Below are 576,716 nucleotides of genomic sequence, written 5' to 3'. Positions count from 1 at the left end.
TGTTCGCAAGAATGAATTTTGTTCAAAGAAAGCATGCAAGTCAGCATTGTCCGTGATGTGAAAGAGAGGGAAAAGTGGTTAGAAGAAATTGTGTGTGTTCTTGGTCTATCATTTCTGCCTCTATCTCATTGCCATTAATGCACCCGGCACTGTTTGATGAGGTGAATGCGATGGTGGATGAGTTCACAGGCTGTGTCAGGGCACTTGCCACCTGTGCTACCTTGTGATCATAGATTATCAGATTAATGCTGATGCTTCATGTGGGCTGTCCTCAATTTCACTTGATTCGCAAGATCAGTGAGGTCGCTGCTGACGTGGAAGTGCTCTGACCTCCACCATGTTTGATTCATTTACACACAATAAAACTGGATTGGCTCTGGCCATTGCCATTTTTCTGTGTTCATATTTTCCTGCACCTTTTCAACCCACTCAGTTTCTGTTGTTGCCTAGCCTTGTTCCAATGTGTCCTCTGTCAATCTATTTCCTGCTCCTATTGACCTTTCATTCTCCTCATACATGTCTCCCCTCAGAGGACAGGCCCTTGTGTGGAAGTCCTCCTCATGTTCAATGTGATCAATACAAAGGGCAGAGACCTTGCACGCAACCCCCCCGCCCTGACTAAACGGGAAGGATTAAAGGCTGGAGAGACTTTGTTGCGGGTTGCAGTACGTGTTTTTGCATGATTGTGAGCGTGTGTACATGCTACTGTCCTGTCTCTACAGCACATGTGTGTAAGTGCTTGAGAGAAAGCTGTATTTCAAAAGTTGGAAACAAATGGTGCTGTGATCTCTGCAGGGTGGGCCAAGTACGCTCAGAGTTCATGACCCCAGTCTGTGTCACAGCAAAAGGTCCCTTCAAATCACACAAACGCACAGACACACAGTTCGTGTCATTTAACCTGAGGAGAGGAGAAAGAGGAACTAAGTGGAAAAGGAAGAGAGGGGCATTAACGAATATAGTCAGTGCTAGCAGCTGGCTGGCCATTTATAGGTTTTTAGTGTATGAATGGTGTGGTATTAATAGGAACTTGTACTCAGTCAGCCTTCTCCTCCAAAATAGACGCTTATTTCCCCGACCCTGAGTGCCTTCAATGGGTGGGTGAAGCTACAGCTCGGGAGGGCAAAGTGCTAAACAAAGGTCAACAGGTGCAGAGGTAAATAACTAATACAAGAACAAAGGCCTTGTGCAGTTTTCGTCTCCTGTTGTCGAAGAAGAGATGACTACTGAAAGATTTATGCTCTTCGAATGGAAAGTAAAACACACCCACAAACATTTAAAAAGACATTTGTCAATTTATTTACTCTAAAACAGTTCAGACATATAGAATATATTTACATATTATTCTGAAGAATCTGACACATCATACGTAAGTGGTGGTTTTTATTTATTTGCTTTATTCCTTCTCCTTGCTGCAGGTTTTCTAGCTAAATTGCACATAATTTAGAATGTTCTCACTGAAAACCAAAATGTTGCTTTGTGTAATTGTTATGAAAAGAAAGAGAGCTTTATTCTCGTATGATTCTGTAATTGACCAGCTCCCACTCCTCTCCCACACTGCAAACAGAACTCTACAGTATACCATCCCCAGCATCGCTTTTTTTCTGTCTTCCTTTTTTTTTTTTTTATAACAATAACTACGTTAAACTAAAGACATGATGACCTTACTGTTTCAGAGGAAGGTGCATTTAAAATGTTATCAAATTACTATAGTAATTTGATTAATTCTTCACCACTTTCCCCACTTATTCCCAAGCTGAGTCAGTACAGGCCCCATTAAGGGGGCGGGGACTTGGCCCCCTCTGCCCTCTTCCTGCCCTCTCTGGTTGTCACTGAGTGGGGATCCAGCCCTCTCCACTGGGCTTAATCGCAGGTCAGTGTGTCTGTGTGGGCGCACACGCATTCACTCACACATACGGACCGCAAGCTGGATGCCTCTTAGCATAACGTCTCAGTGCTATAGCGCGGACCTTGCCACAGGGGGTCTGTTGTGTCATGGTGTGCATTTACAAACAGATAAAGCACAAGCACACTTGAACACACATACTGACAAACAGTTTTCACCCCTATCTCTCTGCAGCTCAAACACACACACACACACACACACACACACACACGCACAAATGCACATTCCTCCTTTTCCTTGCCCTCCGTAACCCAACATACACACTCCCAACTCCCACCTCTCTTGTCACCTCCCATCTCCCAGACCAAGGTCAGCTGTCCAGGCCTGCGGCTCTTGATGTAGAGGCTTTGACCCAACATGGCCACCTCTGTCTCTCCAGAGAGATTAACACAAGGCAGGGACAGAGAAACTCTGCTCTGCACGGCTCCATGTTATCCCAGCCGCTTTCTCCGTCTCTACTCTCACTTCTCATTCTGTCTCAGATAACTCCTCACGTCTGCAGACTGGGGACCAGGAAGAGCTGCAAATTGAATATGTCTGGCAGGCAGATCTGTGAAGACTCATGGGGGATGTTAGCGAGAGAAAGCAGACTGTAACTGTCCACATTGTGTCACTGAGGCAACATACATAAAGGAATGTGTAGAGGAAGATAAGAGGGGTTTATTATCCTGCTTGTGGCGTGTGTTTCCATCTTTCCTTTAAGAAGAAAATATTTATTTTTTTACATTTGTTCTAAGATAGTGAAGCGCAGGAACACTGCTGCGTCTTTCAACAAGCAAACACAACTTCTGGTGACATCACTGGGAAGGCGTTGGTTGAAGTGGTACTCTTGAGGATGTTTCATGTTGTCTTCCCCTTGCCCATCCCAGTCCTTTGCTTGACTCGCCCTCATTATTTCTTCTGTTGGATGGGGCTGAGGGGTGTCTGCCCCAGCAGTTGAAAGGTTAAACAAAGTGCTGCGACTGTCAGGCTGAGTGAAACCAACTGGCGCTTGGCTATCAGAAGATAATCAAGGCTAATAGGTACATAATGGCTAACAGTGGGGCCGCACTCGCTGGCAGATGCATCATGGGGGACGGAACGCAGACAGCGTGACCTCGCATTCCCACCGCAGCTCTCACCGCTTCAGAGTCATCAGGCGGAAAGAGCCAGACACCAGGAATTTTACCCCTCCTTTGCCTTGGGATTACTCACAGTAGAGTTGACTTGATTGTAACATGCTTGTAGTTTGGTGTTTATGTTTTTTCCCTCTTCTGTGTGAAATTTTATTGTTGATTTGAAGTTTTAAATTTATGCACTCTATCAATTAATGGACCATGAAGTTAGCCACCATCAGGAATGATGTCACCAAACTAAACTGAAACAGTGAAAGCATTATTCAGCACTACTTTACTCAGCAGGGATTTATGTAGATCTTAGTGAGTTATAGTTCCTGTAGCATATGCTTTCACTTTTGTCTAAACCAACAAACAGAATGTTTGTGTAACTGATGGTCAAAGTGCCCAAGGTCCTGAAGGAGACTTTGTTCTGAACACTGAAGATTTATGAGCCTGTGAAGCAAAGAGGATGAGAGCAAAGTTGTGAGCCAGTATACTGTGGTAATGTCAATAGAAGAATAAAAAAATATCCACTGTCTTCAACTACAAATTAAAAACCACATCTAAAGACAGCTTTTGAGTTCCACTTGGATTTAGCGGATATAAATAACAATGCAGCCCTTCAAACCTCAACAAGTTGACCTCACATTCTCCATGAATACATTATAAATATAAAAACCGAAATTCTTACAAGTGTGACACTTTGACCTACCCCACAAAGAGTTAACGTGTTTAAATTGATGCAATTGAGCAGAAAAGGTCACAGGATCATGTGTTAACGAATGTACACACGCTTAGTTCTCAGCGCTCTGCGAAGCATCCAGCCAACACTTCCCCTCTGACAGCACTCCGTGGCCCTGGACTCCTCTCCAAAGGCTCTCTCTCTGTAAACAAAGCCTGCTTTTGTTGAGGCCCACTGCGTCAGAACCATCATCTCCAGAGGGCAAGAGGGATATGGAGGAGAGATGTAGGGGTGGGTGCAGAGAGTTAGACAGGGTGAGAGAGGGAGAGAAGGAAAGCCTTTAGGTGGGGGTGAAGGGCGGGGGAACTGAGACAGAGGTCTGGGTAATTGCAGCACAATGGAGATTGTGTTTGATCTGTGAGGTGTCCAGGCCTATTTAGTGGGGGTGAATGTGCCAGGCTGAGGAATGTTGTAGCTCTGAAAGGCTGAGTTTATCAGGAGTTCAGCAAGTGAGAACAAGAGGGGAGGAGTGGGGAGGGAGTTTTAGAGAGATAGAGACAGAAGAGAGAGAGCGAAAGAGAGCGAGAGAGGGACTGAGAGTTTAGCCAGGCTCCCCTTTCATTATTGGCTAATTATGTCTTTAAAGCCTCTGAGAACTTCACTGTACACACTTTTCACACAGGTTGTATGTATTCTATCATGTCTCTCTCTCTCTCTATCAGAAGTGATGTGAGAGAGGCCAGTCTGGTCTGTGGTGCAGTGCAGCAGCAGCAGCCTCCTGATAGCAGGGCTAAACTGCTGGAGAGCAGAGAGTGCCCGCACAGAGCAGAAGGCTCTTTGAACTCTGTCTGTACTCTCTGCTGCAGAGCTTGAACTGGGTTAATCGCTATTAATATTTAACATGCTGCCAAAGTTCCAGCCCAGAAACTATATCAAAGCCAAGAGCTCCATCCAGCAGAGCCCTTTCACTACTCTTCTGTAGCAAGCTGGCTGGCATAAACACACTGAAGCTGCTGACGTGAGACTTGATAAAGTTATTTAATTCTTTTTAAATAAAAGAAGAGGTTTTTGCAAAAACAATTCAATTTCTGCTGAGTTTGATGCTCACTTTTGTAATGTTTGCTTTTTCCCTGTTTGGAGCACCAAATGAAATCCAAAATTGTTCCTCATATCTTCTTTATTTTTTCCTCTGACAATTGAGAGTTGTTACTTTATTTAGACTCATAGAAGTTATAAGAATAATTTTAGCCACAGATGTGACGCTAGTATTACTGTTTGCATTATTCCCTGGCAACATTATTGACGAGGATGAAAAATGCGCAGCTCGAAAGGTTGACTTTGTAATCAAAAGTGTTGGGAGGGTGGGGTCAATCTGTGGGGTTATGAAACAAGTTCAGGTCGCCAGGGGGCTGCTGTTCTGTTGCTACCACTCATCTCTCTGTCTGTGTGTACTGTCAGCTCGCAAACTGGATTATTTCATCAGAGTTCAAGCCTCTATTGCCTCTGCCACTGCAGTCTTTTTCACTCTCTGCCCTCCTCACTACATCTATCTCTCTATCGCACTCTGTCTGTCTCCCTATCTCTGTCTCTCCTCTCGTTCTCTGTGCTCCCAGCGCCAGGACCTCAAACAGCATGGTTAAATACCCAGGCCAATGTGTCGCTCTTCAAAGAGACTCAGGTAGTAGATATGCTGGCACTGGGCCAGGATCAAAATGAACAGTTGTTGTAGAGCATTGTGGCTGCACTTCATGTGGACCTCAGTTAGGCCATAATAAGGGGCCCCACCTGGGCCAAACCCTTCCCAGAAGGCAGCTGAAATACAGTCCCTAAGTCCCAACTCGCCCCCTCTGAAAAACCCACTAATACCACGCAGGGACCCATTTTTATTTCACTTCATAAATCAGGCCAGCAGGACGAGGAAGTTCATTTGGCGTAGAAGAGCTTATGTTAGCTTTAGCCCCTGTCGTAAAGTTCCTTCTCTCAGTACATCTGCCTATATTATTCACCTACAGCAAAAGCAACAGAACACAGAGCACATTTAAATGGTCCGAATTAGCTCTGATTACTTAAGGTTTAGAAAATGAGCGGCTGTTTGTTGCCACAAGTCCTGCCTGATAAAATATTAAAGCACAGCTGAAGGGGGAGCTTTGTGGAAGACAAAGGCTGGAAGCAATTTGTGTAGCTACCAAATTAAAGTTATTCAGCACCAAGGGTAATTTAATTACCATTCTTTAAATGTTTGAATGACTTTGACCTCTGGAGTACTCAGAGGTCGTGCAGGTGTATTTACTTAAGCTAATTCAGAATCAGTAACATGAAACAAGGTCCCAAATCAAACGGGCCTCCTCCAAGAATATCTGGTTACCAAGTACCAGCTCTTTGTGTTTGGAAATTTAATTAATATCTATCCACCATGTTATTAGGCCTGTTTTCTTGAAACCTTGAAATCTCTCTTTGGCCCTTCTTATTCCCCAGAGCAAACATCTCAGTGATGAGCTTGACAAGAAAAGGACAAAAAGAAAAGAAAAAAATGGAGACAATGAAAAGCAGTGAGAAAGACATAAACAACAGATGAAAAAAGCTGACAGTGTTTCCCAGGATGCACTTCTTCCAGCATGGCTCATGAATGGAAACAGGTGTGTGTGATTGTGCGGTGGGTCCTGAAGATTTGGGCCTATGTGGCATGTCTACTGCCTAGGTGATTTGGGTCAATGGAGCACATCTGGTACTAGTCACAACAGAGTGCACACGTCCACGGCCCTCAGACACCCCACCAGGCAAGTAGGGGGGGAGAGAGAGAGAGGCAAGGGCAAGGGAACATCTGGGTTCTCTCTTTCTTTCTCTCCCTCACACACACACACAAACACACACACACACACAAATGCATTTTCCAAATACATACATTTGGGATTCTGTGCTTTTTGGGGTTGGTTAGATTCCTCCAGGTGCATCTGGACTCAGCTAGAGAACAACAAGGTGTGTGTGTGTCTGTTTAGGATGAGGGGGGGGCATATTTGATTGACAACCCTGAACCAGAATGTTCCCTGAATCGGGTGAGTAACTCTCCCATCATGCCCACTCTTGTCTTTTTTCTCTTTTGTTTCATCCAGGGGTTCTTCCTCCACTTTTTCCTCGGCTCCATAATCTTGCCTTATTTGTTGATGTTCCGGTGCAGACTCATTGCTGTACCAAAGAAAAAATGAATAATTTCTGATGATCCAAACAAGGCAGGGCCTTTTTTTTTGTTGTTGTTGTTGTTTGCTATGCACGTTCATTTAAATAGCAACCCACTTCATTTGTTATGTCGAATGCTGGAGCCTCGTGAGTCATGCACAAATGCAGAGCAAGGGATATGCCAATGGACAGAAAGGACACATTCGCCTACACACACACTCACAGGCCTTACACAGAGGCACATCCAGACAGCAAGTCTATATTTTGGCATAACGCCACAAGTGAAGTGGACTTGATTCACTGTGGTAATGATAGGCTAAAACAGTGTATGAGACACTGTATCGAATTCTGATGCTGAGATTTTTCAGCACTGACAGCTCTCTCATCCCCTCTGTCTTTCTTTCTCTCTCCAAACGCACTTACCTCACTTCACCCACTTCCTCACCACATGCCCGTGGCAACAACAATAAACATAATTGGTCCTTCACACAAAAGAAGGTGGGCCATCTTTTGGACAGGCATGACAAGGGGCAAGTGAAATTGATTTCAAGTGTATCAGTCTGTGTGGGTATATGTTTGTGCACCTGAGAGCGTGTGCGAATGTGTGTGTGTCTGTGTGTGTGTTAACACAGGATTTTGGATTCTTTCATTAAGTTTGAGCTGTGTGACGAGCATGGGAAGTGATGGCATGTAGAAAAGAACGTTTCCTTCCTTCACTTGTAACAGTGGCTAAGGAAGCATATGCAGGTTCCCCTCTTTTGCTCGCACAATCCGACTTGTCATAGATGTAAATGTGTTTGCTGGTGACTGTGCTTGCCTTCATGACCACCTGTCTGTGCAGAAGCACAGAACATTACATATGACACTTGGACAGCATAACAAAAGGAACATGTTGAAAAACCCCGACTTCACTATTCCAACCATTTGATACAGATAAAACAAAACCTGAATAAAATGTTAATCTTGTAAATATCTGTCTGTGTGGTAGTCTTTGTCACCACATAGGCACATCTGCTTCTCATGTATTAAGTTTCCAATTTCCGAAGTTGTAACAGTGAATCTTTTAAGTTGGAATTTCCCCTGTCCAGTTCGGATCTGACGTAGAGCTTGCAAACTGAAATTGTTTACAAATGATTCTTTTCTCAATTAATGACTGGATTCATCATCCATCAAATCATAAGAAAGACAACTGCAGAGTAATCAGAGAACCTCGCTATAAAAACAATACAATCATGAGAATTGGTTCTGAATCATTTTCTGTTGATTGAATAATTGACTGATCAATGAATAGAATCATTGTTGCAACACTACTGAAAAATCAATTGGCTATCGCGGTTAATATAAATCAGACCAACATTAATTGCAGCTTTTAACATATTTTTCTATTTAGATTTAAAGCCAGTGATGGTTCCCACAGTTCCCATTACATGTGAAGCTATTAAAGATCAAAATGATGTGTGTATGTTAGAAGCAAAAGAAATCATCTTAATGGGATTTAAGTGCATCTGAAGTCCTTGCATGGGTTTGTGTGATGGTTCTGTATTTTTTTCATGCGAATACATGAAATGATACAATGAAACAGGAGAAGGGAGATTAAGAGTGTGTTCTCAGGTGCCCATCTGGCTTGTGTGTGCGTAATAATTTAATGCTGCAGTGTCAACAGGTGAACCGAGGCAACAACGTACTCTATGACCCATGGTTCTTAATCTGGTTAACTAGTGCTCAGCGGGTCAGAGTAATGGCTGTAATCCTCACGTCTAAGCATTGCAACCAGACAAAGCTAAAAACAGATACACTTTTTTCGTGTACCCAAAATGTACTGTTAACTCCACCAACATCTGCATCAATTTAAACAGTCACTGACGGACATGCATTAAACCACGACTTAAAACCTTCATCCCCTCATCCAGACTTAATCCTAATTCTTGTAAACTATAACCAGAACTGCTCCAAAATAAAGTTTGATGTCTATAATCCCTGTAATGGCTTGTTTTTTTTTTTCTGTTTTCAGACATCTAGCTGCGTTTGCGTTTGTAGGTTAGGGTGATCTAACTGTGTGGTTGCTGTGTGTAGACGTAGCCTTGTGACCAGTTGCATTGTTCATCCACAGCTATGGACTCTGGCCCAGAAAAAAAAAGCCCACACACAGTCAGCAAGCTATGATCCCACTTGGATTCAGACCAAATAATCTCACACACAATTCAGCCTGATTCGTGATGCAATGCCATCCACATTTGTGAGTTCAAACATCCTTCAGGGCTTCTCAGTTGCTATAGGCAAATGAGCTATAGGCATGCAAAGGACTACCACGGTGAACAAGTAACAGAATCCGCAACTGACAAATACATTTTGACAACTCTCACATTTTTTTTTTTTTTAAATGCATTGCTTTTGTGACGCTTGGTTCAGCTGCTTCTTTTTGTCCCTCAGTCATCCGATGGGATTGCATGCAGTCACAGATGATGCTGCTGTTGTGAGTTGTTGATTTCTCAGGGAAGCCATTAGCGTTGTTTGTCTACACAGAGCAGTGCCGGGTTACTGGACCCCAACTTCCTAACAGTTGGCTCATATTGGCAGACGGTCAGGGCACTTAGCTATGAACAAGAAAATGACTTGCCCTCCATGGATTCCATACAAATCACAGAACGAGTTTTGTTTTAGTTTTCCAATTTTTTTTTTTAAGTATTTGCAATGAAATACATCCTGAGAGACACGTCTCTTGTTCATGTTTCTTTACTCCCTGTTCCTATTCCCAGCCTCACATTACCTTGTGTAGGTTCTGTAGTTCTCGAAGAACACTCAAGATGGACAAGGTTAAGAAGTATCCTGATTTCATATGCTGAGAATGTTAACATACTTTTGGCTATTTCTGGCAAACATGCTGTGACAAACAATTAGGGGAAAATCCTGTTGAGATAAACAGAGAGAAGGTGGAGCATTATGAGAAATTTCTGATTCCTTGGCTTGGCCCTGTTGTGCCAGCTCTGGAGCTGGGGTTAAGAGTGGAAGCATCACGGAAAAGAGAGAGCAAGAAAGAGGTGTATAACGCCTTTTCCTCACAGCTGCTGGAAAAGTGTCTAATATACAGGTTGGAGCCGTCCAAACATAACACTTTCCATAATCTCCAGACACTTGAGGCAGCGGACAGTTTACACACCATGCACTTTTCTTTTCCAGAGGTCTTCCTCTGTAATTGCATATACTCCATTGGGCGATGCTGATTCCATTTACTTATTTTGTCTTGTTTAAACAGTAGATCTTTGTGACTGTGGCCAACGGCATTACCTCTCCTGCCCTATCACCTAGAAAGTTGTTGGGCTCTTATTAGAAATAGTGCCGAAAATTGTATTGAGAAACTTGCTTGCATGCTTGCATTTTTGCTTTTTGAATACTTTGTCACACCTAAATTAGACCACACTAATTTTACAGACTGGTCTGTGGTACTTAATCATCTTCAGTCTAAGCTTTGTGTGCATGCTGTCTGTATGTGTGTGCGTTGGAAGGTTTGTGCTGCCTTGTGTTTGTTCACATCAGTGATTTTCCTCGAAGCTACATTCTTGTTCTGTGTCGCTGTTTCTGAATCCCAGTGTGCACGACTGTTTGTGTCTGTCTGTGTGGACAAACCCACACCTTTCCTTCCTTTTCCAGATCCCCTCTCTCTCTCTCCCCCCGCCCTTGCTGTGAAAGTACACTCACCAGTTACTGTTTACCACAAAAAGAAAGCGCACATATGCTTAAAATATGCACACAAATCCACACAAACATGCCAATGCACTCTTTTCCTCAGCATCTCCCTTACTGTAATTGCCTGCACAGGATGGTTATTTGACTCCTCTGACATGTTAACTGACTCCTGTCACTGTACAAAATGGTTTTGGCCAGAATGACCTCACTGTGAACTTTTGAACCCCTCCAATAAAAGCAGCAATTCAGCTTTGCCATAATGGCGGTCAATGTTACCTTTAAGCCCTAAGTAAGTGGGATTTAGAAAATAATGCCCTTATGCAGGCTGTTTACACAAGATCCCTGCCATACCAGCCACACTCTTGCTGCCTCAGCCCCCCTCCTGCCTCAAATCACATTTAATAGGGCTAGTTTGATCCCACGCCAGCATAAGCATACACTTGCTATGACCTTGGTTGAATTTAATGGGGGTTAAAGAAGTTTTCACATTGGCAGTATGCACATTAATAGTTTGTCTGGCAAATTTGGTGAATTGGAAGAGACGGAAGTGGAGTCAAAGTGTCTGATTAATTGGGTCTACAAATCTCGTACCTCCTCTACCCACCCCATTGCTTGCTCAACTCTCTCTTGCCTTCAGCATCCTCACTAGGTTCATCTGTGGATACTCACTGTGTCTTGGTCAGTACTTTTTGTGGTTTATGGGTATGTGTGTCCATGAATGTTTGTGCATGTATTTGTGCACATGCACCATATGTCTGCTGTATGTGTTGGGGGGGGCAAGAACTAGATGGTGGACAAGTGGTGAATGAACATTGGAATGAGGGGGTGTAAAGAAAGAAAGCATGAAGTAACTAAAAGTGCACTGAATCAATAAGTCTGTAAAGTTGGAATGAACTGCAAAAATTTTGAATCGCTAAAAATGTGGAAAAGAGTAGGATGGCTATCAAACTACGCCTAGGATGAGGGGAAAAAAAAGGATATTTCTCACAGTATAATGTCTGCATGTAGATTTACATTTATGCATATTTCCGTGCACTTGTTTTTTTTCCTGACGTTTATTTATGAATTTATTGTTTTGTTCCACATTTTACTGGATTTTGTTGGATTAGCATCGCTCATAGTCTATTAAACATTTTCCAGATTTGGCAATGGCAGCCTCTATAATGTTATTTTTCATAAGTGTCTTTAAAGCCACCAGACTGTAATATACGTGATAATAGCATGAGATGTAGCATCATGGTGTGAGCCAAACAAGTCGAGTAATCCACTGTAATTGGTTTGATTTTTTTCAGTGAGTCAACCTCTGTCTGCCTGCCTCCGTGCCTTTGATAATCCAATATACATTTCTTTAATCTTTACCCTCTGCGTTGAGCAAATTAATTAAATATTGACAAGGAATCCAGCAAAACCACAGAAAAACAGAATGCCACAGCTAAACTGATTACTTCCATGACAGAGGTAAGAGAGAGGCACAGAGAGATGTATGATCCATCTCATGCACTATAAATGATTAAAGACCATAGACAATGGCTGAATCCTGCAACTGGCTGAACAAGTGTGCAGATTGAATGCTGTCTTAGCCAAGGCTCTCTTTCATACACCGTCAGTCTGTGGCCACTTGTCAATCTTTTCCCCACTAACCCAACATGAAAACGATAACAATGTCTTTCTGAGTGTTTTGCTCCCAGAGAGAATCCCATTTCCCTCCTTTAAAGCCAAAGCACCATCTGTTACCCTGGTGTGGATAATGAAACACTAAGAAAAGCACTCGTAGGATCACAAGCACACAGGAAAACCTAACATGTTGTAGCAGACCATTTGAGTAGAGTGCATGCAAGCTGATGATGTTTCATCCGCTATGGTAACCTTAATTTGACCCTTGTGCTTTTCTCCACAAGGTTAATTGACCAAGCTGGTAATCACGGACACTGTGGGAAAAAAGCCAAAAGTATTCTGGGTCATGTGTGTGAGGTGGCAGTGCTCGTCTGTTTCCTTGCAATATTTATATTTCTCCCAGCATGTCTGGGGTTTGTGCGTATGTGCCTGAGCATGCACATGCTTGTGTGTCTGTGTACAGGCATGCCTGGGATTGTGTTTATGTCTGACTATTTAGGAGAAACAACAGACACTGTAGTGATGGAGTTGATTTTATTAAGGATGAGATTAGGGTCATGTTGCAATAGGCTTGCTGTGGTCTTATTATTTTGATCTGTCCGCTGAAGTTTCCTACTGCAGAGAGACAGCTGGCCCAGTAACATGATCCAGACCACCAACTACCTTCTCACTATTTCACAGCCAAGCCAAAGCCCAGGCCAAACACTATGGCTGAGTCAGATCGACTAAAGAGACACACACACAAACTCATCATTCCTTACCTGCAGTAAATTTATGTAGCAATAACGAAAGCCTTAAACTGCTCAAACCGCTCAGGGTAGTCTGCACCTCTCCCTTCAATGGAGAGCAGAAGAAATACCTTTTTTTCCTCTCTCTCTCTTCAGAATGATGAAGAAGAAAGCAATGGGTAGCTGAGAATGAGTGTGGAGGTGTTAGGAAAGGCCCCCTGGCTGGGAGAGGTAGGAGAGCTGTGAGTGGTTAGGAGGGAGGAGGCTGGTTCTCACTACCATCATGTGGCTCAACCAAATCCCTTCTCTCCTCTCCTCTCCTGCTCTGTGTGAGGAGTGAGTTTGGCCTGAGGCACATGTTCAGATATGGGTGCTAGTGATTGGTTTGCTGCCAATGGTGGCAAAGGTCAAGCTGCTCTGTGCTCTTTGTTGTTGTTTCCTCAGAGTCACTGTTATATTCTACTCTCTACTGCAATCCCATGTTTCATTATTACAGTTGGAGGTGGGATGGAGAGAGGTGTTAGTTGCGTCTGGTAGATGATTGTTTATTCCCATTTCCTTTTAAAGACTGTTTTTAGTGGTTTTATTATATTTGTTTGGCTCATATAACACCCAGCCTTCTTTGCGTACAGTGTGAAGCTGTTTGAATTCTATCTAAATAGCTATATTAGGAAATAACATAATTTCACAGCGCCTTACAGCAGGTGTGTTCAGATAAAGGCGTTATCAGTTTGCTGCCAAAAAGAGCAAAGCATGGCTTTGCTGATTTAAAAATTAGGGGAACTAATTAGTCTTAAGGAAAATCCCAAGTGAGACAATGAGCAGTAAAAAGATATTATTAGGCGTGTGTCATCAATTATTAACTCTATGGAAAAAGAAGACAAAGGAAAAATTTCTAAAAGTTTCTTCCTGCAGAGAATGAAAAAATGTTCACCCCAATGGATCACAAACACAAAGTGTTCTCTGGTTTGACCTAATTCAGTCTGTGGTGTCATGTGACTGAAATATTAATGTTATGAAGTTCAGTAAGGTAAATAGTTTTCACCAAGAATAATTGTGCAAATTATAATATTTAATCTCCTCTCTGGCTTTCTGGTGTGTTCATCTTAGACAAGTGGTCAATAAATGTCCAACAAAATCAAATTTACCATCAGCGCTTATGAAACCATTATATGCACTTTTTCAATTTCTGCGGTCTGTCACAACCAGGGTTGTAAGATTAAATGTAGCAATGCTGTTTGCTTCTGCAATTGATGCAGTTGCAGAAAGTATATGTTGTAATAACCGCTGCCTATTTCAGCCAGAAAAAGGGCATCAGCTGAGGACTAATTCTGTTTTTACAGCAGCTATTAAACTCAAAGTGTACCAAGTTCTCCCTATGTGGCTGTCCCTTTGTTTATGTTAACAAATACCTGCAACAATGTAATAAAAAGGTATCAATATTATGCACTTTACAATACGGCATAATTTGAATAACTAGACTTGTTTTCTGTTTTCAAAATTACAAACTCAACATGACGGCTTTTTTTCTTCACTTAATGCTGGCCAGAGATGCCTAAACCATGAAGTTATTCTTTTATCTTAGAACTTTTAATGTTTACATTTAAATACTGAATCTGATCAGCTGTATCCCATCTCCTGCCCGCTCTGTGGCTGAGTAGACTCTGGCCTCCCATTACCCTGGAAGGGATCGGTATTAATTAAAACAAATCCATTGGTTGCTGTTTTGACCATATTCTGTTTATATTTTTTGTCTCTCTTCAAGTTTGTCCAAGTTGTTTTACAGTGTCTGGCACTAATGGTGTAACTTTTTTCAGTCTCCAATATGTATGTCTTTGGGCATGTTATTTTAACCCCTGAGGTGTGTGCGTTTCATCCCCTGCCCTCTTTCTCCTGAGAGGTGAACCCGGCACTCTTAAGACTGATATATGTCAACAGCATAGACAGAGAAACTCTAGCCTGCAGGACTATTCATTTTCCATCGTGTTTTCCAAAACACGGTTTTGTGTGTGCGTGTGTGTGTGTGTTTATAAATGTATGGGTTGACTATAAAATGGTGGTTAAAATAACAGGTTTTCACAGGATAACCATGGTAACCATTATTCATAACTGTAACAGTTCTGCCTTGATAATTACAAGTTGAGAATGCTCCAGAAAAGCAGATCATTAAACTAAAGTCAATTCAGGTATTTGACTTGGCTTTTAAATGTGCATGAAATATAATTTTACCAGAAAATTAGGTGGTGATATTAAGATCATCCTGAGCCACATTTCTTTGAGGAAGCATCTTGGCTCTTTGGCTCCATTTCGGCGGCTCATTTTGTCTGCTCAGCTGAAATTAAGTTTCTCTAAAATCCGTACTTTCCCTCTCTCATGCCACTCCTCCATCACTATACTTTCCTCGTGCGTCCTCTCCTCCCCTCATTCCATCCCACTCTATTATCGACTTCCCATCCACCCCATTTTCCATATTGGCCTTTTTGGGTTTCTTCATAGAGTCTGGAAAGGCGCTTGAGTAGTGAATAATTCTGAACATGATAAATCCCACCTTAAATCCAGCCATGAGACTCCAACAGGGTTCCACATGTAATTCTAAGCCCTATTATAGGGCCACTAATGCCGGTTGAGGATGGCGAATCACGGAACAGCCTGCAGCCATGTAAGAATTAGAAATAAATATGCATCGGTACCAGATAAATATAGCAAGCGGCAAATCTGCCGTGAGACTGTGTGTGTGTGTGTGTGTGTGAAGCCACAATTTGCAGGCAACGAGAAGAATTCGCAACAGCTCTCTGGGTAATTGATGGATTAAATTCAGTGGCTAAGGGGTTGGAGTTAATGTGCGCCATAATTTAGAAAAAAGAAAGCTCAATAACATTTTTTGGTTCGTATTTAAGGAAATGTGTTTGCTTGTAATGTTTGAACACCTCATTTCAGGGCTTGTATTAGGTGTCTCAAGCCTGGCAGTTGAGGTCTCCGTCAATAGTGTTTATCTTCCTGTTTATTGACTGTGGAGTTACTTCAGAGCTAAATGAGGGGTGTCAGCTAGACTGGGTAGTGCTTCAACTCTAGATTTTCGTGCATATGACCCCTTTGAAGTCATAAGAACAAGTTTAATATTATTTTACTGAGCTCCTGTTTCGTAGCGCTGCACTAGCTGCTTATAGCTGTGGTCCCAGAGCTGATCTTCTCCCATTCTAAGGCAAATAGCAGTGTGTTGCTCAAATTCACTACATTTCCTATACAAGTCTCAGCCATTCCTAGCCATGCAGTCAGAATGCAGGATTAGGGAAGTAGATTCATGATTGGGCCCGGTGCTTGCTCATTCAGTGTACCACCATAATTTACATGGCTTATATGCCTTTTTCTGCCTGTGAAACACATCTGTTGATGATATCTTCCGAAATTTGCATCTTAAAATCTACTATCTTTCAACAGTAGAAAAAATGGCTGAAGGGGGATCTACAAAATGTCTACTGTAAATAATTTCTGCTGTCCAAAAGTAGAGGTCCCAATGAATATTTAGTTTTTCTATCAGAGTAATATAATGTGACAGGAGTTGGGTCATGCAGTAAGAAAATACTTGCAATCAGTAAATGATTTAATATGTTGTAATCATTTCCTCTTGGATGTTATATTCAATTAAAGTGATTAGACACTGATTGTATATACAAAGTTTTGAAAAGTTTCCTCCAAGTAACGTCACCCATAATTGTGCACATTGGATTTAGATTTGTTAGTTGATGCATGACAGATCTATATTCAACGATTTTGATCTTTTTTTTTTTTTTTTTCATTGTGTGTTGGTGCACTGACTGAATAAACGGCATGGATGAAAAGTTTGATGGTGTTTTGGTGAAGATGTTGCAATGTTTATATTGTAAAGAGTGCCACAACCCTACTTGAACTTTCTGAGAGAGCCCACTTGCAGAAAAATACAAGTGGAAAAGAACAAAAACATAACCACAGATAGTCTTTATTGATAGCCACCCTGTTGCTTTCGTATCAGTGATCATACCTTACCATTTTAACACCCTGTAGACTTGTCACTTATTGCATTTAACCTGCAGGTGCTTATTACTCCTGCTGTGTGCCACCCCCACCGTAGCAGTTACATTTTAATTAAGTATTTTGTTGCAGTAGAGCTCTGAGTTTAAACATCAAACGTCTTATTAGATCATTCCTCCCTCTGTGTTTTGACATGAGCACTGCAGTGGTCTTTCTTTTTTTTTTTCTTTTTTAATCTGAAGACATACTTTTTGTTCTCTAACAGGGGAATGGAAATTATTTATATATATATATATATTTTTTTTTTTTTCAATTTATTTATTTATTTTTTTTTTTTTTCAATTTATTAATTGTTTGTGTCTCTCTGTGTGGAGATGACATGACATGCTGGGATATTCTCTTTTAGATGGTGATAGTGGTTGTAGGGCTGGTGGGTGGAGGGGTTCTTCTTCACTCCTCTATATGTCTCTCTTGCTTTCTCTCTCTCTTCCTTCCTTCTCACTCCTCCCTCTGCTCATCAGTTCATCAGGCTTCTCTGTGGAACACTTAGCCCTGAGGAGAAGCCGTGGGTGGGGGTCTGTAACTTTTGATGAATGAATACATCTCTGACTCACTCCTCTTTTATCTGACTGTTTAATCTTCACTCTCTCTCCCTCTCTGTTTTTCTCTCCTCTCATTTGCTCCCTTTCTGAACTTCTTTCTCTCTCGTTCTGGCCTCTGCTCCTCACTCAAGACAGTGGTTGCTGATTTAATTGGATTGTGCTGAACTCTGGCTCTCTGTTGTATCTCTTATGATCATCTCCGAGACTCTTTGACTCAGACTTCCTGTGAAGTTCAGCTTTGTAACACTGTATGAACTTTGCTATCTGTCGGAGCTGCGTCTTTACTCCAGGTTTTTCCAGGTAGTGTGTGTGTAGAGGATTTTATCAATTATCTATGAAGTTTGCTGTTACTCAAATCAAAACTGTGTTAGAATATAGGCATTCCTGAGTATGATATCAGAACAGCTGATATCAATGTTTTTCCAACTTGAACATAATTTACCTCAGTTTTCAGCGTCTACAAAGCCAACTGAGAATTAGTCATCCAGACAAAAACAGGCCGCCTCAGATTCTCTGCCCACATAGGGCTCACATCCTTGGGCTTGCCCTGATGCCTCCCTGTATGCCCTCTCCCTTCTCTTCTGTTCTATTCTCCTTTTCCCAATCTCCCTGAGTTCGATTGAGAGAGATGATTAAGACATCAAAAGCTGTGCCTCACTGTAGATCAAAACTCGGGGCTGACGGGCGAGAGCATGATCCCACATAGACTTCCGCTGCATCTCCACAGCCGGAGATTTGCCATTCCCAGCAGCTCTCCTGCTCCACTCCATTAGTATCTCCATGCCAATCGGAAGCTCCCTGGGGTTAGACATGTAGCCAAGGATGAGTCAGGGCTGTGCAATCAACCCCATCCATGGAGGCAGGTGCTTTAGTGGTGAGACACATTGTTGAGTGTATGTGTGTGAGCGGGGTGAGAGTGATGTAGGGGGGCATCTGCATGTGTGTGTTTGTGTGTGCATGTGTTTATCATAGCTCAAGGCCCTTATTCACCCCCACTGTTTTATCATCCCCAACACTGAACAGCAGCAGCCCATCACACTGCCTCTATCTCCCTTTCTCTCCTTTCTCTTTTTCTTTCACTCTCCCTCTCTCCCTCGAGGGGCTTTAGTTCATGTGATTCCACGCTCCAGCTTTAGCTCAACTTTGCCACTTGGCAGTCTTGGAAGATTTTTTCTGCTTGTCTCTCGTTTTACTCCCGCTGTTAAAGTGGTGATAAAGAGAACAGAAAATACATACAGGATCACGAGGAGAGACTTTTCCCTGCTTGTAAAAGGAAGTGCTTCATGTTCCATCTGAGCAACGTCAGTGGAAAAGGGAGCGAGCCAGTTGGAGTCTGTAAGAACAAATTGTGGCGGAAAAAAAAAATTAATAAATGTGGTTCCCATCCAGGCATGGAAATAATAGGAGGAAATAATTGGAATCTTTTTAGCTGAGGGGGGTTAATAATAATAATCTAAATACAAAAAGGGAGGTTTATGAAATGATTTGCTGTTTGTTTTTAGCAACATAGAGATAAACTGAGCTGAGAACACACTGTGGAAATGGTGTTATTATTCCCTTGTAACCTGGCTATTCTCGGAAAACTTTTTTTTCATGTTCACTGTAATTTGGTGCTGATGTCATGGTTCGTACAGGCAGCAGCACAATCATTAATGTTACTGGAAACAAAGCCTATGAATAGTCTTTTTATTCCTGAGAGAGACAGAGGAATGTGCACCACACAAACACACCCAGTACAAGACACACTACACTGTTTGGACAAGAGCATAATTTGCAGTTTTCACCATTAGAATCATCTGTATTTAATTTCCACTTTTCAGCTCATCGAACCTGCGCCACTCTTCACATTGGCGGTGGAACTCCAGTCATCTGAGCAGCCACTCGGTCATTCAGTTTTAGCCAGTCAACCAGTGAGTCGAGCCCTGGGGCTAAGCTCATTAAGGCAGGAGAGTCCCCTACTATCCATCCCTCCCGCTATGCACCTAAGGGCCAGCCCCCTCCCTGTCAACTCCTTGCCTTTAATTGAGTTCTCACTTCTCTTTATTTTACTGTCAGCATTATACCCCTCTCATTGTTATCCCCCTCTCCATCCCCTTCCTTGAGCCCATCTCCTCCTTTTCCTTTACTGCTGCTACCACCAACACTTTTTTTGGGGGGGTATTTCAGAGCGTAAGCACTTTCTCCATATTAAAATGTGAAATTCATTTTGACACTGGGCTGGAAATAGAGTGGAACTGGCAATATGCCCCTATCTGTCCCTCTTTCTTTCTCTCTCCCTCTCTCTTGCTTCTGCACTCCTCACTATGTTTTTTTTTTTCCTTCCTTCAATCCATGGATCCACTGTCCCTCCTCACTTTTTTAAATCACCTAGAGACTATCCTGCAAGCTCAGGGCCTGCTAGCCCCAAATTATATTTTTATAAGGATGGCATAGAAGACAGGAAATAATCCTTTGCACCTCAAAGAAACTAAGTAGGGAGTGAGAGGGAACAGGAATGATAGAGAAAGAATGATGCCAAATGAAAGGAAAAGTATACAGTTAAAAGACGGGCTAAAAATGGCAAGCCTTGATATAGAGGCAGAATTTGTAACGTCAGTGGTGTAGAGCTCAGCTATGCCACTTGAGTCTTGTATAACGTTTCAGTGGATCAGCTGATAAAGTAACCTGATACACATTTAGATGGAGGACATAGAGTTGATATATGGATTGCATGAAAACCATTGTATGACCAGTCTTATCCCCGAACCAGCATGCGACTACAACTGCTATGCTTAGAGTGCATTAGAGGCAGCATAAGAGATGTGAAGATGATTAGACTGTTACATTGGGCCACTAGCCCAGAGATAATTCACATAGTTGAATAGCTGTGTGACCGCATGGCTGAATTGCCCCGACTGCCACGCTCTCCCTTAGATGATATGATGCAACCGGATAAAGAGCAGAGCAAGGCAGTGTGAACACGCATAAATGCACTTTAGCCAAGCAGTGGCTTTTTTTACTTGATTTTTCATCATGGCTAAATGTTTGTTTTCCCCCCAGGGACATTAGCGGCAGGGGATCCTGACCATAGCAGTGTTATCGAGGTGGATCTGCGTCTTTAGGCGTGTCTTAGCCTTAAAGTCACCTCTCATGCTCACAGATATACGCTGAATCCATATGCCAGGCATGCCCTGTATATAATATGCAATGGAGCATACAGATGCAAGCACACACAAATGCATGAATAGACACTGGGTGTTGCCCATACAGTCCCAACCCAGCATACACATATTCCATTACTTTATTCAGTGACCTGGTTGTGTTCCATTGTAAGGGAAGTAATGTAAAATGTCTATAAATGTGCATCTTTTCTCATGAACATATGTGTGCATCCGTGTGATGTGCTACAAGTGGTAGAGGCATGTTTATGTGTCATTTGGTGTCATTTGTATTGCTTTGTTTGTTTCAGCTGTTTGTATCTTTCCCTCTGACTGAACCGCAACTGCCCATGACCCTTTTTAGTTCAGCTCATTCAGTTGTAGCAGTTATCATTAAAGACACACACTGATGGACCCATGAGATCTAATGAGACGCTCAGTTTTCTGACGTGGCTGCACTGATGTCATCCTCAGTACAGAAAAGAGAAAGCAAACCTGCCAAACATGCACTACACAGATATAATCAGTAAAACTTTATCGTAGCTGTAATAACTAATATAAATAGACCACACATTAACTCTTCAACCTCCAAATTCTTGCCACAGCACGCCTCCAATTTAATTTGTTATCTAATAAATCTAAAAAAAGCAATCAGTGGCAGCCAGTGGCTATTCAACTTAACCTCCTTGGCCTGCCTGACTAGACTGAGATAATTGTTCTGTAATGTGGACTGGAGGGCAAGAGGTAGAGGGAGCAAGACCAAGAGCAGAGGGTCAGCGGCCATCTAGTTGCTGAAAATAGCCTCTAAATGTGCAAGGCAGGGCTCCCATTATTAGGCCTTCTGAGTTGACAGGCAGGTGGCCAAGGCCTGTTTACATTCAGTGCTGATATTTGGAATGAGGGACTATAGAAACAGGAAGAGGGGGACGAAGGCATGGAAAGAGAGAGGGGCGGTGGGGGGGGACTAAATTACCAGGATGGTCCAAGAGGTGCAAGGCAGGTAATTGCAGTTGACAGTCCAGTCTGCCACACAGTTAATTTGAGCCTGAACCCAGGTCCCTTCTACTATAGCGCACCATACCTATACACAGTGCAATCTGTCTGCATAGGTACATTCCCAGACACCATCTCTGTTTCTCTTTCTTTCTGGCAATAAAATTATGTCGTCAGCAAGATATGAGCCACCATGTCGCTCCCGGTAGGTGCACACTCTATGTCCTTATTTCCCCTATAGTTTAATTTTCCACTGAGAAATATTGAATTTCGGGCAGGGTGATAGTGTACCTGTCAGTGATAGGACGTCATCTCTAACTCCCTCTGACAGGTGGACCATTATATCTGTGAGGGAAAATAATCCCTCTCTACTTTAAGACCAGCAAATTTCAACCCTTTAGTTGGTGATTGCAGAATAGCAGGAAAGAAAGGCCTCTTAAATAAATCTGCTCTGATCGGTTAATGAAAGATTTTTTTTTTATTATTATTTTTTTTTAAAGCTGATTGCTTTTTCAAAGTGAACATACAAAAGGGGGGGTTACCTTCTGTTATTTTGAGAACCCATTTTGATGAATGTAATGGCATTCAAGCATCTATAGGACATTGACACGTCAGTGATTGTTTCCCATCATTACCTTAATTGGAGCTACATGACTTTAATATGCAGGTGATGACAAACTTATCATCTTGTGTGTGTGGCCTGTGTATTATGGACTGCAAATCAGAAACAAAGCCCTCCCTCACTTTTTTTGTCCCAACCATTCAAGTTGTCAATCCATTGCCTATATTAAATACCCCAAAGGTGAGACTTTAGCTATAGTTTGTAACTTTGGCATAATATTTCCACATGGGAGTTAGTGACACAACTCATCAGACCTGAATCTGCTGTTGATGCAAAAAATAAATAAATAAATAATAAAATCAAGTAAAAAAAATATATATATATATTTATTTATTTTTCTTTTCTCTACGAAGCAGATGAACTTCTGTCTACTCACGCGGGGCAGTTGACGATCTAGTGCAGACCAATGATGATACCATTTTGCTTTCCTCAGTGTTAAGGTTGGGGATGCCCGGTGGCCCCTCAGTCTACTGTACCATGGATGACATCAACCCCTCTGGTCCCACATCCCTGCAACCACTTGACATTTCTATCGACATTTCCCACAGTGCTCTCACATTAAAGGGCGTGACATTTCATTTGCACACGATGTTGATTAAAATACACCCTTATCATCTCAAGAAAGAAGGGGTGCAGGCCATTTTTGTAATCTCTACTGTGGGAAATGGAGAAGAGATGAGGGAATAAATAGATGATCATCTGACTGAAGGGACTTTAAGACATCTGTTTACTGACCTGTAAAGAACGGAAGGTAAAAGGGGTTTTTTTTTTGTTTGTTTTTTGTTTTGTCGATCACAAAAAATGATGAGAAAATTAACATTAAAGTAAGGAAAATTGAAGTATCTTGACTTTAAATTGAAATGGTCTACGCTCTTTCGTTCATGCCCTTGAGCATTTGACAACATCAGTTCTTGCAATGGCTCTTAATGCAAACAAAACCTGATTTAAATCAAGAGTCCATCAGTTACATTTACATCTGTCAGGCCACCTGCACGGCGCCGCTGTCTGCTGATGCGTTAGCCCCAGCTGGACTTGTATGATCTGACTTTAGGCCAGGTCTCACCTGCCAGCTCCTATCGGGTCCTCCACTTGTACACTGGCCCGGGGCCTGTCACTGATGGGCAGCCTGCCGTCCGGTCTAAACGGCTGGCTTCCAAAGACATTCACTGTTGTCTGTTCTCCTCCACCTGAAACAGCTTCTGACAAGACGTTGAAATGTTTATTTCCTTACTCAGTTCATGTGTCTCCTTTGTCTGTTGTTTGCCGTGGATGTCAATTTTAATTTCAACCAAATCCCATTTCAATCAAATTTTTTGCCAGTAAATATTTTTAATTGATGAGAACTGAATTTGAACATTTACGTCATGTCCTCCATCTGAACAAGACTAACTCTGACCTTTATTTTTACTGATTTGCACTGCACCAAGGTTAAAGCACCAAGACATCTGTAACTCAATTATACTGAATTAACACAAGAAGAAATGTATAGCCATAAAATAGTCGTTTATTTTGTACCTTTATCCCCAAGCAGCCAATAGGAATTTAGAAAGGAGTAACATAGTAACCTAATTAAAAGCAGTTGATATGATACTCAATGACCGCTCAGTTGTTAAACTAGGGGAGGTGAATAGGTTAATCATAGCCTGTGAGCAGTTTCATGTATTAGAACCACAATATGATAATTAGTTCACTTTTACTCAAACTTATCTATGTCAATAAAAAATATGGCTGAGCATACATCCACCGCTCGCCTCAGCCTGATCCAATATATCACAGTAGACAAAACATCCACTATTCATGATCCATGCTGCCCTGGTTACCAACAGGAACATGTAAAGGCATTGCAATATTGGCTGTCTGATTTTGCTATAAGGTGTTTGATCACTATTATGCCTTACAGATAAGTTAATTTGGCAACTATTATACACAGGTTGCCCTTCCACCCCGGCAGAATTTCTGTAATTACTGACATGACAGCATTGTCCCACATGGTTAGATTATTTATAACCCAAGAGGTTGAGTTTAAAGAGTGATGCCGATATTAGCATACCTTTTGTCATGAGTAAATTCAGTAACCTACAAAATGGCACACTTAAGGCAGTGGTGTGACTGATGTGAACAGAAGTAGGACTTCAAAAAATTACCAGCTATAATCTTTTTTTTTTTAGAAATAACCATTTGCATTCTTTGTCTGCCTTTTTAAAGGGTTTAGCAGAGATGTTGATCCAACTTTGCTATGTTCTAATGGCCAGGTGAGCTGCTCCAATTTGCAGCAGACTATTGCATCACTCCCGCCGCGGCTCCCCCAAAAAAAGAAGACGAAGGGGGAAAAAAAAAAAAAAAGAAATGCTCCAGTGGCCATTCTGCTACAGAATGGCTACAGTTACAGGGCAGTTATCAGAAGCTGCCATCAAGTTATGGAGATGACAGTTATATCATCAACTCCATCAGCCCTCCTCAGTGAAACAATTTACAGTGTCTACAGGGGCAGACACAAACAAACCGTTTTCCTGATATTCCTTTCCTGAGCAACCAGTCTGCAAAGGTCTCTCCCAGCTCGAGGGGAGGAGAGCAGACCTGCAGAGAGATAGATAGAAAGAGAGAGAGGCATGGAATGGGAAAAGAGGAAGAGGTGAGACAGAGAGCGATGAAACAAAAAGAGACATAAAGACAAAGAAGGAAGAGAGAGAGAGAGAGAGAGGCAGAAGAAGAGAGCCTAAATTAGGAATCTATTACTGAGGCATGGGTACAGCAGCCCCTCTCTGTCTCCCATAAACACACAGAAATGTGTTCAAGTGGAGGGGCTTTATAAGTTTCCCCTTCTCCAGAGTAATGTGCTTTGAATGGCTGGTAAAATGGGACTGGGAGAATTTCATTCCCGCTGCCTCCCCAGGCGACTCACCTTTGGCCCACCGATGATATGAGCCCTTTTCTATTTTTTCCACTTTTACTCTCCCTCGTTCCCTCTTTCCATCTACCCAACTGATGGAGAAGAGGGGAAATAAATGGAGAGCAGCGGCACAGCAGGGGATGCAGAAATGGAAGTGTAGAGGGAGAGGCACACGGGGAGGAGGATTGGTGTACAGGGCTTATTTATTTAGTGGAATGAGGCAGGTGTGTTATCCACAGCTCAGATTAGCTCATCTGTTTATGCTAAATACCACACCATGGGAAGCGTGGTTGTGTCACAGGAAGTACAGAAACCCATTTTTCTCACTGCCTGCTGCTCCCACCGATTGCTGGAGCCATTCTATTCATCTGTCAGACCTTTAGTGGGATCCACGTATCCTATAAAGTCAACAGATTATTAGCTTTGCTTTTCACTTAGCTTTGCGTATCTGGTTACCTACTCATTTAGCTCACTGATAAGTTTGTTTCTTATTTTTGCGTGACTCAGTTCCATAAAGGGACATCTTTTTTCTTTTTTGATTTACAAAACACAAGTGAGGGTGTGCTTTTTGAGCCACTCATTCCCTTTGGGTCCCAAAATGAGTTGACTCAGAGATGAAAGCGTGCTCGAGTCCTGCTTTGGCCCCTACACTAACATGAAGTCATAAAGCCCTGGGTGTTGCGTCTCTCAACACCCACTTACGCATGACTGATGAACTTTAAGGCAAGGTAACATTAGATGCTAAAAACATTATAGCAACAGAAAAACATTGGTCCAGTTCTTCGTGCAATGCACATGTATATGATGAAAGCCATAGCTTGGGGACATGCTATCCTCTGAATGTATATGTTAAATGCTGCTTTCAGCCTTTTATGGTAAACTTGCAGTCATGAGAATAAGTACACTAATTCAAGGCAATACGTCGATTTTGACTTCTCACTTTAATTCGGTTCATAAAGAGTGGAAGGAATATTTGTATCAGTCCTTATTAGGAATGGTTTCTGTTATTTTAATTTACTGTAACAAATATAGATAGAATGATTTACTTTATGGATTAGTAGATTAGTTCATTTATAATGTGACTTATCAGTTTACCCACGGGTAAAAGCAGAAGAACCTCATAATTTGAAATTACTGATCAGCAGCAGTCTAATTTATATTCCAGTGACTATATTATCGAATGTTGGAGTAAGCCAAATGAAATAACAGTGACAGTGAAAGACATTTTACAGCTGTTTTTGAAGTTGTGTATTCAATGGTACAAGAAGGTCATATTCTCCTCTATTAGCCCTGAACGTGTTCATTACTGCGTGATATTTCCGCTGTTACACACTATGAGGAGAGCATGGCCAAGCCGCAACCTTTCACCCCTTTGTCCTCATGCGGAAAATCCTCTTGATAAGACATGTAATAGCTGAGACATTATTGCGTATGTGTGTGTCTTTGTGTATCCACCTTGTGCATAGCATGTGAGAGGGTCATAACCTCGCTGCATGCACAGTTCCCACCTACATCTTCCTTCCCTCACCTTTTTCGATTCAGTGAGCTGTGAGACTGATGCTGGGTGTGCTGTTTTTCTGCCATTAGAAGATGCTCTGTAATGCCTCAGTGATGGCACCACTCACTCTTCTCCAGTGGTGAGAGTAAATGGAGCAGCTTTTCACAAACAATAAATCCCTGAGGGGTCCCTTTCTTTCCCTCTCCCCCCTCACCTCTGAGCACTGGCTTTTCATTTGTTTTATTTACATAGCCTCCTTTATGAGCTTTCATCAGCAGGTCTGCTTATATAGAAAACTAATGGCTTCTCAGAGCTGTAATTTGAAATGTACGTGTGCGTTTTGGGTGTGTGCTTATTGGAGTGCATGTGTGCATTCATCCATATATTTTATGTTGGTATTTCCACCCATGGATTTGCATCTAGGTGTATGTGTGTGTGTGTGTGTGTGTGTGTGCATGTATTGTCTTCTATCTTGACAGTGAAAATCAACATTTTCATGAAGGCCTGTGTTTTTTTTTTCCAATAAAAACCTTTACTTCCCTCTCCACTCCCTCCTTGTTTTCTATTCTTTTTTTTTTTCTTTGCCTGTGAATCCATTTTTTTAATACCAAAGTTGCTCATTGATTATCCATCATCATAACAGCAAGACTCCAAGATATGCTGGATAAATACCACACAAGTCCTTACTTACAAATCCAGCACCGTTTTCTCAATAACATGACGATGCGAGTGTCTCCCTTTTTACGGCATCACAATTTCTATTTATCTGTTTTAATTTTATGAAAAGAATACAGCAAATTTAGCTGTTCTTTTTTTCTTGTGTGTGTAAGTTCATCAGTTCTTATATTTTGTAATTTTACAGTGAGCAATAAACTGACACATTTATGTTGTGGGAAAAATAACACTTCTAGCACCTCTGCTCCCCTCCTCTCCTTGTTTAACACCCTCATTGGGCTAAACAGAAATAGGTCCAGCTTAGGGCCATAATTGGTCTTGATCCTTGGGCTGCGAGCATATTCCAGCGGTGGGTCTGGATGGGGCGCTTGTTATGTGTGAAAAGGTGGCAGGGGAATGCCTGGCCAGTAATTAACAGTGTGCAGGGGACTGTGGAGGAGGAAATTTAAAAGTGAATGGGGGAGGCCAGTTCATTCTACGGCTCTGCTCTGCCTCTCTCTCCGCCTCCTCTGTTTTTCATCTATTCACTCTTGCCTGTTATTGGAGCTGATGGGTTTATAGAGATTTTCACACTTTTGGAAGTTGGGCTGGCATTGTGAATTTGTTTTTCGCTTGCTCCCCATTTTGCGCCCCTTTGCCCCAAGCACGCCACACACAAACCTGCCCCCCTCCCCTGCCTTGTTTCTTTTCACTGAGTGCTTTGCTCCCTCAGATCCATATTTGGCCTTGTGGAATGTATTGGTGCAAAATATCATTAAAATAATGAAGCATCAGTCATCTGAAGAAAGACGATGATCTTAAGTAGAGAAGAATTTATATACCCAGGCAATTGCCGTGTATTTTCTATCTTCTCTGAATCGCTGATTTGTCTTTCTGTGCCATCCTGTCCAGTTTGTGGTCGCTGACTCCATATTCAGTCAGGATCCATCTTTGCATCTTATCTCTGACAGAGGGCTCACTCACCTACTCAGTCACTCACCAACTTACTTGCCAAAGAGTTAAGTCTCCATTTTGTACAGATTTAGTCTACATGGTGTTTCCCATGGCTGAGCTGTCTAAACAGAGAGAAGAGTTGAATATATTGTACCACAGAGCACAAATATTGTAATAACATTGCAGAATGATTTATGTGTTACATTTAGGGTACAAACAAGCCTTTAGATTCGTGACCTCCCATGAAAAGCAAGGTTATCCTAGTTTTATTCTTCAAAGTGTACATTTTCTGTAGTAGGCATTGGACAACATCAATAACAGCAATGCACTTTTGGAAGAAGTCTAAGACACACAAGTATATAGTCCTAAGGTCTCTCTCACATAAATTAGTTTTTGTTTACCGTGTTTTCCTTTTTTTGTTTTTCAGTCACTTGCCTGCAAACAGCTTTTCTCAATTCAGTAAGCTTTATTGGCATGAAAGGTGCCACACAAAATTTCCACATGCAATAAAATACAAGACAGGTAAATATCTTGCCATTATTAATACATATTTCACTATACTTGTATTAATACACAGTATGCCAGAGAAAAGTTACACAAATATGTCAGTTTGGTTCCTTGTTAAAAACACATTTATATGCTTACACATTGAAATATAGAAAAGTCAGGTATTTTTGCCTTCAGCTACAACCAAATAAATATTTATATTCTCTCAAATTTTTATTCTCTGGGTACCTTTGATTGAGATGTTAACAAAACACTATGCACACTGGTGTGTGTGTTTGTGTGTGTGTGTAGCCTGTGAGCCAGACAGAGCAACAAATTGCTGCTTGTGTCTCTTCTCCCCTCAAGATACATGAGGATGTTAGTATGCCAGTGTTTCCACAAGCTCTCTCCGCTCCTCTCCTCTGCAACCAGGCCGGGTCCAGACTAAACATGTTCGTCTGAGAAGCCTGTTTACAGTGTTTAGGCAGGCAGACAGACAGGAAGTGGTTTAAGCGATGAGAACCTCCCCGACAGCCCCAGAGATAAATGGATGCTGCTAAATGAAGGAAGGAGAGGCTTCAAATGAGCCATTGCAGGAAGGCACACGGTATGGGGTTTTAAACACTTTCCCAAGGTGTATGTGTGAGTGTGTTTTTAAGTCTGTCTGTTCATGTGCAAGCATGTGCCTGCCTGTGTGTGGTTCTGGGGGTAACAGGTGGGCGCTATGCTATGTCCTGGTTAACAAGAGTGTTATTGTGTTGTTCTGTCCTGCATGACTGACCGTCAGCTGTGCGGGGTCATCCTCCATCCCCCTTAACCCCGGAACACAAACACGCCAGCTACGCATGCCCGCACACACATAACACACACACTTTTCAGGCGGACACATGCATATGGACTCAAGGACACACCCAATCACGCGCGCACAAACAGGTTCTGTTATGCATCAGTTGGTGGCCTGTAATTGAATTGGGACACGATCAGTGATATTTCCAATTTGGTGGCCCGATGTACCCCAGTGAAGAGGCATCTGCTCTCTTTTTCCCTGCCACAGAACTGTTCAAGACTCAAGCCAGCATGCAACATGAGGCTTGAGAGGTTCACACACAGACACACACACATACGCTCTACCCCTCCCTCTGCCGCACACATAGCTTCCCTAAGTCACTCACACACGGTGCCCCGGGGCCGTCTTGCAGTTCTGTAACACTACCCAACAACAATACTCCCTCAACTGCTCGGCTGTTTACTTTCTGAAAGAGTTAAAGTCTTCCACTTAAAGGATTACCTTACGCTTCCCTGAACCCTCTGCCCTCCTTACCTTAGTACCACACACACACACACACACACACGGATGCAAACAAGCTTGCATATTCGCAGACACATGAAAACACTCCCATGGCTGATACTACACTCACAATCACGCAGCCAGGAATAAAAAATGTAGTACTAAATAGAAAATCATGATGGAAATCAACTTTTCATGCCACTGACTTTTCACCAGGGCATTAAAGTCTGTCAGACATCATGGATCACTTTCCTCTGTTCTTCATTAATTCAAGAGTTTGATTTTCCTGTTTGGACTTTTTTTTAACACCTCCCTGCTACTGCCATTACTTTTGTTAGATTAATAGTTTCTTGACGTGGGCTATCTGAGGGGTAATTTTTGGAAATTTCCTTTGTCCGAAGTACTTATGATAACTCTTTCACGTTCAGAGACTGGAGTCCCACTTTGCTCCCTCTCTCTGTCTCTGCTCTCTTAAGTGGAGCTCAAGTGGTCTGACAATCTCCACCTTCTCTTACAAAGCACCCCCTCCCGGTTTGGGCGGAGTGATCCAAGCACTGAGGCGGGGATGTGGGGTCGTAATTGACGAGCTTGTTTACTAACAGACTAATTTTTGCACTACCCTGCTCTCCTCCTTGGAAGGCACTGTATGGCTCTCTGTATGACTCATTGTGTTCAAAGCAAAGGGTAAGCTGAAGTTGAGTGAGTGAGAGAGCCAAAGATGTGTCAGTAACCTCTTGCTGGCAGGTGTGTGCTGTAAGCTGTGTTCATCGACATATTGTCAGGGCCAGCTTCGTGCGAGAATGCCCATCTATCTGAAGAATTCCCATCACTTACGAGCTACGTGCATGTCTGTGTTAGTTTTTCTCTCAATCAGGGAGTTGTTAATGTTATCTCCTCCTATTGCCTCTTGTCTCCTGGCTCAACAAGAGCCACATAAAGGTCTGGGGGATTCAGGCTTCTGATGCCGTCCAGCAACCTCTTAATTATGGCTCTCTTAGGGCAGGAAATACCAGGCTTATGGGGGTTATCAGGCCCAGTGCTACGGCACAGAGATGTCCGTTTTGCAATAATACACGTCCCTGGATAAACATTCAACAAGGATTGAGTCACTTTGCACGTCTATTTGTAGCTCCACGGTGGGTGCAGGACTGATACAGATGGATGAAGGTACAATGACATTTCCAAGGAGAGCATCAGACATGCGTGTCAAATGATTAATTAACCATTGCATTTCATTTTCTTTTTTCTGCAGTATTCTTTTGGCACATATTGGCAAACGTGGCTACCTTTAAAGCACAGCATACGCTTGCATAAAGTCACAGAGTCACTCACACAGACCTAGGAGGCCCTCTAAATTAACATAATGTCATGCCTTCCCCTTGGAGAATGCAGTAGACAGCTGACTACTGGAGCTTATGCGAGTTCTCAGTTGTCAAGAGGGAAGAATTCACATGAAGGTGCCGCTTCCACTTTATGCGCTATGCATAACCCCTAATGCCAGCCTGTGCACATGGTATGCACATGTGTGATGTGGGGTTTACATGTGCACATATTCCCCTTTTTAACACACCAAAGTGTGTCTCAGAGTGTTTATGAGTTCTGTCTCTGTCTTTGTTTGAGTGTATATATCTCTGTTTTATTTTTGTGCATCTGTTGCATATCTGAACACTTTCATAGATCCTTTTCATGGGAGTGTGTGTGTGTGCAGGCTTGTGTGACCGACTAAAGGAGGACAAAAGACAGCCAAAGGAAGCCCAATCCCACAAGGACTCCACTGTTTGTTTGATGTTGCTGTTGTGACCTTGCAAGGTGTACAAGCATACATCCTTTTCAGGCTTTAGTTTCAGCAACTTGAGGAAATATGGAGCCCAAACATACTTTTAACATGATGGCATTTGTCAAATAGGTTAGCTATTTCACTGTCATCTTTAGAGGTGACTGTGCAGGGTGTATAAGTCCTATAAGAAACAGTCACATATGAGATCTTCCTAGTAGCCAATTTGAAATGAGAACATTAAAGGAAAAGCTGGGAATTTTTTTCCTATAAGTTAAAAACTTAGATCACAGCATCCTGTGATCCATCAGGAGTTGAAACTGATTCAGCTGGCCAAGAGTCATTTATTGCAACATAGTTATGAAATAAATCTTACGATAACAAATGAAAACAAATACAATTTTACTGGCAGCATTTGTTTTTTAAAGAAAGAGCACTAGTCCATGGTAACAAAAGGAATGTCTAAAGGCCATGCTGTCACAGGCGGCATGTTTTGTTCTTGGGTCACTCATTTTCCAGGAGGTGTGTGAAATAGCACTGAACCCACAAAACCCCTGGCACCAAAGTATTGCATGTCACAGACGGGCCCTATAACATTTAACACACACACAGACAGACACACACAAACACACATTAAGAGCATATCAACAGGTGGTCACAGTGGATACTGGGCATGCTGCGTGAGGGTCACTGACCCAGACATACTGGTAATATTAATGAAGCTTTGAAATATTGTATGTTTCTTCATCACTAAAAGCATCAACAAATCAGTCTTGGAAAACTCCAAATGCACATCAGCAGATCCTGTACGGGCTCTCAAACCCTAAGGTTGCACTTCATCTTAAGGAAGGACATTGTGGTGATATTTAACATATCCATAGATTCAGAATCCATCTTTCATAAGTGATGAGTCACTGCCCCCCCCCCCCCCCCCCCAAACTCCCCCACCCAGTTCAGCTTTCCCCCGTGACTCAACTGCCCACCTCACTCTGTGTCATCTCACCCTTGCTTCACCCAACTTTCTCAACAGTGCCTCCCTATAGACACGAGGCCGTTTCCACTCTCCTCCACCACTCAACAAATATGTTCTTTGGAGCCCTTCCCAGAATACTTTGGCATGTGCCCATGCCCACTCCCAATCTGCTCTCTTGTTTGACATTGATCCAGATGACAGCGAGGGGGCAGTGAAGGTGGCAGGGGGTACACCCATATAGTTACTGTGCAGTCACGGTGCAACTAGCCCTCAGGAAAGAAAGACACGAGAGGGAGGAGAAAAAGGGGGTGAGGAGAGCGAGAGTAACTTACCTCATGCCCTCTTCTGTGAAACATGGCATTAATGTTTGGACATGGTTTATTCTCAGTGGAAAGCCTGCTCAAAGCAACCCCCCGACTAAAAATATCCATTCTTGGTCTCTTTGATGGAAACTATGACTCTGCCTAACGACTGCTGTGAAGTTATGAACAAGTGATGAGAGGCTGGACAAGAAAGAGATGAGAGAAAGATGGGTTGGGGGTGAGAGAGGAATGGGAGAAGCGGGAAGAGGGCAAGAGAGGGATGAGAGGCAGATTGGTGGGGGATGTTGAAGCAGCGAGGGGGGGAATAGTGAGGTAAACATATAACCTTATAGGTCAACGTGAGTTTTCACTGCTCTTTTCTTTCATGATGTACTCAAAGCAAATTGCGTTGGGAGTTTGTTTGTGCTGACACACAATGTGCATCATGTACAACAAACAACTTAAATTTCAACAGCTTTTACAAGCAAACACAATCTGTGTTCCGCTCCCTTTCAAATATGCATTTTAGGAGCAGTTTACTTGAGAGAATGACTTATCACAGAGGCCATTGTTGCTCACTGATATCTGTTTTCACCTTTGAACATCTGCAGAATCTCTTTTTAGCCATTGTGTCACTCATGTAACAAGCCAATAATTTTTATTTGCCCCTATTTACAACTATGCTCTAAACTGCTCCCATTACCTTTCTTAACAAACCCCTCCTTTTGTACCCAGCTCTATTTTTTTTTTTTTTTTATCCTTCACTCATTTTGTCAAACCCCTGTTTGCCCTCTCATCCTCTCTCATGCACACACCACTTCAGAACTGCTCACTAAGGCTTGAGCAATCTGCTGTTAATGGTGTTTTTAAGTGGCCTGTTTGCATAGAGAGTCTATGGAGAGAGAGCCCGTGATAGAGCCAGTGACTAAGTGGGGCTTGTTACAGTGACTGAACTCATATTCAGAGCCCAGTCATTCACTGGGGGACTGGCTGCTACTGTAGTCTGGCTGTGGTCTCCAAGCTATCATCAGCCAACACAGTTTTAGCAGTCTACTGTAATGCGACACTTGGGGATTTTTCAAAGCGTGACGGCTCTGTACCCTGCTTGTACCATGTGTTTTATATACAGTTGTTAATGCCTTTATGTGTATGTCTGCATATTCATGTCTGTTTGCATTCTACTTCTGTGTCCCCTGGTGCCTGTGGGTGAAAGTTAGCACTTATATATTGTCCTTCTGTGTGTCAAATCTGTGCACTTACAGTTGCAGAATCGTAATAAACATCCTTTCTCTGATTTGATTCCTACCACAATAAGTCCCCCTGAGTGCCCCTAAAGAATTATTAGTCCACTCTCTTCATCTCTGCTTTTAGATATCTTTTTATGGTTTTGTTCAAATTTTCAGTGAAGTTATTTGCCTTTACTTGGCCATTGATAAAAGCTACATTAAAGCAGAGTGACTTTGATGCAGAGGAGAGGAACCTTTGGCAATGGACCTTGATGAGACAGCCAGCCAGCCAGCCAGCCAGTCAGCCAGGTTTTCATTAGATGAATGCTGTGTGGGACTCCAGCCAGATAAGATGGGTGCCAGCATACTAGAGCCAACCAATATAGTTATAGCAAGGTGCTCTCTATTTCACTTCCTCTACGTCACTGTCTGTCTTTGTGGAAGTCGGTGTCTGTCTCTCTATCTCCTTCTCTCGCTGTACAACCTGCGAGAAGGTGAGGCCAGTCTGAACAGCCTCCATGCCCTTTGCAAATCAACACACCCAGAGCAGTGATTTCCATAAAGATGTCTCGGCACAGCTTTGCTTAAGAATAGGTCGACTGAAATAGGTAGCTTAGTGGTAAATGTCAGAGAGAGATCCAAAAGGCAGAGAGACATGGAGAGGAAAAGAATGAAGAAGGAGAGAGGAGGGTAAAAGAGAGAAAACGTGTGAAGATATGGTATGCAAAAATAAGAAAAATTCAAAGGTTCATTGCAAAATTGCTGTTATCGACATAACCATATGATTTGTAATGCATGCTTGCAGTCAACGGTTATTCCTGACCGGAGTTTTTAAACTTTCTACTGTTTGTATTCCATGTTTAGCTGGACAGTAAGCTTTTTCGATTGCCAAGTGACAATGTTCAAAATCCCAAAGATGATGGAGTGTACCAGAATGACAGAGTGTCTTTAATTAATCCTGTCTGTGTGTCACATGATGGTCCCTCCCAAGGATCATTACTGGAACCTCTTTGGAATATACAGCATCTTCTTCTTCTTCGTCAAATGAAACAGTCGCCAACTTCTCTGAGATCACTGCTATGAAGATGACACCCAATGATACTACTTGTTTCCAACAGATAACACCATAGTGTGTGCAGATCTCCATGTGGATCTAGGCGTCATGTTTGATGTCCAGCCATCATTCTCAGACGATACATCCTAGTTATGGTGCCTTGCACTATTCAGCATCAGAAATATCAGGCCTTGCCTGATACTGCAATGTCCGGCTGGTTTGCCACCCTTCAAAATTGTCCAACACACGGCAGCCTGTCTTGGTCTACTTGTCTACCTGTTGCATTCCACATCAAATTCAGTAACCACAGATTATTCTCCTTCCCAGCCACTGCATTCCTCAAAGGAATGTCATCCTGGCATTGCCATCTCTGTATAGAAGACAATTGTGGTCCAGACTGTTCTGTGATTCCTTGATGTTTAAACTGAATGCTGTGAGGGCGGGGGCGCCCCTCTCTATATTCAAGGACTTCTTAAAGACTCATCTCTTCAAAGAGCACCACCTCTCTCTTAACTCTGCTACCGTTCTAACATGCCTATCGCATACTGTGCACTTTCTCTACACTTCTTTAACTGATCCGCTTGCTCTTAACTGCATATGTCCTTCATACCTTAATACCACACCAAGGTCTGCTGATGTACTGAGGTGTTCATGTCACATAATATTCTGGGTAATAAGGAACTTTTTAGGGAAGCATTTTCAAACATAATTAAAAATATTTAGATCCCAATAGAAAGTCAAGCGTGTAAGCGTGTACTTGAGTGCATGCTAAATGGGTTTCCACAAAAGGGCAGGGAACATGCTGTATGGCGGACAACTGTGTCATTCCACTGCCAGCTCTGTTTGCTGGTTTCCTTGCCCATGTAGGATGCCCTGGATTGGAGCAGATAATAATAGGTACAGGAGATGTGGTTAAGAGTGCAGCTGGGGCATGACTTTTCCCCTTTGTTCGGTGTCCACATGCCATATGAAATAACACCCTGACACTCTGCGCTAGGCTGCACTTTCGAAAAGACAGCATTTTCAGTTTACTGACGAGAATATACATGCTATTTACAATGTGTAATTCCTGCATGACAAAATCAAAGTTACGTAATGGCATCAGGAATTTGAACGGTCAGTTATGCTGTGTTGAAGAATACGTCAAATATACAGTTAATTTGGGGCATATTGATTGACAACACTGAGATAATTCTGCAAGAGCACAAAATGCAAAAACATCAGCTGCACTTTCACGTGTTCATCAAACAGTCCCAGCATCTGCTCACCTTTGGCTTACAGCAATGTTTCTCCATTTTAATGTGTTTAGAGATGACCCGGCATTGACATGCTTAGCAATAGTTTACATAGGTTAAGAACAGTTTGACTTGAGTGTTGTGTGCGTGGGCCTTTTTTAGTGTATCTGTATACCCATAGGTGGCATGGCAAATCCTCTCACTGATTGTTCTAACTTCTGAGAGCTTGTGCAGCGTGCATGCGCGTGTCTGTGTGTGTGTGTGTGCAGTGCGACAGATAGCTGATATCTATCGGGGCGTTAAGCTGATTAGTGTGAACTGTGGCCAGGTTCATTTGCATACGTTTCTTATCTCATTAGATCGGTATCAGCCTCTGTCACCATGCAAGGCCTCGACCGGGATGTCTTCGTACCTCGCTTTGTAAGCACATATGCATACGCACATACACATTCACCCTTGATGCCCCTGGCTAACAACAACACTAATGTGTAACACCAGCCAAGAAGTGCAGGCTCCTCATCGCCTCTTGTCACTAGCGCTACTACACTGCTGTCACGGCAAACACATCACGTCTTCTCCTCAGGCTGTCCCTGTCCCTGGTCTTATCAAGGTCATTAACTCGCATCTCTTACTCCCATCGCCACACTGTCATTCTTGCTCATCTCATTATTTTCCTCCTTTTCCCCTTGTTTGTTCGTTTTTAATTTGTAAGGTAAAAGACTGTGTCTGTGATAGCGACACCTTTTAAAGTTTTGCTGCATTTGCGATGTTATGTAATTTCACAGGACTACATTGGCATCAATTTGGCATCAATTTTCATTCGTCTCCTATCGGTACATTTTAGGGATTGGCTACTTAATATGAAATATATTTGCACAGTAAATAACCCCCCCCCCAAGTAAAGAAAACCAACAACAAACAATTTTATTTAACACAAATGTTGTCATTGCATTATGAAATTCCAAAATGAATCCAACATAATGTAGTTCAGATCATCACAAGTAATGATTGCTTTCACCAGTGACAAAAAAAAAGTTGAAAAACTTCATGTAATGCAGCACACTGTTTGCTTCTTATATTAGTTTTAGCCACAAACTGTGACTGTATCAGTTACTGTCCTATGAGACATGTTAATGTTGAACTCCTTAGACATTTATAGACAATTTAACAACACTGACCAATAGACTATCAAAAACTCTTGCATCAGGATGGCCCCTCATTTATTAGTACTTCACTTGTTCACTTGACATTTTTACTGACATATAAAATGACACATCTGTTAGATTAATATTAAGAAAACTGTCATTTGTCTCTCCTTACCTCTTACTGAACATGAATTACGCAGCAACTTCTGTTTGTGAGATTAATGGTTTTGCGTTTCAGCATGAAAGGCTCTTTTAGCTTGTGTTACAGTACTCATTTGAAGAGCCACTTTTACTAGATAACACTTGTGTGGTTTCCTTGGGCAATGCTGATGTTAAAAGAGGCTTCACTGCTACTACATAACATTTTATTTACTATCATGCCTTCCCTACCAAGGACAGCATTAACACTTTGTTTTATGAGGTCTGTCAGCGCTGCCACGCCTGTGGACAAACCAATACATTGTTCTCATTTATCTATCAAGTCCTTTCTTGCCTTGAGTGAGTGGACTCGTTTCAAGTGCTTGTTTCAGCAACATCATCTCTTGTACATACTTCCATTGTCAAGCCCAACCATGGATACTGATGGAGACATACTGCCTATTATTGCCTGAGCGGCTAGTGGAGATACACAGAGGTCATATTAGTTCTTACTTAGAGCGAATAGTGCAGGTTATAGTGTGCTGAGGTTAGCACCTATAGTCGTGTTAGTATTGCTGCATTCATAAACAAGGCAATACTGAATGAGTCTTGACTTGAGGGAGACAACTGCGGGTCCGTTGGTCTTAGTTTTAGTCGTTATTAAAAGTTTGCTTATTAAAAGCAAAAATCACTTTATCATTTTCTTCAAAGATGTTGCATTTTAAATAGTTAGTGACAGGTTTAGGTACGTACATAGGTAATAGGAAGAAAGGAGTATGAGATAAGAATATTTAGGGTGGGTGTTTCAGAACACAAAATTGGCTTAGAGCAGTTTTTATCATTTCTTAGTCAAGTGTTGCTAATCAGTTTCATGTTATTGTTTACACCAGGATTTGTGTGAAAAATAAAGAGTGTAGGGAGTAAATCTCAGAATAAGATTGAAGATGATATATATTGTCTCATTATAATAGGTGTTTTTGCAACAACCGTGTCTGTTAACAGAACAGCATGTTTCAGAATATATTTAGCAAATTACTTACCAATCACACGCCAATGATCGCAATCCTGCCCTTGACCATGCAATGTTTGAAGTGCTCTGAAATGTGTTACCCTGAATGGAGCAGACTAGCAAAGAGAATAAAGTGTAAGGTCAGTACATTGCAGGACATAGCATTGCATTATAAAATCAATGGTGCCGCAATGTTAGTGTCAAAGGTGTTCAGCGTGCTACACATAAATCATGTCAATGCACCATCGTGGATTTGAAACTGCTGTCTAGAGAAGTCTCATTCTCTTTTTCACCACACGCTATATTCAAAAACATAATGTATGGCATTAAAGCCTTTTTCAGTGATATTTTCACATAGCATATGAACACTGTTTTACAGGAATATTAAAGAGGGTGTAGAATCAGTTATGGGAGGAAGTTTTTGTCAGTACTTTTTTATTCATAGAGTACAGTCATGGAGTGGAAAGGTCAAGAGACTTCGGTGTAAAAGTAACATATCAGGAGAAATACTTTGAGACGCCCTCATTAATTTCAGCTAACCCTAACCCTAAGATTCAATGTGTCATGTCAGCCACTCCTGAAATGACACTTTACCTCTAACCTCTTTTAACCACATTTTGACTTGACAGTCACAGTTGTCATGATAGTGATTATTTTGTCCCATTACATGTACTTCGTCAGCAATGAAAGAAGTACATGTACATGCCTCCAGGTTAACTGTTAGTTAGAGTTAGTGGGGAAAAGAGCTGCAGAGACAGCCCCTCACATCTCCCTTCCCTTCAAGAGGCTAATGCTTTATTTATAACACTGCACCCCCCAGGTGCACACCTCAGGTCCCTGCACAGCCCTTTCTCTTCCCCACAGGTATACTCTGCGCCTCTGCTTCATACTGCTCTACCTAGCACACCTTCACATGCCTTCCCTTTTAACATCCCACTCCTGCAGCTGCATGAGAGGAGGAAGTTGAGGAGAGAGATACAAAGACTTGGTGTGACGCACATACAATCTGCAGACTGAAGCGGTTTCACAGCCGTGGTCTCCGATGTCTTGCTGCATTTCTCTCGTGTGTTTGAGAGAAAGAATTGAATCCCCTATCCTACAGCCCTGCTCACTCCCACAGAGCCAAAAAAAAACACCAGAGAGGAGAAAGAGAGCGCAAGTGATGGAGTAAAAGAATTGTTGGGGAACACTAAAGGAATGGAGAAAGAGAATTGGAGGGGAGGTGATTGGAGAAGACAAAGAAGTGGGGGAGGAGGAGGGGTGAGGAGGAAGGAGAGATTGAAGAAAGCATGATAAAGAGGGAGAGAAATAGTGTCTCGCTCTTTTTAAACTTGGAGATGCTCAATCCCTTCTTCTCACTCCAACCTGCATTTCTGGGTCACTAGAGACATTTAAACTGCACTTATAATTAACAGCTATTTTTAAACAGGGAGGGAGAAGTGGAGCGGTGGCGAGGTACAAAAGCATTAAAATTGCCCCAGATTCGCTATTGAATAGGACACATCAAGGCAATATGCTGGCGGATCAAAGTGAGCGAGGAGAAAGGAGACAGGGCCGATCAGTGGGGATAAATTGTTCCCTTTATAATGGCATAAGAATAGACCTCTCCGCAGCTGAAACAATTTAATAACTGCATTCATTACCTCTGTCCGGCCTGTCTTTCTGTCTGTCTGCTGCACAATGTGCAACCACATTCGCCATGCACTACCTCTCTTTGTCTCTCTTTCCCTTTTTGTCTTTGTCTTCCAAACTTATCACCTCGCTCCTTTTCTTTCTTTACCTCTCTCAGTCCTGGCTTCCTTTCCGCCTACCTCCTCTTACCCAACCTTCACTGCATCTAGCATCCTCCACCTGTCCTCCAGCCCGTTATCCCTGCCGCCTTGCCTTGCCTTGCCTCCTGCATACTTCAGCAGTAGCTACAGTAGCAGAGGTTCCACTGAGCCAATGTGCTGCAGGCCCCACAATGAAGATGTGCAATGTCTGACACTCTTGGAATGAGAGCCCTAATAGAAGGGGAAGCGGTTATCACAGAGCTCCCCGAGGACCAGCCTCTGTGTGCCTGACGCTAATTATGGCGCATGCAAATGAATGTGCAGCATTAAAGTCAGGAGGAGCTTGGCTGACTCTGTGTGCAGGGGTTTTGTGTTCGAGAGTGTGTGCGTGTGTGTGTGTGCACGTTCCTGCACTGACTAGATTGTTCACACTGAGCATTTGAGCTTGTTTAGAGAAATTGTGTGTGAGTGCATGCTCCTCTGTGCACAGCAGGAATAAACCAGCAGGCCAACACCCCTTTTACCTTTTCACACCTGCAGCGGTTTAGATACTTCCAGCGATCCAGTCTTTATTCTTTTATTCATTAGTATAGAGTGAAGGAGTGGGCCATGCATCACGGATTAGGATGAAGAAATCTCTGTCTCTCTCTTTCTTTCATGAACAAATGTGAGGCTGAGTGGAGAGAATCTCACAGGAGGATTCCTATAAATACATCTTCCTCACATTCACAAGCAACCTCTCCAAGAGGGCGTCTTTATTAAAACCATTTTGTCTTCCCTTTGTATGCTTTTTTTGTGTGTGTGTGTGGAGGGGGGGGGGGCGCACGTGTTTACTTATATGTGCGAATAAGCATATGTTTACAACGTTAGGTGTGTTAATTTGTCCGTGCAGTGTGTTTACTTGTGAGAGTCAGTACATATTTAATTGAACTATTTCAGTATGTTTGTGATATGTCCTTTATTTCACATCCCCCATCTGTTTTCCCATTGTTTTGTGTGTGTATATTTATATGTGTGTTTGTGTGTGTGTGCATAGTCTATATGTTGGCCATCTTATCTCCCCATTAGCCTCTTGTGCCCCGACCAGCATTCCCTCTCTCCCCTCTCTGCTTTCTCTAATGGGTAATTTAGCCATGCTCGTCTGACATCTAGCCTAGTCCTTGTTTAGTTGCCATGGCTACACAGGCCTATGGATTGCTCCTTTGCTCCCTTGGCCTTGCTGTGGATGCTATAGATGTCTCAGCTATTAGTGGGCAGAGTTGCTAAACACAGCAAGACACACACAGTTTAAAGTACGCACATAAACATTGAAGCTGCGCTGACATGAATGTAGATTAATCTCTTAGCAAATTATAATCTGTGACAGTAATGGCGAAGGTGACAGCGGTGATATTTTGATGACAGGTTAACAACATAGTAAATATAATTTTGAAGACCGCTTTTTTTTTTTTTTCAATTGTTTTATGACAATTTTTTTTAAACACATCATTACTCTGAACCAAGATGATCATGTCAGTTAAATCTCAGAATATAATATAATAAGTGATTTCATTCTTTATACTAATCAAGCACAGCGGCAGCAATCATGTGTGAGAGTATCTGGTCAGACTCTACACCAGAGGACTCCAAAGCCGGTCCTGGAGGGCCACTGTCCTGCATGTTTTAGATGTTTTAGATGTCAAATGATCAGCTCGTCATCAAGCTCTGCTGAAGTCTGATCAGGAGCCACTCATTTGAATCAGGTGTGTTGGAGCAGAAAACATCTAAAACACACAGGACAGTGGCCCTCCAGGACTGGATTTGGAGACCTCTGCTTCCATGATACGTCATCGACAGCCAGTCAGATTGTATTTACCCAAGAGTAATTCTTCTGCAAGATTATGACAGAATACAACAAACATGACTGGTCTCTTTTGATTTTTCTTCACGGTCATCCTTGGTAAGTTTTAGCATCATAGTTTGCACTGTGGTGTATTTTTTATAAGGTTTTATCGTCTCTATTTCCCTGTTATGACAGATTCGGGGCCTGGCTGGAGGCAGGAACCTGCTGATAGATGAGGCCCTTTTGTACTTCTCAAAAAGAAATCATAACTCCAATCCTCAACCCAGACACCTACAGAGGCCAAGCTAGATGAGTCAGTGCGGAAACATAAATGTGTGCATGTATTCAGTGTGTGTCTGTGTGTGCGTGCGTTTGTGTGGTATTGATTTTTATTTTCATTTTCTCTGTGAAATATATAAAATGCTTTTGAAAAGTTCACACTCCTCTGCCTCTGAAGAAACTTTAGTACTTTGTTCTTTGTCATCAGTTTTATGAGGTCACTGTAGTAGATGTGCCATATGCCAGAGCTGCTTTCTACAAAAGTTACACAACACCAACACATGGAAGGATGAGGGCTTGCAGGCAGGCGTGGGGGGAAAAAAGCAGCTCTGGATTTGGTCTTTCGTCCTTATATATTTTGCAGGGCTTGCTCATTGGAGGTAGAAGGTTGCAGCGAGGGGCTTGGGGGTCAAAACAAACAAATGAGCTTGAAGATTTTAGGCTTTAGCAGAAGATCATGTTGTCTTTGAAGTTTCAACTGTCGAGAGCATACGAGAGAGGGAAAGGCAAACGGGTATAGGGAGTTAGGATAGGGAGAGCAGCGAGGGAAGGAGAACAAGTTATAGAAGTGTGAAGCCCTTGAGTTGAAACTGTGCCTGACTGGGCCTACCGAGAGCAGATGACAGTAGCTTTGGTTTCTTTAGCGGAGCTCACAGTACTTTTGCCTTACATAACCCCTCCCATTGTGCTTTTTCAATTATTTGGGGAGAAATGTTAAGTATGCACTTTAAAAGTTAATGCTTTCATGTGTTTCAGAGCAGGGGGAAGAGAGGGGGTGCATCACAGATCGCACATAAAGGAGATGGTGCTGAGAAGTTTTCAGAATATCGACAATTACAATATTCTATAAGGTATATCAGCTGAGTTTAAAATGAAGCAGCAGTGGTTTGGGAAACAAAGACACAGAGAGAGGATAGGCAACAAGAGTCATAGCTTTGTAAGACCAGATGCAAGCAGTGCAAACTCAGACATTCTTATTATTTACCCCTTCCCCCATCCCAGATTCCCTTTAAGGTGCCCCTTACCCCTCACACTCCCACCCCCCACCCCCCTATTTCCCCCTCCTTCTGCTTCTCTGTGAGGTTAAAGCGCACCTTCTCACTAAAGGGCTCTGGGGTCACGCATCTGCATGTGAAATGTGAACCCGCTGACATTCCAGGGCAGCCCTAAGCCGTGCAGTCCTTTTGTTCACTAGGGTGCCAGTGTCAGGCCCTAACAAGCCTGGCGAAAGTCTCTGAAGAAGGAGAGAAAAATGGGGAGAGAAGTTGGTGTGTTATTGATGCCCTCTGCAACCACCCATTTTCACAAATGCCAATGTAGGAAAGTAGGAAAAAAGAACAGTCTTGTCGCTCAAAATGTTAACGCAAGTAATTAGTTACTGCACAACCTCCAGTTGTCTGGCTGTAGTGGTGTAACGATAGGTAAGTAAAAATAGTATTGCATGCAGGGGTGAGGCGGTCTATATACTGAAGAAGGTCAAAGCCATAAAAAACAGCAAGGTTTCCTTGACAACCATACAGGCACTAGTGACTATGAGAGCAGTGTTTAGTGTGCAGTTGCCTATATTCACCACTTTGTGCATACAATTAAATGAAATAGCTTTTTCCATGTTTGAATTCTGATTTTTGAATCCTAAACTTGACTTCACCTGGTAAATTTAACGCCACACAAGCCTTTTTGGAAGATCTCAGTGGACATGCAAGCTTTTTTAAATCAGGCAGCACACAGAGGTGCTATGGCAAGGCCGGGGTCCTCTCAGTCTGTGAATTAAGTTCTGAGGCACAAAGGGCAGCTATTCACCAGCCAGTGATGGACTTCACACTAGCCTTTATGTCCTCACTGGCAGGCAGAGAGAGAGAGGGGGGAGTTGTGAGGAATAAGTGAAAAAGAAAACAGAGATATTGCCCAGGGAGCAGTGGTAAGGACTGACAAATATTTTGGTGGAGAGCATAAGTCCCTACACGTGTTTCACTAACTAGTATTTTCAAGCTTCTTATATTATTGTGTGCATTGATTGACAGAGAAAATCTGATCACTTTTATTTTTACTGTCAACAGGTGTTGGATCACACCCAGAAGATACTCAAACAGATCCTTTGCTGTAAAACTGATTATAGCTTTGTTCACCACTCTACATATAAATGCAATACAAATCTAAACGCAATGCATTTAGAAATATGAAGAAAAGTGTGATTTCTTAAATGTATTTTGAGGGTGTGAATACTTCAACCATCTCAGTCTGAAACACATGAATCCATTTCTGCAAACCAACATTTGTCATTGCCTAGGTTATAGCTCCTCGTTGTAAACCAAGTATCTGTCCACAGATTAACCAAAGTGTCACATTTTGACAGTAATGCTGAGCAGGAGTGTGTGCACCTGTTAGTGCCATCTTGGATCTGCTTTGCAAAGTCTGAAATCAACACCCACTGTACAAAGGGATGTGCGCTACCTGCCTGTCCAACCGGCTGCACTGTGATGGTTGTGTACATACGTATTATGTATCACTTCTTTTTCCAGTTACACCGGGCACTGTCAACACATGCAGCATGTCGCCATTAGCATAACCTCTTTAATGAGCCCCATGGTAGATACATGGTGCCACTAAACTTCAGAGAGGTCGTGAGCACACACATACATCAGACTGCACAAACAAACACAACTCTTTTCACCGTATACTTTTACTTACATGTATTGTAAGTGGGGCCTTACTCCCATCGCACATTCCTTCCCCTGGGGAGCCTGGTGCAGTGTGAGTGATTCAGTTAGCGTTACTACATTAGAGCTGTCCATCCATCCGGTCTGCTTTTCCAAACACATCCATCCCAGCTCTAGTTAAAACACTGGGGGATCTCCTCCACTGCACCTCCACCCCCCAAAGTCTTTTATGATGTCCATAAAATGGAAGAGTGCAGCTTTACTTGAACTAATAATATCTGAGCTTACATGGCCGTGATTGATGATCTTTAAAGCCAGCCCGATCGGTCTCATCTTTCTTCAGATTTTTATCACTGACTTGTTTGCAGTCATGTGCAATCACAAGCTCCGGGAGAGGTAACAAGTGCTTGATGTATGATGCTTGAGCCACTTTTGTCAGCTGCACATTTCCCTTCTCTCCTTCCACTTTTGTTTTTTTTTTTTACTTTCTCTTTTAACCCCAGCATTCTATTTGTTGCTTCACTTTAATTTTGTTGTGGACTGCTGGTTCACTCCTCTCTGTGTGTGTGTGTCTCTCTCTCTTTCTTTCTTTCTTTTTCAGATGGTGGGAATGTCTTCTCCTGGGGGATGGGGCAAGAGGTGAGCCAAACATTTTTCCACTTTTGGCCCTGCCAGGAGAGGCAGAATAAGCACAACTCTGGACTCCAGGCTTTTTTCATATTGCACAAACTCTCTCGCTCTCTCTCTTTCTCTCTCTCTGAGATTTAATTTTTTTTTTCTAGATTAAATAGTTTTTCTGGGATCTATGTCCAAGCCCTGTCTTGGACATATATAATTTCCTTCCTGGTGCGCCAAGAATGTAGATCTTTTTAAATTCTGTAAATCACCTTTATGGGATCTGCTGTTTGTATGTTTCAATTCCACTGCTCTGCATGGACAGAACAGGAAATCCTCTTTGTGGAACCTACTGTAGTTTATGAATGTGGAGAGCCAAGGGTATGTGCATGCAAGTCTGTGTCTGTGTATGTGTGTGCATGTGTGTGTTTGTTGGCCCTGCCTATTTTTCCTCTTCTGTTAGATGAAGAATCCCACCTGTCACTGAGGATTGTTCTGGCCTTTCATTTAAGACGTTCTTTAAAGTGCCGCATCATTACACAGCCCTCAGACGGAGCCCAGAGAGTGTAAAACCTCGGCCCACCTCAATCCCTCTGTTCCCCTCTCACTCTGATTTTTTTTTTCCTGCCGGGTTTGGTGTTTATCTGTGAGGTCGTTTGAAACCACGGCCAAAATGTGATCACTTTTACGACGTGACAGCAAGAAGGACGCTTTGCCAAGACAGTGAAACAAACATGGAGGTGAAGGTTAGAGAGACAGGGGGAGCAATGAAAATGTTAGACATCAGCTGTTATGAGCTTTGACGTGGCCTTGGCGTCCACACTGCACTCTTGTTTTGCAGGGTGGCTTCTAGTCTAACTAGACTCATTGGATTTTCATAAGCGTCCTCAGGTCTATATAACTCCGAGTTAGTCTCTGCAAGGGCACCATCTATTTTCTCTCTCCTCATCACATTCTTCCTTTCTCCTATCTCCTCTCTCACTCTACCTCTATCCTTGTATCTTTCCACTCCTACCCTTCTTTTTAAATTTTTTCTTACTCTTCTGCCATCTCTCCTATCTTCCTGCCCTCTCTCTCTGCGCCGTCTTGGAGCCGTTCTGATGATTGATTGTTTCTCTGTGCAGTCTGACAGGAAGTAGAACACTCTTGGCCCCAGGGGCCCCGAGCAGACTGCACCACCTGATTAAGACTCCTCCTGTAATCAGCTGCAAAGTGCCACACTGAAACTACTCCCGTCAACACGTAAAAAAATAAGAAAGGTTCCACCTCCTGAAAGATAACACTTTGCCGCTGAAGGAGACGTGAAATGACGGGTCATCTTGAACTTTTTTTTTGTTGTTGTTGTTGTTGTTTGGTTTGTTTTGTTTTGTTTTTTCACAAAGCTAATACCTTTTTCTCTCTGGGGCTTCAAGGCACTTATGTATCAGTAGCAGAAGAAAACCAAAAGGTCTTAAACCTAATAAAGTTCCCCACTGCCTTACCAGGTAAACCCAGGCAGCTCTAACCCTATTACGCCTTTTAAGAGTATTACTGATAGAAATCTCATTGTTTTCCTCCTATCAAGAATAAAAGAGGGACAGCCTGTGCTGTATCACATGATTGAGGTGAGAAGGAATTTGAATGATGTCAGAGAGTGCATGCCATTGCCAGAATCAATATGGTAACAGCATAACAGGGATACCAAGCAAGTGTTAAAGCAAGCAGGAGAGCAACAGCAATTCACCAGAGGCTTTGTGGTGTCCACAATTGCTTTTACATTAACTCTTTTGCATGTGAAATGTTCATATCTAAATATTTTCCACATAATGTGTTATTGAATTAGCCAGTAAACCAGCTGATGCTGATGCCTTAAACTCATTACTGAAAATATGTCTGCAGACTAGAGTCACATCTAGTTCCTAATGGCAGCTGTGTGATAACACAGTCACATTTCAGTTGACCAGATATCTCCGCTGATACAACATCCAATCGACTTAAAATCAAAAATCTAAAGAAGTGCCTACAAAACACAGATCCCTGGAGGGCAAAAAAAAAAAAACGAATCCAAGATGGCGGCTAACATTGCAAACGGCGGGGAACAACAACGCAAACCTGTCAATTTCCAAAAATTTTGGGCACTTGCGACCCATACACGGCAACCGCCGCCATATTTCAGCCATTAAAAAACCACCATAGCAACGAGTGTTAGGGGGCAAAGAGGATGTTACTCGTGTTGTTGGTGCAGTGTTACGAGGACATTGCTGATAAAGTTGCAGAGAAGTACACAGTGGATTCACGTTTATTATCACATTTAGAAAATACCACCATTTTTATGCTGGTTATGGTAGTCATTTTATTTTGTTGTATTTATCCCCCACATTTTAAAGGTCGGTCCATGAAAATTTTGCCTGATTTTAAACCGGTCCATGAGACAAAAAGGTTCGGGACCACTTGTTTTAATGGCCCACAGATGACAGCTACAAAGACGTGTGTACTTCAGTGGTTGCCATTCTTTGCCCACCTCAGGCACGTCTTAAGGCACATATCCACGATCTCCACCTCCTCTGGGTTCTCTTTCTCAGACGGGATTCTGTAAAAGCAAAACCCAGGCTTGTCTTTGCGTCGATTTGTGCGGCCGATTGCACAGCATCTATCTGGCATTTTGGTAAAAGTTAAGCCAAAACTAGATGTTTTTTTTTTTAAGGTAGCTGGCAGGCAGCGGACAGGCAGAGGAAACAGCTTCTTTTGGCCTCCAGGGGGGGTGTTCCCACAATGGCGTGACGTCATGTGAAAACTGAATTGGCATTAGCTTGTATCATGCCTTTAGATATTTTTGAAGTACACTTAAGGATCAGTGTGGCTTCTCAGCCTGCCATCCTGTCTATAATGTAATGATGCGGGTGACTCATCAGGCATGGTAAATAATAAAGGAGCCATCCTGATGGTGGTGGAAGCCCTGGCCAGGTTCCAGCACAGTTCAGGCCTCATCGAATCCTGGGCCTGTTCCAAATTGGTGTTAATGTGGTCTCGGCTGCAGCAGTAGGGTAAAATGAACATTATTGATTTCATGGATCTACAGGCGTCTTTCTGTGTGAAAGAGACAAAAACAGGAACTATGAAAACTTGTCTGTGTTCATGTGCAATGGCACATGCATGAGGGTGTCATTTTGTGTCTGTGCATGCTCATGCTCTCAGCTGCATGTATACAGAGTGAAGGCTTCTTTCCCTGTGGGTGTGTTTGGTATTTTGCAATGCTCACATTTATATCTGTCTATGTTTTCCCTTTTCCCTTCCTGCTGATGCCATCAGTGCAAACATCGACTGATGACAGTCGTTGCCACAGTCTGATGCTCTGCTGCTTAATGTCCTTTTTGTTTATTAATTAACTGCAGGACATATATGCTGAGAGACACCTATTGATTCTACTGCTGCATTAATTGATTTTGTGCTTCACTAATCATATTGCTGCTGCAAGATCATTACTAGGCCTTTGTGTTGTCTTTGTGGTGAGGGATTGTGTGTGGATGCACTGTGTCGTTCTTAGTTTCGTTGGTGAGGTGTTGAATGTGGTTGTCATTTTGAGTGATATCTGTCTCTTGTTCATGACTAAACTGAGAATAAGAGTGGTGACAAGTAAATCCTGGCAGGCAATGCCAAGTCTAAAGATTAGGTTCTGAGTCCTAAACTCATCCTATGTATTTCTTTATGAAACAACAATTTTTTAATCATTACTTTCATCAATTTAAACACAGGCAGAACACGTCGTTTTTTCATGTTTTATATAAAAGTTGAACAAATCAAAGGACGACCTCACTGAATGATCTCCTTCCTGTTCTCCTAGATAAATTCTATGTACTGTATATTTGTTATTTTGACATGTATTTGTACACTGCATGAAGTAAAGGCTCTATTCTGTGGTCCTTCCATTCAAATCAAATGAAGAAAGTAGAACAGTCAAGTTTTGAGTCTCCTGATTGTATCATTTCCATACACACGTACATACATAAGCATGCAAACAGATGGAAAAGGTAAAGCTGCAGAAAGTAGGTGGTAGAACCCTGGCAGCTAAGAAAAGGTGAGAGAGGGCTCTGATATACAACACCACAATTCTATCATTGGAGCAAACAGATTCTAGTGTTTGTGTGTATCTGACTGCCAGAGGTTCCCTAGTGAGTCTGACTGGGGTTACAGTGTAACCAAAGCGTCTGTCTCCTGCTCACCTCCCAGATCAGCCGGTTCAGCTTGACTGGGCCCAGTTGTCTTGGTTTCATACTGACAACTGTCTAGGAAAGGTCTGTCTGGGGTTCAAGTACATAAAAGTCATCCTCTTCTCTCCCACTGCGCCCCCAACACAGATGGCTCCAGATGCAGCTGGCACAGCATGGAGCAGCACCTGACAGTGCTCATTCACTCAGACACACAAAAATACACATATGCAAGTATAAACACTTGCAGACGCACAAACTCAGGTATAGACACATCTGCTCCCTTACTGTGCCTAAACGCAAGTAAACCTACACCCACGCATTCACATGCAGGCGCATGCACTCACACCTATAAATACATAGACACACACACTCACAGCTGGAACATATGCTGTGGCACATCTACAAATCCTCACAGTGGCGCACATTAGAATAAGCAATTAAAGACCCAGATTACTGCATGGTGCACACACAGAGAGGAAATGTAAACCCACCCATATTGTGCTCACTTTCAAACATATGCCAGGGCATGCTGACGTGCACATGGGCATAGTGCAGAAATCCCTTTGTCTCCGCAGGAGCGAGCAGGACAGCTGATAAAAGTCAAATTGAACACCCTCGCCATTTATAACACACAGAAAGAGATGTAAATTGAGGACAATGTATACTATTGTACTGCACAAGACGCGAAGGTTATTAAGCCTTTGTGTTGTGATAGAGGGTTTTGTTTTTGTTTTTTTTTCACACACATCCACTGACTGATGAGGAGTGGCTTTGCTAGGCAGTGGTACATGAGGGTAAGTAAAACATGAAAGTAGACTTTTTGAGACGAAAAATCAAATTTGCACAGTGCTTTTTTTGAAACGATATATCCTCAATGACAGCCATTTGAACCAGATGAATTGCCAGCACCCTGTGTCCTATATAACTCAGTGCAGCAGATATTATAAGAGTTTTTTGAGAGATACACTGAGATTATGACCCTCCCAATGTTGTACAAGTGCTCTTTGACAAAACTTACAACCATTCAGAAATATCTGGGCAGCACAAATTGGGATGATATGAAAGATAGATCTAAGCCACAAGCTGATCTCACGCTAAATGGGAAAACTGATCTTTCCCCAAAATTGAAATGCCACTTTGGCACGTCTTTATTTAACTATGCTGTCTACGAGCAATGAAATCATTGGGATTAAACTTTTATTTAATCCTGTGACTGACACTGTATCATTATTTCGCTTGCAGGGACATCTTGGACTTGGAGAGGACAGGATTCACATCTCTACTTCTTCTTGGCTGTTCTCAGCTTGCAGAAGTCACACATACGAGCAGGTGAAAGCTACAGTGCAGCTGTCACAGGTGAGCCAAGTAGCCCACCTACTGTGACCCTTTGAGAGCTTTCTTCTCTCCCACAATGTGATCATTTTTGCCTAAAACTGTTAAGTACAATTAAATAACACCACTTAACTCGAATCCCCAAAAATTCTTAAAAGTTGTATTCACTCCCCATAATATATAAAACAACTTATTAACTTGAAAACCTTATTTTCCCAGCAGTATCCCTCACTGTGGCTCTGAGCCATGCTAATTTTTCATCTACATCATTTCATTGAGTTTTAATTAACACAACAAGGATTCGGTGTCCTCAAATGACACCACTCGGAGCACAAATTCAACCTCATTAGCTCTCAATATCTCTTAAACCAAGCAAAATCGTGCAATACTGCACCCCGTTTCAGCGTTATGTCTTAGATGAAGTACATAATGAATTTGTTGTTCAACCAGATATCCCCTAAACTACTAAGATATGTCAGTCCCTGTAGCTACTTTGTTATTAATAAGACTGGGAGATAAGTGAACACTAACCACTTGCCTGGCCGTCTTTCCTGTAATTCCTCAAAAGCCAAACTCAGACCTTGATTTGCTCACTAAATTAAAAAAAAAAAGATAGTTTCCCATGGTCTTAAGTTTCTAAGGTGTGTGATTTTCAGCAATCTCACTTGAGATAGCGAGCAACAGACGTGCCATGAAACTGGTTCTAATATATTTCCACCATTACAAAGTGTCGGGCAACTACTTCTCCTTCAATTGCCACTTGCCTTCTGCCAGACAGATGGAATTAAAGTGGTTACACTACAAATGTAACATCAGCCACTTAAAGAGAAAAGGCATTGTACTTGTTTCAAGACCAGGGTACATTTGCAGTGCACTGCTGTGCTGCAATATTCTGTTAAAAGAATTGCCTATTGTTGAACTGAGACGTCTGCTGGCACCGTGCGTGTAGTTTCGCTGGAAATGCCACTGGTTCATTAAATGAACTGCAGTGAACATATTAAGTTTGGTCCCATTTGAATTCTTGGCGTGGTGAAGACTATTTGGAGAGTAGAGCCCTGCTTGCCTGTGGTACAGTTATGTCTTTAGGTGATCTATAAAATGTTATTATTTAAAACAAGCTCTTTATGGATTGCTTACGAGGCATGCTTAGCACATGATTGATCTGACCTTTCACAGACGGTCTTTCTTTGGGAAAACATCAGCTTTAACCTTTTTTAGCTGGATTACCCTGCCAGCGTCTCTGTACGTGCGTGTTTGTCTGCGTCTGTCAGTCTGAATTTGTTTCTGCGTGTACGTTAGCGGTGTAAGCATGTGTCTGCGTGTGTGCTAAAACGCCACCAAGAAACGCCTGCCTCAAAAGCTTTTATAAGGTTTGCTTCACTGAAATGAAAATAATACATCACTGATTGATTTATCAATCATGTCTGAAAGGGTATCTGCGTCTGTGTGTGCATGTGCGTGTGGGCAGGCATGTGTTTCTGTATGTGTGCGTGTGCATCAAGACCATGTACTGCTTGATGCAGAATAGAGATTGATGGAGGCCTGCCGTGAGGAGGATACTCAGTTATCTCCTTGTAATTAAAATCCACCTCATAAAGATTATTGACTCCCCCACCACACAAACCAGCATGCTCCCTTGCTTGGCAGGGTTTGCAAAGCGCTTCTTAAAAAATGAAAAATAGCATATTAAGCAGCACATATTTCCCATTTATGCGGAACATTTAGATGTGGTTAAGTTATCGTAATGTGCAATAAAACCTGAATGTGAAATTTGTAATCCACTTTGGAAAATTGCTTACTATATTGCTTTAACATCCCCTGAAAGAGCTTTTGAGATGTGTGTGCCAGGTTTATTGTACACCATAATTTAAAAGTCCTCAATGCAGGCAGTAAATATAAATTTATTAGTGGCAGGTTTAAATAGGCAGACTGAGGTAGTATGAGTGAGTGGATGCTTGAGTGTTTGCTCATTGTGAGTACATACTGTGTGTGTGTGTGTGTGTGTGTGTGTGTGTGTGTGTGTGTGTGTCAACTGAGAATGTGCTCCCTTTGCTCAGCACGCCATGAAGAAAGGTGAGTGTGCACGTGCAATGTGGGCGGGCTTACCATCTAAATACAATGCGATACAGTGACATATATCAACTCCCTCTTCTAAACTAAGCTAGACTGGCAGCATTTAGTTCTCTCTTCCATTCAGCAGTTCTTAATTGAGGTCAGAGTTTCTCTTTTATGTTGCAGGGAATCAGAGTTGTAAGGCTAAGAAGCAAGCTAACCTGTGGTGGATTGTGGTCTGCTGTCTGCTTGGCCTTTGAGAGCCTGGGTAGTGAGAACAACTTTTGGCACTTTGCTGTGTTATTCTGGTATGACCATCTTATAATTTTGTGTCTCCCTGGTACTCTGTGGAATTCTTGATCTAGCATTGTTTTTGTTTTGTCTTTTTAGATCAGCTTATTTTGATTTTGTAGTTTGCGGATTATTTTTTATGACTTTAGTTATTGACTAGGTTTTTTTGTATTTGTGTTTTAGCTATTATGTCTATGTGTAAGTGTGTAAGTATTCATGGCACGTTATTTCCCAAATGGTCCTATGATGCTCTTATATATACAGAGCTGATGGTGGTCACTGTTTACGTCACTACACATTGGATTGTAACTGATAAATCTTCCAAAAAGGAGAAAAGAAAAGAAAAGAAAAGAAAAAAAAAAAAAAAATATATATATATATATATATATATATATATATACATATATATATATATATATATATATACATATATATATATATACACACACACACACACACATATATATATTCTGGTGTAACCACAAAATTTTCAACAGTTGCAGGTAAATAGGATCTAGGACCTGGGGAAACCTGCAGGAAGATCATAACAACAAATCATCCTCATATGGGTCATTTTACTTTTTATAATATGTGCCTTGGCAGTACTGGATGTATTCGTGAACATTTCCCCCTTTTGTTGTATCTTCTGAAGGTGGAGAGCTGTTTCTCTGGGGTCAGATCCCTCGTGCGCCCCAGGTCAGTGACCATTCAGGCCTCAAAAGGCTCTGCTGGACCCCCCAGTCTGTTCCACTGGCAGACAGGAAGGTGTGTGTGGGAAAGACTGCAAATTATGTTTTCAGGCTGCTCGGGTCTCAAGTAGATGAAAGCCGCAGGATTTTCTGACTATATGAGTTTTAGCTGGATATGCATAAATTCTTAAAGGGTAAGTCCATACTGAATCATATAGGGGTGAAAAAGCTGATTCGGCACTGCCCTCAATGATTTTCAAGTTTAAGGAATATAGCACTTCTTACACACGTCCCAATCAATGACATCAAGCAGGTGTTTAGCTTCTTATCGTTGATGAAGGCATCACAAATCAAATAAACAACATGCGAGAAATTAAAAACCTCGTGACTTTGAGACTTAAATTCACAGTATAAAACTTTTGATGGGCAGTCAAAACAAGATTGTGTGTTATGATGTAGTGAAGTAGTGTAGTATCATGGGAGTAGTTTTCACCACCATTGTCCTCCAGTTGTCGAGGCACCAGATTAAAAATGAGCAAACCTGGATTTTAGAAACGTTACTGTCTGTCCATTGCCATCAGACCTCGTTAGTGAATCAAACATCGTCACCCTTATAACCAATGATTTGTTTTAAAACAACAGTGAATCCAATTTTTATTACTTCTGGCTGGCAGTCATAACGCCTACATACACGCATGCACATAGGAGATATGATGTCAGAAAAACAAATAAAACAGACTATCACCATGATTAAAGTGACAAATTTCTCTGGTTTTCACGATTCCTTTATTTGGGATAGTGTAAGTACTGAACTAGAAAATATATGCAGCACAAGGGAAAACATTTTCATATTTATTTCCTGGAAAATAAGTGAATCTTTATTGGGGTCTCATTCTTGCTGAGAATAATTCCTCACTGTGCTCTCTGAGACATCACTATATTATTTATTTTCTGGTTACACAAAACACATTTGCAGGGGAAAATTCTCAGCTACTTTCAAATTTCACATTGTTTTAAAATATAAAATTTGGATTTCCTTACAGGTGAGTGAAGTTGCCTGTGGTACCTGACACCACGCCTCAAATCCTGGTGGTCCATCTCTGATTGTTGTCGAGGGGATGAGAGTAGGTCACTGAAGGCTTCCTAGTCTCTCCTCTCCCTTCCACACTGGCTTCCCTTCCCTTTCTCCAAATTATATCTTGCTCCTCCTCAAAACCCCTCCTCACTCACTTTTCACTCATCAAACCATAATTCACTTCAGAGGGAGCATCATTAATGCACAGTAGGACCCAGCAGCTTGATGTGTGCTAATTATATTGTGTGTTTTACACGCTGGATGACTTTTGCTTAGTCAGTGATGAGCTCAGTCTCTCGTAATTGTTTTTTGGATATGATGAGTTTATAAAAGCTTGTGTGTGCACGCGTGTGTGTGTGTGTGTCTCTTTCTGTCTGTTGGTCTGTCTGTATTTGTGTGTATGTGTGTTTACCCGTGCATCACAGTTGTGTGTGTCTAAGCTTGTGTAGTCTTGCGTTAAGGCTTCGTGCATACATGTATACAACATGCACTGTATTTATCAGTAGCCAGAAAGACGATTATTCCACGGCTCTGCACATCACACGCTTCCGTGAACTTAATAATGATTAGCAAACACTCAAAATCTCAAGATCATTCTGACACATTAAAACTGCGTGTAACTTTAAACTCCATCAATCCTGAGTAAAACTTTGACATGCATCTTCAAAAGTGGCACCACGCTCCGTGACTTTCTTGCATTCTCCACAACTCATGTGATCCCATTTAGCACCGTACATCACTCTCAGTGCTATAGCTAGAAATGCTGCTCAGCCTTCGGCTAATCAGGCTGATTGGAGGTGTCCTTTGGCTCACCTGGGGGCTTCCAATCCTATTAGGCCAACCGTCCTGAGCCTAACACACCCAGCAGACGCTCATGTTTGATCACTGGTGCTTAAAGCCCACACTTGTCCTCTTATGTTGGTGTTGAGGCATGGAGAGGAGCAGCAGGGTGGGGTTTGGTGAGGGGGGTTAAAATGTGATCTCCTTAACTCTCTAGGGGGGCAGAGGGGAGTTCAGTGCCCCACCTCCCTCACTGACACTCCTCTGCTCCTCTAACTGGAGCTGGTCTTTAAACGTCAGATGTCAGTTGAAAGGCAAAACACTGCAAGTTGTTTCCAAGCAAAAAGGGAGAAAGACGGAGCGAATGGGAGACTGGGAGACTTAGAAGAGCAGGTTGAGTCAGGATGTTTCTTTTAAAGAATTTTTTTTGGAGTGTGAAAGTGGTTGTTTTGAAGTTTACTTAGATCTTCCTCAGCTCATACCGTACTATCTTTCCTTCTCAGCCCATGAAAGCATGGAAGTTCTGTCATCTGGTTAGGAGTCAGCACACCTGATCTCACAAGACCTGCCAACTCGTTCCACCTTCTTCCTATCCCTACCACATAGACTACCTCCCCACCATTACTACCCAATTCAAACATCCTCCTGACTGCTCTTCTCCTTCATTGCACACCCATCGCTATGTCTCTCTTGTGGCTCTCCTTCTTCCTCCCCTCTTTCCGTTTTGCTCCCTCCTCCTCCTCCTCCTTGGTCCCCAGGCCAGAAGTGGCCAGGAAGAACCATGTGTTTCCAAAGTGGACTGGATGGGAAATCGAAGTAGGGCTTCTGTGTTTATCAAGCCACAGCTCCGTCACCTTGCTCCAACTCCCATCTGGAGGCCCTGGCAAATTGGTGACAGCAGCAACAACCCTGCAGCACACATGCCCCTTTTTCTGTGCAAACGTCCACACACACACATGGCATAGCACCTTGGCCTGTTTAGTTTTATTGTTGGTGTCAGGTGAGGAGGTGGAGGTAGGAGCGCTGTCTAATGTTCACCTCACACACACACACACACACACACACACAGTCATTTCCACCCCTGCCGACACCTTGGCTAACAAGACCTGTGAACCACAGTGACAGAACTTCGAGACTTGTCAGAGTCCCAGTCATTTAGTGCCAAGACGGAGCCCCAGCTCTAACCCAACAGGGTCTCTGTATGCACACAAAGCCACAATCAGCTACACAGTGATATACTGAACATAAGTCTACCGGATACTACTGCCTGCTCCTGCAGGTTAATATTGGTTAAATAAAACCTTTTCCACAAGGAACCGTAATAATTCTTTCTGCAAGATAGAAAATAACTTACCAAGAAGAATGGAATAATTATGTAGATGTAATGCATCTCTCATAGTTCACTTTAACTCTACCTCAGTTTGCGCCTCGTTATTTTGAGCTGCACCATCACACATAACTTCTCACATCTATAAATGTTTGAATGTATGCTGTTACTCTTGTCTGTCTGTCTTGGCTGTGAAGCAGCATGGTTATGACTGTAAACCAGATGTATCCACAGGCATCTTTATCTAAAGTCTCTAGTAGTGGTGAGTCATTACAGGTAGTTGTGCATAGACCAGTGCCCCCTTTGTTGCATTTATACAGGATGTTTGTTGCGCAATGCCTTTTTCAGTCCCTCCTTTCTTCTGTTTGGTGTGATCAAGGGAGCAGAGAGGAGAAAGGAGAGTTGACTCGGGTTAGAGCCCCGCGCAGCTTTGCTACCTTGGAAATGAACTGCACAAACAACGGCCGGCCATTGTGTCTAAGAGCTTACAATGATGCCATTTAAGAGAGTATCGATCCAGCCAGCTCAGGGTCAATCATTGGATCAATGTTGTGTGGGATGGGAGGCTGGGAGGCTGGTTGACTGCATGAATGAATGGATGGCTGGATAACGGATGAATGGACAGTTGGATAATGGATGGATGGATGGATTGATTCATAGATGGATTTGAGGGCGGATATATTGGTGTTATAGTAGTGTCAGGCAATCACAGATGTGAACTTGTGGGGATCTGAAGATTTCTGTTTTACGTTCTGCATTGAGCTGCATTGTTTCCTTTCAGTGTGGCACGCCTTTCAACAATGATCACCCACACAGAAATGAACTGTAGGTTTGCTTTAATTTTATGCTTTTCCCACTCAAAGTCAATTTTTTGTTTTTTTGCACAAAATATGTTTAAGTCAGCAGTAGCTAACTTTCTATTACCTGGACCTAACTTTTAAGACGGTGGCTGTTATTAAGAATATCTGCTACCTGCAAATATTTTTCCTTAGATACACAAGCTTAGGTTGACATCCGACAAGGCGTGTATGCTTTGTGTGTGTATGTGTGTGTGTATTAATCTTTACTGAGGCATAAAAGAGAGGGAAAGTCGAGATATAAATTAAAAAAGAGTCATTGTCATTAGCATGTTCTTGGTGTATTCTTGTGATGTGTTTACACCAGGGTTGATTGACCTAGTTACCCAGCCCCTGGCAGCACAACACGGGGAAATATAACACAATACAACACAAGGGAGAGGTGTAAATTCCTTTATTATTCTTATATGTGCGATTCATGTGAGTGAACGCAGTGCATGCATTGACACATACGGAGAAGCGATCATCAGGGGCTCACAGAGGTCGTGGCTTGTGACGAAGTGAAAAGAGGCAGAGCGCTCATTTAAAATTCTGTAAGAGATGTCAATTGTGCCCTGTGCATATTTCTATGGTAAATTTGTAAATAGATCCTTTGTAAATAGCTTCTCTCTTGCCAATCACCCTGTCTGCTCTCTGCACAGCAGCATTAAAAATTGATCCTTAGCCGCACCAGGGTGAAATGCTAACATCGCTGCCAAATGACTGATTAAAAAGAAAAACCTTTAATCTTTGCTTAAAAGTGTCTACTGCCTTGGCATGCCTTTCCCCTGTGCTCCTCTATCTTCCAAGGCTGTGAAGGGAAGGAGGGGGTCGCCATGGGGGAAACGGGGTCACGCTTCATGTAGAGTCAGCACAGTATAGCGATATAGCTCTAGAGGTGAGGGATTTCACTAAGAGCAGCTCTAGGAATTGACATGTATTGCTCTCTTCTGAATTTAACCTTAAGCCAAAGGTTAAAAAGACAGTTGAGCAATTCCACACAAGGGGAATGGATGTGTTGGTACACTTGTTAATAATTTGCAAAAAAAATGACCATCTAAGTTGCAGGCTTTAGAAGTGTATTTACCACGCCGCGTCGCAGGGTTTGACCTGTCAGAACAGAAGTTAACACGCTCGCTCCTAAAATTATATTTACAAAGTTGCATGACAACTGAAGCATAATGAAATACAGAACCAGAAGCTAAATCTAAAAACAGAGACATAAAGGTGTTGATTGATGATGCTAAGGGGTGTGTGTGTGTGTGTTTCAGGGATCAGAGAGAGGAACAGAGAATATGATCGCCCTTAATATGAGCGTCTCTTTAGAGGCCCTGTCAGCCATCCCCTACAAACAGAGCATGCAGAGAAAGAAAACACACTGCAAGTAAGATAAACACACCTCCTCTTTCTTGTTCTTTAACCATTTTATTGACTTACTTGCATACTGTACAGCTCAATCTGTAACCCATTTGCTAACTCAACAGCTCCCTAACTCTTGCAGTGGATTGCTCCTGATTGATATCTTTCCTTTCCACACACCCATTGTTTGCTTCTCAAACCCACTTTCATTCATTCATTTGTTTACATTTTTTTTTTTTATACAGTTTCTCTATGCATGTTGTAAATGAACATATCAGTAGCGAGGGATACACTATAACAAGTTGCACTTGAGTAAACAGCACATCCCTCTAAACATTAAGTAGTAAATATATTCACTCACCTCTCAGAATATCAGTGAGACCACTATATTGACACCCAGAGAGAGACACACCAGCTCCCACCCCTCCCCATCTTTCTGTCATTCAGGTGTTTACTGTCATTCATACTCAGGGTTTTGTATAATCCTCTCACCACACCTGAGTGCTCCCCACTCAGTGTCACTGGATTTACTCCCCCCTCCGCTCCCTTCTCCCTCTCACTTCTGCTCTCTACCAGCGCAGAGCCTTTTTCTTTTTGCATCACAGCCATTCTTATACACACGTTGTCATTTCTTATGTAAATAACCACAGATAAAAAGACAGTTACAGACATTTTAAGATTTACACACACCACTCCACCCGTATGTTTGTAGTCATCCACTCTCATCAGCCAGTTTGTTTGCAGAAGTGTCTTTGCCTGTAGCCATAAATTAGGGGTTGTGATTTAACTCATTGAGACAAAAGAGAAAGACAACGAAACATGAATAAAACAAATGATGTGGAGAAGGTGAGGGGGAGAGACAGTGTAAGGAGAGGAGGGTGAACTGAAGGCAGAAATGGGCCAGTATGTATTCCTGCTCTACTTTCACTTGGGAAAGGCTTCATTAAGAAGTCTGTTTCCAGAGCATGGTGGAATCTGTGTGTGTGTGTGTGTGTGTGTGTGGGGGTGGGTGTTTGGGTGTTTGGGTGTTTGTCTGCGTGTGTACACAAGAGTGTGTGTATATGTTCATAGGTTAATGTAACATTGTGTTAGTGCACATTCATGCCTGCATACCCATAAATATATTTGTGTGTGTTCAATGAGAGAGATCTCTTTAATAATTTACACTCAGAACTCTCTAATTGGTATCAAGTTTTTAAATGGGGTCAAATGTTGCGGTGCAGTTTCATGCAGCTTTTCTTTTGCCTTAAGTCTGTATCATTACATCTGGTGCTACAGTGCTTCTGCTTCATTGAACTTGAACCTCTAATTCAGGATTTGCCTGTTGACTGGGGCTCTGCTCTCAGACTGGAGAAACATGTTGCACCAGCCACAGGCTGAAGAGGGAATCTTGTTTTACTGCTGTGGTTGAGTTGTGTTACTCATGTCTGGTAGTAGAGAATAGTCTGTGAGTGATACAGTGTGTCGTAAACATCAAACAGAGGTACACACACACCCACCCTCACACATGCACACATAGAGCGTAAGGCGTCGCACAGAGCTGGTATTAGATTTAAGCCCCCTAATAAAGCCAATTAGAATTATACTGTGCATTGGTGAGGGAACCTTTAGCAGGGAAGTTTTCCCATCTCCACATATACGCATGCAGATACCCAGCATGCACATATGCACACTTTACCGGTCCTTAAGATTGGCAAGACAAGGATACACATTTCTAGTTTCTGAAGTTATGTTTATTGCTACTGGGAAGCTCATTTCTCACCTCCCGACACCCCACCCTCCGTGTCAAGCTATCACATCCACAAAGTTGATCAGGTTTCTATCAAACACATAGTAAAACAGCCAACAAGCCAATCCCCTTGATTGTCTAAGTAAAGGAGCATTACTGGGATTAGTAGCTCTAATGTAATCACCAAATTTCTGATTGTGAAGTTCACTAGTACTTACTCAGAAAAGTATCTGCATTGATGTGACACCAACAAAATACAAAAGGCTTTAGCTTTCTTTAGGAAAAGCAGTTCTCATTTTTAGCAAATCAGCTTAGAGTTCATACATTAGCCTATGACTGTTTATGACATGTAATGTCTTTACTACTACATCGACTTTGACTTGTCCATTTTTCTATAAAATTCATTTGGCAGAAGATGTAAGATACTTGTGTCACAAGAAGAGCAGCCTAAATAGATATTGTGTGTCCTCTTGGCATGACTTCAAGCCCGGGAGAGACGGGGCTCTAAAGGGGAGGAGAGGGATGAAGAAAATGAGAGTGCACAGGAAGAAAAAAAACATGAAGAAGGACCAAACAAAGATGAGGGAGATGGAGCATTGTATGATTCAGCATTTGCAATTGCCAGGTCTGCAGTGGGGATGGACAGGAAAGGAAATGGCCACTCATCAATCACATCGGGCCAGAGGAATGAGAGGGAGGGTTGGAAAACAGCAGGGCCACTGAAGCTGAGGAGAGAAGCACTCAGAAGCAGAGCGGGCAGGGACATAGTCTTCACTACCATGCAACTTTTACCCAGGTCAGGGGCAGAGCAATGCAGACCTTCCTCCAGAATCCCGCCCCGTCTATTACCTGGTCCATAAGCTCATGGCAGAGTTTTAGTTAAGTCCCTAATGATGAGTATTAATGTGGTCAAATCTCAATGTTCTTCCTGCGCTGTGTTTTGTTATATATCATAAGGGATATATAAGTCTTCTGAGGGAAACACACAAGCAGGTTTTCATGTTCTATTGCTTTTGCATTTTTGTCTCAGTGATTATGAACATCATCTTCTAGACTGCTGACATTATAGAGTGACTGAAAACAATGGAAGGACCTGGCAACATCACAGGGGTTCTGGCCCTCGCTACCTTATTCTTTACGCTTTCTTACTTGCCATGACATCTGAGAGAGCTGCAGTAAGTGGTTTTGAACTTTGAGAAGCAGTACTGAAACTATTTGGCTGAGATTAAAGAAGGAGCTATATATTAAGTGGTTGGCAAGCTTGAGGTGTAACTTTAGCATTGGATTCCTGCACTCACAGTAACTTAGAATGAGCGGTTAACAATGAAACTGAAAGGCCTTTATATTCCTTTGGGAATGGGAATAATTGACATATTGTGTAGCTTTTTGTGACTTTTTTTTATGATGTGGCATAAGGCAATTTCCCCAACAACTCAAACATAAATTGGATGTACAAACTAGGCTGTTTTCGCATTCATTTTTTTCCTTCATTTTTCTTTGTCTTTTCAGGGAGATCTGCACATCTGACTGAACAGAGACACCCAACTTCTGCAGAATGCCCTGTTCAGGCACAAACCGAGACAACCTGGGAGACCTACAGGTCCTGGCACTCAGAGGGTTCCCTCTTGTCATCGTTCAAACACGAGGCTATACAATGACCTTGAGTCTGCAATTTACAAGTCCTCTTTCCATCTGACCCCAGGACAACAAATTCTGACGTCTGCTTCCTTCCAGACGGGGTCAGAGGTCGAAGCCTCTCTGTCTCTCTCACTCATTCCTCATCTGCAACATCCGGGTACTGTCCAATACACAGAAAACTAGCACTTTACATTAGATTTACATTGCATTACAATTTAATTTCCTTTGCAGCTTATTTGAAATCAAAATATATTATATTCCCTAGATTATACGCAACTCATCCAGAAAGTCACCAGCACAGTCCCTGAAAATGAGAATGTCTACTCTGTTACTGTAAACCACATAGAAAGCTAAATACTTTTGACTCCAAGGTGAATGACAGACAGCGTCTTTTGCTCTGCAAGAGCTCTCCAAAACAGACTCCAGATCAGCATTAAAGGGTCCCACTTTACCCCACACTGTTATTTGGAAAATATGCTTGTCTTACAAACCACCTAAATCAATGCAACTCATGAACCTTACTTGAAAGTATTAGACTTTTGTCTCACAGTCAAAGCTGTGTATGAGTTGCTGAGTTCTTAAATCACCACATTTTAGCATTTCAACAGAACTTAAGAAGAACGGTTTGTTTTGGTTATTTATTTATTTATTTATTTTTACTCTTGGCACTACCAAGCCACTTTCATTTTAATACTTACAGTATGTTGTTTATTAAAGACACAACACTCAAAGATCTTGGCCTCTTGTAAGACATTTCACGGTAGAGTGTTTTCATGGCTGCCCATTTCTGCTGTATGAGTCACATGTGCATGCTACTGTGGCTCTTTTGAGAGCGAGGAAATTGATTTAGTTGCAGAGATAATACTATATGATGAGGTTTCTGTAAATAAGCAGGCTCATTACAAGAAACAGAGCTTCCTTTGAGTTTACTTTTTTCTTTGCTCTGTTTTTCTTTTATGTTTCTTAGAGAGACGTCTCTCATTACTCTTGCAATGTATACAAGCGGCTTCTGTGCAACAGTCACAGCCACATGTTAATTCCTCTTTTTTTAAGTGGCAAATATGTTTTTTCCTCATTATCTAGCTTAAACAAAAAGAATTCCCCTTTTGTTAATAACTTCTTTGTCATATTAGAATAACTTGTTGATGCTGCTACTGCTATAGCTCATGACAAATATTGCATATTACATGGATGGAGCATGGATACAAGCTTGGATTTTCACATTATCAGACTATTATGTAACGTTTTTTAAGCATTGTTTCTACATATGCACTTACTATTTTATTAGTTGCCATTTCAGATGGACTGTGAAAAGTGATTGACATCGGAGCTATTTAATGCTTTTATCCCACTTTCCAAAGGTCCTTATATTAATTAGGCAGATAAAGCAAATGCATTTAAAAGCCAACTGAATTGGCCCCCAAATTACGGTTAGAATACTGTAAACAATCAAAGCGTCTGAATCAAGTCTTAAAATAATTTTTGTCAGTCACAGATTCAATACTGACAGGCATACAGTAATGATGGCAGTGAGACATCCACCCCCAGTCCTCCCCATCATCTCTTACATTCCCTATGGTTTGTTTTGGTGTGTGTGAGTAAGTGTTGGTTCTGTGTATCACGTCTTTGCCCTGTGAGAATCCTGCCAATCGATTCAAGGTGAGATCTGTCGATTAAACACCCTGAGCCGTGCTCTCTACCTAACCCCAGGGTGATTCAATCCTACCCTTTACACACACACACATGCACACACTAGTACACAGACACAAGCACGCATACACACCAACTTCATTTGTCATCCATCAATACTTCCATTGGGGCCTGTATTGATCCCTTCCATCCAGCATCTTCACCCCATGCAGTACAACATCAGGGCCAAGATGACGACTGTGCAGGTTTAATTTCTGACAGATTTACAATAAAGCTCTAGCTATTATTTAACTCTTCCGGCCGCAGTGTGCTCTTTGATTTAGCGCCCTGAGAGAGGATGAGTTACAGCTGACATGGAGAATCTGCGGGGTCTGGAATGGTAGGCACCCGGTTCATAACTCAGCCGCCGAATGTGTAGTTAGTCAATCACTTGATCTGTAATCACAAATGCTGCCAGAAATTACATGAGTGATGAGCTGTAATAAAAGCACTTACTTTTCCTGCTCTGTCTCTTAAGTGTTATTGGCAGACCCCTCTCTCCCAGGAGGCCGTGGCTGTGAAACAAAATCCCGATATAAACTGCCTCATTGGTCCCTGCCTCACGCTCGCTCTCTCTCCAGTGTACTGTATGTGTGTGCATGTGACACTTTGTGTGTTCGAATGTGTGTGTCTGTGTGTGTGTGTAAAAGCAGAGCTCTCCCACCACAGTGTAATTCAAAGCTCTTTTTGACAGACTTTCTTCCACTCTTGGATTGTCTTGCTTCAGGACAAATGATCCTCACATGAGTAAAAAACAGTCATCTGCACCGCTGTTATTTAAAATCTCTAATGTCTGCAGAGGTGCAAGGAACAACAATTCACCGACAATGACTGTTCTCAAACACTCCTCCTGCTATTAACTGGTCAATAAAACACATCATGTAAATATAGTTTTAAAGCCACGCAGCAGTTTGTCAATGCTCCCCTTGCCTGAGTCTCATCTCGGGCCGACTTGTGGTGATAAGTTACAGTACATCAAAGATGTGACCTTATGTACAGGTAATCAAATATCTCAGGGCCACGACACAAACCTTTCTTCGACTGTCTGTGACTCCCAGCTCCATAGCCTTTGGCAGGAGGTCATCCGTGACAGTTTTATTGATACGGACCTCTGTAATAATTACACAGCGTCTTGCATGCACTATTGATCAGGCCTATTGATAAAATCATATTTTACTGTAAAGGTCTGTTGATTTGATGTATTACAACATAAATCTCTCCTCACAAGCAGCTGAGTTGGAACTCCTACTGTTGAGTGATGGATGCTCCCGCAGATAAATGCACGCACGCACGCATGCACAAGCAACTATTTATGTCTATTGTTTGATTGTGAAAGTAACAGACGCAGGTTAAAGATAGACAGAGATGTAATGATACCCATACCTTTAGTCCATCCATATAAATAGGCGATCACATAGGGATGACAAGTAGGATCTGCTATCCAGCCCAGCTCATATGATGTGATATATAAGCAAGAGTGTTTATGGAGACACTGCGCCATCTTATCATGATTTGTATTGTCAGCGGGGCCTGAATCTGCATGGTGGTAATAGATTCTGATGTGATTCAAATGCCCCATAGTGAATGAGAAATAGAGATGAATGTGACAGATCGTGCAGAACTTGTCCTGTATATAAACGGCCTTTAGAACTGTTGTTCTCACAGGGGGAGGGAGGATAGATGGTGAAACAGCTAGTGTGGAGGGAAATGTCATTGCAGATATTAAAATGGCAAGAATCTGATCCTTAAAGCTGACCTCTGCAGTCCGTGTGATCAAATTGATATGATTTCCCAAGGAGAAACATTCCATACATTGGCCACTGCACTTTTTCTGGAAAAGGGTTTTGTCACATTCAGGGTGCATGCAAGCTGAAATACAGACTAATGGAGAACTAAACAGAAAGTGTCAGGTAATTTAAACTGGTGCCTATGGTGTCGCGAATTATCACCCTTTGATCTTACTATGGAAAAACATAGTATGTGTAATAAAGGAAAAGAGCAAATTTATTACTATTGGAGGAAAAGAAAATAGGTCTTTATGGTTCAGGTTAAAAAGCAGCTTACTAGACCATGTTTCCGCTTTGGCTGGCAGTTCAAATGCATGTTTTCTTTTTGGACTTTTCTCTGGCTGGATTCTGAACCACTTGGGGGTAGTTCGCTAAGGCTGTGGTGCACCAGTGATGGGCTGGTTTTCACATTTAAGGAGCCAAAAGGACACAGGGAACATGTTCATGTTCAAGAGGCCTACAAAAGTCTCAAATCCAGGATATAGAGTTAATCGCTGGCCCAGCCAAGGCCCCCCCAGAGCGGTTTCTCTTGCAAACAGGAGAAACCGAGAGAAAACAGCCCATCTGGCTGCAGAACAGGAATTCAGTCCTGCAGAGGACAGAGGAGGGGAAATTGATCTTAATCGGCAGTGATTTGTTTTATAAGCATAAAACCTGCTGCAACCTGAACTCTTTGAAATGCTCGGGAATTCTGATGAATGTAACAGCAGAGATGTCGAACTTGCATGTTTTTTCTTATGGAAACCAAATGCACAGAGGGCATACAGGAGAATACCAAACAGCATTCTCTACAAATAAATAGTGGTGTGACATTATATTCTAAAAGGCATTTTTCTTTTTTCTTCTTTTTTTACAAAACCGAATTTAAAAGAAACATGATTTTCTCCAGTATTTTTGAAATCAATTGAGGACTTCACTTCTACAGTGTATGATTGATATAGTATGGAATCTATCCATATAAGATGGTGCATAACTAAAGGATTCCACGGACTTTGAACATACTCACTACTTTTGTACCACAGCTGTTTGAAATGCTAATATAAAGCTTGTGAAATAGCAACAATACCGCCAGTGTGTTCCCCAGAGTTGGAGGGAGAAGGCAGAGCAAGACAAAGGCAGTTTTTAATCTGTGCAGGAAGCATACAGTGGCGATTCACTGTGACATGGTGATTGATATGAGTGAGTAGTATATTTACAGAGTCTGATGGGATAGGAGAAAGAGAGTGTTTTCTTCCCATCCGTAAGCTTATCTCCCTCCATAAATCACTGCTGATGGGATGCATAAATGTGGACAAGGAAACGTCGTATGGCTCAGACTCAGGCAATTCCACTTTGACCTTTACATTTGGTATTGGTCACTGGTGCTAAATGCATGCCACGACCTTCCCTGACCTTGGGCTATTCATATTTAATAGCCATGTGGCCCGATGGTTCCACGGACAACATACAGACACACACCGAACAAATCCATCAAACAAGTCCTTACTGTAGTCCAGCCCAACATTATTGTCACGATTTGAGATTTGGATCATGAGCAACTCCTCCATATTCCTCTGTCTATGAAAATAATCATGTAAATGAAGGAAAGATGTCATACCTCCCTGCCATCTAATCAGGCTGCTTCTTTAGAGCTCTGATTACATTACCCCCTCGCCCAGCGGCACTCTATGATGTCCTATGTCCATCCTAACCTTTGGCTCCTGCCAGTGCTTTAAAGGTTCTGCACTTTGCCCTCTCCCATTTGACCTGTTTGAAGTATACCTTTATAATTGTGCCTGTCGCTATTAAATGCTCATATGAGCGGGTGCTGGGGGCAGGGGCCTGAAGTCTGTCCAGTAACCTTTTGGCCTCTTGTTCATCCATTCTGCTCCAAGCCAGCGCTGCAGGTTGGCTCCCCCTACCCACAATCCCGTACTGTATTAGTCTGCATGTCTTAGTTATTGATGGTGCTTGGGAAATATTTTATTGGTCAGTCATGACCTTTGACTGGGGCAATGCAAACACTAACCCCCCTAAAGCTCCCTATCGACATGGAGATATATATATATATATATATACATGTGTGTGTGTGTGTGTATGTATATAAATTTAGGTGACTAATAGAAGTATAGATTTAGAATGGTGGAATACCCAGTCATTTGGATAGGTCAGCACGGCTTATGAGGCTGGTCAATGGTCAATACACATATTCATGTTCTTTATGATCATTATCTAATGATGCGCTGGAAAGGCATTTTATAATAGAAATTAACAATTAACACACAAAAATGTATGTTGCAGAATTTTTTTTTTGTCCAAGTACATTTAATATTTTCAAAATTGTTATTTACAAATTATAAAGAAATATTTTTAGATGTTCATCTTTCGCTGAAAAAGCGAAAAAAAAAAGAAACAACGACGAGTGAAGGAAAAAGATCAAATACATTTCAAAATGGTAAATCCCTTTTTTGTCCCTTTCCTCCCATCTTCTCCTTTAATTCCACATAAGTCTCTTCATCAAAGGAGGTGTAGATTGCGCTGAAGCACCCAAAATTAAGATAAACCCGGACACAGCTGGACAATTACCTGCCAACTAACCTTTTCTGGAGACACTTAAGAACGTAAGGACCTCTGAGAATAGATGTGCCCCAAGTAGAACAAGCACTTCAATAGTCCACAGAGAGAGCGAGAGGGAGGATGTGAAGTATGAGAATGGAGGGGTAGAGAGGGAACATGACAAAGAGTGAGAAAAATGAAAAAGAGAAAAAGACAGTATCAGGGTGAGATTACCTAATCCTCTGGCTGAGAGAAGTATTTGAAGGACCTGGTGGTGTCCAACATGAGGGGGCTTTGTGGAGGTTTACCCAGGAGAGGCCAGTTTAGCAGGAGGATCTAGTGGAACACCGGGTGACCAGTCCTGTCTCCAGCAGAGCACGAACCTCAGCCCATGGCTTTGTAAAGACGGTTAAATTGATTGCAGGGAGCTGATGAGATTTCTCTGCAGCCTGGGCCATTATCACATGGTGTACCAGCACTAATTTACTCATACTCAGCCCTCTAAGGGTTGTCACTTAGTTTTATATTGTAGTTTTTAATGTAGGTGACAGCGCTTTCTGTCAAAAGTTCATCCAGATGACACACTGTATGCTTGTGTGTATGTCTGTGTGAATGAGGCTTGAAATGTGCTGCAAATTTAAAAATTGGCGCTGGATTTGTATTTAAATTCCAAATCTTTGGTGCAGCGTTTGTACCAGTGGTCAGAGTGTTACAGTCTGCGCCGCTGCACAATGAGGCGAGTTTCAGAACTGTATGATATCTGATCCCAAAAGCCCTGCAGGGCAGCCACAGCAAATCAACAATGGATTAATGGATCTGGTTCTGCTCATAAATCTCTGTGGGATTGGAAAGCATTGGAGGACAGTCAGCCTGTAGTGGTGTGCTTAATGTTACAGCCAGTTTGGGTTTCCCATCGTTCAAAGCAGTGACAGGGTAGTAAAGATGTGGCAGCATCTTATGTCTGTGTTAAATCAGTGAATGTCAGGACCGCTGGGTTGTCAGTCTGCCATGCTGAGTGCTGTACCAACCCTTATTCATTGGTACAGAATTGCTTATAAATCCAAACTCCGATGCTTTTCCATACCTTTTAACTTCCTCTAGGATAACTTCATGTACCATAGCGAAGATAGAAAGATGTGTTGTGCAGACATGCTCTAATTCACCAGTGTCAGTGTAACACTTCAACCTTCGCCGACTGTAGTAAGGCCTTGCCATAGATCACGGTGGATAACAGTTAGCTGCTCTTGCAGGTGTGTGGGGAATGGCAGTAACTGCTTCCATTACTGGAGAGAATGGCCCAACTCCCACAGCCCCCTCCAGACAACGCTGTCATTACCCATCCATTGTGAGGCCTGAGAGGGAGCCGGTAAGTACGGCAGACTTATGGCTTTGTTAGAGTGACTGGATGGTCTCTTCTGGCTCAGCAAGGGATGCGGAGTGATGGTGGTATGGAAGGATAGCCAGATAGAGTGATAGAGATGGAGGATGAGGATGAATCGAACGCCCCCTGATATCCCACTGCCGGCGTGCCACCCCCCGATGTGTTCGTGAGTAGAGTGCAGGCTGGAGGGTGTGGAGGGTTATTTGGTGCTATTTTTACAAGAAACGGGTTGATTTGTCTTAGGCCATTACCGTCTATTACAGCTGCGAGTCTTGGGGAAAAGGTGGGAAGCGGCAGACGCTGGCATTCTGCCTAAAGAGAAATCAATGAAACAAATTAATCCTTCGCAGGCTGCGGTGACACAGTAATCCATCATTCAGGGGGCGCTTTTACACACTGAATCAGGGAGCGAGGCAGGGAGGTGGAGGGATTGGGGGTCGGGGGACTGGGTTGGTGGGTGGGTGCTAGTTGAGGAAGGGTGGGGGAGAGAGGCGCTGAGGCCCCGGGGGACAGGGGCAGACATCCATGCTACCGTAACACTGGGGTAACGGTGGGTGGTGGCAGGGAATCAAGTGGCTTTGAGCCCTTCCTTTACATCCTTGAGCTGCCTGTGGACATACAAAGCAGCATGAGGAGGAAAAGGACATAAACACAATCAGCTGAACTGCACCATGGACGTGGCCATTATTACACACACATATGCCACATATATTTTGCCTGTTGGCCATGATTTGTGTCTTCTTTAACCTCACCAGGGTGAAGGTTGATGGTGAGAGTGACAGGAGAGCTATGTACAGTAAAAGTGCTTATGAATGTATGGATATGACAAGGACATGAGAAAGGGAGAAACCAGGCCATGTGATGGAGAGAGAACAAGAGATGTATCAAGAAGATGCCAGAGCCCCACAGTGACTTCTCTCTTTTCTTACCATTCCCAGCTGCAACTGCGTAATGTGGCACTGCATTGTTTCACTTCCACTTCAGAACGATTTGCAGTCCCCTCATGACGCCATATCCTTTTTGAATTGTAGATCATCATAGCAATAGACTTAAGGTCCAGGTGTCCCCACCCACAGACATGCAGGAAACTCACTGCCCTCTTGCCTAAAGCACAGCCCACCATTTTGCCATTCAAAGCAGAGAGCTGTATAAATGCACCCAGATTCGCCGCAGTGATGCACAGCCAATTAGAGCTCAGATCTATCCATGTGACTGAATCACGTGATCAGATGCCCTGTGAAGAAACAGTCCAGCTCAGGCCAAGATCCATGTGAAGCTGCTGTACCCCCACGTTGAATCACATAGCAGCCAACATCAAATGATATCACAATTCAACTGGGAGCAAAGGAGAGGGGCGGGGGAGAAAAAGCACATACGCACATATCGGGATTGATGTGTTTTTATTAAGGTCTTTGCTGTGTTGCATTGCCTTTTAGTAATATTACATCATTATGAAAGCAGGTTCAAGAGCACGAGCCACTCCGTGTTACTGTATCAGTCGGCTTTGTTGGTCTCGAGGCTCCCTTTGCGGCTCTGTGACTGCTCTGCTGACATTCATTGATAGTGACTGTGTGTGTTTTTACGGCAGTGACTCGTAGCTAGAGCTGTGATGGAGGGTAGTGATGCTTAGGAAGCTGGGGTCATTGCTTTGGGAAAAAAAAAAAGAAAGAAGTTAATACAGAAACACAACTACCAGAGCCATTATTTGCCATGTCATTGTAATAGGTGGTGCCACTTACCTTAAATAGCTTCACGAAGAGGAATACCAATCGCCCCTTTCCCAAACCCCAAAAGACACAGGTGGTAGCGTTCTGTGGAATGGCGTGTTAGAAAATCTGGGAAAATAGTGGGTGTAGGTAAAGGGAGCAAGAGTGGTCAGAGAGCAGAGAGAATGTGAGTGGGGAGGGAGGAAGGGAGGGTGGGGAGGGGAAGAAGTGAAAGGATGGAAAAATGTGGGGATATTGCAGCAGAGCGGATGGTGTGAGGGAGGCAGAGTGAGAAATGTTGCCGGAAATGCTAGCGCCAGCAGCGTGTGTAAAAAAATCACAGTGCAACATTTCTCATCCTTGACATCGCTGACAAGCTTTCCAAACACACACAGTGTGCTTTCAAAGTACAGGGATGTAATATCCAAATCTTTAACACGGTTTCTCCTCTAAGATCACACTCTTGTGTTTTCTCTCCTTCTGTAAACAAGGCAGATGTCTCGGATATTCAGTTTAACCCAGTGCTGTAGGTTTTAATTTAAAGGGAGTGTACGCCAAGATTCGCACAGCAAATACAACAAAACATGTTGATGTACAATGAGTACTTTCTCTGACTCTCTCCCGGTCATGGAAGAGTCATAGTGAGAGGAGTGAAGGGGTGAGAAAAGACGGATATGAGCTTGAGGGGAGGAGGGTAGAAGATTGTTGTGGAATGTTTGCAGTTCTGGCCAGAACTCAACCGTCTCATTTGTCAGGGCTTGACCCCAACTCTTGGGTCAAAGGTCGAGGGGAACATCTGAGGAAAACTGACTAGGCTATCTCTCTTACACACACACACACACACACACGGAGAGACACACATACACACACACACAGTGGAGTAAACACACAAACATATGTTGGAGTGTCCGTGAGTGTCTCCCATTTGCACTCCTTCAGCACTCTGGCATGGCTCACACTCATCTGTATATATCATCAGGAATATCCATCTCAGTTGAATTTATTTTATTAATACTGTCAGTTACTGTTAAGTTGGCGTCTTGCTATGAAAACATTAGGTGCCAGTTTGCCTAAATGCACACTACACTCTGGACAATTCATCGAAAAAGAACATAAGAGTTTCTGTGCAAAAAGCTGCAAAGATTGCACTCGTATTTGCTGAAGTTATTTGGCAAATGAAAATCTGAACTGAGCCTCCTAAAATCTATTTTGACAGTGGCTATTAACTTACCTTTATTGTTATATTTACTACATCTATGATTAAATAGATCTAAATTGTCAGTACGAGATTATCATACCGAGTGACTCAAACACTAAACAGTGGTGTAAGCGTTGCTGTCCTAGAATCAAGCAGCTTTGCTGTAAATTACATCGTATCCCAGTGTCGGTCCTTGCACCACAGCTACACATCCCCCTGTGTTTCCTGGACGACACGTTGCTCTCTGCCTGCGAGGAGACACACAACACAAACCTGGTTACAAAGGGCAAGGTTAGCTCCACTGAATCGCTCACACCAACTCTCTTTCCAAATTAAAGTTTCAGAATAAAAAAGTGCAGGTGAAGCAGACAGTGAGAATGTAGGTGGCCCACTTCGGTGACCGACAATCTCTGGATACTTTCAAATCATGTGGCATCAAGACAATGGCTGACAGGAGCCACACCTTGCACCCTGAAATGGCATATTGAGCTACGGTGGAGTTTGATTAATGCATCTAGCTGTATACTGGTCCCACTCTTCTGTAATCCCCTGTCACGAGACAAATTGCTCATTTTTGTTGTTCAAAATGCGGCCTGCCTCCCTCTTTTTCCGCTCTAAAAACAAGACAGGTAGCACAGCAGCTGAAATTCATGGCTCTGAGATGCATCTTAAATCTTACACCTTTGTCATTCTTTGGCCGGAGACATCAAACAGGTGCTATGAATAATTTATCTTAAGAGTTTCACATTGATAAGGTCACAATCTGCCAGGTCTGGACACTAAACAGAGGCCACCTCCACACCTTCACTTCACTGTCTTTTTACACACATGTTCCCTCCCTCATACACAAGCCCCAGACACACACCTTTCAAATGAATCTAACACCAAACCTCAAGAGGATTTTGTTCTATGTGTGGGTGTAAGAGAAAAATGGGGGGGGGGGTCTCATGTTTAAATGGCTCCAACTGTGTTTTTAGTCAGTAATGTATCTGAAAAAGATAAATATACATACACACACACATATATATATATTTACCTATACATGCAAATTGTGTGTAAAATGTGTTCTTTATTATATCATAATAATAAATCATGTTTTACGGTTGTCTAATCTTCATGGACCTATTCATACCCATACACAACATTCAAGGATTCCAAATGTAAATAAATAAATATATACATTTTCCGTCAAACTGCCTGTGAGAGTTTGGAGGGAAATGTTTTCTGTTTTCTCTGCACTGATGTAAACTAGACTTCTCAGTCATCCTCAGCATCAGCATGTTGATGGTTCAGCTACACTACATTTCTAATTAAGCTCCCGCTGTGTGTTGGTTTTGGAGAAAAGAGGAAAAAATGGAAGGGAAAAAAAAATAATGCAGTGGTGATGTGATGCCACTCATTTAATTACATACCACAAGTTTAGATGACCCTACAGGTTAGACCAAATTAAATCATTAAAAAAAAAAAAGGAGCAGTGGAAAGGGGAAGTTTGGTGGGAATTATAGCAGAAATATGAATGCCAGCGTAGAAAAGTGTGTGTGAACTCTTTTTAAGGGGGTCCACCATCGGTCACATCACCCATCCGCAGTGACGGGACCAAGTGAGCAGTGAGCTTCACTTCCCTTTGTAAAAGCACACAGGGAATCACCCCCCCTCCTCCCCCGGAGCCCACCCTTCCGTCTCCCTTCTTGCCCCCTACACCTCACAATAATCGCAATACTTCTTAAAAATTGTTTTGCACTCCCCTGTGTCGGAGGGTAATCTCGCTCTTTGTCGCGGAGCTATATTTCTGCTGTGTGTTGTCGGATAATGTGAGGATGGGATGAAAGGTAATCTGCGTGCAGAATTCCTAAAGCTCCCTTATCCTTGTTAAATTTCTCAAGAATTCCACCTTTGCCCTCCGGTTTCCCTGAAATAAATTACTTTAAGGGTGAGATGCCTTCACGCACACCCGTTTGGGTTTCGGTTTTTGTGTTTCATTCTTTAAGCAGGTATTAAATCTTATTTTAATTCACTTTTTTCCTCAAGGCGGCATCCCTCCCTGGATATTTCACAGGCACTTTGGGAAGCCGGATAGCCGAACTGAATTTCCCAAACTTGCCTAAAAATAGGAACCACAGTATTAAAATCGCAGCGTTTTGTTTTGATCTTTTGTGACTAAGTTGAGTCGGGAGTACAAACAGGTCGTTTGTTTCTAAAACCTACACCTAAAGCCATGGGCGGCCAAAACGCTGATAAAACATTCCTCCTGTCATTTCCTTTTTCTCTTCTGCTTGGTTTGCTGTGTGTTTCACTTTAGCTGCTGATTGATATGCGCTGGGCTTCTGTTCACTGTGGATCCCTGAGAAGTGCACCGGCTGCTGAAAATCTGTTTCCCTTCATCTAGTTTCTGCCACTTAAAGTTTGGTTTTTTGGTGTACTGCAAAATTACAATGTTTGCACTGTGCAACCACGAGGGTTTCAGTGCTAATGGATTTATAATCTCCGTCTCTGGGACCATCCAGAGTAATTAGCACATAGGCTCTAAAGAAATGATGGTTAGTGAGCAATAAAGCCATTGCCCATAGCATAAACTGACAGTCCCTCTAACTTAACTCCAACCTCAAGCCTAATTGGGAAAGTCATTGCAGTTATTGTCCTCAATTATAGTCTGGGATGCAAAAAAAAAAAAAAAAAAAAAAAGAAAAAGAAAAGAAAAGAGACTTTCATTCATCACGCCAAGAAGTGAAGGGTCTCAAATCTCTGGAGAGATTGAGGACATATTAAAAATAATGAGGGAATAAACAATAATATCCACATTAGAATACGGATGATTAACGGGGTACAGCAGTTTTACAGTTTGAAGTCGTCTAGGGACAAAAAGATAACTTAAAAAAAAAATAAAAAAATAAAAATCATACACAAAATGATGATTAAATAACAGACATTAGCTGGTTTACTGCGCTGCTTTACAACATAAAGTTGGAGATATTTAACTGTTGTGTGTGTCCGTCGGTTTTAATTAGACATGTAAACTCCCCCTCTGTTTAGGACAGACTCTTTGCAGTTTCCAGTAATAATTAATAACCGTGCTATTTTGTGAACTTTTGTTGTCTCCTAAATGCCTCGGTCTTAAATGGCTGCAGACTAAAGGCTCAACGATATTTCCACTATTTATCATGAATGGCCTTTCCATTAAGAGCGATTAGATTATGTCTATTGAAAGTTGCTGATCCATAGAAAAAAAAGCTAGCGGATAAAAGGCGATTTCAAGTGACCTTCTCGTCCTTTCACACCAATCTGAGCCCCCAGAATAATTTGGGGATCAGATTGGGACAATAAAGAAGCACCCCCACTCACACACACACACAGCCCTCAACCCCCCCCCCCCCCCCCCCCCCTTTTCAGCACACAAGCACTCAAAGCAACAAAACCTCCAACAAGTCAAACACAGTTATAAGGTTTGTTTTTATTAATTTCATAATTTTATTAATTAGGACCAACAGAAATATGAAAATGTTTGACATAAGCGCAGCAGAGCGCACCGTGAAAATCTGACTTTTTTCCCTCCGGTGCCATTTTTTTTTCCTTTTTTTCTTCTTCTTTTTCTAAAGTGCAGGCTGCAGAGGTGTTGAGAAAAGTTACACCAACTTCACTCCAGCAGCCAGGGTCTCAGTTTTAAAACCGTGTCAACTACACTGTTGTTTCTAACAGGTCGAAAGCTTTGATTTTATATTATGTTACCTGATTGGTTTTCAGATTAATGAAAAAAAAAATGCCTTTGTTGTCCATCTAAAACTGCATAAATCTAAATGCAGGTTACATGCAGCAATAAGTGATCCGGAAGATGATTTGTGAGAGGAAATTATAGTCAAAACGCACCTTTAAAAGAAAAAGAAGGGGAACAAAGCAGCTATGCATGAGCTTAATTTATTGTCAGTGTGGCACCATGCTGTTGGACGGGGGGGGCTACATTTACATCTAGTTTCTACTAAATTTTTACTACGTTGTTATAATGTCAGTGGTCTTTTATGCTCAGGTAATTGATAAAAAAAACAGCAACAATAAAAACATAAAAATTATTATCTACAGTGAATAGTTTGTAAGACAAAAGCTGTTCAGGTTTTGTCAGCAGATTTTCAAGAGTTTACTTACTAAAAAAAAACATAATTTGCTTCATTATTAATGAAAATAACTCCAGGGACAAACTTCTTCATAATGTGTAAAAGCAAGGTTCAACACGTTTTGTTTGGGCTTTTTTTTTTTTTTTTGTGCTTTTCAGCTGCATCTCATTGCCACACATGACTATCATCGTGCTCGGTGTCTATTATTCAAAAGAGCCAGCTTGGAGCTGTGGAGCAACGCTCAAACTTCCAGGCACCAAGATGTTTTCGGTTGTTGAATGATTACATTCATCAATTCGCGGAAAGATAAAGTCTCGGGGATCAGCATCAGCTCTCTGAGTCTCTGTCCCGCCGTCCACACACATTGCCACGCTGGTGGACTCGCAGGGGACGTTTTGCACAGAGGGCCCCTCTGTGCAAAGCGACTGTAAACCCATGCATGTCTTATTGACTGTGAGCTGTGGTTGTAACCCTGATGTGATCACACACAATCTATTTCTGACGACCTCGACAATATATACATCTCTGCTTCTGTTTGTCTCAGTCTAAATGCTCCAAAACCTCAATTTGTGGTTATCTGTTGTTTTATTGGGTTAGGGGCGTTGGAGGGGGGCTTGCACTTACGACCTCAGTGTTTTTCCAACTTATAGTGCTGCTTGTTGTTTTCAGCTGCATTTCATTCGGTTTCAGCGTACCCGTGTAAAAAAAAAAAAAAGTGGACTCACTGATCATCACAGATTTGGTGAAATGTGCTTTCCCCCTCCCTCCCCATAAATATTTGACCAATAAAGTCATTTGACTAAAACTTTCACATGAGGGAAATTTAAACAGTCGTAGATAATCTATCTGTGGATTGGTGAGTTTAGCTAGAAATAGAAAAAGTCAGACTGGACCCTTATTATTCAAAGCTCACTTCATCACAGTATTAGATTACAGCATATGGAAAAAGACTGCCGTGTGTCCTGAAGCGTAAATGCATCCACTACCTGAAAGACGAGTTTAATATTATTGTAATGATGTAATTCCTTACACGTTTTCGGTAAGTTAACACGTTACAGATACGTGCGCGTTTTGCTGCATAGATAACAAAAGGGACGGACCTCAGAGAATAGGAAATGAAGAATAAATAATCCTTGACTGACGTAAAAATTTATTAATTAGCACGGGTTTAAAGCAACCAGGATTAAGGCCAGTGTTGTTATGTAATGTTATTTTTGCCAAGCTTTTCAACGTGCAGTTTGTCCTGAAATAGCCCGAGTTAACCTGGCCTACATTGGTGCATCATTTATTTTAGTTAGTCACTTTCTATCACAGACCCTCTCTATCAATAATTCTGCCTTGATAAATCCCATTACATGTCATTTTACGTTTAGTCACTGCAGCCTTTTCCCACACGTTTAGTTCTTTTTCCTGTGAATGAGACTTTTTTTCCCAGCGTGGATCTATTATTCTTTTTTTATGCAATACAGAGTAAATAGCGGTTCAACAGCCTCTCGGAAAAGAGTGTAAAAGAAGGGCTGCGGCTGGTCTCCTTGATCAGCCTCTTAATCCTGTGACACTATCGCTGAGACAAACAGCCTGCTATCGATCTTTGCACTAAGTGTAGAAACAACAAATAGCCTCGCAGGTGAGGTGGACGGGACGTGCAAAATAGCCCCCATGTCCAGCGGCACAACAAGCAGCCTGTAATAACATTACTACTATCTGATGTACAAATCAGTGGGGACAGCTGGAGAAAAGGGAAGAAACGGGGCTCGATAATCGGCGGTAATGTTGGGGGGTGGGGATGGGTGGGGGGTAAAAGATGCGACTGTCCCTCTATTAAAAAAAAAAAAAAAAAAAAAAAAAAAAGTTGGGACTCTGAGTACTACATGGTTTGAAGTTAACGGTCATGTGGCGGGACACGGAGGCTGCAGCCCTGCGCTCAGCGCTGTGCATGAGCCGCGGAGGGCAGAAGTGAGAAATAAATAGCGTACTTGCCTCTGTCTGTCGACTGGTAGTTTTTTGTTTTGGTTTGGGGTTTTTTTTTGTGTGTGTGTTCCAGGTAGATGGCTGCTCCTCCGCTGGTCACTGCCGTGGCCGGTGCTTCTTCTTTCGATGTCCTGCAGTCCACTTTCTCCCTTTTTCCTCTCGCCGTTTCTGCAGCTTTCTATTAGAGCCTCCACAGCCTGCTCCCCATTCGCTGTCCCCTCTCACTCCTCTCTCCACTTCTCCCGCGGAGCCCCCTTTCCCAATCTGTGGAGTTAAATCTTAATGATACACTTACAGAAAAGGAAAAAAAAAATCTTTGTCCGATTTAATCTTATTGGTTTCACCTTTTCAATGAGCTGGAGACATGGCCGGGGAGTTTCAGTGGAGTGTCCGAGACAGGGACGGGAGAGAGAGCTCTCATGTTGAATACTTAAAAAACAACCCATCCCTCCTATGCGGTTCCAAAGGAGGCACTTGCATATTTACGCTCTATTATATCTGTTAATATCTCTATGTGCTTAAAGATCTTTGTTAAACGACTCTCTTTGTTTTTATTTTACAATAACTTGACCCATTATGAATGCTTATTCTTTTCCAACTTGGTGTATTCCATTGTTTTGTAGGTGAATTGCGCACGTCGTTTTAGCTCCTAGTCCCAACTAAATTAAGTGGAATCAAATCTGTAGTCTTCTTCAGAGACTCTTTTTATTTTCATTACAATGTAACATATATTTATTGTTGTTCTTTTCCCGGGTTTTTTTTCCCCCCTCTTTGTTAAACATCATTCTGCAAAACACACTACACTTGTCCAGAAAGCCGAAAGAGACGACAGAAAACGTTAAGTAAAAAAAATTGGGATAGCTTAATTTAAATTCTTTTCAAATCAACTTCTGAGTTTTAAAAATTCATGTTTGATGACTTGTGCATGCATTAATATTGGGTTGTAATTGTGCAATGTACGCTAGATGGCAGCGCGATCCAGACATTTTTGAGTTGTGGAGGTTGTAAGCCTGCAGAAACCCTGATACAAAAAAGCCGGAATCCCCATGCAAATTCCCAGCAACTTCACATGATTTTGAATTACTGTCATTATTAAGACATAATGTGACACCAGCTCAGTGATTGTGGAGACTACAGGACCTCGGTAATTATTGAATATTGCTTATTGCTCCGTCTATTTTTAGAGATTTTCTGCCGCTGGCACGGCATCCCGTTTGTATAGCACACTGCCTTTAATGCATCAGTCCTCACATTGACATTTTCCTCCCTTTATAAGCTCCCTTAAACTAAATTGTAAGTTTTAATCAGCGAGACTGTGCCGATTACAGACAGGGATTTACCGCAATGCGCCTGCCAAAGACAAAACAACGTGTGAAAATATGAATCCGCTTCAAACCAACAATGACACCCGATAATTGTATAATAAAGATACTAGTCCGAGACAAACCATTAAGAAACTTTGGGGAATTTCTGAGCCAGAGTCCCCCTTTCGCCGCTGCGCACAGTTTTTGGTTTATTTGTCGTGCGTAAAACCGTTGTCCCCCCTTGCCTTTACCCTGCTTTTTCAGCTATTCTATCCAGGGTTTCTTCCTCTTTTTGGTGACAATAGACGGCCCATACTAATCAGGTTTCAAAGTAAATAGCAGCGCGGGGCGAGCTCAATGTAAATTGTGCCTGTCAGAGCCCCCCAGCCCCTCCAGTCGTAGATGGCAACACTGCAAAAAATATCCATCCTCAGCTATCAGTCGGCTCAGTGGGCTATTGAGTCTGGAAATCTCAGGCACACCGACGCGAGGAGAGTGAATCTTCAATCGGGGTGAGATGTGTCCACTTGTTTCCAATGCCAATCGACGCATTACTACAAATTTTTATTACATCCACTATTAATTTTTAAAGGGAATCTCCTCGCAAGAGGCTACTCAGCCTCGGTTCAGGCTATTGACCCCCCCCCCACACACACACCCCCCCGAAAAATTCTGCAAACGACTCGGACCGCGCCTGGAAACAAGTGGGATTCGGTAAACTGCATTTTTTTTCCTTCTCCCCACCCCTGCTGTGTTTTCATGAAAAAAATAACATTATCAGATCTGAACACGAGACCGAACGGCTTATCGGGATGGACATTTTTTGCAGTGAATGAACAGAGGGGGACTCTAACCAATGGAGAGAAAGAGAGGGCTTGGCTATAACCTTAGCCTCCCATTTTCTCTCTCTCTCTCTCTCTCTCTCTCCCCCACCTCCCCACCCCCCCTCTCCTCCTCTCCTCCTCCTCTATGCAGGGCTCTGGCCAGTCAGTCGCCTTTGATTATCAGTCTCCAGCAGCCCCTCTCTTGGCTCCTTGACATGAGCACCATATAAGGCGCAGCGATCTCCATAGAAACGTGTCAGTTTCAATAGTAGTGTCAAAGTTCACTATATACAGACATTCGCGCAGATCCCCCGTTTCGGAAACATTGCTCCGCTGGTCCTCCCGTTTAAGCGCATTCATTTTTGGGTCTCTCCTTCTTCTTGCATATTCTATTAGTTGTTGGTGTTTTTCCTCTTCTTTTTTTTATCTTTTTCTCTTCGTATCTCCATTCCTCCTGCTGGAGAGAGGTGAAACTATACATGGGCACTTCATTCGGCGACGCGGTTTTCTCTCGCTGCTGGGCGAGATGATGAGGTTTATTTAAGAATATAGATGTAAAAATCCAGCTCTTCAGTTTTTCCTCCCCTCCTGTACGGCGAAGACGGGAGTGTAAAGGAGCAAGGGGAAGAAAAGAGAAAGGAATTTATCTCCGCAGCACTTTGGATCGCGTGTCTTTCCAGCAAAAGGTTTTTTTTTTTTTTTTTTTTTTTTTTTTAACTCGTTCCAGCGTCCATGTGAATCGCTCCTGCCTTTCCTTTGTGGCTATTTTATATCAAACTGCAATTTGTTACGTCTGGACTCGGGTTTTCCTACAAGATTAGGGATTCCTGAATGGCTGACTGCAATTTACCTTGGAACTGGCCTCCCGATACTTGCATATCCTGATCGGGTGCCTATTCAATCGCCCTCCTGTATTTTGAATGTATTGATCGCGTTGTACTCCCCTTCTTACCCCATATGAGATTGCGTGCTCTGATTTGACTTTGCACTGCCCCGTCTTTTGAGATCTATTTTTTTTCTCCTCTACGCTTCATAAACACCGGCGATCATTTCGCTTTATAGCACTTTCCGGGGCCGAGATATGGCAATGGTAGTTAGCGTCTGGCGAGATCCGCAGGAAGACGTGGCCGGAGGACCTCCGAGCGGCCCCAACCCAGCAGCGCAGCCGGCGAGGGAGCAGCAGCAGGCGGCGTCGGCGGCGCCGCACACTCCGCAGACCCCCAGTCAGCCGGGACCCCCGTCCACACCGGGGACCGCCGGGGACAAGGGGAGTCAAAATTCTGGACAGAGTCAGCAACATATTGAATGTGTGGTTTGCGGAGACAAATCGAGCGGCAAACACTACGGTCAGTTCACCTGCGAGGGATGCAAAAGTTTCTTCAAGAGGAGTGTACGGAGGAACTTAACATACTCATGTCGTGCCAATAGGAACTGTCCCATTGACCAGCACCACCGAAATCAGTGCCAATACTGCCGGCTGAAGAAGTGTTTAAAAGTGGGAATGCGGCGGGAAGGTGAATATATATATATTTTAAAGCCCACTCATGAATACGCATCCTAGTAAAGCAGGCGAGCAGGGCTGCCATGTTGCATTAAGGTCACAGGCTACATGGCTGGGCATACTGCAGTCTCCATCCATGTTTTTGAGGGATGTTTGCATGAATGCTTAGTCTCTGTGTCTGTGTGAGAGGAGGGTAAAAGGCCAGTGCAGCCACAGCAGCTCTGCTTGTGAATGCAGGTCGCCTGAACAAAGCGGCTCGTCTAGCTGACCCTTTTATTTAGTTTCTCTCGCGGTCTAAACTGTACTATTACCGAGCAGAGGCATTAAGCCCAACAGGCCCATTTTGCGTATGTTTTAGATCAAAAGAGAGGAGAGTGTGTGTATATTTTACCCCTGTGTGTGTGTGTGTGTGTGTGTGTGTCTGTGTGTGTCTGTCTGTAAGTGTGTGCGTGCGTGCGTTTGCTTACAAGGCTTCCATAAGTATGTGCAGCTAACTCATTTATAATTGTAGAGCAGGGCTTGTAAGCTGTGTGTGAATGTAAAATGAACACACTACAATCCCACGTCTCTCTCCCGCTCCTTGTGCTGACTAGACAGCTCAGACTCCCAGAATAATGCCGCTGAAGTTGTTCATGGCTAATTGTTTTGCCTGCTGCATTACAGGCCGTATAACTTTACTCCCTATGTCAAGTGTTTTATTCCAATTTATGCAAACATCCCTCTTTTAAAATCTCCTATTTGTAGTGCACACTGCGAGCCCACGTATGATGTACTCTGAGTTTCATTAATATTTTATTTTTAATATTTAACAATAGCAGAATTCCCTTTTAATCCCAGCTGACCTTTTGGCCTGGGTAAAATGTAAAAATGGGACTGCATTTATCAGTAATTATCAGTTATATTTGTAATGTGTTTGGCCACAATTAATATTATTAAAAATAAACAAAAAGCCAGACAAATGTACTGCTAAAGCCATACATGTGGGCTACTGCATGTAGTGTGCAATTACGCCCAGATATATTCAGAATGGCAAATGGGGCAAATTTACTTTTGGATGGCAGAAGATTTGAGTGTTTTCTGGGTAAAAGTGATTATTTTCATTTTGCAGCCCAAGTAGCCTGTATCCATAAATACAAATACAATCTGTGTAAATGTTGAGGGACGCAGCACATCTGTATTGGTGAGATGTTTGTGTTGTCGACAGAATAATGTGGAATATTATAGTCTCACAAACAGCACACACGAGTCAGTGTGTGTTTTGAGAAGCGTGCTGAATTTCGACCTCGGTGCATGCCGTTAAACTGAGAAAAAGCACACTAGCTGCAGCCTGCCTGATTGTTGCACTACTCATGAACAATGTTTATCAGTCCTGGATGCACATTTCCTCTTTTTCTCTTTCTTTTTGTCAGCGGTTCAGCGAGGACGAATGCCTCCAACCCAGCCCAACCCAGGCCAGTACGCGCTGACGAACGGGGACCCTCTGAACGGCCATTGCTATCTGTCCGGATACATCTCGTTATTGCTGCGGGCCGAGCCTTACCCGACGTCCCGGTACGGGAGCCAGTGCATGCAGCCCAACAATATCATGGGCATCGAGAACATCTGCGAGCTGGCGGCTCGTTTGCTCTTCAGCGCCGTGGAGTGGGCGAGAAACATCCCTTTCTTTCCCGACCTGCAGATCACCGACCAGGTGTCCCTTCTCAGGCTGACGTGGAGCGAGTTGTTTGTGCTTAACGCGGCCCAGTGCTCCATGCCTCTGCATGTGGCCCCTCTGCTCGCCGCGGCGGGCCTCCACGCCTCCCCGATGTCCGCGGACCGCGTCGTGGCTTTCATGGATCACATCCGGATCTTCCAGGAGCAAGTGGAGAAGCTTAAGACCCTGCACGTAGACTCGGCAGAGTACAGCTGCCTCAAGGCCATCGTGCTTTTCACATCAGGTGGGTGTCCGCAACATGTCACACAGGAACACGTCTTTAATCAAATGAGGCCCGGTTACAGTTGTGTTACTGGGAGCGAGGCTGCGGGGCGATGCGCCGTGGCATCAAGGATATGGCTGTCAAGTGAAGGCTGGTCACAAATCTGACTTTACGAGATGTTTGTGTTGCCGATGGAATAGTTATTTTGTCAACAGCTTGCTACATATCCTCTTACATGCATTCCCACGTCAGTTGTAGCCGCAGCATAAGACGTGTAAACAAATCCAGATTGAGTGAGCGCATCAAGTTTTTAAAGTGTAACACCCAGTTCGGTGATATATGTATATTTTTTTTTTAAAACAGGAGACAACAACTGACAGCCCCACGTTAGTAAATATTTTATAATTGTTGAGTTCAACTTTTTATTTTTTATTTATTTATTTTTTCCCTTGAACACGTCACAGCTGAGACCGACATTGTAGGTTCGCGGCCATAAATTTTGGAACAGGTGTCAAATAATTGAGCGTAAAGATGAAATAGTCTATCACTGGTTGATATATGACAGCTGATGCATTTATGAGTGTTGGTGCGTGCTTTCATCCTTGTTTTGCGTGCACAAACACATGTCTTGGGGGGCAGGAAATAATCCTTAGCAGCCTGAGATCAAAAAAGCTGATGGAAGTTGATTCATATGTCAGTGCATCGCTTCTGTAGGACACAGAGCAACACTGCTGTATGGTTTGTTTGTAGATTAATTTTAGCTGTCCTATTAATTTCCGAACTTATTGAGGAGAGGTTCTCTTGTCGCGCACGGTTTGGAAAGTCATCAGCAGTAATTTTCAAAAGTAACCTACATTGTTGATAGCTTAATTGATGGCTGACTGGGGCAAGGTCCTAAAGGTCCTCATTTACTGTCGCTGCGTAATTTAGATGCTATTTTGGAGCTGCTTGTGTACACTTGGTGCCATTAGGCCTGTTATGTCAGGGGAGTCTGGTGGTGATGGGAAGGGACAGGAAAGTCTAAATTCACTTACTTAGAGGCCCCAAACTACTTCAAAACTTACCAGAAAGTTTGAACCTCATTGTCTCATATTTGCCCCGTGACAAAATTCTGTAACACGGCTGTACATAATCTATAATTGGACACGTGTATGATAAAATATTCAGTTTGACTGTGCTTTTCAGATTTGAATTTATAGTGAAATAATTCTCACTTTCTATGTCCCTAGAAAGCGCCCTCACTCCATTTTATCTGAGAATAGTTACACTTGTCTTCTAGCATATTTCAATGATTATTGTTTATTATTCACTTATCGTCATACATATGTATATTATTATTTTATACTATATTATATTATTTTATATGATATGATATTATCTGAAATTATATGATATTATATAATATAATATTATTTTATATTATATTATATTAGTAAAAAATTTCCCATACTTTCTAAAAATTGCGCACAGTGTGCATAAATAATAATGAGGTGTATATAATCACGACATAAAATATCTAAACAAAGTTACAGTGCTCACCAAACTTGTAAATAAGAACTCAGACATTATGTTGCATCCTATAAACCATCTTCAATTATCCTTTTTAAGGCAAATATGGTATTACAACATAGGATTCCTTCAGTTAGAGGACTTAAAATACAAGTTTCATTATATATACTTTCGGAAACCATAATACCTACTTTCAGTCTTTCACTTATGGGGTTTGAGGTTTGGCAAGTGGGCTCATTTCAGTCTCCAAATGTTGAATACATACTGAGAAGTAAATAAGTTTTGATACACAAATAAATGTTTTGTCTCAGTTGTCACGATATTCCATAAAAGTGACATCCTGTTAGATTCACTTAATTCACCTTTAGTCTGCTCTTCCTGTTATATTACGTCACGCACTGACTTCTTTGACCATATTTATCTAATGCACGGCGTTTCGGTAATTCACCCCAGATTACCCAGCGAAACTTCGTACACACATTAGCATCCTCCATGTTTTCTAAGAGATCATTTAGTTGGGCTGATGGGCTACAACCGGTGCTGGCTATAACGAGTCACATGGCACCTTGCCAAGGCCAGCATGGATTGTTTGCCTTTAATAACAGCACACTGGTCAGTATTTTTTTTTTTTTATCATAAATAACGGTGGCCAGGAAAAAAAGAACTTCCACCAGAGTTCAGGATGATTGTCTAACATCAGCTGGTCATCCACATCTGCACTGTTTGCTCTTGGTAACCTACCACAAAAATAGCCCTTTGCAAATGTGGGAGCTTTCTGCTCTCATGTCCCAGTGTGTTGGGGTACAGTGGGGTGCACGGTTGCAGGGAGACCTTATGGAGAACTGTGGGGTGTCTTTGACCGGGTTTCTTTCTCGACACCGACACCCTGCAGCCTGTTTCCTGTGATGACCTGGACTCCACGTATCGCTGCACTTCCAAATCCACCACGCCAAGTATTAAAATTAGCCAGATATTTTTACATGTTTTTCATTTCATCATTTCAACCTCATTGATTGCTGTAGGTTTTCAAAACGGACACTCAGCGTTAATCCACTGGGATTTGCATGGTGTGTGTGTGTGTGTGTGTGTGTGTGTGGGGAGGGGGCAATGACCAGCCGGACTACGGTCACAGTAAATCACCCCGAGATCTCAGCGTTGCCCCCGGGTTCATAAGGTTATTGTGTCTGGCCATAGTGAGTTATAGCACTGAGAAATCACGACGAGGCTTAAAAGCCTCTGTCCGGTCTTTAATGTAGTAGTGCCTGAAAACTAAAGCAGTGCTCCTTGTGTAGTTCCACAGAAACACGGCTAAGGACAGCCTAGACTCCATGTGGGACCATATATGCCGGCGGTTATGCTGCTTGCGTTTACAGCAGTTTATAAGCGGAGGGCTCGGTCTGGGTGAAAAACATTGCTCTTTTATATCGGACCAAAACATCGTAAGACACTAACAAGCCATATATGCTTTCGTCTATATTGAAGCGTGGCTGCACACGGCTGCATAAACCACCAGTGAGCACCAAAAAACAGCCGGCTCGCCTGCGTTGCTGCTGCACAGGCTCATTTTCTGACATTTTATGTCGCTTCTGCGTTACTATTGACTTCACCTCCTCTAATAAATTTGATTGCTTCCAGCGGCCTGTCCTATAGGCTCCATCGAAAAACAGGCCAAGAGTGGTCTATGGAGAGAAGAGCAGCGAAATGACTTAACAGCTTACTGCAGAGTAATTAGGTCACATTACATCCAGTGTAATTTCAGATTCATCAGTGCCGTTTATGTTTCCTTATACTTGAATCCCAAGAGTCCAGACATCAAGAGCAGCGGCCTTTGGGCCTATAGCCTACCTTTCGCCTTTGCTCCATTGCCCCCCCCCTCCTTACCTCCCTCCTTTTGCACGATCACAAAGCTGTTTTCACGATATTTAGCTCCACATTCTTGTTGGTTGTGAGTAAGAGCAGGCAGCGATATCCTCCACTGTGTTGTGCATCTACTACTCCACAACATGCCCCTTGTTTATTCTGTATGACAGTCCCACTCGCTCAGTGTGATGTAGCATGTTTGGGCAGTGTGTTTGTTCATTCCACTTTGTCAATAACACATAAAGGCTGATGTTGAATGATAACCAGGGCGCTTTTTTTGCAGGACGTAAATTGGGAATGGCAAAGTGTGCACTTGGCAGAGTTAGGCCCACGTGAGACAGAAAAAACGACCATGTGCTTTTGTGTTCATACCTTGCAGAGAAAATCGAAGCGAATTGGTCAGCCATGTACTTTGAGTGCCATGTATTTACACGTGTCTATTTAATGTCACTATTTCTTTTAAGCCCCATGTGCCCCTCTCAAAGTTCACTGACCTGAGAGGCATATTGGTTTATTTATTTATTAAATTAATAATACATTTTATGACTACATGTATTCTTTTACTTGTTCCTTGATATATTGAAGTTTTTATAAAGAAATATCACCTCCAGGTACTTTTCCGCAACATGCTGCACCTTGTGGTTTGAGAAAAGTGACGAGCCTGACCGCAGTCTTTTTGTTTACGCGTGTGTGCGTGCGTGTGCGTGTGCGTGTGTATTCCTCAGACGCTTGCGGCCTGTCGGACGCTGCTCACATCGAGAGCCTACAGGAGAAATCCCAGTGCGCCCTGGAGGAGTACGTGAGGAGCCAGTACCCGAACCAGCCCAGCCGCTTTGGGAAGCTCCTGCTGCGGCTCCCTTCTCTGCGCACCGTCTCCTCGTCGGTAATCGAGCAGCTGTTCTTCGTCCGCTTGGTAGGTAAAACTCCTATTGAAACCCTCATCAGGGATATGCTATTATCCGGGAGCAGCTTCAACTGGCCTTACATGTCCATCCAATGATCCTTATATGAAAGTGGAAAAAAGAGAGGGAAAAAAGGACCAAAATTCAGCACCCCTCACCCCATCCTCCTTCAAGAAGACTATATATAGGACCTTTTTCTGAGAAACTTGGAAGACATTACTTTTTTTCTGTCTTCTGGGACTGTGATGGAATACATTATGTACAGAAAAATATTGGAACTGGACTTTACACCTGTGTAAATCCACCCTCATCTTCAAGAACAATACTCTTCATTTTGTAAAATACTAGTCTTTATTTTCCTTTTTTGTAAAAAATACAAATAAAATGAAAAACATCATATGCGCAGTAAGAAAAAAAAAAGAATCAAGACTTAGCGGGAAAATAATGTTTCCAAGCAATTATAAGAATTGTCCTGTGTCTATGTACCTCTCTGTTTTGTATTTTTTCTGGTTCTAAACCAGGGTTTCTGTGATTCTATACTAATAATTTTTTGATATAACCTTTTGCTTCTTATAATGAGTGCGATATATGTTGTCGAAGCTATGTTCTCCAAGAATTAAAATTGAAGTGAGAATTTAAACAGAAAAATAAAGAAATTTAGACAAATAAGAAACAGTCTAATCGCTATGACAATATCACCACTGATGGTTGAACTTTTTTCCCAATTGATACGATGGACCTGCAACAGCAGCAAACTGACCTCCAGGACATTTTTACTGAGAGGACGTCTGGGGCGCCTTTTCCCCGGGCCGTGAATGCGCGTGGAGTCGATCATCAGTCAAAGAGGAGAGACATGAAAATCAAAAGCACTTTTAATATATCATTTCAAATACATTTTGTTTGTTTCGTCTTGAAAATTTTCATTGTTTCTTGAATTTTATTGGTTGTTGCCTTCAATTTGCTTACTCCATGATGCAGCTTTTTGCAGAAGGGTCGGTTGATGAAGTTGTGTGATGGTGACTGTACTATTAAAAAAAAGAAGAAAAAAAAAAGAAATAGGCAACGATGTCTCATTCTCAAGCATTTTCCTGGTAGCAAATGTCAAGATGCTCGGGCTTGTTTTTGAACCATCTGAGGAAATGCCTGCTCTCTGTGGCTCCTATAAAAAAGCGCAAGTGCAGCCTGCAGTTGTCCTATACTGAGACTTGTAATTCCGAATACACTGTTTACACCTATCAGTGACAACGAGGTGATGCACGGGGATTAAGTGTGGTAATTACACAATGGTTGCATACCTTACATTTTAACAAACCCACTGACATAAGTGGCAAAGCGAGCACAAAGGAGGGGAGGCTAAACGCGAGGAACTACAGCAGTGAGCTCTCTGCCAGCCTGTGAGCGCATTAATGTTTAATATTTTTCCCAGACAGCAAGGGGAAGCCTGCGCACCGCACAGAGCCACCTCCACCCTACCTCCTGTGGCTTAATCAAGGTGATTCTCCACAAACTAAACAATACTCCACCTCTCTCCCGTTTCTTAAAAACTCTGCCTTGATGGTGCATGCCTCAGTATTGATGTGGGCGTCGTTTTTATTTTTTTATTTTTTTATTTTTTGCAAAAGGGTTAGGCCCCGCTGCAAAGCTGCTGTGATGTGCGTGATCAATCTGGAAAATGTATTTTACAGCATGTAAGCCAGTCGATAGGAACACGGAGTGTGATGCATTGTGTGGGAATAGAGAGAAAGAAGGAGAGAGAGGGAGGGAGAGAGAGAGAGAGAGAGAGACAATTGAGAAGGAAACGTGTAACGTGTAACGTGTGTGTGTGTGTGTGTGTGTATAATGTGAGAGAGAGGGGGGTGGGGGGCAGAAAGAGATGTGGCCTTGGTTTGCTTGATACATCCAGAGTGTAATGAGTACATCGATAAGTCCTCAATGTGTTAGATGGGCCACATAGAGTTTCTGTCCTTGCGTTGGTCTGCTTCTCTGTGTGTGCGTCCCCTCCTTTTATTTTTTTGTCTCCTAAGGAAACAGGAAGCCCAGTTATGGACCTGGATCTTCCCCACACTGTCATTACCGCGTTACTGATAAAATGTGATAAACTGGGAGGCGTCATGAAGAAGAAAATGGAGTTTTGGTTTGACAATTATTAAATTTCCCTGTTAGTCCTCCCTTCATCATCGGACGTGTTTGTGTGCCACATTGCCCACATCTTCATCTGCTGACTGGAAGTGATGAGGGACAGGAGGACAGGAGCAGAGCTGCATGTAGCACTATCCAATGCCTGGATTTGATATGGCCATATTTGTCAACTGCCTTATAGGATTGGGGGAGGGGTATTTTTGTCAACCGGCTATTTGTTTGTATTGCATGTCTGTTCAAAGGCTACAGTATTAAGATATTCATTAGTTTTGCGCTCATGCTGGAATGATTCTATAGATTGTGCTTTAGCTTGTCCTCACATGCTCTCTCATAAAAACACATTTATATTCTCATGATTAATGTCTGTTCAGGCATATTGTACCTGTTAACTCCCAGTCGACCTGTCTGCAGCACTGGGTCACTTGTCAGACGCCTTGCTGTTGCTTAGGCTACTGCACAAACATAAACGTGATATTTCTTCAGCTTGGGTCGTTGTTTCCTTATTGTAGAAATAATTCTCCCGGCGCAGCTGTAGGTCAGGTGAAAGTTGCAGAATAAATGAGATGATGGAGCCTCTCCTTACTGCCTCACAGGCAGAATGTGCTGAATTTAACCGACCAAAATTACCCACAGACACACCAAAGCCGACAACGTCTAAAACTCACAGATAATTTTCAGAATTACTATAAGGTTTTTTTTTTTTTTTGTTTTGTTTTTGATTTATTTCTGATAATCGAGAGGATCGTTGTCTGGTCGGCGAAGAGCACTACATGAGAGAATAAATGTTTGTTTTTCAAAGAGAATGGCTGTGGTATCACCATGGCCATGACAACAACCCAAGTCGTTGTTGTTTTGTATAGATGTGAACTAAATTGTTTGCTGGGTTATTAAACGCAGCTTTCAGCTGGCTGTCTCCACATAATGTATTCTAAATCCCTCTAGAGTAACTAACTATCTTTTATCCTCTTGCTGAGAGCATTCTGTTATACAATTGTTACACTACAGGCTATATAAAGCAATAGTTCAAAAACAGATGAAATGGTGGCATGTGTTCCTAATTAACGTTTCTGCAAAGGCAACACGAGCAAAACACATGAGGACTCTAGGAAAAGTATTATTTTCTATTTAGGCTGTGGTCCATTTTTGACTCATCCACTTTCACAGAAGCTCAAATTAGTACATTATGCAACACTTCAAATATTTAAATAAGAAGCTTTAAATATCTTCTCTATTTTTATTATCTTTCAAACATGATCGAATTCGTTGTCCTTTGATGGGATGACGACATTATTAATATGGAGCCTGAATTAAATAAAACGGAAGCTAAAAGTACAAAGAGCAGTAAGAGGGAAGTAAATGCACCGTCAGATTGGCCCATAGCTGTGGTGGGTAAAGGAGATGGATATGTGGCACACTATAGGCCCCATTTGTGCCTCTGTAATTTCGGAAACTCCGGTTACCAAAGTGTTACTGCGAAATGAGTTAAATAACCATTTACCTTTGTCTGGTTTCATTCATCAAACCACAAGTGGAGGACTCCTAACACAGGGGGCTATTTGTTTGCTTTACACAAGCAGCTGGGTGCGATTTCACGTTTGAGATATCTGTCTGAAAGCGAAACATTTATTATCCTAAGTTGTCAGCGAACCTGTTTCTCCAAACCCCTCAATGCAAGCCAATGGATTTTATGCAGCAGTGGAAATGTCCTATTGGCGTTACACGTCACTTCATTTCACTTATAGAAGCCTGGTTTCCCTGGTCACATTTGACAAATACTGTTGTTTGAGACAATAACAATTTCCAAATAGCAGCTCGGCGTATGAATGGGGGGCCCTCTGAAGTATGACACGGCTTATTTCTCATATTGTCTTGCGCGTAAAAATGATGACAACACAAGACAACAAGTGCCTCGCCGTGTCTGCCACACACCTCATCCGTGCGAGCTTTGCAAAATGGCTGGGAACGGCGCAGAGAGGACAAGTGTCCAAAGTTAAATGGATTCCCGTGAGATGTTTTCGTTATATCTCAGCAAACAACCCCGAGTTACTTGTTGTACATTGACCGTACGCACTAAATGAAGGGAGGCATATTTTGTGATTGCAGTGTGCCGTTCTGAGATCTGTCCGCGGACCTCATAGGCAACCTTTAAGCCATGGATCAAATCCAGCCCTGCGGGGTATAAAATATCCCTAGTTGTGAATGTAACATAAGGGGATGCCTCCCGGGGACGCTTCCCTACGCACGCGCGCTTAAGCGTGTGCGTGTGTTACCCCCCCCCCCCCCCCCTCCTCCCTCCCCACGCACGCGTGTATGCGCACACGCAAGTTTGCCATAACTGCTTGGAGGCAATGGTAGATTTTTTTCATATATGTGTGAGGTCTTTGTTGCATGTATGTGTGCGGGCGCGTTCTTCGCATGCCCGCGCGTAAAAGCGTGTACCAACCAGCGTACGTACGCGTGTGTGCGCGCGTTACTGGCTAAGTGAGTGAGTGAGATAGAGAGAGAGAGAGAGAGAGAGTGAGGGGTGGTTGTGAGAAAGCCCGGATCGCTGTGTAAGCGGATCCTTTTGTGTTGATTTAGGAAGACGTCTGCTGTATATAACGTTCAAGGCTGATAATATCATTGCCTGGCCAGATAAATAAAGCATTGGCCAAAACCATCGGGTCAGCTATCGATCCGCTTTTTCTCCCCGAGAGAGGGCGAGAGAGGGGGGTGTGGTAGTAGTGGTGGTGGTGGCGAGGGTGGAGGTGGAGGTGGGGGGGGGGGGGGGTGAACAGGAGGAGGAGGGGGGTGAGGGGGTGGTATGGGGGGGTTGAGAAAAGAGAGAAAGGGAGAGAGACCTCACTCATTAGCATTCCACAGCCATGGACTAAACGCTGACAACTAACAGAGATATCCAGCTCTACACCACTGCATGCATTTTCCCCCCTTTGTCTTCCTCCACCGGCCCTTCATTTCCAGCGGACAGATCTCTCGTCACAGCCAACACATTTTTATTTATGCCTTCTCCACTCTTGCTGCACGAATGGACCCCGTGCACAAGAGAGAAAACCTTCCAGTAAAGCAGAGAAAAAAAAGGAGGGGGGGGGGGGGGGGGGGGGGGGGGGGGGGGGGGGGGGTTGGTAAGAGGGGAGTGATGTTGTAAAAGCTGTGCAGAAGTGACAGCGCTAAGCACACTGGCTTTATTTGGGAGAGATACAATTGTGTGTGACTTGACAAAATAGAAGTGGGAGACGTTTTAAATTGCAACTTTAACTGCTATTATTTTGATATTTTAGGATAAAAGAAAGATCCACAATCTGCATGCTTGATTATATGAATGTAAATGATGATCATTTCATTTCCATCTCAATAATAGGTCAATATTTCTCTACATATTCTGGACGTTTGGCTGCATTTTAGTGTCTCAGTGGCAGAAAGTGTTTGCCTTTAAAGGTTTATCCACTGGGTCTGAATTAAAGCTCTTATTCACGGCTTCGCCATGAACTGTAGAACAAAAATAAACATACACACCCAATAACGCTGTTAGAGCAAAGGAAAAAAACAACACGATAAATATACAAATAAATAAATAAATCACAAGAAAAATTCAAACTCTCTGAACCTGATTTGAGAAGTCAAAGCTGTGCTTTTGTCTAAGCGATTTACATGTGGAATATTTTAGGAAGTAAACATATTTCTGGATGAATAAATTGAAACCTAAAAGATGTGAATGACTGATAACGGCATGCTTTCATTGACGTTAGTTGGACAACCTCTTTTTTCCCTTTTTCTTCAGATGACTATATCTTAATATGCGCTCAAGTCTTGCCCAACAATGACAGCTGTTCATCTGATAGTAACTTCTTTCCAAGTTTTCTCCCCTCCCACCCCGGGGCCCCTGGTCTCTGTCTTGCTTTGTTGTTTAAAATATGCATGTCTCTCCGGAATGCCAGTCACGGGTCCAAACTTTGTGTGTCCCAACCTCCCACATGATGAAATGATCCTTTTAAAGCGGGCTCAATATGTCTCAATCTGCACTCCTCTTCCCTCTCTAAAGCTTCTGGGTTCGGGACACAGCCCAGAAATATATTAATTAAAGCGCATGGGCACATTACGACAGACTTTTTTTTTTAACACTGGGGAAGAAACGGTTGGATCAAGTGAAGATGGATGAAGATTCACGGCAGGAAAAGAAGAAAAGTAAGGCTGATTTTGACTCTCTCTCTCTCTCTCTCTCACTCACTCCAACTCTGTTTCTCCTCCTCTCTCTCTTTCCTCTATGTGCTTGCGTGCGTGTGTACACGCTCGCGCGCGTGTGTGCGTGTTCTTGTGTGTTCCTTGGACTGAAACGGATAAAGCCAGGGGGAGTGAGTGAGAAAGAGAGAGAGAAGTGTGAGAGAAAGGGGAGGAGGGAGATATATACGTAAAAAGTGAAAGAGGATGGACGTGTGTCTATGTTTGTGTGTCTGTCCGTATATATGCGCGTGTGCTTGTCACCAAGAAGAAATTAATCAGCACGTGGCAATAAATTCCAAAGTGCAAGTTTTCTCACTGGTGTGTAGAGTAGACGGACTCTTGTTCGCATGAATGAGGGTGTTTGCATGTGCGTGCGCGTGCGTGTGTGCCCATGTATAAATGTGTGGAATAAATCGCAGACACCACTAAGAAGAAAAAAAAAAAAAAAGACCCGGATGGTCTGAAAGGAAATGCTTGGTTTTAAAGAGGGGAAAGCGTGAATCGGATGTGTTTGCAGCTCAAGGGGGAGTCCTCATTCCTTCTGTCAACTTTGAGAGGATGTGTGTATGTTTCTCAGCGGCAGAGTGTTACCACTGACACAGACAAAGCCACTTAATAAGAACTAATGGCGTCGGGTATAATAATTAGCCGTTGAGTTGCTGAAATTTAGGCCAAAGTTGGAGATGAAGCCAGTTAACCTGTTGCGCTTAGTCCGAGTTTAGCAGAAACCTCAGCCCTGTGATAACATCCCCTGAGCCCTGCACCTCATCTCATAATAATCCCCCCCTTCAGAAATGTAAACACACCAACACCGGGAGTCATTGGGAAATCTGCACAAACAAATTGAATTTAATTACTGTGTTCATTTATTAAATTCAGATACGTTTTAATAGACATCCCCACAGTCTGATTATGTCAACATATGGGAGGCCATGCAGCAAGGCCAGGGCTTACATACCTGATAACGCCTGGGCTTTTCAGCAATATTTACGGCTTCTCTTTCTAATGCACTCCAGATGGTGTGTGACTGTGCCACCGCAGTCTGCGAGCTCCTCAATTTTTTTACTCAGCAGCATTTTGTTGCAATTACATCAATGCTTCGATTTATTGGTGACCCATTTTTTCTGTATTATATGCAAAAAGGAAAGGAAAAAAGGCGTTTGGACCCTCGTTGGCTTTATTTTATTTGCATGCCAAGTTTTTATTTTTTTTTTTATGATCTGAAGTGAACTTTTAAGCCAAAAAACTCTTTTAAAAACTCATTCAAGTATAGAGCTCAGATTGTCCTCACTTCATGGTTTGATGGATTAACGTTATGAAGACAAAACACACAAGCCGCATTCATGCCTGAGCAATCTCTGTTGTAGCCTGTGCGTTTTTATTTCGTCCAGTCACTCAGGCAGAATAATGCTTGTAAAGATATAATCCACTGAGCCTATACTCTCTGTAGTCCTTTGCTATATTATCCACTGACAATAAATTGGCAAGCTTTTTAGCAGGTATCCGGCCTCTCCACTAAACACATGTGAATGTCATTTACTCAGGATCTGGTTCATAATCCCGTTTATATATTTTATTACAATATAAGGATTAATGTGACAAGATGAAAGCACGTGTGTCTGCTCTGGAATAGTTTCGTTTTTAGTTTTTAGTTTTTGGCTTTGTTTTGTGTTTTGTTTTTTTTTTTTTGTTTGTTTGTTGGTTTTTGCTGAATGCATTTGGATGGAAATTATTAAGTGAATATAAGAAATCAAATCCTTAATCGCGTGATATCTATCTATCTGTCTATCTGTCTATCTGTCTATCTATCTGTCTGTTACAGTTGCTGCTCGTGTTGTTGCTATCAGGCTGTACCTGGATTGCTGGCAGAGCTGGCTGTAGGTCTGTTATGATTGACTGAAACGATGCATTGAGGGGTATTTTTCATCAAAGCCACAGAGAACCGCTTCTGACAGTGCTAAGGTTTCCTATTGACTCCCTTTAGTCTCCATGGCTGATGCTCTGTCTCTGTCTCTCTTCCTCTCCCTCCCTCTCTCCCAGCCACCTCAGAGGACATGCGACATGTTGATAAATACGCGTCTTTTTTTCCATCTTACTCAGCACCATCCATCAAATTTGTATGTCCATGTTACACTGTTGTGCTTAAGGGAGGGAGGGGATGCCAGTAGTCGTGCGGGAACACAGTCTAAATCGTCAACAAGGGCTGCGTGGGTCTCTCCCTCTCTCTCTCTCTCTCTACATACTAAATAATTACTTGATCATTCGCCGTGTTTTGGTCATGTTGACGCGGTGAATCGTCTGTGCCAGGGTTATGCTGTCTGGAGATATAGCAGTGGTCTTTTGCTGTGCTCTGTGGGTTAATAACCTCTTCACGCACTATAACCACAGTGTTTTGATCCTGGTAATACGTTGGATGGAGTTGCTCTAGCTTGCCCAGGGCTTGGACCACTCCACAGAAGGCCAGTCGCCCTGTGGTTGCAAACTCTTTGTGGCCCCACATACCGCCGCTGTGATTATAGAAGTGCCTCCTCTCCCTTGTTAAAGGAGCAAAGCTCTAATCTAGCCTCTGTGTCGCCCCTAAAGCCAGCGTGCTATAGTGAAAATGTGCGCGCTGGCGTGCGTGTGCGCGCGTTCCCGCAGAGTGAGTGGGGGTCGGTGGGTGGGAGAGAGGGAGAGCAAATAGGGAGGTTGGGGGGGGGGGGGTTATAACGGAGTGGCCCTTTCCTTCTTTTGAGTGACACGACCCCTCTCTTCTCTTCAAAGGCCATGCAGAAATAAACGCATCTCATTTGAATGGCGATTTTTCTTGGTGGTATTTCACGGCCAAGATTTCTGGAATAGGAATGTGTATTCTTTTATTATTTTTTTTTCTGCAATATTGAATTCGGGGATGGTTCTGGTGGCGGGGTATTCAATATTCCCATCTCTCCACATGCAGCATTCTGCAGCCAGTGTGGTATTTTGTCCATGACTACACCAACCAACACCACCCCCTCCATCCCTGCACCCCCCACACCGTCCAAATTCATTTGCATCCGCTGATGATATCAGTAAAGAATTGCTGGCACAGTCTGAGGCAGGGTGGGGGAAGAAGGCTTATTTGGATAAAACTGGACCGCAGAGTGGACACGGCCCTAAAGGTCAGTCGCCCATTCATGTCAAGGTGGCAGGGGGTGTGTGTGTTGGGGGGGTCGGTATGGGATTGCCAAAGAGGCTTATTTGAAAGCGGGCGTATATTTGAGGCAGGGGAATGAAAAGGAGTGGACCACAAAGCTCGTCATACTTCAAATAAGCCCCGTCACATCTTCACTCTTCCTTTTGCGCGCAGGCGGCGGGTATGTGAGGTGGGGTCTCACTACTATGGTCGGGCCTGCAGACCATGCAGCACAAAATAAAACATGTGCTCCATAAAGTGGATCATAGAGGTTTAGGTGTACAAAAGAAGGGCTCTCCAAGGTTCCCCCTCAGTGGTTTTCTTTGCTTCATGCTAATAAAATAATGGAAAGTGTGGTTGTCAGGATGTCCCTTTGATGCTGCTGATGTAGAGCATTTCGTGTAATCTGGCGCTGTTGTTTATACAGCAACAAGATGCTGAGGAGATGGGGAACCTTTTCGAAAAGGATTCTTCATGGAACCGAAGCCGAGCTGTGCCATGCAGCAAACCGATGATTTTCTCATTACTAGGCTATGTACTGCAATTTCGGTAATAGTGCACAATGTCAAGGATATACTTTTGAAGGGGCAAAAACAAAAGCAAAACGAGAAAAGCATTAATTGAGGTATGTATGCTGTATATGTTTCACCTGATTAACACACTGAACATGCAGCGTTCTTCAAGCAGCAGAAAACGCAATTTACACCCATATTTGAAATATTTGTTTCATATTTTTATAGCACTATGCCATTTTAGATTTGTATCCTATTTTCAAATATAATAATCACAAATAATGATGCTGTCATTACATCCAGTATAGTCTCCTCACCACAAAATAGTGATCATGTAAACAGTATCACATACTGGCAGAACACATAATAAAACTGCAAATGCCTTTTTCCCCCCATTAATTAATAAATCGATTAATGCACTTTACTGCCGCACGTACACACACACACACACACACACACACACATAGTTGTCACTTCATCATTATGTATATATAATACAATTAGGTGAGGTACATTACAGTGGAAGGAGTCACGATTTCATTATAATTATTATTAAAACCATATTAGTGGCCTAGTTATAGGTGTGCCCATACAGTGTAAACTTTATTTTCACTATGGACGCTGTGGGGGATTGTTGACTGAGCCTTAACCGAGAGAAAATTGCCACAGATTGCTGGTTGTCGAGAGGAGAATGACAAGATAACGAATGTGACAAATTTTGCCTTGGAAACCTCGGTTCATATATCATTGCAAAAACCCTACCAATCACTCACATGTTGTCTAATATTAAACAGCTCAATACTATGTTTAAGTAATGTGCCACAATTGGACACATACATGTATTTAATTACCCAGACCTAAAAAAAAAAACTATTATTATTATCATTATTATTTTATTTTTGTACTTGCTAATTCGGCTTGTTGAGGTGCAAAATAAATGGTCCAGAATTATACAAGCTTTTCAATTTACAGCGGCCACTAATGTACACATTTAATACCTCGTTTCTAAGATGTCATAATGTGGGAAAATAACAAGAGACCGCAGATTGAATAAAAGAGAGTGACTCTTAATCATTTCAGACATAAAGATCTGCATTGATTGCAGCACCAGTGTTGCCTGTGCACCTAAACACACGACCATGTGCTGCCATTTTTGCTGTTTATATTGTGTGTGGTGCTGACTGCTCTCGCTCTTATTGGCCTGTCATTACAAGCAATGATGTTTAAGGGTTGGCAACTTACTTCTATCTTTGTATGCGAGAGAATGGTTGTGGTGAGGAGGAGCAGGGAAGATTACTGCCAGCAGTTGGAAGTGTTGGGAGCATATTACTGACCACTTTACACACAATAGCACTTCAGGTGTTTTTTATTTTTATTTGTCAAATACCACCTTTTAACATCACTAAGCCTCGACAGAGCATCAAACTATAAACATTGATTCGCAACTATGCACTCGACAGAAGATGTATTGTTTGCTTGTGGTACACATACACATCTTCAGTAAAATACCGAGATGGAGTTTGAGAGTGATAGTATCGATTTATTTTGTGAAGTGGGGGGAGTCACCGGCCGCCCTTCCGCCTCCCTCAGCCCCACTAACACTAAAAGTTGTCCCTTTTGCAGCTCGGCCACTGATCAGCTGCTTTGCAGTCTTGACCTCTCGGCTAGTCATTAAGACTTGAACCGGTGGAGGGGGAAAAATTAGGCAGCAGACGTTACACTGACGTTAATGAATCGATTGGAGCTGCATCTCGTATTAATCTTGTACGAATGGCAAGTGTCCATATAGCAGGCAGCACCGTGCGGGGCTGGGATCGCGCACGACGAGTAAAGTTTCTCGTGTTGGAAAGCGTTAAACCGCCGCGCTTTGTTGTGGCGTCCCTCCGCACCCCTGAGCGCCGGGTGCGCAAAGGCAGCCTCTCTCTCTCTCTCTCTCTCTCTCTCTCACACACACACACACACAGACCCTCCATGCTGTTATTGTTTCTACCTTTGTTTGCTAGATGGCGCTCTGCGTTGTGGGACCCTCCGACACAAGGACCGCCTCTCTCCCTCCGTCTCCGCTCGGCTCCGCTCTCAGCGCCTCAGTCCGCCGCTCAGCACCGAGCTCCGCTTCCAGGGCCGTCCTTTTTCACCCTGGAATTTCAGCTGCAGCGTTATATATAAAAAAATATATATACATAAACACTTTCATGCAATCACACCGCTGTAGAGTTTTATAATTGCCATATCCTGTTTCTATTGTGATTTTGTGTTGGTTTTGCTAAGCCGAGGAATCCCATTGATTAAAGTCAGCGATCAGCAGTGCATTTAATTTTAGTGCGAACTGATGGTAACACAGACTACCGGTGATTATTTGCGCTTCATATAATTAATAGTTTGTTTAAGCAGCCTAACTTCGCCGAAACTTATACAATATTTAAATCTCAATCGAGTTGAGAGGAATAAAAGAACTGAAATTTCTAAACGAGCGTTTTATTAATTAAAATAAAGATCAACAGCAAAGAAATCAGATCGAGTGTTAAAAAAAGAAGAAGAAGAAATCTGCCCAGCAGAAATGTTTATCAATAGGCCTTTACTATGAACTGTGCACTGTAATGACACAACAAGCGTCTGCTTTAAGTACAGCAAAACTAACCCGAGCCTTTTATTTACGTTTAAAATTATAAAATAAACGAAAATTAATCCCCACACAATTTTTCTATTTTTATGATTATTTATGTTTTTTTTTTTGTTTGTTTGTTTGTTTGGGGTTTTTTTTTAGCTTCCTCCGATCATCTGTCCGACGTTACAATATGTTTTAGATTGATTACAACCAAGGAGAGGAAAAGGTCCATTGTTTTGTTTGCTGAGTGGCCCACTCTGCCCTAAAATATACTGCTGCAGTTACACTTTCACTAAATAGCGGCTTGTCGGTGTCTGACGTTGATGAATGTGCTGGAGACTTGGAGAGCCTTTTACAGCTGTCTTAAAAAGCGCCGTGGCCCCAGACCAGCCACAAACAGATCAGGTGCAGGGGCCTTAATACGGCAGTCAATGACAAAGAAACACGCACTGCACACGCGTTGGGAAAGAGCCACTGTTGCCACGAAAAGTCAGCCGCATACGTTTTATTTCAGACATTTCCCACTTCTTCTCCTTTACCTCGAGTCTTTATGATGTCAGGTGAAACCATTTCATACCGAGCCAGCTTATTTAAAGGGACACACGTGGACACCTTCTCGTTTCAAAGAAGATTGGGTTGTTTTTAGTTCATTTGCCTTCTAATGGTCACAAACGGGAAATCTTATATTTGAATGATCTTTGGTTTTTGCCAACAGATCACTGGACAGACGATAGATTTTTATCTCATGTGTCTGGAGATGAACACAGTGCAAGTGCAGCCCATGTGGGCTGTGAATGGCGCCCCCCCCCCCCCCTTCACCGGGGTTTCATCTCATCGTGTGAAAGGATCAACACAAATGTGGGCTCCAGTAGGCTACTACATACACATTTCATCTAAAGCACAAGAACTTCCACACCTTTGGAAACAGACATGAGCTTCATTGTTGATTGAGCTGTATTTGTTTTAGACACCCCTCCATCCTACTCCCCCCACCCCTGCTGGATCCTGGCTGGTGTGGCACAGCAGGTCTTCTTGTACTGTATACGGGGCCTCTGCACCTGCAGCCCCCCCAGAAGACACCAAACCCGGTCAGGCTTCACCTCAATCCCTCCAAATCCAAGTCTCCTCTCGCTGCTATTTACATAAGTTGGCCTACACTTGGCCAACACGTTATTAGCGGGGGGGGGGGGGGGGGGGGGGGCAGCATTTCAATTATTTTTGGAACAACGGGCATGGGCCCGTCATATTTTTGGAGTGTTTGAGTAAGGCTCTCTTGGTATTTGTTTTCCTCGACTTAACAAGCAATCATCTCACACATGCATATAGAAATGGAAGAGCTCGGAGATCCCGCAGGCAAAGGGCGGGTTGCGGGTTCAATTAGGATGGAATAATACATGGGGACAAATCGTGTGATGACCTCGACTGAAACTGATCAGAAAACGCATTCACGAAAAATAAAACAAAATAAAAAACAAAACAAAACACAAAACAACAACAACATAAAAAAAACCGCACACACAATCTCCTCTTTGTTTCGACTTAATGCTCCCTCTTTGTGTCTACACTGAGGCCTATCTGCCTCTCTCTCTGTCTCCAACTACTTTGATTCTGGAAATAATTCCAATGCATTAATATAAAGCTAAGAATTTAATACCACCCAACCTATGTCTAGACTGATTCACTCATTTTTTTGACATTCTTTTCTTTCTTTCCTTAATCGAATTTACCACATTTAAGCTGGTGCGTGGATTTTGACGCATAAGCAGCCATTTGGGCTCTATCCCTGGAATGACAGAGAATACGAAGGTTTGTCATAATTTCTTAAGTAGAAAACAAGATATTTCACCGCCACAGTGGGATTTTAACGAATTAAAATATCTCACTGCTTGCCTGTGATAAAAAGGTATGGGATTGAGGCGCTCGCTTGTTAAGTAACTTGCTGTCAGTATAGTTAGCAGTGCTCTGATATGGACGGTGGCTGCAGAGCCTCATCTCTTGGGGTTTTAATTAACAAGCTGTCTCAAAGCTGTAGAGCGCCATCAAACAGCCCCCCCCCCCCACCCCACACACACACCCACCTCTCTCTCCCTCTCACTCTTTTTCTCCACCACTAAATCCTCCCCCCGTCAGTGCCTTGGGCTCGCTCTCAAACTTTAGACATTCTGGTTCCCAAATCAACTTGTTACCACAGTATGTGCACCAGCTGATAGGGTGTAACTACTCTGAGAAGATTTGTAAAAAAAAAAAAAAAAATAGTACCAACACACATATAAATTGCTTGTTTTCTCTTTTTGCTGCGCATCTATTTGCATGCCTTGATGCGCACGTTCATTCAGCAGACGTGCACAGTACTGTACGATTCTGTTGGGTTTGACTTCAAGTCTGACTGCTGCGTGAAAAAACTGTTGCTGTTTCTGGAGTTCACCTGATGCAGAGATGACTTGTGCGGTCTGCTAAAGTGGATGAAGTCTTTCAATCTGTCTCAGAAATGTGAGATTATGCATATTTTACTCTGCGAAACATGCTCCACGCTCGGAATTATGTGGAAGTGACTTTACAAACTTTAACATTCAGTCATTAGAAAGGGAGATGCACTTTTTACTACACTGCATTTATTTAACAGTCAGCAAGCTCTTATATGAAAAACATGAAATGGGTTTATGCAAGATGATGAAATACTAGAAATTACTCAACAGCACATCACCAACTCCTCAAGCAAAAGCAGCGAAAAATCTACTTAAATGTTAATGCATCTGTAATACGGACGGAGCAATATAAGTTTGAATAGAAACACTCACACGCATTTCTTTTCTGAATGATGATACTTTGAGAACATTATAAACACAAGACTATCAACTTTCATTTTAATATACACTACTTCATGAACACTCACATTTCCTCGGGAGCTAAATGTAGCCAGTTTAAGATCCAGATTGTAGGTTTTAAACTGGTAGAAGTTCTGGAGGTGGGGATGAGTCCTTAAAGGACATGAAATATTAATTGTTTAAATGTAACTGAGTATTGCTTACATTGGTGGCAGGCAAACCACCAAGTTCGTTTTGATTTAGCTCAGAATTACAGAGTAAGCCGGTTGGTTCAGGGATTTGTCTTTGGTGAAAGAAGCAAAAAGTCTCTCTTCTTCTTCTCTCCATCCCTCTCTCTCTCTCAGCCTATCGTAAACTTGGTGCTGGGCTCCCATCGTGGCCCAGACGGGGGTAATTTGATAGCAAGGCAAGGTCAAGACTGTGCGCTGTCCATGGTGCTGCGGCGGGGCAGCCTGGATGTTATCATCAAATTAGACAGGACAAGTTTCAAATCGATGCCACCCCCGGATGTCTGGAGACCGCCAGCAGTCGGAGTTAAAGTCCTAACAAGTCCCCCCTGACAGGTCAACACCTCAACACAAACACACACCTCTGATGCAGCAGCCTACAGGTCAGCAGCGCTGTGCTGGCGAGATAAGCACCGTTCCCATTGAAGGCTCTAAGTGAAATCTAGCTATAGGTCCACTGTTACTCGGCTGGCACTGTATGACACCGGGCCAGTCCCCCCCCCCCCCCCCCCCCCCACACACACACACACACACACACTTGAAGTTGCGCCTTAGCGATGCAAAAGACAATCTTCATTAATCTCTGTGTAAAGAATATCAAAGCCCACTGACAGACCCTCTCTCTGTCACACACACACTCATACACACACAAATATATCTTCGTTTATTAGTTTATTATATATATAGAAATATTAAAAAAAACCCACGCACATGCAGTTATCTATGGAAGGTCAAAAGTTTAGGAAAAGGCACAATTTTCTGGATAATTTATTGGAGTGTTATTATAAACCCATAAATATTAATACTGAATAGCTGTGGACATAAAGGTTGTACGGTCGTAGACACGTAAACAATGTGTTTTTCATGTTGGGAGGATCAAAGAATATTTTTCTTTATGATCTTTTTGATCCATAAAATGCAAAATAATAACAAATAAATAATTGAAAACGTTAATTTGCAATGTGCAGATAAAACAGTATCTTTATAAAACTTTTTTTTCATTTGCTGCTTGAAAAGAGCTGCATTTAATTTGTTTCAGTTTCTGCAGAACGTAGTCGAAAATATCTTTATTTCAAATTGGATGTTTTTTCATATTGTATCATCCGCCTGAATTAGCTGCTTCCTGGTGAAACTAACAGTTTCTCTGCCTTTTGGGGAGTTTGCTGCATTTAAATTGGTTTTAAAATGATGGTCAACTTTTAATTTCTTTTTAATTTCTATTTATTTTTCATAAAGTAAATAATGGCCCGTTTCAGCTCCATCAACACTGAAATAAATCACACCTATGAATAACATAGAAAACTTTTTTCACTTCGCTTTTTCACATTTGGAATATTATCCTGAAAAGTTGGACTTTATCAATGTATGCATTCTATCCAAAGAATAAATGCCATTAGTAACGATCTTTTTGTGAGGGATCAGCAGTGAATGAGTTGAGAGGGGGATCTCAGAGAGGAGAGGAAAGGGCACTGATTAGAGATGCTGCCAATCTGTCACCACCTGACAGCTTTTGCTGCGGGGATAAACAGCAATAAAGTAGAGTTGGCCGCTGTGTTGTTAACTTCACACACACACACACACACACACACACACGGCTCGCCACCGGAGGAGCAGGTAAATTCACTCAGCCCCCCACCCCCCTCCACCCCTTCACTCTCTCTCTCTCCCCCGTACACCCCCGCCCTCGCCTATCATCGCCTCTGTCTCCCTCCCTGCATGTCAAACTACTCCTTTCCTCCCGTCCTTCCTCCGTCAGACTCCCTTCTTTTCATCCTCCCTGCTGACTCAGGTAGCAAACACAATGGGGACCTTAGCGACAGGAAAGAAAGCTATTCAACCGGATGGAGAGATTGTAGTGGGAGGTTTTTTTTTGGGAGGGGGGGGGGGGGGCTGAGAAACGTTATATTTGAATGGTTGATAAAGAAATGAAATAGATGGGAACAAAGTCTAAGCTGTTGGGGTGGGAGGGAGGGGTGAGGCATCACAGAGCGGGCTGCAAGGTGACTGCAGGCCCTTTAATAACACAAGTATATTAACTCGCTTAACCACGGAGATTCAAAATGAACTCAACTTCACTTAAGGGGCCCTGCAAACCATGAAATGCACATCAAAACATACACCTGCCAATCCCAGCACCTATATTCCTCTAAGCACCCCCCCCCGCGTCTCTATCCTGCCGAGCTGTCTGTCATGGTGTGGCCCAGCTAATTTGAGTTCATTGGACGGCAATAACTTCATTTAGACCTTCATCTCTTTTTGGGCTGGATGTAATGAGGATGCAGGGTGCAGCCAGTGAAAGGCCGCTCCCTCAGTAATAATAACCTGGATCTTATTCTTACCCACCGCGCTGCCGTGTTTATCCTCGGAGGGCTGAGTCCACACGCTGAAACTCATCTATAATGTGTGATTTAATATCGCGTTCAGCCTCCGATGTTTTAAACCCAAAAGAGAAAAGACTGCAAGTTACGGCTCAAGACATGCACTGCAAAAATAGTTGTTTGAACACACCTTTCCTTCTCTAGTGAGCTCTTTATCAAGTGTCTTTATCAAGTGTCGAAGGGTGTGAAAACAATCTTTAAGTTGAGATCGTTTCACTTCAGTAACTTAGAAAAAAAAGGATCTGTACCAGCAAGATCGTTCTGAGGTTACAATTATTAATATTTTTTTTTTCACAATTTGAAAAACATTTCCTAAAACAGGAAAAATAAAATGTCAACATTCTTAGTATTGGACTCTAAGTCTGCGAAATAACTTCTCGCGTTTTTAAGGAATAATAGTCAATTTTTTTTTAGGATAATTCGTTGAAAGTTTTGGTCGTTTATGTTTTTTTTTTATATTTGTTTGTTTGTTTTTGGTTTTGTTCTTTGTTTTTGTTTTTTGTTTTTTGTTTGCAGTGTAAGTCAGGCCTTGACTGTAATCGCCGACTAATCGATCTGTCTCCATATCCAACGCGATATTGATTAAGGGGGGGGGGTCTGTACTTAAAGGATTTCTGCAAAGACCTCATTATTTCGTTGCTTTAAGTGCAAGAAAATATCTTACACACAGTGGACCCTCTTCAATTTACTGCGGTCGCTTAAAAAGCAGAGAATGTAGTTAATTTGACAGCAGTCAAAATGTCAGGAGTTGTTGTCGGTACCGACACAAATGATTAGAAGAGGAATCCCTACAGAGGACCGTCAGCCACTTTCTACTGAAAATCTACTTTTTTTCCAGAAGAAATTTTATATTAAATTAAGACTGTCGAAATATGTCTTAATTTTAGTTGAACATTATTCCATTCATGAGCTTTTCGAGTGACATATTTATTCCGTGATATTTGGTTTTTGGTCTGGTTTTTATTTTTCATAGGCGTCCTCTTAATAATGAGTTATTAGAGAATAATGACTTTAAAATCATGAAATACATACAGACACATATAGAGGAAAAAATTAACTGAGCCTTTTATTTTTATTATTAATTTGCTTGTCTGTTTAATTTGACCTACGACATTTTGATATAGTTTATTTGTACAATAACGTACATTTGGTTTAGTGTACATTATCCTATTATTTAGGCCTAATTTAGTATTTCAGTGGAGGATATTTTTGGCAACATTAAATATACCTGTTCTACAAATTACAACTTAAGTATCATTAATCAAAAAATAAACGGAATAAAAATAAAAACTGAAGAGTTTGTGAGCATTTTATTGTCTATTATAATTATGATATGAATCTTGTGTTGCCCCTTCAACAAAGCCATTTGTATTTGAAATAAATACAAAGGCCTTCTAATCAACTGGTTGTAAAATGAATAGATACATCAATGAAACTTTTTGGTTGGTGAAATAGTGCAGATGTGTGAATTTACTTACTTGAATTTACTTTGCCTTCACCTTTTTCTCTGTAGGCGTGCATTATAACATGGGGTGGTGGTTGTGGTTGGGGGGGGGGGGGGGGGGTGGCTTTGTGCTACTTAGAACAGTTAGAATAATTTCTCTGGAGGCTTTTTGTGTGCGTTAGCTCTCTCTCTCTCTCTCTGTGTACTTAAAATTGGCATTTGTCAATATGATATTTGAAAATCGACAAATTACAGAGTGCTAAATGACACGCATTATTGGTCTTGGGTTTGCAGAGATTTTATAGCCAGAGAAAGGCCCCGATCACAGGCCTGCCTGGAGCCCCTTCATCTGCTCTGCCATTCATCAAGGCCGAATGACCAATTTTCCCCAGTTAGTCGTCGGTGGCCTGTTAAACCAGGCCAATGAGCTGTGCTATACTTCCTTTCCTCCCTCCTTCATCACTCCTTACCTAACATTGCTTCCCTGAAATCATCAGTGTGTAGCCCCACATCTTAAAAGTCAGAGCCCATTTTTCAAATGTATTGGATATCAGGGGGTGTTTTTTTTTTTTTTTTTTTTTGTTTTTATACTGCAGGAGTCTTTAGGCCAGCAGAGTGTCAGAGGAGGTGTAATTGAGGGGGCGGTGAGGGGATAAAGTAGCGGTCCGCCTGAAAGCTGCTATTAAAGCCAAATGGACTGAACACCGTAAAACGGCTCTGCCAACAGCTGTCCCACAATCGGAGCATTATATGCCAGGATCCTCAAACCCCGCACCACACACACACCGGGCCATGCTGCTGATGTAGCGGCTGCTTAGAAGTATTAGAGCAGCAAAGCCGAGGAAACAGAATACAAACTAATAATAACTAAAAATGTCCCGGTAACATTCCTGTGAAATTCCTAAAGGAACTTCAGCCTAGCTGTGTTTCATGGCGATTTCGGTCTCCTTGGGCTTTTTCTTTGTCACTGCGAACCTCAAACTTCCTGCAGTAACCCCGGGAGGACTGCAACTGTGCTGGGACAGTCGCTCTTTAATGGTGTAACAGCGATTTTAGGCGGCCCCAGACAGGTGAGGGCAGAGGCGGAACAATAGCAGGCCATCCTATATGTGTGTCAGAGCATCTCTATACAAGTTTTTAAAAAGGAGAAGTTATTTTTCCCCATAAAAATGTACAGCAGATATATTGACCGAGAGTCCTGTAACTTGGGGGGGGGGGGTGCAGAGACCCACACCTGTGGTACACCTGTGCCCAGACCTGCACCTACAAACTCACAGACACACACACTTTTCTAAATGTGATGTCTGTGGCCCCAAGTGCTGACGCAGTCTGCGACTCCTTATTAGAATAGAGAAGGAGAGAAGCGACTGAAGAGGAGTTGTTTCCACCGGATTAAATGGTTTCTCTGCAAGTCAATGAATATGTAATGATCTCTAACGAAACCACGGAGTTGTGAGCTCTAGTGTACGGGCCCTATATTAAAGAGCTCTTCTACTGAGGAGAAACACAGTATAGATCCGGACAGAGAAAAGAGGGCGAGAATAGACGAAGGGAAGAAGGGATACAATTTTGAATGCACCTCCAAAGCTTAAGCCACACATTCTCTCTCAGTCAATAGATGAAAAAGTATTTGCCCAGAGAGAGAGAGAGAGAGAGAGAGAGAGAGAGGGGTGGGGTGGGTCTTTCTAAGGCAGGAGTGGAGGGGGATTTTCCATTTTTTAAACTGCTTTGGAAATATTGTTTCTGATAAGTAGTCATGCCAATAAAGTAATTGAATTGACTTGATGAAGAGGGGGCGAGAGGGAGAGAAAGACAGTTCCTCCACCATGATTGTTAAAGATATTTTTCCCTTAGTATGCCCGATAAAACATTGATTGTTGCAGTTTGGTGACCCATAAAATTTGGGGGGTTAGTTTTCTCTTCTGAGCTGGGCATATAATTATGCAAATAGTGATCTGACAGTGATCCGCTGGAGGAGTGCTGAAGAAGTGTGTGTGTGTGTGTGTGTGTGTGTGTTTTGGGGGGGCTGTCAGCGGTGACATTCCAACTTCGCCTAATGCCCGCTTTCTTTGGAGAGAGTTCATCTTCTGCTCGGACACGGCGTCCCATATCAGAGCGGCCAGAGCGAGCAAGCGTGACAACAACTCTCTTCAAAGAAAAATTGAAATATCAGTCTGTGGCAGCACACGGGAGGGGTTCGTTTTTTTTTTTTTTTTTTAATGTCAAGGACCCCACCCAAATAAAGCCAGCACACCCACTCTCTCCTCCAGAAACCTGTCTTTATGGCACATACCCCCCACCAGCCAGTTTTTTTTTTTTAATCCTAAACCTGCACAGCCGATTTTATTTTTTTGTCGCTGATATAAGTCCGGATGAGGATCTGTCTGTAACTGTCTGCTGGCAGAGGGAAACCTATAATCAGATCAGTCATCCACATTCACTGGCTGCTCTCTAAAACTTCCAACCGGTGGAAACACGCTCATCAGACGGCGTCTCATTGGTTTGGAGAGGAGGAGGAGGTGGTGGTGGGGGGGGGGGGGGGGGGGGGGGGGGTGTTCTCTCTCTCTTTCAGGGCCTAAACTGACAAGTGATGCATGAGTGATGGACCTCAGAAACCCTCCGACAAATGGGATATAGTTTCTATTTAAGCGAGTGGGAAACAGGACCACAGATGGCCGCAGCTCCAGACTGGTTGGTGTGGAGTGTGAAATTCCACATCTAAGCTTCTTATACCTAAAAAACTTACTTTGCATAACTTTTAATGCTGCAACGTAACCAGCAGAGCAGCTTCACAGAAGGAAACGAGGAAACAGGTCTCAAGGAAAAAATAAAATGACAAAATGTAATCCCTGTCCGAAGCTTTGGCTCCTCCGGCCGGATGATAAGCGACTGCAGGTCATAATTCATGGCACCGCCACATCACCGCTTTGGGCAGAAGGGAACTTATTTAATTAAAGCCCCACACTAATGTGAGACTGCAGGTTTTCTTTCTGTGTGTCCCAGAACTGCTCAGACAGACGTGTCCGAAGAGGAAGCTGCGCAAACACTTTGGAAGCAGAAAGTTTTGAGTGCCATGCACTGGTGTGTGTGATTGAATGCCTCTCTTTAATCAGCGCTCTGACACGGTGTGAGGGGGACTCGCCTGGTTCCACTTGTTGTTCGGAGGTTAATGGAAAAGATTTCTAAAGATTTATTGAGGGGGCGTTTAATGACCTGATCGGTTTCACCGTGTGAAAACAAATGATGCTGTAAAAAAACCTCGCTGAGTTGGAGGGAGGGTGGAGGGCCGAGGGTGGGGTGGAGAGGGAGGGGGGGGGGTCACTTTGCCAAAATTAATGACCAAAAAGAGGGGAATGACTGTTTATGGTTTGTTTTCCTTTTGTCCCACTTCGTGCTGTCAGTTTAAAGATACTGCTGGACTCCCTGCCTGACCCAAAGGACGTCTGCAGAGTCCAGACAAACCCACAGCTTGGACAAATGAGAAGTAACAAGAAAGGCTTAGAAACGTGACAAAAGGTTCAAACTGAACGATTGTTTTGTGTTAAATTAATATTAGGTGGTCCTCCTCCCCCCTTTTCCTCGGTTAGATTTCATAGATGTCACGCCAGAGGAAGACGCAGGTCACTTTTCACTTGGTGCTCGACTTCCTCTGCCGCTGCACTCACACCAGACTCTGCTTCTACACATTCACCCCCCCACACACATCCACCGGGCAATCCGATACTAAATAAAATGAAATTAAATAAATAATCGAGGGATTTGTAAGGAAACCCCAAAGAAATAAACGAAAAAAATAATGATGATTTCATATTCAACCAGCAAGAAGGAAAATATCGAGGATACAGTTTAAAACCAAGGATGCAAAAGTTTATTTTATTTGCTGTCGACAGGTTTGATGGGTTAATTAGAAAAAAAAGAGGAAAGAATTCATATAAAAGTAAAGTAATTACTGTGGTGGAGAAAATGTCGAATCATTTTTAAATACAGTCGTTTAAAAACCGAAATGGATCAAAGGAAACACATTTGAGAGTAGGAGAGACATTTTTGACCTCGCAGTTAATAAAATCCAAAGGATGTGATAAAGCCGAATAGACGTGTTTCTGAAACCAAAACAATATATAAACCATCTACAAAAAATAATGCCTTCAAGAGCAATTGGCAAAATTAGTCCCCTTTTATTTGAAGACTGTGCTTTGCATTTAGGCTGCTCTTACATCTTTAGTCCCATTCACATATGGCTTGCTGGATATTATTAAAAACAGTGAGCAGAGTCTTGTTTATTCCTAAGGCAACAATATACAAATTATGAAGTGAAAAATGAACTGATTGTAGCTGAAAAGCAGAAAGATGAGCAATGGTATCTTGAAATGAAACTCATCAAATCAAATAATAAGCCAACTTCTTTGCAGAAACCTGGAGAGATCTGAATCAAATTAAAAGGAAATTAGGCCTGCAACCATCAGCCACAGATGTCTCATTACAGCAGAAAGATAATCCACAAAAGCCTAAAACCATACACACAGTGGGCAGGATTTCACAGTGCTCATGTTTAACAATGGCAACTATTTGAAGTTTAAAAAAAGAAATAAAGTGTACTGTTGAGAAAGTGTCTAAGGTATCGTAAGATTTAAGTATTCGGTTTGAGTTTTTACGAATGTCATGACATATTAGAAATGCATTCCATTAAGCCTTGAGTGGTTCATAAAACGGCAGCCTTATGGAAAAAAATTATCATGTTTGTGTCACATAGTCAGATTATGCGCAGCTGAGCAGAGAGCTGACTTTGTCACTTCTAAGTACACAAGAAGGGGAGCCACAAGAAGAAGAAAAAAAAAATGGGGGAAGAAAAAGATATGTTACATTTCTCCAACATCTAAGGAAATATCATTCAGGCTTAGAATAATATTGAAATCTTGGATTTCCTGACATGTGTAAGGCGATATATTGAGGCTTTATGAATGTTGTGAGTTGACTTCTGGCTCCTGTTAAAATGAGATATCCCTCAAACCCATTTTGATACTTGACTTTAACTGATTTTAAATACGCTCAGTATCCTGAATTTTCCATATTCAGCACAGGTTGTATTTGTTTTATTTGTTTCATCACATTCAATCATCTGGAGCCATCAATTTCAAGGCTGTAAGACTGAAAAAAGTGATATATTTCTATAATAAACACGGAGAGGTGGACTCTGTGCAGTTTTCCAAATCAAACCCACAGATTTCCAACAGTAAACATGTACAGTTATGAGACGTATTGGCTTAATATTAAAAATCAAATAGTGTGAATGTGTGCATGAAATATTGCATTCAAATTTAGCTACAGACCGGGAAAAAAAAAAGAAAAGAAAAAAAGATCTCTTATTATTAAGCGCAGCAATCCCAGAAGTATATGACACGGGTTAGAGCCACATTTCACAGAAAGCTGAATGAAAAAAGTGAAGTTTAAAAGCGAACTTAACGAGTTGAGGAGTTATAAAGGAAACATAAAATCAACCAGCTCTTTTTGAAGCACAACAAATGTTCACCGAAAGGGGTGATTCACTCTTACTGAAAACATCCGTGGTAGGAATGGGCTGGGAAAAAAAAAAGAAGATGAGTATTGGCCATGTTAAAATGATATCTAATCTAAGCAGACCATTCCAGACAGCATGAGCTGAAGCAGACCGGGCTTTAGGGTGGTGGGTGTGGGGGGTGGAGGGAGAGACTGAGCGGAGCAGACTGGAGGGCAGGAGGGGCATTAGCTCAGTTCAGGCTGATGTCAGGACAATTAGAGGTGCACCACAATGCGTTGTGCACAGCGGCTGTCAGACTTAATCTTTGCTGCCGTGGCCAGTACCCGCAGCCAGGCCACAACCCACGGGAAGCGCGAACACTCAGGCGCATATTGCTTTGACAGTTGCACTCATCTAGAAATAATGCAAAATGTTATTGTGATGTATACATGGTGACCCTGTACTCTTGTCTCTTACACAACAAAGCTATGAGAATGCAGAGCCAGGGAGGGCTGGAAAGAAGACATGACACTCGGCCAGAAGAGTTAGAAGGATATATGGAAGTTACAGGGGAGAGAAAGAATTAAAAAAATAAAAATAAAAGCAGAGGGGATCTGGAAGCTCGGCCTCACTTTCTCTGTTTCCTCCTCTGATCCCGTGCGTACCCCTCCCTCTCCTCTTCTTGTACCAAGTCATTGTTGCTGGTCCTCTACAAATCCTGATGTTTGTTTTTGAGCGAGCTGCTGCGTGTGGTGACAGTGTTGGAGGTCTCCTCCGCCTCCTCGTCCTCTTTTGCCTCCAGGACTTCACTGAAGAACCTGAAGATGGAGGTGAAACTCATCCAGGAGGTCAGCTCGTGTCTCTCTGTGCCTACATACCGAAGATACACACAGATATACAAACACAAAGATAAACATGAGCAGCGTTCAGAATATATTCACTTACTGCGGCGTTGCACACAAAGAAAGCACATTTAAATTCTCTAACAAAATTTTAAATGTTGCTCGGTGTCCTATATACCTGCTGCGGCAACACAGAATACTACTAGATAAGATGTTTAATCTCTGAAGGCGATTCAGTCTCACGTTGCACTGCATCTCTTCCTGTAAGCCAACGACCTTGAGCATGAGAGCCATGACAGCCTATGACCTATTAGTCCAATGGGACGGCCGTAATATGTTATCCAAGTGGATACCTGATAATCAACACCAAAGCATGTCCCTCTCTCCATCTCAGGCCTTCCAACAAAACCAGTGTTACACACAATGGGTGCACTAAGTGAAACCAGTGGAGCGGTAGTCATTCATTCACGAGAGCTGATTGAGGAAACGCAAGACAGAAGATGGAGAGAATTAGCTGGCAAACATATCAGGTGGTCTGGCGGTAGCGAGGGGAGGCAGAAGTGCAGGGTTTCCCTCTGACCTCCTCGAGGTTAGCCAGTTCCCAAGTTGGGGTCGCTTGAAATCTGGTCTACGTGACTCAGGTTCCTGAGGGTTTGGGTATCACAGGCCAGCTTTTACTTGGACAGCGGCTGAATGGCAGTTTCTCCAGCACCAGTTTGTCCCGCTAAAGAAAGCCTGGGCTCTGCATTAGAGCATCACAGATGAAGACAGATCATGGCTGCAGCTGCTGCCTAACTCATTTCTACTCCCGCTTGTTAACCATTCAGTGCTAACAGATAAGAGCTTGTTTCTGCCCCTGTTGGCTAGCAGCTGGACTTGAAAAGCCATATTGTGGGGTCCTTTTCTCTTCCGAGAGGGAAAATGGGTTTGCTGTGAGATTATATTTATTTCATCTGTAGATACATAGATCCACGAAATGTTTTTACAGACTGAGGGATGAGTGACAACAATCCTGGCGCTGATGTTTTTTTTGTTTTTTTTAACTCTTTCTTTGCACAGTCATAAGTTATTTTTTTGCTGCAACTTGCATTTGCCAATGAGATAAGACTATGAAAATTGGATTGCTACAATTAACCCATGAGGATTGAAACAAGGGATAAGCCTCGGGTTGCCTGAAAACAACCAGTCCCAACAGCAAGGGGTTGAAAAACATGACCCTATGGAAGAGTCAGCTCAGTAGTACATTAGAAATACCCCATTCCCTCTGCGCCTTTCTTCAGTGCCTCTCTCCGTCCTTCATACCTTCTCCTGTGTGTACATTGTATGGGCTATAAAAACCCAGACTAGAAGGCCGCAGGGATACAATTAGGAGGCACCTTAAAGGCTCTCTCACCGTAGACAGGCCTCTGATGACCACTGCACTGACCCCATGTTTATTAGATTGACCCCTGCCTGGACGCATTAATGGAGATGGGCTGGATACACCAGTGTGTATGACTGTAAGACGGAGGGTAAGTGTGGGGTCTCTGAGAGTGAATATGGGTTCAGTTCCTGGTAGTGTGTTTTGTTTGTGTGTAATTTGTGTGTCCGAGTATGTAGGGTTCTCGATCACTCTGAGATAAGGGCCTGTGCTGCATACTATATAGCAGCGGGACTGCAGTCCGTGCCTTGGGTCAAATTTACTGGTCTAGCAATCATGGGAGTCAATAACCCGGCACTCTCAGTGACTCTGCTACCTGTGTAGGGCTCACTATAACACCCACCCCTGGAAAACAAAGACACAGCCCTCTCACACGTCTAATCTATCATTTATATCCAATTTGAGGCGCTGTGATCTTTTCCCACCTCCTTCTCCTCCACCCTGTTCCCCATTTCATGTGTGTCTCTCCCTCACTGCTGTTTTTGCTTCTTTTCGGTCCTCTTTTTTTCTCCTGCAGAAACGATCAATGGCGCAGCGCTCTCGCGTTCACCCTGAACTGGCAGTGAACTCCTGCAGAACGCCGCCAGCCTCTCCAGCCCATCCCATCGCAGTTCGGGGTCACCAGGGGGGCGTCTCTGTGCCAATATGCAGATGAGGCTGTGCCCCTCCAATGACTCTGGTGGTAGTATCCACCCCTCTAAATGGCGTGGGCTTTGAGATGAACCCCCCCCCTCCCTCGCGCTTTCACCCAGACAACACTCACACGCATAAGCCCACTCTCACATGAGCTTAAATAGGCCTGTAACAACTTACGTGCACTCTTCCTTTAATAGCCAAAGTGTGTCGAACCTAATGGATGTTGTCAAAGTGGAGATGTGACCACTGATTTAGAGGAGAAACCCCGATGACCAGGCTTCACTAGCCAGGAAAAGTGAGAGAGAGAAAAAGGGTGGGGGGCTGAATTACCTCAGCCATGCCACAAATCAAAGTAATATCTTTAAAAGATGTGGGGATCGATGGGGTGTCATCTGGCTCTATCCCGTGGTTAAAGTGAACCCATAAAAAGCCAATGAGTACTACTTTATCCCCAGTTTTAGTCTCATGCTGAAAAAGTTTCTTTTTTAAGCGATAAGCAGATTTTCCTTTTATGGCCAATTGATTTCATGTATTGTTAAAACACGATATGACAGGCAAAGAGCTCTTCCATTTTCATGATTTTAATTAGAACTTATATCTTGTTTTTCATTGATCAAACTTTGTAAATAAAGTACCTCGTGTATTTATGTGTGCTTTCTTGCATTAACTATGAATCAATTAAATTGCATGCACCAATTTTAACAGGTTTATTGTAATTGCATTATCTAATAAAGTTTACTGTAAATGCAATAATGTCCTCATTTATTGTAAATGCAATAATGATGTAATTGAACTACATAACATTGGCTATTGTCAAGGGAAATACAGAGAAAAATTCCTTACTTCAACACTGTGTTTATAATTAGTATTAGGCAATGGCAGACTTAAATGACATTAATACTTTATGTGGAGTGATGATGGCTATAACCTTGAGGTCACAGACGCGTGCGCACACATGCACACACATCCACATTAAGCTCCGTGATGATGTTTTACTGAGATGAATGAGTAAGTGACCCTTTTGGAATTACCCTCCATGCATATAAACATTTGTCCCCAAATTGTGGTCAAACTTAATCACAGTTATGAAGAAACACTCACATATATTTTTTTTTTGAATAATCTACGAACACCCTGATCATTGTGTTATGCTTGTCCATTGTGAAAACACCATGGAGTCTGAGTTGAGCAAACTTGAAGTGAGGTCAGTGAAATGAAATGAGAGGTTTTGGATAAGGGTGTATTGTCTTCCAAATCACTGAGGATTTATAATTCATACGTGCTGATATGCATGTTGAAAGTAGAAAGGGTTACAAAATCATCTCGAAGAATTTAGATGCTCTCCAGTCTACTGTTTTACAACGTCTCTGTAAATAGAAATTATTCAATTCTGTGATTATTATTTCGAAGTGGGCAGCCAGCATAGACGACTCTGCAGAATGAACCTCATATTAACAGCAATGAAGTATATCATGCACAAACCAAAGTGCATAGTTGCATGAAAGATGGTGTCCTCCACTATTAGTTGACTGACTCACGAACTAACCAAGAGGTGAAATATCATGTGGCGCTTAATCAAGAGGAAAATTAATTCCAAAGTTCATCAGTGTCTCTCACACAATAATATCAGTATGACCGTCTACTCGCTGGAACTAAGTAGGTGTTGTGATGCAGCAGGACCATAAACATCAAAGTAAATTTTATATGAAACAACAACAACAACAAAAATAAAACTGCCTCAGGCAGTCCAAGCGCAGGCTTTAATTCAATAGAAATGCTGTGAATTCACCTCGAGAGAAGCGTCCTAATCAGAAAGTCTAAGAACATGTTTGAGCTAAAGCAGATCTGTAGGAAAACTGCTCCAATATTCCTCCTGATTATTGTGCAGGTCTGATCTGCAGCTGCTGGTTACTGACACCTGAGGAGGATTGACCAGTGACTAATACCAAAGGTTTGCTTTTTGCAAAATTATGCTGTTGAATGAAGATGCAGATTATGATTGTAAGATATTATTTTAAGAGCGCATATTTAGCCTCCACGTGCGACTTTGATGAAGATCAGCTCTTAAATTATCCAATCAAAGCAAAAAGCAGGTCAGTCCAAAGGATTAACTGTCTTTTCTTTGCCGTGTTCAGTAACAGAGTGTGTGGTGTGAGCATGCCGTGGCAGAGTTTCAGTCCAGTGCCTGACCCTTGGCCTGTGTTTGACCACACTGCGTGTGTCGTGAGCCTAGCGAGGCTGCCTCATTATGTGGCAGGCAGAGGAGACTATTTGATCCTGGATATTTAGCCTCCTCCTCTCTGTCACAGCCACTGGAGCCCTCTCAAGGTAATTGACTGACTGTTTGATCTCCTTCTGGCTCTACAAGATGCTGAGACACACTCCCACACACACACACACCAACACATTCATTACTTGCATAGGAGTACTCATGGACGGTACATATTCACACATGTAACAGATACCCGATGTACCCTCCCCCAAAACACCAATCAATCCAACACATGTGCCAATGCGCACACGCGCACACACACACACACACACACACACACACACACACACACGCATCCACACACAGTCGTTATCATTTGTGTGCAGTGAGTGGAGGGAAAAGAGGAGGAGAGTTTAGAGCTGTTGAAAAGGAAACAAGAAAACTCCTCCATAGCTATGGGCCATGCTTTCTTCCCTGCGCACCAAACGCTGCACGCTGTTACAAATGGTAATCGGCTCTGATTGTCACAAATTTCAAAACAAACGCTAGGTGACTGAAAATCCAAAGTGACGCCCCGAGTGATACTCCAACAGAAAGCCTGAATCAAAGCATGCCGACTATAATTAGGTTCCATCTGGGCTACATTATTTAAAGCCGCACCAGTTAATTGCTTGTGTACAAATGGCCTATTTTATTTGAATCAAACTCTTTTTTTTGTGATTCATAATTACATTGATATGAAGGAAGCCATATCTCTTTACTTCATTTATAATATAAATGCATATTCGTATTATTAAGGGGACTTTGAGGCAAGGGAAATGTAAAGTGATGCTACTTTACTTTCAGTGAATTGAATTTCTTTAAACAATTATGGCCATTTAATCAAATATACTGACATTTGGGTTAAACATTTAATGAGCTTCAATTAAAAAAGGAGATGAATATTGATATAATCATGAAGTTAAAATTACAAAAACACAATACCTAACAGGACTGGCTCGCACGATGTTAGTGCATGCAGAAGCAAGCATTGTCTAATTTCCTCTTGTCAAAGTTTTCATCAAGAATCAAACACAAACAGAGCATTTTCTTATTGATTTCCTATTGACGGTCACCTTAGCTTTTGTTTAATCTCGATGTGAAGCCGAGCATTATGTTGTGATGTGGGCTCTGGCTGGGTGAAACCTTAGACGTGCTGCTGTTTGTGGAAACTATCTGTTGCATGGATCAGCGGTGGGGAATCGCTATCTGTATCCTGGTTGTCAGATGATCGGATTTCCGCTCCTGACGCTCTCTGATATTAGATGATCTTCTGTGCAGTCTGTGAGGGTATGTGCACACTGTGTGTGCTTTCGTGTATTAGTTCCCTGTGTGTCTGGTTCACAATATGAGATTCACAGGCGTGTACACTCAGTTATACTTGTTGTCATGTTGCTTGCCGACATGCGTAAAGGTTAAGGATGTCAGTTTGTCCCATGCGGCTGTCTGTCTAAAGGGGGCCGGACATGTTGCCGTTGGAGACGAGGTCAAAGAGAACCCAGGCAGGTGACAGGTGGCTAGCCACACAGCCAGAGCAACACTGTCCTCTGTAACAAAACATGGAGATGTTGTCTTCAGTTAAAAAGCTAATTAATTCTAAAATCATTCCCCCTCCCCGCCGCCACCTCTCAATTTCCACCTATGGTGATGACATCCACGTCAGATCAACAGACAGTGTAACACAGGTGTAATCAGACTCTCTGTTTATGCTATTCCGACACTGTGTAGTTGATTTTTTAATAAAATCAACACTGTACTAAGCTTTCACACATCTGCTGGAACAGGAGGGACACACATGTATCACACAGGAAAAAAATTTACAGATAAATTACTCAAAACAGAGCTCATTTCATCAAACCAGTAATACCACTGCTGCTTCTTGAATGCAATTCATTTTTAATGCTTGTCGGTAAGTGGGTCTGCTTTCCCCCCCATCTCCGTCGTACTGCTTTTAATTACTTTGCTTATTATTGTGTGTTGTTGTTAGACAAAAACAAGGCAGAACTCATTACACATCCAGAGATGAGGAACCTGAATCACTAGCTACAGGGACTGCTGAGGGGACTCTGTATTTACTTGGAATAAAATACAAACAGAATAGAGACACAGAAAAACAAAATCAAGCGGAAGCCCAAAGAGGGGAGGATATTGCATTAACTTGTTCAAATCATCTCCCAACGTCAGCTACTTTACATTCCATATAGTATTTCCTGGAAGAGTGAAACTTGTGACAACAAGGACTCCACACAAAAGACTGTGGCACTGTGCTTCTTATTTTTAATTTCTCCTTCAGTTTCATCCCTTCATCTATCCTTCCCCACTTGCCGCCTCCCTAACCAGACACTGAGACTGCACTGAGTGCTTTTTTATTTTAAAGTGAATAAGTGGCCTTGGCCGTCATAAAGGATCCTCGCTTTTATAGACTTGGAGCAGAGTATTTACAAGATAACCCCAGCCCAAGGACAGAGCAGGCTATTTGATACCAGTGTCAGACTCTCTCCTCTCCTCTTCAGTAAAAATCGAAAACCCAAACATACCCTCGCCTCTGACTGCACCTCTCAATGTCAGTTGTTTTACTTGGCTGCACTGAAATGGGATGAGACACCTTGAAATAAGAGGAGAGACAGCTGCATGTGGCATTTAAACACATACCTTTTCTCATTTACTTCTTACAATGGCGTAATAATGATATTAAGTTGAGGTACAGGCTTTTAAATGTATTGGAAATTAATATTAGCACAGGAATACACATCATGTGAAAACATATTTTGTGTCAGTCTTGTCAAAATAGAAACATCCAATTCACATATAAAGTTAATGAGAGACAATATGACTATTAAACTGTATTACTGAGACAGCACAAATTGTATTTATTTATTTGTTTACTTTTGGACGATGTTTTGAGCTCAGTGTTATCTAATAACTAAAAAATGTGTTTAACTACATTTTTGGAAAACACAGCATTATTACTTAAATGATCAGATGCAAATGTAAACCAAATTCCATTATTCCTTTCCATACAAACAAATCTCAAACTCGCTTCTACTAACAGGCCAACTTCAGCATTGTTAAGAACCCCCCCCCCCAGTTTAACCAAGACTCACTCACAGTTTCTGTTTCACAAATACATAAGATGTGCTCATGTACCTGTTGATTCAGAGTGTGTATATGACAGAGTGAGACACAGAAAGAGAGAGATTTGAGTGACTGAGTGTGCATACACATGTATGTATGGAGGGGCCTTGTTGGGAGTGCCACCCAGACATTAGCACTGTAAACAGTGCAGGCCTCCATCCCTGTCCAGGCCCTTTGTTCCTTCTGCACCACCATTGGTTGGGACTTAAATGGCAAACACTCGGGGGCTGCTAGCTCGCCTGACACGGTTTTGTTTTTGGCCTATTGAGGGGCAATGGAGAGCTTCTGTTTCTATGCCCAGGCACAATGTGTCTCAAAAGCAGCATGGCTGAAAAGAGAGGCCCCCACAAAGACTGTCCATTAGTGGAGGCACTGCATGCATACGTGTACGTGCTCTCACATAGGCATAGGAGCATACACGCACACTGACATGCACACACCAGAAATCATGATGCCTGGGTCAGGACAGACAACCTTGCCAAAGACAATGGCGGAGACAGAGCATGTGCATATGGGTAAGCACATGTGTACACCAGCAGACACACATACACACAGGACACAAGGGCACAGTCTATATAACCAAATCAAAGCCAAACCATGCACCACTTCACTATACCACACTCACTCCTCACTCACATAAACACACAACCTCTGCTCGACTTCAACACAATGAGCTCTGGCACACAGGCATGCATACACTCATGCACGTCCTAGCACCCTCAGGACAATGCCAGGCATAGAAACACGTGCACACACACACACTCTCCTACAATATCAGACATACTCACATCACTCAGTCACAAAAGAGGTGGTGAAGGAGAAAAGGGGAAGGAGAGGCCCCTTTGCACCTGTAAACCTGCAAGAAAGACAGGCTGCATTCAGAATCATTGGTCAAAGAATAGACAGCCTTGAGTGTGAGAACTTATATATAACCCGGTTGTCCAAGCTTTATAGAAGAATAAAGGACAGCCATTAACACCGCTGGCACATGCTTTGTTGCATGTAAATTATCAAAAGGAATTAGACACTGACTATATAGTGAGGCATGGTAAATTAATATGTAAAAATAAAGTAATTGTAAAGTAATATCTTTTTTTTAGCTGATTTTTTTTTTACAGATTTTTCAGCTTTTTTCTTTAAAAATAAATGCTCGTCATCTGGCTATAAATGTTTATGTGCCACTAGACTTGCCGCTTTCATGCTTACAAAGAAAAAATGTCTTTCTGCATTTTCTTCACAACACAGATGCTTTGTTTAGTGGTAAAAAGCACAAAGCACATTTGATGGCCTTACAGCAACAGATGTCATGAACTGCACTTCACCTAAAGCTCTCGTCAACATTATTTGCGAAAAAAAAAAAAAAAAAAAAAAAAAAAAGCGAGATGGGTGTAATGACTGGTATTCCATACAATGATTCGTCACCTGCGTCAATCTCAGACACTTTATAACGCTAAGCTGTTGCCTTTGAACCTTTGGACACAAACTAGTGGAGCTGCTCATATTTTATATTTGGCCTCAGAGCATACAGAACTGCAGAATTAAACAAACTTCTGAGTTTCTTAAGTGAGATGACATTTAAACAAGCTCCTTGGTTTCAATCCAAAAGCTTTCACTGCTTGATTGTCTCATACTTGACCTGGTGCACTAGGCATATATACATACCAAGAAATAACACAAACGTATGCTTCAAAATCTAAAAGCACAAGCTGAAAAACTTGCAGGAGAATACTGGCAAACATTTGTATTCATTTGAGTGTTCCCATTGACACCCATAAAACAGATCAGGCTTAAGTTACTTTAAGAGCAGTTTAGTTTAGTTTAAAAAACAATCCCTTTCCATACAATCATTGTATTCCTTTCAGTAATAATCTCTGTCCAGATAACCAAATAACAATTCATGCACCAGAAGCAGATTGTCAGCTCTGCAGTTGTGCCATTGCAAAATATATTATGAATGAATAAGAGAAGCAGCACTAGTATCTTTAAAATGTGGACTCTCACTGCACAACAGCAGCTAGAAAGGACAACAAGGTCAGTAACACTTGTATTTCGGTTTCCATGCTCCATTTGCCACTGGAAGTCAAGGCTGATAAGACCCAATCGGGTCACAGTTTCCAAAGGGCTCAGTTTCTTTAGGTACACATAAAAAAAAAAACAAACAACAAAAACATTTTCGAGGCTTGAAAGCTTCATGGTATTACTGCCAGTCGAAAATGATGCAAAGGTGATGTGTTTTAAAACGTGCTTTATTATGTAACCTTAAAGAAAATGGGAAAAAAAGCCTACTCTCAAGTCAATTTTCTAACCACTGAGATAGTGATGTATTGGACTACGTGATTTCCATACACTTTAGGGACAAAGAGTCCACTTATAGTCAATTGTAAAATCTAAATCAAAAACAAAGTTCTTAAAGAGACTTCTTGACTTTTTTGCATTAAACAGAGGAGACACACAAATGGTATGTGTTAATGGAGCTTCTTCTCACATGACCTTTTGATCCCATGTATCGTAACACATCTAGAGGAAGGAGGTGGCATATTTGTGTGCTGAGGGATTGAACATAATAAAACAGAGGATAGGAGAGATGTGGAGGAGAGGAGAGGAGAGGACAGGAGAGAGGTCAGGTGGGGGGAGGAGCAGGCCAGGGGTGCAGATAGCAGAAAGTGGGTGTTGAGGGCGGGGCAGGTCTGAAATAGATCACTTAAGAGAACAAAGTGTAATTAATGGGTCACCAGAGATAAGAGGGCTCTGGTCCTATCTGGGAATGTGCTAATGGAGTTGACACACACTCAACAAGATCAGTGGACAACCCCTCTTCATGTGTGAGTGTGTGCATGTGCATGCTTGAGCGTGTGTCACACACAGTGGATAAATAGTGGAAGATAACTGCTAAGGCGACAGGTTAACATGGTTTCCTCCATGACGAAGATCTGCCTTGCCCTGCAATCAGAGAAAATCCAGAAGGAAACGCATGCAAGCGAGCACACGCACACACATGCACACAAGATTTTTCCCCATAAACACAGCCATAACACAGAACCATATCTATGCGAGTCAGCCTCCTTTACTCACGTAGACATCCCACATCAAATCAAAACATGAACGATGTTATTACACTTGAGGAGCCAGCGCGGCTTCAGTCGCAGGGATGTGGTTGTTTACGGAGAGATGGAGGGGGAGGAAGCCGCCGGGTCAAGAGAGGGTCAAACCTGAAGTGTTCTAAGAGAAGCAAACTGACACAAACCTCTCCTCAAACTTCCTGCCTGCGTGTGTCCCTGCGTCAGGGGAACCCGGCTGGAGCCAAGAGGCCTGTGCATGTGGATATGTATGTGTGCCTGTGTGTTGGTTAAATCTCTCGGGTTTGGAGCCTGGCCAGTGAGGTCGGGGGAGGGTTGTTAGGCGTCCACGTGTGCTGGGACAGTGAGATGGCCTGTGATGGACAAGGCAAGACAAGGAGGATTTCCCCTGTTTGTCTGAGAGAGAGGAGCTGCCGCGTCACATGCACAGATGGAGAAATCTGTCTCTGGGATGGATTTCTTGTGTGAATGTGTGTGGCATGAGGTAAACAGGTCAGGCAGCTGGCTGGTTTTGTGTGTAGGTGTGTGTGTGTGCCTATCTCAGGGTCACAGACCCTGGGGCCATCTACTTCAGTCTAGTTCAGTCAGACAAGCCAAGGCCACATTAACACACTACATGACTTAATAATATAAAGACCCTTGGCTTGGCGCAGCAAATACAAGGCTCAAAGTAGGGTGAATAATCAGAAAAAGGAGAAAAAAATACAACAAAAACAAAAAAATACACATCTTACATCTTTATGGAAATGAACTATTTCATGCCATTAGAGTCACCTTGACAAGTCAATAAATATCAAATGAAGTGAGAGTAACAGTCCTTAAACACAAGGGCGTGACCTCGACAATAGCAAGCTGCGCATGGAGCTCCAGGTGAATCTTAAATCTTGCATTGAATTGTTAGTGTCCACAGCAGTCTGAAAAAGAGTGGTTTGTTTGTGTTTGAAGGTGTGATGTAGCATTTGGGGGTTAAATGGAGAGGAACGAGACTCCGATGTGTCAGGACAAGGGAAGAACAGCTTCAAAGGCTCAGCAGCAACTCTTGTCTCTCTCACACACACACACACACGCACACGCACACACACGCACACACACGCACACACACGCACACACACACACACACACACACACACACACACACACAGACACGCGCACACACACTGACGGACAGTCCATTGCTCCCAGCATATCTTTACTTTGTCCTTGGACTGTCTGAATACCACTGGAGGCAAGTATGATTTCAGAAAGCAAGAGGGAACAAGAGAGAGGGGGACAGAGAGAAGGGAAGAAAGAGGAAAATGATAGAGGGAAAGAGAGGGAGAGAAAAGAGGCGCCCCTCAATGACATCTGAAGAGATAACTCACTCTCTAGAGCTTCTTTTCTCTTGCTATCACTTTCCAGGCAGCGTTTCTTCCACATAAGGCCTAAAGTGTGAGAGCGTGTGTGTGTGTGTGTTAACTTTGCGTGTGTACGGATGAGTGACAGTGGTATATGTGGGAATACCGTGTACGTGACGGTGAAGAAAGCGAAAGATTTTTGAATCTCAATGAGATGATCTAAAGAGCTATCAAGCACAACAAATGCATACTGAAGGTGTACGCTCACCAAAAAATTATTTCTGCTTGGAAATACGTGATGACTGTCAGAGATTTTGTAGTAGATTAAGAAAATAGAGAAATGAAACTGGCTGTCATGTTTTTGTGAACAGCCTAAATCTGAAAAGTGGTAATACAAAGTAACCGTGTGCAGATAATCTGTATATTCATGTCAGGGTCAATGCAGAGAGTCTGCACTCAGCTGGCTGCTTAAGAAATGATGTACAGAGCACAATACAAACAACAGCTGGCTTTTCTCTTGATTGAAAGTTAACTTTGGGAAAACAAAGTATCGGGCCACTGTTGGGTCACAACATTGTCGAAAACACCCAAACTAAACAGCAGGAAAACGCAAAGCGCTGCGATGCCGACACTGTTGTTGAAAATGTTTCCTTTCGCAGGCACAGACAACTATGAGGAAGAGTTAACCTTTTGATAAGCTGCTTCAGGCCCCAGCTGTATGCATTTTTCATAAAATATGTGAGTCAGAAAGAGAATAATTATCTCCTCTCGCTCTGTGGAGAGGCAAGGGGTTGCAGCCCCCAGTCTGCTCTTCATAAATGAACGAAGTCCTGAAACTAAGTAACGGTGATGAGCACGGAGAAAAAGTGAGCTACTCTAATTCATTACCCAAATAATAAAGGAAATGCACACAGTAAAACTTTATTATTTTAATTTAAAAGTGGAATTAAGTTTAACACAAATCTGATGGGAAACCTAACTCACAAGCCTGTTAATGTAATATTGTTTGCTCATTCTCTTCAGTGCGATCACATTTGTGCAGTGCAGCTTCATGGGCTTCCGGCAGAGTTGTCTGGCAGAGAAGTTGGCAAATGAAAATGCACTGTGTTGTGCACCATTATTTACCTTTTTAAAGCAACTGCACTGCAGTGTCTCTGTGTCCAGTACAACTTCAGGCTGGTTTCTATGTTCTGTATTTCATCTGCACACCTGCACCTGTACCAGTCACCAGTAGAGCTGTTGTGTTTCTTTGACACAGTGTTATTGTTGGGTTGAACATGGCCCAACAGTCCTTGCACTGAAAGACTTTCCTAATCAGTACAAGAACAAACATGTATGCACAAACACACACAGAGACACACAAGTTGAGCCTGCCAAACAGGGCAAGGTCACTGATCCCTGCTTCAGAGTGGCCACAATCACCTCTAGAGCAGACACAATCTACACCTTCCCTGGCACAAATGCACAAATACACCGAGGTGCACACAGAGAAAAGAACAAAAACCCAAAATAAATAAAAAATAAATAAAACAGAGCACCCACCCTGACTGAGCTTAAGACCTTTATCTGACAGCATCAGCTAACACCAGATACACACACAGTCCTGCCCTGACCTTGCAGCACTTCAAGATTAATCAAAATTGTAGCTGGGATCAGAGGTGTGGGTAAAATGGGCAGAGAGAGTCATTCATTTTGTGCACGTGTGTGTATTTTTCCTTACGTGTGTCTATGGCGGGGTGGATGAGACAGACTCAGAGATTGAGGGAGGGGAGGTCAGGGGAGGCACTCACCCTCTCAATCCTCCACTATTGACTTCTGAGCAGAGAGACCGCGCCGAGCGGTCAACGGCAAATAGAATAAACTGATCAATAACCTCACACTTGTCAGGAGGGACCAAGGCACCTTTAAAAAAAAAATCCAGTGGCCCATTTTGAACTATGCAGGAGGAGGACATTGATCAAATCACACAGAACTCCGCCAGCCTTCGCACCCAGTTTTGTCCTCTATCCCTGACGTGTATGGAGTATTACTTCTCAAAAACAATGTGTGTGAGGGCTTGGAGTGAAGGCGGCAATGGGGGTTGATGAAGTGTCCTGGCATTTCAACAATGGGAAGTCATAACTTTGTGGCAAATTAAAACATTAAGAAGAATTCAAGGAAACATTTGGAAGAAAACTGTTTACCATAAACAGCAAACAATTAAAGAATGTGACTGATAGTGTGCGTCTTAGAAGTGGACGTTTGCTAAGGCAGGTGTTAGTGGGGGAAAAGGGGAGTGTGGGGGGGTTAGCAGGAATGGGGAACTGAGGGAAAGAGGAAGGAAACTGTGAGTGTGAGCGGCAGAAACCGAAGTGCAGGAAGGAAGAAAGCAGAGGAGAAAAACTACCCCTTGTCATAATTTAAACGAGCCGTAGTCTCCCAATGCTCTGTTTACAATGTATAATTTATGCCTCCCAGTTCAAACACAGCTTTATCTGCACTCAGCTGCTAAGTGATATGATTTCACTTTTTATAGCAGCCCCCCCACCCGTCCAATCCACCACCACCCCCAGTCCCTCTGTAATGCAGGCTGGTGTGATTCTGCACGCCTCATGCACTGACTTTCAACTGTACAGCCCCCTGAGGGCTAAAGTAGCATATTAAACCCCTCCCTAACCCCATCGTCTTCCCCCCCTTAAGCAAAACCGCAGTCCTAGACACACACTTAAGCACATTAGTGCTTGTGTGTATGTGTGCACACTCACAGACACGCACACTCTAAACGCTGCAAAAGGAGAGGGCTGCCTCATATTTTACAGCAGTTAAAGTTTCTTTTTGTATTTATAGCTGTGTTGGTGAGCGGTAATGTCCCATTTCACAGCAGCACACTCTGACCTCTGATCAGAGCCGCTCTCATGACCCCGCAGCTCTCACAGAGTTGCACTAATATGCCACTTGGATTACTTTGGTGTAATGGCACTTTTCATGCACTCCCTCCACATTTATGTGTGCGTGTACACTCATTCACACGCACACGCACACATACTATAGATATATAGATATTGTATTGAATTTCATACTGTGGTAATAATCTTGCTGATGTCTGATGTCCTAATGCACAAAGTGGTTGTCAAAGTATACACCATATATAAACACTTAATGGTTCACCAGAGTGTTGGGTGCTGCGTTAGCACCCAGGGTCTAGAATGTAAAAAAAAATAAATAAATAAATAAATAAAAAATAAAAAATAAAACCTGTCATGTGCGTCAGATAAGCAGTAGTTAAGATGAATCTTGGCGATTAACATAATTCACTATATTAGCAAATCAAGTAAAGTCAATGGCTGTAATAACTTAGCTTTGCGTTGAACATGATTTCTGAGATATTTAAAAATTCTTAAATCACGTGCGATGATTTTGTGCCTCATATACAATGAAATGGAAACCTCACTGAATCACATCTTATGAACTCTGACATAATTCCTATTACACACTCAATATATCTGACTTTGGCAAAGTATTAACCCCAGGCTTTCCTGTTTCTCTGAACATTTCTCCTTTACTTTCCCACTGTTCCAACTATTCATCATACCTCTCCCTTCCTCCAGCATCCCTCTTTTTACTTATTCTTTACCATCTCCACCCTTCTTCTTTCTCAGCTATCTGCCTACATAGTGTTTGCGCTAGCAGAAAATTCCCACTTCATCTCTCAGGAGAACAGCGTTTTTCTCTGCTCCGCTCGTCTCTCGCTCTGCACTTGTATGTTTTCCATGCTGGCAAAGCTTCCTCTTCCTGTATGCAGCAGGGAGTGTGCTCCGTCTGAGGCTGTCCCATAAGGGACCTTACAGTGTGATGTTACAATCCCCCCCATCCAGTGGGATCCTCACTCTATCTTCCTCTCTCTCTGGCTGCTCTTTTCTCTCTTTCTCTACAGGATAATCACGGCCTCTTTTTTCCTCGTCTCTAACTACTTTATCCTTTTCTGTTTCACTTACTTTCTTATGTGTTGGTCTGTCTTTTACACCTCTGACACTTTCCACCTTACATGCACTGTCCCTCCCTTGCGCTCTACCCCAGCTGACAGAAACATGCTTAAAATTACGCCTTTTTCCTGTTTACATTTCTGTTTTCCTGTATTCTTTTCTGGCAGTGACTGATTTAGTTAGTCAAAAAAGTACAAACCCAGCACATTTGGAGTTAACTTATGATTAACTGTGGTCTGCAGTGGGGTCTTTGAATTAGAATCCATTGATTGCAAACTTGTCATCATCCATCTTATACTGTGCAGTCTGGAATTCAATAATGTTGAGATATCTTTGAATACAACACTCTGGGTTTTTGCTTTTAATTGAACAGAGTATGAAGCGCTAAGCAAAGTACAGTCTGGAACTCTAAGACTCCAGTCCCTAGTTGTTACTATAACGCCCCAAATCTTTAGTCTTTAGCCTCTGGGGAGGTGGCTGTTGTGTGTGCGTGCTGCAGTCCAAGGTGACTTGCCAGGCAGCATACCAGAGACCCCCACCATATGGTCTGGGGCTGTCCTGCTCCAGTGTTCCTGTAGGGGCCAACCATGATGGTCCACCCCACAGTTTTTGAACTGGGCAACTTGCCTCGTGACACACACACACACACACAGTGGTTAGGGGGGAAAAAAAAAAAAAAAAGCACATGCAAGAAAAGAATATGTACTGCAGATGTACAGGGTCTCTCATTCAACAGAAGTGTCTCACAAACTGGGGGCTTCTCTTCCTGACATCCCACAATGCCATGGTTAGTGTACAATCATTGCAACCGAACTAGACAAAATGGACGGGCTGCACAATATTAAATAAATTTACCTTCCTCTCTCAAACCAAGCTAAGCATTCTGCCAAAGGATCACCAACAGGAAACAAGTCAGACGGTATACAGTATACAATGCCTCATTACCACCAGTCACAGGAATAGGAGAGAGGGGTATGCAAGCATAATTACTTAAACTTCCAGTGAGCAGAAACTCCACTAGGGATTCGCATGTTAATGTGACATGTTTATTTTGAGATATTGGATGCTTTAATATATTTTCTGGTTGTCCTTGATAAGAAAGAATAATAGGTAAAAGAAATCAAATTAACACTAAACATAGTTCCACAATGAAATTAAATCCACTATTTGTTTATAAATTAGAAAAAGAGAAAAATGGTCTCATATCACCAATAAAATGTGGTGTGCTTTAAGCCTCTTATTACCCATATCTGTCCTGTAAACAAGCATGTCTCCACGAAGAAATCTGAAATTGGTCACTCCAAAGAGAAAGCTGCAGATGGGAACACAGCTTGGCTAAGCCACTCATGTAATGATGCCTACACATAAATATATAGGAAAATACTGCATGTTCTCCTGGGACTTCTAAAGATATAAACAGAGTTGAAAAGGTTGAGGGAGATTTTCAGTTTAGAAATCCAGAGCAATGTTTTGACTACAAAAGATGAGGTGCTGTGTGGGTGAGATTCCCTTGACCTGCCATCTATGGACAAGGTCTCCAGTTAATTAAGTTTCTTGTACATCCAACTGCATGGCTATTATGTTTGCAGTTCTCTTTGGAGATTAACATGGAGGCCTCTAAATCCACCTCACAATTTCATTTCATTCAACAGTATTTCTTTTTTCTTTTCTAAAGGTTCATATCAGCAATGTGATATGGGGGCGGTATGTGTATTTGTGCGTGCATGTGTCTCTGTTCTTTTCAGCATACATTTTGTGACTTGTCTGTGCTGAAGCGATAGATAAAGAGAGGGAAGGAGAAGGAGTGAGTCCTTTTCAGTGTGTAATCTGGCATGTCTGTGTGAAAGAGTGGTGTTCAACTGAAACACAGAGAATGGGATCCGGGTTAAAGCTGATTCACCTCTCTAAATATTGCTCTTGGCTGAAGATGACCCATTTGTCCATGTTGTTCTCGTGTGGACAGAAATGAGCAAAGACACAAAATGTCAGAAGCTGATGGCCGACATGAAACCTGACAGGAATCACAGAGTGAAGAGCCAGCTGACAAGATGAGGTAACGCTATCCTTCAGTGTAAATGATAAGTACAGAGGGCATACAGTGTAAGTATGTGGTGGCACACATTTTTTCCTGCTGTTATATGCAGACTAATATACATTCAAACACACACACACACACAAATGCACAAAGACACATGCCTAAAAAGTGATTGGTAGAGGGTGTTTGTTTGGGTGGAACTTGATCCTGTCTGTGCCCCAGAGCCAAGCAGGTGTTGGTGCACACACGTACACACACTTGAGTGAGGAAACCTGAACACCTGGGTTGCACAACCCTGTCAGACTCACATGAGCTGTCAAACACATTTTGAGATGAAAATGACCCGAGAGCTGAGGGGGGCACACCTGTGCCAGGGGGAGGCCCCCTGTCTGTCGAGGGCCCTCTCATAAATACACTCTGTCATGGGGACAAAGTTGTAGGCGTTTAATTGGTACTTAAACTCACTCGCTGCTAATAAGGGTAAAAATAACATCTCTCACAGCCATCTAAACAAAGGGACAAAGGAGGCTGTGAAGACAAAGAGGGTTACAGTAATACAGAGAAAGTAAAATTAGCATCATGTCCTGAATGGAGACTGCTGTGAATTTTGTGCATGTTGTATACTGAGTAGGTGCGTGGCTACCTGACTAGTTCCAGGCTGGTGCCCACAGCTTTGTTAATAATGTCTAAGTCTGTGGGTCTTCACAGGAAGGTACAGTGAGCAGCTTTAAACTTTACACTGCTCTGAGCAATCATTAAAGCCAGTCACACGTATGCACAAGAGCCGAAGTTTTTGAGTTCTTTACTTGGTTGCCTGGCACGGGATAGAGAGAGAGAGAGAGAGCTTGTGCATGTGTGTGTGTGTGTGTGTCAAGGGATCAAGGCATTGTTTGATCATTGCCCAGTATTGTTTGGTCTAGACATGAACAGACATTTTCACCTGTGCTCTTCATGTACAATGATGAGAAAGCACACAAAGTTGGGGAGTGATAGAAAAGCAAAATAAGTGGAATACGCTCAGAAACTGAGATATACAGAGGGGGATGGCAAAATGTCCCATCAGGAGACAAAAACAATGCAGCAACATAATGGTGAAGCTACAATCCCGCGCTAGGCAGTTGAGATAGATGCAGAGGGGGAAGGGACAGGGGAGGGCAGCGGGCTTGTGGGTCCTGTCCTGCCCTCGACCTGTGAATGCTGGCACACCCTGTCCTGCTGCTGGCTAAATAAAGAGCCCTAGGGTGGGCCAGGCTGGGCGGCAGGAGAAACAGACACAGAGTCGGCATTACCCAGCTAATCTCATTAGGGAAGCAGTCCTGCCAAGTTGCCGGGGGTCAGCCAGAGTGCCACGTCACTCACCGCACCTTTGGCACTCCCTGTAACCCCAAGGCAGGTTTAGGCTGAGACTCATGGTCAGCCAGGCTTAGAGGCAACAAGGGGTGGGGTTGTTGGTGAAGGTGGGCAACAGGCAGTAAAGTTAATACGTGCAGCATAAAGACAGGGGAGTGTCTGAATGTAGTACTTGGGAAACCAGAAAGTGGTTAAAAGGAAAACGAGAATGAGACAAATACAGTAAAAGAGATATATAGCAAATTAGACAGGGGCAGAGAAAGAAAGAGATAAAGACAGAGTCAGAGCAGCTGAGGGAAATAGAAATGGGGAAAGAGGCTGAGAGGATGGATAAGCAGCCTTCCCCTCTGCAGCTTGGTTTAATGTATTTACAGCGGATTGCATCAGGTTGCTGTAGATAAAAGGGCCATCGCCATCCAGCAGGGTCATCTGTAGTGTGATGTACCTCTCCTAAAGGGAATGTGTTTCACTGAGAACTCACACACACTTACATCCACACAGAGGTTTAAGTTGTGTAGCCACAGAAACAAGAATACACAAGTGTGGGCATACATACGCACAGACGGTCAAATCTCAAAGGAAAATATGAGAAGCCAACAGAGTGTCATAAACCCTTGCAAGTTCTTTCCCATGGCGCACACCCCCCTCCTGCCTTCCTATCTCTTTCCCTCCTTCCCTCCCTCTGTGAGCACAGTTGGGAGCTGATATGATGGCACTTTTAGCTGGAGCTCCCTGTGCTGGGTTGACATTCTGGAGCATGGGCAAAGGTAGGAGTTTACAGCCATGCGGCACCTCCATCCTGTCAACACCTCGGCTGCATGCTGCTCCCAGACAGAGTCAGACACATTGGCTAACGTTACAAACATCAGCAGCACTGTTGGCTGGGGACACAGAGCAGTAGCTCTAGTCCCTGTCCCAGACCGCAGAGGAAAACATTTCTGCATCTAACTCGGGCTTTTAGTGCTCTCTAATCTCAATTTGGGGCTTAACCCCGACAAAATTTTGGAAATATTGTACATTCATATACAAGTACATATCTCATATACTCAACATTCAAACTTAATTTCTTATAAATGATTACTTTCATTGGCAGCTGCATTTACATTCTTCCAAGGTCAAGGCTCGTAAGACTTTGCATTATCTCACACGGATTCTCAAGTTTTGGCTTTAACTGTTAGTCCAACAGTGCCTTTCTCCTGACCTTCTCACAACCTCTAAATGTCAGCAGGAAATAAGCAGGGTGAGGGCTAGGAAGGCCAAAATAGCACGACCAGTGGCACACACACTGCTATGGACTGAGCTCAGCTCTTTAAAACCTCAATCTCATTATTGTAACTCCTGGTACTCCTGGTGAGAGGGATAGAAAGGGAGAGAGAAAGTAAACTGAGAGCAACACGGAAAACAGAGATTGTCAAGGCTAAAACTGCCAGTTTGTTTCTGTGCTGACTAAAACTAAAGCCATCATCCAGTCTATTGGCTGGCACTTCCATCATTAGCCACTCGCCAGTGCCAGTGGCTTTAAAAACAAAGTGAAAAAAGGGAAATTAACACAATCGTCTTTTCTACTCAGGGGACACATTTTTTGAGCTGCCTTAGTTAGCTTAGCGTTGTAACGTTCATGATGGCTGGCTGGCTGGCTAATGGGCTGGGTGACTACTGTGATGAGTGCCTTGACTGATAGCAACCATCGCTGGGACTCCCTGGCTAGCTAACTGACTAGCTGGCTGGCTGCCTAGTTGGGTGGCTGCTGGTTGGTGTGTTGCTGGCTGTCTGGATAACAGCAGAGAGTTTATGTTATTGTTGAGCTCTACTCGACACCCTGAGTGTGTTTAGACGTGCCCTGTAAACTGTGCGTAAGAGCATCCACTGCATATTGAGCCCATCATCCAGATCCCTCCTAAAATAGGCAGAGAAGGAGTCTGAGTCAGGGGGGAGGCAGCTAACCAGAGAGTGTAGGGCGCTGAAGGAAAGGTTGAGAGTTCACAGCTGAGTTCAGACGGGCCCTGCACTTCTGTGGGCCCCCGGCCAAGGCAGAGATAGGGATAAGCTCCTGATGGTTCCAGTGTGAAATGGGATCAGAGGAGGGACAGAGGGAGGGATAGAGGGATGGAGGCTGAGCTTTGGGGGGGTCACTGTATGAATAGGCCAGAGTTGATGTTGAGATTTGAAATTGTTTAACAAGCTCGTGTTGGAATACAGTGCCGGGAGCAGGGTTGACTGAACTGCAGCTGTACTGGGAGGGAACATGCTTGGAGGAATTTCTCTTCACTCTAAAGTATAAAGATTGCGGCAATAATGTGAACTCATTATTCTCCTTAAGAACCACATGACCTATGTCAGTAGAAATTATCCTCAGAGCAAAGAGAGAAATAAAAATGATTCTATTTGCACAAACCACATCCAACCACATCTAACTGACAAAAAGAAAGGCCACGCAGTTGTATTTAGAATGACTGAGTAGCTGAGGTAAACGGAGAAACTAAAAGTTTAGCCACATTATAACAAAGTCCCTGGGCTCCTGACAGCTGCCAAAGTTTCCTAACTAAAAGCTGTTGAAGCTATCCTCACGGTTACCTCTGTAAATGCTGTGCATTTGACTAAGAGTGGGAGTGCCTTATCCTCTGAGTCGGGGAGAGAAAGAAGTAGAGGAAGAGGTGTGCAGAGATAAAGAGAGGGTCTTTAGGAAAGCTAGACTATTCTGACTAATTTTGGAGGGGTGAACAGTACAGAGTTCGGATTTGTGGCATAGCACAATTTGCCATGAAAGCATGCAGCACTTAGGGAAATACTTAAAATTGGAGGCACATTCAATACAAAGTGTCATTGAGAACATTATTATTAATTAGCTACTTATTAACCATCATCGGATATGAAGCATCTGCAAAACATTGTTTCAGAAACTGTCAGTGCATATTAGATGCATGCTCTGGTCATATGTTTTCTATGTATGTTTCCATGACGAGAGAAATGCCTGAGATGTGTGTGGGTCCATGTGAATGTAGTATAAATATACATCAACATGTATGTTTCAGTGCCTCTATGCTTGGTTACATTCTGAGAACTCATTACCAGGAAAATCAATGCATGACATTGGTTCATAGCGGACTGCTTTTCATCAACCTAACACCTCATTCTATCTCCTCTCATTTCTGGCTGAGCACAGACACCAAAACACATCAACACAGAAAACAAAAATCAATAAACTCAGTACATACAAAAGGCAAAATCCTTCAAAGGATCAAACACCGGCTTTATATGTGTGTATCTATGTGTGTGCTTGTTTAAGAAACATGCACAGAGTATAAACAGCTGTGTGTTTCCGAGCTTGCACGAGGCAGCGGGTGCATTTGCTTGTACGTAAGCATGTTTGTGCGAGCATGTATTTGTCGAAGCATGCATAAATGCATTTTGTGCTTGTGAGTGTCAGTGTAATGCATCTTTATGTGTGTGTGAGAGTGTGTTTCCTGGCAGGCGTGTCTGATGAAGATATCAGAGTTAGCAGAGCCAGGACAGGATCAGAATGTTGAGGAGGACTGGGGGGCTCAACAGGCAGAAAAGAGGATGCTGTCTGCCTGAAACAGCCAAACTCACACACACCCTCCCCCTCCCTGTCATGGCCTCTGCTCCTACTGTATGTTTGGCACGCAGCATGCTTTAAAGCCAGAACTACGAGGCACAACACTGTCTGCCTGGGGAATTTTCTACCTCTACCTCACTCTCTCCTCCTTTGCACAGCTCTCTCTGCCTGCCTTGCTCCTCTGCTCCCTCACTCTTTCCCAAACTCTGACTCTACAGAAACCCTGTAAGAACTTTTGCTTGCACAGCCTTCCCACAGAAACGGCGCGCACTCTCCCTTTCTTAGGTGCCAAGCAAAGGAGATGGCGACCCCATGCTCAAAAGTGATCAATTTTTAATTTCTCACCACTTTTTCATGTTGTGTCAGAAAGAGATGTCAGCAAACAGGAGCCCTGGGGAGGCTGGAGGAAGGAGGAAGAGGGCGGTGAAGTGGGAAACACAGGAGAGGAGAGAGAAGAGGAGCAGAGGAAAGTTGGGCGGGGACTGGGGATGGGCTAAAAAAAAAAAAAAAAAAAAAAAAAAAGACAAATATCAGCCATTGCATTGAGTTAATGCACAGGCTTTTTGTATGATATACTAACAAAATGTCTCCATGTATTCACTAGTAAATTAATTTCTTTCTGAGGCTGTTGCATTTACAACATTTACAACACAAGCTGGCTGAGGTGAGTGACTTGCTGTTTGCCTCATCCTGGTGAAAAAAAGTGAAAACAAGCAGAAAATCTAAATGTTCCATATCAAGGAATACTTTTACTGCTGCTAATGTGACTTAAATGCCTTGTTCCACAGCTGAGTGGGCTAGCACCTGCTGCAACCAGCATCTAGCCTATTATAGCTCAGTACAGAGCTGTCGCTAATTTTCTGATTCAATTAGCATGCCTCAGAGCTTTCCAGTCTAATTGCAAACTACTTCACAGTTACCTCTCTGATTAATCGCTGCCCATCTGCGAACCACTGCACGCAGAACTTGGTGGAACAAATTTGTGTGCTCTCAAGTATCAGCTGCATCACCCCAAGCCATCGAATGTGTTTGAATCATAAGTGGTCACTGACACGCCCGGATATCTGACCCTGATGTCTACATCCCAAGGGACCGTGAATTTTGTGGGACTAAAGGCCACGTCCCAATGTTCCACATTCTCCATGTTGTTTTCCACGGTTACAGAAAACACAGTGACAGTGACTCCTGCTGCTCACAGACTGGAGAGGACAGGTGGGAGGCTGTGAGGGTGCATTTCACATGCATGGGCAGCCTCCAACTCCCATGTAACTTTGTCATCCATTCTTTGGGGCCTGATTCTTCCATGTCACTTATCTAGTACTAAAATCTGTCTTGTAATACTAATTCTATGTATACTACACTAATATATGTTAGCGATATTGCTATGGGTTCCGTTTTTTAAAATGTGTAAAAATCAGCCTACAATGAAATATCTTCAATCCACCAATTCGACAACCCTTAAACCTTAAATGTGGACAAATACTATCCTGGTTGGGTTTTAAACAGGGAAAAAACAACACGTCTCATGACTCTACTGTTGTTTTAACTTTAAAGACACTTACATAGAATGTATATTAATGTCACTGCATGCAGTTGGGATAGTATTTCGTAACCTGTTGGAGCTGTGATAACTATAACAACGCAATATTCTGGCTGTCCAGGAAACTGCCCATCTCTCTTGTCTTAAATCTGTTGCCTTTCTAGTCTGTCATTCACCATGTTTCCTAACCCTAACCGCCTCCCCGGTAGCCATAAGACATTCTCATTGGATTAAAATCAACAGTGTTGACAAAGAGTGTTGTTGGACTGATACTGTATTTCCCCTACCCTCCCCAAAAATGAAGAACTCAGGACAGTGTAGTCTAGACCTGGAGGTTGTAGCCCTCCTCGAGACCCACCAGGAGACCCCTCACCTCTCCCACCAAATCAGATCAATAGCTCTGTGTTGTCTGGGCTGTCGGCCAGTGTTTACTTGTGTTGACCTCTGGAGCTCGTGAGGAGCAGCGTAGGACAGATGACAGCGAAAACAGAGTACAGCACCAGGGCAGAGAAGATGAGGGCAGACAGTGGACAAGCTTCGGAGAGAAAGGCAGAGATAGTGTGATCAAAGAGGAAGGGAGTCGGGTCAGGGAAGAGAGAAGAGAGGGGTAGGGAGAACATGAGGGTAATAACATGAGCTCAAGAGAAAATGAGCACACCAATAACAAAGAGAAAGGACTGAAGCAGAGGTGATCACAGAGCTTTGACAATGAGAGAGGGGGCTGCAGAAAGGTGGTTGAAGGTGTGTGGCTTGGGTCAGAGGCAAGGCTGAGGTGTCTCGGGTTATCATATCAGCCAGTCAGCTTGAGACTTCCAGCTATCATAGTCAGGGCATGCTGCTCTCAATCCCACACAATCCTCCTCTCTGTTCACCAACCCAGCCCTATTGACAAATCTAAAACCAAGGTCACAGCAGTGTTTACACAGCCTTTAGCACAAATTACATCATCCAAACTCTGGCTCGCTGGATGCGTGACACTTTCACTGACAGTAAGTGACCTGGCAGGCTGCCGTCCCATTAAAAGAGAAGAAACACAGAGAATGAGGGGCAACAAAGTGAAGTGTGGGCGGTGGGCGGAGTCAGCTAAAGAAGTCTGATTTTAAAAAATGAGAAATGGAAATGGCTCAAAAACTTAGCGGGCAGGAATGAATTAGGGAGTTCAATTTATGCCTCCTCTCAAAAATAAAAAACAAAACATTTGTGCCCCCAAAACACAGAGATAACATTATTGTCCTTCTGTCTGTGGCAGTGTTTTCCCTACACACCAAACAACAGGGCAGCGTAATGCATATTGTTGCTGGCTCCCAATAATGATGCATAACCTGGTGGCTGCACAGGAATATAATACCAATATGTCAGGTCTCTGATTTGGCCACAATTTGCATGGTTATAATAGCTTATCGACTGGCTCAAGGTTGAGCAGGGCCAGGCAGTTTCACTGTAATGACTGGCTATGTGCCTCCGACAGTTTATTTCAAGCGTCTGTGGCTCAGTCACCCGGCACCCTATCATATCAATACGCAATCTTGATCCTACTATCTGCATGCCGACAAAGTCTGCTCAAATACGTTTGCCCCCCCTCTTTGTTGCCAACAACCTCAACTACAACTCAGTGTTTTTTTACTCTTTAAATTATTCCTGTATCATACAAGTATTTCCCATGGAGATCAATACAGGTGCAATTCATTAGGCCTCCAAAAAGCTGCTCATCTGCGAGCATTTGCCCATATGAGAGCTATCGACCTTCCCAGGTTGGCCTGGCACCACCCTTGTTCGATGTCTCTGTTGCATCACAACAGACAAGCTCCAGAAGCAGAATCAAACTTTTTGAAATTAAAAATATGGATTGATTGAAATGAGGGAAAAGGGCTAAAATATGACCTCCAAAAACAAGAAAGTGTATTTATTAAAAAAAAAAATATAGAAGCACTTTTAAAGTTTTATCATTTGAGGCAATCCACAACTATTTTAGTCTTAGTTGTCAATGAGATCTGCTTACACCGGGAAATTTACAAAAATTACATGTTGTCTCATTTAATTATGAACTTGTAATTTCTGTAGTATGACATTCTGCGTGCAGTAGGAGAAGTTAATCAATTAGTTGCCAAAAAGAAAACAGGTTCATTCAGAAAGCAGCTATATTAAAATAAATAAAAGAAAGTTGAAAAGAAAAAAAGGTGGATGACAGATATTTAGTGAAATTAAGGGCAGAATAACTGCTGTGAGCAGAGGTCTAATTTCACATAGAAATCCATGCATTCTTCATTTGAAGTCTTTTCCTTCCCAACAGAGGACACTTGACAGTGCAGCTGCTCCAACGCTGATATTCTCTCATTTAGTGTCAAAGGCACTGCGTTATAAGGGAACAGAAACACGTAGATGAGAAAATCTCATCTGTAGTTTTTTGATCATCAGCCAAAAAGAAAAAAGTGTTTTGATCAAGAGGTGAGTGATAGTTTCTGTCTGATCACAAACCTAGTCTACTACTTTGACAAATCAATCCTGAACCATCTCAGTTTGGGCTGTTATGCAGCCATTTCCGAAATACAAAGGGAAGCGGGGGGGTGGGGGAAAAGAAAGGGATAAATCAAAGGGATGGTGGAAACAGGCAAGCAGTGGTGCTCGGTTGAGAGGTCAGAGTGAAGGCAGTGCGGCCATGCCCACTGTGGGCACTCAGTTGGAACTAAATGCGGACGCAGAGACGCCAGCTACTGCCAAGGACCTCTCACCCTGCTGTGCTTTCTCTCTCTCTTTTAGCCGGAGACTGAACAATGAGTGGGAACTCACTGCCTATCGCCCCATGTCCCAACCCGACCAAACCTGCCCCCAACCCCTACACAAACACTCCACCCCCATTTCACATTTATTCAGTCGTTCAGCTTAACATTTTCATTATGGTAAGCACAGGGGCAGTCGGACGGACAAAGAACACTGACGGAGAAGAAGGTGAAGCATGCAAAGGCTGATCTAGACCTCTGACAGGGAGGCTACCCAAAATATTACACCCATTTATATTTCCCACATTGCTTAGGGTGATTGGATGGTTATGGCCGAATGTGTGTTTGTGCAGGACCACCCTCTCTGGGATGTGTGGGAGAGACAATGGGGGCAGTGAACTAGTCCAAGCAGCTGTGACTGAGCTCTGTGTCGTACAACCTCCACACCCACACACACACACGTGCCATCTGTGAACACCAACACATGACAGAGCAAATAGGATTACAGTATGGAGGAAGACAGGGAGGATGATCCAAACACCATAATATCATTTCCAAGAAGAGACAGGGATGGGGCAGGTGTGCAGTGGGCTAGGGTGAAGGGTTTACCAGGGGGCGGGGCAAGGGCTTTGTTGGTCAGGGGATCAAACCTACAGCGTAGCAATCTAATGGGTTTCTGGTTTGCCACCAAATCTTAGCTCAAATTATCAAGACAGTGATTCAAGAGATGCAAGACACCCAAAATAGTACACTGGATAAATTTATTGTGGTTTGTTTCGCAGTTAAACCTTGATTACCCTCACTCCTTTCTGATTGTCCAGAAAAAATTATTTGCTATCTAGGAACATATAGAAATCCCTGATTTTGATACATAACATAAAAAACAATCATTTATATCTCACATGTACAACATTGTTCAAACAGTACTGTCTGTATGTCCTTAATGAGTTTTGATAAAAAAAGGTGAGCTGGTGGCACTTTTATCGCCTGCTGTGTGAAGGCAACAGGTCAACATTGGACATTCACCTCATTTCATGGTCAACACAACAACCCCCGAGTGTCAGCTATGATAAGACCCTCGGGTTAAATCCTGGGTGTACTCTGTCATTTGAAAGAAACACTTTCATATCATGTTTATCATCACGTGATTTGTGGACTAATATTCCATGTATTAAAAGAGATTATGGTTGCATTAGAAGATTAGAGGTCTTTTATGGAACCAGGAATGAATCCATAGTGACCTCTATGCCAATCCTTGTGTACACTTATACTCATCCAGAAAATTCACACCAACCCTGCCATATAAAAAAAGAGATTATATTTTCATTTCCAGAAATGTTGTAGCCTACAAAATAATCCATTTCTCTTTCTCTCACTCAGCCGTCTATCCATACATGCATTCACTTATTTGTTTATTGGTTAATGGGTGTCTGCGTGACTGAAAAAAGGTTGATTCTGGGGCCAGAGAAAGGAAGGAATGCCAAGCATGGGTTTAAGCTGTAAGGTAACATCGATGTCAAATGCTTCATCGTGTGTAAGACTAAATCTCTGAGTTGGGCCGGGTTGAGCGGGTCTTGAGTAGGAACTACTGAGACAATCTAATATGAACACATCCAGCTTGGTCCACAGGAGCCAGTCTGACATGTGACTGGCTGCGACACGTCAAGGTCAAAGGTCAATACAGATTTCAGCAAATCTGAGCAGGCACGGCATGCAGGGGGAGGGGGGGGTGGGGGCTTGGCTTGGCTTGGCCTCCAACCCTTACCTGCTAAGACCCTTGAAGTTTTTTACCCTGACCTAGACTTGACTCCTTCATCTGGGATGTTAGCTATACTAATTACTGCCTGATAGCCGCCTGGTGCCAAACGCAATTCAGTTCCCCCCGATTCTACTAGACTCTGCTCCAACAGCTGGTGCCAACCTCGGTTAGCACTCATAAAGTGTTTCAGACACAACGTGTGGACCCCCACGTCTCCCTTTTACCTCTTTTGTTTAGGGTTTTGTTATCTGGCCTCATGTTGTTCAGAGGGCTGGGTTTGGGGCAAAGGGTAGTTGCACTATGTAACATCAGAAGGTCGGCTGGCATGCACTCTGAAAGAAAAAAGCATTTCATAAGCCAAACAAAAGGGGATTAAAATGGCGCCAAAGATGGAAATGCAATTTTTTCTGGAAACTGACCCCACCCTTTTACATCTCAAGGGTAGATATAAGACAAACAGTCTCCTCTGTAGCTGCGGATTGTGCTATGACTTGAACAAAGTACCATGCAGAATGGATGCAGCTGGAAGGAGGTTAGAGCTACATATCAGTCAGGTGACTTGGACTCAAAGATGATGAAAAGGAATCTCATTTACGGTCAGGAGGTCCAATTTATTTGCTCAGTGCCCTAAGGCCTGCTGTCAAACGTGGTAGCGCCCTGCACTACCTGATCTGCATGTCTACCACTTGGCCTTAGACCCTTTTCTCTGCCCTCTGAGCCCCTCCCAAATCACAGTGTAACAACCAGTCATATCTGGAAAACCACAGCAGGCTCCAGAACAATGAGTTTGTCTGCCATTATCAGCCTGTGGGTGTATATGTGTTGTGGTTACATGTGTATCACTAAGTGAGTCTACATATGTGAAGCTATCTCTGTGCACGTGCGAATCTGTGAGCACACATGCAGTTTGTGTGTGTCTGTGTGTACATGGATAAGTGTCCTGTCTATGTTGATTAGATAGGACGTGAGCCCTGCAGTAGGTGGACATGCTGGGCCGACTGACCAGCACACAGAGGTAGGAGTAGGGGGAAATCAGGAGCGGTGTTTTTCCACTGGGTCTGTATTTGAGCCCTGAGAGGGTCACACACAGACAACCAGTCTGTCTCTAGGTCACCCAGATAACACATCCACTCTGTGCACACAACATTCTTCTTGTTGGGAGGATGTGCACAAATGTAGGTGAGTATCACAGGAATGCATGCACACACATCTTCACCCAAGTATAAAGGCTGACACCAGTAAAACTAAATGGTTTGACAATGCCTGTCACAGATAACTCAGTTAAATAGTGTCAGAAGAATTAAGTTAAAGTGTGTCAAGATGGGCAGAAAGTAACTGGCACAATATAAACAGAAATGATACAAGAGCACCTGCGGACTAAAAGCATAAACAACAAGATTGGAAAATGGGCTTTCTTGTCAGTACAGTATAAGAGAGACCACTGAAGACAAAAATCACATGTTGGAAATGGAGACTAAGAACAGTTAGATCAAAATAAATAGTAATTAGACCATTTAAACTGTTTTTTTTTTTTTTTAGAGGAGTTGGTTTGGCGGTAAAACAAACCCGCTTAGTTTCACATTCAGGAAAACTTACAACACCACACTTTATGACATATTTATTGCCGCAAAGCTCTGACTCAGTAGCCTACCGTTTTCAGAGCTGGAAAGTCAGCTGACACAGGTTAAAGGTCATTAGAAGCTGCCTGGCACATTGACAGGCCAGCGACGGTCAGAGGATGTTAGTGGATAAACAAGAGAATCAGGAAGAGAGGGTTGAGGATTAGGAGCCATAGCATCAGTGAGAGATCAGCACAGCCTATCTCATTACTCCCAGGCACAATAAGCCCAACAACTCTACATGCACTTCATAATTGCTGCTTTCTCGGGCACAAACAAGCTGTGTCTATTACCCCTTTATACTCTGTGCTTTGACTTGGGGAAAAAAAAAAAAAAACAACCAACTTCTGCTAATTGCCATATTTCTCTAATACTAGCTCAGATTGGTTTCACGGGCGGTTTGTCTCCTGTCCTGGAGATGGCTGGTTAATAAAGTTTTTATCTGTCAACGAAGAGCACAGGGGAGGATCCAAGGTCACTGCTGCATACTCAAAACCTGGCTGGCCGTGGGATTCACCATCACTTTTGTTTACATAATTACAGAAATAAGATGTAATTTTCTTCCCTCAGCAAAAAAGACAAATGAACATTATAATTTGAAGCTGATTACGACTCAAGGACTTTCAAGGGTGATTTTTTTTCTCCACCCTTTATTTTCTAATCATCTCTTTGGAAATTATGTGCATTCCAAATACATTTTCACAGCCACTATATTGGCTCTTTTTTATTTCATAAAAACCATATTAAACATGCATTTAATTATAACAGGAAAGAAGCGATGAGAGTGACTAAAATTGTCGCCACAATATATCAGAAAAGTTTAGCTAAAAAGAAACAGCTTAAAGGGGGAGATGATCTAAACCTTTGCTCTCACAGACAACAGCGTTCACACACAATTGACTGATTTTTCCAGGTGCTAGATACTCAGTCATTGGGTTTTCTGCGCAGTAGCTGGGCTTAAAGTATTTGTGTGTGTGCGTGTGTGTGTGCGTACGTGTGTGTGTGTGCTTATTGATTAACTATGAACTGGCCTTATGAATCCATAACAACAACAGTTACCATTTAAAAAGAAAACAACTGAATTGTTGTGGTAAATTATTTTATTGTGCCAAAAACTGAAATGCTCCGTAAAATGACAGATAATTCAACCATCCATATTTCTGGACACACCTTTGTTCCTTATTTCCTTTTGGATAAATACTTTGGTTAATTCTGCATTCTTAACCTTATTTTGTCATGCCGTTTTATGGTGACACTTTCAAGTGAGTATCAATGGATTAACCACTCCCTGCCTTAATTTACTTTATCCCAACTAATTTCACCTGACTAGTGGCAGCACCTGTGAAAATTGCATTTACTGCCAAGTATTTAAAGTACTGAGCCTAAAATAGGATTGTGTATTTCACAAGTAAGCTATAATGGAAATGAAATGGTGCTAGGTTTTCCTGTTGGATTGGTTATCCTGTTATCTTCTCATAGATAAGGCCTCTGCAAATAATTTTAAAGAGCAGCATCACAGAGGTACTGTTATTTGGATAACAACACTGACACTTGTTGGGTGGCAACTTATGCCTTGTGAATGAGGGCACAGTGCTACTCGGAGACTATGGGATGAACATGATTGCTAAGAGTTATAATCTTAGCAGTGGTCAGGATTTGCCATGCCCTACTGAGGCTTACTCGATTAATTCCACACCAGGGAATGTACCTAAAACCAGTCTACTGCCACAAGCACCCAGCATGTTATTATGGTATTTCTTGCTTCTTGACTACACCACAGCCCGAACTGGGAAAAAGTAGCTACAATCCCACACAGCCACTGATGATCAAGACTGGCATCTGTTTTGCATCCCCATCTTTATGATTAACTCTGGTTATGCCATAGCCTTCAAATATGGGATATGTATGGATCGTGTGTTCTTGTTTTTAAGTAGTTTACCACATGTCGAGGTCAGGGTAAAGGCTGGGCAGATTAAAGCCTATATTGACTCAATGACAAGAGGCCATATGGGCAAATGAGATCCATGTCCGTGAAGCACTAATCTGGGGATGCCCTCTGAGTGACCAGGGATGGACACTTCCCTCAGTAACTAAGAGGCTTGAGGATTGGAAAGCATTCTGCGGCTTGCTCTACTGTACCCTGTACGGTAGCTCCCCCATCTGACCCTAAACACTTGGGGAGGAAAGAGGCATTAAACAGTGAACATTCATTCATTCGTTCATCTTCAACTGCCTATCTGTTTCTGGGTGAACCCACGGTGAACAGTGAATAGCTTTAGATTAAAAATATGATCAAGAATAAAACAATTCACTGGACTGTGCAATTGTAATGGTGCCATTCATCCACAATTCATTCAAAATGAAATTGTGTTTATTTATGTAAACATGTAATGGTAATATGTGATGCACACATTGTTTAGAGTAGTTTGTTTCCACTACAGTTCAAATATCCTTTCTTTTAAATCATAGATCAGTAGAATTGTAATCATATTATATTGTGTCTTGTAGCTACAAAAGTGTTTAAAAGGAGCAAAAAAAAAAAAAAAAAAAGCAATATGGACAGCAAAGTGCTGAATAAAATGCTGGGTGTTTGCCCAATAGCAAGTAAAAAAAAAAACAAAAAACAAAAAACTATATAAATAAAGCAGTAGGTGGTAGGGCTCAAGAAAAAATTAAAAGTGGAGATAAAACAAGAAGGAGGGGGTTATTTATGAGAAATTCTGTCCCAGTGATTGGCTGCGAGGCGGGTAGCAGAAGGACAAATGGACAAATCTGAGGAGCTAATAAGAGTGAATACGGAACGGCCCTCATGGGCAAATCTGGCACTAAGATGATAATGAGATTATAAAACCCCACTATATTGCAGCAAATTGTATAAGTGTTTCATTGAACCTTGTTGGACTTTCATTTATGCATGCCAGGCTCTTTCCCTTTTTGTCTCTCCCCTTTCTTCTTTTCCGCAGGATGATGGGTAGAGTAGGAAAAAGGAGGAGAGGATAAAATGCCTCCTGGATAGAGTTTACCTAGTGCAGGGGTGAACTGGAGACCACAGACTGGGCTTTCCAGACATGCTTCTTGTTAGCATAATCCCAATATCCTGAACCTTAAAATACTTTGCATATGAGATATGATTATAGATCACACCACACATCTTGACAACATGCATGCATCCATGTGTCATGTATACATTTATATATCAAGAAGTAAATAAGGCAGCGAGGCTCAGCACTTATGAACGTGGACTTTGCTTTTGCAGTGGGGTTAAATGTACACATTTGTGAAAGTCTTTCAAATTCATTTGGATTTTTATTAATCACAAATTTAACTGCTTACAGCTTATATCACATGCCAATCCATTCATACTTGCTTGTTTTGCTAAAATCGGCTGCTACAAAGTTCAAGTTGGTTATACAGACAAGCAACACTAAACCCTTCATGAATCAAATGTTATGGCTGAAGAAGTACATACCATTCAGTTGATAACGTTGTACAGTTATTGGTTTGACATATTGATCAACTTCCTTTACTTCTCATTCTCAATAAGACAAAGTAGTTGCAATGTCTTTGTCTTGGATCTGTAGCCAGGGCTTGTTTATTGAATGTGTCAGTATATCTTTGACTCTGATCTGGATGAAGATACAAGTTCAACACAAAGCAAAGCCCTGGATCAATAAACATGAACGACCAACAATTGAACCAAAGAACAGAACCAAAGTGATCAAGTCTTGTATTCAAAGGAAATGTCCCTGAGAGATGGACACCTATATAGTGGAACACATTGTCCTGTCAACATTGGACAACATACAACCTGACACTGAACTGGAGCTAACAATGCATCAAAGGCCCAAAATCAAAATTGGAGCAAGATTCCATCAAGGTCCAGCCTGTGAGGAAATTGTATGAAAATTGGTTTATTGTCTCTGTAGTTCTGACACACTCAAAACCAAACTTAAATATGTCTCTTATTCCTAAAATGAACAAGATGACATCCCAAAAACTGGTGAGTGAAGAAAAAAGTAACTTGCAAAAGAAGGGGGTTTGATATTTTTCAGTTATTAAACACACTGTGTAAAATAGAATGAAGCTTCTTATGCTAAATTGTTGAGTCTGAACAAGACTGCAATACAAAAACAAAAAACATGCAAAAAAACCAAAAACAAAAACCCAACCACAAAGCAAACAAACAAACAAACAAACAAACAAAAAAAACACACACACACACAGCCCCAACAAAAGGTCATGGGGAAAATATTCAGTATCTAGTCAACGCTCCGTTCTAAAAAAAATCTCTTATACATCAGATTACTGATAATAAACCCAGTGTACCACACTTAGACTTGCAGTGAAATTTCATTCAAACTATTGCTCTCGTCATCATAGATGGAAACATCACAAAAACTACTCTTAAGTCACTCCTACACTACAAAAAAAAAAAAAAAAAAAATCAGTGTATCAGTATATGGTTTTTTGCCCATCACAATCAATTACTAGTTTCTCATTTAACTCCATTTCCAAACACCAGGAGTCTTTGGTGCCAGCATTTTCCCCATCATCATGTCTGAGACAAATATGACCAAGACCACAGAACTTTGGTGAATCCAGGTCAGAGGTTAGGGTCTGGTTCACCACAGTTTACCTGCCTATTTCCTGTGACACAAGCACAACGTGTGCCACTCAAGCTAAGAAAACACTAAAGCATGTATGTGAAAACACACACACACACACACAAGCACATGCAGATAGACAGATGCACACGCTGTCTGACTGATGTTTGTATGACTTGACTCTTTAAGAGGAAACTCAGGCTCACTGAAATTAACTTCCACCCCTCCAACCACTGTTTTTTCAGCTTGGTAAAGTGGAAGTCTGTTGCTTCAATGGAAGGTATGTGTGTGTGTGTGTGTGTGTGTGGTGAAAAGGTGCAGACAGCTAGGGGTGTTTTATGGTCAGTCACGCATGGATCTTAGAAGTGAGGGTAGCAGTCAAGTCAAACCTACAGCAGGATAGAGCAAATTGATATTTAGGAGCTAACAGCTATGTTGTGCAATTGTTTATGTCTGCCTGCTTTCTATGCAGGCACTCTTTTTTTGTCTTTGGTACATTAATAACACTGAGTACTAGGTAAAGAGGAAAAAGGCAGAGTGACCTTCAATGTCATTTTACAGATATACTAGCTCGTTTCGAAAACAATGTTTCGCATCACTTTTTTAGTCAACAATTCTAAAATAAAGAAATCCTTTCAACAAAATTGTGCTTTTTTTATTGTGATTATTATGGAAAATCTAGTAGGAAAAACAAGAAATGTGGGCACATTACAAAATTACATACAGTTGCATATTTATGTTATGAAAGAAAATGAAAGCCAGTCTCTTGCAGTCCATTAGGGTTAATTACAGTCTTGTGTAGGGATGCTTGTTATAGAGCTGGGTTTGTAATTAAAGTACAGGTAAGACATTAACTTACTTTTGTTAGCCATTAATCAGTGTTTACCTTCAGAGAGCTCTCCCTTTGTAATTAATAATCAGCTTGGACAATGAGTAATCACCCAAGAGGAAGATGTGTATGCCCGTGTGTCTATGTGTGTTTGTGTGTTTTTAGAAAAAGGGATTTCCCACCTTTGAAATTGTATCTTCACTGATCAAACAACCAATCATCCATCTCACCAGAAAAAAGTCAATAAACTCAGAAACAGAGGAGCCCTCACAGGAAAAAATATTTTTTTCCTCCCTATTCATTTGTCTATTTCTCATCAGACTAAGTCTCTGCCATCTTTCATTTTTTCTGGCATCAAAACTACAGCGTAACTTTGGAACTATTACATCGTGGGATATTCTCAGCAAACCCACTTAACCACAGCCCCCCTCCCTAACTTCCTTTTCAGCCTTGTAGGTACTTCGCCGCAGACACACACACACACACATGCACACACGAAAGGAGCTTTTCCAGCAAGAGATTGGTTCCACTTTATCTGCATGTATAGCCTGTGTTTGGTGTGCTCCTAAATGATAAAATTCTGCTAGTGTGCCAGGCCACTGCCAAACGCCAGAGCAATGGCCTTCATGGGGGAACAAATTCCTTTTGCAAAATGGAAAAGAATGGAGTGAAAGGAGGAAAGATTAAGACCCAAAAAATAAATAAATAAATAAAATAAATAAATAAATAAAAAAAAAAAAATCTAAAAATGAAAGAGAGGGAAGCTAGCCAGTCAAATGCGAAGGGAATGGGTCCAGGATTTATCACATTTAAAACAAGACATGGAGATCTTAGCGGACACCCCCGCTACATGTTATTCTCCCTCCCTGGGTCTTGCAGCCCTGTCTGAGGGTAATGCTGGTACACCAGCGTTGATTCACAGATGATTATGAGTAACAGACAAGCTCTGCCTTCACTTCTCCCTACCTCCTTCTGCCAAGAGTCTACCAGCATGGAAAACACAATCATCATATCATCAGTGCACCACACAGGAAGGAAGGACACAAGCATAGGAAGGGAGAGGGAGATGTATAGAGAAAGTCAGGAACAGAGAGGAGTAAGGAGAGAGAGAGAGAACAACAACAACAAAAAAGGCAGAAAGTAACAGCAAGAGTCGTCCTTCAACCCGTTCTCCCATCATGCTGCCTGACCAGTCCCAGTGCCCATGTCTAAACACACGTCCAATACTTTCTTAGCCTTGAGACATCTTAGCATGTGTGTGTCTGATCACATGCCATTCTCCACAGCACTAGAATCGCCTCGGGGCTGGCTCAGTCTGGCTCCACACAAAAGCAATGGTTCACACTGAGATGCGTGTCTGCATAAGTGCATGTGTGTGCATGACAACTAGGATTCACCAATCTGCTCTCTGTTGCTGAGACACTTTATGGTCAACCCTGATCATCCTCACCTGCAAACACACATTCTCTACCATAGCAACCCGGAGAACCGGATAGGCGACTATTGGGATCTGCTTGCGTCCTGGTTGGATTGTTGGGCTACGATGGCCTGACAGCCTTCCCGCAACCTTCTCTCAACCTCCTCACCTCTGTTGCTCTGCTGTGACTCTCACTACAATGGCTGCTGCCTGTGAACCTGCCAGGCTGCCAAGGACACAAAGACGACCGAGTCAACCTTTGACATCAGAAGCTGCCACCAAAAGACCAGAGACAAGCTGAGTTGGCAGCTCTGTTAAGAGGCCAGAGACTCAGATCTTTTCAGCTCAGTTAAAGTAGCTAAAGTCAATAGAGCATAAGTCAATAGTGCATACATACAGATGGACGCTGTGTCAAACAGGTCTGTTCGGACAATGCCAGCTATGCCAGCAGCTTCAAAAAGACAGGCCAGATATCTTTGCTCAAAGGTTGCTGTCTTTTGACCGACAGCAGTCACAGAGAAAAGACATAAAACATCACAGGATAAAAAAAAACTGACATTTGAACATGAAATACAGTATGGGTTTCATATTGAAGGCTGGATGACATTTCAAGAAGCTGATTCAGTGGTAGATGTTACTGGCCACCCACCCACACAGCTCCATGTGGAACATGGTGTTTTACGGACTGAGATGAGATAGCAGCATCAGAGATATATTCGCGGACATGTGGAGCAAGTGTAAGATGACCTATACATTCACCATGATGTCACTGAGGGGTTTTAAAGGGACTTAAAGCACAAAGCTGGAAACTCCAGAGTCGTAAATAAATTCACACGTATCAATCAATGAGTAAATACACACACAAAGTAAGCACATCATAGTGTACTGTATACATTGCGCTTTCATTTTCGGTTCATTTCATTATGTGTGTGTGTGTGCGCCTGTTTGGGCATGCCTGCATGTGGGTCACTCTTCAAACAACACTGCAATCATCATCTTTTATCAACGGTCATGTTGAGGATTACAGCTTTCATCCCTAATCCAACATTAAGGACAAATTCTCATGATGGCCGTGACATCATCAAGGCCAGTCAACAGAAGAGAAGACACGGGGACAGGAAGCCAAACACCACAGGAGCAGATTAATGAGTGTAAGAGACAGAGTGGATGATGAAAAAGAAAGAGGGAAAGGCCGCAACAAAGTAGACCAAAAATAGAAACAAAATCAAACAGCTCATTTCTGTAGTGTCTAAGAGACAGCCTCTGTTTCTGTGTGTATGTTTCAAGATGATCTGCCACTGCTTCAGTTTCTCAGTTTTTCTGACAATGATCCTTCTCAATCAGCTCTACTAAGGCCTCCAATCTACACAAGCCCTACAAACACATGCAGATACACACACACGACCATATTCTGTCAACATACACATCACAATGCACCAGCGCACAAGAACAAATCCACAAGCTTATAACAATTTGTTGCATTTATGTAGACTGCTATCATATTTCACTTACCGGTAATGGCACATCCTTTGTGTCTAAAATTGCTTTATTGCATCCACCTTACTCTCAGCAGGGACACAGTGCCTAATGAAACCAGCTAAACTTGATTTGCCCACCTTTATCCTCTTGACGAGAAAAAAATAATTTTTTAGCCTAAATTTAAGGAAGCCATAGTAATACTAATACTTAACTATAATTACTGTGTTGCTGGCCATTTCCCTCTTACAGCACTGGTTTCTCAGGATGGCAAATTGCAGCTAAAAGTTGATGAAGCAATTTCTACTAAATTTTCTACTAGAAATTGTCCAATAAAACCTTAACTTAGCTAACATTGACTTTGCACCTCTTACCTACATGTGAAGTACTTACAACTGATTTGGTTGCACTGCATTGCTCAGCTGCAATGAACTTAAACTCGTTCCACAATTGTATTTGGAAGGTGAAATTAATACAGAATAAGCAGATATTGAGTGATAAAGCTCTTTTTAGGATGTTTGTGTTCAGTTTCTTTCATACCTGCAGAGACTCGTGGGCAGTCTGGCAGCATGGGGTCCAGTGGTGTATCCAGAGGTTCTGAACTTGATACCCAGTTGCAACAATGCTGTAGGTAAAGAAAAAAAAAGAGTAAGATTGCAGAAACTTCTGCAGAGATGATTTATTGCATAGGGAGAGTTAAAGATGGAAATACAGCATACAAGGGGAAAGGAATTTATATACAAAATTTTATCTTTTATCTTATTGCCTCAATAATGTTTCTTTTTTTTTTTTTTTTACTTTATTAAAATATAACACGTTTAATTGAAATTAAAAGTGACATTGAAAGTACAATGTCAAGAAAGACACATGGAAAAATAGAGATAAGAGAACAAAATGAGGGAAGCAAGCAAAGGGAAACAGTTAGGGAGTGCATGGAGAGGGATGGTAAGTGAGGAAGAGGTGTGTGTATAGCTGAGCGTGTCTGTGAGGGAAAGAGAGAGTGGGGCGGCGAGAGAGAGAGACAGGAACAAGCAATTAAAAGCTCTGTGACATGTTGCTCAGACAGCTTGGCGTTTGTTTGTGGTGGAGGGCTGAGGCCTTCTACCATGGTGGATCAGGGTGCCCTGGGGGAGGGTGTCTGTCCAGCTTGCTGACCCATAACCCCCCACAAAGACCCCTAGTCCTCTCGAACCCCCTGTGGTTGACAACTCTACTGTCAGAAAGAAGAGAAGACCTCTTTATCCATTTTTTGCGGTCTTCATCTCCCTGTCTGTGTGGCCCTCTTTCTGTCAACCCACTGTGTTATTTCAAACACAATCAATCATTAAACCTAATGTACCTTTGATGAACCTTAACAGTGCTTTACAGCCAAACTACTTGCTTATCATGCTTAGAATTTTCTTTGGGTCAGCTGATGACAACATATCACAGCGTAATGTGGATTGGTACGCTGTTGCTTTTAAAGTTAGAACAAAAACAAAGGAAAAGGGAGAGAGGGAAAGAGGGAGGTTGAGAAGGAATGCCTGAAGAAGACGTTCCCCAGATAAGATAAAAGTTCAATAGAAGAAAGAGAAAATGTAAAGAGATTAGAATGTGCAGCTGGTGTCCTTCTGAATCACTGCTTATCTGCCCTTGTTTACTTTCACCCTGGCCCCCTGACAGCCATTACAGTGTTGCGCATGCCTGTGTGTTCATGTGTGCTTGTGTGTGTGTGTGTGTGTGTGTGTGTGCGGATCAGTGACTGCGTTGCGGGGGGTCTCTCTTCAAGATGAGTTGTGTTGTGCACCCTTCAGACTCAAATACACACAAAGCCACACACAGATTTTTGCCCTCGGTGACCCTGACTCGCGAGGCCCTCGAAGGGGAGAAACTGGATAGACAAATGTGTCAAACTTCTCCCACTTCCAAAAAATACATGCACAAAAATTCAGGGTTAAATCCAACACAGTGTAGTCTGAGATATTATGTTACTTTTCTGTATAGATATGTGAGGGTACACTTTAAAAAGGCTAACTTTTTTAGTTGTAGCTACATCTCCACATACGGTTCTGCTCTTATTTTCAATGTATTATAACTTGTCATAAAAAAGAAATAAAAATATTTAACAATTCCTGTTTTGACTTCAACATTCGTCAAACAATAACCTACTTATTTCAAACTCATTGGGGAAGACGACCACAATGAAACATGGGAAAATACTATCAAGTATACTGTAGTAGTTATAGTATTCATGAGCAAGTAAACAAAATTTAGTTGGGAACACTGCACAGAATAGTCTGTTATCAAAGTAAGATATGGTCTGCGTGTAATCATTTCTTATCCAATTGAACAAAATAAAGATGAAGCGAAAGTATAAGTTGAATCCACCTCTTAAATAGAGATGGCCCTTCATCCCCGTCCTCTACATTTCATTTCTTCAGCTCTGTCAATCAAAAATGCTAGCAAAGGTATATAAGAGTAAGAGGTTGAAGAAAGATTGGTGGAGGGGGAGGAAAAATGGGGGAGGGGGGGGGGTGCGTGCTTCAGTGTAAGGGGAAGATGGCAAGTCATCTTGGTAAACAGTGGCATATTGTGTATTTTTAGATCCTTTGCATTGCCCTAGATGTGCTCTCCTCTGAGCCTTGGCTTGAGGGCAGAGGGGTGTAGAGCAGCACAGAAGCAGTGGGGCTCCTTGACTGCTACATCAAGTGTCTCATTGTATCTCCTTTAATTCATTCAGTCTGTCTGGAGGAAGATGTCAGCTGGGCTGTGGAGCAGCGGGCTGAAGGCGGCTGCAGAGAGGGGAAGGAGGGGAGCCTTTCAAAGGGTCCTCCTCCCTCCCCCTTCATCTCCACCATCACCACCAATGGAGGCAGGGAGGCCAGGGTTTGAATAGATTTGTCAAGGCAACAACACACATGTGCACACAAACTCTTGCATAAATGCACACACACATATACACTCTCAGCACACAGCCCCAGTACTGTGGGAGACCGCAAGCATAACAGCAGTCACATAAAGGCAAGGCCTACTGGCTGGGATTAGAGAGGGGTGACGTGACAAAAGGATGGCACATCGCATCAGCTGCCTCTGACGCATAGCATCATCACTTCAAGCAGCTTGTCCACCGATCAATGGGGCCTTTGAACTGGCAGACAGAGAAACAAACATGTAAACAGATTTGACTCTTCGCCGTACTTCTGCTGCTCTGGGCATGCGCTTCAGTGAGTGTATGTTCAGATTTAAAGTGGATATGCATAGATACATACGTGTATCCAGGAACACACTCGAGCTGAGTCAGTGTTGACACGTTGCACAATGCATTCATTTCACTAATCCCAGTATCAATATTATGGAGAAATGGAAAGTTCTTAAGGATCTTTTAATGCGGTGAGTGTGTTATGTGCTTCCTCTAGCTGATAAGCTAGTCTGAGAGCCCCTCTATAAGTGAGAGAGGCTGTTAGGGGTTTTCTGTCATGTGTATGTGTGCGTGTTTGTTTACGTGTGCGATCCACAACCTGCTGTGTGTATGTTTGTGTGTGTGTGTGTGCACACGCACAAACATACACACTCTCTCAGAGAGTAATGGCTACTGAACACCGCACTCAGGTGTTGGTAGGTTGATCATATCCACTACACATTAAGTGTCAGAACTACACACAGAGGCCTCTGCCTATGCCCTACCTCCCCAAACCTGCTTTAAAATAATCACAATTTAAAGCCAGATTGGGTCAGAAAACATGATCATGATTGCTAAGCAAATTGTAAGGAGAATAAAACAACGATTGCACATGTTGGCTACGCTTCATGCTAAAACTGCACCTCTTCTATCTCAAAGAACACAGGAATTGATCCCATAATAGAAACTTTGTGCTAAGTGTACAAAAGTCTCCTGAACCATTACACACATGACAGTCCTAACTTCTCAGAAAGTAGTTCCATGTATCAGTTCTTGCTCGCTCTGTGTCCCTTCCGACTCCTCCAGTTGCTGTATAATCTCTGTGGATTAGGATGGTTTATTCATGACCATAGTGTACTCTGTATGTGTGTGCATGTGTGTATGTCTGTCTGTATGTGTGCTCTGGGCAGGCCACTAGAGTGTGACAGCAGGCCAGCACAGTGACAGGAGACACCTTGGAGACTGTGACAGGCTGCCAGCTGTACACCATCATTCACATTTCTCTCTCTCACTCACTTCTCCTCGCTATGATACTCATCTAGCTCCACATTCATCTCTTCATCTCCTCTCCTCCATCTGCATTCACCCCATTCACATCCTACCTGTCTTTTTGTGTTTCGTTTCCACGGCTCTGCCCTTTGCTTTCTGGGCGGCAGTCAACACGATTTAAATAATTGAACATTTCTCACACTTGATTTTTCTGTCAATTTCTTTTTCTGTCTAAATCAATGGATGAGTCTTTCAATCTCTGCCTCTGCTCATTCCTGCTCCTTGTTCATTTCTCTCACCTTCGCTTTTCCTCCTCTTGCACTGACGTCACTTGCTGCTTGTTTGATGTGTTTGGCCAAAACCTGGCCCAGCCAGTGCAGGTCTCTAAATCCCATCGCCTCCCTTTTACATTCACCTTCTCCTCTCTGAATCCCAAAATCTGATTTCTTGAACCCTGGAGGGAGGTAATTATCTTTGCCTGAGGAGGAGATGACAGCAGTCCACCACCTATGTGCCTGATGTCCCATGCTGGCACCCATATTTACATATACACCACCCATGGCATTATTCAGGCTCACTGCTTTTCACTGTCTTCTGTTATGGGCTGCAACATCTGGGTTGTCCTGGCTGTGCGTGTGTGTGTGCAAATTACTGCATGCATGTGTGTTTGCAACTTACTGTGCAATGTAAGCGTTACATATGTTAAAAAGCCAGCTGTGGGAGCGTTTTTGGCAGCGATGTAATTAGCGTTTTGTTCAACAGCAACACTTGCATGTGTGTTAGATTCTGGATGGTGATCATTAAAAAACAAGAATTAGAAATTGAACGCAATGACAGAAACTTGCGTATTGGCCGATACATGACATTAGCACATTAGGTGAAAAACAAAAGTGACCCTTTGGGAGTTTTCATTTCTAATCTAAATCACCAGGGCTTGTTAACAAGCACACACATCAATGCCCAGACGCCAGTGATGTTGATGAAATAAACAGTTGAAGTTTTGAAATGCAGGACATTTTTGTTAGCTAGTTTTACTCAAATTGCTAAAAGCTGTCTCATCACCTACATCCGTAGTGTTTATCATTCATTGTCTTCATCTCACACAAAATTAGCTGGAAAACAAACAGTCAAAACACATTTGTATTAAATTACTTAGAGGATTTCTATTAATGAGCCACAAGGAACAACACAAATCAAAACTCTGATTTTTTTGACAAATCATTTTAACTTAATTTGTTTTTTGAGCAAACAACATATTTGGTTAAATAAATGAAGTGAAATGGTTATCATAGTGAATTTAAAGGTTCCTGAAAGAATTATAAACTATTAGGAATTAGGACCAAGAACTTGGACCTCACCTGAGAACTGTTAAAATAGTGAGTCCAAAAATGTGTTGAAATGTAGAGAATTAAGAGGACCGTATACACAAGGAACCTAGATCCTGTAAGACGTATGCCCCTCCTCCAAATTTACTTTTTTTGTTGTATCATTGAGAAGGACATAGCATAGGTGTGCCACTGTTTCCCTCTAGAAAAATTCCCTTAATTAGGCAGCCTCCTCTCTTAATTCTGCCAAAAAAAGGACTCTGGGTTAATGAGCCTGAGACGGTGCAAATCCTTGCCTGTCCCCTCCCTTCGACTGGACAAAGAAGGTTATTTCAAATTTATTGTTCTGGGTAATCATCACAAATAGAAAATCACTTAACATTCCAATTATGCTGTGTCCCACACATCCCTTAGATGAATCAAAAATAGGAGATGCCGGACAAGGAGAAGGGGGCCAGTGCAACCTTGAATCCCCGCAACTCAAACTAACATACATACACAGTTGTAGACAAGTAACACACACTTAAGCATACAAACCGAACACACACACACACACACATAGACATGGGGGATGACAGAAATATCAAAAACAAAAGGCTAAGGATATAAAAGAGGATGTAATACAAATAAAGGTATGGTGTGCATCTGAGTGTGTGTGCATGTGTGCGTGTATGACATTTGCATCTCTGGCTCTCAAGCAACTATGGTCTTGGCTGGTCTCATCAGTATGTGCATACTGAGTGAGCCCAGGTGCTGCATATGGCTCAGAGGTCACATCAGAAAGGGCAAGTGCTCAAATGAATCTAACACAAATGCACGCGCATTCTATCTCACATGCTTACCCACGGGCACATAGAAACACACGCATGCCCGGCCACATGCACCTGCACCAGTGAGGGTTAACAGTCTCAGTTATTCATTGACGTGCACCCAGAAAGAAAAAGTGTGTGGGTGGTGATGAAAAAAACAATAAAGGAAATACATGCAAACAATGGTTTCCTATGACTTCTAAGGCTGGCCGTTGGTCAGGGGTACCTGTGTAGGTCAAAGGAGTGGTGCAGGGAGAATTTAGAGAGGAGCAGAATCTGAGAGACCTCAGGATGAATTTACATGGTGACACGGGAGCCTAGGAATGGACCTGTGTACGTTTTGTAGCATCTTTGTTTGACTTTAGGGTATGCGTGCATGTGTGTATTTCAGCGCGTGTGCTTATGTTACCTGCTGCATCCAGTCCTGTGTGCCTTTGCTCGTCTCCTGTAGCCAGATGTTGTGAGCGGAGTCAGTCAGAGCCACAGCACACACTCTATTCTTCACCTGCATTTCCCTCTGATTCATCTGCCACACAAAGCAAATCAAAGTTGGGTTTGTCACCCTTCCAGCATATTAATGAGACAGTCACTGCTGAGGAGGACATTGTTAATTCAGACATTTCAATGATTGAGACTTTATGCAGTGAAAAATATAATAACCTCCTTAGAAAACAAAATCCTGTTTTTGAATTGCATAGATGTGAATACGTTAATATGACATACACTTTGTGTCGGTCAATACTTGGCTAATAAAAATTTTACTCTCTGTACAACACACACTGTCAGCCTACTCTTTGGACCATGATAGCACTGGCCCAGTGGGCAGCTTTGCAACTGGCGGATACAGATTCAACCTGGTGTATAGCATAATGTTATAAAGTGAAATATGAAAGAGCTGCTCCACCATAGCGTGTCCTTGTCACGTTCTGTACAAATGTCCTTCCCTGTGCACGTTCAAACACCTCGGCCCCCATTCTTAATACCCTTTCCCTTCACATGTCACAGAGAACGTGGCATCGGCAGGCCCGTCTTCCTATTCCCCTCTGAATGTCAACGCCAAGGAAAATGTCACACAAAGGACTTGTTACCGCACTACAATAGACTTCCCACACCGCTGGTCCTACCCCAAGGAGCACCGTAGGCAGGCTTTGGGAACAAGCTGTTTCACTCCGCTTCACTTTAAGATAAACGGGAAGAAAAGCGAACAGGACTTGCTACAATAGGTTAACAATCATTTACCGCATAGATTTCATGAAACTACGAAAGAGACCGCTGGTTGATCATAGTGCTGCAGAATAGTACTGAGTGTAGTGGTGGCGTGATCATCTACATGTGGTGCTGTGGCAGTACAGATCAAATTTGAACTAAATTAAAACTTCATCCTAAGTGTGCTCTGGAGGGAGGAAACTCTTTGCAGGTTCCTTGATTGTTGGATAGCCTGTGGGCGTAAAATTGTGATGCCGTTTATGGCTTGGTGTCTGAGGACAAGACTTCGCACTTCAGTGGGACATCTAGGTAATGTTATGGCTGAGGCAGGGAGAGGACCATCAGATATTAGTTGGAGTTTGCATGTGAGAATGTGATCACTATTGGCCCATAAGCTCAAGTGCTGGAGCAACCAAAGAGGCCAGCTATAGTTGGCTGGTTGTACATCATAATGATGGTGGGCATTTGAAAACATCCTCCCTTGCCCAGCCAAATTAAAGTGGGAGTGTATAGAGATAAATGGAATCTATTAAGACACTAAGGACTCATACATCATCCAGCTGATAAGGCCTCCACTGGTGCGTCTTCACCATGGCGGAGGATAAAGCAGACTGAGGGGAGAGATACAACCATAAGCATAAAGGAAAAAGGGGCACAACTATAGAGACAGGCAACAAAAGGAGAGAGACACTGCACTTGTATGCAAAGACAAATTCCCTCGCTCACACAAAATCGTACGATCACGTACACACACAGATACAGACTCCTCTCTGTAGTCCCTCCTTCATCCACGCTTGGTTTGAAAAGCTTTCCTCGGGCAGAACTGGACCCGTGGGAAAAGCAAAGTCAACCTTTTAAAACTGAAGGTGTCAGTCAAGGTCCTGTTTTCTGGTGCTAGCCAAACGGGCCAGTCCCTGAGTTAAGGGGCTTCTAACAGAGGCCAGGAAACAGGAGGCTGTGGATTGACTGCTAGTGGAAAACACTAAGTACATGACTTCAATCCAGTCAAAAACATCACCAAAGTCTGGGAAGAAAGCTGTTTCAAGTGGATAAATGGATCTGTACTCCTTCCCATTGTCTGTCCATCTAAGTCTAGCAATTTTTTTTTAAGTATTGTAGGACAACCTTAATGTACTCTTATATGGCCATGGTTCAGTGGAAACCACTGGTATATTAAAACTATAACTAAGCTATAATAAATGAGATAACGTGCCAAAGTAAACTGTATTTGCCAACCTGCCAATAATGACGGGTTGTTTAAGTCTATCATTGTTTAAAATATTTTGACATGCCACTTTTAAAACAAAGTACTTTAGAGAGATAACAAAGGATATGCAGATAGAAGGAAGCAAGCCACAGAAAAAGAACACTAGGAAGGCCGTCAGAGCAAGACCGTGTGTGTGTGTGTGTGTGTGTGTGTGTGTGTGTGTGCGCGCGCGTGCCTAAATGTGCATGGCACACGTGAATACATGCATGTGTGTAGGAATGAATTTGTGTAGCTATGAGAAAACAGCACAACAGAAGGACAGTTTGGTGGGAAAGCAAGTGAATGACAGACAGCAGTTAGACAATGATGAAGGCATGAACAAAGAGGAAGGCACAGCTGGGAAGGTGGGAGTGGAGCTGGGTTGTAGATGTTGCTGGATAGATGCATCTGGATTGCAAAAACTGGACTTAAGTGTTTAGACAGTGCGTGGTTAGCTGTGCCTAGATAGAGACATCTCATCAAGCAGACAGATTGGAGGATTTTTTTTTTTTTTTTTTTTTTTTTTTTAAAGTTAGATAACAATGCCGGGGTAGCACACAGGCATATTGGTTAGTGCTGTTGCCCCACAATAAGACGGTTGTGTGTTCGGTTCCCGGCCCGGGGCCTTTCTGTGCAGAGTTTGCATGTTCTCCCTGTGCCTGTGTGGGTTTCCTCCCACCGTCCAAAGACATCATGTTTGGGTTAATTGGTGACTCTAAATTGTCAGTAGGTCTGAGTGTGAGCGTGAGTGGTTGTTGGTCTCTGTCTGTCTCTGTGTGTTGGCCCTGTGATGGACTGGTGCCCTGTCCAGGATAAACCCGCCCTCGCCCACTGTGAGCTGGGATTGGCTCCAGCAACCCCAGCGAACAAGAAACGAATAAGCGGTAGAAGATGAATGAATGAATGAGTACACCATCTAAAGTAGCCATTCAAAAGGAGTAAATGGATTCCAGCCTGGATGCATTTTGCTGGATAAGTTTTGCTGGTTTTACATGTAATGTAAAAACTGCATCGTGTATGACCTTCTCTAACAAGCTTTCAACAAGATTCTCATATAGTACTGTGTAGTTGTTGAAATGAGGAGGGAAAATAAATCAGAAGCTCTCACCAAACAGGCTGTTTTCTTGATGATGCCTCAACCCAAGATTAAAGACCAAAGGACTCCATCTCCCACCACTGGTAAATAAATCACTCATTGTGACACTTCTCATTGCCACAATGCCTACACACATATGGCTCCTGTGGTAACAGTTGGGGTAATAGGTTCACAAATAATGACTCCAGGAGAGAATGCTCTATGCAGTGTGGCCCTCAACCACAATTATTTTGACACCACTGGGTTCCGTGTTTTAAAAGCCACAATGACAACTGTGGTTAACTGCATATTGAAACGAAAATCAATGCATGTCTGTGTCCTCTGCTAGGTGGGTGATTCTGATGGTTAACTTACCAATGAATTACAACCGTAAACTTACATGCTCCCAAGGGTTTAGAGATGTAAGCTGTCTTATCCTATGACTCATCATGCTATAATTTTTGGACCGTGCGACCCTTTAAGTTAGTGTTAGCCTTCTTTATCCAGAATGTTAAACGTGCTAATCCACTATGTAACCGCAGCCTGCAGCTTTAACAAGGAAACAGACCAGCTGTTATGATCAGTGTTGTATCGGACAGGGAGTGGGAAGAGAAACATGTGGAAATACTTGTTGAGCTAAAACCAACACACAGATGTCGAGACATTCGCTGTGTCTCTGCTGGCCTTTCCTTTAATGCTAAAGCAGCTGCACATGCAGAGTAAAGTTCGAGTGGGGCTTGGACATGGACAGCTTGAATGTTAAAAAATATTGTGAGAAAGGGGAGCAGAAAGGAATGGATGTGAAAATTAGAATGCTAGGAGGAAAAATAAAGTAAAGGAACAAGGAGACAAAGGAAGACAGATGAGAGACAGACAGGCAGATGTGCACAACAAAGAATATTTATGAATCTTTTATTAGTCCCCATGAAGGAAATTTTCTTTTTCTTTGAGCCAGTTCACAGAGAGATCAGACCACAGGGTCAGCTACAAAATAGCCTCCCTGAAGCAAGTGGGTTTTCATTGTCTTCCTAAAACATAAGCAGAAGCATAAGTGGAAATGATGCATCCCATCACAGGGGTTAGAAGCTGAGTCCTTAACTTGAAGGGCAACCTCCTTACTCACTATAGCACCATGATGAAATGTTTATCACCAGTGTGATCTATTGCATCTATCGCCTGCACCATTTCAGACTTATAAGTGTAATTCAAATTATCAAGGCCACTTTGACATAAATTAGTTTGCCAGAAGAAAATAAGGTGTCAGAATTTTTTGAAATCCTTTTCAGAGACAAGCTGTTTTTAAACACGCTCCCTTGCTGTGATTTTGGATTTAATTTGACCACGTCATATACACATTTACATTCTTCTGAAACTTGACAACAAAGCTGAGTCACAAGTGATGACGCAGACTCGCCTGCGTCCCACATCCAGTCACACTCTGGATGAACTACAAAATCCCCCTCCCTCTTTTCCCCCCCTCTCTGTTTCTCCCTCATAAACCACACTTTTCTGATTTCTCTGCGGAGGGCGTGTTTGCTATAGAGACCCACAAACATCACAGGTTTGTGACCCCCAGTTTGGCACATTTCTACTAAATCTGGCTTTTCGAAAGCCCTGTGAAATAGCCAAGCCCTGCATTTGAAGTGACACAGGCATGCATGCATACAAACACAGGCACCCGTGCGTGTACAGACACACATTCCCACAGACTTTTCTTCAACCCAAGTATCTTGTACATGACCTCTCACATGGCCCCTCAGCAAAGTACAGTGTTAAGCACTTTAAGCCGCTTCTTGCAACAAACCCAGCTAATTGCCAGGCTTTTTGTTGTGCATAATCTTATTTTCATCACTGACGTAGAATGTGATATGTGTTGGGTGTGTGTATATATAAATGAGGGGTGTGTGTATGAAGGAGGGAAGGGGGGCTTATTAATCATGTTTATTTATCTGGACGAGGAGTTGAAATAAGCGCCGAGACATCATTTAACAGCATGCTAGACTAATCTCTGGTTGAGATAAATACTTCATTTCTCTCCTCTCCCCGTGATGCTCCCTTGCTCGCGACTGCTCCGCTGATGCTACATCTAAACACCGGCAATAATAAAGACAATTATTTAGGCCTTTGATAATTATGTGTCAAAGGCAGCGAAAGCCACTAGATAATTGGGCGAAAACTGAATGGTAATCCACAATGGAGATCCCCGCAGGGAGACAGACAGACTCATCCCTAGAAAGAATGCGGTGTGAGAGAAAAGAGAAAAAAAAAAGGCAAAGACAGAAAGATGAGAGCTCTTTAAGGGGGCCTTGCTCACTGTCAGATAGTCAATGTGAAAAGCCACAATTATACACAGAGAGAGAGTGCAAATAGAGAGCCGCAAACAAGAGAAAGGAAAACAGGGGATAGAGAGAGAATGACAAAAAATGATTGAGACTGAAAAAGAAGATAAAATGTAGTGTTAGTGGGAGCATGCAAAGACTGAGCAGAGGCCAAGAAAAAGGAGGAGAGGGAAAGAGAGAGAGAGAGAGGGAGAGAAGCGCCCCGTGACGATGCCAGTCAGAGACGAGGCTTATAATGTGGCTGCGCCATGCACTGCCAACAGCCACAGATAATCTAGGACTACCCACTGAGCACTGAAGCACTGCTTAAATATTTGATTGATTAACTGTCCTGTTGCTGCCAGAGAGTAAGAGGAGAGCATCAGAGAAGCCAGGGCAAACACAGAAAAAACAAACAAACATGTATGCGGGTGCACACCGGAAGGTTGGAAAACACATGGCGCAGACACTCTAACACATACACCCCCATAAATCCCTACACGCCAACATTGGAACATGAGCACAAACACAAACACATAGAGACATGGACACATTGCAAGCATGTGTAGAGTCTGAAAAGACAGTGGCAAGGGCTGGAAAAAACAAACATAAAAGCTGATTGATGCTCTGGCACTTTTAATATCATAAACCAATAAGTACAATGGACTTATAGATAAACACTGGTTAAAATGATGATCTACTTAGCCCGGATTTGGCTTTTAATGACTGAAGGATGTGATTGTGCTTGGTCCTATCTACTTTTACAATTAAATGCTGCTAGTAACTGATCTCAGGTCACAGAAGGGCTGATTGGAGTGGAAGTCCAACATGTTCAGCTACCCTACAGACATACACACACACCCATCCCTGTCCGTCCCTGACTGCGAAAACACAGGCAGCTGGACCCCCACGCTCCGACACCCTCCACAGGAAGAGACAACACCAGGACTTCCTGTGGCTTTGAAGCAGCAGTCCCAGGTCTCCTGTCAGTCCCCAGCTTCCTTTGTCTTAACCGCAGGAAGGAAGCCCTCTCTAGCACGAGGCCACAGGGCCCTAGGGAGCAAAGAGGAGTGTGTTTGTGTGTGCATCTTTCAGTGCAATGGGAGTGTGCAGAGGTTTTGCTCACTGAGGTCACATGCATTTACTCACAGGGTTATTTTCCACTCTGACCCTCCAGTGCGTGAACCCTGGCTGCTGTGAGGGTGTAGAGACGGGGGGAGAGAGCAGTAAAAAACTGCAATAACTTCCCCCTGCCTTTCCTGTTTCCTCTCATGGTTGTTCCCCACATACACGAGGAAGAAAAGATGAGAGAGCGAGCGAGAGAAAGGGAGGATGGTGGGTTCGGAGAGGGGGTGAGATTTGAGTATGTGAGTGACAGCACCGGAAACAGGGTAGGGGAAGTGTTGCATGTCTGTGTGTGCGTTGGGCAAGATTTTTTGTGTGTGTATGTGTGTGTGTTTAACATGCAAACCGCACAACTGCAACACTATATATTTATGTGTATATATATCTATATATATATGACATATATATGCACAGTCTACACACCACCGTTAGCGGGGGTGGGGAGGAAAGGGAAGGTCAATAAATATTTACTGACACAGCAGAAGTGGAGAATGGTTGACTATTGGTGGAACAAAAGGCAGAGGATGAAGAGCAGCGTGCCAGGAAACCTGCCGACTGTGGGCGCTGCGCCCCACTTGTGCCCACATGGAAAACAAGAGGAAGACGGGAAGGGTAGACGGAGGAGGGGGAGAGGGCAGGGAGGATGGTATGGAGGGACAGAAGAAGGGAGGGACCAATGGGTTATGAGTGAGGGATCGCTCAAAAACAATAGCAGACTAAGGTGCAAAGCAACTGTTGTAAATTCAAAATAACTGTTTTAGTTACTCTCATTTAAAAGACAGTTTCAACATGGGAGAGACATGCTTTTTACAATCATGCATGCATATATATAAATCCAGCTGTTTATAACTTAGTGATTCTTGTTTCACATCTGTCCAGTTAAGTGATTTCACTTCCATGAAATAACAATGAATTCCTGGAACAATTAAATTCCTATTGAGTTCAAATTGCCTGGCAAACACACTAAATCAATCAGACCCAATGAGCCAGTGCAGTGGTCAAACATATATTACCATTTCATATATACCACAAAGCCATTCAGAAATTTCTAATTAAGGTTAGTGTTAATGATTTCAACTCCCAACAGTTTAATGAATTACATTTCTGTCACAATGAAAAGACTGGTAGTCAAAGCTCAAGCTGTTTGAGTTCTGCCGCTTTCCATTCACATTCAAATGATATTGACACGATTAAAGAAGTGTACAAAGTTTTGTAATATTCTTAGTTAAGCATGTTAATATATTGTTTAGCGACAGCAATCACAGAAATTCTCCAAAAAATCATTTCTAATTAGGAAGCATTCCTTAACAAAGTGAAATTATGGCATGGCGTCTAATTAAAGTCTTGTGTTAATTAGACTTCATCTTAGTTAAGAAAACCAGCACATAGTATGGTGGGCAATGTCTTCATCATTCCCAAATCAACTGGCCATATTAACAGCTTTGGTCTACAGAGTGAAATTAGAAAGTTAGTGCGGCACAGTAGAAACAGTCTAGGCCTCATCATCTGTACTAGCCTTTTCTCTCCCTCTCACTCTGAAAACGCTTCTTTCTTGTCTTTCTGCCTGTCTCTCAACCCTCCGGCAATGCTGTAAAATAGAAACCTAACCTCAATATTTTCCCTCACGGTCCTGGGACTTGCTGGCCCATTAAATTCCCCTTCCCATGTGTCAGCTTGCACATTTCCACCATGAAATTTTCGTATAATTAAACTTTCTTAATGATTTATAAGCTATAATAATAGCCGTAAGTATTTCAGAGCAGGTTAAAGGGACAGCCTGTAAGTGCACGCCGGGGGATGACCCTGTTTTAACATAGTTTCGGATGGGTGACTCTCGGCTGGAGACCAGGATGGATAGAGTGAGGGAGAATGAGACTGATGGAGGGAGGGAGTGTGTAAGAGGGCCTAACAAGGGTGGTTGGAGGAGGAGGCTGGGACCTTTGTATTGTAACTCAGGGTGATTCTGACATGGAGCAGAACCAAGCGCCCCCTGAACCCTGGCAGGGAGGAGACAGCTTACCACAGACAGACTGAGAGAGACACATGCAGATCAAGTATAAGGCGTAACAGAGGCTTTAAAACGGAGACAGACGGTAACCCTGGACTGGGACAGGATGCAGAAAGAAGGAGACAGATAGACAGAGAGGAGAGAAGGAAAACAGCAAAGAAAGATTTGACATATAACGAAACAACTGGAAAACATTGTGTTACAGGGAATGATATTATAGGGACATGTTATTTTTAAAAAGTTTAATAAACATACATTCCTGCTGTATCAAACACACACTATTAAGTTGACAGAACTTTACTGTGTAAAGCTAGAGCAGCACTGGACTTAATTTCTAAATGCTGTGCACAAAGATTTTGTATGCATGTTGTGGGGCATGCATGTGCGCACACACAAACACACACACATACACACAGATGTTTGCTCTCTGCTGCCTCTCTGACGGCAAGGCTGATATGATTGCCACTTAGGAAATCAGTGTGTTTTCACACCACTCTCAGCTCTGCCAAAGCTAATGTGTTAAATATCCATCGGGTACTGCTGTCCATTTCTGAGACACACGCACATGCACAGGCAGACACACACACAGCCACAGGGGCTGATGAACACTGATTCCTTGTACTAACTGAGCCCAGCTTTAGCATCTGAGCCAAAATTTCTAAATTGGGGTGCAGTGAGAAAATTTCAACAAGCTATGATGTGGAATTTTCACTCATTTCTTCTAAATTTGTTGTGAGAAGGTTGAAGTGGAGATCAATTTTAACAATTGTGAGACTTTCCTCACTCTTCTTGTTTTCAAGAAACTCTTATTTTTTTCATAAAAATACTTTTTTTTTTTTTTCATAAGATCCATACAAATTGACTCTCTTGCTTCACAAATCAACACATGAAGCCCAGCTATTGTAAGTGTTTCGAAAAGGTGGAGCCTGCTAATGGCAAAATCTACCAAATATCTCAGTGGACTGTTTTTCACCTTAGCTGTGAATGGGGGAGGAGGTAGAGAAGGAAAATGAAACAAAAAAAACAAATCTGGAGGCGCCTGCTGCTCTGCACATTACTGGCAAATCAGGTGTGTGTGTGTGTGTGTCCCTTCAGGGCTGCAGGAGTTGGATTCTCAGGGGGAGGTGTTTTGTATAGACTTCCAGGGCCACTCGACCCATCTCTGAGTGCGAAGCCCTGGAAGGAAAAAAAAAGTTTGGGGGAAGAGGAAAGGGAGGAGAGGTAAAATAACGTGACAAAGAGAGTGTTCCTCCCTTCAGTTATCATCCTCTACTCCTTCAAATTCGCTCATCTCATGTGCCGTGGGGCAAGAGGGAAAGAGAGAGCCCCTGAAAAAGAAAAATAAGACAGGAAAAGGGAAAGAAAAAAAAATAAAAAAACCTGTGATCCCCCTGTCCTCAAAGGAAGGAGAGAGTGAGGGAGTGAAAACTACAGAAGGCCAACAGAAATTAATGGAAATATATAACAATCTGAAATTAACTTCTCATTGCCACTAGCCATGATTTAAAACAGCTTTTTATGGAGAGGAAAGATGAGTCAGAAAAAAAAAAAGAAGAAAGAAGGGGTTGAGGCCATATTACAAATTGGACAGGCTGGGGGAAGCTACAAGTTAATTTGCCCCATCATGTAGAAACTTTGCAGTTCTTCAGGCACACTCACTTAAATGATTATTTTCATGCCCAAAGTAATTAAGACATAAGAATAAAAGATTAAAAATAATACTAATGTAGGGTATAAAAAAAATACAAAGCAATTCAATTATCCAATTAAACAGCCAGGGTAAAGAAAAAAACATACCGTTTTTAAGTATCTAACCTGTATCATGATGTTTGTTGGACCAGACTGAATAGTAGAAGTATTTCTCTTCTAGCTTTAAATACTAATTTAAAATGCATGACCTGTTACGAACCACAAGTAGAATAAAAAGCCTTGGATGACACAAATCTGCAGCAACTTTTTTGATTTGGTTGTGGTAGGGGGGGCGGGAAACTTGCCAAAGAAAGTAGATAATATCAAAATTAATAATAGGGATACTGCATAGTGGGATTAAAAGGATTATTATTACTATTATTACTTTTTATTATTATTATGCAATTATTTGCAGCTGGCAGTGGCTGAATTTTTAATGAATTCCAAGAACACTTACTTGCAAAATAATTTACTTTTGTTATACTTCTGTTCACAATGTTTTATTATACAGTTTATTAAAATAATGTGCAAAACAAGCACTGTGAATACTCTGGAGTATGTAATGAAAACGCCGCAATGATTACTTTAATGAATTAAATGTAAAATTTACAAAAACTAATACACCAGTTGAGGTGCTTTTTAAGTTATATTGTTGATTAAAAACAAAGCTGGAGAGAAGGGTGTGGAGCAAATACATACACACGCACAGACACACACAAACACACACAGACACACATACACACACAATACGGTGTAAAGTATATTATTAATGTGAAAAAAAAAAGCAATTAAATCAAAGTGGTATAGAGCCTGAAGCTATGAGGACTGTCAATTCTGCTGGAAATGCCACAGAAGATTACAGTTGGGTTTGTGGATTCCATGAACCCTTTTTTGATTAGGAAGTCAATTATTTCTCATTACTGAAGATGCTATTTCGGAAAAAGACCTTGTCAGTCAATCATGCAAAAAGTCCTCGAAAAGCGTGAATAAACCATTAAAGAGGGAGGCGGATGGGGGTTGGTGGTGGGGGAGCACACTGACCCTTTTCCCCACCCAAACTCCTACTTGTAGTCAAATTACCTTTTTAACTATTACACCTCTGTCAGGTCTTTGTCAGCGTATGCTAATTAGGGCCTTCAGTGGAGAATATTTGAAAAGAAAACAGTATATTTATTAGTTTATCTCAGAAAAAGGCAGTTACCCAGAGCTGAAGGTAAGTTTGAATGTGGTGATTATCTTGTCATTTTCAGGCTGTTTGCCTAAGAGTGTGCATGTGTGCGTCAGAAGGTGTTTGTGTGTATGAGCGCGTGCATGCCAGTGTGTGAGTGAATGCTCATGTTTATGACTCCAGGTAATGCGCTGTTGTGTGTGCATCTCTGTAAATGGACGTACACATGTGAATTCATACATTTATAATGTATATTCATGTGTGTGTGTGTGTGTGTGTACTTTAGCAGCTTTCAGTACACTGATAGGCAAGCACAGCACATTTCTCCTGTCCTCTTTGTTCTGCGTTGGGTTTGACACCTCTAAACAATAGCAGCGCTTCACTTCGCCCAGCCCCAACCCACCACCAACCACACACTGCATGGACGGGAGCTGCCAATTAGCACTATCAAACACCCCTCATCAGCTGTCTGCTAACCACAAAAAAAGAATCCCACAACATATCAATAATTCTGAGTTTCCTTCAGAAACAATCACATTCATCTGCAGACTTAAGGATGCATGACAGAAGTAAGCTTGATCACTAATTGTATAGAATGGACTGTGCATATATAAATGATGCACAGAAAACAACTGGAGTGCTGCTGCATGAAGCGGAGCGTCACAAAAAGCCCTTGACCGACAGAGTTGAAACAGAGGTCCACGCTCTCTCTGTTTCCTCTCCAACTCTAGAGCCAATCTTTATTTTGGGGCCGCCTTGACCCGAATGTAACCAAGGTGCCTTGTCTAAATCGCTAGTCTTTTAGATAAGCAAGGCCGTCATTCTCAAGCATTCTCTTTTTAATCAAACACAAAAACTGCCGTCCACTTAAAACTGCACCACACTCTCTCTTTAAGTTTATCTACCTTTGTGTAATGCCATGCTGGGTGAGCTGTGTTTTTGGCGGCCACCGGGCAGCCAGACAATGTGGTGTGACCCAGGGGACAGAGGGTCGACGTGGGGAGAGAGACATGGAGAGGGGGGCCTGTCATGGAGAGAGGGTCTCAGAGGGCTGGAGGTGAGCAGAGGTGTCTGTGAGATGACTGTCGCTCCTCTCGGTGGTCCAAGCCCTTTTCATTAACCCACACCCCTGGGTTCACCAAACAGAAACAGGGGGTGGAAGTGAGGACAGGGGGGTAGCAGTCGGTTGCAGTGCAAAAGCCCCGGTGACCACCAGAGACCTGCTGCCTGCCTGGCTTCCTGTCTGTCTGAATGCAGATCTGTGTCATCCATTACAGGCAATGGACTGCTTTTTAACAAAATACAAACACAACCAGGAGCAGGAGGACACACACTTAGAAAAATACACATGCATCGAGCCTGTTAAGGGAACACAGAGGTAACAAAGGACAGGCAGTGCCCCCTAGTGTTTTCATCAAAGAGAAATCAGACCAAATCAACTAACCCCTAGCAAAGCCACAAAAACAGATACAGGAGGGGAGCATGAGAGATGACAGCGGGTTGGGGGGTGGTGGGGGGCAACGAGAGGTGAAGAGGCTGGATTCATGGCAGAAGTGCCATCACGTGGAAGACACAAGGATGGAGATGGGTGCGTTGGGTAGAGGGGGTAGGACACTGGGGGAAGGAAGGAGATGGATGAGGATGAAGGCAGCAAAGGATAAAGAAGGGATGGATCTTTAAGAGCGGGAAAAGAAAGGCAGTGTATTATACATGTTAGCTGGTAGGTGGTGGAAAGGGTGTTAAAAGATGTCTGACACAACCAATATGTTTTTAATATTTGAGGCAAAGATAGTGAAAAGTGAGAAGGGGGAACGAAAGGAGAAAGGCAGGCAGGCCATGCATGAAAGCCAATGTCAGAGGAGTCCAGAGGAACCATCCAGTGTGAAGCCATCTAATAGGAAAGCAGAATATATATGAGACAGGGACACACACAGACATACAGGCACGCTGGGAATTACCACCTAGTGTGGCCCGGTAACCGATCTGAACATGAACGTCAAACTAATGAGTGACATGGCAGGGGTGAAATAAAAACCTAGCTTTCTGGGACCACAAACAAGGCCTTTTGGAGCAAAATGCACACTTGTGGTTGAAGATGAAAACGGGTCACAAACATGGATGTATGAAAAACAATCTTCACCGGTGTAAACGCTGTATTCTGTACTTGGACAGCACATCCAGCTTCATATTCCCACCATGAAGTGAGGCCTACCTTTCAGTGAGTTCTGCACTGAGCTCCAAGCCAGCCAAGACATCAAAGCCTGCTCCACACCACTCTCTCACTCGCTCTCTTTCGAGCTTCTCTCTCTCTCCCCCTTCCTTTTGCTATTTCATAACCCCCATCGTATTTCACAGCACATAAAGCCCTAAAATGGCACATAAAACAGTTCATCTCTTTTCACTGTCAGCTTTCTAGGCTTAAAAAATTAAATATGTTTCACTGCAGGTACATAACTAAAACACACCTCTAGAAAAAAAATTGCCATAAAGGATTCAAACTAGGTTTGCCATAAGTATTGTAGGCTATAGAGTTGGGAATAGATCAGCTGAATAGTCAGTACAGGGTATTTCAAGCTTGAAATGCTCAAGATATGAAGTGACTGAGAAACTGTGTGGTTGCCGGTTTTCCCTTTGCCATCAATCCCATCATTGTGCTTTCGATTAAAACACTGGTGATATAAGCAGGAAAATATACTGCACATTCTGCAGATGATGCACTGATGCTGAAAAATCCTCAACAAACGCTAAAAGAATACTGTGGTGTTCGTATGGTTTGGAGTAAGCAAGGCGAAAACACCACAGAATACCAACACCCCATTCAATGAACTTTAAAAGCAGTGAAAGACAGAGAGCAGAGAGTGAAGAAGGCGGGTGTGGATGGAGATGCAGACTTTGAAGGGAAGGGGGAAAAAAAAGCAAAAAAGAGAGAGTAGATGAGAGAAACAGAAGCAGAGAAGGGAGAGAGGGTTTAAACTTCAACCCTGGAGTCAGTGAGTTCACTGACATTTGCACCAGGATCCGCCTAGCTACCACCTCACAGCTTTTCAGAAACGACACTTTCTCTCCTTTCAATTCCTAAGACTTATTCTTCCTCCGACATTTGCTGCAGAATGAGACCATTCACAGGCTTGAGGGCAGAAAAAGAGGAAAAAAAAAATAAAAAGACAAAAAAGCAAGATTGATTGTGTTAAATTCAAGTGATGCCAGCCTGACAACTTGCAACCCTGTATGTCCTCAAGATCCTTCCTGTATATTGTATGCATTCTTATGGCAGAATTAACAAGAGGAGGAAAAGGAAAAAAAAATGACATGTGACAAGCGATTCATTTGAGCTGTCAACATGTCATCTTCACCACATTCAAACCTCACGTCAACCACTCGTATTCCCTCTCTGGTGAAGGTGACCAGGGTCGTAACCAGCTGACACACCCACACAGAGCAGGTGAATGCATGGAAAAACCAGTGGCTGTGAGAGACTGGCAAGAATGGAAGTTAGAGGAAAAGGACAAAGAGGAAAAAGAAAGAGATGGCAATTGGAAAAAGGAGATGAATGAGGGCACTTTGACTCATTCATTTGACATTTTAGATAATATGGAATAATAAAGTCCAGACATGTATTTAAGACAGATGTTTGTTGAGAAAGACAAAATATTAAGAAAAAGCCTAAAGGAGACAGAAGTGAGGTGAGTGCTGAGTGAAAGCTTGAACATAAATGGCAGCGAATAAAGTAGCAAGGCTGATGTGAAGCTGAGGTTAAGAGAAGGAAGAGAAAAAGAAAGTGACTGAATCGGAAGCAAAGGGAATGAGCGTGGAACAGACGAAAGACCATACATGCCAGGCATGAGACAAAAGAAAGAAAATGAGAAGAGATAAGTTTATAGATAAGTGTTAAGAGAGAGGCGAGAGTAGGAGTGTGACCAAAGAAGCTCGGAGGAGTGTGAGAGTCACAAAAAAAAAAAAAAAAAAAGAACAGTAATGTGGAGTGATGTGACAACAGGGGCAAGGGGCAAAGAACTGAGCGAAGGAGAGTTTCATTACGAATTAAGAAAGAAGGTAAAATACAACGCCGGTGAGAGAAGCGAAAGAAATGGACAGCAGTGCCCAATGGGTATTATAGAGTGAATGAAAGAGCGAGAGAGCTCTGAAGTAGAGGAGAGGGAAGAGAGCGAGACCTTGCCTCTGAGGCAACGAGCTGTGAGGAACGGGAGAGGCAGACAAAGACGTGCACTGCTGTCACACGGCAGAACAAAGAGAAGAGGTGCATCATGGGAGTCTGAGCCTTGCGCCACCTCTGACGCCATGCTGAATAAACACACAATGGGACATAAGCACAAGTCAAAACGTAAACTACATATAATGACCAAGGACATGATTAGTTTATAGACCTCTGCAGGGAGAGTTTCCTTGCTTTCAATGCTTCACTTCCTAAACTCGGATGAATGGAGTGGGGTCATCGAGTGAATGGGGAAGCGGTCTCAGACATTTGAACCCTGTATATTACAGATTATGGTCTCCCCAGAATAAACTTGATTCCTGGGTAGCCTAAGACAGCAACCTCATTGATCAAGTGAATCAGTAGAGAGAGGGAAGATGATCCAAGCAGGTACAAGGCCAACAACACAAGAGAAAGCTTGGCAAGAGGTGGGGGGGGGGAAACCCTTCAGTGAAAGACAGCACCGGGGGAGGAGAGTTTTCTCTGTAGCAGACTGATGTAAACAGACCAGGGTTAATGCAAAGGCTGGAGAACAGCAATGAAGAAGCAATTCGGCTATGAATGCTATGTGTTCTGTGTGTTCCATCATTATTCTCATTTATATGAACGTGGTCACGCCTGCAAAAACTCCATATATCAATTTACCTACTGAAGCAGGCAGCAGGCCAAAGGAGTCAGGTGACACAGGATTTTGTTTTCTTAACTCGAGTATCGAATTCAAAAGAAAAGTACGCAAATTCGTCAAGATATTGGGTCGAAAGTTTTCCATCTACCCCCATGACTCCTACTAGCCACTCTCTTGTGCTCTCTTTCTTTTTCGTCCTCGTCCTCTCTCTCTTTCTCCGGCAGGTCTGATATGCCTGAGCAGCAGCTGAACTCTGAGTAGCACTGTCTCCGGGAAAAAACAAAGTGATCAATGTGAGAAGGCACGGGGCGCTCATGGACAGGCCAATCAATGGTGGAAAGAACCTTGCCCAGGGCCTTATGCAAATGGAAGCACGTCCCATAACCTCGGGAGTGAACATGCGCACTAGATCAATGGGACGAGGGTAGAACCTTACAGCAAGATCAGCCTCAGCCAGTAAATATGTAATGATTAATCCCCCAAGATTTAACTGAACTCAAATGAACTTCAACTGGCTTAGGCTTCTTATATCACAAAGTGGCAAGAAAGGCCCTGTGTTGAAGAGGCGGGGTATGGGGTGGGTGGAGCAGGACAAGAGAGATTAAAAAGGGCCTTTGCACAATGATGCACTGAGGACAGATGGATCTTTCACTTTCTTTTCACTAGGGAAAAAAAACAGGAAGACAAAAAGGTGAGAGGAGACTTATGAATAGTCACCTCAACAATACTTGTTTGAGACATAATGATTTTCAATTACATCACCATAGCAACATCTGTGTGTTTTGAGGAACAGAAGGAGGAGAAGAGTGGGTAACCGTGACGACCTGGTGAAAACGTGTTTGGTCATTTTACACCATGGATGGACAGACCAGGGCCTGGATCTGACAAACTATTTTAAACCAACAGCTGACATTTCTTAATACTCTTATTCACTGGAGTCGAGTACTGGTACCGATCAATCAACCCTGCGAAAAATAAAATAAAATAAAATAAAATAAAATAAAATAAATAAATAAATAAATCACAGACCAGTCAGAAAAAGTGCATGGCGTTATCAGGCACATGATGGCAGTGGAGATGGGAAGATTGATTGAAATTTCTTTCCATAAGCAGAAGTAGATGTGAAAAAAGATAGAAAGCCGTCTCAAACCACGGAGTGGCACCGGTGAGGAGGAAAAAGCTGAATTACTGTAAAAGAAAGAATGATGGGCTCACAAAACTGACAATACAAACTTAAATATATGGACGTAATCCTGAAGAATATTGACAGCTCCAGAATCAGAGTTTGAGGTGAGAGCAACAGCTCCATATCTGCCTCTGGGCTATACATTATAGGAGTTGGATACATACACAACACATATATCCACAAACAGACACACACACAGACATAAGGATACACTACCAGTCAAAAGTTTGGACACACTTTCTGATTCGAATTAATAGGAAAGTGCATCCAAACTTTTGACTGGCAGTGCATATGTGAAATTTCAGATGACCCGTTTAGCCCTGGACCATAAAATAATAGTAATAAAAAAAGAGTAAAAATGTTTACTGAAACAGATACTTTATCCAGTTATACCTGCAGTAATGAACAGAAATTTTAATTTGCCCGTTAAAACATGGGGCACAAGGTGAATCACATCCCTGGGAGCCTCTTGTGAAAAGTTGACAGGAAAGTCAACTGATCACACACACACTTTTCATACAGAGCCTGAATGCTCATGATTTCTCAATGGTGGAAATATTAATCCACTGCGATAGCATAGCAGCTCATGATAAATAAGCAGGACTTTAGTTGTTGTTGATTGATGCACATAAAAACCCCTACCGATACTACAGCAAACAGGACATATGACAAAGGAGGGGAGCGTCATGGATATGCTTAATTTACTGTGTTCTGGCGTTTGCTCAGGATATTTTCGTTAATGTGATTTTGATATTATGAAAAAATGTGACAGCAAAAGAGGAAAGCAGGATATGTACATCGGAGGATCCATGTAAGAAATACAAATAAACCAAACTCCATGCTCTTTGAGCTCGATTGTGTTGGAACTGCACGACTATAAAACAAGACATAATTAATAATGAAAGAAATAATGAAATGAAGTAGATTACCAAAAAATTTGAATCTCTCACTCAAAATCAATTTCCCTACGCATTCATGGAATAACACGAGAGTCTCGAGTAAAGTATTTGCAACCCCCCCACTCTTCTCCGACACCACAAATGTAATCTAGAAACCAAAGATGCTCCTGAAACATAGAGAGAAACACCAACAAAGGTGAGAATAATGGCGACGTATTGAAGGGAATACTTCACAAAGCCTATTGTGTGAGTATCCTTTTCAGGCTGCAAACCCGCTGTAATTTGGTCTGCGTCATCTGCCTCTAGTCACAATGCAGCACTACAGCTTTGAAATGGATGGCAAATGAAGGCCATTTGTACATAATCACAGCAGATAGAAGAATTCAGAAGCCCCACAATGTGTTGTTGAGGTGGAAAGAAAGACCTTGGTCTATCTGTGGCAGCCAGCGCAGCTAAGGTTTGGCAAGGGAGGTCTTTTTTCCAGAAACAAGCAAATCAATTCAAATCAAATCAGCTTGCTAGCCGTGACATTTAAACAGTTCAATTTACATCCTTATGTTAAGAGGAGAGCCGCTCTCTAAGATGCCTGTTCATTCACAAAGAAATTAGACGTCTATATTTCAGCTGCTTAATAGAGCAAATATGCTGTAGCTGTACTGAGGAACAAGCCATGTCTTTTCATGGTGTACAAAGGGCTCGGCACTGTCTGTCATTACAAGAGCACAAAACACAGAGAGGGATAATATACACAATATAGACAGCACTACAAAACAGGGCTATGCATGATATGCATGCATTACAACACGCATGCACACGCAAGTGTGCTCAAGAACACATGCAATGGCACATACACGTACACCGGCACTGGTGATGGTGTATGTCCTGAGGGCTGCTGTCCTGCTGTGCAAGCTGGCAGGCACTTTTGTCATGGTGGTCCTTTTGTTTCACATCAAACAAAACGCCACAGCTTTGCATACGGCTCCACTAATTTCTGCTAGTGTGCCCCAGCCATTTATCATCGCCTCTCACCCTCTCCTCTCTTCCCCTAACATGGCTCTGGTAGCAGCTCTCCACCAAGCTGTTCTGCTCAGGACGATACAGCCTTCTCCAGGCTAGCACAGACATACACACATATGTCCACATCTGCATTCTTGCACACACACATACACTCAGGCAGCACGCACTCACACAATATGTGCACACCTTCTCGCGCACACACGCAGACAGACATTCGCAGAGTAAACTGCACTACTCCTGCAACGCTTGCAAGCCCGCCAGCTATGGAGAACCTTGAGATAAAAACAGACCTTCTCTTCATCCCCTCCAGAAGCAATAGACAGGCTAGCACTCAGAGTTTCGAAGACGGCCAAGACGTGCATACAACATTAGATGAGGGGATTTTCAAAGCCTGTGTACGAACGTCTTTGCAGCTGGGATGATTTTGTCAACAAATTAAAAGGATTTTTGCTTGTGTGGTGATGAACTCAGGTGAAGGTTGCATTGGTCCTTGAAGAGCATTTCAGATAAATATGAATGTGGAACACAGTTTAAAGAAATACACTAACATTTTAGAAAAATAAACTTGTGAAATGTGCTTATTTGCTGTGTCACTGGGATAAAGACACCATGATAAGAATATCAGCTTGTGCATTCACCCAAGGAAAGTAACAACACTGAAAAGGAGATTAACAAAATTAAAAGCATGAACTTAAGACAAAAGGGAAACTTCAGATTTTGAGTTAGGTTTGTTGGCAGTTGGACTTTTGCTTTAAAGGGTTAGCATGTGTGGAAACATCTTTACCACTATGACAGGATGAGGGGTGACAGTAAAAAAAGCAAATAAGTATGTTTATGAAACAAAGGATTATATCAACTGAAAAGGTGAATGAAGTTTTGATCATATTCCAGATACATATTTAAAAAAAAAAAAAAAAAAAAAAAGCGGACTGGAAAACACGAGTGTTTGCACCACACCATGTGTTCAGGGGGCTGTTACCATGCCAGTCATGGAGCAGCACAGACCACTGCCAGACCCACAGTCCTGCACAGAGGGCATCGTTGGCACAGTTGCTGCCCTGAGGGTCACCACGTCTGAAAGTGGGGGAATTAGGAGGATGAAGGAAATGGGGACACGGAACAGGACATAAAGCAGAGCAGATTTTGTGGAAAAATGTTGCAAGTATATAGTAGTAAAGATATCAAATGAGGTGTATCAAACCTAAAAGACTAACTCTGAACAAAATATGAAAAATTATTCAAGGCAGTCGCATTGTACAAAGAAATGGCTACGAGCGTGTTTGGAAAAATCTCTCTGTGGTTAATAAATAGAAAATCATTCCCATACTTTTTCAACTTGTGAATCTGATTAGGCAAAAACAATGCACAATGACTGTTGTTCATGTAATGTACTATATCATACAACATGAACTCCTCCTAATTTAGTCAACGGCGAAATTACGGAAGGGAAATTCAATCACTTTCTAAACTCTGAGCAATGCAAAACTAACTTCTCTGACTCAGACTGATTCACCAAGCAGTGTTTTATCTTTCTCATCCTCCACACCAGTGTACTGCTGAAGTCCACAAGGAGTGAAGAAATCCTCCATATCTATCTGTCTCACCTCAAGCATCTCTTCCCACATCTGACACTTTGCCACAACACACACATAGGCTGACACACACACAAAACCAAGGACGACGAAGAGAAAACTAGCTACATTCATTATAGGTTTAAACAGATGGCATCATCCAGAAAGTGTACAGACAGATTCTTTGCAGACATGCACTGTATGTATGTGACGTGTTCTCAGAGGACACTTAAAATCTGTAATCATGTTTTTGAAGGGCTGTTGTGGCGGCTGGCTGGTTGTCTGGTTGGCACCCACACATTTGTGTACTGGGAGACAGATGCATTCTTACATAAGACCTTATATAATGCTGCCCTGTCCTATCCAATAAGAGTGCTCCTTTTTCACTCTATGAGCAGGAAGGTTAGTGAGGGTTAGACAACTCTTAATCAATGCAACCACCGACACTTACATGTTCACCCCCTCCCTTGCTTCTAGCAACGAATAAAGATGAAAAGAAAGACTGGGCAAAGGGAGAAAACAAGGCAGGGGCCTGTCCCTCGGCCCTTCTTCCTCAGGTTTGTTCTCAGGTGTTATCAGGTGAAGAAAGGATACTTAACGTAGAACCTGAATGAGTACAGGCAATTCACAGTATGTGCATGTCTGTTATGTGTGTGTAAGACAGATAGACAGAAAAAGATGGTCCACGGAATAAACCCCTCTCGACTCTGAAGGATATATAGAAATACTTGGTTCGGAACAAAGTAGCATAACTGGGGAAACATGACTCATCTTCCTTTAAAACTATACAGCGGAGAGAGACAGAAAAGGAGGAGAAAGGAGGAACAGGCTAGCCAAGCATGAAAACAGATGTCAGAGTAGACTAGAGATGCTAAGGAGGATATGGACAGAAGTGCAAAACAGTGAACTGGGAGGGATGGATAAATTCTGCGATAGATGAAGAATGGTAGAAGAGGGGAAAAGGTTTAAAAAAGGTGGGGGCCAAGCAAAGACAGAGCAAGCAGCCTTCTCCCTGAAGCGCAAGCCTCTCTTTCTCTCTCGCACTCTCATTCAAAGGCAGTTAGCTCCTCTTTGATGTATCTATAATTATGCAGTACACACTGTGAAGTGTTTTAAAAGAAATCAAATTGCAATGAAACACTTGAGGACTCCAAACAGGAGCTAACATGCTCCGGAGCAAGGGGAGCGAGCAGCAGAAATTAATGGCGGGCCTTTTTGATGTGCTTGATCAGAAATGTATTTATTAACTGCAAAGGGGAGTAGTAATTAACCCACAAACAGCTTGTTTTCTCTGGGTCTTCTCATGTGTCAAACGGTTCATCCCGTAAGGCTCCACTCTCCACTCGCCTGCTCATGCGTACACACCTCCCGTCCTGTCCCGCTGGACCACTTTCCCCTCAATTAAGTAGAAGGTGTGCACATATATGAATGTGTGTACGTATGTGTGTGTGCGCTTGTATGCGAGTGAGTGTGTGCATGTTTATGTGTGAGAGAGTGCAAAAAAATATTAATAAATAAAACAACCCAGCAATAACAAGGAAGAAAAATAAAGTATAGTGGCGACATGAATCCCATGTGTATATTTATATGGCAGCCCTGTAAAATGCATGTCTGTAAGTGGGAAAAAGTTTGAGTGGATTTAGATAAAAAGCCAAACAACCGAAAGATAAACATAAAACATCACAGAAACAAAAAGTTAAATCCTTGCAGAAAATTAAAATGACTACAGGCTTCTTTCTTCAAACAAAGTAATTGATAAGTACAGGTAAATGATTAAAAGAAAGTGAATGAATGTGTATTTTACTATGTGTTTGTGTTTATGTCAAGTTGGAGGAAGTGAAGGAGGAGTTTCAACACTTTTACACACAAGAAGCTGGGAAGGCCTCAAGGGAAACGTGACGATGCTGCATTTGTTTTGATGTTATCTTCACTATACCGCATCTGTCATATATGCACATACTGTATATGTGTTTGTTTGTTTTTTTTTTAAGAGGGATTTCATATGACAAGGACATCACATAAAAGACAACAGTTACAACCTCATTGAGGCCTTGATGCACACTCACTCACACACACACACACACACACACACACACACAACCAGACTCTGACTGAAAGAAGCACAGAGAGACAGAAAGATACAAATAGAGGGAATAGCTAGTCTTCGTCACACTGTGAGAAAGCCCAGGAGATTGTGAGGCTGTCACGGACAAAACACTGCATGAATATTTAGCAGCCAAATTAAAATTACAAAATACTAAACAAAAAAAAGGAGTAGGTGAAAGAAAAAGAAAGAAAATAAAATATTCCTGAAATCACCAGTGGGACAAGAGCCCACCTTTAATCCCCCCGCTAGCCGCATCTCAGTGTGCCGCCTCCCTCCTCTTTCCTTGACTAAGAAGAGAGGAGAGATACTGTATGTCCTAAATAATATGGGATGTGGTGAATTCAGCAGCAAATCCTTGAGATCAAGGAACCAGCTGACTGGCAACGTAACGCAGATCATAAAAGGACTTGCTAAACACAACTAGCATAGTTACAGTGTAGTGCACACTAACTGTATTTTAAATGATTACAGTCAGATTGGCAGTCAGATAAGCAAGTTTCTTCCACGTGATTTCGGGGATTTAAAAAAACCCCACAAAGCTTTAAGACCTTTAACAAAACCAAACAGGACTTCTTTATGATTTTTAACCTAATTGTTTTGTGACGATGAGCCCAAAATATCCTAAAATTCACTTGCTGGTAAAGGTAGAAGTTATTTATGTGTGCTCAAATAACTATTTCTGTGTCATAATTTCTGGATTAAGATTTAACAAATTGGAACAAAGAGAGCTTAAACCTAGAGAGAGTTTGGATCCATTTGAAGCACATTACTGATATAGTGAAGTTTGAATTCCTTCATATACCTGGAGAACAGAAGATAAACCAAACAGCAAATATTAAGCTGCAACATAAATGTCTATACAATTAAAGATGACACCTAAATTCTACACCAGCCCAGTAAGGATAACTCCCCATGATGGGACTGGGACTGTCTTCGCCGTGAAGCTTTATTTCTAGGAAACTTGAGTCATTAAAACACTAAGAGAAGTGAAAGTGATGATCAATGTGTGATGCAGGGTCCCAATTGGAAGCCAACACCAAGTAAACCAAAGACTCGAAAATAAAGCATTAACCTCAGAAGTCTTCATATAACCCGCAAAAGATACACTGTAGGCCCATGTAGCTCAAGGGTGCAGTTATAAAGCCAAGAGCCTTGCCAAACTTTTATTTTCACCCTCCCCTGTGCACCATTAATTCCTTCAAATCCACTTCCCTCCCACCATATTTCAAACTATCCTCTCTTTTAGTCTCTTTTAAGACTGGGAGATCTGCATGCTATGCAGCAGATCTGTTTTAACAGTACCACTGTTGTTGTGTTGCCATCCCTAGATTTAACTATCCAGCCCTCTACTTCCACTCTTTTCCGTGTGTTCTTGATGTGTAGAGGAGGTGGATTGCGCCCAAGGACAAGGATGAACCAGATTGTTTACAGAAGCAGATTATTATTTTTTTTTTTTCAAAGAAACTTAATGCTGTTTATTTTTAATTGTTCCTCCATGTTTCACACAGTATCACTCTTCTGCCTGTCTCCCTGAGGTGACCAACGCTGATACTGCTCTGAATGTTTGTATATGTGTAAGTTAATTTTAAGAGTATGTAGGTTTTCGAATACTAATGTCTTTGTGCATGTATATGTGTTAATAGTGTGTGTATTGTCGTTGTGTAAACTTTTGGTCCGTATAAGACATTGAATATACATATTGTCCAGCATGAAAATATCTGAGAGGGATTGTGCTGACAAGAGTGTATTGTGTATCTCAGTGTGCCTTTATGTCAGTGGGAGGTAGGAAAAGGATAAGTGGAAAACTAAAACACTCACCAGCTCAACAAAAGACAGCCCTCCATAGCTGTGGGCCATGATGAAGACATTCTTGGCTGCTGCTTTGGACACAAAGTGGTCCCACACATATAGCACGTGTTCCTCTGAGGAACCATTTTCCTGCAACAGAAAAAAAAAGACACTCCATTGTCAGATCTATCACCAAATGGGTTTGACCTGTGTCAACAAACTCTGATGAGCACAGCCGTACAATTAAGACACATTTAAATTGTCCTGCCAGCATCAAAAGAAATGTTAGATTATCAAAAATGTACCACTACAGCCTCAAAACGTGGGCCCTAGGGCCAGCCAAAATGTGAGAAGTGCTAAAGAGAAACAAAAAAAAGTGGTGGTGGCCTGAGGTGATTTCTATAAAGAGGCACACTTCAGCTGATCAATAAGTCTTGCATATTGCAAATGCCCTAAATGTAAAATTCAATAGCCTGGGTGACGTAACGTTTAAATCTTAATTTGTACTCTGTTGCTGAATCGATGACCCATCTATACAGCAGTAGAGGCATAATGGGAAGATGCTAGGGGAAGGTCAAAGGAAACAACAACAATGAGAGGATACACAAATGCATACATGTCCACACTCAGCGACGTACCGATGGAATGACAAGAAATGTAACTACATATATTCTTACTCTCCTCTGCATTAACACAGTTACATCCAAAACACTAGTTACTAAGAGACGCATTCAATTAATCAGAGATGTAAGTATTTGTCCAGGGCCAGAAAGAATAACAGTAAAAGTACAGGCGGGAAAAAGGACATCCAATAATGAACTTGAGAGATTGATTTTGGACTTTGATTTCCTATCAAACTGTCACAATAGGTTCACAATAGAAATCCACAACACGCTCCCACAAGAAGTTAAGACTACTCATAGAAACAGCTACATTGCAAAATCACAGTGAAAAAGGTGGCATCATAGAGGAAGCAGGCACGAGAAACGCACACAAGCACATACACACACATTTCTCTTAATTAGCATACCCAGTATACATATATAAAAAGAATACCTCGAAATAAACAAACACATGGTCTATAGAGAATGAAACCTCATCTGTTAATTGAGTGTCAAACTCGTGTGTGTGACGCCAAAATAAATAATTAGTGAAATGAGGTAAAGGACAGAGGAGGCATCTTAAGAGACTATGTAGTTAGTTTCCATAACTGTGTTTCCAGAGTGAGATATTATATGGTCACAGAAGGTAATTACTTCAACATATGCTCTCATAAATGTGGTAAATGGGAGGAAAGTGCAGGACTCATACACGTTACAGAAAATGTGGTTTCATCTTTACTTTTAGAAGAAGTTAAAGCAGCTTGTAATGTGATGAGATGTTTTCACTCGTGCGCATCTGTGTGTACAAGTTTGTGTGCAAGTCTGTTTGTGCTTGTACTATTTGATGATGTGCTGATGTGTGTTTTTGTTTCTGTGTTGGTCTAGAGGTAAATTAACCTGTCAGACTGTTTGTGTTTACTGCTAGATTAGCATGAGGGGGTTGTAGTGTCAGCACCCACCTCCATTCACAGAGCGTGATGCAAGAGCCGGCAACTCTGCTCTACCCTGCCCTTCTGCCTTCAGTGATGAGTGTGTTTGTGTTATCCTGTGTGCACGGAGGGGCTGGCTAAAGCAGAGTTGTCAGTTTGAAAGGCTGTGGCTTCAAAGTCTTTTGAAGTCTCCCTCCTCTCTCCTCAACCACGCCACTGTTCCTCTGTGAGGCCCATTTCATTAGCCTGCCTTCCTCATGCCTTTCCTCTCTTCTACCTGTTTGCTTTTATTTGCTGATTCCACCTGTTTGTCTTCTCACTCCTGTTTTGTCCACCTGTCCACCCACATTTTAGTGACAACATCTGACATGGAGACATTACACACCGTGTACCAGTGTGCATGGGTTGCTAAACCTTTACTGCTGATATCAACCGACTGTGTTTCACTGAAAAAATTACTTTTTAGTCAATATGACGACAAGCAGTTGCTTCATTCATTCCTGTGCAAACTAATAACTTTAAGAATCATGTTTGTTTGGCACTGTTGCTTGTTTGATGTCTTCATGGAGGCAACTGTGTCCCCCCTCACAGACAGACAAACACACGCACACACACACACACACACACACACACACACACACCAATACAAATTCCTCGCCTAGACCCGCAGCATCAGGCGACAGAGTGACTGACTACCTGGCATGGCAGTGTAGTGAATTATCTAAACAGCATTTGCATATTGTAGCAATTATTTCCTGGGGTTAATTAGCTGCAGTGGAGCACACCGCCCTGTGAGACTGGCTTCCTGTCACCAGCTCTCACATAGTATTGTAGCTTGTTTATTTATTTTCCACTGTTTCCCCCCAGTTTGTTTGTCTGCTGTTGGTGTAGGCATGCACATGCACACGTATGGTTGTGGGGGTGTGTGTGGATGCCTATGTGTATGTGCCGAGTGCATCTGCCAGCACTGTCAGATTAGTATCCCAACTGCACACCTGTTGCCAACATCCTTCAGCCATGACTGTCAGGGGACATTTGAGGGTGTGTACAGTTTGTGTGTGTTTACATACATAGTGATCCATACTGTCCCTGCAGAGAATATAAAGTACAAATGCGCTCCCTAGACAGTTGCAGGACCAGACAGTCTCCAGATGCTGACAGCTAACTATTATCAAAAAGAAATAAAAATGGCAAGAGAGCTAGAGAAAGGAAGATGGATGGATAGAGAGAGAGAGAAAGGAGAGAAAGAGAGAGAGAGCCATATGTAGAGGATTAACAATATATGTATGTGTCTAGAAAAAGATAAGAGTCTAGGAGTCCATAAGTTTGACAGGTTTTCTTACTTGGGTCTTGGAATTGGCAAACATGTTGCCACACAAACACACACACACACAAACAAACACACTCTTTATGCATGTAAATGTGCATTTATAATCACTCATCATGACCTTTAGTGCAGACAGCTCCCCAAAATACAATCTTAAGTAAGCACTTTCATAGCACAGCTTGCGATTAGAGTGATACACAGTATGTTCAGTGATTGGACAGATCAGTCACTAAGGACAAATTAAGAGGGGGAGAAAAAAAAAAAGAAACAGCAGGGAAAAAGAGGATGACAACGCCCCAAGACAAAGGATGGATATGTAGGGGTCTGAACAGTTTGATGAGTATAAAAATTATGTGAATACATATTTTAGCCTTACAGTTACCAGATGTCTACCAAGTGGAGATGGGAAATTTTGAATTGGTGTGTTAGACAGGGCTGTTTTTTTTTTTTTTTTTTAAGGAAAGTGTCCATCTCTCCAATACCGTTCCAACTTGTAGAGTCAAAGCCAAGGTGCAATCAAGCTGCTCTGTGCTTGTGGTGGCCTAACAGCGTATTCACACTTCATGGGAGTTTCTACCTTGACTTTGTCACTCGTATGTATATATTCAGTTTCCATACAACTCCAAATGTTGCATTGAGTCAATAAACCAAAATGTAGTTCCAGGCAAGTTCCCTCTTACCAATCAGCAGAACACTGATTATGTGTAATAACTTACATCACCATTAAAACTGCTAGACAAGCTGTTACACGACAATGTGCATTACAATCTATTCACCTTATAGGCCATAAGTGGTTCCAACTGTTGAATGTATTTGCATTTTCATTGTCTGGCTTCAAGAATTTATTTAATTTAGCTGCTTCCTTTAGTCACACAATAACAACTCACAGTCCATTCCAGTGTCACACATAATTGCGTGCACTTTTGAACACACACACGGATGCACATAAACAAGTATGCTCTTGTGCTGCATGCAAACAGATTGCAACCTGCAGACACAGGCTCTCTCCTGTTTCTTCAAAAGTTGTCCAGTCCAATACTTGCCCAGTGTTTATTCACTGTAATGAGAAGCAGAGAGAGGAGAGCAGAGGAGAGCAGCCAGAATAACAGCACCAACGCCAACACAAACCCAGTTTCTGACCAACACAGGAAACAATGAATCTAACAACATCAGCACACTGACAAACAACCACAGCAGACCTCCCTGCTCCTCCCTTCTGCTCCTCCTCCTCAGTCATCCAAAAACACACATGACTTCAAAAAACTTCTGAGGGAGCTGGGATTTCTTGTCAGGCCACGGTGAGCACTGTGGACTGGACGGAATCTAGTGGAAAAAAGCCATTATACTTTTTACACTCAGAAACCATTCAGTGGTGGCCAGATATGTCAGGACAGTGTCACGGGATACCCAAACAACTTCATCTGGTTTGGACTCTTTAGGCTGAGTAGTGCTGGTTCCAATCTTGCAAAAATGTCAATAAGTATTTCAAGGTGTTAAGAATGAGAGCTGAAGTAGAATCCACAGTAATACAAACCGCATCATACAACAATGCTATCCCAGCAAGGAAGTGGCAGAAACAAATGACTCCAATTACACAGGAGCTCTCTTGCTCATTCACACACACGTACGCACATTCACACACACACAAAACCTCCGACTGACTGGCAAGCCAGTCTCTCCCAATCTGTAAATACCCTCCTGCTTTTAGGCCACACACTGTGGGTAAATCCACCTCCATTCATAATACACTTTAATATATCCTGATCAGCACAGAACAGGATTGTTTTCATTTGGCCTAATGATTAAATATTAAATAAGCACTGTGCGTAATTACAAGTCTGGTATTAGCAAAGAGATTATTAGAGTGAGTTAGACTGTGTTTGTGTGTCCATGATTGCGTACAAGTCTCTGTGCACACAATTAAAAAGTGGACCTCAACGACACCTGTTTGCAATTGCATTCTAATCAATGCCTGGGATGTGTACTCCTTTGTCATCTCCTTTCCTTTTTCCCTTCCCTTCCTGTCTCTGTTTCTTCCTTGACTGGCTTTTAAGGCAGACAGAGAGCTGAAGGTAGCTAGAAGCTGTCTGGGCGCTGATGTGTCTACTACAGTGTGGGTGAAAGGAAGCCATGGTGCAAATTAGTGGCAGAGATGGGAAAATAATGACTGTGGCATTGTGGGTAATTAGCAGGTATGGTACCTATAGAGGGTTGGGAATATAATGATGTGAGAAGGAGACAGAAAAGGGAGAACAAGGTGAAAAACATGTGCCAGACTAACAAAAGTGGGGAAACTGCATTTGGGATGTGTGTATGTGTCAGAGAGAGAGAGATAGAGAGAGAGAAATGTATGTGTGTTATTTAACTTTGGAGTACATAAAGGGTATATAAAGTACAGGGAAAAATCAGCAAGTGAGAGAGAGGAAGGCAGAGGAGAGGTAGAGGGAGCAGGAGCCAAAGGTGCTGGCATAGAAAGGAGAAAAACTATACATGTCATCCTACGTGCAGATTAACGTGCTCAGACTGTATACAATAAAATAGCATGACCTTGGCGGGGTCAGTCTGCTCTGACAATATTTGCCAAGGCATTGTTTCAAATCAATAACTCATTAACAAAGTACAAAGGAAGTTGCTGTGGGTTTGTGAGATTCTTTATTAGAAAAGAGCGGCTGCGGGCCTGAAAGGTCATCGCTGTGACATCTCGGCTAGCCTCACGCTGCCGCCCGGATTGTCAGGTGAAATTACTGCGAGCCAGTAATTGACATAAGGCAAAGGAGAGTGGGCAGGCAGACAAGGCTGTGTTTGTTCCAGTATGACCCTGAGGTGCTCTGTGTGTGTTCGCATATGTGTGTGCGTGCCTGTGTACGTCTTTATTCGGGTCAGCCTGTATCCACACCAGGGTTGTGCGCAGAGAGAAAAAGAGAGAGGGAGAGAGAGGGAGAGAGAGGGAGCTTAGTGGGTGGGAAGGTGTGAGGAAGGGCAGGATGGATGTGTTTGATGGTTGACCTGACTAGAAGATTGGGAGCAGGGATCCTTCAGTAGCTAAACTGGTTCTGCCTTGAGCAAACACGCAAACACAGGTATGCGTGCACACACAGATGTTATATAGTACACATTAACAGATATCCAGAAATGCTCCCCCATACTAAGAAGCATTTAACAGACTCAACCCCTTTCAGATTTTGAGAAGTCAAATGCACTCACTCATGCACTAAATTCACTCATGGAGATAAACCTGAAATTAAAACACAGCACACAACACAATGTACTTGTACTGTAGCCTTAAACATAAAAAACAACCACATTAAGACACATACACAAGCTCGCAGGTCAAGGTTTAATACAAACACACTCAGAGAAATACACACCAAAAGATGGCATCTAGCCAATTTGCTCTCTGCAGCAAGCAGGTGAGCTGCCCTCTAGCCCTGGCCATTGACTGCTCCTCTGACCAAGGTCAAAGGTTAATCAAGTCCCTACCTGTCCTTGGAAATGCTGAGCTTTACCTTTTGGCACGACCACAGGCCAAAGGCCAAATAAACCCTGTCTGTATAATTGCTTGTGGGCCACAGATTGGGGCAAAGGGGTGAAGGTGACAAAGAGCAAAACCCATACCCATAGAGAAGCAGTGTAGCACCATGTCGAATACAATTATCTGTGCGTGTGCTTGTGTATCCATGTCTTAATGTTTCTAATCAAGTTTCATTGTGTGTGTAAGAGGTAAGCATGTGCGTTAGTGAGTCCTTGGGACGTTTTTGTAGAACAGGTTTAACATGGGGGATACAGGACATCATCTGCTAAGCACAGACAAGGACAAGGATCTCAGCTGGCCCCTGTAGACAGATGCAGCTGGGAATAATGGGTCTTGGAGAGGCAGAAGCTAAATAATGGATGCTCCTTCCTCTAGGAAACACATTCTTAACAGTCCACAAGAGTCAGATCAGTATGAAACTACACAGGACACCCCCTTTTGCCTCATATGCGTCAGACCTAGATCACAAGACACACAGCCAAAAAACTACACTATAACAAAAATTAAGACAATAAAGTGTTACTTCCCACAATTGAGAGAGGTTCTCTAACCTACACCTAACCAGGCTAAGTGGTTAAAATTTTTTATCTTAAAGGGATTACACAATGGTAACTGTAGCATATGGAAGAACACAAAAATGATTCCTCCATTGTCGTGTGATTGTGCTGAATGGATAATTGTCAAGAAAAGCAGACAGATGTACAGTGAAACCATTCAAAATCCTCAGTCATATAGATCTTTTTACTCTTGAAGTAACACTGAAGCTGAATATAGTGGAAGAAATAGAACAGAAGAAACTGCCTCAATCTGCTACTTCAAAATGCTGTTGGAGTGAGGGCCTCTCGGTCTATTTCCCTCTGAACATTTTAGAAATGTACAATGTGCAATGTTAAAAGGAAAACTATAAAAAAAAAAAAAAAAAACTGAAAGAAAACGAGAAAAGTATTCCAGTCATTTATAAAAATAAGTGGTGCTTAAAAAAAAGGTGAAGCTCTGTTTTTTGTCCCCCTTGCTCTTTTTTTTCCTTCTTCTTTCCAGGGCCTGCTGGCCTAATCCCAGCCAGCCAGCCTTGGGTGAACTCTTTGGAAGCTTCTTAAGCCCATGAATGTGCCTTTTGTTCCTGCCATTCCTCCGCTTGGCTGACAGAAAATAGCTAACTGGATTACTGCTAAAATTCAGAGTAAAGTGAACTCCCAAACTTCTATATGGCAAAGTGCTAAGAAAGCACCCCCCCCGAACCCTTCCACTATCCTCATCAGCATCTCTCCGATCAGACTTTTTATTCCTCCATTGCTCCTTCTGTTCTCTCTGTTTCTCTCTCCCACCTCCACCAACAAACCCCCCAAAATGGCCCAGTGGTGTGTGATCTGGAGGAGAGGAGAGGAGAGGGATTAGATAAGGTTGAGAGGTTGAACACTATGAACCTAAGGCTAAAAAGCAGAAATCCTAAAAGCATTTAAGAGCTTATTAATGTGTGTAAGGAAGCATATTAATCGACTCAACTCTATCAGTGGGCTGGGTGGGTTATGTGTGCGCGTGCTTGTCAGTCTTTATGAGTCAACACAATAAAAAAATAAAAAAAAAAAAAGAATATAATGTACAATATAATATTGTGCCGCACATAGGTAAAAATACAGAGAAAGGAGCGTTTTAATTTGAAGCTTCAGGTGTTTTCTTTTGTAATGTTGGATGTCATTCTAATAAGAGGAGTAGGGGGGTATATATTTCAGTGTGTGCGTTTCTGAATGGTTGTGTGCAGGTGGTCTGGCAGCTCAGCAGGAGTTAGAGTGAGAGGTGTAGTGAATAAAAAGGTCTGTGTGTGCCTGTGCGTGTATGTGTGTGAGTGCACATGTCTTGGGTGGGTGCTATTAAAAAAGATGAAAACAGACTGGCTAAAGAGGTTTGATTTGATCCACCACCCACCCTGACCAACAGAGCTGAGGGACACCACACACACACACACACACACATACGCACACACACACTCGCGTACCCATGTCAAAACCTTGGTTTTCTTTTCACCTCCTTTACTCTTTTGTCTGCTGGTATGTGTGTGTCTTCGTTTATCTGCATCTGCGTTTATGTGTGTGTGTGACAGCTTACTCTGAGCTGGACAAAGGCAGAACAGTGGAGAGGAGTTCAGTGCAGGAGGCGGTGCGGGTGATAGAGGCAGGTCATACACACTAACATCCTACTGACTTCTAGGTCACAGGTCAAAATTCAAGGGGCACCAACACAAAGGCAAGCTGCTCACTCAGTAATCTTTATCCTGAGTCTTCCAATCCCTGGATCTAAGGACAAGTGTATTTGACTGCAATATCTTTACTTTCTACATGACCCCAGTTTTTCTGGTTAATGGGGGTAATTTTGTATCATACCACTGGTTTGGAAAGAAATGCCACAGAAAGCAATTTAGGATTCATTTTTAAATACTGGAAATGTCAGAATATCTGTAGTGGTTTGGATTTCTAAATCAGTTATGAATGTGATACCTTATACGACATTTAACACAAATAAATTACTAATAACTTGACATGGTACTGGGCTTGTTCTCCATTGACTGCCACTGACTTCCATCTCATACAGTTGTGAAAAGCCCAGACTGTTATTATCCAGTATTTCTGAAACCCTATCATCTCAAGAAGACATGCAACTGCTACATTCCATCCCCCATTCAATGCATCTGACATACTAAGAAAAGGAACGAACGCAAAGTCCAATAATCGAGATGTGAACGATATTACATGCTTCTTCATGCAATGGGGAAACCTTGGTTGGGACTGCGTGAACAATCGAAAGAAGAAAAATATATTTTTACATTCACAAAGCACTTCTTTTCGGAAAACCATACTACTATTGGGGAGGACCTCCTTTTGTAAAATAGTTTCATTTTATCAGGCCACAGATTCCGCAAAATGTAGGAAACATTGATTTAAGATTCTGTTCTATGCTGAAATAATTGCATCACATAACTTCTGAAGATTTGTCTGCTGCATATTCACTGTGTTGGGCTGTCCCTCGTCTAACCAGTATCCTCTGACCTCTGTCATCATCAAGGCATTTCTTTCTACAAAGCTGCTGCTCACCGGCATTTTTTGATAATTTTGTTTTATTTTTGTGTGTGTGTGAGTGGGTTTGGGTTGTAGATGGGTTTTTTGTTTGTTTGTTTTGCACCATTCTGAGTAAAAACTCAAGCGATGGATTTTATATGAAAATCCCAGATGATCAGCAGTTACAGATATACACAAAGCAGTTCCTCTGGCACCAACAAGGATCCTCACTAGCCTCTGGATTATTTTATAGGTCTGTATTATTACTACCAAACACGATGAGCAGATCACTACACATATGCAGAAAATGGTAAATACTTGTAAACAATGAGAATCACATCCTTAAAATAAAACAAGCTATTAATACAATGTCCTGTCATTATAATGACATCTATGTACACACCTATTCACACACATGTTCCTCATGGTCATTATATACCAAACAAGAAGCTTTAGAAGAAGATTTTCTTTTATCTGTCTTTACTTAAAATCAATGCGCAAAATAACTGTGAATAACATGATGGATTGTTTACAGCAAGACCTTAATGTCAGCCACTGTAAAGCAAGTTCAAAAGCTGGATGATGAGGAAACTGCACACATATTAAGAAGTGTGTTAGAGTAAGATAGCACTGAAGCTAATTATCCCTTATTAGAGTGTGTGTAAAGGTACTGCCAAGGGGGGAAAAAAAAAAAAACCTGCGTTGACAGCTCACACACCACCTGCTAGTCCCACAGCAGCTCCAACTCTTGTCAGACATCAGAGACTGACAGATTTCACATGCACAACACACACACAAAGACACACACACAGGCGTAAATGTACATGCATTGCTGTGACAATAGTTGCCATCAACCAAAGTGAGAAACTGTTTATTGATGTGGACACTTCTCTATGAATCCCTGTGATGGGAATTTTCATTGCCTGACTGAATGAAAGCTTTTGAGAAAAAAAATGGCTTGACACCATTGATTGAATCATGAATTTTGTGGGCTCTGGTAAAAAAAAAAAAAAAAAAAAAAAAAAGCATTAATGAAGGGGAAAACATTCTTTTCATTTGTCATCACTTTGGCCATATCTATTTTCACCATGAAACTAGATATATACAAAAGGTCGCTCTTTGTGATTGACCACAAATGCAAACTGGCCCAGTTAGGTGCCTCAAGCCGAGTGTGTGTGTGTGATTAGGTGGTGTACAGTCACTGTAGCATGATAAGAATGTTGCTGTGTGTTTGCAGAGTGTGTATTATAGAGATAATAATCCCAGCGGTCAACAAGAGTAAAGGGCCAGAGCTGCACTGACCAGCCCACCATCTGAGGGAAAGAGAGAGAGCAGGAAAGAGGGAGAGGAAGAGGGAGAGAGAGGGAGGTAGCCATGTGGTTAACACTTGCTCACTGAGAGGCGACTGGAGCTCGGCCAAACTCTTCACACACAGGCTGACCACACAAGAGCCTCTCTTTCTCCCTCTGCCTCCCATTCTCCCTCCATCTCTCGTTACTTAACAGTTCCTTCCCTCCTTTACTCATCTAGCCGCCTCCCATCCTTCTCCTCCCTCCCGCACCCGTCTGCTTCTTTTGTCTCTCATAAACTTGCCAAAATACCTTGTTCCCGTTTTCTCACCTACTTCCTCCTATAACCCTAAACAGTTGCTCAATCCGCCTCCCCATCATGTCTGCTTCTGATGAACATCTATCCTCCTGTCCTCCCACTGCAGCTTTCAAAGCGTTTCCTTCCAATCTTCCCTTTTCTGTGTCTCCACCTTCTCATCCTCTCTCACTCTCTTGACTTACCCGTATGGGGATCCGTTCTGTCTCCGTCTCCTTCTGTGGGTTACGGTACTTCTCATAAAATTCCCTCTTCTTTTTGCCCTCTTTATCATCTTTGCGTTCCCTTTTTTCAGCGGGTTCATCCAAGGGTTCAGCAGGAGAGGGCAGGGGTGAGGACTTAACCAGCTTTTCCACCTCCAGGTAGTTCTCATTAGGGTTGAGCACCATCACACCATATCCCTCCTAAAAAATGAACAAATAAAGCCATTTGTATGAAAAGCATGAACAAACCAACCATCAGACACTGCTCCTAATAACAACTAGGCATCTACTACATTTCATACACTCATTTATTTATATACAACTATCTGCATCTATACCATAGCCCATACATTAACACTGTGTATTTGTATATTGCATAACATTTATAAAAAAAGAAAAGCTAGAAGACTTAATATCACACCACATCAGTAAAAAGACAAAGAGTGAGTGAGAGAGAGAGCGAGAACTGCAACATATGTAGATATGTTAGGTCTGGCAGTTTAAAACTTCCATGAGTAAATAATAACATTTATAAGAGAGACTGTGAAATGACTATGGAAAAGATGCAAATCCAGACTGAAAGAAGTGGCAGGGAGAGGCACAGGGGACAGAGTGAGACTGCAGAGACAAGCCCCTGAAGTAACTGGGGGACCGGAATTCAGCGGTGGTTTCAGTCAGTGAGTAGCATTTAGTGACTCCAAAGGCCATATGTCACATAATATCAAACTCAATTGATCATACCATCACTCAAAGAAAGAGTTAGCTACAAGAACACACATATTTGTGTGCATGTGCATGGGTTGGAGTTCCTACAAATGGCATTAACACAGTTTTTGGAGGACTTAGAAAGTTTTTAAATGAAAACAAAATTAGAATGAATATTGGTAATAAACAGTGCACTGCTTCAAAGGAGAAAAAATTGAGGAAAAATGTAAAAGAAAAGAAATTCTAGTGGTTATAATAAAAGAGAACGATAGAAGAGAAATGTACTTGGACTGTGGTGAAAGGGAAGATTTTTTTTTTTTTTTGCAGCCTTTAGTGACTTCTTCAACTTTGAAGCCATTTTAATTAACTGTGTTTATTGTCCCAAGCATATTCAAACTAAACCAGGAAATGGATGGATTCCTGTTTCACTTACATTGTGCTTTTGACACACAAACATGACAACTTGTGGGCATACGCCTAAGCAAACACACACATCACACAAAAGACACACACCATGGAGAACGGAGGATAACTGACAAAAGACCTTTAGGAGATGTGAGAGGGAGTTAAGAGAGGCACTGTCGCTCAGTTTCCACAGCAAATCGCCCTCACACACACACTGTCTTCTCCAGGCAGCATGTCTCCTCTTCCTTAATAAGTGTTAACACAATGTGCTTGTCTTCCGTTGACGCAGCATGTGTGTGCGTCCCTCCTGTGCCCATCAACATCAAACCTGCCACACACCCCTTCCCTTAGCACCTGCAGTGTGTTGACAAGAGCAAAATGACACTTTCCCACTTGTTCATATTATAAAATTAGTCCTATTCTCACTCAGTTTTAAAACCAGGCAAGGCTGTACTTATGTGAAACAAATCATTCGTATAGACTCTGACTTAAAGGAAGCTTAAAATACCAAGAGTGTTCATCTAAAATTTATTGTTTTATAGGACAGAAGAGGGCCATTTCAGCATTGAAACATTTTCAGCCATTTAACAGTATTTGTATCATGATAGCATGACGTTTTCTATTTAATTCAAAGGCACGGCAAGTGCTATTTTATGAATGATTTATGGATTAAAATACAGTCCAAATAATAGCATCCCTACAAATTATAGGTCTTTTTTAAAGCCTTGATTTTTATTAGTCTGTGTGTGAATATGTGCAAAAAAAGTGAAGTTGAGGACGTGAAGGATGACAATTGTTGAGGGAAACTTTCAAACATTATGGAGACATGCAAACGTAAATAATAAAGTTCAGATGTACAAGCAGACAGAAGACGAAAGAGGAGCAGAAGATGGGAAGCAGAGGACAGAACAGAGTGAAAGAGAAAGGGAAGCAAAAATGACAAAAAAATGACAGCTGTAAATAAAATGATAAGATTGAACAGATAGAAAAAGGAGGGAGCAACAGAGAATAGTAGTCCAAAAACCAACATTGTGCCACTGCCCACTGGTGGCAGCCTGATAAAATAACTGACAAGACCCATTCAGCCAAAGGCAGCAATAGTAAAAAGTAAAATTCAATAAATCTGAGTTTGATTTAAAAACGTTTAATAATATAGGATGAGAAGATAAAACTAAACAGTGAGAGAATGAGATGTCCACTGTCCTTTAAACACAACATAAAGACAGACAGAAGAAAGTCTCTTGTACTTCAACACTATCAATTCAGTTTCATGAGGCCAAAAGTTAATGGTTTAGTAACACTGGTCATCATGTTCCGATGCTAATCGTAAGTGGCCCACAACCCCATTTTGCCTTCAGTGTCTTCACCCTAACCGTACTGGTCAATAACCCTTCCTGGCCTTAAGCATACTAAAGCTAACCTCACGTGCCCTTGATCGTAGCCTTTAGCATCCTTATGCTAACCCTGGTGGCCTATAGCCTATGGCCTTCCGTTAGGAGCGGCATACTCACCTAAATGAACTAACAGAGCTAACCCTTACAGCTGTCCAGTCACCCATAAGGACATTGGTGTTAAGGCAACCAGTGTCATTGGCATACTTGGTCTGGAGGAGAAGGGCCATCGACTTCACCCCTACGTCGGAAACAATCATTTACTTGAACACTGAGAGGTCTGTGTTGGTGTCAATGTAGCACTGTTCTCCTTGTCCAGACACTTCCTTCAATTATTCTTCTCTCCATCAACCATGTATTTTAAGATGGGATGAGTCTGGTGCTGGTGGACCAGGAACAATAAAGCAACTGTGAAAATTTCTTCTTGACATTTTGTCAAAAATAATGTTAAATGGAATTGAAGTTAGGTTATTTCATAAAAGTGATTCTATGTTTTCTTGTGTAGCAAAACTGTACTGTGATGGTCTAGTTGCACATACCAAACCTATCGACATATGCAAAATCACAATGACTGGACTCCTGTGTCATTGGCAGAGCTAACTTGTCTCACAGAGCTCATGTTCATCATCCTAGTCTTTGTGTTGTTTTGTGACAGCCTTTTGTGACATGTTCAGTCTGTCTTTTATATACACACAGAAAGACTGGATACACCTGCTAAATCTGATCTTTGTGTTGTGATGTGCTGTCAAAGTGTGAATCTTACTTAAATGCACACTGCAAACCTTGGGTCACACTGCTTTTTATACTATTAAATCTCTCTCTCACACATTGCTAACATTGGGTCACTTTGCCTTTGTCCTATACACACACACTGTCTCAAATAAAGCAGGCACGCATAGTCCTCTGGCGTTGGGTCACTCTTGTCTTTCTGCTGCAGTATGCAGGCTAAGTCTCTTCCCATGCTCCGTGGGTGCCCCTGTGCCACCACCACACTGAGTCCCTGCCCTGGGGCCAGCGGTCAAGAGGGTCGTCCCGACCCCGCTAAGGGAGGGGGGACCCGACCCCCATCACCCTGCTCCGGACGCTGCTTAAGGTTTCTTTGTCAGTGTGTCCCACAGCAGATAGCACAACAAAGGCTGCCACTGCTACAGAAACCAGGGCTTGTCTCATCGTGACGAAAACCTTCCTCAGTCATCCCTATATGCAGAACCATGAAGGCCTTAATAAACACTCCTTACTATCCACAAGGTATAGTGAAAAAAGAATAAAGTCAAAAATATGCAAAAAATAAAAAGAGAAATAGGAATATAATTTTATTTATGAACTACTCTTAAACCACATCACACTAGCCTCTCTTAATAATTTCGTCAATGCTTTTTGACACCGACATGCCCTCTTTATGGTCAAATTAGATGCTGTTTGCCACCAGAACTTTAATGATATGAGATCATTATTTCCTGTTGCAGTCACATTATTTAGAAAGGAAGCAGTGTGTGTCTACATGTCAGTGACTATACAAGTGCGAGCTAGAGTAAATAAGATGTCCCTTTAAGACAGCAGCGCCTCTATTTTTCCAGTGGCGTCGTAATGAAATGAAATGTGTCTAATGTGCGGGAGCAGGGAGAGAGGCAGCTGGAGTGAGAGGGTGTTTCATCTGTGCGTGTGGAGCTCAGCGAAGCTTTGATGTGAGAGCTCTCATGTAGTGAGCAGGGCTTTGGGCACAGGGAAAAGGACAGCACTTGACAGGTACAAAGCATGGCTGATAGCGGTCAGGGGTGCATGCAGTGAGGAAAGTGGATGGTATGGTTGCGTGAATTTGAGGTTGTATGTGCGGCTGTTTGCTGAATAGGAGCATTTAAATGCCCTCCTCCATGTTGCAACTATATTTTAATGCATTTGTGTATTTGTTCGCTTGCATCTTACATCCACTCCAGGGGTGTCCATTGAAATTGGCTCTCTGGCAGTTTGTTTCATTAGTTTTCTGTTGGGGGACTGTTAGGATCAGGGCAAGCGCCGCTCCCTTTTTTCAACAGCCCTCGCTCCACTTCAGCAATGCGCGGCTCCCGATTTGCTACTCAGGCTTGACTGACAAGGAGGAAAGGGTCACCCAGCATGGCATACCCAATAAGAGGAGGAGGAGGGGAGGGATGTCTGCAGGCTACACTCAGGTCTGAGATCTGAACAAGGCACAATGGCTGACCGAGAAGAAAGGCTAAGTTGCTAAACGCGGGCAACGCATTGGCATCACAGTTTGTTCAGATTTTGGTTACTATTGGCTGAGAAAATAATAAAATAAGAAAAAAACAGTTGACAGAAAGACAAAAAAAACATACTGTTCCTAAGTATAATGGTATGAGGGCGCTGAGAGAGAAGGTAAGTACTGTAATACAAATACACACTCTTTCCCTGTCCGTCAGGGCCACCCTGCTCCATGTGACCTTGTCTGTCTAAGTCTCTACATGAGGGTTTTTTTTTTTTTTTGTTGTTTGTTTCTTGCATGCAGGGGCCCTTTATCCATCGTATTCCCGTCTCTTCTGTTTCGCTCTCTCTTTTTTCCCCACTCCCCCTCTCCCTAAGGCTGACATACCACACAGATCGCACAGTACTGTCAGATTAAGTCACGGTGCCCCCTTTCTCATCTTAACACAGCACCAGGCTGAGACCCTCCCCATACCCACCACCAAGCACACAGCTACGGATCCCCGAGAGGAGGGGGAAGAGTACTTACTGGACCACAGGGGCTATGAAAAGACATGTGGATGTTTGGGGTGATGTGAGAGGAGCTGAGACGGGATTGTCATCAGCCTGTCCGCTCAAAATCAATCATCCTCTTGATAACCAGTAATATGGGGGCAACGGAGAGGGGGGTAATATCCACATATTACTAAATATTACTGTCACACATCTCAAAAAAAAAAAAAAAAGCCAGAAAAATTTACAGTTTGATGAAGAAAAAAGCATCAAGACAATTGGCTAAAATTAAAACACAAGTATTGACATGGTGCAGAAACTAAGTGGAATAAATCGCATTACATACATTTGCTCGACTTGCATTTTCTTCCTTTTGATCCTCTGCTTAGCTTCATATCCCAATATGTTTAAGTAATCAATTGAATAGCCAACAAAAATGTTTACACAGAAAAAGTGAAACGAACTCAAGCTCTATCTCCCCATCTGCCCTCTGAGTTAATTCTGAACAAATCACCCACTGCATGTGTTTCTCCTCTCAGAGAGTACACATTTAATTAAGTTTCTTTAAATTCAACTTTTCACTTCAAGTTCAAAGACTGCATTCGGCGTTCGCTTTCACTAATGTAGTCGTACGCTAATTTGGTCAAAGTAAATAAGACGGCACTAATGATTATCTTTTTCTTGATGTTAATGAGCACAAATAGTTTAGGTCCGAATAAGAAGCTAACCTTTGGATCTAGTCAAGTATTTGTGTCTGCAATAAAGCAGCAGAGGTTTTTAACCTTGGCATGGATGTCTGGGCTCATTTGGATATTGTTTATGTGAGGAGCTGAATATTTATAAATGAGTTCAAAGTGGAGCAGTGGGGTGGAGGAAGTAGAGAGAATAGCACAGCTTCTGATCCCTGATGCATCAGCTTCTTTTCATGCTCACATTTACATTTCCTTCTCTCTTTTTTACTTTCTATTTCTCTCTTCCTGTTTCGCTCCTCCCGACCTGTCTATTTTCAGCACTTCAGTGAAAGGATAGACATTAAGTCGTTCGCACAAACACCGTTCAGTAACCCCCTCAGTGCAATGGCAAAGTCAGTTTACATGTCAATTACTTACCATAGTCAAGTCTGTGAATTTGTTTCAGCAACTATTTATGATCAAACATGGAAGCATCTGAACGCACACAGGAGTTCGGAGGCCTGCTTCATCTGCTCTCAACACGACACACACAGGAGGGTTGGGGGTTGCTAGATTGGGGGGTGGATGTAGCATTAATCACCGTCCAGGTGGAAATTGTCAGAGCTATCGATTGTGCAAGTAAATGTTACACAAGTCATTTGTTAACTTTTTTTTTTTTTTTTAACAGAAGACCTGTGTGTCGTTTGCTAAGATACAACATTGAATATAAAATCACTGACACTGAGATTTTAGACCTGTCCCACCTGATGTGTAATCAGCTCCACAGCAACTCTGCTGTCATTCCAATACATGGATATATCCTTTTTTTTTTACTTAAATTTTAACAATTACATAAACTTTAAGAGGCTGAAAATGGAATAACAAAACAATCTGTGTTCCTTTGGCTGATTATCAACTCTCCTGGATGAGAAATTAACAAAATCTCAGGTGTACTTTAATATTAGAGCATACTGTGGTAACATGTCTGCCGTGCGCACAGTGTACAGTAAGCAGGGAAAGTCCTCAGCCTGCAGTGAGAAAGCTATGGGGAAATAAATACAGGAGGCTTATTCTGACGCCGTTAGCATTTTGATTTATATATTCTATATTGTCTCCCCAAAGCATACACATGTATTTTTAATGAGGGCACAGAGAGATATAGATCATGGAATGATAGGTGCCTTCCTGCCCTCCTGCCTAACTATTTAATGTATAAATCAGGGGAATAGGCGAGCAGAGAGGGGGAGGAAGAAAAGCTACAAAAAGAGGGAAGGCAAGAAAATTGGAGGTGTCGCAGGAGCAACCCCTTCCTGAAGACCAACGAGGAAGGAAAGAAGAACATGATACTAATTGAAGATGAGAATTAAAATGATGACGACTATAAACAAGTATTTGGCTGATTTTCAAAATCTCATCTGAACAAGAGTTTACAATAATATGGGAAATGACCTCTGCAATCACAGTGAAATATCCATCTCAGATAATCATTATAATGGTGAAAAAAAAAAAATAATAATAATAATATAGTATATATTATTATACAATAGTATAATAATAAAAAACAGAATAAAAAGTGAGTGAGCTTCTGAATGAAGTTTTCCCACCATGTGAATTCTTTAAGAGCAAAGTCAATGAATGTTTCTGCTTCACCATCTGGACAGGTATTTGGTGTGTTAACACACACGAACACACGAACACACACACACACACACACACACACACACACACAGGGTGTGAAACTCATGGCCATATGTATGGACTGAGCCCACCGGGGTCATTGGTAGGACATATCTAAACATTGTAGACACATGAACACATGTATGCACACATGTGTATGCAAAAAACTAAGTGTGTACTGTCATTATAATAAAGTAATGCAAAAGCCCAAGGGTGTACTGGGAAATCATGAAGTGAAAAAAAGCAGCACATCTTTATGGTAAAATAGAAATACTGGAACTTCTCACTGCAACTCAATAGATTATGTTATAAAGGTTTCTGTGGCACATACTCCATTTCACATATATCTTTGAAAATTATGAGATAAGATGAGCTTTCTTTAAAAGTCCACGTTCAGATTTTGGCCATTCAGTGTGTGCTAAAAAACATTGTAGGTTGTTATCTACCAGTAATCAACACTGTGTCGGTGAATAATGAGACTACACTGTTGCACCCATGGTATTAATCTTACTGAATATCACAGGACTACTGTGACCTCTACAGGCCAAAGGTCAAAGAGGAATCCCTTCACCCTTGCTCTGTTATTCTGACCTGGGAGGGAGAGCAACAGAGACAACTGGGGGTCCTGCCAATGTTGCTGACTGTTGCTGTGAGGCGTGTGTCTGTAATATTTTATGATAAGTGTGACTGCTCACGATATTAAATTTGCCATCTTATATGTGTAAAATCATCATTTCTATCTGCAGTGATATTGTATACTGTGAGAGTGTGGCAGGCTACAATCATGAAACTGGCAATAAATGTGGAGGCCAGAGTATTAGCCCAAACAGACACACATTTACATTGGTGCACATAACACACACACTCCAAGAGTCTGACCCTCTCTAAGTGGTGGTGGTGCACCACAGGTTCATGAGTCACTGGAGGCCACCACAGCCAATCACAACCTGTGTTTGAAGTGTGAAGGGTAAACACTATGGTTGCTCTATGCTGCCATTTACTCTGCTTACTTTCACAGGATGTAACCTGATAGAAAAAAGGTGATGGAGAATATAGCCCCTCTCTGGAAATGCATGTCCGTACGTGTGCTCGTGCTGTGTGTTCCAGCACATTTTCCATTGTGTCATTACCACATGGCTGGGTCTATGCTTCACAGCACACACATGGAGCTACGCATGTATGTTGGAATCCCCTTCATCCTCTCGCCATACGGGCAAATACACATGGAGAAATCCATGCTGTGGCAACTAAGGAAACCATGCATGGAGCAATAGACGTTTTCCTATTAACCCAATGTAGCCTTCAAAAATGGTTGAAAGCAATTAACCAGGGAAAGCGGCTGTAAAACACATCCTCTCTCCCTTAAGCTCTCTCTCTCAAACTCAGGCCAACCCACTCAACCCCACCACCGCCACAATCCTCACTAGAAGCTCTTTCAAATCTACTACTTTTTTCAAGACCACCTGTTGTCTATTATTTTTACATACTACTTTTCTCATAAATCATAGCACTGGGTAATTAATCAAGCTGTCAAAACAGGGACCGGAGGTCACCTGGTGGGGTCGGAGGTGTTTGCAGGGCCGATGGAGGTCAGGGTCACACCGCATTCCTCATTATCAAGTTGGGATGGGAGAGGGGCCAGGCAAACAAAAGCGAAAGCAGATGGGAGGGGGGGGGGGGGAGCAGATGAAAAAGAGAAGGAGAAATTGACAAAGAAAAGTGAAAGAAGCTGTCAGCTGCCTACAGATGAAGACAGGGGAGGTGATTGTGAGATGGGAGACATCACATAAAGAGGTGGAAAAAAAGGAAGAGAAAAAAGAAAGAGGCATGAAAAAAGAACAAAAGAAATCTACAAGGTGTTTCTTCTGTGTAGACCTGAAATTGGCTGCGGAGAGGAGAAAGAAAAGAAGGAGGTAGGACGGTGTGGTTTGTTCGATGAGAAAATAGGGAATCAGCTGCGGAAGTATGATTGTTATCAAGTCCTCTTTCCTTGCTTGTGTGTGTGTGTGTGTGTGCGGGGAGGCGGGAGTGGGGGGGGGTGATGAGGAAGACTGATATCGCTCTCTCAGGAGTGTGTATCGGTGTCAGTGGGTTGAGAGTCAGTTCAGAAACAGGACCATGGGTCTGGAGTGGGATGTCACCGACTCCACAATACACACCACTGATTAGATCACCGATTAGAATGGATTAGATGGGAACATATAGACAAAGACATGCACACACTCTCAAATAAAAGCCCATTGACAAAGAAATTGACTGAATGTAATGTGAAAGTAAATGTAAAAGTGTGTGTGTGAGAATTGAGGCCATTGAAAATTGGCAATTGAAGTGTGAAGAAGAAAAAACCTGAAGGAAAAAAATAATTTCTATACTGCAATACACACATGATTGATAACTTGATAAACAGAGATATAGTTTTGGTGGCATATAAGAAACATATAAGTGTGTAAAAGTTATTTCTGTAGACAGTTATGGGAAATGTATCGTATTTTGAAGGGTTAGTTATATAACTAGATATATGAAACCACCCTAGGTTCAAACAATTGAAAGTAAAAAAATGATCTCATTATGTTGAATGTGAATAGGTTGTGCAAAGTTATGGGCACAAAATCAGCAAGATAAAAAAAAAAGTGGATGAAAGGACAGAGACAGACGACTGGATTGACGGCGAAAGGGAAAGATTAAAAACAGAACAATTTAAAAAAGTGCAAATGCCGCGGAACTCCTTGTGCTATGTTCACGTCCCCCTCCCTGGCATAGACCATGAATTCTCAGGCGTGGCTCGCTCTATCAAAAACATCACTCTTGAATGAGGCGCCGACCATTGCGCAAAATTAGCTGTCACCCTTTCCTCAAAATCTTTGTTAATCTTGTTTCCAGTGTTTGCGGATTTATCAGCACATGCATCAATGTCAGCTCCTTGGTTACTGAGCCGCACTACTTGGGAGAAGATATAATTAAAAATGTTTGGGGCGTGGGGGGTGGGAGGGGAGGGCTGCTGAGAAGCGGGAGTGCTTGGAAAGATGGGGTTGGGTGGGTTGCGGGGGAAGCGCAGGGGGTTCTGGGAGGAGGAAGGTGTAATCTTCCTCGTTTCGTTGTTTCCCCAGGGAGCCTGTGGAACACAGAGACAGTGATATCACACAACAGGCTCTGCGGCCGCTCTCTTCCTCACACTGGTATCACCCAGGTCAACGCGGGCCACTATCGCTTTAATGATTCTAGTGCTGCTGATCTGGCCGTAGTCGGGAAACTGGTCTCACTGCTAACAGCCGCTTGACATAAGAGGAAAACAAAAGCCAAATGAAACCATCTACTGATATCACTCCATTATCAACAGCTTGATAAACAACAAACCTATTCAGAGACTTTCACGTGTGGCTGACAATCATTTTGGAGAGATAGCAACTTAGCACAATTGAAATTCTCAGTATGTAAAATCTGTTTGCATGCTCACTGACTTGAACTAAAACACTTTGACATCTGTAGGGGCGGTGATGAATTACACTGTGGCACCACAGCTTGATCCTTCATAAGTTTCCAGAAGATCTCTTATTATAATGTAACTTTTCAAAAACCATTACTCACCAATCCAGCTTACATCGAGGGACAGAGGGGCATCAAACTTTAGAAATACAACTGCCAAGTTTTCGCTGCTAACTCGCAGATACATACACACCCAGCACGCATATGCACACATATACAAAACCACACACACATTCAACCCCTTCTGGGAGTGTGGTTATGATGCAGAGATGTCCCAGAGAGCCGTGCCACAGTACCAGCAGGTTCCAGGGCTGTGTGGACAGAACCCTGGCCACAGACATGACAGGTCAGGAGACAGCTCAGGAGGATGACAGAAACATGTTTAAAACATAGTGCATAAATGCAATCCCCTTATGAGATGACACCTACCATAGCAGCCCTCTGTCTTTGTCCCAAAAGATTGGGGTGTCAAAGAATGCGACAACTGTGTGCCCCAATGTGTGAATTTCTATCATACGAATTGGAAGAAAGCACAGAGGATAAACTGTGTGTGAATCTACTACAGGCACTTAATGGGTGCCCGCATCTTAGCTGGCACATGGTCAAAATAGCGGGAAGAGGTTAGCAGATACTTAAATACAGTGTTTTCAAAGAGACAAGAGATATCCACCCCCCCCCCCCCCCCCCCCCCCCCCATATTATGTTGAAGTCTGCCATGATAGACCAGAATGAAGTTCACACACAGGTCTCTGAGACAGCGATCCAACGGCAGAGGCCTTGGCATGGAGGGTGGGGAATAATGTGGACCAGACTTTAATCTCACACCATGCCTGATACAACATGCCAGCAGAGCTCACATATTCTGTTCTGCTCTTCTCCTCCAACTCTTCTTCCTCCCTCCTTTTCTCGTCCATCCAGACCTTTAAGTGCGGTCTGGCAGGTTTGGCTGGGAGGTCGCGTATTCCCCCTCTTCATTAGTGAGAAAATGGACTCTGGTAAACGCTTGTTAAAGCCCTTACCTACACTCCCCCAGTTAATGGGAGTGATCCATTTGTGTCCGTTTCTGCCTGACAAGGCTTTACTGGAAGATTAATAGTGTGGTGTCAGGCCACGGCCACCCTCTGTCCCGCTCTCATTTCCTTTCTTCTGGGATGCACACATGCAATAATGGAGCCCCGTCTTTTGTTGTAACACCATGATTAGCCAGTAAGAGGGGGGGGGAAGGAAAAATCACAGGAATGACAGAATGAGAGAAAGAATGGAGGAGACAAAAAGAAAACAAAGGAAACATGAGAAAAAACTGTTTCCTTCATGACGTAGAACAAGTGTAGGTTTTAAGGTTGTGACTTACAACCACTTGAGCGGTATAATTAATTAATATCCATGTGAGGTGAAGAGAGATGTAATGAATCACTTCTGGGTATTTCTCCTGTTTTACAGGTTGGTTTTATCTCAGTGTGATCCATGTCGAAAAGGATTGTCCAGAGAATGTATGACAGAAAAAGAGACAGAAAAGGGGAACTGTGGGAGAAATAATAGAGACAGAGAAAAGACAGTCAGGGAGAGAGAGAGAGGAAACAGAGGGGAGAAGTCCTTAAAGGGCCACCCAGGGTTTCGTCTATCACCCAGGCCCCCCAGCAATCCCTCTTCCTTTCGGGGATGACACTGTCAAGTGCTCCGTCCCTTTTCTGGGTGAACGGGATAATCGCTCTTAATAATTACACGGACATTCCCGGGAAGTCTGTCCTGTCCAGGAAGAGCAGTTCTTCAGATGGGAATCCCATGGTGTAGCAGGCCTAGAAATGTGCCATATAAATGTAGCATTAGAATATAGTCAGAATTTTCTTTTTTTATTATTTTGTGCAGGTTTTTTCTTGTATTCTTATCTCTCAGGGTCTTTTCTCTCTGGTGATTTCTCTGATGGGCAGACAAACAATCTGGTAAACACACAAACAGACATGGACAGGCGACCTGCATCACAACCCCCTCCTCACTACATCACAGTCAGTGCCAGTGAAGAGCAGGGTGTTTCTCAAAGCAGAGTATGGGGGATTGGGGCTGGTGGTGTCTCATTAAATTCTTGGGATTGTCTAATTGTCTTTCGTGGACCTCCGAGAGACGAGTACATTATACTCATTGCAATTAACCAAACAAAAGAGCCGAACCGCCCAAGCACTGGGGACAAGACTGGCTAGGGGGAGCAAGCCGTCCAGCCGGGACCAGGATAACAAAATGCAAACACACATACACACATAAACACACACACACACCAGAAGAAAAAGCAGAGAAATGCTAAAGAACAACAGAAAAGATATGAAGGAGACCAAAAAAATTTACGTGTAACAAATGTCGGGGGGAATGAGCGAGGACTCAGAAAGATGTCAGACTAGGGTGTGAGGTTGGGGTGAGACGGGGTGAGGCAAAAGAGGAGGGTGTCTGTGCTCATTTGAGACGCACCTTTGTGCTGGACCTGTCTTGTTTACTGCACTACAGCTTAGCAGTGCGAGGGTCCTATTCAGGGTCCAAGCCTTTCAGAAGGTACTGAAGGAGCCCTTAAGCCCACTTAACTACCATTTTCACACACTCTGCCTGCTCTCCTCTTTGTCCTTGCCTCCATTACATCAAACGCAGGAACAAAGGCGGGGAACAGAAACTGGGGCTGGCAGAATGGCGCCCATCACAAATATTAATTTGAAAAGGTGTTGGAGAGTAGAATCTACTTTTATGCACAAGGACAACTTAGGATTTTTTCCTCCCCCTTGTGGGGGGGCTCTTTGGAGGCCGCAATGAGCTTGGTTTTCAGGCTAAAGGGGAGGCTGAGGACTTGCAGCACAATTATCCAAGAATAAGGGGCTTGAGACATGGCACACTGCTAAAGACTGAGCACACACAAGCACAGTCACATGCACGCGCACTGCCTATTTAATAAGCTTCAAACATCAGGCTTCATTCACTTGCCAAAGCTATTAGGCAGAGCAACATACTCACAGAACACACACACACACGCACACACATACACAAATGGCTTATGTGACCAGCGGTTTGCTTACAAAAACTGAGAAGTGACATACTACTCTACTTCAAGAAAATATATGATATAATACATATGATATGAAATTAAAAATGATAGCAACAACAAGTAAAACCACACCAAAAGCTTGTATACATTGAGATGTCTGAAGTGATGCTTTTATTCAGACGCATTTGATAGAAGTATATTTACTGGCAAGTAAATAGGTTTGTAAAACTGACCTTGAATTGACTGGTGGAAAGATAATTGTCTCAACTAGAGGTAATCCACAGTCCACTGCTCTTATTGCTATTAGCTCAGAACACATGAAAGCCAAACACACACACACACACACACACACACACACACACACACACACACAGGAGCAGGGCGCATGCGTTTTCTGTGGAATGCTGTTTTAGTCCAATCACATGAGAAAGTGAGGTGAAAAGTTTACACTGCCATTACCCATCAGAAAAAAGTGTGCATGCCTTTTACTGACGTGCGTGCGTGCACACACACACACACACACACACACACACACAAACACGCACTTCCCCAGTTCAGAGAGTCATGGTCAGGGTAGTGTGGTATGTTGAAAAGCCCATCCTGTGTGTAAAGATGGTACATTGGTCTAATCTGCAGGATACAAGCCTTTCAGTCCCCCCCCACCTCCATCTCTGTCTGCCCACGGTCTAGATCTTGTTGCTTGTCAAACCAAACCCTGCCCTGGCCCTGGCTCTCAGCAGGCTGGCTCTCACCCAGCTACTCTGGCTGACCCTGCAAACATGTGGTCAACTTGGGCATGGCGGACCCTCAGAGGTCGCAGGTGTGGGACAGGAATAAGTGTATGGAAAAAGAATAAAGGGATGAGGAGAAATAGGACACTGGGCTGACTCAACATTTAACTCTTATTTTCAAAAATTAATAAGAATAGATAATATCTTTCAAGGTTCTCTGCTCTCGACTTGGAGTCACAGTCAAAGTTAGATAGCTGCCGCGTGTATTTATGCATATGCATTTACAATAATCAGTATATGCGTGTGAGCACAGAAACTTCCCAGTGACCCACTATAGGTACTGCTGAGAGGAAGGGAATGAAAAGGGGGAAAGTCTATTTTGATCTCTGATACAGCAGCCTCTGCCAGAGTCAGACCCAAGCCCGGCATTTCAGTGAGCAGACAGGGCAAAAGGCACTTGACAAGGGGAGGGACACCACATTCAATTGTGCATCACCTCACTTGGAAAAAAAAACAAAAACAACACACTTTTACTCTGCGATGGAGTGGTGACGTGTCCAGGGCATACCCCACCCTCACCCAATATGAGCTGGGATTGGCTGCCGCACACCATGCAACCCGGAAATGGAAAAGCAGTAGAGGATGAATGCATGAATACACTTTTACTGATAATGTCCTCATGATGCAGCTTCACAGTGGGTACACTAACTTTGCTAGAGGGAGAATGAGACACGAGTTCAAGAGCCGGTGATAGTGAGAGAGCAACCGAAAGGACAGTCCCTAGGTGTCCAGTAATAGCTGTGACTGAAAAGATTTTACTTTATTTTCATACTGTGCAGTTGGGCTTAAACATTTCACACATGCTCACACAAGTGCTTTGCTTCCAAGCTTCGGGGAAGATTCAGGTAAAAATAAAGACGGTGTGGACAGGGAGTGAAAATCTCCTGCATTTAGTGAATCTGAGTGAGGAGAATTGAGGCCGTTGAAAACGTGGCAATTGAAGTGTGAAGAAGAACAAACCTGAAGGAAAAAAATGATTTCTATACTACAATACACACGATTGATAACTTGATAAATATATAGTTTTTGGTGGCATATAAGAAAGGAAACAAAAAGGAACTTATGCAATACAGTGGGGGGAAAAAAAAAAAAAAGCTTGCCGCTCAGTGATTTTACTCCTTGATAAAAAAGAAAAAAGTCTGGGAGCTGAGGATACCACCACAGTGGTGCGTCTCCAGGGAAGAGTTGTGGGTGTTGCGATGACAAAGCCTACACAGAGCGCCTATTTCCATAGGCGCTCTGTGCCTGATCTCCCTCTAGTCCCGCAGAGCCACGGCCTTGATCTGGGCAAACAGAGAGAGTGTGTGTATGTGTGTGTGTGCCTGCATTTATCGGCTCACATCATCACCATGTTGATGGTACTGAGTCACAGCTGGTATTCAGTGCTACAATTTCTTATCCATCCATTCTTTTATAGACCCTATATCAAACACAGAGCAATGAATAGCCATGTCTATGTTAACGAGTGCTCACGCCACGGCATTTTACTATTTACACAGGTAGCACCTGGGGGGGGGGGGGGGTCCAAGGGAAGAGTCCATAGAAATGGAGAAACAGCCTTGAGGGAGACTGAGTAGAGGGATATAACATTAGATGAATGATGAAAACAGAGTGACAGTGGAGCTGAAGATTACCAGAAAGGTAGATATGATAATACAAAAATCTCCATCTTCCTGAATAATAAGATAAATAGATAGATAAGTAGATAGATGATAGAGAGAGAGGAGGGGGGTGGGGGGGCAAAGGAGAGCAAGGGAGAGTTTTGATTTAGCCTGACAGTATACTGCCACCTATCTGTCATATATGGCACAACAGTCCCTGCTCTACACACAGCTGTCGTAGGGTCTGTCGCTCAAGTTTTATATTATTCAGAAAAATACAACCATAAGAAAGGCAAGATCTAATGCAGGGAAATGATAAAAGCCCCGAAGAGATTACATGCAGACAGTGACAGTTTAGAGAGAGAAGGATAGAGAGATAGGGAGAGGAAAAAAGAGGAAAATCATGTCTATTCCACAAAGCCTGTTGTATCAAAAGGTAGCATAGCAGCCTGGAGCAAACGTCTGCTCACCTGCCAGCCCAGCCTGACCGGCACTCTCTCTCTCTCTCCCTTTTTCTTCATTTCTGGCCCGTTACCCACACTACCCACATTGAAAACTGTCAAACGCACACAAAAGCAAATCACTGATTTTAATTTCATTTAAAGTAAAACCAAATAATCCATAACATGGATGCATCTCATAAAATATGAAAGTAGTTTGAGTCCCCCCCCCCGACACCCACTCTCATCAATATCAGCATCAGTCCAGTTTAGGAAATCCCCAGCAGGGGGAAGAGGGATGGCTTCTGGGCTGGGCTACCACCAGCTTTGGTTCATATGCAGGTTCCAGTTCATCCACAGTTCACGCATACTCTCATCTTTTTGAAGCAGCATCCCATCAGCTCAGGATCATGATTATTCAGGACAGAGAAGACGAGCGTGGCGTGCCATCAATATAACATCTGCCCTTCTCCTTCCCTCCCTGTCTCTTTTTTCCTTTGCACGCACACAAAACTCCCTTAGAGAGTTAGCGCAACAGAAACCAAAGTTCTGACCCTATGTATAGATCCATTAATCGTTTGCCTAACACTCTCATTCTGCTACGTCTCCCAGCAGCAAAAATGGTGCATTGCCCTACACTTTGAACCTTTAACGATCCAATTTTACTAAATTTTGACCTGCATATTTAAACTTGCCACATCTTTAGAAATGGTATAAATTTATGCTATAAGCATAGGAAAACCATTTCTTGCCCTAATACCATCAGATTCAAATAGCTATCTGATGTTAATCTGGTAAGCACTAATTTTAGAAGTCATGACTCTACTCATATTTGAGTCTTGCAACATGGGCACCTGAAAAAACACTGCACTGACCTCTGAAATAAGGATTCAGAAATAACTATCAACTAGCTGCAAGTTGTATAATATGGTAAACAAATGACTAGTTAGCTAGACGTGAGATTAAAAGATATAGAGGCAAATGGGGATTGTCCCAACTCACATTAAAATCTATAGTTGTTTATAAAGGGGGTATGATGAGCATTGGTGTTGACGCAAAGCATAAGGAGGACATGATTTTTTCCTTTTCCTCAATACTCTGCGTCAGGATCCCCACCAGCAAACCAGCTTGCTTTTCCTGGACTGCCACCCACTGCCGACATATGTCACTTACACACACAAGTAAAAGCACAAGAAACTTCCCACAAACCACATGCAAACAAATACGCACAAGCAGATTTGTTCATTCATAGGCTTGCTATCCCTCCAATAAAGCCCTCAAACCTGTGCATACACACGTACATACACACAAGACACTTACAAAACTTTGGTCCTCTCATCTGGCCTCCTCCTCCTCCTCTGCTTTCTTTATTTTAATCTGCAGGAAAGAAGTTCACCAAAAAGTCAGCAGAGCATACAAGAGTTGCGCCTCCGGCGTCACACACTTGGAATGAGGAACAAAGGAAGGTGGAGGTACGATTTATGAGCATTTTAAATTAACCAAAGGTAAACAGGGAACAATATGCCATCAAGCAAGCTCTTTATTTGAGTAAAAAAAAAAAAAAAAAAGAAGACGCACAGCATTCAGTTTTTTTCCAAATGCTGAATGATTTTAAATCACAGCTATGATAATATTTATTTCAGGAATACTGAGTGTGTCATAAGTGAGGGACAAAAACAAAAAAACTAATGACCAAATGAATGAGAGAGAGAGGGAGAGCGCACGAGAGAGAGAGAGAGAGAGAGAGAGAGAAATCCTTATGTAGGTTATTGCAGTCTCACTGCACCACTCTTGAATTTCAAACAAGAACCCTGGGCAGAGCAGAGAGCAGAAGAGAGGAAAGGGAGGAAAGGCAGAGAGGCAACAGGGCGAGAGAACGAGAAGCAGCTAGTACTGGAGGCTAACAGGAGGCAGGCAAGAGAAGTGGTTATTAATGAGATATCTTAACTAAAGATGGGCGACAAAGAGAGGGAGAGGAGATCGAGGAAGAAAGGGAGGTGTGGGGATGTGGAAGAGGGAAACAGATATTTTGCTGGAGAGAGCAAAAGGGGCTGAAGAGGTGAACGAAAGGCTAAAGATATCTACACAAAACTGAAGCACACTTTAAATGATTTTCATTTAATTAATTTTACCTATTTTACCTATCCGTCTGCCCATCTGCACATGCAGTTACTGGGCAAGTATGCAACTTCCCCTTTTTTTGTATGGTAATATATGCATCAGTAAAGTGTATTTGTTTGTGTCTGTCCAGATGTTACTCTGTGTATGAGTTCATGTGCACACTCATTTCTGCTTATGTGCAAATGTGAGGCTGCAGCATCTTTCTCATTGCTGGTGTATTAGAGGGTCAGCTCTTTGATCTGGGGGCTATGCTGGGCCTCAGCACTTGCTGCACAGGGTGGTCTCCCATCATGCTCTGCTGATCACAGACGCAGTCTCGCTATTGGCTGCCTGGCAGGCCCTCCCTTCAGCCTTGGTGCAACACGCCTCTGACAACTTCATTAGCCCTATTTGGCCCTCCGTGTCTGTTCTGCTATACTCTTCTCTGCCGGCAACAGGAAGCTAGCGCTGCTAAAGCCGGGGCACGAGCAGAGGAGCTGAGGAGAGGGGGAAGACAGATACAGACACCACAAAGAAAAGCTAGACCTGTAGACAAACGCATTCAGTTGAAGGTAAGCATCTGGAAGAAGATGGCACAATTTTATTCTCTAAATCTTACTACTGGCATATCTCAATGAAAAGTCAGTATTGTAGTAAAAACTCATTGAAAACATACTTTGTGCTTTTGACCATGATTCTGCATTCAGCAATGTGTGCTACACATGCTCTATCAGACTAACAATTGATGATTTTTCTATGTGATGAGTCAAGTGAACAATGGGTAGAAAGACGAAAGGATTTCTCATTCGCCTGTTCTCTCAAGTATATATGATGGGAGTTCTTCTTATTCTGAAACACACTTGCAAATACTAAGTCATATATTTCCATTTCCATACAACCACTATGTGTGTTAACTGAACCTTAAAGATTCAGCATTTTCTTTACGTTGCAGAAGTACTGTTAAAAAAAAAAGTACTTTAATTTAATTAATTGCATGCACAAAAGAAGTGTGTGCTTTACTATGTAAAGTAAATAAATTATTAAAATCTATAACCAATTTCAATCAATGACTGACGGACAGAAGCCTCACTTATTCTTGAAATATCAAATATCAGGATGAGAGCTAATCTCCAATGCTTCAGCTTGTCACAACAAAAACTGATTGACGGTCCATATCATCAATAGACTTTAATCATTTACAGGCGTAGCTGACACATCTAGGACAAAGCTTTTATAACATCCCATTTTAAATGACAGTAGTCATAAATCTGATCCCGTTAACAAATGTCTAGTTGTCTTTCATTACAAAAGTGTCCTTACTGCTGAATATGCCAGCTCTTCATTTTCCAGGCCAATCAAACTTTTTCTTTTTTCCATTACACAAATCATGGAGTAAGAAACTATGTCTCTTCTCAGGACAACAGATTTCATGCAAATCCACCTGGCCAGCTCTTTGGACTCATTTGATTTCCAGGTTGCTGAACAAGACGGGAACTTGTAATACTGGGGTTTGGTTGCCGGTAAAGCAGGTAATCCAGGTTTACCATCGTTGTAGCTCAGTGGTAGATGGGTGAACTATTGAACCCTGTCCCTGCAGCTGAGGATTGGTAGTGTAGCAGGCTAATTAGCCGGTCTCAGGGATGAGAAAAAAAGAGCTATCCCTCTCTTCCTCCCCTGCTCCACTTCTACTTCTTTCCATCTCTCATTCATGAGCCCTTGGTGGTGCCCTTGGCATTGGGTGTGTAAACCATCAATTCATACCATCACACACAGACTCTGGACTGGCATTATAAAATCATACCCTGGGTTGCATAATGAGCACACAGCTTGATGAAGTTGTTTCAGAGGTGATGCTGTGTGGGAAAAAAAAAAACCCCTCAATGATTATTTTACAATCCTGACACATGTTTTATTTAACATGAATTCAAATGTAGTTTGCTTTTTAAAAAATAACCTATGATGTATCCTGAGAAGAAAGCAAAGCGTCCTGATATTCCACTTCATTTATTTATTCATCATTTAATTCATCATAGGGCCATATTCACACAGTGGTGAAGTGAACTTCAGCACATGACACACTGGTTTAACCAACACTGTTGGTCATGCAGGCCTCATATGAGGGAAAAAATAAGCACCAAAGTGTACCAAAAAAGGACAGTGGTACTACACATGAAAGTAAATAAACAAAACGACTAAACATTAGCTGGATCTTGGTTGTAAAATATTTGCTGTTCAAAGTTATATTTCACTAGAAGTTCTTGGTTCAATATTTAAAAGAACAATTATCTGACATTACAAAGGAAACAATGTTGAAAAATTATTAAAATTGACCAATGGAAGCCATCAAATTTTGGCCAGGCAAAAATAAGGAATTTGATTGCAATTAATTAATTGCTGGTAGCCTTAGCTTTGATGATTAGCCTTGATTGATCACTTAGTCAACTATTCTATTCTATTCTATTAATAAAAAGAAAAAAAAATATCCAGTGGGTTCTGGCTCTTCCAAAAAAAAAAAAAAAAAAAAAATGGCAGGATGGATGACTGAGAGAGAAACTCAATTCTACTTCCTGCTGAGGGAGAGAGGAGTGCTGGCTGTCGGCAGGTGCACCACCAGACTACCACCCAGGTACTGATTTGAAACGACAAGTCAAGAGAAGTCAGGAGTAAATAAGAGAAAAAGATAGAGAGTGAAATATAGAGGGAAAGAGAGTGGTAATAGATTTGAGAGTGTTTTTGGGGAGTAAACAGATGGAGTAAACACAACACGGGGGAAACCAGGGGACTCCTACCAAAACCAGCTCAATGTGTCACTGACACTGCAGAGCAGAATCAACAAAGTGCTCTGAGGGCAACATACACACATACACAACCATGCAATCACACACAGTTCACCAATTGGCTGGGACCCAGAGCCCCTACCCAGAGCAGTGACAGGCACATGGAGAACAAGCTGGCTGACAGCACATGACAAGTCCTCAGCTAGTGGAAGAAGAGGGATACATATCCTACTCTACTTTGTGACTGTGGCTTGAGTATGCACTGTTGAAAATACATTTATACTAATATTGTCAATATATTTAGCATTAACTATCACTCTGGGTTGAGGAATAGCAGTAATTTACCTTCTTTCATCTCCTGATTGAGTGCTAAACCTCATTCTAGCACCCATCTGTATTGCTTCCATCTCTCCAATTTCTTCCATGCCCCCAAACCTGTTCACATGCCCAAACTCTGCTGCTGTGTGCCAGCGTACCAACAGGCCTGTAGGCCTGTCCAAAAGAGAGATTGAGACGAGGAGAGAAAGAGGGAAGGTAGCCAATTAAGATTGGGTAATGGGAGAGTGAATGTGAGTGCTGTTGTGTGTGCATGTGTGCGCTGCCACAGGGTGTACACACAGCCAAACTTAATTTAGCAGGCCCAGGTTTTTAACACAGGCCTGGAGGTAGCCAGCAAGCTATAGCTGGACCAGAGATCCAGAAGTTAACAGGCGAATTGCTCTCCTAAACCCCCTGAGATCTCATTCCACCCCAAGGGGTGAGAGAACTCATTTAGTCATTGATGACCATCACTGATCACATCCTTGTGGTCATATCTTTCCGTCAGGCACCTCATTACAATAAAGCTTTATGGAGCAAAAACCCCCCCTCCGACTTCCAAGACCTTGACAGTTGACAGTGCCAAAAGAAGTACTGGGACCAGTCAGCCATCATTGACAAAACTTCTGACATGGTTTGCGACTGTGTGTGAAATTGACATTTCAGAGGCCTGCTACCATTTGCATCAGTGCATACAGTCTGAAATACTCCTCTTTGAAGGCAAAGGTGAGCAGAGGTGGCAATATCAAACAGTTTTTCAGTTTTTCAGGAGTAAAAAAAAAAACAAACATGCAGTCTTCTGTATAGGTGAGTGCTGTGCCCATGTGTAATGTATGTGTAGTGCATGTGTGGCAGAGATGGATATGGATTTTTTTGTACTGCAGTGGGGCATGCCCTTGACGTTGTTGTCACAGACAAAAACACAGACACAGCAACAGTCAGAACACCACTACACACCTTGATCACTCCTGTGTATGGGAATTCACACCTAGGGACTTAACACAACAAAACACTGTTGGATTGTGTCTGAGCCCCCAAACAAATATGTGCCAAACTCGCTAAACAAATGGAAACCATATTTCCACTTGTAAGGCACATACACACATGATGTTTGGCTATGGAATTAGTAAATGAAGCATCAATGAAAAGCAGATCAACTCAAAATGATGTTGAATGGATGTTAACCCCTAACTAAATATTGCAGTGTGACAACACAACTAAACATATTGCAATGCATTTGCATTTGTGCATGCATGGAGAGAGAGAGTGTATGTGCATTGACATATGCACACACTTTACCCTGTGTCTTGGTGTGTCATCTTATTCTACGAGGTAATAGGCAGTCAGCTTCACAGCCAGTGCATGACCTAGAAAGTAAAACCACACGGCAAGGGACTAAATGTGTCACATGGGCTCAATCATTTTCTCTTTCTCTGAAGACAGTGAGAGACAGAGACAGAGAGCGGGAGGAATAAGGGGGAGAGAAAGAGAGAGAGAGAGAGGCTTCTACCAACCTGCTGCACTCAGAAGCTAATTAAGTCATTTGAAATAGCCACTGAGGGTACCTGTATGCAATCTAGCCAAGGCAAAGGGTTGATGAGGCTCTGTGAGGCCCCAGGCTAACTTCAAAAAGAAGGCAAAGGGAGGGAATGAAAGTATGAGGGAAATGGAGAAAGGAAGAGGGGGAAAAAAAGTGAAGTAGATTTTTTTAATTGAAGCCCAACCTGAAGAAATGCACATGTGTCTGTGTCTTCTTGTGTTGTGCAGAAGGAAAAAGGTTAAGCATGCCCCCAGCTGAGTATGTCTGCACACACAGTCTCTCAATGGGGAGCAGGTGGGAAAATGGATGGATGGAGGGATGGAGGAGTGCAAGAGAAAGGCTCCAGATAATTGAGGGAGTTCACTGAGCGGCCATGATGTACTGTGTGCATGTGTACATGCATTTGTGTGTGTTAGTGAACCCTATATCTCTCAAAAGTATAATCACACCAATACTCTCTTTTGCATGTTAGCTCTGTCCATTCTTTGACTCCTTCCTGACCTTAAAATAGGAGCTGATAACCCAGTAGGAGAAGGTGGAAACAGAGAAGTGATTTTAGTTTTTCTAGATTTACAAACTGTACATCTACATTACTGCTTGAACAGAATACACACATCTAGGGTGTTGTGCCCTTACATGCATGCCCTCACCAGGGGCAAGTCTGGCGACACCAGCAAATGAACTGGGTCACACACATGCACACACAGTATAGACTGCGGCATTGGCAGCATGGTGATCACAGGAGAGGGCAGACAGGGGGCTGGATGTAGAGTGATTGGACTATTCTAGGTCAGCTCTCCTGACAATGCACCACTGTCTCCTAATGTGGTGGGCTAAAGGATAAAGGCTGTGTTTGGCATAACATTACAGCTACACATTCCAAAAGGAATACCTGCTATAAAACAAAGACACACATCAATGCATGCTCACACACACAAACACACACACACACAGTGCTTGCACAGGGAGAGTCTCTGCCAAAATCATTTGCTATAAAACAAACCATCATACAAACACATACAAACAAGCATGAAACTGGCACATAATACAACATAAACGCGTATGCATCCATGCAGGTTTAGGGCAGGTGTAAGACCCCCAAGACCCTTATTTTTCTTTGTCCAATCTGGGTCTAATAAAGCTGTATGCAGCAGATCTCCTCTTCAGCCTATAGAAAGAGCTCAGCCTGTGGACTTCAAAGAGGTTGCAACTAGGTCATGACAAGACACTGCAGTCAGCGAGAGCAGTCTCTGGTCTGAGACATCTCACTTCTCTCCCAACCAATACTGTGCTCTCTCTCTCTCTCTCTCTCTTTCCCTGGCTCTCAATACAATGATATCAGTGAAATTAAAATGGATTATGGTCCCTTTCTCTCTTGTCATTCCCTGGGGTTGTGCAGCACCATGTCATGTTACTGTTACTATAATGTTACTTCTTTATCACTGTCCATCGAAGCTGGCGCTCAGCAGTGTTTAATTTAGACACAGAGTGCGATAAATGGGGAAAGAGAGAGAGAGTGAGTGGAGGCAGAGACAGAGAATGAGAGAGAGACACCAAGTGGAATGCAGAATCAGCCCAGTCCTCCGTGGTCACACACTGCCATCCTGATCTGTCAAAGGCCAAAGAGACAGTGACTCCAAAGTCTCCTGCTCGACACTTTGGATAAAACGGTCACAGAGGCAGCCTGAAAGCTAAATGGGAAACAGGAACCTTAGAAAGACAAGAAAGAAAAGAGAGAAGAAGAAAAACTCGGGAGGGGGAGGGAAGGGGAGTTTGAACAAGGTCAAAATGAACAGAGAACTGCAGGGCCACATTCCCTCTCTGAATGCAGAGCAAAACAACAAACTGTTAACCCAAGAAAACAGTTACCAACATCTTAAGATGGATACAGAGGGGAGCACAGGAAGGAGGCAGGAAGGTACACTTATCAAGTAAGTGACAGACAGAGTGTACACTAGCTACACACTCACAGTTGATGTGTGAATTTGAGTTTGTCACTGTTTGTGATAGGAATGTGTGCGCAAACATACTGTAATCAATGTTGGATTGTTTCTGCATGCACAAATATGTTTGTGTCTCAGTAGCAATTTCTATCCACCTGTGTGACCAAGCCAAAACTAAATATCCCTTTGCAATGCATAATCTTAACTTGAATGGCACTCACCATATTCCCAATGGAGTGAACTGGAGCAGGATTTCTCAGTGTGTGAGTATGGGACAAGTTGAAAGTAGCAAATAGCCCTCCTGGAGCAGATGGTATTTATTTTGAACACTTACAGTTGATTTTAGTTTAGGTAAATCCTCTTGGTTTACATAATTCTAGAGGCAGACTTATTTCTACACAGTATTTAGACTCTGCCAACACAGGAAGCAAACTTGTGACCTACCAGTTTGCAAATATAGATGCAACACCTATATTGCAAAACTAGGTGCATGTTTAGACTTCTGTTTACAGACGTGAATTAAGTCACAAGCATCACTGCAGATGTTGCCATGTTTTTCAGTCAGCTGATGAGGAGCTGTATGTCAGAACCATCCTGGAGACAAGCTATATAGTCCTATCGTGGCACCCCACACAGGATTAGATTTTTTTGTTCTCACTCCAGCGTGTCTGTATTTGCTTTATGGCAAGTTTATTTGTGTGTACAGTATGGGTGTTTGAGATACTGTGTGTGCGAGTGTTTTGTCACAGTCGCTGTGTTCCTGGGTGTGCGTCGTGGCATACTGTGTTCTGAGTTATGGTTGACATTCATTTGACTGACAATGGGGGCGACAGCAGCACAGTGGCATATGGTAACCGCCTGCTAACCGCTAAAACTTGACATCAGCGCAAACAAGTCAGCCAAGCGTGGCATAGTGTGCTCCTAAGAGGGTTAAGGGATAAGCTGTCAGCATACAGCGGGATAATAACACCTATCACAAGCACTGTAATATCACATAAAGGGGAGGAAAGCCAGACCAAATACGCAGGTGATGCAGATGAAACTGTAAGTGACAAGAACTGGATAAACTAGAATCTATCTAAACAGACAGTTTGTGTTTTTGGGTGGTGAGGAAGTTCACATCCTGATTTCAGCATTTTGTGCCGTACAAAGTGGAAAACTAACAAGAAACACTGACACGGAGAAGAGTCTCTTACATTTGACATTAACATGAGATTCACATCCAGCATCTGTTCATATCTAATGTAGCTGGATTATATTCATGCCTGACTTTGACACGCCTGTTTGGTATTTACATTGAAATTTGGCTGCTCCTTCCTTTGCCAAAATAAAGATTGTCACAAATGTCACTACCTTGCACAATATTTATATGGAAAGTGAATACCTCACCTGCCTTGTTCCTCATCCCCAAATAAGTTGGCAACGTATTTTTCAAAAGTACGCTTCGATGAGAGCAGCCTGCTTCCTTTTCTTACGTATGTTTTTCTTCAGCTGACTATGCAGTTTTATGAATTGACTAGAAAAGTAGTGCATTGTTACATGAGAGAAAATTGCTAACTAAGTCCAAAGGTGATGTAGATGACCACATCTTCAAAAAGTCTCTGCTTCAACATATACTTTCCATACATTTTGTGTTAAAGTTCAAGCCTAACTGCATGTTGACGTCTATGCACACAGTTGTCCACTGACCTATTGAGTAGCAGAAGGCAGAGGAGCTGCAGACTGCATCTGATCACTGAAGCCATCTCGCTCTCCTCATTTTCTCTCTCTTTTACACAGACACAAAAGCACAAACGTCTTGAAACACTGAGACACCACCGTCACTGTCATGATCTGATGTACTGAAATGCACATTTCACATCCACAGACAATGCAGGACAACACCAGTGTCTAAAGGCAGACAAGTCTTCAAAGAAAGATTCCATCTTTGGGGTCTAGCCACACAGAGAGAGAGCAAAAACCTACGAAAGCAGACAACTATAAGACACTATACACTAAAATATAGTTGTAAACAGAAAAAAACAGCTTTGAATAAATATATATGTTGTTACTAATCATACATGGACAAGTGCCAAATGAAAGAAACACAGACTTAAAGTGTCTTCTTTAAGGTGATTGGCCACAACCTGCCACCAGAGCAGTTTACAAGTCTCTGAACTCACACAACTCTGGACACTGTTCTTCCAGAAGATACTCTCTGATTGGATGTTTTCATGATGATGATGGAGATGACAGTCTAACACCACAGTTAAATCCTCCCATAAGTGTTTGATTGGGTTGAGATGTGGTGACTGTTAATGCCATAATGAATGACTCACGTTATTTCCATAGACAAACCATTCAGGGAGCCCCTGTACCCTTTGGATAGAGGCACTGTCATTCATGCACTCACACACTGAACTCTCAGATGGGCATTCATCTTTGTAATTAGGAGTTTATGCACTGTAACCCTATAAAAGCTTTGTGTATATAATTGTCAATGGACTGCTTACACAGTACAAATATATCCTACATTGATATTCTCTGTCAATAAAAGTACAGGGGATTCTCCATTTCCCCTCAAATAACAGAATAATGGACAAACACTGCAGTGATCAAATATACTCGATTCACCACATAATTATACCATACTTACTGTTTTCTTTCCAGTACTTTTAAATGCAGGTGTCACTTCAGTTGCTGTTCCTGTTTTAAAAATCAGCGATTTGAACAAAGAAGCTCCTGCCATCTGTGCCAGAATAGTGAACTTACTTTCCAAATCATCTCTATCTTTTCCACTCATTTCTAAAAATGTTTTCCCTCAATTTGTCACCCATGGATGTCTATTGTATTTGACAAATAACTCAGGGGCCTGCATGTATGTACAGCTGGTGTTGTTGTTTCTGGTGTTTAAATATGATCCTGTTGTTATCATAAACATTAAAAATCACTCTGAAAATTCCCACAGTTGCCTTCCAACATCTATTTTTCATTTCGAACCACAGAGGTAGCACTAAAACTATTAACAGAAAGATTTGTTGTTGTTTGCCTCTAACCCTAGTGTACCTGTAGGACCCTGGTAACCCCTATTTAAGAGCTGAGTTTCCTCTCATCGATCAAAGGGAGGTGTACACAGTGCAGGAGCATGACACTGGCACAGGAGAGCTTAAAGCAGGTTTCAAATTTGACCCTTAGTGATGCTCAGTAGCCGATTGTGTGAGTGTGCGCGCGTGCGGACAACTGTGTGTGTTTGTCCAGGTAGTGTAGTGTAGTGTATACGCACGGTGGTTCATCCATGTGCTCACCATTAGCTCATCGCAAAAACTCAATTTCCTTCTGGAATGTGCACAGCTAAACACTGTTAACCTCTGCAAACCTGCTGAGATGGAGGATACATGTAATATTTGCATGTAGAGGATGAAAGCACTCCTGCATGTGTGTGTTTGTCTCTCTAGGGTTCGGGTTGAATAAAAACTAATTCAAATGCATGTGGTCCATGCATCCAAAAAAAAAAAGATATTGTTACATTACAGCCGTCAGACAGTGAACAAGTTGGCACACAGTTTGACGAATGGCGCCAAACATTGTGGAGGATTTTTCTGTATGTGTGAGTGTGTGTACATCTTTTGTGTGTGTGCACGGGCCATAGAGGAGTGTTCCCAGTGCGACAGTGAAGAGGTATCCACCACACACTGCCTGGGGCCCTCTGGAAGAGAGACTAAACAAGACCTTCCCATTGGGACGAACACACTCAGCCTGCAGCTGCAAATGACCTACTACCCACCTCACACACACAAGCACATACATACACACATAAAGACAAAGCCTTTTTGATAGCATAATTTATTAATATCAAGAAAAAAAAATAGTCAATTATCACATGTGGGGTAATAAATGTGCCTACTAAATAATCTTTCAAAATTAGATTGAAGTATTTTTCTCTCATGCTCTTTTGTTTTTCATCCTCTTGGTCTTTCAATTCTCTAAAGCCCCAAGCAACACCGTGGCATGGGCAGCTTGGAAAATGGCACACCAAAACAATTCTCAACAACAAAACACATTATATTTGATACATCCAGAAAATATGAGCTTGCCTAAACTGCTGGAACAAATATTTGTACCTGTTATGGTCAGTTTCTGGAGTTTCCTAAATGTTTTGCAGTCCATCAGACCCATCACACACATCACACACAAAAACGCACTCATCTACCTGTTTATCCTGCAAATCTCATAGTGAATGTCTATTATAAGAATTTTTTTCAGGTGTATTCGTTTTAACAAATGTGTGAGAAAAAACCTGAAAAAAAATCCTACCAACTCCCAGGCCTGTTCTTATGGCACCCAGTGGTTTTGTGCCAGCCACTTTGGTAACAACTGACCTCTGGTGCCATCTTCAAAGTAACACGATCTGAACTGGAGTACTTCTCGAGCAGGAATGCAATTTATATCTGCCATGTGTGTAAATTCAGGGGCACTTCATGTAAAATAAATTACAATCTCTGCACAGCAAAATTGCCAGACTTAATTTACTGGAACTTCTTAAGTGTTAAAATCAACACTTCCTGTGTTTATAGAGGCTAATCAACACATATTAACACCACAAAATTTGCTAGAGTTTTTGCTTTGAATCTCTGCTGTTAGCCCAAATATGAAATGTCAAAATGCATCCCCCCCTCATACACTTATGTGAATTATGTATCAGGCAGATTTGCACTGGAAGAAAATTACAGATGCCAGTGGTAATTATAATAATGACAGGACCTCCCAAAAGAACATCCATTTTAAATAGGGCTTAATATGTAATGGGAAGAACATGTCCTACACCAATGACATACAGAACAATGATTTTTTTTTTTTTTTAAAGCTTTGATATGACCTTTCTCCTACAGTGTGTTTAATAAATACTTCAAACCCATTGTAAACTGTCAGTCTCATTCATCAGTGTCTTGTGAAACAATAGTCAGTGTGTTTTCCTAGAGGAAGCCTGAGGATGAACATATCTTCTTCATATCGTTCTCGGACTGACAAATAAAGGCTCCCTGCCAAGAGAAACTCAATGAGACCACAATCAATATACTGCTACAAGGTGTGTGCACACCGACACACATACACACACCAACACACAACACAGTTAGGGGATGATGTACGATTACCTGGAGCACATAACAATCAGCTACATGCTCGCACAGCTCCCACTCACATGCACACACAGAAAGACACTTAATATGCAAATAATTTTTACAACAGGGACAACACTTCATTGTTCATCTGGACGAAAACGGGGTGGGGGCAGATAGATAGATAAATAGGTCTCTAGATATCTAGCTTGGACCTCAATTGATGAGATTTCACATACGGCAGCAGCACTGCTGTTAGGACAGGGAATACCACCACAAAATAATGTTTTCTCTCCCTCTGATCAATTTTTAATTTGGCCCGTGCAGCCGAGCCCTTGGCGGGCCTGGCCCCGGTAATTATGGTGGGTTATTGACAGCTGCCTTCCCGCGGGACACTATTTAAAAGAGGTTTAACCCCAGAGCAAGTCCAGGCCCCACACCTGCCTTTGAAGGTGTCAAGTGCATTGATCTGAGCTTCAGGATGTGCTGGGACCTTCCCACCTGGAGGTGTTTGCATGTGTGTTGCTTGCAGGGCTACTCTTACAAGGCCATGGCTAGGCAGAGCATCTTTTGACCTTTTTGACATACATACACACAGATGCACAACTGTCCTCTGGCTAAACTTGGCAAGCTGGATAGAATGATATGTTTATGACTTGTGCAGCCACCTGATGCCCATAGATAGGCTGCAGAGAGACTGTACTTACAATGTTATCACACACAGAATGTGCACACACATATACACAAACGCATAGGTTAACTCACAGCTCGGGGGGAATTAGAGGAACTAATGAGAAAGGAGGAGGAGGAGAGAGGGGAGAGCGAGGGATATCCACATAGCACAAGGCCACGGCACAACACGTGAAGATGCCAGAGTATGTAGCTGATGCTGAACAAGACATCATCCAGCTACAAGGAAAAAAAAAAAGAGGGGTTTGGGGGGGCGGGGGGGTACGCATGACAGAAATTAAAAGAGGATTTCTGTGTTTGAGATTGTCTGCCTCGCTGCCCCCTTTCAGCCTCCCATTGAAATTCTGGGCAGATACAAACCCCTAGGCTTTTGACACACTTTTGAAAACACCACACCCCCTCTTTCTTTCCAGTGGGTCTCCAGTGTCAAGCCCGACTCACTATCAAGAGAGAGAGTGAGAGGGAGAGAAGGGGGTGGGGGTCGGGTACATGGTTTTGTATTAGAAACTTCCAAATTAAATTAACTTCTTCTTGAGAGGAGTGTTTTGTGGTCTGTGTTTATGTTATGACTTTGTGTACACATGAACATACAATTAACAAGTTGGACAGTTGTCAGACTCGATATGTTCGTTATATAATTTGAAATATCTAAAATGCAAAGAAAATTTAACAATTGACTCACTATGAGGTCTTTTGACTTATAGAAAAAAACTGCAGTTACCTTCTGAGCTAACAAAATTTTATAGAAATATTGAGTATATGAATATATACTCACAATATATACTGTACATGAATGTAGGATATTTCCCCAGGATGAATTGAGTATTTGGGAAGAGAACTTTTCTACCAATGGTCAATAAGTAATGGTGCCCCCCCAAGACCATTAAATAATGACTGTAGGTGAGGGCAACGGACAAAAAAAGAATTAGAAGGGCACCGCAGTTGTTTGGTTTCTTGCTTCCAAAGGTTGTTGTGTCATGGCCAGATAAGTGATAAAGGAGAACTGAGGTTTCAGAGCAACATTCAGATGTTTTCTTTTTCATTTTGGGTGCAAACATACAAAAGTTGAACATCCTACTCTTGACTCCAACAGTTACTTTAACTAATGATCCCACCTATCAATATACCATCCTTCCTCAGTTATTCTGAATGTAATACAGACTCTCTCTCTTTCCCTCCCACCTCCCTATCCCATCCAAACCCCATGGCACCCACCCTCCACCTCTACCATCTCAGTCTCAGGATGCAGACCAGTGACAGGGCCAGAAGGTAATGATACAGCTGCCATGATGCAACAAGCAGACCTGTCGACTGTCAGGAATTGAAATCATGAAGGAATAAGCTGTCATTAAGAGGCCCTCTCCCAGTAGTGGAGCTGTCAGACGCCTGCCTTCTGCCTACTCTCTCTCTATACTGCCGTCTGTCCTCTGCCAGTCCCACCCCATTTGCAGTCACTCCCTAGACCTCCTCTTATTCCTCTCTTCCTGCTTCAATCCTCTCCGTGCCCCTCTCATTCTCTCTTCTCTTCTTCCAACCAATCATGATCCTTCTCCCTCTCTGCATCCCCCATGCCCTCCTCCCCCACTCCAGATTCATCTTTTCCATCTCTTTCCCCCTCACTCCTCTCACCTGTCATTTTACCTCGAGGCTATGGGAATAGCACTGCTTGCATGTGCACATGCATATAAAGACAACATGGAAAAGATCTGCACACGCAGCACAAAGATTTCCCCTAAACTGCTGTTACTGTAAACACTTTTGCTCAATGTACATTTGTTGATTGCTTTTCTCTATGTGCACACCCACATATTTTATTCTAATCTTTTACATAGACATTTCTCAAGTTGATTTAAGTGTGAAGATCAGCCTGAATTTGTGACGTATCAGTATACAGAAGCATGGTGGATATGGGCTGCCGAAACGGGTGATTGGATGTAAGTGCTGAGACAAGCTGCCCACAAACCTCTTTGCACATTTATATGAATGTGTGTTGTGTGAACGCCTGATTAACCAGCAGAATTGGCTATTTTTAACTCAACCCCTTGATTGGCAGCGGTGAGCCCATCAAAAGAGAGGAAAGGCTGAGTTCAGCCTTTATGGACCAGGGCTGAGCATTTCCAATGGTGCTTTAGCAGAGGTGCATACCATAGATTTTCAATACACACAACACACACACATGCTGCACTGCATGTACATGCACTACAGTTGTACTGTGAGTCAAATTAACTTTTGGTGTGTATGTGTGTGTACTGGTGTCTGTGTGTTTTGCAAAGCCCCCACATGTTTCCCAAAAATGCACTCGATTTGACCCTTTGCTGCAGGCTTTGAAATTCCAAACAACTTCCCATGAGTAACTTTGCATGAGCTGCACTCGAGGCAAAAGATTCTTGCTTGGCAACATTAATAAAATACAGTACAATCTAAACATCATAAAAAGTACACTCAAAATGTCAACATTTGACCCAATACTGTATTTAAACAAATTTGTAAATCAAAAATATTGAGTAATTGTCATGGTGCCAAAGTTAGTCTTTTATAGCTAGAAAGCATAAGACTGTTGTAATGACCTATTTACAACTAAGTGTTTGGGGTTTTTTTTCTATATTTCTATCAATCACAGTTTGGCTAGAAGAGGAATCCACTTTCAGATGGTCTCCTTTTTCTGTATGTTATTGCTTACTTCCTCAAGCTGCTTCATCAGTGTCTTTCGTATTTTCCCATTTCCTGCATTTTCCAGATTTGGACAAGTAATTGTGAGAAGATGGGGACTGATAGTGATAAGTACAAACACATAGAGGTGGCAAAAGTTTCCTGTTAAGTAATTTTTCAACTTCCTATTAATAAGTAATGCATAATTGGGAATATTTCTGAATTAAAATGTGCTTAGCTGTACAACAGTATAATAGTAAAACAACTTCTGTGCTGCACCCGTCTTCCTATTAATAGAATGAATGTAACATGGAAGACAGCAGGCCATTTGGCTGAGGAGTCAGTCAGTCATTATCAGCACTGACTTAGGAAATACATTTAAATTAATGCTAACTGAATTCATGCCTCTATGCATGTTTGTCTTTGCGCTGTATAACAGGTTGAAGACAGTAACTTTAAAACATAAGGTGAGATTCATCCGTCCAACTGATGTATTAGGGCCTTGCACAAGCATGTGAGAAAATCAGGTGAGATGTCTGAGGATAAGTGAATAAAGAAGACTGAAATGTGAAGCAGAAGAACCAGTGGACCTTACATTAAACCAAACGTAACAGTCAAAATAATTACCTTTATATAACTATAGAAGCTAGTGTATATTACAAACTGAATGTGCATACATGTATTGTGTCTTGTGCATAGAGCATTATTTAATAGCTAATGAAAATACCATAGTGAATATCTATAATACTGCTGATGAGTATGCAATATCATCATTGTGATTTCACTGATTAGTCCCCCCCAAGCTTGAAGGAAAGACATAATTAAAATAAGCTGATAAAGTGTTTAGAGAAAAAAGGGTGAAACTAAAATTTACCAAAAAAATTAAAGAAATCGGCACACTCATTTCAAATGTTTCAGTGGCTGTAACTCTTGCATATGGACTTCAAAAGACAGCTACACAAATGTCATGGTATGACACAATAAGCACAAACATGCCAGTAATAGATGCAGACAGCATGAATTGACTGTTAACGTGTGTGCTTGTCTTTCCAGTGCATGCACAGAGTACAAGGCTTGTGTGTGTGGTAAATGCCTGGATGATGATTTGTCAGAGTGTATGAACACGATTCCTTGTTTATGATGATGAATGAGCAACACTTGCGCTACACACACCATGTCCTGTATATCTCAGCTGTCATTTTGGCTCCGTGCAACACAATCCTGTCTCTTCCGACTGTAAAAGACAGTTTCCAGGTACCTGAATCATCTGTTAACACACCCAGACCCACACGTGCACAACCCTAATCTCTCCTGTTGTTCTCAGTGGGCAAGGGCTTTACACAGCAGTGAAAGTCTTTATGGCATTCGGGTGGACAAAACAAGGGAATGAAGGAGAGAGCAAGAGATCCCCCTAAGTAAATTTGAACAGCGGGCCAATGAAATTACGCAGGTAGTTGTGGTCAGGCTGACAAATGAGCACAGAAATTGGGATGAAAATAATGAGAAAAGCAGAGCCACCTTTTGCTTGCTGAACTGATGTACACATTTGTATATGGACGTATAGTAGAGAAAGAAAAACTAATTTATATTTTACATTATCTGCTTCTTTTTCTCAGCTCGCTCACCCATGAACCCATAGGACTGCATATCATGCATTTTAAAAATACATAAATGTTCTCTTGTATAAAATTGAGACATATGCCTCATTTCACTGATAATAATGTGCAAGCAACTATTCTCAGTTGAGGACTGTACAGTAATATGTAAAGTAATAAAGTCTATGTTTGCACCTGTGAATGAATGTCCGCTTGTGATTATTCACTGCTATTATTCCATGATGATTTAGTGGTCTGAAATTGTTTAGCATCATATAATTTATCATATGATCCCAGGACAAAGTCTCATTTCCACTCTAGACTTGTGCAAATTGTGCAATGAACTTAAACTGAATGGAATCTATGCAGTACATCTAGAGTCTAAGGTAGAAGAGCTCAGAGACACAAAATTACCCATAATCTCACTCAAACCTCCAGTCCAACACATGAAAACAAAATACCAAGACACTCTGCTTCTTACTGCGCCACAGCTTCTCCCCAAGTCCCAAATATTCCAGTCTGCCCGTTACATAAACAATGTGTGTTACACTTGTCACACCAATATCCCATCAGGCTAACCACCACTCCCACTGTGGCAGTGGTGGTAGCACTATGTGGTGACTATTTCCCTCAGAGACCCACAAAGCCCTACATACCAAAGATGTTTCACAGTTTACACTCTTTGCAAAGGGAAAAAAAAGAAATGGAGGCTATAAAAACAACAACCTCCACCATTTTTTCGTCCTGTTCACTCAGCCCACCCTCTTAGTGACATGAAAACAAGACATCCTCGCTCAAAGATCAGAAAATCAGGTGATGTACAGCAAAATAGCTTCAACTTCTTGATTTGCCACTTACCTCCATGGCTCTGGTGATGAAGGGGATCTGTGTTCCTGAGTCTAGGTCTTGGTTGATGATTAGTCTACGGGCCCACTGTCCGGCCCGCACTACACCACTGCCCTGGATGAGAACCAACAGCTTGGAAGGGTTAGACAAGGCATCTGGACTCTGGTAGATAAAACTGGTGGGTTCATCTTCTGTGGCATCCACCTAAATGTTCAGGAAAACACAGGCATGATGAGGTTATGATGTCCCTGATGTCCTTAGCTTTTGGAATCAAACTTCAAAAACACATGTTTCCTAAACTGCTGGATATGTTATACTGTAAGCATTTTTATGACATTCAACAAAAACTAAATCTGTCTTTTCCTGTCACCATGCCACAGCAACAAATCAAAAACTGCAATTTCACAAATTTTCAGAGTCATCAGAGAATAGTTACAAAATAAATGTTAAGAATGTTGTCTTGTGTTTACAAGGGTGTTCAACAAAAAACAGCCTTCTCAACAGTGGTCTGTATAATTAAAAAAGCTGATATGTACCAGTACAGCAATAATCAATAATAATGATTAGAAAACATGCTCTGTGTGATTAAAATTGAAGGAGAACGTAATGCAGGCAGAGAGGAAGACTCAAAGAGTAAGTGAGTATTTGTGTGTGTGCATGAGCTCCGTCCACATCCTGTGCGTCTTTGCATCCCTCCTAAGTATGCCTGGAAGAATCTCAAAGGAGACAAACACTGTCCATAAAAGCCATGGGTGGCAGCTGCAAGAACTTAATCCAAGCAGACAAAGAGAGCCGAGTGGGGGAGAAAATCTCACCCTTTATTCTCTTGTGCTCCCTCATTGCCTCTCCCTATACTTGGCTGTGGTTAATCTTCTTAAAATCTGCGGTCACAAGTTCAATGCCACGCAGGTGGACAGACCCACCACTAACACACAAATACACACACACAAATGCCATATACATGCAGGCAGGTGGGCAGCAGAAAAGCAGAACAGAGCAATTTTCCAGAGGAATAATGAGATAAATAGGCCAGGCAGATAAACCAGTAAAAGTGTATGGGGGCTAATGAAAGGCGCTGAGTCTCTGGCTAGGTGATTTATGGACACTGTTAGTGCTGGAGCTAACTCTGCTATGCTTCTAAACGCCAGAACAGCGTAACATCCCTATAAATGCAGCCTGAAAAATGATCACAACTTTTATAAACAGAAAAAGAGCAGGGGTAGAGGGGGGGGGGGGGGCAAAAAGAGACAAATATGCTTCCACCAACAAATAGAGGGGATCAAATGTGGATGAGCTGGGCAAAGAATAACCATGATGGCTGAGAAAGTCCCCTTCAGTGCAAAAGGATGCAAAACAGATTAAGCATCAGCATGCTGTGCCTCTATGCCTTTGAAATGACACGTCACAATACAGTTAATTTGTTGAGGAGACACTTTTGCACAAAGGACATGAGCAGAAGAGGGAGTAACAGAAAGCAAGAGAGTAAGAGAGGAACTGAGTGAGAAAGGGAAAGACAAAGACTGATAGAGAAATGAGGAGAGCTGACTCCTCACAATCCCCTTTTCTTTATTTTGTTTAAACAGGACACTCAATATAATCACACTCTGAAGCCGAAGCATTTACGTCAATTTTCATATTTAATACTCCCTTTAATCTTCAAGGGCATAAATCAAAGAGGAAAATGCCTCTTTTCACACTCTGGGTACTTACTGGCAGGAAGGCTTTAGTCATGTTGCACTTTTTCTCTAACAGCTCATAAACATACTGAGTGATGATCTGGGGGAAAAAATAAAAGACAGAACACACACACACACACACACACACACACACACACGGCACACACACACACAAACAATATCCAGACATTAGACTGATAATATATTCTAATACAATTAACATTTTTGCATTGCTGTATATAGAAATCAATCAAACAAAAGCCAACTAAACTCTGAGTGTATGTGTGAACAAGTAATAGCAACGACAGTCATGCTTGCAAACAGAATAAAAACTACTATTCAAAATCCTTGTTTGCCCTCTGGTGTGTATGCATGTGTACATGAGCTACTTGAAAGGGTCTGGATCGTACTGTGTGTGTGTGTGCTTGAATCACAGTGCAGTGTGAGTGGTGAGGTTGTAAGTGCCAGGAGAGGAAATCTCCTGTACAAGCAAAGGGCTGATGTAAGTTATGTTTATCCCTGCAGCCACAGCACTAAAGAACCTTGTATACCAAGTCATTCCAACCTCAGGCCAAGCCTTTCATGGTTCAGTGACATTAACAACTTTCTTTTCAATTTTCCTTATTTTTTCTTTCCTTCTTTTCTTCTCCCCACTTCCTGCTGAGCTCAGAACAGAGACAGCCACTTTGAAGAACAGATTCAGATTTTTGATCAGTTGTGAGTCAAAGCCAGAAGAGTTAGTGTAGTGATGACAGGGCACACACCGCTGGCAGTGAGCTGTACTCAGGCTAATGCCGATGTAATTATGTTTTCCAATCACATGCAATTACACGCTGTGTCCAATGCATGTCAAAAAAAACCAAAAACAACCCTGGACACATGGACCACAGGGAACACTGCGTTGTCCTGCTCTGCTTCAAGTTCTCACTTTGGGTAAAGCTTTCAAAGCATCAGCCTTACTAAATCAGGAAAGCAAAAGGCCAGCAGTGGCGCCACAGCTATAAAGTGTGTCCAACCCACAGTCACGCTCTCCAGTCAGAGACCAACCAACAGACTGACCCCAAACACAAAGGCCAAACACAAATAAGGATCAACCAGGGACTGTCATGTCTCAAAGCACAGAATGCCGTGATAGTCAGACTCATTAATGCCTGTTGAGATGGAGATAAGAAGTCGTAAAATGGATAAGTCCTAAATATGTCTGCATGTAGAAAAGAGGTGTAGCCCTACAGAAACATGACCATCACAAAAAAACTATGTCCTAGTTCTCAAGGAACATTTATCTACGATTCTGAGAGAATTGAGGAAAAAATGTAATGGGCTGTAATGTGTTCAACATTTGCAGTTTTTGGTGCACACACAAAATAAAATTTCTCGAGACTGACTTCTGAAATGTCAACCACAGGACAATGGAATTATACGGGTCCCTTAAATAGCTGATCTGAACTCTGTACTTTTTTTTTTTTTTTTTTTTTTTTTAAATGGCATGAATTTGAGAAAAATTCTGCTTTTAAAACCTAAAGGTTCTCCACAGAATAGATTTTTCACACAGTAAAGAAAATACAACAGAAGGTCAAATGCAACTTAAGAAGAGAAAAGGCTTCTCTTTTACTCTGAAAGTAAAATGTGAATTCTCAGGATAATAATTTGATTTACTGCTTAAAGAATAACATTATACCCCAGACACATATTTGCCTTATGACAGCAAATCAAAGGCCAGTAGACAGACCATATGATATGATCGATTCTACCATTTGACCCTCTGATGGAAGGGGTGGAAGGGAGATGATGGTGCTGGTGGAGTTGGACCAGCCAAAACAACCCCATATCATGCAAACCCACCAAACCACCAACAGCTAATTCACTAAAATGTCAGTCGCTCTGATGAAGACTAAAATGATTCTAGGCCTCAGTATGCTAGTGTTTAATGACATCAATAAGCCTCACAGGAAATTTCATTTGCACTATGTTATTTGTTCAGTGCCTCAGGTGGCTTGAGAACCATCTGATATAGAATCAGGAGAGAGACTGATGGGGAACAAGAGGAGAGAGAAAAACGGGAACGAATGCAAGAGTTTCAATGTGAAAATTCATTTCCACTGATAAAAGGATACTGTAGATCATAAATAAGAATCTAATATCCAAGCGTGTATATAGGCTACATGGGTTTTTTTGTGTTTTAGTCCGTAATGTAAACTGCAGCCAGATGACCTTTTCTTTTCAGGCAACAATATTACAAAAAAAAAAAAGATCAAAAGTAAGAGTTGAAAAAGGGATAGCAGCAGTGTTTCAATTGATCAAAATCTGTTTTGTTTTTTTTTTTGTTTTGTTTTTATAAACAATAGATTTGGAGCAAAGACATACAACTCAGAAACCCACAAACATATCCAGGCGCACACACAACCAACATCCTTCTGTGTGGGCCTCTGAGGACTATGCCTCAGCAGCTGATCAGTAGAATAAGAAAAGCCTCTTTGTCACCTAATTACCAATGTGTTATTAATGCTTTAATGAAATGCCTGCAGGAAGCAACGCTGAGTGCTTGCATTGTCGGCATTGGACGATAGGAGTAGCACGAGGAGTGGATTTGGCAAATAACATTAAGACACAAATTGAAGGGAAGGGAGAGGAGTGAGGTACAGAAATAGAGAGAGGGGTAAGAAAGCGATAAAAGAGGCAAATTCAATTCATATCAACGCATTTCATGATGACAATCTCCTTATCTGCAATATCATTCACTTTGACAAGAAATTACAACATAACCTGTATGTGTATCATAAAAATTAAAGGCCAAACATCTAGACTGCACAATTTCACGTTCAAAGAGCAAAGTTGTCTTTAGTAGAAACCAAAGAACAGTGATCGCAAATAACTCTTGCTGACTTTGTTCTCTCTTGTGCCCAGACAAACAAAAGCAAAATGTAAAAGGGTCACTGTTAAATTTCAATTGTCTGCTGTGACAATCGGTTGATGTACCCAGAAACAACAGCAAGCTTTCTTAATGATTGTGAGAGAGATGGAAGGACGTCTGAAATAGACTGTGTGGCTGAGGTCATCTGTGTCTGTCGTTTGTTTGTGCAGAGGAAGCAATGTGGTGATGAAGCAAGAAGAGTGGGATCAGGGAGGAAGGAAGGGACTTAGAGGGGAGCTCAGTGGGAGGAAAGGAGGAAGAAAAGAGAGGTGGAGAAGTAATCCCCAGGAGTCAGAGCCTTGTGCCAGATCCCACTGCAGTGAACAGCTGATAGGCAGAGGAGCTAGGGAAGAGATGGATGGAGGCAAGGAAAGAACAGTATAGTAAGTGGCCTTGATACAAGACCCAAGTGGGTGGGCTGCATCTTGACAAACCATTGGTTATCCCCATAACAACCTCTTCATCACTTCTAATCACACACACCACAACTATGTTCTTAATGAAGACCATTGCAGCTCAAAGTCGATATGTTTTAAAACGTCTCACAACTGAGGGTGAAAGACCTCCCACATTATGAGCACAGATGTATCAGTTAAAGTGGGTGCCTGTGTATTCTCCCACTGATTACAACAGTCATGCCTGGTTTGGCTGACCACACCTGAGGCGATAAGGAGATGATCCTTCCTAACAAACAAAAAAATATAGTGGCTGAAGAGGAAGTGAATCAGGGCATGAAGAGAAGGACAGACTTAGAAGCGGGAAAGAAAAGAGGATAAAGAACATGAGTGAGGGAACAAAGACAAAGGGAAATATAAAGGAAAAAAGAGTAGGTGAGGAATACTAGGAGGGAGGGAAGGAGGGAAGAAGGCTAAGGGCTGAGATGGTTGAGGGCAATGGAAAAACTGAGGCAATTACAGGGGAGGAAGAAAAAGCAATGATCTGAAACCACCCCTGAGAGACGATCATGAAGCAGATGTTTATCAGGGTCTGTAAGTTTCATCAAGATACATTTAAGACTCTTTAAGACTCAGTCAGTGATACTGAAAGATCTTACTTAAGGAAATAAGCATTAGAATTTACGACTCTGTATATTCTCCAGTGACATTTTACTCAAAATGTGGCCACCCCACAAAAAAAGGGAAGGGAAGGAAAGCAATTTTATGTATTCACAGTTATAAAGCTGTTATGAGGCTTTTTGAGGCCTCCCATTTAAATAATGCAATAATCTATCACACTGGTTAATCTGACTGGCTATCAGTATATTAGCCATGTGCACAAATATAGTCATTACAGCATATGTGATGCACACACAGGAGAAACTCATGTACAGACACACACGCATCTCTTGTCTCTCTAGTCCAGAGCCCTCTTCAAAAGCCACTTAGCCATAGAAACCAGAGAGCAAGAGGCAGCATCAAAGCTGTTTATATAATGAAACTGAAAGAGCTGCTCCATGCTGTATCACTGACTGCACCCAGGAAAGCATCCCTTCTTCTCCAGAGAAAAGAGGAAAGGAAGAAAATGAAAAAAGAAAATCCCCCCGAACAATGTAGCACAACAACAGCAAAGAATTACTCAGAAAAAGAGACAGACTACGGAAGTGAGAGAGAGCATGAGGCGATAGAAAGGGTGTTTATTTAGTCAGTCCTATGTACCAACAGAAAGAGGTATTAAAATGGGGCCTATTGTTGAGAGTTTGTGATCTGTCAGTTTACGTGGGAAAGAGAGAAAGAGTGAAACTGTTTTAAATCCCATGAGGTCTCTGTCATTCTTCTGTCAGAGGAGAGAGGGCTCTCCGGGGAAGAGAAAGTTCTCTGACACAGACTGAAAGACAGTCTGTTTACACTTAACGTAGATATCCCTTTCTCTGACTCGCTCTCTGCCCTCCCTGCACTATCATCCTAATGGCATCGTAATGACCTCCTCAGGTGTTAACTGAGAAGCCGGCAGAGGGTAATTCAGAATAAAGTACTGTGTGCCACGGTGGGTGCCGGCGGTAGTGACAGATGCCAGTACTGTAACTACCAGTCCTCCTGTCTCTTCTCCAACACCCCATCCCATCCCCATACCCTGTCCAATTCCCTTCTCTTTCATCAACTCTAATCCTCCTCACCCACACCCCGCAACCATTTTTGTCTCACTTTGTCTGTTTCTTCCTTCCTGCTCTCAGCAGAAGCTGCAGCAGCAGTTTTTAAGTGTTTTGGGAATGGAGACATGATGGCAGTCAGTGAATCAGGGCAGACAGCTGTCATTTATAGTCCCTCTTTAGAGAGATCCCATTAGCTTCCCAACAAAATGGCCCACGACTGGTATGGGGCCTCCTAGTGCTCTAAGTCTGAAGGTCCGTCTCCATGGCTCCCATTGTGACCCTGGTGTAACATTTCATGCACCATCAGTTTTTATTCATAGCACCTCTTCAACCTAGTAATGTCATCCATACCTTATATGCATTGTTACATGCATTGTTGTTTATATAGATGACTAAACATACTACACTATCTTGGAAACTGAACACTTCATTAAATAAATGGGTGACATGGTATGCAATATACATAATTATATGTTTAAGTAAGTAAAGTCTCTGCATCAAATTGTCTTTTCTTTTAACTTAAATCAGCAGACCAGACAAAGGACTGTGTTCTGTTCATTCCATACTGGGAATCTGCTCAGGTACACACAATCATGTCTGTGTGGTCAAGAGGTAAGACCAGCATGTAGGCTGTTTGAGCTGCACCTGCACGTACGCGTACTCAAAAACTACTGCATGTACACTAGCAGATGATGAAATTTGCATTGCAGCAATGTGAACACAGAAAGTATGATGTCGGTTTTAGGGATAGTGTTGTGAGCTAACTCTCCAAAACAGTTTCTCCAAGTACACAATGATCAGCCAGGTGGCTGCTGACTCTCCACAGGTTTTCCCCAATGATCTGACGATTAAATCCGACCCATTTTACTGCATATGTTGTTTGTCCCAAGACTAGCTTCCAAATGTATGCAGATGACATTATAATTTATGCACATGGTAGCGGTATACACAACTTGAACTTTGTATATAAAATATTATAACCTTATAATATAAGTTTGTTATGTCTTTTGATGAACAAATGAAAAACATTATGTCTGTGTTCATCATGTTGCTCAAGAGCACTTCTGTAGGACCTTAAACTTCAGTCAGCTGGTCATTGCTGTGACAACACCCAAAATCCATATTGTGGAAAAAGGAAGGAAACAGGAAAAGATAACAGAAAGACATGCAGAGTGCGAAAGAGAGAGAGAGAGAGAGAGAGAAGAGACATGGAGAAAAGGAGAAAGAGACGGCTTTCTAATTCAGCCATCTGGCTAGCTTTACTTCATTATAATATTCTGAGTGTGTGTGTGTGTGTGTGTGTGTGTGTGTGTATGTTTACAAATTTGTGAGTGCCTTCAATTCCACAGATGCAGGCAGAGCAGAGAAGAATCCTCATTTATTAACAGCTTAATAGAGCTCCATCTGGGCCAGACCCTATGCTTGTCTTCTATCAGAGAGATTCATCACCGAATCACAGGAATTAGACTACAACTGACACCTACACAGGCTGTGGTGACCCTGCTGCACTGAGCAACTCTATGCAGATAGCCTGTGCTGCATTACAGTTGTAATACAGCCATTATGATAACAGCCAGAGCCGGAAGGACAGAAAATGTCACCACAGCAGTGGTCTGTCGCTCAGTCTTGGTTTGTGTAATGTTTTAGTTTGCATAAGACAAGAAAAAATACAAAGGAACAGAATAAAAATTACATTAGGCCGATTCACCAATTTATAAAGTTAATGGGGATGACACAGAGATCATCTAAATCACTGCTTAATAGAGTGCATTAAGAACATAAAGGAATATTTCAGTTGCAAACATCCTTTCTCCCCCACTTATCCAAAGACAGACAACCACAGATGCCCTTTATTATGCTAGTGCCTTACTTTCAGACTGCACAGAGACATAAAGGTATGTAGCTCATTCTGGGTGAAAGAACAAAATAGCTAAGTACACAGTATAACATGGTTTTCCCTGTTAAGAATTGTGTTCCAATAGTAAATAATCATTCCTGCTTAATAGAAACGTTCTTTTCTATTCTCCTTTTCTTCAGCCAGACCTTTGCAAATTCTTTATTCAGTTAGTGATTTGCCACATTCCCTACTGTGAGTTTGTAGAACTCCAAGACAGAAGGTGTAAATTTGATGTATTTACCGTGTTTATGCTTTTTTATTAAGTTGTGTGATATATGCTATCAAAGAAATGTGCCATGTGAATTTCCATGTGTTTTTATTAAAGTGTACCTTTACACACCCTGTCAGTCAAACATATACTCTTCTATTTCTTTTCTTACTACTGGCTTCAATGGCTTTACATATATTTTTCATTTGTGCACCTTATCACAGTCCTTTGCAAATCCATCGTATTAGGGCTCTTTCAATCATACTGAAATAAGAGCATAAACAAGGCCTTCAAAACTTCATGGCAAGCATTTATCTCAGGTGTATGTTTTTGCATGAAACTGTGTTTCAAACAAAGTGCATGAATGCAATTTGGTGGTAATAGGATTGTGTCATATATTTTCTATTGATCAAAAATGAGGAGTGAAAAATAATTCATTCTTGTGCTCAACCCAAATTTTGTTCCCATCTCTTTCTTTAGCTTGGAGGCCATCATACCAACATCCTCGTTCTCCTCTTTCTATCTGTCCTTCCATTCAGACGAGGCTGAAGTGCAAATTGGACATCTGGTGCTGTGATGTGTCTGACAATACAGCCGCCACGCCTGAGCCCCCTCACACATGTACGCAGACACACAAACGCACACAAGCAAATGCGCACACACTTACACACACAGTCCCCTACAGAAAATACAGAACCATGGGGATACAAAGATGTTGACACGACAGGAGGAGGAGAGATGGACAGAGGTATGATGGAAGGGAGGGAGCAAAAGGAATGTGAGTGAACATTAGGGGGCAATGATGAAGCCATTCTATTCACACTGCCAGAGGCAAACACATGCACCCACGTCCTTGTGCCATGTCTCACAGCTCCCTGGCTGAATTGTGGATCGTTCTAAGACTGTCTCAGGTGGCAGGTTGATAGAGGGCACATGGGTGTGTTACCCTCATGACTTGTGACAAAGTCTCTGCTTTGTTTGATAAAGAAATGCAGGTGAGGGACGGGAGAAAAACATCAGACCAAACAAACACACTTAATGACATACAGTGAGAAATTCAGTGTTCGACAGACAGGCACAGAAATCATGAAGGTACTCCTTTGTGACACACAGTCTTAAACTTGTACGTACATAGGCTGACTAAGCAGCTTAACCTACTTTTGCCAGCAAAGATATACAATTCAGTGCCTGTGTCTATTAATCATAGGCCATATTTCTTCCCAGCAATGCATTTGTACTTGCAAAGCCGAATGAGAGATGTACAGAATTCATTTTCTTGAATCAGCTGTGGCCCAAAAACACCAGACAGATAATACTGCTTATTCAGGTATGGTTACTTTTTTTCTCAGCCAGTTAATCTCTTGCAGCACATACAGTATCTGTTCTCATTACACAAGCTCATATCAACACTGATTGACACTATTTCCTTTCTTCTTCTCTGAAGAAGATGCTTCTGTCAACTTTTTTAATCACAGGATGAATAAAATTAGCATACATCCTGCTTGATGATTATCTCTTTCCTCCAAATGTTTGGCCCCCTCAGATGCCTGAGTTCACTTAGTTTAAATGTCTGTGTGTTCTTTCAGGGCCTCTGCTTCCCTCCTACCAAATGTTTGCTTCTACAGCCCTTTTAGATTTTGGGAAATAGTGCCTGAGCATGCAAAAGAAAAAAGGGGGAAAAGGCTTCACAGAAGGCAGGCTCTCAAAGGAACTACTGTATACCTGCCTTAGAAATAATAAAAACACTCAGGTAATCCCACAAATGGTCTATCACTGTGCTTTGAACTTCAAAGAATGCACACAACAATTAAAAGCAACATAGCGGGGGATGCAAATAAAAACAGATTACAAAAGAAAATTTGTCTCATTATCTTAATGCATATTGCATGTGGTGGTACTGTGGGAGTGAATTAGAGTTGAACTTTAGGATGGTATATGTTTTTATATATGGCGATGCAGCTGGACAACAACAGAACTTCCTGAGGTGGTATGCAATAATTGAAATTACAATTAAAATAGCTTCTTACAACATGTGCTCCAAAAATATATATACTTGTGTACACACTATAGGGAGAAACAGGCTGCGTACGGATGTGAGCGACTTAGACAAACACCAAACTGTAATGGTTAGATGACGGCAATGGCATCTTCCAAACTGCACTTGTTGTGGGATATTCACAATCTGCAGTAGTCAGGACCTACAAAAAGTCATCAACAAAAAGGAGGAAAAGCAAGTGAACCTGCGAGAGGCTGGTGGGTGAGCAAGGTAGCTGAAGCTATTGAAAAAGTTTATGGTGATTCTGATAGCAAGGTGCCAGAACACAGTCTTTTGCATTTTGTAGTGTATGGGACTGCCCAGACTGGTCAGGGTTCCCATGCTGACCCCTGTCTATCACCAAAAGAGCCAAAAATGGTCTTCCTCCTCAAATTGCACCTCAACTGAGCTGACAAGTAGATGATTATAGCTAAATTCATTGTGCTAAACTGCTTCAGGGGACCATGACCTTTAATATACTTGTAATCCTTCCTCATATTCATATGATAGAAGCCTGGACCACAAGATACACCACTACTGAGTCTATTCTGTAGTACTGGCATTTAAGGTGTTTAAAAAAGGTTACAAAGCATTTCATCCAGACTGTAAAGGAAGAGCTCTATTGTTCCTTTCACAGATATACTGCATAAAGACTGTGACAATTTACCATGACCACATTGTTTTTGAAAGAGAGCTGGGATCCTTAGGAGTCAATTGGCCTTTTCAGAACCTTTTAACCATTTTTAAACTCCTCTACTGCTCAAGTCCAAATATTTTAAACATACAAATGCATAAATATAAATGCATAAAAAATAGAAAATAGAGAATCAAAGAGGTATGGTGGATTCAGTGTGAATATTTTTGAATGTGTCTCTCTTCAACATTTATTAATAATTACAACTGTAATAATATCTTGTAATTTAGTAGAGCCAGTATCCAAACCTGAAGTTTATGAACATTGATGGCCTGAAGGTAGCTTTAAAAAAAAGCAAAACAGATTTTCGCTTAGTATGCCAGTAGAGATTGTGTTACCTCTCCGAGAGCTTCATAGCGTTTCTGGTTCCAGCGGTGAAGATCCTCTCTGGCATTGAATACAAAGGGTTCACCCGTTTTTATATGTCTGAGCTGGCCATCTGTGGGAGGAAGATTGAAAGAAAGATGGAAAAACACCAAATATAATGAAAATAGATGCCTCTATCTATGAAGATTATGTTGATGATGATAGTGTTTCAGGCATGTTGGGCAGCTCACTCCTTCAAACTGGACATGTGAAAGTTGCACAATGTGCCTAATTAAACAAACTAAGCTATAGCACCATCTTCTTGACTGTTTATTTTCATTCTTTCTCTCTCCTCTCCTCTATTGGACCTTTTGTTTCTTTACCCTCCCTCAACCACCCCCGTCTGGCAGGTGCAGGGCCTGTGGATGCAGCAGTGTTCTTCCAGTCATGACTCCAATGGCCTTCTGGGTAGTCTGGCAGGCCAGGACCAGACAGCTGGTATGGCAAAAAATTCACCCTCTTTTCATCCATCTGAAAGCCTATCCCCTTCCTCTTTAACCATGTCCATTTCTTTCTTCTTCGTCTTGCTCGCTTACTCTGGCAACAGGCCACAGGTCTGTCCCTGCCATTCCCACCTGAAATCTCAGAGTGGAAAAACTAAAGGAGGTGTGGGAACGGTTTGTAGTCTGTGTATGCATGTATGTGTGGGTGTTTCTGTCCATGTGTGCATGTGTGAAAGAGAGCATGATGAGAGAAAGGTGGGCTGGCATGCATTACCCTCAATTACAACTGCTCCTTGCAGTTGCTGGGCATAAGCCAGTCACCCTCACCAGCATAGTTGACATACACCCAAACACAGGAACAACACACCAGCAGCTCCAGCCAGGAGGACCAGGTATGGACATACAGTAAATGTCGCTAGGTGTCCACAAATTGTTGCAAGTGAGCCAAACTGACATTACAATGCACAGTAATTGATTGAGAAGAAACTAAAGCTTTTTGTGATAGCGTTTAAATGATTCATTCTAACTCAGTGCAGCCAGAGGAATATTTAACCCGTACAGGTTTTCTTTCATATAAAGCAGTCATAAGATAGGAAAATGCTGTTCAAAAATGACACTACTTTTTTTTCTTAATAAACAATTACCCTTGTGTGGCTGTGGAACCCCTACATTTATACCTTAGCAATGAGGCCCATCGATCCTGCAGTTGACACAACAACACAATAAAACACTAAACACTGTTAAATTTAATTTTGACCTTTATGACTGCAGAATTTGTAAGAGCTAAACCACTAAAAAGTACACATACTTAACCCAAATAGCCCGGGGGCTCTCATACTTTCTCAATTATTGCACAACATGAGAAAACCTAAGATACAAATAAATATAATATCTTTGCAAGATAACAGAGTGCATACGCATTTTTTTCATCTCCCTCTTAAATTGCTACTATTTTCAGCCTTCTACCAATGTGATAAATCTTACATTGCTAACACAGTGTGTATTATAGCACTTGCTTTCATGCTTTGCTCTTAGACAACATGTTATTCTCAATGTAGGTTTGTCATTGTGTTGCATTTAAAAGCAGACTTGTGCCCGAGAGGTAGAGCAGGAGACAAGTGAGAAGTTAGGATAAAGCAGTGTGCACAAAAAGTACCTTGAAGAAAATCAATTATGCATTCGTGGAGGGGTGAGGATCTAAACACGACTGCCTAAGAGAAGGAAGAGGGGAGCTATAATGAAATCCAACTGTAGGAAAAGGATGTGTGTGAGTGTGTGTGTCTGTGTGAAGGAGAAAGAGAAGTATAGTGCTCTGTGTGTGTGTGTGTGTGTGTGTGTGTGTGTGTGTGTCTTGGTGTGTTGGCTCCATTGCCTCTCCAACACACCCTCTCAGAGGAATAACGTTTTCTCAAGTTTTCTCCTCTTTTTCCTGTCATAATTAGCATTCTGTTCTCAATTTGGCCGCTTAATTAGGTGTACATAACCTTGGATTTCCAGTAATGGAAAACCGGAGGGCTAGTGAGATGAAGCCATCATCTTCAGTGATTAAGATACCTGCAAACTATTGTACACAGCCTCGTCTGTATTCACATCATTACATGGTCAAATTAACATTTTTGTTCCACCTGTCTCAGGAAAAGGTAACCTGGGTGGTGCTATAGAAATGCCTGCAAGTCAGAGTGACTGTGAGCTGACATACTAGAGACACTGCCTGAGGGCCATCAAGGCTTTAATAGAAATACTATCCTTCAAAAACAGACCTGAGTGGAAATTGGCAAGACATACAGATGGGCATGGGTGTATATATCCAAGTATGTGTGTGTTTGTGTGTGCGTGGGTGGATAAACTGTGTTTCAGTTTTGATTTTGGGAATGGGCAGAAACAGACATACAGATGGGGGAGGAAGGGGAAGATAAAAGGGTGAGGCAATGGAGAGTTTCTGAATGTGTACCTCCCTCCATGGGAGACTGAGCTGGTGCTTGGGGACTTGAGATTGGGATAGAGAGGGGGAGGTGGGTGTTGGCACAGTGGTGGGTGGGGAGTGAGTGCGTGTCTCTGTTCTTAGGCACAGCGAGGTTATGCAAATGCTCCGTCAGGCAGAGGGCAAGGCTGAGTAGGTTACTGACGGGCCGTAGAGTACACAACATGTCCCCCACTCAGCCAGCCAGACAGCCAGCAGAGACACTGACAGAGAACAGAGGGAGTGAGAGAGGGAGAGAAAAAGACTGCAGGGGAATACTAAGAGCCAAAACTAACGCCACCATCACCATCCTTTCCAACTCATCCTCCTTCCCTCCACCTGGTTTGATTAAAGCCAGCCAAGAGAACCCTAAAGAGACTTTTATATCATCTGGACTCAAACCACTCTGGGCTGTGCTCTGCTCCTTGCTGTCGCTGTTAACTGACACACACACACACACACACACCTGTAACCCCACCCCACACCCTCAACCACAAATGTCCCGAGGGACAGCAGGGACAGTGTCAGGTCATTAATTCAAAAACTCTGACATAATGTTGAAATTACTATGGTAATTTTGTTTTTATGTCAGCTTCCAAGCAGATTCCACAAACTAGCCTTAACAAATCCACTGTAAGCATCCAGCTCTATAGACCAGTAGTTCCCAACTTGGTGGTTGAGACCCTTCAAATGCTGACAACATTTATCTGGAGGGTCACAAGATAACAAAAATAAAAATAATAAAAAAAGGTTATTTTCTCTCTCATGTTTGTTTTTTGCAAAAATGTATGCATGGGATGGTTTTGCCTCTTCACGTAAGACTACTGAGATCTAAAAAAGACTAAACCTCTAAATTCTAAACCCATTAGTATTTGGTGGATATCTTAAGATTGTGATAAGGTCAATAAACACAACTTCATTTTAAGCAGTCCCAAGCCAAACAGATAGCAGAACCACTGCTATGGATGATGAACACAGACCACAGGTTAGGTTTCCTTCAGTCTATATCAGGAACTCACATCGGTTTTTGCTCAAATCCAATACTAAAAGTTTTGCCTTTCATTCAACTGTTTCACTTTACCTTGACTGCCATTGTTGTTTGTTAATGACTGAAATATGAACTTACGTTCATTGAAGGTGTATTCAAACTCCTCCAATGTTTTGGGGAAAGTGAATGGAGGTTCATCTTTCTTCATCAGTTCATCTAAGTCTATTCTTGACAGCAAATCTGAGGTGAAAGAGAAAAGGGAGGATCAAAGGTGAGACACAATTAGTGGCAATATTGATACAAAAGCTCCTTTTTTTCAGAGAATATCAATAGCCAATGCTCACAGCCTAATCTTATCACATCATAGTATTAAGAGATGTAGCAAAATCTACTCCAATAACATTTGATGTCACCCCAATTTGTTAAACTCTGATGCAACAAAACAAACGCACTTCTCCCTACTCAGAGTAAAAGCTCTTCACTACACTTCAATAGCAAAGATAAAAAGAGGACATTTACATCAAACATCTGACATTTTCTCGAAATTCTCTATTAAAAGGGTGGGAGAATATATTTGACTCAAAGGTTAAGGGGGATATTTCTTGCACAGGTATCATCTGTTGGAACCAGCTAAAAGTTTAATTATAGGCCAGTAAGCAAAGCTTTCAGTTCGTGAAACAAATGTCTAAAAATATACATATTTTTTAAGTACAGTGGCAATCAGTAGAGTACACCCTTACAAAGGACAAACAACTCTACTTGTATGTTGTTAATAGTACAGCTTTATTTATACCTTGTCTTTATTCCTCACCATAGAGATGAAAATTGTCTAGTTTTGTTACCTTTTGTGTAAAATTATATTTTCAGCATTATACCAGCAAGACCAGAGCTGTATGAATTGTCTTATTGCTATGTCACAGCAGCTATTGTTATTGCATTTTTATTTTTTGCATGATTAATGAAAAACTGATGCAAGGATTCCTAAATGCTACTGAAACTGTATGCACTGTTATATAGATTTTATAGTAAGTACAACTCTTTGCTTAATGCAGATTCAGCATTGTTCTCTAGCTGATTGGCATCCTGATTTAATTCTGATTGTTATCTGGATATGCACCAACTTGCACACAAATCTTGCTCTATTAATTGTCATTGACTGTTGTACATCATGGCTCATATTTTATTTGAATGACAGTTACGTGTAGTCACCCTCGTTGGCTCTCCACCAAATGTATTGGGTCCTCAAATGGTTCAGAAAGTACCACCCTGCAAAGTTCAGTGTGACTCAGTTCAGTAGACTTCCCCTACATCCAAATCCTGGATATGTCAGATATGCTGGTGTGCTAGCTCTCACACAGATAGCAATAGCTCAAACAAAAGTGAAACCCCAAATTAAGCAGCAAGTGACCAGTTAAACTATGAAAAGGGGCCTATGAGATCAAAAGTAATAAATCCACATAGAAATAAACAAACTGTGAAAACATCCATTACTGCCAGTTTACCTGGCTGCGTAAGCTGTAGTCACCTTAAAATACATTAGCTGGCGGTTTTCACTTTTGACTCCTGCTTTCATTGCAATATTTTTATTATCATTATTATTATTTTGACAATAAAACTCTCAGTTCACCTTTGAGTGCAGTAGTTTTCTCTCTGTCCTCCTGGCCAGCAACCTGGGCCATGGCAATCCACAGTATGTACAGGGTTGATGTGACAGCACTGAGATGAGAGAGCATGAGTCCTCTTGCTCCTGGAGATCACTGAGGTGCATCCTGTCACGAGTGGAAATTAAAACAGATAACTAAGAGCTGCAGATTTAAGCTTTGCCTCAGCACATGCTGCATGATGCCATGCTCGAGCATGTCCGTTCCTGTCGACAGGCTGGATCTCTCCATTCGACCACAACGGCCTCAAAGCTTGTTGCACCTGTGACGTGGCGGGAAGCCAAAACATTGTACGCTACCGTTGGATGTGGTTCTCCTGCACAGACTGCACAGACCTCTCTGCCTGTGTGGATGTAACTGAGCCGCAGTAACATCCACCACCCACAGCTAACTGTTGCTATCTATCTAGCATGAAGCCGAGAGTTGGCCGCCGAACTTTGCACACGTGCGGCCAACATTGAGTTCAGGAAGCAAACATGGCGAAGTTGTTGCTGTTCCTGAGCCAAACTCCGCACAGAAAGCTCACGGCTCTCCCACTTTCCCCCAGCAGCTGGGAAACATCTCTTTATTGTTTCTTACATAAACAACTGCCCGGAATAGTGTGCGGTCGCACTACGTGGAGCCAAACTGCGAGCACGCAGAGCGGGATGCATACGGGCTCTTATTATTTCACACTGGTTTGTTTTTGTTTGTTTGTTTGTCTCAGCCGAATGAAACGCGGGCACGAACAGGAACAGCTGTTTACGGCAGATGCATGCATGCGTTTTGCTCGACTCACGCACCATCAGTACATTTGCGGCTGTCCAGTCGCTGCAGCTTCCTTGAAATTTCTGAAACAGGAAGGACTCGGAGCCCAGCTCAGCTCCGAGAGCGTGAAGCTTCCGGGTTACCGGGGCAACGGACTGGAAGGGATATTTAAAGAAACAGTCGCACGGCAGCTGCCAAGCTCATCCAGATGTTATTTTGTTTTTTGTTTTTGTTTTTTTTTTCCACGTGAGGGGTCAAACCTCCGATCACAGTGGCGCATTCGTGCTTAGATTTTCTGTGTTTAAAGTTCCGACGGCTTTTAAATTTCCGATCTTTCGTTTAATTATACGTGTTAGGTTTTAGTTTTTTTCATTCATTCATTCATCCTCCACTTCTTATCCGTTTACGGGTGGCGGGTGGTGAACAGTATGTTGCATAACATGTCATTCACGACTTTCACCTGTAATATTGTGTTTAAATATTAAGGCAGTGAAACACTTGGCCGAGTAAAGGATCTAAATACTTGAATGAAAAATTAAATAAAGTCATAACATATGAGAAATTTCTAAAGTGAGATTAAGTAGATTTATTCAGATAGTGCCCCATGACATTTGATTTTGACTCTATGTTGGTGTATAAAATCCAAAGTCCATTTTCCTCAAAAATCTTGATATTTTCTTTGCTGCACTTACACAATATGTTGTATTTTTAAAAGCTTTAAGTAGGAATAGACAGACATGTCTTTTACTAACATGGGTCCACATTTACCCTTGGCCAAATTTCAGTGGGAATGAGCCAAATGGACTTTTTAAAGAGAGGGGAAGCCGAAGTGACTGAACTCACATCTGGCACATTCACACTAACTCTGTGCTGGGACTCTTCTAAAGCCACCTGCAACATCCTGTATCCATGTACCTGTGACTTTACTTCATGCCATGTGCTGTTGATTCACAGAAATAGCCTCATGGATAAACTTAAGCTGGATGCCCTACTTCTGGACAGCCTCTGGAAGTTGAAACTGTTTCTCTGGGGAGCTGAGCTACCCTGTTTCCTCAAGCAGAAAGCTGGAGATGCTGAGGAGGGAGACCCAAATAAGAAACAGAAATGACATATTGTAGCGCTGATATCCACTGAGTGTGAATCTTAGTCTGCAGTGCTGCACCCTAGGTCATAGATGTGGACTTGAGTCATCAGACTTGGTAATATTTAAGTTAAAAGTTTAATTTACTCACACTTTACAGAAAAACAATTAAGTCAACCAGTGACTCATAATTTCTCTTAGACTTGAGCCCAGCGATTTCAAAGAGTTCATAAAACAAAAAGATCTTTGCTGTCCCGGAGCAGAGAAAACATTCAGGCCACTGCTCAAACTTGTAGCTCCATAGGACTTGATGAGCTTTTTAAGTAATTATTTCAACTTTATTGCAGACTTTTCAGGTTACTGTGTAATGAGAGCTCACACTGATCCCCCACTGTATAAAGAGACATTTATAGGAAATTGATAAACTCCAGCAATGGAAGTGGGACTTGACATGGAAATGAAGAGAAACCAGGGTGCTTTATATGAGAGATGGTCTTCCTGTAATGATACCATGCTGGTTTGCTAGAGCTGACGCAAAGCCTGTTGTGCTTAATGGATAATCATACATTAAAAGCCAACATGTCTCTTCTGTGACTATTTTCCATGGACAATACACTAATGGACTGTAGGTAATCAGTTAAAACAGAAATCAGAGAAGCTGAAATGGTGCGACTGTTTTTATTGTCTGGCAGAATGAATTCTAAGATTCTGTTCTGTTGGTTTGATAATCCCCAAATGAAAACCATGTAATAGATCATTCAGTTTATTCCTTGTGATGAATCATTGTACTGTCAACTTTACTCACAGATGACTTATGATCCAGTCACCTGTCTAGAATAGAAATACAAATGGATAACCCTACAGGTATTTTCTATAATGGGGAGGGAAAGTAAAAAAGGGAGTTCAAAGCATTTTCTTCACAGAAAACAGTGATTGCATGAGAATCATCATCAAGCATCATCAGGCCAAATTCTGTTTTTCCTGCAACACCAAAACCTAAGACACTGTTTCTGTGTTGAATAAAGGTAAAACTTTTTGCTGTTCAACTTTTATTTGAGGTGTAATGCAAAATCATCTGCTGATCATTTTGTTGATTTTTGCTTTTTTTTTTTGTGGTTTGGTGATCACAATTTTTCTTCATTTGTGTTGAAAAATGGTGTTGAGGAAAGCCCTAAGAAAATATTTTCTTTGAAAGGGATTACACAGCAGTAGACTTGTTTCCGGGTCGTGGGGCTGCTGGAGCCAATCCCAGCTCACATCGGGCGAGGTGCGGGGTCACCCTGGACAGGTCACCATGTCTAATATTAATTAACATGTTTACATAAAAAAAAAAGTTATTTTATGTTTATAGTCATGATTCAAAAATGTATTTAATACAATTACATCACACAATTTCATAATACCACAAAAAAGTAATATTCAGTGGTTACCGCCATTGCCCCACAATAAGAAGACTGTGGGTTCGATTCCCGGCCTGTGTTGAGTTGAGTTTGCATGTTCTCCCCGTGTCTGTGTGGGTTTCCTCCAGGTACTCCAGTTTCTTCCTACCGTCCAAAGACATCATGTTTGGGTTAATTGGTGACTCTAAGCCTCCTTCCCCCATGACCCGGAAACGGATAAGTGGTAGAATATGAATGAATGAATCCATGAAGTATCAATAGGATTTCATTTTCATGTTTAATTCTAAAACATTCCACCACCATCTAATTAATGACAAAATATGGACACAGTTGGAAAAATATACAGAGCAAACATGGAGCGCATTAAACAAATGTTTTCTCAGTTCACACAAAAAGCTGACTGATATTGCATATTGGTGCAGATTTTTGGGACACGCAATAATCAAAATATACATCATCTTGCTTCCCAGTTGTAATTCTTGATGTTTGCTTTCAGGAACCAGGAGTAAGTATGCTGACACCAATGTCGTTACACTTACAGTGTAAAAAAAAAAAAAAAACTTCAACTATCTGCAATGATCACACAGTCCCATCTTGTCCCAGGCAAACAAATCTGGGTTCTCCATTTCCCAGAACTGATTTCTGGAGATGTGCTCCAAAAAGATGAAATGTGTCTGATGCAGCATAGAAAAGTACAGGGAGTTTCTCTGAGGCATGTGCATAAAGAGAGAGAGACACAGTCTTCCTCATGCTTTTTGTTGTGTTGATTTCTCATCCTCTCATTCAGTCCTGTTTTCATGCACACACATATGCAAAACTCACTCTGTGCATATGTGCGCAAACCTATTTGCACCCACAACACGCAGTAATGCCCACACTGGCATAAACGCACACACACACACACACACACACACACACACACACACACACACAAACAAACACTCCACTACCTGGAGAAGTGCAAGTGCATATCACAAGCAAACATTTACAACATGATAAAAATTCTAACTGCATGGACCTTTATTGGGCAGCACTTTTATCAGATGGTTCTGTTTCCCCCTGGGTCTGCTCTGCTGGTGTCTCATCAGCTGCAGGAGGGTCCTGTGGTCCTGGACTGCAGCAGCAAACAAAATAGGTTTTCTGAAGTTCCTCCACCATTACTTTCTCTCCATCGTCCAGCTCTGCATCTTCCTGCATTTCCCACCTGGAAAGCACAGACACCATACAGAGTTTCAAAAAGGAATATCAGAGCTCTTTTAATATGAACCAGCATTTATTACCTGGTCTTAAATGAAAACATGTATCCAGTAGTTGCCATAAAGAAGCCATCACTCCGTGCAGAAGTTATGCCGCTCCCTTGTTATATGGAAATACAGCATCTGCACACTAACAAGATGCTGTTTATGTTTGCTTGTGTGTCCACACCTCCCTCATATTTGTGTCTCACACAGAAAGAAGAGAGGACCCCACAGCATGCAACTCAGCTTGGGTTCAACACAGAGTGAGGGGTAACCTGTTGTCTAAAATACATTCTCTCACACGCTCCTCAGACAGAAACTCTACAAGGCACTATAAGCCACTTTCACTCCTCACACAGGCATATTCTTCTCTTTTTTCTTTCATGCTGTGTGGGTCAGTTTCACAGCAGCCGCTGTGATACTCTATCAGACTTAAAGAGAAAAAGAAGAAATAAAAGAGAATAGATGATTTTGTCTCTCTGTCTGTTTCTTCCCTTTTCTGTCAATCTGATGCTTAGTGAGGGTAAAGGAGCTGTTTGGGTGACTGTATTTTATGGAGTGCATTGCTACTCATGTCTTGTTGCTTTGTTTAATCACTTCTAGAGTATATCTTGCCATCACATTTTTCAATTCTTCAAACTATGAAGTGGATGGGGAGCTTCAATATGAAGACATCAAGGGTAGTCACGTTGTAATTCACTCTCAGTATTTCAGTGGAGTCCCTTGACGAGTGACTGTGGTCAATCAAATCCATATGGAGAGTTGGGTGAAGGCTGTCTTTGAGCTGCCGCATCAAACTCCCTCCAAAGGAGAATTATGTCTGTCTGACTGCAAATGATTGCATTTTCATTGCAATCTCTGCTTCTCCTTTTATCCCTGCCCTCCCTCCCTTGCGATTCCACACTGTAGCTTCAAATATGTACCATACAGTTGTGCTTTGTGCATGCGTGTGAGCCAAAAGATGGGGTAAAACACCAAATATATCACGCACTTGTTTCATGCATACTAAGAAGCAGGCCTCTCAATGCAGAGCACTTTAGTAAAGGTTCAGCCTCTGTCACAGACTATAAGTGGACAAATCACACATGCTCTTTCTCTGCTTCCCCAGCACTGTCAATGTAGTAATTATCATCGGTGAGGGGAAGATCTGTTTATGTAAATATGCAGCTCTGGTATAGCAGTTTCTCCTTATGTGACTGTATTCTCTTTCAATGTTCCACTTTAGTAGAGAGCTATTTTTTTCAGATTACAATTTTGTGTCGGTCTGAATCTCACTCTTTCTATTTGTCAAAGGATGAGTGGACAATCTCTTAGGAAGTAAAGAACAAAGGGGGCGTGGAGGTAATAAAGCATCCCTTTGATGACTGCCACAGGCTGTTGAGCGAAAAATGCAGATGACTACAGGCAAATTGCCGCAACATTTATTTTTTTTCCAATGACGTAAAATTAAACTTTATGATTCTAAACCAATATGTGAAACAACTCACACTCACACAAACAAAACAATATAAATGTCACACAGGGGGCAAAACAAGAACAGAAAGGGGGCGAGGGAGAACAGAAAGCAGGAGAAATGGTGGCCAATAAAGGAGTGAGCGAGACAGGAAGCAAGAGAGGAAGGTGCACTAAAGGTTTTTCAATGTTTAATTTTCAAATAGGATTAAGCAGAATGACATTTAGCTGAAGGTTACAGGCTCAGCATTGTCTTAGCTGATATTGATATGCAGGAGGCGCCCTGCTTGTCACTGGGACAAACACCGTTGATGAATGAGAAGCCTTTCCCCAGGAAGGTGTTAAGTGCAAATTTGAAATGAGAGAGAGGCAGAGGTAGTGAGAGAGAGAGAGGGAGAGAGGGAGAGAGGGAGAGAGGGGGAGAGACAGAGAGAGAGAGGGAGAGACAGAAGCGCACACACTGAGAGAAATTGAATTACCACAATACTTGCCATGTACGCTGTCACTAGATAATGTTGCCAAAAGTGTAAATTGTTCCATAAAGTGTAGGTTGTATATTTGTTGAGATTGGTTGATCTCGTGCTGAAAATGAGCCAAAAAATACACAAGGTGCTTTGCTGTGTGTATCTAATTTCAACAACTACAACACAACAATGCCTCTTAGAAATGCATAAGTAGGCTAAAGTTGACAATAACTTCACTGTATCCTCATTTCGGCAAGTTTTCCCCCGGAATTTACATCTTAATAAGGGGAGTCTTACCCTTTAATTCTTATGGGCTCTGCTCATTTCTCATGCATTAATACTGGAGCTGCTGACTTGGCTCTTCCTCTGAATACAGAATAGGACACACATATTAAGACTCATATATTTACAGGATTGATGCCACGGGAGATTGTCTCAGAGTGAGATGAAAAGGCTGGCTCAGATGTATTTCAATGTGAACATCAATGTAAGCTGTCCTAATCATGGGACTATGAAGGCACCAGACAGACAGCATCTATCCAGATTTTCATCTGATAATGAGTAGTGATGTTCGACAAATTAAGAGCATAAGCCTCGCTCAGAGATCATCTGGCAATCAACTTACTTACTAAATCTCAAAGTGCAACACAGATGAAACTTTAATGTTTCAGTGACTCAGTGACTGTGAATACCAAAAAGATGTAAAGAAATAGTGGAAAAAAAATATAACACAGCGTGTGTGTGTGGAGAGCAACAAAATAAGACTGGCATGCGTAAAAGTACAGACTGTGCCAAACAGAGTGAGTGAGCAGGAAGACAAAGTGCTCGAAAGATCACGAGAGGCAGAGAGACAGTGGCCAGCGGTTTTCGCTGCAGCTGTCAGCGGGCTGAGTGGTTTCTCTCAGAGTGTTGGGTGTTTGTGCTGCGCCTGGTGCCCTGCCTGCTCTGCCACTGGGACTGCTGTTTGTTTAAAAGGCTTGCCTGTCAAACAGAGAGTGCCACCGGCGGCCAGACACTCAGCTAAATGACTCTGACAGCAGCCCTAATCAGAGGCTTCGCACATTGCCGCAGGGCCTGGAGGATCCATCATAACCCAAGCCTAAATATTTAAAGTGCTAAACTTTCCAAAGGTCAGGCCTTTCCATGGATGCCAGGGCGACATGTGTCAGAGAAGAAGGAAAAGAGGGACTGTACAAGACAGAAAGGAGGAGAATAGAGAGAGTGAGAGACTGGGTATCATTTTTATGCTTGTGAGAAACACTTTCAGTTTTACACCTTTGGAATCCGTTTACTTGTAGTGAACAGACGTCGTTTTGAGCAGTCGTCACACCTTCACACATCTCATGTGAGGCTAGAGCCTGGGATTAAATTCCAATTCACAACATAAAGTTGGACTGCAACTGACAAGAGTGTACCTTGCTGAACCAGACACTAAGACTCACCTTTTGACTGATAAAAAAAAAAGAAAGAGAAAAATAACAAACTATTGTAACAAGTGAGCAGTCTGCCCAGTGAGAGCTGCACTAAAATGAATTAACCTTTCCAACCACTGCTTCCTGGCAAGAATACATTCTTAAAAATTTAGGCATACGCTTTTTGCTGATGTCAGAGTTCAGAGTTTAAGGTTAGATGTTAAAAGGTAGGGATGAGGTCAGCTGATCAATACTCAGTTGAAGAATAAACATACAAGGATGTGCACAGCACACCTTGGTGTCTGGTTCATTCTAAGTGTTATATTGAGTCCATACTCTTTCAATTGCTGCTCTTACATTTGGCCTTCACTTCTGTAGTTTCGCAGACAACACTGCAGCGTGTGCTGGTGTCTGGGAAGCTGAGAGCATGGGAATAAATCATCACAGGAGAGAACACGGAGTACTTCACAGAGGTGACAGAAAGTGTTTGCGGGTTTTCATGTCTTGTCAGTAGTTTTAAGTGAAGCACATTAGTTGTTCAGGAGGCAAAATCACAACTTGATCTCAAGCTCCTTCTTTGAAATAAAAGGGTAAAACAACAAAGCTAAGTTACTAGTTTGGAATAGATATTGTACATTAAAATCTATTTCAGTTGGGCTCAAAATACAAGGTGTGGGTGTGTGTGAGGGGTTTGGGGGGGGGGGGGGGGGTTCATCCTTTCAATTCAATTTCCATTGAGAAGCAAACATCCAATTCAATTTAGATATGTGCCTGGTCTAGGCCATGAGCCAGAGGGAGATTGTAACTGACAGCCATTGGACAGCCGGCTGGATTTGAATATTGACGAGACAGAGACTTGACAGAAAGGATTATGCTCTACCTTCTGACTTGCTAGCTGTTACACTGATCCATTCTATTGTCAGATCAACTCAGTGTCAGGTCTACAGTATGTCCACGTTCTACGGTGATGCCACTCAGTATTAGACCTTACCTGGGATCCATCTCAATCCAAACTGATGTCCACTCAAGAGCTACAAGACACACTCTAAATCAACAAAGACAAAAATATGCTATATCAAAGTAAATCCATTTCAAAGTAAACATGAGCTAGGAGCTTTAGTTACAGCTGTGTTCAATATAGACGAATGCACACAATGTTTTTATTACAACGCTATCCTGAGGATGGACAGCATTTACTGTACTTTCCAACTACTAACCTGAACTACAAACCACTCCAACTAATAGAAGCAGAATACTTTCTAATCTCATGTCTCATGACATTTTGTATTCATTCATCAAAAACTACAATGATAGTACTGATCTATCATATTAGACTGAATCTACATTGTCATTCACTTCAATGAGCCTATCTTCAAATTTTGTGAGTCATTGCTTGTATGTATGTGTGTATGAGCATGTGGGTCAAAACCACAGTCTCCCCAGCGTTAAATCCACCCTGTCTCCCACCCAGCACACACCCTCCCATCTCAAGGGCTGCCGAGAGCAGACGTGTCATAGAGCGCCTGATCAAAGGGCCTCGGACAGATCTGTGAAGGCCCTTTGAAAGGACATCCACAGTTACACAAGTTGACATGTTTGTCTGTGCTTTGGCACAGACAAACACCCTGGCCCGGGGCCCACGCACACACACATTCACAAGAGCATCCATGGAGGCACACGCAGACACAAAAAAACTTCAAATCCAAGCAACAAAAGGTTGAAAACATTAGAGGGCACGGAGGAGCTTTGCCCTAAATGCACCACACACACACATACACACACATGCACGTGCATGAAACCCAGATAAATACACACACATCCTAATGCTAAAAACAAGAGGAGGCCAACTTTTCTTGTAAATATAAAAGCACAGAATGTGACATTTTTGTGAGATGCTCTGATGCTATTTTGCTTCCACAATGCAGAGGCACGTAATTGTGTGTGGCAATGGTGGAGATGGGGGGTAGCAGAGGATCTATAGAAATTATGTTGCAATAATACTTGTTTTGCCAAATATTTCTTTTGCTAGGGTTGTATATACATTATTGTGTATGTGTTTTGAGGGCCTATTTTGCTTTGGAGCAGACCATTTTATTATTTCGCGGAACATGACTATGTATTAATGTCATGTGACCACATATTTCAAATCCCTCTACATGGCTGTTTCTAGTTCCTCACTATTCTCTCCAGTCATCCAGGGGAAAGTTTGTGTAAATTTGCAGTGGCTTAATTACTGAATAATTTAGACCATGCTCCAAATTAATGTAGACATTTCCATATTAATGTGTTTGCCTACCGATTCCACATTTATTTGTACTGCGGACAGGAGGGTAGCAATTATCACAGCATATCATAGCAGTTGTGCCGGTATTTCAGATATCATTAGGCTGCTTGTCCACCACAATGTGACTGTGAGTACCAGTCCATTGGACACAGTTTGGTGCATTCTTTTCAGACACTGCTATCAAGTGTTGCACTGGGAGAAAAGGGTGAAGGGCCTTGTTTGGGTTTGACAAGGTGAGGTCCAATTTACAATCCGTGCTGTTGTGAATGTATTATTACATGCAGTAAGAATAGGGACAACAGAAAAATAACCAAACACCTGCCACATCTACACAGCTATCGTCTCCTGGTCAGTGAAGTGCACTAGCTGACTGCTCTGCTCTACACTGACATTGAGTTCTGCACATGTCCCAGGAGGTTGACAGCCCTCTGCTACTCTTATCTCTTCCTCCCCCCTCAACCTCCCATTTCCCCAACTCAATTCACCTTTCTTTTCTTCCTCCTCGGTCCCCTGACTGTTTGGCACTTGTTAGGAGCCTCGCTGAGCAGGCTGGCACCTTTCACTGAAACAGCACCCAAGAGAAGGTTGTGACATAGAGAAATGTGAGCATGTGTATGTGCTCATGTGTGTGACCCCTCTCACTTCAGCTACTCTAAATCATTAAAGCAAGGCCCTTCGTTAAGGAAGCCATTCAGCCATTTCCTGAGTAAGCCTGTCAACTGACTGACACCTCCTCTCACTCCCACCACGTGGGGTGGAACAATTATTTGCAATTATTAAAAGAAACCGAAGAGCACCCCAAAATAAATCCCAGCCTTTGTATTGCACCATCAGAATTCATGTTGCATTCCTGATGTTACTCTGAATTTTTTTGACAGGGGTAAAATCACACCCTTGTAAATTGATGCATGACAACCGACTCTTATCTACTTCCATATGCCTTATGACCACCATCCTCCTCCTTCCATCACTTTCCCCTTGTATATTACTGCAGTAACGAGGGAAGGCTCAGGTAGCCGGACAGTTAGTAAGTCAGTCATTCAACCTGGCAGGTAGGTAGGCAGGTACCCGTTAACAGCGCCCATGTGCCTGCAGGTCTCTGGGATCAAAAACCTTAGCAGAGGCACTCTGTCTTCCCCCATGAGCCAAACAGAAAGAAGGCGAATGAAGCAGAGAAATAGACCACCAGGCAGGTAGAAGAAAAAAACAAGAGAAAGAAGTAGGGGCTCTTATCTTGGTGGACAATGTTATTACAAATACAATCTCATCCACAGGCCAAAAATATACTGAGTGAGACCAAACCTCAGACTAGCTCCAATTAGGTCCAAAATAGAATAGGTACAGAAAGAACCAAATGATATGACTGTCTCCTCTGGATCACATGACAGCTCCTCAATCTTTATGGACTGACCTAGCCCGAGCTGTTTCACCGATTCTTCCTCAGCTCCCTATAATGGCTGCAGTCTATTTAAGGAGACGCCTCCTCTCCTTCCCTCATCAGTCCATCAAGTCTCCCATGCGTCTTTTCTGAAAAATGTGGTTATGTTGTAAGCTTCTCCACTTCTTTCCAATGAAACAATTCAGTGCCAAAGTCCAGTCTTGGTCCACCAGTTCCCTACAAGCAACCATAATCTTTTTCATGTCCTGTCATGTACCACCAGCCACTAATCACTTGTTTCCAACCTCAGCTCACCTGTTGCCGTCAGACTTCCCCTGCAAGCTACACATAACATCAACTTCTCTCGCATTGCCAAAGAATAGGCAGGTCCCCAACTTCCTTTAGAAAATAATCATTAAAGCCTCGCATTACACACCATCTCACTCCATGTCTTGTGACTGCATTTGGGTGTACTCTTTTAAACCTTGTCACCAAATGCATAAAATATTACCCATGAATTAATGAACAAAGATGATTCAGATAAACAGTCAGTAGCTTTGGATATTGCTCTCCTCACGCACACATACACAAGCACAAACACTGAGAACAAGCATTCTCTCACGCAATCTCCCCACTGAACTGCGTACAGAGGGGAAAAAAGATGTTCGTTGTGATTTCACCTCAGTGTGCTACCAGGAAATAGCCTATTACTTATTCAGTACTTTCTCTTTGTCATCTATGCATATATAAACTGTGAAATCTACTAAGGAGCGCTGGGGGTTGAGAAACTGCGACTTGCTCTCAGACAAAGGCCTCGCTCTCAGACATTGATCTGGCAAAACTTCTGTTCAAACCCAGCTATATATCATTTCCACAGCCACTATGAATAAATTGCATATTTCAGCACGTTCTACTTTTAATAGATTACGTAGTGACTTAGTTGGGCAAGTTGCTAGTGTGGTTGACTTCTTAGCAAGTGATAGAATAAGCAGATATGTATCAATAAAAAAGTTACAAGGATAAGGTCCAAAAATATCTCAAGTCTAATAAAGCTAATACAATAAGACAACTAGATTATGGGCTTATAAACTCATTGTGATGGTGAAGCTGGGCAGCAGAAGCATTGACACTGATACTACTACAGTCCATCACAAGTAAATGTCCGACCAATGACAAAGACATTTGTTTTATGCGCATGATAGTTTATACTCACCTGTGCTTTACAAACACTGACACTGAGCAGCAGCATCATCGGCACAGCAGGTGCATTTTCACTGCATTTTTACGCCAGGATAAATCCTTTTATGGAGCAGTAAAACCCTTTGACACATGGTTAAGAAATTAGGTTGATACTCTCCACATTAAAACAACTGTGAAATGTAAGTAGTATGCAGTGAAAAACGAACTAATCTACCATCAACATTACAGTTGTTTACAGAAACAGAAAGAGCAACAATGCGAACAAAGCTGTCAACATGAAATGTTAGCCAAACTACCATAACTTCAGGTACTGGCAGGACTCACGCTGTTTTTTAAAGCAAAATATCAGTAACCAAGCATCAGGTTTGTGAGGAAATTGAGGACACTGACTGACACCAGTTGGCTTGACAATCTTCAACCGAGGCCACGCTATAACCACATCTATGTTTTGGCTGCAATCATAATGACATTATTAGCAAAGGGCTCCCACAGTTTTTCTGGGCCTGCAGTGAACTGATTAGTCCATGCAGACATTTATCTCACCTTTCTATGTTGTGTGTGTGTATTAATCTTTGGGTGGGGGTGCTCTATTATTGTGTATCAGATCAGGGCCTTGTTCTCTTACCATTTCAAACAGTTCATTTTCCACCATGCTAATGGCAGTTTTAAGGGGTTAAGGAGATAAATAAATCCTCGCTGTCACCTCATTTAAAATCAAATGCCACTTAATTATAGCTGTATGTGTTTTCAAACACTTTGCATAATTTATTGTTCTGCTCCATCCTAATCTCCAGATCCTTATCACTTGTGCTCTATTTTACCCTCTCTGTCCTTATAATAAAATTATAATGCTTCCACTCTCAGTTTTTTTTTCTCTTTCTTGCTGCCAACAGCAGTGTGCAAGAGATAAGGAAAGCGATGAAAAGACGTTTTTAAGTTGTGCCTCACCTTGTGGGGATTTGATGCTGTAAAGGTCTATTGTCAAGTCAGGAGAGCATACACGCACACTCTCACACACATACACACAGCCCTCTGGCAGTGTTGCATTTCTTACAACCAAAACACAAACATTGTCAAATTCTATGAAAGGAGCAGGGTAACACCAGCATTCATGTTTTGGTTTCAGGCACAAGAAACATCTTAACATGCTAAGTATTTTTTAACCTTTATCTACACGATTATTTTCTGGCTCTGACTTCTTTGTAGCACGAATATGCCAGAGACAGCAAAGTGCATTATAGTGACATTAATGTACTTTTGGCATGCAGGTCATAAAGGTAGGTGAGGGGCGCTAATATCTGACTTTACTTGGAGCGGCTGCCGTCATCAACACTAAATGTCAGATCACATCAGTCATTTTCTCTCTTTTGAGAGAAAATGGTGAGCGCTGGTATTCTGTCTCCAGTGACCTTGCCCACAACTCAGTGGTTCTTCCTTGTGAGATTAAATTAGTGGGCAGTTAAAACAGAGGCAGAACTTTAAAAGGGGCTTTCATAAAATCCAAAGCCAAATATGAATTTAATTTTGAATAAAGGACAGATTAATGCTGTTCACCACACGTACTGGCACAATTGAACTTAAAATTAGGATAAATCTAACATTTGGCAAAATCTACAATCATTACAAAGGAAGCAGAATATAACATTCATAGATTCATTGGTGGGGGGTCTGGGTCATATGGCAGAAAATCACAATCATCTATTCATTGATTGATTTCCAGCCATTGTTATCATTCAACCTATACCCTACAACAAGTAAAGTGGTGGTTTAGCAAATAGAGGCAAAAAGTATAATTTTCACAAAATCACTGATAAAAAAGCAAGTAAATCTCCAACTGTTATTATCTTGAAAGCTGCTTACTAAGTGGCTCTTGATATTTAATGTTTCTGTGTACAAAATGTAAAAAACTATGGTGGCCCTGAACGCACTGCAACTCATAGACAAAACACAAACACAGCTTCATCAATTCAACAAAATATATGCTGTAAATAGAAACAGAACAAAATGATACATAAATGCACCTAAAATGCACATAGCACAAGTCCCAGCCATTATATTGTACAGTGTACTTGGCTGTGTGTTTACAATGCAGGGTGTTTTTTGAATACAGTATGCTTGTGTTTTTTGTCTATCTGTGAGTGTTGCACTGAATGATCAGGGCCATTGTACAAAACATACCGAGTAGGAAAAGTTCACTATAGTGACCTTGGGCAAACAAACGGCCACACACATTCACACACATAATGTGTATTACCTTCATCAGTGAGCCTCGGTCAGAGTGAACTGGGACAACACGGTTTGTGCCTACCTAACAACACATGAATGTATATGTGTATTTGTTCACTTTGTGTTCTATGGACTGGAAAGCAGTAGCTGTTGCGGGATTACCATAACCAGGTAATGGATGGGAGGAGCATGCAGTTGTGCATCCTCTCTCTGGGCCCTCCATCCTGGGCTGGTCGATGCACCAGACAGGCCAGGGCTTAGTATATCACACAGATCCCATGGCTGGACAGCACAGCAGACAGATACAAGTCAATAGGAAGGTGCTGCTTTTGAATATTCACCCTAGTGCTTGGTGGCACGCTGCATATTAAGAGACCACAGTAAAGTGGGGTTCTTATTGAGGGATTCCTAGTTTGGTAGAAAATGTATGGAACTGTAAGTAAAATATGTGTGTGCGTGTGTCTATGGTTTTGCTGGATGTGATGAGAGGTGGGGTTGTATTCTCTTGACAGAGTGACATTAGCCGGGTCACTTATACAAACACAATCAATGTCAATTAATTCACCTTGGGTTCACAAGACGAAAGTCATTGCAAATAAACTAATATTGTATAGTATAAACTTCAGATGGACACTGCGGTATATTATTACAATAAAGTAGATTGCTTAGCCTCAGAAAACCATCAATCATATACAGTACAGCTGTTCCAAACATATTCCCTATAGAGAGGCATAAAGATATTGCTATCGAGCTTTTGAAATGTCAGGGCAATGGAAACCCAGGCATTGTGCAATTACATAATGATTATTGCAAAACTTTCTCCCCCTCACTCAGTGTGGCTGTAATATGCAGTGGATGGCCATGGGGGTTCATTAGTGAGAACAGGCTGCTGTTGAAAAGCTTCAGTTTCACCTCTGATCCTGGCTAATGTGATTTGGACCTGAGATTGGTAGTGTGGAGATTAGATGCTAGCTCACCTCAGGGTGGGAACCAGAGAAGGAGACATACATCAATGCTGTTTGCTTTCAGAATCAAACGTCTTCTCACCTCTAATTTGCTCTGAAGCATCTGCAAAAAAGGTGTCTACAAAGTACTGGTAGTCTAATTTATTTTGCGGCGGTGGAAAATTGGTGGGGCTGAGCAGGTGCTTGCTAATTCATACTGTTACATTTAGGAGTGTATGATTTAGGCTTTCATAACAAATCAATTGGGTCTTGTGAAGGGACTGGGGAGCCAAGAAGCAGCTACGGATGACAAGTGTGGTAGCATTCTTCTCTTATTACTTCATGACATACCCCCATGGCCCGCACTGCCGGCCGCAATGTCAGGCAACTCCTTCTTTCATTTCCTTTTCATTAAGCCACTGCTCTCTCTGTCACTTCTTAGCCTCCACATTCACAGCCCCTCCACCTTCATCCATGTACTCCTTATGCCCCCTCCATTATGTCTCCAACTTTTTCCTTTCCCTCATTCCTCTCTCCCCCTCTCATTAGGTCATAGTTGTGGTGATTTGTCAGAGTGGCTGTGTTGATTAATAGGCCGACGGAGCCCCTATATTTGGGGGCTGTCAGTGGGACTCCAGAGTGCCAGGGCCACCCCACCGAGCTCCCTCACCACCCAGGTGGCCCTATTTGAGCTAAATGAGCTGTGAAGGGTCCCGGCTATGCCCGCCTGCCTCACACTAAGATGTTACGCACAAACACATGCACAAGCGTAGACACAAAAAGCCACAAACGCATGCGGGCATACACAGGCAGACCGACGCGCGCACACACACACACACACACATACACATCTGAGATGCAAGCACACATGCAGGCACGCTCATGTACTCAACACCCTGGCTCTCACTGCTACGCATCCCTGCGTTCCCACATGATTTGTCACACTCCATCAATAGACAATAAGTTACTGCCACTCTAGCCTGTCAATGGGCCCTGTCTTCAGCAGACCCCTCTATGCTGTCTCCTAGCCTGGGGGTGGGTGGGGATGGGTGGAGCAGGGGGAAAGTGGTGAGGATCTAGTAGTTGAGTGTAAAGAAAGAGCGGCTAAAAAGAGAATGAAAGAGAAACAGTACATGTGCACAGAAGGGAAAGACAGATAAATAGCAAGAGAGAGATTTTAGACATACATTGCATTGCTATGCATCCCACCTCTCATTGCTGGGATAACAGAGCTCGTCAGGAACTTAACTGGGTTTAAGGGAGATGGTGTCTGTGTGTGTGTGTGTGTGTGTGTGTGTGTCGACATAGTTCAGGTGCTTCAAGACAATGGTGTGGCCTTGTAGTCAGAGGTTGGCTATGTGTATGAACGCGTGTGAACGTCCCTCTTTGCAAGATTATTTTTTTTCCCCCTAAAACTGAGACGGGGGGAGACCTTGGTGAATGAGATCATCCTCACACGCTTGCACACACATACACACTCGCAGAAATGCACAAGTGCGATGAGCACAATGATTCAATCTGATGATGGGTATTGAAGGGGGAAACTGGAGTCTGTGAAGGTCAGAAAAGTCTGAACAGTAACATCCACCACTGCAGGCTACTGCCACCGTCTCCACTCCTACACTGTCATTATTGCTGGCCAGCTAGCTCTCATTATCAACTTACTTCATCAAATACACTTCATTATCAGCTTGTCCTTAACAGACAGATGGGATGGACCCTCCAGCAAATGACAGAGTAACTGGTATAAAGTGATCCCTTTTAAAGTCTATTCAATGAATGGGTCATAACACATATAGTCCTCTACTATTAGTTTATCTGTGATTTATACTTGATGGGACATCTGGAGGAAGGAAAAAGTGGTATGTTTCTTCAGAAAACAGTTTAATTGTACCAATGGCTATGCATTATAATTACATCTGAAGTGATTATAGTCATTATGAAGTCGTTATTTCTGAGGCTGTTGAACATATGAAAGGCGGATGGATACACTGGCTGAATAGACAGCTGTTACTGAAGATGTAAGTAACAGACAGCCCTATCACGCTGGCAATATGGACGACCATGAAATTAAGACTCAACGTATAGTAATTACAATGACAATGAGCTTTGTTCGATGTGTCAAGTATCAATCTAACACTTGCCAGGCAGCTTTCATATCATAGCTAATAGGCAGTTGGCGGGCCTGGCCGTTGCCAACCACTGAACCAAACTATTCATAAGCTGGCCCTTGTCATTGTGCTTAGCAGTTGACGTAACAGTAACACACACATCAGCTACATGTGCCCCCATGCAAATGAATGCATTAGAGCAGACCTCGGAGAGCAGAGCGTGGCCAATAAATCCAGCCGGGGTGAGAAATGTAGCCTTTACCATGCGTGTCCAACCCCATCTATTTAACCTAATTACACACACCATACCAGGTAATAAAAGTCTGCATGCCATCAATTCTGACATCTCATCCAGGGCACTGCAAGGAATGTCTATTAGGATCTATAAATCCTAAGGACAGCGATCTTCTCGAGGTGTAAAGTGTGTGAAAAGGTGTCTCTGTGGGCGGCTGTGCAACAAAGAATTAAGTCGGTATGACTCTCACAGATGTATGACATGTGTCTCCGTATGTGCATGTTCAACTGCTGATGGTGTCAGAGCACATGTGTGGGTGAACAAACCGTCCTGTGTGAAGCTGCGTTTAGTATTTTCAGGATGCCGTAGCTGAGATACAAAGGGATGAACCCAACAATGAAGTTCAACCTACCCAGCTCTGTTAACTGGCCCTAAACCAGAGTGAAAAGACAAAACAACAAATAGCTGATTCAGACATCAGCAAAGCATGAGACCAATCCTAGTTTTGGCCAGGTAGACTTCCTACACAGGTGTTTCTTGTTGTTCGCTGACAGGCCTGTCTGTCATGCCTGAGGCCAGGCGGAACATGGCTGCAGGTACTTTCACTTTCCAACGTCACACCTTGTGATTGGTTTAAGAAAACAGCACAGAGCTGCTGAATTGATGAAAGCAAGTGTTTTATAACCACAGGCAGCTGGAGTTAAATAGAGGTGTTCATGTTGGTTCATTAACACTTTCTTTGCCTCTTTGTCTGCAGCACACCTGAGCTATAGCTGACCCCTCTGCCACACTCATGATTGTGGATCCATTAGGAAGAGGATGAAGTAGTATGGTGAAGCGAGGCAGACAGGGAAAAATGAGGAGGGTGAAAGACAAATAACTAGGAGGTGATGAATTTGGCTGGGAGACAATACTGTGTCTGTGGCAGAATGAGAATCATTCAAGTTAGATTGACAGCATAATTCCATTTTACTGAGTATCCTGACTGCAAGGTTACTTAAGCTTGTTTAGGTAAAGAAGGACAATGAACAAACTGAAATTAATCATTTTAGTGATAAAACATAAAATAAGGATATCAACAATTTAGAACCTTTAAACTAATGCATTTTCAGGCAAGATTTTCTCATAGCTTGTAACATAGAAAGCTTCTTTCTCTCCCTGTTCCTCTGTCTCGCTCTCATCTTTCGATGGCAAATCACCAACTCAGACTGCAATTTCCAGACCCCCTACAACACCTCTTCTACCACACAGGAAAAAAAAATAAAATAAAATAAAAGGATCACCACACCTGGATTTCCACTCCAGGATGTCATCCATGGAATTCAGCAGAAAAGCTCATCCATCAAACTCTGTAAAAAGAACAGTGGGGGCGTGTGTATTTTCTATTAAAAAGGATTACTCTATTACCAAAACACACCCGGTTTGAAAAGCCAACTCAGAATATATGGTTTGGTAAATTGATTTATGACTGATTTATCTCACATAAGCCTATGACAGTGTTGGGTTTTGGATAAGCACAAGCTTTGTGTCACAAACAATTACTGTTTCATATATAGCTGGCTGAGAAAAGATAGTGAATTCGCAGCAGCTGGTGTCACAACATCAGGCTGTTGTGGACCCTGTCACTGCAGAAAGCGCTAAATGGTCGGGATTGACAGGAGTTTGGTGGGAGGAGGTACTACTGTCTCACAGCACTTGTGTTAATTTAAAAAAAAGAGGAGCCCTGAGACAGGCACACATATAAACACATTTGCACAAATACAAAGATTCGAAAACAGAAACACTCTTTCACAGATATCCAGTATTATTCATGAATATACACACACAGTGGCGGTTAAATGGTGATTCGCTGTTGGTTTATGAAGATTATGCTCTTCTTCATTGTCACATGATCTGTGCATTGTGCCTCGACTCTCTGCAGAGCTTGCAGCTTCAAAGCTACTCCAGTGCAATTGTTGTCTCAGTCACCTATTATAAACAACGCGTTTTTAGAGAAAAGGCTGTAATTGTGCAAAAGTGTGGCAGAAATGGCTTTGTAACATTACTGTATGCCTTTCTTCAATGCAACCCATACACAGGACCCTGAAAGCTCTCGCCAATTGAAGTTCTGCTTTCATCCAGCATAAAAGCTATATTTGCAATTGAGCTTTGGAGCTATACCTTTCCTCGCCTTTACCCCCATCCTCCCTGCCTTGTTTCATATGAGTGCACAACCACAATGGCTTGAGTAATGGGTCCAAAATGCCTTTTCCCTGAACAAAATCACTGTTTTTGTGGGTCATGCAGAGGTAACTTTGAGAGACCCAAGCAACTTGAACAGACTACTGCTATTAGTAATTCCTTTCTCTCCCTCGCTCTCTATTCTAATAGTGAAATCATTCAGCAGTGCCTCACAGACCCCTTCATTTAGCTTGGCCCAATGCAATATATACACACACATGACAGAGAGAAAAAAAAAAAAACATGGAAAAAAGGAGAGAGACAGGAACACAGGTCAACCACAGAGCTTTTTCCTTGTTTTAAAATGTCAACATCAAAGAAAAGCTACTCTCCGTTGGTGGGGGCATGCTGGTGGGCCGTGGATGTTTTCCTGCTGCAGAATGAATTGGGGTCCAAAGCCAAACCAAGAGCAGTCTAAAATAGCCTGGTGACTGTGGTGGTTATGGCCTCACATCTTATATGAGCCAAAACCGCATGCTTTTAGTGCCCAATGGCTGGCCTTGTTTGCTGCTTTTACACTGTAACTAGTATGTTTAGTGAGAAAAAAAGTGGTTGAGTTGTACCTGGGCATAAAAATTTGGATTAGAAAGTAAAGTTGCGGTTTTAGCTTAAAAATCTTGCCTTTTGCGTGTAAACGACTTCCCGACTGTTAATTAGTGACATATCCCACTTTTCTGCCACTATCTTTTACAGCTGTATATGCACCTAAGACACGGCCTTCTGATCAGAACTCACAACAACTCACCCACTCCTGACGTAATGTCCTTTGACACACACTCTGTATCACACATGAAAGCGTGTTGTGGGTGCGGGTACATGTGTGTGTATGTTTATGCACGTTTAGAAGCGTGTGCAGGCTGCAGACAGTGGCCACTGGGAAATCAAAGAGTACTTTGTCATGCATCCATAAATGTGTGACACTGTGTCTCATGAGATGCCGCCTGATTGGTCTACAAGGCATCAAAGAATGACAGGTGAGTGATGGCCTCAAGGGGATATGGTGTGTGTGTGTGTGTGTGTGAGTTCTGCGTTGAGCATTGTGTGTGTATGTGTGTGTCTGCTGGCTGGGGTTAGAGACGCAGGACAGCACTGTGACATGTCTGGGTGGCACCCTGTCAAAGCCAGCTGGCAACGTGTTGTAATGCCGCCATCAGGGAGTCATGTGCCACTCTAATCTCAGTTCTTAAGATTCGCCTCATTTTCACCCATATGTAAACTTCATCCAAATAAAGAAGACAAAAACTGAATCTGTTTTTAACCCACCAATGACTCCTAATGTAATGATTTGTTAGAACAAAGATATCATGATGAATCCATGTCAAACAAGTGAGACACAAACAAATAGTGTAATTAGTATGAGATAATTCCTGAACGGAAGCCCAAGTTATATGTCCCCTTCATCTTCAGTTCACTGCAGTAGTTCCTTACAATGAGTGCACAATGGGAACAAGATAAAAATCTCTGACCACCAACATTACAATCAAAGCAAACGCAAGGACTGGAGTGGTTTAATCACCAGCACCAAGCCAAAAAAAAAAAAAGAAAGAAAGAAAGAAATGAAATGTATACTCCCTGAAAAGCAGGGATGAAACAAATAAATCAAACTGAAAGGAAGGCTTCGCTGATAAAAATGAATCTGTGATGTTCAATGTATTCAAGCATTATATAATGTTACAACATAATTTAACTTTTTTACTTCACGTAAGAAGCCACATATTTGAGGAAAGGAGGAAAGCCAGAGGAAAAAAAGTCAAAGCAGTTCTGTGAATCCTTTAGTTGTGAATATAAATCACAAAGACAATCAAAGAAATGAAGTAAAACACATCCAGCAAAGATGGACCTAGAAAATTAGCCCACTGCACATACTCAATAGGTGTTCAAATATAATAGATACAGCTTGTGCTGGGATAGAGCACAGTGCTTGAATAAATAGTTAAAATTTCACAGGATGTTTTAGCAAAAGTAAAAGTCTTATATAGAGTGCATAGCATGTTATATAATACTTTGATACCCTGACCCCTGGATGAGTAGAGGCTTGTTTTATGCATAAAAAGGACAAACAAGCTTCAGCCTCTTCTGTATGAATCATGTGTGACTTCTATAAAGAAGAGCTGAAATCCAAAACCAACAGGGAGCAGGCATAATTAACAAGCATGTCCCTCATATTTACTGTCTTTTAATAAGCTACTGGCATCGAGAAGACAATGGCCTGTCATCTGTATTTTGTTTATTATTCCTCTGTTTTGCTGTTCTATTTCCATCAGCAGATAGGGACTGGCATGGAGTGAGTGAGAGTGTTTAACTTTGTCTCCTTGCTCTCTGGTTCTGATCGATGTTACCAGCCCTTACCAGCAGAGAGAGGTGGAGAGAGAGTGAGGGAGAGAGACAGAGAGACAGAGTGAGAGGGTAGAAGGATTTACGCTGGCACCGCATTTTTGTTCAATTAATAGATTGCCAGTGTGTTGCGTATTTTGCATGACAAAGGAGGGTAATATTAAACTGCCATTTGTAATGAAAATGCACTTTGCAAATTAAAAAGTGCAGAAACCCAATTTTTCCTACCTCTTTAGGAAATAAACAGTCCTTAACCAATTAAAGTGCATTGTAATAATTCTGTGATTTATTGCAGGTTGTTTAACTTTCAAAACTCGGCTAACCTATATTAAGGTCACAATCCATCATGTCTTGCATGGAGTGCTGTGGAGTAATGGCTGTTGTATTAGCTGCTTTTGATGATAGTATGAAAGAAGTATTAGCACTTGTCAACAAAACTGCTTACAACATAACATTAGCATGCATGAGCTGCATCGCCTATTCATTATCTTGGCAGCTCCACACACGCGGTTACTGCCTTATAAAACATTTCGCCGGGCCGAGAGCGCATGCATACTGTTTGGTTTTGTGATAGAGTGGCAACATGCAAACCATGGGGCGCACTCTGGTTACAAGGCAAACAGGCAGCAGAAAGATGAAACACTCTCTGTGACACATGAGTCAGGAAGGGACGGATGGAGGAAGAGCAAGGGAGAGACGGAAGGAATGAAGGATGGAGATAAAGGAGATTGCTCTCAATCTTTGCCTTGTTCACTCTCAATCAGTTGAGCTTCAGTTCCTGTGTTATAAAAACACATAAAGGTCCATTTGCTGACAGAGGACATAAGGGAGGGAGGACAAAGACAGAGACAGAGGGGAGAGAGTGGACGGATGCACTATGGGTGGGAGGGAGTGCAACGTTAGGAGAAAGCATTCCTCTTTTTGAGTTAAATGATGACTGGCAAGAAAAAGGTAGTGTCTAAAGAGAAATGGAAAAAAGTAGGCACAAAACAAGCTAGGCTGCAAGGGTAACGTTTGGGGGCCGTTGAGGCAGATAGAATCTGGAAGAAAGAGACGGCCGCAGTGGTAAGTAGTAACTGATTTGAAAGACAGAAAGCCTGACATGATGAGGGGGTTGAGAGCGAGACACAGGTTGAAATAGAGAAAAAAGGAAGAGGGAGAAACAGATGTAAACACAGAGAAAGAGTTACAGCTGAAGGGCACGGCAGGGTACCAGCCAGTGAGAGAAAAATGCAGAGATGCAGGGCGTTGTGACATGGTGACATTTGCCTCCACAAATGGGCTCTTTGGCTTTAGCCGCGCAGTCTGGTGCGATGCCCCCCGACTGTGAGCCAAGAATGCACTTAGCTCAACAAGAGCAAATGAATGGCCCTGTTTTGACTTCTACCATTACACTCCTTCTCCCTGATAGCTGGTGCTGGGCAGAGAGTGTCTTTGTTGGAGCACAGGGATCCCTGCGTGTTTAAACACCCCTGCACCATGGTCTAATTAGTGTGTTAAATTAGCACTTGGATAATATGTGGGTTCAGTGCTCAGCCCTTGATTCTGGAATTCTGGTTCATCTGACTTTGTGCAATTGGAAGGCGGCTAAAATTAAATTGGAGCATCAACATAAATACCAACAACAAACAACATCATAGTGTACATATCTAATCAACATAAAGATAAAATTCAGTAAAACAGATACCAAGGTCTGGTTTGTTTGTTTGTTTATTTTTTTTCTTTTTTTTCTTGGAGAACATGCTGAATGGCCCAAGTGGATGCCTGTAGAACCGTTTTGTTTCATTCCCACAGAGAGGAATCTATGTATCTTCCCACCACAAGCCATGCAAACACCTGACAAGCCCACAAACATGTCAACAACAAGTAATTTAGCAGCCAAATCCACCACACCAGCAATTCAATGGAGCTAATTGCAACATCTAAGGATTCTTATATCCTAGGGCAGCACAGCACAGCTAAACATCAGGCTTATATGAATTATTTAGGTTTTTTTTTTTTTTTTTCCTGGAAGTCCACTTTAGACACATGTGCTCATCCCTCAGAGGAAATACACAGAAATCTTCTCCTCTTGTGAGAGGGAAAAGTACTCGTTCACAAATATTGTTTTGTTTTGGGGTTTTTTCAGCTGCTCTTGAAAGTCAATTATTAAACAATCTTTTGTATGAGTCCTCCAACCTAAATAGCTATATGTTTTGTTTGTCGCCAAGTGTATTAGCTGCAGGTTAGTCATCCTGGTTACATTTATAATAAGGCAGTTGTGAGACGGTCAGAGTTTGATCAGATCTAAGCACAAAAACAAATTGGTTGGGTTAAGGAAAAAGATTTGATGACATTTATTGTCATGGAGACAACAATTGTGTTTCACATGAGAAACAAACGGCACTTTCCTGCGCCCCTGCCTTGTTTTGTTAATAAACTATTTCCAATTCTGAGTCTGATTCTAATATGCACTACATCATTTGACTGCCTCTCCTGCACCACAATAATCACTATGTCTCCAAATGAATCTACATTCTGTCTGATTATAAAGCATAAGACAGGAGCAAAATAAATAAAGCGGTTAGTTTGAACGTAACATGCATATACAGGGATGTTTGGATACACAAATACAATGTACAGGCTTATGTTTGCATAGAGGATTCTGACTTTGATATTGACATCTGCCATGTAGCTGAGTTACCATTACATGTTTCTACTGTATACACTGTCCATCTCTGATCACTCAGTCAACAACTCACTCAACTCGCTCTGTATGTGTTGATATTTAAATCTCTTTTACTTTGTACCTTCAGCTCCACAATGATTATTCACGTGCGTTTAACTCTGAGGCAGCCCCTCATTAACTGCGGCACGCTGGGCCATACGTTGAGCCAAATTACGCAGCTTTGACATACACAAACCAGCGGGGGAGGAATGTTGGAGGGAGCAGCGTTTTGGGGATAAAAGGCCAGGTTCTCTACTTGGTCCTCTCTAACCAGGGATGATGGCTGCCAATGTGTCTGTATGGTTTTAAAGCAATCAGCACTTTCACTTTTTGAGGAGTGGGGCTGGGGTTGGTGGGAGCAAAGAAGGGGGAGAGTGAAGAGCAAGAGCAGAAAGAGGGAAAAAGGGGTGGGATGGCTTTAGGGGTGGGCAGGGCTGGTAAACACTGAGTCAGTTTTGGACCCTCACCATAAAAACCCACAGTGAATAATGGGTAGAAGTCGAATATCGACACTAGACACTGGGGATTTCCAGAATGTGGAGGACTTGTATTAATGGCTTGAATCTTAATGGAATTGTGAACGTTTATTCCCAGGTACGGCCACATTGCAAATAATTCCTGGAAATACATAAACAGCTGTCAGGGGTTTAATCAAAGACATTCACACACTTTAAAAATTATAAAATAAACCCTTTTGGCAGAACAAATCTTGACTTTCATGCATGTTCTCTGCCATTTTGTGCATATCACTGAAAACATTTATGACTTGAATGAAGAGGAACTAATTTTATCCAAACTGGACTATGTTTGATCTTTTTTTTTTTTTTTAAATCATTCTGACCCAACTTCTGTTTAGATGTGCACTGTGAGTCTACATGATGTAGGGAGATATAAATATCTGATTAGAAATTGGAAGATATTCAATTGCGGATGACTTGGTTTAAGATCATGAGCAAAATTGATTCTACTAGAGACCTCTGCGTTTCTACGTGGTAGCTAATGGAAGAAGGCTGGTGAGTATGAAATGTATGGATCGGGGAATGTTATTGAATTATAACAGCTAATGAAGTCAGCAAGGAGATTAAAAAGAGGCAAAAAATCCAGAAGGAAAACAAGGGAAATAATAACAATCGAATTATAGCTTATACAAGGAGACATTGAGCAGTGATAACAGGAACAATACCATTTCTTGCCACTACAAAACCTCTTTATTCATTAACAGCTGATGTCCTCATAACACTGATCACAGTTAAATAGTGGAAAAGTCGAACAATGGATGTTAGTAACAGTCAAATTTATCCTTTAAGCAACACAGAAATTAGGCCTTGAATATGCAATCACCACTACAGCAAGGTGATCCGTCTCTGTCTAACAGTCTACTGTATATCCTCGGCAACCACATCCTCATGTACACACAAATACCATGAGCTAGCTGTTCACAGAGCTTATATTCTAAACGTTTGGTGAAATAAACACCGTCAGAGAAAAGTTGAAACCTTAATATGAACGGGCCAAAGAGTCTGGCTAGTGTATATTTTCAGGTCAGATTCCTGACATGACCTGCGCACTGAGGAGAGTTTGTTTCATTTAAAAAATGAAACAAACACTATAATATAAATAGTGTGTGAAAGCTGAACTCCACATACATCCAATGTGAGAAATTACATAGTATTTGCTTCACATCAAATCATTCAACTATACAACTGGCCCTTGCTGCATTTAGTGTATGGACATATCACTCACTGAGGTTTAAATAACATAGAAATGACTGCAGATATCTGTTATCAGTTGCATGTTCTTACTTGCCGCAATAACACAGAGTGAGAGAACAAGTGCTGAATGACCCCAATGTTGACTAAACTCAACATACCCATTACAAATCAGCTTTTATTGAACTGCAGAGTGAGAATCACTCAAGGTTGCCTCTCCCCCGCGCGTAGTTTGGCAATCAAATCAAAATGCACCCTAATTTGACAGTTGCTATGAGAGTGACCTAAGCGTAATGTGAATAGCTAGCCTTTATCTCAAAGAAGAATGGGGACTAATTCTACAGAGCTTGTCACATCATACGTTGGGCCTTAAGGTTTGGGGGGAAGGGTTAGCACCATATGTTCACTGTATGACAGCTACATCACAGCAATGTGACAACTTAGGAGTGCATATTCCTCTCATGGGATGGAGATTGGCCCTGTGTGTGTGTGTGTGTGTGTGTGTGTGTGTGTGTGTGTGTGTGTGTGTGTGTGTGTGTGTGTGTGCGTGTGCGTGCGCATCACAGATGTTTTAGTCTGAGGTCTGATGCAGATGGCTCTGGGTGCACTTGCCAGTGATCTCTTTCCAGTGAGAGCATCACCCTCACACACTGCTACCTGGACTCTGTTTAGAGGATAGAAAGTGACATGTTGCACACACAGAGCCCACCATTAGGGACATTCACCTAAAAACACAAAGACTTTCACAGACACACACACACATAAGCTCACACTTGTTTTTTACTCCCCTTGACAAAAGGGCTCTTTCTTTTTTCATAAAAGACATCAAACATTTTCTGAAACTTCCAGTATTTTCTCGGAATAAAGAAAAGACTTCTAGCTATTTTCTGTAAAAATCAGAAGGTTTCTCTGGTTAAAACAAATGGTATTAAATTATTCAATCTCTCTCTTTGAATAAACCCTTTTTTTTATTTTCCTTCAAAACAATAATACTTTTGAAAACAAAATGTTTCAGCTATTCTAAGAGTGACTCACATAATTAAACACATTCCCAACTTTTGATTGATCAGTAAACTTAATCAGACATATAACCAAGGGACAGTTATAATTAATTTATGCTGTTTATCCAATATACACTTAATACACATGTGCATGCACACTGGCAGACACATGGATACAGTTATGGAAGACTCCCGAGTTGCTCAGCCAAATAACATCCAGAAAGTTTGGAAACTGAGCATCTTTGTGGCATTGCATGTACACACAGTATACATACAGAGAGGCACAGTTCTCTCTCTCACTCTTCTCCGCTCTCTTTGTCTGTCCTCATGGGGTTTAAAGAGGCCTCAGGGGATTTATCTTAGTGCAGAGTGCCACCTTGTTGTCAAGACTGCAATGACACATTTCTTTCAAAGCCCCTCCTGACAGACACAAGAGAAATGTCATTTCGCAATGCATTGCAACATCCATGCAGTGCCCACATAGATCATTTCTATGATATCTCTTAGGATGAAAAGGGAGGCTCCTGGTCAGCCCATCTTGACTGGCCAGGAGCCAAACAGATTGACACAAGACACAAGAGTGCAGTAGTGCAAATATGACCTCCATTACCTCCTCATATCTTATGCCAGTTGCTGGATCTTCCTCTATTACATGTATGACTTTGATGCCTTAACCAGATTTTACAGCTTTATTGTATTTTAATTAGGGCTAATGTGTTGCATTACTCTATAGAAGATTAAAATAAAAAAAATAAAAAAATTCACATAACATGTCTACACACACAACCTTTTGCTGACTCCAGCCTATATACATTATATAAGTGGGAGTAAGACAACTAGTGTCAACTTTTGAACAAACCTTTCATTTCACATCAAATTCATTGTCTAAATTTTTGAATATCAAGGTAAAAACCTGGGAAGTGCTTGGTGAAGACAATGTGTGTAACTGAGGCAAGAGGATCACGAGTTAATTAACTATAATTATAGCACTTTATTGCAAAGTTTGGAGTCTGAAAAAATATATATCTGTAATATGTGAATACAAGTTAATTTTAGAATGCCAGTAATTAACTAAGCAAAGGTTTCATGAGGACACAAATCATCAGCTTGTGTTGGTCATGATAAAGCTGTATAGAGATACAATAAAGAGTATGACATCACTGCACTTCAGCAGTCAGAGACAGATAGACAAGAGAGTAAAAGCACGTATACTTGTAAGAATGCATAGATGTGTAAACGGGAAAACCCACCTCCTATAATGTAAGGAACAAAATCTATCGTGCAGGTCAGTAATATGTTGGCTAATGTGCGAGAAAGCAGAAGACAGACAGCGGGGTCCTTGTCACAGCGTTTTACTAGATGACAAAGTTAATTAAATGAGGAAACGCAGGATGAAAAGACATGAAATGGAGGCAAAGTCAGGAAGGACCGAGGGGTGATTGTTAACAGGACATCTGGCACAAGCTTGTTTCTCTCTGGGAGAAGGCAGAAGTGAGGGGGAGGCAGCCGCCATAAGTACTTGACCTTCCACTTGTCTGACTGGCAAATTCACACACACAAAATCAAACTAACAAACACACACAAACATACAACCGCATACATATGCAAAAGTGTACGCGTTTTGAGTGTGAACAGATTCCCAGAGAGCAGAGAGAAAGAGTGTGAAGGTGAACAACATGGCCAGCAGGGTGCTGACACGTCAGAGACGGAGACCAGAAGATGAGATCACTGTCCTGCCTATGGGCTGTAATGGCGACGGGAGCCTTTCTTGCTTGCGCACACACATAAAGAAAAACACATGTGCACGCACTTGAAAACATAAACATACACACATTCTGTACTCTTTTTTATGTGCACAAAGGCACACGCACACACATACAGCCTCACAGTGTCTCTGGGAGTATGCAGTCAGTGTCTGCGCCTGCTGCATATGTGGCCCCATGCATAAACAATGTGCCCTGAGAGACCGGGGAGTGATACTATGGCCCTTAGCACAACTCCCATGAGCCTCTCTGCCCTCACTATAACCACTACCAGTCTCTCTCTCTATCTCTGTCTCTCTCTCTCTCTCCCCCACACACAAACACACGCAGGCAAATGAACAGCCACGATCTAGCCAAATGAAAAAGGGAGTAGCAAAGAGAAACAGAGGCACAATGAGGTAGGAGAGGAGCGTCTGGATGAAATACTGCTTACTGCTTCCTGACAGGCACACCTAGAGATATGTGGGTGCTCAGTGCACATGTATATGGTGAAGCATACAAGCACACAAACACACACACACACACACACAGGCACAAACTATTTAGAGAGACCTAAGAGAAACAGATGTGTGAGCCTCCATTGTGAGATTACATATAGATAATAGAGAATATCTGCTGTATGTACGTGTACATGCAAGTTACTTCTGTGGTTCTATTGTCAGCACCTGATGTTCACCATTACTGAGTCTAAACTGAACCACACACATCACCAGCAACACAACACTGTTTGAAAGACATCAGCTCAAAGCGGCAATCTTCCACAGTTTCATGTAAATACACTTTTATGTTGTTACATCCCATTGCAAACTATTTTAACACAATACTGACTCAACTTTGGGCCACTTAATTTTCTCCACATTTCTTTCACTGTTGCTGTCAGAAACATCTGGTATTAAGTTGGTCTTTCATGAGAAAAATCCTTTTGGTGCACAGGAGGACATGCATTTTAAATTTTCAGCAGCAGCAGCAGCGGTTTGATTGGAATAAACATAAGATGAAATGGGAGGTTAACATTTGCTAGCCCCCCCATGGGTGGGTGGTTGCTGAAGGAAGAAAAAAGTGCCACCATCAGAAGCTCATACATGAGTAACTTCACTGTAGAGTGGTCTCCTGCAAGTGCAAATCAATATCACTACAGCAGACCCAATATGATGTGAGCAAACTTTTTGAGAAAAAAAGACATGACCATGGATCATAAGGGTTAAAAATTAGGACACACTCACATTAAAAAAGGTGTGTGTGAAAATGACTTTGTCACTTGACACTAGTGCACACTTTGAAATTAGTCTTGGGTTTAAGTTAACCTGCACCAGAGAGAGGGCATCCAAGGTTAGGATTAAATGTGTGACAGTAAATTAAAATAAGAAACTTTAGAGCATGGAAGAGAGACACAGGAATGAAGTTTGTGAAACAAAGGGGACTGTCGTTGGTATTATGAGGGAGATAATTGAGATATGCAATTCCTGACAAAATGTGCCATTTCATTGGAGCTGTGAAATAAACAGAACTGGAGGGGGAGGGGGAGAAGGGGAGGAGAGATGGAAAAGAGGGATAGTACGGGAAGAGGAGAGAGAGGGAGAGAGGAGGAAATCTAGAGGGAGGTGACAGTGGTGTATGTGGCTGTGCTGTCTGTCTGACCTGATTGCAAATAAGCGAAGGAGCTCTGCCGCGGCCCAGAAGCACTTTCTCATGCACACAACTCCTCTCTTGCACAAACACACACAGCCTTCCCCTTTAATAAGACTGCTTAATGGTGGCTGTACATACACGGCACAGCAGTAAAATGTGAGTGTGTGTGTGTGCACGCATGTGGATGCGTGTAACCGGTGAAGAAGGGGACAAGGAGGAGAGGGTTGCTGTAGTGAGACAGCAAGGAAAAGGGGGGAGACAGAGAGAAGGAGGGGAGGAGGGAGGGACATCGGGTTGGGTTTCTGAGACGCATTTGCAATTTAAAACATGGTTTGGTATAATGAAAATGTAAAGCAGTGGTTTTATTTTATTCAGTGTGGCAGGTTCAGATTCCCAGAGAAGCTCCACTCGAGCAATCAGTCCATTAATAATTGAATTTTGTTCAGGAGCTGAGCGTGTTTGTGTGTGTGTGAGTATATGAGCGTGAGCATATGCACGTGAGGTGTGTATACACACGTGTGTTATGAGCGTGTTGGAGTGCACGCGACGAACCTCTCTTCTCTTTCCAGCTGTTGACCCTAATATGAAGCAGCCAATTAAAGATCTTTATTTAATTGCTGAGCGACTCATCCTCGCTGCACACCGTCATGCTCTGCCAGCGACTGGCACTATGGCACTGGGGCAGGGCCAGGGACACACATACACACACACACACACACACACACACACACACACACACACACACACACACACACACACACACACACACACACACACGCATAGACGCTAATGCAAGAATTTCCTTAATGAGAGTTCCCAGAGGAAAATGCCCTGATGCAGCTGGACTATTTTAATTCATACAGTAGGACACAATATTTGGCTGCTTTGATAACAGCAAGAAAAATTATGTGACAACATGCGTGAACGGCAACATACAGTATATTCATTCTCACACCGCACATTAGATATAAGAGTGATGCAGAGAAATGTTAGTTCTCTGGCTTTTCTCACCTTTCAGCCCTTGCTTGTCCTTCATCCTGCTCTGCTAATAGACTGCTCTTCCTCTCTCCAGGCCTGAACTTATGTCCATCCCTCTACTATGGCCCAAATCGGTTCTGTCTCGTCACTCTCCCTGCTACGTTTCTCCCTCCATCCCTGTATCTTACTCTCCCTCTCTCTGCCTAGCTGTCAGAGAGTATCAGATCGGTAGTTAGATCCATGGCCGAGGCCAAGCCGGCCTCTCTGCTCTCTGCACTCTGCCAGAACACATCATTACAGCTGACAGCAGGACTTCACAATGCACTGTACACATGCACACGTGCACACAATAGTGCGTACACACACTTACAGTCATAGCTTATGCACATGCACTTATTTGTGCTAACACTCCCACATATATCCATACACAGGCCCACTGCTAGCAGACACAAGGTTTGCGCACATTTAATCACAACTGTGCTGTAAAAATTCTATAACTTTTTTGCATGATGCATATTCACCAACACAACTGTTTCTTTATGACACACATTTTTTTTTTTTTTACAAATGGCTTGGTCAGGTTTCATAAAACAGAAATTTTAAATGGGTGGAAAAGTGGGAGGAGGGAAGATGGGGGACACCACGTCCAAAACCAACAGCAGCAGTTTGGAAGTGCTGGCGGGAAGAGTTAGCCTCTGTATAACACTTCCAAAGAGAGGCATAGTCCCTCTTACAAGCCGTAAGGGCCAGCTGGTATGTGTGTATGCATGTGTGGGTGGATATGTTTTTAAGCCAGGCTGGGGACTTTAGAGCACTTTTTAAAGTGGGGCTTACAGGCCTACACACACACACACATACACACACACGCACACACACAGAAGCTTGAGAATACACCTGAGAATACACACAATCACCATGTAGAACAACAAATCTAACACTTTGCCCGCTTTGATCGGCTACCCAAACACAAGGCAGGAGTTGGGGAGGGTGCGGGGGGGGTAGGAGGGTGGGATGGGTTGGGGGTTGGTGGATGGGGGGGTGGGTGGGGGGGTGGATGGCGGGGTGGGTGGGGGGGTGGGGGGGTCTATGGGAGTTACTGAAAAGATTTGGGATATGCTGCCCAAAAAAAGCATAAAGTGCCCACATCCCTCCCCTCTGCTAAGATGACAGGAGGAGAGTAAAGGGAAAAACAAAACACACTAATCTTCTGGCTTCACAGGAAGCCACAAAGCATCATTTACACAGCGGAGTTAACAGGAGAGCACCAGGCTTCCTGATTTGCAGCGAGCAGCCTTGTTCTAGATAGAGATATTCAGACTGTCAGTATAAACTGCTTCTGTTTTCGTTTTGCATTTATTTCAATGCCAGACTCAGGGCATAAATTTTTCATCACCTGCTAAGCTATGAATAAAAGATTAAAAAAGGAACTGAGAGGGGAGTGGAGGGAAGGGAGAGGGGGACATAGAGAGAGATGGAGAAGGAGAGAGAGCAGGAGAAGAAGGAGAAGAAGAAGGAGAGGTACAAAAAAGTCTAACAGATGCGGCGCATGCGGTGCAACGTGCGAGCACTGTGTGCATGGTGAGAAGGTCTCACTCTCCCTTTTCTCTTTGCCCCCACATACCCAACTCCCCACCACCACCCCCTGCTCTCCCACACTCCCTCTGCACCACCATCCCAATATACCTCTAGGAAGAGAGCAGTGGCTGCGGTGCAGGGTAAAGATGCTATAATGAGCGGGAGGCAGAGGAGCATCTCACCTTGGCTTTTTATAGGATTACCTGAAAGGTGAACTCTCTGCTCTGTGAGAGGATTCATCAGTACATCCTCCCTCTCCCTCTCCGTCAGTCTCTCGCTCTCATTCTTTCCCACTCTCTGCCCTCAGCGGTCTTTGACAGGCAGGGTGAGAGTGAGATGTCGAAAAAGCTGCCGGAAAATTCTCTGCAATACAGAGCTGACAGGTTCAGGTGGGGGTTAAAGTAGGGAGAAAGTGAGAGGGACGGAGGGAAGGATGAGGATATGCACATAGGTAAGGAATGCATCTAAGTCTGCGTACTTCTCTATTTCTCTTTTTGTTGAGTTTACGAAGCTGTATGAACCAGGACTGTTAAATCTTCATGTTCCTCACACCATTACCCCGACTGCAACCAGCAGAGTCCTTCTCTGACAGTATGGCCCCTGTATTATGAGGAGAGCTGGTGCCACTTGCATACCCAATGCGAATCCTCAATTTTTGTTACAGATGATATACATGGAAATTTTGTGGTCCGTCTGTGGTTGAATACACCAGGAAAAGAATTGCACGAATACACTGGTAGCCAAAATACACACAGAGGAGTGCACGCATACACTCTTACACCAATTGACCCAATCATACAAGGTGTAGTCCAAGGAGACAGCAACATGGAAGCAACGCTGTACACTGAGTGTGCCTCATGTCCAGTGTGTCTGCGTGTGCGCGCATGTGTGCGTATGTTTGGGTGTTCAGGTCTACAGGGAGCAATAGTGATGCACACTCAAGACACCTGAACAAGATCACCACTTATACAGATGAGCAGTCCCAGCACTCCCACTCAGCACAGCATCCCCACAGTTACACACACACACACACACATACATAACCAGAGAGATGCAGTCACATGACCCTGTCTCAACATGTGAAAAAATTAATGCCAGACTCACCTGAAAGATAAACATTACATTAACACAGGAAAAAAAGTACACCCACGAGCTATGTGTGCTCTCACACACAAAGACACATGCTGTTTGTGACCTCATGCACAAACACTTCCACACAAACAAGTATATTTTGTATAAACATAAACCCAGAAGGTTGCAGCGTATGTATCTGCAGTGTGAAATTCATCTCTGGTTAGAGTAAGGGTAATATATCCCACCAGGACCTGTGTTCCTCGTAGCAATTTAAAATAATTATTGTGAGACCTGATGCTAGACGTCAGCCTCAGCTTTCTGCATCTAAATGAGGCTGTGCGTGTGTGTGTTTCGCTGCATTTCTGTGGAAACTGTGTTGAGGACTGTCCAAACTGGCCCTGAAAGCCTCCTGTACTTTTACTTCAAGGGTCTTAAAACACCAGCTTATCCTGAAAATAGCCATATACCTGAAGCACTGTAGGCTTATTGAAAAGAGTGCGATTAAATCACCATGATAACTATTCCACCTCTAACATTTCTTACAAATTAAAGCCAAAGTATTCAAAGAACTGATTTTACCAGCATCTGTAGATTTCTGAAAATCCAACACCTCTTTGAGGCTTTGTGGCTGTGATAACGATGACAAAGATTCATCAGTGGACATCCAACTACAGCCCACTATGTTGATCATCATTTAGTGTTTTTAAGTTATGAGGTGTGGGAGGATAACAATGCTTAAAGCAGCGTTATTCAGCATTGTGTCTTCTCTCAATCCACAGCCACCAGTTTGATGTGAAATTTCCATAACTCTGAACAGTCACTGAAAACTGTTTTTTTTTTTTCCCATGAAAAAGAATTTGGAAAGTTGACTCTGTAAAGTTTCTGTTTTTTTCACAGGTGCCATCAGTTTGCCCCTCACACCTCCTGCCCGTCCGCCTCCTGTCATTTCTTCACATCACCACCTTTCTTTACACCTCTTTCCCTTTCCCCATGTCGCTCTCCCTATCACCCCTTCCTCCTCCCCTCATTGGCACCCATTCTCTCTATCCCCTCGTCTCCCCTTCTTTCGTCGATATTTCTCATTCTCCTTTGCTGCCGTCTCAGGCCAAACACTGTGAGCCCCATCCTCCAATGCCATCTTCCCTCAGTCAGGAATAAGGGTGAAGACCATGCCAGGAGGAGTTGGCATCAACCTGTCACCCAACTATTCCAGCTTCCTCCTTCTGCCAGCCTGTTTAATCAAATTACCCCCCTTACCCATGTACACACAAGTCTATTTCTCATTCAATGTCCCTCGGTGCTCACTCCGCCTCCCAGCCTCTTCTTCTTCACCTGTCCTGAACCTTGTTCCATTTGCCCTCTCAAAAAATATACTGGCAAAATATGTGTGTATTTATGTACCGTCATTTATATTTGTGTGTCTCGATGGCTTAGCTTGGGTATATGTATATTGTGAGGGCAAACCATGCATCACATCACACTGTAACGATGGCTGAGGCTGCTGTTTCATCTTAATTAAATTTCCCTCCTCTTTTCTGTTTCCTTCCTGTGTGCCCGCTTGCCCACGCTCCAAATGTCAACAGGATTTGGGCACATGGAGTGGCATCTGGTGCCACATCACCCAACACACATGGATACAAAAAACCTCACAGCACGCCGAGTTAACATGGAGCGCTGCCAAACCAGCAGCTACTCGCGAGCTAAGTGCCACAGTGCCAGTCAAGTGCCCGTTCGGCAGCGCGCCCACCCGCATCACCGCATTGCGCACACACTTACACACGCTGGCACTTTCAACCCCCAATGGCACCAAGGGATGACAGGGCGACAGAAGGGCCTTGCCTCGCTGTGCTGCTCCCTGCTACAGCACATACTGTACAGCTCCCTACCTAACCCCAGTGTCATACTGTACCTCCATACCATCACTGGCAGTGATGCTCATACCCTCTTTTCTGTCACAATCTAGCATTGACATACGAGCTCCCCATGTCTCAAATACACATGAAGGTGTAAGCTTACATATGGGCCAGGCATGAGGGCAAGAACACGCACACACTCACACCTTTTAGCAATACCAGTGAAGCACTGAAATTAAAATGTACATGCCGCAATGGATTCAGGAATGTAGATGGAGGGAAAGAGGCAGGATATGAAAAAGGTAATTGACAATGGTGACCTTGAGTTCAGCTTGTTTCAGTGAAGTGAAGTTGGAGCCAGATGGATTCAGGTGTTTTAGCCATGGAGACAATAAAGGAGAGGAGAAGAGATCTATGATCGCTCAGAAGAAGAATGCATTTAAGTGATTTAATTAACAATATTCATAAAAAGCCCCCTGCAAAAGATTTAATTCAGCCAACCCGATTTTTTTCCTTCACCTCCCAGACTTTCTCAGCTCTCCTTCATGCAAATTAGAGTTGACTCTCAATTACGGTCCATCTCCGTAAGCAGATGACAGTGTGAAGCCGGCCCAAATAAAACACATCAGGCTTTTCAAATAGGCTGGTTCAGGACCACTGAGCAGCCAACAGCACCAGCCAGCCAACTCCATATACAGCCATGGCTGTGAAAGAGCTCAAGGAAAGGAGAACGCTAGCCATGCTGCCTGAGCCTAACATATGCTCTATTCCAATCCTTGTCACTCTTCATTTGCCTGTTCCTCCTCCTTGGTCTCGCCGACTCTAATTCTCTCTTGTGAATTGTGCGACTGCTTCTCTTTACGATGTCTAAACGCTGACCAGCTCCATAGTGCATGACAACTTTAGGAAAGAAGTGGAAAGGAGAAGCACACTGTAGCTCATTCGAACATTTAGACTGTACTAATTTCAATTAGTTTTGAAGCAGCACGCATATGAAAACAGATGCAGTCAGACAGGCAGAGGAAAACACAAAATTGGGTCTTGGTAGCTGAAAGCAACGAACTAAATAGAATATCTATTGACTTGTCTGTAAAGGAAATGCCCCATGCTATTTGTCTGGTGCTTGTCTCCGTATTGAGCGAGATAATCAGAGTGTGATTATATGATGGCAAAGCACTCAACCTTATTCGGTGCGTGCCTGTTAAGATGCAAGCACATGGAACTCAACAGCAGAGCTTTTCATCCATATATGAAGTGATGCATTGTATTTTTACTTTACCAGAGTTACTTCTGCGTTCTCAAGTGAGCATGCAGTATGTTTAGGTTGGCAGATAGGCGATAGAGGGATTTGTGTGAGATTGAATGACACTGAGCTTTATGTGTACCTGTATGCATGCGCACCTTCTGCTGGAATCTCCGTCAGTGTGGGAATTTTAAGTGGGTGAATCTGTCTACATCCATGTAGTCACTGGTACAAAAAAGAGAAAGAAAGCAACTGCCTGCTGCTGTGCCAGCTTAGTGTAGGCAGAAGAGGCTGAGGGGTAAGAGAGAGTTCATTAAGAGATTCCAAGGCACCTGAAGTTCATTTGTCTGCCTAAAGCATCAAAACAAGATAATAAGGACAGGGGAGGAGGGAAGCGGCAACAGCGAGTCATGCCTTTGTTTCCTTCTCTTGAACAGTTTTTAGTTTTAAATAGAAGTTCTTTCATTCTTATCTGCAGGTTTTCTGTAAATTCCAATACGAAAAACATCTTAATGTACACCAATATAAATGTTTATGCAAGGCAATCCTAGCTCCACAACCCAATACAGGTAATGAAGATAATATTACTCCAGAGAAAGTGTTTTAATTTAAAGAACTGGTCATATCCTTTTTACTGTCCATAAATAGCATAAGACGATGTGTTTCAAGGCAATACATTTTTTTAGATATATTTTCTCAACAGCATATACATTGATATAACAAGATTACAAAATTATGTCCCACAGCATCATCAAAGCGCTGAGAACATTTTGCAATAACACATGTAACAGGTGCACAGACGTTGAGAAAAAAAATCCCTACTGTCTGCATCTAGCCATTGCATAATTAATAGGGTTTAACTGTCATTTAGTTTCTGTTTCTGGCCTCCCTCGTTCATTGTAGGTTTGTACCTGTGTCTGCACTCCTGCCCCCGCCTTGCATATGGCCAGTGCTAAGGCTAATAAATATGCTCTTATAATCCTGCTGCTGGTGTCATCCAAGTGTCACTCGTAGACATAAGGCAGGGTGACAGTTGGGCGCCCCTTGCAGTGTGTGTGTGTACTGAATTTGACTTCGCATGGATGAATGCATGGTGGTGAGTTCCTGATTAGGGTAGGTGAAAGTGTGCATATCCTAAATTGTGTTGTGCGTGAAAGTCTGTGGGACTGATTAAGGCACACTCTTCTCTGGTGTGTTGGGACACCTGGTCTTAGTGGGAAAATGGGCCAAGGGCCACCAGGGCAAGAGGGTCGGCAGAGAGAGAGGCAAGAGGAGGCAGGAGGGAGGTAAGGTGAGCTACAGGGAAACACAGTCATCCACTTCCGTACCAAAAGGACTTTTAATTTAGCTGCAGTGGGATTAGACCAAGGCACAAGGCATATAGTAGGGAGTCACACTGCTGCCAAGATATTAGGTAACCCTCAATTGGGCAAAGTGACAGTAGACAAATAAATATACTGTATTAACACACACACTGACTTGTGTGCCTTGTTGAAGGCCAAGAAAAACAGCAGTGTGTGTATTTACAACATAGTTCTCTTGACCTAGGTTGATCCAATTGACTCTGACATCACTGCCAGAGTTAATGCAGCATACCTTGTTGTAAACCAGCTCACGTAACTTCTTTTAATTATAATCCAATAAAACATTTCTGAAAAGCCTCGTAGTGGAATGGCAGATTTTATCTGCATAGGCAGGACAAACGAACTTTTGCAATGAGTTTTTTTTTTTCCACATATATAAATGATAAATGTTATGTCTCACCCTGAATGCATTGCGTGAACTAAACCATCTTTCTGGTGCAACAGAATTTGCACAAATGAAATTAAAGAGTAACAAAAACTGCACTTTTTTCTTGTTTAATTGAACCTGATGAAATGTTTTAGTTTTTTTATCCAACAGTGCTAAGCTATTTTTGCACGAAAGCACTGATTTAGATCCATGTCACTATGCAACCACACTGACTTTTCGAAGGCCACGACCATTGCAACAAGTGGAGTGTTGCCATACTTGTTGCTATGTATCAGTTATAAGTTTGTTAGTGTGAATAGAAACAAGGTGCAGAGTACAAAGCACCAGTAGATATTTAGAAAACATGGCAATGGCTGTACACAGTGCTAAACAGAGATCAGGCCAGGACACAGACATAGACAGAATGCAAGAGGTTCATATCGCATGCATACACAGTCACACACAAGCAGACATCACATTCACAGTAAACATAAAAAAAGCCCAAGGCAGCTTGCAAGAATGAAGTAACAAAGCTAAAGAGGAATGGCAGTTTTCTTGGTGTCTGCTTAGACTTAAAGTAATTGCCGCATGTCTGTCATTGCCGACGAAGGCGAAGAAAATGTCTTCCTCAGCTGCTCCCCTGCCTGTTTTGTTCGCTGCACTTGTGTAAAGTGGGAGAAAATAAGTGTCATTCAATGAATGCAGCTATTCTTCCCATGACAGCTTCATATCTGTGAGTTGGGGGGAGGCCATCCCAAAATTCTCCTTTCTACTGGTAACGCCTTTGACAGGGTGTTGAAAAAAAAGGCCCCACCTCTTTGTCCAAGCATGGGTGAGCACGCACACACATATTTAGACATGCACACACCTACGTCCCACTCTAATAAGTTTTTACACACCCACTCAACAATGCACAAGGACTAAGATTCACAGACAAATGCACAGAGAGAGCAGTGAAGGGTGTCTGTGCTGAGTGAATGGATGCCCTTTTTAACCCTGCTCAGCAAGTATCCCTGTGTTAATACAGCTGATTAGATGGCTGAGAGACAGAGGGAGAGGGACAGAAACAGAAATGCTGCTGAAGAGTCGAGAGCCGAGTGAAGGGACTTCCCTATGTTCTTACAACTCTGCCTGTCTGTCTGTAAATCTTCCTGACCCCGTCTCACACTTACTCTCAAGCTCCTTCGCCCTCACTTCCATATGCAGCAGGCAAATGGGTCAGTTGCTATGGCAACAACTGAGAGGCCAGGGATTTTCAAGTCTACGTAGAAAAGTGGGGGGAAGTCGTCCCCAAACCCCAATTACAAACACATTCAAGTAAATGGTGAAGTGAAACAGTCTGAGATGGGTTGTACTTGGTGGAGTGAAATAGATGATTGCTATGATAAGACATATGCACACACACACACACACACACACACACACACACACACACACACACACACACACACACACACACACGCACACACACACGCACACACACGCGCGCGCGCGCGCATACACGGACACACACATACAGCAGTCAAGCTAATAAATTGAGATGATAATGATTGCATCGGTTGGGCCCCAGAAGAGCAAATTCAAGAAACAAAGCCCTGCAAGCTAACACAGTGAAACAACCACAGGCACCCAATGTTTATTTCCCGTTTCAGGTAGTGTTGTTTTTACTTTTTGTGACGCAGTCACAACCATTCTTAACTTTAACATCATATAATTTTAATTTTATTTTCTCCGAAAACCATTATCTTCCCTTACCAAGTCAATGTTTTGCCTAAGTCACCTAACAAAATCTGAAACACCACCTTGTAACTTCAGGAAACTGAGAATTTTGAAAATATAAGAAACTTTTTTCAGAACATTTTTCAACAATAGTTTTTATTGTTAATATTAATAGAAAATAATGTTGACAAGCGAGTCAAAGAATGATGTAATGAAAAGAAAATGTATAAACAGCTGTTAACAAAAGCATATTGCTACATTATGTCTTCATACACCGTCAGTGGAGAAAGTAGAAAATTCATTATTTCCTCAAAAAGAGGTTTATTTTTCTTTTTTTGTTGACCAACTCCTCAAGGCTTAATTTTTTTGTTTAGTTTTGTTTTGGCATACACGTTGTACCAACAGCAGAATAACATCACTGCAGACATTTAAAGTTTGGAAACTCTTCATTGCATCACTGTAAAGATCGTCACCTCATGACCTCCCTTGGAGCCTATGGCCCACCTGAGCACTATCTTTCCCTGTACTGTCGAGGTAACTCCGCTAATGGTGCACTCCCTTGAATATTTCAATGTCCACTGAAATATTAATCTGTTGCCCTGATATGATGAGAAGTGGAAGTAAGGGATGGGGCTACACGGAGTGAGTGATGGATGGAAGGACTGCCAGCAATAACAGGGGAATCTAAACAAGGGTAAGGTGGACACAGGGATTGTTTCCAATGGTTCATAAAGTCAACTCTGTGGAAGCCTGACCCACAAATTCGAAATTGAGGAAGGATCCATGACGGGTCTTTGGCATTATGATATTATCTGATATTATTGTAGTAAACCTAGTGGTAGACAGAGTGAAAAAGAAAGAGGGAGAACAAGAAAGAAAGAGAGAGAGAGAGAGAGAGAGAGAGAGAGAGAGAGAGAGAGAGAGACCCCTGTGGTTCACACCCTGACGTGTATGTTACGCTCTATTAAATTAGCATGAGTCCAATATTAAAATAATAACATTTACCTCCACAAAAAATGCTTTGGGTCCCAAAATCAATACCTCTACCCTATAATGCCAAAGTATCATTACAAATAATAAGAGCAAAGTTGTTGCATTTTATTGAGCATTTAAAAAAAGCTCAGAAGGCCATGCACATATAGATTAAATAATTTCATTGGAAATGTCACAGATTCCCATAACAGTTAATGGAGTTACATTGTTAATGTGATTTTTTTTTTTTTTGATTGCGGAGAGGGGGGTTATTTAGGTCTGATGAAGAAGAAAGTAAGAGGAAACATGGTGATAATAATACATTAGTGAAAAACAAGAAAAAAAAAACCCAGTCTCTGCTCTGTTTATACACATTACCATTAATGAAATGTGTCTCTTGCATTATAACCTGAAAAAAAGGAAATCCAAGGTTACCTTGCTAGCTAAAGGTTTACCTTGTACTTAATTGCTTGATTGAAGCATCTTTCATATGCACAATTATAGGATGCACTAAAGCCACATATCACTGCATCCTCAAAGCAATTGTATTTGTCTAAACTAAAAAAAAGGAAAGAAAAGCATATCAATGGATTGAATTAGTGAAAAGAAAAACTGATTGAGGTAGATGAATTAGTGAATCCCACTAAAATGGACGCTAATGCTGGAGAGCAGTTATTAGTGTACCATTTTTAAATTTGTAGAACTGAGTCTAAAAGTGAGAAGAAAATTATGAGGAACTATACAGCTGAACTGAGAAGGCCCCTGCCATGCTATACATGGCCTTATTGGATGAGCCACTCTCAAGGTACTCAGTCTCCATTCAGAACATGAATCAATGGCTTCTGATTAGATTCCGGGGGGTTACTATGCTGTTTTTGTTTGTTGTGACATCTTCCCTCGCTTTGTGAGGTCTCTGTGCTCCTGTCTGACAAAGGCACCACCTCCTCTGATAGAGGCATAGAGAGATGGGGAGACAGGAACTGGGGGGGGGGGTCACTGAGAGGGACTGTCAAGGTTTTTTCTCGTTCTTCCTTGTATTGTGTTCTCCTGTTGTGCTTAGGTATAAACGTGAGCATTTGTGTTCCCGTGTATCAATCCTGGTTTATAAGACCATGCGATGGAATAGAGCATCTGCAATTACCGAGCCCTAGTTGAGTATTTGCGAAACATGTATCAGCAGAGAGTGTATGTGTGTGTGTATGTGTGTGAAGGCTGATGAATTTTTTGCATGTTCCTGCTTCTATTAGTCATTATTTTGTTCTTTCAACTCCACTCTATTCAGCAGAGGAATTGAGAAATGAAAGAGGACCATGACGAAAAAGTAAGACATTTTCAAGGAGACGAAGCCACTCGGTTTTCCAAGCATTCATGCAGGTCAGAATGAAATCCAGTGTTTTATTTGATGGCCGATTAAAATTGGGTTCAAACAGGATGCTGAGCTGGCTCACCACATGCCTCACTCTGTCCCATGTAAAACTGCTCTGCCATTCAGTGCACATTATACAGCAAAATGTCAGTAAAGGAAATTTATAGTGAGAAATGTTTACCAGAAGCTGTTTGAGAAAATATATCCCTCTACATTCCAGCCAAGCCAAGGCTAAGCCTCACAGCTATCACAAGTAAACTGCCTATGCGATAAGGGGCTGAAAGAATCCGATAAGCTCTAAATCTAAACAGGGCCAAAGCATCTGCCTTAATAATAAATGTGCCATGCTAAAAGGTTACTTGAACTGCCGAATTCAAATTTAATTGAGGCTGTGTGTTGAATAATTAATCTTTTTCCCAGGGAGCACAAGGCGTACTGGACAAGCCAACGCTGAGAGCCCAGAGATACACAGAGAGAAAAGGAGACGGAAACAGAGGCAAAGATGGAGGGAACACAGAGAGGAGGGCTGCGCCAGCCCACGCCACCATCCCATGAACCCTGCCAGAGCACGACCCACTATACAACACAGTCAGGGCATGATGTCATCCGCCACATCATCACCCTGGTAACCAGCCTACGTGTGCGTGTTTGTCTGCAGAAGGGAATAAAGAAATCAACCTTTCAACAACTGAGCACAAATAGGAGAGTGTGAAAAAGGGCAAAGGCAGAAAAAGAGGAAGGAATCACGGCATTAACGAAGGGGGGAAAAAGCACAATGAGATGGTGGTTTGCATTTTTCTTCTTATTGTTGTTGTTGGGGTACAAAGCAAATATAAAGAGAGGCGTTTAACGTCTGTCTTTAATGTTTGTATCAGTTTGCTCTTCTCTCGTTCTCCTCCTCTCCTTCCTCTGTAGGTATTTCAGTTGGAGGCGTCTCCTTAGATCTGTGCCTTTTAATGCTGACTGCCGCAAATCTTTTGAGGCTGACTACAAAAGCAAGCTGGCAGTAAACTTTTCCCCCCTGAAGGAGAATAAGAGGAGTGCTGTTTGGGACAGCTCCACTCTGGGGAATCTCCTCCCCATCGGTACTGATCTGAAGGTGCTGCTGCCCCTCCTCTGGCCTGACTAGCCCCAAACCTCACACACACACACACACACACCTGCGCCAGCTGAACAGTATGTGTTCGGCTTGGTTGCATGTTCACTGATTTTGTTTTGTGTACATAGATAAATAACTCATGCTGCTTTTATGTTTTTTGTTTATGATGCGCCTTACTGCATGCAGCACAGTGAATTGCATATGTAAACACAGCATTGTACATAATCGTAATGGTTATATTGTAACAGTGCTGTCAAGCAGCAGCAGTTCTGGTCTTCGAGGTTTCCCCCCCTCCATCTCTTTCTCTCTCTCTCTCCCATCAGCCCTCTCTGGGTATAAGGCAGCTCCCCTCCATTGTTGATCTGACTCTGGGCTCTACATTGCTGAGGTGGCGGATTGTGGCGGAGAGATGCCTCTGTCAGGAACGTGCTTATCCTCTCGCTCTAGCCACCCTCTTATACATAAAATATCAAACATCTGAGGGACAATATGCTGACCTGCTGTGACCTCCACACATGCGTACACACACAAAAGGGACACACTCACCCACATGCACACAGGCACACACAAATGCACACATCCCCTGGAAAGCGGAGACACACACACACACACACACACACGTGCGCAGATGAATGCTGGCATACAGTGACACACACACACAAATGCTCAGAGAGCTCAATTCCGCTCACATCCCCCACTCGTACGTGCTTTGACTTTTTTCCATCACCACCGCATCCCTCAGATGATGTATTTGCGACATCTGGCGGCGCTTGCGATATTCATGGGTACCGAGATATAGCGAGTGTAGGAGTGAGAGCAAGAGAGAGAGAAGACGTAGAGAGAAAAAGAGCCATGGTTGCCTGAGATGGTAGCAAGACTGAGAGAGAGAAAGAAAAAACTGTGGGATAGAGCAAGGGAAAGGACCCCTAAGCAGGGGGACATAGAAGGACGGAGCCACAGAGTTTCATGCCGCAAAGCCGCAAGCACCTCAAATTCCACAGCAAAAGGCTTGGGTACCCCCTAGTGGGCACCCAGCAGCAATCTGGCCCTTTTGGCACTGTGGGGGTGCTGCGGTGGGCTGCCATGAATCCATAGGGGTCAGAGGTCAGTCTTCTTGAGCTGCAGTGACATCATGACAATGGGACACTTCTAGAGCCTCAGAAACACAAGCTGATCCATTCTGCGGAGGCTACGGCACCAGGCCCCTCTTTTCCCACACATTCACACCCTCTGCCAGACAGGCTAGAGAGGGAGCAAGAGAGAGAGCAGAAGGGTGAATGTGCAGGCCTCACCCCCCTCACCCCCAACCTGCAACCCCCATCTTTCTTTCTCTCTCTCTCTTTCTTTCAGGGGCTAGATTAAAAGAGATGGCTTAATTCTGTCTAATTATCTACCCTTACCCTCTCCCTGCTTCCTCCCCCCTCTTCTTTCTCTCTCTCCCCCTCTCCCTATATCTCAGTGTGTGGATACTAATTAGCTGATGTGAATTGTATCTCCTATACAAATAGACTGTGCAATTATGTGAAAAAAATTATATTCCTGCCTTTTAAAACATTGCACATTTGTACCACCAGCATGATGTTGAAACATTTTATTCCTGCATTTAAGTGGTATAGAAATAATGCAGCAGTGTAACTGTCTTTGCTGAAGACCTATCAGCACTATCATACCATGACTGATGATATTCATCACAGATTATCAAATTGCCCAGATAATTGCAAGACATAAAAGGAAAGCCTGGTGTAAACACCGAACAGCACTGTCGACTAAACCTACAGCATTACTGCAATCTCAACATGAGAAAAACATTTGATTCATCACTCTAACTGTATTAGCTCAACAATAAACAATACATTTTCACTCACATGTTCATTTGCTTTATGCAATAATACTGCAATCTTTGTGTGTGCATGTGTTTGTATGTAAGCATGCGCGTGTGCACGCACGTTACATAAGCAGAAATCACATTAATGAGATCATACACTGGTGTTGAAAGTGCTAATTAGTTGCCAGGCTGAGGGTGAGGAAACTAGGCGAGGATCCTAGTGACTTCAACCATTGTTTCCTAATCCCCTCCACACATTCATAATTCATTCCATCATGGACGGCAATGATACAGAGGCACTCATTTTGTCTCTTTTTCTTTCTCTCTGGTTGGGGAGATGACGGCTTTCTTTTTTTCCCTTCTCTCTTTCCTTCTTACTGCGAGGTTTCACTGCGATCATAATAAAATGTGCGAGTGAGGGATGTTCGCCTCGGGACCCAGCTGTCGGGCCACTTTGACAGCTTCATTTGTGGTGTCGCTCTTTGAGCTTTCCTGTCACTGATATCCAACGCCACTGAACATACATTTGCCCCCAACCCAAATAAATAAATAAGTAGTGAACTGTGCAGTGCTGAGCCAAGGTTCTCAAGCTAGTTGGCTGTTTGCTACGTCTGCTGTGAACTATCTTGCCTCCAACCACCCGTGCTCTCCCTCCACTGCAGCAATGTATCGACACCCCCGGGGCTGATCCCTTTGTAAATGCTCTCTGACACACACCCACCTACCCACGTACACACAAACAAACACTCAGTCCTGTACGGAAATAACAGCAGAATCACTCCTAACACTAACTCCCTTTGCATGTAGTGTATATTCCCAAAGTGCACCATTACTGCACGGAAGAGAGTAAGACAGAGAAGTGCTGTTAAGATTTGAAGAGTGAGGTGCAACGCTAAACAAGAGACAGCCAAATACTAATACACCTGGTATAATGCTGTGATACAGGCAAAAAAAGAATGCAGGGGGGAGACGGAGGGGGGACTGATTGTGATCGGTGCTGTCAGGTCTGAGATGTTGAGATGACAGAGATATCAGCCAAATCTGCTCTCAGTGATACAGATACAGAGAGACAGATATCAGCCCACACTGGCCTCCCACTGCATGGACAAACTACCTCCAGAGGAAGGGATGAGCCAACAGTTTTGATTTTTCTTTTAAATCTAAATTATCATATGTATTTAATCTCTGATGATACATTTTACCTCAAGGTAATCTATCTATCTATCTGGATTAGTGATTGCTTCTTCTTGGATGGAAACCATATAAGATCTACTTTGTCTGATTGTATTGCTATGATTTCTCTGTATTTTTTTCCAATCCCCTATCTCAATTTTCCACTTTGTCATTGATGATTAGGATTTCAGTGCTAAACACTGCTGTTTTGCAGTGAATATTAAAACATGAGTTTCATATATCTTCCCAATTATTTAAACACATTCCACTTCCTAAAATTCACAAACTTTCAAAAAGATGCATCAATGCATGTGTCCAACGAGTAAAGAGATATTTTATTCTACCGCCTCTTTGAGCTCAGCAATGCTCAGATTATAAGAGTTACACTCAGACAAATATAGACACACTCTTCATATAGAAGATCCTTGTTGTAACACCTTAACAGTTGGCAGGTACTGTGATTACTTGAGGCATTTTGACCTCTCCACCAGGCATGTGGGCCTCAAAACTATGGATTCTGTAGACAGTCACAAGGAGGACTTGAGTGGGCCTTCCAAGACTGAACAAAAGGAAGCGAGAAGAAGAGAGATGGTTGTGTGGCACAACTTTCACTCTCAGGGATTTTTTCTTTCGTGTGTGTGCGTGTGCATGCAATGACAAGATGGAGGAGAGAAATATGAAAGACAAGAGCAGGAAGAGACTCACCTTGACAGAAAGTGAAGATGAGAGCAAGGGAGTAGTTCAGCCACCTTTAAACTTCAACTTCTTTGTCATATAAATGTAAGTACTGGATAGAGAGCTGGTGAAATGCTATATGGAGAGCACTGGGAGAGGCTCACCTTGAGAGGAAGAGATGGAGGGAGGGTAAAACCTCAGACATTCAGAGTCCTCTATAAGATTGTGTAATAAGCAGAGAATGGATATAAACCGGTTAGGTGCATAGGAAGGATAACAGAAACAGAAAGGCTTCAGATGGAGACTAACCTTGAGAACAGTGAGGGGCAAATGGAAGGTCTACCACACGGTGATAAGAAGGGCTCTTTTAAAGGGCTGGAGGAGGAACACTCAGACAGGAGGGCTAGGCAGGCTGACTGATTGCAGGGTACAGCCAAAGGGTCAAACTCAGACTCAGTGAGGGCAGAGATACTGGACACACACCCATACACTCACACATACAGTCCTTACAAGACCCAACTATTTACACAAAAACTCCCATTCGTCTATTCACCCACCCACTCACACACATACACAGATACACACACGCACTCTACATCCCCCTGACCAGCTCTTCATCATTATAAGTCAAACTCAAGATGAAGAGAAGACAGATTACAAAACAGAAGACAGATTACAAAACAGATGGAGTGATAGGAGGCCAGATAGGAAGAGACAGGACGGGGAGCCTCGACAGTAATCTAAACGTCCTTTCCTATGATTGTCATTGGCATTCTTATAGACTGGCATGTAGCAGTACAATATGTCAAATAATACCACTCATCATTCAATCTGCTGTAAAGGGTAGACCTGTTTCCATAATGTCATAGGGGGAATAACATCTAAAAAAGATGCTTCCAGCAAGCCTAAGTCCTGCATCCAAAGAATCCATCAAGATCACTAAATGTCTCCTGTGGCAAATTCAATCAAACAGACTGTTCTTAACAGTCATGACAAAGCAAAGATGCAGAGGAAAACAAATGTTTTAGTTTTTTTGTTTTTTGTTTTTTTAAAGAAAAAGAAAGAGATAAAGAATTGATTTCTGCAGAGGAAATTCACTTCAGAAGAAAAATTCCAATGCTTTGCCTTTATGTTTCATTTTTTCCCTTCCCCTTTTCTTTGTCTTCTGTCAAAAACAACTTGGGCTTACATTGCAAGCTGTCACATCAAGGCCATTCCCTGCATCTTACAAAGGGGAGAATTCAGCAGTTGGTTGGAGCTGCAAAGCTCTCTCAGACACCCAACCATCGTTTACACACATGAGGTGTAAAGACTGGGGGAAAAAAAGCTTTTTCTATTTGATCCAGAGTTTGTGCCCTGAGGACAAACCCATTACGGCACAGTGAAGGAAGTTTTCCATGCAATAACTGAACGAACAGATATGGATGAAATACTTGGCGTACTAGAAGATCTAAATTCTAACATTTTTAAGCTGTTTGAGAAGGATGCAAGAATTTTAATCACTCTTCCCTAATGATGACGGTGTCACATGATCATGATGTGTCAGATACAGGGGAAAAAAAAATGCTTATCAACCAAATCAGAAGATAGCTACAACGTAGCTGCAACATGATCACAACACAGTGCTATAACAGAGTCTTTCATCATGTCTGAGTGGACACACACACAGACAGACACACACACACTTTCAACATCAGCAAATGCTTTCAACCATCAACATCACAGAAGCCAGATAAGTGTGCCCCCTCTTTTGCAACAACCACTGGGGAGGTGAGAGGCCTTGTAGTCAACATGCTAAAAGACTACTCAGTGATCAAAGACTCAGAAAAACATGGCCCATGATGGTTTCTCTGAGAAGATAGGAGAAAGGGGCGAGCTGGAGCAGGTAAAAAGAGAAAAGGTTGAAAGAAACACTGAGTATAAAAGCCGCAAAAGTGGGGAAAACAAGGAGTGAGAGCCAAGGAGGGGAGCATGCAATCACACTGTTGTTATACGTCATAGCCTTCCTTTAGAGAATATGCAAATTCGGGATGTGCATCACGATCTTTATCTAATTTAAATGTATTGATTCGTTAGATTCGTTAAGAATGTAATTTTTGATTGCTGAACACGAAGCTGCACCTTTATCAGAGATTCCTTGCGTGTTCGTAAATTTGTTAATCTTGATGGAGCTGTTGCACTAAGAAGTGACTGAGCAAAATCTTGGATGAATCACACAAGAGAGGAAGTCAGTTTGGCAGGTCAAAGCATTTACCGCAGCATGGTGTAAGAATGTTTTTATTACCCCAGTCTCAGACATAATACCCTGTTAGCTAATGCTGGTGCATCAAGCCATAAAACAACCAACAACTCATCTTTTGAACGGTGAGATAAAAAGATGTTATGTTTTTCTTTTTAATGTTCCTACCAAAAGAAACACAAAATATTGTCATTTATGCCAAATGACAGTTAATGACTGCCAACATCTGCTGAAAATATGTCTTTTGGTTTGTACATTTGCTGACTCAAACAATGGAGGAGAGGAGAGGTTTGATTCTAGCTGGAGTGTTCTTTCTGGCTGCCTATAGATTTGTGTCACCTCTGTGCTCACCTGTAATGGCACAGGGGCAGGAGGGTTGGACAGGCTATATCCATTTGGTGCAAGTGTGTCTGAGTAGGTCTAAGTCTTAGCATATGTGTATGTGTTTGTGATTGCATGTGTGTATTTGTCAGTAAGACAAGAGAAGAAAAAGGAAAGTGAGCGTACTGAAGAAAAAAGAAATGTGGAAACAAGTGTAGAGTGAGTGCTAAACAAAAGGCTGAGGTGCAAAGTACAAAGACGACTGCATTAGAATATATGAATCCAGGGGCTTCGGGTGCTGTACTGTTGGCTCTTAAAGAGTCCCTAAAGTCAAGTGTCAACTATTATGTGTCATCAGTGGTGACACAAGGTCACAGAGCAGGATGGATAAGGTCAGCGACGGTGCTCACCCTCTCTCTCAACATGCACCATTAAACAGTCCCACAGTGCCTAAAAAGGACTAGCTGTCATTTGGGTGGAAAATAGGGCTTTACAGTGACAAGAGCATCTATTCAGCTTTTTACACAGGGTTTTCTTGTACACAATGAAACACTGTCAATGATTCAATTAGGTGAACAAAGTCAGTATTTGCATACACATATTCAACATATTTTACATAATGTGTGATGTGCATTGAATATGTTAACATTCACAGATGTAGCTCATTTCTTCCGATTAACTATCCAACAGGTACAGATATAACATACAGGCAACATGCTGGATGTATAAAATGCTTCAGTTGTTTGCTGCTAAACCAGCTCTGTAATTACCTGAAGGATGTTTTAATTGTTGCATGTTCTACTCTTAATATTAGTCAACGCTTTAGCAGCTCTCCAAGTGAGATTGATTGGATAAATCAGTCAGGATTATAGGAAAACAGGAGGCCTGCCAATCAGTGATGTGTGAGTGAATTTGTGTGTTTTCAGTGTGTGTGTCTGGGAATATGCCAGTACACAAGGACATGTACATGTTTGTTGGGATGTGTGCGTATCAATGTGAATGTGTGAAAGTATATAGGGTTGACAGCTGGGCTCGTTCAAAAGGCTTACTGAGCATTCTGCCTGTTTGGGAAGCAACATGCACACAGTCTATCTGAACAGGGATCTAAAACCTGTGTCAACAGCACAGTACAAGTGGTGTAAACAGCCACTGAGTCACCATGCTATCAGTCACAGACCAATGGACAAGCAGCTCTTATATATTTAAGAAAATATGCTGCAGTTAATAAAGAGTTAATAAAGGCTAACCCACTTCAGCAGAGGTGGTAGAAAACATGTTAGTGGTAGTGTATGTGTGTGTTTGCGTGTGCATAGTGTGGGTATGTGTTTGAAGGTGCTGTATTTACTCTTTTGTTTGTGCATGAACATATCACATGCCAGTGTGTGTTTGTGAGTGCAGCGCTGAACTGCCAGTGCGTGTGTGTGTGTGTGTGTGTGTGTGTCGACATGTGTGTCAGTCCATCAGCATGTCGGCGTCACAGCCCCTCACTAAGTCCCAGATTAACAGTGACAGGCAGAGATCCCTCTAATTATCTCTTCCTGGACCACATGCAAATGGCAGAGCTGAGCGGAGCATAGCGATTGGCTGGAACAGCTTGGGCGCCGCTGATGGGCTAATGAGCCTGGCGACAGGATACAACCTCGTGATGTACCACCAAAACAAACCCTCACCGTCACACTGCCTCACACAGGAGCATGCACACACATACACTGACATCATGTTTTAGGCATTCAGCTGATGGCTTTTTTTAGTGTGACCTGTGTGGAGTGAGCGCAGAGAGGCTGAGTGTAAAATATATAATGTAATTCCGGAAATAGAATTAATCTCTTATGCATTTTTTCTCTTACACATTTACAGATATGCATAAAATAAAAAAGTAAAATATAAAAAAAAAATTAAGATAAGTGTTAAATTACTAATATTCATGACTGCAGTACTGAAAAAGTAAACAAGAATATAATTTCTAGTTTTTCAAACCAGCATTGAGTTTTACAGTACAATCCTTCAGCAAACTCATCAAACAGCCAAACACATTCTGCAAGCTAAAAACATAACTCAGTGTCACCTCCGGTGGGTCTGAATAAAGATGGCACATGGAACATAATAGTAAGAAGAAGAATACAATGATGGACTGGAACAGACGGTCACAGTCTGGCTCTTGAAAATGGACTGCTGCAGTCAGCTAAAAAGTCAACTCAATAAATCAGCAGGAAAACATGGCAAGCCCGTCAAACATTCCACCATGTCTTGAACTGAGTCCCGGTCCATCTAAACTGGTTGACAAAACTGGTTCCAAGGGCAAAATATGGAATTATTCTGCTCAAAGAGCTCACCAAAACAAATACTCAGTGGATATATGAGGATTTCTGAAAAACATTAATCACAAACCTCCCAAATGTCTCGTATCAAAATAGATGAAGGTGCATTAATATGTTTTTGTGTTGAATATTTAGATATTATTGATAATTTTACTGTGGATTACATGTAATCCCAGCAAACAGTGATTAGTGATTTTAGTGAGTAAACTGTATTGGAGATGACAAACAGATCCTTCAGTTCACTTTACACAAACTCTAATGTGATCCTTTCCCTTTGAAATATAACAGTTGTCACAGGCTTTTGCTTCTGAATGTACAATATAAAAAGAGGGCAGCTACTGAAAAAAGAGTTAAATAGGCCATACAGTTGCTAAATCATGACTCATTTTATATTTATAAAAACCTGGCTTCAATTACTGTTCTTACGGTTCCTGCAGAAAAAAAGTAATGCAGCACAATGTAGTTGAGCTATATGAGACTCGGAATGCATCGGTGTCATCCTAACAATTCTGGCATCATAAAAAAAGAAATTCCTTCCTTCCAACAGTATTACCCATACTTAAGACAAAAGCATGGCTGTCAGTTCGCTGTGTGGAGCACCGTCTTTATATTTGTACCATCAAATACACCAGTGTATTTGAAGAGCCTTGGGACTTGCCATTTTTAATCAGGAGCGGGTGGATTTGTCTTGTCCCTGTTCCATCTAGCATTTCTATCCATCCTTGGAGGGCTTTTCACTAGATTAAATGGTATTTTCATTGAGCTCTGGTGTTATAGAGTCTCTCCAACTATTTATCCATCCAAGGTTGGAAGTTGGAACAATCACAGATGATGCTTCATACATTATGAAAATATTTCAAATTGAAAATTTGGAAAAGAAATTTAAAGAGGTCAGGTGCAGAAAAATTCACAAAAGGCGAGGGATAAGTAGATAATCCTGTAGAGAAACCTGCCTTGTGGCACAGGCGCTATGCACTAAATTGTGTCGGTGAATAGTGATATTATTGTAACTACTGTTAACAGTTGTAACCAATTTAAACCCCTTGGAAGTGAAAATACTAGCAGTGAAATAGTGAGAATATCGCACAATAATTCAATGACATGACTGCATTTCCATGAAGGAGGGAGGCACGTGTTCAGTACAGTGGAAACAGGCCAAATTGTTCTTACTCTGAGGATTTATACAAAGAGCTGGACACAATTAACAACATGTAATGGCCTGTTTAGTATTTTTAGCAATTCTAGCTCCAAATATATTTATAAAGCAGAATTTATGCAGGTTACAATTCAGACAGTCGAGGTTGAAGAAACTGACACTTGACCACAAAGTAGAATCTTCTGTAACTACAGAGAACACAGCAATGTTCTGTATTGACTGATGTCTTGTGTCCCTGGAATAGTTTCACAATGACCACTCTCTGAGAAGATGGATTCGCCTCGATCCTCCATATCGTTTTTAGAGGAACAAGACAAATATTTCAGATGTATCACACTGAGGCGTCATGCTGGAGGTGAGTGCAGGTAAAGGGAGACTGAGAGATAAATACGACGGAGGGCAAAGTGAGAGGGGGAGAGCAGAAGTGCGGCCTGCCTGCCTGCCTGACAGTTGACTCTGTTGGATGTGACTTTCACAGTCTGCTGGCGGTTTGTGTGGAAGCCATCACATCTGTGACTGGCCGTTTGATTAATGAGCCTCTCAGCTTGTCTGTGCAGTTTGAGGAGGGGCCACGGCCTTATCCCAGGCATCACTGATTTATTCGCCTTTGGAGCAAACCTCCAAATATCACGCACTGAAATATAAGAGTGAACATTTACACACATGCAGGCAGACACATGTACAATCTCCATGATATGCATACAATATATAAGTTGGCGCAGTGCAGATCTACACAAGCAGAGATGGAAACAGAGTTGTGCGCCCAAGCTCGTCCCTTTTCTCCAGCACCTGCTTACGGCTAAAGAAAACCTCAATGTGTCAGTGCTGTCCAGGGGAAGCGAAAACAAAACATACCATGTATAACCAAGCCAACAAAAGATGTATTCTGTCTCCACCAACTCATACTTGCATCCCTAGCTGTCAGTCAGAACAGGGGACACACACAAGGGGATCAACGAGAGAAGAAAGAAACCCTTCCTCAATGACACATCACACTCTCCTGATTTTCAAAAGTGACAAGTCTTTTGAATTTCTGGCCTCGCAAGACGGAGAGCCTGATGATGGCTTGAGAGTGTTTCTTCTAGTTTCTTTGGCAGCGGCAGCCATGAAATGTCACTCTGACTAACCTTGAAGCTCTTTTTCTCCTCTGTTGTTTAATGCTTCCAAGACTAGAGCAACCAGCTGCTCAAAATGGTATGGCAGCATCACCCTTTAAGTCAGATAAATGATTCCAGAAATACTTCCAGGTACATAAATGTGCATTAGCATGTGCATGTACTGGCACACACACACACACACACACACGAAGCCCCACCATCCACAAGCATATACTCCCTCATTCCCTGAAGCGTAAAGTAAGACCATTAATCCAGACACACTGAGATCCAGCTTCTCCCCAGGTTGATCAGCGTCCGTGGAGGAAGACGAACATTCTGACATATTTGTTTTTATTTTATTCCCTGAGAAAAAGGCCCACCATATGGCAGCACCCAGGAACAGATGGTGATTGCCCACTTCCTGAAAGCACAAGTGTCTATCGCCGCAATTTAAGGAGCCGCTCAAGCAAGAGAATGCCACAGACTGGCATTTTTCCACAAACTGCTATTGTTATGGACCTGAGGGGTAACAGCAACAATGAGACAATGCAGCGGAAATGCTTTCGTGTTCAGAAGTTACAGAGTCACTTACCACATTAGACTACCTAAACAATGGGTCAATGTTTCCAGGCCTTTTTTCACTGTCACTGTGTGTGCTTACTCAAAATAATGCTTTAAAAATAACAGAAGCCAGAGCACATCTAATTCTTGTGGGCTTCATGTTGTGCCAAACTGGGTTTTAGGAAATAGTCCCTGAAGCAGTGGACCGGTGCTGTGGATCTAAGTATGAATGTCCTTGGTGAGATTAGGTCCTTATGATGGAGTGGAAGAGTTGGCCTGTGACACATGAAGCTTCATTTCTCATATGAAGCTTCCCCTTATCAGCCAGGTCAGAGGACCTTGTCTGACACATGGACACAAAGAAGAAGTCTCTAGAAGTCACCTTGGCAGATGACAGTTAAAATGTGACTTTAGTCCGTGGCACCATTCCACACTTTCTCAAAGATTTGTTTCATTTTTGTTGGATGGAATAGAAAAATGACATAAAAAACCCAGAGTTCATAAAGGCCTTGCAACACAATTAGAGTAAAGAAGAGAGAGATGGGCCAGCATTGCTGCCATTAATTCCAACCTACAAAGGCGCTGTGTTGCTTTTGACTGTTCCTTACACAAGTGTTCTCTGAGTTACAAGTGCTCAGTACAGAAAAGAGGATTTCCAAAGGGTGACCAAGGACAGTACAGTAGCATCAGTGATCCATTCAGGGATCACTAGTTTAAGAGAAACTATTCAGTATCAGTTGAAGCACTTACTACTTTGAATCCATGCCTCGAACGTAGAAACAAAGGACAGCTTGTAATATGAAGTAACAACAGTAGGATTGTGTGGACACATTTCCATCAGTAGACTAGGACAATTAACACAAACTTTTGGTGTGTAATTTGTGTTGAAAGGTGAAACGTCAAGGACATATTTAACCCGGGCATGTAATGTCTTTCATTTTAGTAAGAATAAAATTATAAAAAAGATTAAAAAAAATAAATAAATAAATTAACCCTAGTTTTAAAACTAATTGAAACGCATAAAGGAAGTGAGTCAATATGAATAGATGATATAAATTTGGAACATACTGTAGCCCTATTGAGATTAGGACCTTGATTCTTGAATACTGTATGATATAGTATTTTTGCCATACATCTCTTTCACAGGAGCACCACACCAACATCTATCAGATGGGTGATGGAAGTTTAAAAATGGCTTATGTATAAAAATAAAAATGTGAATGAAGCAAGGACAAATCAAAAGAAAAATTCTAATTACAAGTCCTTCTAGGACATTTGAAAAGACTGAGAGTCTGTACAAATTCATTAAAGGACCTGCTAACTTGAGCAAAACTAGACTTAGTGTCTCAGTCTCGCTTCTACCCATTAGGAAACCAGCAGCCAGTTATTCCCTCAGTCAGTCCGTCATCCATCCATCAATCCATTTTCAAGATCTGTCATTCATCAAAGCCAACAGGTTAGTCAGCCCATGAGCCACACAATCAAAACATCTTTTATCCTGCCTTAAATCCAGCTAAACATCAACTAATCACTACTTCCTAAATCACTTTACCTAACCAAGCGAGTCTGCCATTTCGCCAGCAAACAAGTGGGCAAAAAAGTTAGCCTGCCCGCAAGTCATCTATCTGTGCATTCAAACAGCCAGCCTGTCAGGAAGCCAGGTCAGCCAGTCATGCAGTCAACCCTGGGGGTCCTAGGGTAGTATTAATCAGTCTGGTTTCTGCTGAAAAGCTCAATCTGCAGATGATGGATGAGCCATCGTGCTGAGGGAGCTGAAGTGACAGGTGACAAAGAAGGACACACACACCTGTATAAATCCACTCTCCCTCCTGTCTGGCCCCAATGTTACATCGTCAAGGTAGCAGGATGAAAGTGTATCTCTGTGCGAGTGCATGTCTCACGTGTGCTTGTGTGTTTGTGTGTTTGTGTGTGTGCAGGCACAAGTGTCTCAGCATGTGTCCAGCTCTGCTAATGAAGTCATCTGAAAAGTGATTTAACAGCCTGGGTGTAAAAGCCTACCACCCTTAACTCATAGCCTTGCTCCATTAGAATGTGATATAAACCCTGGGCACAATAACTGTCCTGCCACTGTAACAATATATAGAAGGCCAATGGGCCACACAGCTAACTCACACAGTCCGGGGAGTGAAAGAAATTATTGGCTATGTAAGGAGAAGGGAAGTCATTCAAGGAGACTAAAATTTACAAGATTGAAAATACAGCTCACCATGAGGTCATAATGATACGTAATGTACAGTGTAAGGCAGCGTTATTACTATTAATATCATCAAGTGAGTAAGATTATAACCTTTGGTTTGTCCAGCAACTGTAGGTAGCAAAAGAATAATTATTGTGAATTCTCTGTGAAAACAGCTGAGGGCACTTTAGTCTGCAGTTACGCAGAAAGCATTATCCTTATCTGCACTAACAAATGGATCAGTGGCTCTGACATCAGTGAGCTTATCCTATGAATGGCCTTCTATAGCTTGAGAGATATTTTTGACTCAGAGATGGATCTGAGGAAAACTTTGACAGCTTACATGTCGCCAGCCGTGAAACTAACTTCCTGCTCTCTGCGAGCATCTCAGGCAGAACCAAAGCCATTCTCCAAATCCTCCATGAAATCTGCTCCTCTGGCCCAACAAAGAGACACTAATGAGGCAAATGACAGAATCTCAAACACTTTGATACTGTGAGATTAGGGTGAATTATATAACCTTTACCCCCTCCCACTCCCATCATTTTGCATACTTTGGTGCCTCGTCACCATTGACTACACTCTCTCTCTCTCTCTCTCTCTCTCTTTCTATGTCAATCACAGTCTCAAACTGCTAATCCAATCTGTCTTTTTTCTATCTATGTTCTTATCTGACTTCATATCCACTTCATTATGTTTGTATTCATGTGTACCCCAACACTAATTTGGCTCAGTCAAGCAATGACAGTATCTGTTTTAACATGCAACAAAGCAGGATATAAGGGGAAGAAGAATGGATTGTGTGTATGTGTGTGTGGGAAGAGGCGGTAGAGGCATGAAGGCGACAAAGCTCGTCACAGCACAGAGCTGCGTACTTCACCCTTATTAGACCTGTGTCCTTGGCAGATGCAGAGCTTGCCCTTTGTTAGAAAGGTGTGTGTGTGTGTGTGTGTGTGGGTACAATGATGGTGATTTAAAATGGATTGGGCGTAGGCGTGGAGACAAGGTGCAGTAGCCCCATGGCTCCCTGATAGCTGGCAGCGTGACAGCTGTGAATGGAGAACAGGGAACAGCCTGAAGTATTGCCATCTAATATGTGTCACATACCTGCATAAATATTTATGCCTGTTGCAGAGGCAGAACAGGAGAAGGGAGGTGGGGGTGTGGGGGGGGGGGCAGGATAGGTGGACTTGGGCGAAAAACTCTTCAATCAGGTGACACCATGATCTGAGCCAGCCTCTCTTTTTAAATCTCTGACTACTTCTATATCTGTCTCAAGGCCGCCAAAGTACCCAAAAAGCAGGAATACCATAACATTTTGTCCATGCAGGCACACATGTGCTTTGCATTCAAAAAGATGCATGCCACAACTCAACAAACACATATCAGAAAATTCAAGTATCACTTTTCCAAAAGGTTCTTACCACAGCTCTATTCTGGAGACCATGGGAGCCTTTGGCCTTTGAACAGAGCAGCAATGACTAAAGCTTATGAGAAAGCTAAGTCAAAAGGGAATTTAGAGGTAAAAGAAAACTGGGAAGTCCCCAGTGGACACCTCCTTTTGAGCAGGTAAAGACACTACTGATGTTGCACAAATCTCTGTGGAGGGAAGTTTTTATTACATGAAACCACTCCTCAAAAACAAAAAAGACTTGTGAGACCCATAATGAAAACATGAAAACACACTTGCATTTGCACACACACTGCTGTCAGCGAGCATGTGTAAATGTAACAAGTGGAATTACTGTTTTACCTGTTGGCCAGCAGAGTTTTGAAGGTGACCTGACTCATGCTCTGATAGGCTGGCAGCAGCCTTGGCCAGTCCCATGCCCAGTCGACCACGGCACTCTGTTGATGTATGAGGATAGCACATTGTTAGTTATTAATCAGGGTTAATACCATCAGTGCATTACCGCTCCAGCTGGGACCCACTAACAAAGGAGGAGGGGGGTCCCCAGCACAGGCCACCGACACCAGGCGATCAATCATGTCGGCACAAGAAGGTTTTTATTCCAATAAGACAGCAATTAATTTATAAATCCATTTGGGGGGATGTAGCCATCATTTATAGAAAGATAAATCAATTTTGGGAGGGAGTCGTTACTCTTCTGACTGCTCTGCTTTTTTTTCCTCCATCTTCAATGGCACCCCGCCAACCCCCACCCTATCTCCCTTTCTCTCGTTTCCTAAAACACATACATACACACAGCACAAACACACTTACACCATATTGGGAAAGCAAATAAAAATCCGATTGCTTTGATTGCCAAAATGTCACTCTTAACTCCAGGCTGAGTTTTATTGACAAAAGTAGGAGAACTCCACTCGTTTTCCCCATCCATCCATCCACCTATCCCACCCCCCTTTTCTCCTTCCTCATAGGTGATTGATGGATGTAACTTTTTTCTCTCCTCCCTCCATTTTATTTGACAAACAACAAAGGCACCTGAAGTGGAGAAGGCATTTTAATCATTCTCTTAATAGGGCGTTTCTATGCAAAGCTATGCAGCCTCCTGTGATAAGCCAAAAACAGACGAAGTCTTAGGATTAAAACACGTCTCTTCTTGAAAAAAGATAGCAGCAATACTACTACATTGCAAAGGATCACAAATGTATAAATATTAGACATTTCCAAATAGTAGAAAGACACACCCACGTCTGTCTTGGGGAAATACTTGCTTTTGTTGATTGCGTGTAATGATATCAATGTTACTTCCCTTGAGTAGGATACAAATGAGGGGGAAAGCAGAAAAATCTTACATGGAGCTAACACTACCTGTAGCTTGGTGTATCCCCTTTAAGGAAAGAAAAAAAAAAAAAAAATCAAACAATTAACTGAACATTGTGGTGGTGCTCCTGGGGATACGTTTGGGGTAAGAGGGTAGACAGTTCAAAGCCCCAAAGAAACACACTTTAAGACTGCACTCTGCTTTAACAATATGAAAAAAGTCTTCTCTCATCTTTTCACCTTTGCAGTTTTCTTTTCTACCTGCCAGCCTGACTCCTTCATGGAAAAGGCAGCAACCTATAGAGGATAAGGAAGCTGAGCACCAGACCTGACAGCTTCAGAGATTGCCACACTATCCTGTTCACTAGAGACTCAAACGGCCCCTAACCTTCAACTTTCAGCTTCTGGCCTTGGGAGAAAGTTATAACGACACCAACATGAACACATGACAGAGCTCCTATAATCACTACCTGACATTTTGTGGAGCTACTATAAATCTCAAATCAATTGTTGTTCTTACCACCTGGGATGATAATTCAAAAGTGGTTGACAAACCTGTTCCAATTTCTTCTTGCCGATGTGGTCAAATTGGCGGAGAGGGTTGAAAACAAGAGTTGCTGTGTCCACAGGACTGTCAGAGCCAATGTCAAAGTTCACCAAGTCAGTAGGTTCATTATGCGAGTCTGTGCCTCCACTCAGTTTAGATATCAACAATTCCTGTATCCAAGATCGAAGGAAGGAGAGTGTAGAAACACAACACAGAGAGGAGCAAGGTTGAAAAAGACATGTTATGACAGACTGACAGTGAAATATTGTGGAAAGAAAAAGGTTGACAAACTAAGACCAACAGAGGGAGGACAAAAAGTTATCACAAACTGAAAGTTAAACCAAACTTCCTGAGACTGAAAGCAGAGTGCAGCAAAAGAGCAAACATTAATATGTTCAGCATGTGGCTGTAAGTTGAAATATTTTCTTCTGCTTCAGGATTTTTTTTTTACTTTTACTACTTAAAACTGAACATAACCAAAATTTGTTTTGTTAAGTTTGACTGAACCTGACTAAAACATAAACTAATCAAGTTCAGATAGAATTTCTGCATCTCTGTTTTGTAGACAAGCATATTTATGGTCCCTATTCCCACATTCCCTAACTGATCAGCATCACAAAAACAAAAATCAATCACAGCACTTTAGTTATAAATTAATTAAAACAGAGCAAATAAACATAGTTTGTGCAGGCACAAAGAAAGACAGACAGACTATTCAGGACATCACTGACTCTTTTGGTACCTTTGCTGTGGTTACTTAGTGCAGGTGCCATGCACTGTTCAGTATAAAGTAATAACAGCAAGAGTGTGCGTACAGTATGTCTCGATATGCGTTTGTGTGTACTCGGGCATCCTGATGTGAATCCACTATATTCCCATCTGTCAGCTTGACGTGGCCTCCGAACCCCCTCTCTCTCCACCTCACCGCCAGCCCAGTCTGTCCCTGACCTGCGAGTTCTCGCCTTGACCTTGGGTGGGTAGAGATGGTGGAGCTGCCAGGAGACTCACACTCAGAGTCTGCTCGGGAGTCCCGTTCACATTCTGTTAAATTGCTACATAAAGTTATACGTAGCTGCTTATGGATTCCATCAACAGCAGTATAATGTATATGGTGCTTATGTTTGTGTTTTTCCATGCTGTGTCCTAATAGACTGTCTACAGGGGGAGGATGTCAGTAACACTCCTGTGAACTGCAACTGGCTGCTAGAGCCAACTCTATTACTGCAGCTGCAACTATATATCATATTCTATGGTGATCTATGAAAGTCCTCTACTTTGTTTAAATAAAATGGACCCAGCACTTTAGCATTTTACACGTATGTCGGATGAGACTGGCGCTAAAGCACAAACACACAAAAAGAAAAAGGTTTTTGTGTACAAAGTTCTGTGCTTTTTGCAGTGTCACCATAAATATTGTTATTATTAGTTGTAAGATGTTTTCTGTAATGCATTTTTAATGATTTCATTCTAAATGTGCAATTTCTCTGAAGAGAATTAATTTATTAATATATAACTCATATTTTTCTCAGCATATTTCATAAAATGATGATAAATTAACAAAATCTTGGTTTAAAAATATTTATATCACTTATTCGTCAATGTTTCTGTTAATATGCACTAAATCAACAGCCTAAAAGACAAAGCTTGCTCCATTTGCTCAACATTAGTGTACACCTACTTTCCCAAAGCTGTTTTACGCTTTTTTAAAAAAAAGATAACAAATCTCAAAAGAAAACATGGCCTTTATGAGAACCAACCAGGACAAGGCTGAATGTCAAAGACATGGCGGGGAAGAGAGACAAACAATTGCACTGTCGGTTTTTGTTTCTTAATAGAATTCATTGATGGTAACAAAAGCCCAGAATATTGACGGTCTAATCCTACAATTAGTTTTCTCTCCCAGGGAGAGGAGCAGTTGTAACAGGAATATAGAACATGAAGGCATAAGATATTGTATGCACAGTAGCAAACTGTATGTTGGTGTCTTTTTGATATACAATAGCAGCAGGCTAGTTAGTGAGTTTTAAGTGTCTGCACTGTCAGAGGATATTTCAGATTGATTTTCACTCTCACTTAAATTCAGTTTTACCAATTGCTGATTGAAAAAGAAAAGAAAAAGAAAAGTCACCAAACTCTGTATGTATATAACAGTATATACCAAGTCTAATTAACTTAGGTACTTTATAGAGAACTGTCACTTTTCTTTTGTTAAACTTTTTTTGCACTGAAGTGAATCCAGTTAAAATAACTTCCACTTGAGTTTAAAAAGAATCACTGCTTTTCTACGCTCTGATCTCCTTTAAAGAACTCGATGCTAACTCTGGGAACTCCATGCGGCTGCCGCTCCTCTCCATGTGGTGAACACATTACACAGGAAATCACTGTAGGTTTGCACCCTTGAGGTCACCTGAACAACAGAAGATCACACACGCAGACTGCGCTCAAACAGCAGCCCTCTTCCCTTTGTCTCCCCCTCCTGAACAGCCTGCGGCCTCAGGCCAGCAGCCACCTAATTGCTGGGGAGAGGGAGTGCTTCCCTACCTCATTGCCTTGGATGATGTGATAGATCTGCCTCAGGTAGTCGCTGCCACCTGCTTTGTGGCAGACCTCCAGCACCATCAGGCCTATTTTCTGCTCAGTCAGTTCAGCCGCAGCAACTCTGCTCTCCCTTTCTCGCTCGCTGAATACGCTGAAAGAGAAACGGGGATGGGAAAAGGAGGAGATGGGAGAGGAGATACAATGATGAAAAAAAAAAAAAACCTCTCAGTGTAGGGCAAACAGAAAGGAGAAGAAACGGGAACAGGATGAGGCAGGGTGTCACCTTGTATCTGAAAACCACCTTTGGTTGAGAAAGTATTTTACAGTTCAGAAAGGAATTCGGGAAACAATTTTAAACTTACTTTTCACAAGAAAATATTATGAATCATGACCCCTGAGTTTAAAAATAACAATTTTTCCAGTTTTTACAGAAATCTTTCACTCCCGGGGGTGAATGAACTTAAACTGCAAATTTGGCACAGAAAGAAACATCTTTGTACTCCAGTATCTTTCTGGAAAGCTTGTAATTCAGTCAAGGGTAACACTGATGAAATTAATAAGAACAACAAATTATTGAGGGTAAGATAATGAAATTATTTCCACAGTTTTCATTACAATTCATGAGATACATAGAGGATTTTGACTGAATGATGCTCCAGCACTAAAAATGATTGGTGTACGTGTTCTTAAGTGTGTATATGTGTGTGTAATTGTGTCTCAAGGTCCTCATGCATGTACATGTCCGGAACCCTGGCAGACGCCTGCATCGTTTTCCTGCCCTTCCTGTATGGATGGATATCACGCTACCGTCCATCAAACCGTCTCCTTCACATACACTTCCTGTCATTGTCCTCTCTCTCCCCCTCTTCCCCTTTGTAATTATAAGGTGGCAGAAATGGTGTCGCCTGTCACCCAGCCATTGGCTGCTTGACATTGAGAGTGGCGAAGGAAGAGGAGTCCTGTCTCGTCCACATACATCCTCTCGTTCCTTTGCTTGGCGGCCCGGCGGTGGTGTTGTCGCCGATGGTGGCTGTGCATCCGTGTCAGCACCTGCACTGTATCCTTTCCTGTCCATCACTGTGCAGGTGAAGCAGATGATTGGATTCAGTCAGCGGGGTGATTAATGAGGGCCCCTCTGGATTTGGGACAGCCTATCAATCATGTCATTAGGGCCAATGTGCCCTGAAAGAGGCAGACCTCCGCCAAGGAATAACTGCATTCATCTTCATCTGTGTATGCATCCCGTCAGCCCAGCCAGGGTCACCATGATGGAGAACAATAATCTTCTCCTCTACAAATTACTTTGCAAAGACAAGGTGGGTGGCACGGGGTAGGTGAGTGGGGGGCAACAGCTGGGAAAGGATGGAGCAAAGTGGGATGAGTGAACACAGGGGTGGGATGGCTTGCAAGGGGCAAATGATCTCTGTCGACGAGGTGTGTGCGAATGTGTGTGTGTGTGTGTGTGTGTGTGTGAGTGAGTGAGAGATGCCAGTGAGTGAAGCAGCAGTTGTTCTTGGAGTGATTACATCCACTGCTCTCTCTCTCTCTCTTGCTCACTCTCGCTCTCTCTCTCGCTCTCTCTCCCTCCCTCTCTCTGACACTGTATTCTGATTGTTTACAAGCCAGGCGTCGCTTCCCTGTGAAGGTTAGTTTAATGAATAGTAATGATCCCACTGAATGCCTCCGACAGGTGATACATAATGACTCTTCTTTCACTTTTCCACTCAACCTCCTCCCTAGCCCTCCCCCCAGAGTAGATGCCCCCCCACCCCCAACTCACCCTGTCTTCCTGTCACTGAAAAGACAGCATTTCCTAGAACCAGCCATAATCTACTTAGTGTTTTTTTTTTTTTTCATTTCATTTTTATTTATTTATTTATTCATTTTATTATTAATTATACATATTGTGTTATGCTGCTGAATCACCTTTTTATGAGGATGGATGCATCCAAGGTTTGTTATGATAAAGTAAGTGACCAGAGACATAATTTCTGAGAAGAATCTACAGAACCCAAAGGTCACAGATCAGCTGAAAGTGAAAGCTGTTCCCATCATTCCAGCCCACAGTCCACTCAGTCAGACAGCATGGCCACCATTTACCACAACAAACACATGACATTAATTAATCTTACTCATAGTGAATCATTGGGATAATTTTTCATTGTAAAATTCATTGAAAAATTATCCCAATGATAAAATTCATCAGAATTTGAATGCTCGGTTTTTTTCAACTTATGATGTATATCAAGTGTGTGGCACTTTCCTTAATGCATGACAACATTAATGCAAACTTCATTGACAACGTTCTGACGTTGACCTCTGCCTCCACCCTGCATTAGACCTCCCACCTGTCTGAGCAGAGCTTGCGGGCCTTCTGCAGCTGCAAGTTTGTCCATTTAGGTCTCTCCTCTTCCAGAGTCTGCAGCACTTTGTGTACTGTGGGTTTGGGGACACCCTGCCGGGGACACACAGACGAGCGAGGTAAGAAAATCAAATCAACCATCAATATGACTGCGGACTTACAGAGCTTATCAGAGCTTATTTAAAGACATATAATGTAAACACATTTTGAAGTTAGTCATTAATCTTAAGTACTTTTTACATTTTAAAACCACCAAAAAGAACAGGATAATGCCTATCTCAACCTATATCGTAAACTCAGCTTATTGTTATTGTTATTATAATTTTATTATATTACTATTATATTACTGGCGTACTTTCTGTTGAATGCCCATGGCAGCCTGTAGGCACTCAGCCAACAAGGAAAGGCGATCCTTTGCCCCGCGGTCCAGCGCCAAACCACTGATTTGTTCGAGTGTGTCTGGGTCTTCGAGACCCCGGATCAGACAGCCCATCAGGACCCAGAGCAACAGACCCACCAAGCGCAGCTGTCGGGTATGCTGGGAGAGGTGCTTCTCTGCCACCTGGAATAGGAATCGAATGGGGAGAGGCAGGGACGCTACAGCCGACGGAAGATTGGTGAAAATGAAGGACATGGCTTTAATGGCAAAGGAAATGACACCTGGAGAGAGAAAGAAATGTTTGTTGTTAGGTTTGGAGAGCATTCCTCAGTTTTCTAATAACTATATTGTAACCCCCAGTCTGTGCATACTCTTATTGAGAGTTTCCTTTCCCCGCGCTTCCAATAATGAGTAGTTCCATTCTTTGGGGATTTTCGCCAGGATCATCTCTGGCACACTCTGCTTGAACAAGGCTCCACTTAGCTCATCCGTGGTCTGCCAGCCCACCACCATGGAAACCAGGTGCATCAGAAGGCTGTTGGTCGACTTAGTGACTATGGCCCGGACAAGGGTGACCACTACAGGTGCCATCCGTGTTGTGTCTGACAAAAATAGTAAATGAGTTGATCAGGTCGCAGTACTTAAAAACCAAGCCAATGAAGAAGAGGACCAGATCACAACCTACAATATGTGAGGACTACAGTAAAACATTTTGAACTTTACTTCTACTTTACATCTGCTTCATCAACTGACTGGGATTTTTGAAACTGCAAAATGGCAGTATGAATAGTTTTTCTTAAAGGATAGAAATCAAATGGTAAAGGATATATGCTGAATTTTATATCCAGACATGTTGGTTGTACAAAACACCTTGTTAATCATTTTCTTATAATTAAAAGTAGAAGCTTTCAATACTATATATATATATATATATATAAGTTAAATTTCTTATCGTTGATTGTACACTTATTGCTTCATAGCGCCTTCTGTGTTAGAAATTGTTCCACTATTCAATCAAAGTCAAAATACAGAGACGACTAGCTTGGGAATCTTCAGTGTGTCACAGTATCTTGTTGAAATAGCTATGATGAAAGCAAGAAACGTCGAGTGAAAGCCAACATTCTCAAACAAAACCACGAAGCCACACAATAGCAATCAGACAACTTTCTCCAGGTGCAGTCTCTTCCGTTGCCCTGCCCTTCTATGTCTCGTTCATACTGATAGCAGTGCAGCTACAGCATGAAAGTGTATGGCACCCATAAAGTTCCTGCAGCCTTGGTTGTAAAACCAAAAGCTACAACAGAGAGATATAGTACTGTGGTGGCAGTGGAAGTGCACTGAAATCTCCAGGGACGCCGAACAAATGTGTGACCTCAGACCCACAGAAAAAGAGAGCGGAACAGAAAATTATATAGCTTTTGGAAGGAGAAGCACTCTGTGCTCAGTGAGACCTAGACCTATTTTTCAAAGTCACTTGTTTTTCAGACTTTACACCGCCCGGTACCGTATTGACCAGTGTATTGATTCAAAACATCCTTCTCTGGTGTGATGAAACATTAGTTTAAGTGCAGAAATAGTGAAACTCACTGTAATCTATGAAAGTTAACTCAGTGAACACTTTAAATAGAATTGGGGGCACCGGGGGTATCCTGTAACCAAAATTATAATACAAAGATTTGGCACAGTCCAATAATTAAACTAATTACCCTGTGAGGATAAATCACGATTGGATGACATTGAGAATTCTCTGTCTCACTCTATCTCTTTTCTGTTCTTTCCCTCTGTCAACCCCTCCCTTGCTCTGTCTCCATCCAAATACTCTTCTCCAATCACCCTAATTTATGCTACAATAATTACCACTCACCCAGGATATAAAAATCACCACCAAAAAGAGCTCCATACTCCACAGGAGTTCTGATTAAGCTCCGTATCAAAGCTTGTACCAGAGAGAGACAGAAAAAAGAGTTGGGAAGTAATTGCAGTCTCTGTAACTGCATATTAAAGTAATTCTTTAGCTCACATGCACACAATGTCAACACCGGCTATACAAATAAGAGATTTTTTTGTAGGCAGATTTACTCTATTATTTAGAAATACATTTGGAGAAACTGTAATCAAATCTCAAATCGAGACATTTGTTTCCTCTTATTGAGGCACCAGAAAGCTGTGAGTTAGTTTGCTAGTTTTCCAATTCAGCAGAAAATGAGAAGACTTAGCACGCTATCATCACTTTATTTGGTAGAATAAAATAGATGAATAATAAACTACCCTTCCCTGTAATAGTACAGGGATCCATAAACTAAAGCTTTACACAGCAACCAGTAGCTACTTCACCTGCCAGTGTGAAGAGATGATCCCATATTTGTTCCTTCTCTAGGTATGGCTGAAGGGACTGAGTCAGGGCCTTGGGAAAAGTGTTGAAGCAGCTGAAGAGGTTGAACAATGTGACTATGAAGTCATCCCCTGCCTGGCAACTTTCTGTTGGCATCTTTAATGTGCTGTCCTGACAAAAATCTGAAAAAAAGAAATAAAATTAAGTTGTGAGTTTGGCAAGACACTTGTGGGGAGACCAATACATGTGTGTAAACTTAAGGAATGTGATGGTCTGGAGCAGTTGACACACACACAAACAACAGGATGGACAAAGAGAGGAAAAGGTTTACACATGTGCACATTCAGTTTGGGGTATGGATGTGAATGCAAAATTTGGCTGTTTTTTGAATTATGGTTCAGAAAATACCAACGTTATGGAGGATGGTAGAGGAAGATATAAAATTCTATCCCATGAAACAGCAACTTGATTTCTTTGCACAAAAACACATTGGAAAATGTCAAGGCTGCCCAACCTGACACATGTTAACAGAAAGGGCGAACAAAAGGCATTGTGGAATAGATGGGGAAGAAAAACCCACATCTGTGTTAGATGGAGAAAAAAAAAACAGAGCAGAAAAAACTGAAAAAGAAACAGATTTCAAAGCCCCTGGCTGTGGGATACACAGCACATGGAGACAGGAAGTGAAAAGGAAGAGGTTTTGACAGGGTGTCCTTGTGGGGGTTGCTGTCTGAGCACAGGGCTGAGGATGGAGGTGCGTGCTTGTGTAACCCATATGGATGTCTATATATGTTTTTTGAGTGTGTGTGTGTGTGTGTGTGTTGAGTTGACAGGGGTTGCTGAGGAAAGGCCCACTGTTCCAGAGGTGGCAGACATCCAGCGGTCTGTCAGTCTACTGTGTGAAAGATGACAGCTATCTGAACAGGACAGTGTATGTAACGCAGAAGTCAATGAGGGGGCGCTGTGATGGGAAAAAAAGAATGGCTTCCTGGTGACTAATGGTGGCCCATCTTAGAATGAAGGGGCTAAATTAGCTGCTGCATTACAGGACCAGCAATATCAGCTTGCTTAATAACAGGCAGGTAGGAAGCGTTGCCCTAATGACAACTGATATCCTCTGCCTCACTGTTTCTATCTCTAAGTTCCCTTCATGTTCCCCATTTTCCCTTCACTATTAAACATCTTACATATGCACTCTGAAACCACCCTGACCTACAATCAGTCTATTAAGCAGCATTAGGGGGGTTACGCAAGCATTTTGTTCTCTGCCCGTCAAGTAATTGGTCCTTAAGGACGGGTTGTTCTGGATACCGCTGCTGTGGCTGCAATGGTCCAAGGAAACAGGGGTGGCTAACACTAATTTCCAATTGAAGTGCTGGAGTGTCTGACAGGTTAACTAGCTGCCTTTTAATAATGATCCCATTATGGAGCAGCAGATGACTTCAGAAAAGATGACATGGCACTGGAGCATCTCTCCAGAGTTTCCACTGCTGCTCCAGCACGCAATCATCCCAACGTTTGTGTTTCTATGTCAATTTCTGAGTTGCTTTTTCTCTCACTGAATCTCTGCTTCTAAGCTGTTCATGGTTCACCGGTTGACAACTAGTCAACCAGTGACAGGTTGACTAGTTGTCTGTAAGATGAACTATGCCTCAGTCTGACTAGTTGATGAACCCACAGGGCCCGTGCTGCATACCTCTGTATCTGGAATTGCATACATTAATCTTAATAAACCTGTGTATATGTGTTGTATGTTCTCTGTCTGATTTATGCAAAAACAATTATTGTAAGCTTATCAACCACTAAGAGTGCCTTCCAAAGAAAGCCACAGTCACACCAATTCATTTAACTTCTAACATTTATACACATACTCATACACTGATTTAGCAGTCAAAAGAGATTATTTGGGGTCAGTGTCTCGCCCAAGGACACTTCCAAATGTGGACTGGAGCAGCTGGAGATCGAAACACTAACCTTCTGATTAGTTTACTTGCCTCCTGGCCCATAGCGACAGTGCTGATTTTCTCTGGTGAGCTGATATTCATGTATATATGCATGATTTTGTATTAAATGTTGCCGAAATCTTTAACTTATATAGTCAGAGATTTTGACAGAGGATGTCATGTTTCTAAAATCAAGATTTCACCATAGGCAGTCCACCCATATACATTCTTTCTACAGCACCAACAAATACGCAAGTATATACATTCTATTGATGGCAAAGTGCAATGGCTTATAAAAGTGTAGGACATTCTGTCAAGCTTTTCCTTCTGTCTGTCTGCTTCCTGGTTAATTAGCCCGTCACCGTGATAACACACAAGAGTCAGCGCTTCCAGAGTTGATTTACGGCAGTGTGCAGGGAGAAGCATTGCAGAGCCTCTGAGCCAGACTCAGACCAAGCGAGAGAATGAGACAGTGAGAGTTGTTATTAATGAGGTCGCTATAATGTGAATTAATGTGCGAGTGCACAACAGTCTTTAAAGGTTAGACTGTTGCTGGTGCGGAGGAGAGGAGGAGGAAGGGAAAATCTTTAAAGGTCAGCCTGTGTGCTCTGCCTGGGCCTGTTGAGTGTTTATTACTGCGCTCTATTGATTTAGTGATGATGATGACCAAGGTGAAAATGATGATGATGGCAAAGATGCTGATGATAACTTCATAAAATGGATAGAGCTCATCTAAGGTCTATATAACCTGCTTAGGGTCTTAGAGCACCATAATTAAGGCACTGGTAAACACTTTCCCACACTTATCCCCTGCAGAATCAACAGTATTATTTTGAAAAAGTTCATATTAATAAGTTAATGAAAGTGGCTTAAATTTTATTGCACACTAAATAGTGAAAAGTTTGCTTGTGTCCCATTACATTATCTTCAAGTAAAAAAAATGAAACAGACTTACAAGAGTTTTCCAGGAGTATTCTGGGCAGGTGACAGTCTCTGTACAGCAGCATTCGCAGTAGCAACTTGGGATTGTGTCCTGGGTTAGAGGTCAGCAGCCTCAGCTGACATGCAAAGGCAGCCTGGCCTGTAAGGCCATCTCTAAGAGTGGAAAAAAGGGAAAGCAAAGTTGACAGTTCTGCAGTGTCAGGTGAGTGTACAGAGAGCAGTCCATTTAGCAAGAGGCAACAAAGGCGGGAAAAGCCTCAATGCTGTGAACACAGTTGTTTTGAAGAAATAATGTGTATGCCACAATGTTAACTTTGTCCTGTATCGCTCACTCCTGATAAAAGCTTAGTCTGCAAATGGCTTCACTTCTGCTTACTTATAGTGTACGTCGGGAAGGAATTAGTTCTAATCTTGGCCAGCTAAAAGTAAATTAACATTTGGGAGACAGCCAAATACATGAATATACAGCAGTACCCCCCTCCTACATCTTTTGTATAACCAAGAGGCTGCAGCCAGCTGTGGGTAATGAGCCGTATCCTTGCTGTGCGTGTGTGTGTCTCAGTGTGCACCCTTCAGTGCTGATGCTTGTGGTTATGTATGTGTGCAAGTGTGAGAGCATGCTGACATGTGTGTGCCTGCATGTTACTTTATACATCTCAATAAAATCTAATGGAAGGAATGGACAGAGTTTGTCTGAAGAACAAGAAGGCGGGAGGCTGTACAGGGGGTGTCTGCCCAGAAATTAACCATTCTATTTGAGCCAGAAAGCTAGAGCAGGGTGCACCCTGCTGCTTGACTGAGGAAAACTATGCCTCAATCTGACAGGACAATTTATGATGTCACTGGGACTGCAAATCCAGAAGAAATCCTCTTTTAACTGCTCTGATAAATCTACCCTGCAACAGCGCAGGGTCATCTTACAGAGCCAAGGCACACAGATACAGACGCACACACAATTTCGTGCAAAACATGAATGTGTGCAAATGCAGAAACATTCATAAGGTCAGAAAACAAAAGTTTCATATGCTTTCTTTATAGCCTGTAATGCTGGATGATTTATTTATGTGCTTTGTGATTTTATTATTGTTTTATTTAATAACCATAACAATGGGTTTTATTTTAATGGGCTGGGAAAAGATTCGACCACTAAGGCCAGGTCCTGGATTAGGGCCTGTGGATCTGGCCCTGGGCCACTGGCAAGCCACCGGCAAGCCCCCTGGCGCCTTCGCATACAGGCAAGAGGTGGGAGCAGAGAAATAGAGAGGTCATAAAAATAAACTAATTTCAGCTCTCCAATACTTAGAAGCAGGAGACCGGGGGTTAGTTTGATTTGTGCTCCATCAGCACAGAGTGACATCACCTCTGGCTGTGAGGGAGATGAGAGGGGAGGAGGGTAGAGTCAAGGGTGAGGGAAGAGAGTGATTGACTGCACCGTGGAGGTCACAACAGTAACTGGACACACATGTGTGTCGGCGTTGGCGCATTTAGCCATACTCAGCCACATACGTACCGCAGTGCATTCTATTGACACCTCATGTGTAAAGTAACCATCAACATAAACATAATCAGCTTCAGCAGCAACAGTAGTTATACTTTTTTTTTTTTTTTTCTCAGCTTGCATCTGGGTTATATTACCACAGCAACTCTAGCTTGAAGCCCTCAGGAATGGGCAAGTCTAGTTATAAATCTGCACATACAGTATGTGGCTATAACTGCACACACGCATATGTTTCTCTACATACTGTATAGTGTGCGGAGGTGTGTCTGATGGCTTGGCATACCACAGTGTGCGTGTGTGTTTGTGTGTGATCATGCGCATGCTATGTGTGTACCCGCTATGTGACGGGTGATAGATGGCATGATGGGTGTACTTTACATACCGTATGGCCTGCTCTGTGAATAGGTCAGGGTCGATAGCATTTAGCCAGTGTACAACAGGACTGTCAGGCTGCTGCGATATGGATTCCTTCACAGGATTAATCATAAAAGTCCTGCAGAAATAGGGAATGCATGTTGCATTTTTTTGTGAACAACCTTCAAACCACCAAAAATACAATAGAAAGCAAACCACACACATTTGTTTATTTAAAGGAGGCTAATTGATGTTATATAACCAAATCTGTCTTACAATGTCCTCCCATGGAATGTATTTCTTGTTTTCAACATTAGAAGTCCATTCGTCCTATTTTAAAATCTAAGCCCATAGGCCCATGTCCTGTAGCAACTACTGCCAGAGTACCACCTCTGGTGATTGTAGTACAAATACTTTGGGAAAATTAAGTCATATAAATAACAAAAACCGTGTGCACACTAACCTATAAACCTCAGATAGAGGGGCTGTGACAATGACAAGCACTGTCAGGAGTTGCCCACACAGGCTGTGGATTCGGTATGGCCAGTCAGATCCACCTGCGATTATGGCAATTGCTGAGGAAGGATTGGCGTGCAGCAAAGCCTCGGGACTTTCACACAAACTCCACATGAGCTGCTCCACATACAGCAACATTGCTGTAATGTCACATCTTGGACACACAGTATTGAAAAAGAAAAGGCGAATGCACAGATGGAAACAGAAAAGATGAAATGTGAGGAAGGACGTGTGAACACATAGTAAGACAAAAGGAGAAAAGCCCTCTGATGTTAAGCCACTAAAAGAGAACATCTCAATATTAAAAGGCTGGCATCCACCATTACATCATGACATAACAGCCTCATTGCACAGCCAGTCAGATAAGAGAACCTCCTGGTGGTTTTATAGTTGGAAAGTGTACTGCTGGCTTTGGGTTTCACTGTAAAAGTCAGTGCTTTTCCATTTAAACACCAATAAATCTGTTCCCTCATTTGGAATAGAAGAGCTGCTCATCATCCCTCATCTCCTCATCCTTGCTTCCATAAGACATTATTAGACACACAGGGATGGACTTGTACAGAAGAAATGGGGCAGCATAAGAGTACCCATGTGAGTTCTATACACAAAGGAAACGTGGAGATGCTTTGAAAAACCATCTGTTTAGCTTAGGCTTACACGTTACAAACGTCCCCATCGGAAAACACGTGCATATCTAACCAACATAAAGCAGGCCTTGTGTTCATATCATGCTGTGCTACACATGTATACTGCACTAAATCTTTGGCACGCTTTCGTGTCTTTAGCGTGTGTCACAGTTTAACCAGTTCAGTGTCATCATTCAATTATTGGGGTATAATAAAGGGAAAAAAGAGAATGGACAGGAGGACCACTTGTGTATTCATGGGCACCTTCAGAGCTCTACTATCAGGCCCACAGGAGCAGAGTGAAACTAGGCCAACAGTGATTATCATTCAGTCATTGTCATTATACAGCTGGCTGTAAGGATGTGCTGTATGTGCGGAAACATACAAAATATACAGGAATAACGGCACAGAGGTACATACTAAAGATCTATAGTTATTGGCAGTTTCCAGGAAAACCAAACATTATTATTATTGACGAAAAAAAATAATTGGTTCCTTCTGACATTTATATCTAATTCTTAACCTTCCAAAATTAAATTGAGAGAACCCCCCCACTACAATTCCATTTAGTGGCCAGTCTAACATTTATTGATAATTTCACATGATCAACATCTGCATTAGCAGATAATATTTGCCCACCCAATGATTGTTCACTTAGCTGTAGAGGTTACAAATGACATTAAATCTTATTAATGGTTGGAGTTGAAATTGTCTTTTCAGCTGCCGTTTCCAAGGTAAGAAATAAACCTTGAACCTTAGCTGTTTAGCCGACATGAGCAGGAAATCCTTAAAGCTAGACATGAAACCAAAGACAAAGCCTGTTACTTCAGTACATGAAGTTTTAGACTTAAACAGATATTGGCAAATATCGTGATTTTGTAAATTGTCATGAAATATAAAAAGAAGAATTATTGGTTTGATTAAGTCTATGAATCATATAGGTGGAAATTTAGTGACGCTAAAATTGCCAATTGCCAGATAAAAGTGCCATTCAGCAGTTATTGGGCCAGGACAGCAAAACATAAGCAACATTAAAGACATTTCAGTAGAAATGGATCGGACAGATCTGTTGGTAGACAAATGTACACAACAAATAGTACAAATAGTACATTGTGGATGTCGTTATTTTATTAGCCTGCTTTAGGTGACAGTGATTTTCAAATGAAAATCAATGAGGTCAAAATGCTTTGTGATAAGGTACCTGATCTGCAGGTGTCTCTTGTATGATGGACGGGCCCTGGCATATCTTTGCACCAGCAGCTGTAAAGTTTCTGAGAGCACGTGGCCAAGCACATCTTTGGCCATCTCTGCTGAAAGGATAGTCCACAGGTCACTACGGAGCCCACACAGGAAGTAGAACCACATCTGCACTGAAAAGGAACAGCGCTCACCCTGTGGAGGAGAGTGGGGGATGACGGAAGAGACAAGGGGGGGTAACAGATAAAAATAAATAATGATATGGACAGTGACAGTGAAGAATAAAAGCAGGGAGGATGAGATAAAAATAGAGGGAGAGACAAAGAGAATGCAAACGAAAACATGAAGAAGAAGAAAGAAAGAGACGTCGGCAGGTCTGTCAACACCAGGATGTTTCAGTGGTCACGCCACCTGCACTCTGCACCTGGGTTTCTTCCCCCACTGGGACTTTAGACTGCTTTTAAGTCCTGAACTCTGGAGAACACATCACAACAGGCACACACTTGCACACACACATACAGAAAGGGAAAGAGAAACTGAGATTTTTTTTTTCTGGGTAAAGTGAGCAAAGACAAGTAAGAATGAGAAGGCAGGCAGGCCTATAGAGATGAGAAGGACAAATAGAGGAAAGTGGATTGTTAGCCTAGCATCCGGCAGCGTTGTCAGAAAAGATATAGAAGGGTTCAGTCATTAAACATCACTCTTCTTCCTCAATTCAGCTGAAATCCTCATGTTAACCTCCACAAACTGCTCCAGTAGAGTGTGTGCGTGTGTGGTAAAGGTACTGAGGTCGAAAATTCCACAGCTTCCTTCCATCTTCATCTCATCATAACCTTAAGTCCTGTCTCATTTTCTTCCCACATCATCTCCCTCATATTTTAGCCACCCCCCCACCACAAGCCCCCTCTCCCTCGAGCCAGTCATTTGGGGATCGCTGGTTGATGGGGAGCGTGACCAAGCTCTATGTCCGGGATTAGGCCACCATCCTCCGCCTGTGGACTCAGTGGAGCAAACACAGACACAAATGTTGGATCAAAACCAAGTGCAGCCACAACTACATATGTGGCTGGAATGTTTTATCTGTTCATTCAAGTCAAACTTTATTTAACCAGCCAGGTCAACTATAAACAAATTTCTATTAGAGCAAGAGTGAAAACTGGTGATCTTTTCCCAAATGAATTTGGTGCAGGGAAGTGAGGATGGGATGAAATTCGAAACTCATTTTCCTATGACATTTTGTATTCTCATCAGGCTCTGAATGCAAAGTCCTGACAAAGATTTTAACCAAGATCATGTTCATAACCTCGTTTCATAGCCTTAACTGACCTCAAATGCTGTTTTTCTAGCTTATTAAATATTTCCCTGCAAACAGCTGTTTATGTGTCAATATTAGTGTAAGAAGAGAAAGAAAAATGCAAGCAGGCGAAGGGTCTTTCAGGAGCTGCACTCAGCTGTGAAAGAGCCAGGGCTGTGGATCGAGAAGATGGAAACTTGATACGTACAGCTACACATATACAGACATCAAAAATGTAGATATATAGATACACACAACAATTGAGACACACAGCCTGAGATTCTGCTGCGCACCCACACATTCATTCATCTGTACAGATGCACACAGGCATGCTTGAACAAAAGCACACACCTGCGCACAGCAGGTCTGTCTGACACCAGTGACCCAGGGAAGGAGGGAGGAACAAAGGGAAAAACAGGCAAAAGCGGGGTGAAGTAAGAAAGAGAGAGGAGGTTTAGATTGGTTTAAGGGCATAAAGGTAGGGGAGTTCCAGGGGCCCTATGTTGTTTCCAGACAGTCCCAGTGTAGACTGCAGACTTCAGACAGCTGAATCCCTGGAGCCCCAGGGCAGCATGGAAGCCACAGATGTTCTCAGGGAGCTCAGAGTAGAAGGTTTGGTTAGAAGAGGGAGAGTGGGAGGTAAAGGTGCATTGTGGGAATGAAAGGAAGAAGCAAGAAAGCTCCAGAGTATAATTCCTAGACTTCCTAAAACTCTGCAGAGCAAGCCTGCTAAGACTTATGGCATTCGAATTTTTACTTTTTACACTGAATGTAATGAAATAAATAGCAAACATAACTGAGGTTGATTTATGAGACATTGATTTTTGGCAAGCAAGGATTAGGTTTAAGTAGCTCTCACACAGGTTGATATATTTCACATACCACACATCAGATCTCGAGGAGGTTAATGAAGCCATCTAAGTTTACTTTATCGTACAAATCCTATTTGTATCTCAGGGAAGATTTAGAAAATTCAAACAAATACATTATAGGAAAAAGAAAGGACATTTTACCTCATAGAAAGGTTTAGGGTCAGCCCAGTGATGACTCTCAGCATCTTGAAGAATGCAGGTGTAACAAACTTGGACGCAGTAGCTGGTTAGTTGGTTTTTTACAGCATCCACCATTTCTCTGTACTTCTGTATCGGCATAAGAGTCAGGGGTCTACATACAGAAGAAGGAAACAAACTTTTCAAGGTTAACTTATTATATGTGGTATAGTAAGAAAAACAGAGAGGGACTGTTGGGGTCAGGAGTCCAGTAGGGCACATTCCTTTAATTCAGATGCATAATTGGCTACTGTACTATCAGGAAACTATCAAAAAAACATGAGATGAAATGATTAGATGAAAGAACAGATGATTTATTCTCAAAGTTCAGCGTGACATTTTATATCCTTTAAATCTGCCTGCCTTGATACTTTCCAGAGAGAGGCGAGAGTTTAACAGGGGTGCAGCATGCCTAAAGCCGGGGGGAGCAAATGGTGTAGGGAGGAAAGTGCTTTATGGCCAGGAGGGGCACATTGCAAGTGCAGGTGGAGGGGTGCACAGGGCCAGGGGTGGAACAACAGGAGCACTAAGAGCAACAGAGATGCCTTTAGAGGGGATCTGTGGAGCGCAGAGGTTAAAGGGGGTATTATGGGGCATAAAAACTCACCAGATGCAGACATAGTATGGGTGTCATTACCACCTGTCAATCATTTCCACTCTTTTTGCTTTTAATTCTCTGGACTTCTCCTCTTAATCTCAAATGTACAATTGCCTTGGAATTTTACAACTTTTCAATATTTTTCTCATGTGGCTCATATGTTTCAGAAATTCTTTGACCGACTCTTTCTTTTTTGATCTCTCATTGCTTGTTTGATATCAAACGTGTGACCAGGATGAAGGCCAAAAATCAGATTCCAATCTAAACAGAGTAGCTGAAGCAAGTAATAATATACTTATTCATTCTGTGGTGCAATGAAAGGCAGCAGCTTCTTCAACAAAAAAACAAAAAAAAGAAAAGAAAAAACATACTGGACGTGCAATGTGGCAGCATCGCATTTACCTCCAGCAGGAGAGAGGAATTCAAAATACAAAAAAAAGAAAAAAAAAAGACCTATATATTTTTCGGAGTGAAAATACCTAGGAGTAATAATAATAGTAATTTTAATGGTGTAAATATGTTGTGTATTTATCAACAAAAAGTACACTTTAATGTATTTTATGTTGAATTGGTGTATATATATGTAAAATGCACTTCAAATGCTCCCTGTGAACAGAGGTTATGTTTAACTTCTCACTTGTGAAAACTGCCAAATTTCCCCTGGTTTGGAGTGTTGTTATGTTCAAAAGGGCCTTATCCCAGTGTGTTTGAAGAAGGATGTGATGTTCATATCTTTCTTATTTTGTGTAAAAATAACTGTCCTAAAAAGGCACATTGAATATAATGTAACTCAAAGTATTTGTTTTATTTTGAATAAGAAATGCTTATGCCATAATTTTTAGCTTTGCATTTTATGTCTGCATTTGCCAGGTGGCCAATACACAGAAAGTATTGGTTATCAGCAAAATTAGCTGTAAAATATTGTATTTCAGCAAAACATCCTATATCATGCATCCCTAAGCGAGCAGGCTGTTAACTGATGTCTTAGGCTATTGTTGCTAAACTAACATCAATTCAGAAATTTTTAATTAATGTGAAAGAAGAGGAACAATGAGTAATGTTGGCATCAATGCTAAGTATGCGTTTTGGGAGTGTGGCAGCCGTGAGAGAGCCTCAGTTTTCAACAAAATGGGTTACAAAATCTTAGATGGGATACATACATTCATACCCTGAACTCAAGGATTTGACAGAGGAGGATTTGATAGCGACTGAAGTTTGATGTCTGTCTGATCACTGTGACAGCACAACCTAACAGTCTCCACTCACCATCTGTGGGCTCATACATCACTGACACTGGTCCCAGTAACTACTGTCTGTGTGATTATGGCACAAAGGAACGCACTGTACAATCCTAATTTGTAAATGCCACATATGGTTATTTGCTGGAAGAAAAAATCTGTAGTTCCTGACAAGGCAGTAATTCATTGCAAAACAGTGAAAGAAACACAAATACACTGCACCCAATACACAATTCTCCATCCCACTGCATAATGTCCAAAAGCATAAAGTAATTCCACCAACCCACACACACACACACACATCACACATCCTGTCCTTACACTTTAGCAGCAGAAGTATTTGAATCTCTCAGCCTGCCATGGTAGTGCTCCAGCCGGTGATGCACATAAATGCAACTGGCAAGCAGAGCGGGCAAATTCTTCAGGGGTGCAGAGGATGGTACTTGCAGGGCCCTCTCCTGCAGGCGGCCCAACATGGCAAATGCTGCCCTGCCACACGCCTCCACAAAGCTGGATCGCACCTCTAGGAGAGAGCTATCCCTGCAGGCTGCTGCCAAGGGTAGTAAGGCATCCAACTCAGCCACAACTGTTCCACAGAACTGATGGATGAGATAAGGCAAAAGACAAGATGATCTCAATAACAGAAGGAAAATAAGTCAGAAAGAAGGAATGAAGAAGAAAAAAGAAAAAACACTGAAACGGGACCACATTACATGTAAATAATGGAACATTTGCAAAATGACATCAGAATGTCAAGGATTAAAGAGTGAGAGGAGTATTATACAAGCATTTTTTCTTTTACATTGTGCAAGTCATTACAGCTGAAAAATAGTGCAGTTGTAGAATACAGATGTCTTCAGACATGCCCTCCATGTAAACTTTGCTGCTGAACATGCATAATTGGTATCAGGTCAAATAAAACCTTAACTTTAGAGGACCTATCAGTGCTTGCTTAATTTTAACACTATGTATCATGTTAATCACATTCAAACGGAAATGTTGCGGTACATAGGTTAAATGTAGATGTGCAAAAAAAGGCAAGAAAAGAAAAAGGTCAGGAAAAGGTTAGAAGGAGAAGGAGAGAGAGGGTAGCACAGTGATGTCTCAGCAATGTAAAAGACCTACAGCTTACTCTATAAACTGCCAAGGCAACAACTGAGACTTATCACTTTTATCCACATTTGTCCTGAAGAAAGAGCTATAGGGACGCGGCTGCCTACATTTTTCCCTCCCCGGGGGCTGCGAGGCTGGCTGATCAAGGTGCTTTAAAATAGCTGAGTGTGTGTGCTTGCTGCGACACAGATAAGCAGTCTGGGCGTTTGCTGAGATTTACTTGAAGCTAAAATCTTAATGCTTTTAATGAATATACTGTATTGACAGCATTGTGTCAATAACCACAGTCGTTGAAACAATACTGAATTATTGGGGCACATGTGAATGAAGATGACATGATAATAGAGCAAATGTATCCTCTCAACTGTGTTTTTCTTCTAATGAAATGTTTTTACAAGCAAGGTTTAGCCCCTATGAATGTGTGGGTTAGGGTTAGGGTTAGTGTGCATGTGTATTGTTTTGGTGAAGTCCCTGGTGTTAACGTATACACAAAATGAATGCAAAGCATGAATATATTTTGCGTAATAGTTCATCATGTATTGTGCAAACAAGACACTGTATATTGTACCTAATATTGCAAAGATAAAATGCATACCAAGGTTTGACATCCACGCATTTCGGGGGGAAAAAAAAAAAGAAATCACCTGATGTCAGTGTCACCAATTAATCAATCAATCAATGTATGTTTTGCTTATGACTTGAGTCACACACTCAACTACTTGACTTACTGTAGGGCTGATTGGGAAGTTTGACATTCTGCTAGATCAGGGCTCCAGCGTGTGCACACAACTGACAATCTCACAATTGCTTTACACAGTTTTCTCTGGAAAAGCTTCCAGTGTGGTTAAAAGGCCTGGGAACAATGTCTGTTTGGACAACAGTCAATATCTGACTGCATGTCATCATTAGGAGCTGAGCTTTATGAGAGAGAAAGCAGAGGCAGACACAACGCTCAGCATTGCCAAGGTGAAGGAGAGACTTGAGAGAAGCATCTCACCTGCACACAATTTTGGCACACACTAAACCACACATGCTCATCAGACAGTCGTCCTCTCACGAAAACAAACTACATGCATGCGTCCAGGTTGAAGTCAGCCTGAAACCCTAACTAGCAAAGATCAAAGTCTGGAATCCCACCAGGACTATTTCAGCAAGGTGAAAGAATTTGTGTTTGTGTAAAGTTTTTAAGTGTTAGGGAAGCCTGTTCGTGTGTGTGCAGAATTTGGAGTAGAGAGACAATTGGAGAACTGAGCACACAGGTGAGAGGTTCAGTGAAGTCTGAATACAGAAAAGCCATCTCTGCTGCTTATAATAGGGATTTAGTATTAGGGTTAGAGGGGCCCAACCAAACAAGAAGCATTCAATCCCAGATTCTGACAGGAAGGTGAGTTCCAGCTGTTGAACGCGGGGTGTTTGGCATTCAGCACACATCTAACTGCCAATAAAAAAAGTTCACCATCTAAAGTGCTCTGATGGATGAGCACTATCATCACTGGCTGCATATGTATGGCAATACAGACAGTGAAGTGGGTTCACAAGAAAAAAGTGAGGATTGAGGTACGAACATATGAATATAAATGCGTGAAATATTGATCCATCCTAATGCCTTTGAACTGGCCATATTTCATGCTTATGTCTGGTATAGTAATTTGTTCTCTGCTCAAATACAAGGGTTACTGCCAAAAAAAGGACAAGGGGAGGGGAAATTTATATATAATATCTTACAGCCTCGTCCTGGATGTCTGTCTGGTTCGGTGTTATTGAATGCAAATGCATGCATGTATAACCTTTGGGCTGAAAGGCCCTCATCTTTGAAGCGTTGACCTACACATAAATACATTGTACAGGTCCTGAGCACAGACAAATTCTGACGCTCGTTAGCAATAAAAGCCAAAACTACTGTCAGTGTAAAGGGATGGGGAAGGGAGAAGAGGAAGGGGGAGGAGGAGAAGCAAAGAAGGGAGACAGCATTGATAAGAGTGTTCAAAAGTGTGCGGCATAGAGGGGAGTAGCAGACAGCAGAAGGGCTGAGAGGAAGACAGAGGAATGGAAGTTAAAAAAAAGTTTGCTGATTGCTCTGCAATAACAAAATTAGGTTGACAAGTACAAGAAGAGAAGGAAAAAAAGACATCATAGTGTCATTTTAAAAAGCAACCAAATGCTTGGAATCCTTTGTCGAGTCTGACACTAAGCCTGGTCTCATGTCAGACACTGATCTTCCTGCTGAGAACAGCCAACTCTGCTCTATACACCTCACCTCTCTTTGTCATTTCCCATGCCTTCTCCCAAACTATCCCTTCCGTATCCTGTTCTCTATACATCTGCATCGTCTGTATATCCCAGACATTACCCAATTCAAAACCTTTCTCTATACATCATCTAGCTCAGAGGTGAGTATTTCTTTTTCTGATGAGTTTTTACTTTTACTTCCTACATTTATACTCAAAATATGTACTTTCTACTCCTTACATTGTAAAAACAGGCTTGTTACTTAAAAAAAAAAACAAACAAACAAAAAAAAAAACCCTCCACAGATGACAACATGACGTGAAAGCATACGTAAAAGACATGACGAACCAAAGCGGGAAAGAGGGAGAAGAAGGGAGGAGAGACAGACCGCGGGATGAAGTCGAGTGAGTGAGGGGACAGTAGAGAGAGAACTGAGGACTTACTGGAGCAGAAATTATCAAAGGATGCATTGTGTTGTATTAACAGCAAAAATTCATTTTCACTTTTTCCTTTTACTTTGAAAGTACATTTCAGAGCCAGAGAGTAAAGGAGTTGAATCAGTAATTCTACTTTTACCACAGTATTTTTTTACACATGTATCTGTACTTCTACTTAAGTACAGAATATGAATACTTTTGCCACCTCTGATCTAGCTTTATAATATCACCCATACAAGTTCTTGGTTTCCTCCTTTTGTCCCCAGGGTCTTCCCCTCAAGTAATACTGATGACTCTTCCCAAGGCCCTTTCTGATCCAGAGTGTCAACTCTGTCAGACCCAAATCATTTGGGCTTTCTATGATAGAGGGTGCTTTCCTTAAGGCTACAAAAACCATTCATCTCCCTGAGTCTGAGTGATGTGGGCAGACCTACATTGTTCAGCCAGGTGGATAAAGGAGGATGAATAGGACAAAGATTTTTAGATGCTTAGAGTGACTGAAGAAACACAAGAACCTTAATCCTTAATTACTGATTAATTGTACATGTTTTCGTGTTTTGTGGCCTATAACGTCTAAATCAACATAAATGATATGCATTTGATGATGATTCCACAGATTATGATACCTTTAGATGTTTCATCAATCACAAATGCTCACCAGGCTGAGCGGTGTGTCCTTAAGCAAAGCTGCGTAAGTCTGTTTTATTTCAGCAGTACAGAAAGTCATAAGGTAATTCAATGATAAAAACATGAGAGAATATTATGTGTTGGAGGAGTCTCAATTCAGTTAGCTCTGCTCCCTACCATGAAGAAAAGAATAGAAAAGGCAAAGTCCTATGATTAACCCATTTAAACAGATTAGGCACTTTACTCTAATTACTAATCAGAACCGGATTACTTATGTTCATGGGAACGCATCTTAATAAAGTTCACGATTTATTGTATAAACTACTAATTTAGGAATTGTGATTGAAATCCACCATTAAGCTTCTCAGAAAGTCATGAAGGGATAAATGAAAACTAAGGTAAACTAAACGGCTAATCATCACTAAATATGCTCCATCTTTTGTTGTGAGGACTTCACTACAAAATTGCTTACAAGGTGGCTGACTTTTTCTAATAAGAAATTTGTCAGCTGAATTTCTGTCTATTATGAATAGCATATTCTAATGCTGGTTTCTCACTCTGGTAGTGAACTTTGTTACATCGGGCTTAAAGATGGTGCCTTTTGGGTGGAAAGCTAAAATGATAGGTCAGATTCTGTTTTCAGACTACTAACACTGAAGCAATGAGACTTTGTGGATGATGGCCCATGAGTCATTAATTCAGTTCATGTATTTCCCCTTTTAGAGGGCATTTGCCTGTTTGTATCATACCATGAAAGAATTCTGACTCATTGCCATTAATTGAACTATAATCTACTGAATGAAGACCCATAGATAAGACATCAATATTAAGAAGCTCTGGATAACTGTACTCAAAATAACTGAGAGGGCTTAATGCTCAGTCAGACCTGTTCAATATTAAAGAAACTATCCAGCTTTATAACTGCTCATACCTTTGCTATCATTTTTGGAGTCTCTCTCTCTGAATATGTGTAGAATGAGTCTTCTCTGAGATGTGTGGTGCCGGCCGTGGTTGCAGTGCGTCCGCTTGTGCAGCACAGGGTAATGGAGGTGTGTCCTGACGAATACATGGTCTCTTCCTGCTGCAAACTCTTGGCACAAACATCGTCCAGCACCACTTTGACACAATGCTCCATGTGAGGGACCAGCCCCCTAAATGCTGACCTCCAGTTAAACTCCAGAACCTGTGCATGAAAAACAGGAGACGTGCCAACCGCCAATTAATGTCTGAGTGCTGAAGGGAATATTTCACCTGTTCTACTTCACTGCTGCAAATTGTCTTGCCTCCTTGTAATTATAGAGAAAGATAATAGGACTTAATGACATTGAATAAATGTAATAGATCAGAAACTTTCTTGAACAGTCTTAGAAAGGAGCACATTCAAAGTACTCACCTCCGGTGCGTGTTGGAGAGATGTCTCTGCTGTGGATTTCTTGGCATCTGCTGTCTGGTGTGAGTCCTCTCTACTCTTTTTTAAGAAGCCTAATTGACCAATATATTTTTTTATTCATACATCATGTTATACATGCTGAAATGCATTAAACAGTATCTATGCCTGGTCATGCTCTCGAATCATGACAGTAAATTTGCACAAGAAATAGATGCCCATGCTAGAAAAAGCTGCATGGCTGGTATCTTTACCGTCTTTCAAATCCATGGATTATTTAGCACATCAATTTCCATATCACTGTATGGTGTTCAAAGTCTGACTGAATGCCAAGTATGATAACATGAAAGCATCTGTGTGTAAGTCAGAGCCAGTTATGTGATACATTACACTCTTGTTCACCAACTGGCCAAAATGAGACCAAGTACCCAGAGCAGAGCTGCACAGGCCTTGGAGTATGTACAGAAAAGGCTAATAGCGACGGCTTTAGGAGTTTAAACTTGGGGCTTAGATTTGATTTAAACCCTGGTAGAATCAACTATACATGGGGTAATTCCACAAGGGAAAATTGCATGGATATGTCGGGGAGCATAGGGGGTTGATGTGAAGACACGCAATACAGGATGTTGGGATGGGTTGCAATTAAAAAGCGTGAACATCAAGGCTGCAGTTTCCTAATCAGAAGGGGAAGAGTAAGACCCCAGGCGAGGCAATTTAGCCGAACAAGACCACATGGAATGGAAGAAGGAGGAAGCAGCAAGCGCATCACTTTTTGACCTTTAAGCCCATCTGATGAATTTCTGGTAATTAAGCCGTTTGATTGCTTGGAATTAATGATTTGGATAACTGCCCTTTAAAGGCTGTTTACCTCTCTGTAAATTGAGCCTTTCTGCAAGTCTTGTTTTTGTAAATGTAACCTTTATGGAAATTACCCCATGCACCAAAAGCTTTCATTTAACATCTCTGCAACAGCAGTTCAAAGGGGAGAAAGGAAAAGGATACTAAAGGCTTATATAACACCCAAGATAAATACTGACTCAATAACACATTTCTTCAGACACAACTCAGATGTCTCGCTAGAACAAGTAAAAGTCTCTGTGTGCGTATGCATGTGTGTGCGTGTGTGTATGTGAGTGTGTTTATGCCTGGAGGGGTGACTGGGCTCTAACCACAATTGTAGAAATTCAGAGGTCATGAACAGTCCCCACTGTAACCTCAACTCACTCATAGATTCTGTAATTGTATAATTACTGGAATTATTGACAATGTAACGATCCAGTATAATTTCCTGCAAATTCTGCATCCTACTTGATGGTTTTAATGGTCTGCTCCCAACTGTCAGGTTTGCAAGGAAACACTGACCATATTTTAAGAATGTTTAATTAAAAAAAAAAAGAAAAAGAAAAAAAAAAAGTACATTTTAAGGGCATTGGTCTCAGGAATATTGAATCAGCCAATGAAGCATCAGTGATTTTTAAATTGTAAAACAGAAACTGTACTTCAGGTCACTAATAGTTCCAAAATTCACAGGAAAGCATGACCTCAGTGGCCCCAGTGGTAGCGACAGTCCTTATTACATGTCTATTATGTATACACGTGTGGATTTTGGAGGGATAGAATTGTACCTTTTACAGAGGGTATGTCGTCTGTACAGTTAATGAAGGTCATGTTAGTCACGAGCTCTTTCACATTGGTCTCAAAGCCCAACAGCGTGCAGGCCAGCTGGGTTAACGCCCTCAATTGGTGGGAGGTCAGACTAAAGCTTCTGTTTTTTATGGGAAGCTCCATCGGCACTGTGAAGGAAGAGACACTGAATGTAAAAACGAAAAGAGATAAAATAAACAGAGAGAGACAGAGCATGCAGAGCAGAAGTACAGTTTACATTTCAGCAAAGCATGAAAATAGATTTTCAACTCAACCTCCCAACCTACATACACTCATCAGAAAACAACCCCATCCTGAAGTCTTGCTTCCTACGGCACCTCTTATAAATATCGACCCGCTCATGTTTTCCCAATACACAGCATAAACAAAGACACAGTGAAAAAATATGCAAAACTTTGCTCCCTGAGAAGTCATACATGCACACCCTTCTCTCTCGGCAAGAAACTTTTCTCCCCGTAACCCGCCGATGACCCCCTCGGCAAATATGGATTTCCCATTTTGGAGGCTGCCAAAGCCATCACCCGGGGGATGTTCCGCATTAAGCTGGAGAATGGGCGGCTGGGAGATGCGTTGCCATACTTTCAGACACATGCACAAATACTTTTGTGTGTCCCCTTAAATGAGCTCCTCCACTGCAAAAGCATTTGGGAATGGATGAGCTCAGTATTAGCCTTGACTCTGAAAGCACGAAGATGATTGAGTGTTGCGAAGGAAAGAAAGAAGAGGGAGGGCATTTTTTCAATAATTGTAACATTATTGCCTCTGGATCCTAATGTAATTTTGCCATATTGTTAAACAAAAACTGACAATATGACAACACACTGTCCCCAAGGACTCCTGGTTTAATCATGCATGAGGCTTGACTCTGTGTGTGTCTGCAGTTGTGTATATTAACGTGAGTGAGTGCGAGTCGATGAGTTTTTGTGTGTTTATGTTTGTCAAATGAGCACACATGTTTATGCGCATGTAATGCATGGCATTATGAATAACCTGATTTGTAGAAGAGACTTTACACATTTATGGACATGTCAGTCTTGCAGGATCATTGCCAAACTGAAATCAGACTCAGTGGTTACCATGGGATATATTCCGAGCTTAAGTTTGTTTTTGTTTACAAGTGTAGGTGTATACATGAATTTATGTGCAAGCATGCACTACTTGCAGGTGAATAACCGTGTAATTATTTGGTGTGTATAAAACATTTCCACATACATTTGTGTGTATGTAAGTAATCTGTGCAGGTACACAACAGAAGCTCAGCAGCTTCTCAGTAATGAAGTCTACAGGTAATAGGAATCTGGGCTAGAGAAAGTCATGCTGCCTGTCATGATCTGGCTCACACCCACATGCCAGCCTCTTTGTCCAGTTTCTGCATTTGTGCAATAGCCACCAATCATGTCTACTTCTGAAGTCACCAGCCTGTCAACACAGCTTTCCATGTCTAAACACAGGGGCAAACTAAATCTGTCAACAACTTGAGAGTAAAAAAAAAAAAAAAAATCTAAACCAGATGAGACAGGGAAATATTTGAGATAGGGGGGCTGTAGTCTCTTAAAAAAATATCACTGCGACCTTCTGTGGGGCATTCATCTGAGCATAGCAACTATTAACCATCACTTCATCTGGAGCATCAGCTTTTCCAGAGCATTATGTCTGTCTGTATTTTTTTTCTCACCATTCATCCTAGCGATTCCCTCAACCTGTGACTCTATGACTCGGTCACTTCGTCACTAAGTCACACTCTAAGTAGTCACACATGACCTTGATGTTCAGCAATGGCTCAGCCGCCCATCGAGCTCTGCCACCCAGGCTATATAGGTATTTATAGTCCCCTCCCTAGCCAAATAGCCTTATAGCCATCGCAGTCTCGTACACAGCCATCTAAACCTCATTATACCTTTGTCACAACAGTGAGGCCAAATGGTGGCTCTCGTAGCTGGTTGATGGAAAGGGTGTACTTAAAAGCACCCAGGTGTGTCATATAGCGTACAGCATAGCATGTCTCATAGACTAGAATGAGGAAGGGCACTGGCAGGCAAGAGAGTTCAACCAAAGGTCAGTGCACTGAGAATCAATAAGGAGAGCAGGTACTGAAAGCCGGGCAAAAATGATTCGTTTATAAAAGAGCTTCCTGTATGACATTATGGTGTGAGGATGTTCTTATAAACAAAAAGAAAAATCAATGATGACTCATATGACTGTGGTACCTATAAAGCAGCATGAGTCTTATCAGAAGCCCTCAAAGCATGCTTGTGTGTCTGTGTGTTTGGTGGTAGTGCTGATAGTGGCGGTCAGGGGGCTCAGGCTTTATCCATCATGTAAAAAAATATCTGAAAATACCGCACACTGTGAGCCTGTAGTGGCCAGTATCAGCTTGTAGCTTTGAACACTGACAACAATGTAACACAAAAGGAAAAAAACAAAACAAATCGAGCAGGTATTTTTGGCGAGCCATCAGTCTCTTCCTTGTCTGTCTCTCCTGCAGGTTTCACCATCAGCTCCACAGCACACACTCTGTCTCACATACACACCCACACTGCACTTGACTGGCAGGGAACAGAGAGAGAGAGAGGAGACAGGACGAGATCTAGAGGAAGGGAAAGGGGTGGTGGTAAGGGATGAAAACATGAGGAAGAAAGGGAGGGAAAGAGAGGGAGGGGCGGGATAAGGGAATTCCCTTAGCAGTTGTTATTGATTCCGGTGTTTACGGGCGAATAGTTTAGTGCCGTTTACAAAACAGAACAGATGCAGCCAGTGAGCAAAAAGGTAAACAATTGCTGTGTGGCGGGCTGCCAAATCCCCAGTCTGATGTATTAAACTCACGGTGAAGAGCATTTCCCCTTTGGCTGCACTTATTGCCACTTCATTTCCTCTTCGCTCACATACACACTCTCTCCTTCCTACCACCTCTCTCCCTCTCTCTCTTTCTCTCTGCTGTTCCCTCGTTTATCTGCGAAAAAAAAGGAGAAAGGCGTAGGGTGCTTTTTGTCGTCTGGCTATTTCCTGTCCTTCTCTGACCCAGGAGGCCCAATTCTTCCTAACAGAGCCATTAGTAGGGGGAATTGCATGTGTCTGACATGGCCGAAAAGCAATTATTAGACACTTTCTACCAAATGATGCCCAAGTCTTTGGGGAATGGGCAATCATGCAATAATTTAGCCACTGATTTAATTTCTCTCCAGCACAGTTTCTCTTCCCCCTCTCATCCTCCATCCCTCATTTCCCTCTCTTTCTCTCATTTTGTCTGTCTGTAGTGTAAATCAGACCATCAGAGGGGTGGTTTACTTCTCTTACCACACCACCCAGTATCTTATCATGTGGAGATGAGGTTGTTTTTTTTTTTTTTTTTTTTTGGGGGGGGGGGGGGGGGGGTGGCAAATACATGTACAGCATCCTCTAGTTTGGTTTCATTAGATCCACAGTGATAAGGAAGGACTCACTTCTGAAGGAAAGCACATCTTACACATACAAAATAAAATATACTTTATGTACTGAATAAGAACATGAAAAGGACAAAAATAAAAAAGTGATTGTGTTTGTGTCTCCGCTTTTATAAGCAACCTAGAGGCAGCATTTTGGACAAATTTGTTCTCCCTAAAACATGTCAAATAACGCTAACATTGATATAGCCAGCTGAAAACAAAAGTGTACTTCAGATTTTTAAGATAAGTGTCTCGACATGAAATCTCAGACTCCATCTGAGATGATAAAAGACGGATGTGATGTGATTGCTAAAACTTATATTCCAGTCAAAAAAAAAACATCCAAATTTATGCCTTGGTTCAATGCCTCCAAGGGCACTTTTCTGTGCAGTAAAAGCACTTTTTTTAATTTGTCTTTAATGCTACCACATCTGTTCATTTAATGCTCTGAAACTGTGGGTTGATGGGATCATAGCGAAGAGGCAATAGAGAACTATGCAGATTTGGTTACCTACATAGTAGAAAAATTGCCCGTTTTATTTGCAGTAGTCTTCTCAAACCCATGATGCAACTCCAGTGCTTATAGTCTCGTCACATACTAAGGTGCAAACCTCAAAATGAGAAGAAGAGGAAACTATAGTGGTAAGCGCCAAGCACACAGATTTTGTTCATTTTCAGCAGGTCTCTTCAGCTCTAACCAGGACTGCCACGAGTTAAGCCACTGGCAGCAGTTTAATTATCTTCCCCCAGCTCTCTCTGGAGCCACGAAAGGCTCATATACTTTTTGTTACATATGCTGTAGGACTCTTCAACCTTTAAATAGGTTTTGATATCTAAAATCATTGCCCTTTCCATTTCAACAGAAGCCCATATTGATAGTAAAAATGTAAGGATGTCAAACATTAACCCTTGTGTGACTCCAGAGGGGATTGTGCCCTAGTTGGAAACTAAATTGCCAAAGAACAATATTTCCTTTCCTAAAAAAGGCCTGAAGTCCTTGAACTCAAAAAAATTCAAACTGCGAAAGAATTGCTAAAGGCAAGGCACACAGTGAAAGCAATACACCTATAGAAACCTGGACATGACTTGACAACTCCTGCAGAGGCTATTACGTTTATTTCTTGGCCCACTGCTACAAATGGTAACCACTATAATTAGCTACTTAAATGTCAAAATAGACCCGTCCATCCCTGTCTTTTGTGTATGTGTTTTTGTGTACTACTTCTTATCAAGGAGCTTTAGTCCAAGGGTGGAATACTATGAAGTGCTCTTGAGCACTTCTGTTTGTTTCTTTCTGTGACTGTGTTTTTCTATGTATCCATGCCTCCTTGTGTGTTCATCTCATAGGGTGTCAGGCAGGGTCGTGTGGGTGCCTTGGGGTACCTCTGTGCTTGTATGCATGCGTATGTGGGTAGAAGGAGGCTATGAGCCACTGCGGACCACCTGCCAGGCCCTGTGACAGCTGGGGTCCTCTTCGTCAGTTGCGGCCCACTGCTCGCTCAGACAGCCTTATTATGAGAGGCCTCCTGCTGTGATTCCCCTAATACACACCCTGACACACACACACACGAATACACAAATCACCCTAGCCCTGGTCTCTTGTGGCTCTATCCCTGGGTGCTGTCCAACCAGTCCACAGCAGGGGCCACCTGCCCTTCACAGAAGGGGAAAGCAGCAATATGTGATATCTCAATTAAGTTGCCTTGCCAAGAAGGAGGTGTAGCGTTGATGGCGATGTTTTTGTTATGACAGGGTATCACAGGAACAAAAACCTTCTCCTGCTTTATATTTGTTTCTTCTGACCTCCTCTGCATCTGTCTTTGTTTTTGGGTCTCATTGTGATGAATGCTGCAGTAACAGTAAAATAGGGGTTAAGATTTCTCTGGCTTCCCCGGCACACTTGAACCAAGCAGCCTGGGTGAAGAACACTGAGATATGTATTGTCTTGATGGGAGCATTTCATTAAAACCCACTTGTTTAGTGCCCTTGTTTGCATTATTGTTTTCAAGCCCTCGGCGAATCACACTGATTCTTCATCACGGCGTGCTGGCTGCTCTCAATAAGCAAGCCATTTTTGTCTGCACTTTCTCAATAGGGGATGCCAGGAAAATGTTCATATCCTTGAGCTTTTCAAGAGTGATACACAAAAGCTATTGTGACCACTCGGAGGAAATGGGGAAAAAAAATAAATGGCATGCATAATACACATTCTCAAGGGCCATGAAACATCTTTTCTGTGATTTCATTGGACCATGATTTAGAGAAAATGAACACTGACACACACACACACACACACACACACACACACACACAAACATGGACACAACAAAAGAGCAAAGTTCTTCTCATTAAGATTAGTAAACAACCACTTGCTTGTGTGGTAACTTTCTTAAACAAGGCCCTCTCAGCATCTACAAGGACAGGAAGAGAGCGGCGTAAAAAAAAAAAAAAAAAAAAAAAAAAAAAATCATCCATGAACTGGAAGCATTACAGCACATGTACATACAGACACACACAAACCCTCCTACCCTGCACATAATTACATGGCAGCATGCGGGTGCACGTCCCCGGCTGACAGTGTGTATAAACTCAGGCAGAGATATGATCTAGTGAGGAGCTGCTCTTATTAAATATTAACAAACGCCATTCCCAAGTAGCCTCAATCCCCACAAGCACCTCCAATGCCAGTCAGAGCCTCAGCCTAGCTATCTCGCGTCACTACAGAACCTCTCTCCCCACTGAATAGGCTGCTGTGCTTTCTCTGAGAAAGAGTTCAAAGAGCCAGAAAGGGCGAGGGAGGGTTTGGGTGAGGTGGGGGGGTGTGCTTGCTATACATGTTCTAACTCAACCCTTTTTTATCTATAGGGAGCTGCCGACATCGTCATATATTGGAAAATTAGTGGAAGTGGAATTCAAATCAGTGCTATCAAAATGGGGTTTTGAAGTGTTTGAACAGAATTTCACAACTTCAACATCACTCCTGTGGTCCACTGTTAAGGAATAAATTGTATGTGTGTGTGCATGCAATGAAGTTGGAATGAAAGCTTTTGATGTCCTACAAAAACACGGATCTCCTATGCATACATATGCAAATCACTGATGCCATATGGAAATCTAATGATGCATTTTTAAAGGAAGGTATTAAATGAATCTTGATTATGCAATTCAATAAGTAAGACAGAAATTAGCGCACAAACATAGCAATGACCCAAAGACAAATGGGCAGACGTGCACATGACACACGCTCAATGGGAATTGAAAACACGTGTGCACTTGCATATTCACCTAGATAGCCACTCACACACAAGCATTTGGTGAGTAATTACAAATACACTGAAAATGCTCCATAGCAAATGGTTTAGGCAGTGTTGGTGTGTATGCACTGGTGTTTAGGCCATCACTTCACACAGAATCATTCCAACACCGTATGAAGGTTATCCAAATTTTGCTTGTGTCAACGGAAGCAATGCCCAGAAACACTGTTGAGAGAAAAAGTGGGTAATTTCAATGGATAAATTTGACCTAATGTAGACAATCGTTAAGTTTGAGAATTGTGAGGACTGTAATTGGTGGCCTTTTACTGTTATCCCAGCATAACTGCGGAGTGCTAAGGGCTTCATTTTGACAAATGTGGCACACAAACAAACACACACTCACATATAAACTTGGCTCACCCACTCCCCTGCAGACTCAGTGAGGTGTGTCAGTGAGGTTTAAAGCCTGTATTGTTCCTGACCAGCCAACCTGTCTACCACCCACTCCCAAGTCCCATTGCTCACCACCATTACACTTGGAAAACTACAGGAAAATTGGGAAAGAAAAAAAAAAAGAGAAAGCAAGTGGACAGAACAGAGATGGAGTAAAGAAAAGGAAGAGAGAAAAAGAGAGACAGAAAAAAAAGGGATGAACCCCTTCACATCTGTCTAGGTACAATGTCAGAACCTACCTTTGAGTCGGTGGGGTTAAAAGAGGAGGCAGATCTTTCCGTGAACGCTGTTAAATGGTTCAGTGGTTTGACAGTGGCTGATGGTACAGACAGTGCTGCTCCCTTGGGAGCCTGCACAGTCTCCCTGGCATGGCTCTTATCAAAATATACCTACCGCCTGCCTCTACAGCAGAATAAACAATAACACAGCAGGGAAGGAGCGAGAGATCTAAGAAGTCATTTGATGCTTATGAAAATAGAATTACTTTTTTTTAAAACCACTGTCATAATTGTCTTGACAATTATGGGCATGGCATATACTGTAGTATAGACAGTAAAGTGTGAAAGCAGATTATGCATTAATGTTCAAGCTTTGGCTCTTTAGGAGCCACGGGCATTTGGGTGGTGGGTATGTGGGTTATAGAGCTTTTTGGGGGGACTTAAAACATGAACAACACAAAAATGTAATCCCAGTTGTAGCCCTCAAAGCTGTGTTGCAGCTGATAGTCAAACACACACACACACACACACACACACACACACACAAACACATACACACACGTAAAAACCAGCAAAGGCAAAACTGCTCCATTTTACCATCATTACACAGCACGGGTCCCCCGCTCCCTTTGGAGCCGTGTTCTGCCTCCGGTGCTACATTTGACGGTTTGTTGAGCGGCACGTAGGTGTGTAGCCTCCGCCGCGTTACGTGATCAAACAGCCCAACTGACGCATGGCCAATTATCCTGGCTGCCTCCTCTCATCTCACGTTTAAGGAGAGGGAAAGTAAAAAACAGAGAGGGAGATGGATAGAAAGAGATGGAGGGAGGGAGGGAGGGAGAGAGGGAGGGAACAAAAAGAAGCAAGGCTGGTGCTGTGTTTATCGAAGAATGGCAGATGTAAAAGCACTCTTCTCTCCGTTCCACAGGGAAGCTGACATGTGCACCATTTTAAAAAAGTAAACAATGGCTCTCACGCTTTATATTTTTTTAACTGTGAATCTTTACCCTCAGCAAGCTGCAAATAGGCCAATACGAAACAAACAAAGAGAATATGGGAGGAATTAAGTATCAAAAGTGACACGGCGTGTGTGGGTCTGTGCCATTCTCTTGTTTCAGTCTATAACATCACGTCACGTCATATCTCGGTGACACAAGAGGCAAATATTAAAAGTACTACTCCATTTTGTTTGTTTCTCTTAAATATCCATCCCATTGTAAAACAAGGTAAAAAGGAATATTTAACCTTGCCCAAGCTTTTTGTCAACTGCTCCTGCTTCTCTTCCTACACGGCTATATGACTGTTCAAAAAGTAAGACATTAATGAACTTGACAAAGTGTATCACAACAGTGGTGCCAGCCTTATAATCAGGAATGACACAGGTTCACTGTGTGTGATCATATTTCTACCATTGGTGAGCCTAATTCCACGTCACTACATTGAAGTTTGGGTGCAAACAGGTTTTATAAGGATGTATGTATAACCTGAAATGTTGCCAAGTTCACTGATCACTGTTGCTAGATTTAAAGACTTTCTTCCAAACAAATCTGGGTATGAACACAGTCTTATGTCTTGACTGTGTATAGATGCCACCCTGGGGTTTAGGGCTGCTCAGAAACTGTAGAAAAGCAGAGGAGGACTTCCAATACACTGAGCCTTGCCTCCACGGCAAATAAACTACTTTCATTACATACATCATTATTACTGAAGGAGGCAGAAGAATAACTAAAAATCAGACATCCCAAACGAGAAAGAGAAGGAGAGGGTGAGAAAGAAAATGCTTGTGAAGAAACTAGCAGATCTGGATAACATATGAACAACAAAAACACCTGCAACCAATAATAAAATAAAATAGAGAAATACCCTTGCTGCGGCACAGTGATAGAAATTTTGTTAAGAAATAAAAGGTTCATATAAGTGGAGGGCCAGAGTTTGTATTGACACATTGTGCAGTAACGCAACTGAAAAGACAACAACTCGTGCTTTGTACAAAAATATGCCTTCTCCATTTAAATATATACTGAGGAAGTTCAAAATAAAGAGCTGTCCCTCAATAAATGGTGTTTTGTTGAAGAAAAGTAAACGTTGCCTTAAGTGGAAAAGTTGAAAAGAGGAATTACATGAACAGTAGCTTAAACACACTATAGACAGACCTTGCACATGGCTTGGACCTTTCTTGAAATCCGGGCCTTATAGGCAAGGTATGTTGTAAATAGTGTTTAGAAGTAGTTTCAAAAGAGGCCTTGGCCCCTCAAAATGCTACTCCTCTCTTTTTGTTGGTAAAGAAGAAAGTAAGGCAGATGGGAGGGAGGGCAGTAAAAAGAAAGCAATTACAATGGCAACAGCAGTTACTGACAATCACTTAGAAAAGGCCTTGGCTCTGGTAGATCACTGCACACTATAAAGTTGGAAAGTAACACAAAAGTAAAAATGGCACATCTAAATAAACCCTTAAGAACGACTAAACACAAGAACAGATCTAGCAGATAAAGCAAATAAAAATTCTAAAAAGTTGCATTACTTACCCACAGTTGCACGGGACTTGGCTGAATATTTTTTTATCTTGCCGCTGAGCGTGGTGTTGTCTCTCAGGGCCAACTCACATTCTCTCTCTACCAGTGAGGCCAGTTCTTGGGCCACAATGTTGAGATAAGCTGCATTAAGAAAACCCAGGATGGTGTGTGGTTCTGCCAGTTTCGAGAGGACTTGGAGCTCCTCTGTTAGAGCTTGTGTCAGAACTGGAATCACCAAACGGAAACCCATAGCCAGTCTGTCAAAGCCAGTCTCACAACTTGGGCTGGAGTTCAGAGTTGAGTGCAGGATGGTCTCTACACATTGGATTCTTATTCCCTGGATAATTGAAATAAAAATAGCATTCATTCATTCATTCAACTTCTACTGTTTATGTGTTTCTAGGTCGCAGGGGGTGCTGGAGCCAATCCCAGCTAACACCGGCTGATCAAATAACATATTACTGGAAAATCCGTGTTGGTCTGCAATTTAGCGAACAATCTCATGAGTGAATTAGTGCAGTGGAAAAAACTTTATTTTAATCTACCTGGTAATGTGTGAGCACCTCAGACTTTGGATAGAGAAAGAATAGCTGTTGCAAACAGTAGACTCGCTCAGGGATGGACAGAAAGAAGATATGGCTGAATTCAGAATGCTGTGGGGTGCGAAAAGACAGTCGGTCCAACAGGTGGCGGCGCAGCTGGAGACGCACATCATCCCATGCCGCCTGAATCTTAAGGAAATAAATTGGAGGTTAAGTTTAAAAGTCCACTAATAATCAAATAATGAAAGTTTCAGAATCACCTCAAATGCGTCTTCATCTCTGACTGTATGTAGCAAGTAGCTGGAGGAGGCAGTCGGTTTAGCAGGAATGGAGCAAGATGTGGAGGAACAAGAAGGGGTAGAAGGAAATAAGACCCCACACTGGGCAGACAGATTGAGCAGTAGCTGAAGAGTCACCTCCTCTTTCCCTTCTTCTTCAGATCTCAGGTACTGTTGCTGAATGGAACAGAGAAATGAAGGATAAAGAAAAACTATCTGAGGTTGTGCAATTGAATCTTTCATTAGCTACAGTGCAACAAAGCCTGGCAAAGCGTCCTTATAAAAATGTTTTCAAAGAACTGTTATTATCATCAGTATCAGTCATGTGTTGTTAACATTGTGATGCATTACCAAAGCTTTAAAGAAATCCATGAGCTCTTGATGTCCTGTGGAAACAGGCCTGACTTTGCTGTGCATTCTGATGTTGAACCACTGCAGGCACTCTGAAGGGCTCGGTGGACGTTCCCCCATCTGGACGTCTCCCACTGTGCTCTGGATCTCTTTTAGCTGCTGTTCAATGCTGAGGAATAAAAGTAGATATGATGTGTACAGTGTAAGAGCTGTGAGCTATTAAACCATATGCGTGACCAAGCTCAGACTCAGAGAGAAAATGATAATCAACAAAAGCAACCGGGCCATTTCCAGCTTCAAAAGGAAGGAGAAATATGAAAATGGTTGAAAGAGCTGGTCCATTGGATATCCTACTCCATGCCATCTTTACCAGAACAAGTTTAACATATTCCTGTTCAACTAAAATCCTCCCTTACTCAGTTGTGACTGAATAAAGTCCTTCCAACTGTCAAAATCTGCTGGGCCAGTGAAGAGACTGACTTTTGAGAGATTAAGCTTACCCACAGATGAAGACACTGCTATGCAGCAGAACAATGCAGGAAACAAGTCACGTTATAATTGCACACATATAAACCATATTGAAGATACACATGGACCGGCATAGCGTATCGCATTTAGCTTTCCCTCACTCCCATTCAGTGCCTTTACCATGAGAAGACAGATACTGAAACATCAACAGTAATGAACACAGACATCGATATATCAGTGTGTGAGTGTGTGCTAAGCATCTGGTGTGAAGTGGCGTCTGCAAGCATCTGAGACGCACGCTCTTGCCATTTCACGTCTTACTCGTCTCCTTGACACACACATGCATGCACACAAACACAGCTCTTTTGATTTTAACAGACTGCATCAGCTATTCCGTTTCCCCTTTAATATGACAGATTAGAAATGACATCTACGGGCTCGGCATGTTTAGTCATTTCCATGCAAATCAATGCATATATATTTATCCATGTAACACAGTATGTGTGTGTGTGTGTAGGCCTACATACCTGCATAATTAAACATGTTATGATATTGGGAACACAGCTATTGTGAGGAGTGTGTGCACAAAGCTGTGTGATGGTGTATGGCAGTCAACCTGATCTTATATATGTTTTTTTCTGATGGATTTTCAAACAAAATAAAGCAAGATAATACGTCACAACAAATAATCAGGAGGTAATGAAAATATAAATTAGTTGCAGTTACATCTTTGTCTCCTAAACATATGTGTGTATGTGTGTGTGTGTGTGTGTGTGTGTGTGAATGTGTGTTAGTGTATGGTACTTAGCCAAAGTGCCTTTTCCCCATCACACATCCCTGCTCATCCCCTACCGCAGGTCTATAAACCACCTCCTGCCTGCTTCTGGGCCATGAACACATCCAGATGTCTTACAATGGCAACACATTAAATAACCGTTCAATCTGACACACTTTCATTTCAGTGGGGAAAAACGCAAGGGGATAAAATGTTATAGACTGTTACAAACCACTATCCCCTAGATTGAACACTGCCTAATGCTATCGTTCTCCCTCTTTAACTATCTTTCTCCCTCTCTCGTTTCTTCTTGTTCTTCTTCAGGCCAAATGATGCATCTCATTTTATTCTCGACACCAACATGCTGACTGACAGAAACCTGTATTATTAAGTAGCTGTGTTTAGAGTGACTGTTGCCCAAGACCACTAAATCAGTTCATTTACGTAGTTATTTATGTTATTTTTCACCTTACTTTCTCAGTCTGAGTGGGGTTTTTTTTTCTATTGCTGTACAAGTCTTTCCCCTTTTTGCATTAACAAGCTACTAAAACACAACTTCAGCAAGGCCAAAGCCAAGATGCTGATGGCACAATGTGTAAAATTAATAGAACCACTTTAAACAACCCAAAGGACTGTTCAGATGCTGGTTTGTTTGCGTGAACTCTGGCTCTGGTTTCCCTGGGGGGTAATACGGTGATGACTTTGTGAGAAAAAGTACAGTTCCATTTTTCCTGTTACATTTTCTCTTTCTCTTTTTCAAGACCGTTTAGGAGGGATAAAAAAAAAAAAAAAACGAAACATACACTTAAGAAACCCAATTTTTGCATGCATTTGTGTCACATGCCATGTCTCATGATCAAACTTCGGAGAAGATTAAATGGCAGCAGAGAGCATTGTATGTGTATTTATGGTATGTCATAAACAGGGATGTTCGTTCTGGGCTCTACCCCAGGACTTCACAGAGACAGCAGGTTTCAAATGAGCTCCCATCTGTAGCTCACTTTTCACTGACTCTCTGAAGTTCATTAAAAAAGCAGAATGTACACGGACTAGCTGAGGTGAGATTATACTGCAGCTTCAGAGGGACACCTTTTTAGTCCGGGACTCGGTGAGCGGTAACTGCAGTCTCTGGAACTCTGCCATATGTGGACACAGCAGAAATGGAGGTTTGACTTGAAAAACATGTGAGGCCATGAACAAAGACAGGAAAGAGAATAGCTTTTAAGCTTCGCACTCATTCCAGTCCCAATCATCTCACTCTTGCCTTCACTCAGCAAAACAGTGTACTCTTAATGGCTACAGAAACAGCACTTGCTTCAGATATATACTTTGAAGTCTTGCCCCCCCCCCCCAACATCCCCACTTCCCTTCATTCTTTCTCCTCAAAACTCTTACTTTCCTTATTTCCTTTTCTTTACTCTCGCCTTTCAATTACCCCTCCTTAGGGCCTTGTGCTGTAAGTTATAAAGTCAATGTGGATGGTCTGTGTCAAGAAGTCCATCCGGCTCTCTACAATGTTGTGACCTTTTGGCCGCCGGTGTGAAAGCTACTTGCAGCCTAATCAACTTGGCAGGATTAGCTCCGAACCTGATGACTTCTACTGCCAACAGCTCAGACGCCAGGGAATGAGACAGAAAGAGAATGAGAGAAGAGGAAGAGAAAAAAAGGCCGAAAACAGAAGAGTCACAGAAAATAAGACCATTCAACTTTCTGAGTAAGGTCGACAATGGACCGACTCATGATGGCAAAAATGGTGGAGCAGAACTCAACAAAAGATCCAGAGAGTGAGAAATGAGGGAGAGGAAAACAGGAAGAAAAGATTCTTTAGGCCTCTTGACAAACATGTCAATCATCTTACCCTAACTGACACACACACACACACACACACACACACACACACACACACACACACACTCCCACTGCTGAAGTGAAACCTAATTGTTTTTCAGACCAGCCTAGCTAGACAGTCGACACCGTAACCATGCTCCCCCCACACTCACCACCACTAAAAGAGAAAAGGAGCAACCGGAGGTCTTTTATTAGATATGATGGCACATTTCACAGCTCCCTGACTTACAGAAACCCAATCCCGCGATTAGTCAGCGCTTTGACGTTATCTTAAGTTCCTTGTCAGAATTAATTTAGAGTGGGTGGGCTGCTATGGGGCTGTCTGTCTGTCGCGCTCTGTCTTCGCTCGCCTACAGGAGGTGTGGGGGGCAGCGGGGGCAGGAAGATCCTTTTCAAATAAGCCCCAGATCCAGTCAGTGCCAAACCAGCCGCCTGAGAACTAAATATCTCCTCCATCAAAGGGCCCCATTCTGTGAGGGGAAACGGAGTGAATGAGCTTGAATGAACAGGCTGAAAACAGATCCTGTTCTGGCCCAGGCTGTCGCCCACTTAGTACCTTCACCCTCCAGCCCCCCCACAGCCACCCGGCCCAGCCAATGATACCGGAGAACCGATACAACTGATATACTAACTTAACACACGTGTCACGCACAGCTAAACACAAAATCAACTACATACTGCTGGGACTGCAGATGGGTATTTTTGCTCATGGAAAGGGAACCTTATTTCTATATATTATATTTTATTGGAGCAGACTTTCAACTCCTGCTATGCAAATTCATTTGCACCGACTTACATATACACATACAAAATCAAATTTAAAAGCACTGATATTGTACCCTGATCAAGATTGGCAGGCGACTAGTGAGAGCCATTTGCCTTGCCAAAGTGAAACTGGAGGTCTGACTGTAGTTTCCAGGCTTGTGCTGACACTTCATTAGAGGTCTTTTCCTGGTGGCCCACTACTCCCCACCCTAGCCTGCACCATGCCTCTGTCCCATCTGATGAAAACTAATGGATTACAGCATTTCAATTTGGGGAAGTCAGCTCTGATGTCAGCCTATCTTAATCTCCTTCAATTAGGGACCAGCTCTTAGGGAAAATCTCTGACATCTGAGAACTGGGAGCAGGCCAGTCACTTTGACCCATTAACTGGTTGAAGTCCTTTACGGGTGTGAGCAGATCTGTCTCCCCGGTTTCTCCGTTTCCATTTCCTCTCCTTCACTTCTGTAATTTGTCCCACACACTGATAAGTCAATTACGCAGAAGGTGAGTGAGCTGTGAATGTGTGTTTGGGTGTATACATCTGGAGCACACCCTGATTGGAAAACACAGTTTGCAAGATTTTGTTTTCCTGGATGTGTGTTGTGAGTAAAAGGGCTGTCCTGAAGTAGTGTGGGAGGAAGTTAGCTGCAGCCTGACAGAGATACTGACCAGTGGTCCCCCACGGCGAGAGGAGGATTGCCTTATTTTTAGCCCCATTCTCCATTATCTGGACACTTTGTTCTCATAATGGTTATCCCTCTCCCATCTGCAGGAACACAAAATAACCCTTTAATGCTTAGAAAGCAGAAAAATGGCCTGGCCTTCAGTAATAAGCCTTGAATTACCTACCCAAGGGTTTTCGTTTCAAGATGTGGAATCTTCAATTATTATGTTCCCATTTAGGAAGAAGTAAAGAAAAAGAGAGAAGAGGAGGGAGACAGAGAGTGAGTGAGGAAAGGATGAGTCCCAGACAGTAATGGTGCAAGAGTGAGGCTTTGTTCACTTGCTACATTTAGCCCGTCCCTCTTCATCTGCCCTCAGCCTCACAACACCACAAACGATAAAAGACTTGAAATATAGATCATCTCCCGCCCAATGTCACTCTCTTTATCAATCTGTTTGTGCTCGCCAACTGTCCCCATGTGCTGTCATTGATAGACTTCTATATTGCAGTCTTCAGTGTCATACACAGAACAAGAAATATCATATGTGAGTGGAATTTAAGGAAACTTTTTGGCATTACACATAATAGCAGGACTGTTCGCGTAATTAATCAAACTGAACCAGCGAGAATGACACTTCTCTTATGTTATACCATCAAATGCATGACAGTTAAGAATACTGTCACATAATTTTTAAAGTTTGACAAGGCCTCTTTATGAATCTCAATGCCATCATCGGCTCAGCCCTGAACGCAGAGAGAAACAGAAGACACCATAAGCATTTTAAATTCACTAAGAGTCCTCTGAAAAGTTCAATAGAAGTCCTTTAAATCCAGGAGTCTGTATTGACGCATGTGAAAAAAGAAGGTTATGTAGAGAAATCCAGTTAAAACATTTACCATATGAACATATGAAGCTTTTTCACTCTACACTGCCATATATTTGTACCCAAGCTTGTGTATATCTAGAATATTAATAAAGCACTCATGATGCTTCATATGACACTGCATAGTGCGCAATACAAGGACAGTTATTGTCAGCTCACATTTTACATTTTATATTCTGCATTTTAAAACTGTTTCAATTGAGGAAACTAATTTATTTACCTTAGTTTCGGAGTCACTTGTAATCAGATGGTAGATTTAATTGACGCATTTTGAATTCAAGACCATACAGCCACAGAAATAATCTTTTCTCTCAGTTCTCCAAACTGCTGCTTGAGTAACATTTACTGTCTTAAGACTTTGTACTAGTTTGTAAAAAATCTGTATACAGGGCAAAATCCTTTTACCCCAGCTACATAGTAAAAACACTTGTATTTAATTATTTTAAATGAAAAGCATTAATGTTGTTTCTGTATGTTGTGCGCGCACTCACCCCTACATAGAAGTATCATATGTTCCTGGGTTTGACTCCAACCCGCAGACATACATTGCAAGTCATTCCCCTCTCTCTCTCCCTCCCTCCTTTCAGCCTCTCTGTTACTCATCGTTTCAATAAAGGCACAAAAAAGCCCAAAAGAATACAAAAAAAAAAAAAAAAAGTATGAAACATACAGATGATTCAGGGGATTGACATGATTGGACCTGGACTGGATTGTGGTGTAATATGGAGAGAGACAGAAAAAATTAAACAGAAAGTAAATCAGTCAAACAAAAAGATGGAGGGCATGTTTCAGAATTCTCGTGATTTTGTATTTCCACCGTGTGAAAACTGCCACATGCCACAAGTGTAAACAATATTACTGGTGAGCCTGTCAGTTATGCAGGTAGCTCCTCTCTTAGAAATGAGTCCTGCTGGTGTCTGCAAACCTGTCTCAGCGGTAGTCAGCATAAAAAAACATCAGAGTATGTTTTCCCACCTTCAGAGAGAGACAACTTTCAGCCTTAATCTTTGTATAGTTTGGACCCTCCGCATGTGTGCCAGTGATCAGAGTGGTAATATAATCCATTACAGAAAACATGAAGCTTTAATTATGTCAGAGTTACTGTTCAACATTTGTGTTATTATACAAGTGCTATGTTCTTATAATGAATTGCGATTTAAGTTGCACAGAATTCAATTAAAAAGATGGGAAAAGTCAAAATGACAGGCCACAAAGATAAGGATGGTATGGTAAGCAAATTGTTTTACTGATCTGACTGACCTGCTGGCATTGAGATTGAGTTTCTCCTCTGTGTCTTTTAGAAACTGTTCAAAGTCCAGTTCACTGGAAACCACCGGAACCAGAAGCTCCACAAAGCAATGGTCATCAGGAAAATCCCCTGGCCATTCCATAATGCACTGCAGGGAAAGGAACGAGAGAGATACAGACAGAGGGAGCGTGAGAAGAGAGCAAGTGAGTCTTTAAGGAAGTACAAATATTACAAATGGTGTGGATAAAATAAAACAAAACATTACAAAAGACAACACAGGTGTCTGAATTAAATCAAACGTATAGACTGATACCAGTGTGAGTGATATCAAAGTTATCTGTCGAGAAACTAACCAAGAATATTTACACACACACACACACACACACACACATAAAGGAGAGGGAGAGACATGGTCTAGTGTAATTTGAAATTTTCTCAAACAGTGTTATTATGAGACATAAATCAATTGCACCTGAAAGACGTGAAACAATAGGAAGCTTTTCATCAATACAAGCCGCTTCCTTCAACTCCGCTCTTCAATCATCTCAGGAAATCATTTGCTATGGGAGGAGACCCAGATCAAAATTCATTGCCTCAGACTCTAACCATTTCCACCTCCTGACACTACAGTGAGTTAGCACAGGGGCAAAAAATAGACCAAATAAATAAACAATGAGGTGAGCTGCTCTTCCGTCAAAGCTTTAAATAAACAACTCATCTTCCTACGTCTCTCAGAAATGAGGGCCACCCCCCTACCCTGTGGTGCTTAACACTCATGCTAACAGCCAATCCCATGCCAGTACTGCGTTGCTGGGTCTCATATCAACATTGTCATCAACACGAGTCAAGTGGAAGGTAATGGAGAGTGTCTGTGTCAATTTGGCTTTCTCACACTCCACCTATCGCCTCATCCTCGTCATATGCTCTGATTTTAATAATCCCTGTCAAACTCCAAACAGCTACCCAGACTCCGCTCCATTTCTTCGCCGCTTCGCACAGTCTATGCCACTCTGCTTGACAGGGCAGACAGGAAACTCAACATTCATTTAGTCTGTACAAAGGAAGGCCTGTCCAGCTGGACAAATATTATTTTCCTCCACTGACAGCCTCAACAGTTAAGCTTGTCCTTTATTATTTCTCCTTCTCTTCTTCTCTCTTACTGTTTCCCCTCATCATCACACCCCCTCTGCACCTAAAAAGAGGTCTATGCACAGCCATTGCAGAAAAGGGAAGATTTTCAATCCATGGATTAGGAACTCAACATTGTAATTATATGAATTGAGCTTCTGTGTGTGCGCGAGTTCACATAATTTTGAATTGTGTCACCGGCCCCATACGCTTGATGTGCATGAAAGGCAGATACACAGAAGGGTCTGCACTGATTGTCTGCTGGGCCTCTACCGCTAAATGCGCCAGCCAGCATATCATCTGTTATCGTAAGTATGAGTGTGTACATGCAAGTGTGTCTGTGTCAGGATTCTCCAGGCAGCACACAGGGCCTCATTAGTAATATACTTTAAATCATCTGGTCTCTATTGTCTTGTCATTAGCTCTTTACAAAGCAGATGTTGGAGGAGCCCCTGTGTGTTTCACGGTATTGCAAGGGGAGAACTCAGCCAGGCGCTGCCGCAGACAATGACTCTGCAGCTATCAGTATATAGGAAAAAACAGAAGCTCACACATACACACACACACACACGTGCGCACGCACATTACTGTCCTGTCTCTCTTGCCGCTGCCTGTCTACCTCATCTAGGCTAACACACAGACCCATTTACAGTAATGAGTTTGTCCTGAAATATTTAGCAGCCTGTCCCCCAGGCTGCCGCTTTAAAGCCACTTAGAGCATGTCAAGTTAAAGTCAACATTATTTTAAAGGGGATACCTAACAGTCTGCTGTAAAGGAAACATTATAAATTAAATAGGTGCATATTCTAAAATCACAATACTGCTGAGAACTATCTCTTGCATACCCAGGGGGGAACATGGCTTCACTGTGACTGTGCAGCCTTTTGGCTCTGTTAGACTGCGCTGGTTTTGACGGATTTTCTTCTTTACAATATGTCCTGTCTATTCAGTGATGGGCTTTAGTCTCATCACCATATGATACAGGGATACTTCTGCTCAAAGTAGGTGACAGTAATGTTATTAAAACCCATCGGTCACTTTTTCTCTTCACTGGAAGGAAAACTGTGGACATAATATCTTCCTGAAATATGTGGTGTACAATTGTTTGAAAATTGCAGTGCAACAACTAACAAATGCCTGTGTGATTAGCTTACACTGAGGGAATGAATAATACATGACTTAGTACTGGTATTACTTGTCGCTGCTGTTTTGTGGAATAATCATCATCATTCAACAGTATTAAAGCACCCTGAGCAATGACTCAATTACAGATTCTAAAAAACAAGATCATATTGTCACACTAGAGCAGATCATGTTGTGTAGCTTACTGCACCCCAACGGTCAGGATTTCTGTAAACATAAATACTCATGAATACAAGTTTACTGTTGGAGAACTGACCTATATAACACCACGGTTGCATTTCACAACTACAAGAAAGTTTGTAAAAAGTAGCTCTATCCCAAAGAAAAATGTAACAATCATTTACATTATTAACAAATATATTATTTGTGATCTTTTAGTCAGCAGAATGCCACAGTAATGAAAAATAGCCATAACTGCATCACACTTGAAATTGTCTGACCTCTCATTTTGCCCAAGAGTGTGAAGCCCAAAGACTCAGTTTAAAGAAAGGAAGGATGAAAATCTGATATTTGAGAAACTAAAGCTTGAGAACATTTGGTCATATTTTGTTTTGGCTTTAATGATTTATCTATGCATGATTGATTAATGAATACAATTTTTTTTGTAGGTAAAGTTTGTCAAATAGCTGATAATTGAGCAGCTAATCATTTCAGCAATAGGGCAAACCACTAATCTCCCTTGATTCTGATATTTTAACAATTATGTTTGTATAATAATCTTTTCAGTGGTTTGGCTTTTGTCCTACCAACAAACTTCAGTCAAAATATATTCAATTACCTTTGTTGTCATAATATAAAACAGAGAAAACTTGAGCATATAATAAGCTAGAAGTAAAAAAAATATTTGGTATTTGTTTTACTTCTGGTGTATATGGATTGATGGAGGGATCAATTGACTAACTAATTATAAAAAAAATGTTGTCAGTCATTCATTTTTAATTAATTTCACATCATGGGGACTGATAATATTGCTTTTTTTTTTTTTTTAATCCCATTTGAATGTCTTCAGAGAAACAGATGATATGGTGGCAAAGGACTGAAAATGTCTTTCTAATTTTGACAGGTCACATGGGTCTTTTCACAAAACCTTCCACACAACATGAACATTTGCACTGAATCACCGTTTCTGTGAGCGACAACACGCCCAGCATCCGTGCATCTTACCTTGAACAAGCTCCTTCACATACGTGATTAAAAGTTAATCCATTGCAGGAAGGGGGAATATGGCCAGCGACGTTTGCAGTCACTTACTGCTGACATTTGTTTACGACAGCCATTTGTATGAATACTTGAACTGTTAAACGAGACAATTCAGCACCAAATGTATCCTAGTATAATTGAATGATTGTGATGGAGGGCTTAACTGTCGCTGTCCTTGAACGTCACTCAGCTCTGAGCACTGTGTGCAAACGGACGTACAGTTTCTTTAGTGCCGTCTCGGTTGGGATCGAACCGATGTAATCGATCGATCCAATTATTCCGTTGATCGATCAGGGGAGTATGATAAGCGGGACTTTGGCTGTTTCCGGGAGCTGAAAGCGTCCGTGACAACAACCCGGAAGTATCTCGATGATAACTTCCGTTCCACGGCGCAGACCAACTGGCCAGAAAAAAAGGGGGTAGGCTGATTCCAAGTGACCAAGTAACACGCTGATTCAACTAATGCTTTATATGATTTTATATCACGCGTTATTTAAAAATATGTTTAAATATAAAAATAGAATATTTTACAATTTAAAGATTAAAGACCTGTGCAGAATATATTGATATAAGCGTGTCCCCCCTCTCTGAAGTAGTTAGCTGGGTCGAGAAGCTGTCAATAGTTTGTCGCTGGGCGGTGAGGAAGCGCAACGATTCAATACAAATCTAACCTTTTATAATGCCAAGGGGGAAAGAGGTCATGTGCGTCCCCCTCCGAAGTTGATTGTCTTGTTTTGGAAGAGAAAAACTAAACACTGACATCAAACACTGCTTACTTTATCGGATGTTGGAGTCTGTGGCCAGTTTTGGCGCGCCAGTAGGTAAACCTGGAGTCATCATAGCGCCCAACCACAGGTACCCGATCAGTTGGCTCTGTTTACATACATCAGGATCTTAGTAAGCCATTGTAGTGCTGCAGGCCGACCGAGAAAGTTCAAGTGGACTTGGGTTTTATTATTTTGGTGCCAATGTTTGGTTTCAAATTCAATTTTAATCAAATGAAATCCCCAAACAGCACACAAAGTGTCCTGGTGTGCATTTCATGTCTTCCTTTGGTTTTGTTTTTATATCCAAGCAATGTAGTGAAACAGAATTTACAGCATCGTTTAGTGTAAAAGAAACAATCTGACTCAACGCATAATTAACATCGTGTAGTCTCTGTGTCTCTTCCTCAGGATGGAGAGCTGCAAATATGTGTTCCAAATTTCTGGGATCAAGAGCCGTGACAAGAAGAGAGTGTTGGTCCAGGGAATCCAGAAGCTGGGTGGGAAATACATTGGTGGCTCAGTGAGTAGAGACACGTTCATGTCAACTTAACCTACAATATTTTTCCAAATAGTAGTGAACTTTATGAGCATGGTGCCGTTATATTAGTCTCACCAGAAATATGAAAATTGAGCAAATCTTTTGAAGAGCCAATAAATAATGATACTTTTACTTTATACTATTTAGGATAGTAACTGAAATGAACAACCAGAATTCTGGTCATCAACTCACTCTGGGTCATTTAAATACATACTAATGAAAAACAAGTTGCTTTCACTTTTATTTTAATTTATTTCATTTTACTTTTTGAGACAGCCCTACATACAGCTAATATTGTTTAGGATAGATGGTGTAAACTAAAGTTTATATACCTGTCTAAATAGATGAGTTTTGAGGAGTAATTTAAGAGTCCAGATTGTCCAAAGCTCTCATACTGGGAGGAAGCTGAAGCTGGAGAAGGCTCTTTCTCCCGTGGAGAGGAGTGGAGTGTAGTCTTCTGCTCTAAATTGGCACTACACAAAGAAAGTGACTTGACTTGATCATAATGACCACATTGTGTAATTTTAAAATTCTATTATCTAACTTAATGATTCCGAGTACATTTCGATTAAAAATATGTTGTTAAAATTAAAAGTGACATGATAAAATTTATTTGCACTGGATAGAAATTTAAAAGCTAATTTCTTTCAGTACAGCTGTCTGGTCTATGTGACTGTGTGTTAGATGTCTGTAACCAATGCTGTGATTATTTTCCAGATCTACCAGCATGCCAGCACTCATCTCATAATCCCTCAGGTTCTGTCAAGTGAAAAGTTTTTGGCAGCCTGTGCTGCAGGTTAGTCGAGATGATTATTATAATGATGATGGTACACATTTGACAGTATTTCATATTTTATATTCCTGATTAAATAAAGATGACCTATCAAACTAAGCTACTTCTCGCACTTTACTGTAGCTCTCCTGTTTTGTTGTCCAACAGCTGACATAACACCTTTTCTTCCCTTTCATTTGATCAAACCAGGAAAGTGGGTTGTCACTCCTGACTATGTGTTGGACAGTGTGAAGAATGGCTTATGGCTCCCAGAGGAACCCTATGAGGTTTCCATTTCCATAGGTGCTACATCTACCTACTGCCCTGCGAAGCAGTGGAGGGAAAAGGTAGTCAGCGGGAGACTGACTGGGGCCTTCCAAGGCTGGAGGGTTCTCCTCATGGTCCAAGAGCCCGCTCGAAGAGCCATGTTCACAAGGTGACATGTCACACAAAATGCTGTATCACTAATCACAACAGTCAATTGATATATCGAGAAAAGCTGCAATGTATGATTATGAATATTTTCTTTGATAGGCTGCTAAAAGCAGGCAGGGCCAAAGTTTACCACATCCCTCCTCCCTCTCATGCCTCCATCACTCATGTCATGGCAAAACCCATTACAGAAAACTCAAAATCCTACAGTGCTCCCTGCTTCTCTGTAAGCCATATTGTTCAGCATCTTTTTGGGGTAAGTCAGGCTATTATATGTAAAAGATATGATATGGTCCTAATTCATTTCGAGGAATTTAGGATTGAAAATGTGTAAGTTTAAAGCTGCTTCTCTTATTTTCTTGTGCAGAGCAATTGTGCGGATATGAACTTCATTGTAACAGATGTAAATGCAGCAGAGACAAATCATGGAAGCTTTGTTGATGTTGACTTCTCTGAGCTGGAGACAGAGCTCAGGGACTATGTCATTAAACACGAGGTATGTTTGTATGTTTGCTTGATTGTGTGTGGAAGCATGTTGCAGAGAAGCACTGAAACATAGTTTATAGTAACCATTTGAAGAACTTTTAGTTGAGCTACATTCTTTTCATGGATGGATGACCTCTGCGATTCTTCATCATTATTAATTAAGTCTCTTTTTTTTTAGGCCAGGAAGAGACTGTGCTTCCTTGAATTTCTCGGTTACCATGACCCTTACCGTCCCCAGTCTCAGGTAGACCAGCAGACACACCCCTCCATCCCCCAATCATTACTTTACATCTCTAAAATAACTATGTGTTTCCTCAAGATCAGGTCATTCAATTTCTTTTATGTCATATATTTCAATGGAAAGCGACATCTAGACCAAGGGCGCATCATACTCAGGTCACTGATTTAACCACCACTGTCAGCTGCTCTCCGAGCTTTGATTGGCAGCCCTATTAACAATACTCTCCACTGTCCTGTCCATACCTTACCCAAGTGGATCTCCATCAGATTGCTATTATAAACGCTCATGTATTCCCATTTTGTATTCTCTGAGTCCAGATGTTATTTGCCAATAAGTGACAGTCAGAAATGACCCTGGGAACCTTTGGTGCCCATTCACTTCCAATTTCCATTACCCTTCTGCCCTTGCTTTTTATCTCCTCTTTCTGCCAGCCACTTCTTTGAGTGTCATGTCTTCTCCTCCTTTCCATATACCTCTTACATTTCATTATTGTTCTTTTATTCCTCCAGGCAGCAGAAACAGACTTCAGCAATGTCGGTAGCATGATAGAGTGTGGTCTCTTCACTGAAGCCCTGGACTCAATCAGAAGTGCTGTGTTCCCAGGTCTGCTGCCACCAGTGTCATACCTGATCTCCCTCTTAGAATACGCACAGCAGGTAGGACCAGAATTACTAGATTGCTGCTGCTGCTGCTGTCTGAGCCCCAGGGCCTGTTTGAATGTATAACCTGCTCAAAATGTTGCTTTTGAACGTTTGAACGAACTTTTGAATGAACATTTATGTTCCTGAATTTCTATATTTGACTTTTTTGGTGTATTTTTTCCAGGGTCTGCTATACTTTAGCAATCTTTCTGTAAAAACAAAAATTAAAATTACTCAAGCTTCAATTGTTTTATGTTCATTACAGGGAAATGCCACGTCTGTCTTCCTAAGAAATTTCCAGCAGGTCATGTACAACCTGCTTGTTACCAACCCTCCCTGGCTGGCTCCCAACACATCGAAAAAATATTTCACCCAGATGTTGCAGTGTCCTCGGTGTAAGACGGGCCTTTGGCCTTTTCTAGAGACAGCCATCAGGTAATCCTGATGACACCTGAATTTTTCTTAAACTATTCTTGAAAATAATTTCACCCTTTCGATTGTTTAGAGTTTAGTAAAGAGATGAAGCACCTAAATCTTCTCTTCCATCAAAAGCTACTAACTCTACCTTTCTCTGTATGTGTGGACTCCTTCAGTTACTGCCTGTCCAGTGAGGTCACGTGTCATCCGCTGCCAGGACCTGCTCTGCCAACACTGATACAGTTCCACAGGGACATTGTGGCATTTTTCCTCAGGCTCTTCCAAGGGGAGCTACACTCTGTCACCAACGGGTACTGTCTGACACATATACAGTGGGAGATAGGATGCCCCTTTAGACTTTTATTCACTCTATTTTCTCCTTTCTTACTGTTTATAAGCCAAGTCCCTAATCTTTCTTCTGTGAGCAAGGTCCTGGAGCGATGTTTCCACATATATGAATGCGGTTTATTTAACAGATCCTCATAATTCAAGCTGTTGAATAATAGTCAATACTAATGATTATGCTGTACGATTTAATGTAATGTTGGCTGCAAATTTAATTCAACATTCATAAAACAGTTTTTGCTCCTGCAGTAAATCATTTCATTAGTTACATTAGAAGCTCTCGCCTTCCTTCAGTCACTCTCTCGTTTTTCTTGGGCTCAGGGACTTTGTGCTGCCTCAGGGAACAGGAGTCTCTCAGGCATCAGCATCAGGATCTCTCTTGTATGCAACTTTTTGGACTGTGTGGGAGCGCTCCTCTCTGCTGTCTCGAGCTGTGAAACAACTAACCAAGCTCTTGGTTCAGGCTGCCACTGAGGTAAATATTGTGGATTTCAGTATTGATATTCTCAGTGGACATGGTGTTTACCAGAATGTACACAATAGATAACCGACAGAAGTAAGTTCATTTTGATCTCAATCAACCAGATCTGTCATGACCAATAGACTTCAACTGCTTATATAGCCTTATTTGTAGATTTTGAATGAGTATAATGTTGAACCTGAAGGTTGTTTATCTTCACTGAAGGACTCTGCTGAGAGGAATGAGAAACAGAATCTGCATTTGGCAGAGACCCTGCTGGCCATCCTGTCTGTTCTTGTGGACTTCTGGTGGCAGCAGCACTTTAAACTGAACCAGAAACTTGTGGAAAATGGTCTGAAAGACCTCGCAGAGCACATTGCTGTCATCAGCCAGGGTATGGAATAAAAACTGCACAATGGAAAGAACAACAATGTCTGTTCTCACTTCCTCTCGCTGTGGTATGTCATGTTTCATTGTGTGTGCTGGTCATGTTAATCCCCAGTAATTCTACTTTCTATCAGTGGAAATTGTAAGATTTCAATACATTTTACAAAAATCTTAAAATACAATTTGCAATGAAATACAGCACCTTAAGGTCAACTGGCTTGTTTCAAAGAAAGTCATTTCAGAAAACTTGTATGTTTAAATATTTTCCGTCTTTTTTTCTGGTCTGTTGTACAGATGTGTCTCCAGTTGTTGTGGCAGAGCTGGTGGACATGGTCTCCTCCACCAGACTTAAGCTGGTGATGGCTGATGCCATATTCAGGAATCTCTGTTGCAGAAATGGATTTACTGTGGGCAATGAACCCCTCTCTCTCAAGAAAATGGTGTGTGTGCACATCTCTGTGCTTGATTTGATTTTCCATTACTTTCATGTTTGTAAAAAGGCGGCAATGAATGACATAATTGAATAAACTATCGGCATTGAAATTTCAAATGAAAACTCTAGTTTTACTCAGTTTTCATTTTCTTTTTCCTCTGTGCTTTTGCATTTTAGCGCATAAACCACAGATGTTCTGCATTAGTTATCTTGGCAGTGTGGAAACAGGGTATAGATTATTTTACAGTTTACAGCTACAAAGACAAAGGTTACTGATGTGGTTGAAACATTATATTATGTTGCAGTAGAACATCTGGATTTCTTGCTCACTGGTTGACTCTTTGTGCCTCCCCAGTCACCTAAAGCCACAAACATTCACTTGAAGTTTGAAGACACTGTATAACTTTGTTTATCTGTGTGATGTCTGTCAGGTGCTGTCTTACCTACCTGCTCTGGAAAGTTTAGCTCAGAGTCCCATTGATGCACATCTTAGGACTGGACCCTTCTCCCACAGCAGCACCAGCCAAGAGACTGATGGCAGGTCAGTTACACACAGCCTTGAACACACCACTGTTGGTCTCCATGGTACATTTTCACGAGAGCCTGAAGCAGAGCTTGAGTAGACATGGATGCAGAGGAGAGGGCTGCACAAAGGCCAATAAATTATAGCTCTATAAAAACATTTCAAACTATACTTTTGTCCAATTCATTTTAGTTTCTTACACTGGACTTCATTTTAAACAAAAAATTTATGTTTAAAGATCAGCCTTGAAATTAGCCTAGTCTGCGCAGTTTCATTGCTCTTCTATCCCTCTTGTGAACTCTTCTCTAGCTACCTTTTATTGGGCTGAGATTAATAAAAGATTTTTACGGGCAGGGGAATATCCTGACATTCTCTACATGTTTAAATTACTAACCTTTTTTGGGAACATATTACGGCCAGTCTGTATTTTTTGCTTCCACAAAACACTTGTGGGCACAGTGTGCCCACAGCACCATTAGAAAGTTGCAACAGCTAAGAAAAATTTATGTGTAACATTATGCGTGTTGCCGGTCAGATTTCACTTCAGCTGTAAAAGAAAATCTGCTATGCCGTCACAATAGTTATATCATTCTTTGCCATATTTGTTGGCATGTGCATCTAAAATAAAAATTCAAATAGTTGTCCACACTGTAACCATTGTCAGGGTTCCACCCATAGATTTAAGGCTGGACAGCGTAAGGCATGGCAAGTAAAAATGTTCAGATTCAATGAGAAGTGTGAGTTAAAAGGAACAAAGGAACAGAAACACCTGGAGAAGGGAGGAGTGTGTCTGTGTGTGTGGTGGGGGGCACGGGGGGGACTGGAGGGAGGCAAATGGAGGTCAGACAGAGTGTAAGGAGTTGGCATGTGATGGGTCATGCCCAGGTCTGATCGTATCAGTAAGAACTGGCTGACAGAAGGGGTGCAGACACACACACACACACACACAGTGCTGAGTCTGATTTAGACAGGAAGCTGACAGATCGACAGACTAGAATATCCCATCAGGCCTTTGTGTCTTGCCTTACGACCACCAGCTCTCAGCCTTCACCCCCCCTTCTGCGCCTCTCTTGATCTTCTCTCTTGCATACTAAATCCCTCTCTGAATACACACACGCACACGCACACACCCATCCCATAGCCCATCTCAGACATCTGTTCTTCCACCAGCAGGTAGTTGGCCTGGAGAACGGTAGGAGTCACCGGGGAGCAAGTTCATGTGAAGGCTACTGGTTCATGCACTGACCAGACCAGATCCCCTCTTGCCCCAATCATTGCTCCGTTTTTACTGTCTGCTTCTCTGCCTTCCATACAGTTTCAAGGATTTAGTTTATTTTGTCAAAGACATGAGAAGAACTGAATAAAACAAGGAATTCAATCTGTGCTGGTGAGATAAAGAAATGCCAAAGGGCATGTAAAATCATTTGACCCTGAAAGAAAGAACGGAAATCAAAATGACAAAGCCTGTGATAAATGAGAACAGAAAGCAAAAGTAAATCTTGTTTCCTAATTTTTATGGTTGAATTAATTATATTATACATATTTTCTGAGATGTTTTGAATGGAATCCTCTATGTTGGAGCTGTTGTGACGTGATGTGTGGGGAAAAAAGAAAGGGAAATCAGCTATATTGTTTTCTTTAACAATTAAGTATTGGTATTTTATAGTCTTCAGTTTTGTTTTTGCTGCCTTTTCAAACTGTCAATACCGATTAATGACAAAATCCCAAGAAAATGCTGGGGATTGGATTTATGAAAAGGGGGGTCATGAAGGTTTAGAGGAGCATTGTGACCCCTTTCATTTCTGGCTGTTAGATCACATTAGCTTGTTTTACTGTTACTTGATGCTGCTGCTGTTTGATGAAAGGAGAATGTGCTTCTTCTGCACAAACAGACAGGCTGGGCACGTGTTCAAGATGCACCAACACTGTTTTGATGGCTGTTTGACTTGCCGGCTGGCTGCGTGGAGTTGCCTGCTTTTAGAGGAGGGAGAGCAGTAATTTAGCTAAGGTTTTAGTGAAACTTTGCATTGCTGCTATCTTTAACCACGCCTTACTCTTCCGACCAAATCTGTAAAACAAACAATCCAATTTACCAATATGTATTTTTTGCCCTTTTTGGAGAATCAAAGCAAGTAGGAAATGTGATGTACAGGCTCTTCTGGCTGTGGCATTGGCCCTGCACTTCCTTATTGCTTCCACTTCCTTACAACTTTGTTGAAAGTCAGCCTCCAAATGCACATGCTGCCCTAGGCCCAGAAATGATCACTGGGCCTCTGACAGCATGCTTGCCTCCTAAAGTGCATCATGAAGGAAGAGGAGACTGGGGGGGACGTCCAAGCCAAGTACTGTCAACTGCCTCTGCTGCCAGGTTATATGGACAGGGGACACTCTGGTGGAGTGGTTTGAGATGAGATGTGGAGCATCCTCATCCTAGACACTCTTATGGACCCTCTCTCTCACACATATACACACAGAGCTCGTCTCATCTCCCCTCAGCCTTGTCCCTGCTAATAACAAGCAACGCGTGACAGGACGTGTGTTTCCTCCTCACTGCTGGGAGCTCCTTCCTGGCTTCTGAACAAGCCAATTACCAGGGAACAAGCCTCTTCCCTGTAATATGGATGGCACTGTGCTTCAAGGCAACGCATGCGCACGTGCACAAACGTCTACACACAAGACACCTGTCAGGCTTCATGCAGGCAAGATCTCCCATACCCACTCACAGGACTAGTGACAGCCCACAGCTATTAGCACGCCAATACTTTGAAGAGGCTTCACTTTCTTTTACTAGTTATTCCTCCTAATGTGCTTGCTCACATCGAATTCTCTGTCTGTATGTTTGAGGCGATAAGTGGGAGGAAAAGTGCTTTGGAGATGAAAATGGCGGATTGGGTGTGTGTAGTGTACGCGTGTGTGGCCAACACAGTGGGGGTTTGACAGATATTGTCAGATTTCATATAAGATGGTAGGGCACCACAAGGGATTCATTTGCTAATGGCACTTCTCACAGTATACTGTTGCCTGCTCCACTTTCTGTTCCACTGCTTTACTTTGCCACCATGCTCAAATGGTCAGTCATTGAATCACTGGACTAGTTTATGTGAATCATGGGTAGTCTCTTATTGATTCAGGTTTACATACACATGTGTATCTTCATAATAACCCCTTTGACCATGTCCTTTGTTTCAATACAGAACTCAGAGTTCTTTGGTGAATGAATCAAGCCTGGAGAAGGAGAACATCCCCAGAGGTTTGAACAGAGTCAATGCAGCAGGTATGACACACACTGTCACACACACACAGCTGCATGACAAGATGCCTCACATTTGCAAGGAGTGGACTTTTAATGGACTGATGCACTGCACTAGGTCATCAGTAAAGAGGAACATGATAGCTCTGTCATCACTTTCAGTTTAATGAAGAGCACATAATGTATGGAGAGAGCGATTGATTTGCATCTGACCACGCTTCCATCAATTCGGCAGTAAGGGCAGCTTACTGCATAAGTAGGCCTGTCGTGTACATTCGGGGCAGAGCGTGAACTGCATTGCTACCCCCGTATCACGCCACCTCCTCCTCCACTTGTTCTAGTCACATTTAAATTCAACACCGGGACTTTGTATTGTTTAGTTTTTTCCTCCATGTGTTACTTACCTTTTAGAAAAGTAACCCGTGTGTGTGTGTATATATATATATATATATATATATATATATATAAATAAATGTCCTGGATTATGGGTTTCTCACGCAAAACAATAAGGCATATTAATGTAGCTCAGTGCCCCTTAGATCTCCATTTTAGGGATACTAAATGCAGCAATTAGGGTTGCGCTGCAGATGTACAGCGGCTGCACTGGTGGAACTTCCTGCAATTAGAGGCATGGCACTCTGTGTGAACTCTCGAAGGTGTCAGAGCTCATATCTCCCCCTTCCACCTGATCAGAAAGGCCCTATGCCGGTGTGAAGGAGGGAGGGCTGAGGCAGGAGACTCAAGGCTGTTGGCATGTGTTGTTTTTTTCACTACGTGATCTCTATACCGATGTGGTCGGCATTAATTTTTGATGAACCATCAGCACAGCATCCTCCCCTCCCGGCCTCTCATCCTATTCTCTCTCTCTTTCCCCCTTTCTCTTTCTCGTACAGGCTTTTTCACCCACATATGTAAGCTCACTTTCTTATATGCTACACTTCTCTGCTTTGGAGCATCCGTCTTGCCTGCTGAAACCTCAGTATCTTTGTCACAGTAGGTGAGAGTGGTTGAGGGATTTGGGACGAACTTCTCTTGTTCAGTCCCGTATTTGCCTCTGGAAGCTCAGCAGAGATTTCATTTTAAATCAGCTTGAATATCGAATCTGTAGGTTTTCGAACAAGACCTGCTGTGTGCTTTTCTGCTACTTATGTTTGCTTATAGCTTCATGTTATTCCTGGGACAATTTTTAAAAGTCATCACTTTAGCAGCATAAACAGCATTCAAAGACCAGTTTGATTGTTTTTGGTAAGTTAAGGTCCACAAAGCAGCTTTATCCAACAAAGAGAGGTAACTATTTCAAAAGTTGTTGCCTCAGTTGATCAAAGAGTTCATTAATTTTCTACCCACGAGTTTAACATCAGAAGTTACTCCAAAAGTAACGAAAAACCTACATAAAACTGAACAGAATCTCACCCCAAAGCCCAGTTTGTTGGTTTTTGTTTGTTGCATGTCTTCCTCAACATAAGAGGTTTGCCCAGTTACTCTAGAGCTATAAATCTACATTTCCAAGCATTTCATATATTTTTTCTCATTTGTGTTGGCTTTAAAGTTGAGACAGTTCCAATTCATACTGGTTCTTGCAAACATAAATTGACAAAACCATCTGATCTCAAGAGAATTATTGTACACTGTTCTGCTGTATAGGACTGTGATTGACTAACCTCACCTGCTCCCATATATAAACTGTGTTTCATACATTTAGGTGGATCCACTTCTTCACATTTTTTTTATTCTTATCAAGAGTTTGGTGACTTTTACAATGCACTAACCCTAACATAGCTTCATCCTGAGTGGGTGACTAATTGATCTAACCAGGGAATTAAAACATTTCTGTGGAGCAAATATTGACCGATTGATCAATTTCAATGTTTCTACTGAGCTGTGCCATCAATAAAAAATTTATGTGCAGTATAAAATAAAGTGGACAGAGGCATTTTTTTTTTCTTGAGCCAGACTTTAATCCCACATTTTCATTTGGCAGCTAGTTTCTTCCAAAGCAATCTACAAATGTGAGACAACCAATCCACATTTTTTATATTTATGATTTGCTTTGTTTCTCACCTTGACTTAGTTTATTATTAATGCTATTATTATCATTATTATTATTATTAGTAGTAGTAGTAGTGATAGTAGTATTGTGCATTAAAACCTTCAGCTGGAGAAACTTTAAATGTTGGTCTCTAACGCAAATCGTTTTGAAGTAGAGTGAAAGCTGCATTAATTTTGATTTGGGGGAATTAATGTGCAGCCTGTGCTCTCTCAGCCACAAACAGCAGTAGTCTTCAAATAGTTTTAAATATATCCAATAACTGGCACCGAATACCTTTCTAACACATTCCCGACAAATAGCATTGTTGCAGGCTTCCAGCAGCTTTTTGGTCCAGGGATCGGCGGGCCAAGCGACACTTTACAGGAGTGCAGCAAGCAGACTGAGGGATATAAAGAGCAACACATACATTTAACTTTTCTATTAAAGTGTGAAACAGGGGATTTATAGAAAAGGACAGGCGGATTTATCCTTTCCGTGCTTGTAAATGCTGAGCATGCAATTACCCCTATAATAGAGGCGTTGTGTCCAAATTGGAGCCATTAAAGTGATTTAACAGTGCGTGGATTGGTCATGGCATTTGCGAGGATGTGTACACATGGGGTGTAGTGGAATGGGTGTTTAATCACAGCATTTTAGAGCCCAGTAATAGCAGAGCAGCCCATGTCAGAACACTGACGTGCCACACGGTACAGCTTACTCATTAGGGACTGTAGTTTTTTCAGTGCTCCACCCTCTATTTGGGTGATTTTTTTTTTCTTTTTACATTGAAAATGTTGCTTTGCTTCATTGATTGGCTTCATTATTGTTACTAATGCTAATGCTGTACAAACACCCTCTGCTCTCTGATGTAACATTCAGTAACAACTTTGGACTGTAACTCAGATATGATTATTACTGTAAAATATACTTTCAGAAGGAAACTCAGATCAGACAAAATATCACAAAATAAATCTGTCATTTTTTTTTTCAGCAATTAAGTTGTCAGACAAATGATTTAGGTTATGAGCTGAGACATTTCTGTTAAATCATACTGCCATTTGTTGAAAAAGTAAATTATTATTTAAAGAGCTGCCTCTTAACGTTGCGTATGTGCCACAAGTGAACGCTCGAAATAAGTATCTGCGCCATCAGCCTGTTTCTGCACTCACTGCTTGTACAAAAAGTAAGTGATTACTTTTTGTGTCTGTCTTTCTTTTTCACTTGACAGCAGTTACATTTTTAGACAACGAGGAGCCTATTCGGTGGCAACTAAAATACTCCTGCAGAAATGGACTTTGGTGTGGAGTAGTGCTTCAGTGCAGCTCTAGCCATTAACCATTTATTCCCATAATCCACCTTATCATCTCAGAGCATTCAGGGATGCATGGTTTGTAGAGGTTTGTGCAGCACCAAGCTTTATAACTGAAATGTTAGAATATATAATATAATATATAATTCTGTATGTTTGTAAATGATGATGCTTTTCAGAACTTGCAGCTCAGCTTCTGTGTTTGGCTTTGCATTAGATATCCAGGGATAGCATCGATGATCTTCCTTTTGAAAAACAGTCCTTCCATTTCTGCATTTTTTTCCTCCGCTCTTCAACCTCTTTACTAACAGGAGGATGGCATTTAATGTTTCTTCTGCATCCTCAAAGACACCTCCTGGAAGAAAGGAGTTCTTCACAATGAATAGGATCCAGCTTTTTTCAATATTTCCCCTACGTGCTTTGAAATGCAGGAAACCCTTTCACTCTCTCCTCCACTGCTTCTTCTTTGCTCCCCTGTTTCCTCCCTCCCTGTCCTCCTCCTCCACCTCATTTTGCCCCAGTATGTGCTCTGTGTGCGCTGGAGTGGAGCCCCTGTACAGGCGTGGCATCCTGGGGAGAGCTAGTAAAGCATTTATTACAGGCTTTGCAGTCCTGTATTATACTGGCAAGCACAGAGCCACTCATGCTTGGCCTTTAACTTCCCTCTGAAGTTCAGCCATACATGAAAAGAGGGGGCTCTGGCCCACTAATATATTCCTGATTTAATATTGTATCAGAAAAAGTGGGGGACGGGGTAAAGATGAGAAAAAAGGGATGAGAGGGGGAGAAAATTGTGTTTAAAAATGTAAATGGAATCCTTGAGAGGTTTTTTTCCATGCCTGTTCACTAGTTTGCTGATTAAATATCACGTGGTGACACTGGCAATGCCCAGTGGAGCTTTTGAACCCTGGATCTGTGAAGAATCCTTTTCGAGGCTTTGTGCATGGGCTGTCTACCATAACTTCCTCTCAAGTAACAATATAGAGACAAGCGGACAGGAAGGAAGACCTCCTTCTCACCACCACATTCATCCCCTCGCTTACTGCCCTGATATTAACTTTGTGAGGCTTGAGGTGTAAGTGGAAAATCTCCGTGTCTGTAAAAGGGGTAAAGACCGAGGCGAATTAGCCAAACTCTCCATCTTTAATTTTTTCCCACCCATTTTCTTCCTTTTGAAAGCTCTCCCCCCTTTTCTCATCACTCTTCTTAAATCGCATCCTCATTGGTGGGTCGCACTTTTTTAGGTCAGGTTTTTTTTTTTTTTTTTTTTTTTTTGGTGTTTAGGGATTTTTCTGTGGCATTTTATTGGCGTGTTCACCATATGGAGGGGGACAATGGGCAGGACATCGGGCACACCCTAATTTTGGATTGCTCTCTTCTCTTCCGCCTCTTCTCTCTTCTGGGTGTGCTGGTCCATTGTGTGTCCTGGTCGAAGGAGAGACCCTCCTCCACAGAGCTTGCAAGAGGAACCAAGTAGAAACAGTGCTTCAGATCCTGGCGCTTCCTGGCACAGACGTCAATGTTAAAGGTAAGACTTTTTCGCTTTCCCTTTCTCTGTAACCTCAGTCTCATCATCATCTCACTTCACTCCCCCTGTTTGCTCTAGGGTTTCAAGAAGCGATTAACAGCAGAGAAGGAAAAAAAAAAAAAACGAGGGGAGATGAAATAGCATATGCGTCATTGAGGTTAACCTTTAGCTAAAATGTAAAGGGTGTGTCCAGGAAGAGCGTGATGGGTGTGGAGGTTGAGATTTATAAATTTGGGGTCTCTTCTAAGTGAATTGAATGCCTTTTGATATTTCAGAGTGATTTATTTTAATCCCTTTAGGTCAAATATAATGACTTGCCCTCCTTTTATGAAAATGTTATGTTTTTTCAAAGGTTTCTCTGATTTTGTAATTGCCCTTTAGTAGCAGTCTAAATTAACTTGCATCTAAGAAGACTCACGCAAAACGTGATGTCCAAAGTCTGATTGGGCAGAAGTACAGGTAAAATGTGAAAAATTACCACTGTCACCATTCAGTTGTCTCACAAAAAGAGGCCTGTGTTAACTGGAGCAGAACTTTTTTCCTTTCGTGTTAGATAAAACAGATCTACTTTGTGATGTTCTCCAACTATTTTATCTCAATATTACTGAGGAGTTTGTAGGGAAGTAAAGAACGCTGTAAAACATTAAAAGAAGGGCTAAAGTAGTCTGACATTGCTCTGACATACATGGCATTGGCTAGTTTTTGACTCAGATACTCGCATTAGGAATTTAAACATTATGAAGGCATATTGATTATATGGTCTATCACTCTCAGTCAACAGTAGAAAAGACAGATAGGTCTTTGATTTTCTGTCTTAAAAGTTCTTTTAGAATTGCGAACTTGCATACACATGTTGTTTTGTCCACCATCTATGCCCAGGGTTCGGTTTACCCGCATTTCGAAGCTGCTGTTCTCTTCAGTTTCTCGAAGGTTTGGCTCATGTAGCCCCTGCTAGCTTATTTTTTAACCTGGCTGTTACCTCCCAAAGGTAAACAACAACTTGGCTGCTACAAACTGAGTTAGTAAACTCATGTCATCGTGTCACTCCAGTCAGAGTAAACACCACAGCTTGACTGTTTGTTTATTTGTGTGCATGTGTGTTTGTTGACCATGCAGATCATGCCGGCTGGACTCCACTGCATGAAGCATGTAATCATGGCAGCACTGCGTGCGTGGAAGCTTTGCTACGTCACTGCCCCCCTCCTGTGCTCAATAGCCAGGTGGGTGGAGTCAGCCCACTTCATGATGCCCTGCATAACGGACACATGAACATCGCCAAAATGCTCCTAGAGTACGCAGGTGGGTAAACTTCACCAATACACCTGGATACTTTAAACGCTGATGTTATCAAACACGATTAAGAATTATGAACTATAATTACTTCTTATAATCCCTTAATAATGGCTACGTATTAATACCACTGGTCTTTAAAGTGAAGGTCAAATGACCCTCAGGAGGGAATCACTAGCATCCAAACACAAGAGTTGGTTGCACATTACATTTAAAATCATTTGTGATTTTCATTTGTGTCATCAGTCCTTCTGTTGTATGGATGCACATGAATGCACCTGTCTGTCAGTGTTTTTGCTACCTTTTTACACAGAATAGTGCATACTATTAAAATGGCAAACATGCTCAGATACAATGATTTACAGAAACCAGCTGTAAATGGATTAAAATGAAAATGAACTCCCTTGTATATCCAGGTGCGTGTTTACTAGGTCACACTAATGCTTTTACTGTGGCCGCCAATCAAAATAGGCCAGATTTTTTCATTTTTACAGTTTATTTTTTGACAGTGCCATTACTTAGGCAGGCCACTTGAGAATTACTATCATAGCTGGGTCTTACATATTTGAATCTTCTAACTGGGTGAGATATACCCCACTGTTTTTATATGTCTTCATGTAATCCATCTTTCTCAAAATGATTCATTAAATCAAATGGTCGTCGTCACATTGATGGAATCATATAATGTTAAAATAAAACACCTTTAACTCGCCTGGCCACTTGGCTGCCAAGGGAGCTAATCTGTAGAATTAGCTATTTAGCTAATGATTTACTGCAGTTGTGGGTAGCATGTCACTGCTGCTGTGTCCAAGACAGGCTTTCAATTTAATGTAGCCAACAAATGTAGCAGAGCTTAGTGACAGCTTGAATGCTGCTTTCGACCTTATTAACAGGGCCAGTTTTATCGTAACTATCCTTCTGGTGGAATGAGGGACCTGTTGATGGTGGAGCTTTTAAAGGGACACTAAAGATTTTTCTACCATCACACAAATGACTCCTAAAACTCAGGAAGTTGTATGTCTTCCAAGGGTCTGGAGGAGGCTTTAGAAAAAAGAAGAAAAAAAAAGCACCAAGTTTGAAAGACACGGGTGATTTTCCACGATGGATCAAATGTTTACAGACTTCTTTAACATGACAAATCTTGACAAGAAAAGCATTAGTACTTGTGGTGACCTGCAGTACCTGAAGGAAACAAGACGAGCACAATTGATCCTGAGGGCAAAGAAGTTGTCTCATTTTTCACTGCATTAAGTCTACATCATCCCTCCAAACTCTTCCTCTGTCCCCACTGCTTGTCTTCATAATCGTCATGCGATCCTGCACTGCAGAGTCTGTCCAAATAGATTACAGCATCACCTCATATGATGTCTGTTAATGTCTTTATGACTAGATTGGAGGAGTCAGGATGCACTGCTGGTGAAATTCATACCCCCCAGTTTTTTTGAGGGGGGGATATGTCACAACACAACTAGTTTGGTGTCTGGATGTGTGCGTGCCACATGCAGTCTGAGCTCAGAAGGGTTAAAATGAGCATGATGGGTGTCAGAGCACAGAAGAGGGCGGTTTAGCTGGGTGTATGGCAGCAGGTGGAAAAGGAATAGGGAAGTGTGGGTGTTTTTTTTTTTTTTTTTTTTTTTTTTTGGATGGTAGGGAGGGGGTGCCATGTCCTCGTGTTGAATAAGTCTCCCATGTAACATACCTCTATCTCTGAGCTCACTTCTCAGTTTGACTAATTATAGTTAATTTGATTTGACTTTCCCATTAACACATGTACATATTCTGTCCTCAAAAAATAAATTAGACTGGGATTGTTTAGTCCCGGAGAGGAAACAAGAGAACGCTCTTTTTTTTTCCCCCCTCTCTTCCTCAGTAACAGGAGGGAGAGCAAATTAAAGGAGGTCAGAGGAAGAAGCAGCTATCTGTATCAGTGAAATTAGACTAGAAAGACTGTGTGTGTGTGTGTGTGTGTGTTTGTTCGTTCGTTCGTGTGTCTGTTCACTAGAAGTCTGGCCTGCTGTCTTGGCCAGGTCCTTCACTCAGACCAGGCAGAATAACAGGAATGAGAAAACACTCAGTTTGAAGCACCTGCAGGCTTGTACATTATACTTCTTCCCACTTGCTTTCTTCCTGACTGTTTGCTATTTCCTCACACCTTGATCGCAGGTTGTCTAAAGGCTACAGCATGCAGTTGGTGAGGAGGTGGTCCTCTTGACTCCAGGCTATATTGTCTCTATTGGTCTCTCTTCCATGATCTCCATCCAGTTGCCATGGACACCATCGATAGGCATTGGATGTCCCCCACCCAAAGTCCATGCTGTTAAAAGTGGGAAGTTTTGGCTTTGGGGGCTTCATGCTGCATCATGCTTGTTTACAGTAACTATCTTTATGTTGCTCCTCTTTCTAGTTTCTCCTTTAAATTTGGGCAGGACTATTTTTTTAAATTATATTTTAAAAAGTATCTTAGGGACCCATGTTGGGAAAGCAGGCTATTGGGCCGCACACATTTCCACCTCTCTGTGTTGGACCTGCTACATCTCCTGAAACTATATTTTTCATTGAGGCTTTCACCCTGTTGTCCTCATTGTTTCCAATTGAACTAGCTGCCAAGACCAGAGAGGGCAACACTGACACTGGCACACCAACAAAGCCTTTATTTGGGAGTGATCTCACCCTTTTGTAAGCCTGTCTGCTTGGAGGCCTGTGTTGTGTGTGTGTGTGTGTGTGCGCGCGCGTGTGCGTGTGTGTGTGTGTGTGCTTGCCTTTTTAGGGGTGAATTGAAGGCGGGGGGGTTGCGTTGGATGGATCCCACCCCTTACCTCAGCCCCTCTAGGCTTATGGAGCTGGCAAGAAAAGGATGCCATGGCTGAGGGCAAGGCTGACTCTGCTCTCCTCCCCCTCCCCCTCACATCGCTCAAGGCCACCTCACATGACGCTGTTCATAAATGTGTCTATTTGGATTGTTTTTACACAGTATGTAAATATACAGCTAAGTGTCCTTGGATATATGTTTTGGTGTATGCATACACAAACATTTTCCTGAATATAGCTTGCAATTGAACATCTGATGCTCCCTGTGGCCCCTCCTCAGCTGGTAGGAGTGTTTTAATTTTACAGGGTGGCCAGGGCAGCCAGTTCCCCTGATTTGAATGGAAAATAACCCCAAGCCGTCGGCTGTGCAGTTCAGACCTGGCACACATGCACACACATACACACACATACACACACACATAGAGGAGTTGTATCAGTGAGCAAATGGGGTGGAGAAATAAAGAAAAGAGCCTTTAAGCTGTCACCACTCTGCCCTGTGATTGTAATCACTGGTGGCGTCCTCTCAATATAGCCCACCATGTTAGTAAGCACAGCTAGTCCACCTCTACTTGTAAACACACACACACACAGGTTCATTGAGATGCTTGAAGAGGAAACTGTATAAGCGCAGAAAGAACTGTTCAGGTATGTGTCAAAGTGTTTTGTTGGTGTTTTTTTGTTTTTTAATCTCTACTAATTGATTGGTTGGAGTCAGGTTGAAGAAGGCAGGGAAAGTTGCTACATGACTGCATCTTCAATTTCCTTTTGGATTTCTGCATTTCTTGTATGCACACACAAACACACACGCTCACGCTTACTGCACATCATCTGGTGGTCCATGCAGAGCTTAATGTGAACGTGTGTTTGTGGAGCAGAAAGATGTCATTTGCTCAGTGGCACAGGAAACACACAGTCCCCTCAGACTGTTGTCGTCAGTCATGGTTTGTCTCTGTCTGTTTGTCGATCTCTGTCTCAGATACATACAAACAAACACACACACACATACAGAGGTTGTGCTTGAGACACACTTGGGCCTCTTCACTGTCAATACGGTAAAGAAAGTTCATACTGCTCAGCACTTATTTCCCTGTGGGTCCTGAACTGGCAACTGTGAGAAGCTGAGCGCTCGTACTATTAGAGGTGAGGCTGCAGCTTCATTCGGGTGTGTTGATGTTTCAACTGCAGGTTTCTTCAGGCAGTATTTCAAGGACTTCCCTCAGTGGGAATTTTCCAGCTAGATTATTCTTCTTTCTCCTCTGTCTGTCTGTCTTTTGCTATCCAACCCCCCAAAACCTTCCTTTCTGCGTTCTTCGGGTGGTTGCCAGGATTTAGTCTGGAGCTCAATCCAACAGTCTCTCTGGATGTTCCTCACAGAGCTCCAAGAAGAGGGTGAGATCCCTGTGCGCGTGTGTGTTGTGTGTCTGTGTGTATCTTTTATACAAATTAGTGCCAGAGTGGTTGAAAGAATTTATGATTTTGCGATTTGTTAGCAAACATTTCTTCCCCAGCTCCTTTGTTAAAGTGTGCAAACACACAAGTCTTGCTCTTTTTTTTCGTCTTAAACAGCTACAAAATGCACGGAAACTGAAGGCTACCAGGAATTGGCTGAGGTGAAAAGGAGAGGGCAGAGGCCAAGGACCATGAAAGCATTTTTATTTGGGCCATCTTGAATTTCATGTCATATATTTCTATTTCCATTTCTTGATAATTTAGAGTGCAGAATTTTTAGGTGTTGAGAACATGCTCTTTCCATCCCCAAACAAAGACGAGTGTCAAAGTTTAGTTTGTTCCCTTTGTCAGCTTCCAGGCTGACAGAAAAGAAAACCAGCATGATCAAAGGCCACAGATGATTTTTTGTCGGCCATGAAGATCATTTTCTGTCTCTGCATTCCAGCTCTGAACTTAAATCATCATATATTTCACAAATACGAATAATAGCCCTCTTATTATTTGTCCACTTAAATTATAACTTTCAACAACTCATAAAAGAATTCAAAGTCGCACTTAGAAAATTCTTTCCATTATGTCCAGAACATACTAACAAGAGGAAAAAAAAAAATTTCTTCAAAATTCATTAACAGGAACTGCAGCAATGGATGCTGGAAGTCAACAGTGTGTGATGTTCGAACTCTGAGGGGTCATATGGTGTAAATGAGGACATTCAACAGCAGTTAAGAGTTTGCTTAAAGCATGCTTTCAATGACAAGCTAAGCGCTGCAGTGAGTGTTGAGTGTTTTAATATTGAATGTTTTAATTGTTAAAGTTGGAGAAGCCATACTAGCTCACCTTGAACTGAAATCCTCTAAAGAAAACCAGTGTCAGCAGCTATTCATTCTTTAAACAACAAGAACGTAAAAGGAGTCCAAAGCCAAGCCGACAGTGTCACGTGTGAAAGGCTTTTTACAATACAGACAATTTTCTGTTTTAAAGACGCAGTTTCAGTCACAGTCCTCTTTGAGTTAACCTAAATATCCTCGGTGATAATTCTGCATGATATCTTAGCACTATTTAAAAAGACTGTTGGCCTCAGGAATTAGCGTGAAAAGATAGACAGAAGTGAAGGAGAATGAGGGTGAACTCAAGATTTTTCACTTTTCACAGTTTACTGTGTCCAGTGTGTCCCAGGAAACAAAAGTGAGGGGAACGTCAACAATAAAAGTGATCACTTTTTATTTTACTGAATATTATTATTTTATTTTATATTATATGTATTGAATATTGATTTCCCGTTGGCTTGCTACACTTTGCTGCTTTCACTTGCAAATAATTTGAGTTACTAAATAATTAGCTAAGGGAAACAATTTATCTCTCTGAACAAGAAGACTTGGTGCATGATGTATTACTAAAGGTGATGGGGCAAGTAGCCTTTTCTGAGTCAGGAGACCAATTAAGAGCTCATTTCAGGCTCCCCTCAGATCGTTTAAGATGCCAGTCGCCCTCAGTAGTCAGCGTATTGGATGCCCTCATACAGGCGGGGGTTACAGTGGCAGGGGATATCACAAACCTGGTGTCGGTGCCTGCATCTTACCTTATCTGCCCCACCTTCTCCACAGGGCTGTGATGATGCTCCCCGGTGACCTACCGGACTGGCAATGACATTTGTATCATCTCAACTGAATTCAAAAGGGAAATGTAGCTGAGGCAGCACAGTGCTGATGTAACCTCCACAGGCTTTCCCAGCCGTTTTTTAAAATCCTCTTAACATCAAGGTAGAAAAAGGGGGCAAGCATTCAGATCCTGTTTTCTAAAGAGATTTTAACATATTCAAATATCTGGCTGCTCTTTCTTTTTCCTACATCTGATGCCTCTCCACTGGCTGCTTTAGTGCTTCACTTGGTTGGCCTTGCTGTTTTTGCTGCGGTTTCTAGTCGCTAGCTCGCAGCTCCCAGTGGATATGTGATGCCGTGCCCCTGGCTGCAGTTCACATACTCTGCTCTCTTTTCCAGTCGGAGAGGGGAAAAGCGAGAGAGAGAGAGAGAGAATGTTTACCATGCTGTGGAGCTGCCTGCTTCCCAGCTTGTCTGCCTCAGCCCCAGCCTCAGACCAGAGACACAGAGAGAGAGGGGGAGAGAAGGAGACACAGGGGGAGGGAGCACTGCATCTTTCTTTCCTTCCCTCCCTCCCTCCCTTTTTTTGCGCCAATTTTCCCTTCCTCCACTCCTGCTTTTATATTTCTTGTCTTCGCCTGCCCTCTAAAGGCCAAAGGGCTTTGCGCTCTGTATGTATATGTATGTGTGTGTACGTGTGTGAGTGTGTGTACTGTATCTGGCTGGTGCATCAGGCAGTGGCTTTTGCTCAGTATGTGAATTCACTCCCTGTGCTGTAGCTTCACAACTGAGGGCTTAACAGGGCATTTTCTCATTCACACACGTACACACACACACACACACACACACACATACATAAAGGCTGGTGTAATTACCCTGTGCTCTCTTGTAATCCCCCAGGTGTTTTATTTATCTCCACTGCAGCATATCTGACACCCAGCGCCAATACCTGGATTCACTTCAGTCACTGTCCCTGCACCGAATCCATCCCCCAGCTTCTAGTCTCATCACAGTGTGCATGTGCATATATGTGTGTATTACGTTATAAATGGCAAGTGATGCTATTTTCATGTCTTGTGTTAGAATATCTGTAATTTATCACTGGCTATGACAATCAATGTCTCTATTAAGCGCTGCTGAGCTGTGAGGTGCGAACATTAGACTTTATTTTATATCCAGCAATGAAATATAAAGGGTTAGTGATTCTCTTGTCCAGTGGATGAGACATACCAGCACAGTTTAAACGGGCACGAGAAGAAACTCCCGCAAAACACAGAAGCCAATGCTTAATGTAAATAAAAAGAGAAAGTCGGGCAGGCAAAGATGCAAATGTGACAAACGGCTGACACCACACGCCGACATACACGGTTAGTTTTCAGGCGTACAGATCTGCAATCAAACACTCAGCTCTACAGTGAGGTGTACAGGCTTTCAGGCAAGCCGAGCTCAGGGCCGTACTGCAGGGGCCTTCTGCTCCCCACACCAGTGTTATCCCTCCAGTCAGAGCCTGTCTGTCAGCTGGGTTTGACACGGCGACAGCGGGGAGAAGAGGAAAAGTCTTGTTTTTCGATCTCGCTCTTTTTATTTTCCCCCTCATCCCGACAGCTTGAATCTTATACATGCGTTAGCAAACAGGTCTCTGGTTGAGAAAAGTGAGTGCCGTTGTTTATTTTTGAAGGGAATTTTGGGCAGGTATTTTTTTTGTTTGTTTTGGGTTTTTTTTTTTCACACAAGGTTTCTCTTGTTTGACAACACAGATGTAATTGGAAATCTGACTTGTTTAAATGCTTCTTTGTCTGGCGCTTTATGCTTAAATTATCCCTGTTTCTGTTATATTCATTTACATATCTTTGCTGCTGCAACAAGATATTTTCCCGTGAGAGGAGAGCACACTGTAGGATTTTCATCTTATTTAACTGATGCATGGGATTCATGCATTTCAAGAGTCACTAGTGTGAAGTGACTTAAACATTTAGTTTGTGCACACATACTTACATACACTCACATACACACATATTTTTCATTTTCTGTGTGCTCTTTGTTCTGTAACAGTTACAATTGCCTCTGTTTTGTGCTAGCTGACGAAAAGTACAGCATCAATCATTTTTGATGAAAGGAAAATAATGAGGAAGGAGTGAGAAGCAAAGCCTTGTCCTTGATTCTTCCCTTTCTTCACCTTTGGTTAAAAAAAACACTCCACAGAGTGCTTTTGTTCATGGCCCAGACTTAAAGGCCTCTTACAGGGTCCAAGGCTGGCCCTCTCAAAGGAAGGCACCAAGCAGGCTGCAAGTGAAGAAAAACAGCTGCAAAAGCTTCTCCATCTTTTTGTAATGCTCATCTGGAAATGACAAAGATGGCTCCATTTTTCTGCAGTGATTGTGTTGCATGTGTCCATGCTGGACTTGAGACTGTCTCCAATGTGTCACACTGGTTGGCTTCACACATTACAGCAACTCCCACTGGATGAGTGAGGAAAGCTTATTATAGAAACCTGGTGTGAACAACCTTTCTCTCTCTCTCTCTCTCTCTCTCTCTCTCTCTCACACAAACACACGCTCATGCACACGGACACCGTCATGCTGCCCTCTCTCTCCCCCCTCAGCCTTTCTCTTGTGGCCACTTTGATCAAATCTGTGCTCTTCCGTCCTTGACTGCTGGCCCCGTCGCCTGACCCCTGCATTTGAAATTTCCCCACTTATGTAAAAGTTTATGTAGATTAATGCCACAATTTATGCAGATTGAGTTTTTGCCACTCAGGCTTGAAGCACTAAAAGGTAGATGAGCACTGACCTTCCCTGCTGTTACGTGAGTTCTCACCGATTATCTCATAACTGCTGCTCACAGTTCGGTTGGTTCTGTGACGGATGGACGGACAGAGAGCAACTCCACAATTTGTAGTTTTCCATTTTTTACTTTAACTATTTATAAAGTATCATTAAAAGCAAGTCTGTCTGTTTGTCTAAATGGCAGTTGGGAGGCTTAGTAGATGTGGTTTATATCACAATGCACCACACACAATATACCCTCCTTTTAAACTTGGCTTCCTGCAACCCTGCTGTATCTGTTAAACAGCAACAACAGCTAGCAGAGGTATCAAGCAGCCTTTGTGCCGTCTGTGTATTACGTTGAGGCTCCACAGCATCGTAAGCCTGCTCGCAAGTGGCAGCGGCAGCATTGCCGAGGTTGAACAGTCAAGTGCCATCAAAACCAGATTGCCATAGAAATGGGTCTATCGGATAGCAAACAAAGGGCTCACACTAGACTTGACCTGCTCTGTGTGCAGGCTAAGTGCACATGGGCCCGTTTGACACTGGAAAATGGCTTTCAGTCTGAACAGACAAAGCAGAGAGAGGAGACGGGAAATGTCACCATTATAAGTTTGCTGGCTTCTTACCAGGGTAGAAAATAAGTGTTACCTTCAGCTATGACAGTGTTGTGTTGTGTTTGAATGTAGTGAAGCAAGGCTAAAAGGGCAAAGCCAAGGTTACTGGAGAGATAGTAATTTCATTAGAAAGTAGTATTTATTGTATGATTTTTATAATTTTTTTTTTTTTTTTTAAATCAATGTCCCTCTTTCACCTGAGGGGGGGGGGGGGAACAAATGGGTGATCCCTATTGAAGGTGGAAACTAATGCATCGTCACAAGCAATTTGGATTAATGTGGAAGTTTGCTGTTACAAATTGTCCTCACAAATCACTTTTGCTACAATGTTCAAACTTTTAATGGACCAATTTTCTGATGTCACACATGTCTCAAGGACTGTTGTGCATTTGTCACCCCCACTGGCGGGCTGTGTTACTGATGACAGCAATGAGCTCCCTCGCAGTGTTACATCAAACAGCTAACAGGAAGGCAAAGCCTCCATCAGGTCACTAACACTCACTCGCTTTTTACGCAAGCACAAAGTGACCTGCCACTCACACAGTTGAGACAAGGTGTCAACTTAAGTTAGTGCTGCACCGAGCTACGAGCCCTGGCTGGCACTGAGGCCCAGTGGGAAAACAGATGTTCGCTTATTATGCTCTCCACTTTTCTGTATGTTCCAACCGCTCTATAGCATATGGGATCCTGTGTGGGTCTCTCTGCGTGCTATTTATATCCGTTGTCCCGCATTGACCTGTGCGGTGTCTCTTATTTGATAACGAAGCTGTCGCTGCAATCTGTGGCAGGACATTGTCACCGATGCTTCAGCTGCCTGTTTATATTAGACTCATTAACCTCTAAGTCTGAGGTCAAGCTGCAGCTTGAGAGTCAAATCAGATCTTGACTTTTTTTCAGCTTCCAAAAACTGCAGGTGGATGTCAATAACATTATGCCACTTCTCAAATTCATCACCAAATGGTAGTTTCCTTAGAAGCACGTTAGATAACAAGAGTGCCCTCATTTCTTTACAACAGCCAGCTTTTTCAATGTAGAATAATGGTGGCCTTTGGTTAAATTTTTTTTCTTAGTATTATTTCAATTTGTCATGTAATGTGTTCATGTATGTGGCTTGTTTTCAGAACTCCAATGACTGAATATGCTGTGAACTATTGTCCTTGTGCTTTTATACAGATGTTCTACTTCACTGGAGCTCATGAACACCCTCATTCATTCTTTGAACAACAGTGATTAAAATGTTCTTTGGCGTCATTTAGAAGGAAAAGCAGATTGAACTTGACCTTTTTTGTAATATATTTGTATTATTAGGTTATCTTGTATAAGTTGAATAAATACTGTTTGGTGAGAGGTGTTGAAAGTATTTCAAGGCAAACATTTCTCAAAACTGCAGTAATCTCAGTGTGGTAATGCAAGCTGTTGTATGCATTGTGTTAGTCAGTATGGCAGTGTTGTGTTGAATAATGGTTGTAATCACAGAGAGGAAAGGTCATGTGATCTGATCCTGTACACGTCTGTCCCCTGCAGGCTCAGTTCTCCTTCAGCAGGCTGATGGAGAAGGCCGGACTGCTCTAGATCTGGTCTCCACATCAAGTCAGAGGGAGGAGCTGCTCCTCAGCGCGCAGGCCAGAGACTCGGCCTTGAGAAACAAAGTGATAGAGGTGTCGAACCCTCCCCTCTTGGAAGCTGGATCTTCCCTGCTGACCCATCTCATTTTTTCCTACCAGCAAGAAAGGGGCCTTCCTGGCTGTGCGCAGTCCGAAGACAAGGCCCACAGCCTGGGCTACAGGTTGGTCAGGGCCCTGGAGACACATTCCTTCCATAAAGTGACATTGGGCTGGATGGACCAGCGGGTGGTGAGGCTGGTGGAAGACACACAGACACTGTTGGAGCTGGGCAGGGGCAGGTACCTGGGGCAGGTGTCCCAGGCTGTAAGAGAGAGCACAGGGCAGAACACGGTGTTCCTAATGGACGTACTCAGGGATCTGAAGTCTCGGGGAGAAGCTTTAGTGGCTGATCTCTGACAGCTCAGTGTCAGTACAATGAAAAAATACTTGACAAACAAAAGGGCATCTGTGCCAGTTATATAAAACTGCTGTTCATGTGGCCGGACGATTTACTTCTTCCTGCAAACATCTTCACTGGTAACAAACAACTTGTGCCTTCCTCCTGAGCAATGAGACTTTATTTTCCCGTATTTGGCTGAGTAGATAATTTTTCAGTTATGTGTATGTCTCTTTTCCAAAGAGATACCAGTTTATAGGCATTTGATTGTAATTTTTGTTATATTCCTGCTCACTTTTTTCTTTGATATTTTGCAAATTTCAATGAAAAAGAAAATGTTGAATGTTTTTGTTGAAACACTATCATTAATGTAGAAACTGTTACTACCTTACTACCTCATAGTTTTCACCATATATAAACTTGTTTATCAAGTGTAAATAACCATTTACAATAAATAAATAAATTCATTAATTTACTGCACCTTCTTCATTTTAGTGTCCAGCATTTTAGTCTGGGGAAAATGGTGGCTGCATTTTTGAACGTTGCCTGACCTATGGAGAGGAGCTTCATGTGCGGGCCAGAGTGGAAAAGTAAAACCAGCTCTCACAAGTCATCGTGGTCTGACACACATCAGGAGCTAATGTGAACGTGGAGTCTCAGCCACACAGATAGGAGTGAGAAATGAGCCACTTCCTGAATCCAAACAAGGATGAAGTGAAGAGATTAGATCAGCATGTCGGGGTGGGTCAAGTGGCCGATGGAGCAACGGAGGTAAGGAGCGGGGGATTTGCTCCTCAACTCTAAGTGTGGTCGGCATCTGGGCTGAATGCTGCTACTTTTAAAATGAGCTTGTAGAACAGAAATCAAGTGCTGCAATAATCCCGACACACTGAAGATGATAAAAAATATTTAATCTCGTTTGTTTTTTTCTTTCAAAATAAGCAACATATATCAGATGCATTTTATTTTCTCAAACCAGGAATACATCTTATTTTCTCGCCCTTCCTGACCTATCCACGTCTCAGCTCTTACAGTATTGAACTGTCATCGGTCAGAATTGGGCACATGAAAATTATGTCACAGGCAGGCAACGTTGCAAGCGGAAATAGACAGATCTTAGAAAATGAGACAGGCATACACCTACTTTACAATATCATCACCAGACCATCAACAGGCATACTGTATAAAATACAACCATAAATTAATAAGTACTTAGCTATGTACAGTATCATTTAAAAAATAAAGTCTCATTTCAACCCGGTGCAAATAAAAGTGCTTTTTTTTTCCCTTTACAGCTGTCAGTCTGATACATTCCTTTATATAATTTATTTTCTCTTCAACATACAAAATAAAAACACTTTGGTTTGCTTGCAAACAGAACTGAAACCAAATAATAAATGACAAAAGAGGACAGAATTTGGATGCAATAGCACACTAGTCACCACAATTTGCTGTAAAATAACTACATACAGTAGTAGACACATACACATCAGGTATTCAAACAGTCCCTTCAGGCATTATAAAAAGCCATCCCTCACGAGCCTCAGAGTGTGTTTGTTGAGGAGGCTATAATCAGTCTGCGACGCTGCTCTTAGGGGACAGTCTGTTATTGTCTTTCAAGTGGATTCGTCAAAACAACAAAACAAAATCAATGGCCCTCTGGAGTGACAGATCCGAGCCTGTTGATATTTAAGCATGGAGATGGATGGTTAAAGAGGCAGGAAGTGAGCTGGAGAGCAGGAGAGGTGATGGCAAGCTGACAGACAGCCGGGGTAAGAGGATGACAAAATGGCAGAAGGCCGCTTTAGTTGCTGCTAAGGGGGTGAACTGTGGTAAAGATAGAGAGAGAGAGAGACGAACAGACAGACAAAGGGGGTAAAAGGGAACAAAAAAAATGTAGGGAGGGGGTTTTGGGTGAGTGGGTGCAGCAAGGATCAGTAGGATGAGAGGAGACCTTCTCAAATGTAGCCTGAGCTGTGATCTTTCAACAGATGCTCAACGAGAAGCCCAGGAGACCATCCCTTCAGACAGGGTCGCAACCCTGCTCACTGACGAATGAGGGAACCGCAGAGAAAGCAAACGGAGAGAGGCATGATGGGAGGAAGGATCTGAAATAACATAAAACACACACACACACACCCTGCCATCTCCGACATCTCAGGCCCAAGTCCCCTCAGAGCCACGTCTTGTCACACAGCGACTTGCTGCTCATCTAGCTGACGGCCTTCTGCACCAGTACACCAAATAACAGCTGGCACTTCTGCACATACACACACACACACACCACAAATGTACGCACCAGACTGCAGCTGGAGGCGAGATACAACTGTAACACACACCAGCACTGAGAAAAGCAACATGTCTTTGATTGCATAAACATGTATACGCAAACACTCTTGCACAGTTCACATATACGTCTCTGTCTCTGGAAAGACAGATCAAAGTTGGGCTGTGGGCACAGGAGGTGGGGCAGATGGAGAGGGCGGCCAGCCTGGGGCGCAGCATCACAGAGAGCGTGTTTGTGTGAGCACGTGTGTGTCTGAGAAAATGTGCTTTCTCAAATGGGATGTTATGTTTTCATTTGTGAGCAAGTAGGTGCAGTATCTGTATGTGAGCAGCGTTTTCATGTGAGGGATTTTTTGTGCATGTGTGTGCTTGTGTACGTGCAAATGCTGTGGTGTGTGGCCACCGAGGCAAACACACAGGGAGATGAGAGGAAAGGAGACCAGCCTTTCAAACAAGATTAGGGCTGTGGCTGCCTAAAGGCCTGCCTGGCGACACTCTGCATAGACTGGGTGACATCTATATTAACACCACGACAGCAGACGGCCCAGTCTGCTGTGCTTCCTGACAGACACAGAATGTGGATCACCGACTGTTTGTGTGTCTGCCTGCCTGACTGACTGACTGACTGATGGAGGTTTTGACATGTTTTAAATGAGGCTAAGTTATCTGGGTCTTTAATATTTAGAGCATAACAGCGACTGTCTATTTCCGTGTTGTTCTTTCTTCCCTCTGGGTGCTATTTAATGATGATTATGTAATCACTGTCTATTTTAAGAAAACACACACTCACTGTACTTTACAATAATATCACTATGCACTGTGATTTGATATTTTAGTTTTGGAATTGAGTCTTCAAAAAAGCTAATTTGGGTATTGTTTGAAAGCACAGACACACAGCAGCACAAGATTTCAGCTTGTTGGTCCAGTTTTGTGTTTGTGTAGAAGGACATATCTGGAGGCTACCACTGTAATTGCTAATCAACTTGGCTCACTGAGTTAAGTGCAGGCAATCCAAATTACTGCCAGTGAACATAACATCATTACCACATTCGAGAGGGGAAGAAAACAAAAGATACTTCAGTACAAAAACAATTAGAAAATATGAACATATTACCAAAATCTACCAAAACGATGTAATAACTTCAATTTGAGCAAAAACATAAAACTTGAAGTCCTTTGCAGAGTAATAATGCAGAATGTTAGTATAAGGCTTGTATTCTGATCAACCTGGATGCAATGACTTGGTGACTCTAAATGTTTAAACTCATTGTGTGACACTTGTGCCAAATGAATGGACAGAGGCCACCAAGCTGTCAGGGTGATGGAGAGAATGAACGAGGAGAGTGGCTCACACGGCTGATAAAAAGGTCATCCCAGCCATCACTCCCACTCGCCTTAAAAATCAATCAAAAGAGTAATAGTGATAATTCAAGGGATTTCTTGTCTCGTTTTATACGAAAATTACACATCAGGAAACTGTACTCTACATCATGAGTAATTACAGACAGAAGAAGTGTAAGGAGAAGAAAATAGGAAAGAAAAAAGGGAAGGACAATCGAGCTGAGCTGGTCCACAGCCGTGTACCTCTGCTCCTCAGTGTCCAGTAATAGACAGAGTGAAGGAAAGTGGAGAAGAGAGGAGTTGGTGGGCGGACACAGTCATCTACCCGGGGTTGTTTTTCTTCCTTTTATTTGGACTGGGATTTGGATCCAGTTTCAGCTCTCGGTACTGCACCTGTTAAAACACACAAAAACACACACCGAAGCACACACGCAACACACGCACACAGACACACACCACCCGGTCAGGTGGAAAGAGCAAAGGATGCTTGAATAGCACAAAAACCCTCCAGAGGCTCTCTGAGTCCAGCTGTGTGGAACAGTGGCCTAGGGGAAGGGATTACACACTCATTACAGCACACACACAAACACACACAGATGCTTGTGAAGACATTCACATGCAAACAAAAAAAACATGTACACTGTTCAAAACTCCAAATATACTCACACACAAACACACACAACTATACACATACGCACTTGCTTCCACAGATGTGGAACAGTGGCCTAAGGGAAAGGATAACACAAGCAAACAGAGAACAGGGCAAGGGCTCATGGGAAAGCTTGGAGAGACAACAGAGTCATCTCAGCATGGCAAGATGGTGAGGAGAGAAAGGGCAGAGACATGGGAAAGAGACAGAGGGTAAAAAAAAAAAAACTAAAGAAAGAAAGTGCAGTGTAACCTGTGGAGACCCAAACCTGTGCTTCTTCACTAGCAATGGAAACCACAGTAACAGCACATTACTGATCACATGCAGCTTGATACCTTATGTGTGCTGTGCAATTACGCACAAAAATAGTGCAGTTGAATAAAGAGGGAATTACAAGAATTTAACAGATAGACTTGAATGCCCTTTTAATTATAAAATATACACAGATGTGATCTGCCGACCACAGAGGTCAACAAACAGGCACACTGTAAAGATTTTCACAGTTTGCACCAATAATGGTTCAAAAAAGGCCAAAAGATGACGAAGCACAATCTCCTTTACATCTGTGCCTCGTATGTGCTGTTAGCTATCAGAGAGCAGAGTCTCCTTAATGAGTGGACCCAAGGGAAGCTTTTAGAATGTCAGTCATCAGGGACACAAACATCAAAGCAGAAATTTTTTCTTAAAAGCTCTATGACCCCACTGTACTCAGTCTATATGCTAACCTCAGCTAACTAGTGACTAACTCTAGTTTTGTATTTTCATTTTCATATGTTCTGATCTATTTTACAGCACTAAAGTGAAGAAATCCCCAAACGTCCCCAAATGTCAGAAAGCATTTCTTAATAAAGTGAGACATTGCAATCACTTCAGAATCAGTTAAGCTTTAACACTGACGGAGTGTCACCTGTTTCTCCCAAAGGGAAACGATTCCCACTTGACAGGATGCTTTGCAAAGATGGCTAGCAGAGTTTAGAAAGAAACTGCTCTTAAGTGAGGGACACTCAGACGCAACAGCATCACAGTGGCTGAGCATCAACAACCAGAGACTGTCACTCTGGCAGTCTCTCCCTTTCAGCACAAATACACTCGCTAGCCTAGACAGATTCACGACACTGACAAGCACTAGCCGCTGAATCAGAATACTAATAGAATAAAAAAAAAAAAAAAGACTTAACAGTCTCAGCACCAAAGAGCCAGTATTGTCTGTGGGATCCCTCCAAGGCTGATGTACTGTAGGCTACTCTGCCTGTCTGACTGACTGACACCCTCTCTGATTCTCTAGGCAGACAACAAACTGACGTCAGTATGGTTTCTCTGTTCTGTCTCATGGTGGGTCTGTCTGCTGTGGACGGGAACAGCAACATCTCTCAGTGCTGGCTGGAAACGAACCTTTATCATCCATCTTCTATTGGTTCCCACTGTCGCTTCAATGATGCCTTCCAATATCCTCTGCCTGATATGTACAAATAGGAGATGCAAAAAGATGCGAGAGTGTGTGTTCATGTGAACATACAGGAATGCCAACAAAGGGAATGTATGCACATACATCTCTGCACAACACCCTGCCATCATTGTATCATTAAAATCTCATAAAGAACCACACACTGTCCCTCCACACATTTGCAGTGGGGCATTTCTGTTCCTGTTTCACAGTGGTGGTCACCAATGTCCCGTTAAGGTGCTTACAGGGTGGTTAGGCCAGCATGTGTTGCTCTCTACGCCTCACTAAGCAGCCAGCCTGCACTGATTCCTCACTGTCCACGAGGCAAACTAACATCCTGCTAAACAGCTGTACAAATACAACTGATTTGTTGGATACAGTGAACAAGAAGGAAGACCAAGAGATGAGGAGGCAATCCAGGTGCAGAAAACACAGCAAGAACGATGAGCAACGGGAAAAAGACAGGACAGAAATATACAGAAAGATGAAGGGAGGAAGGGCAGAGAGCGGGACAAACTAACAAAGGAAACTGGAGAGAAAACAATGAGAGTGAAGGCGAGACTGGGTGAGACAGAGGGAGATCAGCGGACATTCAGATGATGACAGATACTCTTCTCATGTGGGTGTGGATCCTTTTATAGCCCTGCCAACTAAAGCAGACAACAGCGCAAAAACCCAGGGGACAGAGAGGGTTTTATATGGCTCCATCTGTGTGTGTGTGTGTGTGTGTGTGTGTGTGTGTGTGTGTGTGTGTGTGTGTGTGTGTGTGCGCGCAGAGGTAGTTTGGTTAAGAGTCCATGACAGCCCTGGCAGAGTGCCCACATTGACTGCGATCAATGACAGTGGTGCATTCATGGATGAACATGTGAGTGAATGGTTGAATGATTTAATTTACTCATAAGTACAGGAGCAACAGCACATCTGCATGTAGCACAGTAACAAGGACAAATATCTCTTAATATAAAATAATTGCAAGCAAATTTATCAAAATGTTTCTCTGGATGAAATTCATTTTCAATCATTGTTTGCCGCACGCTTCAAACAAGCTACCATAGATCCAAAAGTAGGACAGATATTGCACGGGATCAGTGGCAGTTTGTGGTCCCATTATACGGCCAAACGCCTACAGCAGCAAAAAGGAATATAGCAATTTAATTCTGAGCATTGACGTTCCTGTCCAAACAAAACTCTTTGTCAGAGCAGACACACAAAGAAAAGTTTACTTGTCAGAAGAAAATAGGGTTTTGTTTCTCATGAAGAGAAGCGAAGGGGATCGACAAAAAGAAAGGGTGCGGGGAAAAAAACAATATCTCAATCAAACAGAAGTTTCCCTGTGAAGACCTGCCAGCCAGGAGAAATGGGGCTCATGATTCACAGATTCAGTTCCACCTTACAGGTGACAGGCCTGCCTGATGCTATACCCTTGGCTCCCCACTCACCTCACCTAATAACACACAGACACACACATGAAAACACACACAGGTACCAACCACAAAGACAACAAGAGCTAGTTAAAGTTAAAGAAACAGGGGGACAGGCAGAGGAGGTGAGGAGAAAGTGGGACGTTGGTGAAATAAAAGAAACTGGAATTGGGTGAAAGTAAAAAGTGAGGTAATGCGGCAAGCATATAAGCAATTGGGTACATGAGCGGGGAGCTTAAAGGGAACATCAACAGAAGAGGCAGCGGGTAAAGACCCGGCGCTGCTCAAAGGCTGCTCCACCCTCGCTCCTCTTCTCTCCTATCCCAAATGTTGACAGTACAAGTGCAAAACAGGCTTTGAAGTTCGCTCTGCTGAAGGGGCGCCGTGTACCATGCATCGTGCTTCGTTTAACGGTATTACCCACAAAGCATCCCGGGACCTGCTCCTCTCTTGCTCTCTCAATGTCTCTCTCTCTCTCTCTCGCATTGAACTTTTGACAGTGTTTTGATGATGCCGGTGTGGGCAGACATACAAGGCAAAACCAAGGTGGGTGACAGCGAGCAGAAAAAGGCAAACAGGAGAGTAAACAAATGAAGCCAATAAAAAGCACAGGAGCTAGATTTTAATGATACTATGTTATTCTGTTTTTTTTTCTCCCAGTCCTTTCCAGAGAGCACAAAACTCAGCAGTTTTCATCTCATGTGATGCCTAACAGAGCATAAGGGTTATTAAATATTTCCAGGGAAACACTATTGTGTACAGTTCAGACGTTTGCACATTGGAGGATTCAGCACTTATGTCTATTGTTGGGAGAGAAAAGGCATGTCAAGGTGACATAAGCCAGTGAGTAAAGCAGGGGGGAAAAAATTACAAAGTAAGGAAAGTTTCGTCTATTAGCTGCTGTGGCAGGGCACATACTGAATAGTGACTAATTGGCCACTTTCAGTGAAATGTTTGAATTTGTCACAAAGTTGTGGAAGGACAAAGTAAAGGAGAGAGAGCCCTCTGGTAGATGTGAGTGATGGTGTCTGGCATCACTTCAACTTTTAACTATCCTGCCTTCGACCTATGTGTGTCCGGTGAGGTTTCATCCCCAACATAAATGTTGTCTAAAAATATTAACCCAACTCCCTGCTGTTCATTAGGTGCTAAATTGGAATTCATGCTTATTTTTGTATGGGGGTTTTGATCCAGTTCCTTTACACCAATCATAAAAGCCACTTGGCAAGCTAATTGCCTCGGCCCTACTTATGCACTCCGTAGCTCACATGGCTAATGGTGTCGTAAAACATACTAGTGCACTGACACCTCCCAAACGCCAGGTAGGGAATACTTAGCACTATAAAGGTGCTCAGCTTGGCCTCGTTTAAGTGAACATGAAGGATTCCCTGATAATAACCATAAAGACAGCTTACAACGGTCAAATATCCCAACCAGACACAAGAAACTGTTACCCAGAGAGAGACAGTGACTGTTTCACACACACGCGCCCTACAAACCGTGAAAGCCCTTAACATTGCTGCATGAAACATGATTTAATGAAACAGTTTAGATACTGAACATTTTGCTCCGCCTGTTGCTGCTTCCACACACCACTGGAGATATAGTTTTAAAAGGTTGTTTGACAGTGCAGTTAGGGGCCAGTTATCTGAAAAGCTTAATTTGTTGTAAAGTAGCCTCTGCCAACTGTATGACTGATGAGAAATGAGTGCTGTTCCTGCTAAATGCAAAGTTTCTCTTATGTACTTGAACTATATAAAGAGCAATGAAAGATGAGACGACTGGGGGTCTAAATGCTGTTTAACAGTTGCTGTGTTGTTGCACAGCTATATGCAGTATGTAATGATGGTCTGTGGCCCAGTGTGGTTTCCCTTTGCATATAAAGTCATTAGAACCTCATCAGTTCTGGCTGCACTGAAGCACCTCCAAATGATGCGGAACAGTACCCCGAAACACCCCCAACCCACATCACATGTATTAAAGTTGGGAGAGCATGTGTGGGTGTGTGACTGTGAATGTGTGTTAGGTCGCACACATTGGGCCTTGAAATAGCACTTCATTAGTCATCCAAGGTGTCAGGCATAGTAGGCTGCTGCACTAATGCCAATGGGTGCCATGGACACGTGATCATGAGGGGACGCTCCATTTGGACCCCGGCTCCTCATCTAACAACATCTAAGAGCCTCAAGGGCTTAATCCCTACAGATGACTTTGACCCAATAAGGCGAGGGCAGGCAGTGAGGTGAACCGACCACCGGAGGCAGCAGTGGGGATGCACCACAGAGCGGAACATTCTGGTCTGTTTCTAACCAATGACCGTAGAACACCGAACCTTTGGATCCAGTAGGGAGCCGCTCTCAGTTCTTTAGCAGCTGACTGAGCAGTGACTGCCAACGTCAGTGACCGAATTTTATTTATGCAAATATGACTTCCCTTCCTTAAATAATCAAACACAAATCTATCAGTGTTATATTCCTTTTTTCCTGATTTCTATCTTCATCTTTCCTTGCCAATATATATTATTACTGCTCTCCCCTAGTCTTTCACCCACATTACTCAGAAAACCTTTCAGAGCCAGTGAAACCTGGCAACAATTACCGTTCCACCAGCTGCAGCAATAACTGTTACAGTAGCGCTTACAGTTTTACCTATACAGTAGGCACAACTCCAGCAGCACGGGCACCAGACCAGAGCAGCATGTCTGTCCCGACCTTCCCTAGCCAGCAGGCACTCATTAGAGGCCTTGTAAAGGCCTCGTACCTGCCGGGCTTGGGCCCCCTCACCGTGCGCCTCCTCCAGCCTCCAGGTGCGTAAGGTGGCTGCACTTTTCCAGAGGGGACAGCTTGGGCTCATTTAAGCAAATGGCTACCTGCCCTGTGCCTACTGCTGCAGCAGGCCCTAGTAAACTATGAAACTGTAAAACTGCACGAGGGCTGAAAGGGGGAGAACACGGGGGGCTGGCAGGGCTGTGTAGAGGAGCAGGGATTATGACCCTGTAAAGATGAAAGAAGTTGCAGGCAACAAGCGATCAAAGGGGAAGTGTGTCAGCACTGATGTGGCAGGGGATTGGTCTGATGTGGCCCCGGGTCCTTCATTCTCAGCCTGTTGGTGTGTGTATCTGTGTGTTCATGTGTGTGCGTATCGAACTAACCACAGTAGTGCTTAACAGCCACAGCGGACGCCACCAATGCTGGATAACGCAACGACTTTCACAAGCTGCCGCTTAATTGCAGTTTAAACTGCACTTTGTCCTGAGCAGCACAGCACGTTACATTCCATACACACACATCTAAACAAGCATATTTTACCTAACGAAGCATCTGCAGTCTTCAGCCACAGAGTTAATCTGATCTCACGGTTAATGTAGAAGCAAAACCGCATGGGGCTGGTTAACTGTTGGTTTACACTCTGTTCCAATTACTAGCAAAGCTGGGAAACAACAGCTTACTGTAATTGTGTGTGAGTGTATGTGTATGGAGTCAATCAACCTAGTTATATGCCGGCCACTAAACTCACTTAACCTTGTTATCATATTACACAGCTCCAGCAATGTATGTGCAAATTGAATTAGACCAGGAAGCTATTAATAAGAAAACACAGAAACGACTTTGAAACTGTTATAGAATTAGATGTCCGTGTGGCTGAAACAAAGGCAAGCAAGTTCAAAAGGCAAAAGTGAAGCGAGAGACAGTGATGACGGAGGGGGCCCTAAGCCTGACCCATGTCTGGAGTGACAGACGTTTTGCCAAAAGGACAGAAAAGATGACATAAAGACAAAAAAAGAATGTTAACCCACCACTTGTACATCTGAGGGCACTCTGGAGAGAAAGTCTAACAGCTCGTTGTTGTCAATGGTGTAAGGGTCTCGCAGCTTCTTGGTGAATTTATTCACCCCTGTACAGAGAAAAACAGTGATTACAGTTTGAAAAGAGTTCAGAGAAGACAGGTGTACATCAGCATGAACATCTACATGTTAAAACCCTTATGATTGCTGTTCACCCTGAAAATTTGCATGGCAATCATCGAGGGAGTCAGGAAAAGTTTAAGCTATATAAATAGTAACATGGAATATAAGCCACAAATTAACTCAAATCCATCATTTACATTGAACTAACAAGTTTTACAATAATTGCACTTACAGTACATGAAAATAAATATTTATATACATTAAAAATTTTGACATTAACTCACCCCAGACCAACACAATGTATCTGAGGGGAATGAAGTAGATGATGATGGTGGCCACTCCTAGAGCCACGATGGCCAGCCAACTTAGGAAAGGCACAGTCCAGTTAAATGTGCTGCAGAGAGTGGACAGAAATGGTACAGATTGATTGGGAGACATGTCAAACACCAGTCCAGTTCAAGCCAAACATACTGACAAGAAAGTAAAGATAAGTCAGGGAGGCCATTTTATTATTTTCCTGGATGCCTCCACACTACAAATTATTTATCTTGCTGAAATTACAGTATGTGTAAGGAAACAAAATCTTATAGGTCAGTATTGCCAGGTGAAAATGTGTTCTGACTTGGTGCTATTCACACTGTCTAATCAAGAAAATGTTGTCAGTTTACGGAGGCGTGGGTCACAAATGTTTCAGTTTGATTTGAAATGCTGAAGGATGAACCTGTGGCCTGACTCTTTTCTTACTAAAGCTTTCAATCAAACCAAAGTCACTTGCTGTTCCTTTGCCACGAATGTCTCTACGTGACAGTAAAGGTAAATGACTGTGTGAGAACTGATGTTTGTTTAATAAACAGCGCACAAAACTAAATTAAGAGGTTGTACAGGGTTAAGTGAGAGGTGATGGACATCTCACAGACAGACGTGTGCATGCGTCGGGTAAGGCATCACTTTGGCAGTGCTTCATGAGAAAAGCACCGAGTTATTCCCGGTTAGGCTGGAAAGAGGAAGTGGGGCAACCTGGCATTGTGGGAAAAAAAAAAAAAACAGTGTGACGTGCAGAGCTGAGCGGAGCAGAGTGGAACAGAGCAGAGCGGGCCGGGTGCCGAGGAGTGGGCTTACGACTCACTTCTTTATCCTCTCACCATAGGAGGCCACTTCATCCAGTGCATTCTGCACGCTGATACACACGTCCTGAATGGCATAAAGCTTGTTCATGAAGCCCTTTCTCTCCGAGTCCTGCAACAGGACAGATAGAGATGTAGGAGAGGGAGACAGAAAGCAAGGGTGAGGGAAGAAAGAGATGGGGATGGACAGAAAAGAGATGGGAGGAGAGAGAAGACAGAGGCTGGGCACAGGCATCTTTGGGAAAACAATACAATTTAAATAGCGTCAAAGATCTGGAGTGGGGGAGCCAAATCACCGGATATCCTGCATGAACTGACGGAGTGCTTTCATTCCAGCCAGTAATAGAGATATAAAGTCGGCAGAACAAATCAAAATGTTTTCCTCCTTACAAAAGCTCACACAGGAAAATTTGAATATGTGAATAAAGAGGCAGAAATAAACTGAAAGCCGAATGGATACATCAATCTTTGGGCGCCCTTTCTCTCTCTCTTTCTCTCTGCTGTTGCCAAGACAGCTAGGAAGACCGGGTAGAGCTCGCTTTTGTTCTTCTGGCTGGAACACTGTGATGATGTCACCAGCCGTGACATCATTATCATCCTTATTAACGCCGTCACCCACCATGAAGAACTTTTTCTTTTCAACTTCTGATGGTTGAGAACTTAAGAATATTGCAAGGCGTAGAGAGTAGAGGAACCACAAACTAGGCAAAGCAATCTACAGTAAGATCTACAATCCCCGGCCTGGTAGAGAAACAAAGTGAAGAATTAAAGAAGTCATACAACAACCAACAAGCTGCCCACTGACTGACTGACTGACAGGGACAGGATGAATCTGGACAGAGTGATTGAGAGCTGTTAGCTGAGTGAGGGCATCAACACACAGACTACTTGTGCCTGGATGTGATTGGTGGGCATGCTTGGGAGACAGCAGGGGGCCAAACAAAAAGAGAAGAACTATCAAATACAATCAGACGGAAGTTATTGCAGTGTCCAGCTGTACTATCATGGGTGGTCAGGTTACAATTTGGCAACAGCAGCAGTAATATAAAGACTCTCATCAAGTTCCAGTGTGTAACCACACCAGCCAGTAAACAACCTGGAATTCTCTTAGTGGATAAAATGATGTGACCTTTTCCCCTGCGGAAAACGAATTGCATGTCCTAATGACTCCAGAAACCTTCCTAGGCCAGATAAGAATCAGGATTTTATGCAGCTGGGAAAAATCTGGATATTACACAGATGTTTGAAACTTTAATTAACTCCAAACAGGGCAAAAAAGATAAAGCTCAAGTTTTACAAGTTTAACAAAAGCCAAAAGATTATGGCGTAAGCCTCAACGGTCACCAACTATTACTTGTTTGTCAGAGTGATAGCATGTGCAGCAACGGCTGGTGCTATTGAAGAAGATGGATGGGCATTGTTAGATTAGAGCAGTAAAACTCTGACTAATCCTTATCATTAAGAAGACAGTGAAGCAGTCAAAGACATGAAACCTCTGGGACCCCAGAGGCCTTAACCACATTTTGCTCCTTGTGGCCAGCCCCCTCCACCCTCCACCTCACCACAACCCTCCCACTGAGACCCAAACCCACCCTCTCCCTTTTGCTCTCCATCCAGGATCAGATAATGTGAAAAATGAACCATAGTGCAGTCAGGGAGACCACATGGCCTCCTCAGGAAAACCACACAAGACAAATAGATATAATTAGACATCGTCCCTGGGTTATTTTTCTTCGCAAATATTTTACAAGACTCCCTTTCTTTCTTCCTCCCTCTTTCCTCCTCTTCTCAGTTCTTCCCTTAGAGTCCATCTGTTTTTCATTGCTCGCTCAAACAAATCTCAGAACGCTGGGTCTATTGTGCTGGGCTGGGTTAGGCCAAGCCGAGTCGGTCTGGGCCAGGTCAGGCCGTTTTATTTTCGGGCCTGGACTCAAGGGAGAGTGTTTGAGGGCCAGGGGAGTGGTGTGAGAGAGCGGGCGGGGGTGGAGAGGATAGGTCAGAGGTCAGTAGAGTATAAACCATTGCCACATGCCCCTCGGACTGCGGTCTGACTCCTATTTCCTGTCTTCAAACACGGCTGGTTAGGCGGGAGGTAGCAATAACACAGAGGGCCACGGAGAACCTTGTTTTCCCAGCTTCCCCGCACACTGCGCACATATGGAGCCAGGCAACCTGTTCTTATAATGCAACCTAATATGCACACAAACACACACACAGACACACACCCTACAGCTATTAGATAAGGTTGATCCGCACACCTGGTCTTGCTGTGTGACTCTACAAATGATATTATATCCCGACACAGATTAGACGATGAGGGCCCTTGACTTCTACAAGGAGTCTTTTTTCAAGTTTGTTTCAGATGCAATGCCATCAGCAATAGAGAAGGATCTCATACAGAACGATGAGGAGAGAGACAGAGGACTCGCTCATCACAGCCAAGGTTATATGAAGTTTTCTGAAATATATGAAGATATTTTACAAAATTGTGAAATATCTGAAAAGGAGGAGAGCTCTCTACATATTTATCCATACTCAAGTAGAGATCCATCACCAGTGTCAGAAGCTAATTCAAGTTGTCAGTTTTGTCATGCTTTGGGTGGTTTTGTGAAGAACATGGATGTCTTCACCACTGGCTCACGTGCAATTTGGGATGTGAAGATGATTTCTTCAGTCCCGACTAGTTTCTAGTCCCACTCAGGATGACGAGCAGGCTCTTTACAGGAGACATAAGGCATGTATTTCCATCTGTCTCTTCCTGTGTCTGTCAGGAAAACTAAGTGGGTTTGTTTGGAGGCCTGAAGGCAAGACTAATAAAATGAAATCTCTGAGGTTTCTTGCTTTGACTTGGCGTCAGTTGCAAGTCATGGTAATGCTCAAACTATGTTACAAATCCCAGCACTTCTGACAACAGTGGTCTGATTGATGCTGTTACATGTCTTGAATCATTCAGACTGATAGTGTAATAAGCCTGTCTAATGAGTTAAGCATCATACATTATAATAGACTGCAACTGCATGTTCATCTGCACTGCGCTGTGCTGTGCTGTTAGAGTAACAGCCTGTGCATTGTGTATATTACAAATTATCACTGAGGTTGGATGACAGAACATTGAATCTTGACAATTTCTATCTACTGTAGTACTCTTCTGACAGGTACAGTACACACGCAGTACACACAGTACGCTGTATAGAGTACAGGAGGTATACCCCTATGAGTAATGTTGTGTGAAAGAAAAAGAAAAAAGATTAACCCCAATGATGAAGATGAAGATTTTTGTCACAACTGAATCTGCCAAGCGCATCACAAAGAGGCAAAATGTTGTTATATACCGTACAGCAGGCACAGGAAGATTAAATGAAATAAAATACATATGCAAAATAATCAAAACACTGAATAGAATGCATTCCATTCCATGTTATGGGTTGACAGAATATAGTGTTTTGATTCATTTTTTGAGTGCCTATGTCCATCAATAATCCACCACTGCAAAACACTGATTTGTATGCCTAAAATACACACTCCTGACTATCTAGTTAGTAAAGACACAAATGAATCTTGAGGGATTCAAAAATTACAAGTTCTATTTTTCTTTCTCTTCATCTTATAGAAGTTCTTCGACAGCAATTAACTCCCATCAGGGTGGCAACAGACATATTTACTGAACCTTTGTCCTTTGTTGGCAGTGAGTTGCATGTTTTAATTGCATGTATGCCACTTAAAGACAATAAATACATTTTTTTGTAGTTATGTCCGAAGTTTGCATCATCGTTTGGATGTGTGAGGTTGATACGAAATCTCAGCCAATAACCCATCAGTTTAGCAGCGAGCCCGCCTTGGTTAAAGTGTATGGAGCTGGCTGCATCATTGGAGTGCTCCCATCAGGGACGACATGAGGCAGGAAGGCTCGTTAAAGTGATGCCAGTTGTTTGCATGTGTTAAGGAGAAACAACCCACAGTGACACCAGAGAGAGCCCAGGGAGACGGAGACACACACACACACACACACACACACACACACACACACTTGGAAACAGCCAACTCAGGCTAACCACAATGCACTTGCTGGTAAATCGTGGTAAACAAATGTGGTAAACTCCTAGAATCACTTGATTAAACATTTAACAAAGGACTGATGCACAGTTCCTCTGTGTACTCCAATGCTCCATTTTTCTTTCAGAGAGACGGCATCATGGCAGAGTACATCTATATGCAAAAGTGCAAAGTGAGCAGCTGTAAACTTTGCAAAGACAGTTTGTTCTTCACTGACCCAAGGCCTCGAGCTAAACAAGAGAGAGGTCACTGAGGACTTAGCCTGTAACGATGGACTCAAATATCTGTTCTATATCTACTAGGTGGAAATAGAGGGAGCCATTAGAGACCGTTTTAACCTCTGATCACATTGTTCTCCCTGCTGGGTTATGCCATAAAAATGATAAACCTAACAGTTATAATGCAGCAGCATATATCCCATCACACCATGAAATGAGTCTGAACCACAAGTGGCTGCTGCTCATTGCTGCTGTGCTAAAATTGCACCTGTTTTTCTTTGTTTTTTCTTTTTTCCTCTCTCGCTCTGGCAGCACAGTAAAAATTGAAATGTCATATAAAACGTGACAGGATGCTAATATGTGGCTCCCAGGGGGCATCTGAAAGCGTTCTTGTTGATTTTGTAACTGCAGAGAGAGTCAGTATCCCTCCCATTTCCACCCCAGGAAAAAGAGAGAAGGGGGGTGGCGTGTGCTGAAAAGTTGAGGAATGCTTTAGGGGTGACACAAATTCAATTTCCAAAGCCTGTGCAAGAATTAGGAATGACAGAATAATAAATAGTGCATACAATTAGCATCTGTATATTTGACTTGACAACGACTTGACATGTTGCTATCTGTCTCTGAAAAATCAAATATGGATGAAAGAAACAACTTACTGCAATTAAATGAATCTTGTGATGGGACCACACCAGCTGTAACACCCATCAACCTGCTGACGTTCCATAAACTGGTTCCTCTGTAGGTGAGGCTCCACCCACACCACAGGATCCGCTTTAATTTTAACCACACAATTATAAAGTTTTGTGGCTATGTTCACAAAGCCACTGTACGTACGTGTCTCCTGAACCACAATTTGCCATGATTACAGATAGATAGACCCATACACACACCCAAACCCATATCCCAGCTTTTGTCTGGTTATAATTTAGTGATTGATGAAAGGAAAGCAGGATTTCATGAGCTCATTCACATCAACTGCGTTGTTTCGTTTGGCACTACACATGAGTAACAATTCAAAACAGTTAAATCTTGACATGGGATTGAAACAGGCAGTAAAACGTACATAAGGTACATAATAATGGTCGTGTTTTGATGGACTGGAGAACTTCATTTTCCTTATCTTGACCATTTTGACAGCACGAAGATCAGAGGATGATCATGTTAGAGAAAAAAAATCTCATTAGTATCTATTTCAAGAATTAGCAACGCCTCTTTAAAAGTGACGAGTCACAGATTTTAGCCAATGGGCATCAAGAAAGGCCCAATTGATGGGAAAAAATTCTGGGACCCAGCAGCCTAAAAGAACATTTCCCCTCTGTCATGATATGACAACAAGATGAGACAAAGGCCCTGCGGCCAGGCTCAGATACATCCATGCAACCTGGCACCTCTCCAGCACCACATGAAAGAGGCAGATGTTCCCCTTTTTTTTTTTTTGATGCTGCATTTTTAATAAAGAATTTATGCCATACAACACCTAATCCATGAGTGAATGTGGGGAATACATCTCTATTTCCCTCCCTCTGTTTTTATCATAAACACATAAATATCTGTTTAACTAGGGTGTTGAGATGCTCTGCACGTCCTCCTGCTCCTCATCAGGCAGCTTGCACACACAAAGGCCACGTTAAGATGTGAAGGGGTGTCCCACTCCCACAGGCCCAAATGGATGAATGTATGTGTGTGTCTGTGTGTAGATGATTTCTGCGCTGAGGGTTGTTCCCACAAAACCAAAGTCAAACTCCAGTTAAGACTGTCAGCTGAAGGTGGACCAGGCAGACAATGCTCTCTATTACTAATTAGTCTCGTCACCCAGCCTTGTCCCATAGCGAGGATAAATATACACATATGTAACAGAGGAGTAGAGGGAACGAGAGAAAGAGAATAAAAAAGAAGAGGTGATGACTTATTTTCGGTTTGACCTCTGCTTCCTATCCTAAAGAGGAAGGGCTCTAGTGTTATGAGTGGGCGCTGGTGTGTGTGTCTCTAATGTGTCTGGGTGGCAGGAGGTTGTTTGCCACTGATTATCTTTTCCCGGCTCCCTCTGGGCCCTCTCATCACCTCCACCACACCAGCAACTCCATCAGACTCAAGGTCGGGCGCACACAAACACACATGAATGACTACCATCCCACAACTTGCGCGCTTGATCACTTCCCCTTCCTCACCTCCCGCTGAACGCCACCAGACCCCCACCTGGCCTGCACCCCCATCCTGCCCGATTCTCCCCCGCATTGCCTCACCTCTGCTCCCCTGCTCCTGCTCTCTCCTTCCCCCGTCCTTCCCAGGATGCTGCCTGGCAGTGTGTGATGAATGGGACAACATTACTCTTGTCCTCTGTTGGCCTGGTTTAGCGGTTCCAGCCCACTCACCCCCCCATTAGTCTGTCTATCAGTCTTTCTGTTGATGCGTCTCTGTCCGTCTCATAGTGTCCGTCTGGGTTTACTTCCAACATACATACTGATGGGTTTAAATCTTTAGATAATAACAGATAGTAGATAACTGGAGACGCGTCTCAAGAAAGAAAGGTATCTTTAAGATACACACAGGCTGATTCTGTTACACTGTGTATTTATCCATTAATTAATCGATCAACTCAAAAAGATTTTTAGCTGTAACACAATATTCAAACTTTTTTCATTAATTAAATCATATTTCAATATTGTTCAGGTTGAATTACATCTGATTCATCACCTAGATCTGTAAAGCTTGCTAACTTTAGCATACCTTTAATTCCATATTCATGTTCAGAGAGAGAGAGGCAACAGAAACAGTTGTAACATCCACTGTTTTAAACTTTGTTTTGGAAGAAGAAAAAAAAAAAACGACAGCGAGAGTGCATTGCTATGAAGTGAAGGGATCACGTCTTCAAAAAAGTAAATAAAATATGCATCCTCTCTGTGCTCATTACAGATTTATGACTCTTGTTAAAAGAAAAGGTGGCGGCTGCCTTCTTACATGTCTGACTTTCAAATTCAGACGACACCACTGTCAAGTGTTGTGCTCCACATTCTGTCCAATGAGAGACCGGGAGGGTTGAGTGTGTGCCATCTTCAACATCCTGTTCGGTGAGAGTCTCGAAGAGACTTACTTTGGGTGGATGAGAGCACACAAGAACTCCTCACCTACAGTGCAACGAGTGCTCGTCGTAATCCTTTGATGCATAGTTCATCAGTCAAAAAGTTCAGTTGCTTCAGCCGCTTGTGTGTACGTGATTCAGAACAATAAGAGTTGGGGGAGTAGACATTGCTGCATTAGGCATAATGAGCATTGGGATTTGCTGCAGCAATATGAAATAGTTTTGCTGTTTCTGTAGCAACTTTTAGGAAAAAGCACTCAGAAGCACAAATCATACCACAAACCCGACCCACACACACATTGTTTATATACATTTCTTACAAAATGTGTTTGCTAGGTGCTTATTATCACTTACTCAGAGGTTAAAGCGTTCTTTTTTTGAGAGAAAATGTCAAAATATGTCCGAATCTAATTTTGTCAAAAAATTATGTCAAACCATTGTGTAAGATTTTATTTGCTAAAGACCGATGTCACTTCACAGATGATATTCAAAATAAGTGCAAATACACAAACCCTTTGGTGCCAGCCAGGAAAGCATAGTTGACACAGCATCACACCTCTATCTACAGCCGTCACCTCGCAGTGTAACAGGTCTACAGTGCCACAGGGAAGTCACACAAAAACAGAAGCAGTCTTTCATGCTGGAGCTCCATTAGCTCCCCCATCACCTTAAAGAGCAGGCAGAGGCAGAGGCCTCGACGTGGGGTTAGGGCCAAACGTGCAGTGCGTGGGTGTTAATTGAGACGTGGACAGGGAACAAGTACTGTACACAAACCCTGACAGGATGGCAGACTGAGGCTGCCGGACAGACGATGAGCTAAATAGGAAACTGAGACACCAACAAACATAATTAAGAGTCAGTACCAGAGCCACACACATGCCCACTTACCACCATCGTTCGTATCCACTCAAAGTGCCAGGAAGCCAACATATCCTCGAGGATATGGTTTTTATCACAGCTGTCCTCCCATGGGCCTGGTTTAGGGTCCTTGTGGATAGATTACAGTGAGATTTTCTCTTTACAACCCAGAGAAATGAGGTGAAAGGGTTAAAGGAAAAAAGAGGATGTTTTCCAAATGGGGTCTTGTAGTTGGTGTTTTGGCCAACATAACAAGGTTGTAGCATGTGTGTATAACATTGTTCTCACCAAAGGTACTGCAGAGATTGTGAGCATAAGCACTGCAGTGTAAACAGCTTTAGCTTCATAATGTAGTGGACAGTACTGATGATTTTTTTTTTTCCCAGTATTCAGAGGAGCACCTATGAATACAACCTCTGCAGTGACAGTGGTGTTAACCTATAGCTATACTGTACCCATTGTGCAAAAAACAACAAAAAAACAAAAACAAAATTAATTTCAATAACAACAGTCAGAATGTTAAATGGCAAAGAGCAAGAAAATGAAGGAACACTGACAGAAAGCAAAAGACAAAGCAAGAGAGATGTATCTGGGGCAATAGAGATAGTGAGAGATGATCCACCTGATGTGTGTGTGTGTGTGTGTGTGTGTGTGACAAAGAAGAAAAACAAACAAACAATGCAGTGTATTTTGCATAGAGAGACAATACCCCTGCATGCCTTTTTCACCCTCCTTTTTGTTTTCATTCCTCCCTCTATTAGCCAAACATGATTAAAATGCAGTTCCTACTTGCGTCTCTGCTGAACAATAGGGGGAAAAAAAAAAAAAAAAAAACGACAAAAAAAAAAAAAAGACAGTGAGATGGGAAGAAAAATGAAGCGGAAAAGTCAAAAGCATCTTTTACTGCATGATGCTTTCATCCTTCACAGGCGGCAAGAAGCAAAGAACACAGACATTCAAACTTTTCCTCCACCCCTCCTTCAATTCTCCTCCGCAGCTGAAAACACCCCCTGACACCTGGGGACAACTCCACTGCATCAGAAGCTCAATAGCCTTCCCAGAACAACATTTCATTTCAGTCACTTTTTTTTTCCAGAGCATTGATATAAATCCCTGTGCTCTTTTTAGTCCAATTATATTATGCCATGTCACTATCTGAGTGATCGGCGCGGTGCCGTGACTGGGACTGAGAGAGTAGCGGCAGGGTTTGGGAAGGTGCTGCTGAGCTGAAAACTTTTTTCTCCAAATTCACACTGAGACAAAGTGCGCTTCGTATTTGACATTTGAATGAGCTGAGACATTTGCTTAATGGTAGAGAGAGGAAGAGACAGAGACTGAGACATCGATGGAGTGACAAAGACTACAGACACTGTTCAAATCAGAAACTGATAATGGCCGTGAGGCCTGCACCATCACAAATGGATATGTGTGCCGATACTAACTCTTAGCCAGGAGTTATATCCTTGCCACTGAACCACTGATAAACACACATGCATAATTGTGTGTATGCGTGTATATGTGTGTGTATATGAGGGGAAGGCTGCAAAGGGTGGAGCGGCTGCTTCAGCACTAAAGATGAAGCGGATAAAGAGATACTGTGGTGCAGAAGAAACAGAGGACCATGCTTAAACTTGTATTCACAGTGGAGTCATCAATACGACCTCCAGATGATAAAAAAAAAATAATAATAAATTATATGGCACTCATAAAACTGATGAAGCCAGATGTGCATTCCACCTTGGACCCCCACTTGGGTGGGAACTCATGTATGTCATGCAAGATGCATGTGCAGCATACAGAGCTACCTTTAATTCTTCAGAACTGTATTATAATCCCAGATGAAATCATTCTGGTAAAATGGTGCTTGAATAACTCAAAGATGGCACTGAAACATAAGCAAGGATGAGGCTTGGCCTTCTAACTGTTTCAGAAAAAATCATGATCAAGATTTCAGATTTTATAGATCAAGCCCATGAATACTATCTACAACTACCATATTTACCAGCCTGCGCATGAAGACACAACAGAGGAAATGGGCGAGAAAGATCTGGTAGGTGCATGTGTGTTGCCATATGTGTGTAGTGAGATACAGACAGATAGATGTAGACAGAGGAGGAGAGAGGGAGTGCATCGAGCAGTAAGCCCGTGAGCAGGACATGATTGCAGTGTGTATCTTATCTGTGTCAGGTCCTCCTGAGGCTAGTGGAGCCTAGCTGAGCGGAGCACGAGCGCTTCAGTGACCAGTCAACCGTGTGAGGGTAATCTCCTCACTCCTTCAGTCTCTCTCTCCCTTTTTCCAGTAAGCCCAGCCTGTGGGAGGCAACTGAGCCACTCTGAACATGAGCGAGACGCTCACACAAACATATTCACACGCACACATGCAGGAGCCTTAGGCGATTGCTCTGGACATTCACCCCACAGGTGAGAGGAGACATAACTGGCTATTCTGCACACTGAAGCCCCTGCAGACAGCAGCCTGTCACTGCAGGGCTCAGCTGCATGTTTCTGCTATCTCACACTGTCATGTCAAACTCCATTGGAAGATATGGAAAAGTAAAGCAAAGACAACGAATAGAGAGAAAGGGTAAAATGAAGTTTACTTCATGTCAGGGTTAAAGGGATAGCTTTGGTACCAAGTCTTGACAGATAATTCAACATCAATCCTTATGCGTACTGTTTAAGACTGTTGAAGTCAATTAAGATATTTCCACATATCAGCAGAAACAAGAGCAACTAATATCACTGTCAACTGCTGCTTTTCACTTTTAACCAGTTTCAGGGGACTTGATTATGCGTGCTGCTCAGTAACATGGTTTACAGCTTGGCTCAACGCAGCCATGACTAATGACATTAGACATAAGCACGACAAGGCAAAGTTGTCTACTACTACTGATAATTTCATTAGATAATGGGAGAGAACTCTGATGGCTCTTTTCCAAAACAAAGCCATTTTCAACTACACTTCTAATATTATTTTTGAAAGATAAGATCAGCATTAGGAGGAAAGTGACCGACACAGCTCTGGAGAGCATGTCAAAATTAAGATCCAGTGGGAATCTTCAATAAATGTCAATGTCAAATGTCAGATTTCACAACGGCCCCCTTCTATTAATTAGACTATACGGAATAAAATTGCAGACTTATGTTGTGCTATCTATGGCATTGCTGATGCAAAAACAGTGCACCTGCAACATTTCGCAATGTTTGAAATTAGTTTTATTGAAAATAACTTAGGTTAAAAACTGGGGCAGTGTACTGTTGACATATTTCAAGCATGTGAATGCGTGTCTGGTGTGTGTGCGTGTGCGCGCGCATGTGTGCGGTATAAACAAAGACGCATTCCAGATTGAAAGTCGGCGCACACACAAACAAAGTGAGAAGAGGGAGAAGAGGAAAATAGTTGATGTCTTCTATTCTTTCAGCCTTCGTGTGCCTGCCTGTTCGGTTTTAACAACTGAGCTGTCCCCATCAATTAGTCTAGATGCTGGACTTTCATTGAGATTAAGTGACTAATATCAGTGCTTGCTCACAAGAAAGACACTTTTCACATCTCCCCAACAATCTGTTAAGTCAAAACACATGCGGTGATCCAAGGCGAAAGGCCTGCAAGGGGTCCTCTATGCAATGAAAAACAGGTGGTCTACTTTTTGGCCATGTAATACCCCATTTAGCCTCTGGAGCAACGGTTATCCAGCTAATAGCTGCCTTGTGGTGCATTGCACTGGGTAAAGCGATGCACATGGCCGGAATAAACATCTGGGACAGATTGTACATACTTGCAACATATGCTTCAAGTTCAATTAAAATGAGGCCTTGGCACATTTATTAATGTTTTTTTCCCTCTCCTCCCTCTCTCTAGCTCCTCTTCCCTCTCTCCCCCATAGGCCTGTGCCATAAAAGAGGCCTCCTTTGACCCGTCCTTCATACTTATACAATCTGAAGCTAACTCATATCAAAAGTAAAAGACCTCATACCCAATGTAAAAGACAAATTTGTTAAGCCTTGAAACTCCATTTGTTCTGCACTTAACCAGGTTGAAGGGAGAGAAAAGGGAGGAGAGAGAGAATATGTGTCAGAATGAAAGAGGAAAAAGGCAGGGATGGGGACGGCTGAGGGAAGGGTAGAGGGAGAGTGGGAGGGGAGAGAGATGTAGGTGAAGAAAAAAGAAAAATGCCCCCCTTTCAACTTCCCTACAGCTCAAATGAAATGCTAACAGTCGAGGGGACCAATAGATCAAAATGTATGAAGCCAGAGTTGGTAAATTGTAGCCTTTGTGGCAGCTCTGCTATCCAGCATCCCAGCCCTGTGTGAGCACAGAGAGCAAGGCCTTCTTATGTGGAATAATCAGTTTTGCACCAAATCTGACGGAGGCCGTGCAAGCTGCCGCTGCACCTCATTTCAATATGAAAGTCCAAAATGTATTTCATATAATCTGCAGCTTTTCAAATGCCTGTATTTTTATTTTTCCCTGAGAGGAGGTAGCAAATGCAGTGATGGAAGGCAGCCGTTAAGAAGGGGTGGGGGAAAAAAAAAAAAAATAGTTCAAGGTTGCCGGGTGCATATCTTCAGTCAGTGGCCCCCCTGCACATTTCAGCCTTGGAACTTCACAGCCATGAAACTTTGCTCCAGCATCACTGTGGGAGAGGATGTAATGCTCACGTATCTTTGTGTGCTCATCACCCAACTGGCTGCTTGGGTGACTGATTGCCTGACTCGCTGTGTTACTGGTGGGATGACTATTTGACCATCTGCACTATGAATGTTTTTTTTTTTTTTTTAACCCCTTTGCTGCCGTCTTGCACTCATGACCCTTGGAGACTTAGTGAGGCTGGTGTTGCGTAAATAGATTTGGCGTGCAGTGTGTCCTCAGGTGAAATAATTCCCAGATATCACATTTCCTGGTCAAGGGTCTTTACAATTACCATTGAAAACAGCAATGGTAATTGTAAAGGCAATTTGTTTTGCTCCAAAAAGTTTACCAAACCAGGTCTTGCAAATTACCACATGTTGCCCCGTTAACCTTTATATTGCTGGAGTGTGGCGGAAAGGCATCAAGTATCAGCTAAGGCAAATTCCACATTGTTCAGTCAAGGTACTTTATAGTTTTCACGTGCTCAGGCTGTAAACTTGTTTAACATTGGACTGCAGTATCAAACAAAAAAAAATATTCTTTTGCTTATACCAAGAACCAGAGAACAAGGCGGGTGGATAAAGAGCTTTACCATTTCAGTTAATATTTCCAAGTCAGAACACTGACAAGGTACTGAGTCCTATCCAGTTGCATTTGCTTCAGTAGCTGTTTCTCCAGTGCAAACGAGCAGAGGCAGTAAAGTAGCCACCTGTTGTTACCTGATAGTGTCTGGACAAGCCCAGATGCTGTTTTACAGGGACATAAAGAAGCAGTGAATGGACCTAAATAGCCAACTAAGCACTTTATAAGGGTGCATGATCTCAGGAAGCTAAAGAACAATGTTACTAACCTAAATTTGACTTAGTGATATATGGAGGGAAAAATAAGGATTGTGCACCAAACTGCAGTAAAAGACCAGAGCAAAGCCAACCAGATGGAAGAAAGGTAAAAGAAGTGCTGTGTGTAAACCCACAGAGAAAACTTTTCAAAAGGTTAAAAGGTTGTGCAATCTTTGTACACATGTTTGCGCCTCAGGCATAGAGACTAACTGAGCAGTGGAAGAGATAGGAGAGGAAGATGGAGTCATTTCGTTTGTCTGTTTGTGTTTCTGCTCTCTGAAGCAGTGTCAACCTCTCCTGAGGCAATGTGCCAATGTATGTAAGTCTGTATTTATATGTGAGTGCTCATGGATGTGTGTGTGTGTGTGTGTGTGTGTGTGTGTGTGCGCACGCACGTGCATGAGTGCATCCCTGATACAAGACATAATTACCTTGTCATCTTTGTCAAAATCCTCGTCCTCATCCTCCAGCAGGTCCTCCACTGCTTGCTGACATTTGCGACAGAGAAAAGAGAAAAAAAGAAAAGGAGAAATGAAAGTGTTTATGCAGCAGCTACAGTACAGATAAACGCTGGATAACACAGGGTTAACGTCATCACAACAGCCAAAGAGGCATATTAAAGCTGATTGGTTATGCTTATGTCAGGCAAGAGTTTGTTAATGAGTACGCGGCACACGCTGATAGCACAAATATTGAACTGATGTATGGCAATATGTCATGAACTTCAGAAATGGTTTTGAATTAGAATTTAATTTTAGAAACAGTCTGTTGTTCAAATATGTTGACACTTCTGGAAATGTAAGCAAATGCTCTGGCTCTGAATTTCAACGGGCTGAGGATTAAAGTCTATTCATCCACCCAGATATGATTGCACAAAAGCACACACTTGTCATAACTCTTCTTCTGATTGTGCACGGTCTCCTCTGACCTCTTTAACCTTTGCGCTCGCTTCTAACCTCTACCTCACAATTCCTATAAATTCATCTATCTATCGCTTTACATCCTCCCACAGAATGATGCTCTATAAGAGGAGGAAAAGCCTGCAGCACAGAGAACAAGTCACAAACAACAGCAACTATGTGCTTCAGTGGTCCAAAACCGATGAAACAGGAGCTCATGTAGCTCTGAAGCCCCAAGATACCATGTCTGATACATACTGTACAAGACAAAGAGAAAATGGCACACTCGTGCGCAATGTCACAACTGAGCACAAAAAGGCACATATGGATAAATATAATGCGACGTTACAATGGCAAATGCGATCCAGTAGCAAAGTATAACATGCACATTACAGTACAGCATGGAAATGTAGTATTTTGTTTGTAGAAATTTGTTTTATGAAAGCAGCTTAGACTTCAATCTGTATGTGAAACCAAGAATAAAACAGTGCATATCTGCAAATTCTTGTCCTAACAAGAGCTGCTTGGTCAAAAGTGTTCAGTGACATTATTGTTCATCTGATTACTGTTCAGTGATACTTGTGTGTGTTATGAACACAAACAAATTCACGTGTAGTGTGATGTCGCCGATGCAAACACCCACAGCTCCCGTCTGCACTGTATCCACCCTCTTTCTGTCAATCACACATCAAACATACAAGGTCATATTGTTACACCCAATTTCCATAAACAAGCACCCATATCATGAGCCTCGCGGCTGTCAACCTCAGCATTCATCTGCTCCTATTGTTGTATTGCATTACCAGACCCAACCCCCAAACCCCCGAAAACCTTTGCCCAGCATCAACATATTCGCAACCCCCTAACCACCTCCAGAACTGCACAAGCTAGTTTGGAGAAATCCAAAAATCATTACTTAACAAGACAATGGCTTTTGTCTTTTTTGTTTTTAACTGGAATAAGGGGGGAAACTATGTGGCGGCTGACATAAGCCTCTTATGTAAATTCAGCTTCCCACACAAACAAAGAGGAGTTCAGAACAGCAGAGTTGAGAGGGTAGAGTCAATAGTGTGTAAGTGACTGTGTGTGTGTGTGTGTGTGTTTGTGCATGTGCTCTATCAATAGTTCAGAGTCACTGGGGCAAAGTGTTGTGCATGTATGCACAGCGCTCCTTGTTTTAACTGTCTGACTGTATAGCAACTGGTTATTCCCAATTCACTCAGACTCCATCACTGTCTAGACAAATAGGCTTGACTGTTCACAGTTCACAATCTCTTTATTGATACTGAATATATTTACTACTATACTAAACAAATACCAGAGAGGGAATTGCTGCGCACAGCTGAGATGTAGATGCAGACATGATACTGTAAAATGAAAGCCTTCTGGAATCTCTAAACAAATGGACTAAAACTGTTTATAAAGTCATCATGGATCCTCCCAAATCCTTTCACCCATGCCAAAATACAAACATAATGGATTCCTCCACACAGAGGCTTTAGTAGAGTATGCCTGGCACACGCTCCAAACTTTAAACAAAGGGAATGAGCATGAGCTAGCTGGAGAAGCATGACCTAGAGAGACAGAGAGAATGATTGAGTCGTTTGTCTGCCTCTGCTCTCCGCTCTGCTCTCTCCCTTCTATCGCCTCTGGTTACAGAGAGAAGTCATGTTTCCTGCAATGAGACACTGTGTAAAATTAATAAATAAAAAGACATGGAACATGTCATCTGCCCTGAAGATTGCCACGGCTAAATGCGTGCACTGAAGCTACTGTCTCAGTAAGGCAGGATATAAATTACCTCAGTGCAGCCGATGAATTCCAAACATCTTTCTTTCTTTCTCTCCATCTACCTCACCATTTGCCTCATTCTTTCGCTCTTTCTAAGACCTGTTTGGTGTATGATATCATTTGTCTGCTTATCCCCCCATTATCATGTTGTTTGAATTACTATCATTACAGCACGGCAGCATCAAAGCCTTGCTGTTGACAGGATCGTGTAGAGCGCGCATTGCCTGCAGAGCTGCTCCAGTCAATTCAATCTACTGAGGTGGGGATTAACATATTCAGACCTATTCAAATGACACAGGGATGATGGAGGCTACTCTTACAGATTACACTGTACCCCATAAATACATACAAAGATGGTGATAATATAAAATATATACAAAAAATATGAGTACAATGACATTGGGAGTTCAAACGGCTGTGAAAGTATGAAAGCATGTGTTTGGCCTTAGTGGTTTGAAAGAATTAAGTTTCTGCAGCACTGGCTCAACTCCAATATATCACTCTGAATTTTCATTTAACTGTTCTTCCTATTGAAGCAAAAACTGTCCACGAAGGTCTACATTATCTACCTTTACTTGTTGTTCTGTGTGTGAATAGCCTTGTCTTTAATCACAACAAAAGCACAGAGGTGGTGAGGTAGCGTTTTGTTGTGGTCCTTCAGAGCATCATGGCAAGAAGAAAGTCTGACAAGTGTTTCGATCTGAAGTTTTCTTCTGAGAGCAGACCGTGGCTGCGCTGACACAGTGAGTGACAGAGGTGTGATGAAAGTTGTTGGCGAGGTAAAGCCTAATATAAAAAAATATGTTTTCAGGATCATTCAGGAGCTATCAGGCAGAATTTTACATACCCTCGCAAATGATTCCTGAGAAGACAACTTACATGATGTGCTCGTGCCTCCACAGGGGGCTTCTTGCACACCATCAGTGGCACAACAGCACCCCTAGTGCTTTCAAGTACAAAGAGGACACTTTTGGGGTCATAAGGGATCATTACTGTGACCTTCAGCTTATAGGACAGACTTGACAGCGTCTCTGTGTAACTTTAAGGTGAATGTGACAGTAATGGTGAGTCTAAGCTGCTTAACTTAAATCAGGGTAGCAGTAGCAGGAGTCTTGAATTTAAAACCTGCTAATCTTGATTCAGATCAGGTTGTATCCTCATTACTTCCTTTACTCAAACAATGTAAAGTCAGGGTTTCATTTTAGAAGATAAGCCTTAGGTAAAACTAGACGAACAGGGCCCTTTCTTAAGTGACAGAAAACAGCCACAGCAAGTTTAAAACTGAGATAGCAGGAAATTTAAACTGGTTAAAAAGTCATACTTAATCCATATTTATATAACTAAACTGTATGAAGACATACAGGAGAGTTTAAACCTGACTTGACAGGTCAGAAAAAGAAAACTGCACTTTGAGTGCTAATTTCAAGGAAGTAGAATAGAATATGAGAATCGATAAAACACGCGCACACACACGCACACACACACACGCTGAGGTAAAGTAAAAATGTACAACCTGTACTAGTCTAGTTGCCACAGTATTTTCACCCTTGGTCTAAAATGCTTCAATACTTTCTCCACTCTCTCCCTGGCTGGGCTGAGTTCCACTATCTCCCCTCCTAACCTTCCCAATGACAGCCGCAGGGGGAATTGACGCTGAGGCAGACATCCCGGCGAACATGAAGATATACTTTCTCCTCCTTTTTTCTCCCATTCCTCCATCCCTCCCTCCCTCCATCCGCCTGCTGCTCTTACTCTTTGATACGTGAGGGGGTTTTAACCTCTCCAGCTGCTGAGGTTTGGCCAACTGGCTGGCTGGGGGATCTCAAGGCCCTACTTTGTATGCACTGTCCATGAGTGTGAGCGCGTGTGTGTGTGTGTGTCTGCACGTCTACATATTGCCTACACCACAGTTTCTGCAGACTGGGGGAGGGCTGTATGTCTGATAAGGGCTGCTAGCTGAGCCTGGCTGACCCACACAGGCCCTTCACAAGCTGTCAGAGCCGTGGCCCTCCAAGGGGGGCCCTTCCATCTGCACTGCCCCAGCCAGGGCTCACCCAGCAGGGGGCTAGATAGGGCTGAGGCCAGGGTGCTACCGACACTGCAGGCAGGGGGTTGGGGTGAGAAGGGTGGCTCCGTATTCTTGAAAGCAGCACTCAATCTGTGAGCATCGGGAAAACTTGTGTTACAGGCTGATAATGTAAGCATTGCTAACATAATTTACGTTCCTCATTGCTTATTTGCTGAGGAATCAGCAACTGTGTTTAGTCAGAGATTCAGCAGCAACTCAGAGCAAATCACAATTTCACACGATGTTGAGATAGACAGTAAATACTATGAATTCAGTGATGCAATGTTTGTCCTTCCCAGCCAGAGGATGCTGTCTTTTCTTATTGTTTTTATACTGTTTATACACTTGCGGAAAAGAGGGGTTGAGCTGGTTTACACTTGATGTGCACACAAACTCACTCAAATCAGTAGGCTTAAACTCAAAGTTTAAACTGAAAAACTTGCAAAAAGCCACAGTGGGTGCATTGTATAGACAAAACAACAACAAGCACTGAGGCAGACACCCGGAGCTGCTGACGTTGTTAGCAAAGAGCACAGACAGTTACAAAGGTTCAGTGTGATGAAGGGAGTTAGACAAATGGAGGGAAAGGAAGCGAAAGAGAGACAACATGATGAAAAGGGAGGCTGTGTGCATTCCGCAGTGGCATTCCTGATGCTCCCGATGCTCCCGTCCCGCTTCAAACTATGCCCGTCGCCTGTCTTTCTGCCTGCCAGCCTGCCATCCAATCTGGCAGTTTAGCAGAGACAGAGAGACAGCGAGAGGAGCAGAGATGAGCGTGGTGATGCCGGGGCTGCACGAGGGAAATCAGCGGGGCACAGGCGCTCCCAGTTAAAAGTGACATGACCTTTTGATTTTGTCACCTGTCACCAACTGCCATGTCTGACTCCGCACTGAGGAGTGCCTGCCATCCACCGCTGCTTTCCTCTGCCTCTGTCTCTCTGTCGCTCCGTTTCTCTGAATGCCTCTGTCTTTTTCTGTCTCCTGCTCCCACTCCATCTTCTTTTCTCGTTTTCCTTTTCTTTCCAGAGTTGCAGTTTTATGTGGGAAAAGTGGAGGTGCGACTTTCCGGTGAAGTTGAGGTATAATAGGCAGCCTTTCCTCTTTTCCTTCCAACTTTCCTAATATTTACTCTTCTCTACCTGTGTTGTGTGTGTGTGTCTCTTAATGAGGGCAGATGTCATGGCAGAGTGTGTTTAGAGATGCAGAAAAGTTTTTTTTTTTTTTTTTGAGATGCAAAATCAGGGGAGAAAATAGAATAGATAAAATTGGCAATGAAGTACAATATTTAAATTAAATCAGGCATTATTACTGTCTTGGAAATAAACTGTCTTGGAAAATATACTTCCGCAATGCAGAGTGCATCAGAGTTAGGAAAGTAAAGACTAAACTAGTACCATTACAAATAGAACTGCATGGACTCAAGCAAACACAAAATGACAGAATTTGTAGAAAAGCTTAGTCAATTATTCTATGTTTAAGGATGACATAGCTTCCTCAGGGAGATTAGTAGAGTGGCTTGAAAATAGTCAGCACTATTTTGCTGTAGGAGGCACGCATCTAAGTGAGAAGTATCTTCAGGCCATTAAGGTCTTCTCTTCTGTAATGGGTTGGCAGATTCAGTGGGTGAATCTATGTAATGATCTGAAGTATGGGATAAAGAGGATGGTCCTCCAGTGTGACGAGGCCTAATTGCCTATCATCCTGTGTTTGAAAGAGACATCACCATGTTTCGTATTTGCCCTCTACGACAGGCTGCACTGAAATTAACACCTTCATAACATCTGGTGAGCGCCTTTCTGGGCCAAGAGAATAGCAAGGATTTCTATTGGGATGTGTCCTTGCTCGTTAATCTCAGTGCAGATCATATACACTCATGCAAGCAGACACACACTAGGCGCCTTGCAGCCTCTCTCATGCTGCAGGGCTGCCTGTCCTCTTATTGACTGAGTCCAGCCTACTCGCAGCTTCTTTTGCAACAGGCTTGGGATGGATCAGAGACCCAAACTGTTCCTGGTTTCAAAACAAGAGAGAGACGAGGCAGCGATGGTCAGGGATCATTACAGTGCTCCTACACCTACCAACAACAGGGGACACCACACAAATGCAGAAAGGGAGTATGACCCTTCCTTGAAAGTACATTATCAGCTTTGAATGTCAAAGTAAAAGCAGTACCATCCTCTGCATATATTCAAAAGCATAAAAGGTCAACTTCTTTGCTTGTTTGTTCCATTTAGCATGTTACAGCATGGCACACGGGTCAGCTAACAGTGCTGAGGAGTCAGGGTTCACGGGTCAGAGTGCTACATGATAAGAGAGGAGGTCAGTGACCTTCCTGATACGTCGCCTCCTTTAATCGCTGTTCTGAGGACGCTCCCACTGCTTAGCAGGTACCGGTCAAGGTTGGGGCGAGGGTAAGGAGCTCTGATCCGGGATCTGTTTGCAAAGCAGCATGTAACCACACAGCCGTCAGTGACCCTGAGTGGTGAATTACAACATGTAGAGAACACTGTTTGTTTATTTGCTGTACTTGAGGCAATGGGCTGTGGTTGTGGCGTAAAATGGAGAAGGATCCTCACACTGAACCCATCAAACGAAGCAAGGCCTTTCACTTCATTAGGAGGTCTGTGCTCAAGTGTATGCTTTTTTTGTTTTCTTTCTTTCCTCCCACAGCCTATGTCTCTCTCTCTCTCTCTCTCTCACCCTTCAGAGGGAGTTCAGCAGAGATTCCTTTGGCATTACCCTCACCCTAGACTGCTGGAAAACCGCAGTTCTCCGGATGCTGACCCTTGCTCAGCTCAGCACAATGCTTTAATTTGGTGTGTTGTTTAAAGTAATTAGAAAGCCTTTTTTCCCTTGTTTTCTTTTCTATTCTTTTCTGTTCACTGCCAAGTGTGGGAGGGAAACAGTGAGTTGTCCGTGACTTCAGCTTGATAAACACTCGGAAGAGGAATTCAGGGGACCGGGAGAGGAAGCAAAAACGCAGATACTGTAAGCTCTTGCTGTACACACTTCCCCCCTGTACCACTGCAGATTGGCAAACTAGTGTCTGAAAACAAACAGGGACAGGACTCAGGGGATACTTGTGTCTGAATGTGTGTATTAGAGGGTTTGTGTGCAGCATTTGCAAACGCAAATGTCTTAAAATAATAAATGCTTGAAACACTTACACCACTGCACAAGACTTTTACAATATGGAATTCCAATTTAACATAAGATACCAGTATCCCATCTGAAAGATAGGCGGTTCATCACATTCACTGATCTGATCGAGGCAGTAAGACTTCATTGACAAGAGGAATACTGTCAGAGAATCATCCTGTGTTGCCTGCACTTCTCTGCGCTGTGCGGCACAGCTGGCAGAGCAGCAAGAAAAGGTGTAATAATGATGCTGATCTGCCAATTAATCCCAATTTCATTGGATATATGGTTGCGCAGAATGTAGGAATGTGTGAATATTACACACAAATACGGCATCTATTTTTCACAGGCAACTTGCATTTCCAATATACGTGGAAGAACCCCACACACATGGACCCGGGAGTGACTCGTGCAAATTTGACGTGAGTGTGTTTGCAAAAGCTGTAGTTCTTCACTTCAGTTGTGCCTGAATTATAACCTTGGAATGCAAGGAAACACATCAGACTACAGCTGAACACCACCATCGCAACACACACAGTTTTCAATATTCATGCACCATTCGAACACCTGCAGAGTCACTTATAGTAGATATACACAATTGCTAGCCCATTCTCTTGCAAGACGAACACCACACACTCAAAGCCATTGCTGGCTCTGCTCATATTAGACAATGGTGACATTTAATTGAAAGAAATTCATATAAAACTTTGAAGCAGTGTTCTCATGGCTGGAAAACTTTCCTGGCATTAATGATCTCTTCAGCCCAGTGCCCCAAACAGATTTGTCCGTTGAATTCAACCAGATAGCCTAAAACCACACTCTGAGGAAGATGATTTTGAAGCAACCTTCAAAAAGAAAATCCTACAGCTAGGACTCTAGCTATGCAGCGACATATCAAGCTGCATGAACTTAACTAAAGTAACAAAGTAAAATAAGTGAAGTAAGCAAAAGTTTTCTTTTTTTTTTCTCCAAACCCGAGATAAAGTCAGTCAATAATAGTGTGGTCCTCAATCCTGGGCATAAATGTGGATGTACATATCAAAGTTCTGTGATCCTACTAGGGTATTATAAAAGATTAAAAACAGTTTGGGAATAAGGGCCATACCTTCTGTTGTTTCAACTTCGCACAACTGAGCAGAAAAGGATTTTCTGCCACTGCCATTTAAAGGCAGTGGCCATACAACTATCAATATTATCAACATGTCTTATTTCTCCAGCTAATCTTATTTGTCCAACTAATTCCTGTGGCACTCGAGACACAATTTTCTCTTTGAAGAAGGAAAGAAAAGCACCATTTCTACACGAAGTGGGAGTGACGTACTTGTGAATGGCACATTATGAGAATATGTAACCTTTGTTGCCTCCTGTTTTAATGAAGAAGTGAATGGGAAAAGAATATCATTAAGCTTAAATAAATTCAAGCAGCATGTACAAGGGCCAAATCATCAGGCTGCGTTTTATGTCATGGTTGATATGATTTTTTTTTGTCAAGCAATGTCGCCATCTACAGGTGGGGAAAATTGCCTATTTCAATTTATGTCTGTCATTCACAAATTAAGGGCTTTATTGTTTGTCCTATTTGAAACTGCTAAACTTAAATTCTATGTACATATCAAAACCAACTATCAGCTTAATGTAAAGTAAAAGTCCTGTATCTGTCCATTATAGCCTGTGTTTTGCTATTTTTAACTTTTCATAATGCACAAGGTTTATATGAAGAAAATCTTAGATTTAAGATTTACCAAATAAATACGTTTGATTTCAAGTTATGTGAAAATTGTATCTGCTTTCATTATTATGCATATTGTTACAATGACACAGTTGAATGAGGGTAGTTGAAGATGACTATATTCAGACTGTCCTCCGACTCCAATCCAATCTTACTCCAGTCCTGACATAAGAGTCCTTATGAGGAGATAAATATACACATAACAGGAAAGAGACTGTAAGAATTTCTGAGGTCTGTTAACTGAATATTTCCAACTTCCACTTATTTCACTTATTAAAATTAATCACTTCATTGTTCACGCTTACTCCATAGTCCAGTCCTTTCTCGCGTTTTCACTCTCTACTCTCCAAATGTGCCTTGCCATGATTAAAACATGTCTGTTTCTCCATGACATTGCTTTGACATCATTTAATTGGTATAAGAGATAAAAATAAATGAATTAAATAAATATACTACCAGGTAAGTGGCGTAACGTAGCTCAAGGTGACAGCCTATTATTTCTCCCTTTTCTTTGCCTGAAAGAAGGTGAAGTGACAAATGTGAGATTGCACAGAGAATGCAGCACCTTAAGGGACGGATGGATTTTTTAAAAATCCAGCAAAGAGATTTTTTTTTTTTTTTATTAAATTCCAATCCTCAAAGTTTACGCCTACAATTTCATCAAAAAGTATATTCTAAACCAGCTTGTATTGTGCTAAACGTCTTTTTGTTTCTTTCAAAGTGTATCTGCCTTCTCACTCATCTGTGAGTCTTTATCTCACAAATATGTATTGTTGCCATTATATCCACGATCTGAGGAACGAAATGTATGTAAATGTGATTAATGTCGTAAATAAAACAAGAGCCAAATGTCGCCATAAAATTCTGGTGTCTGAGATTTCACCCTGCGTTGCTTATGGAAAAGGGGGTTACCCTCAAAGGAAAGAAAGGCGGATGGATATAGAGAGGCAAATGTGTTACTCACCACATCTTGCCTGGTATCCTTCCCTGACGCAATGAGAATGTAGTTCCAGACCAAAGGCAGCAGCAAAGCCAGAGGAATCATATAAAGTTCAAAGTTCCAAACCACGATGACAAAAAGCTGAAGAGAGACAAAAACAAAAAAAGGTAAGCTCAAGAAAATCAAGGATAAAGAAGCGAGAGCAGTGTGGCTTCAGAATATACACATTCAAGACCCCATATTGACCCTCATGAGGCAAACCCCTAAGAACGTACGGCGACCATATGTGTGACTGGAAACAAGACACATTCATATGCAGAATTATAACCACCATAGAACAAACCTTAAAAATAAGACTGTGCTTAAACAAAGGTAGAGGCCTGATGTCTGTGAGCCTAGGTTCAACACCCTAACCCTTCATCTGAAGGGACCGATGAAGAAGATGAGTACGAGCCATCAGAATCTCTTTCCTCCATGACAATCATCCCAGAGGTTGAGGTCATGTAAAGTTTCAGCTGCAGCACATCAATGCTGACCCTTCCATACTCAAGCCCAAACACCAGCATCTGACCTCACAGACCCCACACCCCAAGTCCCTAACCCTGTCACTCCAAGTCCCAATACCCTCTCTCTTAGCCCAAAAGACTCATATGCCCCATCTCTAACCTTGTCTGCACCCATCTGCCAAAACCATAACCTCTTTACCTCCCCTCTCATCACTAAACAAGCAAAGTACCATCTGAAAATTAACCTTTCCTAAAACCCTGTATTCTGCTTTTGGCAGGGCTCTTTAGCTTTGACAGCAGATTATTGCGGTCATGAGAAGATATCTGTGGGAAAGTAAAATTGTCACTGATAGAAGAGTGTTCTTTTAGGGCAGCATTGTATCAAATGTGAGAAAATACTGTGAATTGTAGTCCTGAGATATTTATGTGTGAAACAAGAAGAACTGAGTTTATTTTATTCTTCTCTAATTACTTTACATTTAAGTATGGATAGAATTTTCATGGTTGATAAAACCTCAGCAGCAATTATTAAGAAATTCTGGAAATGCAAACCATGCCTAAAACTCGATCTGTGCTAGCAAAACATATTTATCAATTCAAGTACAAGAAATCAATTATTTCATATATGAGCAAAGACATTTTGAAATTAATTACTCTCTTTATGGAAATACATCCCCGTTTAACAATCAGTTTCGATGGGAAACTTTTAAGAGTACTGAAATTGAGACTATAATATAAAGTATAAAGGAGATTTATTGGTCTCTATACCAATTATGGTCTATCCTGTTTGGTAGAATAATAACAACAGGAGAGACAGGAAGCTTAATAATCAACACTCAAATTATTTTTCTTTCAGAGTATATGTGTGCGTTTGTGTGCATTTGTGTGTGTGTGTGTGTGTGTGAGTGTGTGTAGGCATAGGGACAGATGGGATATATAAATCAAGACATTTTGTTATGTTTACAGTGTGAGGTTAGCGTGAACATGAAGTTCAACAGCCCCTAAAGACTGTGTATGTGGGTCTGCTTTTGCTGTAGTGGAGCGATCAGACACTAAACTTTGAACACGTTCGAGCACTGTGCTGCCAGTATTTCATATTCCTTTCACCTGCACACACACACACACACCCATTTGAATATCAAACAAAATCTCACAATAACACAATTAAACAAATAAATTTTCTCACCTTTTCTCCTTTTTACACGGAAAGTTTGACAGGCTGATATCCAAACTTTTTAACAGAACAATAACTTAATGTAAAATTAAAAGACACAGAGTCTACAAAACAAAAAGACACATAAATGAATAATCACAAAATGACCAATGCATTTGCATAATGCTCACAGCAAAATTTCATCTTCAAATAAACCTGAATGGCCTTGGTACAACAACAAAATCTCCCAAAAGGCTCAATCTTTCTCTGTCTATCTCACACTCAACTTTGTTTTCTCACATGCACAGTCTGTAAGTCTAATATAGCTGTGTAGGAGTATCAGACAAGAGTCTATTCAATAATTCATATTTGTATACTAATAAGAAACACAACCATTTCCCTTTATTCGTCACAAAAAGCTGTTAGGACTGTAGAAACAGTAGAAACTCAAACACACAAACAATAATAACAAATGTTGCCAAGCACAGTTTCTCTGCAAAATGTAACCATACTAAAATTATTTATCTTTGTACAAATTACTATAATTTACCAAACCATATGATCTGTAACACTGATAAACACCAGAATAATCTACACCTAAACAATGTGCAACAGAGGTGCACAAACATGACTTCAGTCAAATGAACAAAGAAGCTCACGTTTTAAACCTACTCTGGTAGAGGCTATAAATAACTGCAGATTTACAAACATCCTCATGCATACACACACTGCTCCTTTCAGATAATCGGATATAAATATAACCAGCATTAGGCATCTACTGTACTGTTAATATATTTTTATTTTTCTGTCTTGTCTGGATATCAAATCGCCCATAGTATCGTTATCAAACAACAGACAAATTAATTGCTCCTTGCTGTCGCTGTTTATATAGAATTTCTTTTATGTTGTTGGGTTGTTTTTTTTTCTCCATTTTAAGTCTCACTGTATGCCTGAGGTCCTTTAACCTGTCGTCTGCCTTCATCCTCTTCCATTTGGTTATAGTAGCTGAGGGCGAAGTTTTGACTGGCAGCTAGAGGAACCGGACACCCAGACTCAACAGTGGTCAGCTCTTCCCCGTCTCCATACCCCCTGGCAGGGTAATGGGGTCCTGCAGTGCCTGGACCTTTCCACCAGGACTGGGTGATCACAGCCACCCCCCACCGCTTACTACACCAGATAGCAGGCTCCTCGCCTGAGGAAGAGGGAGTGCGAAGCAGCCTGCTGTGGATGTCAGTGACCAGGAAAACGCAAAGAAGAAAATTGCTGAAAATGTGCTGGGTTGAAGAGAAAAATAGGAGGAAAATGCTAAATACAGCTCCAGACGTAGTTCATGGGAATAATTTGTAGATGAGTCTGTGCGGTCAGAGACATTTTGTCGTGGTCGGAGATGGTTTGCGAATATCTGAACATGCATAGAGAAGAACGCTCACCGTGGTCCACTCTTGCTTTTGTGTTTAATGCAGCTGAATTTTTACCTGTATGGAAAAGTAAAAAAGTGTGTTTCTGCCTCAATATTATATAAACTATGAATATTTTCTAGTTTAGGTTTGAGAACATCAATTACAAAAGCAGGAATGCAAATGAATGTGTATATTTGTCTAAAAGCAAAAAGGAGTAATTTACTATGTTTCTTCTTGTCACGATACCACAAACTAATGTCTGTGATTATTACCAAAAGTTTTGTTTATTTTTTCTACAGAGGATATTTGATTGCATTTCCTAAATTATTGCTGTGAAAAAAAGACATCAAGACTAATAAAATAGGAATTTTCCATAATAAGCTCTTCTTTTCTCCTCTCTTTTTTTTCTTCTTTTTTATAATTTCTCCATAATTAATGCTTCAACAGGTCTTTGGTGAAATCCACTGAAATGTGAGAGTAAAAGTATTCACCTGTCACAAAGGAAAGCAAAATAATATTTTCCATTGTCAACTCTGCTAAACCATTTCAAATAGAGTTAAAGGATACATTTGAAGTGGGCAAACTTCATATCTGAGTCCAACTTGAAATCCAAATGAAATGTATTATTAAAATAGACAATCACAAACATGAATGAAGGAAAGCTACGGCTGTATAATTTGTAATATTTTAGTTAAAAAATTCATGCACAAATGTAGTAAAATAAATTATTCTGACAAGTCTCTGTAGCTTGATTTCATTTCGTTATTATCTTTGATGATGTCTTTTAAAAATGTTGAAATCCCCTCCACACAAAAAGTTCTTTTAAAGCAGAGAAGTCGAAATGTTTTATTCAGTCATTCAGTGCTGCACATTGAGAATAGTATCTAGCATTATTTGTTTCAAAACACAACCGGTTTCCACACAGCTTTGCACAGCGGCACTGTGGGAGGGTAATATTCAGTACTTTGGCTTACATTAACCACACACCAAGCTAACTTTTCCCCTGCTCTGTCTCAGCGGAGTGAAACTGAAGTTTGGATTTCAGAGTTCTCCTTTATCTCTCTTACATCAATTTCCATACTGGCACTAAGTGTTGCCAGATACCAAGTAGAAGTTCGAGGAAACTAGAGAGGGAGGGAGACAGTGTCCTGTTTGTGACCGGACCTTCCTATTATTTTGTGGTGCTAGACTGCCCCCTGCTGTACTATTACAGAATATAAAATTACAGCACGATCATTGTTCACCCAATGCAAAAAAGCTGCCTAAGTCCCTAAAACCAAAGTGTCAAAGCCAGTCATTTTGAAAAACATGGAAAAAGTAAAATATTAAATATCCACCATCTTATGGGCAAAGGTAGCTGGTAGAGGTGTGGACACTGAATCTGTGACTCCTCTATAAAAGGCCTCACACGTTCTCTGTTCACTCAATCTCTGGTGATTAAACTCTGACTTGGTATTCTCTGTTTGTCATGCTACTATATTTCAACTATCATTCATTCTGTGAATCAGGAGAGCAGTAAAATGAGAAAGTAGATCTTTCAAAGCTGTCCCTTGCTGTGGGCAAAGACGAAATCCAGACTTTAAAACTTTTAAAAGTTAGATAGGTTCTTTGAAGAGGAGTCAAAGGAGCAATTTAAAGAGACCTGGAGTGGTGTGTACCAGTGACTGCTATGGCGTGTCTGCACTGAGTGTGTGTACATGTGTGTATCAAACTGCCAGCCAGACATGTGCAAACACACACACACACACACACACATACACACCCTCCAATAGGTGCTTCTGTACCTGTCTTTGCTTTTTTCCCTTTTTTTATTTCAGCAGGGTGAATTTTTATCTAAATGCAAAGCAGGTGATAGGTGCTCCAGTTTCCTCTAGAAGTAGCTCCCTTGTCTGGGCTCTCCTCCTGATAAGAGTCCTACTTTGCCTGACATAAAAGAGCTTGGTATCATTTCCCCTGCCTCCCCAACAACCCTCAGCTCGCTGCCCTCGCCCTTCCCCAAGCTTCACAAAGCTGCCTCTATTTGCTCCCAATTCAGGGCCCAATTGCAGATAAAGTTACAGCAAATTTGTTTGGAGGAAGAGCTGCTGAGGCCTGCGGTCCCTGGGGCAATAACAGCCTTGTCTTGCAGGGGCCGTGGGGAGAGCTGGCAGCAGCAGGAGAACAGAACCCAACACCGCTCAGCCCCACAATGGCCTCGACTCTCTCTGGGAGGGAGAGCAAAAGGGAGGGGAGGGGGAGGGAGAGATAAAGTGGGGCAGGGATGGATGGATGGATAGAAGGGAGGGACACTCAGCTTGCAGGTGTGGAGAAAGGAAGCAGACGCTTAACCTCCAGACAGTGAGATGGAAACACTGAGAAACACACTCATACACACAGACACGCACACACACACACACACACACACACACACACACACACACACACACACAGACACCACCCATCATGCAGGACAGGAGGTAACTCCAGTCCCGTCCATTGTGCCAACGCCTCAGGCAAAGCTGCCACAGTGGCTGATTCACTGTCGGGATGGGTGGGTGACAGCAGTGTGGGTGTGAGGGAGAGAGGGAGAGAGCGAGACAGAGAGAGATAGAAAAGGAGAGAAAGGCTGCATGTGAGACTATGCGATATCGCTTTTTCTCGCACATCATGCACACAAAACACATACGACATACATGCTAATCACAGCTGGTACTAATGGGTGCCTGGCATTGCAGAACTGGGCAGAAGGAGGGTAAGGGACCATGAAGAAATTTTTAAAAGAGGGGGGGAGTTAAGTGACAACAGTGTGACAACTGCATTGTACTGCAGCATTCACAAAATCTCAATATCCACAATATCCAAGCCCCGCCTGCTTACTTAGCAGTTAATAATTGTACAGATTTGTAAGTTTATAACTTGAATTGCCCACAACTCCACCTCTGTAGGTACAGCCACGTTGGAAAGTTAAGTGAAACATCTGTCTGGAAAGACAGCCAGACAGAAACACACGTGAACATGTGAACAGACACACATGCTCATAATCACACACAGCCGTACAACTTCATGAACGCACCACCTTGGCCAGATGGCCCCCCATAAAAACCCACTTAAAGAGATGAGCGAAGTGATTAAGAGGCCTCTCAAAGTGAGGGAGAAATGAGAGAAGGATGAAGAAATGGAAGGAAAGGGAGGGAGGGAGTACCTGTGTATAGAAAGGTCCTAAATACTCTGATGCTTTTAGCTAAGTGCATATTCCTACTATAACAGACTCCCAAAAGAGCGAGGGGGGGCACAATGACACCTAAATTTCAGACTTTGTATAAACTATAAAACGCTATGTCCTTGGCCTAGATATATCCTTTATTGTCATCTGAATACTTTGAATTTAAGTGAGCACAATGACGATATGAATAGTTGGCACTGTCACTCAGAAATGGATGTACTGTAGGCTCTTTTTTTCAGAAAGGGTGAGGAGATGCACAAAGCAGGAGCATGTGTGTGTTTGTGTGCTGACATGGAGGCTACACTATCCAAGGCTGCATCCCCCCATTCACCCTGTAGATTGGAAATTCTTAAGTGACCTTGTTTTGTGTGAATTCCTCGACATTTTTTTGTCTGACATTTTCTTTCTAAAAGATAAGACATGAGGGCTTGTGTCTGGTTCAGCCTTACAAGAGGGAAAATGCAAACATAAGCACATGAGCCAGGCCCTTATCCAACCATGGGCGCACACACAGAGGGAAAATGTTAACTGATCAATACTGTGTCTCTTCTGACCCATGTCTTATGATGACACTGTGACCCGCTGTACAAACACACACACACACACACACACACACACACACACACGCGCGCACACATTCACACACAGACACAGCCTCTGCAGAGAAGAAACTGATGTCAGACAGCCAAATGCTGCTAATGTCTAATGTCTGCTGTGGAGACACTTAGTGCTCCCATGGTAAAGGGCTGGGGTGGGACGGGTCCACCTGTCCTGTAGCTACTTAAGTCAGGACACTAAACCAGACAGGATTAAATGCCTGCTCTGTCATCTTTAGGGTAGGAACCTATATGCAGCCACTCACTGCCTCGCAGGAGAATGTCTTTTACTGATAGCTCTGCTGTCCAATTACACTTCACCTTTTAATACTAGACACAGATGACAGGAGGGGAGAGAGGGTGTAGAGAGAGCGAGCAAGACAGAGGATGATGAGGAGGCTGATGGGAGAGGCTGCCATTTCCACTGTCTGCAGCAACAGCTTGTCACAGTTCAAGAGATTCTTGTTTTATCTTCTAACATCTTTGAGGGCGTCTTTTAAAAATTGTGGTATAAGCCCTAAAGCCAACTCTCCACTCATTCCCATCAACAAAACAGACATTTGCCAAATATTTACCAAGTACATTTGATGCAAAACCTGAAGAAAAAACTATTCCGGACTATTACATCAAGATATTGGAGTGTGTGAGAAAGAGTAACAGAGGTAGTGTACATTGTGGGAATGTACTTTACTGTGCTTAAGACATTAACAATCTCTTATGTTTGAATGTGCAATTACCAGTGAGTGAACTCTGTTATCAGAAATGTTACTACAGCCTCTGTGAATATGTTACTCTCTTACTGTCTGTATTGTATATATGTAATAGATGATCGTAATATATTTGAATATTGTATGTAAGTACCTGTAGTACTGATAAATAAATAGGTTTTATTGAATATCCAATAGTCTGAGGCATATCTATACCAAATACTGTCCAACTGCTACCCAATAACCTTTGGTATATTTCTGGGTTAATTAATAATTATCATATCATCTTTGAGGCCATAGATTAATTGTTCCCTAAAAAAAAGGAAAAAAAAGAAAAAAAGAAGGAAGGTCCTACTTCAGTTCTTTATGTCTGATAAATGTGCAATTTATAAGTGATATGCAACAATTCATGGCACAATATACGTAAATAGACCTCTACGTACCACAAACGCACAGATGCTCCTTTGTGGTGAGTCCCATTCGAAGCAGCTGTTGATGTAGCAGCCTGTGTTGATGAGGAACATGATGCAGCGCCTGACTCGGTTGAAGTTGCGCAACAGCAGCTGGAAAGGAGATGAAGACAAACAAGTGAATGTTTTATACCGGCGAAGGCTGTGCTATGGTGTGGAAAACAGGATAACAGGAATAATGTGGTGTGTTTTAGAAATGACCACCAAGATAGATGGGCATCATTTAAAACTAAAATTAAAACACAGTAGAGTCTACTAAAACGTCCACGTCTTAACTGTTTGGAAAGTTTTAAAAGAAAAAGTAAAACTAAAGCAAAGTGATCATCAACATGTCAACGAGGTCACCTCCTTGTCTCTCACCTTTATGTTTATTTACTTAGAAAGTAACATTACATACTTTGTACCTTCATATTTTGTCATTTACTCTTATTACAGTAGATTATAATATATCATTCTGAAATCAGTTTGTTAAGCTGACTTAAACAAGGTTACACCTTGTAATTTGTGGTATTTGCACCTTTTGCTTCAATATTGCAGCACAGAGGACAGTGTTGTATTTCATTCTTTGAATTGCTCCACATTTATGTGAACATCGTGGGAAAGATGGTTGCTTTAAATGGGATAAGCTGACTCACTGTGCTTCTTAAAGTGGACTCTCCCAATGATAAAGTTAAGTACAATAACAAAATTTTCCAACTCAGTCCTGGGATTCTCTTCCCTGAGGGATCTCCAGGCATTTGGCCAGAGATGAGAGAGAAGTGGCTAACTGCTGCCTCCCCCTGGGCTGCCAACCATTCAGGGAATAGCATAACAGCAGCGCAACCACCCAATCAGGTCACCACCAGGAGAAAGTGCTCCCAAAGGACAAACTGTCTCTGCAGACCACTGTTCAAAAAATTCTAGGCCATTATTTTACTCTTTGTAATATTATGCGTGTTTGAATGTGTGCGTGTGTGTGTGTACATTGGGCGTACAGCATATGTGTGTAGCACTACAGTGGGCTCCATTGTCTGTATGTATGTGTTTCCAGGTAGATTTGCATGTGGCTAAGGGTGTCTTGGTTGCTTTGATGCTAGATGAGAGGAAGATTCCTTCCTCTCTATGTATAATTATGTGAAGCTTTTTGCTGCCAAACTGAGGATGACTGTATGGTGTCCTGCTGGGGACACAGAGACCCTAAGGACTGCAAGACTGTGAATCATCTAGTTCAACATTTCTCAGCACATGCTCTTGATGCACATGCTGTAGTCTTCTTGGCTCATTATTGTCATAACTGCCTCGATAAGACTATTTAATTTTAATGAATTATTTCAAAGAAAGCCTTAAGTTATTCCTTAAAATGCTTAGAAAGTCATTAGGCCATTTATGAAGTTAATGCCATAAATGCCAGTAAATGCTTGTGTTTAGCAGGCAGCTCCTGTTCCTCCCCCCATTTACTGTGCGTTTGTGTCTACACAAGCAACAGCAGGAGAGCTGCTAGCACACAACAGACCTCTCACAGGGCAATTCCTCCAAAGCAGCCAGTGACATCATCATTGCGAGACATTGACATGGGTCATCTCTGTGAGTCAGAGGTGAGATGGAGATGAAACTGGACTTGGGAGAAAAGCAAGGAGTGGGCCACGACAGTGAGACAGAGAGGGACAGAGAAAAGGAGCGAGGAAAGAAGGGAATGGATGGAGGCCTGACAATACGGTGGTAGGAGCTGGTGTGTGCGTTGCGCTGGGTTGTGGTTGTGCTCGGCTGTGCATGGCGCAGCATTGACTGCTGAGCCCAAACGGTCACTCATATGACATGTCTGATGTGGGCCAGCCCCTACCATTCAGCCCTTTGTGGTGCCGCCACACTGAGTGGCGTGACAATGAAGTGCAAAGCAGCAGTGGCAAAGAGGGCCAACTATAAGGATGGCCAATCTACTTATGCACCCCGCAGATGACAGCTTGACATTTCTATTCACCACTCAGTGGATGCGAAGAAGTGGGGGGGGGTTGAGAGGAGGGAATGAAAAAAAAAAAAAAGAAAAGAAACAAAATGCTGTTTTTCCTTCAATCACCCTGTTATATCTTGCCCACACAGTTGTTGTGCTTTGCAAGATGCCACTCTCCCGGCCTGTTGGTTTAGCTCGAGACAGCACGGGTGGTTCAGTGAGGGACATCGATGAAAATGAGGTGGTGTAGTGGAAGATAAGTGCTGGCTGCTGATGTACCTGTTTGGACACTCTGGGCTCCTCCTCAATATACTTCTGCTCGATGGGAATCAACGTCCTGAGACCAGCTTTTACCTGGAGGATGGAGTGAACACACAGTATCATAAACAGCAAATGGTGAGACTGAAAAGATGCTCATTTAAAAGGATCCAGATTAGTAAAATGACACAGATGTGGATAATGGATTACTGGGAGACTTTATGTGAACTGTTTTGATAGCTTTTTGGACACACTGTGCGCTGATATAACACGGCAGGACCTGCATACAGCGTGCCCCATGTCAGGGGCTAGAGAGAGCAAGACAGAAAGCTGTAAGATGGCCGCTATAGGACACACACAGTGATGGTGAATCAGGGAACAAAGGCTGCTGAGAGGGAGTCTTCGATAATTAAAGCCAAAACGAGGACGAGGGACAAGGGATGAGATGGAAGCAAGGGAGGGAGGGGGGACAAACAGAATAAAGACAACAGCAGCACAATGGGGGGGGTGCTGAAGAGAACAAGAGAGGATGGAGGGAGAGGGAGAGAGGATAATGGGGGTGGAGGGCAAAAAAAAAAAAAAAAAAAAAAATCAGGGAGGAGAATCAAAAAAGCAAAAGAAAGACTTACAGCATTAAAAATCACGTCTATTTCGAGAAAGATGACCCCTTTTGTTGGCCCTGTCAGCTCCTTGCTTTTCAAGGCGTAGGCTTTGCGTTCTCCATTTTGGATCTGTGGGAGAGGGACATGACAGGCGTCTGTCTGGCAATACTCGGCTGAATCGGCTCCCCGGGCCACCTTTGAACCCCAGCTGCTGGCGCTGACAGGGAACCCAAAACAACTGTGGCAACTCTGACAAGTACCTGTTCATTACCCACTGCAGCTCGGCTCTGTCAAACAGAAATTAACTATCCTGGGGAATCATCCAGTACAGCAGAGCATGGATATATATGATACACAGTTCTTTCACTAGCTATCCATATTTTTTCAAATGTGAGAGACACTTTCCTTTCTTTTTTTTTTTTTTGCAAATTCACATCGTTCCATCTCTCGATCAGGGTCATTTTCATATCGTCTTTCATCCCCTCACTTTCCTTCTTCTCACCTATCAATCTTTTCTTTTTTCTTAGCCTCTCTTCCATTTTTTCTCCTTCCTGTCATCTCTTTCTCTTTGTGAGATAATAACAGTCTCATCTGTAGAGTTCAAAAATAACCACAGCTTTTTATATCTTCCACTGTGTATTTTCATTCTTTCTGTTCCTTTTATCCCCAAGGGGAGGAAAAAAAAAAAAAAAAAAAACACAGACGCATACACAAAATCTATCTTGGACTCACATTTAGTAAAGGAATAGCCACTTTCCCCAGGAAATCTGCACTTCTGTCACGGTCCTCGTCATAAACAGTGACCTCAAGTACCGAGTGGATGTCCTTCACATTACTGGACCACACACAAAGACAAGAGCACTGACATATATACTAAAATATGGGCTAATGTGCAAAAGCTATAACATCTTGCATGAGCATCTTTAAATATTAAAGTTGCACAAAAAAACTTTAAAAACTGAAACATTATATGAGGCATAGCAAATGCTTCATATTTGAAAACCCTGTGTTGCATTTACATAACTGTTTAAAAATCACCATTAAAATGTGTTATGTGATATTGCACTGCGTTACTGCATGAGCTAAGTAGAACTGAAATATGAATTTCAGATGTGTCATTTCAAGAAAACTAGGCTAGCAAGATGATGGCTGATGTTATGTATAGAAAGGAGGCAATGAGAAAAATGTGCACTGAAAGAATGACTAAATTAACTCGGCACGTCATTGTAAAATCACTGTTTTGCATAGTGGGAAAAAAACTGTATCACTTAAGGTACTATAAAGAATTACATCTTCATTAACATTTCAGAACAATCCCAGCCAATATATGAATAAATTAATGAGGAAAGATTTGATCATTTATATTAATTACCTGGTACTGGATTTTTTTGATAGCATAAAACATATTTTAAGTACTGTTTAAAAAAAGTTATCCATTAACAATAATTGTGGCTATGTTTTACATTCAGAGTTCAATTACAAAAAATAGTCCCCTTCATGACAAACTGTGATTGATATTATTTTTTATAATGCTCAGATCAGCCCAAAATACATTTTCATCAAACACACTTAAAGAATTCTACTGACTATACCATATGTGTTTAATTTAAAGAGTTGGTTAAAAAAATAGATAATTTTTATTACCATTAATGCAGTGAATACAACCTGCATGTGCCAGTGTGCCTGGCCAGACATATATTAAGCCACTCACAAGGTGAAGACCTTGTTCCACTCTGGGTTGAGGTTTTTATAGACAGTATGAGTCTGAAGCCGATCGTTACTCAGCTCCACCACACAGAACGGGTCACTTTTACCTGCCGAGAAAAAATACAAGAATGACCTTCTTGTGAAAAGTGAAAAGCAAGGCATAAATACAGTAGATAATAAAGTTCTGTTAGTTTGAGGTTGAGAATTGTAATTCCTACAGCTTTTGTCTATCTCCAATCCCTCAAATTATTAAAACAGATAGCTTCCTTTCCATTGTCACACGACAGCTCCAATAACCTGGACTTATCAGAACAGCAATAATATGATTCTTTCATTTTTTGCACGAAAGCCGTATTAACAACAGTATATCAGCAGAACAGCTGCGAGCTGTTTCTATCAACAGCCTGGTAACATGGACAACTAGAAGATAAGCTCCAGGAAAACTGTGCCCTGGGCAGTCACAAGGAGGGGGTGGGAGAGGTAAAAGAAAGAGAAGACTGAGAATGGACAGAGGGCAATGTGGTTCTGAAGGCCAGAGAAGTTCAGAGTCGAAGATAAAGACAGCTAAGCAGGGGTGTGAAAAGCGTGGCCCGTCCATAATTAGTGATTCCAAGGCGAGCCGTGGGGCGGCAGCGGCAACGATGTGAAGAAAAAATATTAGAGAATGAAATGAATGAGGATCGACAGAGAAAGCAATATCTTGTCATCTCTGCAATGACAGTTTTTGATTATTAAAAACTGAAATCTAAATTTTGTATTTATTACAGTAAAATCCCAGATGCAATACCTGTTTCATTAATAGAACAATATATTGCTATATTTTAGAGCAATAATAACAAAACAACTCTATCTCCATAATAAACAATTCTAAAAATTCAAGGATCACATATAAAGTAATTTAAGTGGCCTGTCACTTCCAAAACATAAAACTTTAATACACTAGGTGAGAACTTTAAAGACCCTTAGATGTTATAAAACATTCATATGATATATAGTTCACTATAAATTATATTCATTAATGCTAATTAATTCCAACAGAACTTTCAAGTCAGAATTTACAACAGTTATGTAACTGGATAGAGAGAGAGAGAGAGAGAGAAGGCTGAGAAAGATGTGGACGACAAAAATAAAAAATAAAAAATGAAAACATTATATTGTCCTCGTGAGAATAGCGTACTGTACTATATCCTATATATTGTATATTTATTTACTCACATTTCAATTCCTTTGTACACAGAAAAGACTGAGACCAGATCCCCATGCCTGCCAGCCCACCACACGTTCAACTGCCTCAAAATGAACTAAAAACAACAAATCTTTTAATTCAGCCTTTGATCATTTTTCTTTAAACCAAAACAGTTGGGAGCTGTTGAGCTGTTTGTTCGAGATTATCACTTGAAAAGGCTGGGTCAGGAAGTTAAAAAAATACGTCCTACATGAATTCCCAGGGAAAACATAACAAATATTGCAATGTTAGTAAACGGTGTTGCATAATAAGATTCAATAAAGTTGTGATTGAGTGCAAAGACCCCCGTCACATTTGTGTGTGTGTGTGTGTGTCTGCGCATGCTTGTGTGTCATGGGAAGTATGTGTGTGTGTGAGTGCCATTGATTGGTGCGATTTTCTTCAGATGTTGTGACAAGGGCAGGACATTTAGGGGGTGTGCAAAGTAAATGTCACTGTGATCAATGCTGAGCTGTAGGTGTTGCCTTTCATATCTGTTTGTGACACTCTATTGATGTAGAGAGGTTGAAGTTGATATTGACAACTATGACTCCTACGATATAAAACCAGATATGTTAAAATTGACAAAACACAACTGTGTCTGGAGCCCACTTCTTAACAGATCTCTACACACACACAGTGTGCGCTTAATAAACTGTTGGCATTGCACATTAATTATGTCTCATATAAAATGCCAACTTTTCCTTGGATCCATTATGAAGACATATAGAAATGTATTTTTAAATTGCAAACAAGTGAAAATAACATTTTGTCAAAAGTTTTAATTCTAGCGCACATTTAAAATCCTCCTAAATTATCCCAACATTCCCATAGCATAAACAAATCTGGCCTGTTTAAATTTAAATGCAGTCACCCAAATTAAGACATGGAAATTATCTCTGCAGAACCCCATCCCTCCCCCCTTTTCTCTCGAATATTCTGTTTTTAATGACAGGCAGGCTGCATTGCTGCAAAGAGCCAGTTGTCATTGGTGATGAACTTTCACCTTATTGGCCAACAGCACCAGAGGCGGCTGTCTTAACCAATTACACGCTCAGGTTTGAGCGCCACTCAGCGATCATCCAGGTAACGTCCGAGCAAAGCTCCTCCCCCCTCTGGGTCCTGTCTCTGTGGTGCTGGCTGAGGGTCTGTAGCAAGAAGTGCACTCAAACTCATTTCAGGGTACCCTAAGATAAGTGTGGAGGATGAATACAGTACGTAGACGAGGGAGCACGCTGTAATTGCCTCACAGGAAGCTTAGTGTTGGTAAAGGGTTAGAGAGGAAATGCACACTCTTATGTTGCTGTATAGTCACAATCAATTATTATTCAGACTTTTAAAATGCAAATCAATCTGATTTTTTGTTGCATTTTTTTATTCCATTTCTTTGTCACTTCTAATGGGGTGTATAAGAAAATCCTCAGTACCCCAACATGTCAACTGAAAATGTATACTAACTACTGGATGTGTGATGTGGATGTGTGTGTGTGTGTGTGTGTTCCAGTGAAATGTTCGAACAGTGCAGCATCCACTCAGAGGGACAAGAGCTGGCAGACAAAAGGGATTGTTGGTTTTAGAGACTATTTTCAGTTATCCTACTCGGGCTGGAGAGCAGCTACTCCACAAAAACACTTCAATTAGAGAGAGAGAGATGGCCAGAGAGGAGAAAGAGAGAGTGGGGAGAGAGAGGAGGAGAAAAGACAGGACAGGAGACAGGGAGCATGAATGGGAGAGAGACGTTGAACTCTTTCTCTCTCTCACTGACCTCTTCTCTCTCTCCCAGAGTCTGTTTGTCTGTCTGCATGTTTCTCTCTCACCTTGCTCCTGACCCTCTCTTGGTCTGGGATGTTAAAATAGGGTGTTCACGAGGTGAGAGCTCTCATGTGGCTCTTACAGGGTTATTGTTGCAGTGAGTGACACACACACACACACACACACACACACACACACACGCACACACACGCGCACACACACACACACACACACACACACACACACACACCCACAGCCCCTTTGCCTGTCTGTTATCTGTCAGTTCACTTACTGTATCTCTCTGAGAAAGAATTTTTTCTGGGAATCTAAAGAGAAATTTGCTTTGTGTCTGTAAGAATACGTGAATTGGACTGTCATCATCTGAGATATCTTTAGCTGAAACAAAAAAAAAAAAACAATGCTAGGTGAGACAGCAAAGAAAATGTCTGATGTAAAAATATCTTTCTGTGTTTTTGCATGGGAATTACATGTTTTCCATGTAAACCACCTATGGCATAAAATAAACCAAAATGGGCCTATCATAAGCATTAGCTGTGGGCTTTCGACTCTCAATTCAAAACTTTTTTTTGTTTCTCAAGATGTTAACATTGTTCTGAACTCAGAAATGTAAATTTTCTTTGACGATGTCAAGTCGAAAGAAACAGTGAAAAGTAAACACTACACAGACAATACACTTCCACAGTCTTAAGTCTTGACTCCTATGTATATATATATGTATGTATGTATATATATATGAAACTCAGATTGAATGATGAGCTCTGCAACGAGGTCATGGAGCAAATTTCTGCTCCGGGTGAAATACAAGAGTCATTAGCCCTGCACTTGGGTCGCTCCACGCAATAACCCAAATCAACCAGCTCCACTCTGTATTGGCTAATGGGACTGTGGCTGCTTCAAATGGAGAAAAACTCTCTCTCACATACACAGACACACATACAAAAACACACACATTTTCCTCTCTCTACTAGATAATACAGAGTGAAAAACTAGGCCTGTCCACTGTAGACCTAATTAAAAGTAAGAATTAATGGAGAATGGAGGATTCAGAGAGAGCGAACAGAGAAAGAGCGAGAGGAGAGAGGAGGAGGGAGAGAGATTTGTTGGTTCAAATGTGTACTTTTTCTCTATTATTCAAATGAGCAGACTGCATCTTTTCTAAAAATGCAGAGACAAATTTAGTATTCCGCACAAAGTAGACTTTAACTCTCTCTGAGGATTCTCCCAGACGATCATCCCTTAAACCAAGGTTACACCCTGAATTTATCTTTGGCTAGATTTATGGAAGATGGCTGGTAGAGGAAATAGTTCAATGTCTAAATCCCAAACTTAAGCAAAAGTTATTTTAAGAAAAAAAAAAAAAGTCCTGTAATTGATGGCAGTACCTCTTCATTGTTCGAGAAGTGTTCACTCTGATATAGATTTCAAAACAAAAGCAAAATATGGTCACTTATTTGCCATATTATTTAAAGTCAATGAGCATAACAGCGGGACCATAAGAATGACACAAGCATCTGACAGTGTGTAATGAGAACTACCGAGGTTATAATTGTGTTGTTGGGACTTAAGGTCGTTGTCTTACCTGTGACATCTGCTGCCATCAGTCCCTCAGCCCTGATGACCTTTACCTGCACCACACCGACATCTTTCAGGTTGTGGAATGACCTCCACAGGCTCTGAGGCATCACAGGAACAGGGGTGAAAGGTCAGAGAGGACAGCAAATTAGCATTGAGGAGAAAGACGGGTCAATAGCCTGACATTTCATTAAGAGAAGAAAGGGTAGCAAGGGTAGAATATGTCCTTTATCAGTCCTAATTTGAAAATGTAGAGCTGGCATTTATAGTCGATTCTAACACGACAAAACGGCCAAATTTTACTTCACTGAATAGTTGCTCCTGCCTGTTGGAAGTGTTTCCTAACTTTGTACTTTTTTTTTTAGATGAAATGGAACTTAAATTAAGAAAAGAAGATAAATACAGACCAAAGACAGGTCATTGAAGAAAACAGACAAGTTCAACATTTTAATTTGATAAGCAGAAACAGATTTCAGTACTTTAAAAGAAAAGAATACATTAAAAACGGTCATGTAAATTGCAGACTGTTGCATTTAATAATCATTTACAGCTGAAACTGTGTTTCAGAGGAAAGTATTGCTTTGTATATCAGTCATAAGAACAGCAGCAAGACCAACCAACAAAATGGAGAAATCTGAATGCACTTTTGACTAAAGTCTGCTGTTCCTTGTTGTTGTTGTTGTTGTTGTTGTTGTTTTTGTTGTTGTTTAAAGCAAAAGCTGAAACACTTCCTGGTGCTGAATGCCACGATGTTGTGTGTCAGATAAACAGGTAAGAGGGTGCGTGAATATCAGTGTTAGTATCAGCAGAAGAAAAATGTGAAACGTGAAATATGGACAATTTGGGAAAAAAAAAAAAAGTAACAACAATCAAAAATCTCTTTATGTGCAATTTACTGCATAACTAAATATCAGTAATAGGGAAAAACATGAGAAATTTGCATGTGCTGAGCTCTTATTAATATTAATGTGTTTGTGTTTGCTTGAAAGAGAGACAGAGAGTATTGGTTGGATAATGTGATAATAGAGGTATTGTAGCGAGTGAACACATCCAGTCAAGTGTGACTGGCAGTGATGTCATAGTTATGAGGCAAACACACACACCAACCTCCGCACGTGCTATCCAGTTCAAACAACATCAAAACACAAAAGAGCAGGGAACTTGGGGGGGTCACATAGAGGTTTATGCTAAATAAACCCATCAACTGTAAAACAGGGACACAAGCTTAATCATAAATATAGTTAGCAATGAAGCTCTGGGATCGTCCAAAATGAGAAGCTGGAAACACTGTAATCACAAGGTTTTAGTAACCAGGAGAAAGAGGAATGACGGTGTAAAAATTAGTTTGTAAATCTGACGACCAAAGGGAAACCTGTGGAGATCTGGAGCATGAGGCACGGAAACACACCCACACAAAACACACACCCACAATCATAAACTCATACTTTTGTTCACACCCAAATACTCAGGTATAAACACATGCATAAAAAAACCTACACTGAGGCCAAATTGAGTAGCATGTCGGCGTGTCTTAAAAGCACAGTGGAAATGCACTTCACTTCAATTTATTTCTCTCTCTCTGGCAATAACCCCTTCCATCCCCACAGGAGTAATTATAATTTAAATTTCAGAGTCAGGGCCAGGCTACAGACTTAATTCATTATTACCAACTCTGTCAGACTCTGCCTGTTTCCAGCGATATCATTGTCCAAAAGCTCTCTAAAGGAGATGAGAGGGGAGTGTGTGTAAAAGAAAGGGGAGGGGGGGCCAAAAAAGAGAGACATACAGAAAGAGAAAGAGAGAGAGAGAGAGAGGAAAACTCTCAATTCTCGCAATTTTAAAGCACGATTTCTCTGAAGATACAGCTGCTTGTTGTGATTATTGGGGAGCAGCCGAGAAGAGAGGCAGACGAAGAGAAAGAGTCAGAGAGAGCAGAAGTGAGCCAGCTGAACAGCAGATGAGGGCAAACTACTGACTGACTCTTAAGAGTGTTAGTGTTCAACAGTTGAACACGTCATGATGCTGATACAACAGCTGAAACACTGCAAATTCCTTTTTTGGTGCTGAAATGTGCCGGTCAGAGAAATTAACTATCTTTATTAATTATTATCTTCCTTACATATTACTTATTATTGAATTGAATAAATATCATAATACCATATGCATTCCCTAAGGATCAGAAACGTCCATTTTATAGTGTCTTAGTACCACACAAAGATGTAAACATGGAACAGAAATTGAACAAAGAAAAATGAGATCAATTACATCTTAAATGTATAGATGCAGAGATATTTTTTTTCATCCCCCAACTAATTCCCTACTTTTCATCCCTTCCTCTTCCCACCATACAGTCTCCCTCAAGGGACGGTTAGGGTTCATCCATGTAGTCCAATCTCATCCATGGTGGAGAGTACAAACCCCTCCTCCACAAGGATTCAAATCTCCATCAGAAAGACAGGTAGCAATAGATGGACTGGACAGAGAGACAGACGAGTAGAGAGAAAGAGAGATGAAGGGAGGCTAAGACCAACCCCCATTCCCTCATTTGTATCTCCACACATCTCCATCAGGATGCTGGTAGGATGATGGGTGTAAGGTGATGAAAATGAGAGATGAGACAAACCCCCTGTCCTGTCTGTGACTGACATCTTGTCAGTGTGGCATCTTCTTCTTGTCTATTAGACACTGCACAGACACACAAATGAATGAAGACTGGTAGAATCACACACACATACAGTTCAAGGGACGTTTGATCAAATGAACTGAATTACTGGAAATGCTCAAACAGCAACTTAATGCAACCAACTTTATCTGATTTCCAACTCTGTTAACATAACATTGCTGTTTTTAAAGAGTCTCTCAAACTTTGCTCTCTGCCTGTCCCACACTTTACTGCAGAACCTTCTCCCACTTCCTGTCCAGGTTGTGTCCTTTCACTTCACCTTAAAGCAGTGCAATGGAGTGGGTGGGAGAGGTACTGCAGGTGTGTGTTCTATACAGTACATGGGGGTAGGTGGTGAAGTGCCACCACTTCAGTGGAGGTCACCACGTCCTCCTTTTCTCATCCACTCATCTTGCAGCCACCTCAGGCCCATTAAGAGCCATTAGTGTGTGTGCCCCTTTTGCCATCATAATGCATAAATCTCTTCTTCTCTTTCTCCAGCTGTCCCTCTCTACTTCTGGGAAATAGTAATTAAGGGATGAAAGAAAGGTTACAGTGAGCAATAGTACATCGAAGGAAGTTGTTACTGAGCAAGTGAATTGCTCTATGTTGGCTTTTAGCTCTGCTGCATTCAAAGTAGGTTGTAAGAGAAATTTGTGTGCACTCATTCACACATAGATGCTAAGAAATGTGCATATACAGGCCTCATAGACATACACATACACAAGATGTGCAGCGAGAAATCCACAATGATAATGAACAGTGAGAACAAGACACACTGATGGTGGTGTCTGTTATCCATTTTCTTCAATGGCTACAGATTCATATGTGGAAAAAACACCAGCTAAATACACCACAGTCGCCTTATTCTGACCGCATGAGGTGTGGTGAGTATAAGTGTTTGTGTGTGTGTGACAAAGCAACAAGGACATTTCTAGAATTTAAAAATCATTAAAATGGTGTGCTTTTTTCCAGTACTCGCTCTTTGCAATCCACTGTGACACGAAACCCTAAAATACTCATGTTTTCATTTTGATGATTAAATCTGGGACTAAGCAGCAATTTCAATGGTCTTTTCTTCCTTAGCATTGTTTCTGAAGCTATCTGCTATTTAAAGCCGTAGTAATGACGACATGGTAGAGGTATTGCTCTGCCAAGTCCAATCTTTTTATTAGAGAGCTGATGCAGGTATTGTATTGTTTTTGCATCAGTGTGTGGGTGTGTGTGCCTGTCTGTGACTAGCGGTGGTGGTAGATGCCTTGTTCAGGCTTCTGGGGGCAGCTGATTCCAAACTAGAAATACTAGTCAGTAAACTTGTGCCCATGCACAATAACATGTACCTATCTACAAAGGCTCTATGGGCAGATTAGTGTGCTTTGAGGAGCACTGTTACCACTGTAACGGTACTTGGTCTTATCAGGCTTTTTGATAAGGTACATCTTTATTGAATTCTCCCACTGAAAGACAGCCAGTCTGGGGAAAAGGAATATGTTAATAGGTAGAAACCATTCAAGTCTTCAAACTGACCTCACTGTGCACCTCCATCTGCAAACCCCCACCCTTCACCACCCTCTATCTTGCGATCCCTTCATCTAAGAGGAGGGCAGCGGTGGTGACAGAAAAAGAGCCGAGGCTGACAGGAGAGCAGGACAGAGATGCCGAGTGTGGGAGAGAGGAGGAGGCCGGAAAAGAGGTAAGCGAAGGAAGGGAAATGTCTGAGCTTCAGCCAAGCAGAAAAACGGGGTCTGTACGAGTTGTGAGAGGTGAAATAGCTTTTTCTTTTCATTTTACACGCCTTCCCTTCCCAATGCAACCCTCACCCTTTACCTCTCGCCCCCTATTACACACACACACACACACACACACACACACACACACACTCCCTACCCTCATATTGTGACTATGAGGAGAAGCACAGCATGAGCATGTCTTGGTCCTAGAGCTCCCCCCTCTGATCTAGGCTGGATCCTGCAGTGCGAAGAAAAATGATGAACCTCCTGCAGCTAGCCAATGAGCCAAAAGCACGACTATGTAGGTCGTGGCAGCTCTGTTCGGCCTGTGGTGCCTCACCATTGGTGTAAAGGCTCACACCCAAAGGTACTCACCAGAAGTCACCCTACAGTCGCTCAAATTCAAGGAAACATGTATTTATGCACTTTATGCCCACACATAAAAATGCACGCAACCAAGTGGTGCTACTGGGAAAATTTGCACTAACGTTTCTTTTTTTCTGGACACTTCATGGGAATAGGTGCAACAACTGCAAAAAAAACAAAAAAAACTAAACAAAACATGCATCTTTTTTTGCAAGTCATTCTCAAAGTAAACTGAGGAAATTAAATAAACAGATCCCACATTTCTACTGAAACAAATATGTATACAGAGTGAAAATACCCCAAATCATTTTGCTGATGTGCAGAGAAATGTCCTGTGTCAAAGCTGTCAGTGAAGGAAATCCATTGAAAGTGTGTATGAGCATGTGTGTGAAAGCCTTTGTAGCGTGGGGTGAGGATGACAGGGTGCGAAGGGTTAACTAGGCTAAGACAAAGACAGGCTGAAACCATTGTATGGAGTGGAGGGCCTCTGGAGCAGATGGGGCCTTAGGGCTCTCTCTTTCTTTCTTTCTCTCTCTCTAATGCTAAGCTCAAATCACTGACAACTGGCTAACAAGCTAAGACATTTTACACTGAAATAAATAAACCCACATGCTGTAATCATAAATTCACAATATGCACAAATCACTGCAGGACACTGATTCAAATACCACACAATACTTGTGGTGTGAATCATAGCGAAAGAAACAAACCAGCCCTGTGAGCCTGCATCCTTTCTAAACAGTTAATCCAAACTCTGCCTGACAGACATGTGATTTTGCGTCTCCATCCTTGATCTCTATACCCTTATGTATCTTCCCTCTTCTCCCTTTTGTGCCTCTCCCACTCCTCAGCGGCAGCTTGGTGGGTTTTATCTCAAACCTCTGCACATTAGCTTGCAGAGTTCATAACATGCAAGCGGAGCTGTTGTTTGAAAAGTTAGTCTGAGTCATGACACCAAAAGAATAATACAAACAATTGAAGGGAACAAGCAAGTGAAATGGTCAATAAGTATTACAAGAGGTGGCAGTATAAATTCAGTTTGAGTAATGATTTTGAGTCCTCTTAGCATATCTGCTAATGGTTGTTATTGAGCTAATTTACACACTCCATTTTAATTTCATTGTTTTCATTATATTGTGTTTGTAAAAATCCAACAGTTTTTAACGTGACATTATCCTATCTTATCGTATCCACTCTTACAATAAAAATAACTTACATATCTCTGCGTTATCTGATGTCTCTCATGCGGGTCGTCCAGCATGTTGATTGACAGGTCTGATATAGAAACGGCAGCAGAAGCAGTGAGTGTAACTAGCAGCACAAGCACACCTTCGCCTTCCTCCAGGAGCAGGTCCAGCTTGTGTGTGTGTTCTTTACTGAGCAGAGACAAGTCAATGGTACACCTAAAGTGTGTTCACATGCCAAAACAAATAGAAATAAAAGCAGAATTACAGAAGATTAGAACATTGGATATCTCATGAAGAAGCTGAAAAATAGGCTAAAAAAAAAAAAAAAAAAAATCAATAAAGCTAATACAGCCAATGCAGACTTTTTTGTGGTTTGTAAGACTAAAGTTTGGTAAAGTATGAGTGTGAGTGTTGTTGGTCTCTGTGTGTTGACCCTGTGATGGACTGGTGACCTGTCCAGGGTGTACCCCGAATAAACGGTAGAAGATGAATGATTGACTGAATCAATCAGTGCATTGTCCTGGATCGCAGCAACAGCATCAACTTAATACTTAAGGTATTGTAAAAACACATGTTGTGAGTAGAATATAAACAACCGTGAATAACAAAGCTAAAGCTGATATAATTAAAATGTTTTAGTAGGCACTTGAGGGCATCTCAATTGATATATCAAGGCAGGCACATATTGGACTTGGGTCAAAGTGTTGAAAACAAATGCTTCCTCGTGTACCTTCATTCTGATGGAAACTAGAGAAAAATAACAAGATGGTGAGCACTCTACCTTCCCATGAAGTCATCTTTCTTGCCAGCATCTTTGTCCCAGACAGTAATGTCCACATAGCCTCCCTGCTCCTCATACAGGTGGAAATCAAACTGCTCTCTCCACTGCGGGTTCAGCGTTTTAGGAATTGTCTGAGTGAATGACAGAAGAAAATGACATGACTATGATGCAGCTAAAAAAATATGACGAGACTAAATTCAGTAACAGTACATACAGAAATTTGGTTCATGACATCATCCTGCTGTACAATTAGTAAAGTAGAAAGTGAGGGGATGACAAACGTCAACAATATGTCTGTAAGTGATGAGAACTATACATTTTTTATAAAACAGAGAGGGAACAAAAACTTTAATCAACAAAAATTTGATTGGATAATTTGAGTTGTTTTTCTACTAAACATCTAAAGATGCACAACTTTAAATAACTGAAAAGGACTGCAAGACATAAAGTGTTATTATCTCGGGTTTTTTAATGAAGAACAGATTCTCAAACAGAGATGTCTTTCCATTTACTCATTTCACTAAAAAGGACAAAAGTGTGAGTCCAGCATGAAAAGTGAAGTACTAAAATTTTTCCATAAAGTTTAGTCCAAGGAGATCAGGTTAACAAGTGCTCTGAATAGAGCTACTGTGGTCAGGCATGTTAGACTGTTGGAGGTGTTTTACCTTGCTTTTGTACTTCTGGTATCCCATCCTGAATTTGACATATGGGTCACTGAGGCCGTTGGCATCCATGGGCTGCAGGCCGCGACCTTCTATCAGACTGATGCTAACAATACCTCGCCACAACTGCGCTTTTCTGTGCACATCGGACAGACGCATACTCTGATACTGCAGCAGGCACACGCGCAGATAGATACAGATACAGACACACACACACACACGCATTCGAAGAAACATTTACACAATAAACTCATTTAACGCAGTGATACAGATATGGGCACAAAATACACAGTAATGTGCTTTGATGTACCCCAAGACAGATTATGGCTTGTGTGTGTAAATCAGAAATGCCAAACAGACAACAGAAGGGCAGGCAGAAGAAAACACTTGAACGCAAAATGAGAGTGATCAGATTAACCCCTGAGGTGTGAGCTAGGCTGACCTGAACATCACCACAGGTTGTAGGCCGGTGCTTCCTACTGATCTGTCACTTAACAGCTTTAAATGATTTTTAGCTGTTTTTTGGGAGTGCTGAGTAACATCACTATTTTTAGCAGCAATTTTATTCACAATTGTGTAAAATTGAAAAGCATGTACTGTGACCTTTCTATCTCGTCTGAGAGATTATTGAGAATCAGCTCTAGAGAAAAACAGCCTGCACACAAATCTAAATGTCAATGCATCATTTGGGGTTTTTTGTAAACATTCTAAGTACAAGCAAATAAACAGAAGGTGGCAAGTGATTTATAGGTTGTGTTATCCAAAATGGGACAGACCACTGAGGTGCTGTTACAGTGTACCTTTGTAAATTTCCTACTCCATCTGGGTGTGCTGTAAGTTGACAGCTCAGCAAATTCAGATTGATGATTATTCACATTTTAAATCATCTTTTTTCCCCCAATAGTTTTCTAAGCACTTATAGGCCTATTTAACCTCTCTTTGAATCATGTCAGTATCCCTCACTAAAACAAAGAGCAGGGTATTTATTTGTCAAACAAATACACCCCTTGCTTTCTCTCCCTCTCCCTTCCTCTCTCCTCCTTCCTCGTTAGGGAGAATTTATTAGCATAGCTTTTGTTTTGCGAGTGAATTTCATTAAACTCTGAACAAACCCTGCCTCGCAAGTGCAGGCCTTTGATCTGGAGACGGAGCCTCTTAATTTCCATTCTCTAGACATTAAACAATGCGAATGGCTCCCTGCAATCGAGCCAACCTACCATGCAGCAACTCCTGCATCTTTCATTTTTCCCGTTCAATTGCTGTTATGTCCTACACAAGCACAGTCCTAATTTTTTTCTTGTTTTGATGCTACATGTCTCTTGTTGCAGAAAACTATGGGCTATTTGGATTGGGCATCCTCTCTTCCAGAGCACAGCCGGGATCAAGAACAGTCTTACACATCTTAGAAGGGATGCCAAGGTTCTGTTTAAGAATTACTACAGCCTTTCACATGCTTCACCTTTTTTCAGGCCTTTGGAAGGTAAAATGTTTCAAGTCCCAAAAAAAGCCTGAGAGCTGAATTCAGTGTGCTTCTGACTCATAATTATGATTTCAACTACTTTGTGAACCATTTCAACACTCACATATGCTTCATTAAAAAGAAGTGCTTGTGTAAAAATAACCGTGTAGTGGATGCTGTCGAGCACGGAGGCAGGGAGGGACTCAGGAGCAGCGCCGTTTTTGGTGGGGTACCACAGTAGCTAGTTAGTGTTTGAGCTAATTCCCAAGTCACAGACGGGGTGGCCCAGTTTGGAGGCTTCAAAGGCTTGGTTTGGGGAAGAGTGATACAGCAGGACGTCTGCCCAGCTCCAACCAAGCACACTTGAAATGTCTATCTGTGTCTCTTGGTGGATATCAAACTTTTTACTGTTAGTTAAAGAATTAATCAGTGTCTCTAGGTACATTTTAGTAAATCAACTAAAAGTAAGTATGCATTTAGCTTATTTCCTTCTCAGTGACAACAGGAAGATACTTAAGTACATTTTTAGAAGAAATACAAGCAAACAAGGTTGTAAAACACAACCATGTGCACAGACTTATCCCTGATATTGCTGTATTTGACTATCAACCATGGTAGGTGCTTCATGCATGCGCAAATAGGAAGCACAGCCTCAATCAACATGCTTTGTGTTGGCAGCCAACAAGAATCACAAATAACAAAACCAAAAAGCAAAAGTATCTTGCTAATGGCAAAGTGCGTATGGCAAAATGGGAACTCAAAATAATGCGAACATCAAAGATTTCCACTTGATGTAAAGAGGTCTAAGAGCGTCCTATACTTAGTCAACAAGCTACAAACATTCTTATTTCACAAGTGAATTTGCTGCAGCATATGTGGAGCTCAAGTTAACCAAAATCACTACACATTTTAAATAGTTGAAAAGCACAAGATTATTTGAATTGTGAGGAAAAACACAGAATGAAGCCAAATTACACAACAGCCATTCACTCACGTCACCGGAAATGGCCAGTTTATAACTGACAAATTTGTCATGTAAACCTCAATCAATAATTACTTATTATTTTAAATTGGAATATTAAATAAACCAAAAGTGAACAAAAAACAAAATGCATCCTATATAACAATGGCAGGATTTGTCTTGCATTGCTCCCACCATTGGCTTATAACTTGCCTTCACATATATAGTTCATACATAGACTTAGTTGCACTTGCATTACCTAAAAGAGTTTACATCAACCCAGATGATGCAAAAGCTGGTGGTATGTTGTAGCAAGTGGAAAAAAAGCTGGCAACAATGAGAACTAAAAATTAATCAAGAAAGAAAAACTGCTAATACCACTGTGGAAGGAAGAAAAGGAGGGAGAAAGAGGCAGGGCAGGGGAGACTCCATCCGTGCACCAGGACACCAGTGAAGAGTGCAGGACAGGTGAGGTGCGGTCGGTAGTGGGGTTACAGTACAGTTGCAAGATTGTGGTGGAGGGGAGAGCAGAAGGGTGGTTACATGCTGTTTTGGTTTACCTTACTAGATCGTTTCCAGTTCCTTCTCAAAAGCATGGTCTGTAAATGAGACAAAGCGGTTACAGAGCGCCCCCCACTGTCTCCCCGTGAAAGCTGCAGTGTCAGAGATTAAAGGGCATGGCGTGTATAAATTCATATGTTAGACCTGGTCTGGTGAAAGAACGGAGGGGGCGGGACGAGGGTTAGATGAGGAGAGTGGGACAGTTGTCCGTTGTCATGCAAGTTAAGTAAGCAGGAAGTGTAAAAGAAGCGATCTTACTTGTCTTGTGAAGTATCTGCATATGTGAACATGCACACATGCACAGAAAAACGTGTGCATACAGTAGCTGCAGTTTGCGTCTCTCAAACAGTATAAACAGAATTTTTATACTTGATACTTTTTGCAATGTTCATTCCATTCCTCAACAGAAACACAAAGAGCAAATGTAAAAGTTGCGTAAAAGTTTTCTGGTTATAACGTCATTGTTTGGGTCCAGGGATGGCTTGAAAAACAGATGTTTCCTGAATACAAGCGAAAATACATTTCTGCACTGTGCAAAACAAATAATATTGGGATTGGAAAATGTAAATTGATTTTATTGACGGATATGAAATGTCTCGATCCCATTTATTGTTTAAAAGTTATTGAAAATTATTTATGGAAATGATGGAAATGTAATCATCACTGCAAAAGTTTCAAATATAGAAATAACAATCACATATTAGGAGCTATTTACTCACACTTCCGTCATGTCATTCCAACACTCATGAACTTGAAAACACAATAAATCATATCACCATATGCAGACACACTGTGTATTCTGCATAATGGCTAAAATTACTTGATTATTAGTTGTTTAATAAGGGATACATTTATACATTTTAAAATAAATGTGGCAAGTGTTGTGCCTTCCCTTACCCCTTGATACCAGTAGATGGCAACAAAGAGAGTCATCCGAAATCTACAAGTTCAGCCTTGTACTAATTTTCTGCACAGTTGGAAAAATCCAAAATGATGCTTAACCTAAATAGAGTTTATTTGTTGTGTCAAATGTGGACTCTCTGAACTAGAGTACTAAATAAGCAGCAGAATTAAGACATCAGATCAAAAGGAATAAAATATTTCCCCCATGACTCTGCGTTGTTCCGCATAGAGCATGCAGGGGTCCAATTAACCAAACAAATAATTGAACAGAAATAAATGCAACTCTGAAACACTGAGCACGTCCACAGAGGAACGAGCCAACATAATTAAGGAAGAGAATCCAGTGCTCTTTGAACAAGGAACTTTTCCACAGAACCTATTAATTACAGTTGTGTTTATGCATATGTATTTGCTGAGTTGAAGAGTTTCCAACAACTGAGGCTGAATGATGCCAGCACATCCCAGTTCAACAAATCCTTCCTGAGTTTTTGATGTATGGAAACACAGTTCATTGAACTGGATTAACACTGTTGCAGAACTTTAATTATGAATATGATCAAAATGATTATCTTGATTTGTATGGTTTTGTACTGACATGCAGATATGCTTTACCAAGGTCTTTAGCGGTTCGACATTTGACTACAGTGTATCAGTGATAATGTGCTTGAAGTGAGAAAGAAAAATTCCCCTGAATGAGGTGGGAATGCAGTGTGTGTAGGTAGAAAGAGCTGAATGGATAATCTGGAGAGTGAAGGTGAAGTTCATATAGTTTTCTTACAGCATCCCTCCCATCTCCCTCCTTCGGTGACAGAGTGACAGCTAGCTCCAGGCTGCCCAGGTTATGTTCAGGGTACTGTGGGTCCTTCAGGTCCAGCGTCACATCTATTGTCCTACATGGAAGAACAGTAGCCATGTTCACATAAAAAAAAAATCATATTGTAACATTACTACATGCACGCTATAGATTTATGGTACAGACTACTTTTGGAGAAGCCCCCCCCCCAACACCGTCCTCCCAGAAAGCACCTCTGGGATCTGCCATCTCACGGAACCTCAAGTGGACTACCAACCATCACCTCAGTGAACTAGAGAGCTGACCAGAGGATGAACTTCCAGCTGCCAGTCATCCAGTCCGTTCTCTGTTCTTTACAATTGTCTGGTTTGGGTCAGCCAGCAAACAGGAGAGGAGCAGACCACCACGGATCGTCAACACTGCAGGAAATATCGTTGGTGCCATCCACTCAGGACTTACACACCTCCAGACTGAGGAAACACCAAGAAGCATCACTGCAGACCCCACACATCCTGGACGCAACCTGTGCCAGCTCCTCACCTCTGGGTGGTGCCACAAATCACTGAGCCCCAACAACTGGACCCAAAAACTGTTCCTTCACGCAGGCCTTCACCCTGATCAACACTTAATCTATGTAAATCACTGAACATAACATTCCACATACACAAATTACTCATGGAGTTAACTATTGCACTATTTGTATAGTATAAACGTACAGAGTGTCTGTCCTGCTCTTGACTGCCAAAAGAAATGTTTCTCCGGTGCTTTTTCTGCTGTGAAATATCCAAACAGCTGCTGGGAGGACAGTAGTCTGTCACACCCACAGCTAACTGGGACACCTAAATAGACTGGAGTTATTGTTAATGTTACCAATAACTGCTCTGCTTTTTCCGTCCATGACAGGCTCTCATGTGTGTGGTGAAAACGTCCTATTCCATCAACTTCTGCCTGATTAGATGAAGTGTGTGATTGTATTTCTGCTTAATAAAAACTAAATAGCAGACTTTCAGTGAATACAATCCTGTCAGCTTCCCCAGAGAAGCCCTGTTATGCTTCATGAGCTATGTGGTGAGTTACCAAAGACTGCCACTAGAGGGAAACCACAGGCTACATGGTAAATACTCCAAGTGATGGTATCAAAAGGAAGGGATCCTCCCATTTGAAGACAGCTCAGTCATTAAACAAGGTGAAAGACAGGAAGCTGTTTGGTCAAGCAAGGGAGAAGATGATTGAGTAAAAATGTATTGCAGTACGATTTAAAAGAAGTAGGGAAAGACAGAAAAAGCAAAGACCTCTGATGCTCCAGTGATTCCAGGTAGAGGTAAGCTGAGCCCATGAAATCATCCTGAAGTCCAAAGTCATAGTCAAAAACCTGCAGAGACAAAAAGAGGACATCCAAAACAGTTACTTAAAACTTATAACAAAGAAAGACAACACTTGAAGCTCATCATTTATCAACTGTACCTTCACATATAATGGATCCCTCAGGGTTTCCACATGAAGGCTTACTCTCTCGTCCCACACTGGATTGAGGTTCTTATGGATGGTTTTACTTCTGAACACCTCCTTCCCTGCAATCTTAAACTTTACATATGGGTCACTGGTGCCTATTGGGAAAGACAGAAAACACAAGATGCTGGTAAATAACGACCTAAAGTGTGGGGCATTTCCCATGAACATTTGAATCAAAAACATCTAAATTTACAGAGTATATTGTTGTTGTTGTTGTTCTTGATTTTTTGAAGGAACATATTAGATTTTGAGAGGTTGAATAACTCCATGTGGTCTGCAGAATTAATACAAACGGTTTGTTATGGCCCCTCTAGAATTGTCACGAGGTTTGTCATGTGACTTATGGTCGATGTGGGTCATATGATCACCAGTATTTTTGTTGAATTGGCGGCTTGAATGGTCATTTCACATACAATGCCTCCATTTATCCACTAAGTGGAGCTGTTGAGCTACATTTGTTTGTTGTAACTACGTTTCTTTAATGGAATAATGAATACTGTGAAATTTAACTTTCATATACATGTTGGTTTGGCAAACATTTCATGTCTAAACTGAACTTGTGACAACTGAAACATTTGCTGTGTTAACATGCAAAATTATTATCTCTTCATCATGGTTCAGAAAAAAAAAGGCCTGTGATTCTAAATCTGTGTTTTATTACCAAGACAAACAGAAATTCAGTCTCTTGCCCATTACATTTTTTGCCTTATTCTACCAACCTATTCTCCAAGGAACATAAACAAAGCAGTCTAGTATTTTGCATACAAATTGTTGTGTATGTATGTTTAGTCAGTGACTTTCAGGCCAACAGATTTTTTTTTTTTTTTTTTTTATTACACATTTACTGGCTCAAGAGTCTGTTCACATTGGCACTCAGATAATAGTCATTAAAAGGAGCTGGACAGGAGTAAACACAGAAATTTTACAAATACATGTAGTTGCAGCAGACTTGCACATATAACAATTTGTAAAATACTACGATATATTGGTATGAAATATTGTTTGGGTGGTATAGCATCTGCCCTGTTTTCTCCTTGGCAGCCTTCAAGGTGGATATGTTGTAGACAACTACAGCACCTCCAACACAAGACTGAGAGTAAGGATACCAGCTGATAAAATGATGAGCTCTCTCAGTGTCATTTGGAGATGTCTCACCAGTTCAATACAGTGTCTTAATATGTCATTAGCAGACAGCAGACATGCGATTCCAATAACAATTCTAATAATGCAGCCAAGGGCTGCCATTATCTAAAACTACAGCAACCATCTCTCTTTGATGTCTATCTCTCTCTTCCTGTGTCCTGCTGGGTCAATATTCCAGAGACATATCACTGGCGCCGTCTTTGCATCCCATGCTGCCAGCTTTAAGGTGCCATAAACACTCAGGGTGAAAAGTATGAAATGGAAAAGGCTGGTGTTGTAAGTGGGTGGCGGGTGGATGGGAGTGAATGTGGGTTCAGTCCAGCGGAGGAGCAATCACAGAGGTGCTTTCTTGAAAATCAACCACTCCACAGTACATCACTTATCATTTAAGAGTGAGAGCCAGAGCTGGGGAAAGTCCATAAAGAAAGACTGAAGGTGTGCCCCAGAAGGCTGGTGGGTAGATTGGTCAATAAACAATAGATATTAGCAATAGATGTATGATTGATCAGCCTTAGAAGGATGAATAATGGTTGGCATGAATGCCTAAAACTAGATATGGTTTGATTGATTGGTGGACCCTAGATGTTTGCCCACCCAATGTGTAGCAGGCTGTGAAATGGAAGTCCTGAGTAAGGGGAGACTGGGTAAAAATGTGTCAATGAGTCACATGCTGATAAACTGTGTAAGGTAAGAAGGTGCCACAGGCACTGAAGAGCAGCCATGACAAGTAAGAATGATTTCCTGCTTTCTAGTGAGAAGCGATAGTGATGACGCTTCAGGGCAGAGTCAAAATACCCCAACCAACCTTGACAAGAAATACTCACCAGAACTATAACAAACTAAAATCCATCTAGACACATTTCTACTGCTCAGAGGTCACATCCAAACTTACTTTTTAGGACAGAGGCGGCCAGGAGGCAGCACTGCTCAGAGTAGACAGAGATAGTGAAATCGGTTGGCTTTCATGTTTCAGTGTCGTGTTTAAAAGAACGAGAGAATGAGGACGCTGGCATCTGTTCACCACTTCTCCATTCGAGTTACCACAGTAACAGAGGTTACCATGTGAAGGATACATGTCTTTTTTAATGGCTCTACCTGTAGCACTTTGAGATGTGTTTTAAAATGTTTCACTATCATTATCATTACTATAAAATTCACCAAAAACATGGCGTTCAAGTACCAATTAGATTCCAGGTTAGTTATTAACCTTTATTTAGGCAGGTGAGCTCACTGAGTTACAATCTCATTTGCAAGAAAGTTTAAAACTTTAACAATAGACAGTTAAAAGCAACCAATACAACAAAATAATAATAATAATAGATACAAAGGATAATATAAAGACAACATGATCAAACAGCAGCAATTAAATGACTTTAAAGAATGCTAACAAAGCTAAAATTATCACTTAATCATTTAAAGAAACTAGACTCTGTTATCTGAAGATTTCACATCTGATTTTTAAATTGCTTATAATTTACAGGATTAGGAATTTTTAAAATGCTCTGCAACAAATCCATTTATCTTGGGCATTACATGCAAAGGCAGTTTTACCAAATTCTGAAATAACTGTAGGAATATGGAGTGTAAACCAATCGTGAAATAGTGTGAAGGTTAATGAGAGAGATAACTAGGAGTAGAAATATAAGATAACAGTTTGCCAATTAAAGCTTTGTAAATAAATAAAAATCTGTATCTGTCTCATCTTTCAGAAAGAGAGGACCAACTTTCTCATACAGAGTGGAATGATAAATAAGTGACACACGCAGAGCAAAGTGATAGACTTAGTCTCGAGATTTAAGAAATTGCATTTTGATAAATGACATCTCCATTATCTAAATCGGTTGTAGACCTACAGGGAATTCATGAGGTATTCGTGGTGGTACTTCCTTTTTTCATGTTTTGTTATATTGTGTTATGATGAAAAAAAAAAACTAAAACAATTTTACATACAATAGACCAGATGACAAAGTAAGAAAATCAATACAGAAATTATTCCTAAATAATTAAAAAGGAAAAACTAAAATTTAAAAAGTATTCATATACTTTGGGGCGCCCTGAGCAGAGTCATGTCTTTGTGGGTATTAAACAACTATGTTTGCACAAGCGGAATTGGGGATTCTCTGCCATCCTCTGCAGATCTTCTAAAGTGCTGTCGAGATGAATGGGAGCTGTCAGTGGATAACTATTTTTAGGCCTTTCCAGATATGTGTGATTCTGTTCAAATCACGGCTTTGGCTGAGACATCGAAAAAAGGGAAACTAGAGGTCCAGTGTGATGTCTTGAGTTTTGGACTGGATTTTCTTTCTTTTATTTTAGTGTTTTGTTCAATTGGTCTCTCTATCCTCCTGCTGAAAAAATCCCCGCAACATGAAGCTGCCACCACTTTGTTTCCCTGCTGGTATGGTATTAATCAGGGGATGAGCCCTCCGTTTCCACCAAACAGACTTAGACCTGCGTCCAGGCAATTCGATCTTGCTTTCTAGTACTTAAATTTGAGCTAAACTTCTGGTGTCATAGCCAATAGATTATTTCCTGCAAAAAAAAAAAAAAACCCTTAAAAATCTGTTCTCCTTCGGGGTGAAAAAGCTGAAATACTTTGTGAATATACTCCAGGCTTGCATAGTAATGCACACAGCAAACCCTCTGCAAGGGCTTTGAGAGACTACTCACAAATCCAGGATTTCTCTGAATTTTGATATCAAAGACATAATTATCTTTCTAATCATCCCTTTTGGAATAACATTGTGGATCCATAGACTACACTAGAGAAAGTGGAAAGACCACGAGACATGGAGTAGTTAATAAATTGTTAATCTATGAATCTTCCGTAACACCATTTAAAACACTGAGAGCAGCAGTAAACTTGTTCATGAATGCACCCAGTGGTGTAAAAAGCAGGTAAATTTCCTTTGGCCTTGGCACCTGATAGATTTTTGTTAGCTGTCCTCTGTCTTCCCTGACGGTAGCTGAAAACATAATCCACCACCCATTTATCTCTTCTGAATCCCTAATGGGCAGGGGCCATAAACATACGACTCACTGTGTCTGTCTGCCAGTAAAACAAACTGCTTTGCTAGACACTTGAAAATGCAACAACAGCAAGCTTAAAAGCACAGGCAACGATCTCATTGTAAACAAAAGTTGCCACCACCTTTTGAAGGGTCAGTAAATACACATTAACAAAATGTCTGTTGGCTTCTGAGCAACTGAGCAATATTTCCTCAACCTTTTTAACTATAGTTCAGGCAAACAACCCAAATAAATGTGGCCATAATTGAGTATAATTCTGCTGTCAGGTTTGTGTGTACACACATGTGTACTAATGCATTCATTTACGTGTGTTCTGTGTTCAGACATCTCATGTGATTGTGCATGATACTTAGACAATATGAGCTAAAGCTAGAGAGGAAAGAAAACGTGTTAAACACCCAAAAAGAATCTTGCAGCATTGGATAAATCAGGGATTGTAGAGGAGAATATTAGCTGACACATTTTCTGCATTTAAATAAATCAATTTGAAAAAAAAAAAAAAAAACAGTGACAACCTTTGAACTTCTGGAGTCCAGGATTTTTGGAAGAAAAGGTTTAAACTTAACATGTTATGACATAATGTGTGGATAACCAAACTGAAGAAATAGCAATATGAGTAACAATATTTTAATGAAAAATATTTATGACTAATCGGTGAGATTTATATTTTACCAGTTATTACCAATGGGAGGCAGTGTGCATCCACACATCAAGCACATTTGCTTAAAGAGTGTACAGGAATTAAAGTCTCAACTATGCTTATTATGTTTGTCTCCATTCAGTAGCAGTTTCCAATTTATTGACGAACTACACTATATGCAATTGTGTCATTTATTCAACAGATTTTGGTTTGAAGATACAACTTCCTTTGATGGTCTTTTTGCCTGTTTCACTGTCATATACTATACTATACTATACCTCATCTTACTAGCTTCCAGTCTCACTCCTTTTCTGCTGTAGGTATTTATGGAAAATTAATCCATTAACATATTCTCACTGTATGTTCTAGGAGCCTGCTCACACATCAGATAGCCACATCAGGAATTTCCCTCAAAAAAAAAAAAAAAAAGTCTGTAATATCCGCATCCGTGCAAATTATGACATTTCAACATCATAAGCTTTTCAAGTGTGCTGCCCTTGATCTGAAGATAAAATGCAACAGACCAACCTAGTGCTAGTGCATGTAAACACATTATTGTCTGAATGAGGGAATGTTTACCTGAAACTACCTCATGTGTTAAATAGTTACAGAAAATGCAACATCTCCGACCACTCCACTCCAAGGTAGATATAAATAACAGTTGTGTATTCATTCATACTGCAGCATATTATAGCATTACAAGTTAATGGAATGCTATTCACTAAAATAATCTTTCATTTCATTGAGATATTGTAATTTCTTTTAATTTCAGGATTAGGTTTTCAACACTGACAATGTTGAAAACGTCATCAAAATTTAATGAGTTCATCTAAATGCCATTGTGGCACTGGGATTAAGCAACAGCCTAAGGGCATGCAACTTTACCCTCCAGAGTTGCACAAGAACTAACTGAGCAATAATAGAGAGTGTGTTGCTCTTGCACATAAAGGGAGGCACTCGTGAGTGAGGCAGTAATCACACTGATACGCATTCTGATTATCTTGAAAACTAAAAATAAAAACCTCTTTTCTGTCATATGGCATCACACTGATATGTGAATTATTGCGCTTCCCCAGTTTCGCCATAAATCTGTAGATAACCATTACACATTCATAATCAATGGCTTTCAGTGTCAGCACAGAGCAGACAAATGGTCCTGAATTATTAACTGATAATATATCACAGGGTAATTACATTTCCAGAGTGTGTGATATTATCTTCTAAAATAAGTAGCATGAAAAACTATTATCTCATTGTTTGGAATATTAGACTATATTCTAAATGTGATGGTTTTACTACAACTGTAGTAAAACCATCAGTGGTATGCACTGATGGTTCTTTTTAAAATACAGAAATAAACTCAACAACAAAACAAACTAAAGGTATGGGGATGTTCTGAGTGGAAAATAACAGTGGTAGCTCCACACTCACTGTACCCAATTACACTTCACATTAAAAATTAATAAGTAATAATAATTCATATTGGGAATGTAATTAATATGAAATAATTAATACTGGTCAAATGTGGAAAAATATGATTTGAGTAGAGCCTAGAACTTAAAAGTAGAGCCTTGCACATCTGACATTTGCAAACCAAATCCATTGAATATGGATGACAAAGCACCTACAGATAGTACCATCAATAATGCATAATGTCAGGATGAACCTACCAACATGACATTCTTTCCTTCATGGTTCACAGTATAAGTGTATATATGTTGTTGTTTTATTTTCTTATTTTTACTCAGAAAAAAATTTACACAAGGAGATAAAGTTAACAAAATTATACACTTAACTTTAAGTGAGTCCACTAGTACAGAGGCTTCCACTGTGAAAATATTTATATTAAAAAAAAAAATCTAATAAATAAGTATAAAAAAAACTTAATTGTGAGGCCATATGCAAAGTTTTAAAACTCTGGAGCTCACAATAAGAAATTCAATCCTATTGAGACACAGGCATGCACACTTCAAAAGTTTAAATTGACTCATATGGGGAGAGCCCCATGGTTTAAAAACTATTCATTTAAAAAGTCACCATCAAATTTGGAGTAATACAAGTATCCCTGCTAATGCAGTGAGTGGTCTGTATGTGTCAGTCTAAACAAGCTAAATTTAGACATGAACGCGGTGCGTGATGCTTAGATAATTTTGAGGTGCTTTCTCTTTTGATCTAACTTGATTTATGGCACCTTAATCTTCTTGCTAGTGATATAAAATATATGAATACATCAGGTTTGATGGGGGGATTTTTGTGTGTTTGGTTTTGTTTTTTTGTTTTTTTTTTTGTTTTTTTTGCACAAATAGCAGCGGTTGTGGCTGATATTCTACATTTTATTTGACTGTACCTGCTTTCTTCAGGTACCATCATCTTTTCAGAATTTAGACACTAACTCATTGGTATTGGAGTTTCAATTGTTGCAAGATCCCTTGACAGTGAACCATTTTGCCTCTTCTTGGGACTCACTGCAGCAGTAACTTGTTTAGGGGGACTTCAGAGATGGCAAAATATTTAATTAGTAAGAACCACTTCAGAGGAGTGCGGAGGCTGCTGCTTGTGATGAGACGTGATAAGAGCAGAGGAGAAAGATGCAGTAAAGCTGCCCATTGAACAGTCATACTCTTAGACTGTAGTTATGTGTGGCTACAAATTGAGTGCACACACGTGTGTGTGTGTGTGTGAGAGTCACTGGCCTTTATGCATTGTCAAGACTGATGAATGGTTATATCTCAGGCGATGTGTTATTACCCAGAATGCAAGATGCATTGGATAAGGCTGCAAAGATGAGAAATTCCATCACTGGAGGCTAACAGATGGATTCACTTCCTGCCTCATTACAATCACCCAGAATCACACATACATGTCCCTGTTTCTTTCTGCTTTATGCAAGAGGAGGTTCCTTTTGTCTCTTCTAACGACTTTTATCTCAACTGAGCCTCTGCTAATGTGCAACACGACCTTGCTGTGATTGAAACGCAAAATGTGAGATACAATAATATTAAGATCTGGTGTTTAATGCATTTCAGCTGAATGAGCACAAACAAAAATAAAGCAGACAACTGCAATGCATGCCAAAGAATAATGTGAGGTGAGAATGTGCTGAGGGAAACTTTAAATAAAATAGGAGACAACGTGCCAGCATTAGTGTCAGGTTCTGCTGCACCCACAGTTTTCACATCTTACAGAACTGCTGTAGAGCAGATGAGATAATTAGGCTTGTTGCAAACTCTCTGCTCTTCACTGTACTTTGAGAACTAATCACTGTAAAACTCAACACTAATATTACCCCTTTAAATATGCATGCATGCATGCATGTACACACACAAAGTGTACATGTACTCTTTATTGAACACAAATAACAGACTACAACCATCTGGGTAGTCATTACTAAGTCTCAGAGGTGAAATTGGAGTAGTTCATAGGTGGGATGTGTAAAGACCAAGAATTAGCCTGATGGAGCAGCTAACCAGGAGAGTCCATGCTACTTAAAGAGAAATTATATTTAGACTTAATGTATTGATTCATTGAATCATATTACATTCCAAGTCTGAAGAAATAAATATGATTGAACAGTGAGAAAAAATGAGACACCGCAGACTGTTTTGGCCACTCCTGCAGTAACCCACAGTAGAGTTAATCAAATTTTCATCTGCTTGATTCATCTGACCATTCACTGCAGGCCTTTTATAACCTAAAGTCTACCATGCCTTGTATTAGGACGCTTCCTGTAACTGGAACAGTTTATTTAATTCAACAACAAAAGCGACAGCACAGTCACCGAATTGGCAACATGAAAGCACAGACAAGAAAATATGGTGAGAGAGTGAAATGAAAAACACCACAATGAGAATACAAAAATTACAGACAGCAGGTAAAAGAGGATTAGAGGAATGTTACCCAGAAGAGTGATGAGTGTAAGCAGCTTGTGATAAAGCACTACTGATTGTATACACCCATGACACATAATTATGTCAGTTTTTGAGTGTTTACTTATAATCGCACACCAACAGAATAATGACCTCAGTGACCACAGATAAACATAAAATCAATACAAAACACAGAGTGGAATGTGCTTCATCATTTTGATGCTACTTGAATGCTGAGAATTATTATCCAATAGAAACAAAAGCAAGAACCTAACAACCCTGTGTGTAAAGGAAACTAAACTAGAATAAAACACAGTACAGTGAACTCAATGCATTAAAACTTGCACCTAATGTATTTATGCAATTACCACTCATTACATTTCAGAGCTGCAGAGCAGTGGGGATAATGGTGGTAGAAATTTACGCTTCGTGAGTTTCAAAGCCTCTGAGGGACCATTCAACCACACACTTTAGAAGCACTTTGGTCATAATACACATTTCAATAATAAAATGATGCACGACTTATGATTAGAAAAGGTCAAGTTCATTTTACAACACTGTCCACAGAGATAAGCTGAGTTAACATATGCACATACAGTAAAAAGACGTGCACAGACGAACGTAAACACATATCAACCAGTTGAAATGGTTTATTTCATGACAAATGCACCTTTAGTAGGGCCACACAATTTGCCAAAATAGAATCAATATCTAATTATTAGAATGCAATACAGACAAGCGTTATATCCAATTCACCAGAGCTTTTTTGAAATGAGTCACAACATTGTGCGTTATGGCACAACGGAGATGGTGCCACCTAGCAATAATGAGGTTGCCAGCTACGGTACTTGCATTTTGATTATAGAATATATCACTGGGCAAATAACCAGATAGCACCAAACAGAAACCACCACAACAGCCTGATCTTTTTAATGGGAAGTTAAGAGACAGGAGACATAACATGTTTAATATTTTTCCTGTATGTCCTCCAACACACATACTACGAAAAGGTATTGCAAAAAAGATTTTATTGATTGCTTATTGATTACTGATTAATCTCTTCATGGTCTTGCCACCTGCTACATTTCTGACCTTTTAATACCCTACATACCTGTCCGCACCTTGAGGTGCTCGGGCAGAGGTCTACTGGCTGTCCCAGAGGCCCGGCTGAGCACTAAAGGGGAGAGGGCGTTTGCTCTCAAGGCCCCAAGTCTCTGGAATGACCTGCCCGAGCAGATCAGATTGGCTGACTGAGTAATGTCTAAATCCCTTCTTAAAATATACTTTTATCAGAGAGCCTTTCCTGATTTTATTTGAGTTTAATCTTTTTACCTACTTCTTGTTTTATTGTTATGTTCTCATGTTGTTTCAGTGTTGTAGCTTTTGTACTGTATTTTGTATTTTTTTCTTAAAAAAAAAAAACCAAAACAAAAAACAGCCATAATATTAAATCATGTCAAAGTGTGGCCTGTCTCTCCCATCGGCAAAATGTGAAATTGCCTCTGCAGGCTAAAGACAGACTGCAGTTGTACTGAAAAAAGGTCCAAAACAATCCTTGTCTTTGAGAGAGTGACTCTTCTTTACACTCCAACAGCCTTGCACTGTCATCTTAGGGTGAAGAATTTTGTGCTTTGGAGGCCTGAGTTCTGTGATGGCTCAAGGTTCTCACAAATAACAACCAGGCTGTGAAAACCAGATGGAGATAGACAGAAAATAAATAGTTTCCTACAGGCAAAGGGGACCCACCTCTGCACAGACAACAGAAAACCTTTAGATCCAATATAACAAATATAAAATATAAAATATGTTACAGAGCGTAAAGAACAGTTTTTGTGTGGCATCACTGATACGATCATAGGTGACACACAAGTATTTGTGTAACAATGCCTTCATTTTGCTTCTTCATGTCAGTGTCTGTAACACACATCAAATGTCCACACTCTGCTGTAAGCACTGCTGCCTCTCAGACAGCACATGAATAGGGACAAGATATGACGGGAGAAAGAGCAAAGGCTTTTCTTAAAAACAGACTATTTCATATATGCAGTCTAATTAACTTGAGCACAATAGAATCCAATAGCATTAATTTACCAGCAAACTATTAAGTCCAAGCTAATTAAATCTTTTTTGGAAATGTTGCTGTTTAGTGGTATCATTGCCAACATGCAGCACTTGCAAGTGATTAAAGCAGATTTAAAGCCTCAAATTTGAACTTCTCAGCTTGTTTTATTTAACAGAGGCACAATACTAAGCTGCTGCAGATGCTTGATAAAACAAATGTCAAATTCTGTGTCTGTAAAGGCAGTCAGTAGAAATACAGTTGGTTGAGTCATGGTCTTGGTCATGGCTCCAGGTGTCTTCCTTTTTTCCTTTTGTTTCCACTATTTTTCCGCATCCTTGGCGTTTCCTGTGTTTGTGTGTTTTAGGGCGTGGCATTCCCTTCCGGCTCCATGCTACTCCCCCCTCCTGACTGCTGCAGCCGGCACACCTGAGTCCCATCATCTAGCAGCCCTGCAGGTTTCCCATGGTTCAACTGGGATTTCCATTCAGGCCTTCTTCTTTCCTACCTCATGTAATTTGGGCTACACCTTACCCTCCTGCCCCCTCCTGCCTGCATCCTTCCACCTAGGTCCAACAGTATCCATGCCAGAGCCTTTGTTTCATTTTCCCTTACCTACCTGCTTCATCCAGTCCAAATAAACCAAACAGCTGTCCACAATGAAATCCCTTCCGCTTTCCCCTATAAGTCTGTGAAAGAAAATCTACTCAGTTATAACTGAGTCACCATGAAATTTTTGCCACCAGACTGTCTTTGCTCAAATGGAGGGGTTTATTTCTTTACTAGTATGCTATGGGTTATGGTTAGGCTGCTGAAGCTGGCAGGCAGTAATTTTCGCCCTGTCGACCAACAACATGAAACTACCAGAATGACAACAATTTCACTGACACGGGAGATTGGACTGGTTGGTTGGTAAAGATGCACACAAAGATAAGACAGGTGATGGAGTCCTCTGCTCTCTGTTCATTTACAACACTGCACTATGAGCCGTTTCCAATGATAAAAAAAAAACTGTTTTTTTAAATGCAACTGAAAATAGATAAAGAACATGACAATAATAGTATTATTGATTGTCTTTTGTTCATGCCTCGGGTAATGCCCATCACATTTTACAAAATAGAAATGAACTGGATGACTGAAACAGTAATTCCTAGAATGGTAGTGCCGACAAAAGTGCAATAATAGTTCTCAAAAGATATGAAATATATAATAAAAATGAAAATATTTGACAAGCGTAATGAAGGAAATGTACTTTGCGACTATCGAACTCTATATTAATGACAAAATGCAGAGACTCACAAGACTATGAATCATATACAGAAAGTCTTTTAGTTCTTGATGAGGAACACACGATTTAGTCATAAACAAGAGAAGTAACAAAGAGATCATATTAGTATCAACCACACAGACTCTAAATGTGTACACTGTCCCAGCTTTCGCCAAAGCTAAGTTATTTTCATGCCTAGATGCACATTAAATGTGCCGCATCATTCGAAGTCATTCTATCTCACTTCACAGATGGAAAATGCTGTTGTGATGAGATTAAAGTAATTTAATAAAGTTCTACAAAGAAAGGAAGTAACATGTAAGGGAAAATTTGAGAGAATAAGGAAAGAAGATCTGGTGAGTAAACACTAGATACAATGAGGATAGGCATACGACAACTGAACTCTTAAGAGACCCACACTGACCGACCAGTATCATTTTGTTGCCTAGACACAGGCTTGATTAAGCAGTTTGCACAGTCTCTTTCATAAAACTCAACAGATTGAGGGAACAGGTTGAAAAGGAAACAAAACCCCTACCTGTCCGATCTCGGATGGCCAGGTTGCTCCCTTTCTTCAGGACGATGTCCAGCTGGTACATGGCTGGACTCGGGGGTTGAGGTGCGGGGTCTGCATTACTCGGCCCCACTATGCTGATGCCCTGTAGGGAGAAGTTACATTAGTTATCCAGCCAATATTACTGATGTTATCAAATTTTTTAGGAAAAAGAAGATTAAAAAAGTGGGAGACTTCTGAGTCGTAAAAAAAATGGATGTAAAAATTGATGTAAATTAAACAGTTGTAATTTGTTTACATCTCATATGTGTGATCAAAAAAACAAATATTTCATGCCCTACTGATTCCTTCAATACCTGCTACTTCAAAATGACCTCTGCTGAGGGTTTTTTGTGGCCTCTAATGTATTTTGATTTGTTTATTTGTTTTGTGCTGGCTCAATGCACTCAGGAGCTTAGAATAGACTAAAACTGGTAAAAGATGTTTCTCATACTAACTCATACAGTTAGTATTTGACATTACATAACATGTTGCATGCATACTGCAGCCCTGTAACTTCTGGCAAGCATGCAGCCTCCTTGGGATGTTTCTGACAGACGGGCTTTTTGAAGGGCCATCTTAGTGGCTTTGTATGTCAGGCTGTTGCCCTGAGGACAATGCTGAACTACATTTTGACAGGGAACCCCCACTGGCTGTAATTGAGGTTTCGATTGGAGCTAGAAGGCCATTAGCAAACCCCATGATGAACCAGGCTATGCTCTGGGAAGCATTCAACTGACGTTATTTCTCCATCTCTCATTTCTCTTTCACATTGGACAATCCATGCATGGGTACTTCTGCCCCGTCTCCCCAGCTATTACACTCTGAGATAAGACTAAAAATAACCATAAGGGCAGAAAAATGCTAGTGGGCCATTGGGAAGCCACTTAAAACTTGCAAAGTCTAGAGTAAGAACACTTCCCACAGGGAAGAACAGAGGGGCAGAGATCCCCAAACAGTTAAACACAGGATGAAGATGCAAATGGAAAAAGAAGAGAGGTGACCCACAATGGCCTTTATTATTAGCACTGTCATCAAAATACACACTTCCATAATGGACCTGTCAAGTCATTTTCTCTACCTGGTAGCGGACACTGTTTTTGGTGTCTGGCAGGCATAGAACTATCTGACATAAATGTGTGTTACCTTTCCTACTGGTTGCAAAATCCCTGTAATAGAAGAGAAAGATGGAGGGGTTGCCTATATTTCTGTGTACATTAATTATCCTATCAACTCATTCATCTTCTACAGCTTATCCATTTAGTGGGGGTTGTTGGAGTCGATCCTAGCTCACATTTGCTGAAAGCAGGCTACACCCTGGACAGGTCACCAGTCATCACCGGGCCAATACACAGAGACAGACAAAGACCAACAACCACTCACGCTCACACTCAGACCTACAGACAATTTAGAGTCAGCAACTGACCCAAACGTTGGACGGTGGGAGGAAACCGGAGTGCCCGGAGGAAACCCATGCAGACACAGGGAGAACATGAAAATCCGCACAGAAAGGCCCCAGGCTGGGAACCAAACCCACAACCTTCTTGTTGTGAGGCAACAGTGCTAGTCACTGCCCCATGCCCCCATTCAACTCTCAAAAATTATTCATTACCAACAAGCTTTCTATGTTACATAAAGGCAAAGTCATGCACTGAGGTTGCAGGTTAATAATGATGAGTATCATTACACTGTGGTCCTCTTAGTGCCACTGCATTAAAAAGCAATTTTGTGTTGCCTCAGAGGTTACCAGTGCAATTATCTTTAATGAATATCATTTCAAAAGTCTTTTTCACGCAGTAGGAAGTGGAGAGTAGGGAGAACGAAAAAAAAAAAACACAATAAATGAGCTGGCATTTGTAACAGACAATTCTAGAAATTATATTTAACTGAAACATAAAAATGGCATAAAAGTATATTATTATGTTACACTTGAATAAAATTCCCTAATATGTTTAAGTGATGGCAACTCAGACAGTGGTACTTCAACCCCTGAACCCAGTTGACAGAAGAGTGCAATTATAACTGTCACCACTTAGTGCAAGTGCAATAACCACTTCATAAAATTCATAGATCGATAATTGTGGATATCAAAATATTAACAGAATGTGAGGAGTAGAGTGCAGACTATAGATATCAGCAGTTGAAACTTCAGCAGCCTGCTGAGAAATGTGTTGCTCTGTAAATCCTGGAAGCCTCAAACCTCCGTGGAAAAGTCAACCCCAATACAATTTTAGCTACACAACATCTGCTGTCAAACAAAGGAAAAAGAAAGACTCCATCATCCTGGGAAAAGGCAGAACTGAAATAACTCTAAAAGAACAAAATGTAATCCGTTAGATAACAGGTACACCGGCTCTGGCTCCACATATCTGAGGAGATCTAATGTGAACATTGAGGGGCGGACAGGGAGTTACAGCTGTGTAAATGGATAGAATAAACGTGGGATCAACAGTACATGCAAGCCACCGTAATTGAGCTGTCTATGTGTGTATGTGTGTGTGGATACAACCAATAGGATTTGACTACAACTACAAGGGCACAGCCATTTAATATTAAGCTCTTTGTCTATGAATATGACTAACAAACAGTGACAGAGACACACAGGGCAACACAATGGCGAGCTGGGTCACAACATTACACAGAGATTACGAAAGAGATGGAAAACGTAGGATAGAGCATGCCTACGGAAAATGTCTGTGCATGTGTTTTTCTGCTTCTCTCTTGGACTTGTATAAACCCTGCTAATAAAAAAATGCTTTGTATGTTTCGGTTTGTCAGTGTTTATTGTGTGTACCACAAACAGACAGACACTAAAAGCACATATGCACACAGATGCACCTGAACATAATAGGGAGAACCGGATTTGAAGCGGTTTTGCAGAAAATGTAGATTGGCTAATTGACTGAGCCACAGTATACAGAATAAGATCAGCACGGTCGTTACAAAAACAAGCAATCTGATAAAATCAAGACCAGCTTATGAATGTAATAATAAATGATCAGAAAAGAAAAAAAACTGCTCTAGATTATTGTGGCTTTATGTTGTATATCCAAGCTCATGACCAATGGAAGTGACTTTTGCACTGCTCCAAGGAGGGTGATGATCTTTCTGAGCTGAGCAACTGGAGTCATGGCAGCTGAAACCAGCAGGCTTTTGCCAAATATGAAGGAAGTTTACTAAAAAGATTTTAAAGCTAAAATTGACTCTAAGGCAAAAATCAAGAATCGAACAGATTCCTATAACATAGCCTGCCATAATTTCTTTCTTCAACATTGAATAATGTTGACAGGGATTTGAGGTTTCTATAGCAAAGCAAATATACCAATAGTAGTAAATTTTGTAGTATTATTAGTAATAGTCTAGTGGTGTATCCTTTCAGCTGATGAGAAAATTATTTCATTTTGGATGAATTATGGATTAATAGTTTCGATTTTTAGGCAAAAGAGAATAAAATAGTAAAGTTGGATACATTGAGACACTCACACAACATAAAGACAGAAACATGACTCCGGGCCATCCTTTGGAACAGACTTGCCAAAGAGGATTTTGAGTCCAGTAGACTTCAGCCTTTATTTCTGCACAAGAGAAATGTGCTATAAAGACAGACAGCACATGCACTTTTATGATGACAAAAGTAGAGAGAAATGGAAGAGAGAAAGAAAAGGAAAGGAACCACAGCCAAGCACCATCACACTCCAACTGCTTTGTTTCATCATTCCTTGAAACTGACAGAGAATAAAACAACAGCTACCATGCCCCAGTTTTCAGTCTCTGTATTAGTCAGCCTTACAGATCAACAGTGCTCTGGTGTGAACAAGATGATTACAAAAATACAAAAGATTTGGTTTAAATGATTTTATAACAAAATTTAGATTCATTTTCACCAAAATTCCTGCCAGATAGAATTTGCACAAATCTTACACTCAGTAATACAAATAAGGGCTAGAGAGGTTTCAAAAGTTTAGATAGACACCCCCTTTGTGTGCTGTGTGTGTCTGTATGAATAAAAAGCCATCCAGGAGCATAATGTAAAGATTTCCATCGCAGCTCCTCCTGGCACTCAGCCAGTGTCTTCAACTTTCAGAGCACTTTACATTTACATGACATAATCCCTGTGGAAGCATATCGAAGAGTGCTCTGGATATTTGGAATTTGGAATGGGCATTTCACAGAAAACCCTTCAGGCTGAATCCAAACTAAATACAATGCTTCTCCATTAACTAAACGCTTCTTGATAAACAGGACAAGACAGTTTCCTCATCATCTCCAGGGGGTGGTTTGGAGGTACACTGTATGTTGACTGCATGCGCAAAGAGTGCTGTATATGTGTGCACTCTTTTCATTTAACATTTGGGTGTGTGACTGTATAGGTATGTCAGCGCCCAGTAAGAGACTGTAGCTGACCATTCATTAATAAATTAAATGGATGATTCAGTGGGATATTCTACACTACGCAACCCCATCCAGACCCAGTGCACACCATCCGCAACCCACAGTCCAGGAGGGCACAAGAGGGTGAGCAGCAGATTATATCAATACACTGCACTGAAGCTCAATTCGTTTCTCGTGATATAAAGCTATGAAAATCACATTGTCAAAATCGGCTCATTTCCATTTACTGAAAAGGAATTAAAATTCCACTGTGTAACAAAACTCACAACGATGCACGCGCAACAGAGCAGTTTTATCAGAATAAAGTGGCATTAGAAGAGGTATTTAATTTTACATCCCAGAATACTTTTCTGTGATGTTGTAAATTAACCTGAATCAAAGAGCATTTCATTGCCAGCACTGGTTGTAGAGAAGAGCAGAAGTTTTGGCCTTCACAGTCAGCATCTCACTCATGAAGTGCCACTCAAGTTTTAGCCACGTTCACAGCAAGCGAAGAGTGATAATGTGGCAAGTATGATAATACTAAGCCGATCATTTGGCAGCTTCAAATGTTCCACTTTCCCAGCACTGGTGGACAGGAACAGGAACACACTCACAACCCACTCACAACAGAAACTTTTCCTGTCAAGTCAGCCACAGGCTGTCTGGAAGTTTGAACCAAAGTGGACGATAAGAGATGATGGAGAAAAGGTGCAAAGATGCAGTGTGTAATGAAATAAATACATACTAAATGGATAGTAAGATAAAAAGTATAAGGGCTGCTTGCTTCCCATAAAATTTTACGAGTCTCTGTGTATAAGTGGTAAGTGAGAGCACTTGACTTTCACTACTTAGCAATATCATCTCTGACTTCCTGTGCTCTACTTGTGTGTAGAGGAGCAATATTTAGAAAGTCTGAGTGAGTAGACTCCAGACTCACTCAGCAGTAATTTCTTAATTAACTCTTAACAGCACTTCAATCACCTGTAAGCCCCCAGACAAAGAGCTGATAGTAATGGCTGATGGTAATGTTATTTTAAAAGTTGTCCAAAATGATGTGTGGTACAATACAAGCAGAGCCCTGCAGTGTAACCTTTACTGCTGTATGAAATAAGTGAAAAACAGTCTATTGGGAGAGTTTATAGATGTTGACAGTTCACACTTAAAAGAAAAAACCATATGACACAGAGTTGTTTATTTCTTATTTAGAATTCTTTTGGCCATGACACCAGTGTCTTTCTGGCAGAGGAAGCCTGTACTCAGACCGTGTGCTGTGTGTAGAGTCGTTTCTCACAGAGATGGCAGGTAATTTCCAGGCTCTACACCCTCATTCCTGAATAACAATAACCTGTTCCTGCTTTGCTCATTAATAAGGCCATCATGACAGTTTTCCTTCTATTAGTAGAGATGCCATTTCCAGCTGCCTAAGAGAAAGCCACTACTCATCTCCCCCTCATGCTTTTGTATGGAAATATTGATTCATATATTGCAATTTGGTAGAACAATAGCAATTAAGGGAATAATTTGAGAGGGATATAGTCAAGGTTTTTCACCATAAGCCATGACAAATTAGTTTCCTGATTAATTCAAAGTTTTATGAATTAATTTCATTGAACAAGCCCGGGAATAAACCCCTTTCAACACATGTAACACACAGCGTAGAGCAACTGCTTTTGGGGTGTGTCTACATCCACTGTGTATCCAAGGTGTGTTGTAGAAAGGCTGTACTAACTCGCTCGCTGTGCTGTTCCCTTTAAAAGAAAGGTTTGCATGCACATTGGTGGTTTGTTATCATTGTGGGACAGTGTTTCACAGAAGATTTGATTGTGCATGTTTCTGCTGAGTTGATCATTGTGACTACCCAGTGAGCCCAGTCCTGGCACACAGACACATCAGCTATGAGTGGTCTGAAGGACAGGATGGGCTGAACACGTCAAGCTTCGTTCTAGAAAGAAGCAGGAAGAAGATATTTTGTTCTATTACTGTTTATTTGTGGTGGACATATATGGTCTATATTACTGAGAAACTACACTGCAGCATTTGTTCCACCTGAATTATTAAAAAAATTAAACAGTGAAACTATGCATGCTGTAGGCAAATATCACCATCTTGATAGTAATGAATGAAATGCCATTGGCTTCAGTAGAGGTATTTGTTAGGGAATTGTTTTTTGCTGCCTCAAGATAATGAAGTGCTGGCAATGTCTCCCATTTTAAGACAAGACAAGATAAGAACACAATAATGGCAACTTTCTAAAACTAGCAAAGACACCTGTAGTGCACTTTTAGTCTACTTCATTCATTATCATTCAAAGAGCTGCTCAACCTGAAGAGTGTAAACATGCTTGCTACAACTTGCTACGATCTGAAATCTGCTTTCACTGCGTTAGATTGTAAAACTCTATTGCATATTCAACTAAGCTAACAACTAGGATCTGTCCACAAGGGGTAATTCAGCTGAAAGTTTAAGTGACCTTATTTATTTATTTAGATTTAGATAGTCATTCAATTCAGCAAGCACCACACTCACACAAAGATGCATTCACACGGCAGCACGGCGACATATTGGTGCCACGACAAGAAGTTTGCTGGTTCAGTGTGGAGTATGCATGTGCCTGCATGGGTTTCCCCCCACCATCCAAAAATATCACATTTGGGTTAACTGGTGACTCTAAATTGTCCGTAGATCTGAGTGTGAGTGTGAGTAGTTGTTGTGTGTGTTCGCCCTGTGGACTGGTGACCTGTCCAGGGTGACTCCGTCCTCATCCAATAAGAGCCGGGATTGGCTCCAGCAACCCCCCAAACCCAGAAACGGATAAGCGGTTGAAGATGAATGAATGAATGTTCTGAGTGGCCATAGGTGGCCATACCAAATCTATTAAAAAAAAAAAAAAAAAAAAATGTCTGAGCATAAGTAGGTTTCTCTCATTAATTAAAAACTTCACAGCAGCAGTTGGGTGGTTTATTCAGCCAACAGAGGCACTTGAACAGTTTTGTTCACTGAAATTGTGACAGATTGTGTTCTATAGTCTCTCAGTAATACTGAGAGGACAATACAGGTCTGTGTAACTCTTTAAAATTAGAATCTGTGTGTCAATTAGGCTCAATAGTAATTAATGTACAACCTGTTAAAATAATCGTATAATGCATGTCTTATTTAAGGTCTTCACAAAAGCATAAATGCTCTTTAATTCATATAACAAAGCTTACAAGGAAGAAAGCCAACAGGTAAATCTATAATTGTCAATATGTAAGAAAAGAATGTAAAAAATTTAAGTGTACTTCATTTGTAAGGAGAAATTTGAGAAAGAGGCACACACCACTGAAGCCTGCATCCCTTGCCTATCCTTTTTTTATTTCCTTGAAGATGTAAACCTAGGTCTTATGCAGGCCCAAAAAAAAAAAAAAAAAGAAATACTAGTTGTGTGTTGCTATGCAACCGCAAAAAATAAAAAATAAAATAAATAAATAAATAAATAAATAAAAATACACAATCTATTCCAGAATAAAAATAGCATAGGAAGTGAACAAAAAAAATAGAGATGATAAAAAAAAGGTCATTTGAGGGTAATTCAGCAAGGAGAGTAGTTACTACTGAAGTAGTGACCCAAATAAGGCAGAGTAGTGATATTTCACTACACATATTTATAACACGCGTAAATATAAATACTGATGCAGTTTCTTCCTTTGGGCATGGTGCTATTGTTTCTACCCTTAGCTGCTGGAATGGCAGGCATAAATGTATGAACACACTTACAGTATATAGACAGTTGTGTAAACGAAGGCTCCTGAGGTTTGTCAGTGAGGCCTATTGAGTTGCTAGAAATGAAATCTTTTATGTACTTGCTCTAAATATAGGATATATGGGGGAGGCAAATAGTGGAGAGGAAGAAATTCAGGCTGATTTTGTTTCAAGCCATATATTACAGTACACTATACTACATTTCTCTGTGAAGAATGTCCTGAAGGAAGTAACAGCGTGGCAACACTTTTTTTTTTATTGAAAAATACTGTTGGAAAAACAAATATTATTTCAACACCCTTATACTTTACCACATCAATGAAGTTAAAAATGTTTTAAAATTGTTCTATTCCTCTTATACCACTTCAAAAAAGCCTGTACATAAGTGTTCAGTGAGTTTGTGGGTTTTTGAAGTGGACACTTCAAAAACCCACAAACTCACTGAACACATTGAACACAGAGCTGCATTTCCATTCACCAAAATTTAATCATTGGTTTGACAGTGCCTCGACAATATTGTCAGCTCAGTGAATCATCATCATCATTCTCCACTGCCACTTTTTATCCAAAATCACTATGCTCTCTCTCTCCCCCACAGTCAGACTGTATGATAGCATAAAAAACACAAAATCACATTTTATTTTTTAATCGAAACTCTTGGGACACATAAACACACCAATATTCCTCTCTCACTGGTCATGCCAATCCAAGGACAATGAAAAATGTTCTCCATTACACCTTCTCTACTAAATAAGCTCCTCTATTAAATAGCACTATCACAGGGCCATTACTGAGCTTCCCCTCTCCTGAGCGTGTGACCAGGTAATGTATAATGTGACAAAGCATGAAGGCAGTGTGGGCCTCAAGCAGGTAGACAGTCAAGAGCCACTCTTCAAGATAATGAGGTCTCTTTGGTTTGTTCTTTTCTTAATAACAGTCTAGCGTTCACTGTGCAAAGAGCAAGCTGTCTGATACTCACTTATACTGTCAGAGATAAAGCTGGTCTCACATTGGGGTAATGCTTCAAATCTGACAGGATTTGAAATTAGCTTGAAATCGTAATGGAGATGGCAGCTATTTCTGTGTTTTTTAATACATATGTGCCTTGTGGGATTATAGGGTCGAATGGAAAAGATCCCCACTTTCGAGTGTTTACCGAGGCTGGGAAGTGAACTGAAATGTTTCTCCACCAACAAATGCTGACAGCTGTCAGGCAACAAAAGCTGAAAGTGATTTATACTCCTACTGGAAAAGTTAGGGTTTTGTTGTCTGTACTGAAACCAAGTGCGTCCACATGACAGAATGCAACATCAACTATGCCTGTATTAACTATACTATAACCTTTTTTGCCAGTTAACTCTTAAATTATCAATATAATAAAAACTCTGGCTTGGTAAACACCGTACAAATATCCCAATTGACCTGCAGTTCAACAATTCAGCAGTTCAGGCGATGGACTTCCAGATTGAGAGTCACAAACTTGCGTGACCACAATCAATAGATCTTTATACGCCAGTGATGTAAAGAAACAACTTTAGCCCAAAAGACTGTTTAAGTCTTTCAGGAATTGCCATTAAATGATCGAACATTAATCCTCCTTTAAAATCCTGAAGATATCATTACAAGGACATGCATCAGACAGTGATCTGGTGAACTCTACTGGGTTGAGCACAATGAATGAGAAGAAAAGGAGAATAACTGATGAAGATGGCTTTAGTCATTTCATTAAACAGTACAAATACATTTCTATGGACAGTGCAGGGTCTAAATCATCCCATTTTAACCTTCATCTTCAGACTGCACTCTCCGTCTGTTCTTAGATATCCTGCAGAGACCCATCTAGATGAGAACTACAACACTGTCATTGCAATTTCACATCGATCATGTGGTTGTCAACAGTCTTTGCAATCAATGCAATAAATCAAAAATAATAAAACTCACAGAGGAGACTCAGGACAAAGACTGGGATTCTTGGGACCAGCTGAGGAAAGAGTTCCCCAAGCTTTATCTGTGTTTTCTGTCTCCCTCCTTCCATCCTGACATCCTGTACATACAGTAGTGGCAGTAAGAGTGGTGCATGCATTCCTGTCAGAGCGGGTTAGAGCATCATCAGAGCTTTCTAAGCCCACAGGACATTGTCACGCTCACTGCTGATGGAGAGTAACAAGGAACATTTTCTTCCCTTTTGACATAGTGATAGGACTGTTGGTGTGATTCAAAAAACAGAAATACGTAGCACTATATCATATGTATATACTATTGTGACAACAGAAAATTCAGATCATGATAATGATCACATTATTTTTTAATTAGCAAATAAAAACAAGCATTGATACTATTGTGTCATTTTGTGCTACACTTGAAATAATTTCATGGAAGTTGGAACTGAAACATTGGCAAGATAGACAAAAAGTTAGTTTTATTTAGAACCGACGGTCCCTTGTGTGTGGTGACTTGACTGTATGTTGAGTAAATGCAATCTTTGGGCCCCTGTGTGTGCCTTTAATATTATGTAATTTCTTCTACATTTGTTGCAGCAATGCTATGGGGAATAGGGATATATAGTGGTTATGCTTGAAAGCCTGGTTCATATTTAATAAACATGGTATATCTCACATCAAAAGAAGTCAGTGTAAATGGAGAGTGACAGTGGGACACTGAGGCTAAGAGAGAAAAACGTGTAAACAGACAGATGAAATAGCAGGAGGTGGAACACCATAAGTCTCATAAAACAGGGGAGGGAGGGGGCAGCATTATTAATGGTCATGTGCTCTGCTCTAATAACTAGGACAATATCACCATCACCACAATCATCTTTAGTACTCTTAATGTCACCCCAGTGAGTCCTATGTGTGAGACTATAATCTAACTCCGGACAGTAACCCAGTTTCATCTGTCAGCCAGCTTTGTCAAGACCCTCCCTCCCACTGGAACCTTATGTCACAGCTGAGCTGCTTGGCTTGGCCCACTTTGGTTCATGGTCAAACGGATGGTCAGCTAGTGAACACTGGGTCATGTATGGAAGGATGTCAGAAGAGGATAGAGCCTCTTTCATTCTAAATCCAATGATGAGCAAGATTAGGTTGCAGTCTGTATGTGTCTATATAGACACGTATAGGCATGTCTGTGTGTTTGACCTCATGCAGTCCGTGGAAGGTTTTTAATTTCCTTCTACTTGAGAGGCTTTGCAAACTAACGATTTTCATTGCTATGAAATCTATATTCGCATCTATCAAATCATCTTCTGCTAGTTTTCAAACACAGTTTCATGTTTTTAATGCTTCCAATGCAACCTTCTCGTTTTTCACATTCTGAAAGATTTGCTAATCTGTCTAGTCTGCTCTTTTACTTTGGACAGCACCAGTAAAATCATTTCATATCTGTTAAAATAATTAGTTTTAAAAGAGTAGATGCAAAGGAATAGGATGCAGCTGCATGCTTGTGAATGTAGACATTAATGTTTCAGTTGTGTGCTCATGCCAGTATTTAGTGTGAAACCTCAGGACCAATTTTTCATGTTTTGAGGTTTAGTGATACTGAACAATTTTATAATTAGATGGACATGGTATTCTTCTGTTACAAAATGTCCTGAAATGTCAGTAAAAGACAATTAATGGCGATATATAGAGGCGCTTTTTGCTGGAAATTGATTTATTGTGGCTTCAATGAAAAACAGTGTGTAACAATTATTGTAACTGAAGTAAAGGTGCTGTTTGTGTCAGCTGGATTTGTTAAGGGTTATGGTTCGTTTGATCACCCAGTCCAGTTTATTTTACAATCTTACTCTTCCTTGTCAATGACCGACTGACTGACTGAGCTAAACAGTGTGACGGGGTATATTTTGACCAGTTACATGGCTAAATATTTATGTGGAGATGTCTCTTTACGGGAAACCCATTAAAAAAATTTATGCACAATGCACTTTTAATTGAGTTGGACTTCCATTTACAACCGAAGCCAAGGGGTATTAATAATAAAGACTTGTGTGACAACTGACTAACAGGTGCACATACGAAACACAATTTTTTCTGAAATTCAGTATTGAGAATTCTGTTTTTAGCATTTGATACAAATTTAACCCAGAGACAGCGTTTTAAGTAATGAAATACTGACAATTTCTTCAGTTATGACTGAAAACTTTAATGCTTCCACACATTTAAGCAAAAACATAACAATAAAACAATGAAACGTATGTCTAGTCTCTCTGGGGGTTCCGGTGTCTAGTCTGGTCTGATCTGGTCTAGTCTCTGTTCTCTGCAGGGGTCGGGTCTCTGATCTTATCTAGTCTGGTCTCATCCGGTCTAGTCTCTTGGTGGTCTGCTCTCTGGTCTGGTTCGAGTCTCTGGTCTCTGCAGCGATACGGTCTCTGGTCTGGTCTTATCTAATCTAGTCTCTGGCGAGGCCCCGTCCCTGGTCTACTCCAGTTTGGCCTGGTCTAGTCCACTCTCTCATCTAGTCTCTACTCTCTGCAGGGGTCCAGTCTCTGGTTTGATCTGGTCGAGACACTGCTCTCTGGAGGTGTCCCATCTCTGGTCTAGTCTGGTCTGTCTAGTCTAGTCTCTGAAGGGGGGGATCTGGTGTCTCGTCTAGTCTTTGGGGAGTCAAGTCTCTGGTGAGGTCTTGTCTCTGGTCTGGTCAGGTCTGGGACCTGGGGGGTTGCTTTGCCTTGCTGTAGCCCAGTCCATCACTCGGCCCAAAATAACCAATTAACCTAGACGTGTTCAGGTGCCCACACCGGGAATCAAATCACTAACCGCTACGTCACTATGCTGCTCAGGTCACCACATACATTTACATCAAGCCACCAATCAATCTATACATTTCCAGTGCCCCCACAAGGAATCGAACTGCGCCCACTATGCTCAAGTCACCACATTTATTTATTCATTCGTTTATTCATTCATGGGTAGGGGGACGTGTATTATTAGTGACCCACTCTGTGTATTTTTTATGTAAAATGTCGGCCAGTTACGTGTTATTCCGTGTTTATAATGAATTCCGTTTTTAATGTCTTATTGCGTGACTCCATGATCGCAGATTTTATAGGGCCCTATTTACCGAATGCCCGGGAAGACTGAGCTTGACATGAGCTTCACAGTGTGCCAGGTTTGCAAAATGAGGATTAAGCAACAATTTCATCTGAGCATGAATAAATCTTTAAAACTTAATAAATGTGAAAAAGCGACTTTAATGTCTTCATTTGTCATTCTGTCTTGCAAGGCAGACTGGAGTAAATCATGAGGATCCTTTGCACACCTATAGTGTGAAGTAGAAATCTTTATGAATCAAATCGTTTTGAATCAAAAATCAATTTTGAATCGAATCGTAGCCCCCCAAGATTACAAAAGATTCCCACCCCTATTGAATATGTATGGAAAGAGGAAAAGGAAGTGCAAACAAATGAATGGATCATACGAGACAGTTAAAAAGATGTGATTAGACATGTCATGAAAGATGGACACAGGAGAGAGAAGAAGTCGTGGAAGATATTAAAAAAAAAAGAAAAAAAAAAAATCAAGACAGGTACAGGCCACCCAACAGAAACAAGTCAACAAACTGGCCATAACAAGAAAAACACAAAACAAAAACAGGAAAAGTCTCTTGCACAACAAACATAGTGACAGGCTGTTGAGCATTAGCAGCTTTTTCCCCCATTTGTTTGTCACCCGTAAATTTGATGCAGTGAGGGGCTGAGCCAGGAGCATCCAGTGTTACTAGCATCGCTGACAGACAAACTGGTCGCCCTGCTGTCAACCCAATCTGTCATCTGACCAGGAGCAAGGCAACACCAGTCTGGGATCACGCTGACAACACTCGCAGAAAGAGCACGGCTTATTCGTCAGGAGCACGACAAGGGCTTCCGTCTGCTGGCTCAGCAACTTTACAGTAGAATAGAGCGAGACTAAAAAGATGCAGATTTGCCTTTTCTTTTGAATCTTTGTAATCCCACCTCCACTGCAATACTGTAATGCACTTATTTAGGCTCCTGGCCATAAAAACACCTATGAGCTGTTTTTTGAATTCATTTCAGAATAACATGCCGCCATATCACAAGTAGCAGGACTGATGTATGATGGGTTAGGGTTAGGGTTATCTTAGGATCATTGCATTAAGAGGCTTCTTGATGTATCTCTAACAATTTATAAAGAAATTGTGATGAAGTGTGATGTGATGAAAGCATTTTTTGGTAAACCAACGTTAGCCACCCCCAAGTAAAAAGGTCCTCACATTTTTTATGATGGTGGTGATCATATCAGTTCTGTGGTTAAGAAGCCACTGAGTGAGCAGGCAGCGAGAAGACAAATCACAGGATGAAAACTTTGATTTTGATTTGAATCTATTTGCCTGGACTGCCTGCAATCCCTCATTCATAGTAGTTTGGTTTACAAGCACAGATTCATGTTCATTAACCACATACACATATTGCTCCATAATATATTACATTCTAATTAACGAGGAGAATATCAATAGAGCTGTGTCTGTTCTATGTATACAGTTGGCAACCCCTGTTTACATGTCAACCCTTGTGTGCTAACAAATAACAAAAGACCTTAAACTTCCACATTGAATTTATTGTTTCAATGAGAATGGATTTGGGATACACACCACGCCCTGTTTAAAGAAAGAAGTATCCATACTAATCATCTAGCATTGTTATTTGTTCATCTTCATACAATTGCCACTAACAGTGCCTGTTTTTAATCAGCAACTCTCTCTCTGAATTCATAAGGCTGAAAGTAAATGTGGAAAAAATGTGGACTCAAAGAAATGTGGAAAAAAAATAGGCTATTATCATTGCATTTTAAATGCACTCCAGTGAGCAGTGGATCCCTTGTGATGTAAAACCTTACTACACTGAAGAAAACCCTACAAAGCTTGTAATGGCATTATTATTGTTGTCTTGCACTAGGCTGCAACATTTCTCATTCATTTCATTCATTCATTTTTGCCTCTCTTCCTCAAAATGTGGAGAACCCTTGTTTGGTTAAGGGAAAATTCTGGCTCCTATCTCTTATGGGGTGCACCGGTTTTAATCATATCTATCATATTATATTGACTGTGGGTGACAAAGCATGACCTCTCAGCAGTGTTGGCTCCCCCTCCCAGCACCACAGCCTCCCCACACCGTGCAAGTCGTGACGCCCGGAGTAATTGTTTGGTTTGAACAGCATAATTTCAAATACTGCTCTGTTCATTACGGAAAAAAAAAAAAAAAAACTCAGCACCTGTTCAAATCATTTAAAATTAAACAAAGGTTTTTTTTACTCAAAATGCTGTAAAAGCCTAACATGTTATGGTGAAGGATACATTATAAAATAATAGTAATGTTGAACAGGAGCAGTTGGGAGCTGCAGTATTTAGGACAAAGGATATTGCTTAAAGCAATCCAGCACTGGCTGCTCTGTAAACGGTTAAGAACATTGACCAGATGGGCTGGCATCACTCTGATTATCTATTCCCATACCAAAGACCCTCATAAACCTTTTCCCTATAGACTGATGATTCTAAGTGTGGAACTAAATCAGTTTTTGTGACAAGGAATCATGCGATAAATGTCTGCAATATGCCTGAAAATGAAGGATTCAAGTCTAAGCTGATCGGAGAATGTAGTACCACCTCCACACTGGACAACAAACCAACTGGCGGAATGACAGGAGTGTATACCCCCTACTATTATGTTCAGAAAAACTGTGAGAGGTGAGAGGAGCTGAAGGAGTAGATAATATCACTGCAGTGAGCAGGTGATCGATGTGAAGCAATGTGCCAGGTGACAGAAAGAAAACTTATGAGACAAAGAGCCGGAGAAGGTAATATGGAGAGATAATGAGTTTATGTGAGTCATACATTTTTCATTAGACTTGTTGATTCACTGTAGTAATGGTAACGTTTCATCTGGTGTGGGGAGTTGCCTCTCTTTGAAAGGGGTATGAATACCTCGAACACAGCAGTATCCACTTGCATGAGCATCATCGTACACTATTTGCATAAAGAGGAAAGCTATTCTTCAGCCAGTAAGAATGCATACAAAATTAGTCATTAGTTTTAATTGTATAGGAATCAATTAATCATCCTGGCCATTTACCATTGAGCTGCAACAAAAATCAGCAACAAACCAAAACAACAAAGCATGCATCAGCATCTAATCTATCACATCTTCAAGTTGACCCCTACTCTTCTTCAGGGACATTTTCACTGGCAGAAAACTGCAAATGTTGGCAAAAATCTGCTTTCCATGCTCACAAGTGATCCGTCTGAGTTAAGATTCAGAAACTCAGTTTGGCGGCGACATATGACATTTGTATCTAAGGAGCCTCAAATGATCAAAAGCTGAGGTTGTTTTTCTTTATTCTAAAATGAATGAATAGAATCAATACATCCTTCATGCTGTGAAAGTGATGCTGACATTGAACTTTAATCATTACTTCACACCTCAATCGTGTGTAATGAATTTATTTTATGTGAAGAGTAAAAACAGAAGCAGCTTCTTCAGTCATCTTAAAATTGTTCCAAATATTAACATCCAGTCTTCTGTTGTTGACTTGTATGACACTGTGTGAAAACAGTGCGTGCATGATATTTTGAAATGCAGTATATATAATTTATTCAACAAAATGAATGTTTTAGTCATACTCGGACACATGACATTTCACATAAGAGTTGTGGATTCCGCACTTCGAAAACACATTAGCCTTTTCTAGGAGAACTTGTGCATTATGCATGTACTGTACTGAGTTTGGGAGCATTAACAGCTATGCTATTCAGGAATTCAGACAAGTCGCTTCTCTTGCACTCAGCTCTTAGAAGCAAGCAAATATTTGCGTCTTTTAAAATGACAATCTGTCTAGGTTTCCTAAGATGCGTTGTTATGTTCTCAGCTTGGAAGCTGATGAAAATTGCGTTTTAACAAGCCATGGATATTTTCACTAACCCTCTCCAGAGTTTTTCTGAGAAGAGCTTCAGTTGCTCAGGTCTTCTCATCAGACCTCAGACTCTACCCTCTATTCCCACCTGCCATAGTCCCTTCACTCTAGTGCTCTGTTACCTTGCCTCAATTTTATTCCCACTCTGAGCCTTTGTCTCTCCCCTCCAACAAACTGCTTTGCTCTCATTCTGAGCACGTTCAGGAATTAAGGGAACAAGACTGCGGCTCGAGAGCCAGCCAGAAGGATATGAACCAGGCACATAGTTTAAGGTGGGATGCAGAGGGCACATAAGACCTTGCTCGCATGTGAGGACTTGCTCATACAAATGTAGTAATTTATCCTTCCTTTTTTGCTCGTTATCTGGTCAAAGCAGAAGCACAAGCAGGAAGGTATCTGTCTTCAACTGCATCAATTTATCTCTTGTGTCGAAGTCCCAAGTTCTTCCTCGTTTTTTCATCCTTAAGATTAATATCTTTGTTTTTCCTTTTTCTTTTGCTTGCCTTTCTCCTCTCTTCAAAGAGTCCGACTTACAGTCCTATCATGTCATACTAGCAGCCTGCTCAGGTTCCACACTATTGGAAATTTGACACGACACACCCTCTGCACCTCTAGCCTGCCATCCATTGCCACACTTACAAACAAACACATATGCACAGTGTAAATATGCCTGTAGCTTCAATTGGCAATAGTGAGTGTAAACTGCCAGGTACTCAGGTTTATGGAAATGCTGTATGAAAATTGGTTCTGCATGCAAATGTGTTAACATGCTGAAGTGATGGGAACATGCTGATGGATGGCACATTTGAATCCCCACATCACCTCATCTTATTCAACTGTCTCAAATGCTCCTGTGCTGCCACTGTTTGCCTTGACAATCTGTACCCCATCACAAGAAGCTAGAAACACTAACATTCAAATATGAATGTCATAAACATGTAACAACAGCAGATAGAGAGTCAAAACAGCACTGCATACATGTGTATTGTGCTGCTATGTGTGAGTGTGCGATTACCTACAGTAAGGCTTCTTCCCACAGCTGACAGAGGCAGTGCTAACATCCAGACACTGAACACGCTCCACTGTACTACTGCTGCTCCTGCTAGCTTTCCCTCCTATATGAGAGAGGAACACAGAGCGACTCCCTTCATCCCTCGCTCACACACACACACACAGTAAAGGGCAACCAGCTGTGAAGTTCTTGCATATGATCACTTTTTCCTCTTTCTCTCTCTCTCAATTACGTTCAACTGTATGGAGATGGTGACTGCAGACCCATTAATCCAATAAAACTGGACAATGTAAAAAAAAATTTTTAAATTAACAGACACTCAACCAGCAACTCGCTAACAGCATCTGCAGATGTCACGTTTATACAATCTTAACCCTTCAGCTGTATATCTTATAAAGATAACATATCCCCCTCGAGCAATGTCAAAAAGACGCAGTGAAAAAAAGGATTAAATGGAGATGTCATGCAGCGACAAATAATGTGGTCATGTATAAAGGATGTGATGGAATGTCAGTAGACATGAAATGGAACTCAATTACACCAAATGTCTTGACAGAGTCCTTCTAAATCCTCCATATGCACACACTGCTAGCACCATTAAAGGGCACCTCAATATTTACAGTAAGAAGGAATGAAGCTACCATCCCTGTCAACACCTATCCCACTTCTTTTTCATTTCACTCATTTGAAATATCTTATTTCAATATCACTGCCAGTGATGTACTAATGCTCATATTTTTCACAGCTAAGTGAGTGAGACAAATTTGGGCAAAATTTTCTTTACTGTAAGCAGACTGTAACTGTAATGGCAAGCTACAGCCCTCCCTCTGAAACCAATTACCACCAATTCAGTGGAGCCACAACCTCCCTGTGCTTCTCCTTTAGGACATCGCACTGAGGGAGTTCAGGTTTGTTCACTTAGGTTGCCAATCAATGTTTAAGAAACAATTCATTTAACAGTGTAAAGACAAAATAAGCTTGACTGGAGAAAACTGGTATTATCACTGCATTGTTCAGCAATAAACATAAAAATGTTGTTGCTGTTAAGGTAAGGCAGAGCTTAAAAGAGAAGTCAGAAAATAGTGAGTGAAGATCCAGCATCTCAGCCAGGTCGGAGAAAGCTGAGGTGATGGGTTGGATTGTGGGTACAGAAAAAAGCAAGAAAATGTTTAGAGAGCAACACGGGGAATCACAATAAATTAAAAAAAATAAAATAAAAAAAAAAAAACACACAACAAGAAGTCCCGGCCAGATATGAGCTGCAGGAGAAACTACAGGGACACAGGAAAGGACAGATGGAAATAAGAGAGCGAACAAATAACACCTGATAGCGCAAAGTGAAGAGGACAATATGCTGGGAGGCTAACGACAGGAAATATTAATTCTCTTTACTCTTTTCGATAACACTTTTTTTGATTCCTTTGCATTTGTGAGACAAAACAGGGTGACTGCCAAGCCAGACAGGGAGCACCACAGCAGGGAGGTGCCACTCTGCTTCCTGGCACTGATAGGTTTGCAGAGTCAAAACAGAAACTCTGTCGAAGCACAGCAAGAGGAGAGCGGCATGTGGGTGGGTGTGTACATTCTTGCGTTACAATAGAGTCAGAACCCACCACACACCAGCTGTCCCTTTCATGGGTGCTGTTGGATGAGGCTTGTTCATGGAAGTGTCTGTCAGCAGGTCTTTATGCCTTCAGTTGCTGAGATCAGGCCAATGCAGCACACCTCATTCTCATAGCCTTTGGGTGTGACAGAAAAACAGATGAAACAAAATTTCACCCACATCACTCAAAAAAAAAAAGGAAAGCCACAAAATGATTTTTGATGCCTCAGTGCACAGTGTATTGCAGCTCATCTTCCTTAAGCTAAAGCAATTCTGACAGATATAGAAATGACATTACTTAGACCTTTGGGGCTCGAAAAAAAATAGCTGCATGAACAGTACATGTGCATGTGTGTGCATTTTTTGCTGGGCACATTCATGTGTATTTAGAAGACGTGCTGACGGAGACTGCCGTCTGTAACAGCTTTATGCTTGTGTAAACATTTATTTCCTAGAACTAGTTTTGAGGAAAAAAAAAAAACAATTGCTGTTATGCAAACAAATGTAAGTCCCTATGCCTGTGCAAAAATTATGATGCGGCTTCTTTTCTCCACAAACAGACAGTAAGGGGTGTATTTCTGATAAACAAACACATCCATGTGTTGCCTCCATCCTTGCCTGAATCCCCTGTGTTGGCATGTCTGCACCAGCGAACCCTGGAGTGTGTGCCATCTGTCTTTTCTTTACTAACCACACATCGCAGAACACACATATACACACAGCCATGAATAACATATACACACATACTGTGCATGCACACCATAATTCAGCTGTAAACACTGCAATGGCATGACTTCATAGACGGGATGACACAGGCTCCTCTAAGCTTCAACAGGACTGTCCACAGAAACAACATCACTGAAGGACATGGGAGCAGCCCATCAGCAGGATGGTCTGGATCAGGCAGAAGGATGGACATGGAGGCAAAGGGAGGAGAGATGGGCAGGTGAACAAGCCCACAGACACTAAGGCTGGTTTATTTATTTCCATACCCCCACCTCATAGGAGGAAGCTGATGACATTTACTCTAGGATTTAAATAAATAATCAATTAAAACACATAAAGTAGCCAGCAGGAGTTGCCTCTGTTTCCTAGCAGGGGACAGAAGAGCTCTTTGCAAGGTGATTGTTACAGATGGCAGAGCTATGATGCTTTCTCAATCATTTCTTTTTTGTCTAATTATTGTTCCCATTGTCACTCCCCTCTTGCTTTCTGTCACTCTGCTCCTAGCATCTCATCTGTTTGTATGAGAGATACTGCCTTGAGCTTTCCTACATGTTCACCCACACTCTGTTGAATCTTTGTATGAAGCAGAAATATTACATGACCGTAACTAGCCTGTTGAAAATTGATAACGGGAATAAGAGTGTATTTGCAGGATGACAGCACTGCCAACACAGCTGATTAAAATCAGATTAAAATCTAAGATAATTATTCAACAGGGATGCCTGTCTCTCTCCAGAGACTGATTCCAAAATCTCAGTTTAAGATATCTGCCAAAACCAAGGACCCATCTGATTGCAGTGATTTCTTTTTGCCAAATTTAAACTAAATTTTAAATTTGAGCGAGTACAAGAAAGATTACTTAGAGAGGAAAGATAGTTTACAAATTGTAATATAAATTTGTAGGCACTTTTAATTTGCATGTATGTTGGTCGTGTGATGTCTCCCATTGAACTGCAACATCTGTGATGTGCCATTCTTTTTGTGATAATTAGTTTGTAACAGCGATGATGGAATAAGTCAAAACTAGAACAACAAAGGGCTTGATATGATGTGATGTAAAAACACCCACTGGCATGAATGTGAGACAACATCAGCTCTAATCCAGAGCAAAAAAAATAAAAACAACAACACCACCACCACCACACACACACACACAAAAAAGACAACAAATGCACAAATGCATTAGCTGAACAGAAATTAGACGAAATGCTCATGAGTCAAAAAACATTTGAGTCCAATCTAAATAAAGCAAAATTAAAGGAATAAGAGAACAAAACAGAACAATGGACATGCAAAGAATGTGATGAAGCAAAAAGAGAATTGACAGAGGGAGAGAGACAAGAGGTTTCAGTCAGGACAGATGAAGGATGGAGGGATGCTTTGATGGATAAAGGGCATAGTCTGGTTAAAGACTGACTGGCCCCAGTGGCAGCCAACAGGCTGACGCTGACTAGGAGACAGGCAAGACGCAGCAAAGCCCCTCAGGGAAGAATCACTGCCTCCACTGGATCTATACATGGATTAATCTTGTGGCTCTTTTTACTACTGTCTCTGTCTAAGTCTTTCGCTCTCTCTCTTTTTTTCCTGAGATGGAAAAAAAAAAATCATTATCAGAAAAAATATTCTAGTCAGTCACCCTTACTTTTGCATTTTATGTATTTGTAGATTTGTAGTTATTGTAATAAAGATATAAAAGTAGCAATTAGCGCTCCCTCAAAAGTGACCCCCTCAACACATACTCCCGCAGCACCTCCCACAGAACATCCCTGGGAACCCAGTCATACGTGTTATCCAGATCCACAAAGCACACTAATCCTTTCTATCACATAAAGACACGGCATGAAGAACAGTACAGACACAGTGTTAAAATGCAACAACTAGACTTAAAAAAAAAAAAAAAAGGAAAACTAACTGAACTATGCATGACTTGAAAACTGATGGCACTACCAAATATTTTGAATGGTATTTGTCCATTTGATATTTGTGTTTTTATTTATTTCACTTTTTTTATTGTGTTGTCCCTTTATATATATAAAATATTTTTATAAATAAAAGGAGAAAAGATAAGAGAAGTTGCCATTCAGTTAATGGGTGTGTATATATAATTTTAAGAGGAAAATCTATATTGGGATATATATCGTTTTTGGGATATAAAATGACCTATATCAGGATATACATTTTTGGGGCACAGTAAGATGATGATTCCCAGAGAGGAAGAAATAGACAATGTTAAAGAAATGCAGGCCCAGAAATGCAGGATGCGTCATAACATCGACAATAGCACAAGTTTTAAGTTAGAAAAGGCTTTTCCTTGAACACCCCAGGAATCTTCCCCCACACTGTCATCACAGCAGCCTACATACACTCCAGACCTGGAAAAAAGCCCACACTCTCATCCTGAGCAATTGTAGTAGCAGTCCTTACAAGTTTCACCCAGTGATTCATCCTCTTTCATAATAACAACACCCACGTGGTTCTAACATAACCACTGATAGGTTAATGGTGCCTTAAGACACACCTTTGTCAATGCTGCAGTTATTAAAAAAAAAAGCTTTACTGTCCCTTCATCATGAAAACTGTAATTTCTCTTGGTTTTTAAAAGTGTGATGACCAAGGCCTTGTTGCTCCTCTCATCCATAAAACCTTTACAACAGCTCTCCAATGACATAGCAATAGAAATTACATCCAAAGGAATTTCAGTCACTCACTCAACTTCTACCACCCATTTCCGGGTTGCTGGAGCTAATCCCAGCTCACTTTGGTTAGGGCAGGGTACACCCTGCACAGGTCATCAGTCCATCACAGAGCCAACATACAGAGACAGAGATGAACAACCACTCACACTCACACTCAGACTTACAATTTAGAGTAATCAATTAACCTAAACATGTCTTTGGATGGTATGAGGAAACCCACAAAAGCACAACTACAACATGCAAACTCCACACAGAACGGCCCTGGGGACCGAACCCACAACCTTCTAGCTGTGGGGCAACAGCGCTAACCACTATGCAGGCATGCTCCCCATTAGAAATCTCTCCCACAATAATCTGGTTCTTGAGCACATGGTTTTTATTTTGTGTTTTTAATATCAAATGATAAATCATTCAGCCAAAAATTAAATGAACACAATTTGAATAATTTCTTAGATTTTGTAAAGAGGTTATTTATTAAAAATAAATAATAAATATAAATAAATAAAGGACTAGTATTGGATGAATACTGATAATGCTATTACTGTTAAGTGATATGAAACTTACCCCTGATTTTGTGGAGTTCATAGAGTGAAATCAATCCAACGTCTTTCACAGCAACATAACACAGTCAGAGGACTAAGAAGGACAGAGTTAATAGGTAATATGGATGTCTGTGTGTCCCAAAATGTCCAGTATGTCAGCTGATGTGCAGATGTACACACCATTGGGAAAGGGGATCTTTGACTAAGCTCACAGATTCAGAGGTCATCGGAAAGTGTGCAACTTGTGTGCGCATGTCAACACTGTGGCCCCCTTCACACTTCTTTGTATAGGAGTCAATACTGCACCTCAGCATTTCTACTTTTAGATGCAGAGATGGAGAATCAACAGAAATATAAAAAAAAAAAAAAATATTAAAAAAGATATAGTGAGACAGATAACGCTAGAATTAAAGTGATTTAAAAAAATGAAATGAAAAGAAAATGTCACATGTGAGCCTTTTTATAGTCACTCTGGACTGCGGTCATAATCACAACTTAGAAATAGCTGCCACCTGTTGAAGTTTGGGACAACACAGAACAACACACAGGCTTCGACTGGGAACTGGGACAGAGGAACAGCCACTACAGACAACCCTGATCATATTACAGTTAGAAATACAAGTCATGCATGTATGCTGATATTGATATGGCCATGTTATGTATGATAATTGTGTTGACAACACGATTCTAAGGAAGCTGAATTCTATGAATTTCAAATGTATACAAACCAAAAAAGACAAATACACTTGGTGCAGCTTCAAGAAGAGGGCAGGGGAAATAATTACTTCATTTGTTCTTATCTCAACTAAGGTAAGTGCATTTTGGTTCTTACTTTATGGAAATATATCTCATCAATAAGGCCTTAGCCTACCCAAGGGATTTCTGGACCAAAGACGTAACCAACCTTTCTAAATAAAGAGGAGTAACTATTTAAGCGAAAAGGAAAAAGAAAAGAAAATTAAGCTTTCAAACATTTTCTTGAGGTTCTTTTTGATTTATATAATTTAATTTATTTATATAAACTTTGTCATGTGGTATTGCTAGGTAACATCTTAAGGGACAGGGTTTCAGTGAGCTGGGTGTTAGAAATGTTTACATTTTTTTTTTTAATGAGAAGACAAAGATTTCAATATTTGCAACCCAGCATCCTACTACACAACATATTGCCTTGGCTAAGCCTGACTGTGAATCCACATTAAAAGTGAAATGTGAGCGGTGCAGACTTAAGCACTCAGTCAACTCATTTCACACCAACTCTGACCTCTGTTCAGTCATCTCTATCATCAGGACCAGCTTCCTATCAACATCACCTGAGAGTAGCTGGCCAAAGTCTCCTCATCTGGCTGGCTAAAACTGGAAAATAAAAATAGATTTGAAGTAGGCCACATGGGGAGCACACAGGATGAAAATTGTGCTGTTCGTCTTTATTGATTCGCTGTTCTTCACTAAGCTCATCAGAGGAACCTGTATGAAAACATACAGACATACGGGGGGTGGTGGGTGACACCATTACTTTGTGCAAGTCAAAGTTGGTGAGCAATTTTTCACACAATTTTTCACTTTTTTCCACACGCTTTGAACCCTGCCCTGGGGCTTAAACAACTATGCGGCTAATTTATGGATTTTTACGGTAACGAGCTTCATGTCACCAATACATTTAGCGTCACATAAGACCAATGAAATTACCCAACAGGTCAAAGTGGACCAATGAAATTGTTTGAGTTAAATAAATGCACCCACACTAAGTTCTTCAGATCAGTCATTTATTTTGCACTTCATGCACACACCCTTACCATGGAAAACACACAAAGCAATGTATATGATGCATCTTTCAAGTTTAAGTCTATTGATCTGGCGAAAAGGCAAAATCTTTCTGTGTAACTTAATTCCTGTCCATATGCCATTTCCTCCCATATTTCCGACACCTGCGGCTTATAAACTAGTGCGGCCTTTATATGTACAAAACAGTTTTTTTCTTTAAATTTAGCGGGTGCAGCTTATATTCAGGCACGCTCTATAGTCAGGAAATTACAGTAAATCTAATTTAGGACAGTGTTTGTCCTATGAAGTAGGTGAGTGTCAGTTACTGTTTTGACCTGGCGTCATCTGTGTGAGGTGTGTTGACGTCTGCTTATCAAATGTTATTCCACACCTTCTAGCAAATAAATACTATGCAGTTGCAGTTGCAGTGGCCATTGCCAAGGAAAGGTTAGAGATTATGTCTTTAAATCCTACAAGTTCCCCCCCCCCCCCCCCCCTTTCACAGAACATCACACAAGAGGTTCAAGATGGCAAGATTTGGTAGAGTAAAACACAGCTTCTGTCCTTTCAGGTAAAAAGCTATTTCTATGGTTTTACAAGTTTTTAAGTCAAATTGGTTATTTTATACCAAATCATGCATGTTTTTGGAACATTTACATTATTCAATACTCCAAACATGTAATGTATCATTGAAATGCCATCAGTTCAATGTTTTTTACTGAATACATTTTGTCTTGATGACTGGTCAGGAGGAGACAGCAAGCAGCAAACAAGAGGAGGTTCTGCATTTCTTGGATCAACAGGGTGGTGAATAAACAGGTGGAGAAGAGAATCGCAGACCTGCGGAAAGAATTCCTTCTCATGCATGACGCTCTGAGAGAGGACATGATGACCAACATTCAGCAGCTAAAAGTGCTGATGCAAGAAGAGGCAAGCAAGCAGTCCCTACATTACAACAAGCTGGACCGAGAGCCGAGTAGTATATCAGGGTCACGAGAAAAGGAGCAAAAACACAAGAACGCTAAAGAGGATGAAGTGGAGACATATGATAGTAACAAACCACCAGAGCAGGAGCTAGAAGAAATCTTAGATATTCTCTTAGATATTTATTCTAGTGAAACCAGCCATGTCCCCCATGATGCTAATGCCAGTGCACAACCCAAATGTGAGGTGGAAGAATTCTTACAAATGCCATTAGGTGATGTCTCTGATGGTCAAACTGACAATGTCTCTAATGATGACAGAATCAGTTTACAGTCAGTCATTTGTGAGCTGGACAAAATTGAAAAGATTGTATCCGGATTGTTTGGCAAAACCAGCAGTGTCTCAAAATATACTGACACCAATTCAGAAGAAGTTAAATTTGAGCAAGAGGAAAACCAAGTGAGTTCATTAGATGTGTCCATCGGTGCTGACCTAACCCCGCCAAAGGTGGACTCAGAAGAGCAGGAAATCTCAAGAAATCTCTTTCATGCAAAACCTAACCTCGTCACCAAAGAACTAGGATGTGAGGTGGAAATGGTTCAAGCGGACACAACAAAAGAGGATGAAGTGCTGATGGAGACACAGTGGAAGGAATGGATGGACAAACAGGAAATAAAAGAAAACAATAAAGTAAAGCTATCAGTTGACCAAGATGAAACTGAAAAACAAGGAGGAGCAGCACTTCCCACAACAAACCAACAAGCTAAGCTAAATGTACAAAGAGGCGACACCATGACAAAAGTGACAACATATTTCAGGGACATTTTCAAAAATAATTTTAAATCTCATAAATGGGAGAGATTATATGATGAGGACTGATAAACTGAGTTCAACAAGGTAGTTTCCATTTATTGTTTGCCAGCTTTTTTATTCCACAGCATTTGAATATTGCTGTAACTGAATCAGTTAATAAAACATTGTGCACAATACTTGCAATCTCAGATATAATGGATAAAAAAAAGGCCACTGCTCTCTCTTTACAGTGTGTTGGTACTGTAGTGTGTAGTCTCTTCCCTCTCTTGTAATTTTCATGCAATAACACTATTCCAACCTTTAAAATATTTGGTACACCTTAGCGCCAATGTCCTTTACAAAGAAATATTAAGTGGTGAGATATAGATCAAATGTTTCCACGGCTTTCAGCAACTTTTATCTTTTACCATTCAGGAAATCATACGAGCACACATCCATCTAAACACATACCAACTTCATCAAGCATTTGAGTATGTCAACCTAGAAAGTTTGATATATTTTTGTCATATTAAAAAATGAAAAAAGAATATTGGATAATAAGTGAATTATCTTAATTCCGTTATTCATTTCATATAATGAGAAACTACCTTAAAAATTTTACCCTGCACATTAAACAACATCAAATCATTCCAGAGGATTCAGGAAGTTTAATCAATTTAAAATATAAATGTATAATTAGGATCCCTTGAATTAGACATTTGGTGACAGTCCAAACAACTGGTGTCATTTAACCTGATTAAAAAAAAAAAGTGCTTCATGTAGATGATTTTCTGGAGGGTATCTTTGAACAATAGGGAGAAGCAAAAGCTAAAAATTATGCCAGCTCTTTATAGTGGAGAGAAAATTCAGCAGTGGCGCTGCCTGAGCCTGGCTGTTACAATACTCAGGACAGAATCCAAGATATGGGATTAGGCTTAGCACCACACTGAGACTGGACTCTAGTGTGAATGAGATCACTCACTTATTCCAGAAATCAAAAAAATCCAAGTCCTACTGTGGAACTGACAGTTCCCTACACAATTATTCTCTGCATTTATGCAAAATACATATCAGCACCTGCATGCACTGTGTAAAGTTGATGGTTGCATCGTGGACCCCTAACTAAATCTCTCTGTGCATTGGAAGTCAGCAATTACAAATACTTATGCTAATGTGCATGAAAGAAAAGAAATGTTACTACCCTGTTTTCTGAGCTGCTTGTCTCTCTATGTAATCACTCAGTAATGACAGAAGCTGATACCGTGAAAAGATGGCCTGGATTACTTTTTCAACATACATTAAAGAGCCAAAACTACATTTTAATGACTATTTTTGTTTTAATTTTGCATGCCCACATGCCCACACCCACATATCCACAGAAAGTGTAATTTACGTAACACCTGACCTTACAGCTTGTTTGACTGCAAGCTAGTCTGATAAACAAAATGCTGAGATGAGCTTGGACACAAATTTCAGAAAAATACGTTATTACTTCGGATTCATTAGAATTACTCAACTTCACCTATGTAGACAATGATTTATGTATGAATGATGTCCAATATATTACTTCCATTAAGTAATGGCCTTTTCATCACTGAGAAAAGCAGTGCAGACAGTGAAGTGGCCATGGTTTAATATTAATGGAAAGCATTACATCCATCCAACGATCAAAAGTCTCTAATCATATCCTGCCAGTTTCCTCACCTCTCCAGACTTCCACATCAGGTTTGCACCAGTAGGTGGCACTACGTCCATTCCAAGCCTTTGCCAAATTCAGCAGCACTATCAGCACAGCCAGTAAAGATAATTTTGATACAAACCACAAGCTCACCCACTTAAGTATGATGGACAGTGATTTCATGCTGTCAGTTTCTGTACAACAGGCCTAACATCAGCCAATTCCAGCTTGCACAAACAGCATCCCTGAATATTTAATACACTCTGTTTAATGTGAAGATCAATGTACCAAAATAATGTTGTCCTCACTCTGTGTCTCAAATAAAACTATACGAGAAATGACAGATTCACAGAGATAGCTGATGAAGACGTGAAGTGTAACTTTTCAGGGAATGCCAGTTTTCACTCCAAACAACTGAGCTCAGGTTAGATGTAATGTATCTAACAAACTAAATAGAAGAGAGGAAAATGCAGTGTTTTGTGGTGCATGTGAGTCCTTGGGTTTATTCTCAAATTTCATGGTCAACAGTCAAGGTGAACTCCCTCAAACACAGGAGAAAAAAATTAGGAGTGGATCTCCTCTTTAATTGGAATGAGGACTACTCTTCTCTCGCTGCAGCAGCACTTTACATATATGAGATGGATTGCGATTGACCTATAATCCAGACATCATTAACTACAAAGTCATAATGCTACCTGCTTATCAGCTGATAGCTGTAATGTTCTTTTAAAAATGCTTCCAGAGACAGACAAATAAGATGAATTACTCCCGAAGAACCCAGTGAAATGAAGAATAAAAGGGGCAAGAAATTATATAATATAAACATATCTGTATCCTAATAATAAGGCAACATGGTGTCACTGAATGGAGTTCACAAACAAATGCACAGCATGCTGTCATTGCCGCCGCTTTCATAATATGTGACACACAGGATGCTTTAAATAAACAAACCAGGCCTTCATGTGAAAAACTGTTCAGCCATGATGAGGTGCATCCTTCCACACCAGTGTTTCACTACGGGAGAAGCAGTCTGTCTGTTCGCCTCAAGTTGAGATGGCTGGGCCAACAAAAAAAAACCCAAAAGCAAATTTTGTTGAGTTACACTGAATCTCTATTATCACCTTTGCAAAAAGTGAATTTGCTTCATTGTTTTGTCTGTGCTGGTTGAGGGATATGTTGAAAATGGATATGTGAAAACTAACTACCCATTCTGGTTAATTTAATCATATTAGTGATGTTGTCATGTCCTGTTTTGTTTTACCACACCTGTGTCTTAAATCAATATTGTATTAATAAAGAGAGAATTAGTTTCACTCAGGCCTGGCACACTGTTTTAATGATTATGCAATGCTTCGGGCCTCAGTTATGAGCTTAAAATTTAAACATGGAACAATTAAAAGTATAGTCTTTTTGTAGTAAGTAAATAAAATTCTGAGTTAAAAAGAGATTCGAATTTGCTTGTGCAAACTCAAGCCCACTGTGGAAATATGCAGTCTTTCATGAAAACGATGTCAACTAATCTAATGGTAAAATTAAGGGCAAGTTTAAAACAACATAGCAACAGACACAAAAACGCAAAAGGTTATGTTATTTAGGTGCCAAATGTGTGTGTGTGTGTATATATATATATATATATATATATATATATATATAAACTGGTAAGCGCTGTTGCCCCACCGTAAGAAGGTTGCAGGTTTGGTTCCCAGGTCTGGGGCTTTTCTGTGTTGAGTTCTCCCCACACAGGCACAGGGAGAACATGCAATGTCCAAAGGCATGTATGTTTAGGTTGTTGACTCTAAATTGTCTGTAGGTCTGAGTGTGAGTGGTTGTCTTTTGGCCCTGTGATGGACTGGCAACTTGTCCAGGGTGTACCCCGCCCTCATCCGTTGCTAGCTGGGATTGGCTCCGAGACCCCAGGACCAGAACAAGAATAAAAGAATAAAAATAAGAATAAAATAAAGAAAGTATAGTGCATTTAACACACACACACACACACACACACACACACACACACACACACACACACACACACACACACACACACACACACACACACACACACACACACACACACACTAATGCTCCAAAAAAATAAATAAATCTTAAAAAACAGGAATTCGTTTGTTTGTTTTTTGACTCAGGCATATAGTAATTCAGGACCATTTTCATCTATAATCACCAGAAATTACTGCAAAGAAATCCAATGGAAATTATTCGAGGTGGGTGTTTAAATACATGGTTCTCCCTTGGAAATAGTTGTAGTCTGCTCCAGTGTCCACTCAGTTTCTCCTGTCTCTGCTGCACTGTCTCTGTATCAATACAGTGGCTTTCCAGATGATTATATTGATCTCCAAGCAAACCTTGTAAAAAGATATTTCCCTGAATTCAGAGAGCCTCAGATGCACTAAACTCTTGTTAAAATGGAAGATTATGATGAGCTACTCGGGAAAACAAGTATTATGCTACTCTAAAACATGGCTTGATTATTTTCAATAAATTTCATGGATTTATGCATTTACTTTTCACTTAAATAATTATGAAATTGACAATGTGCAATACATTTGGGCATGTCCCAAGAAAACTTATTCTGCTCTATCAGTGAAATACTACTTGCACACCCAAGCATCTCTGGATTGGCACAGTGCTTTATTTATGGCATACTGAGATGCATTTGGATATTGCACCAGCCATATGGCAACTTCAACAATATTGTGATCAATTGGTCAGCCCTAGCTATATGTTTGCAACAAAAGATTTTACATCCTGCAAAATAACCTAATAAGAATAAAATAAAATAGCTCATCAACCTTTCTAGAAGCAATACAGAACCTGGCAGAACATTTTGACTTCCGTATGTGCTAATATATGACTCAAGTATGATACCAAGGAGAAGTAAACAGATATTTTAAAATTCTCAAGTGGGTTTCTGTATAAAAATGGACCACATCCATATTTATTAAAACTGATTTACACTGAGTGGCGCAGAGCACATGACACATTAAAAACACACTTGGAACAGGAATGAGAGGTGCAAATGTTTACATAATGTGTATTTAGCTCGTAGTCGAGCACCCATATTCCTCTTAATGCGCACCAGAAACATCTATGACTCAGTGACTATTGGGACATCTTTAGATGCTACGGGGAGGCTAATTTGCAAATATTCAATATTTTCTCACCACTGACAAGGAGGGATCTACATTGAGTTGCAAATGTTCCATGTTTGTCAGCACGAGGAGTAGGTAAAACATCCCACAGCCATTGGTCACCATGTGTTGTTTTGTCCTGAGAGAATGACTACAGCCCACCTGTGCCATTTTATTCTAGTCTCTCTGTTGTCCTTTCTTTCATCTTGTGCAGCTGACCCACTTATAAAAAAGTAGTAGCATAGTCCTTCGATTGTACATTTTAAGTGTTGGTTGTTGTTTTGTTGTGCGCTTACAAATAAATCGATTACACCATCACCCAGCTACTGTAGCTCTTCAAAATAAACATTTCTCTGCTTCCTAATATTCCATAAATATCACACCCTGGCTGTGATAAAATGTATAAGGACAGGGTGTCCTCTATAATTTGACCCACCACACACACACACAAACACACACACACACACACACACACACACACACACACACACACACACACACACACACACACACACACACACACACACACACACACACACACACACACACACACACAGTTAAGTTCTGCCTTGACTTAGTGATGATTAATCTAAGTGGGGGGCCAGCATTTAGAGTTAGAAAGCTAATTCCTTAACCCCATATATTGATTTAAAAGCTGACCCATCTCTTTCTCCACTCTTGTTACTTTGATTGACACATCTGCCACTGCTCTTGGTTTATGTGTATTGCTATGTGCTTGAATGTTGCTGTTTAAAGAGAGGTGGAGGAGTTGGCTACAAGGAATCAATCACAGTTTCCCTGTCAGTGTAAAGCTGTCATTCAGAAAGCCATGCTTGTATTGCTGAATTATTTAACAATCTATACCGTCTCAGTTGATCTTGTTTACAATAATACTGGGCTCACATGACTGAGGGTGTGGGTGGGCATGTCTGCACACCTAAGATGTATGTTTATGTGCTTCAGTTTGTGACTTTATAAAGGGACCAGCTGAGAAACAATGCTAGCGTGTATCATACTGTCACAGTGCAGAGCTCTCCTCTTACAGTTCATGGGTTGTTGTTCTGACTGGCCAAGGTATACTTTGGCTTTGTCCTCAGAAAGCTCTTGGGATCAGCATGACAGGGTTGTGAGATAGATCAGGGCTACAATGCTGTTAGGGTTATCCTTAAAGGACTTACTGAAAGAGTAATGGAAGGAGGAGGGATCTTACTTGGATCATGGAGGATGTGGAGTGACACAAAATTTTGACTCTGCACAGCAAGACTAACAAAGACCATGTTTGTTAATTAGACTTAATGGAGAAGCACAAAAACTTTCCAATTAAAGTGACCCAAATTTTTAGAATTTAATGGTTGATTTTAGTTTTTGTTTTTTTTTTAATTACCTATTCCTCCTTATTGCTCCACTTCCAGCTCGTGTTCACACAACCAGTTCTCTTTTGAATCAGGAATTACTCTATTTGTGTGAATAAACAAATAAAGGATAAAAACATCTTCATAATTCTCCTTAAACAAACACTGGAAATGACTAAGCCATCAGCCACCTCCTTAAACTAAAATTAAATTTGCTGCCTACCACTCAGATTGTCCATCACTGGTTTTTCACAGATGTCACTGGCAGAGAAACAGATGCAGTCCTATGAGTGGGAGGCAGATACCAGTCAGTTCAAGACACTTATTAACAAAGTGAGAAATAAAATCCATCCATATCACCAAATGGCGTCAATCAAAGTTTCTCCCATGTGATTTTTTTCCCCTCCTAGTTCTTCTCCCAGACACTTTTGAGGTCAGCATCAATCATGTGCCTGTAACTTCACATAACTAGTAAAGCTCCCCCTTCCCTGGCTATAATGAATCCTAATTTAAGCTGTCACCAGGATACTTCTAAAACAAGGCCATGAGCTGTGCCATGACAACATACTCACAACACAGTTCTAAAACGTTCAAAAATAAGATACATTTTCCTATAAAGACATCCAAACATGCCTCATTTGACTGCCCATACATTATCAGAAAGACAATAACCCAAATCATCCCAAAGTTACTGTCTCAGCAGGTTAAAAGGCTCATTTAAGAACATTTTTGGATTTGGGTCTGAAAAAAAATCTAGCTGTGAGGCCAATCAGTAATATAAGAGCTTTGTAAACTGTGTACATGCCTTTGCAAAGATTACAGGTATGCAGCATTATTCACATAATATATATATCCAGATTCTGCAGTTCTAAAAACTGATTTAAAAAAAAGTAACACGAACGCTTGCCCAGGTAATGATCAGCTGTCCTCTCTCCTAGCATAACCATTCATTTTGCCCACGATACGGTCACACAGTTGGGTACCCAATATGCATCATTTATATCAGATATATTTAGCATTGGGCTGTGAGTGTATAGTCTCTGTGACACAAAAACCTACTTCCCTGGTTCATACGTGTTAAATATTTTAAATTACTCCATATGAGCTGAGCAGAAGGATGGAGGAAATGAGAAGGAAGGCATGAGTGAATTCTGAGAGAGCCAGTTGTTGAATAGCCAGTTTTGTATAAATTAAACGTTTTGTCTTTTTTCATTTAAAGAAGTGTGGGGGGAAAAGCTGCGCGTTTCTTTATTATACACAAGCTAAATATCCTCAACTAAAAAAGTTACTTGGTTCACTTCTAAACCTAAAGTCACCGGAGAAGATAAACAAAGGCTGCCAGATGTTGTGCATCAAGTAGATCCCACAGATGCCCCAACACACACACACACACACACACACACACACACACACACACACACACACACACACACACACACAGAATCAATCCGCCATTCAACACTTGGAAAGACAAAACATATGAAAGCAGGTCGACTGACATGACTGCCGTGTATAGATAACTGCACAAACACGCTTGCTTTTCCGAATATACTGCCCAAAGTTTTACTCACCATTTAATATCTGCTGTGTTATCTTTGGATAATAGGCAGCTGCACTGACTCCGTCCATGTTGGTCAACGTGGATGTCACAGTGCTAGCTAGCTTTGATTTAGCTACCATAGTAACGTTGGTAACCTAGCAACCCCGCCTTCACTTGCTAAGCCGGCTATATCCTTAAAACTTGCACTTCTCTCAAAAGCCATCTCAATTTTGATACGAAACGGCTGCTTGGGTCGTGGATGGATCTTCGGGTGCGATGTGTTTGTCCCAGGGAACAGTCCAGACGGATGCGAGAGGTAGCAGCAGCCCGCGACAGAGACGGAGGAGGAAGGCGAGCTAACAGCACTTGCTAACAGTCAGCCGCGAAAGTGGTAGCTTCCCTTACTAGCCTGTGAACTCGATAACTTTAAGAAAACTGTTCTTCAGGCGAGATAAGTTTAGTATCCGAGTCGACTACCTGTTACCGATCTGTGGACTAGATCAAACACATTCTCCTATGTCTTCTTGCTATTAGCTAATTAAAGTAATTAATTCAGCTGTTACCCGTTTATATTGTACTTCCTGTTTACCTAGTGAAACTAGCCGTACCCCTTTAACTATCAGTATCCACTTTACTTAGATTTCTTTTATCATTATTATTTGTTGTCTTCCTATCTTTTATCTATATCCCACTGGAAAACCCAGTCAGAGATTTGTGAAATGCTCTTTTGAAGAATTGAGTATGCTGTTTGCCTGCCACCATTTTCTGGAATCAGGTGGTGCAGAGGAGCGGTGAGGGGCGGATCTGACCTTCTCTGTACTTTATTCTGACTGTCAGGCAGGTCACTGTGTGTCAATCACAGAGTGACCACATCCTAATGATTTTCATATAGACAGTCAGTCACAGCGTAGTTGTGTCTTAATGCACACCGTGATTTATAATGGTAATGATAATAATTAGAACAAAATAAAGTGCAAAGTTGGGTAATTTTCCAAGAGACTTCTGTGGCTTGCAAATTGATTGATTCAGAATAGCTTGCTTTACATGATAATAGTGTAACATATTTATTCAATTAGGAAAAAGTCTTTTGATTTGTAACAGTTTGAGGGCATCAGATTGAAATGGAAACTTGTATCATTCAAATCATGGTAGATTGAGTGGCAATGTGTCTATGTATGGCTCGAGTTGTCTTAAAATGCAGGCCACAGAGAGAGAAATAGTGACACAAAAACATTTCTCCAGTAAACTGTTTTTTATTTAATTTGCCAATTCACATGATTTTTTTAGATATTTGGGGCAGAGTCGTGTTTATTTGTCAAAAACCTGCCTCCTGCTAATACTACAGTATTTTAAGGAAATGTTCAGCATGACACTGACTTTATAGCAGGTCAAGCAGGTGACAGAAGAAGGTCAGCTCTGCTCAAGATTGGAGGTGAGATAAATACTCAAACCAACTCAAAGAAGGACAGAGGAAAGTGAGACTGTTTGGCTCGACTGCCACAGTCACAGGACAGTCTGGTGCTTCATTATGATTTAGCTGCTGCTGAATATCACAGAGCTTTTACTACCTATTGGCCCACAGACTAAGAAGGGATAAACCATTGGATGCGAAGAAAAAAAAAACAGAATGCGTGAACACATTATATATTTGAAAAATAGACATTTATCCCAAAGTGAAAACAGTGAAAAAAAGTAAACACATGATATGGACTTGTGTATTTCTCCAAATTCACAAGTTGTGATTTCACTTTCCAATGTGAAATGGCCTTATTGTTTCTGTGTTCCATATATTCTTATTTAATATGTGAAATTGGGGCTTAAAGCTTTATGCTCTCATTTGTGACTCTCATAATGGGAATTTTTAGATCCTAAAAATGTCTGCCTTTGATTTCACATCTGTGACAGGGCACGAAAGTGTTTAGGCCATATGTAAATGTTTCACCAATATGCAAATACAAATAAATGCAATCAAAGGACTTGCCAAAAATGCGCATGTTTAAAGACATCAGAAATAATGATTTAAGTTGTATTATAATTATTATAATACCTGCTTGTCTCTGTTAGTTATACAAATATGCCTTACCTCATCCCATGTGTTCATATTTTTTCTTCACCCCACAACTCTCATCTTAAGCTTCTTGAATCATGTCACATCATCTTTTGTTTTACCTCATTTAATCTTATGTCATAATATCACCTTTCATTATCTTTAACCCTATCAGATTTGTCAATTTTTTTATATTTCCTCTCATTATCATCTCATGCCTTTTCTTGCAACTTTTTCTTCTTCTGGCCTCAATATATAACAGATAAAATCATAGTGTATGTTTGTAAATATGCATGCACACTGTCTAACTACAGAAGACTCATTTTAAACACACAGGTTGCTTCTGCCATTGTAATGCGGGTTTACCATTGTTCTTTTCTTTGCAGACATGGAAAATGCAACAAATGAACTACAGATGCTTGGATGGCAACAACACGAGACAAATATTGGCTCATGCTGAATCCAAGAACTTTATTTGGCAACATAAGACCTCTTTGTATTATATAACTGAACTGGTAGACTGGTATAATGGCAGACGTGATTCAATGAATCTGCAAGATCAATTTCAATGAAGTAATTTATACTTACAATCCTATACCTCTTCAGCTGAGTGCTCGGCACTCCTATGGATATTTAATGGAAAGGAAATCTTTGGCAACAGCTTCACTGGAGAGAGGTGTTCTTGCATGCTAAATCACTTTTAGACAGTGATCTGGATGATGCTCAAAAGTAGATCTGGAACACTTCTGGAGTGGTGAGACGAGAAGCTTTGCAATGCCTGCAGCCACTTTAGCAGAATGCCATTATAGGCATCCACAAATAATATTATGACTGAGTAATTGTCAATCCTGATCAATATCAGGACAACCTGTCTGACATGGCATGGTTTACTGAAGGTCTAGTGAATAGAATTGCTATCATGGGATGCTGTTTGGAGTCATGTGTCATCTTAGAGACATTTTTCTCAGTTATTACTCACATCAGAAACTATTACCATATTATCTGGCTGAGCATTTTAAATTAACATTTACTCTTGGATCTTTTTGTGTGTGCTGTATTTCTTCTTTGTGATTTATTCCTTCAAGGTCTAGCTTACTCTGGCTGACATATACCTTTCAGAGACTTTCTCCTAAGGCACCCTGACTCAGCATGTTGAATGCTGTGGGGATACCTGTCATCAATTTCCTAACACAGCTAGTGACATGCCTGATATCCCATATGAGCACTGGGACACATTTCTCTGAAAAGGAAAGACACAAGGAACCCTTAAGCATTCATGGGGCCTGTTGCGGCCTCAGTCCCCAGACAAGGACACCGTGACAGATGGACTGTGAAGCTAGGGGACAAACCTTGTTCTGGAAGGGAAGGGTCTGAGCTTGCAAAGGAGGGCTGTAAATAACAGCAGAGCTTGTAGCCTGAGTTTAAATCCCGGCTTCAGTTAAAGAAAATAGCCACACTCAGAGAGGCTATGTAGCAGGGATAGCTGTAATAGTAACATGTTATCAAACCAACAAGCTTCTGGAGTAAGCTCGTTGTTTGTGATGAGTCCACAGACCTACACTTGCATTGATTGTAGTCATCTGGTCCATGCAGCCCTTCAGCCATACAGGGTATGAGTGAGGAAAGCATTGGACCGGCAAATCGATCTGCGCCTCAAGTGATTGAACAGCTGGCCTTTCTGTCATTTGAAGGCAAGTGGTGTCTATCTCTATGAATTTAAATTTCTGCTATAGTGCTCTAGATCCTTTACCGGATGTGTGCTTTACCACATGTCGTTTACTCACAGAATCACTTGCGTTTTTACGCAACTGCTCCTCCTCCCCCAACACGACCGGGTCCACGACCAGTTTCTCGAAGCACGCCGAGCCGAGAGAGGAGCTCTTCTGCTGGTACTTGATCAGCTGGGATACGGCCAGTTTGGGGCTTCCGTGCGCAGTCAGCTCAGGTTTGCTCCCTGTGGCCCCGGAAGCTGCGCCGAGGGGATGTAGCAGGGGCTGTCCGTCCGTGCTGCTGCCGGGGACCGCGTCGCTCCCGATTGACTTCTTGTCTCCTTCAAAGGACCCTGGCGTAGAGCAGCACAAATTCGGCTGAGACGACGAGAACACCCGGTCCAGTTGTTTCTTTTTCTTCTTAAACATCCATAGCCCCGACTCCTTCTTGCTGCCCTCCGCGCCCCCGGCACCACGACGCTCCGAGCCCAGTTTCGGACTGAGCCACGGCTTGGTTTTCTCCTGGAAATTCTTCCACATCCTCCGCTGGTAGGAAAGAGACTCTTGTCCTCTGCCACTGCTCTCATCCTTGGGGGATTTTTGCTCCATGGTGCCGGTGCAGCAGCCAGCCAGCCTGAGCACACTCGGTGGAGTGGAGGGATGTTACAGTTGGGCTGCTTCCACTGATGATCAGTTCAGAGCGCCAAGAAGGAAACGCACAGTGTGATGATGAAGACAGAGAGAGGGGCGGGAGGGGTGTCAGTCTCTCACAACCAGCCTTGCAGAAATGCCTATGAAGGCAACAATAAATTTTGTGGCACACGCTTCTTCCCCGGCAAACACTAGTCTTATCTCAGGAAGGTTTATCTGATTTCTATGGTGAAGTTGGAGCACACGCAGTGACTTCAGGAAGATGACCTAAAATGCCTGGTAAACGCTCCGCCCGCCTGTTCTCTATCTTTGCGCCCCCGCTCTGGTCACTGTGCCAAACCAAGCTTGAAGCAAACTTCCTCATTAATTGTTATATTCAAATGAGGGACCAAGGCTTCGCCGCGCCTCCCTCTGGCCAACCGTGTCACACGACCGGATAATTTGCATCCTGATGATTGCATAACACAACATCACGGTGCCTTGTGGATGTTTTTGATTTAATGGTGGTCTTCTGTCTGAGTGCATCACTGATTGATATCCAAAGTGTTACGTGTGTTTGGATTGTTGATCTGCAGCCTTCAGATGTCCTCTGTCAACTTACCGACCTACGAGAGTGAGTCCGAAACATGAGATGTTTTGAAAACTTGTTGTTTTGTGTCATGACGATGAATCTGTACTGTAGATTTATCTTGACATTTTATTAGCCACATGCAGGAAGCAGGCAGCAGTCAACCGTCTCTTCTCTTTATACGTGCTGTGCTGCTGTGACGTGTAAAATAACTCATTACATCTTTCCCTCTGGCCCTTGATTAACTGCCAGCCTGTTCCATCCCCCTGGTTAAGACTGTACCCACATTCACCAAAGCATATACACAGACAGTAATTTCAAGCGTGAATAAGACTTACCATTTAATTCCAGGCGTACATGTGCATGCACAAGAGGTCACCATTTGACCTTTTCTCTAACAAAGGCCAAAATTCTGCATTGAGCAAATGAACTGCAAAAGCAAAGGGATGGTACAGTTCGGTGGATGTCATCTCCCCACAATAGGAGAGGAGTGAGTGCTAAATGACATCCATGCAGTTTATATGGGTATTAATACACACGAGATGCCAGTGTGACCTTGGGACCACTTGTAGCAATGATAGTTATTCACCATGGCTCAGAAAATGCCTGGCCTTGACCCTCTAAAGATGAAAAAAAGTGGGTAAGCTTTAATGATTAAAAAAAAAAAAAAACACACACAGAAGCCAATTTTGTAAGACAAGTAACTTTACTTTTTACTGTGACAGAATTATCTCTCAGTAATCTGCTTGTATGTGGGTTAGGGTTAGGGTAGGATGCATAGGATGAATTATTAAGAATTTTTTTTGCAGCTTGGGGTCACTTGATATTACATCCATCCTCCTCAATGCAATACTTACATTACAACCAGTAGTCTATTGGCAGCCACAGAGCAATACAACGCACTGTCGAATCTGCTTTCCTGAAAGAGTTCAGTTAAGTAGATGGACGTGAGTATTTGAGCCAGACAGCTTCTTTCAGCTGCCATTGGCTCTATTGGGCTAGCATGGATAACTGATGAGTCTGCACTGAGCAGAGCTTTCCACTTAATGATGCCAATACAAGACAAATCATCAGAGTTGCGCGCGCGCGCGCGTGTGTGCGCACACACACACACATGCAAAACAGCCAAACCTAACCATACCTAACCATTCAGAAACATTCAGAAACATGATCCTTCACTAACTGTAGCTGTGTGTAATAGGTAATTCTCTGTCACTACAAGAGCATCTTGACTCACAGTATGTGATAATTCAGAGTAGGTCCTGGTTATAAGATATGACAAGGCCATTTCAATCTGGAGGATGAGTCACTCATTCAGCCCAGAGAATATGAATTCCCAATGAATAGCTATAGCTCCACATAATAAAACTATTCTCATATGTTATATTGTGTAGGGAAATATCAAACATTTTGTCTTATAGTTTCAGTCTGTTTCACCAATAAGAAGTAGATCTGATTAAAGACACATTTCCTCTTAGCATTTGCCAGATAGCATCTGCACTAAAATAATTTAAAGCTTAAGTCTCTAAAATGCTCTTGTTTTACCTTGAAATGTTTCCACTAAATCTAATATTCAAACAATGGCTTTCATATAAAAGCTTCCATAGTCAATGTACAGTCAAAGGAAACTGAGTTTCATACATTCATCTTCTCTCGCTTATCTGTTTCCAGGTCGCAGTGGGTGCTGGAGCCAATCCCAGCTCACACTGGGTGAGGGTGGGGTCATCCTGGCCAGGTCACCAGTCCATCACAGAACCAACACACAGAGACAGACAGAGACAGTTGTTGGCAGTTGTGTAAAGCAATGTGTTAATCCTTTTTCTCTTAGTTTAAATGTTATCAAATATTCTGGTTTGCTGGGTTAAACTGTTCAAAAACTTTTACAATGCATCATTCTCACATTACAAGTGGACAAATTCCCACTGACAGGCAGGGACACCCCACTCAAGGCAACCACAATTGCTAAGTGATGTGTCAACACAAAAACATGAACTCAGGAACTGACGGAAGAAATCACAGAGGCTTGTAAGTAGTCGAAAAAGAAAATACAATTGCTTGATATATTGTTGTAAATAAAATGAAACAAGACTGTTTAGACATTATGTGTACATAAATGTACATAAATTCTCTGTTGATGAAAATCATGATTCTTTATCAAGTCAGTAGATAAGCATAACCAAAGCATTTCAGTAATAATTAGTACAGGTCGAAGTGTTTTGTTTTGTTTTTTTCCGAAAGAAGAATGTCACATGAGTTAGAGCTCTATCAGAATCACAGAAGGTAACTTCCATTTCTTAAATCGTATAATATAGTGCACTTTATGTATTCTATGTATTACAACTGTGATTATTACAATATTGTAATAAACAAATTTAATCTTATTTTGTCTCTTCCTCACTATTTCATTTCTAAAAATATTTCTGTCCGACAAATAGATAAGTGAAACGTCCCCCTGCAGATGGGATGGAAATAAGGTTGGAAAACCAGTGGCAACCTTTCTAACACTGCTGTGAAGCACACTGATCAAATTAATCCTTAATCCACAGTAGCATCAGACAGGGTGACAGCAGGTATAGGGGGATGGAGTCACTGAGAGATCTGGTCTGAAGATGACCTGAGAGTTTTGAAAACAAAAGAATGTGCATTATCTTATCCCTCTATGTTATTCTTTAGGTTAATTGAAGGTTTCACTGAATAATGCAGTAGATTGTCTGCAGTAGTCTGTCCTTGGCTTTGTATGTTTTTGCACCACGTAACTAAAATCAATAATAAAGCTTCTTTTTCTTCCTGAATAAGGTCTGTTGTTGTGGAGGAGGGCCTGATCAGCCAGGAGAAAACACTAGCTATGCTGCTGCAGCAAGCTTTCAGGATTACAGAGCAAGTGGCAGAAGACCTACAGTCAACAAAGGGCTCCATCCAGGTAGGGAGTCTGCTGGAGAGTCACATAATGACCATCACACGCATTGTGAATCAATTTAGCATGGAATACAGGTATATGAGTCAGTAGAGGGTTTTGGTTTCTTTTGTTTGTTTGTTTTTTTTTGGGGGGGGGGTTCTTGTTGGATTTGTGGTGAATATGCTGATCATGTTATTACAGGGATAAATTGTTTTGCCTTTTATTGTTACCTATGTGTTTCTTTTTCATCTGCTGTCCTCTCAAATATGTTGATGTTGCAGCACACACACACACACACAGACATTAAAACAGACTACACAAACTCACAGCTGATATAATTACACCTAATAGATGAGTGCAGCACCTGAGCAAAGCCCAACTGACTCCTCATTATCATCAGTAACCAATCATCCTCTCTATCAGCTGAAATGTATGATGAGCAAGGTGTGTGATTAAATAAATGGTGCAAAGTTAAGTAATAATGTCTGAAAGCCAAATTACTAGAGAGTAAATGAAAATTTAAAGTTTGAAATGACATGGTGTCATCTTTTACCAACCAAAGCATCAGGTGACATGAAAATGCTATACACAGCTTCATTAGTGCATAGCCAATTGGTGCTGCACAAGTAGTATTAGCTAAACCTTGAAAAAGATATATGTTAATCAAGTAAAAGTGGCATTGCACAGTCACAGTCTCAAAAATGTTTGCTGTCTTTGCTTCAAACAGACACTAGAAAAGCACTAGATCACCCAGTGGGACTCAATCATCTCTGGAACTACTCTAGCTGTTTAAAGCTGAGAGCAGAAAAGCATGGCTGGCATTGGAGACCTGTGAGGAGGAGTAGCTAGGTATGTACACAAACCCACTGTTTGCATGCCACAAACTGCACGGTGCATATGAAATACCACAGCGAGATGAGTCCCAAGTAATTATAGCTGGTCTCCAAAGCTTTATTTAAAGCAAGTGCCCAGTGGGTTAGATCCATGTCTGCTGCACAGGGTGATCTGACTGATTAACTCTCCTTGGAGATATCCTACTTCTTTTCTCTCCACTAATGAAGTGAAATTGTTGAGACTGAATCATCTCTGGCAGCTCTTAAGGCTCCCAATCAGTTGGGGCATCACCTCTGCCACTCTCAGAGATATACACATATCCACAACTTAATAATGTTCATCAGCAGGTTGAAGTTTCTAGGTTGTAACAGGCTCTGATTAGCACCTGATCATCGTTTGGTGTCTGTGCCGATCACCTTCATTAGACTTGATTGCTGTACAGAATCTGTCATCTTGGGGCTCTGATTAACAGGACTCGTGCAGCTACTTTAGCTGAATAGTTTTGAAAGTCCATGGTAATCATTGATCAGTGCATATGAGCATACTTTGGTGATCCTTTGCCTTCTCCTCTAGTTCTATCAGTCAGTTGACAGTAAATCAAAGATGTATTGTTGTTTTGTGAACTGCTGATTTCAGGAATATATCAGTATTACATCCTCCAAGGTGTTCAAGAGGTCACTCATAAGAGACAATACTGAAAATTTGCCTGATTTATGGTCCAATAGGGAGAAACTACGCCCACTAAGTCTAATAACTTTTTGGACCACAGTCTAAATCATTCTAATAATCAGCTAAGCTAAGCACCAGTAAGGTTTTTTTGTTTGATAAACTCTACTGTGCCCCGATGATGGCACTGTTAAGCTCTATAGGGAAATAACACAAATGCCACACTGTTTCAACAAAGTTTCAACAAATGGCTGTTGGATTTGATTGCTGAGTTTAGATGGTGTTTTATCCCCAATGTTTTAGCTACATGATATTCCTGACAGAGACACGCTGCATTACAGATGGTATCTTTAAGCAGGCATTGGAAGGAAGGGAGCTATTTTGTAATGCTAATAAAGAATCAGTGCCATTTTGTTTGTTTTTGTTTTTTTTACCACACAAACTGAAAAGAGAATGTGTTAGAAACAAGATGTACAGCGAGGCTGTAAAATACTTTGTGTTGAGTGATAAATGTCTTAATCTAATCTTGTTATTTCTGTGTCTGTTTTTTTATCATTAATCCTCTGAACCATTCACTGTGTTGTTTAGCAGTGTAGTCACAAATTCTCTGCTTAGGATGCAGTCGAGCCCCCTTTGAAAGTACTGATAAGGGATATGTTTACCTGTTTCATGGCCATTTTGACAGCAGGTACTTCAGTACAGACTTCCTTTGGAGCCTGGCCTGGCTGTCCACTTATCTCCTTTTCTTCACACCTTTTCTTAACTCCCTCCCACCCAACTATTCTTATTCAGTGGCTCTCGCTGTGCTTTCTCACCTATTATCTCAGGTGCGATGCCAGCATTGCCAAACTGAGCAGTGACGTGAGCTCTGGGGAGCGGCAAATTATGCAGTTGCAGAAGGAGGTGGCAGAGCTAAGGTCGGCTGTGGATCTGAGGGTAAAAGAGTTCAAAATCAAGGTGAAAGATGATGTGTCAGTACGGTGAAAGGCTGTGAAAGGTCAGACGTAAGGCAGCAGCAAATTAAAACCATAAGCTCTAGTGCTACAAAGAAAAATGTTTAAAAAGAAATATATCAGCAACTATACCCAGAATAGTTACTCAGAAGATGACTCACTTTGGTAATCCCTTGCTTTTTCCTCTAGTTCTATCAGTCGGCTGACAATCTTACTTTTCAGTGGCAAAGTTCTCTGCATATGTTAATGTTTTTCAGTGGGTATGAAGGGGGATACATTCATTGAAGCGCTGCTTGCATGAAAGTTGATGTATTTTGTTGTTTATCCTGTCATGTATGACTGCCTGTTTGGTAGGTATTTTAGTTCTTACTGCTGCTGAGTGCAAATAGCCTTAATTAGAAAAGTCAGAGGCTCAACCACAAGCAAAGACCCCGAAAGAAGGAAATTAGATGTGAAATGAATTCAAGCAAAAGGGAAGGCAAGGTCACTCCATAAGTGGCTTTTAATTTGAATTTTTTGCACAACTTTAATAAAAATCAAACCCTCATCATTCCACTAAGTCTAAAGCTGACCACAACTCCCATACACTCACACTGATTCAGCCTCTTAGTTCTGTGACACAAGTGACACAAGGGGGCAAATCATTGTGATGGTAGCGCATTAGCTATGGTGCAGTGATCAAGCATGTACAATAAGGATAATTGAAAATGCAGAGGAAATGGGTCACAGCTGTTCTTTCCAGACATTGGCTGCAGGAGTGAGGCAGTAGCTTCATCAGCTGGACTCAGCACAAATTACAAAGACTAAAGGTCAATTAAGAGAGCCGTCACCGCAAAATATATTTGTTTTTGAGTTTTTCTTTCACCAGCTGCGTCACAGCCTTGGAAACCTGCAGGCATCATGGACAGAGCAGTCCCAGAGCCAGACTCTCCATGTCTGATTTGCAGAGGAACAATAAACTACTAGAGGACACGTAAGGCCTTTCATTTCAAAGTAAGCCCACATTTGGCTCACATGTTAGAATCATTAGGTATGTATTCGTCTTGTATCGCTTTTTCTGTTTTACTATAGATAACAAATTTGCATTACAGTTCATTACAGCAGTCAGAGCAAAGCATCTCATCTTGTAGAACACATTATTTCTGGAGAAATACATACTGAGATTGCTGTTTTTTCAATCCCATACTTTCTCTAGACCTGAATTTCTTTAAGCACTTATGATACATATTCCTGTATTCCTTGGCTCGATTAATTGTCTTTAAGCTCTTTAAAGGATAGGTTCTTTATATTGCCTCTTTCATTCCTTATATTACTGCATTAAAAGAGTTGCTCATCTGTTTATGGAATATTATTGCCAAGCCGTTCATCTGTAGACCAATGGAAAAAACGGAGTCCCGGGACAGAGCAAAGATGCTGATTAATTTACTAAACCAACTAATAGATCATCAAATGTTTGAAGCAATTGTGTAAAAGAAGTGAATAGTTTTACCAAAGTGAAAACAGAGACATGAATGAATAATATGTCCTATTTACTGTAGTGATGTAGATGAGTCATAGAAACCAGGTCACTGATCATTTTAAAACCAAAAGACCACAGATGAAAATAGATGAAAGAGAAAATGACGAAATGGAATGAAGAGATTTATAAAAGGGAGATGATGACAAACAAACACACACTTCCACGAAACTTCCACCGTGATATTTGTATATTTAATTTATGATTATACACCCATCTACTGTAGGTTGCTTTCACTGGATTCAAAACCTTAAAACCTGACTGATCCTTTTTCAATCAACTAGAGCCAAAGGGGACATTTTTAAAATGCTGATGGATAGGGAGAGAAATTGTTTCCTGTTTAATTTATATATTCCAACATAAACTGAAGTGATTGACATAGTACATCACTGCCAGATACCAATAAATCTTACTTACTGGTCTTTTGACATTGGCCAAAGCAACAATTTCTACACAAAGCTTAAAGTCCAAGAACACTGATAAACGGGTTAGACATGTTTGATAGTAATTTTCAAAAAAGATTGTGAACACAAAAGGTTGATGCCAGTATCTTTAAATAATTGGTTTTCTAATTCGGTCAATTATATTTTACATATTGTTATGTCTGTTTTATTCCTGAATGCATTTTGAGTTAATAGTTTCAAAACTCTAAATAATACTAACCAGTTTTGGAGAGAACTCATATGAATTTGCCTCTATGCTCATATAGTAAGAGCACCTAACACAGAGTAACAGCATTCTGCCTGCTAACATACAATATGAAACCTGGATCTTGGTAGCTTTTATCTGTAGCTACATTTTCAAAGGGGAGTCTACTCTTTTGTCTACTTCATCTTTCTAGTGTCTTTGCAGGATGTCAGCTGGAATAAAGGAAGTCAAGAGGCAGGCAAATTCACTGACAAAGTGGACAGAACAACAGCTGATCACCTCTTTCCAGACACATGCCAGCATCGCTCTCTGCTACAAGACAAAACGGTGCACTACCTTTCAGTTTGACCAGCTGTTTATTTTTAAAATGGGTTATCTGTGCGTTTTGTATTATTTTCAATTTGTTAGGTGATGGTTTGGTTTGGACCCCGAAGCAGAGACTGACACTAGTAGAAGGTGGGTTAGAAAAGGCTTTACTGGAGACAGATCAAAGGCTGAAGCTGCAGTGAAGCACAGGGGTTGTCCCACGAGACAGAATCCTCTTCTGCTGCCAGAGTAGAAGCCTGTCACACATGCTCAGGGAGAGGAAGAACAAGAAGGGGAAGGAGAGAGGGCACAAAAACAAGCATAACTAAAAGAATCATCAGCCCTTCACTATCTACAATAGGAGAACAATCAACCTGTCATGACATGAAATAGACAATCATATTGTAAGCAAAGCTGAGATATGCTGGATTCACCTTTTGACCAAAAAAAAGATTTTGTATTAATTTAATATTAAGAAATTATTTAATATTAATTAATGGGAAAGAATGTATTCGAGGAGAGGGTTTTACATGAGTGAATTGTTCCATTGGTCAAAGAGGCTATTAGATATTTATACCCAAATATTTAATGTTGCCATTGGAGAAGTAAAGTTGGAGATTTTGGTCTGCAGGATCCCATTCATTCTGTTATTGTTAGTATAGATGATTTGGATGAGTTAATCGAGTAGTGAGTGAGGGCTGAGAAATTTGAGCTATGTTTATATGCTTCCTTTAATGATCTTTGAAGTTGTTGCAAGTAGTGTATTGTATTCTTAGCACATAGGTTGATTTTTGTGTTCATAAACAGGCGAGGGAATACCTTTGATATTGGTGGCATATTGCTGATGCCATGATGCTGGCATCAATGAATATAGCAAATAGGGGAGAGAGGGGGCATCTTTGTCTGGTTCCCCTCTGCAGAGTGAAGATATACGATGTGATCCCTTTGTGGTGACTGTAGCTTTGGGTGAGTTATACAGTGCAGATTCCCAGTGGATAAATGATTCTCCAAAGCCAAATTTTTGAAGGGCAGCAAAGAGGAAGGACCAGTTAACTTTGTCAAAGATTTTTTCTGCATCATTTGATACAACGATTGCTTCTGTATAGCTGCGCTGCAACACATTGATCAAATTAAGGAGAACTCTGACATTATTTGTAGAGTGTCAAAGCTTGATAATGCCTGTTTGGTCATCGAGAATTATCATTGAAGTTATTCTCTCCATGGGCAATAATTTGGAGGGATGGAAGGAAGGGTGTTGGACCTTTATCTCGTTTAAAAGTAATTTCATTGCAGCTGTGTTCATTTGGGTATTATGTCACCAGTATTTTTTTATCTCTCTCACTGTCCTGAGGAATAGAGGTGCCAACTCTGACTAGAAATGTTTCATAAATTCTGCATATTTACTAATGCAGTTAATAGCTAATAAATGGACAGCATCCACAAAGTTTCTTTGTTCTTCAATTAGTTGAGGTAGATTTAGATTTTTGAGAAAGATCTGAAAGTCTGCTAGGTTTGGGTTGTTTGTTGTCGAATATACGTTTTGAGAAAAGCTTTAGAAGGTATGATTGATTTCCTGAGGTGATCATGTATATTTGCCATTTGAGTCGTGATTTGCAGCTATGAAAGATTTTTCCTTGTTGTGTTGGAGTTGATTTGTAAGAAAATTTGCCTGATTTGTAATGTTAAAAAATCGGGATTGCTGTAGTATAAGCTCCAATATTTTTGATAGGAAATTTTGGGTCCATAGTAGGGTCCGTTCAGTTTTGTTGCATACTGTTCTGTTAGTTCTTTAATCTGATCTTCAATATTTTTTCAGCCCCTTGTTCTTGTTTTTCTTGTAGGGGGAATAAGATATAATTTCCTCTGAATACGGCCTTTAGATTTATACAATTTTTGACTGATGGCCAGTCTTCCTTGTGTTAAACTTGCTGTTGCACTGCATCTGTTTCTGAATTTATAAATGTAAAACAAGCAGATATTTTTTGTCACATATAAGATAATATGTTCATATGTAGAATGAATGTAGCTTTGTAAGATTAAACTCATTGGTTTTATCTGTTTTGTTTTTCAGATAGCGGTAGAATATAAATTAGCTGAACGTCTATGTGCTCTGGAAGCCCGTGTGGAACAGTTTGAGACCCAGCAGGACCAGGCTGACCAAGGTCAGGCAGGTCAGCTTAAACGCTCTCAAACCAGACTCAGTAAAAGAATGACCTTAGTGGAGAATAGCCTTCAGCGGGAGCTGCAGCTGCTCAAACAGGAGTACCACAAAGGTGGGTGATCCTGTCTGTAACTTCCTGTCATCAGTGAGTAAACACAAGCATGTACCTTACCTTATATGTCAAAGAAATAGTGCTATGCAAAAATTCTTCCCAGGGTTAGAAACAGACACAGCACTGAAAGATTTTTCATAAATTCAGTGACCTGACCTGGCTTCACCGATGTAGTTTATTACTTTTGCCCACAAATAATATGCTCAATAACTGGTTGTGGTTTCATTAAAATTATTACAATGATTATATATGTTTTATTTTTTATGTTGAAAACCACAGCATAAAGTGTTTATGTATCTCTACCCTAGGAATCTGCAACTACTTCGATTATTATCATAGGGAGCAGCAGAACATGGTCAACAAATCAAATCTCAATCTTTCCATACTGTAGAAAGTGAAATTTATCTGGTTTGATCATAAAGGTCCAAGTGATTTTATTTAAATGTGACCAACTCCCTGTTGAGTTAATTTTATCACTGACTGAACCAATTACATTTGTATTTTCTGGTACAGTAACTACAGTTCACCAAAATAACATGAGTAAATAAATAAAAGAGCAAGATAGTCACAGAGACGCAATAAAATCACCTACTCTTGACAGAGCCCTAGAATGAAGCAAGAGAAAGAAGAGGTTGGGTTAGGGTTAGAGGAAATTGGCTGAATGTGAGCTACAGCTGCTAATAAATCACAGTACCTGACAGAGGAATATACAGCTATCGAGCAGCACAACTCTGCATCACACTGCTGTCATCATCCAGCCACATCTCATCGCTGTGTATATTGGATGTTCAATTTCCAGCAGCCCTCAAAACTCCTCCACGTCCTGTCAGTCTCTCACAATCTACAGTAAACAGTGAAGAGGCACAGGCGCCCCCAGCAGATAAAAGAAAGGGGAAACTGCTCCGTGAATCACCACTCAGCCACCGATCTGAGTGCTAGAAAGCCATTCATTCAAAGGAAGGATTGCAGGGGCTGCTGAGGCCATCCCAGCTCACACTGGGCGAGGGAGGGTACACCCTGAACAGGTCCAGTATCATTAGATAAACTAAATTGGAATAAAACAAGTTAATAACAGCAGGGATTCCTACAGCACCAAATGATATAAGTTAGAGCTAAAATTGTGACTATGCAGTCGGGTGGGCAGATACATCACAAAGCTAATGTTGATGAGATCAGCATGAAACCGCCAGAACAACGCATAGTGATGTCAGTAACGAGAAAAATATTCCGTCAGTGCATCACGTCTGCTGAGCCTCTCTATAGTTGTGTCTCTGTTTTGGACAGGGTTCCTGTCTGTGACATCAAATCCTGTATTGACAAGAAAAAGCTGAACAAAGATATGAGGCGCATCTGCAGTTAGACACTGAAACTTTGTGACTGAGGAGGAACACCGTCAACATCTGCTTAAATCAAATGACAGCATCAGTTGCTTCCTTGCTAGCCTTTATTAGCTATCCTGAGCCCACTGCTATTTAGACTAGAGCTATTTTTGATATAATCCCTTCTAAAAATAGAAAGATGAGTTTGCATTTCTAAGTAGTATAATAAAATGATTTATTGCATGAATGTCATGCTACTGTTTTTGTTTTATATAATTGTTTAGCCGGAACAGAGGAAAAGAGTCTGCCGAAACCCGGGATCGAACCAGGGACCTTTAGATCTTCAGTCTAACGCTCTCCCAACTGAGCTATTTCGGCTGCGTGCCAGGGCACGTCAATATATGCAATTTCCCGGGTTTAGCATATTTGTGAGTACGTTGAGCTTTCGAAATGGTTTTCTGTGTGCAGAGAATCCAGACACAGTTTGTGCTGCCTTCACATTCAGTCTGACTGACTCAGTTTCTCTCTCCAGCTCTAATGACACTCAGATATTTCATGTGGCGTTCACATGTTTGTCTGAGAGGATATTTTTCCCTGTTAATAGTTTTTGTTTTGTTTTTTTAATAAAAGAAAAGGATCAGTGGCCCGTACGGGGATCGAACCCGCGACCTTGGCGTTATTAGCACCACGCTCTAACCAACTGAGCTAACCGGCCCATGTGGGATTTGTTTGGATGACGTCATACAACCGCTAAACGAAACCTACTGAATTGAAAGTGAATTATTATTCAGCTCTTCGTTGACGGTAAGGCTGATCTTATTTAACATTGAGATCGATTGACGGAGAAATCGATCCGGTGTCCTCCAGGAGCTCTAATGTGATGTGATGTAATGTGTAATGTAATCTGTAATGTGATGATGAGGAAGTTTGTTAGATCTGTTCGTTCACTCATCTCTTCAGGCTAATGTTACACACGTTTGGACACACACAGACTCACACAGCTGAAGATTAGTTATCCTCCAGCCAGTACTTCACAGTTAACAAACTTAGGGAAAAAGAAAAGCAAGAGGAACAAAGAAAGAACAAAGAGTAAAACACAGGTGATGAAATGAGCAACAAAGCCATTTAAATCGTACATATTGGTTTCTGATGCTTTAGTCAGCTGGAGGTGGTGGTGTGAATCTTTCTTTAAAGAAGTGATTGACAGTAAAACTGTTCGAAGTTCACATTGATCTTACCTAGATAAGATGACTTAATGTTTCTGCTGTCATCTCTTACAGAGTTAGACCCTCGCAGGACTTGGACCTAACCCTCTGTTAGCCTTACTCCTCCATCAGGATGTCAGTGCAGTTCTCTGGGTGGGAGGTGGTCGATGATGGGGCTTCTTTTCCTGGTGTGGAGCTGGAAGCTTCACAGACGCCTCAGAACAGAGGCGTTTACACCATGTTCCACGGGACCAGCATTGCCAGTGCACGACTCATCATTTCCAATGGATTTAAACAGTCATCCCGTGGCATGCTGGGAAAGGGTGTCTATGTCAGCCGGGACATTAGAAAGGCATCTAATTATCCTCAGAATTCCCAACCATCAGACCGAGTCGTTCTCAAGGTGTGTGTGCGTGTTGGCCGTGTTAAGCGTATTGACAAGGATAACCATCCGATGCAGTACAACTGGAGCATGCAGGGCTACAACACTGCCTGGGTCCCCCCAAATTGTGGCATGAGATCTGTGCCCAGTGGCATGGAGGAAGATTGTGTGTTTGACCCTAAAAGGGTGAATGTGGTGGGGATCGCAAAGACACCCAACAACAACATAGAGAAGGAACTGAAGCAACTCCTGGCTACAAAATCTGGGCAAGGTGACAGTGTTGCTGTGGAAGTGTGTTCAGTGTGTAAGAGGAAGACCCAACAGGGCGCTCCACATATCAAACAAAAGTGCTGGGAGTGTGGGAAAGACATCTGCATCCTCATGTCCAAGCATTTCTGTCCAGCTAAACCCTGACAGGGGACAAGACAAGAGGACAGTTAAGACAATCCACATCCTCACAGTTTTTAGATTTACTGTAGAGAAAATTAAAACTGCATACATTTTAGGAAAACTCTAATAGGTGCAATCTATTTGAATAATTGGTGTTATGTTATTGGAACCTGAATGAATTATGTATAATCATTTGTGTAATGTTAAGTTCCTGTTTCTTTTGTACTATCTATCAACTATCTGATTTTTATTATCAGGATAAGACATTATATGTAAAGAAATATTTTATATGTGATGTAAATCTTGGCTGAGTTTTATTTACTGAAATTATTTACATTTACAAAACAATGGAACCAATTTCAAGTCAATAGACTTTAGATTTTTTATGATTAGAGGTACAACATCCAAATACCTGAAGTTCCACTTCTAGTGAAGTGACTCAGAAAAACACATTTCTTTAGTGATGCTGTCAGCACGAGAAAGCCTGTCAAAATGTATTATGGAGAGTCTGAAGTTGTATTTGTCAGGTTTCAAAAAGACACAGAAAATGATTAAGGCATTTAAGGATGTGGTTTAACACTCATTGGGATGTCCAGGCCTGTTACAAGAGCTACTGTGGGATTAGTTTAAATGTGCTCCAAAAGCACCTGCCTGCCAGCTGCAGTCCAACTGAAGATACATCATTAAAACTAAAACTAAACATAAACCTATACAGCTACAGGCCGCCCTCTTCTGTCCTCTATATACCTACAAGGCAACAACCATGTCATGATGTCCGTCAGTGTCACAGATTGTGAATTGGCTGTACATATATTACAGATCATATATTAGAGAAGCCATCTGAATCAGAGTGGGTTGCTTCTGATCCAGCTGCCTTCACATTCAGTCTGACTGACTTAGTTTCTCTCTCCAGCTCTAATGACACTCAGATATTTCATGTGGCGTTCACGTGTTTGTCTGAGAGGATATTTTTTCCCTGTTAATAGGTTGTTGTTGTTGTTGTTGTTGTTTTTTTTTTTTTTTTTTTTTTAAGAAAAGGATCAGTGGCCCGTACGGGGATCGAACCCGCGACCTTGGCGTTATTAGCACCACGCTCTAACCAACTGAGCTAACCGGCCCATGTGGGACTTGCTCGGATGACGTCATACAACCACTAAACGAAACCTACTGAATTGAAAGTGAATTATTATTCAGCTTTTCGTTGACGGTAAGGCTGATCTTATTCGGTGCTTTAAAAATAATGAGGGGGTGTGTGACCCCGCGGAACATGCTTTTTTGGCCGTACCAGAATACGGCAATTACACCTCCACTACAGTAGATGGCAGTGGCACTCTTATTGTCAGAGTGTGAGCAGGGGGTTTGTGTAGGGTTTTATCACATTATAGACAAATGATACTATTTAGTGTGTGTGTAACACAAATAACACCTGTATGGCACTGGTCTAATATTCAGATTGATTGACAGAGAAATCGATCCAGTGTCCTCCAGGAGCTCTAATGTAATCTGTAATGTGATGATGTGGACGTTTGTTAGATCTGTTCGTTCACTCATCTCCTCAGGCTACAGCCGCTAATGTTACACACATTTGGACACACACGGCCACACACAGCTGAAGATTAGTTATCCTCGGCCAAGATGTTTTCTACATGTTATGACTTGTTTGGCGCCAGTGCAGGTCCTGGAGGCCTGATTCTCAGATTGAAGCTTGGGCAGAGACAAGGCCTCTGGACCCTGTCCTTCCCGAGTCTGGAGGTGACCAGGTGAGAACGGGTAAAATCAGGAAGGGGGGGGATTGCAGGTTGACTGTCATTGCACCTTCTTCAGGCATACAACAATACAACAATGCATAAATAAACAGGCTAAATATGTGGAGGAAAAACCACTCATACCTGCTGCACTAACACATAGGCCTACGTCATCAAACGGAGCGCATTCTGAGAGCTGTCTCCGCACATTGGACATCATAACTGGCAGCAGCCAAACGTGTTGAACTTGAACGCGGAATGTTGAATTCTAAACTATGATCTGAACTAGTTCATTTTAACATTTGTAAACTGAACTATTAGCCGGTTCATGTAGAAAGTGAAGTTTTCCAACTGTCCGTTCCCTCTCTCTTCATCATCGGAGGGAGCTGGCTGCAGGACAATTCAACCACCATGATGAGTTAATGTGATGATGATGATGTTTTATCAGGAAATACCTCCAGACTTTTCCGGATTCGGGACGTCTGGTCACCCTACCCGAGTCATTCAAACGATTAGCTGAAAATGAACAAGCCGCCCACGAACGACACATCGCTGCAGCCCAGTAGTTTTTCTGACTCCTGTGGAAGGAGACAGGCAGCTTGTTCAGACACAGCTTCGAGTTTCTCTGCTACAGAGTTTTCAGTCACGTGACTAACCCTTCGCGTGCCAAAATCCAGAACCAAGATGGCGGCTAACGTTGGAAACGTTTGAGAACAGCAGCAACAACCGGTCAATTTCCAAAAAGTTTTCAACTGACGAATATTTAGATAATCTCTTTAAGAAACAAACCAATATGTAAGATTAAACCGCAAGTTTTGGTCGCTTGCGATCCATACTCGGTACCCGACTCCGAAAACAGCGATGTTTCCATTTATCTCCAGAATCCCTCCTCTTACACTGCTTCCAGGATGGGAGCATACTAAAGTATTTTCAGTCTGGATGGGTCAGTAATGCTGCCGTTTGGCAGGGGAAGGACAAGAAATTCTTCATCGTCAAAGCAAAGGTGAGTTCCAGCGTTAGCTAAGGTTGGTAAAGGTCTTTAGTGTCAGCACTCTGGGGCCGTGGTGACAATGCCTGAATGTTTAGTTCAGGTTGACACGGTCCCTTATAACATAAATCTAACAAAACCTTCTCCCTCCCAAATGTCAGGTCAACCATTCCTACAGTTTAAATCTGTGCTGTGGAGAAAGAGGAACTGCACCTGTACGGCAGGTTTGGGGTAAGTGTGTTCACATGTAGGTGCTATACTCTACACTTTCACTTAATTCATTTCATCATGTAATACTCATGGTGTACATTTTTCAGTTTTTAGATTGGGCACTTAAGATGAGGGAAAGGCAGTTGAGTACACCAAAATGATGGAGAGCCACCGCACCAACCTCACTGTCATCAACCCTCAATATCCTTGGTTGCCATACAATCATAGTTTGTTCTGTCAATCTTTGGATAGCAATGAAAATTTTAATGCTACACAGAGATTGATAATGACTCGTTACATCAGGACGTCACAGGAGAAAGTCACTGTGAACTCTACATGGAGGTGAAAATTAACCATAAACATGTGAATTCAACTAATTTAGTTTATTTGTTAATGTTGGTTAAAAAGATTGCCGCTAAGTTTTGCCACCTACTTTAACAATTGGTTGTTGTCATGGAAACATAGTTGCTTCTATGACAATAATGACAGTGCTGAAGAGGAATACACAATCAATGTAGTTTTTATTCAATGAGAAATACATAGCCTATTATAAATAAATAAATACATATATAAATATTTGAACCTTTTTGAATAAATAAATGAAAAATTACATCGTTCACGCCATAACATTAGACTTACAGTTTATTTACATTCATTTCTGCAGTTACTCCATAGGATTAGACTTAGATTTTATTGACCGTAATTTCAATATTTCCTTGGATTGTGCATCCACTAAAAAACTGTGTAGCGTCAGGTAGACCACATGTACATTCAGGTGGAGCGGTTGTGTAGCGTGTGTGTGTATTTGTGTGGCCAGCATGTTGCTCCACTTTCTGCGCTCCTCCTGATTTGGTCTCCAGTAGCACGGTAAGACGTTTCGGTTTTATGACCGCTCTCAGTCATGATCTGTCTGGTTTCGAGGCCTGCATCAGACAGCCTTTGTATGGTGGTGCTGCGGAGGCAGTAGTTGGTGTATCTCTGCTGTGTGCCAGCTTGCTTGCAGAGTTGGGGCCACATTGTGGCGAGGTGATTGAGGCCCATCGGCTCTGGTGTAAACCTAAACATTACCACACATAACTTAGCTGTCATATAAATTTACCTTTCATCTAAATATGCACTACAGATGATACACTTACCAAACTTTGTCAAACTCGCGGTTTACATTTTTTCTGGGATGTTGATAAAATGCTGGTGCGTCAGGAAGCAGGAGGGAGAGGTACTTTGCCAACAAGGACACAGAGCAGAGAGGATCACCAGGCAGTTTGTACACAAATCCCCTTGTTCTCTCTCTGTTCCTTCCTTGTGGGTCGTTGTGGTTTTTGGTATGTTCATTGAACAACAATTTGCTTCATTTCCTCTGCACCTAAAGTGCAGCTGTGTATCAAACCAAACTTTATTAACCGAGCCCACTGGAGTATTTGGATTCAGGACCCGCTTTATGGCGTCGAAGTCAGCATCTATAATTGATGTGTGATGCACTGTATCAACATTTTCACAACACCAGTGAACGCATGAGTAAAAGTTGTGAACTGTGTGTCTTTGAGGAGGCACCAGGAGAGGCTGAGTGGGGGGCCCGTTATCTGTTGAGTCCCACACGGAGACCGACGTAGTTGCTCAGTCCGTATAGTTAACCTTTGCATTTTCTGACAGTGCCATGAAATTCTCTTAAAATTTAATTGAATTGTTGTTTAGACACTGTGAAAGTCTGCGGGCCGCACCTTTATCTTGGCACCAATCTTCAAAGCACTTCACTGCCCACTTGATTCTGTTTAACTGTATTGGCCTCACTTCTCTCCTTCTCCAGTTGATCAACCTCTCCAGATGTCAGCTCCGCTTTTTTTTTTCTTTCTTTCTTTTTTTTCCCCCCCGGAGACATTCACTCCTCCATTCATTCATCCATCGTTAGCCCTCCCCGCAGATCAAGTTAATTGTGAACTATATAATCGTTAACGGCATCAAACAGTAAACAAACACCAGCTACTTTTTGCTACCTGCTGTAACAGTTGGTTGTTGTCATGGGTACATTGTTGCTTCAGAATAGTAGCTGTGATATACGCTGGTTATATCTCAGCTAACAACCAATCAGATTGCAGGATTTCACCTTTCTGTTTTAGAATGTTTAATTTGTTGCAGATTGGTGGGAGGCAGATCTCAGTAATTTGGTTTTTGCTTTAGCTTTCTGCAAGGTCATGTTTTCAGTTTGAGTAAAACAGAAAATGTGTCATCAAAGTTATATTATTAACCTTACTTTCATGTTATACTTTAAAAAGATGTTATATTGAACTTATTCTTGACAACATTTTGTTTTCTTTTCATTGAGATCTTGTTTAAAATGTTACTTTTCGAAGGGCATGTACTCATTTACGCTGAGCACTGTGTATATAGATGAAATGACACTTCTGTGACATGTTCCCTCTCAAAGAGGGGGATGGAAAGCATTTCTTGAAGAGGGACCATCAGCACTTCAATCAGGTGCACTTTGCTGTCTGAGGACCAGGGGAAGGAGGCAAAGGGGACATGCACATTGGGAGGATTCTGCCCAATACTGACTTTTTTGAGTCCATGTGTGAAAACGTTTACAAATCTGTCAAGAAATGTGTCATTCCAGAGCTAGTAACAAATGTGTTCACAACTCCTTTTCTAACATCAATGACAACCAACCATGTGAAGGCAAAGGCTGTTACTGTGGGGTGACTGTCCTGCATAATGAAGACAGGATTGAGTGGAAGTCAGGACTCTGTAAAAGACTTCATAGAAGTTGCTCAAAGCTTGAGGTTGGAAAAGCAGTGACTGTATGTGTGAAATAGCTGAAGAGAAGAGGGATAACAAAAAACAACAATCTAAACAAAGTATAAGTGTTTTATTCAACACAGGCATGTACAATTTTGTATTTACAGGGTTGCTGCTCTTTTCTAATATTACATTTCAAGGTTTATTGTGACACTTTACAAAAACACATTTTCAAAATCTGTTTTGTCATCACAAAATCAACAAAAAAAAAAAAACAGAAAAATAAACTTTGATCGAAAGTATGAATTCGTTTTTGCCATTGTCCTTATCTCATTAATGGAAATAACTGACTTCCCTGTTATTAACAGTTTTTTCTCATGTTCAACCCAAAGGAATAACTGAAGGAATCAAAATTTTCAGCGTGCAGCACACACACACTATTTTATGTAGCGCTGTAAGAACTTCAGGATGCTCAGCTTCACACATCTGAATTCCAATTGTGCTTTGAAAATCCTTTCTAAATATCATAGGCATTGACAACTGAAGCTCCTCTTGATTTGGCCGAAACACAAGTGCCGGAGCACGTCTTGCATTCAGCACCTCATTGGTGCTTCTAAATGTTCTGCTGGTAGTTGGAATTGAGATCTTAAACATGCAACCAATCAATGAAATGGAAAGGTTTATTTTCAGCCTAATAGGAGTTACCTGAAGTTGTTGTAAGGGAGGGAGGGTTGTACCAGTCTGCAGAAATTCTGACGCAAATGTTAAAACTACTTGTAACTTTGAATATGTGGGGGTTCCAGTCATTGCCATCACTTTTTCATCATCTTTTCCAAAAGCCAGTTCATCAAATGTTTCCTCCTCGGGGTCATTACACTCTCTTTGTAATCTGTTTATCTTTTCCTTGCATGACTGTTGTTCATCCTCGGCAGGTGGCGCAGGCACAGCATGTGGTACTAATGGACATCCACGGCATCTTTCTTCTTCTTCTTCATTCTGCTGTGCAGCTCATACCTTTCCTTGTCTCTCTCCCTTTTCCTTTTCAAAGTTGCTGGAATGGTTTATGTCCCACATAGGCCAACTTATTAGTAACATCAAGAACATTATGATATCATTCCTTCAGTGTTAAAAAAGTTTTATTCTTTTTCACTTACTGAAATTTGTATTTAGTCTAATTTTGCAAATACAAACAGCTGGTTGTATTATTTTCTGATTGTAATGTCTCAATAAAACGTGAACAGAGATTCTTCCATTGACACAAACATTTATTGGAGTGTATTCTGTGGTCAAAGGTTGTAATTCATGACCTTTGACTTGTTGGTTGTGCCCAAATTGACCCACTTGGCCACAGCCGTAGGTCATCGATACATTTCAGCCTCTTTCAGTACCCAATTGTCTCTCACAAGCACAAAGCACTATGGTATTTATGTAAAAACATTTGAGCTCTTTGATGCAGAAATATAAGATCAAAGGAAAAGGTCCAGTTCATATTTCTTTCATATTTTTAACATTTTTATTCAAATTTAGCACACAGAGAAGGGGGCGTGTGTGTGGAGGGGGGGGGCAGAATAGGGAGAGAATGGGACCAGGAGGAGGGAATACTCAACACTGGGAGCAGCAGGAGTTGCAGGAACATTGGGTAGCGATGATTCACCACTTGCAGGATGAAGACGTATGTGATTTTATTTTATTTAATTTTTTTTTGGAAGGGATAATGGAGTAACCCAAGCCGGGAAGAAACCAGAGCACCTGGAGAAAACCCACAAAGAAGGGAAGAATATGTACATTCCACACAGACGTCTCCCTCGTAGTAGGACGAAATAATACACTTCGATTGTGCGCAGCCATACTTTGTTCTGTCAATCTTTGGATAGCAATGAAAATCACAGTGCTTTTTAATGCTACACAGAGATTGATAATGACTCGTTACATCAGGACGTCACAGGATGTTCTCTGGCTCAGTCATGAAAGTTTTGTCGTTGGGCCTCATTTTCTTTTCTGGCTGTCTCTGAGGTACCTTGGTGATAGGTGGGAGGGGGAGCTTGCGTATTTCATGTTTAGGATTGGAAGGGGTAGTTGTGTTGGTTTGAGAAGCCTTCTCAGGTTTAAGATAATTTAATCTTATGCGAACGGGAGCCTTGGTACGCACAGATGTGCCTTCAGACCTTTGCTTTGGTTTAGTGGGGATGTGTGGCAGAGGGCTGAACCTTGATTTACCTATAACATCTGGCTGTATCCTGGACACTGTTGGAGGTAGTGCTAGTTTTTCTGCAGGCCCAATCAGAGCCTTGCTGGCTGCGGTGGTTGGTGCAGACCCAGTGTTCAATTTGTTGCAGATTGGTGGGAGGCAGATCTCAGTAATTTGGTTTTTGCCAAGTTTTTCCTTACTGCTCATCTCCTTTTGGGGCACACTGGAGCTGCTCTTAGGTTGGGTGTCCATCGAGTCAGCTTTAGCTTTCTGCAAGGCCTCGGACATTTCATAGTTTTTCATTCTTTCCCTAAGATACAACTGTTTTATGGTGTTTACTTTGTCAGTCAGTTTCTTATTCTGGTGCTTGTATTGTTCAGCCATTTCTTGAACCATGTTTTCTGTGGCTTTCAATGCCTGGTTTTCTTTACATTTCTCTCGGAGTTTCCGCTTGAGCTGTGAGACCTCTTCTGACTGGACTGGAGTTTCTACTTTGCACACCTGTTTCCTCAGCTCCTCACACTCCTTCTCTTTTTCCGCTATGATCTGATCTTTGCGTCTCAATTGCCTGGCCCTCTCATTTAGCTGTATAGTTTTTGTGGTTAATTCTTTTGAATACACAGGATTTTGGTAGCATTCAATGGCTTTTCGGTCAACATGAAATTTTAAAACTGGAGGCTCAGCCATTAAATCTCTTTTTTCCCGGGTTAACGTATCTATTGTTTTCTCCAAGCCGTGGCGTTGTCTCTCCATGGCAGCCATGGCTCTGTTCTTATCAGCAATCTCTTTATGATATATTTGTGCTGTGAGCTGTTTTTGTTTATCAACATGTATTTGCTTTTGAAGTTTATCATTCTCTTTCTCAAGGAAGGAATTCCTTTCCTTAAGCTTTTCAACTTCTGTTCTCAATGTCTTAATTTCATTGTTGCTCAGATGTTTCCTTTCTGACTCCCTTATTTTTTGGTTCGACAGCTGTTTGTAAAAGATGTCTCTCTGCTGTGTCACCAAATGGAAATCTTTCTCCCTCTGGGAAAAACGTCTTTTGTATTCAGTGAGCATGTTAATGGATTGACTTTTAGCTTCTATTTCCGCTCTTAAATCCTTAATGAGTTTGTTTAAATTCATGTTTTCATTCCTTTCGTTGCGGAGTTCAATTTTTGCATGTCGGTAAGTCAACTTGCAGCTCTCCATGAGATTTCTTGCTGCTTCTATCTCCCACTGAAATAAGCCAGCGAGGCTCCTCATTTCTTCGTCCCTCTCCAGGGGAGCCATTAAGGATTTTGTTATTGGACTGAAATCGTAATCTTGTGCCATTTCATCGGTTTTCTCCATCTCGATCTCTTCAAATAAAGGCTCCTTTGTTTCAAACAGTTTTGATGTCTGTCGAGTTTCGCACCAGGTAGTTAGCTGGAAATGTGTCCGCGTACTGACTGAGTTCTACACACCGCCTATATAAAGACGAAATGATGACACGACTGTGACATCACACTGCCTTTGATCTGCCTTTTATGATGTTACGTGTGACATCATCGTGTATGCCTTTGATCTGCGGTCTCGTGGTTTATCACAGTGAACTGCCTTAGCCTGTTGTAGCTACATGCTAATAACTAGAAATCTCCATGGAAACGACGAACTCAGATGGTCTGCTGACGTAGCCTGAGGAGTTCAGGTGCAGCTACGTAAATCTAGCAATTCTGCTCCAGCGCCGCCACGGCCACAGCAGGAATATATTGAATTGCGTTGATTAGTTCAGACAAATGTTTAGAAATATTCTACAGTAACGGCATGTCTATTCTTTTTCATTTTAGGAACCTCAGTGTCGGGTAAATAAACGAGCTTAAAGTGGTCCACTTTTGAGAGCTCCTCCTGAATGTCTCAGGGCAGCTCTTGTCCCTCTGAGGGACCCCCTTAGCTCCGCCGTAATTAGACCCATCTATTGACCACAGCCCTGTAAATGGAATGGACTCTGTGGGAGAGACACAAAGTGAGTGAAAAACACCTTAAATGTCTTTAGAACTATAAATGAAATTTCTTCTGTTGATCCTTCCTTCTTTTTGCCATTGAAACCGGCCTTCATGGCTTAGACATCTCCCGTGGGTGCACAATGACAATGACAGGTGCTCCGACGTCTTCTGGAGGAGCTTAATTTAAACAATTACAATCTGTCCAATATTGGTTTTTATTACCAATATATCGGAGAACTCTGAATAATCTGTCTTCGTTTTGACTGAATTTACTGTGAAAATAGCACACATACATTTACCTTTCAGACTTTTAATCCAACACGTTGACACGTAAACTAAATAGGCAGCTCTCATGTAAACGTCCATTAGCCTAGTTTGTATAAAGGCCCGACACTAAATTGTATCTTTGGCAGAAATAGCAGTTTTGTTGCTTCATTGGAAAGAAAAGACAGCGAAGAGAGGTGACAGTGACATGGGAGCTATCGGAGCGGAGGGACAGAGACGAGAGAGGGGGCATCTCGGATTGTCCCGGGCCCAGGCAAGACTGTCAGCTGTCAAATAACCACAACAACAACAAACAAACAAACAAATCAACAATTAATCACACAGCTGTGGCTTACGGACATTGGTTTGACTGTCTTAAAGCTAAATGAGCCAACAAACAAGTGAGCTGAAGATAGCCACTTACAGCCTGTCACACATCAGTCAGAGGTGAACTAACTGTAACTACCGCGACTGATGAAGAAGTCAAAATGCTAAAACCAGTAACCAGAATAATGGTGCACCTGACCCACGCATGTTCAAATACCCGATGAGTATTCCCTTGTAATAGTTGAAAGCTATATACATATACACAGTTATCAAATTCCCTCTCTCTTACACACTATAGTAGGTTTAGGTTACTGGTTGGCTGCTGCTGCTGTTGTTTTTTTGTTTTTTTTTTTGAGAAGTTGCGCTTCTTTTCTTGGGCTTGTTGTTTGTTTTTCTCGCAAGATCTGGCAACGCTGACACAGACAGATAACCACTCATACTCACACTATCTACGGATACTTTAGTGTCACCAGTTAATGTAAACATACGTTTTCTCCGTTTTTTTTAATAAAAGAAAAGGATCAGTGGCCCGTACGGGGATCGAACCCGCGACCTTGGCGTTATTAGCACCACGCTCTAACCAACTGAGCTAACCGGCCGTGCAAAGCGCGAAGAGAAGCTGAATACTTGAAGTCTGCAGTCATTTCCCTCATAAAGTTGACAAAGATTTTTGCTGAAGTGAAAGCGAAAGGAAATCAGAGAGAAAACTCCCGACTGACGGCCCGCTTTGGAAACATCAACAGATTCATTCATTTCTTTAAACGACGTACACGTCACTTCGCTCCGTTAACTAAGGTGAGTTCACGATCGCTCATTGATCGAATGGCCATTAAAGGTCATACATAAAGGAAAAGGTAAAGGATCCAGTTTTTCGTCCTTTCTCACAGCATCCCTGGCTGGTGCTTCAGGATGTCGGTGCAGTTCTTTGGCTGGGAGGCGGCCTATGATGACGCCTCCTCCGGTGTGGAGCTGGAGGCCTCGCAGGAGCCCAAAGACCGGGGCATCTACACCATGTACCACGGTACGAACCTCACCAACGCCCGGCTCATCATTGACTCCGGCTTCAAGCAGTCCTCCGGAGGCATGCTGGGAAAAGGCGTGTACGTCAGCCGCGATAAGAAAAAGGCAGAGCGGTATCCGCTGAAGCTGAACCCCGCAGACCGGGTGGTGCTGGAGCTGAGTGTGCGCGTCGGCCGCGTCAAGCGCATCGACAAGGACAACCATCCGATGCAGTACACCTGGAGTGCGCAGGGCTACGACACCGCCTGGGTGCCCCCCAACTGCGGCATGAAGGCCGTACCCAGCGGCCTGGAAGAGGACTGCGTGTTTGACCCCAAAAGGGTGAAGGTGGTGGGGATCGCCAAGGCCCCATCCAACGTGCTGACGGATCTCCAGCAGCGCGTAGCCAGAAGCGCCACTAACCAGAGCGGAGCAGACGGGGACGCAGCGGCGCACGGCGGCCCCCCGGATTCATGCTCGCTGTGTAAGAGGAAGGCCCTGCACGGCTCCCAGCACATCAGACAACCCTGCTGGGGCTGCGGGCAAAACATCTGCACCCTCATGACCAAGCACGTCTGTTCAGCCAGGGCGTGAGCGCCTGAGAACAGTTTGGCTCAGAGCAGATGATCAGAGAGAATCCAGGGAAATCAAAAACTGAAGTTAAATCTGCGGTGTGGGGCTTTTAAATGTTAACGAACATCTGTCACATTTAGAGCTCCCCTAAGTTTTAAATCTGTGTCTGAGGGGAAAATCCCCCTGGTCACAGGAGGGATTAGTCTGACAAAGTCTACGGTTTGTCCTTGAGGATAACTGTGGCCTAAACTACAAGTGTTGGAGTAAATCACTGCCAGAAGGGGAGAAAAAGGCTCCACACTGCAGGTTTATCTAGTAAAATCTCAACTCAGGGTGTAATCCTACTTCAAAATGTCTTCTGTGTTTATTTAGTGTGAAATGCAAAACTCTCTGTGGAATCCAGAGTTTCATGCTGTTTTTTAGAGCTGACTGACAATGTGTCTATAGAAATGATTTACCATGCAGCATGAACATAATTATGAAAACGAAAAATTATTAAATTCCAAACTAGATACATTCAGATCAAGCATTATTTTGCAACCAAATGTTTTGTTAAAGCAAATATAACCAGAAGTCAGAGACCTTTGGTTGCTCAGCTGAGAGCAGGAATACGTCCTCTGGCACTTGATGTCTGCAGAATTAAAAAAATACTCCAGAGAGACAAAGATCGTGCAAGATTTATGATTTAGCCAAAGTTAAGAATGAATATAATTCATTTTACACTCCTTTGAAATTCCTCTATGATAAGCTGGAACAACGTCAATAAAATGTACGTTAATAATGCTGTAATTTTTTCTGAGTACTGATGATGACAGGATGGAATGGTTGTTTCATTTAAATACATAAAGTTGGCCAATTTGAAATCCTGGAAGAAAAGACAGGATGTTTAATACCATCAGCATCTTGTCTTTTTGTATGAATGACTGTATTTTTATCTTTTATGCAACACACAATAATTATATCAATTCTAATCTAATCCTTCCCTTTTCTTAAACAAATGAACAATTGAAATTGATGTAAAATCCTAATAGCATCTGCAGAACATGGCTTGAAGGTCACAGTACATCTTCAGCTGCAGATGGAAATAAGCCATTCCATTAAAGTTATTGCTAATAATGTTCTGATATATGGTCCATTCACTTTAAGTTGACAGATCAGCATATTTAAGGAGTATACACAATTAAGATGGGACAATTTTTGAACACTGAGCAAAATAATTTTATTTCAGCCTAACTGTGGATATTGATTATTTTGTCAGTGATACATTGTGTAATAATATATGATGATGCTCATTTTGATTTACTGATTTGATTTCATGAATGTTTCAAAATTGACAATCATGTAGAGCCAATAAATTTAATCTTTATAAAATCTGATTCGTGATGTTCTTTTAATGACTTTGTAGTTAAGATAATAAAGCTTTAATTGTTGATGTGTTAGGCCTATTATGGATTATTTCATTACGCTACATGATTTCAATGAGTATTTGCAACATTTAGGATGAAGAGGCAAGCAGTGAGTCTAACTCCAGCAGTCTTTGGTCTCCCTTCATTTTAGCATGTTGCAAAAGGACCTGAAAAAAAAAAAGAGACCCGAAATAAATAAATAAATGCCAATGTACACAACCAACACAAATATAAGGACGTTAAGTTCCCCTTCAACAATTATTGGCCATTTGAAACAAATCCACTTCACCACTAAAATATTTCAGTCATCTGGTGCCAATGTATGTATGAGACAGCTGTGTACTCACAGCGATAAGCTCCTGGTCATTTTTGGCATGCAAGTGTCTGAGCAGGTACCAGCTGGCCACCTGCACCACGGTCCCTGGGATGTCTTGAGCAGACGCGTACACCAGTCGCTCTAACAAACGCCTTGTTTCCCTGCAGAAGAAATGCTGGTATCATATGCTCATGCCTTAGTATCCAACAGTATCCGTAGCTGTTGTTTTTCTCACACACACAAATATAGGCAATAAAATTAAACTTTGGCATGAAATGGCTTGTGGTGTGTGATTATTCTTGGCAAGGAGGGATTCCTGCAGCATTTCAGGAATTAAGCCAATGCACCATTGGTCTATGTGTTTTCTCTTCAGCCTCTGATCAATGGCCTCTGGCCAGGTCATGCTTATAAATGAGAATTAGTTCTCAAACATTTTACTTGGTAAAATATAGGAAAGGGGGTGGGGGAGAGAAAAATGCAGCAATCTAATGAAGCATCTTGTCAGGTCTGTAAGGTGTCAGAAGTCTTTTATATGAGGGCGGCAAGAACTTCATGTTTGATATTGTTTTGAATTTATGAAAGTAGAGGGGAATTTGCATATGGACACCAAGCAACATGGATTCACCTGCAGCTTGTGGGAGTGCATTAGAACCTGCAGTGACTTCAACAAATAATGCAAGAAGCACTGACCTTGCAGCCATCTTGGTCACATACTGAAGCAAAGCCTGGAAGAGGTGCGCCATGGGGGATGAATCCAGCTTCAAAACCTCAGTGGTGGCTTCTAGTACCAGGCCCTTCCAGTCATTTCCTGGAACACCTGCCTGAGAGGTCAGATTACACATGGTTAGGAATAAAGCGAGAGAAAAAGTATTTGATGTAAAACTATGATTAGTTAACCTTATTAAAGGTTAAATAACCTTATTTTGCCTTAAATTGTATTGTTTAACAACAGCCTGCTTATTCTGTGGCAGTTACTACTTTCAGAGGAGCTGTGATAGTTGTCACAAAATCGGATGGTAATTAGTTAGTAAAATATTAAATGAGAGGGGGAAAAAAGCATTTAATTATGGCGGGCAACCATGCACCATATTTCTGCTCTGGGAGTTGTGAACTAAAGGAAAAAAAAAACCAAACATATTTCCCCAAGTGAAATCTCTAAGACAGATTCTTGTCTCATTTGTATTTCCATTTGTTCACGGCTGTTGATCCCATAATTCTGCTGGATATTCCCCTCCCTCCAATCTGCCAAGATGACAGGAGTATAAAAAGGAGCTGCCTTTGGCCTTGTGTATGTATGAGTGTAAAAATATAGAAATCCAAACTAATACCATTATTCCTGTGGTAAATTTAATCTCAGTTTTGCAGTGACATTCAATATGTACAATCTAAAAGACGGTTCGGAATTCTTGCCTTATCCCAATAAAATGAAGGATATTATGGAATCAGATATTTGTCATAATCTCTGCTGAAACTCACCAGACAGGGTCCCACAGCAAGCAGGGCAAGTCGGAGGAGACTGGAAACCTGGCTGCTGTGCAGACCAAGCTGCGAGGCAAGCTGCAGACTCTGCCTGTAAGCCATAACTGCCTGGACCAGCAGACCCTGACTTCGATACACCTCAGCCAGCCACTGAAGGAAGGACAGAAGGAGACAGGATGACCGAGGATGAGAGGGGTGAGAGAGTAGAGTTGATGCAAAATGGATGGAGAAATGTGAGATAAAAGAATGGTTAATTATACAATCATTATTGATGAGTCTTGATTTGCTAATCATTCAGAAATAATCTGCTGCCTCAGCAAATGTGAGAACAATGCTACAGAAATGGAAATATCCCCGGAAAGTAAAACAATACAGTGACTCGTCAGTGAAATATTTTTCTAATACCTAGAATGATGCCAAATGCCTATTTTATTTCTTACAACAATAAACTCTGAAGCTAAATTAGCTTAACCACAGAAAACACAACTTACAAAAAACAGCATGAATAATCATTATCTACCATTACATAAAAGTAAATTCTGAATATTGTCATATTTAGTATGTGAACTCTATTATACAGTCCCACCCGTGACAAGGTGATTTTGAGAAACAGTTCAACGCTACATATACACAATATACACAGTCATTTTTATGGTCATTAGCTATGGATGCAATCTGCTGAAGAAGAGCATGACTCCCTTGCTGATAGCTGTCATGTGTTGTTAATTGCTGCAATATGGGATCACAAGCAAGGCACAGAACAGACTCCTGTAGACTGCTATTTCAGTGGAACACTGCTGATGGCGGTGAGAAGAAACACAAAATCTGATCATTTCAAAAAATGACCTCATCATTTAAACAGATTACAATCTGAAGATGACTCCATCAATACATTTAACTCCAGCTGAAAGGTTGCTGTTTGGCTGCTTTCATATGTCTGTGTGAATAACGTGGCGTGACATTGTTTGTACCACTAAACCTCTGGGGCTTGAAATTAAAAAGCAAAAGCTCATTAGTATTTTCCTGGCACACACAGTGCTATCGTAGTATTTTATATGCCTGAGTGTGCTCTCACATGCCATGCCCCAAGGTTGGTGGGGTTCATCATCACTGTGTTGTTGAGTTGCTCCAGCACAGACTCTGGGAGGACAGTATGAGCACTGGCCAGGAGGAGGCGCTGACACTGCACCTGCCTGAGTGACAGCATGACAGCTGGGTGCTCTGGGGAGACACTCAGCACCTGGGCCAAAACAAACAGAGCATGAGGAACCAACAATGAAGGGAAGTGGGATTATTTCTAGTTTAGTAAAGCAGAAAAGAATGTCATGGGTGTGTGTCCACGTTGAACCTGTGAGCAGAGGGCTTCTGCCTGCTCCAGCTGTCCAGCCAGCATCAGACCAGTCACTGCCTGTTGCAGTACCCAGCCTTCGAGACTCTGGGCTAGAGGGCGCTCTATCTCTTCCACATTATGCACTGCAAAAGAAAGAGAGACCAATGACCCTTGTGTCAAATACACACACACAGACAAACACACACGAGCACAGGCACACAAACACACCTTTCTCAGAAACAACCGTCATTAGGATTTTCTCCAGTCCCTGTCTGCAAGGAGCAGAACCAGAAAGATAACAGGATGTGTTTTCTGTGTGACAGGCAGCCATTAATCCTGCCCACGCCGCTGGATCATCTGAAAGCAGAGGGTGGAGACAGATCACAGCATTCATTTAATGATAGGTGCAAGAAAAACATTTTCTTGAGCTACGTACACATACAGATAAACACAAACTGTCTGTGCCTCAAAATCTGATTCAGCCATTTAACATAGGAGACAGTATGATGTGGAATGGGGGAGAAATACACGCAGAACACTCAACGTGAACAGCCCATGACGAGAAATGAACAGAATTCAATTGAGAAGTCATTTTAGTCTTATTTAGGTTTTCAAGGCTTCTTAGTAATGCTTTTTCCATAACACTAGCATTTCTGGTGCAACTTTATTCAGGGTTTGTGTGTGCATGTTTAAGTGCATGTCTACCGGGACAGAGCAGCACAGCTCTCTGCATGGTCTTCAGTGAATTTCGGTAACTGTCCTGTCTGGAGTGTCTTCCACTAGCCAGCTGGTTCACTCCACTGTACAACAACGCCCTCTGCAGGGACAGTCATTTCAGTTTGATACCCAGACACTGGGGAAAAGACTTCAGAATATACAACTGATACATTTTAGATACAGGAGCAAAATACAAGAATACATTACTTGCTGTGAGGTAAAAGAGCACATAAACAGTGAGGAAACATAAACGATATGGAGGCACTATGATATTTAAACAAAACAATAGTTATAATTTTACCTTTCCTTGAGTCATACTGGAGAGACAGGCAACATGCCCAGCCATGGCTCCACCCTGGAAAACACAGCAGACAAAGCCATAAAAAACACCACAACTTCTCATCAGCACCAAAGTAACAGTGGTTGAAGCCGCTGAGTTACTTGTGCGAGTATTGCTGTGGGAGTCATGACTTTGTGTAAACAGGCTTACATTTGCTTTCCTGGGGTAATACTGTGGTACCACTCTGGATAGCAGAGCCCACAGAGATGGATTTCCAGGATTGCTGTAAATAAGACAGACAAATCAATCTGTTGATCATTATCCAGGTTTTTTTTTAATCACTGGCTGTCCTAATTAAAATAAAAAATGGAGTGCATGCATTGATGTGGGGTAAATTACACTTGTGAAGTGCTATAAACAATTCACAGTTTGTTTACCTGTGTACAGCTCTGGATGCCTCCCTTTGAACTGCACTGTAGTTACCCTGCAGGGCCAGCAAGGTGCAGGTAAGTAAACACCGTTGCTCCATGACACTCCCAGAGGCTGAACCTTGTTTCAGCAGCTCAGTCAGAGCTGCAGTAGCTAGTGTAGCATCACTGTGGACCAGCCCCAGGGCACATAAACACAGTAAAGACTCTGAGATGGGCTCCTTTAACATTGAGCTGTGGAGACAGAAGGAAGAGAGACAGACCAATTTTGCAAGTACTACCACAATTAGTCATGATTTGACATTTACATCGACGGCAATTTTAATGCCAAGATTTTCCTCAGCAAAAGCTATTTTGATTTGGAAATTTGCTGTCAAATAACATACTTTAAAATGCAGTGAAATATTTACACTTCACAGAGCTTTAAAATAAATCATTATTACTTAAAGGTAGATTATCTTGCATGGACAGAAAATTAAGGCTCTTAAAAAAAAGATTTATCAGTTACAAACTTAGTTTTAATTAGTGGAGCAAACAGCATACTGGTACCACCCAGAAAACACTGTGGACTCACCACTTAAACAACAGAGTCTTAGCTGAGTCTAAATTGCCCTGTCGGTGCTGCAGCAGGGCCAGAGATGTCAAGATGTAAGCTTTCTCTTTCTCAGTGGAAGCCACACCCAAGGCACGTTCATAGGCTATAATACAAACACACACACCAGTTAATTCACAGGCCTTTTGACAGATAAAGATACAATGTCTAATTTGTTTGTTTCCAAGTTCTCACCACTGATGCTCTCCGGGATGTGTCCTGCCCTGTAGTAGGTCAGAGCCAGTCCAGCCAGATCACTGAGCTCCTGCAGCGGAGTGGAATTATAAACAAGTGCTGCCTCCTCTAACTTGCCTGCTGTGCTGAAAAACATAGTGAAACAAAGAAAAAACAAGTTTCAGGAATTTCTTAAGTATTGTCAAAGAAAGTTTAAAACATAGTACTGAGACAGTTTTTTATTTTTATTTTTTTTTTTACCACAAAGCACGGCCATAGCTGCCCAGAGCAAAAGCCAGTTGTTCTGTCGAGGACATGGATTTCAACAGTTCCACAGCTCTGGAAAAACACAATTCATATGGAAAAAAGGGAATTATTATCAAATATTTGCCTTGTCTGTTAAACCTACATTGTCAGTCAGTGTAACTGAGACAGACCTTTGGTAAGCTTGCAAAGCCTGTCTCTTTAGCTGCAGGTGCTCATTCAGGTAGCCCAACATAATGAAGGCATCGGGGTCAGACTGGATCCTCTCTGTTGGGCACAAGAAACCACATGCCACCCAACATCTATGTCCATCACATCAGTGAAATACAGACAAGGGAACTGAGGATCCTACATGATCATCAGCACATTAATAGATCCTTTACCTGTGTATTTGGTGAGCGCCACCTGAGCAGCAGAGATGGCATTCATCTGGACTATGTTGTAGCGATACAGTTCAGAGTCTCTGTTGCTCTTATCAAGCAGGGTGGAACATACCCAGTAAGCATAACCTTTCACTCCCTCCATCTGCCAGCGAAATGAAGATGAAAGGTAAGAGAGGAGGTAACATGAAATCAAATCATTTATTCAAAGGAGGGAAAAACCTATTTTCTGTTTCCTCATCAGTCCCTTAACAGTACTAGCAAAAATCTTATAACTGAACCTTTATCAGAATTACTGAGGGTGCTGAAGCTATTATTAAAGTGCTTTTATCTAACTACTGAGTGGGTATTATAATAACAACCCCAGGAGGTTCAGGAGATCACGCACATGGGTGCTGAGTTCAGTGGTGTGTCTGAAAAGATCCATGGTGTCATAGCTTCCCACTCTCTCTGCTATCAGAGCCTGTTAGAAAGAAAAAGGGATACAAATGTCATTTAAACACACAAAGAAGTCAAAGACAGAAATTTACTAAGCTTTGGAAGAACTAGCTCACTGACATTTCATTTCTGTCACTCTAATGATACCTTGTATGGCTCCTCACCAAGTTTGAATGTCTTTCAGATTACTTACAACTGTAGAACGCTTCTGCCAGGCAAAGTTAACTAAATTCTCAACATTATTTGACTTAATTACTGGATATTATTCAGACTATTAGATTTCCCCTGATGTTGTGTCAGATGTATATGAATTTATGGTACTTACTATATGCACACTTTAACAAGCCAATGGCCACAGTAATTTACTGCCAAATAGATATTTTCTCAACATGGTCGCATTAAGGCAACCTTTAAAACATTATATCACATGGTTGTTATAAAGGTAGCATGAGATTTGGTACCTGTCCGATCCAGCAGTTGACATACAGGGGCTCCAAGGACTGAGCAATCTTGAATGCCTCATGTGCAAGCTAAGCCAATAAAAACAGGAAACACTGAAAATGCCAGTCAGCTATGATTAAAAGAATAAAGAATAAAGAGATGGAACTAATGACACACACACACCTCAATATTGTCCTTCCTCAAATACAGAGTACCGAGGTTTGTCCAGGCAACAACATTCTGCAATGAAATATTGTTATATATTGTTCAATAAAAACTTCAAAATATACTACTACTGTGCTGTACATACATTTGGCTCAATTTGAATGGACTTGATGAAGCAATGTTGAGCCAGAGCAAAGTTCTGAAGACCTGGTGAGATGGAAGAAAGTGACAAGAATGCATCTTAGCTTGCTTTTCTGTGCCCATTTATTTCACAATGAAGCTAGAAATGCTGAAACAAGTTGGACATCCCCAATTCAAAGTTAATTATACCGACACAGAACCACAAGTTATTTGAGTGAAATGCTTTAGGTCTAATCCCACACTTCAAGCAAGGATGGTTTATCTGGTAGGGCCATAATTAAGTAATTACAGCTTTTTAAAAAGAATAATATTTTTTTTTCAGACTTCATCTATTTGTTATGCCATTGTTCGTATGCAGAGTGTATATTGAGCATTTCCTGATGCAAAATGAAAATAATTTTCTTCTTGAGTAGAATACTGTGCTGTGTGTGTGACCATCTTGGAGAGAGTTAGAAAACACAGTCAGCAAACTTGAGTAATGAAATATTGGTAGGTCAAGTACACACTGACATCTCAATCTATCAGATCAGTCTCGGTAAACTCCTATTATTTACTAAAATGTGAATACATGTTTACCTTACCTTTGTTCATAGCAATGACTCCCAGAGCATTCCAGTAGCTGTGATTCCCACTTTCCATCATGATTGCCTTTTTCAAACACTGAGAAGAGAAAACATCTTAAAAGTTACAATTTGGCTACAAACGGTGGAAAACTGTTGTGTAAGATGCAATAAATTACCTGTTGAGCTTTTTCTAGGACCAGAGATTGGGAGCTCTGGTCTCCTTCTGTTGGGCAGGGTAGGCTGGACTGGTGGTAATAATTCAGTCCTAGGTCATACCAAAGACTGGGAGCCTCAGACATCAGCTTTAAAGCATGAGCATAGCACCTGGAGACAAAACAATGCTTTAAAGTCCAGTGTTCTAACAAGGGCTCAAGGGCATGAAAAAAACAAAACAAAACAAACAACAACAACAACAAAAAAAAAAAAACACATTAGGAATTTAAAGCTTTTAATTGACAACTCTGGACACTCATGATGATATAGGCAGCTTGGAAAACTTGCCTATCTGTGGACATACCTTTCGCCAACTTTGAGTGTCTGGCTTTGATTTAGTTTTTGTCTCTGTGAGTTGGAGTCTAAACCAGCCAGCGGGCCAGGCACCAGAACCTGCGCTCTGCTTGGCGACACAGTGCTGACTGCTGTGCATGCATCTCCCAGCAGCTTCCACAAACAGGACAAGTCTGGACGCAGCTGCACAGCTCTGAAGAGCACAGAAGGTGTAGATGGATGAAACTGGAGTTACATAGAGAAAACAAATTATTTTTATATTAAGGTTCACAGGTTGAATAAATGTCTAACTGCTACCTGAAGAGGTTCTCTATTGCTTTCTGAATGAGGTCAATGGCTCCCCCATCTCTGCAGTCTGCCATTAAACCTTTTGCCAGAGACAGCTGGCACTCTCCAAGACCTGCACAATGGACCAATCAAATGAAAGTCTTTAAAGAATAGACAGATCACCCACAAGAGGTATGTAATAAGGAGCATAAATAAACAAACACCCACCTTTAAGAGCGGGAACATAATCCTGCTGCGCAGTGATCTGCAAGTACTCAGCAACTGCTTCTTTGAACTTGCCCAGGGTCTGTTTGATTGCAGCAGCCTGGTAAACACTGTAGATGGAGGAAGGCTGAAGTTGATGGGCCTTACCAAACGCCTTCAGAGCTGCTGTGAAGCTCCTGCGGTTTAAGTAGGCCTCACCTAAACACTCCCAAACAACCCAATCCTCTGGATCTGCTCTCAGAGCTGCCTGCAGACTGTAAACACATAGACTAGTCAAAAAAGCTCATACTCTTAGAAGATCTGAACAAATAGTTGTCTAAGATTTTACATTCTTACTCAGCTATGGCCTGTTGATGCTGTCCAACCTTCAAGTGGTAAAGGCCTTGTCTCATCCAAGCCCATTTAGCTGAGCCTGGAGTGGCTTTCTCTATCACTGACTCAAGTATCGCTAAGGCAGTGTCCTGTGGCAATCAAGAGGAAAGTGGGAGAAAAGGGACGGTGCATGAAGGGGGAGCACAGGAAGGACAGAGGAAAAAGAGAGGCGCCTGTAAGGAACTCCCAACGACACCATTCACAAATCTGGACACTGTGGAGTTTTTACCGTACGGAGCCCACTCACCATATCTCCCTGCTCCATACTGAGATCGACTGAGGCAGTTCCAGATTCTGCATCTTCACTGTCCAACTCAAAGGCCTTCTTATAGCAGCCTCGTGCACGGCCACGGTCATTTGCAACCTCTCGGTAATAATGACCAAGGTAGCGAAATACACAGCCAAGATATGGGTCTAATTTTGCAGCCTGGAATGGACAAATGAGCCTTAAAAGATACATCAACCTTGCTTATTTGTTGCTTATTTATTGCTTATTTTGTGGGCAAGTTAAATCTGTCAACATTAATATTTAACGATCTCTATCATCAAAGCTTTGAAGACTGACTGATAAATTTTTTTAAATATCTAAAAGAGACACATCTTGGCAGCACAGGTGGTTGAGTGGTTAGCGTGCATGCCACATTATCGCAGGGTTTGACTGTGACCCAGGGTCCTATTCTTTCTGTCACTCCCTCTGCCACTTACTGTCTGAATAAAGGCAAAAAAGCCCCAAAAAAGAATACTTAAAAATTGACACATCTTGGTTGTGAAATATAATTTAAACTACCAACAAAAACGTTTTCAATAATCATACCAACCTTCAGCAAATGTGTATGGGCTTTACTCCGGTCTTTACGGGTCTCCTCTCCCATGTCCCAGTAGAGTTGTCCCAGCAGAAAATAATACACCCCACAGTTTGGGTCCTGCATGGCTGCATTCAGGAAACTGCACAATGGAAGATGAGTAATGTTGGGAACATCGTAATTTTTTTTAAATGTAAAATATATTGATCTATTTTATAATGTACACCTACCTTTGCTCTGCTTGTTGCAGCTGGCCCTCAGCCAAGTGTACCAGTCCTCTCAGTTCTAAACCCTGAGCCAAGTTTGGGTTGGAGGCCACTAGCTCTGATGACACCTATTGAAGATAAATTAGTTTCATTTGTACCATATTTGAGCTCCTTGTGTTTGTGAAGATCATTAATTAAATTTTGAAGGAATTCATTAACATTTTTGTTTATTGTCAAATAAAAATGCACTTTTCAGAATGACAGAATTCAGCAGATTTAAAGTTTATAACCTTAAGTGCTTGATCAATCTGTCCTTTATTAAGGTATGCACGTCCTTTAAGGGCTACGAGAACATGGTCTTTCTCAGCATCTGGAATCTTAAAAAAAATTAAAAATAAAACAAAAAAACCCACAAAGAAACAGAAATTACCTTTAACATTCTGTAGCACTACATCCACATTCACAGTGTATGCATGGCCACAACTACAAAATACATTCCTAATAAACACAGAATAAATAGACAAACAGCATGCTATTTATCACATTACCTGTGAAAATGTCTCCAAAGCCTGATCTGCAGCCTTTTGTCCCTCTCTACATTTAACTAAAGCCTCCAGCTTCAACTTGAGCAGTTTGACCCTTAGATCCTTGTCCTCAGAAACACATGTCATCAGACCTAGTGGGACCGAACACTGAAATTCAGGATTTTTGTTTGGACCATACATTGTTTGATCAAATTTGGGTTTCATTCGGAAATCCCTCCTGTGAAGTTTCAGGAGATTACAAATTGAAGCAAATTAGACAACACCCTCCCCATTTGACAATATTTTTGCTTTTAGATGTTTTATTCCAAGCCAAAACCAATCATTTTGTCTGTGATTGTGTCACATATGCATGAAAACACATTATTCCACTTTTTGCAATGGAACCCCAGAAAGCCCCACTCATGCTTTGAGAACCACTGGTCTAAATGGCTGTAATGATGGAGTATATAGCAGCCCACACATACCTTCAGAACATGATGCAGCACTGTCTAAGTATCGGTGCAATTTAAACTGAGCTTCAGCCAGGTTATGCCATCCAGTAGTAGAGCGACTTTTCTTCAGCCCTAACAAAACAGAGGAGACAGTTCATGGACAGTTACCATCAACAGTGATGGTCATAAAATATATGGCTCACTATAAAGCGTTCAGGTGACTTTTTCACCAAGAAGAGAATTAATTCAGTGTGAACTAACCCTCTGAAAGGTCCTTAATGGCATCTTTATATCTTCCTTCCTGAAGTGCTTTGGTGCCCAGACCTAAGTGGCCTAATCCACAGTTAGGGGCCAGATCCAGGAGCCGGGAGAAGCAGCTGACTCTATCCTCATTCAGGACACCTTCAAAGAAAAAATATTTCTCCACAATGCTTGAAAGTGCCATTTTATTATAAAAAAACAAAACAAATTTCAATTATTGTACATATTCAAAAGCAGCTTACCTGTTTTGAGGTAATGAGAACAAAGGACCTCAAGAGGATAGCTTTGGTTGGGGTAGTTGGACAACATGGACTCACATGCCTCTTTCATTTTGGCTTCTTCTTGTGGTAGCTAAAGCAAAAACAGATTCCTGATGAGCAGGTGATTTAGGAGGAGTATGAGGTGGCATATTTGAATGAATATAAGTACAATAATATTGATTGATAACAATTGATATTCTGTGATCATTGGATTGTGCTACAGATGTATGCTGAAGAGGTACACTTACTTTAGAAAGACATTTAACATAGTCTGCTGAGATGCTCTTGTGTTTCTCTCCTGGCACAGGATCTATGAGAGCCAAGGTTTTCTCAAATGCTGTGATTAACTGTTGACAGTGAAGAAAATGTTGCTGTTACCACAGGTTAGACAGTAGATAGGATTAGGAAAATCAATACGAGATCCACTTTAACTCCGGACTGTAACATTTTGGGGCTTGTATATTAGACTGACATGAAATATTATATTGAAGGGTACTAAGTTAAGTGATCATACACAAAAACTACATATTGAAGAATTTAAGTGGGCATTTGGCAAAGTTTTACATGCTGCTGAGTTTCATCATCTTGCTCTTCATCATTAAGGCACTCTGACAGATGTTGGGTCATCTGTTGCCACAGCTCCAGTAACTCATTCTTGGCCACAGCTTCTTCCTCTTTCAGCTGAATGAGCCGGAGCCAAACCTTTGCTAACTATAAACACAAACAAATTCAAAAGAGTGAATAACCCAAAAATAAATTTTAATTAGCCTTACCCACATACCTTTAAAAATACATACCTTTAAGTATTCCTTGTCAGACTGATAGATATCTGAGAGCTTTTTGATCACCTCATAACATTTTTTTTTGTCTGAGCTGTGGATAGAAAACATCATCGCAAACATCATGAAATACATGCAAACTTGTCAAAACTACAAAATGTAATAAAAAAAAAAAAACGTATATATTTTTTTAAATATTAATAGACACTTGAGATATTATTAACTTTTCTTTTTACATGAAGCCATCTGTTGTATTAAAATTACCTCCATATCTTACCTGGCATACAGCTCAACAAGCATCTGATAGACATTAGGCAGCTCAACTTTGAAATCCCACTGATCAGTCTTTTCATAAAGATTGGCTAGGCCCTAAAGCACAAACACAATACTAAAATGTTTGCTACATAAACACACACACAAGTCATGAAAAATGCAACATTCTCAGTCAGAATGGAAAGTTTTTTAAGAAATGTGTCACTGTGCAGTAGGAATCCAGATGTGATTTGACAGCTGATATTTTCGGCTCAACTGACAGGACAGTATCTGTACATAATTTGTTCTCAATGTAAGAAGTCACCACTACGCTTTTGTATCCCACCTGCCATGCCAGTAGTTGCTCAGGCTCGAGCTCCACTGCCTTTTTGTAGGCTGTCTGCGACTGATCTGGCTGCTCAAGTTCACTGGCTGCCAAGCCAATAAAAACCCATGCATTGTAGTTGTTCTTCTCAATTTTCAAAACAGCCTGTAACAACATTAAAGAGAAAAATCACACATGCAACACCCCAGTAGGAGAGACACAATGGTCTATTCAATAACAGTCAGGACCTAAGTTGACTTCTCCTCAGTATCTGAGATGCCTTACCTTACAGTGTTTCAGAGCTTCTTTGAATTCTTTGTTTTTAATGGCCTCTCTGGCACTTTTCAGTGCAGTTTTCACCTCTTTTCCAGACATCTTCTTTTATCTGAGTGTAACAAGCATACACAGCAGGAGAAATTCTGTCACGTCATCCTGAGTCCAAAATAATGGATCAACATAATAAGCTTTAAGAAAACACTTACAGGCAGCTCATCATCTCTAACACCATCAAACTGATTTACAGTGAGTTTAAGTTTGATGGTTAATTGTCCTGACTGGACAGTCAACAGCTGACTTATGTGGCTAGTTTCTGTTAGCAGGGCTAGCTTGGTAAACTCAATTTACATTAGTTAAAAACGATGTGTCGAGAATGAGACGTGGTTTTAAACTTTATTTCTTATTTGGAAGTAATACATACTATACTATAATAGTTCAATAAGCTGCTACCAATGTAGGTTTTGTAAATATGAACAAAACTGGTCACCCACTGTTTACGTCGACTGCTCGTTCTGCTCATGTTCAGTAACACGGAAGTGAAAGGCATATGGTCACGCCCATATATAATTTTCAAAATAAAGTTACTTGCGGTTTGGTTATGTTAAAAAAACAAAAACAAAATAAATATATTTAAGAATAAAACATAGACAGAAATAAATACAAAGTGAGATAATCTTTATTAATTTATCCATCATTATTGATGAACAAATGGAAGGCAATAGGAGAGACTTGATATCATTTGTTCAAAGTGCCAGTACAGCTCATAACACAATGAATAAAAAAAAACAAAAAACAAGAACATTTTGTGTGCTAGCAGTTTGAAACAAACACATAAAGTCAATAAAATTATATGAACGTGACGATGATGAAATGTAACCACCTCATTGTTGTGGGATTGTTCTCAAATTAAATCCGAACTGGATGGATAATCTGAATAAATTAATTTTACATGTCACTCAGAGAACAGTGGATTCAGTGATAAGGGGGATGCAGGGAAATTGCTGCACAGTTAAACATTGTCCTAGAGGAAGCCCTGTAGTAAATCCTTGTTCTGGTTAAGTTTGCTTTCAGAAAATGTTACCTGAGTATATATGAGGAAACAAAGTAGTTTTAACTCTGCTCTTGAATTGTTTTTTCTCTCTTACAACAACAAACAACAAAAAGTGCCAATAAGACTATAAGAGTAGAGCCAATAAACAGAACAGCTCAGGGAAATTCTCAGGCCTGACAACTTAGTGTGGCCCAATCAACAACATAGTTGAATAACCCTTCCTTGTATCATTATAACTGCAAAAACTTCTTTCATCTCAAGACCCATAAAGCCACCTGTCAATAGCTCTTTCATTAGCTAACACATCTTTTTGAAAATCCACATGCCACCTGAGATTAGCAATGACCTGGCTATAGTTTTTTCCGAGACTATCTCGCCAGGCACTAAAAGCATTTTTATTGTAGCGATGGACAGCCGCAGAAACCACTGGATAGTCTACAATGGTACGCAACAGCTTGTCCAGATGCACATGTACATCAGGGAATTTGTGAACTACGTCGTTAAGTTCTTCTTTGTCCAGTGTAAGATCTGCACAAGAAAGAAGACAAAATTCTAAAGAGTCATAGTGAGTTATAAGGTGGCATTTAATTAGTGAAAGATGAATGAAACTAAGAACTCACCAAACAGCTGGGGAGGGACACTCTGGCCATCTGCATAGGTGATGTATTTCCACCTCCCACTTCTCAGCATATATGTAGAAGCGTTGACATTACAACCATGATATTCACTTAGGACCCAGTCTGGACGCTGTATCTTGGGAAAATGGTTGGATTTGGATAGTAGAGGATGGAGGGAGTGGCCACTGAGATTACCTACCACTGAAATACCTGCAATATCTGCAAAACATTAAGTGCATTATGTCAAGTTAAAATCTTAAAATCATTGTTGCTTTTGTTCTGCTGCTACTATTACAGGCAGTTTATATCCCTTTCCATCAAGGCAACCATAATGCTTTTATTCTTTTAATTATGTAGAATTTATAATTGATATTTAAATATGCCGTTTTCTGTTTCCTGCCTTACCTAACATAGTAGGATAGAGATCAACTAAAGACACAAGGTCTTTGACCAGTGAACCAGACTTCATCCCGGGCCCCATGATCAGCAGAGGAACACGGGAACTGCCCTCAAACATTGACATTTTGTAGAACTGCCGGTGCTCCATGGCCAGCTCGCCATGGTCCGATGTAAAGATCACAACTGTGTTGTTGAGCAGGCCAGTGTCTCGCAGAGATGAAATGACCTGGCCTGTTGAGACAGATGGTGTGGAACACAGAGTTAACAGTGAGATTATGCAAACTTTTCAATGCAGTCAATGCATTTCAAATAACAGGACAGAAAGCTGGTAAACAGGATCTCACCACTGACTGACTTGATGTACTCTAGAGTGGAAATACTGCATATGCCTTACTGAAGTTGGAGATCGGAATTTGGCATTTGGGCAATTTGACTGATTAGCAAACCCCCCCCCTCGCCTAATCCACAAATAATTCTCAGTCAGATGGGCCTCTGGTGAATTGCTGCTGTCAACTAACCCAACATGGCATCCGCTTCAGCACACATAGCATAATAAAAGGCCCGGATACTTTTGACTTCATCCTCGGTGAAGACACCACTGCAGTTTTTGGTGAAGGTCGAGTAGAAATCAATGGGGTGCATGGAAGACATAGGTAGCCATTTTGGAATGGAGATGAGATCAGAAGACACCTGTGTGTATACAGTAAGGAAATTGAATTTCACAATGGTTACAATGATACAGAGTAATTTGGCAGCAACAGAACAAGAAAGAGGTAAGACAAGCATGCCTTTGTGAGCCAGTATGGTGAGGTGAGGAAGGTAGATCCCCCTGCAGTGGGACCCAGAGATTTGGTTTTGTAAGGATGAGGTAAATTAAGGCCAAGATAAAGGGCAAAGGGCTGGTGTGAGGCCGCAGCTGTTTGGTGGATCCACCGTGTAGCCTTGTCTGTGTTTTTCCAGTCTTCTTTCATGATCCTTACTGTGGACATGTTCCCGATAAGTTGTGCAACTGGCCGTCCCTCTTGACGCAGGAGGAATGGAACATCTCTTGTCCAAGCCTCCACCCGATTACTACAGGGGTTGCACAAACACTTAAACACAACAAGATTCTGGCAGTGTAGACTAAAATGGGAAGTGGAAAGAAGTATTTGAAAATCAGCATCCATGCTCTGGAAAATAGATGCCCACACAGACAGTCTATTATTGGCTCTTATTCATAAAGAAGGTTCTTGACAGCTCTATACACATATACACACCCATATGTGTATATGGGTGTGTATATGTTATTATCATCTTTGTTGGGTTAATAAGAAAGAGGTTTGTGAAAATGTTTTCTTACCTGATCCCACACTTGAGTACACTGACCCGATCCACCTACCTGACAGAATGACTCCCTGAGACAAAGTCCAGCTTGCCCATCATCTTGGTGAGGTATCCGTTTGCCTCCAGAAAATCCATCCATGTGGTTGTATTCGCATCTAGACACTTGTAGTTGTTCCATGACTGAGTAAGGTGAACAAACTGACCGCTCCACATTGCTAAGAACAGAGTTTAACCACTTCAAAATACATGTATTAATTCACCTAGATGAAAAGGTTACGCACCATAATATCTCTTTAATTGCAATCAAATGATGATTTCCCTGTGTTTTGGTGGGTGACAGTCACCTGCTCTTGAGGGGCAGCAGATGGGGGAATTGGTGTAAGCATGAAGGAAGGCAGAACCAAGCTCCCTGAGGTAGTTTACATACGGCAGCTGTACAACTCTGCAGCCAGGTTCAAATGTCAATCTCCCGTCCTGAAGAAGCAAGGGAAATGCCTTTAATAAATTTAAGCCAATAAGTCAGATAATCAAGCAAAGATTAAATATAACAATGCAGAGCATCTCTGTACAACGTGGAGCTTTTAACTCTTATCCTGTAGCCTCATGAACATGTCTTTATAGAAGTTGCTAGACAGTAATAAAATACTTTCCTGTGACTTCATCCATACTTACAAATGCATCACTCATCACCATCACAATGTTGGGTTTGCTTCCAGTTTGGCAAAAAAAATGACCACAATTTTGAAACAGGAAAATCAAAGTCAGCACTAATGCAGTCATGACAGCGTTTCAGTTCCTCCTATTGAGCAAACGGGCAGACCCGAGTGAAGTGAGTGCGATTTATCAGAGCAGACGTTTTCAGAAGTTCCTCTTTCCTGCAAGAGCCAGTCACTCTTCAGTGTGGGGAGTTTCATTATAAACATCCTGGTTACGCTTTCAAAATAAGAGATTCAATGTTTCATTTTGAACGAAGCAGTCCAACATCGGTAATCATTGATTGATTGATTGATAAAAATTGATAAATTGATAAATTATTGTTTATTTATATTTTACATTGAGCACATCTGTCGCCCATTTCCAACCAATAATATAATAATCACAGAGAGGTGAAAAGGGAAAGATGCTTAAATCATTTAAAGTGTAATAATTTAGTAAAAACGCTAGAGGGAAACAGTTGTTTAGGGTAGCCAGTGCTGTCCAGTTCTGTGGAGGCAAACAAACAACCGCAACGCTGCACTTTTCAGGGCTTCTAGTTGTTTGGCAATAAATTTTCGTAGACGAAATGAAATATTGCGGAATTAATGAATTAATGAGTGAATAGTAAAATTAAAGACTACAGCTGATGTGTTTAAATGATAGGAGGTATTTGAAATAAACACGATTCATAATTATTTCGTTTTAAAATAGTTAGGTTTTAATGATCTAATCTTGACGAACTTTAAACATCCAACGCCATACAAGCACAGTCCTCCAAATACAGGGAGTTATTTTTATATATAAATACCAATCAAACTGTCCATAAAGTACATTTTCCTTTATAGTGAATTAATTAGCTTCATTTTAACCATACTGACTTGAAACCTAGAGGCCATTATTGCTGATGACCATTATTTCTACCTGTTCCTTTAAATAAATGCGGGAGTAACTGCTGTTCAACAGGTGATACTTTGAGCTCAGCTAATAACCCTGGATGGCCACCAGGTGGCGAGTTGGGCCTCAAAGTTGTTCTTTAAAACTGTGAGTTCAACACAACGAGAAAGCCCCTTCAACCCCTGTGTGTGCATGGATCGTTATAATCTCAACCCTAAAACTATATATGTGACAGATTTAAACAAAGGGAGCTTTTCCTGATGAGCCCATTCAGTGGTCCACAGGCTGTGCTGCAGCCTCATATAGCATGTGCCTGTGGTTTTGTGGGGGTTGCACTGGGATGTGGGGGTGGTAGTGGTACACGGGAGACCACATGTGCGTGGGTTATATCGCGGACGACCATGCAGACATATGCCTAAAGATAGAGCTGGTTGTATAAAACATCCTGCAGTGATGGCTTATTAATGACGACCATCACAAACAGTGAGGATACGTGTCTTCATTGTCATCAGACATTTTCCCGAGATGCATCTCTGAAAGAAAGTAGAGACATAAATTAGGATGGTGGCCACTCGGCGTGTTTTTCCCATAATAACACATAACCTGTGGAGTGTCCCCTCCACAGCACAGAGGTTGGACATGTCTTTGTGCAGCCTTTCAGCTGTTGGACCAAACTTGTCAGCTGGCTCCGGGCCACACTGCTCTGCCTTGTTCCAGAAGGCGGAAGAGGGGGCTGTTCGAGCCCAGCGCATGCGCCCAAGGTTGTTTTTCACTCAGACCGTCGCTTAAAGTGAGCCGAGCTACGGGGGTTTCCTTGTCTTTGACTGGAGACCAACACGCAGAGAGGCGGACGATAACAGCATCCATTGCTGTTATTCAGCCTTCACGCATCTCAATGAACTGTTCGCAGAGAAGCCACTGATCGTGCCTACTGCTTTTTGCAGGGCAGAGATACTGATCAGTGTCTAAAAGCTGCATCCCCCCTTTTTTCTTATGAGATTATTTTTCATAGACTTTTTTTTTACTTCAAGGTCTCTGTAGCCTGTCCCTTTCCACCATGGTGCTAGGAAAGGTAAAGAGCTTCACTGTAAGCTACGACTGTCTCAATGACAGCAATGTCCCCGTTTTCTCCAGCGGGGACTGCGTCTCAGGGAGGGTGATCATCGAAGTCACGGGAGAAATCCGTGTGAAATCTCTCAAGATCCACGCTAAAGGATTTGCAAAAGTTCGTTGGACTGAGTCGAGAAATGCTGGATCCAACACTGCCTACACGCAAAACTACACAGAAGAAGTGGAATACCTAAATCACAAAGACATTTTAATTGGACACGAGAGAGGTAAGAGTGTGTTTTTATTCTTCTGGGCAGAAGTTTTGCAGAAAGTGACTGTGGGATGCTCTTCGTGCTGGACGGTCATCATGTTCACTGGAGGATGCTGTTGTCTTGAAAGCCAGAATATCATGATGATAACGTAGAAAAACAAATCCACACAATGAAATAGCCAGGCGGGTTAAACATTGCAGCTTGCCCGTGGTTGTGTTACTGTTAGTGGGGTTAGAGACATTACCTGTGTACATCTCCACCGGCACTTGTTTGTGTCAAGGTGTCACAATGAATGACAGCAGCTCGGGCATCTGTGTTTTTCACTGTAATTTAAGTGAAATAAACGACGCGCACGGTCATTTTTGACACATGGTGCGATGCAGCACCGACCCGTGGCGGCCGTGGTGGTCTTTGTTGGTCGATTTGGGCGCAGATCCGCATCATTTCGGGTGTTTCTTTGTAGCTTTTCTGAAGTTTCCACCCATTGTTCAAAGCGGTTCAATCCTGTTCAGAAAACTGGACCGGGAGGGGGCGGGGGGGATGTCGCAGGCCCCGCCCTCTCCCCGCCGTAATTGGCTGAGGTGCTCATGTGTGGCCAATGACATCACTCTTTTTGCAGAGAGTGACACAAAAATCCTGCAACTTTCTAATTAGGAAAGCACCTGCAAAATGTAACGAGTGGATAGAAGCGCCTGCACCTTCGACCGAAATATATTTCTAGCTCTGTTTGCACATATGAGCTTTGCTGCAACGTAGTAATAATAATAGTAACTATAAAAGATTGCATTTGTCCACTGTCAGCAGCTTTCTGCTTCCAACATGACGACTGTATCATTTTAGCCACATAACACGCTGGTCTTTAACAGTATGATTCCCCATATGATCGTCGCTGTCACCATATACACAGTTACACATAATACTATTATGCTTTTGGTGGTTTGGGGTTTTAGTTTAATGCTGACTGCCCTTTGGAGCATATGAAATCTTACCAAATAGAAATATTCATATAGTCTCTGGTCCACTTTGTAGTCACCTAGAATATGCACAGGTGAACTGGTTTGATCCGGCTTCCATTTTACTCCACATTTTTAGCCAGCCAAATAAATAGTATACACTAAAGTAAAACTCGGATTAATTTGACGGACTGTGGGATGCATTATTAGGAATATTTCCACAGAAGATGCTTGTGAGGATCGTCTGTAATCGTGAGCTCTAGTTTCCTGTGGGCCGGCCGCTGCGGCGTCGCACAGTGAATGCGTAATGAGAGCGGAGCGGGCGGCTGGGGAAGCTGCTCGCGCCGGTTTAGGCCGGTCTCCTCCTGCTGGAGTCTGCCGCTTTGACTGACAGCTCCGCACTTGTTTACCACCCGACTGCTGCTGCTGCTGCTGAGCTGGCACTCCTCAGTCTGCGCTCATCGTGGTATAAATACCATTTTATCTTTTAGGCCTCCATTAATTTCTGTTTTTACATTTAAAATAGCATTATGGTGTTGCAAAGGTGTCATGAAGACAGCTTGGTTTTTTTTGTTTTGTTTTTTTTTTTGTTTTGTTTTTTTTGGAGGGGCGGGGTAAAAAAAAAAAAATCTTAGTTTTTAATAGTTTCCTCATATTTCCTAGTTTCCCCAATAGATTGTCTCTCACTTATATATTTACCACAATAGCTTTTATGGTTGTTCTTACAAAAAGCCCAGTTTCCCACCTTGAAGGCTCTGCCACTTTTTTCTTTTTCAAACAATCAGCTTCTTTGTTGTGCTCAATATATTGGTATGCTTCTCTTCTCTCAATACAATAATTTTATACAGACAAATAAATAGTATATAGTATAGTAATGTTAAATTCCCTCTATTCTCTGTTTTTCTCCCCCACCCTGTGTTTTTTGGTATGACTTACAGATGCCCTCGTAGAACATTTTACCCAGGTATGGTATACACGTGTTTGGAATACTGTCCTCCTTGTTTTTCAGATGATGACAACTCAGAGGAAGGACTCACCACTATCCATTCAGGAAGACATGAGTATGCATTCAGCCTTGAGCTTCCACAGACGTAAGTGTCTTAATATTACCTCTCAATTCAGAGATTAAATGTCAACATTGTTTATCATTCAGATGTACATAATATAACTCTTCTCCTTCCCCGTAGACCTCTGGCTACCTCTTTTGAAGGGAAGCATGGCAGTGTGCGCTACTGGGTAAAGGCAGAACTTCACAGGCCATGGCTCCTGCCCATGAAGACCAAGAAGGAATTTACAGTCTTTGAGCACATTGATATCAACACTCCATTATTGCTGGTAAGCTCTTTTGAAGCAGTCGTCTCTTGTTCCTTCAGCAGGCGGTGGCATTATATGAAGAGTTGCACTTCAGTGTGACTCGCTCTAGACATAATTTTCCTAATTATGGGAAAATTTTAGGAAGACTTTGCTAACTGTACAACTACACAACCCTGAGTTATGGAAAGATAAATACTGAATCAGCCTTGAAGGGGAACAGTTGGCTGTCTCGTAAATCTTTATCTATTTTTTTCCCCCTTTATGAAGAGACATTTCTATATAATGGTATCACATAACTCATTTATGTGTGATTTTAAATTATGTATCGCCCCCCTCTCACCTTCAGTCACCACAGGCCGGCACGAAAGACAAGACGCTTTGCTGTTGGTTCTGCACCTCAGGTCCTATTTCCCTAAGTGCCAAAATTGAAAGGAAGGGATATACCCCAGGTAAGTTAGTCAGTGATTCACAATAAAATTGATAACCTTGTTAGTCATTTATTTATTAGATAAGTTATGAAAGTAGTACGGTCTGTAGTGAATTAGAAAAATGTTATAATAAAAAAAGTTAATTCAACCTCACTTAGCCTGTACTCCACTCTCTATGCCTCTATAGGAGAATCAATTCAGATTTTTGCTGAGATTGAGAACTGCTCATCCCGCATGGTGGTGCCAAAGGCAGCCATTTACCAGACCCAGACCTTCTATGCCAAAGGGAAGATGAAGGAGGTCAAGCAGCTGGTGGCCAACCTGCGGGGAGAGTCTTTGTCTTCCGGCAAAACGGAAACCTGGAGTGGCAAGATGCTGAAGATACCACCCGTCTCCCCCTCCATCCTGGACTGCAGCATCATCAGAGTGGAGTACTCGCTTATGGTGAGTGCAGCCTTACTCTTATTTGGGCTATTTTCACACTCAAAACGTTTAGCGTAACAGCGCGTTCTTTTCCTTTCGTTTCCACACTTGTTCAGAGATTACTGGCACAGAGACAAAAATGTTTGCCCTCGTTGTCTTTATTACGACAACAACTCCGTGCCACGTCAGCACATAATCAATACTTCCAAGCAAACCGGAAACTCTTCTGCTGAAGAATGTGGCTGACTCAGGTAGTGCTGCCAAATCTGGGCCTTGGATTGCACCAGGTGTTATCACCACATGCTGCTAAGAGCATTATCCCAGAATATCTTTGGTAACACCAACCCTGAGGGTGCTTATAACCTCTTTACCCTGTGAGCAGACAAGCAGCAGACGACGGCTCTACCTTACGCAAACAACCGACCTTACAACATTGACCCACATGGTGTTGAACTACTGCACAACCCATAAAGCCCTGGCCAGAGTGGTTTAATGCTACATGTAATAAACGTCATAAGGACTTGCATAGTCTAACCTGCTCTGGTATACTTGTGTCTGTGATCAGGTGTATGTGGACATACCTGGGGCAATCAACCTGTCCCTGAATCTGCCTCTGGTCATTGGAACCATACCCCTTCACCCTTTTGGTTCCCGTACCTCCAGTGTCAGCAGCCAGTGCAGCATGAGCTGGCTCGGCATGGGACTGCCTGAGAGACCTGAAGGTAGGTTACATCGCATGGTCGGGAATCAAATTTAAATTTCTATTTTTAAATAAGATTCCCAATGCTGACACGTGGCCTGCACTTCCTCTGCAGCTCCTCCAAGCTATGCAGAAATTGTGACAGAAGAGCAGAGACAGAGCAGTCTGGATGTCCCAGCAGCCCGTGAGGAGCTGGATGGACCGCTCTTCGCCTATATTCATGAGTTCCGCTTCCAGCCTCCTCCACTGTACTCTGAGGTACCATAGAGACCATAGAGAAAAGCCTTTTTCTTTTTGCTTCCTATTACAAGTTAAATTAAACCAGCAATTTATTTCCATCAATAAAATAGCTCCTGTTTCCTCTTTCACTCCAGATCGATCCAAACCCAGATCATGCCAGCTGTACAGAGGACCGCAGGCTGGATGCCTGTCCATCTCGCTGAAGGGTATTCCTCAAAATTCCCCTGAGCGACTCAAAGAACTCCCAGGAACCTGTTTGCAAGGCTCAGCTTTGTTTATTTTTCTCCAACAACAACGTTCACGCTACGCTGTTGGCATCATGAGAAAAACAAAGTATCCAACCAACCAACAAAGTCTTGGACAAATACCTGCAGTTGTGTTGGGTTGGAGAAATCTGTTCCTGCCTCCCCTCAGTGACAGAAGCAGGACTCACAAGTGTGGGGTTTCACTTCCTTCCTGTGTCAGCCTGCTGCAGGTGGGACATGTACAGATGAACACACATTCAGTCTGTATGGGGGGAAAAAAAAACCCACTAGCTGTGAGAGCCCTGGTGATGTATTGATGATGAAAAGGAGGAATCACCAAGGCTCTGCCTGCTAAGCTCCTCTTTCACCCTTGATTCTTCTGCACTCATGGCACATACGGACATGGCTCCTCACACAAAGGGCAGAAGTAATCATGTCCAGACTTAAGCAGAAAATGCCCATAGAGAAAATGGGAAGCAAGACAAACGACAACAAAGTTCTAACCATCAGTCTGTATGAATGAAAGTTTTAAGCAGCAGTCATCAACAGAGCAAAGACTAGATCCTCCTGCCTCATTTGGGACTTTGTTTTGCACATTTTATTCTTTACTTGAGTTGTGTGGCTCCATTTAATGATGAGAATTGAGGAAAAAAAAATCACTAATAGTTTGGTTTCAGCCTTGTAATGCACCAGACTAAAAATAAGACTGCAGGCTTAACTTTTGAGACTTTCTTCTGCATAATTTTGAGCAATGCTGAGAACAGGATTTGATTTTTGGAAGACTGAAAAGGTCAGCACTGAATTTGTTTTAAGCTGTTTAAGAATTTTCTTTCTCTCCTTACGACATTTCCTCAGTGACTTATAAGAACTAGACAGGACTTTTAACAGCTGCAGCACACCATCTCCACCTGGAAGCTCTTTAAGATGTTGCCTCCTAAGCTTGGATACAAGTGTGGCTTCCCTCCGTTTAGTTTAGCTCTGTTATTCTGTTCTTGTAGTCAGCCCCAATCATAGAATAGCTTTTAGCATTTTCTGTGTTGCGATTGCTCCGGATTTGGATTAGGAGGGTTGCAGACCTGCACTTGCCACTGAAATTGTAGCTGACAAGAAAAGTGTGTGACTTTGTGTGTCACAGAAGGTGGAAAACTGTGGGGGGGGGACTCGCCTCACCCTGGTTGCCTGCAGCCCCTCTACTCCTAATCTTAGGGCAAGCCAGGCTTGCATTACTGCCCAAAAAGCACTGTCTCAGGTGGTCTTCTCATTTGCCAAATGGTTGGGGCGGGAAAAAAAAAAAAAAAAACGAGAAAAAAAAAATATAGGTTTTCAATTGCACTGTTAAAAAATTGAAGTTGTGTTTTTTTTTTTTTTTTTTTTTTTTTACTATCATAACAAGAGAATAGACCTACAGAGAAGCAAGGCAGCTTTCTGAGATGAATCACATTCCCTTTTTGTCCCGCTGCACTTGCTCTGTTCATCCAATCAACAGTTAGATTTTTTTTTTTTTTAAACCAGACCAATGAAGCCAGAATGCTAACTGAAAAAAATAAATAAAAGAAAGAGAATTGAGGAATAGCATTGCTTCTATGTTGAAGAAGCTAACCCAGCACAAACGAATAGCTGGGGTTGTTGCTAAACCTCCGTTCAGACTGGTCAGAACAAGTAGTCGTAGGTTGACATGAGTAATACATTGGTTTCCTAACTCATTCAACACAAGACCAGCTGCAACAGAGGTTTGACTTAAGTGGGGGAAAAAAAGAAAAGCAGCACTTTTTTGATAGAAAAAAAACATTCTATGGCGAAGGTCTGGAGAAAAACCATTTCCACAATATACTAGAGGATTTTTCCAGTACAACATTTTAAAACATGGCTGACACAAGTTTGTACGTGTTGTATATGTGCACGCTCTTACCCAGATCCAGCTGGCAACTTAATATACAGCTTCTGACTGTAATCAAGCAACTGCAGATTATTAAAGTGATCTTATCTTAGTGGCCTTGACACAGAAAAAGACCTGACCATGATTCTTCATCATCTTTCAGTGTCTATGTTAACTCTTCTTCTCCTTTTTCAGTATATCTGTAAACACCTGTATGTTTTGAAACCTTTTTTTGTGTTTTATTCAAAAGGACAAAAAGGGAAGAGGAAAATAAGTCCTTTAGAAGCAAGTGTTTTGCTAAAATGGCATCCTGGACAGGCCTCTCAATTGTGTTGCTTTTCTAAAGCTGACGATGGTTGTCAGTTGTTTTTTTTTTTTTTTTTTTTTTTTCATGTATATCTGGGCATTGATTTTTAGTTTGCTTTGTAGTTCAACAAGCAACTTTCCTGATTTGGTTTCCCAGACTTTTCTGATTTCTTCGGGCCGGGGGGAGCGGGTGGCAGCTGTTGACCAGCACCCCTCCCTCCTTCTGAGAAACACTTAGGCAACATAGCAGATGAACTGCATCTTCCATATTTAGACTCATGTTATGGGTTGTTCTATTTGTTTGCAGTTCTTGGTTTGGATTTTTATCTTAGGGAAACTTAATCAAGCTACACGGTAATGAATAAGCTCACATATTTGTTTCAGGTTGGTCAATTCCATAGTCCATTTGCTTGAGCCTCAGAGTAGTCCAGTGTCAAAACTAAGCTAAACTCCTGACCCGGTAAAGGCAGGAACTGAAATGTTCAGAGGTCAAAGAACCTAGGAGATGGGATCTGAAACATTTTAGAAACAAAGTGCAATATTGCTCACTGAATTTTCTTCATTCTACATTTGTATTTTTATTTTTATCTTCTCTTTTTTTTGTCTGTTAATCATGAGGGTGTATAGATATTCTATGAATATACTATGTTCTGAATGATTTAACCTTTTGTCTAGTTCTTCCTTTTGATTTGAATAAACATTTTGTTCTAAATTACAGTTGACTAATCTGCATTCTTCCACAATTATACAGGAGCATCATATAGACATTCAGAAATGATAGATGTTGCTAAATGAATGACGATAAAGCTGTATCCTCACAACACTGACCCATTTTGAAGAAGGAGCACCATCACCTGTAGCTGGTCAGTTTTTCACAGAATTACAACAAAACAAATGAAAATCCTTTCAACTGAAGTGCAAACAGTCAAAATGAAGCTGATGATTAACCATTACCCAGTGGTCTATTTAATACGGGTCATCCCACTTTCACATTATAAGCGCACAGGCTGCATCTCTACCAGACACAGACTGTCCACCTAAAAACTATTACAACACTGCCCCTAGAGGTGGTTCAAGAATACATAATAGTGAACCCCTGAGGATGAAATTGGATTAGTTTTACTTTCATCATAGACCAAATAGAAGAAATAAATTACTTTTTGTTTTATTTAAAGTTTGCTTTCAGGGCGTGTGTTAGATTTTCATCTCAGAATATCTGTTATTGTTTCCTAAACTGCAGCCAATGTGGCCAGAGGCTGCAGGATTTGTTATTAAGCATCCAAAGCTTAACTGCCAAGATTCAGCAGGCCAGAACAGGAATGGCCAAGTCTGGAAAAGGGTTCATTTTCCTCTTTAGGTAGTGTTTAGACTGCTTTGCTTCCCCTTTGACGTTCTTTCAAAGGCTTATTTAGTTCAGTTAATAGAGCAAAATGTTAAAAATCTTGGTGATTGCCTGTGTTCCTCACATCTGGTGTGTGTTTTACAGAAAATAGCTGGTTGAAGACGCAAGTTAGTTGTTAAAATGTGGTTGACTCACGGACCCCCTATTGAATAACATAACAGTGATCCTGATATAAGTTTATGCCCCAGAATTACAGGTCAACAAGTAACAGAACACATGATTTATCGATCCTGGTTGAATGATACATGGGAGATACTGACCTGCTGCCAAGCAGTGACAAAGATGGCGAGTTAAACTTGTACTTTAATATTTTCCTGAATAAATTTAGGATGTTTATTTACATTGGGCCACTCTCCTCGACATCTAAAGTTTTTGTCTTTTTCATGTGGAAGTAAATTCAGGATCCTTGACTTGAATATGTTGAATTGTTCTATTTTATAACTGTTTCTCTATTTATGGCAGTCAACAGTCTGCTTGATGAAGATTCAGTATGACTCGTTGCGCATGAGCTTGTCCATTACGTCAGCCCGGATTCATACTTATTGATTTTGTTGCAAACTACAAGCATGCAAGCAGAGACGAGCTCAGAAAATTCGATTATGCCGGATGTGAATGAATATACTATACTGAGTCTCCCATGGCTCATGCTGGAATGAAATACACAGAGCCATTTCTAAAAAAAAAAAAAAAAGCATGAAAGTCATTGCTGTTGCATAACTGAGGCCGATGGTGATTTGATTTCCAAGAGGCCTCTATTACGCAGGAATGTGTTGTAACTGTGGCGTGTAGGGAAAGCGGGAAACTGCTTCTTAACTTTAACCTAAAACTGACTTGATAAACACAAAGTGTCAACTCAACAACTTCATGAGGAATGTTTGCAAATTATCAGTTTGAGCCGGCATCAGTGATGACTCAGCAGCCCTGTCAGCTTTGACCAAGCACTTCAGTTTGCCTTTGTCCCCTCCCCTCCTCCCCTCACTCCCCACCTCTGGCCCCCTTTGACTTTTTTGGTCCCAGGCCTTTGTGAGTGTGTGACCCCTGCGGATTGCAAAAAAAGGAGGAGGGATTATTGACGGAGAGGATAGATTGAGGCAGCGTGCATGCGTGTGTGTGCAGTGGGAGTGTTGATTAGCAAGTGCTGACGCTACACAGGGCTCAGCTGTTTCCTCTCACCAGCTAATCCCACTACCCAGAAGCCCCTGTGATCCAGCGGTTCTCGGCAGTTTGCTGCGACCAAGCACGTTCTGTGTGGATCGGGAGGTTTGGACTGAGGACCCTGACCACCCTGACCTGCCACATTATCACTGTGACATAATAGAAAGACACACACAAATCTCTCCACTGAGGCAGCGTCAATGTGAGCCCACACATTCTTCAAAACAATGGAACAACCAATATTACTACACTTCACAAAAGGTTACGCAGGAACAGAGTTTTAGAGAAAATTGTAGTTCATGTCTCCTCCTATTTCATCAAAGCCAAAGAAGCAGAATATCTTTGTGTCCCTTTCAGCCTACTGGAACAACATCATGTTTCCTCATCGTGGTGAATCATGATGCACTTGTTGAACATTTACAGAGCAGGTTCGAGATTTTGTTGTTTTGCTGCCTGAAATTACAGGTCAGTGCAATCCTCTTCTTTTCATAGACAAAATTATTGAACTGCTTTCTTCTTTTTCTCCTTATCCATCAGTTTTGGACAAATTAAAACATATTGCACTCTACACAGAATTTACTTGATCGCTCTGCACAAATAATGTTCAAGCCAACTCCAAGATTTATAACAAATGATTTAGTATTGAGCTGTAAAGATTTTTCAGGTGAAAGTAACTGCTGGACAAAATCCCACTTGTTCAAGTATTTGTGTTGTATTTCAATATAGTGGACATTAGTGGTGATAATAATAAATTGGTGGTTAATAATAATGCTGCTACATGTTATTCAGACAGAGAAACGTCCTCCCTTCTACAGATGAAAACTCGACTACAGGCAAACATTTTTTCTGCACACTGAATTTCAAACATACAAGGGACGTGGTAATAAGCAAAATACATTAGGGAGTGGAGATGGACCTCACAGAATGACAAGGGACTTTTGAAAGAGCTGTTTTGCAGTTATTTATTTAATACATTCTATAGGATAGTACAGAAATAACACCAGTCTCTAGTCGTTTCATAACCACACACACACACACACACACAACAGCAGCCCTGCAGCCAGCTCCCCATCTGTCCCTACTACAGATCTGCTCTGTTTTCTCAGAGAAATAAACTGAGTTAGAGCTTCAGATGGATCGACTGGAGGCAAAAAAAGGCAAAACAATGGCCTTTTTTCAAGGGTTTTTCTTTATTATATTTCTTAGCAGCTGGTTTGTTCCAATTTGAAGTGCCTCTGCCAGTGGACACTGATGGCAGAGGCTGCTTATTTTCTTTCATCACTGGTTTTTGACCTTGGCAGGGACATGTTGTTTACCTTGAGCTGAATGCATCACATTTGGAGAGCTGAACGGAAGAATAACCCTGAAACAAAGCAGGACATCTGCGATATTGATTTAGTAAAAGGGAACACATATTAAGAGGATGCAGTCATACTTTCTGTCTCTTTGTCCCTGCTGCTTTTTCACTACAGGCATTTTATATTAATATTGATACAGCACATGCATGTCAACAGCAGCTGCTGCACATAAACAATGTATGTCACTTGTCAGTTTTTAGACTTGTTCCTCTATGAAAGACAGATGTCAGATTCCTCTTCTAATCTCAGCCTCAAGCCTCCAGTCTGTCCTCACTTCACCGAAGGGCTATATTTTCTGTGTACCGTCCAAAAATTTAACTTTTATTTTTTAAGGCGGGGGGACATGATGTGGCTATAAGTAGTTACACTGAAAAACACATGGACAGAGTGTAATTTATGATGATGGTGCTAATTGAAAATCCTTTTAAATATCCTTAGTGGAGCTGTATTGGCTGTTGTGGACCTCCATGTTTAGTATGTAAAGGAACCTGATAGCCAGACACTGACACTGTGCAATGTTCCCGTGCCAGAACTCCCATCCCTGCCATACCAAAGTCCCAGGATGGTCTGCATTCCACCCCTGACCATCCAACACACACACTGCACTCCAGTCCCCTACGCCGGCATGTGTGCAACTCTTACGCAGCACCACATACTCGAAACTTTGCCATCACTAGTGCTACAAAACGCCCTGCAGTGCTTGGACCAATTGGACCAGTTGCAATAGCCAAAATAGATGTAGTTAGGTAAGGGGTCATGTTAAAGGTAGTGACAATAATACTCAGTGACATTTTAATTGTCAGCAGTGATACTGTATGTACCCTTAATCCCTGATCACCTGTGATCTATAAAATGAGATGCTGAGTGATTCCAGGCCTTAAGTGGCTGCTGCAAAAACAAAGTGAGTGCACAGCAGAGGATGACATCAGTTTGAGTTCTGTTATTCAGGCAGCACAGAGAACACACCGAAATACTGTTGCATTGGTGGGATGTCTGCTGTCATCCTCACTTTATGCATTCTGTCCAGCCAGCAGGGGTAAACAGAACACTTAGCGGGGCCTGATTATTATAATTTCAAATCCTGTCAGAAACACACCAGGAGGAAAAACGTACCCATTGTTCTGACAGATGGCACGTGGACAGACTTTACATGCCCTTGCCCTCTCTCTCTCTCTGTCTCTGTTCCTCCACATCATTGTCTGTCAAAACTAATCTGATGTGTTTGAAAAGCTTCGCAGAAACCAAAGCTGTTTTCACTGAATGTGACAAGTCCAAACTAGATGGCTTATCATAACCACAACAACCAATGATTTTGAGCACTTTCCACGTCGGGGACCGAAGGAGAAAAACAAAGTCAGCCTGACATGCACACCCCGATGCTTAAAGTGCACCCCACAACATAAGGTGGAGCAGTATCATCATGATAAGTGCCGCCACTCTATTCTGAGAGCTTGAGCCAAGGAATGACAGATATCTTCCCCAGTGACTATACCTCTCCTGATATGTCAAGGCTCCAGAAATATAGTTTGGCTGAAATTCTGTTGCAGCCCTAAGAAAAGACGCTGAAATGCTGCTTTGCAACCTGCAGAAGTATTGCAGTTGGCATGTTGAGTGGTGAATTGATTCTATTATTATTAATCACTGTGTTTGTGTCAAGGGCCTTATTTTAGTGTCTCTAATCCGCCTCACTAATTCATTGACAAAATAATGTCAGCACCTCTTGGACACTGAGATCCCAGGTGATTTAGTAGCCTTAATGTCATTTACATGTTTGCTATTAAGTCCTGTCACATCCATTTGTGGCGTATAAAATATGAGAGCATGCCACCAAGTCAAGCACAACGATCCAAGGTGAAACTTGATGTGTATTTTATGCAACTCTCCCCAAAGTCCTTCGTCACCTTCTTTTCTGTTTCAAGGGGATGAGAGGCCAGGCTGAGGACTGCTGTTTCACCGCTTGTCTTATTTTACATCACTGGCCCTCAGTGGAACTTGCTCAGTTTCCTTTTTTAGCCATGGCTGACTCATAGCATACCCTCCCTTTGCAAAGTCTCTGCTCAGCTCGGACTCCCCCTCCCTGTGCCTGCTCAGATTCTCCTGAGTCACAGGGAGCAAAGACATCCCTCTCCTCGACCTCACCCCACCACCCCTCAGCCCCCCACTCAGTGTGTCTCGCCCCTCTCCTGAAAAACAACAGGTGCAGTGGGGCCTGCAGAGGGCAGGCTGTCTGGTGGGCAGTGTGTCCAAGCTTTCCAGTCACTTCTCACTGTTATTTCACTCCTCCGCCGTCCAAACATCCAATCTGTCGCCTCCTCCCCATCCTCCTCTAAAACCCCCGGGCCCCTTTCCCACCACCTCTATCTCTGCACTTGTCCCGCCAGTGACACTTCTCTGCTCCTCTAATCTCAGAGTCCTTCCAGGCAAATTATCCAGTGTCCTCTGCTATCTTGCCTATACTGCAAAGAGCTTACCATGAGGATGACCCCAGTTTAAAAGTAGCCTGATTCATTTTAGTAGTTTTTTTTTTTTTTCAAATATTCATTCTTCTGCCACATCTTCTCATTCTCGGTCTGTCATAACTCACAGCTCCTCACTGTCATTAGGTGCATAAAGCGGAAACTACATGAATCATTTCTGACTATTTCACTTCCATCTACTCTGAATTGAATAAACACACTTTTATGACAATTTGTAATGCAGATTTTCAGATATTGAGAATGAACATGATTTATGTCATGTCACATTTTAGTATGAGCACAAACTTTTTGTGTCTTCTTTGGGGGGAGCCAGTTAACCTTTTGTGTGCTGTCCATATGGTTTCTAGGCCATTAGCGTTATGCACACAGTAGGTTCCCGACATCTCATGTCCTTTCTTCTCTAACCCAGATCTCTCTATTTAAAAGCCTCTAGGTAATCGCCCAGTCACCTCCAAAATAGCTTGTTGACCTTATCCATACAGGAAAATGGGTCAACTGGTACAATTCAGCTTTAGTGGTCTAACTGCACAGGTGTGAAAGTATATCAGTTGCCACTGCCCATTTAACAATTACCCTGTAGTGTTGACCTGATGAGATAGTTGGGGAAATTTGTTTATGGGAAAATTCTTGAGACAGAACAATGGAAGTAAATATGTGTTTGATGGTGAGAGACAAATGATTTAATTTGCATACTTATATATCAGTTAAAAAGGTTAATTTTAGGGCTTTAATCTGACAATATGTAATAAGCTGTCGTGGAGTTGTTGTAAAGGGATCTTTTAGTGTATATGATGTGCCACTCTTCTCACAGCCACCGCTCCAAAATACTATGTATTAGATTCCACTTCAGAATATACACTGACTATAGACTAAGTATCTCACACAACCCCATTTCAAATAACCCAAACTATCACTTTCACGTTCTGAGAAGTAACTACTTTCCAGATCTCTTCACTCAGGTGATGGTGCTATCTGTGGAAAACTATTACTTTATGTCTATGTACCACATTAAAGCTACTGCATAAAGGCCTCTTCGTGTTTATGTTGATTGACATCAGGCTGAATGCTCTTCTTCTATTTTGAGTTTATACTTGTGTGTTGCCTTTTGTGCGTAGACATGTTTCATGTTAAGACCTAAATCCTCTTTCTGGAATGGGGAAGTGATCTGAAAGTTTTCTCTTTAGTCAACACTTCTTGTTGATTGTTCTCAGTATGACCAGACATTACAAATGATCCTACAGCATCAACCTGATGCAAAGAGGTGACAGAAGTCGACTCTGCACAGAGATGAGTTTTCTTTTCTATCATTTAATGATTTGGATATACAGGAATTTTCCAATCTGCTCAATGGAGAAGACAAAAATATACTTTTTTTTTTTTTTTTTTTTTTTTTACTTCTTTTCTCAGCCAAGCAGCTCCTTATTTGGGTATTTGAATGAATCTGAAGCAAGAGTTTGTTTGATGGCCAAATAGAAGACATTTTATTGCAAGGCACCAAGATGCATCAAGCGTGATTTGGTTTCGAAGATCTCAGCTATTAATGGAGCGCAATCGGAAAAAATGCCCACCCAATCCAACATTTGACTATCATCTCACATATAAATAAGCTACCTCTGCTGCCAAGACTTAGATTTGCTGCTACTTGGATTTGTTGCCAGATATCATGGCCCCCCAGCTCATGTTCCGGTGTCTGTCTGCTCTGGACTGGACTGGACTGAGTGGGCATTTCTCCAGTCCTGTAAATGCTCTACCTGTTACACTGATGTGTAAACAACAATGTCTACCATCCTTGCAGAATGGATCGGAATGACCAGGTGGCTAAACACGAAAAGGACACACAAAGACACTTACACACACAAACACACAGTCAAGTCTGAGCACACATGAGTTATTATACAGCTGAGTTGTGTCCACGTTGTCCCTTGGCAGCAATTTTAGTTGAATCCAAATGACAATTTGATGAAAGCCACAGAAGATATTAATCACAACAAAGTGAGAGCTGCTGAAAAGTTGATGGGATTTGAGTTGGCACCAGAGAATATAACAGACAAACAACCCATGGCAAATTACATTTTTTAAGCCTTTTTCCAGTTGTTGCAGCTGTAAAGGCAACACGTGTGCACAGTTTCGTCTGCTTTGTGGTTGAGCTGTATGAATAAAATGGATTTTCTCTGTGTCTGTGAATAACAAAATGCAAAACTCCTGCTAGTTATCATTTCAGATGATGTGAGACTAAACCTTCCTGGACTGTGAGTTTGGCAAACTTGTGGTGACAGAGGGCTGTGACAGGATTACTGGGTTAATGAAAGAATCAGCTCCCCTCTGGAACTTTCTGAGACAAGACTCCGAATCCATATTTCATATCCTCTCCTTCAACTTGCTCCATTAGCTCGGTTTTATTTTATTTGAACTGTTGTAAATCACGTTGTTGTTTCTTTCTTTCAGTTGCTGCCCCTTCCCCTCCATTCTGGAGCAATGAATCACCACTGAGTCATGAGGGTCCTGTCCGTGTCCTGGACCGTGGCTAACTGCTTCAGCTGACAGGAATCAGCAAATAGGAGGAAAAGGATATACCACACGATAACTGGTCCAACCCACGCTGCTCCAACATCTGACGACAGCTCACAGTTTTCCTTTCCACGTGGTGAAAATCAACAGAGTGAGAGACCTTTCCTGCTTCCACAGGACATCTTTTCTCATTGTCTCATCATTTTCTCAACCACCAATTTCAAATTTTCTCTTAAGTAATAGCTCAATGTTAAATTTCACCAGATAAGCTTGTTTTCTTCCCGTATCCTCAACTGTTTTCACAGTTTTCCCCTCGAGACACATACGCTAAAGTCACTTTAGGACAAGGGCAGTCCTGTCTGGTCTGTTCCAGTTCTGAGACTCATTTTAATCATTTGGATCGGCTGCCAGTGAAAAAAAAAAAAAAAACCCTCTCATTTCATCAAGCTGAGTCAGGTTTTGGCAGCCTTTCGCTTTTCCCTCCAAATAAGCAGGGCTGCAGCAGTGATTGCTACAAAGAGCTTTGTTCATCGTCACTGTGAGCGGAGCAGACGGAGAGGAATGTGTGACACACATCAACGCAAACGTCCTCGGACCAGCTACTCTCTGCTCACCATGAGCTCCCCTTGGTTTCCCCATCTTTTCAGAGCAAACTGGCTAAAGACGTGTTTTTATAATGGTGACACATTTAATATCATATTGGAGCTCCTCAGCATCCTGCCATAGCAGCATAATTACATCTGCGTCATCAATAAAACAAAAACAGCTAAAAAAAAAAAAAAGAAAAAAAAAAAAGCTATTGGTTTATATCCTGGTTTATAAGAGCTACATTGAAAGGAAATGTCAAAAGCTATATTTTCAAGACCTGTAAGAGCTGGGAAAAGAGCATTAGACCAATGTCAAGGCTCTTTACAGAGTTGCAACACAGAAAGGGCAGCTGGAGTCTTGAAAAGAGTTTGCTTTGTCAAGGCAGAGGGGATGAGACAGGACGATTTGGACATTTAATTTTGCATGAATAAAAACAGCTTGTGGACAGACAGGAAACAAATGGAATACACAACCGAGACCGAATGCACCAGGGTGGCAAGGAGAGTATAAAACTAACTGGGACGGAGAGGAAGGTTGGGGGCCGGGGCACTTTTGGGAAGTCAAACTTTGTGTTCCACAGGAGGTAAAACCATCCAGCACTTTGTCACAAAAAAAAAAACAAAACAAACAAAACAACTTTCATTCAAATAACCATGGCAGCATTTAATCACAGTGAGATTTTACACGTCTGTTGTTATCCAGGACTTCAATAAAAGGATTTCAATCGACACAAACATATCTCAGGATGATCAGTGATGTCAGTTAAAATACCTCTGTATAAACACACACTCAGCAAACTGTAATGCCACTAAGGCGACACCCTTCAAGTGGTTGCCTGTGTTGATACCACGCCTCCCAATATGAAACAACAGGTGGGCGAATGCAAACCAGTGTGACCTATGAAGCATGCACCATAATAAAAAGATCACATTAACCCTGCACAAACACTTCCTGGTAAAGATATTCAAAGTACTGTCAACAGTCTGATGCTGAGGTGAGAGATATTTGTAGGGATTTACCAGAAAAGAATTTGAAGCACAAAATCTCAAAGCTTCTCTTGCTAGTTAATCACATATTTTGACACAATGTCACTGCTCTCAGTCCCTGGATGCAGATTTTTAGCTGTCAATCAGAGCATGTGCCTGAAGGGAAGTCATGACAATGATGGGCGAGAGAAGTGATGGAAAATAGAAAGCTTTTCTCATCGGTGGCCTTTTTTCTAAAAACAAAACTCACAACAATAAGTCCATGGTTCGAGGTTAGTCAGGGACTGCCTGCCCTCAGCTCCAGCCCGGACTGGCTTGCCTTTGACATTTCATCATGGACACGCAACAATGGCCGATATTGTTCTTGCGATCAGGCCAGTTGCCCTGCCTCCTGTGATGATATTGCTGCTGCTGTTGGTGCAGACAAACTTCTGGATCAAACCAGCTGAGTCTGGCTGAGCACACACAGAGGAATCAGTGTCACATGATGACTTTCTCTCTGTGACGTGTCACTTCCTTTGGGAAAAGCTGGACGTCCCTCGGCTGAGGTCACCTCTGGTTCCCCTTTGAATCAGTCTCCCACCACAACTTTCTCCCAGCTTCCTTCCTGATTTGCTCGGCTGTTGTGCTTTCCCACTGGCCTGATATCTGTCAAACACGCCTGTAGATGCTAAAATTGCAGCTGTACGTGATATCTGCCGATGGCCCACATTTCCACTGACTGTGCTTAGATTGCAGTATTAATAGAGTGTATCCTTATTACTGAGGTCAGAAAGTGCTCTGCCGCTTCAGGCAAACAACATTTTGCTCATTTAAATGACAAGGCTTTTCCTCCTGGTTGAGTTTTAACTGATGAAAAAATGGGGATAAAATGAAACAGAGCGACTCAGGTGGTGGGTGTGTTGTGTGTAGTCAGTAAAAATTCTTCTTCCCCGTATATTTGATAGTGATGATAAAAGTGGAATTTATTATAGCCATAATTCTGCTTCTGATAGTGGTGATGACGATGTTGGTGGTCACAAGCAAAACCAGAAGGTTACGGGAAAGCAGCTACCCCTCCTTCTCATCTACTCAGCGGTCAGCAAAGGCAACCAGGGGGTGGTAAGCAAGAACTGCCCCTGGCCTTCTGAGCGATGTCCTCCAGAGAAGGAGAAGGGGAGGAGTCAGAAAAGTTTACAACAGACTTCTCTCCCCGCCTCAGATAACAGGTGACACTGAAATACTATATCGAGGCTCTGCCCATAATCAACTTCGCTGCTTAGACACAAGAGCATGTACATTTTGTCCCATGTCCCATTTGTGCACACAATCGCTTGCTTTGAGCACACATGTACGCAAACAAACACAGCTAAGTGTGGTTGCAGATAGGACACTGCTTGCCAGAGGCCAGTGTTTTAGAGTTAATATGCACATGAACACAGTGCTGCTTATGACAAAAAAAAAAACAAACAAAAAAACACACAACTACCACATAAACAGCTTTTTCAGGAGATGAATTGGGAACTGGGAAGGTTTTGTATCTGACTCTGCTGATTTGTGGACCTCAGAAAGGTTGTGTGTTTCCACCATAACAAACTACGTGTTTGAACGTGACCACTAATTCAGGCTGGAGGTTAAAAATACATATGGAAACCTGGAGGGCATCTCCAGTGTCGACTTTCAAGACCATCAAAGCATACACATATGTACAAAATCATGCAGTCAGGGTTCACATGAATATAAACAGCACTACATACATGCATGGCTCCAAGCAAACAAATACATGGCTCTACAGGAAAGAAGCCAGAGATAAGAACAGACACACACACACACTGGATATCATGCCAACCAGACAGCATAGTGAGAAAAAGACAGAGTGCTGTTTTACAGACATGATATGCTTTCTCCTGTTGGCAACATGGGGCCCCACATTTATAACCCCCCTTTACCAGGTCAGCCATGTTGGCAGGGCCTTTGCGGACAGTGTTGCCTTTCATTTTGCCAAATGGAGCAGTTAGAACCTACGGACACACCACAGTATGTACCCTGTAATATGGCTGAGAAACACACAAAGTTAATGAGGACACATCTAGATGACAACCAGAGGGAAAGTCTGACTTGGCACCTTCCTCTTTTTTTCCCCTTTCTCTTTCTTTTCCTCTCTCCCTTTGTGTCTGCGATTCAGAGCTGGTGTGAAACATCCAACTGCCTCCTCCAGTCGATACCCAGTTCATGTCAGTGAAGGGGCTGCATTGATGTATGATGTGTGTTTCTACAGCTTAAGACGTCTTGCTTGCTCCAGTGCTTACAGCTTGTATTTAATCTTGTCTGCAATTCTTTTGTGTCCATAAGAACAAAAAAGCTACCGACTTGTGTCCTGCTGAGAACTACACCTCTAGTTCTAGACCTGAAGCCGTAAGATAAACACATTCATGTCTCTGTATTTACACAGACACGTCAATGCAACCAAGAAATATAATTACACTTTACATGGGATTTTCAAGTCATGACTAGTGATTCACCAATTAGTGGCAATTAAATAATTCATCAGTGCTGCCAACAAAAACGGAGAACAGAAACTGCAAAGTGAAGCAGTCAGGTTGTAAAACAAAGTTTGGCTTCACTTAATGTTCCTTTACAACCTGCATCACAGCTCTGACTTTGAAAACCTTGACTGAATTACTGAAATGGAAAGCTATAAAACTAAAAACAAAATAATTCTAAATGTTAGAACACATTTAATTATTTCTGATAAACTACAGTTAACAACTGTGAAATCGGTTGTTTGTCTTGGAGTTCACTCGAACATGAAATGATTAATATCATGAATGAACAAGTTATTTCTAAAATATTAGTTTTAAATGTGTGGTTTAAAGTTTGCAGACAGCAGAAGCAGCCTGAGTGTTTATGTATTATTTTGTGTAAGGATACTATACATTCTAAATTGTAAAATACAGGTTTTTCTAAACTCAATTTTGAGCTGAACAAAAAAATGTAAACTTGTGTATCTATTATTCTATAAATATTGTGTATGATGATAAAGTGTTATTGACTCGTATATAAAGTGACCCCACGTTGGGCTGTAGAAGGCCAGAGTGTGATCTAATCACCCAAGAATAAAAACATACTCAAAGTTTTCAAGCAACGTGACACCATTGGCAACGCCGAAGCCACCGGATCCTCCAGGACCTGTTGGGCATGTCGGGCACTACAGTGCAGCAGCGATGAGTAGCTGATGGCAAATAGCAATCTGCTGTTGACTGTCAAAGTACAGAAAGGGGAGCTCACATTGATCCTTTTATAGAAAAAGACATCAGTTGCCAACTTAATGAGGTGTAATATAAAGTGTCCATACACTTGCAGAAACACACACACAAATACATGTCCACAAATGTAGGAACATATTTGCATCATGTCCTGCCTGAGCTGATGAGCTGATTGTCTGTGGATCGGAGAAGAGTCTCTTTGTGAATGCTAAATGGTATTTAAAAAAAATGTAATCTATTTAAATCTATTTATTTTTGTTCATCAACCGTGTCCTGAACTCTGCCTCCTTATAGTCTTTTCAAATAAAGACAGTGAATCGTGTTCATCATTTTTGGGGACACTGACACAGATACAGGATCTATATGATATTGCCTTCCTGTATCCCTGAGGTCAACTGTCAGGCTCATATTTCCTTTTTGAGCCAATTTAGTTCAATATCACTGAAAGAAATGACTCCCAAATAGAGCTCCTCCTCTCACGGCTCCTTGACATTGTCCCAACTTCTCTTTGTAGAGCTGTTTCGGCTCATTAGGGCCACACTTCATTTAGAATACCTCGAGTTATGTGCCAGACTATTTTAAGCTTGGTGTAAAAAAAAAAAAAAAAGCCAAGCCTTGACCCACTGCCTCCCTGTAATTACTAACCCAGCTCCATAAATTGGTCTACAAGCAACTTGGACCACAGTGAAATCTTCGAGATTGTCCTGGACCGGTTGTTTTGAGGTGAAGAAGTTCAATCCTCAGTCCTGTTGATTTCTCCTGTTACATGTGTCCCCTTCGTCCTTCCATTGCCCTAATTATTTCTTATCCTGGCATTTACACTTTTCCTTCAGTTCAAAAAACCAAGCTAATCAATTCTCACACCACCTATGTCACCAGCCGCTCCACAGGATGGCCTCGCTCTCTATTTCTGGGCTGCTGTGTTGATGGACCACGTTGAGGTCACTGAGGTCTTCTGAGAAGTGGCCTCTATTTGTGGCTGCCACACTAAGAATCCGTCTCCCCTCAGTTAGTGAAAATACTGCCTCACTTTACGCTTTGATGTGTGACTTACTATTGCAAAAATGCTCTGACAGAAACATGTTTAATTTCAGGTTTCTAACGGTTACTTGGGACTTTCCTTTAATTTTGTGTACATTAATGAAACTTCTGCTGACCATGTGTACATTCTTTTATTTATTTATTTTTTGTTATTTTGCTCTGTGCTGTGTGTCAGGGAAGGAGCTGACAGGATCATGGGGAATGTAGTGGGAGTACAAGCGCTATGATGTGCGTAATACAGAGGCTCACAAATACTTACCAGCAGCGCAAATCAACCGTACTTGAACTCGAATGAATTCTGAGGTCATGAATTTAGACAGAAGTGCCAGCTCAGCAGTCTCTGTTGGGTCCGGAGAGGTGACATGGCCTGGGTTGAGTCTCTTGCATGCTCTAAGGATGAAAAGTAAAGCAACAACTTTTACTATTTGTTAAGTAAAGTATCTGACACATTGCTGATTCTCTATTTTCAATGGCTAATATTAATCCTTACCTTCAGATTTCTCTTACACTCCTCTGGTGGTATATTTACATCCATAAGTGCACAGCCTTGAATTTATCTGTAATTTTAAGAAAGTGAAAACAGAAAGTCTGGGATTCTAACTAGGTCAACACATTCATTTTGTGTTTTTTTTAATTATTATTCCTGCACTGTCTTGTCACTCACTGTCTGGCTGTTTTGGTTAAACAGAGGACGAGCGTTGCTGTCAGCCTTGACAGTCTGCGCGGAAATGGGTCACTCTATTGTTAGCCAGAGACAAGGTGTTGCTTGTTCCATTAAAAAGGTCTGTCTGGTTTGCATTCATGTAAAGTAAGCACGTTTTCAGAGCGCAAAAAATGTAAAAAGGGATAATCTTACCGTCCTTATGTGGAAGAGAAAATACCAATAGAAAAGAGTTTAATGGTGGCATTATCATGTTTCAGAAATGCATACCCTTCCCACGGAGTTTAAAGAATGATAAAATCCATGGAGATCTGTCTTGTTGTAATAAGTTGAATGAGGAAGTGCAAAGTGACAAACACAGTGACATCTCTTATTGTTGCATGGCGTAATTTCATCTCTTACTATTTTTAGCTGATACTGTGAAAAACAAAATCAGGCACTTTTACCAACAAAGCCAGGGAAGCTGTTAAAATAGAGAAATGGCTGATAAAATGGGACACAACTGATGGGAATATTTGCTCTTTTCATCCTCGAGTTTCTCCTCCTGTGTTTTGTCAGGCAACTGTGCAGGGAGGACGATGATGGTGATTCAGTGAGAGTGAGATGTGCAGAGTCATCATCGGGAGTATCCACACAGACTGTGAGTGAGCTGTGAATCAGCTGTTGCCTGGTTGTCTGCTGTCTTATCTCTGTCATTCTCCCCGGGCAGACAGACAGAGAGGCCACACAGACAGGAAGTGACCAAGGACTTCAACATAAACATGTTTGCCTGCAGTCTGGTTTCTCTGGCGGGTTGGGAGATCACGCTGTTCGCTGAGACTGTTTGATTGCTTTCCCTCCTACAGATCCAGAGATGATTTGAAAAACTTCAAAAAAAAAGAAAAAAAGAAAAAAAAGTGAGAAATAACTTACAGCACCAGCAGACCGTCTGGCACACAATCCTTGGGCTTTTGTTAGACTTCGGTGTTGGTGTGGAGTCAGTCGGTGAAGGGAGATGGTTTCTGTTTCAGTAGGCCTGTTTCCTGACGCCATACTAGTGATATACATATATGACTGCGACACCGCCATCGTTTATATTCTGCAGTGCCCCAAGATATTTTTTTAAAAAACAGGCCTCAGTTTCTCTTGATCAAACAAATAAGCAAATAAATAAATAAATACAAGCTTAGCCTGTTCCATAGTCAAACACCTACTGTGGTTCGTTACATAACTAACACGCAGTAAAGTATGTGGTGTCCACCAGAGTAACAAGCCGTCAGCACTTTCTATGCAGTTCAGTTATATGTTCATCAGCACATCTGGTGAAAGGTCAGGGAGTTGTTCTTTGCTGCAGCAGATCCATATTTCCTTCTCTTGTAGCCTGTAAAACGACTGAAGTTGGTTGCACCATATCTCCTTAGCATTGATGACATAATGCATACTACAGGCACCGCAGCTCCCTGTAATGGCTGCATAATGGGAAAATGTTGACGGTGTAATGTTGCCATGACGGCAGGTTTCTGTAATGCATGGAAATTAATTGCTTGTGTGTTAACTGCTTCTCTTAGAAGGAGGTAAACAATGAAACAAGCCCCCTGGAAATGCTAGATGACAATCAAAAGTTCTTATTACACCATTACTAGCTAATTTGCAGGAGGAGAAAACAAACCTAGAGGCTGCTGCCATTAAACGGTGGCGTGTTATCTTGTTAGATGGAGTAATGACTTTGTTGCTTATTACAGAAATGTTTCCCTTTAAAATCCCAAAGGAAAGACTGTTGTTTAAAGGATGGGCCAAAGTGACGTTATCGTCTCGCAGGAAACTGAGGAGTGAACGCACAGTGAACATTGTTGTGTTCCGAGACGTGAATTTATTGATCTTTCAGGAGAGAGGTGCCTGGAAAAGTTTTCAATCCCCCAATCTAGCCCAAGCTTGCTTGCCGATTTTTCCAATTGCTAAAAAAATAAAATAAAATAATAATAAGAACAGCTACAAATGAAAAATCTCTCTGTCATGTCCTCTCTCTTTCTCTTCAGATCTGGGAGAGATCACCCAGTAGTTCTTTTTCCGGATAAAAACAAAACCAACTTTGTGCGTTTAGGAAAAGGGAAATTCTCTCATTTCCTGTTTCACCTCCATTTGACTGCAGGAGGGAGAATAAATAGTCTGCTGGGATCATAAACTCGGGCCTCCACCACGAAGCAGCAGGGCAGCTGCTACATGCAGAGCGCCGTACTGCTGGTGACAAATGGATTTCTCTGTGATTCCTCAGCCTTTTTTTGATGATGTTTCTTTGCTTCTTCTTGCAAACTGCAGGTTTTTGCTTAAAAAAGAAAAAGCAACGGCCTCTAGCGAAGC

The 576,716-nt window shown here is 41.8% G+C and overlaps 10 protein-coding genes and 4 non-coding genes across 26 annotated transcripts; 5 read left to right on the top strand and 9 right to left on the bottom strand.

The window, feature by feature from the left end:
• Positions 1-82,087: 82,087 nt before the first annotated feature.
• Positions 82,088-91,035, top strand: nr2f1a (nuclear receptor subfamily 2, group F, member 1a). 4 transcript variants are annotated; one of them, XM_029510671.1, is made up of 4 exons: positions 82,088-83,322; positions 83,510-83,524; positions 84,719-85,246; positions 89,320-91,035. In XM_029510671.1, exons 1-4 carry the CDS (start codon positions 82,890-82,892, stop codon positions 89,592-89,594), a joined length of 1,251 nt encoding a protein of 416 aa, XP_029366531.1. In that variant the 5' UTR covers positions 82,088-82,889; the 3' UTR covers positions 89,595-91,035. The 4 variants fall into 4 exon arrangements, with proteins under 4 accessions (XP_029366531.1, XP_029366527.1, XP_029366530.1 ...); XM_029510667.1 differs by lacking the exon at positions 83,510-83,524 and having other exon boundaries at positions 84,677-85,246; XM_029510670.1 differs by lacking the exon at positions 83,510-83,524 and having other exon boundaries at positions 84,722-85,246; positions 89,320-91,034.
• Positions 91,036-112,824: 21,789 nt separating this feature from the next.
• Positions 112,825-251,056, bottom strand: arb2a (ARB2 cotranscriptional regulator A). The gene is made up of 11 exons (XM_029511320.1): positions 250,981-251,056; positions 250,165-250,306; positions 248,676-248,777; positions 245,119-245,219; positions 234,981-235,046; positions 233,283-233,474; positions 196,825-197,043; positions 185,625-185,744; positions 160,763-160,879; positions 154,613-154,697; positions 112,825-115,362 (listed from the first exon to the last, which is right to left on the bottom strand). The coding sequence occupies exons 2-11, from the start codon at positions 250,268-250,270 to the stop codon at positions 115,202-115,204; spliced, it is 1,269 nt and encodes a 422-aa protein (XP_029367180.1). The 5' UTR covers positions 250,271-250,306; positions 250,981-251,056; the 3' UTR covers positions 112,825-115,201.
• A 2,972-nt stretch (positions 251,057-254,028) lies between these two features.
• kiaa0825 (KIAA0825 ortholog) lies at positions 254,029-356,330 on the bottom strand. The gene is made up of 22 exons (XM_029511255.1): positions 356,200-356,330; positions 349,536-349,704; positions 349,167-349,361; positions 348,910-349,095; positions 348,377-348,701; positions 338,465-338,632; positions 336,846-336,934; positions 336,384-336,635; positions 331,368-331,645; positions 329,175-329,325; positions 326,872-327,062; positions 324,992-325,198; positions 324,557-324,667; positions 322,690-322,829; positions 319,794-319,973; positions 317,831-318,061; positions 317,436-317,740; positions 317,067-317,173; positions 314,722-314,869; positions 312,189-312,350; positions 310,659-310,753; positions 254,029-254,630 (listed from the first exon to the last, which is right to left on the bottom strand). The coding sequence occupies exons 1-22, from the start codon at positions 356,328-356,330 to the stop codon at positions 254,447-254,449; spliced, it is 4,005 nt and encodes a 1,334-aa protein (XP_029367115.1). The 3' UTR covers positions 254,029-254,446.
• A 3,970-nt stretch (positions 356,331-360,300) lies between these two features.
• On the top strand, positions 360,301-387,183 carry slf1 (SMC5/6 complex localization factor 1). Of its 2 annotated transcripts, none has more exons than XM_029511666.1 (18): positions 360,301-360,514; positions 360,835-360,946; positions 361,682-361,760; positions 361,947-362,172; positions 362,271-362,424; positions 362,536-362,664; positions 362,833-362,898; positions 363,405-363,551; positions 363,802-363,971; positions 364,130-364,264; positions 364,620-364,773; positions 364,984-365,152; positions 365,440-365,585; positions 366,010-366,119; positions 369,296-369,375; positions 374,125-374,217; positions 375,334-375,516; positions 386,269-387,183. In XM_029511666.1, the coding sequence occupies exons 1-18, from the start codon at positions 360,444-360,446 to the stop codon at positions 386,763-386,765; spliced, it is 2,721 nt and encodes a 906-aa protein (XP_029367526.1). In that variant the 5' UTR covers positions 360,301-360,443; the 3' UTR covers positions 386,766-387,183. The 2 variants fall into 2 exon arrangements, with proteins under 2 accessions (XP_029367526.1, XP_029367527.1); XM_029511667.1 differs by having other exon boundaries at positions 360,815-360,946.
• A 456-nt stretch (positions 387,184-387,639) lies between these two features.
• Positions 387,640-505,856, bottom strand: mctp1a (multiple C2 domains, transmembrane 1a). 5 transcript variants are annotated; one of them, XM_029511003.1, is made up of 22 exons: positions 505,029-505,856; positions 466,378-466,498; positions 453,787-453,929; positions 453,615-453,694; positions 452,308-452,419; positions 450,626-450,664; positions 447,649-447,813; positions 446,984-447,114; positions 446,232-446,418; positions 440,265-440,358; positions 435,692-435,794; positions 434,713-434,815; positions 434,008-434,109; positions 433,400-433,474; positions 431,167-431,286; positions 423,184-423,300; positions 413,026-413,082; positions 407,156-407,254; positions 398,920-399,029; positions 398,078-398,187; positions 397,683-397,780; positions 387,640-390,765 (listed from the first exon to the last, which is right to left on the bottom strand). In XM_029511003.1, exons 1-22 carry the CDS (start codon positions 505,560-505,562, stop codon positions 390,694-390,696), a joined length of 2,772 nt encoding a protein of 923 aa, XP_029366863.1. In that variant the 5' UTR covers positions 505,563-505,856; the 3' UTR covers positions 387,640-390,693. The 5 variants fall into 5 exon arrangements, with proteins under 5 accessions (XP_029366863.1, XP_029366864.1, XP_029366868.1 ...); XM_029511004.1 differs by having other exon boundaries at positions 387,640-388,424; XM_029511008.1 differs by lacking the exon at positions 505,029-505,856 and adding an exon at positions 484,445-484,492.
• Positions 505,857-517,888: 12,032 nt separating this feature from the next.
• Positions 517,889-517,961, bottom strand: trnaf-gaa (transfer RNA phenylalanine (anticodon GAA)). The gene has a single exon. It is a non-coding gene; the product is annotated as a tRNA-Phe (tRNA).
• A 32-nt stretch (positions 517,962-517,993) lies between these two features.
• LOC115048597 (uncharacterized) lies at positions 517,994-520,249 on the top strand. Its single transcript, XM_029510198.1, has 3 exons — positions 517,994-518,011; positions 518,214-518,387; positions 518,864-520,249. Exon 3 carries the CDS (start codon positions 518,922-518,924, stop codon positions 519,582-519,584), a length of 663 nt encoding a protein of 220 aa, XP_029366058.1. The 5' UTR covers positions 517,994-518,011; positions 518,214-518,387; positions 518,864-518,921; the 3' UTR covers positions 519,585-520,249.
• trnai-aau (transfer RNA isoleucine (anticodon AAU)) lies at positions 518,225-518,298 on the bottom strand. The gene has a single exon. It is a non-coding gene; the product is annotated as a tRNA-Ile (tRNA).
• A 355-nt stretch (positions 520,250-520,604) lies between the features above and the next one.
• On the bottom strand, positions 520,605-520,678 carry trnai-aau (transfer RNA isoleucine (anticodon AAU)). Its single transcript has one exon. It is a non-coding gene; the product is annotated as a tRNA-Ile (tRNA).
• A 9,823-nt stretch (positions 520,679-530,501) lies between these two features.
• On the bottom strand, positions 530,502-530,575 carry trnai-aau (transfer RNA isoleucine (anticodon AAU)). The gene has a single exon. It is a non-coding gene; the product is annotated as a tRNA-Ile (tRNA).
• Positions 530,576-530,667: 92 nt separating this feature from the next.
• Positions 530,668-532,918, top strand: LOC115048596 (uncharacterized). Its single transcript, XM_029510197.1, has 2 exons — positions 530,668-530,771; positions 530,864-532,918. Exon 2 carries the CDS (start codon positions 530,886-530,888, stop codon positions 531,567-531,569), a length of 684 nt encoding a protein of 227 aa, XP_029366057.1. The 5' UTR covers positions 530,668-530,771; positions 530,864-530,885; the 3' UTR covers positions 531,570-532,918.
• On the bottom strand, positions 532,282-546,703 carry skic3 (SKI3 subunit of superkiller complex). Of its 2 annotated transcripts, none has more exons than XM_029510195.1 (41): positions 546,663-546,703; positions 546,181-546,280; positions 545,917-546,060; positions 545,596-545,687; positions 545,337-545,412; positions 545,104-545,250; positions 544,788-544,886; positions 544,522-544,630; positions 544,280-544,420; positions 544,052-544,150; positions 543,591-543,718; positions 543,333-543,419; positions 543,067-543,170; positions 542,852-542,978; positions 542,281-542,460; positions 541,998-542,122; positions 541,665-541,915; positions 541,467-541,569; positions 541,180-541,362; positions 540,839-540,986; positions 540,681-540,759; positions 540,104-540,165; positions 539,977-540,033; positions 539,814-539,882; positions 539,303-539,377; positions 538,918-539,059; positions 538,708-538,801; positions 538,532-538,609; positions 538,292-538,416; positions 538,079-538,202; positions 537,514-537,738; positions 537,287-537,359; positions 537,098-537,151; positions 536,785-536,896; positions 536,308-536,436; positions 536,098-536,222; positions 535,825-535,989; positions 534,747-534,899; positions 533,961-534,091; positions 533,302-533,431; positions 532,282-533,121 (listed from the first exon to the last, which is right to left on the bottom strand). In XM_029510195.1, the coding sequence occupies exons 2-41, from the start codon at positions 546,268-546,270 to the stop codon at positions 533,044-533,046; spliced, it is 4,713 nt and encodes a 1,570-aa protein (XP_029366055.1). In that variant the 5' UTR covers positions 546,271-546,280; positions 546,663-546,703; the 3' UTR covers positions 532,282-533,043. The 2 variants fall into 2 exon arrangements, with proteins under 2 accessions (XP_029366055.1, XP_029366056.1); XM_029510196.1 differs by lacking the exon at positions 546,663-546,703 and adding an exon at positions 546,378-546,653.
• A 162-nt stretch (positions 546,704-546,865) lies between these two features.
• Positions 546,866-550,424, bottom strand: arsk (arylsulfatase family, member K). The gene is made up of 8 exons (XM_029511215.1): positions 550,234-550,424; positions 549,906-550,035; positions 549,617-549,776; positions 549,027-549,309; positions 548,757-548,928; positions 548,245-548,469; positions 547,843-548,058; positions 546,866-547,750 (listed from the first exon to the last, which is right to left on the bottom strand). Exons 1-8 carry the CDS (start codon positions 550,339-550,341, stop codon positions 547,479-547,481), a joined length of 1,566 nt encoding a protein of 521 aa, XP_029367075.1. The 5' UTR covers positions 550,342-550,424; the 3' UTR covers positions 546,866-547,478.
• A 1,557-nt stretch (positions 550,425-551,981) lies between these two features.
• Positions 551,982-558,090, top strand: arrdc3a (arrestin domain containing 3a). Of its 4 annotated transcripts, none has more exons than XM_029511128.1 (8): positions 551,982-552,488; positions 554,457-554,517; positions 554,614-554,761; positions 555,087-555,189; positions 555,356-555,612; positions 556,157-556,313; positions 556,407-556,549; positions 556,666-558,090. In XM_029511128.1, the coding sequence occupies exons 1-8, from the start codon at positions 552,209-552,211 to the stop codon at positions 556,732-556,734; spliced, it is 1,218 nt and encodes a 405-aa protein (XP_029366988.1). In that variant the 5' UTR covers positions 551,982-552,208; the 3' UTR covers positions 556,735-558,090. The 4 variants fall into 4 exon arrangements, with proteins under 4 accessions (XP_029366988.1, XP_029366986.1, XP_029366987.1 ...); XM_029511126.1 differs by having other exon boundaries at positions 554,436-554,517; XM_029511127.1 differs by having other exon boundaries at positions 551,982-552,494.
• Positions 558,091-576,716: the final 18,626 nt, after the last annotated feature.

Source organism: Echeneis naucrates, chromosome 9 (genome assembly GCF_900963305.1).
Source record: "Echeneis naucrates chromosome 9, fEcheNa1.1, whole genome shotgun sequence".
Lineage (NCBI taxonomy): Eukaryota > Metazoa > Chordata > Actinopteri > Carangiformes > Echeneidae > Echeneis > Echeneis naucrates.
Note: the sequence above shows the minus strand (reverse complement) of the source record. Positions and strands in the feature narration are given on the sequence as shown.

Excerpts from the sequence above, each read along its gene's own strand:
- nr2f1a (XM_029510667.1), top strand. The coding sequence starts at position 82,890 with ATGGCAATGGTAGTTAGCGTCTGGCGAGATCCGCAGGAAGACGTGGCC. Across the intron at positions 83,323-84,676 it reads AGTGGGAATGCGGCGGGAAG|TCCTGGATGCACATTTCCTC; the intron begins GTGAATATATAT and ends AATGTTTATCAG. Across the intron at positions 85,247-89,319 it reads CATCGTGCTTTTCACATCAG|ACGCTTGCGGCCTGTCGGAC; the intron begins GTGGGTGTCCGC and ends TGTATTCCTCAG.
- skic3 (XM_029510195.1), bottom strand. The coding sequence starts at position 546,270 with ATGTCTGGAAAAGAGGTGAAAACTGCACTGAAAAGTGCCAGAGAGGCC. Across the intron at positions 541,570-541,664 it reads TTATGTTCCCGCTCTTAAAG|GTCTTGGAGAGTGCCAGCTG; the intron begins GTGGGTGTTTGT and ends TCCATTGTGCAG. Across the intron at positions 536,897-537,097 it reads CCAGTATGACTCAAGGAAAG|AGGGCGTTGTTGTACAGTGG; the intron begins GTAAAATTATAA and ends CTGTCCCTGCAG.
- LOC115048597 (XM_029510198.1), top strand. The coding sequence starts at position 518,922 with ATGTCAGTGCAGTTCTCTGGGTGGGAGGTGGTCGATGATGGGGCTTCT.
- kiaa0825 (XM_029511255.1), bottom strand. The coding sequence starts at position 356,330 with ATGGAATGGCCAGGGGATTTTCCTGATGACCATTGCTTTGTGGAGCTT. Across the intron at positions 348,702-348,909 it reads AGGTGCTCACACATTACCAG|GGAATAAGAATCCAATGTGT; the intron begins GTAGATTAAAAT and ends TCAATTATCCAG. Across the intron at positions 319,974-322,689 it reads AATACTCCTGGAAAACTCTT|ATTTTTGTCAGGACAGCACA; the intron begins GTAAGTCTGTTT and ends TCTTTTTTTCAG.
- mctp1a (XM_029511003.1), bottom strand. The coding sequence starts at position 505,562 with ATGGAGCAAAAATCCCCCAAGGATGAGAGCAGTGGCAGAGGACAAGAG. Across the intron at positions 453,930-466,377 it reads GGCCATCCGAGATCGGACAG|GCACCAGTGACCCATATGTA; the intron begins GTAGGGGTTTTG and ends CTTTCCCAATAG. Across the intron at positions 434,816-435,691 it reads TGGAACAAGGTCTTCACCTT|TAATGTGAAGGACATCCACT; the intron begins GTGAGTGGCTTA and ends TGTGTGGTCCAG.
- slf1 (XM_029511666.1), top strand. The coding sequence starts at position 360,444 with ATGTTGGAGTCTGTGGCCAGTTTTGGCGCGCCAGTAGGTAAACCTGGA. Across the intron at positions 362,425-362,535 it reads TTGTTCAGCATCTTTTTGGG|AGCAATTGTGCGGATATGAA; the intron begins GTAAGTCAGGCT and ends TTTCTTGTGCAG. Across the intron at positions 362,665-362,832 it reads ACTATGTCATTAAACACGAG|GCCAGGAAGAGACTGTGCTT; the intron begins GTATGTTTGTAT and ends CTTTTTTTTTAG.
- arsk (XM_029511215.1), bottom strand. The coding sequence starts at position 550,341 with ATGACTGCATTAGTGCTGACTTTGATTTTCCTGTTTCAAAATTGTGGT. Across the intron at positions 548,929-549,026 it reads CACCATACTGGCTCACAAAG|GTGTCTTCTGATCTCATCTC; the intron begins GCATGCTTGTCT and ends GTATACACACAG. Across the intron at positions 548,470-548,756 it reads TGAAGCGGATGCCATGTTGG|GCCAGGTCATTTCATCTCTG; the intron begins GTTAGTTGACAG and ends CTGTCTCAACAG.
- LOC115048596 (XM_029510197.1), top strand. The coding sequence starts at position 530,886 with ATGTCGGTGCAGTTCTTTGGCTGGGAGGCGGCCTATGATGACGCCTCC.
- arrdc3a (XM_029511126.1), top strand. The coding sequence starts at position 552,209 with ATGGTGCTAGGAAAGGTAAAGAGCTTCACTGTAAGCTACGACTGTCTC. Across the intron at positions 556,314-556,406 it reads ACTGCCTGAGAGACCTGAAG|CTCCTCCAAGCTATGCAGAA; the intron begins GTAGGTTACATC and ends CTTCCTCTGCAG. Across the intron at positions 556,550-556,665 it reads CTCCTCCACTGTACTCTGAG|ATCGATCCAAACCCAGATCA; the intron begins GTACCATAGAGA and ends CTTTCACTCCAG.
- arb2a (XM_029511320.1), bottom strand. The coding sequence starts at position 250,270 with ATGCTCTCTCATCTCAGTGCTGTCACATCAACCCTGTACATACTGTGG. Across the intron at positions 248,778-250,164 it reads GAAAACTACTGCACTCAAAG|ATTTGCTGTCAAGAATAGAC; the intron begins GTGAACTGAGAG and ends CTTTCACCTCAG. Across the intron at positions 233,475-234,980 it reads TGACTAAAGCCTTCCTGCCA|GTGGATGCCACAGAAGATGA; the intron begins GTAAGTACCCAG and ends CTGAACATTTAG.